General features: G+C 42.3%; 1 protein-coding gene, 1 non-coding gene and 1 pseudogene across 2 annotated transcripts; 2 read left to right on the top strand and 1 right to left on the bottom strand.

Annotated features, from left to right (window-relative positions):
* Positions 1–73418: 73418 nt before the first annotated feature.
* Trnas-gga (transfer RNA serine (anticodon GGA)) lies at positions 73419–73502 on the top strand. Its single transcript is given in 2 exon segments — positions 73419–73458; positions 73468–73502. It is a non-coding gene; the product is annotated as a tRNA-Ser (tRNA).
* A 96527-nt stretch (positions 73503–170029) lies between these two features.
* On the top strand, positions 170030–476550 carry LOC126088579 (trehalase-like). Its single transcript, XM_049906775.1, has 11 exons — positions 170030–170161; positions 257223–257472; positions 266900–267103; positions 289105–289433; positions 311266–311402; positions 331712–331995; positions 371125–371388; positions 371492–371636; positions 402187–402304; positions 453191–453276; positions 476416–476550. Exons 2-10 carry the CDS (start codon positions 257263–257265, stop codon positions 453225–453227), a joined length of 1728 nt encoding a protein of 575 aa, XP_049762732.1. The 5' UTR covers positions 170030–170161; positions 257223–257262; the 3' UTR covers positions 453228–453276; positions 476416–476550.
* LOC126089610 (5S ribosomal RNA) lies at positions 272111–272228 on the bottom strand (annotated as a pseudogene).
* Positions 476551–576716: the final 100166 nt, after the last annotated feature.

The raw sequence follows: 576716 nt of genomic DNA, 5'->3' as shown, positions 1-576716 counted from the left end.
CTTCTTCTCCTTAAAATAAGAGGGCAAGTTGGTGATGTTTCCTTGTAAGTGAAAACAATGCTTTTATGTATATAGACTGAAGCGGCGAGTGAAAATTCGTACCAAGCCCTGGAATCGAACCCAGGTCTTCTGCTTATCAGACAGGCGCGTTAGCCACTTTTTTTTTTTATTCACCAAAAACAGTATCAAAAATGCCACGTTGGCACAGCGCTTCACACAATTGCACGGATTATCCTGGCACACCTCCTTCCTCGATACAAATTTTCAATGCTGCTTCAGTCTAATTTAAATTCCTCCTTACACAAGAACATAATTACCGAAACTCTCCATGTGCTGGCGACCCGGGTTCGATTCAAATTGGTACAAATTTCCACCAGCCGCTTCAGTCTACCAACATAAAATCATATCCGTATGAGAGCAGTAAAGTCTCTCAAATAGTGGTCTCTAAAATAGTGTTATTTCATTTGGACAAGTACATGTACCTTATTCCTTATTCTGAAATTATAAAAAAAGTTTTTTTTCGATTTTTAAACTTTTTACTCGGGGATCCGTTGAACTAAAAACTTAAGTATTACGTAATAAAAATTATACTTCCTCTTTAGTGAAACTAAATTCAATCTTCCATATAAGTAATCAAATTTTTTCTTCATAAGTGTGGATTGTGGTTGCACCACAAGAACTTATAAAGATGAAAACAAATTTTTTGATACTTCTTGTCCCAATTACAAGGCACTTAACGTACTAAAGTATTTAATGCCTTACGTGCCTATATTCGTATTTATAAGTAGTATACGTGAGATAAGCCTTTTAAGTCCGCGTTTTATTTGGCGATGGTTTCTTTGTCATCATATCTCTGTCTATCGTTGCCCCGTTTAACTCTGTTATTTTTACGTAAGATGGATAATGATGTGTTGTTTACATTCATTGATTGACTCTCCTCCCTCTTTAAACACGTAGTGGATAAAAAAATGGTTCAAATGGCTCTGAGGACTATGGGACTTAACTTCTGAGGTCATCAGTCGACTAGAACTTAGAACTAATTAAACCCAACTAACCCAAGGACACCACACACATCCATGCCCGAGGCAGGATTCGAACCTGCGACCGTAGCGGTCGCTCGGCTACAGACTGTAGCGCCTAGAACCGCACGGCCACTCCGGCCGGCAGTGGATGAAATATGAGCGTTCTAGTCTTGGGCGCTGGAAACGCTTTAAAGTCCATGTGCGTTATTTTCTTGCTGTTTCTTTCATTAACACTCGTTGGTAACAATCCGCCGGTTTAAACTTCATCCGCTTCCATAGGCCTGCAATTTTGGTGCAGCTTACAGTACGGTGCATGGCAGTGCGAATAAGTCCACAGTACGATCAGCTCGGTTGACCGGTCAGTTTCATGCTGTGGCGTCGCGCAGTCGTTGGGATTATATCATTTATAAACGTGTAAGCTGCTGAGCGCAACTGTCAACTTAACGACTTTCCTGCAAAATTTGACGAGACGCTCTTCCAGTCTTTGTTTTGTCTGGTTTGCCGGTGGAGGAGATGGAGCATTGTTCCCAATGGTTCCTAATATTTTCTTTCTGTTATTAGATTTTTCACTACAAGAGCTGAACATTTTCTTCATAACCTGTGAAGGCAAGACCGCCTTCATTAAGTGGTTTTCTCAGTGAATCCCTGGCCACCCCAAACAAATTATGTTTCTAAATCAACCAGTCTACGTACTTTTTCCTATCGATTGGTATACTTTGTACAACATACCACATTTTCGATAGGGCCAGTATCTTTACTCGCTCGATCCTTTGAATGATTTTCAGTGCGATAGGGTCTGCAGCTGCGATGAATTTTTTGAAAGATTTCGTAATGCTTTCAGCTGCCAATCTCTTTATTTCATGTACCATTGTACGATTTCGGCCTTGGGTCATTTTCAAGTATTTCATGGATGATTTTTGGTGTTAAATTATGCCGTGTTTGTTGTTGCTCGTATGGGTCCATGTTATGCTCATAAAATAAATCCGAGATGTTTTCCGCTATTTTAGGAGTACGTTACCTTTAAATGATCTTTGTCTCGTAATTTCCGCTGTAATGGCACCTCTCGCTCTGTCTACTACTCCTTTACAACCGACGTCCATTAACTCGTTCATGTTTCTCCTGAATTTCACTCCGAGCACTCCCACTTCAATACATTCGGTGAAGGGATGAGGCATGGGATGAGCACCTTCATTTAGCCACAGGAGCTCTGTCTTTTCGTTGTTCGTCTTTTCCCCTGCTGCCTCGTTATAATCGTCCATCTTTGCTGACATTTCTGCGATTTCTTGCGGTTCGGTAATTACACTCCTGGAAATTGAAATAAGAACACCGTGAATTCATTGTCCCAGGAAGGGGAAACTTTATTGACACATTCCTGGGGTCAGATACATCACATGATCACACTGACAGAACCATAGGCACATAGACACAGGCAACAGAGCATGCACAATGTCGGTACTAGTACAGTGTATATCCACCTTTCGCAGCAATGCACGCTGCTATTCTCCCATGGAGACGATCGTAGAGATGCTGGATGTAGTCCTGTGGAACGGCTTGCCATGCCATTTCCACCTGGCACCTCAGTTGGACCAGCGTTCGTGCTGGACGTGCAGACCGCGTGAGACGACGCTTCATCCAGTCCCAAACATGCTCAATGGCCAGAGTAGTTGACTTACACCTTCTAGAGCACGTTGGGTGGCACGGGATACATGCGGACGTGCATTGTCCTGTTGGAACAGCAAGTTCCCTTGCCGGTCTAGGAATGGTAGAACGATGGGTTCGATGACGGTTTGGATGTAGCATGCACTATTCAGTGTCCCCTCGACGATCACCAGTGGTGTACGGCCAGTGTAGGAGATCGCTCCCCACACCATGATGCCGGGTGTTGGCCCTGTGTGCCTCGGTCGTATGCAGTCCTGATTGTGGCGCTCACCTGCACGGCGCCAAACACGCATACGACCATCATTGGCACCAAGACAGAAGCGACTCTCATCGCTGAAGACGACACGTCTCCATTCGTCCCTCCATTCACGCCTGTCGCGACACCACTGGAGGTGGGGTGCACGATGTTGGGGCGTGAGCGGAAGACGGCTTAACGGTGTGCGGGACCGTAGCCCAGCTTCATGGGCACGGTTGCGAATGGTCCTCGCCGATACCCCAGGAGCAACAGTGTGCCTAATTTGCTGGGAAGTGGCGGTGCGGTTCCCTACGGCACTGCGTAGGATCCTACGGTCTTGGCGTGCATCCGTGCGTCGCTGCGGTCTGGTCCCAGGTCGACGGGCACGTGCACCTTCCGCCGACCACTGGCGACAACATCGATGTACTGTGGAGACCTCACGCCCCACGTGTTGAGCAATTCGGCGGTACGTCCACCCGGCCTCCCGCATGCCCACTATACGCCCTCGCTCAAAGTCCATCAACTGCACATACGGTTCACGTCCACGCTGTCGCGGCATGCTGCCAGTGTTAAAGACTGCGATGGAGCTCCGTATGCCACGGCAAACTGGCTGACACTGACGGCGGCGGTGCACAAATGCTGCGCAGCTAGCGCCATTCGACGGCCAACACCGCGGTTCCTGGTGTGTCCGCTGTGCCGTGCGTGTGATCATTGCTTGTACAGCCCTCTCGCAGTGTCCGGAGCAAGTATGGTGGGTCTGACACACCGGTGTCAATGTGTTCTTTTTTCCATTTCCAGGAGTGTATAATGGTAACATCATCAGCGTAAGCGTTCACAGTGAATCGTTGTGCACCCACCTGTAATCCTGGTGCTGAGGCGCTTATCGTACGAAATAAAGATTCTAAAGAGACGACGAACAGAATCATTGGCAAGGGACTACCCTGGTGGACAGAACGTTGGATTTGAAATGCGTCCGTGAAGTGTCCGTTGATTTGCACCTTGGAAACCAGATGGTATTGATTCAGTAGCAGCAAATCTGCTGTTTCTAATGGATACCCTAAATGCCCTACCACACTTCTTAGATACTGATGGTTGACGTTACGAAAACTCTCTCTAAATCGATGTTCCAAAGCCCTAGTTCAGGATGCTTCCATGAGAAGAAAGTTGTATCCCTTAAGAAGCAAATTCCAACTACAATACTTCTGTTAGGTATGCCACGCGTCTTTTCCAGTCCGAGGATGTCTGGAGCGGTTTGCTATGATCTTGAAGCGAGAAATTATTTTCGAGTCAGCGCATAGCAACGTCATCGGCCTAAAATCCATTATTCTTCGTGGGCTCGGTTTAATGGAAACGAGCACTATAATTCCTTGCTCCTTTTCGGAGTGTAGGCGTCCGTATAGCTGTTTCTCTTTCGCTATTTCCATGAAGTCTTTATTTATAATCGATGGGAATGTTTTGTATATGACGACGTCTTCAGTTTCTTCCTCAGATTCTGGTTCGGAAAACAGAGTGATGCTTTCGTTTGTTAGACGTGGCGTAAAAATTTGTAGCAGCTGTGCTGTTTTTAGAGCGTGAGATGGTTGTGCACTCTACACTACAGTCTTTGGAAATGTTCACCGATCCCTTCGTTTCCATCTGGAGACAGCATGTTACTTTGATATCTCTGTTTGCATCTTTTCCTCTATCTTATGAGCTGATAAATGCCCTACTTCTCATCTGGTATACGCCCGTAGCCCTTGCAGGTGAGAGTTTTCTATTCTAGGTCCTTTTTCTGCAGTTCTAATATTTCCTTTATGAATTTTTTTTAATCCCTTCCTCGATCTACGACGTTGTCTACTTTTGTATTCAATTCGCGAGTGATAAGGTAGCAGTACTGTATGTTATTTGTCCTGATTTGATTAATCCTGTATGCATTTATAAATAGTTTCCGGATACCAGGTGTTAGAAATCTTACCTACTACTCGGTAGAGTTACGAAAGAAACGTTTCTGGCTAATCCACGATCTGTAACGGGCACTGAACTTTGTTTTTACCCATGGTATGTGGAGCAGGGTACAATTTCATCTCCAGTATCCTCTAACAATTGTTTTGGAACGAGGGAGATCTTTTAGTTTAACTATTAGTGCGTAATTGTCGGAGGAGCTGACAGGGATTACGTCGTGATCTAGAACAATTATTCCCGTTGTGATGTAGATTTCGTCAAGGGCTGACAGTGCTACTGCGGAGACACACGTGTTGTGAGTACGCGTGAAGCCAAGGCGCCCAACTAGATCTTTTAAGTTCAGGCCTGTGATCATGTTATCCAAGGGACCTCAGAAGGGTGTTGCGCCTTTCGATTCTATAGCCCTTAGAACGGAATTAAAATCGCCTGCAACGATGATCTCGCCTTTTGCCTGTCTCAGATCATACGGGTCATCTTCGGTAGAAAACTTCTCCCTTGCATTTCTGTTATTTGAATTGGAGGGAGCATAGAGATTTAAAAGGGGTATCCCATTCAGAAAGCCTTTGCATATGCATCCTCCCAACTCTTTTTCTATTTCCAGTAACTGTAACCTATCCCTGGTTAAAATGCAGCAATGACTGAAGCAAACCTATCTTTTCGCCAATGACTTAATACAAAAAGGCAGTATCGATATCATTAGTTTTCAGAAATTTGCCCAAAATATTTATCTTTCCTTCATTCTCTATCTCACAAATTTTTAACGTTATGAACGTAAGCACTCTTCCATTTTGTGTATAACCAACAGTGAACGTGTCACCACTTATTCACGTCTTTAGTGTTTTGATCCACGATCATTTTCTGTTTGTGCTGTTGACGTATCTACCTTCCGCTTGTCTTTTCGGGCGTCTTTCACTTCTTCACTATTCGTTTCGTTACGTGGCACGTGGGTTTCACCCGTGACGATTTTGCGGTATGCTGGGCTATGAGCGACGCTAGAGATGGGGGATCCACTCTTGAACTAATTCATAGAGTTGAATCTTTCAAAGGAGTGAACAATCAGTGATTCAGAAAAAAAGAACGGTAGCTCCAAACGTTTCCCACGGCGGAGAGAGAGAGAGAGAGAGAGAGAGAGAGACGGAGCATATCAGCAGCGCCTCTGCTGGTCAGAGCACAGTGCACGCCACACAACACAGCCAGCGCCGGCCTCTGCCCTGCTTCTACCTTGGCTGCCTGCATTGTGCAGTGCCCCATTGGATTTTGTGTTTCACATATGCCGTGCCGTCTCTGTGCGTCGTCTGCCGCAGGCAGTGTCTGGCGCAGCTTAACTTCGCATCGCACTCTGTCGGCGATCGTTTCAGTCACACGTCCTGCCCTCTGGGCAGTTGATGTGAGCAACAGGACAGAGAGCCACCTAGCGGATAACATAGGAACTACTTGCAACAACTTGCTCACAAGGGAACGGACGATTTGTCTCGGAGCGGGTGAGTTCACCGCTCCCCCCACCCTCAGAACTCGCCCGCTCAACGCTCACCCCACCATCTCGACTCTAGCCAGAGTGTTGAACAAAGTGACTCAGGTGTCACTCTGGTCTCTGCGGTCTAAGCTCACGCAGTAATACAGCTCACTGCTCGACCTGCTCGACTCAGCGCCTCTGCATCGGAGTTCGTCCCTACTGGATATTGTTCTTCGTAGTAATACCGCTATGTATATTACATTATTATGTTATGTATACATCAATTGTTTTTATTTTATTTTTATTTGTTTAAACTGATTAGATTAGGTTCCTGATGACTCCTCTTACTATAGGATTTTTATTATGGACACTCGAATTTACGCTTTAATTACGAGCGAACTGATAAACGTATTGCAAAATGTGATACACCAATATTTTCCTTGTTTTATTCTGCGTAAGGCTATATGCAGCACTTTCGTTTTACAGTCAAATTTATATTTTTTTCTTATTCTGGTACGGATTTTGCGATTTTAGGCGTCTTCGGAAGGAAACGTTCACTTTAAAAATATATGGCTTGCGATGTATTTGTATGAGGTTAATGAAATTTTAATACATTATAGCCAAATATATTGTTAATGTAAATCTCAAGTTACAACATTTTCCGATCACCCAAAAAACCACAATAGTGCAAAATGAATCAATAATCAAAAACTTTGTCATATCGTGGAAATTTCAATAAACAATACAAAATTCTTACTCATTATCTGTGTTACTTCAAAATAGGATCAAATAAGATCAAAATACAGGTATAGTACTGGAATAAACCAAGTTTAAAGGGCAATGTGCCTTCCATTTATTTTCTATTGTAAATGAGTGGTGAGTCATGAAAAAGAGCTAATTCATTTCAGGGAGTGAACAGTTCTGATCCAATCTCTGAAAAGAACAGTTTTGCCGATCTCTAAGCGACGCCTGACTGCAAGTGGTTCGGCCAGAGTCTCCAGCGGTGTTGCCAGCTGAACCGTCAACGACAGTGGAAAGTTGTTTTGGACGCGTGTCCTGCTTTGGTTCCATTTTTACCAGGTACCTTGTTAGCTTTTGATGCCTCACTCAACTGTTGTTGCGTTGTAGCCTGTTGTGTTCTTCTGTCCGTTGGATGTTGTTTACTTTCCTATTCTGGAGCAGCACGGCTCTGGAGGTCTGTTACATCTGGTACAGATGACTGATTTACCACAGGTACTGCCACATGTGCGTCCATCTCAATTCCGACGGAAAAAATATTTTAACGGATTTCTCCTTCCTCGGTGTTTGGGAAGAACTGCCACCATCGTCTTCTGCTTGAGTTCAAGTTTTCTTTTTCCAAAGGCCGTTTTAAAATCTTGTCCAGCAAAACAGAACCGTACAAACTGACAAACACACAATGCTTTTCACTATCTATCTGGGTGAATTCCGTATTAGCTCCTGAAATACCGGGGTTATCGTATAACGAATTACGGATTTCCAAAGCAGTGGGCTGAACATGACGAGCATTCTTGTCGAAAGAAAATCTTAACGTGCTTTTCCTGAGAGAGTGCAACATGTTAAACGAGCTATTTCACCAAACAAAAACGGGGGCCGGCCGTTGTGGCGGAGCGGTTCTAGGCGCTTCAGTCTGGAACCGCGCGACCGCTACGGTCGCAGGTTCGAATCCTGCCTCGGGCCTGGATGTGTGTGATGCCCTTAGGTTATTTAGGTTTAAGTATTTCTAAGTTCCTAGGGGACTGATGAGCTCAGATGTCAAGTCGCATAGAGCTCAGAGCCATTTGAACCATTTGAAAAACGGGGCATATATGGTAATGTTCAGTATTTACGAGTCTGGAAAAGGTACAGCCAAACCCCAACCACACTTGATAGCAGTCCTACCAAGTGCTGGACGCCACACAGCGATGCACCGCTAAGCTGCGTTCGCACACGACGAGTGACCAGCCGCGACTTCACCTGGAGCCGAGGTGCTATTCCAGAACATGGAGGGCCTCGGCATTTGTGTTCGCGCGTACGGTTAAAGTAGCCTGGGACGACAGTGAGAATCCGGATCGAGAAGAGAGAGGCGTGCCGTACCGGGGCAGTCATCGCAGTTGTGCGAACCGCTATGTCGAGGTGGATTAATGGCTGACGCACGAGCATAGTAAACAGGACTGCCGGTTTCGATTCCCGGTCGCGGTACAAATTCTCACTCACCGCTTCAGTCTACATACATAAAATCATATTTGTATTGGGCCACTAAAGTCTCTGAAATTGTGTCATTTCATAGGAAAAGAATGTTTGGATGATTTCGAGAATGTCATAAACAACATTCTATGTAAATGGATTGGATTCCGTCCTTGTGAGCTACTTCACAAGCAAGTACCAAACGGTATTCTCTCATAAATCCGGAACGACATTTTGAACAATTTCTCCAAACACATTGTTTATGAAATGTTATGGCGTCTAGTATTTTTGTACGTTAACTGGCTTCTCCTTCTTATGCTGCATGCAGCATTTCTCCGTGTAATGTACCATACAGCGTGCGACCTATTTGATCTCTAATTGTGGGTAAGTACATCACTTTTACTTGCATGTAACACTTTTTTCCCCATTCTCTTACGTATGTAATGTTGGTTTGTAAATGGATGTGGAGCTTGGGCAGCCAGAGTTAGTGATTACGCCCAAGGACTATGCAACCGCAACCTGTTACCAAGGGAACACTTTTTCCTCATTCCATACTTGTCACGGACGAGTTTCATCGAGGCGGAGGAGCCAGCCGAGACGATGCGGGTAACCGGTGTATTGGTGCTTACAAGGTGGCGTTGCCATTACAATTCCAAATCCGCTCCGTTCCTGTCTGGCTGTGCTCGTGTGTTCAGCGAGCCAACTGCTGGCTTATTTGTGTTGTGTAGATTGTTTCAGCCGCCGTGACCGAGAGGTTCTAGGCGCTTCAGTCCGAACCGCACTGCTGCTACTGTTGCAGGTTCGAAACCTGCCTCTGGCATCGATGTGTGTGATGCCCTTAGGTTAGTTAGGTTTACGTACTTCTAAGTCTAGGGTACTGATGACCTCAGATGTGGTCCCATAGTGCTTAGAGCCATTTGAACCATTTTTAGTTTGTTTCAGCAAACGTTCGCTAAATCAGTAGCATTGATCAGTACGTCTTATACACTCCTGGAAATGGAAAAAAGAACACATTGACACCGGTGTGTCAGACCCACCATACTTGCTCCGGACACTGCGAGAGGGCTGTACAAGCAATGATCACACGCACGGCACAGCGGACACACCAGGAACCGCGGTGTTGGCCGTCGAATGGCGCTAGCTGCGCAGCATTTGTGCACCGCCGCCGTCAGTGTCAGCCAGTTTGCCGTGGCATACGGAGCTCCATCGCAGTCTTTAACACTGGTAGCATGCCGCGACAGCGTGGACGTGAACCGTATGTGCAGTTGACGGACTTTGAGCGAGGGCGTATAGTGGGCATGCGGGAGGCCGGGTGGACGTACCGCCGAATTGCTCAACACGTTGGGCGTGAGGTCTCCACAGTACATCGATGTTGTCGCCAGTGGTCGGCGGAAGGTGCACGTGCCCGTCGACCTGGGACCGGACCGCAGCGACGCACGGATGCACGCCAAGACCGTAGGATCCTACGCAGTGCCGTAGGGGACCGCACCGCCACTTCCCAGCAAATTAGGGACACTGTTGCTCCTGGGGTATCGGCGAGGACCATTCGCAACCGTCTCCATGAAGCTGGGCTACGGTCCCGCACACCGTTAGGCCGTCTTCCGCTCACGCCCCAACATCGTGCAGCCCGCCTCCAGTGGTGTCGCGACAGGCGTGAATGGAGGGACGAATGGAGACGTGTCGTCTTCAGCGATGAGAGTCGCTTCTGCCTTGGTGCCAATGATGGTCGTATGCGTGTTTGGCGCCGTGCAGGTGAGCGCCACAATCAGGACTGCATACGACCGAGGCACACAGGGCCAACACCCGGCATCATGGTGTGGGGAGCGATCTCCTACACTGGCCGTACACCACTGGTGATCGTCGAGGGGACACTGAATAGTGCACGGTACATCCAAACCGTCATCGAACCCATCGTTCTACCATTCCTAGACCGGCAAGGGAACTTGCTGTTCCAACAGGACAATGCACGTCCGCATGTATCCCGTGCCACCCAACGTGCTCTAGAAGGTGTAAGTCAACTACCCTGGCCAGCGAGATCTCCGGATCTGTCCCCCATTGAGCATGTTTGGGACTGGATGAAGCGTCGTCTCACGCGGTCTGCACGTCCAGCACGAACGCTGGTCCAACTGAGGCGCCAGGTGGAAATGGCATGGCAAGCCGTTCCACAGGACTACATCCAGCATCTCTACGATCGTCTCCATGGGAGAATAGCAGCCTGCATTGCTGCGAAAGGTGGATATACACTGTACTAGTGCCGACATTGTGCATGCTCTGTTGCCTGTGTCTATGTGCCTGTGGTTCTGTCAGTGTGATCAAGTGATGTATCTGACCCCAGGAATGTGTCAATAAAGTTTCCCCTTCCTGGGACAATGAATTCACGGTGTTCTTATTTCAATTTCCAGGAGTGTAGATAAATATAAGTGATCTGCAAAATTTGCCTGCGCCAACATGACAAATGTGCGATACTGCGTGCTGCTGTATTAAAACGTCCTGTCACAAGGGAGCCTCGTTTAGTACTCTGTTCCGCGCAACGTGCATCAGCTAATCCGTCCCTTCACGACCTCACTGCTGTTTGACATACATCGCCTGAAAGAGTTACCTAAACATTCCGAAAATCAATCGAAATTCTCTTAAGTTTACACTGAAATGAGTGCAATGTATGTGCAGCATACACCACAATGTTTATTAAGCTAAACGAAGTACAATACTTCTTGACCTTCGCGATAGTTGACTACAGCCATCATCTTGGTATTGTCACTATTTTCAGGATAATGGAACGCGTGTTTTTTAGTGCACCTCATAAATTATTAATTTCTTCCTTTATTGTCATATACATTGATTTATTTGCTGTTAACTACAAATATTTTGTCTTCAGAGCTCAACCATGTAAGGGAACGCAGCTTGTTAGTCTTGCAGACTCCCGACTTTATTGTCTAAAGATGTATCCAACGTCCAAAAATACTTCAGGGCGCGGACACGGTGTCATTGACATCAAACAGTTTTTGTGTCTCTGTTACAATAACCTGACTTTAAAGACATAGATTTTATAAAACGAAATAATTTTTAGAGCTTTGAGATTCCAAAACACGATAAATATTCTGTAAAAATTTATTATGTTGTTCGTTTGGATGGGGCGGAAACTCACCCACAAGCACTTTTTACGCAATTATGACACTGAGAAGGAATTTATAAAATTCTAACGGATGCCATAGCCCACTAATACGGCAGTTGAACGGAATGAATAGTGTCTTGAAAGGAGGATATAAGATGAACATCAACAAAAGCAAACCGAGGATAATGGAATATAGACGAATTAAATCAGGTGATGCTGAGGGAATTAGATTAGGAAATGAGACACTTAAAGTAGTAGATGAGTTTTGCAATTTGGGGGGCAAAATAACTGATGATGGCCGAAGAGAGAGGATATAAAATGTAGGCTGGCATTGGCAAGGAAAGCGTTTCTCAAGAAGAGAAATTTTTTAACATCAAGTATAGATTTATGTGTCAGGAAGACTTTGCTGAAGGTATTTGTCCGTAGTGTAGCCATGTATGGAAGTGAAACATGGACGATAAATAGTTTAGACAAGAAGAGAATAGTAGCTTTCGAAATGTGCTGCTACAGAAGAATGCTGAAGATTAGATGTGTAGACCACGAAACTAATGAGTAGGAACTGAATAGAGTTGGGGAGAAGAGCAATTTGTGGCACAACTTGAGCAGAAGGAGGGATCGGTTAGTAGGACATGTTCTGAGGCATCAAGGCATCACCAATGTAGTATTGGAGGGCAGCGTGGAAGGTAAAAATCGTAGAGGTATACCAATAGGTGACTACATTAAGCAGATTCTGAAGGACGTAAGTTGCAGTAGGTACCTGGGGATGAACAAGCTTGCACAGGATAGAGTAGCACGGAGAGCTGCATGAAACCAGTCTCTGGACTGAAGACCACTTCAACAACAATATCGCAGTAATAAAGAAAGAGATCGATAACCGACGGAAAAAAGTCTTGCACTCCTGAAAATATTAGGCTACACCATACAGTACGGAAAAATAACATCACCCAGTGTCTGCTGCCATTTGCCGAAAACGGCATTTCGATATCTTTAATTGTCCGCGAAATGAGAGGCTCACAGGGATTACGTGATCCGGCCTGCATAACACTTATTTAGACACAGTTCCAGAAAATGTAACAATGTTATAATAAAGAAAAGCTTTACGTTTCAATTTGAAACCGAAGTGTTATTGTTGGTGTTCTTGTGCTCTTCAGTCTGGAGACAAATTGATGCTTCTCTCCAATCTATCTTATGCAACCGTCTTCGTCTCCGATTAACTACTGCAACCTACATCCTTCTGAACCTGCTTATTGTATTTGTCTCTTGGTCTCTCTCTTTAATTTTTACTCCCCTACATTTCTCTCCAATACTAAATTGGTGATCCTCTGATGTCTCAGAATGTGTCATATCAATCGATTCCTTCTTTTAGTCATGTTGTGGCACGAAGTCCGGTACTCTCTAGTTCTAATCGGTATCTCCTCATTAGTTACACGATCTACCCATCTTATCTTCAGCAGTATTCAATAGCAACAAATTTCAAGAGCTTGTATTCTCTTCTCATCTAAACTTTTTATTGTCCATAAGCTCCACACAAATACCTGTAGAAAAGTGTTCATCACACGTAGATCTATATTCAATATGTACAAATTTCTTTCTTTTAGAAGTGCTTTTTTGCCGTTGCCAATCTACATTTTATATCCTCTCTACTTCGGCCATCATCTGTATTTTACTGCCAAATAGCAAAACTACGCTGCTCTTCAGCCATATAATATACAAGCAGCAAAAACAGGAGAAGACACAGAGGTTACAGAACGGTGGGCAATAAAACAGGAGACACATAGAGACAGACACGGAGCGGTTCACACTCGTCGATAATCCACACTGCTAACTGATGAGACGACGCACAAACACTGAAGATGACGATGGCACTGGTGAACGATGGAGTGTGACGGTGAACACTGAGCACTAAACGCGACGGCACACACGAAACACTGAGGGCGGTGATCTCCGGCGCGCGAATCCGAATCAGTATGGCCAAACAGGAATTTCAACTTCTCCTAAATGCTAGTTTGGTATGGTAATCGCTACGCGATCTCGCTTGGTGAAAGCTCCTTGGATTTTAAAATGTAGCAAAAGAACTACAGGGTGGTCCATTGATCATGACCGGACCAAATATCTCACAAAATAAGCGTCAAACGAAAAAACTACAAAGAACGAAACTTGTCTAGCTTGAAGGGGGGAACCAGATGGCGCTATGGTTGGCCCTCTAGGTGACCCTGCCATAGGTCAAACGGATAACAACTGCGTTTTTTAAAAATAGGAACCTCCATTTTTTATTACATATTCGTGTAGTACGTAAAGAAATATCAATGTTTTAGTTGGACGACATTTTTCGCTTTGTCATAGATGCGCAGTAATAGTCACGAACATATGGCTCACAATTTTAGATGAACAGTTGGTAACAGCTAGGTTTTTTAAATTAAAATGCAGAACGTAGGTACGTTTGAACATTTTATTTCGGTTGTCCCAATGTGATACATGTACCTTTGTGAAGTTATCATTTCTGAGAACGTGTGCTGTCACAGCGTTATTACCTGTGAATATCACATTAATGCAATAGATACTCAAAATGACGTCCGTCAACCTCATTGCATTTGGCAATACGTGTAACGACATTCCTCTCAACAGCGAGTAGTTCGCCTTCCGTAATGTTCGCACATGCATTGACAATGCGCTGTCGCATGTTGTCAGGCGTTGTCGGTGGATCACGATAGCAAATATCCTTCAACTTTCCCCACAGAAAGAAATCCGGGGACGTCAGATCCGGTGAACGTGCGGGCCATGGTATGGTGCTTCGACGACCCATCCACTTGTCGTTAAATACGCTATTAAATACCGCTACAACCGCACACGAGCTATGTGCTGGGCATCCATCATGTTGGAAGTACATCGCCATTCTGTCATGCAGTGAAACATCTTGTAGTAACATCGGTAGAACATTACGTAGGAAATCAGCATACATTGCACCATTTAGATTGCCATAGATAAAATGGGGGCCAATTATCCTTCCTCTCATAATGCTGCACCATACATTAACCCGCCAAGGTCGCTCATGTTCTACTTGTCACAGCCATCGTGGAATTTCCGTTGCCCAGTAGTGCATATTATGCCGGTTTACGTTAGCGCTGTTGGTGAATGACGCTTCGTCGCTAAATAGAACGTGTGCAAAATATCTGTCATCGTCATTTCTCTTGAGCCCAGTGGCAGAACTGTACACAAAGCTCAAAGTCATCGCGATGCAATTCCTGGTGTATAGAAATATGGTACAGAAGTAGTAGGGCAAGGTTCGTGTCACCCCACTCTCCACTGTTGCCAAATTTATTCAAGATGGCGGCGATGACGTCATCCAAGATGGCGGCGTGTATACTTGGCAACAACGCATGACGTCATCCAAGATGGCGGCTTTTGTCGGGAAAATAGGCCAATTGTGCTCCATTGACCTAACCTCAAGAAAAAATGGCGGGAATTTTGAATTTTGGCGGGAAAATAGACCAATTGGGCTACGTCCACTAACCTATTCCTCCAGCAGAAAAATATGGCGGGAAGTTTGAATTCCAACACGATAATGCATGCAAAAACCGTGCTTGTCTTTATTATTATTGATTATCATTTATTAACATTCAGTATCATTTATTATTATTTATTATTATTTATATCATGCACATGTGTATGCAATCCAACTGTGTTAGTTCATACTCTTGCCACCAGAGAGTGCCACCATGACGTCATTAAAGATGGTTGATTTTGGCGGGAAGAAAGCCAATTGTGCTACCTCCACTGAACTACCATTACCGTTCTCATGCACATTCAGTCTTTGCTGAGCTGTCGTTGCCATGCGTTCGATCATAGAGATGGGTGTAGGTGATAGAGCAGACTTCAATAACTGCATTTCATGTAGACATTCGAGGGAGAACTGTAGCCACAGTTAAGTACATGAGGTGTGGAAGCGTATGATAATGGAGGAGTGTCGGAGCAATAAGTACAAGAATTCTGTTCAGCAGATTTCGGCAATGCAGAGAGATGGACCCAGGATGCACCCCGTAACCAGCATATGCTCAAGTGGATGCGCAAACTGAATGGTTCAAATGGCTCTGATCACTATGGGACTTAACATCTGAGGTCGTCAGTCCTCTAGAACTTAGAACTACTTAAACCTAACTAACCTAAGGACATCACACACATCCATGCCCGAGGCAGGATTTGAACCTGCGACTGTAGCGGTCGTGCGGTTCCAGACTGGAGCGCCTAAAACCGCTAGGCCACACCGGCCGGCTGAATGCGCAAACTGCAGGCTTATTTGCCATCAGACATTCACTCTTCCAAAACGCAAGAGACATTCAGTTGACACCAATTCGCTTCGGCGTAAGCATATTTGTATACAACGTGTATACCATTGAAGCCCGTCCTGCAGAATGTGTTCAATCGATGAGTTATTGGCGTTTGACCGCGATGAGTTTCACAGCATACAGCCGAGGACTGCCTCCATAACCTCCTACATGCTGAATGGAAACGTGCATGAATCCTGGGAACATAGGAATAAGAACAAGAACACAGTCCTCCAAATAAATTCCCTCCAATGAAATGCTTTAAAAATGCATTACCCGTCGAACTCCAGAGTGCAGAGGACTTACGCGCGCATGGCTGAGCCCGCTCCGTGGCCCGTCTGTCGGCGGGCCCGTAGAGTCCCCGGCCAGCGCGTCAGGTGGGCAGGCGCCGACCAGCGTCCCAGAGCCCCGCCACAAACGGTCAGCTGCGCTCGCTTCAGAGTCGGGCTACGTATACATCCTCACCCGCCCGCGAACACTTAACGCTGGACAGGATGGAACCTGTCGACCACGTGCTGCACAAAGGACACGTTCCACCCCAATTATTTTTTTTTCTGAACAGGTTCCAACCTGCCGATACCTACCTCACACAACCGCCCGAGATGTTTGGAAAGTACTATCATGTGACACACTAAAAGCTATATCGGTCCTATAGTTCGCAAATTCCCAGCACCAACGGACGGGAACCAACCCACTTGCTTTGTCCAAACCACCCTCACGCCACATGCCCTAGACTCCATGGCGCCACCAGCACGTGTGATGATGGAGCACAAACTATGCTCTCGCCCCATAAACTCTGGAATTCCCCCACCGATAGACAGGAACCGACACGCTCGAACTGGAATGTTTGCTACCGAGTTGGAAACTTTCTTGACGTCACAACGCGCGAGCGACCACGTGGCTCTGTGGGACAAAGAACGCTCTCACTAAGTTAACTGATCACCCGATTCTCATTATTCACCCCACATATCCAGATTACCTAATCCAATATCTTCGAGAAAACACACACATATGCGTGAACCGTCGCTCCCGTCAAGATACGTACCTCCCCAAGTCAATATAATACGATGCTCTCAACTCAAATAAAAAAAAATAACAAGACAATATCACACACACATGCAGTAGCCATCCCGTGCTCCTAGCAAACTTCTCAACTCACATACCTATCAGCTCACTCAAATTCTGTATGGTCCCAAAATACTTAACTTCCTCTTTATTCATTCAAAATATATTCGCCCCCCTACAATAAACTCCTCGCCAATAAAAAAAATAGCTAACAATATTCATCTCCAACAACATTTCCTTCGACGCCATTCTTAATACCAACAACCTCGAACTACGCCTATATAACATACTTTTAAATAATAATAATAATAATAAATCATTCATCCTAACACACACATAATGATCTCACTATCATCCTCTCTCTAATCTAAATAAGATCTTCACTGATACTTTGAATGATTTGTCTATAATTTTATAAATTATAAAATGTTCAGCCCTCCACCATGTCCTGAAACCATCTGACTAGTTCAGCTTTCAGCTACTAGGGGTGCTAGTGAACTCATTCACCACCCCCACACAATCGTCAACACCCATTGGTTCATCCTAAGATCACGTGATACTACGTCATCACACTTATATAAGGAGCCACCCCCTGCTCATCTTTCTCACTCGTCCGTTGTCCGCCGCATCGTTCGTTTGTTTTTTCGCTGCTGAACAAGAGGAAAAGAGCTAACTCAGCCAGCATGCCCTCATCAGCCAACAGCTCCAAGGTCCACGATACGCCATTACTGGCCATTCCCGCCGGGAATCGAACCCGGGAACCCGACCACGAGATGCGGGCGTGTAAGTGTATTGAGTGCTTCTATGTCTGTGTTACTCCATTTCACTACTCCAAATGAGTAGGTCAATAATGGTATAGCATAGGTATTTATAGCTTTTGTCTTGTTTCTTGCTGTCAATTCTGTTTTCAGTATTTTTGTTAGTCTTTGTCTATATTTTTCTTTTAGTTCTTCTTTAATATTTGTATTATCTATTCCTATTTTTTGTCTGTATCCTAGATATTTATAGGCATCTGTTTTTTTCCATCGCTTCTATGCAGTCGCTGTGGTTATCCAAACTGTAATCTTCTTGTTTAGTGTGTTTTCCCTTGACTATGCTATTTTTCTTACATTTGTCTGTTCCAAAAGCCATATTTATATAATTGCTAAATACTTCTGTTATCTTTAGTAATTGGTTGAGTTGTTGTTTTGTTGCTGCCAGTAGTTTTAGATCATCCATGTATAGCAAATGTGTGGTATGTTCCAGTAATATTATACCCATAATTTGTATTATTTAGCATGTTGGATAGTGGGTTCAGAGCAAGGCAGAACCAGAAATGACTTAATGAGTCTCCTTGGCATATCCCACTCTTAATCTGTATTGGCTGTGATGTGATATTATTTGAGTTTGTTTGGATATTAAGTGTGGTTTTCCAATTTTTCATTACTACGTTTAGGAACTGTATCAATTTAGGATCTACTTTGTGTATTTCCAAAATTTGTAGTAACCATGAGTGGGGTACACTATCACAAGCTTTTCGGTAATCAATGTATGTGTAGTGTAGCGACCTTTGTTTAGTTTTAGCTTGATATGTCACCTCTGCATCTATTGTCAGTTGCTCTTTACATCCTCGTGCTCCTTTGCAACAGCCTTTTTGTTCTTCATTTATAATTTTGTTCTGTGTTGTATGTGTCATTAATTTCTGTGTAATGACTGAAGTTAATATTTAGTATATTGTTGGTAGGCATGTTATGGGGCGATATTTTGCTGGGTTTGCTGTGTCTGCTTGATCTTTAGGTTTCAGATAAGTTATTCCATGTGTAAGTGTATCAGGGAATGTGTATGGGTCTGCAATGTAACTGCTAAATAATTTAGTTAGATGTGAATGTGTTGAGGTGAACTTCTTTAGCCAGAAATTTGCTATTTTATCTTTTCCAGGGGCTTTCCAATTGTGCGTAGAATTAATTGCTCGGGTGACTTCATGTTGCAAAATTATCACTTTAGGCACTTGTGGTATCATCTTGTATGTGTCAGTTTCTGCTTGTATCCACTGTGCATGCCTGTTATGTTTTACCGTGTTTGACCATATGTTGCTCCAGAAGTGTTCCATGTCTGTTATGTTTGGTAGGTTGTCTATTTTAATGTGTGTGTTATCCATTGTCTGATAAAATTTCTTTTGGTTTGTGTTGAATGTTTGGTTTTGTTTCCTTCTATTTTCACTTTTTTTGTATCTTCTAAGTCGTTTGGCCATAGCTTGTAATTTCTCCTTCTTTTCATCTAACTGCTCTATCGCTTCTAGTTGTGAGATTTTACCTAAACTTTTTCGTTTTTCATCTGATATTTCATTTCTTATAAATTGTGTTCGCTGTCCGATGTCTTTCCTCAGTTTTTCTATTGTGATCTGTAGCCTGTGATGCTGGTTTTGTGGCTTTCTTCTGTGTGTTGGTTTGTTCTGATCTCTGCCTAGTGTGTATATTTACTGTAGTGAGTGCTCCTATATAAACCAGTAGTTGTAACTCTTCCATAGTTGTATTTTCATTTATTTTGTTGTGTATGATTGTGTTGATAGTTGTTATTGTTGTTTCGACTTGTGGGTTATTTGGTGGTCTATGCAAGAATGGTGTAATGTCTGTGTTTGTGTCTTTGTATTCTATATATGTTGGCTGAAATTTTTCTTCTATATCTAACATTTGTGTCACTTCATGTTCTATTTGTGCTTGTTCTGGTCGCTGTCTTAAGATTTCATTTTCCTCTGATTCTTTAATTGGTGTGTGGTGTTCTTTGTTTGTTTGCTCTGGGATGTTTGAGTCCATTACTGTATTTTCTTCTTCTTCTTCTGATTGCACATTATTTTGTTCCAGTATTTGTTGTACTTGTTTGATGTTTTCTAATTCTGACTGGGGTATCCTGTTATTTATGATTATTACACGGATCTGATCAGCTAGTCGTTGTTCTGTTAAAAATTTTAATTCTGGGTATCTGGTAATAAATTTTGTGTATACTTGTGATCTGTACCCAGTTGTGTTGGTTCCTAAATTTGTTGCTTGGTAATAACAGAACATGAGGTGTCGGTTAACTTCATCTGACCATCTCATCCTCTGTCTTTGTTTTCCTCCTAGTGTGGTTGCAGGAAGCATATCCTGCAAAACACCTCTATTTGGATTTAAATCATTTTCCGTGTGGCTAGCTGAGTCGTTACCATTGTGGACGGGCATAGGGCTCAAGCGTCGTCCCCGACCACGACAGCGCTTATCCGAGGCTTCATTAGTTCTGTCCTGAACCAACTAATCACACTAAAAGGGCGGTTAGCCCTATTAGTGGTTTGTTCTTTTCGTCGCCTTTTACGACTGGCAGAACATACCGAAGGCCTATTCTTCTTATTATTATTATTGTTACTATTATTATTTCGTTCTTTCTAGATCACTTAAGGCAAATGCAGCTAGAGTTGGAAGCAGAGCTGGGGGCTGCCCCACGTAGTCCAATACATAATCGGATTCAGCCCCCAGCTCCAGAACAACATCACTCACGTGAGTATACCGAAAAATTAATCCTCTTTCACTAGCTATCGTATTCAAAATAACTAAAAATTATCTTTCCTTCTGTTACAGGAAACGCCATCGGCGACCTTCATTCTATTGATGAACAGATCCAGGCCGTCCAGCAACAGTTGCCTACTTCTAAGTAAAAAATTACCTATCGCTAATAATATGAATATACTTATGTCTTTTTCTCTAGCAATTCCATTTATAAAATATCTTGTTTGTTCTAGGCCATTATAAACACTTATTGGATGGTGGCCTTGATTATTTTTTCGACGGTGCGATAGACTGCCCGGATGAATTGTTCATGCCCTGGAGTCAGAGCCAAAAAGGTAATTACTCACTCACTCTCATTACAACTATCTTTGCCATCGTTAGAATCCACCACCGTAGACAGTGTACTTGTATTACTTTACTTCATCTCTGCAGCGGTCGACCCCCAGCTGGCGGTCGCGCGTGTGCCTGTCGCGGCTAAACCCGGCCATCAACACCGCCCGCAGAGAGACGCCTCGCCCGCTGAAGCGCCCTCGGTCGCTGCGCGCGAAGCTGTATCTACCGCCGCCTCTACCAAGGTCACGCAGTCTGGCTCCTCCCAACGTTTACGCATCATTGTAAGAAGCAGTGCCTCAGTGGCTATTCCCTCAAACCGAGTGAATGCGCTAGACAGAACAGTGTGCTATTTATAGCATCAGTCCTGGCGCACGCAGCGGATGTGAATTTTCCAGCAACACGCTCCTAGTAATACTAGGTAGCGTGTTGCGCAGACCAATTTGAATCGCGCGCCAAAAACACGTCAGCCAATCAGAGACTGTGCTCGACATCTATTGAGCATCCCAGAGAGCATCCCAGAGTGCCCCTGAGAGCTACAACACCAAGAAGAATCGCTTCTCGGCTTTTGGCAAGATCAATGTGTAGTATTTGTGGCCCTTAAAAGGGCCGTTTGTTGAGAACTACTACTTTCAATGATTATATAAAGTACAATCACCCACAATGCGACAATCTTCGAAAGAAGAAGGACCACTTGCCTTCACCCACAAGTGAACGCTACAATCAGAATTTATCTTACAACGTCTACGACAAGACAGAGACAAACTCCCGTGCGGAAAAAGGTAGGAACTCTCACTAGCAATAATAATCTCAGAAACAGGTATAGTACGGTAAGCTAAAATTTCCCTAGTAACAATGCAGGTAGACCAAGTTTGGACTCCTTTGAAACTAGGGAAATCTTAGCTTACCGTACTATACCTGTTTCTGAGATTATTATTGCTAGTGAGGGTTCCTACCTTTTTCCGCACGAGAGTTTGTCTTGTCGTAGACGTTGTAAGATACATTCTGATTGTAGCGTTCACTTGTGGGTGAAGGCAAGTGGTCCTTCTTCTTTGGAAGATTGTCGCATTGTGGGTGATTGTACTTTATATAATCATTGAAAGTAGTAGTTCTCAACAAACGGCCCTTTTAAGGGCCACAAATACTACACATTGATCTTGCCAAAAGCCGAGAAGCGATTCTTCTTGGTGTTGTAGCTCCCTGGGGCACTCTGGGATGCTCTCTGGGATGCTCAATAGATGTCGAGCGCAGTCTCTGATTGGCTGACGTGTTTTTGGCGCGCGATTCAAATTGGTCTGAGCAACACGTGCGGGAAGCTGCAGCTGTCAAGATCGCCGAACCTCTGCGCGGCTGCTCGCACTGGCCGCCTACAGCCGCCGCAAGACGAGCGGTCGCCACCGCAGTTACCCAGGTCACACAGCCTGGCTGCCCCACTGACCTCTCGTCGCCGCCTCCTCCACCTCCCGAAGCTGACTGCCCACGACGCCGCCAGCGCAAGGTTCGTGTACCGAGACGAATACCAGTCTCATTAAACGATGATCACACGCCATCGCCTGCACCATCGTCCACCGGCTGGACCCCAGTATTAGTAGTAGTAATTGTATTAGTGATCACCCTGTGGCTAGCAGCATTTCTCTCCTCCAGGCTTTTAGTGAAGTAGATCAGGTCGGTGGCACCATACCTCAGTTGCAGTACTCGGCGATTGGCGACGCCTTTGAGGAGCGGATCTCAGTCATTCGCATCGAAAACCCGGCAGGGGGTGGGGGGTGGGGGGGTACGGCGATCCTGTTGGATTTTTAAACGCGTGCCTCCCTGTCCTGGAAACAGAGCTCCTCAGGGTAGTCGAAAATCCACGTTATTGCGCCATTAAATGTGGTACAGCCCTGTGTATCGAGTTATCGCACCCCCCCCCCCCCCCTCACCCAAAGTTCAGTCTGGTCAGGAAGAGACCAGCATTCATTATCTTTGGGGGTATAATGGCGTGATAACGCGGAGCACATCAATCGCCGGGTGGTTCCGTAAATCCACCTTGAGTGTCATATTGGGCCGCTTTTCCGAAATGGAGGTCAACAGCTCGGCTAAGGCACTCAGCAGAATTCTACACCTGGACATCCATATATGGGTCCACGATCCGTTAAATGGAGGGTCTAGCTATATAAAACTGTATATAGCTAACAAGAGGGCATGCAGTAATGTCGAAAATACAAAAGATCACTATATTTTGAGTAAACTTCAGTCTTGATCACTCATGTATGTTTTAATGATACAGGAAACCGGTTTCGGTTCTTTTTACAGAACCATCATCAGACCTGTGGATAAATTTTAAGAAATACTAGATACCAATCTTTAAATAAAATGAAAGTGTCTAATGATGTCAAAATTTAACAAGATAAGATAAAATTAATTATACCCATGGCTCCCTTAGGATGGTAGGCGGAGCTCTCCTCGCTGCTACGCAGTCAACTGATGGTTTGAGTGCTGAGCACGAGCTTAAATATGCAGAGGCTCCGCCTACTTCCTGTCACACTACTTCACAACTGCCAATCAGCGTTCATAATATGACGCCATCGTCAAAGTATAAAAGTAGGAAATACGCTAATAACATAAAATTGATTCATTTAAATGTCTGATTAAAAGATAGTTACTATATCTACAGCTTATTCATATTTTGGATAAAAACAGTGAACTATGATGTGTAATAGTTGTGCCCTCTATGGGCAACCTTAGTACTACTACAGTGCCGGTTACATCAAAGATGTGAAAGTCTTTGGCGTTGTGGTATATATCGATTATACCGAGTCGCCTGCATCATAATTGCATCTTTGTTGGATGTTGCATAATCGTCTTACTTTAACTGCAGTTTTTATAGCAATATTCTTTATAGTTGTAGGGTAGCAGCCAAGAGTACATTCCACATTATGTATATCTGAATAACTGATGAGACTGCTGATTAAATTTTTTAATCATCGGTCTAAAAGTTCTTATAATAATCAATGTCAATTTAATGTATTTTTTTTGTTGTTGTTCTGTATATTTTACATATATTGCTTTTGCCATGGGTATAACTAGTCTTATATTTTATAAAAAACAAAAGAGTAGATGCTTTTACTATAAAATTTCGTCAAAAAGATCGTAATAATATTTTTCGCGAAAATCTAATTGTTCATTGAGCAGCACTGATGTTTTTGTTTTCAAATAAGCATATATCTCGATTTCTTCTAGGATATTCATAAGTAAGCCTTTATTTGCATAATGCAGAACTTGTAAATTCTGTTCTACTGTCCCCTCAGCATGATTATTGAATGCTATATGATGGCCAAATACAGACTTTGTTCGTGAGGTACCCGACGTATGTTCTTTGTACCTTACTGCAAAATTTCGACCTGTTTGGCCGATATATATTTTCTCACAGTCTCTACATTGGATCTTGTACACTCCTGATCTGGTAGATTTTCCATTGTCTTTACTTACTGTATGTCTTAATTTTTGTTGTAAAGTATTGTCAGTTGTAAATGCTATTATTATTCCAGAATTTTTGAATAAATTAGTAATTCTATATGTCATCTTCATATATTTTGGATTACCTATTAGTGGAGTGCTTTGTGATTGTTGTACTTTATTAAAAATGATATCTACCTGTCGTGTGTCGAAAGAGTTGGTTTTTGCAATTTGTTTTAAGATGGTCATTTCCTTTTTGATTTCATTAGCTTCTAGCAGTAATTTTAGTATTCGGTGTATCACAGACTTAAAAAATGCTTTTTTATACTTGTCAGGATGACATGATGTGGCATTAATAATAACATCAGTGGTTGTAGGTTTCCTGTATATGGCAAATAAATGTTTCCCATTGTTATTAGTTATAGTGAGATCTAGGTAGTTGATAGATTTTCGATTTTCATGCTCAACTGTAAATTGTAACTTCGGATGCATAGAGTTTAATTTTATAGTAAGTTTCTCAATTTCATCTTTTGAGCCATTATAAAGCAATAATGTATCATCTACATATCGCTTGTAATATATGATTTTATTTGCGATATCAGGGTTATTTTTCAGGAATCGCGTCCTAATGTGGTTCACGAAAATGTCTGCAACTGTCCCAGCCAAAGAATTTCCCATTGCTAAGCCAGCCTTCTGACAATAGATTTTAGTATTAAAAGAGAAATAATTGTAATCTAAAGTGCATTCAAGCAGTTCTATAAATTCGATTATTTCGTCTTTAGTCATATTTTTGTATTGTATTAAGTTATCCCTAATTATATTAATTGTCTCATTAATGGGTATATTTGTATATAAATTTTTAATATCTAATGAGGCGAAACTTGCACTAGTTGGAATGTCTATATTGTGGATTTGTTGTGGTAGTTCATAACTGTTTTTGATACTAAAATTGCTGTCATATGTATAGAATGCTTTCAAAATTTTATTAAGTTTCATATTTAGTTTATATGAAGGACTGCTTTTGTAGTTGACAATAGGTCGTATAGATTTCTCTTTTTTATGCAGTTTAATCTGTGATCTTAATTTAGGTATTTGGGGATTCATATTTTTCATCATATTCTTTTCTTCAGGGGTCAAGAGGTGATTATTGTCATCGACTAATTTCTTGATCTTTAACTGGAACTTTGGAGTGGAGTCTTTAGTTACTTCAACAATCCCATTTTCATTAAAAAATGAGAGTGTTTTAAATATATAATCGTCTTCTTTCATAATAACAAGGGTATTTCCTTTATCGGCCTTTACCACAATTGCTTTCTCTGCTAGTAGTTTATTATTGATATTTTTAAGTTTATTATCTTCAGTTTTTCTATGCAGTTTATTTTTCTCTTTTAAAATTAAATCCTTCATTTTTAGGGCTATCTTACATGCTTCGGGTTTATTTATTTTCGATATTTTGCTTGTTGCTATAACATCAGCAATTATGTGTTTAACATTCATATTATTTAGTGGGGGAGTTAAGTTATATTTTAAACCTTTGTCAAGTAGCGACATTTCGGACTTTGTGAACTGAATATCTGTAAGATTCAATGTCCTTGGATAAAATTGATGTATATTGTTGACCTTTTTCTAAAAGCTTATTTTGTTGTTTAGCTACAAGTAAATCAATTTTTCTCTGATGTCTTTGGGTAATCGCTTTACGTAAAAAGTCTATTTTCTCATCAATGCTGCTTAGTAAAATAGAAAAAATCAAAGGTGAGAGTTCATTACTTAGCAATAAATGCAGACTATACATTTCGACATTTAAAAGATCTTTTATCTTAAAAGCTTCTCTAATTTCAGATTTAATCCATAAAATACTACTCCTTTGTTGTACATATGTTAGATTACTAGATTTGGATTGGATATTGATTCTAGCATATTTTGGTATGATATGTTTCATGAGGCAAGTTTTATTAAATTTAATTTTCATACCAAGTTTCATAATTTTGGTTCTAATATTTCTAAACCTTTTGTAATTTCCAATTGCCTGACTAGACAAACTTTGCACAATTTTGGTAAACATTTTTGGAAAGCAGTGATCAATTAATTGTTATATTTTGACTAAACTTCAGTCTTGATCACTCATGTATGTTTTAATGATACAGGTAACCGGTTTCGGTTCTTTTTACAGAACCATCATCAGACCTGTGGATAAATTTTAAGAAATACTAGATACCAATCTTTAAATAAAATGAAAGTGTCTAATGATGTCAAAATTTAACAAGATAAGATAAAATTAATACCTAAGGGAGCCATGGGTATAATTAATTTTGCAGGCGACTCGGTATAATCGATATATACCACAACGCCAAAGACTTTCACATTTTTGATGTAACCGGCACTGTAGTAGTACTAAGGTTGCCCATAGAGGGCACAGCTATTACACAGTGATCAATTAATTGTTAATAATAATAAGCTGTAGATATAGTAACTATCTTTTAATCAGATATTTAAATGAATCAATTTTATGTTATTAGTGTATTTCCTACTTTTATACTTTGACGATGGCGTCATATTATGAACGCTGATTGGCAGTTGTGAAGTAGTGTGACAGGAAGTAGGCGGAGCCTCTGCATATTTAAGCTCGTGCTCAGCACTCAAACCATCAGTTGACTGCGTAGCAGCGAGGAGAGCTCCGCCTACCATCCTAAGGGAGCCATGGGTATAATTAATTTTATCTTATCTTGTTAAATTTTGACATCATTAGACACTTTCATTTTATTTAAAGATTGGTATCTAGTATTTCTTAAAATTTATCCACAGGTCTGATGATGGTTCTGTAAAAAGAACCGAAACCGGTTTCCTGTATCATTAAAACATACATGAGTGATCAAGACTGAACTTTAGTCAAAATATAACAATTAATTGATCACTGCTTTCCAAAAATGTTTACCGAAATTGTACAAAAGATCACGTTTGTTTTGCATGGTCAATCCTGACTTGCGAGAGAAATTACAATTATAGAGCTCATCCTGAACGTCCCAGTACATACAATGTAGGTGATAATATTTATTCATCTTATAACTTTGATGGTAATGACGTCCCCATCAAAATCCAGGACGTACCTAAATTTGAGGCGCAGAATACCGGAATATCGGTACACGTTTATGGCCTGGAGAAGAAAAGCAAGTCAGTCGAGCAAGGCAAATATTGTCGTCGGCCCCCTCCATTTCTCAAAATTTGCCGGTGAGCGTGAGCTGCATGTAAATATGCTGCTCTTTTCTGAAGGTGACAATTATCGCTATGTCTGGATCAAGGACATGTCCCGGCTCCTTTCCTCCCAACTATCAGCCAAACATAATGTAAAACATATGTGTCTAAGGTGTCTCAATTACTTCTCCTCTGAACAGTTATTAGCTACGCATCTAGTAGACTGTATGTCCAAGGATGCGGTACGTGTTATTATGCCCACAGAGGAAAACAAATTCATAAAGTTTAGGAATGCTCACCACCAGGAGCGCTGCCCGTTTGTAGTGTACACCGACTTTGATTGCCTGCCCGCTGTGAAGGCGATTCTACGACCTCACACACTACCTTTACAGAGAAACACGTATCCTATGCGGCAGCGTACCAAATTGTATCGTCATATGACACCAACCTTAACCGATACAAATCTTACGTCGGCGATAATCCATCGATTTGGTTGCTCTCTGAGCTTGACAAATTTTCACTAGAAGTTGATAAGCTGTACAGCGGCAACGTTCCAATGACCAAATCGAAGGAGAATGAAGATTTGTATAATAAAGCCACCGAGTGTCATATTTGTGGGCTGCCGTTGGACAGAAAAACGGAAACTCCTCGTAGGGACCACTGTCATCTTACAGGGAAATTCCATGGCCCAGCTCACAGTGCGTGCACTTTGAAGTACCAATTACCTAGGCACATACCAGTTTTCTTTCATAATTTAAGTGGGTATGACGCTCATTTTCTAGTTGAGCACTTGGCCGATTTCGGTTGAGAGAAAAAACAGGTGAGTGTCCTACCTGAGAGCATCGAGAAGTATATACAGGGTGTTTCAAAAATGACTGGTATATTTGAAACGGCAATAAAAACTAAACGAGCAGCGATAGAAATACACCGTTTGTTGCAATATGCTTGGGACAACAGTACATTTTCAGGCGGACAAACTTTCGAAATTACAGTAGTTACAATTTTCAACAACAGATGGCGCTGCGGTCTGGGAAACTCTATACTACGATATTTTCCACATATCCACCATGCGTAGCAATAATATGGCGTAGTCTCTGAATGAAATTACACGAAACCTTTGACAACGTGTCTGGCGGAATGGCTTCACATGCAGATGAGATGTACTGCTTCAGCTGTTCAGTTGTTTCTGGATTCTGGCGGTACACCTGGTCTTTCAAGTGTCCCCACAGAAAGAAGTCACAGCGGTTCATGTCTGGCGAATAGGGAGGCCAATCCACGCCGCCTCGTATATGTTTCGGATAGCCCAAAGCAATCACACGATCATCGAAATATTCATTCAGGAAATTAAAGACGTCGGCCGTGCGATGTGGCCGGGCACCATCTTGCATAAACCACGAGGTGTTCGCAGTGTCGTCTAAGACAGTTTGTACCGCCACAAATTCACGAAGAATGTCCAGATAGCGTGGTGCAGTAATCGTTTCGGATCTGAAAAATGGGCCAATGATTCCTTTGGAAGAAATGGCGGCCCAGACCAGTACTTTTTGAGGATGCAGGGACGATGGGACTGCAACATGGGGCTTTTCGGTTTCCCATATGCGCCAGTTCTGTTTATTGACGAAGCCGTCCAGGTAAAAATAAGCTTCGTCAGTAAACCAAATGCTGCCCACATGCATATCGCCGTCATCAATCCTGTGCACTATATCGTTAGCGAATGTCTCTCGTGCAGCAATGGTAGCGGCGCTGAGGGGTTACCGCGTTTGAATTTTGTATGGATAGAGGTGTAAACTCTGGCGCATGAGACGATACGTGGACGTTGGCGTCATTTGGACCGCAGCTGCAACACGGCGAACGGAAACCCGAGGCCGCTGTCGGATCACCTGCTGCAGTAGCTGCGCGTTGCCCTCTGTGGTTGCCGTACGCGATCGCCCTACCTTTCCGGCACGTTCATCCGTCACGTTCCCAGTCCGTTGAAATTTTTCAAACAGATCCTTTATTGTATCGCTTTTCGGTCCTTTGGTTACATTAAACCTCCGTTGAAAACTTCGTCTTGTTGCAACAACACTGTGTTCTAGGCGATGGAATTCCAACACCAGAAAAATCCTCTGTTCTAAGGAATAAACCATGTTGTCTACAGCACACTTGCACGTTGTGAACAGCACACACTTACAGCAGAAAGACGACGTACAGAATGGCGCACCCACAGACTGCGTTTTCTTCTATATCGTTCACATCACTTGCAGCGCCATCTGTTGTTGAAAATTGTAACTACTGTAATTTCGAAAGTTTGTCCGCCTGAAAATGTACTGTTGTCCCAAGCATATTGCAACAAACGGTGTATTTCTATCGCTGCTCGTTTAGTTTTTATTGCCGTTTCAAATATACCGGTCATTTTTGAAACACCCTGTATCATTCTCCAAACGAATGACGCCAAGAATTACGCTGCGCTTCCTCGATACACTACGTATTATACAGTCACCACTACAGAAACTTGTTGAAACTCTACCTACGGTGGATATGCATATCACTCGAGCTGCATTTCCCGACGAGGAAAAGTTTCAACTTGTGACTAGGAAAGGGGTTTTTCCATACGAGTATGTGAATAGTATGGCCAAACTCGACGAAACCAAGCTACCCGACATAACTGCATTCTCCAGCAACCTCACAGGCGACACGATAGCGAATACAGAGTATGAGCATGCCGTGAATGTCTGGCGGGAATTCAGTATATCTAATTTAGTAGAGTACGCACGTCTTTACATGGACACAGACGTGCGCTTGCTTGCGGACGTTTTAGAGTAATTCCGGAATCTATGTATGACCACATATTCTCTGGACCCTGCATTTTATTACACGGCACCTGGGTTGTCTTGGGACGCGATGGTCAAGAAAACGAAGTGCAGTATCGAATTATTGACCGATCCTGACTTCTTTTCTTCGAGCGAGGGATCCGTGGGGGGCTCTGCCAATGCAATCATAGACACGCGAAAGCAAATAAGCCATGGATGGGTGACAGGTTTAACGCATCGCTTGATTCAAGTTATGTATTCTATCTCGATGTGAATAACTTATACGGACACGCTATGAAGGAATGTCTGCCCATTCGCGAGTTTAAGTCGCTGTCCGAAGATGAATGCAAAGGATTAGGTGGAAAAATCAGGGGGAGTATGGCCGCCGATTCTGATGTAGGGTATGTTGTGGAGGCAGAACTCAAATACCCTATTAGTTTGCATGACGCGCATACCGATTTGCTGCTGTGTCCAGAGCAACTAGTTCCGCGAGGAGGTTCCACACCGAAACTGATGACAACGCTGGGGGACAAGCAGAGGTACATCATTCACTGTCTTAACCTCCAACAATGCCTCAGCTGGTTAAAATCATCCGGGCCATCTCCTTCAAGCAGTCCCCCTGGTTGAAGGAGTATATTGATCTGAATACAAGACAGAGAACTTCCGCGTCGTGTGTCTTTGACAAAGATTTTTATAAATTAATGAATAATTCAATTTTCGGAAAAACTATGGAGAATTTGAGGGAACGACGTGAAATTTTTATTGGAACGCAATGGGATGGGCGTTATGGCGTACGAAAATGCATTGCCAGACCAAATTTTAAACGGGTCACTATTTTCAATAACAATTGTTGCTGTGGAGATGGCTAAAACTGCAGTAGAGTTTACTAAACCTATCTATGTGGGGATGTGCATACCAGACCTACCCAAACTCCACATGTACCGCTATCATTATGAGTTCGCGAAAACTCATTTCGCAGATCCTAAATTACTTTATATGGATACAGATAGTTTCATCTATTGGGTGAAGAACTGCGATCCATATGAAGTAATTAGGTACCACGCCAATTAATTCGACACGTCTTCTTATGAGGTCGATAATCCTTATGGTATTGTTTCGCGAAACAAGAAGGTTATCGGTCTCATGAAAGACGAGTCGAATGGATTGCCGATTATGGAATTTGTAGGTCTTCGGTCCAAGATGTATGCATATCGCACATTGGAAGGTCCACTCAGAGACAGGCTAAGGGGGTATGACGGATGGCATCACGAGCTCTGTCTGCCGAAGACTATTTGCAGTGCCTACGTGGTGGTGTTCTCGGTGCTGAGCTGCAGCCGCCGCATATGGTCCGGCAAACTAGTTTTCGATCGATAGCGCACGAGGTGTAGACTGTGCTGCAGTTTAAGATCGGTCTGTCGCCTCATGACGATAAAAGGGTCATCTGTGATGACGGCATCGGAACTCGCCCGTACTCACACTACTCACTTGTAGCGAGAGAAGGGGTGGGGGACTATGATTGAGAGAGAGAGAGAGAGAGATAGAGAGATGGCGAGAGTGTCTGCAGAGTAGTAGTATGACCCTTTTATCATAGTGTAAATACTGAATGAGAGTCTTTTGTAGTGTGTATCAGCTTGCGTACTTCCGTGTATGTCTGAGTGTGTGTGAATGTGTGCGAGCCTGTGTTAAGTGTGCATGTGTGTAAATATTATTTATTCTATCAAAGAAAAAGCAAAAAAAAATCATAACAAAACAGAAAAACTACAATAAAACCATTTATAAAAAAAGTCTTTATATATATTTGTATATTTTTTCGCCGCTATTACTAGTCAACGGCTATATGACTGAAAACAGATAAAAATTTTACACCTCTTATAATCAAATAGAGGAAGACGAAAATACAATTTTCGCAGTTCGTATCTGATTTGATCTTAGTAGTTGTTGTAAGTTTCACCTGCCATTAGCCATCCAGTCAGAACTAGTTTTTTTAAGAATGTGAGTGCCACCAATTAAATTCTTTATACATACTTGACTGTGGAAAAAAATCTTTATACCGAGAAATATGTGTTCACCTGCTTGTTGTAGTGGAAGATGTCTAGAGCCACTTACTTCAATGAAATATAATTTAAATTGCTAGTGGAAAATGTTTTAGAGCCACCATCTTGAACTAAAAATACGTTTGCCATCAGTTAAAAAAGTGTTTCCGGTGGAACTTCAATAGAGATTGTAAGATAATATAATTACGTTCTAGTACCTCTGCTTTAGTTTATATATATATATATATATATATATATATATATATATATATATAGAGAGAGAGAGAGAGAGAGAGAGAGAGAGAGAGAGAGAGAGTTATCTCTGTACAATGCTTATATATTTATGAATAATGTAAAGACAAGTACCTGCAAAGATCAGAACTTTCATATTTTTACTTGAAGACAAATAATGTATCTGTAAACTCATACAATGTGAAAAAAAGTGAATCATTTTACTGTAAACTGATATGTCGCAAACAACACTTTAAAAAACTGAATTGAATAATAAATTCAATTATTTTATTCTAAAAGAAATTGCCCGAGTTTGTTATTATTTCACCCTCAATCATGATTCATATACGTTGCACTGGCGCAGAGAAAGACCTATAAGGTTTTTACTGATTTAAAGACAGAGATGAAATCTGAATGACGCGTGCTGGACTTGGTCCGCCGGTCACAAACAGACCCCGCCACTCTCTTTGTGGTCCTGTCACTTTAAACGGCTGACTCATTGCCGCACCGGCGAGGTGGAAGCAGGTAAGCTGGCTCAGGCAGCTCCAGTGGAATGTGCTTCACACACAGTATCACCAATAAACTTACTTCTATGGAAGTAGGTGTCACAGAAAGAAAACAACAAGAATTCTTATGGAGAAAAAAAATTGTTTATTTATTTGTGAGCCATCTTAAAAGTAATTTTACATTTTCAGATGCTGACACACAACTATTTTTTTCTTCTTCACACGTTCGCTGTCTAAGTTGATGGATAGGTGGACAATCGTAGTATTCCAGGTTATGGATAGCCGCATATTTGAAGATTCGACGCAGCCAGCTACTCTTCTCATCGCTTTTAAGGTAGATTATTGTCTCCTTGTGACCAAATACTCTCAGCAATTGCAGCAAATGTTTATAAGAGATGCCAGGGGCATCCCACATAATACCATGATATAACTTTGTTAGCCACATCGCGCTCCTGACTGTCTTATTGCACTTGACGTCTTTAAATGGTTTCGGCGATTCAACTCTTGATACAAATGTTCCTATTACTCCATCACTTTGCGTTAATGCTATTAATGCACAGTCTTTAATTATGAAACGCCTGCACTCATCATAGTAAAATCCTTGAACGTCAGCTACGATCCTCACACCTTCAGGTAACATCGTGATCTACGCTAGAGCTAGCAGAGTGCGTATTAATTTATACAACTCGTTGCACTACACCAGTGAGCGGACAGTAGTTAACGAGATGATTATGCAGAACGAGAGCGTATGCCGAAGTCTGATCAGGGAAGTTTGCTGAAGATTCAAATTCAATCCGTACATCTACAGGCCCTGATTTAATTATCTCATTCTGTTTTGACCAGTCAATCACGATTATTGGCGCTAGCTTCTTGAAACTCTGTGGGCTGAGTAGGCATCCTTCATTTTCAACACCTTTCCAGTAAGATGCTGAGAATCTCGCATACATGTCAAATGCCAGACTGTATACATTGCTGTCCCACTGTAGATGTAGATTCTCATATGGGTAGTATTCTGAATTCACGAAGACTCTGGCGTTAGTTAACTTGCAGTGTTCAAATTCAGTTGAGTCCTTTGATACATTAGCACACCTTTGAGTTTGAAATGCGAGTATGATGAATCAAGGTGCTTCAAACTGCACTGATGTGTTAATAGCCCAAGTATGTGTGGACGCTGTAGGTAGGACTGGGTATTCAAATAGCTCCCATGATCGGAAAGTTAGTGGTAGGTAGGTGCCGGCATTCAGAACTTTTAAGAGCTTCAAGCGCTCCTCGTCGGCAACGGCGATGTGAGGCATTTTCCATGATATGCTATTAATCTTGATTTGAACATTCTCTGCAGCTGTTTGAGAGAATGAATTCACGTCACTTGCACTTCTCACCAAAATAAGTTCCTGTTTAGCGTTGATAATAATTCGCTGCATATTCTCAAAATAACCCATAAGCATTTTTAGTGGCACGCACGCGGTAAATCGGCTTTGTCCATCCTCCCCATCCGCTGCATCTATGAACCACCCAGCATTTGTTTGAATCAGAGGGTGAGGCTGAAACGTACGTCTTAAGGGCTGATGTAATACCAACATTACGTGTTCGGTCTATTTCAATTCCGTTGAGTTCATAGCGTATCTCTTGAAACAGGAATGCTACGGCATTTCGAGTGAGCTTCGAGAGCGCTACGGCAGCCCCGTCAGCTTTCTTAAACGTGTAGTCCAGATAGAGGAAGCTCTTGCTAGGCAGTGTTACTGTGTCCTGATGCTGGATAACAATCCTAATTTCATCATTTTTGTTAAATGTGCTTGAAGCATAGGGTTTGTGTGAGTGGTATTCATGACGAATAATTCGGTCATCATACTCTACTGACTGAGTTACATTGAGCGACGTCATTCTGCGGTTTTAAACCTGCTGAAATGAGGAATTCGTAATTAAGGCGTGTTATCACCTTGCCCTTCAGCGTTGCACTGACGGGTTGTGAGCCTGGTATGCTAGCTTTATACCTTATTCCCATCTCGCCTTAGATGCAGGCGTACAATGATCTCTTCTCCTCTAAAGTTAACAAGCTGATTATTCTGGTCCACAATACGCACGTCAAGGTAGTCCAGTGTCTGAACAGTCACCGGGAGATATATAGCGATTGTGGGGGCTTGAACTATTTTATACCCTGTGCCTACTGTAGGAAAGAATCCGTAAATTGAGTGGATCAATTTATCGTTCAGGTATGAGTTTGTGGCAATATGACACTCAACGTGGATTGCACTCACTGGGAGTATATCTACAGCATGATCTGATGCGTAAAATTTACTTCCGTCCTTCACCAAAGCACGATCCTTCGCAAAACCTAGCAGTGGACCAATTGAATGTCTCTGTGTAAAGTCGATCGTAGCACTCTCTGTCCGTATTTCAGATTTAAGGTTATTAATGTTTGCCCGTAGTTCAATACCTTTTTCTGACTGTTTTAAAAGTTCGTTTAAATCATCAATACTGTAGGCACCAGGTTGTATTTGTAGAATCTCCTTCCGGCCGTCAATTTCAAGATGTAGTTTAATGTTGTTCAGTGTAATATTTGGAATGCTGTTATACGTCTCTAGACCAATCAGTGCAATACTCCAGTCCCCTGCACTTAAATCAATCGTCGGAAAGTAATTTGCGCGTAATACTGATCCTCGCTCTTTTAAAGTTAGAGTGTACGACATTGCATCTAAACATCAAATGATGGTCATGTGTTCAATGACAGCTCTTTTATATATCGCGCACATGATCTGACGATGACGCATTCTAGAGGGGGTTCGCCGTTGCTCTGATGAGGAACATAGCAAAGAGATGACCACAGAGATATGTGTTAAAGTCCTGATATCGTCGGACATTGTAGAAGACGCGTCTTTTGCTGGTGAAGTAGTGTTGTAATTCTTCAGGCGGCTGTATATCGCCGAATGAATCGAAATACTGAACTACACTCCTGGAAATTGAAATAAGAACACCGTGAATTCATTGTCCCAGGAAGGGGAAACTTTATTGACACATTCCTGGGGTCAGATACATGATCACACTGACAGAACCACAGGCACATAGACACAGGCAACAGAGCATGCACAATGTCGGCACTAGTACAGTGTATATCCGCCTTTCGCAGCAATGCAGGCTGCTATTCTCCCATGGAGACGATCGTAGAGATGCTGGATGTAGTCCTGTGGAACGGCTTGCCATTCCATTTCCACCTGGCGCCTCAGTTGGACCAGCGTTCGTGCTGGACGTGCAGACCGCGTGAGACGACGCTTCATCCAGTCCCAAACATGCTCAATGGGGGACAGATCCGGAGATCTTGCTGGCCAAGGTAGTTGACTTACACCTTCTAGAGCACGTTGGGTGGCACGGGATACATGCGGACGTGCATTGTCCTGTTGGAACAGCAAGTTCCCTTGCCAGTCTAGGAATGGTAGAACGATGCCGGGTGTTGGCCCTGTGTGCCTCGGTCGTATGCAGTCCTGATTGTGGCGCTCACCTGCACGGCGCCAAACACGCATACGACCATCATTGGCACCAAGGCAGAAGCGACTCTCATCGCTGAAGACGACACGTCTCCATTCGTCCCTCCATTCACGCCTGTCGCGACACCACTGGAGGCGGGCTGCACGATGTTGGGGCGTGAGCGGAAGACGGCCTAACGGTGTGCGGGACCGTAGCCCAGCTTCATGGAGAGGGATCCTACGGTCTTGGCGTGCATCCGTGCGTCGCTGCGGTCCGGTCCCAGGTCGATGGGCACGTGCACCTTCCGCCGACCACTGGCGACAACATCGATGTACTGTGGAGACCTCACGCCCCACGTGTTGAGCAATTCGGCGGTACGTCCACCCGGCCTCCTGCATGCCCACTATACGCCCTCGCTCAAAGTCCGTCAACTGCACATACTGGTCACGTCCACGCTGTCGCGGCATGCTAACAGTGTTAAAGACTGCGATGGAGCTCCGTATGCCACGGCAAACTGGCTGACACTGACGGCGGCGGTGCACAAATGCTGCGCAGCTAGCGCCATTCGACGGCCAACACCGCGGTTCCTGGTGTGTCCGCTGTGCCGTGCGTGTGATCATTGCTTGTACAGCCCTCTCGCAGTGTCCGGAGCAAGTATGGTGGGTCTGACACACCGGTGTCAATGTGTTCTTTTTTCCATTTCCAGGAGTGTATGTCTTGGACTTACGCAACCCAATGAGTCCCTGGACCCCCAGCAACATCTAAATTTACAATTCCGCACTCATTAGTCCGCCACATGGTCTTCGGTAATGTATGCCGCATAAAGACGCCGCGCAATCCACGAATGTGAAGGTTTTGTTTAAGAGTTTTAACTAGATCTTTATTCGTAAGCGCTCGGTTGGGTAAGATAACTAACGGGCTTTTTTTTTATTATTTATGAAGAGACCTAGTCCTTTTCTGTATGGATTCAAGTAGAGGCCTTTTCCGATAGCTGCCTCCATAGCGCGATTATGTCTTCTGGCTTCCTCTAGTTGGGCTTGTGCATTCTGTGCGTTTTTGGCCGTTTTGGCGACAGCTGCGGCACCGCCTGTGAGTGAACCTACAGCGGACAGGGCTACAAGGGCTGGAACGAGGAACGGGCTAATTCCGCCCGAAGTCTTTGGTAGGGGTAGGAGCCTAGGTGGTTTAATTGAAGTCGAGTTTTTCTTCTTTTTCCCATCATTCAACACACGTTTAGCTGCAGACATCGAGGTGAGAATACAGTTTTTCAAGCAACCGGGTTTGTTGTTCTTCTTCCTGTTCTTCTTCGCCCGCAAAGCTGTTCGCGCTGCTTTCATAATTCGTTTGAAATTCACCACACCCAAGCCCAACTTAATTTTTCCACTCATGGTTTTATCAGCCACGAATTCAGCAACGCGTTGGCCTATTCCGAGATCTTTTCTTCGCCTTATTTGCTTGGCTTTATCTGCTAATATCCGGTCGCCTACGTGGCGTGCTGGGAGATCCTTATTTGGTGCGTATGCGTGGTCGTGCTCAAGGCAGGCTTCGTCTAGTAGGTTAATACCTTTATCGCCTCGTGCCAGGCGCTTCTGAAGCTTTTTCCAGGCCCACAGAAGTTATATCCGGGAATATGCAATTCAACAGGCAACTTGTCGAGAACACCATCTCCACCTCTTATTATGATGTGTGCATGTGTGCATGGTACGCTACTGAGGAGATAGAGGTCTACTCTCCCTATTATATACTAACTTGTCAGTTTCGATCCAACTGTTTTCTGATGATGGAAATCCTAGCCATTTAACCAGTGCTCTATTCCCACGACGTCTTATCACGCGCTCGATGAGAAATACATCTGGTTCAGAACTCTTCTGCAATTCCTCCGTGTAAAAGCATCCTGCAATTTCTTCGCCCTTGCCGTCCTTTAACATATATGTCCTAGGATTGGTTCGCTGCACTTTGGATACTGTGAATATCTCAGCCGACCAATTTGGTAAGTACGATTTCTCGAACGCTGTCTTGTGTTTTGAAATACGTACTAAGTCGCCTATATTGAACCTCAGTTTGCGAGGGTCGAGCATTTTAATCCGGAAATATACTGTGTCCATGAGTGAATTATCACGAACATCGATCGGTCTCATTTTGTTTGTACTATGTTTGGTTCGATAATACTTTGCAATTATCTGTGGGAGGATATCTACCCACGTGTACGAACCGCGAAGATTAAACTGCATCCACATATGAGCTTTGACTGTTCTGTTCAACCGCTCGACGATACTAGCTTTAAGGTGGGTAAACGTGGAGTAGTGGTGTATGCCATACCGCTTCATCACAGTGTTGAAATGTTCATTGTAAAACTCTCCACCGTGATCGGTTTGAAGATTGGCCGGGCATCGATTCGTTCCTGTCTGCAGCAAACGCTCAAACACCACAGCAATATCTCTACCGGTTTTCGTTTTCACAGGTAACGCCCATGCGAATTTAGAGTATGTATCCAATAACCATTAAAATGTATTTGAATCCATTATTATGAGGTGAATTTCGATTCATATCTACAAGATCAGCTTGCCACAGATCATCCAACCCTTTAATCATGACATGTCTACGAGGGTATGTTTTGCGTGCTGGCTTGTGCAGTTCTCGAACCACGGTCTCCATACTTATTCGATGATACCTCTCTCTTGAAGCTCTGGGATTATGGATACAACCTCATTCGAATGAGCTGTATTGCCCGCAGCAGCCGAAGCCATCAACAGTCGAAGTCTGTCTATTAGTTCACCTTGGTCATCGTAATATATATACTGCGGGACTTGATTGCTCACTCCTTTATGCTGAAAGTCTACACCCTCACCGACACTTTTAGTTTGCTCATTGAGTAAAGGTTGTATAATGGTAGTGTATTTAGAGTTTTCCGGCTTTTTCAGTGTTCCGTCGGAATTTTTGTACAGATCAGTCAAGTTAAATATTTCCCTATAGACTTTGTGATCATCGGCAGAGTATTTTAAGTTTTTTGATGGCCTTAGGAAGATTAAGTTCATTAAGCCAGGTGTTCTTTTAAAGTCTGTATCCCCGATGCGTATTGTGCTATCGGATAAAGTTATCGTTTGAGAGCCTAGCATGTACGGTCTCGACCTGCTGACACCAAATGTTCTATCTTAACGGTCGGATACTGGTTGGTGAATTCTGCGATTGGGTCATTATTATGCAAAGCTATCTCGGTGATAGATTCGGTAACAGGTTTAAAAGTTTCATTTAGTGTTTGCTCGCGATCTATATGTCCCAACTTCAGCAAATATAATTTCTCTCGAACTGCTTTGCGCGTCTGAATGACTTTATGCTTTGTCGACATCTCGAAGGATACTAATCAGAGCTCTGAATATCACGTGGTTTTATATATGCTTTGTTGTACTTCTTCTTCTCCTTTTTTCCTACGCCACCTTCTTCAACAACAACGGCCTCGGCTTCTATCATGCCCTCAATTGCGCTAATTCTGTTCTCTATCCGGTTTTGGTTAATGGCAAGAAGTTTCTGGGTGTCCTTTAATTCCCTTGCAACTTTAACTAGTCTGGACTCAAGATTTGATATCGGTGTACATTCGGGCACTCTGTCTTTGCACACCTAATCTCTCACACTGAGCGTCCGCCATGCGTGCGAATTTGTCCATGGTGAAGTGTTAACTGATGGGATAAGGTATTGTCGTACGTTTATACACTCCTGGAAATTGAAATAAGAACACCGTGAATTCATTGTCCCAGGAAGGGGAAACTTTATTGACACATTCCTGGGGTCAGATACATCACATGATCACACTGACAGAACCACAGGCACATAGACACAGGCAACAGAGCATGCACAATGTCGGCACTAGTACAGTGTATATCCACCTTTCGCAGCAATGCAGGCTGCTATTCTCCCATCGAGACGATCGTAGAAATGCTGGATGTAGTCCTGTGGAACGGCTTGCCATGCCATTTCCACCTGGCGCCTCAGTTGGACCAGCGTTCGTGCCGGCCGCGGTGGTCTAGCGGTTCAGGCGCTGCAGTCCGGAACCGCGGGACTGCTACGGTCGCAGGTTCGAATCCTGCCTCGGGCATGGGTGTGTGTGATGTCCTTAGGTTAGTTATGTTTAAGTAGTTCTAAGTTCTAGGGGACTTATGACCTAAGATGTTGAGTCCCATAGTGCTCAGAGCCATTGGAACCATTGGAACCAGCGTTCGTGCTGGACGTGCAGACCGCGTGAGACGACGCTTCATCCAGTCCCAAACATGCTCAATGGGGGACAGATCCGGAGATCTTGCTGGCCAGGGTAGTTGACTTACACCTTCTAGAGCACGTTGGGTGGCACGGGATACATGCGGACGTGCATTGTCCTGTTGGAACAGCAAGTTCCCTTGCCGGTCTAGGAATGGTAGAACGATGGGTTCGATGACGGTTTGGATGTACCGTGCACTATTCAGTGTCCCCTCGACGATCACCAGTGGTGTACGGCCAGTGTAGGAGATCGCTCCCCACACCATGATGCCGGGTGTTGGCCCTGTGTGCCTCGGTCGTATGCAGTCCTGATTGTGGCGCTCACCTGCACGGCGCCAAACATGCATACGACCATCATTGGCACCAAGGCAGAAGCGACTCTCATCGCTGAAGACGACACGTCTCCATTCGTCCCTCCATTCACGCCCGTCGCGACACCACTGGAGGCGGGCTGCACGATGTTGGGGCGTGAGCGGAAGACGGCCTAACGGTGTGCGGGACCGTAGCCCAGCTTCATGGAGACGGTTGCGAATGGTCCTCGCCGATACCCCAGGAGCAACAGTGTCCCTAATTTGCCGGGAAGTGGCGGTGCGGTCCCCTACGGCACTGCGTAGGATCCTACGGTCTTGGTTGGCGTGCATCCGTGCGTCGCTGCGGTCCGGTCCCAGGTCGACGGGCACGTGCACCTTCCGCCGACCACTGGCGACAACATCGATGTACTGTGGAGACCTCACGCCCCACGTGTTGAGCAATTCGGCGGTACGTCCACCTGGCCTCCCGCATGCCCACTATACGCCCTCGCTCAAAGTCCGTCAACTGCACATACGGTTCACGTCCACGCTGTCGCGGCATGCTACCAGTGTTAAAGATTGCGATGGAGCTCCGTATGCCACGGCAAACTGGCTGACACTGACGGCGGCGGTGCACAAATGCTGCGCAGCTAGCGCCATTCGACGGCCAACACCGCGGTTCCTGGTGTGTCCGCTGTGCCGTGCGTGTGATCATTGCTTGTACAGCCCTCTCGCAGTGTCCGGAGCAAGTATGGTGGGTCTGACACACCGGTGTCAATGTGTTCTTTTTTCCATTTCCAGGAGTGTATATGGAGAAAGACTTGGAAGTTCCGGCTATAACTACCGTCATTCAGTTTACGGGTTTTATCAATAACGAGAAAGCCGTATTGTGAGTGGTTCCAGCAATCAGCACATATCTTTACAAATTCATTGTATGACATGTCGGTCCCTATGTGAGCATGGTAAATGTGCTTTAAATTGAGGTTGTCTTGTTTGAATGCTATAATGAGATTTGCGTTGCCCTCACCAGCTGTTTTGGGATCCTGGATTACGTTTGACTCAGATAAAATACTCAACACCCATATGACGGCCAAAGCAGAAATATTTACGGATTTGATCTTGCTTTTCAACAGCGACTTCGTCAAATATGAAGACAGTGTTAGGCTGTACCTCTTCAGGTGGGGGGGACGTCGTCGCTTTCACTGAACGCTCTGTACGTTACACCCTCTACTCCATCTAATAGTTTCTTCAGTAACTGGTACTTGGGCTGAAAGAGTGTTTTGGAGAAGACGAAAAGGTGCTCGAAGCGGACTCCGTCTATGTGCGTTAACAGAGCCATGAGGACATTTGTCTTACCACAGCTGGATGGACCAACAATTATAGCTCGTATGCTGTCGGGAAGGAGTGGTCCATTCTTGTTGGTCTTCTGGCCTTGGTCATCATCACAGGACCAGTCACCTACAATAAAGCCCTTGAGCCGAGGGTGTTTCACCCAGCCCGCCATGATACCTACTGTGGTAGGTCAAGGTGTGGAATACGCTTTTATATGATTAAAAATTTGTGTTTGTGTGTAGTCACTATAGCGCTGTCACCTTACCAACTGAGCTATAACGGCTACACAACAGAATGAACTCGAGGTGGTATATTTAAAGGGAAGGCTGCCGTATAGATTAAAGTAGGTGACATTTTGTCTTGACAAATAAAAAACACGCTATGACAAATTTAATATTATAAAATAATATATTTATTTATTAAAATATTTACAAATATGATCAGCATGAGAAAAAATCAGTACATTCTTTTTTATGCTGTGCAGCAGACGTACAGTATTTGGAAAATAGCTGCTTCTTGTATGCTTGAAATTCAGCACGTATATCTCGTAATGTTATGGCTGAATTACAATAGTCCGGTATTCCATCAGTAAATTTGAGTTCGACATTTTCAACACTTATTCGAGGAATAGCACAAGACTTGGGCACTGGTGTTATACACATACTAAAACAATGTTCTATATCATCAATGTGGATGCTACATGTGTGAAGCCAGTTAATGATGTCGGTGTATACTGCCTGAATATATGGGCACCATCTATTTAGTCTCTCTATCGTACTAGTTAGAGCCATGTCTAAATTGAACAAGTTGTCAACAGTGGGGTGATGCATGAAAGTACTATAACCATCAGCACTTTTAATTTTTAGTGTATCATCATCATACATTGATAGAATACTCACAGTTAAACTGCCGCAGTACATGTCCTGGTAGGATAATATTCGGTAGTCATATGATTCTTGATTTGTGTTTTTAAACGACACAGTTCATCCCACTCGTAGTCAGAAAATTTCACTTTAATATTTTTGAGCACATTTTCCAGCACTAACACAGTTGAGAAACTTCAAGGCCTACATGGATACGTTTTGAACCACTAAATGTTAACACATAGCTTGAGGCGAATAGTAAAGGATGAGGTGAAGCGGCGGTCGGTATCTTCTCATCCACACCAGCGCTGTTAGCCTGCTGTTCTTGCACTGATGACGGGATCTCCCTTGTGAGATTATGATCAGTGGATGGTGCGTATAAAGGAGCCCAGTACTGTGAAGCCCCATCAATCGCAGCCTCTAGCACTGACATTGACACCTGGCTATCCTGCTCGAGCATGCTGAGAAGCTGAGCTACAGAATCCTGCGTGGACGAGTCCGAGACCCTCACGTGCGTGGACTGGGACATGCTGGGACCTGCTGATGCTGGCTTCATGTGTGGAGCTGCTGGAGGACCAAGACGAATATCCATAAGAAATGATGTGATGTTGGTAGATAAATATAATAGCAATAATAATAATAATTTGAGGACTTACTTTTCTGGTACTGCTTGCTCGTCCTCCTATTCTGCTATGGTGATGACTGACGCTTCATTTTGATCGACTGGAACAGAGATGGAGGAGCTGCTGAGTCCTCCTTATATAGAAGCCAACTACGTCATCATGATGCTGTGCTGCTATTGGTTGAATGAGGTGAACACGTGACCTATCGAAGTGCCCTCTAGTGGAGAACTCGTGAACTACATCAGTTCTTCGCCCTGCTGGATCGGAGGCAGTCGTCTCTCGTGGGCTGGGAGCTTATGTGTGCTTTAGAAAAGCTAGACAGTTCCAACAGTAGCAGATGTTTCCACGAGATGGGTAATTTTTAAAGCATTTCGTTGGAATTTATTTGGAGGACTGTGTTCTTGTTCTTATTCATATGTTCCAGTATTAATGCACGTTTCCATTCAGCATGTAGGAGGTTATGGGGGCAGTCCTCGGCTGTATGCTTGCAAACTACACTGCTGTTAAACTCATCGCAGTCAAACACCAATAACTCATCGATTGAACACATTCCGCAGGATGGGCTTCAATGGTATATATGTTGTATACGAATATGCTTACGCCGAAGCGAATTGGCGTCAATGAACGTGTCTTGCGTTTTGGAAGAGTGAATGTTTGATGGTAAATAAGCCTGCAGTTTGCGCATCCACTTGAGCATATGCTGGTTACGGGGTGCATCCTGGCTCCATCCCTCTGCATTGCCGAAATCTGCTGAACAGAATTCTTGTACTTATTGCTCTGACACTCCTCCATTATCATATGCTTCCATACGTCATGTACTGAACTGTGGCTACAGTCCTCCCTCGAATGTCTACATGAAATGCAGTTATTGAAGGCTGCTCTATCACCCACATCCATCTCTATGATCGAACACATAGCAACGATAGCTCAGCAAAGACTGAATGTACAGGAGAACGGTATGGCTTTCTTCCCGACAAAATCAACCATCTTTAATGACATCACAGTGGCGCTCTCTGGTGGCAAGGGTATGAACTAACACAGTTGTACTGCATACACACATGCATGATATAAATAATAATAAATGATAATGAATGTTAATAAATGATAATCAATAATAATAAAGACAAGCACGGTTTTTGCATGCATTATCGTGTTGGAATTCAAACTTCCCGCCATTTTTTTCTTCAGGAGTCATAGGTTAGTGGACATAGCCCAATTGGTCTATTTTCCCGACAAAAGCCGCCATCTTGGATGACGTCCTGTGCTGTTGCCAAGTCTACATGCCGCCATCTTGGATGACGTCATCACCGCCATCTTGAATAAATGTGGCAACAATAGAGAGTGGGGTGACACGAACCTTGCCCTACTACTTACGGATGCAATCGATGTTGATGTAGCATTCTCAGTATAGACGTTTTTGAGATTCCCGATTCTCGAGAAATTTTTCTGCTACTGATGTGCGGATTAGCAGCGACAGCAGCTAAAACACCTACTTGGGCACCATCATTTGTTGCAGGTCGTGGTTGACGTTTCACATGCAGCTGACCACTTTCTGTTTCCTTAAATAACGTAACTATCCGGCGAACGGTCCGGACCCTTGGATGATGTCGTAGAGGATACCGAGCAGCATACATAGCACACGCCCGTTAGGCATTTTGATCACAATAGCCATACATCAACACGATATCGAACTTTTCCGCAGTTGGTAAACGGTCCATATTAACATGGGTAATGTATCAAGAAGCAAATATCGCCCGCACTGGCGGAATGTTACGTGATACCATGTACTTACACGTTTGTGACTATTACTGCGCATGTATCACAAAGCGAAAAATGTGGTCCAACTAAAACATTCATATTTCTTTGCGTACTACACGAATATGTAATAAAAATGGGGATTCCTATTTAAAAAAACGCAGTTGATATCCGTTTGACCTATGGCAGCGCCATCTAGCGGGCCAACCATAGCGCCATCTGGTTTCCCCCTTCAAGCTAGACAAGTTTCGTTCTTTGTAGTTTTTTCGTTTGACGCTTATTTTGTGAGATATTTGGCCCGGTCACTATCAATGGACCACCCTGTATATGATCTGTTCTTGTTCGGCATTCAGTGGCAAGAGAGTCGTAGCTTTGTAGACGACAGAGAACCCCTGGACCATTGTTGACGACCTTGTTGTCAAGTATGTGCTTGGGCACATTTACCTCATGCCTAGGGTGATGCGAGGAGCGTTACAGTCATTATTTTAGAATTACTACACCGGTAGTACAGAAATGTATGGCTTTAAAGGTATTTCAAAGAGTTATAATTAAAATTGCTTGAATTTACAACTTGCATAATTAATATGAAGTTTGGCAGCTCATCTTCACTGTATAAGTTGAGCAAAATCTGGCATACAGCCTGTACAAGCTGTTCCTAATACGTCATGTAGACGCGAGTGTGTCAGGCTGAATCGGAATTTACTACTGATGATGCCCATAAATGAAAATGTCACCGCACAACGATGTGTCGAGCAAATCAAGAATAAATTTTCAATGTGGGATATTTATTCTCGTCCATCAGACCAGAAATTGCATCATAATTTTAAAAATATATCTTCTTGAACAATTAAAATTTCCGTTTCTGATTGTTCGAGATTACAATTTCCGAATATGTTTTGTTTCCAGCGTACAGAATCAGCAATTTTCAACTGGGACAACCGGATTATTGATAAACATAGTCAGTGGTTCAAATATTAAAATCTGTGTGAACCAGTTAGTATATTCCGTGACTAGGATTTCAAGGAGCTTGCCCAGTAGCCGGACGACCTCAGAAGATGTCTACCGCAGATGGAGACGAAACGTTGAGTGGAAATTTTATACATCGACCACGGCCTCTCAGCCCGGAAGTTTCAACTGAAGACAAATGGAAACGCTTACGCAAGCACCAGTAGCGTAATAGAGGTTATGTACAGCGAGGCAGGTTTATAATACTGGTCGTGGGGAAGCCATAAAATACAAGTAATGACAGGTCACCTGGATGATACGAGCCGCTGTGAGTACCAAGGATGATCAGTGTAACTGGAGGGGGGAGTTTGCGTTCGCTGTACCGTCTCACAAGGAAACCGGCCTTAATCGCTAGTAACCGTGGAAAAATTTATGAGGATGACAAAGGAAGTGCTGCCAAGAACTTTTAATGTAACAAGGAACTTATTTATATTCGTCAGATTTGTTAATCAATAAAATTGGAGTCGACTGTGATACGTGCAGTCAGTGTGACATACGAGGGCAGTTCAATAAGTAATGCAACACATTTTTTTTCTCGGCCAATTTTTGGTTGAAAAAACCGGAAATCTCTTGTGGAATATTTTCAAACATTCCCGCTTCGTCTCGTATAGCTTCATTGACTTCCGACAGGTGGCAGCGCTCTACAGAGCTGTTAAAATGGCGTCTGTAACGGATGTGCGTTGCAAACAATGGGCAGTGATCGAGTTTCTTTTGGCGGAAAACCAGGGCATCTCAGTTATTCATAGGCGCTTGCAGAATGTCTACGGTGATCTGGCAGTGGACAAAAGCACGGTGAGTCGTTGGGCAAAGCGTGTGTCATCATCGCCGCAAGGTCAAGCAAGACTGTCTGATCTCCCGCGTGCGGGCCGGCCGTGCACAGCTGTGACTCCTGCAATGGCGGAGCGTGCGAACACACTCGTTCGAGATGATCGACGGATCACCATCAAACAACTCAGTGCTCAACTTGACATCTCTGTTGGTAGTGCTGTCACAATTGTTCACCAGTTGGGATATTCAAAGGTTTGTTCCCGCTGGGTCCCTCGTTGTCTAACCGAACACCATAAAGAGCAAAGGAGAACCATCTGTGCGGAATTGCTTGCTCGTCATGTGGCTGAGGGTGACAATTTCTTGTCAAAGATTGTTACAGGCGATGAAACATGGGTTCATCACTTCGAATCTGAAACAAAACGGCAATCAATGGAGTGGCGCCACACCTACTCCCCCACCAAGAAAAAGTTTAAAGCCATACCCTCAGCCGGTAAAGTCATGGTTACAGTCTTCTGGGACGCTGAAGGGGTTATTCTGTTCGATGTCCTTCCCCATGGTCAAACGATCAACTCTGAAGTGTATTGTGCTACTCTTCAGAAATTGAAGAAACGACTTCAGCGTGTTCGTAGGCACAAAAATCTGAACGAACTTCTCCTTCTTCATGACAACACAAGGCCTCACAGAAGTCTTCGCACCCGAGAGGAGCTCACAAAACTTCAGTGGACTGTTCTTCCTCATGCACCCCACAGCCCCGATCTCGCACCGTCGGATTTCCATATGTTTGGCCCAATGAAGGACGCAATTCGTGGGAGGCACTACGCGGATGATGAAGTTATTGATGCAGTACGACCACTGGAATGGTACCGTGCAGGCATACAGGCCCTCATTTCAAGGTGGCGTAAGCCCGTAGCATTGAATGGAGATTACGTTGAAAAATAGTGTTGTGTAGCTAAAAGATTGGGGAATAACCTGGTGTATTTCAATGCTGAATAAAACAACCCCTGTTTCAGAAAAAAAATGTGTTGCATTACTTATTGAACTGCCGTCGTAAAAGGAATACATGTACCAGAAATGCAGTTAATACATCATACTCGGTATTAGTACACTAAACGGATCTGCTTTGGACCAGTCGACAATTGATTGTGGCCAAATTATTCTGAAACAGTTGAGATATTTCCATTGCACACTGAAATTAAAAGTAGACGATACTGTGGCCATTCCGTTAAGTATTCTCTCTCAGAGGCGGTTTTGTTCGGTAGGCTCGGCCCAAAGAGCTGTGTGGCGTGCCTCTGTGCTAGCGACAACAGCCACCACTGTTCAAACCCCCGTGTGGGGGGCCAGCTCCAGTTTTTGCGCGCATTCGGTAAACGACGTGAAAGCGTGCGCCAGCACCGTAGTTCTACTGACTCGCCATAGATGCGACATTAAACCCCGATCTTGTCATTTTTGCCTTTACTGCGAAAAAACTGCGTCCGTGTTTAACACGTTTGACAATGCTGCGCTACACAGGTGAGGAATTTGTCCGACGAAGAGCAAACGCGCTTGCGAAATCTCTGCAGTGTTTCGAGGAAGACAAATCCAGCGCCGCGCCGCGCCGCGCCGCGCCGCGTAATCCCCGCGCTGGTGTTTGTGAGCGCGCCGGCGCTGCCTGCCGCGGATTAACAGAGCTCGCCGGCGCTTATCTCCACACTGATCTCTGACAACACTGCACACTGCGCGGCGCGCGGGCGCTGCGCGGGGCAACTCGGCGACGCAGCAGCCGCGTAAACTAATGGGGCGGCCAGTGGGAAGCGCGTGGAGAGTCTGCCTGCTGCTGCTCCTTTTATGACTTCCTCACTGTGAGGAGGCTCGGATGGAAGTTTGTGGCCTGTTGGCCTTTACTCCCCTGGGAATCTTGTAGGTTCTTCTGTCTGTACTGTTGGTTGGATCTATACTGGCAAGGAGTGCCGATGTCCTATTTCCTGTACTTGTCGGTGTGACGATTTTTTCTTCCTCTTCTTGGCTGTTGCTGAGGGCTCTTCCTCGGTTGGGATATTGTGCGAAATGCATCCCGCTTTGTCGTATTCTCCGTTGACCAGAGCGATGATGATACAGCGCATTTGCCACTCTGTGAAGATAGGGTAGGAGTCAATCAGATTGAACTCCTCCCTAGAAAGGCCAAGAAGGCCTTCTGGATACCCAAGTGGGCGATGTGGGAGTTGAGGTTTAGGATGGTTAGGTGGGACGAAAGGATATGGGTTGTCGTGGTGGGGGTACGTACCATCGCGAAGCGATGCAGCGATCTTCTGCGTTACAGCGCTTGCGCTGTACATATCTGGAAGTGGGAGGAATGGGACTTCTTCCCACTCTTCTTCTTGCGCTGCTGCTTCGGTGTCCTTCGTGTGCTGTGTTGCCTCCCCTTCGGCAGGCGCGTCGGTCTGCGTGGCCACCGTCGCGAACTCCACGCGTGGAGGAGTCGCCTGGGTGGCGGTGTCGACAGTTGTGGCGGAAGCTGCTTTGGCTGAGCGTGGAGAGTCTGACGCCGCGGTGACGTACGCATAGCCGATTGTCGCTGTTGCTACTGGAGATGCCTGCATGCGGAAGGGGACGCAAAGCTGCTGCCTCGGCGGAGTTGCTGCTCACGATAGCAGGGACTTCCGGCAAGAAGAAGAGGAAGACTGCAGCGCAGTGCTTTCGCTGCCAAAAGCTTGGCCACGTCGCCAAGCACTGCAGCGGCGGAGCTGCGTGCTTGAAGTGTGCGCAAGCACACGACACACGCGACTGCAAGAAGCAGAAGGACGCCCCCTGTACCTGCGCCAACTGCGGCGGCGCACACGCGGCCAACGCCCGTTCCTGCGCCTACAGAAGAAACTGGCGCGGGCCGGAGAAGAAGACGCAGAAGCAAGTGACCACCACACACGAAGAGGTGGTCACTTGTACGGAAGACGTCGTCACCAGGTGCCTCAACGAAGCCGTACAAGAAGCCGTGTCCGCCTTCAAATCCGCCACGGCGGAAGAGAGGGCGGCCATGCTGGCGGAACTGGGCGAGGCTCGGCGTCAGATTGCTGTGCTGACGCAGGAGCTTCGCTCAGCCAAAGAAGTTTCCGCCACAACAGAGGACACGGCCACCCAGACGACTCCTCCATGTGAGAAGGAGTTCGCGACGGTGGCCACGCAGACCGACAAGCCTGCCGAAGGGGAGGCGACACAGCACAAGGAGGACACCGAAGCAGCAGCGCAAGAAGAGGAGTGGGAAGAAGTCCCGTTCCTCCCGCTTCCAGACATGATACCATCGCTTCGCGATGGTACCTACCCCCACCACAACAACCCTTATCCTTTCGTTCCACCTAACCGTCCTAAACCTAAACTCCCACGTCACCCATTTGGGTATCAAGAAGGCCTTATTGGTCTTTCTAGGGAGGATTTCAATTTGATTGATTCCCGCCCTATCTTCACAGAGTGGCAAATGCGCTGTCTCATCATCTCTCTGGTCAACGGAGAATATGATAAAGCAGGATACGTCACGCACTGTATCTCAACCGAGGGAGAGCCCTCAGCAACAAGCAAGAAGAAGAAGAAGAAAAACAGTCATATCGACAAGCCCAAGAAATAGGTCATCGGCAGTCCTTGCCAGTCCAGAAATACCTATCAGTACAGAAAGAAGATTCGACAACATTCCCAGGGGAGTAAAGGCCAACAGGCCACAAACTTCCACCCGAATCTCCTCACAGTGAGGAAGTCATAAAAGGAGCAGCAAGCACGTTCCCTTGGGGCAATGTCACTAGAGTCTGGAAAAACTTCCACCAGGGGACTGCATCGAGTTGCACTTTCCATGCACTGTACCTTATAAAAATAATTGTATTTCAGTTTTTCAGTACTGTCGGTATTGTGAGGTGTAACGTGTTCCATTATTTATTTATTTTTGAGACCTACGTTTACGTTTATTAACCATTTGTCTAGCATTGTTGACAAAGAGGTTGTCATGCGCTATGATACGAACATGTTGCGGTCTTCAGTCCAGAGACTGGTTTGATGCAGCTCTCCATGCTACTCTATCCTGTGCAAGTTTATTCATCTCACAGTACCTACTGCAACCTACACCTTCTGAATCTGCTTAGTGTATTCATCTCTTGGTCTCCCTCTACGATTTTTACCCTCCACGCTGCCCTCCAATGCTAAATTGGTGATCCCTTGATGCCTCAACACATGTCCTACCAAGTAATCCCTTCTTCTAGTCAAGTTGTGCCACAGACTTCTCCCCAATTCTGTTCAATACCTTCTCATTAGTTATGTGATCTACCCACCTTATCTTCAACATTCTTCTGTAGCACCACATTTCGAAAGCTTCTATTCTCTTCTTGTCCAAACTATTTACCGTCCATGTTTCACTTCCATACATGGCTACACTCCATACAAATACTTTCAGAAACGACTGCCTAACACTTAAATCAATACTCGACGTTAACAAATTTCTCTTCTTCAGAAACGCTTTCCTTGCCATTGCCAGTCTACATTTTATATCCTCTCTACTTCAACCATCATCAGTTATTTTGCTCCCCAAATAGCAAACCTTCTTTACTACTTTAAGCGTCTCATTTCCTAATCTAATTCCCGCAGCATCACCCCATTTAATTCGACTACATTCCATTATCCTCGTTTTGCTTTTGTTGATGTTCATCTTATCCACCTTTCAAGACGCTGTCCATTCCGTTCAACTGCTCTTCCAAGACCTTTGCTGTCTCTGACAGAATTACAATGTCATCGGCGAACCTCAAAGTTTTTATTTCTTCTCCATGTATTTTAGTACCTACTCCGAATTTTTCTTTTGTCTCCTACAGTGCTTGCTCAATATACAGATTGAATGAAATCGGGGACAGGCTACAACCCTGTCTTACTCCCTTCCGAACCACTGCTTCCCTTTCATGCCCCTCGACTCTTATAACTGCCAACTGGTTTCTGTACAAATTGTAAATAGCCTTTCGCTCCCTGTAGTTTACCCCTGCCATCTTCAGAGCTTGAAAGAGAGTATTCCAGTCAACGTTGTCAAAAGCTTTCTCTAAGTCTACAGATGCTAGAAACGTCGCTTTGCCTTACCTTAATCTATTGTCTAAGACAATTCTTGCTCACCAGATGGTAGTGTTTTATCAGGACTGGCTCTCTCACGGCTGTCAGTAGTACTAATGGAATGTTGTCTATCGTTTCGACTCAGGTCTTTCAGTGCTCTGTCAAACTCTTCACGCACTATCATATCTCATATTTCATCTTCATCTACATTCCCTTCCATTTCTATAATATTGTTCTCAAGAACATCGCCCTTGTGTAGACCCTCTATATACTCCTTCCACCTTCTTTGCTTAGAACTGGGTTTCCATCTCAGCTGTTGATACAAACATAAACAGCAAAAAATTCATAATCATCAAAACAATTAAATGGTAATATTACAGATACAAAATGAAACAATGTAAAGATTGTATTAACGACTGGCATATCGATTTAAAATACCGCAAAGCATGAAATGGGAAATCATTCAGGTCCGTCAGTAGGAGCCTACCAAGAAAATGGAGTCGGTTTGCTCGTTTTGTTTTCTTCATTGATAGGTCGCATCGTATTTAATTCAACCTTAACTTCTATCTTAACTTCTCGTATCTGGTTCTTTATGTTAGATTTTAATACTCTTTTATCACACGCGAGTTTTTTCTAATCTGGTCACATTAGGTTCTAATTTAGTTGTTAATTTCTGATCCCCTGAATTCAGGTCCTTAATGCTACATTCCAACTTCCAGTCTAGAAGACTAATACTAGCTTCAAACGTGGACATCATTTCATCCCTAAATACTTTAAAGTCAGATTTAATTTCTTCCCTATGTGCCTGAAGCTCTTTGATTATTGCGTGCAACAGACTAGACGGCTCCACCGTCCATGATCCTCACTACTCCCCTTTTTTGATTCCTCTGCAATTGAACCATGGACCTTGCCGTTCGTGAGGAGGCTTGCGTGCCTCAGCAGTACAGATAGCTGTACCGTAGTGGCAACAACAACGGACTGTATATGCTAAGAGGCCAGATGAATACAGGGCTATAAATACAAACTCAAATAGGTATACTGTAGAAGTAGATTTACTAATGAGTAAAAATATAGGAAGCCTGGTAAGTACTACGAGCAGCACAGTGAACCCATTATTGAGTCCAAGATAGATACGAAGCTCACACCCAACAAATTATAACAAGTTTATAAGCCACATACCTCTGCAGATGATAAAGATATTGAAGAAATTTGTGAAGAGATAAATGAAATTATCCAGATAGTTAAGGAAGACGAAAATGTAATAGCGATGGGGAACTGGACTTCTATAGTAACAAAAGGAATAGAAGGAAAAGTACTTCGTGAATATGGTCTGGGGCAAAGGAATGAACGAGGAAGTCCCTGGTAGAATTCTGCACAGAGCGTAATTTAATTATCGCTAACACTTGCTTTAAGAGTCATAAAAGACTTTGTATACGTGGAAGAGACGTGGAGGCACCGCAAGAATTTAAATTCATTACATAATGGTTAGAAAGAGGTTTAGGAACCAGATTTTAAATTTGTAAGGCATTTCCATGGGCAGATGTGGTCTCTGGCAACAATTCATTCGTTATGAACTATAGATTAAAATGAAGAACACGAAGGTATGAAGTTAAGGTCATGGCAACTGGAAATCTGAAAGAACCACAGGTTGTAAAGAGTTTCATAGGGAGGTTTGGGGAACGATTAAGGAACAAGAACACGGGAAAGGAATATAATGAAAGAAGAATGAGTAACTTTGAGAGATGAAAAAGTGAAGGCAGCAGAAGAGCAACTAGGTCAAAATACGAGGGCCAGTAGCAATCGTTGGGTGACACAAGAGATATTGAATTTAATTTACGAAAGGAGAAAATATGAAATTGCAGTACATGAAGCAGGCAAAATAGAGTACAAATAAAATGTCTAAGAAGCGAGATTAACAGGAAGTGCAAAATGGCTACCCAGGAATGGCTAGAGAACAAATGTAAGGTTTTAGAATCATATGTCACTACGGGAAAGATAGATGCTGCCTTCAGGGAAATTAAAATGACCTTTGGAGGAAAGAGAACCACCTTTATGAATATCAAGAGCTCAGATGGAAAAATAGTCCTAAGAAAAGAAGGAAAAGCAGGAAGGTTGAAGGAGTATATAGAGTGTCTATACAAGGTATAACGTTTACTGCTGCAAGTTAGCGCTAAGTATAACACCCTCACAACTAACGTTACCCTCTGGCAGGAATTTTGTACTTGGCCGTGTTTTTACCTAATGGATAGAGGGTATCGAACATGAATTTCGTGACTATAGCAATTAATAGGAAGCTGAAAGACTTTAATGAAAGTAATGAAGTTCACGTAAATGAAATACTAAACGGTCGCCAGCCTAATTAGGCATAATAGTTTGAAATATTGAGTTATAGAAAAATGAACATGGATTGCTGAAGAGACTTCTGTGGCGTCGCCGCCAGACACCACACTTGCTAGGTGGTAGCTTTAAATCGGCTGCGGTCCATTAGTACATGTCGGACCCGCGTGTCGCCACTGTCAGTAATTGCAGACCGAGCGCCACCACACGGCAGGTCTAGAGAGACGTACTAGCACTCGCTCCAGTTGTACGACGACTTTGCTAGCGACTACACTGACGAAGCCTTTCTCTCATTTGCCGAGAGATAGTTAGAATAGCCTTCAGCTAAGTCCATGGCTACGACCTAGCAAGGCGCCATTAACCATTTCTATAGAGAGTCTCACTTGTATCATCAAGAATGCTGTACACAAATGATGGATTAAAAGTTAAGTATAACCGCAGCTACGTACTTTTCTTTATAGCATTCATTACGTATCCTGTTTCAGACATAAGCAAGCCTGCGTGAGTTGACGCGTGCCCTTTCGGCTTCCTCGCCTTGTCTAGAGTGTCTTGTCTAGCCACAACAACTTCCATTAATGCTCGTTTTAAACAGTGCAATGGATACACAAAAAAATGGCTCTGAGCACTATGGGACTTAACTGCTGCGGTCATCAGTCCCCTAGAACTTAGAACTACTTAAACCTAACTAACCTAAGGACATCACACATATCCATGCCCGAGGCAGGATTCGAGCCTGCGGCTGGTCCCGGCGGAGGTTCGAGTCCTCCCTTGGGCATGGGCGTGTGTGTTTGTACTTATGATAATTCAGTTTAGGTTGTGTGTAAGCTTAGGGACTGATGACCTAAGCAGTTAAGTCCCATAAGATTTCACACCCCATTTTTTTCGAACCTGCGACCGTAGCGGTCGCGCAGTTCCAGACTTTAGCGCCTAGAACCACTCGGCCACACAGGCCGGCACAATGGATACACATAACTAACGAACGAACTACGTAGTGGTTAGCAGGAGAAAGCTTTTTACACAAACCAGCAGACATAGAGAACTAGATAATACTTCACTCATAGTAATGAAAGTTACTATTGCAACCATTAATTAACTCTGTACTAATTTAACATCAAGATGATACTAAAGACACACTGGACTGAAATTGGGCGTGGAAAGAGTTCTGATTTCAGCTAACGCATACATACCACAAATAAAATTAAATAATCCCGCGTCTATACTTATTGTGCCTTCATTATTAGCAATGTCACAAATTTCTTTTAATAGGAACAAAAGAAAACAATCTTTAGTCTTTCTCATAGTGGAAAAGAATATAGCGGGAGCTCATAAACTGTCATTTACTCTATAAGTAAATTCTGTAATTATTTCAGAGACAATTGCATTACACTAATGTGGATTTCTAACCCCACTTGAATTTGTTTATGTATCAACACTATATAGCAATTTACTCAATTAATGTTTTCAAATAAAACTTAAGAAATTAGTTTCTAGTAATAGTCACAACAAAGTTAAGTTTCATGAAAGTTCAAATTATGTGCCTCTTTCATCACCTGTGAAGCAGGTGGTTTAACTAGCATCATTTATACACTTTAGCACTGAAACTTTGGCACATTCAAAGTAGAAACAAATCACTCATTATTCAGAAACAGTATACTCGATCTTTAGCACGTTTAGGATAGGACCCTGCTTAGGTTTAATGACCAGGGCAATTTCAAAGTTCAAACACATATTTTTATCACTGAAATTATTATTGAAAAAACACACGCAAATGAGCTGGTCCATATTAAAATACATATCTGACTTCCTGAAGTTATCGGAGCAGTCGCGCAGTAGTTGTGGTTAAGCACGTGGCGGCTACCTGGTCTCACCTCTTGCAGTGTAAAGTTCTTTTCAGATTTCTTTTTGGCGACGTATAAATCATTTCAGAGCCATTCCATAATACAAGAGCACCATATTACAGCCGAAACCACATCCAAGGCAATGTCAACATAAATCGGCTTCCAAATGCCTCACTTGGCTCCTACGGTGCTGGTTGTACAGCTGGTGGCTACTGACTGCTTAATGTGCTGTCTCTCTTGCCACCCAGATCGACCGCCAAATCCACCTTTTCCCACTCCTAGCCCCCCCCCCCCCCCTTAGCGGAGGGGATTCCTTAAGCCTTTTCCTTTATATAATACAACTTACCTAAGTATGAACCAATATTCAAAGTACAATTTATCTTTTACAAGTGTACATATCTCTTAAAGTTTCATTATTTTTAAACATTATTAAATCTTTACGATATATACATCATAAACTTCTAATGTCCCTCTGACAATTCAAAGATCTTAACTAGTACAGAACAACCACCTCATAGTTACATACACATAATAATACTGTATAAACTACTTACAATCAATAATGGTGTTACAAAGGAAGATGTACTTGACGGCAATTATGTGGAAATGAAGAAGGAAGAAGATGAAGATGAGGTGGGGAACATGATACTGCGTGAAGAATTTGGCAGAGGACTGAAGGACCTAAGTCAAACAAGGCCCTGGGAGTACGTAACATTCCGTTGTAAGTACTGATAGTCTTGGAGGGCCAGCCACGTCAAAGCAATTCCATCTGGTGAGCAAGATGTATGACACAGGCCGAATACCTTCAGACTTCAAGAACAATATAACAGTTCCGATTAAGAAAGAAGCAGGTGCTAACCGATGTGAAAGATACCGAATTATCAGTTTAATGAGTCGAAACACGAACTCTTTACAGAAGAATTGAAAAACTGGTAGAAGCCGACCTCAGAGAAGATCTGTTTGGCTTTCGGAGAAATGTAGGAAGACGTGAGGCAATCCTGACCCTACGACTTATCTTAGAAAATAGACTAAGGAAAGGCAAAGCTACGTTTCTAGCATTTGTAGACTTAGAGAACGCTGTTGACAATATTGACTGGAATACTCTCTTTCAAATTGTTAAGGTGGCAGGGGTAAAATACAGGGAGCGAAAGGCTAGTTACAATTTGTACAGAAACCAGATGGCAGAGTTGAGGACCATGAAAGGGAAGCAGTGGTTGGGAAGGGAGTGAGGCAGAGTTGCAGCCCATCCCCGATGTTATTCAATCTGTATATTGAGCAAGCAGTAAAGGAAACAAAAAATGGAGTAGGAATTAAAATTTGTGGAGAAGAACTAAAAACTTTGAGTATTGCCGACGACGTTGTAATTCTTTTAGACAGAGCAAAGGATCTGGAAGAGCAGCTGAACGGAATGGACAGTGTCTTGAAAGGAGGATATAAGATGAACATCAACAAAAGCAAAACGAGGATGATGGAATGCATTCGTATTATATCAGGTAATGCTGAGGGAATTACATTAGGGAATGAGACACTTAAAATAATAGATGAGTTTTGCTATTTGGGAAGCAAAATAACTGATGATGATCGAAGTACACAGGATATACAATGTAGACTTGCAGTGACAAAAAAGGTGTTTCTGAAGGAAAGAAATTTGTTAACGTGGAATATAGAAGTAAGTGTCAGGAAGTCGTTTCTGAAAGTATTTGTATGGAGCGTAGCCATTTATGGAGGTGCAACATTGAAACGTCCCCTTAGAAAACTTAATGAATTACTGTGCTGATAAACCTCTTACATTATTTGATTTTCTAACAGCTGAGCAGAACTGAACGTACTCAGACATTTCGCTCTTTAGCTATTCTGATCAACACTAAACTGACACACAATATTTTTAGCGCAACGGAATCTGCCTTTCAATAATCCCTACAAAAGAATGGCCCTGACTAACATTTACGTATACCTTTCACAAATCACTTACCTCACAAAAATCTTTGTTACTCGAACTACTGCAATACAGCGAGCGCCACTACTGCCAGCTAAATAAAAGATTCAAACTACTGAAGGCACTAACTGCTGATAGGCATAGTTAGCGAATGAAAGATTTTGATAGAGAACAAACAATGTATTTACCTTAATAGTGTTCAAAAGTCATAATATATGTAGCAGTTCATGACATCCATTCTTACAAATGTACTGTTTCTGTTGGACACGTCCAGATCATCCGCTCTCAAAACTCCGCCATTTCTGTCCTCACATCCACCACTGCTGGTGGCTCACCTCCAACTGCGCAACGCTACGCGCTGTTAACAGCCAACTGCCCAACACTACAATAGCGAATATTCCAACAATGCCAACCAGCCAAAGACTGCACACAGCACATCCAGTGACTTTCATACAGAGTGGTACGTGGCGGTGGCGTTACCAATATAAGAACCTAAACAGCCTACTTACAACATGGACGATAAACCGTTTACACGAGAGGAGAATAGAAGCTTTCGAACTGTGGTGCTATAGGGGAATACTACAGATTATATGGGTAGATCACCTAACTAATGAGGATGTTGTCAATGAAATTGGGAAGAAAAGAAATTTGTGTCACAACTTGACTAGAAGAAGGGGTCGGTTGGTAGGACACGTTCTGAGGCATCAAGGGATCAGCAATTTAGTATTGGAGGGAAGTGTGGGGGGTAAAAATTGTAGAGAGAGACCAGGAAATAATACAGTAAGCGGATGCAGAAGGACATAGGCTGCAGAGGAGATGAAGGGGCTCACATAGGGTAGGGTAGCATGGAGAGCTGCATGAAACGATGTAACCTCCCCACAAAATAAAAATAAATGTTATGAGTATGATGATTCTAATTTTAGTGTAACCTCAAAACAAAATTCTTTCTCATTTGCAACCTCCCTAGAAAATTCTTTTCACATTAACCTCACAACAAAATTCTTTCTGATTTAATCTAAGCTCAAAATTCATTCACATTTAGCATAACCTCAAAACAGAAAAATTCCTAAACCTCTCAACAGTAAAAATTATAATTATGTCGTTCACATTCAGTGTAACGTCCCAATAAAAAAAAATTCAGTAACCTGGTAATAAAACAGTGTAACTAACCTCTCAATTAAATTGTCGCTCACTTATGACTTTTCAATAATTCACTGTAAATTTAACCTGGTAAATTTTGGACGACAGCAGTGCTGCGTCATGGCCCTGATAGATCATTCTGAATAAAAAAAGGAAAAATTCTTACCTCAATGAAGTCGCCGGATATATCTGCTATTACAATACATTTTTCTGACACAGCTCTGTGCAATGCTGACCGACCTATCTGTCATTTATGAAAGAAAGCAACTGATTTTTCTATTGCAATAATTGGGATGATCATGGATGGGAGAAATTAGTAAATTCTTTAAATTGAAATGAATGGTTGTTAAAAGTTACTTTTTATGAGGAATATTATTATTACGAGAGTTTTAAAACATTTACATCCGACTTGAGATAATTTTACTACATATGCGCGAGGCTGCTTTTTACCTTGTACAATAATACTCAGGCTCCGGCATCGCTGCACCGTGACTGGGCCAGGCAACACGATACACCAGACCAGACCAGAGCAGACTCCAGACTAGCGACAACTTACTGCTACAGCTACACAGTTCGTACTGCAGTCAACACTGCTCTCTGGTCAGAGACCTTGCATATCGCAGGCAGCACATGAGCAATACATCGAAATTACATCTGCTCGGACCTCTTACATAACCCTCCACTGGGGGGGGGGGCAAAAATTTGGCAGCGATGGTGAGTCATGGACTTGCCATGAGCAACAATTTTTTTTTTAAATCTACTTAATTAACTAAGTTTACAGACACAGAGTATATACATATATATATATAAGTGCAGAACATGAAACGAAATAGAGTGCAGGTTCACTGAGTACAGAACACATCAAGAAATAACAAAATGTATACGCAATGAGTACAAAACATATTAACAAATGACATAAAGTGCACACGCACTGTATATATTTTTACCATTTTACAAAAAATAGGAAAGGAAAGGGAAGGATTGCATCATGGTTGTAGCACAGTAAATTTCACGTAGCTGCACTGAAAGTCCGTATCTTTCTACAGAAGCACAACACCAAGTGAGACAATCTGAAGTTCTTTTCCCTGAATTATTAATCAGTGTAGCCAAAACACTGAAATGTTTTATTAATATTCAATGTTATCATTTTGGTAGTACATTAGGTACACCAAACAGTGGGACCATAATAACATCTCCATCGTTCAAGGTGGTGGACAGCATGATTTGTCAACACCACACTCTTGTAGAATCCATACGCTTTCACCAACGTAGAATTAGTGCAAAATCCAAATATAGTGCTCCATGATCATGAGGATAGACAGGACAAACGGATATTGCAGTAATTTCTGGTAATTACGTCAGAAGATGACGGACATTAAGTCTTATGCTAGTCACCATTGAGAATTAAACTAGTCTATTAACCGATTTGAGTAATTGTTGGCACTCATTGCCTAGTTACTAAACATTTCTGTACTATGTATGAAGTATTACAGAATATCATTCATAAGTCATCTGATTACACTAAATATTGGCACTCACTGGCCAGTTACAAACCATTTTTATGCATTATTCAGAAGTGATCATTCAAAACAAGAGTTAATTAATGGCATAGTATTTACATAATTCATCTAATTATAGTAATCATTGGCACTCATTGGCCAGTTACAAACCATTTTTATGCATTATTCAGAAGTCCTCATTCAAAACAGGCTACTGGTATTTATATAAAATAGCATGTAAGTGACATAAGACAAATTTAAAATATAAGAAACAGTGGCATTCATTGGCCAATTACAAAGTATTCATATAGTTTTATAAAACATTATTCAGTATTATTCAGAAGTCATCATTCAAAATGAGAGTTAATTATTGGCATAGCATTTATAGAGTATAACAAAAATGTTATTTACAGAAATTATTGGCATAGCATTTATGCATTATTACAAAACATCATTCAGTATTACTCAGAACTCATCATTCAAGTGACATAAGACATATTTAAAATGTAACACACTATAACTATTACTCAAGGTATGTGTTTCAATAATACATAGATATAATGGATTCAATACATCTGACAAATCTGCATTATATTTAGTACTATAAATATCTCTTAAAGTAGAAGCATTATTTGGGACTGGTAATACATTTTTTTTGTGCCAGCAATGCATTGCGCTGAGATCGATAATTAATTGCTGGGGCATGAAAATATTTGCTTTTGACTTATTGCTGCAAATAAGGATTAGTAGCGTCATTCGTCATGAGTCAGCTGTAGCAAGGTTATGAAACAAGTAGAGTATATGTGATCACATTCATGAATGACACACACAAATGGGTAAAAAAATGCAAGTACTAGAACAGGTTTAATAATTAACTGCTTATAGCACATTAATTTCATGAATAGCTTCTCCTGGCAAAAATACAAAATGGATTATTCAGCTGAAAGAAGAAACGCATGTTATGCTGAAAAGTAGTGAACTTAGAATTAACAGGTAATGAAACGTGTACTCAATATGTATGTACTCTAGCTGTCCTTTCCAAAACATTCAGTCATTATACCATGCGATATAAGACATCCTGTCAAAACGAACTACTACAAATACTTAAATAACTACTAACAGTAAATATATAAACTTCATCATTATCCTTATCTGCAAAGAAAAACTTAAAAGTGGTGCGTTAAGTGGCCATATAAAATTCGTCACTATCATCACCTGCAAAGAAAAACTTCATTATTCATATTACCATATTCTTCATATAACTATTCATTATCATTCATTATCATCTGCAAAAAAGACACTTCATTATTCAATATTCATATTACCATTTACTTCATACAACTGTTCATAGTATAGAGTTTCTTATTTCTAGCATATTTCATCACTAAAACTAAGATGTGTAGTTCTGTCTGACAGCCTGCATCAATCGCCTCGTATTCTGAAAGAAAAATAATTACTTAAGACTGCTTGTTAATTCTGATCCATTTACTCTTCATGACTTGGTATTACATTTTATTTCGTTCATTCCGAAGGTGAAATTCCCATTTCATAGTAATTCACTGTGGTTTGTTTAAGTTATTTCCTTTACACGTTATTGCTTTCTGAAAATGATGAATAAGAATTAATATCTTGCATTTAAATCATATACCCATTAAATAAAAACTTGTTTCTAGTGATATAATTAAGCATACAGCATAGCATGACAGAAAACGTATTATGTCAAAAACATAGTGTTCAGGTGCAAAAATGTACACACAGTATCATAATGTAGTAGCAAAAAAATGTAAAATAGTCACGATGTTGAGATATCATAAGGCAAAGTGTCAAAGTCAACTGGTGTTTGTTATATCTTATTTCGTAGTGCATACAAACAAAACAGGAAAACAATCATACATACACGAAAAATGGAAAATGTGCACGGTCTGATGTGTAACGACAAGAAAAGCGACCTGCTAACCTTACCTTGCCGGGCACTTGCCAAGAAAAAATACGATAATCATCAGTAATTGCTCATATAAATATAATTGCATTAGAGGTCGTATAAAAATCAGGAAATGGCATTACAGTGTGATATAAAGTATGTTTATTCAATGAAGGGTTTAATATTGGAGACATGGTGATTGCCTTTGCTTTTTCTGGTTCTCTAAGTTTCGACGTGTACTACATTGGGGTGAGGAATGCTGCGAATTCGATATGGACCTGCGTATAGAAGCTAAAATTTACTACATCTGCTCTTTCCTCTGTTGGATAAATAATGTGTGCATACTAATACCTTCTGTCCAATGTGAAAATCACGGCGTGTACAAACCTGTTTTTGCTGTCTTCTCCGGCGCTCTGCGGCACGTTTGATGTTGTTCAGCGCAATGTCAATTATTTCATGGTGTCGTAGTCGACGAGATGTAGGAAAGGATACTAATTCTTTAATTTTGTTAGGTGGTTCAACATTTTTCAGTATAACAGTCGGAGATAGCATAGTAGATTCATTTGGTATCGAGTTAATTACATCCTGGAATGACAGTATGTGTGTGTCCCAATCAATATGCTTTTTATAGCAGTATATTCTACATAGTTTACAAATTTCTTTCATTAGTCGTTCACAAGGGTTCGAAGAAGCGTGATACTTGGATATATAAATCGGAGAAATGTTTCTTGTTCGTAACATACGTGTCCACATAGCAGATCGAAATTGTGGTCCACTGTCGGAAATTACTTTCAATACATGCCCTACACGAAATAGAAAATGTTTTACAAATGCATTCGAAACAGATTTAGCAGTAGCTTTGCGTAACGGTGTGAACGTTACAAATTTCGAAGTGAGTTCAACAGCGACAAAGATGTAACAAAAACCTCTATTAGTTCTGGGAATCGGACCAAAACTGTCTACAGCGGCCATGTGTCTCAATTTAACAGGTACAATGGGATGTAACGGAGGAATATGTGAAGTCGTGTCTGACTTAGCTTTCTGGCAGATTTTACATGACGCTAAAACTTGGCCAATACCTACTGTCTGGTTCATTCATGATAATCTGTTGTTGCGGATGATTCTGCTGTTGGTAAGACCGACTGTTATTAAACGTACGCTGAAAATTGTGCTCATTACTTTTACGTCTGTCATGATAGTCATTACTATACGGTGCATTGCGATATGAGTTGAAATGGTGTGTTTTCTGTACGAAGTGATTTCCTTGCTGCTGTGCGTTGCTATTTGGTGTGGCCGACGCTATACGTGTAGGCGGCGAAACATTAAAGCTTGGCTGACCTTGCAGACTACATTGTTGGTTAGCTATGCTAACCGGCTGGTTTTGTTGCTGTTGTGGGGAAAAAGACTCTATTGTTGCCAAAATGCGTCTGCGATAGCTGAAAATTTTGTACATACTGATGATTAAAATTTTTGTCTGGTATTAAAGTTCTCGTGGTTGTCATTTCTGGAGCGTCTAATGAAAACTGTCACTTTCGGTAAAACTCGTCATATCAGATTTCTTTACTCATTCTTAATCCTAGATAGATCGATAGTTGAAGAGCTTTTTTGATAGATATAAAGTATAGTAGAAGAGAAGGCAGCAGTGCAGAAAACTAAAGATGAAATAGCACTACTACGGCTCGGGGCCCTGTGCACGCTTCAGCACATATTCATCGAAGTGTAATGAATCCCCCAAGGTCAATTACGTGCTGCAAATAAATTTTAGTTTCTGCGTTACAGGCAATGCCGGTGAAAATTCAAAAGCAAATTGTTGTATCCAGTCCAATGCTAGTTTCTGCATTACAGGCCAAGCTGGTGAAAGTACAAAAATAAATTGTCGTATCCCGTCAAAAGGGTGAATCTGTGTTCTGTCATTCTTAAATAACTTTTATTTTCTTACTGAATGTCTGAACAGGTTCAGGATTATATGATAATCCGTTTGTCTGTGACTGTTCAGAATCTAACTCACGTACTCTCTGTAAATTACCTAAATTATACAGGCTGTGTGAGTGTGAGAAATGTTCGGAATATGGCGTATGCTGTGCCGTGTTAGAGGCTGAAACATTTTTCATCTCTGTCACTTCTTGCTGTAAAGTTGGCAGTTTTCTACGTAATGTATTATTGGACGAACCTATCTCACTGATTATCTGCTGTAAATTTTGGAATTCGGGTGTTTGATTAAACGAAATTGGTGATGTATCGTCTGTTTTGGTTTCATTATTATTTTCGATAACATCAATACGACTGGCCAATTCATCATATTTTTCAGTCAGTACTTTTACCTGATCATCGTTTTTAGTATCACAAGCATTAATTTGTTTTTGTATTTTATGTGTGTTTTTGTTCAATTTTTTAACATTTGCTTTGATGGCATCCGGATTCTGAGTAAGTTCCAACTTTTCAAGTCTGTTAGTCATTGTCTGAAACTCTAATGTGTGTGTGTCTGTTTTTGTTTTAAGATCGGAGATTTCATCATGCAATTCGGTGTTCAACTGTTTGATTTCGTCCGATACTGTAGCAGTATTGTTGTCCACGTATGTTTTTGCTTTCGTAAATAATTTACGCTTATCTTCCTGTCTCTGTGCAGTAATTGTTTCCATGACTTGTTGCTTTACTTTATTCTGTTCCTGTATAAATTTACGGTAACGCATTTCACTGCTTTGTGAGTGGTGATTCAAACGTTCGTCAATTTGGCTGTTCTGTTGGTCAAATTTCGCGTCTACTTTCGCATCCAGTGTGCGTGAAAGTTCTGCTGACATTAATTTAAACTCGTCGCGTAGCTGTGTTGCGTTTTCAGAACATTGTTTAGCGACTGCACTAATTTCATCTCTAAGTAATTTAGTTGTGGCTGCATGTGTACTACTTAATTCTTGAGCAACGGATCTAATTTCTTCACTACTATTCCTAGAACAAGCCTTAATTTCCTCACGTAATTGTTCTTTAGTATCGTGACATTGCACGGCAATGGCTGTAATCTGTTCACTAAGCTGTTTGAAATTGTTGTCTTGCTTTTCCTTAAGTTGTTTGTTCGACTCATTAAGTTGTTGTTTGATATTTTCTTTAAGTTGTTTGTTCTGGTTGTCGTATTTTTCATTGAGTTGTAGTAATAATGCCATAACTTGATCCATACTAAAATTAGCTGCTGTATTTTCTGTGCTGTATGATGGTGTATGTGCACTTGTCACGTTTTGTGCAACCATTAGGTCATCTTCTGATTCTTGAAAAGGTTTGCTAATCGGAATCTAATAAATTTGACGTACTTTGAGTACATTGTTCATCTTCGTTAGAAACATTTATCTGTTCACTACGTAAATTTTGGAAGTCAGACGTGTCAAACTGGACAGCGTTCATTGTAACGGAACGTGCCGCGTCATCAATTGTTACATTTACTGTGGACATAATTGAATTTGTTTGTTCATCATTAGGATCAAAATCATTACTAGTGATCGGCACACACTGATTATCTGTAATTAGGGGATTATCATTATTACACTGAGTGTCGCAAGTATTATCGGTCAAATTATTCGAGTCGGCTATTTCACTCATTGCACATCGCGATGTACTGTTAACAGTTTTTCGCGGCATTTTTCACAAATCAAAATTAAGCACAAAATGAAACAAAGTCAAAGCAAAAATGGAACAAATACAATTACAACAAAGAGCAATAAATTGCCGATGATCTGTGAAAGAAAGAGTGACAAATTAGTAAATGCGTTGCGCCAGATGCAAACTACATTTAAGTAAATAAGAGCAGATATATGACTACTTCTCAGAAATTCACAAAGAAATACGATCCTGGCCGGTTGTCCCCAAGTGTAGCCTCCCCACAAAAAATAATAATTAAATATTGTGGATAAAGATTCTAATTTTAGTGTAACCTCAAAACAAAATTCTTTCTCATTTGCAACCTCCCTACAAAATTCTTTTCACATTAACCTCACAACAAAATTAATTCTGATTTAATCTAAGCTCAAAATTCATTCACATTTAGCGTAACCTCAAAACAGAAAAATTCCTAAACCTCTCAACAGTAAAAATTATAACTATGTCGTTCACATTCAGTGTAACGTCCCAATAAAAAAAAATTCGGTAACCTGGTAATAAAACAATGTAACTAACCTCTCAATTAAATTGTCGCTCACTTATGACTTTTCAATAATTCACTGTAAATTTAACCTGGTAAATTTTGGACGACAGCAGTGCTACGTCATGGCCCTGAAAGATCATTCTGAATAAAAAAAGGAAAAATTCTTACCTCAATGAAGTCGCCGGATATATCTGCTTTTACAATAAATTTTTCCGGCACAGCTCTGTGCAATGCTGGCCGACCTATCTGTCATTTATGAAAGAAAGCAACTGATTTTTCTATTTCAATAATCGGGATGATCATGGATGGGAGAAATTAGCAGATTCTTTAAATTGAAATGAATGGTTGTTAAAAGTTACTTTTTATGAGGAAGATTATTATTACGAGAGTTTTAAAACATTTACATCCGACTTGAGATAGCATTACTACATATGCGCGAAGCTGCTTCTTACCTTGTACAATAATACTCAGACTCCGGCATCGCTGCACCGCGACCGGGCCAGCCAACACGATACACCAGACCAGAGCAGACTCCAGACTAGCGACAACTTACTGCTACAGCTACACAGTTCGCACTGCAGTCAACACTGCTCTCTGGTCAGAGACCTTGCATATCGCAGGCAGCGCATGAGCAATACATCGAAATTACATCTGTTCGGACTAGAGATGGGCAAAACTGTTCTTTTCAGAGATTGGATCTGAACTGTTCACTCCCTGAAATGAATTAGCTCTTTTTCGTGACTCACCACTCATTTACAATAGAAAATAAATGGAAGGCACATTGCCCTTTAAACTTGGTTTATTCCAGTACTATACCTGTATTTTGATCTTATTTGATCCTATTTTGAAGTAACACAGATAATGAGTAAGAATTTTGTATTGTTTATTGAAATTTCCACGATATGACAAAGTTTTTGATTATTGATTTATTTTGCACTAGCGTGGTTTTTTGGGTGATCGGAAAATGTTGTAACTTGAGATTTACATTAACAATATATTTGGCTATAATGTATTAAAATTTCATTAACCTCATACAAATACATCGCAAGCCATATATTTTTAAAGTGAACGTTTCCTTCCGAAGACGTCTAAAATCGCAAAATCCGTACCAGAATAAGAAAAAAATATATAAATTTGACTGTAAAACGAAAGTGCTGCATATAGCCTTACGCAGAATAAAACAAGGAAAATATTGGTGTATCACATTTTGCGATACGTTTAATGGTTCGCTCGTAATTAAAGCGTAAGTTCGAGTGTCCATAATAAAAATCCTATAGTAAGAGGAGTCATCAGGAACCTAATCTAATCAGTTTAAACAAATAAAAATAAAATAAAAACCATTGATGTATACATAACATAATAATGTAATATACATAGCGGTATTACTACGAAGAACAATATCCAGTAGGGACGAACTCCGATGCAGAGGCGCTGAGTCGAGCAGGTCGAGCCGCGAGCTGTATTACTGCGTGAGCTGAGACCGCAGAGACCACAGTGACACCTGAGTCGCTTTGCTCAACGCTCTGGCTAGAGTCGAGACAGTGGGGTGAGCGTTGAGCGGGCGAGTTCCGAGGGTGGGGGGAGCGGTGAACTCACCCACTCCGAGACAAATCGTCCATTCCCTTGCGAGCAGGTTGTTGCAAGTAGTTCCAATGTTATCCGCTAGGTGGCTCTCTGTCCTGTTGCTCGCATCAACTGCCCAGAGGGCAGGACATGCGACTGAAACGATCGCCGACAGACTGCGATGCGAAGTTACGCTGCGCCAGACACTGCGCGGCAGACGACGCACAGAGACGGCACGGCATATGTGAAACACAAAATCCAATGGGGCACTGCACAATGCAGGCAGCCAAGGTAGAAGCAGGGCAGAGGCCGGCGCTGGCTGTGTTGTGTGGCGTGCACTGTGCTCTGACCAGCAGAGGCGCTGCTGATATGCTCCGTCTCTCTCTCTCTCTCTCTCTCTCTCTCTCTCTCTCTCTCTCTCTGCCGTGGGAAACGTTTGGAGCTACCGTTCTTTTTTTCTGAATCACTGATTGTTCACTCATTTGAAAGATTGAACTCTATGAATTAGTTCAAGAGCGGATCCCCCATCTCTGGTTTGGACCTCTTACAACGAGTCTTCGGACTGAAGAACACAACAACAGCAAGTTGACTAATCGTGTCTCACATAGTTTCTTATCGACGGGATTTCATGTCGTCACCTCATCTCCCTTGTCAGTTTCTGGTGTAAATTTTTATCTTGCCTCTCTTTTCCCTGTATAGCGCAATATACATTACTGAACATTTCAGTTTACTTGGATCAAATGAACTGGGACGCTAGTGTGTGTCACGTGGTGGTGGTGCTGCTGCCCCTAGTGCTCACCCGCAGCTGCCACGGTCAGTAGCGGTGGTCGCACCTCCGCCTCCAGCTGCTCTGCTCTCGGCCGCGGGACTGTGAGCGCCCGGACGTGAGAGCATTCGAGGCAGCCCGGGAACCCTGTGTCCGGCCCGAGCTGCCGCCCCCCGCCGCCGCCGCTCGGCGCCCAACCAGCCTCCGGCCAGCTGCCGTCGGGCCCTGCGGACTAGGACTGCTGATATTTTTAAAAATCTCTGGAAACCCATCTCTCGATTTTTAAAGGACCGTGATTTATGGCCCTCGATCTATCGAAAAAATATTAGCGATGTGGCGATATATCGACAGATAGGTGAGCCATGGAAGGGGAACAAGTGTGGAACAAATGGTAGCACCAAAACTTTTCTTTTAACAGGGTGGCTTTATTGGAGTGAACAGTTACACTAATTCTCAATGTTTCAAAATCAGCTTTACTTCTTTAAGGCAAGCAGCTGCGATTAATCAAAACAACAAACACTTTTAATACAGTAGCAAAGGGCGAGCTGGGAATACAATGAAATTTAAATAACAAGTCTCCACAAATATGGCTTCACAGGCAAGATTAAAATTGTGATTGTCAAAATTTTTTTCTGACGTCGCAGCAGTAGGGAAGATAAAATTAGCTCAGTTAACAAAATACAATTACACCAAAAGTCAAATATAAGTTAAAATTTAACACACACGGCGACAACCGCCAGCTTACAATAGTTTAAAACATTATTCGATCCCATAGGTGCGCAGATGTCATTACCAAGGGGAGTGTGCGAACCAACTTGAAGCAACTATAACATGGCATGCACAAAATAACAGATTCGGCAGTCTATGCAGAGAAGTCGGCAAGAAACGGTAAACACGTCAGTAAACGATCACCGTCGCTCACACACACACTCGCGCACGGGCACAGAGGAGTCAACCTTAAGCCAGGGAGATAGGACAGGCAGGGTGCACAAAAAACAATTCGTCACGTGGCCCACCGAACCACTGGACGGGAACTTCCCAAATTCACTCACCTTAAACTTTACGTACGACGCCCGGGCGAGGAAACGGGAAATCGTACGGACACAGGCCACCAAAAAAACCAGACAAACACACAGAATCCGATAAATTGCAAAAGATAATTTAATTAATTATCCCCCAAAACCCCGGAACTTGGCACAAGCGAAATTACAGGCGACAGGATCCAAAGGCACTCTGCAGAAGAGTAAGGAGGGAAAAGGTTAAACAAAGTTCTGCAACGTACAATAGAACGCCAAGAAAAACACACTAAGTAAGGTACATCACCCCATAATGTGCCGAGAAGCACCAACACTGGGCATTTCCCACGTATCCGACACAGTCATAACAACGAAGATAGTGTTCTTAGCCATAGCACGCTGAAACACAGAAACGGCACCAAACTTCCGAGGACGGAAAAGTACTTCCCTGTAACCTACACTCCTGGAAATTGAAATAAGAACACCGTGAATTCATTGTCCCAGGAAGGGGAAACTTTATTGACACATTCCTGGGGCCAGATACATCACATGATCACACTGACAGAACCACAGGCACATAGACACAGGCAACAGAGCATGCACAATGTCGGCACTAGTACAGTGTATATCCACCTTTCGCAGCAATGCAGGCTGCTATTCTCCCATGGAGACGATCGTAGAGATGCTGGATGTAGTCCTGTGGAACGGCTTGCCATGCCATTTCCACCTGGCGCCTCAGTTGGACCAGCGTTCGTGCTGGACGTGCAGACCGCGTGAGACGACGCTTCATCCAGTCCCAAACATGCTCAATGGGGGACAGATCCGGAGATCTTGCTGGCCAGGGTAGTTGACTTACACCTTCTAGAGCACGTTGGGTGGCACGGGATACATGCGGACGTGCATTGTCCTGTTGGAACAGCAAGTTCCCTTGCCGGTCTAGGAATGGTAGAACGATGGGTTCGATGACGGTTTGGATGTACCGTGCACTATTCAGTGTCCCCTCGACGATCAACAGTGGTGTACGGCCAGTGTAGGAGATCGCTCCCCACACCATGATGCCGGGTGTTGGCCCTGTGTGCCTCGGTCGTATGCAGTCCTGATTGTGGCGCTCACCTGCACGGCGCCAAACACGCATACGACCATCATTGGCACCAAGGCAGAAGCGACTCTCATCGCTGAAGACGACACGTCTCCATTCGTCCCTCCATTCACGCCTGTCGCGACACCACTGGAGGCGGGCTGCACGATGTTGGGGCGTGAGCGGAAGACGGCCTAACGGTGTGCGGGACCATAGCCCAGCTTCATGGAGACGGTTGCGAATGGTCCTCGCCGATACCCCAGGAGCAACAGTGTCCCTAATTTGCTGGGAAGTGGCGGTGCGGTCCCCTACGGCACTGCGTAGGATCCTACAGTCTTGGCGTGCATCCGTGCGTCGCTGCGGTCGGTCCCAGGTCGACGGGCACGTGCACCTTCCCCCGACCACTGGCGACAACATCGATGTACTGTGGAGACCTCACGCCCCACGTGTTGAGCAATTCGGCGGTACGTCCACCCGGCCTCCCGCATGCCCACTATACGCCCTCGCTCAAAGTCCGTCAACTGCACATACGGTTCACGTCCACGCTGTCGCGGCATGCTACCAGTGTTAAAGACTGCGATGGAGCTCCGTATGCCACGGCAAACTGGCTGACACTGACGGCGGCGGCGCACAAATGCTGCGCAGCTAGCGCCATTCGACGGCCAACACCGCGGTTCCTGGTGTGTCCGCTGTGCCGTGCGTGTGATCATTGATTGTACAGCCCTCTCGCAGTGTCCGGAGCAAGTATGGTGGGTCTGACACACCGGTGTCAATGTGTTCTTTTTTCCATTTCCAGGAGTGTATATCCGGGAGCAGCACAGCCACAAGCTCCTGCCAAGGCGCGGTCCAGGGAAATCGCCGCGGTAAAGGTGAGCCAGCAAGAGTATCGTCACCCAGACATCAGCAAGGCGCAGTCAGACAGGGCAGGAAAGCTGGTAATCAGGCGACGACTCCAACCACCGATCCGGGGAGTAGCGAGTAACCCGGGGAGAAGCGAGTAAGGCCCGGTCAGCGACAGCGCGGAGGGAACCACCGTCCGACACAGAAGGCAATGCTCGCGCCCAGACTTGACTGTCCGTGCACTCGCCACCGGGCAGAGACGGCGCCACCCGCCGCCAGGAGGCGGACAAAGAAACACCACTCGGAGGCCCAACGATCGAGAATCGATCGGGAATACCGCCGCCACGGCACAATACGTATCGACGTGTCGGAAAAAACAAAACAAAAATTACAAAAAGAAACAGACATTATCGTCTGCACATTGTAAATATAGCACCAGTTCTAGTGCTGTATATTTAAGTATTGATTTATTTTTATATATTCTGTACGTCTACAAGCTAGCAACCTACTTGTCCCCCTCAGAGCGAGAACTGAAACAAAAACGATGCACGTTCACGTTTGGCGCTAACAACTTTGCTAACAATGATAACTGCAGGTAAGTGGCGCAATGAAAGGAAACCGATGGTTCCGTTATTCGGCTTAGTCACATATCGCTTCTGTGTGGAACACTTCATGTCAAGCTCCCTGTCTTTTTTTCATTTCTGCAAATCTCAGAGTCCTGGCAGATGCAGTGTCAAAATTGCGTGGTGCAGTTAAACGTTGCAGTTTTCTTTGCTAGCGCCCAGCTCCGATTAGGTCAGCATTTCCTCTCACACGTCTCCTCCCACTGCAAAGACCAATTTTTTCATTTATATTTTTGTTCATTATTTTTTAAAAAGAAATGGTTGAAATGGCTCTAAGCACTATGGGACTAAACATCTGAGGTCATCAGTCCCGTAGACTTAGAAGCCGGCCCAAGTGGCCGAGCGGTTCTAGGCGCTTCAGTCTGGAACCGCGCGACCGCTGCGGTCGCAGGTTCGAATCCTGCCTTGGGCATGGATGTGTGTGATGTCCTTAGGTTAGTTAGGTTTAAGTAGTTCTAAGTTCTAGAGGACTGATGACCTCAGCTGTTAAGTCCCATAGTGCTCAGAGCCATTTGAGCCATAGACTTAGAAACTGCCTAAACCTAAGGACATCACACACATCCACGCCCAAGGCAGGATTAGAATCTGCGACCGTAGCAACAGTGCGGTTCCGGACTGAAGCGCCTAGAACGGGTCGGCGACAACGGCCGGCTCATTATTTTTAGTAACTGCTTTTGAAGAATGACGATGTAAAGAAACAGTACACTACCTGCGTTAGAAATTCTTTTTTAACGCAACTGGTGTACTGTTTCTTCACATCGGATATCTTGCTGTTACCCCCCCACGCGCCTGCTGTTCCACGAGTCCACAGGCAGAATGTGACAAGGGTGGGGCGGCCGCGTCCACTGCGGCGTGGAGAATCCCTAAACTATCAGCCTTCTGTGTCCCTCGAAAGTAGTTGTTCTGTCCATCCTCCAGTCTCTTTCAAACCCGAGGGAAGCTGGTTGTAACTACAGCGTCATGGGGTATTCACATAAATCAGGGCAAAAATTTTAAAAAAAATTAATCACCTAAACATAAACGATTTTTGTTGATCGTTCGTAGGCCCTGAGTATCTCTGACTGAATGTACGGCCTTCCTATTTTAACACTACTTGATGGTGGAAAAATTCACAAAAGTCGAGCAATAATTTAGTTTCTAAGAATAACTCAAATATCGCCAATTCAGTTATCACAATTAAATTCATCGGAGCCTCAGTGAAAAATCCTCGCGTTACATATCGTGCGACTTATCCTGTGCGATAAGCACTGTCTGAACTACTAAATCACATCCACAGGCGTTTTCGCCGTCAGTGGCCACAAGGGGAGGATGCGTCGTTGGGATCACCGATTTACTTCCAACTTTGTACACCTTCAGCAGGTCATTAAAACAACATAATGTGCAAGTAGTAAGCTGCACTACTCTGGCAGTTCCGAGAAAATCGTAAGACAGGTTTTACGCACTTATTGTCTAACTGATGTACCTGGGCATGGGTGCCGGGCATGATAGAGTATGGTGGTCAAGTGGCACTGTAAGACTGATGTGTGTGTGTGTGTGTGTGTGTGTGTGTGTGTGTGAGGCGATGGTTCGACTTCCGCTCAATCCTTCATTTGGTAGTACAAGAGTGCGTTCAAAAACTTTCCACCTACACTATTCCTTCTTGCTGCGTCAGCAACGTCTACCCGCTACGCATGTTAACTGTCAAATGAGGCTTGCCTCTTATGTCTGCAGCTCGAAGGGTCGAGGTGCGAAGTAGTTCCGGTTACCTTACCGGACTGCGTGTATAAAGGATTTCCCAAATTGCGTCGTGCATACAGTTTCAGGAAAACTCCACTCGTTTCTTCAGTTACCTGTCGATGGTTATCTAATTTTATGTTAAACGGGGACCTAGAAACGACGGAGACGTTTCGTCCCCGCCGCAACCGCAGTGGTCCGCAACCCCACGACGACAACCGCAGTCCACTTCACCCCTCCGCCGCCCCACACCGAACCCAGGGTTCTTGTGCGGTTAGGCCCCTGGTGGACCCCCAGGGAACGTCTCATACCAGGACGAGTGTAACCCCTATGTTTGCGTGGTAGAGTAATAGTGGTGCACACGTACGTGGAGAAAAATTGTTTGCGCAGCAATCGCCGACATAGTGTAGCTGAGGCGGAATAAGGGGAACCAGCCCGCATTTGCCGAGTCAGATGGAAAACCGCCTAAAAACCATCCACAGAGTGGCCGGTTCACCGGACCTCGCCACAAATCCGCCGGGCAGATTCGTGCCGGGGACCAGGCGCTCCTTCCCGCCCGGAAAGCCGTGCGTTAGACCGCACGCCAGCCGGGAGGGCTGTCGATAGTTACCAGTATCTTTGTTCTGATAATGAAATTTAAACGAAAATAGTAAGTAGTCATACATTTAGTTTTTTAAATTACATTATCTCTCAATTGTCGTATAAATTAAATAATATGAGCAGTGATGAAAGAAAATATAGATTAAAAATTAAGTGTCAAACCATCGCTTCACACACGTTCGTTTTACACTAGTCGAATGCTAACCGTTTGACGACGATGAACTCTGTCGTCCGGTACCTATGCACAGATACATCAGCTACACAACAGTCGCTTAAATCTTCTCTTGCGATTTTCTCGGAATTGCGAGAGTAGTGATCCTTACTAACTTGCATACTACGTTGTTTTGACGACCTGCTAAAGGTGCACAAAGTTTGAAGTGAACCTTCGATCTCAACGTCGCCGCCTCCCCTTGCCAGTGCGATCGTCGCGGAAGACAGCGTTGCCCAGAACATCGCACCGCTCTGCACCATATTTCTTAGCGTTAAAGCAAAGAAATTACCCCTCTTCGAGAACATCTGTATTCTTGGCTGGCCAGTTGCCACCAAGCGATCTCTTCAGTGGAAAGTTACGTGAAATGTAATAATACAGGGTCATTCAAAAAGAATACCACAACTTTAAAAATGTGTATTTAATGAAAGAAACATAATATAACCTTCTGTTATACATCATTACAAAGAGTATTTAAAAAGGTTTTTTTTTTCACTCAAAAACAAGTTCAGAGATGTTCAATATGGCCCCCTCCAGACACTCGAGCAATATCAACCCGATACTCCAACTCGTTCCACACTCTCTGTAGCATATCAGGCGTAACAGTTTGGATAGCTGCTGTTATTTCTCGTTTCAAATCATCAATGGTGGCTAGGAGAGGTGGCCGAAACACCATATCCTTAACATAACCCCATAAGAATTTTAAATTAATCGCAGGGGGTAAGATCAGGGCTTCTTGGAGGCCAGTGATGAAGTGCTCTGTCACGGGCTGCCTGGCGGCCGATCCATCGCCTCGGGTAGTTGACTGTTTATACCAACGTTTAATACGCCACGTATCAGGAGGTTTAACACCATACGTCGTTCGAAATGCACGCTGAACAACTGTCGTCGATTCACTTCTGCCGTACTCAATAACACAAAAAGCTTTCTGTTGAGCGGTCACCATCTTAGCATCAACTGACGCTGACGCCTAGTCAACAGCGCCTCAAGCGAACAAATGTACAACTAAATGAAACTTTATAGCTCCCTTAATTCACCGACAGATAGTGCTTAGCTGTGCCTTTTGTCGTTGCAGAGTTTTAAATTCCTAAAGTTGTGGTATACTTTTTGAATCACCCTGTATTTCAGCAGCACGTGTACCCTTACAGCATTAACGACAGTACTGCTTACGGAACAACTGCATGGAAGCTGGCTTGGCGAAAACAAAGCGTTTCGTGCCCGTCCTGGTCGGGTGGGAGACTCCGCAGAGGAGTAAGCTCTAAAGAAGCCTTAGCCCCGCATCTGCGTTCAAAAATGCGGACAACTGGAGCAAACAAATTGGCGAAAGCTGGCGGAGGCGGCAGATTTTGCTGGTGGTGTGGGTCCGTCCCCGGCGTGAAACCTCACAGCCACGTCGCTCGGGCGAGATGGTTCTGAAACGCCCACCGGCAGAACAACCGGTGCAGTCACACGCACTAATTCATTACGAGATCCAGTACCAAAAAGGGCCAGGGTGGGGGCCAAAATGGTACAAGTAGCCGATGACATCTTGGGAGAATTGCAGAAACAGCTCCAAAGAACGAAGTTTCGACTACAATAGGAGCATCTTTTAGAACCAAGATCTGGTCCTTGGCAGTGGGCAGGCGAAGTTGTTTGGCCAGAACGAACAGCTTCGAATTGAAAAGGACAGACTGCGCAGGGACCTAGGAGTAGCGAACGCCCCTGACGCTCTCGACAAAATAAGACGTCTGCAAAGCGAAATTGCCGAACTGAAGTCACAAAACGAAAGACTACAATGAGTGCAAAACTAGTACCATACTATTCGCCGCAGGTCAAGGCTAAACACAAGAAATAAGATAGAAGAATGTACATTTAACCCTAGTTAGTTTTGTCTTTATGGAAATCCGTGCACAGAGACACGCTATTCGCAACAGTAATTTCAATTCACCCTTTGCATAACAGGACACTACATTCAGTTTAGAGTAAAAAGTAGCGAACATTTTGATGCTTGTGAACGAATGATCCAGTCATAGCAAATAACTTTCAGTTGTCTACCGCTGCTTCGGATCGTCTGCTGGCACTTTTAAAAGCAGTCAGATTTCTTTTTCTTTTGCTACAGCACACAGCACAGTACATCTTTTTTGTACTAATAATTTCATGTTTCTTTCCTTATAGCTATTTTTAGTGTAACTATTACGTGTGAAATTGTCTATGCTTTCATGTACTTGGCGTATTACGAGTATTCATTAGGTGTGACACATATTCAATACATGTGACGAAATAAAAAAGAAATTGACTTTTAGATTTTGCCGTTAGGCAACGGTAACGTCATATCTTCAGTTGCTGAATTTTTTAGAAATTTATTCTGAGCGATAAATCATATTACAATTTTAGAATTTTTGGTAACGATTGTCAATGTGTTAGGAAAGGCAAACCTACGTTTATAGCACGTGTAGACTTAGAGAAAGCTTTTGACAATGTTGACTGGAATACTCTCTTTCAAATTCTGAAGATGGCAGGGGTTAAATACAAGAAGCGAAAGGCTATTTACAATTTGTACAGAAACCAGATGGCAGTTATAAGAGTCGAGGGACATGAAAGGGAAGCAGTGGTTGGGAAGGGAGTGAGACAGGGTTGTACTCTGTCCCCGATGTTATTCAATCTGTATATTGAGCAACCAGCAAAGGAAACAAAAGAAAAATTCGGAGTAGGAATTAAATAAAATCCATGGAGAAGAAATAAAAACTTTGAGGTTCGCCGATTACATTGTAATTCTGTCAGAGACAGCAAAGGACTTGGAAGAGCAGTTGAACGGAATGGACAGTGTCGTGAAAGGAGGATATAAGACGAACATCAACAAAAGCAAAACGATGATAATGGAATGTAGTCGAATTAAGTCGGGTGATGCTGAGGGAATTAGATCAGGAAATGAGACACTTAAAGTAGTAAAGGAGTTTTGTTATTTGGGGAGCAAAATAACTGACGATGGTCGGAGTAGAGAGGATATAAAAAGTAGATGGGCAATGGCAAGGAAAGCGTTTCTGAGGAAGAAAAATTTGTTAACATCGAGTATAGATTTAAGTGTCACGAAGTCGTTTCTGAAAGTATTTGTATGGAGTGTAGCCATGTATGGAAGTGAAACATGGACGATAAATGTTTGGACAAGAAGAGAATAGAAGCTTTCGAAATGTGGTGCTACAGAAGAATGCTGAAGATTAGATGCGTAGATCACATAACTGACGAGGAGGTATTGAACAGAATTGAGGAGAAGAGAAATTTGTGGCACAACTTGACTAGAAGGAGGGATCGGTTGGATTGACATGTCGTGAGGCATCAAGGGATCACGAATATAGGATTGGAGGGAAGCGTGGAGGGTAAAAATCGCAAAGGTAGACCAAGAGATGAATACACTAAGCAAATTGCAGTAATTACTCGGAGATGAAGATGCTAGCACAGGATAGAGCAGTGTGGAGGGCTGCATCAAACCAGTCTCTGGACTGAAGACCACAACAACAACATGTCAATCTCAGTTTGTTACAACAGTGAACGCTCTTCGTGTTCAGCGTAGTGACGCAAGTACAGCGAAACGCGTCTACACCTGAAACAGAACGAAACGACAGGAAAAAGATTCAAAGCTTATCACTCGAACACAGGGAAGCAATAAAGGAAGATTTACAACCAATGTTTGACGGTACTACTAACCGATTACATGTTTTAGATTGCGACACTGAGAAAACTAAAAACTCACAAAAAATCGACAGCGCAGAAATAATGCCGAAAATTAGCGAAGTCGTCCTCAGCGAAATAGTTACCGAGGTAAAAGAACAGCAGTTACCGAGAAGTTTGAAACCTTACACTTAATATGTGGAATACAGTAACAACAAATTAGTAACAACACCGAACAAACAGAAGAATCATGCACAAAAATGACAAATTCGTCTGATAACAATGCTCGAGATTCCGATTACACAGTGCCTGTGCACTTCGCGGACACAACCGAATACCACTGTTTGAACCATTTCAAGGGAAATCAGATAAAAATCAACAAACCACAAAAGAATGGCATTGCAACCGTACAGTCACAACTTTCGCGTATTGAAGAAAAATTTAACAATAATAACCGTAGACGAGAGTTTATTCCTGGTAACACAAGTCCACACTGTGAAAACCTGGACGACAACAGCAACTTATGGCGCTTGGGAGGATTACCAGCGGGAAGCGCTTCACGCGTCAAGACACGACGGCGAACAGAGCGCTAGGCGCAGCCGTGAAGACGCTGCGCCGAGGCGCAAACACGGATTTGATTATAAACACTTCCTCACTGTCCGAAAGTTCAAAGTTTTACGAAATTTCACTAACGAAATTCATCCGAGGACGCGGCTTGATCAATTTATCTATGCTTTACCACCAAACTGGCCCCTCGAAAACAAGCTATAATTCACGTGCGGATACCTAGAAGACGAACCAGAAGCCAGAATGCGATCGAGTATAAGAGATTGTTAATCAGAAGAGGAATTTTATCACACATTTTTAACTGCTTACTGGTATACATTAAAAGAGAATAAAATAAAACACAACATATTCATGTTGAACAGCTTTGAACAATCGGGATTCTCAAGCCCAGTGCAGTAGAGATGGGCAAACTGAAACACGTAATTGTTTCGAAACAAATGAAACAGTACAATGTAATGTTCCGATACGTTGTTTCGAAACAGTGAAACAGTTTGTGTTTTGTATTCTAATAAACCTACACATTTTATCATCTTAAATGTCTACTGTATAAGCATGTCCATATAAACACAAATGAGGTGCGAGAGCGCTAATCATGTCGCAGAAAGTATGAAACTATCACTTAGGCGTCTTGGCAGTTCGTATTTCCTGCAGCCAATGCGCTGCTTTCGTGTCGCGTGACTTGCATACTTTTCTATTGGTTGAGGACAGCCATAGCTGAAGACAGAAGAACCACCACGAACAGAACTGGAGGTGGGAGCAAACTGCAGAAACACACATTCCGTTAGTATGGGTAATATACCCATCCTGCTAATTTCCATCTACACAAAGGGAATCATTGTGGATAATAGGCACAGTGACTATAGACTCACAAATAACGCCAAATAATTCGAATGAATAACAAAATATAACTGAAATTTTTTTTTGTCTTTCAAGGTGTTTCGAACCGTTACTATAAATTCACCATGCTTCTCAGTCCTTCCCGTACACCATTACACCATCAGTGATTTGTCAAACAGATTGCTTGCAATTATACCTACATCAAATTTATGTATATGTCTGATAACTGTTACTCTACGCCTTTTTTATTCAAAATGTTGTAGGCTTACTTGCGTTTCTTAATATGATTGCTGTACATGAACAGAGAAGCGTATGTTATAAAAAAAAGTGTAATTTAACTGAATGATTTTCACATATGTATTATTTTGTATGTGAATAGTATGCGTTGTTTTGTTGTTTGGTTAGTGTTTATAAAGCAGATGTTACGCCATTTCGAAACAGCTAGAAACGAAGCTTTATTTTCGGATATCTTAAGCTTCATGCTATTGCTTGTCAAAAAGATTTCGACACTCTTGAAAGAGTTTCATGAAGTGGTATGTTGTGTTTCAGTACCTGTGCCGAGCTCGAATCTCGTCCGACACAGAGTGGAATGAAACATCACTGTTTCGATACAATTAGTCCGTTCCAGGCACAGGTGGACTGAAACAGCCTTATTTTGAAACAACGATACAGTTTCTGTGTCTGGCTCGAGATCGAATCTGGTCCGAGACAGGGGCGGAATGAAACACCACTGTTTCGAAACAGTGAACCACAACCGTTCCGAAACACTGAAACAGTTCCACGTATCGATACACTGTATCGAAACATAGAAACAGTGGCCAAGTCTACAGTGCAGTATTGCGGCGGAAGCAATACCTGAAACATCCGTTCAGCCCACCTGAATTAATCAGAACTTGTCTCACGAAATTACCTACCCCTGTACGTCTAATAATCTTGGCAAGCATGTGTAAGGACGATTTAGAACAATTTTTTGAGTCTGTAAGTAGGCTGTTTAGGTTTTTATGTTGGTAACGCCACGTAGCGCTCTGTATGAAAATCACTGACCGTGCTGTGTGCAGTCTGTGGCTGGTTGGCATTGTTGAAATATTCTCTATTGTAGTGTTGGGCAGTTGGATGTGAACAGCGTGTAGCGTTGTGTAGTTGGAGGTGAGCCGCCAGCAGTGGGAAGAGAGATGGCAGAGTTTTGAGAGCGGACGATCAGGACGTGTGTCCGTCAGAGAAACGAAATTTGTAAGACTGTATGTCATGAACTGATATATGTACACTCCTGGAAATTGAAATAAGAACACCGTGAATTCATTGTCCCAGGAAGGGGAAACTTTATTGACACATTCCTGGGGTCAGATACATCACATGATCACACTGACAGAACCACAGGCACATAGACACAGGCAACAGAGCATGCACAATGTCGGCACCAGTACAGTGTATATCCACCTTTCGCAGCAATGCAGGCTGCTATTCTCCCATGGAGACGATCGTAGAGATGCTGGATGTAGTCCTGTGGAACGGCTTGCCATGCCATTTCCACCTGGCGCCTCAGTTGGACCAGCGTTCGTGCTGGACGTGCAGACCGCGTGAGACGACGCTTCATCCAGTCCCAAACATGCTCAATGGGGGACAGATCCGGAGATCTTGCTGGCCAGGGTAGTTGACTTACACCTTCTAGAGCACGTTGGGTGGCACGGGATACGTGCGGACGTGCATTGTCCTGTTGGAACAGCAAGTTCCCTTGCCGGTCTAGGAATGGTAGAACGATGGGTTCGATGACGGTTTGGATGTACCGTGCACTATTCAGTGTTGCCTCGACGATCACCAGTGGTGTACGGCCAGTGTAGGAGATCGCTCCCCACACCATGATGCCGGGTGTTGGCCCTGTGTGCCTCGGTCGTATGCAGTCCTGATTGTGGCGCTCACCTGCACGGCGCCAAACACGCATACGACCATCATTGGCACCAAGGCAGAAGCGACTCTCATCGCTGAAGACGACACGTCTCCATTCGTCCCTCCATTCACGCCTGTCGCGACACCACTGGAGGCGGGCTGCACGATGTTGGGGCGTGAGCGGAAGAGGGCCTAACGGTGTGCGGGACCGTAGCCCAGCTTCGTGGAGACGGTTGCGAATGGTCCTCGCCGATACCCCAGGAGCAACAGTGTCCCTAATTTGCTGGGAAGTGGCGGTGCGGTCCCCTACGGCACTGCGTAGGATCCTACGGTCTTGGCGTGCATCCGTGCGTCGCTGCGGTCCGGTCCCAGGTCGACGGGCACGTGCACCTTCCGCCGACCACTGGCGACAACATCGATGTACTGTGGAGACCTCACGCCCCACGTGTTGAGCAATTCGGCGGTACGTCCACCCGGCCTCCCGCATGCCCACTATACGCCCTCGCTCAAAGTCCGTCAACTGCACATACGGTTCACGTCCACGCTGTCGCGGCATGCTACCAGTGTTAAAGACTGCGATGGAGCTCCGTATGCCACGGCAAACTGGCTGACACTGACGGCGGCGGTGCACAAATGCTGCGCAGCTAGCGCCATTCGACGGCCAACACCGCGGTTCCTGGTGTGTCCGCTGTGCCGTGCGTGTGATCATTGCTTGTACAGCCCTCTCGCAGTGTCCGGAGCAAGTATGGTGGGTCTGACACACTGGTGTCAATGTGTTCTTTTTTCCATTTCCAGGAGTGTATTATGACTTTTGAACACTATTAAGGTAAATACATTGTTTGTCCTCTACCAAAATCTTTCATTTGCTAACTATGCCCATCAGTAGTTAGTGCCTTCAGTAGTTAGAATCTTTTATTTAGCTGCCAGTATTGCGCTCGCTGTATTGCAGTAGTTCGAGTAACGAAGGTTTTTGTGAGGTAAATGATTCATGAAAGGTATCGGTTATTGTTAGTCACGGCCACTCTTTTGTAGGGATTATTGAAGGTCAGACTGCGTTGCCCTAAAAATATTGTGTGTCAGTTTTATTGATGATCAGAATAAGTAAAGAGAGAATGGCTGAGTGCGTTAGGTTTTGCTCAGCTCTTTGAAATTCAAATATTGTAAGAGGTTTTCCAGAACTGTCATTTTTAATTTTTTCTAAGGGGTCGTTACAAGTCTTTGCAAGAGTTCGAATTAGACGGTGATCATGCTCTAACAGGAAAATCAGCTGATCACAAGTTTGATATTTAGGATTTCTCATAGTCACAAATGACAATAGGAACAACGGTAGCTCACACAATAAATTTCATTGTAATCATAGAGACCATCCTTACGACAAGCAAGTCTGGCACAGAAACGACTACAAAGACAGGCGCAGTTTCAGAATCCATGGTTCGAATTCTTATTCCAGAAATAAATATCGTTTTGGAAACAAATAAATATAGTATCAACCACAATAATAATCACGGACATTCATGGAATCGGCAGTGTAATCAGTCAGATTGTTTTAACAGCTGGAATAACATCGAAATTCAGACAACAACAAATATCAGAATGTCAGCAAAACAAGTTCACGTGATAGATCGCAAGAGGATGGCAGGTGCAGATAGTAGAAGTTAGATCACCGACATCTAATGACAATCAGCAATAGGATAAAAATAATAAACAATGACTTCAGGTCCCAGCAACTGAAGGGAAAAGACAGCTAACAGATGACTCTGCTGCTGTAGATATTAACTTTATGCAACTCGAAGATATTAGGGACATTCTGCTTCAGAAAAACGAAATTGGACCAAGACAGATTATATACCCCATAGTTAACATTTGCATTGCAAATAATAATTTTACCTTAGTTTTGGACTCATTTGGCTCAATATCAGTTATCAGCGAGTCAGCATACAATAAATCTTCAGAAACAACACTTTGACTGATACTGCCTCTTAGGAAAATTAAAATACAAGGTGCCATTTGGGAGAAACTGTTGAAGTTAAACATGAGACCTTTGTGGAATTTACTTGTCAGGGACGCTGTTTTACTATGACCTTTCTCATTCCTTTCAATGCTCACCCGATTCTGTCGACAGCAATGCAGCTTATCATTGTACAAACAACGTCAGTTACGATCAGGTAATTAATTTAAGTACAATAGTCCAGCAGAAGATGGAGGAAGCAGAGGATGGTGATGAACATGACAGGAAAGAACTTACCGATATTTTAGACGAACATGCGGAAGTGTTTACACATAGACATTTTCAAGGAATTTCAGCACCAGTTTCAGGTTAGAGAGAACAACAAATTCTATGTAAGACCTTATGTAATACCGGCTCAAGACGAGAAAGGGTGAAAGCTGAGATACAGTTGATGTTAGAAAATGGTGTTATTGAGTCAGCTATCAGCTCCTACAACAGCCCATTGCATGTCGTTGAAAGAAACAGGTGGTTCAGTTATGTTGGACTCTTGTCAGATCAGTACTATCATTCTTCCGAAAACAGACCCCAGACATTTGACGAACTGTTTAAAAATTTCTATGTTACCTGTAGATTTATGCTACAGTTTTTGGCAATTAGAATTACAACCTCACTGCAGGAGGTACACAGCCTTTTTATGCTTTGGGACGTGTTAACAGTTCTGTATATTGTCTTTTGGTTTAAACATTTCATCACCAGTATTTACTCGTGGACTAGACATTATTCTTCCAGAACATTAAAAGAGACACATCATCACCTAGTATGATGATATTTTGGTAGCAAAACCAACTTGGTCTACAATTAACAAAATCTGGAAAATTTGTTGGACATTTTGAAGACCCAGGTTTTACAGTAAACTTAGAAAAATTACATTTTCGTAACATGAGTGTAAGATTTTTAGGCCATATCATTTCATTGGAAGGTATTGCACCTGACCCTAAAACTCTAGAAGCAATCAGAGCAATCCCTTCACCTACTGCTAAATGGCAAGTCAGAAGCTTTTCAGGAGTAGTAAATTTTTGCCACAATTTTTTGAAATTGAAAATTTTGTCTATGACAACATTATGTTCTTTGACAGGCAAAAACACCATTTGGCACTGGAATGATCAAGCACATATAGAGATCGATATGCTGCAAGAGCCACGTATAAGGGTGCGTAGCCTCCTGATCTAACACTGACACACCATTGCCGGCCGCAGTGGCAGAGCGGTTCTAGGCGCTTCAGTCTGGAACCGCGCGACCGCTTCAGTCGCAGGTTCGAATCCTACCTCGGGCATGGATGTGTGTGATGTCCTTAGGTTAATTAGATTTAAGTAGTTCTGCGTTCTAGGGGACTGATGACCTCAGATGTTAAGTCCCATAGTACTCAGAGCCATTTGAACCATTTTGAACACACCATTTACAGTCAGGTGAACAAACAGTGGTAGGTAATGCATATCCTGCGGATTAGACATTATTCACAGAAGAGGATACTACTTGTGGTACATGTCTCTCGGCATTTCTCCCAACACACCCATTAGAAGCTGCTCACATCGCTCGACAGCAGTCGGAGTGACGTCCAGCTTCTTATAAACATCGACTAACTCATTTCGTGCTCACGAATAGTTTTCACAGTGGAGCTGAATTCTTACTGGTGCAAAGACTTCTGACAACTGAATAACTGAAGCCTTGTTAATTTTGTTTCAGTTTCAGAATTTGTTACGCTCCAAGTAATACAAGTTCCCTTCAAGATCTGTAGCTACAACGTACAAGGAAGTGATAACTGAAAGCAACGAAAGAAAAATCTGCCATAAAAGTTACAGATTTCTCGAAAATGATTATATATCTAGAATTTATTTCGAGATTATGCTCATTAAGAATCTCACGTAACAATGCCGAAAACAGTGTAATGCGCAAAATCAGCCCATGGAAAATACAGGTTGGAGTGTCAACAATGCAATGAAAAGATAGATAACTACCCACCGTAAAGATGACATGAGTTGCAGACAGGCACAATGAAAAAGCACCTACGAATTACCTTTCGGCCTCTCTCACACACATGACCGCGATCTCCGTCAGCTCAGACCCAAATGCAGCTGTCAGTAGAATGGAAGCAGCAGTCTGGAGGGGGGGGGGGGGGGGGGGGAAGAAGGGGAAGGAATAGCAGGGTATGAAAGAAGAGCACTGGCTGGCGGAACATGCAGGTACTAGACCGCCGAAGGGCGCAGCATGCGGGAACTGTGGGGCAGGTAGCTGATGAGGAGGGAAGGGAACAGCCAGCAAGTAAGGAGAGGAGTGGGAAATGGAAAGGCGGGTATGCGTCGGCAGAGAGAATGGGAGACGAGAAGAGGGAGCAGGTCATAGGACAGAGATGGTGGAAACTTGTGGAGGGAAGGTGTAGAGACAGAAGGTTACTGTAGGCTGAGGCCAGGATAATTTTGGGACTGGAGCAATGTGTAAAAGAATAACTCCGTTCTGCACAGTTACGAAAAACTGATGGTGGAGAAAAGGATCCCGCTGGCTCAGGTAGCAAAGCAGCCACTAAAATCAGGCATGTTATGTTCGACTGCATATTGTGCCACTCGTCTACTTTGCTCTTGGCATCAGTTTGGCAGTGGCCATTTGTCCTGGTGGACAGCAGGTTGGTAGTCATACCAATATAAAAGACTGTGTAATGATTGCAGCAGAGCTGGTATATGACACTCCTGCTTTCACAGGTGGCCCAGCCTCCCATTCTATACCAGTCTTGTCACGCGCTTCTGGGGTACTGAGTGATGAAGGGAGCAGTCCTTTGTAGCTGGTTCTTGGGGTGACGAGAGGATTGGGGGTACAAGGGCAAGTGGCACTGAAAATCTGTGAAGGCCTCGGTGATACCCTCAGCATATTGGCAAGGGAGATCTTGTCGCTGCAGATATGCTGTCCCTGGGCTGCCAGGCCATGTAGTAGTGTTCATTTGGTTTGGAAGGGATCACAGCTGTCGAAATGCAGGTACTGTTGGTGGCTGGTGGCTTTAATGTGAACGGATATGTGGTTAGAGCCATCAGAGAGGAGGAGGTCCACGTCCAGGAAGGTGGCACACTGGTTTGAGGAGAACCAGGTTAAGCAGATGGGAGAGAAGGTGTTTAGATTGTGAAAGAATGAAGATAAGGTTTCTTGGCCCTGAGTCCAGATCATGAAGACATCATCAATGAACCTGAACCAGACTAGGGATTTGACGTTTTGGGAGGTTAGGCAGGTTTCCTCTAGATGACACATAAACAGGATTGCATAGAAAGGTACCATGCAGGTGCCCATGGCTGTTTAATGCGCGACACATACTGACAGTATACACTCCCGTTCAAGTGTGAAACTAAATGGAATACAATATGACAATTGTTATGTGAGCAAAACAAAATATTGCAACACACATTTTGAATTAGTAAGTGTTACATTTACGCCACTATCGACTCAGAAATAGCAGGTCAGTCGGCGGAAAATTTGGAAATATTGCACTAATCACTTCAGTGCCTGCACTGCTCTAAGGGAGAAAGGAGTCTGTAGAAGCTATTGCTATAAAGTTTACAGAATGCACAACTGTAGCTTACAATTTACTACTGAATATGTTACGCACAACACTCTTTAGCGACAGCAAATTCTCAAAATTGTACATTTTTCACCCAAGTACACAATGAAATAAGGTGACGATTGTTTTTGAATGAGGATATTATCGCTAAAAGTTTCTAGAAAGTACGAAATTAGTTTACAATTCAGGATATAGCACGAAAATACCCACTATATCACGTTGGACACAAGCCTTGAGGCAATCGACAATAGATTTTGTTAAAAATGGCACGAACAGCAAAATATTACACTCTAGATTTTGGAATTGTACCTAATTCACTCATGCTGTCTCACGCAAAGCATAATATGGAATGGCGAACAGAAAACTGAGATTTTCCGGAGGGGTTCTGCGGAAGTTCAACGCATCTGTCAAGTGCCTAAGCGACCAGTTCTGTAATACTGTTTCAGCGGTTGAAGTCCATATCAGGTAGGCACGAAAGCATAAAGTGAAAGAATTCATTGGTACCTTTCGATGAAAGGCGACGTTGTCTTGGTGACACCGTGTTGGCTAAAATAGTGAACCCATCTCCAGGAACATTCTTCTAAAATCCCACGGCCATCGTCGTACATGTACAGGGGGTGGACAGAGACATGCAAACACGAAAAACACATTACCACACCTAATATGGTGTAGGAAAACCTTCGTCTCAGAATGGAGAAATACAGGTCCTATAAAAATAAATATGGCTCCCAAGGAAGTCTTGTACCATTCTTCGTGCAAAATAGTGGCAGATTCACACAATGACACTGGAGGTGCATAGCGACAGCGTACCCTTCTCACAAGAGTACACTCAATAATAGTGAGACGCAGTGACTGTGGTGGCAGCGATGAGGCGATAATCCATCCTCGCGTTCACAAAAACCAGTCCCGAACGATGCGAACCGTGTGAGCGGGGACCCTGTCGTCACCACTGAACAACAAACACCGTACCATGAGATGCGTCTGATAGCCAAAATGGTCACATAGTGCTTGGCGTTAATGCGACGTTGCATATAACGGGGAGGACGATACGGCTGCCCAAATCATCACCGAAACCCCGCCATGTTCCATTCTTGAGACGTAAACTCGGACAGACGTTGGGAACAATATGAAACAAGACTCATCCGACCAGACATTCTTCCATTGCTCCGTAAACCAGGTTTTACGGTTGCGGCACCACGTTTTCTCGTTACACTGCTCTGCCTGCAGCTCGCTGCTTCTGGAGCTCCGTTCGTGTCGTTTTGGTGCGCGGTATTCTGTTCTGCAATTTTCTGCAGCTTTCGTCACAATCCTCTTAATGACGTCCGTCACGATCACACAAAACACATTTTCGTCCGCGTTGTGAGTTAGCACGTGATGTTTCTCCGCTTTCCCTGTATGCGACACACATCTTCGATACACCGAATACTTCGGGTACCTCGGTCACTGATCACCCTCCACACAAGCACAAACAGTTTTCCCACGTTCGAATTCACTGAGCTCCGGCGCACTCACAACCACAAAGAACACTGTTCCGGACTCGACTGACACCACAGCGCACTGAGGACACTGCACAGGTGCCGCTCGTGGTCAGATACAACAGTCCAACCTGCAGCAAGGCCTACCATCTGCATTTATGTTCAAGCACGCATTTATAGCGGTGTTTCCATAATTTCGCCCAACCCCTGTAACTGAAGAGACCATGAGAATAACACAAGAGAAATTTGAGCGCCAGCAGAGACATGCAGTCAACAGTATACACTTACTCAGCTCGCTAATGGATTAGGACAGAAACTTGATAATATTCGTACGATGTGCCCTCCGGCAAGCACTGTGCTTCTATATACACTCCTGGAAATTGAAATAAGAACACCGTGAATTCATTGTCCCAGGAAGGGGAAACTTTATTGACACATTTCTGGGGTCAGATACATCACATGATCACACTGACAGAACCACAGGCACATAGACACAGGCAACAGAGCATGCACAATGTCGGCACTAGTACAGTGTATATCCACCTTTCGCAGCGATGCAGGCTGCTATTCTCCCATGGAGACGATCGTAGAGATGCTGGATGTAGTCCTGTGGAACGGCTTGCCATGCCATTTCCACCTGGCGCCTCAGTTGGACCGGCGTTCGTGCTGGACGTGCAGACCGCGTGAGACGACGCTTCATCCAGTCCCAAACATGCTCAATGGGGGACAGATCCGGAGATCTTCCTGGCCAGGGTAGTTGACTTACACCTTCTAGAGCACGTTGGGTGGCACGGGATACATGCGGACGTGCATTGTCCTGTTGGAACAGCAAGTTCCCTTGCCGGTCTTGGAATGGTAGAACGATGGGTTCGATGACGGTTTGGATGTAGCGTGCACTATTCAGTGTCCCCTCGACGATCACCAGTGGTGTACGGCCAGTGTAGGAGATCGCTCCCACACCATGATGCCGGGTGTTGGCCCTGTGTGACTCGGTCGTATGCACTCCTGATTGTGGCGCTCACCTGCACGGCGCCAAACACGCATACGACCATCATTGGCACCAAGGCAGAAGCGACTCTCATCGCTGAAGACGACACGTCTCCATTCGTCCCTCCATTCACGCCTGTCGCGACACCACTGGAGGCAGGCTGCACGATGTTGGGGCGTGAGCGGAAGACGGCCTAACGGTGTGCGGGACCGTAGCCCAGCTTCATGGAGACGGTTGCGAATGGTCCTCGCCGATACCCCACGAGCAATAGTGTCCCTAATTTGCTGGGAAGTGGCGGTGCGGTCCCCTACGGCACTGCGTAGGATCCTACGGTCTTGGCGTGCATCCGTGCGTCGCTGCGGTCCGGTCCCAGGTCGACGGGCACGTGCACCTTCCGCCGACCACTGGCGACAACATCGATGTACTGTGGAGACCTCACGCCCCACGTGTTGAGCAATTCGGCGGTACGTCCACCCGGCCTCCCGCATGCCCACTATACGCCCTCGCTCAAAGTCCGTCAACTGCACATACGGTTCACGTCCACGCTGTCGCGGCATGCTACCAGTGTTAAAGGCTGCGATGGAGCTCCGTATGCCACGGCAAACTGGCTGACACTGACGGCGGCGGTGCACAAATGCTGCGCAGCTAGCGCCATTCGACGGCCAACACCGCGGTTCCTGGTGTGTCCGCTGTGCCGTGCGTGTGATCATTGCTTGTACAGCCCTCTCGCAGTGTCCGGAGCAAGTATGGTGGGTCTGACACACCGGTGTCAATGTGTTCTTTTTTCCATTTCCAGGAGTGTAGCTGTGCAGTGATTTGCATGCAAGTACGTCAGATCTTTTAAAGAAAATCATCCTTTATGACAGTTAATACTTTGATACCATTGTTTCCTTAGATGCTTATCCTGTCAGACGAAATGTCTTTTGCCGAAGTCGACTTGTTAAGAAATATATTAAGAGCTTTAATAACTCGAGGTATTATAAGTGATTTTGAACCGCGAGCTTCAAAGAGAGAACTGACTGAAAACATGGAATCATAGAATGCAGCGCCGGCCGGGGTGGCCGAGTGGTTCTAGGCGCTACAGTCTGGAACCGCGTGACCACTACGGTCGCAGGTTAGAATAATGCCTCGGGCATGGATGTGTGTGATGTTCTTAGGTTAGTTAGGTTTAGGTAGTTCTAAGTTCTAGGGGACTGATGACCTCAGAAAAGTCCCATAGTGCTCAGAGCCATTTTCTTAGAATGCAGCAGACGAGCAGTCAAAACAGAAAGTGAGAGGGATACAGGACAGATAGGATGGGCAGAAAGACATAGTAGAAATGTGGAAACAGTATTCTCAAAAACTGTATGCAGGAAATCGATCCTGAAGAAGAGGAAGACTCCATCTTGCATGACGTGTTCGACCTTGCAGTAATGCAAGTAAGGAGTTGATGACATACCAGCAGAACTCATCACGGCTGATGGAGAACAGCTATATGAAGAACTGTTCCATCTCATACAAGTTATATACGAGACCGAGTAGTTCCCAACAGACCTTAAAAAATAGATCACAGTGCCAAGACCAAAGAAAGCATCTGTAAACAGATTTGAACAATACAGACCCTTAGTTTGGTAACACACGCCTCGAAGATATTGACGTCTATAATTCTAAGGCAGACAGGATAGATGCAATGATCACAACGACCGGTTTGGCTTTAGAAGAGGCGGAGACACGCGAGGAGCAATACTTGGCTTACGTCTAATTCTCGAGAAAACATAAAGAAGTGTCAAGAGACATAATTGTCTTCATCGACGTAGGAAAAGCATTTGTCAGGGTAAACTGGCTACAGCTTTTTAAAATGCTGAGAGAGATTGGCAAAAAGCATGAGGACAGAAAAGTAATGCAGAGACTGAACAGAGAGGAGGTGGCTGTGATGCCGGGGGAAAAACATCAAGAAGAGGATACTATTAAACATGGTGTACGACAGGGCTGTCCACTCTCTCCTCTTTTGTTCAATGGATATATTCAGAGTGCATTAGATGAAGCTATGGGGAAACTAGGAGCTATAGGAGGAATTGAAATTCATGGTAAGTAAATAGACATTCTGCGATTTGCTCATGATATCGGAATGTTAAGTATAGAAACTTGATAATTAAAAGCTATGCTGGCCCAGATGGAAACCACTCCCAGCACTTCCTATAGTGCGAAAGTTAATAATGGTAAAATAAAAATCTTAGTTGTGAGCAGACAAAACACCGTTGCCCAATGCCCAGTTAACTATGAGCGACTGGAGACCCTAAAGTCTTTTATCTACCTATGGAGTAAAATTACATCCCACGGAACGTCAAGAAAGGATACTGCTCTTAACAAGAGAAGACACCTTTTCAAATCTAGCAGCATAGACAAACATCTCGCGAAAAACCTCATAAAGACGTTTGTTTGGAGTGTACTACTGTGCGGAAGTGAAACATGAACACTGGAAAAAGCAGAAGAGCATAAAATAACGCCCTTTGACGTGTTACGTTACCGCAGAATGCTCAGTATATCCTGTGTGGACTAGGTATCAAACGAAGAGATGCTGCACCGAGTGGAAGAAGAGAAGAAATCAACATTCTTTTCGGGGAAGCTAAATATTCCCTAGATATTCTTTTTCAGAGCCCCTGTGCGTTCTCTGCTTCATCTAGCTATTTTAAGTTGTGTCAAATTAAGTTAGTATTTAACAATTATATACATACGCGACAATTAATAGTTACCAACACTTAAAGAAGTTGCCATATGGACGACTCAAGCACAACCGACATTCATTTAACAGCAGATCATCGTTGCCACTTATAATAACGGCAACAATCTTTCCTCTTTCGTCGCTGGCTGAACGCCAAAGATATGCTCCTCCGCTCTCGGCAGCATTTACAGAATAGAATATCTGTGGAATGATCGTATCGTACTGCTCACGTCGCCAACATCAAATGGGAATTGTAACGTAACTTTGGTATAACGCTGTCCGTATACATTTTGTGCTAAGACCGAAACTTTAATATCACACGTATTTGCCCAGTTATTTACTCATTAGTGTAACATCAATGAAGAATAATTGTTGCTACTGCGGATGAAAATTGAAATACGTCAATTGAGCAATGAAGAACAGTTACATCTGCTTAGGTAAGTAGCACAAAGGTCTAATGATAGTTATCATGTTAATAACAGGCACTTTATTTGTTGAAGGACATCGAGGCACAATGTAATGAAAAGTTAATATCGTGGTACTAGCCTGCGTCTCTGTATAGCCATATATTTGTAAGACGTTGGTAGTGTGGCAGTTTGCAGCTAGTCAGTCCGTTGAACATATACGCGTTCAGAGCAGTTCCCAGTTACAGATATGTTTTATGAGTCATTACTTCTGTATTATGCAGATCTTCAAAACATTGTGGTTACCTTAAAGAAGTCACAATAGGAAATGCTATTACTAGTACCAATTACATGGAGAATGACTTTGCGCGACTAGCAGTATGTAATTTCACTAGGGATAAAATTTTTCAAAAATATGGTACCAAGAATTTCGTATCTAAAAAATTCAGAACATACATTTAGATCCATACTTAGTCAAGTGCATGGCGGAAGACACTTTTCTACGGTGCAAGGGTTTCATCCTGTTCCATTCGCAAATGCCAGCTTAAGTACTTGTGTGCCGGCGGTAATTAGTTCAGTGTTCTCTTAGCGGGCCGTGAGATTGCGACACTTAGGAGACTGTATCATGCTCCATAGACATCACTTCGCGAAACATTGGAAGTAGGGTCTCGCAGGGCAGTAGATGTTTATCTTCAGACATCCGACAGCTCTGGATTTCCGGTATTTTCATGACACTATCCCATGGCTCAGACAAATCTCTGGGCTGTGGCCATTCGTGTTGCCCTTCTTGGTACACGTTCAATATCGCCTGCTAGTCCTATTTGGAGCAACATTCTTAGATCCATCGCACGAGTGTTTTGTACGTAATGCACTTCTTAGACTGAGTACATTTTTCCAGTATCCTACCAATAAACTGAAATCTACCATCTGATTTACCTACGATTATGCGACGATTCCACTTTATTTTTCCACACTCGGTTATACGCAGATATTTGATAGAGTTGAGTGTTTCCAATAATGATTTATTGATATTGTAGTCACAGGACGCTGCGATTTTTCGTTGTGTGAAGTGCTCAGTTTTAGTCGTTAATTTCTTAGCATTTAGAGGAAGCTGTCAATCTTTGCATCGCCTTGCAATCTTATCAATATCTGTTTGTGTATCTGTGCACTTTTTTCGAATAGTCACTACATCAACTGCGAAAGAGCCTGATATTATTAATATTGTCTGCAAGTCTATCGATACACAAGAGTCGCAGGACACCTCCCTTGGGGCACGGCTGAAGCTACTTTTACAACTGTAGACGCCTCCCGATCCAAGATAACACGCTGCATCCTCACTACCATGGAATACTCAAACCAGTCACAAATTTCGTTTTATACAGCATATGATGGTGTTTTTGTTGATGTGCGTTGGTGTGGGACTCCATCAGATGATATGTGGAAATCAAGAAATAGATTGATACATACACTTGATTGTTTTAATCCCTGGTTTTCAGGGTGGCATGTGAGTAAAGCGCGAATTGGGTTTCCTATGGCCGATGTTTTCGAAATCCATGCTGAATGACATGGAGGTATTTATTCTGTTCGATATACATGTCATTTTTTTTCAATTCGTTGTGCCCAGCAAAGGAGTACATCTGAACTCATTTAGTAATTTCTTATTTCTCCCCGGTATATCTTGTTTGGTTCACTGTGTTTCTTTTTGCGTTTTCCGGTCCAACCACGAATTTTGTCACACAGACTTCTCAGCTAATTCGTGATCGTGAATCATATTTTAAATTTTGTTCTATCTTGAAATATTTCTTCGTGAACGCCAATTTTTTTAGGTAACTTCTGTTAGACAGTTGTTGTTTTTCTTCGATAAACCTAAATTTAGAAGTTTACTGTGAACCTGTTGTTGCCCATTCTATACAAGACACCGCAAAACTGTGACCGCCGTTATCTGGTTGTGTCATTAATGTTTTCTGTAACTTTATATGTCTCCTGTGATTTATTTTTCGTTCACGTTCCATTTTCGCGTTTTGGCCCTAAGGTTTTCTGAGAATTCCAATTACTTGTTTTTAAATTATTTTTATATGGACCCTGTCACCTGTCAGTATGGTTGCAGATACGTTAAGAGCGCTTTTGTTATACTTCCGTAATTTTCCCTTTGTAATACAGATACTATTGTATCTCTCCCAGGTGAGTTCCTTTGCTCTTTATAGTCGCGCAGTTCTTTCTTTGTTAGCTTCCCGATTTAGACCCATCGTTTAATCGTTTCTCCCAGATGCTTTAGTTTGTGTACTTGGGAGATTTTGCCAAATGTGCTGATGAAAGGTTGACTGTTAAGTGTTGAACTGGTGCTTTCCATGGGTTAAAGTGCACTTTCCGTCATTCATCATGCAACGGAAAAATCGTCGAAATCTTCCATGCACTGCGTTCCCTCGCATGAAATTTTGAGCGTAGTTCCGTAGGGTTTCTTTACAAGTTGGATTATTCTTCTGGCCTCTTATTCTAGAGGATTTCAATAACATCAGCAAATGCTTGATAATGAGAGCGAATTTTATTTCAGAGACTCCTGCAAATACTGAAACCTTTACTTTCATTTTTCATCATCTAATCACTTTCCAGATCTGAACTGAATAGTAATGACATAACTCAGCCGTTTGTCTGGTCCTTGTTTTGTCTCCAGTCACTTCAGAACATTTAAAAGAAAATTTTAACTTTTGGTTTTTTGGTAGTCAGAATTTATTTTATCAGGCCCTTTGCTTTTTGTCAACTTCAATACTTCTAGTTCGAAATGGGAATCTGTACCAAGGTTACAGATGGATATGATTGGACGACAATTTTGTCGGTGATTTCTGGTATCTTTCTTGTAGACAAGTGTGACCTGAGCTAACCTCCATCTACTGGGCATAGTTTATTATTTGAGGTACCTTGATATATTATGACTGAACTGGAGCTAACTCAAAACTCAAATACTGTACAGAATCTGATGGGGATTCCATGGGCTATGGGCCGTTGTTCAGTTTCACCTGTAATAGCTGTTTCTGCACGTCATTAACACTAATATCTTTATACAACGCTCATATTTGCCGGCCGGAGTGGCCGTGCGGTTCTAGGCGCTACAGTCTGGAGCCGAGCGACCGCTACGGTCGCAGGTTCGAATCCTGCCTCGGGCATGGATGTGTGTGATGTCCTTAGGTTAGTTAGGTTTAATTAGTTCTAAGTTCTAGGCGACTGATGACCTCAGAAGTTAAGTCGCATAGTGCTCAGAGCCATTTGAACCATTTGGTTCCTTGTAAGTATCCGTTGCACCATGACGATGGTATTATATTTTTATATACCGATGGAAATACCCTCGCAAATGACACTCTTACAATCCTAGGTGTCAATTGGCGAAGCATGCACGACAAAGGATCAGAATTTTAAGCACCCCAAGAAGTAGTAGAGCTCATTTTATGTCAGGTACAGAAAGTTGACTAATTGACGGCAATCACAATATTGGCTGCTAATGTGCTAATGGCAAAAATGGCGGGAGTGGGGCACAGCATAAGGCTGCGGAGCGTAGTTGACCTTCTTAGTCGACGACTAACTCAGGACAGTGCTACGGTGCTAGTGGTATTGATACAAAGCAGAGCAATGGCAACGATAAAGAGAGCAATCATTGCATTATATCTACAACAATAGTTGCTGAAGTTGAAGTTTCGTCAGAACGGAACCTAAGAAATTTCTCAGACTGAAAGAACTGGCAGATGAAATATTAGTGATTCTGCAAGATGAGTCAGTGGAATGTGTGGTTGCTTATACGCTCGAATTTGTAGACAATGTACATGAGAAGTACAATGACGACGATACGTGCTTAACAAGTGAAAGTGATATTGAAACAGGTGTCAAGCCATGCAGTTCACCATCCTTGCCGGACAGGAAGCCACAAATTCCGTCTCCAGTGAAACATGGTAAAGGGCCACCGTTGTTCAAGAAGCGGGTACTAAATATAATTACGTACATGGAAGATCATCTGCAGTATAGTAAAAACACAGTTATGAATACATTTCGAATAAGTCCGCAACACTGTGGCCGTGTAGTGAAAAAAAAACAAAAAACTCGATACCATTTAGAGGATGTGATTATAGTGACCTGCTACGTAACGTACAGTCGTGCTCAAAAGTATCCGAACGACCGGAATTGCATTACGCCTGATAACGCATGCAACCCGCATAATTCAGCTGTCTGGCAGGTCCTCTAATCGCTCCTTGGTACAGTCGTTTGACTATTGAAAATGGTTCCAACAAGTCACCACTAGAAATCTCTGCTCTGTATCGCAATAATTCAAGATGTAAAGTAATATCACGATACTACAAATATCAGGGAACACCTTATCACAGATAAGACTGTCCTTAAGGCTTGTAAACTCACATTTATTGCGATAAATGACATACCTGAAATGTTACTACTTTCATTATTACGTCAGATAGGTAATGCACGTAGTAAGTTCGTCGTATTCATGGTTTCCCCTTCAAAGTAACATACCGTACTTGTTATTTAACACAAAATGGTATTAAAAACTTAAGTTATTCACGAGAAGCTAGTTGAGATTATGTATGAACTTCAAATGACACGACGAACCGTCTTGTTCTGCATTTGGATTCAAACCCAGGTCATGCAGACTAAGCTGTCGTGACTGACGGAAACTAACAGTCATTCCTGACTATGCATACAGAGAGTGATAAACCTCGATTTTAGACAGTATCAGTTAGCAAATATCAACTTTAAATTAAATAACGTAAACATTTTTAACGGACGCGAATTCCTACCCCGCATCTATTGTCCCTGATAACGAACTACGAGAGATGTTAAATATTGCTTCTTCACAAGTAACTTACTTGAAATGCCGTGAGGTAAAGATTTGTGTTGGACAGGGATTCGAACCCAGAACCTAATCGGATTGTTATCGAAGCACAATCAACTGTGACATATCGGATTTTCTCGGCAGTAGCTAGATGTTTTAACTGAAATGAGGAGCCGAAACATTAACTTTTTCCTTCCTCGGACTCCAACTTGGCATCTATCGCTGTTATATTCTAGAGAATACGAACGTTAAATATGGGTTTGTTACACCAGCAGCGACATGTGAGCATGTGTGAACTAGAAATAGTATGTCGGAGAGTTCAGTGCTGACTGGGAATCGAATCCCACACATATCGTTGTTGACTACACAAAAAGAGACATCAGCTACCGAATGTTTCTCCACCAACAGCTCGGAATAACATCTCTTAACTTACAGTGATCTCTCAAATAGTTCTGTGTCTCACTGGGAGTCTAAAACGTCAGATATCGTTAGTGTTGACAACGAATGAAAATGCATTAAAAATCAAAATTATTATCCACCAGCAGATAGGTGTTCTCATGCTAGAGCTTGATGATACATAATGAAAACTTAAGTGCCGGGCAAGGATTTGAACCCATTCACGCACAGTACGTGGAGATGTTGAGGAATGTGCAGTTTTGAACAAACAACAAATAGTAGTCGAGCTGCATTGTCATGAAGGGATCAAATTCCGCGTTAAGGGCGGTCTGAGTAGCATTCCCAGTTCAGAACCAATTTTATCGACATACAGATGCTCAAATAAAAGATGAAATATGTGTCCTGAGACCCTACATAGTGTTTGTTTCATTACTAGAAATAAATAACTAGTATAAGAAAGGTTACTGGTGATAGAGTTCCCACATTTTGCCACTCCTGACTTCATTGTGGTTCAACCTAACGTCTACTTGGCAGAGAAGGAATATCCTGTTTAATGTGAATTTCAGACCACAACGCCATTATACCTTCTTCACTTGGCGTAGCCAGAAGAGAATAGAATCTGCCTCTCCTTATTAAATATCATAGGCAGAAGTTGGAATCGAACCCAGACCATTACCATAGGAACCTAGCATCAATTCAACAGACCACCAAATCATCTTCTCTAATGCTCATTTTTCTATCATAGCGCCGTTGCGACACACTCGATGAGAATTCTGACACACAGGCTCCCTGTAGTGGTTTGCAGTATGTTCAGTACATTCATGTACTTGGTTGACCGAATCGCCATGAACTAGCTACCTCGGCTACCCAGTGCATACATTCGACTCTATATTGTAATCACCGAAATAAAATCACATAACTACCACCAACACAGGACTGTCAACAGTGGAGGATGCAGAAATTTTAAATAGGAAGTGTTCCTTGAGCTACTCTACTGCGCATTCTGTTTGTTGAAAACGTCGTGCAGTGCAAAAGAAAAGCTGTACTGTCGGTCTCTCAGAAGTCTAGATCTGGCCATGTGCATTATCTCACAGCATTGTGGAATTCGGAAGTTCTGGAGGGACTGTTGTTGACTTCTGGAGGTGCTGCAGCTACATGGAAGCTAGTAGTATAACGGTAAGCGTCAAGCGCTCTAGATAGAACGTTGGGCGTTCTATTATATTGGTTGCTACATATTTTTAAAAAGTAATTATGCTGTTTTCTGAAGTTATCAGTATAATGAAACTTCGAACTTAATTCCCATCACTTCTCACCCCAAAAAGCCACATGTGGAAAAAGGGCTAACTTCTGCGACATTTTGTTCTTTTCAGGTTTAATAGACTTCCAAGCCGCAGATGCAACTCGAAGCTTTTGTATTATGCATGGGAGAGCGCAACGTGCCAAAACAGCCAGAAAAGTATTTTCTACATTAGCTGTCGTCTGGTAGTGGCATTTTATTCTTCTTAAAACCTTGTTTGACAGCTTTAACTCAGAACAAGTTTTGTACATGCACGTAATCAATAAACTGCATGTGCATTGTCAGACTGTTATAGACAAAAGCAGAAAATTCGCATATATCGTTGATGATTAATTTCTCTCTCATGTTCAGTATTGTTTTAACAACACTAAAAGAAACCTTACGAAAACTGTGCACTGTATTATAAGAAATGAAATAAAACTACCAACAATAATCTTACGACGAATGTCTGGTTTAGTAAAACTGAGAATCTGTACACAAGCGTGCATCTATTGGCACGAATTAGTAAAATACTACTCACTTAGAGTTTGATTGGGACTGTGTTTAATTGGTATGCTGTGTCATACTCAACAGGTATGCAAATGTGGCATTTCATAAAGAAAGTTATGCATTCCTAGAAACCCAAGAAACCCAACGCTTGCTTGTCAACAGCGGAAAGAGGCGGTACCTGTTGTGCAGCATTGTAAGTTTTCACTATTGCACTATGAGCTGAAAGTATTTCCTTGCGATTTCGTTATCGATGTTTGATCTGACTGCTTGTAGCTGTTTCACAGAAGGGATAAAAACTTTCCTCTCTGCGAGACTGGAACAGCCAATCATAATAGACGCTTATTCACATGTCATCACGTCACCACACAGCTAGCGAAGATGTATGCATTCCGTTTTCCTCTTACAACGCCAATAGTGGCTAGAACACGCAAAGCGCTATTTAAAGGACGAGATTAGTTGCGATTTCCACGTGCAACGACTTTCCTGGTCTGAAAACCGTAAATTTACAATCTTTTGTTACACCTCCAGCGATAATAATTCAGATTATGCAATGGAAATTACATGAAAAATCAAGTGAACTCTGAGGCTTAATTCCATTCACACCAGGAAGTAACTCGTCGATCACAGCGTTGCCAAACATATCTTGCCTTGTTGCCCTAGCTCAGTTACAGTAGCAGCAGGAAGAGGACGAACTTCGTGAACCTAGAGCGGGCTGGGAAGTGACCATCTGGCATAACAAATACGCGGCTGCTATGGCCTGGAATACGTGATGCGTCTGATTCGCGCTTCTGTAACTAGCTTTAGGAACTGGAGCGTAGTTACTAACAATACTCAGAACTGACTGCAAACTAAGAATCATATATCAGTAGCTCTCATAGTTGTTTTTATATTTCTTTCGTAACTGTACTCAAAACTAAAAAACTTATTTACAGACGTTGTCGTGCCTCGCCGGTAGTCTAGCACACTAAACAAATAAAATAAAAAATGAATGTGTGTGTGTGTGTGTGTGTGTGTGTGTGTGTGTGTGAGTGAGTGAGAGAGAGAGAGAGAGAGAGAGAGAGAGAGAGAGAGAATGATAAAAATGATAAAAATAAAAAAAAGGATGAGAGAGGGGGTAAAAATTTGTTGTAAAGAAATTGAATACTGGTATGTAAAGAAATCTTTTATTAAAATGACACGTTCCGCATCATTGCGAAATGTCGTATTCATGATCTATGGAACAAATATTAATCAAATCTAATCTAATCATATCATATTGCTGACTAGCCGTGAACAGTCATGAATTACCGAAATTTTCGCCAATATCAGTAACGAAATCTTAAGTTGAAAAAAAAAGACGACAGTTCTGTAATAAATAGGGACTCCTATCAAGACCCTTTCTTCTCTGTTAACTAACCACGAAAGATGTCTGGTACACCTCCATTCAGAAATAACAAAGTGTGTATGCATTTAAAGATGAAGCGCATGATGTGAACTTCTGTGACGGTGATACGAACCCAACACGTAATCGGATTGTTACCTAAGTAAAATCAAATGTTACGTATCGGTTTTTCTTACCCGCTGCTAGGCATTTGAATCTAAAATAAGGATACAAATTTTTGTGGCTGAGCGACAATCGAACCGCACTGCTATCGTTCTTCTTTATTGTCCCTGAGTATAGCTTAAGTATCAATTGCTTGCTCACCAAAAGTAAGATGTGTGCGTGTTTGACCAGAAATTGTTGGCAACACATCAACAGACATTAAAAATGCACGTCATTTTCACTAGCAGGCCAGTGCGCACGTGATAGGGCTTGAAATGGAATTATGAATATTTTTGTACTGGATCAGGAATCGGATCCACATACTTACCTTTGGAGGAGACATAGAGAAGATTGCAGTCTTGGAAAAAGGAACTAAATGATGGAACTATACTGTTCCGAGAAATTCAAATCCTCGAAAGAGGAGATACGAGTTCGAATCACAGTCCGGCACCAAGTTTTTCAACATCTCTAGTTCAATCAAGTACAAATAAAATAAGAGCCCTGTTCCTTTAAATAGCTATCGGTTCATCACATAAAATAAAATTTTCTAATGTAAGTAAGTTTACTGGCCACAGTATTTCTGTTTACCATGACCTCTACCTATGTCATTTCCCAAAGTAAACCGGCTCTGTGCTGTTGGGAATGAAGGAACGTGATGTTTAATGCGGATTCTGGATTATAACGTCTTTCTCTTGAGGTTACTGGAGGTAAAGTAAATCTGTTTGTGCCTCTTAAAAGTAAATTCCTGAACCCGTGCATTGCACTTGTGATAGTTCGTTCCACCACACCATTGTGGCCACATTTCCCAGCCCCAGGAGTGTGCTGTAATGGATGATTTGCTTAGCTTACAAAATTAGTCACGATGGAAAAAATGCGAGTCTATTAAATGGTGAAGTAGAAGCAAGCTTCTGACGCGGAGACTATGCTATTCTCATATCAGCAGGATGTAAAGACTCTTCTAGGCATCACTGTCTCGATGTGAAGCCATTTTGAAATTTTCACTAATTAAGGAAATTTCTTAGTTCGAGAAAATCCACTGCGAAGTGTGAAGTTACCGGATAATTCGGTTATTACTGTCATTATTACTATCGTTTTATTCATACCGCTGCTGGAACACATATGCTTGAATATCATTTAAGGTCTTTTGGTCATTATACAAGTAGTTGCCCAAGAGCAGGTTCTTTCTCAGTCTACGGAATCCTTTTCATGTTAATATCAAACATCAGCAATTACTCGTAGATTACATTAAACCTAAAATAATTGATGAATCCGTTACTTGTTAATTAAAACGCGCTGCCTTTCTTCATTTACTTGCGCCTAGAAATGGCTGTCGCATACTGCCATACCAAAAGCCAAGGCACCTTACTGCCTTACGATGTACGTCGCTGTCAGTTCTTCCATATTATTTGGTCGACGTGACCTGTTTCAAGTTGTGTTTGACAGAGAACATTCTAGAAATCAATTGTTTTCCTTTGCAATAAACAGAAAGATTTTCATTCTAAGCTATCCAAGTTCCAAATTTTCGCAATATTAGTTCAAATTTAATATCCGCTTCTATAATGTAGGAAAGTATTTCACAGTTGCAAAACCCACACCCGACTCATTTTCCTTACACTTAGTCGCTGGCCGTAAATTCTAGCTCAGAGTGACACCAGTTTAAGTAACCTAACGTAGCGAGGACTGTTTGCCAGTGCTCTTTCTCACCGGAAAATATACAATTCACTCATTGGGCTCCACAAGTACACTGTAATAGTAATTTCTGTGTGTATGAAATGTATACGGATTGTAGAATTTAGTGGCGCTCTCTCTTCCACTTCTGTATACAATATGCCTGACCTAAGCGGGCCCTTTATCGTTACAGGCCCTGGGTGATGCAACATCATACTGACAACAGTAATTTGCCTATACTGACAACCTCACTGTTCGTTTTACCTGATTTTGTAATGATTTAAATAAAACAACATCACCTTCCAGTGGGAGACATTTCATCCCCCTTTTCCATCTCTGAAATTTGTCAGTAAGCTTTTTGCCTTCCAACCAGCGAAATGCTACAGAGTACGGCCGGTAAACGATTCACAAACCACGATTTAGTGCCGTTAAGACGATTTCTTTAAACATTGGCGTAGCTGAAGGAATTTAGTTTCTTCTTAAATCGTCTTATGGTGCAATGTTCACAGGTATCTCAAATTGGAAATGCTCTTTATCCAGGTGCGAAGGTTGTAAAACAAACTTCTCACAGTTTGTGTCAGGTTGATCTTTTCGTCTGATAGCTCTACGAAAGTATTTTTGTCAAAGAGGTATCACAAATAGTGTTCCTGTAGCTGTGGGAATCAGTGGTTGAAAACGAGTTTAACACCAGTGGGTACAGCACTGCTAAATTTTCAAAATGATTATCAACCCAAGTTTGAGTTCATACACAAACTGAGGCGCATTTATAATATTCATGCTAGACTGTGTATCCTTGTCTTCCTTGAGTGGGCACACACGTATACAATACAATGAATACTTCGAACGCTATAGTTAATGTTGCTCTCATAAACTAATTTTTTTAATTCTTCTCGTTCTTAAGCGTGCAATATGTGTTGTAGATACGGTCTTAGAGAAAAAAAACTGACTGCCGAGTCGTTCACGTAAGTTGGACAATACAGTCGCACTCCCCTCTGAATTCTATGTTCGGCTATATGCTCGATCTGGCAACATTGTACTGCTACACTTCCCGGAGGAATTCTTGACTGCAGTCTGAGTACATTACTTTCTCTGCCTCGTGATGACTGGGTGTTGTGTACTGTCCTTAGGTTAGTTATGTTTAAGTAGTTCTAAGTTCTAGAGGACTGATGACCATAGATGTTAAGTTCCATAGTGCTCAGAACCATTTGAGTACATTACTCTTTTCTATGACCATAGTCTTGAGATAAAACGCGAGACTAGCTAATGCAATGTCTGGTAACCATAAGCACACGTCGACAAAATTTTTATCGCCCATTTCCTCTTGGTGTGGAAGCTGTGAGTATAATTCATGCGAATCTACAATACATTTCACTTTCTTTCACATTGGTAATAACAGTTTGGTTCAACAATATTTTAGCGAGAGATTTCTGGGCCGACCATCTGCCTGTGATCACCGCATGCGTCTGAGTTCTCCGGGATCCGTTTGCTGCCTACCGGCGGGGGCTGAGGCACTGTGCTGCCTGACCTTCTGCCGACAACGTCTGCTCTACTCCTCACTCTTAACAGTGTAAAAGCTTTAATGTTGTTGAGTGGTGTCCCATAAAATCTGTCTACGATTTGTGTTTTACACTTGATAGCAATTGAGGTGCAAAACCATTTTTAATTGATGAGTATTTTATTACACTAGTATGCAATACATCAATGTGACACAGAATTAATGTCATTGTTTCTGATCCAGTGCATCATAGTTAAAGCGTGACATCTTGTTCTTTTTTGTTTCACTGGAGATTCTTCAAATAATTTATTTTTGTCATGGATTCATGTGTTAGTCAAGGCACAGAGAGTAAATGCAGTGTAATGTGTTTGGTTTCTTTCTTTGATACCCTATGGTAAATGGATGTGAAACATTGTGTATATACCTTTCAGAACCTGCTCTATAGCTACTATGGCAAACTGCTTGTTTTGAGGATCATACATTAAATAATGGAGAAGCGAACGCTGTTCAAAACTGATATTTAAAATATTCAATTGGATTTAAGGTGACAAAATTGCCCATATTTGAAGCTACCCAGTGAAAAAAAGTAAGTTGCTACAGCCACTGTTAGCAAATGTCTGCAGAGAGTTCCTAATTGCTACTGTAGAAATTTAGCATAGAGGCCCTGTAGTGACCAAGAGGTTCCTTTCCTTCATACTTATCACCGTGGCATGTGAGTCTTAAGTGAAGAACAATATTGAATTTCATATCATTGACGGTCGATTCAAGTTTCTTCAGAGATGCTTGTATTGCGAAGCAGGTTGGCAGTCAGAAAGCCGAGATCTATGTCCATTAACGCAACTTACTGTGTCGAGCTACCAAGAGGATTTGATGTGTAAAGGTTTTCTCCAGATCTCGTTACAGAAATTTTTTCTGGAAAATCGCAGCCCTATAAAATAAATCAGAAAAAAAGTTCACACACGCTGGCCCCTACCACAGTAGAACTGACGACTCCTTGAACCGTTGCAACACAAGACATGGGTGGTACCACGGGGCTACGGACACACTGCTGACAGCACCCCACTCTCATCATGGTGTTGGCCGCTCAGCCTCATAATGCATCGTGAAAGATAATAAAAGTTGTCACTTATCTGAAGAATAGCATTTCTTTAGCCAAAAAAATTGAATTTTCTGTCTCAGCGTCTTAGATTACATGAGGATTATATAGCACGAGTCATTCAAATGGAAAGGGAATATCAAGTAAGTTTAGCGAGTCAGTTCAGTACCATACACGGAAGTGATTGCACTGTCACAGTGTCGCCAAATGTTTATGACGATGTTGCCAATTCATAATTCCATTTCAAGCCCTATCACGTGCACACTGGCCTACTAGTGAAAATGACATGCATTTTTAATGTCTGTTCATGTGTTGCCAACAGTTTCTGGTCAAACACGCACACATCTTACTGTTGGTGAGCAAGCAATTGATACTTAAGCTATACTCAGGGACAATAAAGTAGAACGATAGCAGTGCGGTTCGATTGTCGCTCAGCCACAAAAATTTGTATCCTTATTTTAGATTCAGACACCTAGCAGCGAGTAAGAAAACCCGATACGTAACATTTGATTTTACTTAGGTAACAATCCGATTACGTGTTGGGTTCGTATCACCGTCACGGTAGTTCACATCATGCGCTTCATCTTTAAATGCATACACACTTTGTTACTTCTGAATGGAGGTATATCAGACATCTTTCGTGGTTAGTTAACAGGGAAGAAAGGGTCTTGATAGGAGACCCAGTTTATCACAAAACTGTCGTCTTTTATTTTCAAGCTTTCGTGGTTAGTTAACAGGGAAGAAAGGTTCTTTATAGGAGTCCCGGTTTATTACAAAACTGTCGTCTTTTATTTTCAAGTTAAGATTTGGTTACTGATATTGGCGAAAATTTCAGTAATTCATCACTCTTCACGGCTTGTCAGCAATATGATATGATTAGATTAGATTAGATTAATACTTGTTCCATATATCATGAATACACACACACACACACACACACACACACACACACACACACACACACACACACATTCTTTTTTATTTCTATTTGTTTTGTGCGCTAGACTATCGGCGAGGCACGACAACGTCTGTAAATGAGTTTTTTAGTTTTGAGTACAGTTGCGAAAGAAATATAAAAACAGCTATGAGAGTTTAAGAACCTGCAACATCGCAGCGCGTCAGCAATCATTGGTTAATATATAAAAAAACTAAAAAACCTCCTCGATTGTGAAAAAGCACCTTGTGTTAACACTAGGTGCTTTTTTCGCAATCGAGGTGGGTTTTAAATTTTTTAATAAACTATGAGAGTTACAGATTTATGATGCTTAGTTTGCAGTCAGTTCTGAGTATTATTAGTAACTACGCTCCAGTCCCTAAAGCTAGTTACACAAGCGCGAATCAGACGCATCACGTATTCCAGGCCATAGCAGCCGCGTGTTTGTGATGCCAGCTATGGTCACTTCCCAGCCCGCTCTAGGTTCACGTAAGTTCGTCCTCTTCCTGCTGTTACTGTAACCGAGCCTTGGAAACAAGGCAAGATATGTTTGGCAACGCTGTGATCGACGAGTTACTTCCTGGTGTGCATGGAATTAAGCATCAACGTTCACTTGATTTTTTCTGTTATTTCCATTACATAATCTGAGTTATTAACGCTTGAGGTGTAACAAAAGATTGTAATTCACGGTTTTCAGCCCAGGAATTTCGTTGCACGTGGAAATCGCAACTAATCTCGTCCTTTAAATAGCGCTTTGCGTGTTGTAGCCACTATTGGTCTCGTAGGAGGAAAACGGAATGCGTACATCTTCGCTAGCTGTGTGGTGACGTGATGACCTGTGAATAAGCGTCTATTATGGTTGGCGGTTCCAGTCTCGCAAAGAGAAACGTTTTTATCCCTTCTGTGAAAGAGCTACAAGCAGTCAGATCAAACATCGATAACGAAATCGCAAGGAAATACTTTCAGCTCATAGTGCAATAGTGAAAACTTACAATGCTGCACAACAGGTACCGCCTCTTTCCGCTGTTGACAAGCAAGCGTTGGTTTCTTGGGTTTCTAGGAATACATAACTTTCTTTATGAAATGCCACATTTGCGTACCTGTTGAGTATGACACAGCATACCAATTAAACACAGTCCCAATCGAAATCTAAGTGAGTAGTATTTTACTAATTCGTGCCAATAGATGCACGCTTGTGTACAGATACTCAGTTTTATTAAACCAGACATTCGTCGTAAGGTTATCGTTGGTAGTTTTATTTCGTTTCTTATAATACTCAGTTTTATTAAACCAGACATTCGTCGTAAGGTTATCGTTGGTAGTTTTATTTCATTTCTTATAATATTTCATTTCTTCCCATCAGGTACAGCGGCCTTTCCTCTTTTGAGCGATTTTAATTTTTTCTCTATCCCTCTGTCGTCTATTTCGATATCTACCATTTTGTCATCTGTGCGACAATCTAGAGAAGGAACTACAGTGCAATCTTCCTCTGTGAAACAACTTTGGAAAAAGACATTTAGTATTTCGGCCTTTAGTCTGTCATCCTCTGTTTCAGTACCATTTTGGTCACAGAGTGTCTGGACATTTTGTTTTGATCCACCTACCGCTTTGACATAAGACCAAAATTTCTTAGGATTTTCTGCCAAGTCAGTACATAGAACTTTACTTCCGAATTCATTGATCGCCTCTCGCATAGCCCTCCTCACACTACAGGTAGGTATGTAAGCACTTTTACTCTTCCACAATTTTACGTATTTGTCTATATATTCCTTGGTTTCTATTTTCCTCAGCTTTACTTATTTCTCAATAATTTTCGTATTTTTGCTGGGTTTTCTGCTATTATACGTATTTTCCACATTTCTTGTATTTTATCCAGCGATGGAAGATCCACGCCACTATTCCTGTATGTATGTGTCTGTATCATTTCTGACCCACCACTCCATTGTTAATGTGTGTGTGTGTGTGTGTGTGTGTGTGTGTGTGTGTGTGTGTGTGTGTGTGTGTGACACCATAGTGAGATAATGTCACATTATGTTAATGATGAAACATCAAATTGTATAAGCACTCCCGATTTCTGACCAAAGGTACTGTATGTACAAGAAATACCACACTACAATAGATAAACCCCCGCCAAACCATCAGTACTTTACTATATTGTGTAATGCCATAATAAATTCTGATGCTTTCAACCAATGGTACTGTATGTGTACACAGCCGTACAACGTACGCCTAAAGAGAGGTGAGCAGTATTTGAAACAATCACACCTGCAGGGTAGGACACGCCTCGGCCACTCACGTACAGAGTATAGCTGCGAACACCACTCTAGCAGTGGCCGACAGCACACGGAAACTTCTCCGGTCTGGTGGCTGGCAAAAAAGACACACATTCATGGAGGGGATACATCACCTAGGTAAACCAGGCATAACTTGCAGGCAACTACATGCACACCAGGGTAAATCTGTGGATGTCGTTGCTAATAGTTCAAGCGCCAAGCGCTGTCTTCCCCTCCACCCATTCCCTCTGGGCCAAAAAGAAAGAAGCACCCATCTTCCCCCAATTACACGCTTTTAAAACTAACGCTCATGCGTCAGCGACCACATTTTCAGCCAAGCAGCACTCCGAGGTGGAATAAAGGAACATAATTATAATTCCTGTGTCTAACCAAACCAAATCCTGCAATATTAGTAGTTTGTGGCGATACTTAAGAACCGCAAATCAAATTCTGCAAGAACGTTCAGTGTGGAATCGATTCGCCAAGGCGCTCTGGCAGAATACAAAGACATGTAACTCTCGCAGTATAGCGATGGAATATCACTACAAGAATCGTAAATAGAATCGGAAATAATTCGAAATGGAAAAAAGAACACATTGACACCGGTGTGTCAGACCCACCATACTTGCTCCGGACACTGCGAGAGGGCTGTACAAGCAATGATCACACGCACGGCACAGCGGACACACCAGGAACCGCGGTGTTGGCCGTCGAATGGCGCTAGCTGCGCAGCATTTGTGCACCGCCGCCGTCAGTGTCAGCCAGTTTGCCGTGGCATACGGAGCTCCATCGCAGTCTTTAACACTGGTAGCATGCCGCGACAGCGTGGACGTGAACCGTATGTGCAGTTGACGGACTTTGAGCGAGGGAGTGTAGTGGGCATGCGGGAGGCCGGGTGGACGTACCACCGAATTGCTCAACACGTGGGGCGTGAGGTCTCCACAGTACATCGATGTTGTCGCCAGTGGTCGGCGGAAGGTGCACGTGCCCGTCGACCTGGGACCGGACCGCAGCGACGCACGGATGCACGCCAAGACCGTAGGATCCTACGCAGTGCCGTAGGGGACCGCACCGCCACTTCCCAGCAAATTAGGGACACTGTTGCTCCTGGGGTATCGGCGAGGACCATTCGCAACCGTCTCCATGAAGCTGGGCTACGGTCCCGCACACCGTTAGGCCGTCTTCCGCTCACGCCCCAACATCGTGCAGCCCGCCTCCAGTGGTGTCGCGACAGGCGTGAATGGAGGGACGAATGGAGACGTGTCGTCTTCAGCGATGAGAGTCGCTTTTGCCTTGGTGCCAATGATGGTCGTATGCGTGTTTGGCGCCGTGCAGGTGAGCCCCACAATCAGGACTGCATACGACCGAGGCACACAGGGCCAACACCCGGCATCATGGTGTGGGGAGCGATCTCCTACACTGGCCGTACACCACTGGTGATCGTCGAGAGGACACTGAATAGTGCACGGTACATCAAAACCGTCATCGAATCCATCGTCCTACCATTCCTAGACCGGCAAGGGAACTTGCTGTTCCAACAGGACAATGCACGTCCGCATGTATCCCGTGCCACCCAACGTGCTCTAGAAGGTGTAAGTCAACTACCCTGGCCAGCAAGATCTCCGGATCTGTCCCCCATTGAGCATGTTTGGGACTGGATGAAGCGTTGTCTCACGCGGTCTGCACGTCCAGCACGAATGCTGGTCCAACTGAGGCGCCAGGTGGAAATGGCATGGCAAGCCGTTCCACAGGACTACATCCAGCATTTCTATGATCGTCTCCATGGGAGAATAGCAGCCTGCATTGCTGCGAAAGGTGGATATACACTGTACTAGTGCCGACATTGTGCATGCTCTGTTGCCTGTGTCTATGTGCCTGTGGTTCTGTCAGCGTGATCATGTGATGTATCTGACCCCAGGAATGTGTCAATAAAGTTTCCCCTTCCTGGGACAATGAATTCACGGTGTTCTTATTTCAATTTCCAGGAGTGTACAATTAACGTACCACACTCACACACAATGGCTGCTAGGAAAAAAAAAAAAAACAATGGACTGCACACAACTGATAACAGCACGAAAATCATCATACTTTTGGTGAGATGCTGCACATGTCTGTCAGCGCTTAAGCATCAGAGGACCATAGGGGCTGCAGCTCTGACGTCGACACTGTGGGCACGCAGCCAGCTGACCAGGCCACAGCTGTGCATCACCTCTCCGTAGGTGGAGTGGCCAGTCCTAAGGAAGAGCCACGTCAGTGGTTCCAAGTAACCACGAGAAAGACAGCCTACGCAAACTGATAAGTGGACGGGCTCCCCGACCAGTGTGTGTCGTTAGCACTAACGGTCCACAATTTATTCCAGTGGCTCGCAACAGCTTCCTCCAGACAACTCACATCGCCTCTTAGGATGGGCCCTAGATAGAGGAGCTTGGAAAGATATAGACGTTTACTGTATCTCTAAAGGCAGTATGAACACAACCATAAGAAAAGTTCTAAAATTATTATTTTTTTTTATTACACTACTCACGTACGTGGTTGAACACACCTGCAAGTTGCATTTACCCGTACAGACATTGATGACGAAGTGCAAATCTGCTTATTTCAACGTCAAGTTCAGTGCCTGATCCTTCTGAGAGGGATGGTAGCAGAGTTTACCTGAACAATGAGAATTTGTTAAGTCGTTTTTACTAAGAAGAAATAGTTGTGAGACAAATATGCAGTACCTTATGTCACATTTACCATTATGATGGGGACCCTCCAGGGGGCTTACCACTCTTTGGTGAGTTCGCGCTTGGTTCCCATTGGACTCCAGCCTTTGCAGCATCTCTTCCCTTCCGTGCTGCGTATCTATTCTTCTGCTATTCTTTTTCCCCTCCCTTGGGGAACACGTGTGGAATATTTTTGGGAATGTGTTCTAAATTTTCAGTAGCCTGACATCAGAATAGTCCCCACACTGTTTTCTTTCTTTCTTTCTCCCTTCACTATCTCCTATCCTTCCTTCGTTTCGGCGTTTAAGGTTCCTATTTTTATTCTTGCTTTCTGTGTGCTCCTGAAGGCTGGCCGACACGTCTGCCGCATAACAGATGACTGGGTAAAGCGTAATTCCCAGGTGGTCAGAAAGGATTCACATGTACCCCCCTCGTGCAGGCCAGGTCAGGGAGAGATAATTGCCTGAGCTGTTACCTCCCCAAATGGTCAATTGGTCCCTCTGTCAGGAGTTCAGGAGGTGCGACCTGTGGTGTGAACAGTCACCTAAGCCAGGTGAGCCCCCATTTTGGGGGCGGAGTGCGGGCGGGGTGGGCACCAGTTTGAAGGGGCACACCATCAGAGACACTGGAAACCCTGGAGGATTTTCTCGCAATGAGCCAATCACTATCTCAGTTAACGTCTGCTAAACGTAAATGGAATGACGCTAACTATTCCAAGACTCTCCCATCTGCATCTCGGTTCCTTGTGGTATCATGTTCTGTACTGAAGAAGGTCAATCTTCTGCTACAGTTAATCCGTTCATAATTCAGAAAGGTGTTGATGCAATTACCAGCCATGTGAAATCCTGTTCTCGTTTATGTAAAGGCACTTTGCTTCTGGAGACGAATTGTGATTCTCAAGCCTAACAACTGCTTGAAGCTTTGTTCCTCCACCGCTATCCTGTTCGTGTTGAGGTCCATCGAATCCTGAATTCTTCAAGCGGTGTTATTTACACTAGGCTGCTTGATGGTCTGACCAAGCGTCAGTCGTTTGGGTAATGCAATGGGTTGGAAGGCTGACACTTGGCAGCCACCGAGGTGAAAAAACTTCATTTTTTCCTTTTCCCCTTTCACTGACCATGACTCTCCTCCAAGGAAAATTCGTGGCATTAGATTCAGCAAGGAGTAATTATGGCTGTCTTGGATTCGCAGCGTCCACTTGTTTTCTGCTTCCAGGAAACAAAATTGTGCCCTTGTCGTCGCTTTGACCTCTCTCATTTCCTTCTAGTCTGTGACCTTCCCTCCGAGGACGTATTCAGTCTCATGGAGGAGTCATGCTGCTCATCCAGGATAATGTTAAAAGTCAAACTATCTCACTGAGCACCATGCTGCAAGCTGTTGCAGTCCGCATTTTCCTTCCCCACCTCACCTTTTTTCTTTGTAACGTCTACATCCCTCCGTCATTCGGTGTGACCAGGAAAGACTTCCACCAGATAATTTTTTAACTCCCTCGCCCCTTTCTGATACTCAGTGACTTTAATGTGCACCGTCTCCTCTGGGGCTCTTCCAGATCTGTCTTAGAGGTACCCTCTTGGATGACCTTCTTAGGCAACTCAACCTCATTTGCCTTAACACTGGAGTACCCATGTTTGTTTCAGATCCCACACATATCTATTCTCATTTGAACCTCTCGTTCTGCAGTTGCCCATCGTCTCGATTGGTCCGTTCTCTCTGACACATACTCGAGCGACGATTTCCCGTGTTCCCACCTTTACTGTAAGGGAGCTAGATCATCTTCTCACTTCATCCCAATCCTTCACCCCAGGTCCAGACAATGTTCACATTCAAATGCTGCAGCACCTTTCTCTTGCGGGCAAGCAGTTTCTCCTTCATACGTACAATCGCATGTGAGTAGATGGCACGTTTTCAGATGCTGACGTGAAGCCACTGTCATACCCGTACCTAAACCCAGTAAGGACAAACACCTTCCTTCTAGCTAACGACCCATTTCGCTCACCAGCTGCGTTCGCAAGGTGACGGAACGTACGATTCATGCCCGGCTGGTATGGTGGCTCGAGTTTCGCAATTTGCTAATCACTGCACAATGTGGATTCCGAATGCGCCCTTCTGCAGTTTACCATCTCGCCACTTTGTTAACCCGTGTCATGAATGGCTTCCTACGAAAATACCAGACTGTGGCTGTGCTTCTTGATTCGGTGAAAGCCTACCAGCTGGAGGGCTGATATCCTCCATACTCTACAAGTGGAGCTTTCGAGGCAGCTTGCCCCCACCCCTCGCCCAACCCCCCTTTCAGGAGTTTTTAGAATACGGAGTTCTTAAGGTCCATGTGGGTTCTGCCTTATCGGAAACCTTTATGCAGGGAAACAGAATGCCTCAGTGCTCCATCCTCAGCATCCTCCTCTTTGCTACAGCTGTTAACGCTACTGTGGCCTGTCTTCCGACGAGGGTCTCCGGCTGCCTTCTCGTCAACGATTTTGCGATCTGTTGCAGCTCTCCACGGACTTGTCTCATCGAGCCACGTCTTCAGTGATGTCTCGACAGTCTTTAGTCGCGGAGCATCGACACTGACTTTCGCTTTTCCACTGAATGAACGGCTTCTATGAATTTCTGCCGGCGCAATGGGATTCTTCCACCGTCTTTACATCTTGGGAATATTGTTCTTCCGTTCCCTGAAGCTACGAAATTGTTGGGCTCATGCTCGACAGAAAACGTTCATGGCCCTCTCACGTGTCTTAACTTACCCGCCCGTTGCACCCGGTCCCTCAATGTCATAAGTGTCCTAAGTGGTACTTCCTGTGGAGCGGATCACACCACCCTCCTCCGTTCGTACCGATGTTTTGTCTGTTAGAAACTAGACTATCCATCTGCAGGTCCGTCCATCTTAGGGCGTCTAAATACAATGCACCATCATCGAATCTGTTTGGCGCCTTTTACACTAGCCTGGTAGAGAGTTTCTATGCAGAGACTGCTGAACTACAGCTGTGATACCGGCGTGATGTTCTACTCAGCAGATATGCATGCCGTTTGTCTGCCTATGCCTTCTTCTTTGAAGAATCCTTTGACTGCCAATATGGGTTGCGTCCCTCTCCTCCGTTACGTCGTGCAGTTCACTTTCAGCTATTGCTCCAGCAGCTCAATTTCACGATGCCTGCCACTATCGCAATGGGTGTGAACGTTTCACCACCTCGGCTTCGTGTGGTGGCCCCTGATCACCTTGGACTTAATTCGCTTTCCAAGGAAACCTCCCGATTCGATCTAGCTGCAAGCTTCTCAACCTTCGCACAGAACTTAGCGATAGTACCTTTGTGTACACTGATGGCTCTCGGACTGACCATTGTGTCGGGTGTGCATTAGTCATTAGGTCATTAGCACCGACAATTTTCGGTTTCGACTTTCGGAACACTGCTCAGTATTTACAGTAGAGCTCCTCGCCCTCTACTAGGCCACGTGCTTCATCTGACGACACAGGCTTTTCAATTGTGTCACCTGCTCCGACTCTCTCAGCGCCCTTAGAGCCACAGGGTGCTGTACACCATCCGTGCCTCAGCGCAACTGCTCCAAGGAAGCTTCCACTTGCTCACTCTTGAGGAAGCCACTGTGATGTTTACGTTAGTTCCTGGTCACGTTGGTCTGACGGGAAGGAGGCTGCTGACGCTGTTGCCAAGGCTGCAGTCCTCCTACCTCGGCCCGCTAGTTCTTCTATTCCTTCCGATAATCTCCGTGTTGCTGTCTGTCAGCAGGTTTGTCACTTTGCATCCCTTCGTGGGAACAAGCGCTCCCAGCCGCTCGGCCGGCCTCCTCTCGGCCTCTCGCCGCGAGGACATCACATTAGCTGCGTTTAGAGATGGGCAAAACTGTTCTTTTCAGAGATTGGATCAGAACTGTTCACTCCCTGAAATGAATTAGCTCTTTTTCATGACTCACCACTCATTTACAATAGAAAATAAATGGAAGGCACATTGCCCTTTAAACTTGGTTTATTCCAGTACTATACCTGTATTTTGATCTTATTTGATCCTATTTTGAAGTAACACAGATAATGAGTAAGAATTTTGTATTTTTTATTGAAATTTCCACGATATGACAAAGTTTTTGATTATTGATTTATTTTGCACTATCGTGGTTTTTTGGGTGATCGGAAAATGTTGTAACTTGAGATTTACAATAACAATATATTTGGCTATAATGTATTAAAATTTCATTAACCTCATACAAATACATCGCAAGCCATATATTTTTAAAGTGAACGTTTCCTTCCGAAGACGCCTAAAATCGCAAAATCCGTACCAGAAAAAAAAAGATATAAATTTGACTGTAAAACGAAAGTGCTGCATATAGCCTTACGCAGAATAAAACAAGGAAAATATTGGTGTATCACATTTTGCGATACGTTTATCGGTTCGCACATAATTAAAGCGTAAATTTGAGTGCCCATCCTATAGTAAGAGGAGTCATCAGGAACCTAATCTAATCAGTTTAAACAAATAAAAATAAAATAAAAACAATTGATGTATACATAACATAATAATGTAATATACATAGCGGTATTACTACGAAGAACAATATCCAGTAGGGACGAACTCCGATGCAGAGGCGCTGAGTCGAGCAGGTCGAGCCGCAAGCTGTATTACTGCGTGAGCTGAGACCGCAGAGACCAGAGTGACACCTGAGTCGCTTTGCTCAACGCTCTGGCTAGAGTCGAGACAGTGGGGTGAGCGTTGAGCGGGCGAGTTCCGAGGGTGGGGGGAGCGGTGAACTCACACGCTCCGAGACAAATCGTCCGTTCCCTTGCGAGCAGGTTGTTGCAAGTAGTTCCTATGTTATCCACTAGGTGGCTCTCTGTCCTGTTGCTCGCATCAACTGCCCAGAGGGCAGGACATGCGACTGAAACGATCGCCGACAGAGTGCGATGCGAAGTTAAGCTGCACCAGACACTGCATACGGCAGACGACGCACAGAGACGGCACGGCATATGTGAAACACAAAAATCCAATGGGGCATTGCACAATGCAGGCAGCCAAGGTAAAAGCAGGGCAGAGGCCGGCGCTGGCTGTGTTGTGTGGCGTGCACTGTGCTCTGACCAGCAGAGACGCTGCTGATATGCTCCGTCTCTCTGTCTCTCTCTCTCTCTCTCTCTCTCTCTCTCTCTCTGCCGTGGGAAACGTTTGGAGCTACCGTTCTTTTTTTCTGAATCACTGATTGTTCACTCCTTTGAAAGATTCAACTCTATGAATTAGTTCAAGAGCGGATCCCCCATCTCTAGCTGCGTTGTGTACTGGCCACTGTCGTTCTAGCCATCGCTATTGCTAAGAGGTCATCCCCCACCTCTTTGTGCTCATTGTCATCAACCTTTAACAGTTCTTCATTTCCCGACTGAATGCCCTTTTTTAACCGCTTACGTTCTAATGTATGTTTGCCGTCTGAGTTATCGGCCGTTTTAGCGAATGACGCTCTGGCTGTCACACGTGTTTTACTTTTTATCTGTCGTAGCAACATGGCAAATCCTTAGTTCGGAACCTCAGTCGTCTCTACGGCGTATTTTATGGACCTTTCTTCAAGGGGAACTCCTTGTTCTTAGCTCTCTTTTCTCCCATCGATTAGGCTTAACGTGTAGTCGTCTTAAACTACTTTTTCGTATTGGTGTTATGCGGTTCTGACAGGAGAGCGTATCGCCTTAGTTTTTTGCGCCCTAAAACAAAAAAACAACATATCGTGATGGGTACCATTAGGAGATATGTTCTGGCAACGTACACACTGGGAAATTACGACTGATGTATCTCAAGACTGACACACACGCACTGCTTCGTACAAAGAAGAAAAAAAGATTTATGATCAATCCACGTGAGTTATAAGGATGCTGGCCACACTTCGTATTGGTGAATCTTTTGTTGCTTGCAACACAGCCGTTACTAAGTAGATGACTTAATGCTGAACTTGGTACCAGTAGCATCAATCAACAAGGTAGTACACTCCTGGAAATTGAAATAAGAACACCGTGAATTCATTGTCCCAGGAAGGGGAAACTTTATTGACACATTCCTGGGGTCAGATACATCACATGATCACACTGACAGAACCACAGGCACATAGACACAGGCAACAGAGCATGCACAATGTCGGCACTAGTACAGTGTATATCCACCTTTCGCAGCAATGCAGGCTGCTATTCTCCCATGGAGACGATCGTAGAGATGCTGGATGTAGTCCTGTGGAACGGCTTGCCATGCCATTTCCACCTGGCGCCTCAGTTGGACCAGCGTTCGTGCTGGACGTGCAGACCGCGTGAGACGACGCTTCATCCAGTCCCAAACATGCTCAATGGGGGACAGATCCGGAGATCTTGCTGGCCAGGGTAGTTGACTTACGCCTTCTAGAGCACGTTGGGTGGCACGGGATACATGCGGACGTGCATTGTCCTGTTGGAACAGCAAGTTCCCTTGCCGGTCTAGGAATGGTAGAACGATGGGTTCGATGACGGTTTGGATGTACCGTGCACTATTCAGTGTCCCCTCGACGATCACCAGTGGTGTACGGCCAGTGTAGGAGATCGCTCCCCACACCACGATGCCGGGTGTTGGCACTGTGTGCCTCGGTCGTATGCAGTCCTGATTGTGGCGCTCACCTGCACGGCGCCAAACACGCATACGACCATCATTGGCACCAAGGCAGAAGCGACTCTCATCGCTGAAGGCGACACGTCTCCATCCGTCCCTCCATTCACGCCTGTCGCGACACCACTGGAGGCGGGCTGCACGATGTTGGGGCGTGAGCGGAAGACGGCCTAACGGTGTGCGGGACCGTAGCCCAGCTTCATGGAGACGGTTGCGAATGGTCCTCGCCGATACCCCAGGAGCAACAGTGTCCCTAATTTGCTGGGAAGTAGCAGTGCGGTCCCCTACGGCACTGCGTAGGATCCTACGGTCTTGGCGTGCATCCGTGCGTCGCTGCGGTCCGGTCCCAGGTCGACGGGTACGTGCACCTTCGCCGACCACTGGCGACAACATCGATGTACTGTGGAGACCTCACGCCCCACGTGTTGAGCAATTCGGCGGTACGTCCACCCGGCCTCCCGCATGCCCACTATACGCCCTCGCTCAAAGTCCGTCAACTGCACATACGGTTCACGTCCACGCTGTCGCGGCATGCTACCAGTGTTAAAGACTGCGATGGAGCTCCGTATGCCACGGCAAACTGGCTGACACTGACGGCGGCGGTGCACAAATGCTGCGCAGCTAGCGCCATTCGACGGCCAACACCGCGGTTCCTGGTGTGTTCGCTGTGCCGTGCGTGTGATCATTGCTTGTACAGCCCTCTCGCAGTGTCCGGAGCAAGTATGGTGGGTCTGACACACCGGTGTCAATGTGTTCTTTTTTCCATTTCCAGGAGTGTATTACGTGTACCCAAAGCGGACAATGTTGTTTTCGCAAAACGCTATTGAGGAGGGACATTCGTAGTCAGCGTACATTTTGCGTGAGACAAGAAAAATCAGGGGTATATATATATATATATATATATATATATTGGCCATGAAAATTGCTACACCACGAAGATGACGTGCTACAGACGCGAAATTTAACCGACAGGACGAAGATGCTGTGATATGCAAATGATTAGCTTTTCAGAGCATTCACACAAGGTTAGCGTCGGTTGCGACACCTACAACGTGCTGACATGAGGAAAGTTTCCAACCGATTTCTCATACACAAACAGCAGTTGACCGGCGTTACCTGATGAAACGTTGTTGTGATGCCTCGTGTAAGGAGGAGAAATGCGTACCATCACGTTTACGACTTTGATAAAGGTCAGATTGTAGCCTATCGCGATTGCGGTTTATCGTTTCGCGACATTGCTGCTTGCGTGGTCGAGATCCAATGACTGTTAGCAGAATATGGAATCGGTGGGTTCAAAAGGGTAATACGGAACGCCGTGCTGGATCCCAACGGCTTGGTATCACTAGCAGTCGAGATGACAGGCATCTTATCCGCATGGCTGTAACGGATCGTGCAGCCACGTCTCGATCCCTGAGTCAACAGATGGGGACGTTTGCAAGATAAAAATCATCTGCGCGAACAGTTCGACGACGTTTGCAGCAACACGGACTATTAGCTCGGAGACCATGGCTGCGGCCCTTGACGCTGCACCACAGACAGGAGCGCCTGTGATGGTGTACTCAACGACGAACCTGGGTGCACGAATGGCAAAACGTCATTTTTTCGGATGAATCCAGGTTCTGTTTACAGCATCACGATGGTCGCATCCGTGGGTGGCGACATCACGCTGAACGCACATTGGAAGCGTTTATTCGTCATCGCCATACTGGCGTGTCACCCGGCGTGATGGTATGGGGTGCCACTGGTTACACGTCTCTGTCACCTCTTGTTCGCATTGACGGCACTTTGAACAGTGGACGTTACATTTCAGGTGTGTTACGACCCGTGGCTCTACCTTTCATTCGATCCCTGCGAAACCCTGCATTTCAGCAGGATAATGCACGACCGCATGTTGCAGGTCCTGTACGGGCCTTTCTGGATACAGAAAATGTTCGACTGCTGCCCTGGCCAGCACATTCTCCAGATCTCTCAGCAATTGCAAACATCTGGTCAATGGCGGCCGAGCAACTGGCTCGTCACAATACGCCAGTCACTACTCTTGACGAACTGTGTTAGCGTGTTGAAGCTGCATGGGCAGCTGTACCTGTACACACCATCCAAGCTCTGTTTGACTCAATGCCCAGGCGTATCAAGGCCGTTATTACGGCCAGAGATGGTTGTTCTGGGTACTGATTTCTCAGGATCTATGCACCCAAATTGCGTGAAAATGTAATTACATGTCAGTTCCAGTATAATATATTTGTCCAATGAATACCCGTTTATCATCTGCATTTCTTCTTATATATATATATATATATATATATATATATATATATATATATATATAAAAGGCGTTTGAGGAGTGATGGTCAATATTCAACGATATGACAGGAATGATCATTCTAAACAGAAAAGTCAAGTAAACATTGGTTCTAAGGCGCATATCTTAAGAGATATGAGCAATTCTTGATCTCTTGATCTTCGATACTGTGGAACAAATCTCTTCTACTGCAAGCTCTTTGCTTTCCATATTTTGGGAAGTCGTAGTACGGACCAAAACAAGAAAAACGTCCAGTAAACATGTGCTCTAAAATGCATACTTCAATAATTATTAGCAGTTGTTCATTAGAAGAGTGGTGTTTCAAAATAGCGAAGATGAACAAAGGCTTATAGGTCTTAAGATATACATTTTAGAGCACATGTTTACTTGACATTTTTGTTTCAAATGATAATTCCTGCCATATCCACGAATATTGACCATCACTTCTGAAACTCCCAGTATATATGTATATATTTTTTATATATTGTAGATAAAATTCATGTTATCCATTTTGTCCACACAGCGCCTTTAAAAACTCTCCTCAGCCATCTTCTTGTGATTTCATCTATAGTATCATTAATATGCAATCATTGTGTTTCACTTGTTTTAATTCTTTAATCGTATGCCTTACACTGCATCCAAATATTTGTATGATTCCAAGTACGTATGACTTGTAACTCAAGAGTATTGGGCATAGAGAATACCGCAGCCTTCATAATAAAATATCATTACCAGTTCCTCATGCACACACACAACTAGTGGAAGTATGACAACTTCGTCTTGGCACTATATCTCTGGAAACCATATGTGGTGTCACTCCCTTCCTTATGTCAACTCGTTACAGTCCCACTCTGCCGATTAGCCCGCCTGTATAATATTTTTCTTTTATTTAGAAGTATATGTAAGACACGTCTATCCCTCCCCCGTGCAATTAAAAAAAAATCTCTAGGGATGCTACTCCAGGCGGGTGTAAAATGAATGTGCACAACGCAAAATAATAAACGCTAAAATGAAGATTTGGCCCTGTCTGACTACCCCCTGAAGCAGATCTTAGGATCTCTTAATTCTATAAATTACAATCTAAACATAAATGAATAATGAAGGCAACTAATCCTACTAAATGATAAACGTTGTTCCGGCTTATATATTTATTGTAGATAAAAAAATTTAGACTACAAAGTTTACATTTGCTAAGTAAAATTACTAATCAATTGCCCAACTCTGTCCTTTATTATGACTGCACGGTCTAATATCAATAACGCGAAATGACTGACATCGTCTACATACCAAACACTAGAAGACACTACTTTCAAAGCTGATCTACGGTAGTGTGGAACCTCAGTGGAAATAAACTAACGTGATCCCAGCTGTTTAGATTTTACAGCCCTAATAAGCCGAAGCAATTTGCGATATCACCGTATGTGCTGCGTCCGGTGTGTCGAAGTGATGGTTCTCACACTCGTCTGCGACTATGAAAGAACTCCAGCCACAAATAAACTATTTCAAACACTAGGACGGCAGAAGGCGGTCCTCTGACTAATTAACTCTAATACCGTCTTCTCCTCTCTGTGTTCTACAGACGAAAATCGCGAACTCCTAGCCACAAGGACGGATTCCAGAGAACGTCTAAAGGTAAGTATAGGCAGAGGAAGTGCTCTCAGCTACTGAACGTTGCGTACTCAATGACGACTTCCAAACCGGAGGTGAAGTCCAGAATCCTATAGGTTCGCGACAGTGCAGTGCCTAACTGTTCTAACTATAAACTCTCCTGACGGCAAAGACAGCAAGTAAGTCCGTCTGTACCAACAAAGCTGATATCGAGCGACCGTCACACACGGGCGCTCACAACGGAAGACCACGTCTCTACAGCGCTAGCTTCCCAGCAAGGCTTGGCTCCTCACCATCGTAATTCCGAAAACGAATCATATTCCCGAAACCACGGAATATTCTCCCTCTCTACAGATTCTTCCGAACGCCGACCAACCACATTTTAGTCTTTTGTCGTCCAGCGAGGAAAGTTTGCGAGGAAAAACAATGGTATGCTTCTGAGTAAAAATCCTTGGAAATAACCCAGCCTGCGTGGTTTCGGAGGTGCCGCTTCTTCGTTCCTCTCACTTGCGTCCAAGATTTTCAGCGTTCGGAAGTATTATCCGGTTTTCTTTCCGGCAGGCGGCCGTCACCCTATTGTGCTCCAGAGCTCAGGTGCCACGACGTCCATCTAGCTACTTCCTGTACTTAAGCAGGACTAACACCTGTGCAGAGCTTGAGTTCTGTCTGCCGTTTCATCTCCACTGGCTTTCCAACCTGTCAACCTCTACTAGTATAGGCAATCATTCATTACGCCGTTTTTATAATAAAGACACTCCGTCACCTTTCATGCAATAAGCGTTAACAATTATTTACAAGACATACGTGACACTGTCAGTCTCCTTTAGATATTCATATGTGCGATGTACAACCTATCACATGATACATAATTGTGTTTGTAGATCACGGCAACGTATCTGGATGAGTTCTTGTAAGCTGCGATATTATAGCCACATTACAAATCCATTTTTTATTTTTTATTTTTCAAAACTGAATTTTTGATATTTTCGACCATTTCTCCTTTTGTTTAGATATTTATGCATTTTTCCATACGTAACTGCACAAATATACGTAACAGGTGTGGATTGCAATTCTTTCTATACAAGCCAACTATGATGCACAGTCCCAGCCCAACCAGTGAACTTACTTACCCCTCCAAATGTCAACACTAAGTGCCAAAACCATTTTTAAATGACATACTTGCATGTACATCGGTTGGTGTTGGGAAAGACTGAAAACACATTGCATCATTATGCTATTTCATGTGTGTGTTTCCAGCAGAGGCAGCAGCATCGTCAGGGACAATGGTGGCAGTGGTTGGGGTGGTGGCAGCAGCAGAATCAGATTTAATGTACAAGGATACACCTTTTACACACTACCTCAGTTTATACATTGATAGATCCAACTAAACATTATCCAGAAATTACTGTATAGATGAATCCACCCAACCATTACCCCAGACTTTGTGCAGATGGATCAGTGCCAAACAATATTTCCGGATGTCGCACTTGTGGATCCACATTTTGGACATTACCTAGGATTATACATGGGTGGATTCGTACTTAACATTATCCAAGAATTCTTTCTGCATAGGTGAATCCATTCCTGCCATTTCCATATTGACCCAAACTTTGCCACTTCTTGCGTTCAACACTGAACTCACCCTTGGGTTCTGGTATAGACCCCCAACCCACTGCCCCAGGCCCCTATGTCGGCGTCATTCCCGACGACAATGACGCACCTGATGACAACGTCTTTCAGCTGGAAGGCAACACACAAAATAGCATAACGGTGCTCTGTGTGTTTACAACAAGCTGATGTGAACACTCTGACCCCACAACAACCCAAGTACATGCATGTGTGTTTCTTAGCATTGGTTTTGGCACTTAGTGTTGACATTTGGTGGGATAAGTAAATACTCCAGTTGGGTTGGGAGTCCAAATCACAGTTAGATGGTATAACAAATTGTTTCTGTCATGATGCGACATTTGAACATATGCATTGCATCCCATGTATGTAACTTTGAACATCTGTTGTGACGTGGGTGCAGTGCAGTTCTGTATGGCGTTCGGGACGATTTGTTGTCACTGCACACACTGCACTGCACTGCACTGGACACAAGTTCGTAAGACCTTTTCTCCTCTGTCGCCAGTCAGGATTCCGGCCCTACAGTTTGTCGATTTTGTTAATGTTCATTCTACATATACAGATACATGTGAAACAATGTACACACATCAAAAACAGTTTTGCATCACCTCGGTTCCGAGAGTTCCGGAACCTATACAAAAAATTGAAATAGAGATCAACAGAAACATCATTCCACCCTTTTTATTGCTCATGAAAACCACATATTGCATTTCGTACCACCATATAGCGAGACCTTCAGCGGTAGTGGTCCACACCGCTGTACGCATCGGTGCCTTTAACACCCAGTAGCAAATCCTCTTGCACTGATGCATGCCTATATTTTTTCGTGGCATGCTATCCACATGTTCATCAAGACACTGCTGGTCCAGATTGTCCCAGTCCTCAACGGCAATTCGGCGTAGATACCTCAGAATGGTTGGTGGGTCACGTCATCCATAAACAGCCCATTTCAATCTATCCCAGGCATGTTCGATAGGGTTCATGTCTGGAGAACATGCTGGCAACTCTAGTCGAGCAATGTCGTTATCCTGAAGGAAGTCATTCACAAGATGTGCGCGATGGGGGCACGAATTGTCCTCCATGAAGACGAATGCCTCGCCAATATGCTGTAGATATGGTTGCACTATCGGTCAAAGGATGGCATTCACGTATCGTACAGCCGCTACGGCGCCTTCCATGACCACCAGCGGCATACGTAGGCCCCACATAATGCCACCCCAAAACAGCAGGGAACCTACACGTTGCTGCACTCGCTGGACAGTGTGTCTAAGGCGTTCAGCCTGACCGGGTTGCCTCCAAACACTTCTCCGACGATTGTGTGGTTGAAGGCATATACGTCACTCATCGATGAAGAGAACGTGATGCCAGTCCTGTGCGATCCATTCGGCTTGTTATTGGGTCCATCTGTACCGCGCTGCATGGTGTCGTGGTTGCAAAGGTGTACCTCGCCATGGATGTCGGGAGTGAAGTTGCGCATCATGCAGTCTATCATGCACAGTTTGAGTCGTAACAAGACGTCATTTGGCTGCTCGAAAAGCATTATTCAACATTTTGGCGGTGGGGGAGGAGATTAGTGTTTAACGTCCCGTCGACAACGAGGTCATTAGAGACGGAGCGCAAGCTCGGGTGAGGGAAGGATGGGGAAGGAAATCGGCCGTGCCCTTTCAAAGGAACCATCCCGGCATTTGCCTGAAGCGATTTAGGGAAATCACGGAAAACCTAAATCAGGATGGCCGGAGACGGGATTGAACCGTCGTCCTCCCGAAAGCACTTTGGCGCTGTTGCCAGGGTTTCTCCGAGCCATAATCCGTAGATAGCGGTCGTCCAATGCAGTAGCAGCCCTTGAGCGGCCTGAGCGAAGCATCTCATCGACAGTTCCTGTCTGTCTGTATCTCTTCCATGTTCGAACATGTACATTAAATCTGATTCTGCTGCTGCCACCACCCCAACCACTGCCACCATTGTCCCTGACGATGCTGCTGCCTCTGCTGGAAACACACACATGAAATAGCATAATGATGCAATGTGTTTTCAGTCTTTCCCAACACCAACCGATGTACATGCAAGTATGTCATTTAAAAATGGTTTTGGCACTTAGTGTTGACATTTGGAGGGGTAAGTAAGTTCACTGGTTGGGCTGGGACTGTGCATCATAGTTGGCTTGTATAGAAAGAATTGCAATCCACACCTGTTACGTATATTTGTGCAGTTACGTATGGAAAAATGCATAAATATCTAAACAAAAGGAGAAATGGTCGAAAATATCAAAAATTCGGTAAAATTCAGATAGAACACAGTTAAACAGGTTGTCTTTGCTTATACTGTGACTGTAGCTGATTTTTTTTTTGTGACATAAGCATTAGATCATAGAGTCTGGAAGTCTCTCTTCGATACTTTCCTAGAAATCTACAAGAACAGGGAAATTATTAGAACCATCTGACTCCAAACTGACAGATATTTGCACTAATGGTTGAGAAAGAGTGCTCACTGACCTCTTGGAAAACGAAGAAATATACGTTTTTTTTTTATTTGTGCAAGGAAGGGGTACACATGGCGTCACAAATATACTTATAAATAAAATAAAATCATTATACAGATATGGTAATCGGTAGAGAGAGACCATAACGAGTAGGTATAAGAAAGGTAGTGGTACCACATATGTTAAGCCTGTGGTATTCTTCTTCCTCAATACAAGTCAGTAGTAAGTGACATGTGCTTGGAATTGTAACAATATTTGTACGCAGTGTAAAGTGGTTTGATTCTGCAATCAAAAGAAGTGAAATACACTGATAGCATACGGTGTAGAGCTACGAATCGTCGTTGTCAGACCCCACACTCCCACTCTAGGGATCCACATCACAGCATACACAATATAGTGCAAATTCAATCACATTTAGATGTTCATGTGAATGGAAGTGTTGTTGTCACGGGCGTTATCCAAAAAGTATTTTTTACTGTACTCGTGTGTGTACTCGTTTATCTTGTGGCGATCTTAAGGAGCGGTGTGAGTTACCAGACGAAAGCTGTTGCGAACCATTGGCATGAATTCAAAGCTAATAATGCTAGCAACGTCCGCCTCATAAACTGATTGCTTAGGGCGTCTAACTGCGATGCAGAGGGTCTGGGTTCGATTCAGAGGTGGGTCAGGGGTTTTCCCGCCTAGAGGCTAGATGTTGTGCTGTCCTCATCACCATCGCCTAATATGGCGTTACCTGAAAGTACTTGCAACTTGGCGACCGAACTGTTCATCAGTGACATACAAACATTTCATTTCACCGCTTGCAACACACGAAGACCAGGGTTCCCTCCATTTATCAATTTGTGTAGGCCATTTTTCCTGCATTTACATGGAGCCAGTGTGATGGCTCTGCCTGGGGACTGGTGGCTGCATATGTGGGTGGGTGATGAGCGGCCGCTGCTCCCAGAACTGGCTTCAGGCTTGCAGTGTCGACGTGGCGTCGCAGCCCACGTGTGCCACTGCTGCGGAAGCACCGAGGGACTCGTGCAGCACGCTGTTTGTGCTGTCGTCAGGGATGTGCAGCCTGTTTTTCCCCAGCAGTCACTGTGTGTGTGGTAGGTTACTGTAAATGAGTTCTTGGAGAATCGGTATATTGGCAGACCATGTGCTAGCTCTACACTTCTCTAAGCTCGCATTTTTTTAATTACGTACTGGAAGAGGCACAGTGGTCTCTACGAGTCGTTGACTATGTATGTAGAAAGAGTTTATTTTTGCTGCACTGTGGCCACTGCTTGGTCTCTGTTTGTGGGGAGGATTTATATACTTTGGATTACTTTCACATCTATTTACTAGTCTGATGGTGATGCTGTATCACTAGCACTGAGAAAGTTACATACCCTTTTATTCTGCTTGGGAGCCCAGGTGGATCTCCTCCACAGTCGGCCGGCCGGTGTGGCCGAGCGGTTCTAGGCGCTTCAGTCTGGGACCGCGCGACCGCTACAGTCGCAGGTTCGAATCCTGCCTCGGACGTGGATGTGAGTGATTTCCTTATGTTAGTTAGGTTGAAGTAGTTCTAAGTTCTAGGGGACTGATGACCACAGATGTAAAGTCCCATAGTGCTCGGAGCCATTTGAACCTTCACAGTCAATATTCTTGCAGGACTGTGTTTACAAGTCTTACAGCATCGCCACAAACTAATATTATTGCACGGTTTCTTTTGTTTAGATGCGTTAATTATAATTACATATCTTCATTCTGCTTGGCAGTGCTACCTGGCTGAAATGGAGGCACCCACACCTAAGCGTTAGTTTTAAAAGCATGGTTGGGCGAAGAGGGACAGTTTATTCTGATTGGTCCACAGGCAAAGTTTCGAGGGGAGGGGAGTGCTAAGTGCTTAAACTGTTAGTAGCATTTATCGGCAAAGCATCCACATATTACCTCTGGCGGGCATGTAGGCGTGACTGGTTTCCTTAGGTGGTTCAAAAATGGCTCTGAGCACTATGGGACTCAACTGCTGTGGTCATAAGTCCCCTAGAACTTAGAACTACTTAAACCTAACTAACCTAAGGACAGCACTCAACACCCAGCCATCACGAGGCAGAGAAAATCCCTGACCCCACCGGGAATCGAACCCGGGAACCCGGGCGTGGGAAGCGAGAACGCTACCGCACGAACACGAGATGCGGGCCTTAGGTGGTGTGGACAGCGTTGTGCAGGCAGATGGAGTTCTCTCGTTCTTGGTTGCGGATTCGATGACGACCTGGCCACTCGAGAAGTTCCATACGTTACCAGCATCTCACTTGGCTTGTTCAACTTCCATTATGTAACGAATTCAGGGGGGATTGTGGGACTGTGATTTATATTTGTAACAGTCTTTGATATTTCCACAATGTGTTTGTATCTGTTAAGATCCCTCTTGCAAAACTGATACAGCAACTGTGTCTTTCGAGTAAACTACCAGGCTGGAGAAGATTGTGTGTCTTCCTGGCCACTGCTAGTGCGGTGTTCTTGGCTAGACTCTACACGTCTAAGTCAAAGTTGTGGGTTATCCTGCAGCTGTCACGCTTTTCACTGTGGTTGTTGAAGATGCAGCTCACCAAAAAATGGCTCTAAGCACTATGGGACTTAACATCTGAGGTCACCAGTCCCGTAGACTTAGAACTACTTAAACCTAACTAACCTTAGGACATCACACACATCCACGTCCGAGGCAGGATTCGAACCTGCGACCGTAGCAGCAACGCGGTTCCGGACTGAAGCGCCTAGAACAGCTCGCACACAACGTCCGGCTGTAGCTCATCTCTCTATAGGTATATGTTGTAGGGCTGTGTTACACGTACAGTATCTTTGAATGAAACCATTGGAATTTCGTTGTGACATCACACAGTCTAGTAAAGTACTGGTGGTTTGCCAGGGACTTATCTATTGCGATGTGGTATTTATATTCATATATTATTTTGAACTAAAAATCAGGAGTGCTTATTGAATTTGATATGATGTCATTAATATGACATGATATCATCATTTCTACCGACATGTTTGTTTCTAACATACACACTATGATGTCACACACACTAGTAATAGAGTGATGGCTTAGCAATGATATATAATCAGGACTATGTTGCATTATGATTCACTGACAGCATCGTGACGACGACACAGCACAATGTGACATTAGCACAATGTCACGATATGACATGATGCTGTGTTGGGATATAGCGATTTGTTGCAGCATAATGACGTGACGTCGTGAGATGATGACGTGACTTGGAGACAGAACTCAAGTAATTGGTAAAATGCTTAAAATTGTGGAAAATGTGAGAGAGTGAGAGCACTCACAGAGTATGGTGTCTGCTGGTGCCTCAAATTATGTAATATTAAATTGTTATTAACAGACAGCTGTAGTCTAGAAGTCAAGTGAAGTGACTTAATGTAATATGTTATTAACAAATACGTACGCCTTATCCTGTCCCTATGATGCCCAGCTCTTGAATCAACTCCTGCCAGCCAAGTCTTCCAATTATAAAAGACGCAAATAGGGAATTGGAGGAGGGGGAGGGCCATAGAAGTGCTTTATTCACATTGGTGGGTCGGTATTGTGTCCATTTGCATAAAGTGTCTGTGTGACACCACGTTGGACCATGTGGCTAGTACTGAGTTACATCATGACCTCGAATATAGCTCATACAATTTTCTAATGCTTGTTGTGATTCCCCTGGGTGCCCTTGATTAACTCCCACTGGTTCCCATAGGAGAGAAGTAGTGGGGGCACCAAGGATCACAAGTGTGTGACCTGACCTCCTTATCTTATGTAAGGTATGTGCCTGTTGTCCTATTACTGTCCTGCTACTGTGCAGTTGGGCACTGAAGGAGTGCTGGCAAAGTTTTCTGAAGCATAGGGGACTGCCGGTATTACTGTGCACAAGGCCGGGGCAAGGGTGAGTTCTTGCCACTCAGCCATTGGCAGCACTTTGATCACTGCCATGCATTCACCTGGCGCGGCCTCTGTGCCAGTCATCCGCCAAATGTGTGGGCAAGCAGCCCCGACCCCATAGAGCAGCATCCTCGACTACGTGGAGTCATTGGCTGCTAGCCGGTGCTGACGGGTCTGGCACCACCGACGTGAGGCCACCCTTCAAGTGCCATCCTCTGACACTTTGACCAGCCTGCAAGAGTGCTGGGTTCGTCGCTCCTGGCAGCCACCTCAGGCTGTCAAGACTGACAGGAAGGCCACGTCACAGCCAGCTGCTGCTACACTCTCAGAGCCTTCTGCTGCGCCAGCAGACTAGCTCCCTGCCATCAGCCACGGTCAGCAGGTGAGTGCAGCTGTCGACGTACTGTATGAAAGCATCGTTTAGTGAAGAATGTTTTATTCAGCAAACGTTCTTGACTTTGCGCTCTCCACAGTGCTGAAAAATCGCGGCCCACAGACTGTTTCAGACGCCATTCTGGGGCAGATTTTCGGAAATTTGTGGTAAGTCCCTATGGGACCAAACTGCTCAGGTCATCGGTCCCTAAGCTTACACACTACTTAATCTAATTTAAACTAATTTTCGCTAAGGAGAACACACACACCCATGCCCTGGAGAGGACTCGAAACTCCGACAGGGAGAGCCGCGTGAACCGTGGCAAGGTGCCCCAGACCGCGCGGCTACCACGCGTTGCTGGAGCTGGTGGGACTGTCCTGCAACAATCCCCCACACCAGGCTGTTCCAACCGAGCTCCAGGGAGCCGGAGCGCTCCGGAGCGCTCACTGCGGCAGCTCGGAGCCCGCGTGGAGGGGGAAAGCGAACTCACTGCCCCCTGGCCGCATGCATCCGCAACTGACGCAATAATCCGTGTTCAATGACAGCGATGATTAGCCGCGGGAGCCCTGTATCTCTATTGGAGGAAACCTTTCTATTCATTGAGAGGGATGGTCGTCCGCAGTGTCTTGTATGTCATAAAGTATTTAATTCTGCGAAGAGGTACAATATACAACGACATTATACACGTCTTTACGCAGCGCACTACGATCAGGTAGAAGGCGTTGCACGCAGAGAACTGATAGCCAGGCTTAGAAACTACATATCAGGGGATGTAAGTTTAAAAACGGTTTCGTAATACGGAGGGTATCAAAACTTGTAACATAGTTCGTGTTCTATAATGCGTTTATAATTTTCAGGTGAATGAGAGCGGAGAAAACACTACCGAATCTGCAATTCGAGCAAGCTGCAGGGTCGTTCACATCATTGCGGCGAGTGGCAAGCCGTTTTCGGTGGGACCACTCGTAAAATCGTGCAAGGGAGGTGCAGGCAATTCAAGGGGTTTGCCTGTCGAAGCAAACAATATCTCGTCGAATCCTGGACATGGCAGCGGATTTAGAGACACAACTCAGGAAAAAGGCGGAGAGCTTTGTTGCATTTTCGCTAGCGCTTGACTAAAGCACCGACATATCTGACTGTTCTCACCTTGTAGTCTTCGTGTGTGGTGTCGACATGGAGCTGCAAGTAACTGAGGAACTCTTGGATGTGGTACCACTCGATTACACCGCACCAATACGTGACATTTTTGACGTTGTTTGTGAATCAGTGGACAATTTGAATTTGCCGTGGGATAAGCTCCATTCTGTAGCGACAGACGGTGCACCACAAATGATCGGGTGTCTCCAAGGTTATGCTTCTCGTTTGAAAAATAAACTCAGGGACGAATTCGGGAAAGACATTTTGACTCTTCATTGTTTTATTCACCAAGAGGCACTGTGCGCTGAAACAGTAGAGCTAGGTGGCGTAATGAAAGATGTCGTGAAGTGTGTGAATTTTGTGCCGGTGTGAATCATCGCCAATTCAAAGGATTCCTGAAAGATATGGAAGCGGAGTATGGGGATATACCTTACCACAGTACAGATCGTTGGCTGAGTCGGGGAAAAGTTCTTGATGTTTTCTTTGCCATTCGCGAGGAAATAACCCTTTTTCTCGAAATGAAAGGGGAAGAAATGCGTTGTCTGAAAGATATAAAATGGATATCAGAGCTGGCGTTCCTAGCTGACATAACTATGCATCTGAATAATTTAAATCTGTCATTGCGGGGCAAAGGGCAGCTAATCGTTGACATGCACGACCAGATCAAAGCGTTCATGCAAAAGTTACGTTTATTTGAGAGGCATATGACTAATGGACATTTAACGTTCTTCAATCATCTTGCTTCTTTATAACTACCTGAAGGTACTACTTTCGGCGATTACCAAGCGAAGTTAAAGCAGCTCATCACGTCGTTTGAAACACGATTCCGAGACCTCACTAATTTGGAAATGGAACCTAAGGTGTTCAGCACTCCTTTTTCAGTTTCCCCCGATGACTTGTCATCGCCACTTCAATTGGAGATTATTGATTAGCAAAATTCAACTTTGTTGACAGACAGGTGCTTCAACACGTTTGATTTGTCATGATGGTATCATTCATTACAGCAAAAAACATTTCCCAAGCTTCACAACAATGCCGCTCAGATCATGTGCTTGTTTGGATCTACGTATTGTTGTGAGCAGCTTTTCTCAGCAATGAAAAGAGTAAAAAGTATGGAACGATCGTTTCTTTAGGATGCAACAACGAAGGCCATCCTCCGCATTAACGCTGCGAACACTTTGACGCCTGATATTTTCGATCTTGTAATGAAAAGAAAAGTCAAGCTACAGAGGCCCAATAAATTTAGTATGCAATTTCTTGTAAAACAGTTGTTTCTTATTTATTTCCTGAACATCGTATTTCCTGGTGTAGCATGTCACCACGTCTTAGCAGCTAAGAGTATGAGGTTGTCGATCTTGGAAGACGCAGCTGGCATATCAAAACGCTTGCCTTGCCGCCTGCCTCAGCCAGCCGTGCCTGCGTGCCGGCCCACTTGAATGGCCACAGCGCGCGACACGGCTCCCTGGAGCAGGGAGCGCTCCGCGGCTCACAACGGAGCCGACGAGCTGGAACAGCCTGCCCCACACAGTGAGATGATCTATGGCCGATCTCCCACTACTATATAACGATCTTGATTGTTCCAGGAATGTAGCGTCTGCAGCAACTGGGATACATCGCCATCGCTCGCCACGGTAATGATGCATGATACACACACTAACAAATCCAATCTTGCATGAACTATCGCAGCTAGTAAACCACTGCTGCTCTTACTACCCAACCCACTGTCGCAGAGGTTTTTTCCCACGGCACGAGCCTTGGCATTTTTTTCCCCCTGCTCTTCAAATCGCTACCCCATTCGCGTTTCGTCCACTATCTATCACCTGATGGACCGTGTTAATGCGTAGTCTTACCCAGAAGCACGGATAACATCACAGCCCAGCACCCTGTGATCCACTTACTAGATAACTAACATGTTGACGGAGGTGACAGTTGAACTTTTGGTTTGGTTACTACGCTGGTGCGGGCGTGGAGGGGCCCCATCTCTATTTAAAAAAAATAATAAAAAAAACTGGTGTCAGCCCAGTGGTCTGCACGTACACGCCATTACGTGTTGTGTCACCACTACAGCTCAGAAATAATCGGTCATTTCCACAGACGTATGAATGCTGTCTGGTCAGTGGACATTTTGAAAAAGAGGTCGTGCAGAATGCTGGAAATTATTAAAATAACTGCCACTAAGCGTAAGCAGTTAGCACAATAGCATTGAATACCAGATACCTGATTCTTTACTTCAGCTAAATGTTTTTTACTTCTTCTGAGTGATCTGATACTTCGACAAATTCTGGAATCGCCCACACATGAACCAGTGAAAATCAGCGCTGCCTATATATGTGAACTGTATGCTGAGCTCTCTGACAGGGCAATGTCTGTATTCTTGGTACAACGGTAGAAACGTTTGCTGTAGCGAAGAATCAGAGCACTATGTTTACGATCACTCTTCACAGTTATGTGCAGCACAGTGTCAGTTTATGGAAGATCAACACAGCTCTGTGTTGGACGAATACGGTATAATTAGTACAATGTGTATGTCCAGAGAAATTATGCCAATGAGTAGAAATTAATTTGATATGGTAGAACGTGGACTCTACCGAACTTACTAGTCATTTAGCAGCGCATTCTGGAGTTTAATGTGGACTGGGACCCAGGTGGAATTGAGGCATTCCTTACATTCACGAATCATTGGTCTCTACGCCATGCAGATGCAATGACACTGCGGGCCTAAGTCGGAAGAGAGGTAGAGCAGTGTTGCTCGTTGTCAAAATTAAAATGCCATTTGTTTGTAGAAGCAGCTAGGGAAGTAAGAGTCTCTCGATGTGGGAGTTGTTGGTTGTGGACAGAACATCATAGTGGAACAACTCAGTGGGGACAGCACTAGTGGTCGCCCAGAGGGCACATGGACCAGCTCAGTGAGCCGCCTAAAGGAGTGTGACCCGTGCAATGTGGTCGCTATACAATACACACACGAAGAAAACAGTCCTTAGCTTATGGCGTGCACAGAAGGTGGACATGGCGAATGCCTAACTTTGAAACTGGAATTTGAGACTTTTGAAGAAGTGAAAGAATTTTCGTATCTTGGGAGCAGAACAGATACAGCGGGGAGATACAGGAGAGAGGCAGTAGCAAGAATTGCACAAAGGAAAACAGTTTGCTGTAAATAGAAACAAAAAGCCACTGTACGACTAGAAAAACGTTCATTAAAATCTGTGCCTGCAGACACCTCTGTGTGGGTGAAAAATGGGGATAATGTGTGACTGAAGGGTGGGGGGAGGGGGGGGGGAGAAGGTAGGGGCGACACGAAACGATTAAAGGCGTATGAGATGTTATATTGTAGGAGACTGTTGAGGATCAGCTTCAATTATTATTCAGTATTCATACACTCTTAGGTTCAAGTTTTCGGTAAACGCAGAACTGTAACTGGTTTCACAACCTAATTTTTTTAAAGCTAATATTTCAGTTTCAGATCTGAACTTATACCTTATTGCGTCACCGTGAACAAAATTATGATATATTTTTTAACTGTCTCTAAGTAAATATTCTACAAGGCCAGTGACCTGAAACTTACAGCCCTTTTATTTTGACCGAGCGAGGTGGCGCAGTGGTTAGCACACTGGACTCGCATTCGGGAGGACGACGGTTCAATCCCGTCTCCGGCCATCCTGATTTAGGTTTCCCGTGATTTCCCTAAATCGCTTCAAGCAAATGCCGGGATGGTTCCTCTGAAAGGGCACGGCCGATTTCCTTCCCCATCCTTCCCTCACCCGAGCTTGCGCTCAGTCTCTAATGACCTCGTTGTCGGCGGGACGTTAAACACTAATCTCCTCTTCCTCATTTTATTTTGTGAAAAGTTCAGGATATCGGACGAGGTTACCAGCAAATGAGAGTCGCCAGCGGGGCACGTAACTTTGTTGTACAGATGGTTCTTTCATCTGTTGTATCGAGGTCTTTTTAAACGGAACGACACACTTTTTAAAGCCAGTCGAAAGCCATTGAAAAGACGAGTAAAGTGTTAATAACGCTCGTTAATGTTGCCGTTGTAACTTATTTTAAAAGTATAGGACCGGTGGCCTTTGGTAAAAGCTAAGGTGGCCTGGCTGCTGTTGTTTCAGTTTTTGCCAAATGGGATTCTGTTAGGAAGTGCATTCATATTCTGCTCCACGACGGCAGCTTTCCTGTAGTAACAGCTGACTGATGTCTGCGATTACTCGAGAGTTCAGCGATTCGAGCTGTATGTGACGTTACGTGTGTGTAGGCGAGCCGTGAGGGGAGGGGCCGCCTGGAGAGGCGAGCCCGGGGCTCAGTGCGTGGGCGGTCGACCTCAGCAGGGGCAGGCAGCTGGCTGGCGGTCTGGGTGGGAGCTGTGCAGAGTATGCTCCAGGGAACGCCGCAAGGGTCTACAGTAATTCACATCGAACACTGGAGCAAATCTGAATACGTCGACAATCTCAGATAAACGAGGCCATCCAGTGGCACAACAGCAGTTTCTATAACTTTAAAAAAAAAGTTAATAATTTACAGTACAAAGCAGTTTCACAATGACCTTCTGAATTCACAGTTTTAAACACTTCATGCGATATCGCAGAAGATATTGCGCTGCAGCTATTATCGGTGAAAGCTATTTTATTTCTCGATTTATTACGTCTTTTATATCTTTTTCACTACGCAACTGTTTGTCAGAACATCGTATTCTCCACAATGAATGCAGCACGAATACCTCATGCTTTTTCATACTTGTGTTTTTCTTTAATGCATGGTTTACTATTATCCTAGTAACTTTATTTAAATGTTGAACACAAGCGTTATTATAAAAACTGCTAATTTAAAAGTGGTCAGTCGCATGTGTTGTGGACAGCACAATTGAAAACAGAACGAAAAGACGGTTTAGTCACAAATGCATAAATAATTGTGTAAATAATATTTAACGACAATTCTAGTCATTCACCGTGAGCGCACTTGTCAAAGAATACTGGCTTATTTACTTACGAACAAACTATCACTTGTATTTATCGCAAACGATCTGAATGCAGTCGATACCGTATAGTATTTCTTTCAGTTAAATAGTGCTCTAATGTGTTAGTTTAGTGTGGGAAAGTGGTCATGTTGAGGCAAATCGTGTCTGTAGGGCTGAAGAACGACGTATTTTGGTAGGGGTGGCCTTCAGCCAATGGAGAAGACAGTAGCAGAACACTACGAAAGTCAAGTGGAGAGTTGCCCCTGCAACTACTGAAAAGGCTGCTGCCCCTCTTCAGGAACCACACGTTTGTCTGGCCTCTCAACAGATACCCCTCCGTTGTGGTTGTAACTACGGTACGGCCTTCTGCATCGTTGAGGCACGCAAGCCTCCTCACCAACGGCAGGGTCCATGGTTCATGGGAGGTAGGGATGTTTAGGATTGCGGAAATCTCGCGTACAGACGTATGACGAAAGTGATACCCAATCAGCTGACCATATTCGAAGTCTGTGAGTTCCACGGAGTGCTCCATCCTACTCTCTCACAATGTGTAATGAATACTGAGGTCGCTGATATGCAGTACGTTGCAGAAGATGGTAGCACAGTTCACGTAATATGAAAAACGCATGTTTTTCGGGGTGTGCTGATAGTTTTGATGACATAGTGTATATGATTGAATCGCGCACATTGTTCCAGAAGGGTCTGCCTTCTCCCAGGACTCGGCAAAAGTGGCCAGAATGGCTCCCTTGAGCTACTCACTCGAAAAGTCTCCTGCTTCTGTAAAGTTTGGAAGGTAGGAGACGAGGTACTGGCAGAAGTAAAGCTGTGAGTACCGGGCGCGAGTCGTGCTTCGGTAGCTCAGATGGTCCGGAGTTCGAGTCTCGGTCGGGCACATAGTTTTAATCTGCCAGGAAGTTTCATATCAGCGCGCACTCCGCTGCAGAGTGAAAATCTCATTCTATTTCTATCTAGTTTATTCAGTCGCAATTCTAGCCTGTGCACAGATTATTTGTGTACAGGATCACAGCTACAGGTTATTATTTGCAGTGAATTAGCTGCGGAGCATGAAAGCAGACATGCGTCCCTCGACCCTATGACTACATCGAGCCATTCTTTTCCGGACAGAGTCGAGCTTAGTCCGAGAGCGTAAAGCACGAGTAAGCACACGTGAAGACGTAACTGGTTTGCTCGTATGGACTGCTGTTTGGAAGAACAACTACACTCGACACTAACATTACGTACTGTCGTAGTCCCAACGGCTGTGTCGTACTCAGTGGATGCGTTACACTATATCGTGAATCTGACAATTACCTAGAGCAGGTGTTCAACAGAGTAACGGATTTAGCGTTGATCAGAATAACGGATTTAGCGAATATTATCAGAGAGTGAATAAGCTGTGTTGCATCTGTGGAAACTGTAGTATTTGTTCGTGGCGTGACGTTCCGATCTTTAAGTATATTTGAACTGTTACTGTAGCACTTTCGCCGACTGAAACTGGAGAGGATTTTCCAGCGAGGCCACCCGGAGACTGCCGTGGGAGAGCTTAGGAAACGGACTGCTGCAGCTGCAGGGCGGTTCAGCCCCGTCTCGTGGCTCTCTCCCGGCAGAAACGCCGGTGCACGGGGCTGGTCTGCGTCCGCCGGCAGCGTTGCAGTTACACATCACGTCATGGTATCGCGTGCCGCCGGAAACGCGTTCGCTGCTTGGTGTTTGGATCTATCGGAGCCATTTCTCCCGTTATTTCAGAGTTCACAAACCTTTGTGTCTACCATTCTCCTGAATGGAAGTATTTGTTGCTTTGGTGAAAGCCTGTTCTGAAACTTGTTTGAAGAGTCCAAGCTGTGTCTGTTCAAAAAAATGGTTCAAATGGCTCTGAGCACTATGGGACTCAACTGCTGTGGTCATTAGTCCCCTAGAACTTAGAACTACTTAAACCTAACTAACCGAAGGACAGCACACAACACCCAGCCATCACGAGGCAGAGAAAATCCCTGACCCCGCCGGGAATCGAACCCGGGAACCCGGGCGTGGGAAGCGAGAACGCTACCGCACGATCACGAGATGCGGGCAGCTGTGTCTGTCTGGGAAAATGATTATGTTCAAAGAACTTTGCCACTCTGCTACACAGTTACTCTCCCGGCACAGTTATTATTTTACGGATATACATTTCACAAAACATATATCATAAGACGCACAGGTATGGCCATCTCGCCTACTGATCCAAATCCTATTTTACCAGGTAGCAACGCTTCCCCAAGGACACTGAGGCTGGCTAGTATCCTATTGACACAATCTACATCGAGCTCTAAATGTCGATCCGATTTGCAAACCAGTTTCCCTTATCTCTAGAATATATAAAGAAGATAAGATTGTATGATAATAAAAGACGTTATGTTCCTTACAGGTGCTTTTACGTGCTGCGGCGAGTCCGGTAGTGCGTCACTCTCGCAAGGACAATCTTACATTCCGTTACCAGGTATGTCAGGAAAAGTCGTACATTAGTGCTAACATGTATGGCAGGACTTCCCTACACATTCTGCTTTAGCCACATATTGACGAATATACATACACATATTCGACAACGTGCGGCTAAATATCTGAAATATTGATTTCGTCGGCCCATCTTCATTTTCTGCGTTTGCTGCTTGCACCCAAACCTCCAGATGTGAGACAGTCAGATCGGTAGGAAACGTTGTACATCGGTATAGTATCAACCAAAGCACCGATACAGTTTGTGCTACGCGCTGTCGTCGAGGAGAACGTGCGTAAACTGTAAGTAACAAGTACCACGTGACCTAAGGAGCAGACGAAAAGCATAATCGCGAGCGGCTGTTGTGTTTGTGTCGAGATCCCGTTCGGAAGTGGTAGAAGCTAGGTTCGTCGTACTGAGGCTCTCGGGTTAGAGCCCTGGTCCAGCTAGTTTTTGATACGTAGTACGTGTGAGGCGGTTACGTTGAACAACATGTTTCTGAGATGTAAAAGGGTTGTTCGGAGTTTATACATTTACGGCGCAGCTACTATCTAGCAGTCAATTATTTTCTTATCCTTATTCTTCTTCTTACTATTATTGTCACTATTAATACTTGCGATTGTTTGCGTCTTTCTGTGAAACAACAAATGTACTCTATAGATTTGTTACTTTCAAATAAAAGAAGCGAAAGTAGACTGACAACAGAATAGTGCTAGAAACTTCGAACAGTCCTTTTGCGTGTCAGAAAAAAGTTGTCCCATGCAAGAATTTCAAGTGTACTACAATACAAAAAGTGGAAAAAACCAGGGCTCGAACCCGGGACCATTGGTACGATAAACTAACGATCTGCCAGCCACCTTGCTCCCTTTTTTTGTCGTAGAGAAGGTGGTCTTCTAAAAACCAATGACTTCTCTGCGATAAATTCATAAATCTTCAAATTATTAAAGCTCTTTTTGACAAAATACCATAGCCCCACTCCAAAAGCACTGAAAAAGTTTTTCAGAAAAAAACTAAAACTCCTCTTCGGAATAAACGAAAAAATTCTGCTTTGGAAATAACTAAAACCTCTACTTGGAAAAAACTATTATATGTTCTCAGTAGAAGATTTAAAACTTTTGTTAGTGAAAAAAACGGATCAAGGCACTATGGGACTTAACATCTGAGGTCATCAGTCCCCTAGAACTTAGAACTACTTAAACCTAACTAACCTAATGACATCACACATATCCATGTCCGAGGCAGGATTCGAACCTGCGACCGTAGCGGTCGCGCGGTTCCAGAGTGTAGCGCCTAGAACCACTCGGCCACATCAGCGAAAAAAATATAAAGACTCTTCATCAGGAAGAACCGAAAGCTCTTCTTTGAATAATGTTAATTGTTTCTTGAAAAGGTACAACTGGGACAAAAATGGGTAGAGCAAGAATGAATTTCAGGAGAGCGTGGTTGGGACACACGGACCTTCGTGTTGTGGGCCTAGCATACTCCCATTCTTTTCCCCCACTACCCGTCTGCCAGTACTGTAAGTCTAGTAGTCTCGCTTTTATGCAGTTGTGCAACTGACCGTGCCCTGCCACGCCTCCGCCACCCACATCCGACCTCAGCCAATGTCCTTCTGGGAAAACGTAAGCGTGAGCATATTGGCGGGGAACCTGAAGCCTGCGCTGATGTGAAGAAAATGCCAACACCAGCTACCACAAAGTATGCAAAATGACGAAGCAGAAGTTGCAGGCTGCAGGAAAATGTCAGTGATGCAGGCGGTATCCAGAGATCTGGTTAGGAAAGCCAACTGTTTCCGGAGCCAAACATCCGCATCAGCTAAATCGGTGCTGGATGGCTCAGTAAGAGTACGCTTCCTACAAGTGTCAGTGTCACTGACCCCAATTCAGTGCAAACGTTCATTAGTGGGGATGAAATTATTTACGACTCTGTACCGAGGAGAGTCCGCTACCACGGAATGAACTGCGGAACTGACGTTGTTGCAGGCTCTCTTCCAGGAGACCCGCGACGACAGCGGACCTGTGGGGCTGGTACAGCGGGAGAGCAGAGATCAGGTTGTGGGTGCCGGCCACTGCAGTACATCAGTATCCACATACACTCCTGGAAATTGAAATAAGAACACCGTGAATTCATTGTCCCAGGAAGGGGAAACTTTATTGACGCATTCCTGGGGTCAGATACATCACATGATCACACTGACAGAACCACAGGCACATAGACACAGGCAACAGAGCATGCACAATGTCGGCACTAGTACAGTGTATATCCACCTTTCGCAGCAATGCAGGCTGCTATTCTCCCATGGAGACGATCGTAGAGATGCTGGATGTAGTCCTGTGGAACGGCTTGCCATGCCATTTCCACCTGGCGCCTCAGTTGGACCAGCGTTCGTGCTGGACGTGCAGACCGCGTGAGACGACGTTTCATCCAGTCCCAAACATGCTCAATGGGGGACAGATCCGGAGATCTTGCTGGCCAGGGTAGTTGACTTACACCTTCTAGAGCACGTTGGGTGGCACGGGATACATGCGGACGTGCATTGTCCTGTTGGAACAGCAAGTTCCCTTGCCGGTCTAGGAATGGTAGAACGATGGGTTCGATGACGGTTTGGATGTACCGTGCACTATTCAGTGTCCCCTCGACGATCACTAGTGGTGTACGGCCAGTGTAGGAGATCGCTCCCCACACCATGATGCCGGGTGTTGGCCCTGTGTGCCTCGGTCGTATGCAGTCCTGATTGTGGCGCTCACCTGCACGGTGCCAAACACGCATACGGCCATCATTGGCACCAAGGCAGAAGCGACTCTCATCGCTGAAGACGACACGTCTCCATTCGTCCCTCCATTCACGCCTGTCGCGACACCACTGGAGGCGGGCTGCACGATGTTGGGGCGTGAGCGGAAGACGGCCTAACGGTGTGCGGGACCGTAGCCCAGCTTCATGGGCACGGTTGCGAATGGTCCTCGCCGATACCCCAGGAGCAACAGTGTCCCTAATTTGCTGGGAAGTGGCGGTGCGGTCCCCTACGGCACTGCGTAGGATCCTACGGTCTTGGCGTGCATCCGTGCGTCGCTGCGGTCCGGTCCCAGGTCGACGGGCACGTGCACCTTCCGCCGACCACTGGCGACAACATCGATGTACTGTGGAGACCTCACGCCCCACGTGTTGTGCAATTCGGCGGTACGTCCACCCGGCCTCCCGCATGCCCACTATACGCCCTCGCTCAAAGCCCGTCAACTGCACATACGGTTCACGTCCACGCTGTCGCGGCATGCTACCAGTGTTAAAGACTGCGATGGAGCTCCGTATGCCACGGCAAACTGGCTGACACTGACGGCGGCGGTGCACAAATGCTGCGCAACTAGTGCCATTCGACGGCCAACACCGCGGTTCCTGGTGTGTCCGCTGTGCCGTGCGTGTGATCATTGCTTGTACAGCCCTCTCGCAGTGTCCGGAGCAAGTATGGTGGGTCTGACACACCGGTGTCAATGTGTTCTTTTTTCCATTTCCAGGAGTGTAGCTCACGGCAAGGCAAATTAAATTTCTTAATGTGCCGTAGGTAGAAACTGACACGACCGACAGCAGCAGGCGGAGGAAGACTCAGCGGACGCACAAGTGTGAACAGCTGAGCACTAAAAGAAAGTGCCTCCTGGGTAACATTCAAAACCGTGCGCCGAATGTATAAAGCAGAAGCTTTGGTATTGGTATCAGAAAGGCCCAAACCCCCTAAGATACGTCGTTTGGTCGTGATCCCATAGCGCAACCTATATGTAACGTTTGTATAAAGACCGCCCAGGCAACTGCCTCAATTGTTTTGCTATCGTCACAGGGAGCGAGAGCCATTGGACTACGTACAATGCCTTACACAACACATATTTATCCAAAATGTGAACTTTTTGGTGAATTGTAACTTCGCGCTGCTCGTGATCCAGTATGGCTCATTGGAATTTGTCAGTTACTGTTTTCCAGACACGTGTCGCCATTTTAAGAGGGCAACAATCGACGATGACGACCAGTGACGTACACTAGTCTACGGCAACAGCCCACGGAACAGCAACATCGTCGAAGCCCCGAAGTGTGAGAATTTTACTTTCGCCATCATTCATCTGTGCAGCAGTGACTCGACAGTGTGGTGTCACCGCCAGACACCACACTTGCTAGGTGGTAGCTTTAAATCGGCCGCGGTCCATTAATACATGTCGGACCGGCGTGTCGCCACTGTCAGTAATTGCAGACCGAGCGCCGCCACACGGCAGGTCTAGAGAGACGTACTAGGACTCGTTCCCAGTTGTACGACGACGTTGCTAGCGACTACACTGACGAAGCCTTTCTCTCATTTGCCGAGAGATAGTTAGAATAGCCTTCAGCTAAGTCCATGGCTACGACCTAGCAAGGCGCCATTAACCATTTCTCGAGAGAGTCTCACTTGTATCATCAAGAATACTGTATACAAATGTGGATTAAAGTTAAGTATTCCAGCAGCTACGTACTTTTCTTTATAGCATTCATTACGTATCCTGTTTCAGACCTACCGGCCACCTGCGTGAGTTAAGAGCGTGCATTTCGGCTTCCTCGCCTTGTGTCTAGACTGTCTTGTCTAGACACAACAGACAGTAACCATCTAACGCCGCCGTTAACAAGGCGAACTCCTCACTACGGCGGAGGAGAGCCACCACATCGTCGGCATAAGCCTGAACCGTGAGGGGTGGACCGAAAAGTAAGTGATGTGAGATAAGCTAAGCAGGGGTTCCGAAGTGAGGGCATGAAAAGCGGGCTGCCCTGCGATACACACCGACCGATCGCGATCAGCGGCGTCTGCTGCCCATTGAGAAGTAAGAACTACAGAGGCCTCAGGGGTAAAGTCGATTATCTTCAACACTCTCATCGAATAACTATGAGAAACACGGTCAATGCCTTGTTAAGATCCGGAAAGCAAGGGCACAGTGAACAGAAGAAACTGCAACAACTGAAATCATATTCCAGTACTCCGCAGTTGGAGTGAAAATCGAGAGACCAGCAACGTCTCCCCAATGGTGCTCGCCAGCAGAGAAGGTAAGCTGCTATTGATTGCCCTCGCAACAGTTTTGTAATCAAAAGTAAGCAAAGTGAGAGGACGAAAAGAATCCCGTGTGACGCAGCCAGATTGCTTCAATATAAATACTACTTTGCCCATCTTACAATCGGCCGGCACATTTCACAACTTGGTTTAACATCGGTGTGAACCTGGCACCTGGGAGGGGCCAAAAACGGGCATAAAACTCTTGAAGGTGATCATCCGAGACAGGTGATATGCGGAAGGGAGAAGCAGCAATAAGAGCAGACATCAACGTTCTGAGCAGGCGTGATGCTCTCACTTAGGGCAGCATACGCATGATCTTGCCATCTGGCTCCATCGACCTTTACTCTGCTTAGCGTCATTATGTTGGCAGAAACAGCTGTAAAATCTGTAATATTTGCTGAAGGTCGAGTCTACGTAAACACACTCAAAATCAGATGAAAGAATGAAATCATTTCTATCACTGAGATCACATATACCAGATTTCCAAGGTACGTAAAATAATGCTTAATGATAGCACAGATTATGTTTCCATGTCTGTGTAACTGAACGATTAATTATTAATCAATATTTTCGGTTTGTTGTTATATGGCAACAAAACTAAAATATGAATAAATCAAAATTTCTGTGTATTTTGTGACCATAAACCCAAAAATTTCTTTTAACTGAAACTGTCCCCCCCCCCAAAAAAAAAGTCGTGCAATAGAGGGTTAAGGACCGACGGAGCGTCCTCTTCGCCAGATCGGTCCACCAGTCCGGCAGCAGAGCGGAGCGGAGACAACGCCCCCACACTGCGCCAGCCGCACCATCCAGCGCGCTGTCCGTGAGCTGGGACAGGTTCAGCATCCATTGTGGCCAAAACACTTTTGCAGGTTGCCGTTACAAGTTTACAGTAGCCGCCACAGCACAGTGATCACAAAAGGAAACGGGGAACCTGTTACATAAACAATCAGACAAATAAAACCTGTCGATACGGCTACAAGAACGTTTGTCTAATTAGGGTAAGATATTTCCGCTCACACATGTCACGCAGACGCATCGCATGAACCAGTTCACTTAATTCACAATAAAAATTATAATGTGGGGACGTACAGCTAGGACGAAAAACACAATTAAGATCGCTACCGAAAATGACACAACGACGACTCTTGTGCAAAAAATAGACAACCTCCTCTTCGTAAAAATGAGAACGCTCAACTGTATGACCCGAACCAGATGGTACATAAAACAATCATGTAGAGGTCAAAAATACGGCACCCTATCCGCTTCCAGAATCAGGACCGCCGCTCGTGGTCTCGCGGTAGCGTTCTCGCTTCCCGAGCACGGGGTCCCGGGTTCGATTCCCGGCGGGGTCAGGGATTTTCACCTGCCTCGAGATGACTGGGTGTTTGTGTTGTCCTCATCATTTCATCATCATCCAGGAAAGTGGCGAAATTGGACTGAGCAAAGGTTGGGAAATTGTACGGGCGCTGATAACCACGCAGTTGAGCGCCCCACAAACTAAACATCCTCATCATCATCATCCAGAATCAGGTATTTTAATATCGGCAATGGGAATGCCCCCGTGAAAGAAAAGGGCGGTACCCGTCTCACATTCAGGAGCCATTTTAAAAACAGTGAAATCGAGACGCAGCTAAACTGCTGAATTAAACTTCTTGTAAAATAAGTGAAATGATGCAACGGAGCCAAACGTAAATATGATACAACTCTATCAACATTTAATGTAATAAACGTGTAAGCTTGAGTCATCAATCAGAATATGAATGAGTGGAAACGGCAAAGAAAAAAAAAAAAAAAAAAACCCCGACTTACTGCACCCGCCGACTCTCACAGTCCATCATCGCAGCTATCGAGGAATTTGAGTGAGAGGGCTAGTACCGCGTCCTGTAGAAACTTTACGTTTCTGTTATTGTTTGCAACGTGTGTCACGTTATCATCCGACGCCGGTGAGGTGGCAGTTTAGATCACGTCAGTCATTATCGGGCCGGAATCGGAGGCTGTCTGCACCGGAGGAAACCCCAGCGAAAGCGACCGACCCACCACAACAGGACAACCAAGCGGCAGATCAGGCATCGCTGGAGACCAGCCGTGCCAAACTACCCCCGAGCCCGGCTTTTCTAAGAGCGTGGAAATAGAGCCACCGCGGCCGGCCGGAGTGGCCGAGCGGTTCTAGGCGCTACAGTCTGGAGCCGCGCGACCGCTACGATCGCAGGTTCGAATCCTGCATCGGGCATGGATGTGTGTGATGTCCTTAGGTTAGTTAGGTTTAAGTAGTTCTAAGTTCTAGGGGACTGATAACCTCGGCAGTTAAGTCCCATAGTGCTCAGAGCCATTTCAACCAAAAGCCGCCGCAGGCAGTACTAGACAAGAAAACAGGCGCCTCCTGTGACTCACCAAATGGAACGAACGGAACAGGCGACGAGTGAATCTTCTGACCGCTGGTGAGGTTCAGAGGAAACATCTGCGGAAGTCGAAGGAGCACCAGAACCCTCCATCTCAACTCTTGGCTGAACAGTCCCGACAGCAACACTACCACCCAGAGATTCAGCAGATGTTCAACGTTCAGCAAAGAGAGGGGGGGGGGGGAGTGGGCAGGACAGGGGAGCGGCTTCAACAGTATCCTCATCCTGTGTACGGCGCCTCTTGTTTTGGATCACTTGAGCATCCGTGCGATCGGCAATGACATCGGAAACCGTCTTCGGTCGTCACGGTGGAAAATCACCAGTAGCGAAATTCAAATCCATCCCGTCGGCGTCATTAGCAGCCCCTGACTCAGTTCAACTGGGGCCGAGGTCCGCCAACGTTAACTTACGCCGCTGTTCAAGAGAAGCTCACAAAACAAAAACCTTTGCCGAACAATTTGTTCGAAGATGAGCACTCTGTTTAGACAAAAACCTCGTCGTCACCTGGCCACTGTATACGGTTACCACATACTTGTAAATGAGTCTGGATAGTCTGTTTCATCCACATCTCTACTGAACGAATCCCACTGTAACATTCAAGTCTGTGTTGGCTGGAACACCGTTCAAGGCGAATGCTTTTAAGCTCTCAACATTTAAGCAAAAAGTGTTTCAGGTAAACATTATCTACCGCAGGAGGCAGGTTGAACACACCAGCATTCGTGTAGTCAACGACAGTGTTGGCGAAGAGTAGTGTTCCATAACTGAGTCACCTCTGTGACGGTAAGGAAGCTGGGAACCATGTTTCAGCAGTAATTTTTCTACCTTTAACGAATTCACAAATTCAAGAAAGAAAACATAAAGTTCGATGCCAAAATACGCTGTGTGTACCTGTTTCGAAGTCAGTCCAAAAGTATCTACCAACCAGTCGTGGATTTCCAGAGAGTTGAGCTGTACATAACAGGTCGACGTATCATACGAAAAAGTCACTGAAGTTTCACGTGGGACAGACCTGGACACGGTAGAAACAAAATACACGCCCAACGGCGCTACCAACAGCGCACTTCTTCTTCTTCAATTTATTGGCTTTCGGGCCGTGCTCATTCATCCATCTCAATAGTAATGTCAATTACGACGATACGAAAGTAAGGGCAATACAACATCCAGTCCCCAAGCAGAGAAAATTTGAAACCTGGGAGGGAATCGAACTCGTGCCCTTTCGCTTAGCAACCCGTGACACTGTCCGCGCAGCTACCGAGGGAGACTAAGAGCACAGTTAAACGAATATGAAGGCGAAGTGGACTTAGGGAATATACTCACAAAGCACAAAATAAAAAAAAAAAGAAAATGGGCTATTGCAAATGCGAAGATACAAGGCCGCATAGAGGCACTTGAAAAATAAAACGATAGGCTACGAAAGCAACCAGTGAAAGCGTGCGCTGGCGTGGCCACGTAGGCGGTACCAAAGGCCCAAACGACAAAAGAGGCTGTAGCTAAAGTTTTCGAACGACCGGACACGGCGGTCTTTCTGAGGCCCATGCCGGCCCAAGACATTAAAAAGTTGCAATAAATATTTACCACCACAGTAAATCCGGCGCGAGAAAAGATCAAGATAAATAGAGTAAAAGCAAGCAAGAACGTGGTGATAGTTGATGTTACCACTGAAGATGGTAACAAGTTACTGAGTAATCAAAAACTATGTAAGGCAGTGAAATGCGAATCCAATATGACGTTCAAACGTCTTTAAGGGAGGAAGACCTATATTAGACTTTGTACCAACAGAATCTTGAAAATATGGACATTGACACTTTTAAGGAGGACTCATGCGATAAAAGTGAAAGACTACCTAGTGGTACCCCGCTGCCACAATTGCTGGCACGTTGATCACGTCCACAAGGACTTTAGCAGGAGGTCGGCGTGCTCCAGGCGCGGTGCTGAGGACCACATCATCATCATCGTCATGTCCTCCTCGCCGTGTCCGGCGACAGCGACTCCTTCAGTCGTTTAGTCTGTATTGTGGCGGGCTCGGATGTGGCTAGCAAAGCCGAGCTTTGCTTTGAAGATTCGGTAGCACGAGGTGCAATACAGTTGCCCAGTGGAGTTATACGTTTAGATGTAATTAGGCTTGGGCTTACATTTGCGGAGCTTTCGTTTATCGTCCAGGTTCTTCAGAAAGATATCCTCGAATTGTTCCACACTCTTGTGTACAGTCGAGCGCCACTCTGGTCGGTGCAATGCAAGCTCCTCCCAACGTTTGCTCGGAATGCCACAGGCTGTGAGGTGGCGTTTGATAATATCCTTATTCGTAGGTGTTGGTCACCTTGCCGCCGCTTTCCACACGAGAGCTCTGAGTAGAACGCCGCTTTGGGAAGTCTATTGTTGTCTATGCGTATAATATGGCCACTCCATCTCATTGGTGTTTCATTAAGAGAGCTTCAATGCTAGGCAGTTTCACGCGACGCAAAATCTCCGTGTTTGGAACACGGTCTTCCCATTTCATGCGGAGAATTGATCTCAGGCAGCGAAGATGAAAGGTGTCTAGCCTCCTAATGTCAGCTTTATAACAGCACTAGGTATCCGAGGCGTTGAGTAAAGTTGGTAAAATTATTGATTTGTAGACCTCAATTTTAGTTTGTAGTCTGAGATCATGTGATTTCCATACTCGGTGATTCAGTTTGCCAAAACTGAGGCTGCATTGGCTATACGAGCTGCAATTTCTGTTGTCAGGCTGTTGTCGCTTGTAATTTGGCTACCTAGATATTTAAAGTGTGACACGTTTCTCAAATGTTTGTTGTCCAACTTAATACTGCAGTCGTCTGTATTGGAACCCCTAAGTGGTTGTTGAAGGACTTGCGTCTTGGTGATACTTATGACTAAACCAAATCTCCTGCAGGAGTTATTTACCAAGTTCATGTATGCTTGGAGCGATTCCGGAGAATTAGCCATCATGCATGCGTCATCTGCGTAAAGAATCTGCAAGAAATCCGATGTGTACATTCAGTGTACTCGAAGGGGCAAGTAGACCTGCGGGACCTCCCCACTTACAAAATGATAGAACAACGTCTGATATCCCGAAGGCCATTATCGTGACTAGGATGGCAAAAAAGAGGAAGTCCCAACGTAAAAGGAGGAGGGATGCTGAGAGGGCGTACAAGTTTAAAGATTTTTTGAAGTCACTTTCGTAAGCGAGAACTCGAAGGGTAATAATAGTTGATGCTTGCATTCAGACTCAACCCTTGGCTCAGGCTGCCGTCACCCCCCCCTCCCCCCCCCCCCTCTCACACGGGTGCGCGGTCAGACGGATGAAGCAGAGAGACGTGTGCGACGACCAGTGGTGGTAGGCTGGACAGTGGTGATCCAGGGCACCGGGGTGTTGGACATCCGCTCCAGAGCAGGGACAGTCAGCAGTACCTCACCTGCGGACATGGGACAGACACAGCGCCAATATATGACAGCACCGTAACCAGCACGGCGTCAACGGAGGAGTGCCACAAGTAAGAGGTCTGGGCGCTTACCCAAGAAGGGTATACCACAACCCAGAGCATGCCGTGCAGCTCTCGAGAGTGGAGCAGCTGGCTGTCCTGACAACTACCCTAATACATGTCGTTCGCGTTGGCCACAATGGAGGCTGTGGACAGAATACAGTTAAAGTCGATGAATCTCCCCACCGACTTCGGAGCCCTGCCTGGAAAGTCTTTGAAAGAAGAGATGAAAGATTCGATCTAGACGAAATTTACATACAGTCAGTGTTAGCTAATGGGCGCATTGCGCTAGATTGGAAAAAGAACTAGCTCGAGTGCAATGTACACACATACTTTCCATAATGCCTTTCGAAATAAATATCGGACAAATCAACTCACACGAGAGTTGACTGGTCATGCAGGAACTGCGGAGGGTGGTATAGGAGCAGAGGCTGGATGTAGTCTGCCTACAGGAGACATACTCCCAAGCTGAGCGGATTTCTTTTCTTGGTACGTAATAAATATTGGGAAAGAACCAAAAGCAGCACTAACTGTAGTCAATAACGTGTCACAGTTCTCTCCACAATTGTCAGATAGCCACTGCAACGTCATGGAACTCCAATCACCTGCCAGAATAGTGTATATCGTGAATATTTATTTATTTATTTAGCGTATGGCTCATAGCATCACAGTAAAAATTACAGAAACAACACGATTTAAAAAAAATCACATATGTATAAACAGAGCAATAAATAACAGTTTGTATATAAGGACACCGCCAATTGTAAAGTTACACTCACAGAAGACCAGTCACAAGCAGACGTCCAGCTTAGATAGTAAATAGTCGATTGCCTCTTGGGTCTCCATTAGGAAATCTTGTGGGTCACCCTCGTATGCCCTTAGTGGGCATTCCTGCACGATGTGTTTGACCGTCTGTCTCTCAGCGCCACAGTCGCAAGCGGCCGAAGGAAGTTTACCCCATCTGTGTAAGGAGTCGGCACATCTCCCACAGTTGGTTCTGATGCGATTAAGAGTTGACCAAACTTTGCGAGGGCAATCAAATCCTTTTGGTTTACTAAAGATGCATGGCATACTGTGGCAGTTTACTACTGTTCTGCTCTCCCATTCCTCTTTCCATCGGTCATTTATTTTGAAGTTGGTTTGGTGCAGAGCCTGTGCGGTCTTTAGTGGAGGATGCCTAGACCGGAGTCGGTTTCCTTGGATGTCGTGAGTATCTTCATGGATTTGTAATTGAGGGTTGGTCATGATATGTACTTCGAATATGGAAGTAATTTTGAAGACTACCTGGATGACCTCACACGAGCCACCATGGCTCTGCAGGGGCACAAGGTAACATCAGACAAGAATGCTAAATCCCCCCTATGGTTCAGTGGCATTCGAGACGCAAATGGAGAAAGAGTCAAAGAGCTCATAATGGCCCCACAACTTGTTGTTGTAAATAGACCTGGGAATCCCCCCACCTATAGGGGTAGAGGTGTAGCCGGAACTAATATACAGGGTGTCCAGAAAAGGACTTCCTGATTTCAAAATTAAATATCTCGAAAACAAAGGTCGATAGTGGAATGCAATAAACGGTATGTTTATTGTGAAAGCTGTAAGAAGTTTATACAGCAGTTTGAAATAATAGTTACAAAAGCTGCTAACAGATGGCGCTGTACGCTGTACAGTTCATATCAGCATACATAAGTGAAATTATCGTATGAAAACAATCTTTGCAAGTATCCATTCAGGTGGAAGTGTGCTTCATCTGTAATCCAGATGCAGCCAACATCAAATCCTTCACTATCCATCATTGTGAGCATCTGATTAGCAAAGGCAACCCTTTGTTGCACAGCTCGTACGGGTATGGCCTGGTGCATTTGAATTTTGAATGGAACATGTGTAGGCTCTTTCTCAGCATTTTCTGCGTGCTGGAAAGCTTCAAGCCAGTCTCAGATGCAATTCTACGGACGGATGACATTGGATTTCGCTGAATAATTCCAGAAACTGTGGCGATATTTTCAGGCGTAACTGCGGTTTGCTTGCGGCCAACATGCCCCACTAGATCATCAGTTACGCTGCCTGTTCGTTGAAATTTTGCGAAGAGCGTACGAATGGTTTTCGCATCGGGTCCTTTTGGAACATTAAATCGTGCTTGAAAACTTCGCCTTGTTGCCGTGGGACTCTCTTCTAACCTGTGGTACTCTAGCACCAGAAAAACGCGTTGTTCAATGGAGTACATGGTATTAGTCTCTTCCTTCGGTACGCTAACCTCCTTTCACGTCTCAATAGTGGAACTGATCGCTCTGGGCTTCGGATCACTATTTATACTAAGCATTACGTATGGCGATTACAGCGCCATTTGTTAGCAGCTTTTGTAACTATTATTTCAAATTTCTGTATAAAATTCTTACAGCTTTCACAATAAACATACCGTTTACTGCATTCCGCTATCGATCTTTGTTTTCGAGATATTTCATTTTGAAATCAGGGAGTCCTTTTCTGGACACCCTGTATATGTAACGCTACCGACGCCCAGCGTCATTGGCAACATTAGGGATTGGAGAATTGTTGATCAGGCCACAAAAAGTGACCACAACCTGATGTTCTCTTTGAGCGGCAGGGAAAGCCGCTGGGACATGGGGCGGGAGTCTCAATTTAACTTCAATAAAACTGATTTGGAATGCCTGGCTCGGGAGTGTGAAATTACTCCACTGCCAGAGGGTGACGACAACGTGGACGGGTACGCGGAGGAGCTGATGGGACCAATAGCTGGGGCGGTGAACGCTGCTGTACCAACCAGGCGGAAAGCCGTTGCTGCCTCTCAATCCCCACGGTCTGTCGAACTTGGACGTATGCGTCAGTCTGTAAGAACGTCGAGAAGATATTACCAGCGAAGTGTCGTCTGACATGAAAAACAGTACTGGTACAAAGTTATCGATATGGCAAGGAATTGTTCCGGAAGGAACTAAAGGCAGTGAGAATTAAGAGTTGGAAAAAGTATGAACTGACTCGGAAGTCCCTTACAACCTGGCAAGGGAAAAGATAAGATCTCCCACGGTACTGTCGACCATCAGAGACGGCGGTGACAGAGTCCTGGCAGGAGACTGCTGGGGTTCTCCTCCGGTCCCAGCTGCCAGATGACGATGAGCTTGAGGACACAGAAGTGCAGTGCCAGAGCCGCAGTGACGATCTTGTTGAGTACACAAACAGCACCGTGGTGCAACCCTTCTCTGAGGATGAGGTAGCAATTCATATAAAATCCATGAAAAGGGGAAGGCTCTGGAGCCAGACGGCATCGTAGCGGAGGTGGTGGGTGCATTTCCTCGCCTCTCAGCTAATCGCACCTCGTACTAGGCTCTATAATGAATGCCTGAGACATTGCAAGAAGGCAAGAAGGCAAATGTTGTTATCATAAAGAAAGGCAAACATAAAGCCCCAGTGGAAGTCAAATCCTATAGGCCAACACGTCTTTTAGACTTTTTGGGGAAAATATTCGAGAGGCTATTGGCTGACAGACTGGCGGCACACAGGGTGCTTTGTGGGATGAGCGACAGGCAGTTTGGCTTTCGGCCAGGTCGATCGACATCTGACGCAATCACCCTGGTGACCGAGGTCTGCAGCTCAGCCCGGCATAAGCATGTCGTGGGCATCGTGGTGGACATCAGTGGCCACCTGTGGTGGCCTTCGCTCTCCCTGTGGGAGAACGGGTGTCCTGGGCCGCTATATGGCTGTCTGAGGAGCTATTGTGAAGAAAGGGAGGTCTGGTTATAATCCCCTAGGGGAATAATAAGTGAAACAATCACCAAGGGGTGTCCTCTGTCCTGGGGTGACTCTTTTGGGGCGTGAATATGGAGTTCTTGTAGGAAAATCTACAACATAGTGATGATGTGCTAGAGGTGATAGCCTAGCGGACGACCTCCTCCTGCTCGTTGCTGACTGTAGCCGTGAAGACTTAGAACCATAGGTGGAACAGGCCTTGACCTCACTTGCTGAATGGTGCCATAAGTCCAAAATGAGGATTGCACCAAACAGTTCGACATACTTGCTGCTCAAAGGTAGTTTAATTAGTAACCCCACTGTGAGGATAGAGCACCAGTTCTTCGGTGCCAAGAGGCCCGATGTCTTGGGGTAATTATTGACAAAAATGGAATTATACAGGTGACATAGACGGTGTACCCACCGATTACTAGAGGTCGTAGATAACCCAACCAACGTCAGATATAAAAGATTACATTTTCTTCCCGTCCAAATCAAACTTTACCACAGTAGCAGATTGACTTCTATAGTACGATACGGAGAGGGAGTGTGGGCGCACAGGCTCACGGGGGTGATGCCCACCATGGCTGTGAGCAGCGGGATACGGTGTTACGCTCTGGTGGGGCTTACAGAACAACTCCTGGAGGGGCTCTGTTGATGTGGATGGGGCTGTGTCCTTTAGACACTAAAATCCACGAACAAACATCGTGGATATCAAAGAGAAAAACTGAAAAGACCTTGGATATTATGGGGGTACGGGTGGGAGGCGAGTTCGCAATCTGGAGAAGAGGGAAGCAGTTATGGCAGGAATCATCGTAAAGTGAGTAAACAGGGTGGAGTGTTTTCCAATTGCTGGCGGACATTAGAGAGAGAGATTACAGATGCGGTACTTCAAGCCGAATAGAGGTCTGCTGAACTCCTTTACAGGGCAGAGACCGTACCCGACATATCTATGTCGTTTTGGGAAGCGGGCGACGCACGCGTGTTGAAGGCACTCCTTATCACGTGATCTATGAGCGCCCAATACACAATAATGTGGCAGCTGGACTAAGACGACAACGACCCAGTAATGACACCTTTTCTGTAATGAGACACAACGGTATCTTTCAGATAATTAACTCATTGGCAAACGAGGTATCACAAAAGAATTTGAGGGAATTTCTAAGGGGGTGCAATGGTCGGTGAATGAGGAGAACCGACTGGAGACTGAGATGCACCTGCCCGGTACCGCCGGGGGCCGAATGGCCGATCACCGTTACGGTCGAGATCCTCCGCGCTCCTGGATTGCGGGGGCAGGTGTTTCACTAACTCCTGACTGACAATAGCACTTAGTTAGTAGTTATTAGGATCTAGCAGTTTTAGAATAGAATGTAGAGATTAATTACCAACAATTAACATGTTAGGGACTGCAGCGAGGAAAAGTAATTGGGCCAGCCCAGGTGGCAGTAGCACCCCCACTGGGATTAGTTCGGTGGGCAGGCCAACACCGTAGGTTTATAAGATCTGCTGGCACACATGGTTTAGATGTCAAACCAACCAACACCTCGTAAATCGCAACAGATTCTGAAAAAAAGTTGCGCTATACTCCACATAATAACGCCGTACTGCTCATAGCATTTTTTGACAAATGTTTTTCTCTCTCGCTCTCTCTCTCTCTCTATTCGTTTAGTCGATTTCGACTCTCTGTGACCCCACGAACTAAAGCAAGACAACTTTTCTAGTCTTGCAATTTGTCCCGCAGACTTTCCAGGTTGAAATCCATTACTTCTTTGACGCCAGCGATCTATTTCATCTTTTGCTGCCCTCTTCTCGTTGCACCTCCGACTGTCCCCAGCATTAACGTCTTTATATACGAATCATGTCTTCTCATAATGTAGAGTAAATGGGTTTCGTGTGAATGTAATCTCATGGCATATAGGACAAGAAGGTCAGTTTTTGTTTCAGTATCAGACCTTCCAAGAATCAATCCGATTTCATTTCCTGTGATACTGGCCTACTCGTTCGCTTTGCACCACAATTCAAAGGCGTGTATTCTACGCCATTCAGCCGTTCTTATGGTCTACGCCTCACATCTGTACCTCACAAGTAGAAAGACTTTCGCCCTTACTATACAGATCTTTGTCTTTAAAGTTATGTCTCTATTTGTTAAAACATTGTCAGAGTTGAACATTGCCTTGCTACTAGGTAAGACGTGTCTGTTGATTTCGCTGCTGCAGACACCATGAGCAGAAATCTAGGAGATGAGACAATTCAACATAGACAGTACCTCTATAATATGCCATGAGATTATATTCACACAAAACCCGTTTATTCCACATATTTTCTGCAAGTGGCGCTGAATCTTCGTCTATTCGAAACTAGTTCAGGGATTTCCTGGAATAGACGATAGCACAGCCTTTGATTATGGTTGACAGCTTTCGTTCTGTCTGGATTAACACTGAAGTTCGGCCTGTTAAACATGCAAACATGAAAACTCTGGGTGCACCAACCCGCGAGTACAGTCGCCGTCCAGTAGAGACGACCAATGGGCGGCGCGTGTGTCTTCCCTAAGACACACGTAAGTCTGTCCGTGTGTCCAGGCGCTGGTCAACAGCTCACAGAAGACATACACTGGTCTGTGTGTTTGTGCAGCTGCTGGCCTAGCTGTGAGGGAAGACATGTATATCACTCTGTCTGTCTGTACAGGTGCTAGCTGTCTGCTGAAGGAAGACACGTACCAGTTTACAGTTTGTGCATATGCTGACCCAGCAGTGAGGGAAGAGTCTTTCCGGGCACTAGCTAACTGGTAAGGAACACACATACCAGTGTGTCTGTTTGTCCAGATGCTGGTCCAGCAGTGAGGGAAGTCAAGTGTCATTCCGTCCATCTGCCCAGGTCCTAGCCCAGCAATGAACGAAGGCACACGTCCGTCTGTGTGTCTGCCTGGGCACTAGTAGTCACCACAGTGGCAAGCAGCTGACGCTACGCGCGCCCACTGCCGCCTCTGCTGCACAGGCGTATCCAGGAAACACCGCTCGCGTTAACCTTGCTCCTCTGCAGGTGAGTGTCATTCCCTGTCTTCTTTAATTACGTTGCTCCTTGGGCTTCTCGCGCCCAACCACAAGCTACGTTACTTAAGAAGTAGCAATGTATTCCAGTATTCTAGTGCCAGTATTAATTTATTTCTTGCTTATTCTTTTAGTCATCTAGAATCGACCTGCCAACACATCAGCTATAGTTTATAAAGTAGTCGTCAAGTCCGGCTGTAGAACACTGCTGCAAGTACAAGTGTGGTGCAGAGCTCGTGTTATTGCCAGGGCCTTCTGTGTGCAGACATTTGCTGCCGACCTACCGTTCCAGGAAGGCGCTTCCACTGTGTGCGCCGCCGCCCTTCTGACCGAGTCCACTCCATTGACACAGGGCTGGGTGGTGTGTGCACTCTCGGCCTTCCCTCTGCGTTAATTATACCCTAGCGATCTAGCCTAGCCTTCAGGCCCAACTACTAGAACAGTGCGTTGCAGAGCCGCTCCTTCCAACTGGGCCTTTTATTGTCGACACTGCCGTCCCTCTTACCGCGATTGCGCAAAAGCACATTACTGGGAGAGGTCTACCGTGTCGGTGCTACCTGTTCAACAGCTTTAAGCTAGCGGCCAACGGGTGAAACAGAGCCCCAAGTCGAGAACTGTGCAGAATTCTTGACCTGCCCGGGGATGAGCCACCGACTAATTACGCATGCAGTCGTAACACAATAAGAGGAGTTCTAAGTCAGTGCTGCAAATTATTATACACCACATCTCGCTGTTGTTTCAGAGAAGAATGAAACTGCTGAAGGAACGTTGGTGTTAGTGGGAGAAAATATAAGCTACGGCCAGTGAAGCCAACTATTTTGTTGTGGCGTATTCTATATCGGTCACTACTCCAAAGTGAATTCACTCTGTCCCGCCGTCATATGGGTGACAGACCAATAAAGCACGGATTCGTACTTCATTAGGTGTACTTCCTATCCTGTGATACCTGCGGAGTAAGAACAACTGAACGTCACGTTTCGCTTGTGAGTCAGGCATCCATGCTGCAGTCAGACGAAGAGGAGATGGTAGTGGTGGCTCTGGTGTACTTTATACTGGTCACTGCAACAGGATTGAGTCACCCTTATTCGGTTCCAAATTGAGCAGAGTCAACAACGCATGGACTGGTACTCCAGTAGAAGGTGTTTTTCCCAACCTGTGATGCCTGTGGAGTAGATATCAGACTATACGTGAGTGCCTTTTATATTTTGATCACAGGGCAAAACCAAATTCAAGTGGGGAATTGCCTTCTATTTTACCTGTTATATCGTTTCTAGCCTAACATTTTAAGCTGTTGGTTTTAGTTTGCTGTGTCTCAGAATACCTCAATTACCTGCTTTTAGTCCAGTATTCATCAAACTACAGAGGCTACAGCATTTTTGCACGTTTTTTTTTTAGTTTCAAAACTCACTGTAAATAAGTTCTGAGTATGTGTGTGTGTGTGGGGGGGGGGGGGGGGGAGGTATGTGTGTGTGTGTGTGTGTGTGTGTGTAAGAGAGTGAGTTCGTGGTTTTAGGATATTTAATTCTAGTTCGATTTTTATGTTTTACCACTTGTGCATTAGACTATTGTAGTACCTGACTGTTGTGCACCCAAACAGATACGCTATCGTCATTACTATTTAAATCCTCAGAATTAGATAGCATTCACCGTTCTGTAATCATAACAATATGTGTATTGTGATGTACTTATCTGCAGTTTGTAGCTCACATAAGGGCACACACCATTGTAGGGTGAAAAGTTCATTCTCGAAATATACCCCTGGCAGTGGTTGCGGCGTTTCTCTGCAATATCCTTTCTTCCAAGAGTGCTACTCGCGCACCTTTCGCAGGACAACTTCTGTAATGTTTTGAAAGTAGGGGATGGGCCACTGGCGGAAGTAAAACTATAAGGATGGTTATAAATCGTCCTTCGGTAGCTCCATCGGTAGAGCAGTTGTCCGCGAATGGCAAAGGTCTCGAGTTCCAGTCTCGGTCCGGCACACAGTTTTAATCTGCCACCAAGTTTTCATAATACCTCATCTTCCATTATGTATTATTTCATAACTCACTGACCTAAGATTAGACTAATCTGCCCACGTGATAAGTGGCATCTTGCTGTGATTATATATTATTTATTATTACTGGGTGCGATTGGATCGTATCGGATAATGCAAAGCTATTATGTTTCAATCTTCGGTGTTTCCAAGCGGCTGTCACATTTCTCTCTGTAGTTTCTTTTTCTTTCTTCCGTCCAGTTTGTACCTGCTCTGGTAGTAACTTATTTCTGTGGCAATACTACCCGTTTGCTAATTTTTTGTCTGTATAGATTTCTGTTGCGAATGTCTGATGAACTTATATGAGACTTTTCTAAATCCTTTTTCATCTGTTGGACCCCGGCCGCGGTTTTGAGTTGTTCTACGTAGGTCGCAATTTTGAGAATGAGTACTGTTGGGAGCCAGTGGATGTGCCCATAAAATTTCAGTCTCCTTTTTCTGATGCTTTCTGCGTGATTCGATAGCTTTTCGATTATTTCTGTACACACCATCTGTTCTTTTGAAACCGAATATCTTTCTTAGACTTTTGAAGTCTTCTTTTAAGAAAATTTCCATCGTTTGTGTGCATTGTAAGCGTTTCGCTAGCGTACAAGGCTTTAGGCTCGCTAACTGTGTTGCAGTGTCTGATTTTCGTGTGTATGGACATACATTTTCTGTTGTAGATGTCGTAGACTGTACCGTAAACTCTCCTACGTTTTTGCAACGGAATTTTCTGTGCAATTTTCTCTGCTGCTCTAGGTTAGAGGATTTCGTCTAACTACTTTAAGCATGGAATTCTTTCGATTTGTCCACATTTTGTGATTAGTTTTTGAGGATATTGTTTTAAGTAGATTTACTTGGTTCTTTGGGATGAAGTTTGGAGGTCAATTTCTCGCCATATTCTGGAGTCTCTGTTTAATTGTTGTCGTCTCATCGTCTGCTGGCATTGCCAGATCTCTTTTGGGAGCTAAGAAAGACATTTGCATGTCAGTTTTAGGTTTTCGAAGTCGTATGAGTTTCCAACAGTTCTGATTTTTCAGTCATTTTTCCCACTCTCGGATGAATTTGTCCAAAACCAGACTGAAGAGGCTAAGAGACAGACCATCGCCTTGCCGAACACCGGTTTGACACCTAACCTATGAATTTTGCTTTAGACGTTGTGTTGGTGCGTGTTTGTTTGGTGTAGGGTTTGCAAGTCTTGTCGTTGTTGTTCGATGGCGATGAAAAGAGGGGACTGCAGATCAGCAGGATCGCACTAATTCTTCAAGTCCACAAAGGATCGTGTGATCCGGATGTTCCCGAGCAAACTGTGTTTCGATGTTATTTTTAAATGGAATATTTGTTCTATGATCAATGCTGAAGCCGGCTTGGTATTCGCCAGTTCTGTGTTCGATTTGCTCCTGAACTCATGTCAGGAGGCATGTTCACAGAATTTTGTATGTAACTTGCGAAAGAGATATTTCTCGGTAGTTATTTAAATCCGTTTTATCACCTTTTTGTGCAGTGCTCGAATTACGGTGCATTTTCAGTTTTGGGGAATTCTTCTGTCCGTCAAATTGCTATTACGATTTGTGTGAGTTCTTTGAGGGATGATCCAAGATTTTTGAGTAGTTCTGCGACTATACCATGTTCTCCGAAAGCTCTGTTCTTTTTTAGACTAAGTGCATGGCTGTGACTCTCTTGTTGTTGAGGTGGTAGGGGGATCCGGTAAGGGTGAAAGTGGGGATTGCCTCACGGAATCTTGAAAGGGGTCCAGGCACTTGAGGATCCTGTTTGCTCATGGTGAGTCTTCTGTCTGATTTTCTGAAACATATATTTTGACGGTTATGTCCCCGGGTTACTTCTGCAAAAGTCCTATAGAAATCTGCAGTACTGGACTTGGGAAAGTTTTTTTCGATGGAGTCCAAATGTTCATTCATGTATTTCCTCTTAGTATATCTAATGGATATGGTCACTTTTTTCCTAACTTCCTAACTACTTAACGAAACATCTTTTGAATCCTTCAAGCGCTTTTTGACATTTCAAATTCCGCCAAGACTGTCTGGACTATTTTTTCACTGTGATTAATTCTTTGACCTTTTGTGTGATTTTGGTGTGGATTTTGTTACAGGTTTCCGCACGTTCTTTTTCCCATTCTTCCTTAAGGTTGGTTTCGCCGATTTTGCTTACGTAGAATTTTTTATAGGTATGTTTTTTACTGGCGTCTTTTACTCAGGGTTAATTTAACTTTTATTCTTATTAAATAGTTCCCGAGTCGATGTTCGCCACTTTGCTGACTTGAGCTCATCGATTTCTTTTAATATGAGGTAGGAAATGACTGCATCATCGATCGATATCCACCAACTTGTTGTACATACATAGTTTATAAAATGATACATTTACGGGGGGATAGTGTGCGTGGACAATACTCACTAACAGGAGGCAAGATTCCGAGAATCGCCAATTCAAATGTTAAAGGAAGCGGGATATCCACTGTTACCTTTCAGAAGTGTTAGTTTCTTCGACAGGGAAGAAAGAAGGATAGGTTTCCGGAGCTGAGAAGGATGGGGAGAGAGAACGGAACGACATGAAGCCGAGGGGAGACAAACGTGGAGACAGGAGGAGGAGAGGAGGGGGAGGGTGTACAGCCCCTCCCCTCCCGCGAGCTGAGCGTCACGCCTGGGGCCTGCGCGAGCGCACGCGCTCTGTCCGTGTGGCGTCCCACGCCGGCAGTCAGAGTGCTCTCCATTTATTCCGACACGTAATTCAAACATCGCGCAAGGGATTAAAAGGAAAAAGACCCTCATAAATGAAAAGCGTCTGCTGCCTCACTAAATCGTTAATTGGGGCAGGGATTGTCTTCCTACACAATTAAGAAGAAGAAGCAAGTCATTGTCTGATTTATTAACTCTAATAATTACACACGAAGACAACTGCATGTAAAGAAAGTTTACATACGAATGTGATGAATATACACGGGATAGTACACTTAAGAGCGGACCTCAGGATACTGGGGAAACGAAACGAAAACTATTGTCTCCAGGGGTCACGCTCGAATGTGCATTCACTGATGCTGCAGGAAAGATTGCTGTGAGAAGCAGGTATTAATCAGGCATTCAAAGGAGTTAACGTTATGCGCTTGGCACTGTAAACAGCAGTCACGTGGAATGGTGCGCACGATGTTGTTGTTGCGGTCTTCATTTCTGAGACTGGTCTGATGCAGCTCTCAATGCTACTCTATCCTGTGTAAGCTTCTTCATCTCCCAGTACCTACTGCAGCCTACATCCTTCTGAATCTGCTTCGTGTATTCATCTCTTGGTCTCCCTCTACGATTTTTACCCTCCAAGTGTGGTGTCACCGCCAGACACCACACTTGCTAGGTGGTAGCTTTAAATCGGCCGCGGTCCATTAGTACATGTCGGACCCGCGTGTCGCCACTGTCAGTAATTGCAGACCGAGCGCCACCACACGGCAGGTCTAGAGAGGCGTACTAGGACTCGTCCCAGTTGTACGGACGACTTTGCTAGCGACTACACTGACGAAGCCTTTCTCTCATTTGCCGAGAGACCGTTAGAATAGCCTTCAGCTAAGTCCATGGCTACGACCTAGCAAGGCGCCATTAACCATTTCTAGAGAGAGTATCACTTGTATCGTCAAGAGCGATGTACCACAATGATGGATTAAAGTAAAGTATTACAGCAGCTACGTACTTTTCTTTATAGCATTCATTACGTACCCTGTTTCAGACCTCACGCCAGCCGGCGTGTGTAACGCGTGCATTTCGGTTACTTCCGAGTGGCGTGGCTGTCTTGATACGCCACAACACCAAGCTGCCCTCCAGTACTAAATTGGTGATCCCGTGATGCCTCTGAACATGTCCTACCAACCGATCCCTTCTTCTAGTCAAGTTGTGCCACAAATTTCTCTTCTCCCCAATTCTATTCAATACCTCCTCATTAGTTATGTGATCTACCCATCTAATTTTCAGCATTCTTCTGTAGCACCACATTTCGAAAGCTTCTATTCTCTTCTTGTCCAAACTATTTATCGTCCACGTTTCACTTCCATACATGGCTACACTCCATAAAAAAACTTACAGAAACGACTTCCTGACACTTAAACCTATACTCGATGTTAACAAATTTTTCTTCCTCAGAAACGCTTTCCTTGCCATTGCCAGTCTACATTTTATATCCTCTCTACTCCGACCATCGTCAGTTATTTTGCTCCCCAAATAACAAAACTCCTTTACCGCTTTAAGTGTCTCATTTCCTAATCTAATTCCCTCAGCATCACCCGACTTAATTCGACTACATTCCATTATCTTCGTTTTGCTTTTGTTGATGTTCATCTTATATCCTCCTTTCAAGACACTGTCCATTCCGTTCAACTGCTCTTCCAAGTCCTTTGCTGTCTCTGACAGAATTACAACGTCATCGGCAAATCTCAAAGTTTTTATTTCTTCTCCATGGATTTTAGTACCTACTCCTAACTTGTCTTTTGTTTCCTTTACTGCTTGCTCAATATACAGATTGAATAACATCGGGGAGAGGCTACAACCCTGTCTCACTCCCTTCCCAACCGCTGCTTCCCGTTCATGTCCCTCGACTCTTATAACTGCCATCTGCTTTCTGTACAAATTGTAAATAGCCTTTCGCTCCCTGTATTTTACCCCTGCCACCTTCAGAATTTCAAAGAGAGTGTTCCAGTCAACATTGTCAAAAGCTTTCTCTAAGTCAACAAATGCTAGAAACGTAGGTTTGCCTTTCCTTAATCTTTCTTCTAAGATAAGTCGTAGGGTCAGTATTGCCTCACGTCTTCCAACATTTCTACGGAATCCAAACTGATCTTCCTCGAGGTCGCCTTCTATCAGTTTTTCCATAAGTCTGTAAAGAATTCGCGTTAGTATTTTGCAGCTGTAACTTATTAAACTGATAGTTCGGTGATTTTCACATCTGTCAACGCCTGCTTTCTTTGGGATTTGGATTATTATAATCTTCTTGAAGTCTGAGGGTATTTCGCCTGTCTCAAACATCTTGCTCACCAGATGGTAGAGTTTTGTCAGGACTGGCTCTCCCAAGGCTGTCAGTAGTTCTAATGGAATTGTGTCTACTCCGGGGGCCTTGTTTCGGCTCAGGTTTTTCAGTGCTCTGTCAAACTCATCACGCAGTATCATATCTCCCATTTCATCTTCATCTACATCCTCTTCCATTTCCATAATACTGCCCTCAAGTACATCGCCCTTGTATAGACCCTCTATATACTCCTTCCACCTTTCTGCTTTCCCTTCTTTGCTTAGAAATGAGTTTCCACCAAAGCTCTTGATATTCATGCAAGTGGTTCTCCTTTCTCCAAAGGTCTCTTTAATTTTCCTGTAGGCAGTATCTATCTTACCCCAAGTGAGATAAGCCTCTACATCCTTACATTTGTCCTCTAGCCATCCCTGCTTAGCCATTTTGCACTTCCTGTCGATATCATTTTTGAGACGTTTGTATTCCTTTTTGCCTGCTTCATTTACTGCATTTTTATACTTTCTCCTTTCATCAATTAAATTCAATATTTCTTCTGCTACCCAAGGGCTTCTACTAGCCCTCGTCTTTTTACCTATTTGATCCTCTGCTGCCTTCACTATTTCATCCCTCAAAGCTACCCATTCTTCTTCTGCTGTATTTCTTTCACCCATTCCTGTCAATTGTTCCCTTATGCTCTCCCTGAAACAACGTCTGGTTCTTTCAGTTTATGCAGGTCCCATCTCCTTAAATTCCCACCTTTTTTCAGTTTCTTCAGTTTTAATCTCCAGTTCATAATCAATAGATTGTGGTCAGAGTCCACATCTGCCCCTGGAAATGTCTTACAATTTAAAACCTGGTTCCTAAATCTCTGTCTTACAATGATATAATCTATCTGATATCTTCTAGTATCTCCAGGATTCTTCCATGTATACAACCTTCTTTCATGATTCTTAAACCAAGTGTTAGCTATGATTAAGTTATGCTCTACACAAAATTCTACCAGGCGACTTCCTCTTTCATTTCTTAGCCCCAATCCATATTCACCTACTATGTTTCCTTCTCTCCATTTTCCTACTCTCGAATTCCAGTCACCTGTCACCCATTACTATTAAATTTTCGTCTCCCTTGACTACCTGAATAATTTCTTTTATCTCATCATACATTTCACCAATTTCTTCATCATCTGCAGACCTAGTTGGCACATAAACTTGTACTACTGTAGTAGGCGTGGGCTTCGTGTCTATCTTGGCCGCAATAATGCGTTCACTATGCTGTTCGTAGTAGTTTACCTGCACTCCTATTTTTTTATTCATTATTAAACCTACTCCTGCATTACCCATATTTGATTTTGTATTTATAACCCTGTATTCACCTGACCACAAGTCTTGTTCCTCCTGTCACCGAACTTCATTAATTCCGACTATATCTAACTTTAACCTATCCATTTCCCTTTTTAAATTTTCTAACCTACCTGCCCGATTAAGGGATCTGACATTCCACGCTCCGATCCGTAGAATGCCAGTTTTCTTTCTCCTGATAACGACGTCCTCTTGAGTAGTCCCCGCCCGAAGATCCGAATGGGGGACTATTATATCTCCGGAATATTTTACCCAAGAGGACGCCATCATCATTTAATCATACAGTAAAGCTGCATGCACTCGGGAAAAATTACGGCTGTAGTTTCCCCTTGCTTTCAGCCGTTCGCAGTACCACAACAGCAAAGCCGTTTTGATTAGTGTTACAAGGCCAGATGAGTCAATCATCCAGACTGTTGCCCCTGCAACTACTGAAAAGGCTGCTGCCCCTCTTCAGGAACCACGCGTTTGTCTGGCCTCTCAACAGATACCCCTCCGTTGTGGTTGCACATACGGTACGGCTATCTGTATCGTTGAGGTACGCAAGCCTCCCCACCAACGGCAATGTCCGTGGTTCATGGGGGAGGGGAGGGGGGGTGGCGGGGGGATAGTGGCACAAAGATTCACTATTATAAACGTCACTCGTCAGTCGACAAAACTAAGGAAATCATTTATTTGGAAGTAACCAAACTGCCCGTCGCTCTGGGCGCTCTGAACTCATAAACTGTAACAACACTTAATACAGACTCAACAGAGAGCTAACGGCAGAGTGACGGAATACTCTCTCCTCGTGTTCCCGTGGGAAAAAAAAGAGTGCCAATGAAGGTCCCTGACCAGTTGTCACCCTATGACACGCGAGGAAATCCTCCTCAAATCCCAATCTCTACAGAAATTTCTAGGGAAAAAGACGACCCGGCGTGTAACGATCCAGAAAGTGTTTAATATTCTCAGACGCCGATCTCTGACCCGGCAAGGTGGTGCAGTGTGCTGAGCGTCACTGCAGTCGTATTCAGAAGGACGGCTATCGAAATAACCGTCTGGCCACTATGAGTTAGGCGTGTGATCCGTTACTAATGATGTTGTCATTGATGTGGCATTAAATTCTAAGCTTATTTTCTTTTCTCCTATGTTTGCAGCTTGATTTCTGACACAAGTTGTAGATAATGTTTCGCTCTCCGCGCATCACCCCAGACAACTTCACAATTCCACTACACTATCGACGTAGTTCTGGGTGCAAAAGTCTGGATAACAGAGGTGTCTGGCCTTTTAACACCAGAAAACATGCTCTTGCTATGTTGGTACTCCAGCCGGCTGGTAACAACGGGGAAAACTGCAGTCCGTGTATTTTCCGAGAACATGAACCTCGACTGTCGGCATAGTGACTGTAGTGAAGTATTGCAGAGGCGTTGTAGTCTCCCACGCAGCGACTACTCACCAGGGTGTCGTCGTCAGGAAAAAAGAAACTGGCATTCTAGACGCTGAAGCGTGCAAGTTCAGGACCCTGAATCGAGTAGAGAATTTAAATGAGAAAAGGATATATCGAAGTTAGATATAGTGGGAATTAGAGAAGTACAGTGGTGGGGAGAAAAGGACTTCTCGTCCGGTGAACGCTGAGTTTATAACGCAAAATCAGGTAGTGCTAATGTAGGGTAGATCACATAATCAATAAGAAAGTAGGCATGCGGGTAATCTACAATGAATAGTACACTGAAGACATTATCGTTCCCAAGACAGACAGATAGTCAGCACCCACGTTTACGTGCCAAATGACGAGATTAAATAAATTTTGAAGAGATAAAGGAAAATATTCAGATTGTTACGGGAGAGAAAATTAAATTGTGAAGCGGGTGTGATATTTGATACCAGGAAAAGGAAGAGAAGGAAGAAGAGAGTAGAGGGACTGGTGGAAATAAACAAAAGAGAAAGCTGCCTGGTGGAATTTTGCAAAAAGCATATTGTAATCATTGGAGTCACTTGTTTCGACCATCATGAAAGAAGGTTGTATGCAAGGAAGAGACCTGGAGACACCGGAAGATTTTACATTGGTTATAAAATTGTAAGATGCAGTTCGGAGCCAGATTTTAACTGTAAGACAATTCAAGCGGCAGATGTATAAAGTTAAGAAGATGGGACGTGGATACACTAAAATAAATAGAGGTTTCTTGAGAGATTCAAAGAGAGAATTAGGCAACGGTTGAGTGAAAGAAGGGAAAAGAGTAGAGTGGAAGATGAATGTGTAGTTTTCAGAGGTGAAATAGTGAAGGCAGCAAAGGATAAAATAGGTAAAACCAAAAGAGTCCAGTAGAATATGAAACGGAGAAAGCAGGAACAGGTTCACGAAAAATGTGAAAGCTGTAAAGGCATACATGGCTATGGTAAGGATAGATGCTGTCTGTAAGAAAAATTGAAGAGAATGTAGAAGAAGGAAGCAGCGGCGTGAATTGAAAGAGATCATATGGGAATCCAGTGCTAAGGAAATAAAGGGAAGGTGGACGATGGAAGGCATATATAGAGGGCCTGTACAATTAAGTGAAACGCACTATCGTAGACAGACAAGACGAAGTAAATCGAAATGACATGCGAAGTATGATACTGCAAAAAGAATTGGAATCTACACTGACTGATGTAAATTGAAGCACGGCAGGTTGGACCAGAATTATTGAGATCCTTGGAATAACGAGCCGTGGGGAAAGTGTTCCACCTGGTATGCAAAATATAAGTGTAAGGTGAAATACTCACAGACTTCACGTACTACATAATAATCGCAATTTCAAAAGAGGCAGAACCTGACAGATGCGAATAATACCGAAACATCGCTTAATAACTCATCGTTGGGTAATGCTGATACGAATTATTTACAAAAGAATGGGAAGACTAGTAGAAGACATTGGGTAAGATGAGTTGTGGCTTTGGTGAAAAGTGGGAACACGTGTGGCAATACAGGCCCTATGATTTGTGCTAGAAGATAGGTTCAAAACGTATCCTTGATTTACAGCATTTGTAAATAAAGAGAAAATTTTTAGAATGTTATACACTTTTCAAATTCTGAGGGTAGCAAGGATAAAATATACGAAGTGACAGGAGCTGCATGTCGAAGGATACGAAAGATGGGCAGTAGCTGGGAAAGTGTGAAGGAAACGGAGGTCAAATTTGGAAAGGAAATTTATATTCAGGGAGAAAAAATAGAACTCGAAAGTTTACTAGTGACATCGTAATTCTGATGCAGGCAGCAGAGGACATTCAAGAGAAGCCGAAAGGAATGTTAGTAGCGTGAGGTTAGTAGCGTGTACAGCAACAAAAACAAACAATGGTAATGGAAAGTAGTAGGAGTCAGTGAGACAATGGAATGGAAGTTAGACTAGGAAATGAGACAGTAGAAGTAGTTTTTAGTGTTTCGGTAGTAAAGTGACTGATGATGGCGGAAGTAGAGGATGTATAAAATTGAGATTGGCAACGTAAAGGAAATCGTTTCTGAAAAAGACTAATTTGTTAGCAACGAAAGTGTTGGGAATTATATTCTCGAGCTATTTCTTTGGACTATAGCATAAAATGATACTGAAACATGGACGATAAGCAGTTCTTACAAGAAGAAGAATGGTAAAGATTAGATGGGTAAATCGTGTAACTGACGAAAATGGAACTGGTTAAAAAGAAATATGTGACGTAACTTGGCTAAAAGAAAAACTCAGTTGATAGGAGACAGCTTGAGGCATCGAGAGACGGTCGAGTTGGCAATAGAGGCGAGTGCTTGTGAGAGCTGGCCAGGAATACGGTAAACAGATCGAAACTGATGCGCGGTGCAGTACACGAGAAGAGATGAGGAGGACCGTACAGGACAGACTAACGTGCAGAGTTGCACCGTATTAAAGACGCAGAGGAAAAATTGAAAGGTGCATCGGGTGTGACGTCGTCGAAAGCTGTTTGTGCATTTGCGACTGGCAGGCTGGCGTCAGCAGGTTTTCCTTTGGAGATAACCGCAGGCAGAGAGGTGGCGGCGCGGCTCGGAGGCGGCGGCAGCGGGCCCGGCTCCGGCGCCGACGTCACCGGCTGCGGCTATATGAGAGCCGGCCGCGGCGGCGCCGCCCCACTGCCGCCATGGCGCCCGCGCTGCTCGTTCTGCTCGCCGCAGCCGCCTTCGCCGCCGCCGCCCCCGCCGCCCCCGCCGCCCACGCGCCGCGCGGGCAAAAGACCGCCAGCTGGGAGCAGCGGCTGCTCGATCCCGAGGACGACCCGGACGCGCTGCCGCCCGCCTGCGACAGGTGAGTTACCGGCCTCGGCCTGCGTAACGACTGTCTGTGTACTCCTCTCCCAGCTCCGCGTGAGATGTACGACTGTGACGCCACAGTGCTCTTCTCGGAAGGCACATTCTCATACCCTAAACGACACAGTCTCGCGACAACTCGAGACACCTTCTTCCTCGCGCTTTTGCGCTACACTTTCGTGTGGGCTATACCGACCTGGTAGGATGTTCTAGCAGTGCACGTACGTATTCGTTAAATGCATTTTGTCGTGCCTGCTCCACGACTACTACAAACAGTGGAACATTAAGCGTAGGCTTCCGCGGCCGTTGTCATCTTCAATAAAATTCTTCAGGGTATCAGACCGCATCGTCATAATTTAAAATGCGCCAACGTTTCGGCCAGCGCAGTTGTTTGCCTACTCTTCAAGGCAACGTACGAGTCCTTCCTTATTGATTGTGCCCCAGAGAGTCGGAAGGGGGTAATTAATCTGAGGCGTGCTTGTGCCTTGTGTGTCGCCTGTAATCCAGTTAACTGCCCCACATGAAAGAGTGTAAAAGAAACGAGACCCTCGATCAGGCCTTGAAGCTCCAACGGTTATCGACGGGGTAATTCGGATGCGGTATGGCGGCACACACGGTTAGCACATGGTTTTCGCGGACGTTTAGCCGGCTTTCCAGTCCGTGCACCCGTTACTTCTCATTCAAGTAGCTCCTCACCTGGATCGCGAGGCTGAGCGCAGAACACCCTTAAACCATGAAACTTCCTGGCAGATTAAAACTGTGTGCCCGACCGAGACTCGAACTCGGGACCTCTGCCTTTCGCGGGCAAGTGCTCTACCAACTGAGCTACCGAAGCACGACTCACGCCCGGTACTCACAGCTTTACTTCTGCCAGTACCTCGTCTCCTCATGAAGGCCCTGATGAAGGCTAGCTGCAACAGTTTAACGTAAGGCCCTGATGAAGGCTAGCTGCAACAGTTTAACGTAAGGCCCTGATGAAGGCTAGCTGCAACGCTGGCCGAAACGTTGGCGCATTTTAAAATATGACGATGCGGTCTGATACCCTGAAGAATTTTATTGAAGAAAAAGTGGAACATTTCTAGAAGTCATCGTAGAATCGCCTTTCGCGTGATTTCCTGCAGGGGTGCACACTTCCGAGAAATCCGAAACTTAGATTCGGCCTCGCTGACACTGACTTTACGCGATCCTCCCATTGCCTATCGTTTCTGAGTGTTAGCCCTCAATACTTGCAGGATGTTTACGGACTCGCGGCCTCGCTAGCCGGACGCTGCCCGGCGCGGACCGCTATGCTCGCCACGGGCACGGCTGGGGCGGCGTCGCCCCGGGCCCGATCCCTCCGCTGCACTCTGACACTGTCGCGACGTCGCTTCTGAGTTATTTCTCCCATTAATAGAAATAACATTATGCTTCTCACCTTTGGTCCTTTCTGAAACTGTCAATATTGTGAACGGTCAACCTGAAAGCGCTTCACGGTGACCTAAATCGCACGGAAATAAACAAAAAAAAAAAAAAAGCAGCCTGGTGGAATTTTGCCAAAAGCATAATGTAATCTATAATTGTTTTGACCATCATGAAAGAGTTGCACAGCTGATATTCCCGTTCACCTAAATTTACATTCAGGCAGGTGTAAATGATACACGTTTCGTTATGTGTCTCTCGTGGTCGTGCGGTAGCGTTCTCGCTTCCCGCGCCCGGATTCCCGGGTTCGATTCCCGGCGGGGTCAGGGATTTTCTCTGCCTCGTGATGGCTGGATGTTGTGTGCTGTCCTTAGGATAGTTAGGTATAAGTACTTCTAAGTTCTATGGGACTTATGACCACAGCAGTTGAGTCCCATAGTGCTCAGAGCCATTTGAACCTTATGTGTCGTCGGTAATACGATCTTAATGTGCAGCACGGAAACTTTGTGCTTAAGAAAGAAATTTTACTTCGAAAAGCGCTCTTTAATGCCTCTTTAACGTGATTCAGAAATTAATTCTCACCAACTGCCCCAGTTCTTTCGCTCGGGAATATCATTCTGAATTTACGTGACCGTCTCCCGTTTAGTAGCTCCCTCAGAAACAGATCTGATAGCTCAGTTTTCATTTTCACCGACAAATCATCAGCGAGAACACGGTCTGCACGTATCTTCGGATTACGAGCGTTTATTCCGTCATCCCACTGTCACCGACATATCTGCGTCGGTCCAACAGTGACGCGGTTCTGGAACCGACAGATAGTAAAGCCGGTTATAACGCGTGACCGCGCTGTCTCCCTGATCCAACAGGGAACTATGTGGATAATCTTCCGTGTGACGTCCTACACTGAATTTTCAGTCACGTTAGTTTCTTGCGAGCTCGTATGACAGGACGTTATTCGTTACCTGCCTCTTACTGGAAAGCGGGCTCGCGGAATTTTAAGAATACGTATTACGGACGGTAACTGTATCTTTCGTGGTACTGGTTTTTTGGCCGTGGTCCGAGGTATGTTTCGTCTCCAACGATTCTCCAGGTTGTGTGAGAGACATCATCAGAGACTACAAAGGCGCAGCTTGTTAATTTTAGAAAGTCCGCCAGCATCGACTAGTTAAACGACTTCACTCAGACTAAGGAAAATGCAGGAACTATTGCGTAAAGAAATATAATTACAGAATTTGTGTGAACAAGTTTACGTGTGCACATTAACTAAATACACCGTTACGACCTGTGAGTACGTCTGCCGCGCAAGCAGACAGAACGCTACGCACGGAGACGCTTATGAAACAATCTCACTCAACAGAAAACTACTCTGTGGAACACGACGCCTTCGATGTAGCGTCTGCCCTTCCCGTCGATACAGTCTAGCGACGCCCCACAGTTACGTTCTCCGAACGGCCGCCTCAGCACCTCATTACTGTACTGGATTCGCAGTTTCGTAATATAAAAATCGGTTGAGTTCACCAGTGAATGCTAATAATGCTAACTGATACCCACCTTGTGACAGCCGAGGGAAATAAGGGGGAAAAACTTAAAACTAACTTTCTCTGATCATAGCACAATTATCGCCACCAACTAGTTGCGGGTAACGAAGTCTTTGCATCAAGGTGGACCCACAAAAAGCATGCATTTCATTCCTCACGGGAGAAATCGGTTTTATGTCAGTATACCTAAAACTGTCACAATGAAGCTTTTCCAAACTACATGTGCAATTAATGTGGTACTCTCACGTAATCAAATAATACACACTGACACGCGAATTTATCTCAGCCATTGAATTCAATATGGACGGAGAAGACATTGAATAGGATATCCTGCTCAGTCCGCCATTAGCACGTCACAACTGCTAGTGTATGTGATGTGAATAACAACGCAGTTTTGTGCTACGTTAAGCCGTAGTCGTCTGCCCGGCCATTAAAACTACTAATTACCTTTTATTAAGGACCGCTAACCACATTTTATTCGAGAAGTTGTACATCAGTATCAGTGGAGTGTAAAGAGTTGAAACGTCCCCTTAGAACTATTTTACACGACTGTGCCTAAACTGACACACAATATTTTTAGCGCAACGCAATCTGACTTTCAGAAATCCCTACAAAGGAATGGCCCTGACTAACATTAACCTGTAGCTTTCACAAATCACTTACCTCACCAAAAATCTCCGTTACTCGAACTACTGCAATACAGTGAGCGCCACTACTGCCAGCTAAATAAAAGATTCAAACTACGGAAGGCACTAACTACTGATAGTCATAGTTAGCAAATGAAAGATTTTAATAGAGAACAAGCAATGTATTTACCTTAATAGTCATAATATATATAGCAGTTCATGACAAATTTCAAAACTCCGCCATCTCTCTCCCCACATCCACCACTGCTGGCGGCTCACCTCCAACTGCGCAACGCTACGCGCTGTTCACATCCAGCTGCCCAACACACAATGGCAGACAACAATGCAAACTAGCCACAGCCAGTCATTTTCATACAGAGAGCGCTACGTCGCGGCGGCGTTACCAATAAGAAAACCTAAACAGCCTACTTACAACTGTAGCGAAGCCGCGGTCTTCCGCTACATTTTCACCGTTCATACTCGCCTTCATTACCAAATTAGCCATTCCTTCATGCCTCGCGATCAAACCAACACTTCTTTAGTCGATTTGGGCCATAAATCCCTTTTATTCTCCTCTACGCCCACGTTTCACTTTCATGCAATTACTTCCAGAAAAGACCTGTGACAGATGTTGAAAAATTACTCTTTTTCGGCAAAGCTTTTCTTGATACTGCAGCTCTCCTTTTTGTATGCTCCCTACTTGGATCTTCGTCAGTTATTTGCCTGCCAAAATAGAAAGATTCATCTACGACATTTACTCCGTCATTTTCCTAAACTAATTCCCTCGGGACTGTCTGATTTATTTCGATTATACCCTTCTTTTACTTTTGTTGATGTTCGTTTTATGATCTGCTTTCAAGATACCATCCGTTCCACTCAACTTACCTATTCTTTTCCATCTAAGGCAAATGTCTAAGTTTTATTTCTTCCTTCTATATGTTAATTCGGTTTTCAAGTCTGTTCTTGGTTTCTCTCCCTGATAATTCACTGGTGAAATTCAACAATATCAGCAATTCGCTGCTACCCTATTCCAACCTCTTCTCAGGTATTACTTCCCTTTCCTGTCGTTCGGCTCTTATAGCTCCAGCCTCGTGTGTGTTCAAGTTATAGGTAACCTTCCGGTCTCTACATTCGATCCCCACTAGCTTCAGATTACCAAACAGTGTATTCCAGCCACCAGCGCTGGCCAGTACCTCCAGACCTCTTCCACGTTTGCAGTGTTCTTTCACGATTCTCAACCTAAGTATTATCAATTATTGAATTGTGTCCTCTGAAAGCATCATCTCTTGCTTTGACTATTACTGACAGCCAGTTTTCCGTCTCAATGAAACTCTTCTGTTCCATGGCCTACCGAATAATTTCTTTATCTCTTCATATACTTTTTTCTTAATTTGTTAATCAGCCTTGGAGTTACTACAAATTTTCACTGAAGCCAAAATTTAGAGTAGTTGGTATTTTCTCACTTTTGAGAGATAACTCGTTTGCATTTATTATTTTTTGTTCTTCTACACTGTACTTAATATTTTGTATTCCTGTTACTTAAATATCTGATTCAGAGAAAAAGTCTTGAAACCGGACAATGCTTTTAAGCGGCTAATATCAGGAGTGTAGTACTATTGTGAGAGTTGTTGGCAACTAGATGTCTGTTAAAGTTACAGTTATTTTCATGTTCCATGAATGATTTGCGTGACAAGTAGTAATGATCGATACGCTGTTTGCCTTTTAGAACATTTAACTGTACCCGCTTTGAAGTTCTGGGATGAATCTTAGGACTTTGTTGCTCACGTCCTCTTCCTAAGCTGGCTGGAGGGCGTAAGAATTTAAGAAACGTTCTTCTAGTGGACAGAGATTACTCTCGCGTTATCTTTCGCCTAGCGCTGCGCCTAAGACCACGGAGTGGCAGCGGAACGTGCGTCCAGGGCAGCGAGCGTGGCCAGGGGCAGCCGCACCTGCCCGCGAACGCGGCTGGCTTCCTCGCATTGCGATGGGTGGGATTCTGCGACAGCTCATAAATATAAAAAAGAGGACAAAATAGTGAGTGAAAATTCACAAAAAAAGACACCACGGGCAGACGATAGCATAATTGCAGAATACAATTCTTACGAAAAGTAGAAACAACATACGTACGTTGATGAGATATGAATTCACGAGTCGCACGGTGAAATAGTCCTACTAAAGCATTCTTCCGTGGTTTTATTGCCAGACATCAGTGCCAGTCGAAGTGTGTCTGTTCCTGGATTAACTCACTGCCAACAAAAGCAGGTAATATTTTGTCTTACCACGTAAATATTTTTCCATGTGTCAATTAATGGCTCAGATGGCTCTGAACACTATAGGACTTAACTTATGAGGTCATCAGTCTCCTAGAACTGAGAACTACTTAAACCTAACTAACCTAAGAACATCATACACATCCATGCCCGAGGCAGGATTCGAACCTGCGACCATAGCGGTCGCGGGGTTCCAGACTGTAGCGCCTAGAACCGCTCGGACATCCCGGCCGGCGTGTCCATTAAAATCATTCATTTAATCAAAGTTATTATCTGCTTGGGGCGGACTCTTGTCCCGCAACAGATTTCATTAATATTACGGATTTGCAGTGCTGTAAAAAAGGGGAAGTAATTTTTACATTGTCAACAAAATATTTTCGGATTCGGGGGAGAAAGTTGACGATGCAAATTTGGTGAAAAAATATTGCGGCTACGAAATATATTTTTATTTCAATGACTGTCGCCCCACTCGGATACTAAGTCCTGACACTCACGCCCCTGTTTCGCGATAATATAAAACCAGTTCTCCTTCTTGGAACTTCGATGTCCTCCGTTAACCGTATCTGATGCAATACTCCAGAAGAGAGCGGAGAAGCCTAGTGGGAGTAATCTATGTGGTGGACCTGTTCCATTTTCTAAGAGTTCCACCAATAAATTGCCGTGTTTGGTTTGCTTTATCAACAACTTCATCCGTGTAATTGTTCCAGTTTAAGATGTTCGAAATTATGATCCCAAAGCATTTAGTTGAAGGTCTGTGTGATTTAACGTGTGATAGAAATTTACCATATTCCTTTTAGTATTCCCGTTCATGATCTCACAGGTTTTATTCCTTAGGGTCAATTTCCACTTTTCGCACCATACAGATGTCTTGCTTGAATCATTTTTCAATTAGTTTTCGTGTAGGATTGATGACTTTACCAGCCGGTAAACGTCTGCATCATCTCCAGTTGACGTAAGCGGGCTGCTCAGAATGTCTCCTAAATCGTTTGTATGGAATAGGTACAGCAGAGGGTCTAGAGCACTGCCTTGCGCAACGCGAGATATGACTTATGTTTCACTCGACATCTTTCAGTCTACCAGCTGTGTCCTTCCTGAGAGGAAATCACAGCATTTGTGCCACAACTGAAAAAATTATACTGCAAATCGACTTCAGTGATAAGGGTCTGTAATTCAGCGGATTACCCCTATCTTCTTTCTTTAGTATTAGTGTGACCTGTGCAAAATTCCAGTCTGCAGGTACGGATCTTTCGTCGAGCGAGTGGTTGTAGATGACCGCTAAGTGTAGGGTTATTGCAAGGAATCTAGCTGGTATACAATGTGCACTGGACGAGTTTCATCATCATAAAGTAATTTAAGCTGCTTTGTTGCACTGAGGAAATCTGCACGTAAGTTACTCATGTGGGCAGCTGTTCTTGATTCCAGTTCTGGAATATTTATTTCATCTGCTTTGGTGAAGGTATTTCCAGTGGCGTTGTCAAGCGCAGTCAACCTATTGACTGTGTCTTTCCACTAGTGTAGTTCGCATGCGAAGAGAATGTCTGTCGATTTTCTGTCAGATTTCCAGACTGAATATCGTTGTGGAAGCTACTAAAAGCACCTAGCATTGAAGTCCGTGCTCAGTTTCGAGCTTCAGTAAAACATCGCCAGTCTTGAAGATTTTGTGTTGTTTTAAATTTAACATGCTGTTTTGTTAGTTCTCCTTTAATATTCTGACCTATTTTGTGTACCATGGGGGATTAGTACTAAATTTTTTTATAATTTATTCGGTATCAATCTTTCAACTGCCGTTATACTATTTCTTTGGATGTAAAGTATATCTGGTCCACACATACATAGGAAGGCGACAAGGGAATTTTTTTCTGGTTTTTTTACATATATTTTGCGTTTGCTTTCGGCAGCTGTGGATGTTGTGGAGGTCAGTCTCATTACAACCATCTTGCAGTCGCTAGTTCCTGTATCCGTCATAAAGTTAGAGCCTGCTCCTTTACCCATTTCAAATGAGATGCAAGTTTTGTTTGAATTGTTGAACAACTGTGTCATCTGATTTGGAGGCCGGTAAAAGCAACCAATTATTAGTTTAATGCGGTGTCAGGTACAACATCTACCAATACTAACTCACAGGATCTATCTACTTCCATTTAGCTACAAAATAAACTACTTTTTACTAGAAGCAAACACATCACTAGCCTTTGTGAGCGCAATTAGATCCTTTGTGGTAATTTCGGCTCAGTTTATAGTGGGCTTTAGCCAGCTTTTAGTATTTACACTGAAGAGCCAAATAAAATTGTACACCTGCCTAATATCGTGTAGGACCCCCGAAAGCACGCAAAAGTGCCGCAAGACGACGTGGCATGGACTCGACTAACGTCTGAAGCAGGGCTGGAGAGAACTGTCACCATGAATCCTGCAGGGTTGTCCATAAATACGCAAGAGCACAAGGGGCTGGAGATCTCTTCTGAACAGCCATTGTATGGCATCCCAGACATGCTCAATAATGTTCGTGGCTGGAGAATTTGGTGACAAGTGAAAGTGTTTAAACTCTGGAGAGTGTTCCTGGAGCAACTCTGTAGCAATTCTAAATGTGCGGTGTCGCGTTGTCCTGCTGGAATTTCCCAAGTCCGTCGAAATGCACAATGGATATGAATGAATGCAGGTTATCAGACAGAATGCTTATGTACGTGTCAGAGTCGTATCTAGAGGTATCAGGGTCCCATATCACTCCAACTGCACACGCCCCACACCATTACAGAGCCTCCATCAGCTTGGTCAGTCCACTGCTGACATGCAGCGTCCAGGGATTCATAAGGTTGTCTCCATACCCACACACGTCCATCCGCTCTATACAATTTGAAACGAGACTCGTCCGACCACGCAACATGTTTCCAGTCATCGGCAGTCCAGTGTTGACCGGCCTAGGCAGGGCTAAAGCTTTGTGTTGGGCAGTCATCAAGGGTACACGAGTGGCCCTTCGGCTCCAGAAGCCCATATCGATAATGTTTCGTTGAATGGTTCGCACCCTGACACTCGTTGACGGCCCAACAATGAAATCTGCAGCACTACGCGAAAGGGTTGCACTTCTATCACGTTGAACGATTCTCCTCAGTCGTCGTTGGTCCCTTTCTTGCAGGACCCTTTTCCAGCCGCAGCGATGCCGGAGATTTGATGTTTTTTCGGATTCCTGATATTCAAGGAACACTCGTGATATGGTCGTACGGGAAAATCCCCACTTCATCGCTACCTCGGAGATGCTGTGTCCCATTGCTCGTGCGACGACTGTAACACCACATTCAAACTCACTTAAGTCCTGATAACCTGCCATTGTAGCAACAGTAACAGATCTAACAACTGCGCCAGACGCGTGTTGTCTTATATGGGGGTTGCCGACACCAGAGCCTGTTTATATATCTCTGTATTTGAATAGGCATACCTATACCATTTTGTTTGGCACCTCTGTGTTTAACGATTTGAGCTTCAGTGCTTTGTGTTACCACTGGAGGTCTGGTTCTTTCCCAGGACAGCTATGGCAATATATAAATGTAATAACACTGTGTCCTACGTGTTCCCTCGTCCTGCTTTCCCCTTGTAGCCTTTGTTCCAGCTGACATATGATACAAATTTCTGTCCTCCTGGTTTATGATTTGCCTGTTGTGGCGTTACCGACCAATGTCGCTCAGTGTTTAAGACTCTGCAGTCGTATTCTGGAGGACGGTAGACGGCAAGAATCCCTGCCTGTTTATCTGGATCTCTGTCTTCAATAGTTGCCGTAGATTCTTTAAGGCGAATGCAGCAAAGCGTCTGCGATATGGACACACCGATTTTCTGCCCAGTGCGCTCAGTCGCAACTTGCGCTCTGTCGTTTCCCTTGTAGAGGCGGCAAAAAATAGCTTAACTGACAGAAATAACCGGCTTGAGAAACATCTGTTACCGTAATAACCGCTTACATGATACTAGCAGTTATTTTAATAACGGCCAATAGTGCGTGGCGTCATCTGTTTAGCGACGTACGTACTAAGCTTTCGCATCATCTGAGATCTGACCACGAATAAATGACATAGCAGATAGAGGGACCACCAGTAATGTATTCTATACAATCTGGAAATAGCTGTCAGACTTCACGCCCATAGAGTATGTATACCTATGGGGTGAATGTATGTACAGCGTATGTTCGCAACATGAAACAGGGCTAGTGACGTGATTTTGGGACGACGCTGTTTGCCTACCATTTACTTTAATAGCGAAACTTGAATATTACGCATATTCGTCTTGTTTTATATACGTTTCGACACGTTTGAGTTTTAGTAACAGCTATTATGCAATTTTTGTCGTTGGCACGGATGTAAAGAGAAGTATGTGGAAGGAGGACCAGTTAGTATTCGTAGTACGACAAATGAATAATTGTAAATTTCATATTTACATGAGTCAATTAATATGTTGAAAAAGTCGAGACACAGTATTATACTCTTGTACTGTACGGATAATGTCTGCTATTTTAGCCGGCCAGTGTAGCCGAGCGGTTCTAGGCGCTACAGTCTGGAACCGCGCGACCGTTTCGGTCGCAGGTTCGAATCCTGCCTCGGGCATGGATGTGTGTGATGTCCTTAGGTTAGTTACGTTTAAGTAATTCTAAGTTCTAGGGGACTGATGACCTCAGATGTTAAGTCCCATAGTGCTCAGAGCCATTTGAAACATCTGAAATTTTATGGAGACGTGTTTACGAGACACGTGCTAGATAAATTGCATGAGGAAACAGCCAGTCAGTGTGTACGTATTGTTGCTATCTTAAAATGCATATGAAATTTGTAAATGGCAGTCGGATTAATTTTCTCGAATTTATACAGGTTCTCAAACCCTTGCCCTGTGTACCCAAGTATTTCCGCATGAGACAGTTTCCTGTACAGTGTCGCTGTAAAGTAATTAATTAGAACAAATTCGACACCAATATAAAATCTAAAAAAAAATGTTGGCTGTAACTTCTTTTATAACTCCAAACTTCGAGCACTGACCTTATATGTTTTGTGCGTAGTGTATGGTTGTATTTGTTTGTCAAAAGCAGAAGGGTGTATAAACAAAAACCTGAAAATCATAATAGATAAGCTGGTGTCGCAAATCTTTCACCGTATCCACAGTAACACTCTCACAGTTCCAGACGAGTTGTTTCTTCGTGAGACTTCGGCGCCGTCTACATTGTGATTGTAATCAATTAGAACAGAGATTCGACAATACGAATAAGTGCAACAGAAAACGTAAAAAAATATTGTTTGCTGTCAGTTCGTATCCCGTTACCGAAAAAACGTACATAAATTTAAATTTGAGCCACGGTAGTGTGGCAGAAAAGCCCAGTATCATTGCTGTTCACGTCTGTAAGCTGACTTGAATTCCTGGTAACACCGTGATGAGATGTCTGTAAAGCGCGTATATAAAGTTTCACGATACTTGCCGGCCGCGGTGGTCTAGCGGTTCTGGCACTACAGTCCGGAACCGCGGGACTGCTACGGTCGCAGGTTCGAATCCTGCCTCGGGCATGGGTGTGTGTGATGTCCTTAGGTTAGTTAGGTTTAAGTAGTTCTAAGTTCTAGGGGACTTATGACCTAAGATGTTGAGTCCCATAGTGCTCAGAGCCATTTGAACCATTTTTTTCACGATACTTCTAAAGAAGATTTCTCTAAAGCAGTAAAGTAATAACACTCAAAATACGCTAAGCGCTATACGGGCCTAGATACGCCGTCCTCAAATTACGAACTGCAGGAAATGTTGCGGACAGAATTCTCGTTCTGCCCGTCCGAATGCACACTCCATAAATATTTATACTCTATTTACGCGCAATGTGTTCGTCGAGGTGTGTACTTTGAATTAGTGCTACCTACCTACCTAGAGTGATCTCGTGCGACTACAGAAATAACCCGTCAACAGAGGAGTATACCTGTAAGTTATTTTTCTGTGGCATTTACTTTTCACTCAGAGTTAAAACTTTTTCTCTGGGAGTTGCGGCCTTCCAGTACAGCTAACCTGGAAGCTGATAACTTCGTTCCGGACTCCAGCAGGTCGCAGCACACGCTGATATTTCCAGAGTGGACAGATATTGGAGTATAAATAATGGTTTGTGACGAGGGCCTCCCGTCGGGTAGACCGCCCGCCTGGTGCAAGTCTTTCGATTTGACGACACTTCGGCGACTTGCGCGTCGATGGGGATGAAACGGTGATGATTAGGACAACACAACACCCAGTCCCTGAGAGGAGAAAATCTCCGACCCAGCCGGGAATCGAACCTGAGCCCTTAGGATTAACAGTCCGTCGCGCTGACCACTTTTTTATATTTTCATTTTTTGTTTTTTTATTTTTTTTATTTTTATTTTTTTTATAATTGTCTGAAAATAAAAAATTAAACTCTTCACTCGAGGGAAGACTTGAACCAAGGACCTCTTTTTTTATCTCTCTTTTTTTATGGAGGTGGGGGAGGGCGGGGGCCACTCAGCTACCGGGGGCGGACAGATATTGGAGTGAAACAAATGTTTTTGTATTTCGAGTGAAATAGTCGCCGACCGTCAGGGGGTCCACAGAATTTACAAATAACTGCGTTGTTATTGCTGTTAACGTCATCCACATGCCGCTGCATATGCAGTTGCAGTTAATCTGTGTCAAGTAGCTTTTAGCCAGGTACTGCGCGCACTTTCACGAATACCAAACCAAATTAAAAAAACTTAAGTACCTCGTACGTTTCGCAGATTTAACTATAGGAGCACAATAAAACAATAAATGTGAAAATAATAAGTAAGAAAAACTTTGAGAATGGGCTGGCGCGAGGAGGCAGTGCCAGTTGGCTACGTTAAGAGACTAAACCGTGCAGAGATAAAGCGACGAAAGTTTCAGCTATAAGAAACACATTGGAGAGAAATTATTCTGAGTCAGCGTATATTCAAGCTGAAGGATATCTAGCAGCTCGCGTATCGTAGACGCTCAAAGTTAATTGCAAGTTCGTCAGAGAAATTCGATAGTAAAAATATGAGTTAAAAGTAAGTGCTAAAAGTAACTGGTGTAAAAAATAGCCCTAACCGCGATAATTGGTACCGCGAAATAACCGTTCGGCTCATCGTCGCCTGTCCTTTCTACCTTTCTGCGGCCGTTTTCCTGAACGGTGCGCCGTTGTTCTGTGTGAACGTTCGCCGGCCCGTCCAGTGGCCCGCCTGCTGGCTCCTCTGCTGCCCGGCCCGTGTTTATTGCCGCCTCGCCACGGCACGCCTGCTCGTTACGGGGGGAATTTCCCTCCGCGCTGGTCACGACCCCCACAACAACACATTCCTTCGGCTGTATGTTGCTCTACTGCGGTCTTTGGTCCCGACACAAGTCTGACACGGAGGATGCTAAGTTCACCGGACTTGGATACGATGTGACGTCATTATGACGTATACACGCTACATCGAAAAAGATAGAAACCGTATATCGACTATTCGACTTTTGTGAACTTTCGAGAGGTTGTGACAGGGTAGCGCTGTGCTCTGCGCCATTCGTTTAAATGTGTTTTGCGTCCCTTGCGTTTAAATCGTGTATTGCACTGTGTTTGTGTCCTGTGCGTTGTTTTTCGTTTGATCGTTTCTAATTATTGTGGCTATCCGCTCATGTTGTAATGCAATTCGTATTTTGCATAATCTTGTCTTAGCAAATTATACTGCTGACGTAAACCACATTGACATGGCCAGGCACATGCTAAAACTATTGTGGTTGTATACATGACATAATATACAGTACGTCTGGTTTATCATACCACCATGGAATGCTTTGACACTGCATTCAATCATTTCATACGTCAATCAGTACTAGACACTAACCTTTGGTTAAGATTACATTGAGAAATCCACTTCCCCTCGTATTTCATCTCCGGTCGACGATTTTTCTTCAACAATGCCTCATATTTTTCTGTTTAAGTTCGGAATTCAATCATTCTACACACCAGTCATTACTGGACACTAAGGTACCTGTCTGTGCGGTCCGAGTGTAAAATTACTTGGAATTATGGTTGATAAAAGACTATCTTTGGATGGACATGTAAACTACTTAGCTAACAAACTTGCACTTTCAGCTATATTATTTAAGAATAAGAAGTCAGCAAGAGTATGCTGCTACAATCTAATATGTACTGACAAGACCAATTGTATGAAACCATACTAAAATGTTGATAATAAATAAATATTATTTTCGGCGTAAGCATTCATTACAACAATCACACAATCTAATCTGGTCGGGACATAAGAAGACTTCACTTTTTTACGAAACGTGTTGTCCGTGGTGTTTTCAAGGCCACGGTCGGGAATATTTCTATTAATATCCATCTCTTTTATTTTGGCGAAATACATATACGCTGCCACACAGCTGTTTTCAGAATCGCACGTGTCAAAACAAACCACTAGCTGACGACAGTTTAGAATCTCGAACGTTCGTAAAATTCGATAGGTGTGTTAATCGACTAAAGCGTATATACGTCATAAGGACGTCACATCATATCCAGGTTGGGTGAACTTAGCATCCTCCGTCTGACACAAACTCTCCACACCTTCCCTTACCCACCACAACCTAGATACATTTGAACCGTACATTTGAACCGCCCTCGGATGTGTCGTGTCAACCGATCTCTTCTATTAGTCAGCTAGTGCCAAAAATTTCTTTTCTCGTCATTTCTAGTCAATACCTCCTCTTACTTATGTGATGTACCCATTTTAGCTTCAACATTCTTCTGTAGCATCACATTTCAAAAGTTTCTTTCCTCTTCCTCTCTGAACTTCGCATCGTCTAGTTTCACGTTCTTTCAAGCCTACATTCAAATCATTTTCGATGTAACGAATTTCTCTTCTTTCAGAAGTGTTTCTGAGCTTCTCTGCTGTAGCAACTCTTAGTTTCGTGTCCCCTCTACTACGTTCATCATCAGTTATTTTGTAGGCAAAATAGCTAAACCGGTCTACGGCTTTTACTGCCTCTTTCCATAATCTAATTCCCTCAGCATCGCCTCATTTCATTCAACTTCATTCCATTTCAAATGGTTCAAATGGCTCTGAGCACTATGGGACTTAACTTCTGAGGTCATCAGTCCCCTAGAACTCAGAACTACTTAAACCTAACTAGCCTAAGGACATCACACACATCCATGCCCTAAGCAGGATTCGAACCTGCGACCGTAGCGGTCGCGCGGTTCCAGATTATAGCGCCTAGAACCGCTCGGCCATTCCGGCCGGCTACGTTCCATTTCTGTCATTTTAGTTTGACTGATGTTTCTCTTATAATCTCTTTTCAATACACTATCCACTCCATTCAATTGGTCTTCAAAGGCCTTTGCTATCTCTGACAGAATTACAATGTCATCGGCAAACCTCAAAGTTTTTCCTCCTTCTCCCCCAACTTTCATTTCATCTACAAATCTTTCTTTGGCTTCCTTTACTAGTTGTTCAATGTACAAATTAAACAAAAGTGCCCCACTCCAGTATTAACCTCTCTTTAAGGTTGTATGATTGATTTTATTTAATATTTGACTTGCAAAGTAATTAATAGAGAGAGATAGTCTTTTTAATAGAAACTTATAAAATTACTCCAATTTGGCATTATCATTTAAATTCCTTACTAAAGTGAAGCTTAATATTTCTAAAGTTAGGAGCATTGCGATAAGAAAGTGGAATCATTAGTCCTGATAGCGATCTTGTTTACATGAACTTTCTGATAGCGAGAAAAAATATGAACATTGGCTGTGCAAGTCGCACTACAGTATCCATCAGTATGAAAGGCGGACAACGTTACGAAAAGATGCACACTCGATTTTAATAGTAAAGTGGCTGGCGAGAGAGTGACTACCGCTCGATCGCAGCGTCATCAGATAAATCAACAAACAAGTAGTTATTAAGACCTCAACGAATCGCAAATTACTTTTTAGAGCGAAGCAGATGGTGAAAGGAATCACTTGCCACAAATAAGGAAACAAAATTTATGATCATTGAATTATTATTCAAATTACGAATGATAGCATAAAAAACTGCACTATGGCATCAACATGCGCAAATGGAACTTACATGGTCACAATCAGGTTTTCCATATGAAAAGACAGTGCAAAGTCGACACTAAGAGCATTTAAAATGGTATGATTACAAAGAGTAAGATACAGTGCAGCTTCATAGGTTATTTTGTCTCAGAGTAGATAAGTCTCAATATTATCGCTATAGTTATTTTTTATGCTATACTTATAAGACACTGTTTCTCCTTCAGGTCTTTCGACTCTTATAACTGTTATTTGCCTACTTTACAAATTGTAATTAACCTTCCACTCCTTGTATTTTACACTTGACATATGCAGAATTTCAAAGAGTCTATTCCATTTAACAATCTACATCTACATCTACATGATTACTCTACAATTCAGATTTAAGTGCTTGACAGAGGGTTCATCGAACCACAATCCTACTATCTCTCTACCATTCCACTCCCGAACAGCGCGCGGGAAAAACGAACACCTAAACCTTTCTGTTCGAGCTCTGATTTCTTTTATTTTATTTTGATGGTCATTCCTACCTATGTAGGTTGGGCTCAACAAAATATTTTCGCATTCGGAAGAGAAAGTTGGTGACTGAAATAGATCTCGCCGCCACGAAAAACGTCTTTGCTTAAATGACTTCCATCCCAACTCGCGTATCATATCTGCCACACTCTCTCCCCTATTACGTGGTAATACAAAACGAGCTGCCCTTTTTTGCACCCTTTCGATGTCCTCCGTCAATCCCACCTGGTAAGGATCCCACACCGTGCAGCAATATTCTAACAGAGGACGAACGAGTGTAGTGTAAGCTGTCTCTTTAGTGGACTTGTTGCATCTTCTAAGTGTTCTGCCAATGAAACGCAACCTTTGGCTCGCCTTCCCCACAATATTATCTATGTGGTCTCTCCAACTGAAGTTGCTCGTAATTTTAACACCCAGGTACTTAGTTGAATTGACAGCCTTGAGAATTGTACAATTTATCGAGTAATCGAATTCCAACGGATTTCTTTTGGAACTCATGTGGATCACCTCACACTTTTCGTTATTTAGCGTCAACTGCCACCTGCTACACCGTACAGCAATCTCTTCTAAATCGCTTTTCAACTGATACTGGTCTTGGGGATGACCTTACTAGACGGTAAATTATAGCATCATCTGCGAACAACCTAAGAGAACTGCTCAGATTGTCACCCAGATCATTTATATAGATCAGGATCAGCAGAGGCCCCAGGACGCTTCCCTGGGGAACACCCGATATCACTTCAGTTTTACTCGATGATTTGCCGTCTATTACTACGAACTGCGACCTTCCTGACAGGAATCGCGGATCCAGTCGCACAACTGACACGATACCCCATAGGCCCGCAGCTTGATTAGAAGTCGCTTGTGAGGAACGGTGTCAAAAGCTTTCAGGAAATCTATTAATACGGAATCAACTTGAGATCCCCTGTCGATAGCGGCCATTACTTCGTGCGAATAAAGAGCTAGCTGCGTTGCACAAGAACGATGTTTTCTGAAACCATGCTGATACGTATCAATAGATCCTTCCCTTCGAGGTGATTCATAATGTTTGAATACAGTATATGCTCCAAAACCTTACTGCAAACCGACGTCAATGATATAGGACTTTAGTTCGATGGATTAGTCCTACTACCCTTCTTAAACACTGGTGCGACCTGCGCAATTTTCCAATCCGTAGATACAGATCTATCGGTAAGCTAGCGGTTGTATATGATTGCTAAGTAGGGAGCTATTGTATCAGCGTAATCTGAAAGGAACCTAATCGGTATACAATCTGGACCTGAAGACTTGCCCGTATCAAGCGATCTGAGTTGCTTCGCAACCCCTAAGGTATCTACTTCTAAGAAACTCATGCTAGCAGCTGTTCGTGTTTCAAATTCTGGAATATTCCATTCGTCTTCCCTGGTGAAGGAATTTCGGAAAACTGCGTTCAATAACTCCGCTTTAGCGGCACAGTCGTTGGTAATAGTACCATCGGCACTGCGCAGCGAAGGTATTGATTGCGTCTTGCCGCTTGTGTACTTTACATACGACCAGAATTTCTTCGGATTTTCTACCAAATTTCGAGACAATGTTTCGTTGTGGAACCTATTAAAGGCATCTCGCATTGAAGTCCGTGCCAAATTTCGCGCGTCTGTAAATTTTAGCCAATCTTCGGGATTTCGCGTTCTTCTGAACTTTGCATGCTTTTTCCGTTGTCTCTGCAACAGCGTTCGGACCTGTTTTGTGTACCATGGGGGATCAGTTCCATCTCTTACCAATTTACGAGGTATGAATCTCTCAATTGCTGTTGCTACTATATCTCTGAATTTAAGCCACATCTCGTCTACATTTGCATAGTCAGTTCGGAAGGAATGGAGATTGTCTCTTAGGAAGACTTCCAGTGACACTTTACCCGCTTTTTTAAATAAAATTATTTTGCGTTTGTTTCTAGTGGATTTGGAAGAAACGGTATTGAGCCTAACTACAGCGACCTTGTGATCACAAATCCCTGTATCAGTCATGATGCTCTCTATTAGCTCTGGATTGTTTGTGGCTAAGAGGTCAAGTGTGTTTTCGCAACCATTTACAATTCGCGTGGGTTCGTGGACTAACTGCTCGAAATAATTTTCGAAGAAAGCATTTAGGAAAATCTCGGAAGATGTTTTCTGCCTACCACCGGTTTTGAACAAGTATTTTTGCCAACATATCGAGGGAAGGTTGAAGTCCCCACCAACTAAAACCGTATGAGTGAGGTATTTATTTGTTACGAAACTCAAATTTTCTCTGAACTGTTCAGCAACTATATCATCGGAGTCTGGGGGTCGGTAGAAGGAGCCAATTATTAACTTAGTTCGGCTGTTAAGTATAACCTCCACCCATATCAATTCGCACGGAGTATCTACTTCGACTTCACTACAAGATAAACCACTACTGACAGACCAAACACTCCACCACCAATTCTGCCTAATCTATCTTTCCTGAACACCGTCTGAGACTTCGTAAAAATTTCTGCAGAACTTACTTCAGGCTTTAGCCAGCTTTCTGTACCTATAACGATTTCAGCTTCTGTGCTTCCTATTTGCGCTTGAAGCTCAGGGACTTTCCCAGTACAACTACAACAATTTACAACTACAATTCCGACTGTTCCTTGATCCAAGCATGTCCTGTGTTTCTGCAAATCTACAAATACTTTTCCCGACACAACTGTAAGAAGAAAAATATTTTTCGGTTTACACACGTATGAGATTGTGTGTAACGTTGCCACCTGCCTACATGCGAACGTGTGTGGCTCAGTTCCGAGGGCAGCGTGAAATAAAGAGTATGTGATACGAAGGTAAGAAGACAGCTTTACTGTGAAAAAATTACCAGGACAACAGCATTCCGGTTCAAAGTGCACACCCTGACACGTCTGTGAAATCCAGTTCTACTGCTGGATAACACTCGAGATCGTGCGTTGAAACACACTTGTGTCTCCCTTGCGGTGCTGTCCATTGAGGGGTGCAGACGTTGCCGGTGACGGCCGCCTGTTCTGCAGCGACTGCCCTCCTGAGGAAGAGCAGTGTGTCAGAGGGGTGCGGCTTCCTGGCTGAAAGCACGCTCAGTCGGCGTCGCGTCGGACCCGCTGCCCGCAATTTCCCTCGAAAGCTAACGACACCAGTGGAGACGGACCTGTGGGCCTGTCGCCGGAGAAGCCCGAAGCTGTCGCTCCCACTCTGTCTCAAACATCTTGCTCACCAGATGGTAGAGTTTTGTCAGGACTGGCTCTCCCAAGGCCGTCAGTAGTTCTAATGGAATGTTGTCTACTCCCGGGACCTTGTTTCGACTCAGGTCTTTCAGCGATCTGTCAGACTGTTCACGCAGTATCGTATCTCCCATTTCATCTTCATCTACATCCTCTTCCATTTCCATAATATTCTCCTCAAGTACATCGCCCTTGTACAGACCCTCTGTATACTCCTTCCACCTTTCTGCTTTCCCTTCTTTGCTTAGAACTGGGTTTCCATCTGAGCTCTTGATATTCATACAAGTGGCTCTCTTTTCTCCAAAGGTCTTTTTAATTTTCCTGTAGGAAGTATCTATCTTACCCCTCGTGAGATAATCCTCTACATCCTTACATTTGTCCTCTAGCCATCCGTGCTTAGCCATTTTACACTTCCTGTCGATCTCATTATTGAGACGTTCGTATTCCTTTTTGCCTGCTTCATTTACAGCGTTTTTATATTTTCTCCTTTCATCAATTAAATTCAATATTTCTTCTGTTACCCAAGGATTTCTACTATCCCTCGTCTTTTTACCTACTTGATCCTCTGCTGCCTTCACTACTTCATCCCTCAGAGCTACCCATTCTTCTTCTACTGTATTTCTTTCCCCCATTCTTGTCAATTGTTCCCTTATGCTCTCCCTGAAACTCTGTACAACTTCTGGTTTAGTCAGTTTATCCAAGTCCCATCTTCTTAAATTTCCACCTTTTTGCAGTTTCTTCAGTTTTAATCAACAGTTCATAACCAATAGATTGTGGTCAGAGTGCACGTCTGCCCCTGGAAATGTCTTACAATTTAAAACCTGGTTCCTAAATCTCTGTCCTACCATTATATAATCTATCTGATATCTTCTAGTATCTCCAGGATTCTTCCATGTATACAACCTTCATTTATGATTTTTGAACCAAGTTTTAGCTATGATTAAGTTATGCTCTGTGCAAAATTCTACCAGGCGGCTTCCTCTTTCATTTCTCTCCCCCAGTCCTCATCCACCCACTATGTTTCCTTCTCTCCCCTTTGCTACTCTCGAATTCCAGTCACCCATGACTATTAAATTTTCGTCTCCCTTCACTACCTGAATAATTTCTTTTATCTCATCATACATTTCATCAATTATTTCATCATCTGTAGAGCTAGTTGGCATATAAACTTGTACTACTGTAGTAGGCATGGGCTTCGTGTCTATCTTGGCCGCAATAATGCGTTCACTATGCTGTTGGTAGTAGCTTACCCGCACTCCTATTTTTTTTATTCATTATTAAACCTACACCTACATTACCCCTATTTGATTTTGTATTTATAGCCCTGTATTCACCTGACCAAAAGTCTTGTTCCTCCTGCCACCGAACTTCACTAATTACCACTATATCTTACTTTAACCTATCCGTTTCTCTTTTTAAATTTTCTAACCTACCGGCCCGATTAAGGGATCTGACATTCCACGCTCCGATCCGTAGAACGCCAGTTTTCTTTCTCCTGATAACGACGTCCTCTTGAGTAGTCCCCGCCCGGAGATCCGAGTGGGGGACTATTTTACCTCCGGAATATTTTACCCAAGAATTCGCCATCATCATTTAATCATACAGTAAAGCTGCATGCCCTCGGAAAAATTACGGCTGTAGTTTCCCCTTGCTTTCAGCCGTTCGCAGTACCAGAACAGCGAGGCCTTTTTGGTTGTTGTTACAAGGCCAGATCAGTCAATCATCGAGACTTTTGCCCATGCAATACTGAAAAGACTGCTGCCCCTCTTCAGGAACCACGCGTTTATCTGGCCTCTCAACAGATACCCCTCCGTTGTGGTTGTACCGGCCATCTGTATCGCTGAGGCACGCAATCCTCCCCACCAACGGCAAGGTCCATGGTTCATGATCAGAATAAAAAGTGCCATAACTGTTTTGATATTCCATACTGCCTTGTCGCTTTCAAAGTGCTTAAATAAACAATATTCCATATACTACAGTCTATTTCCCCATAAATTCCTTAAGTAAATTAATAAACCATATATCCAAACACTACCTTGTGTGCTATAAATTGTTTAAATGAGAGGTATTCTAGACATTACCTTGTCTACCAGAAATTGTTTAAATAATATTACATACCTGCAATGGATTTGATGTCAAATTCTTTAAATAATTAAACTATAATCCATACACTCCCCTTTTATCCCATAAGTTGTTTAAATAAACAATGTTCCACACATTCCCTTGTATACCAGAAGTTGTTTAAACAATATTCCATACACTGCAATCTGTTTGCCACCAAATGGGCAATCAACAGTCTTGTTCCCACCTGTTTCTTGGTGGTGAAGGGGAGGGGAGATGAGGGCGGAGAGGAGGTGTTAATTATCTGATAAATTTAATTAATTAATCAATCAATTTGATAGAGTGTGAGGAGGTATTCGAATAACTCAGGCCTGAGTGAGGGGGAGGGAGGAGTGTTGGAGGTTTGCAGAGGGTTTGTGGATGAGGAGAGGGAGGGGAGGGAGGGTTTCTCAGAAGGACAGACTGTTCCCAGGGGTCACAAACCACTTAGTAGAACGGTAGGTTAAGGAGAATAGGGGGGGGGGGCTCTGAATGTATGCAACCCACATTAACAAAAAGCACTAATGGCAGCTTTCCCCACTACTGTGGGTTACACTATCGCAGTCTGACACGTAGCTTTGCCTCTGATGGTATGTACATGGGAGGAACTTTAAATTCTTAAAAACTCTCAATTTCTACTATTCGAGAACTACGAGTTTGTCTTCTGGCTGAAATGACCTAGTCTTCAAGGGGACCTGAAACCCAAAGGTCTCATTCTCTGCTCTTTCTGCGTCCTTGTAAGTTGAGTGTCAGCTGAAAACTCGCTAACTCTAGCTTCCAGTGTGCGACCATTTGCTTTTTCCCCAACCTGAACAGCTTACGATAAGGTCAATGTTTTCTGCTGACAGCGATAAGAAGATAAATTCAAACACTGAGAATAATGTCACAATGTAGCTTGGTATTCACAGGAAAAGTGGCGTGAGAGGCACACCGAGAACTGCATGTTCGGCTTATCTTAAGAGGCTCTAAGAGCATTAGCTCGCAAGTTGACGCAACGCCTCGAATGACCGATAAATTAGCCGAGAGATATTGCGTTATAAATTTCCGTGAAGCCTAATTGATCGCCAACATTAAGCACTTCTCCACAGTCTTGTATGCACTTTCGCTCGGCATGTTAATCGACGGAATGAACTGGACTCAGATCCGAATTTAGAAGAGGAGATGCTGTCGGAAAATGTCTCTAGACCTGTCAAAATATTTTAAGGGGAGAGCCAATTGTCCTATACTACGGTTGTTCATTTTCCGAAGTTCTAGACTCTCTATCTCAGAAACTGTTGAAGTAAGTGATTCGAAATACCTACACTGTATTAACTACAATGGAGGGTTTCAGTTCACAGGGAAAGTTGTGACTTTGGCTGAACGGATTGCGACGTACACAACAAAAATACAATGTAACTGTGACAATAGCGTTAAAGAATTTTAAGGAATGGATAGACAGCATCATTCACCCAAGACCACAGAGTGAATGCTCGCCATGGTGGATACGGTGTAATGAGGTTGTTTTGAACGCGGAGGTTGTGCAAGTGATTAGTGACGCAGTTCCCAACATCTCAACTGCTTTCCGATTTGAGTGATTGGCCACTGTCTCTGCTAGTCGTTTGTCAGTATTCTACCTGAATAAGTTGTAATAAAGGGAAACAGTTGATGACTCTTTGCATTTCACAACTATTTGTATTGCCTTAGGTCGTCGTCGGCGGAGACCTTCACTCTTCCGCTAGTATATATGCCTACCGTGTCACTAAATTCAGTTCACCTTGAGCAAATGCCTTAGGTGACAGCACGGAAAATTCTTGCGTGAGATTCACATGCACACGCAGCGTACTCGATGACGTGTCTCAAACAGAATGTGTGGTGTCACCGCCAGACACCACACTTGCTAGGTGGTAGCTTTTAAATCGGCCGCGGTCCGCTAGTATACGACGGACCCGCGTGTCGCCACTGTCAGTAATTGCAGACCGAGCGCCACCACACGGCAGGTTTAGAGAGACGTACTAGCACTCGCCCCAGTTGTACAGCCGACGTTGCTAGCCATGGTTCACTGAGAATTACGCTCTCATTTGCCGAGACGATAGTTAACATAGCCTTCAGCTACAGTTGCTACGACCTAGCAAGGCGCCGTATTCATTTGCTATAATACTTCTGTATCATCAAGAGCAATGTTCTACAAATGTGGATTAAAGTTAAGTATTCCAGAAGCTACGTACTTTTCTTTATAGCATTCATTACGTATCCTGTTTCAGACTGCTTGAGTTTAACGCGTGCATTTCGGCCTTCTCTAGCTATACAACAGAATGACCTCGTCCATGGCATCCGACACGGATTTCGAGAACTGGCGCTTTTCTCACATGCCTGATAGAAATGGATCACGGCGAACGGGGAATTCTGTGTCTACTGAGTTGCAAAGAGCATTTGACGCTGTACAACAGCAACGCCTGTTGACGGACGGACCACTGTACGGCCGATGAAACGAGGCTGGGTCTGACGGCGCCCCGCGCGCTCCAGCCACGGCACTGTCTCCAGCCACGCCGCCAAATGCTGATGCTTTCGTATCTTCGTGAATGTGAGATTAAAGCGCATTTCGTCAGTTTCAAAACTATCGTTTCCACTATTTTCAAACCTAAATTTACTGAATGAAAGAGCTAGTTTCTATTAAATTTACGGAAACGTAATTCAGTGCCAACCTTACCTGTCATTTTCGCTGGACACAAACGAAAAATTTGTACTTTTGTAGCATTGCAGGCTTGTAAATCTTCATCTCGACGAGCCATCCCACCCTCTGGTATTGCTTTCCTCGCCTTCATAAAGCTTCCCGTCCTTCTTGCTGTTTCACAGAATGGATGCCAATAATCGACAGCCTTGCAAGTCGTAGACCATAGTTTAGTCGGTCCTAGTCAGCTTAGGTTTTCTTAGTATGTGTACGAGGGTTGGAACTTTAATAGTGGCAAATATTTGTTTACAGCTCGTACAAAATAAATACGTGTTTCAGAGTTTTACTGATCTTCAAAGCAGTCACCAGCATTGTCTATAACCCGTTTCCAGCGATGTGGAAGTCGTAGGATACTCTTAGCAGTGCCAGTTGTGTTGACAGTTCGAGCGGCGCGGTCTATTGCCGGACGAATTTGTAGCAGTTCTGAAGCAAATGCCAGAAGTGTTTCCTTCAGTTTACAAATCGAGCTAAACTCTCAAAGGGCTTAAGTGAGAGGAGTGCAGTAGGTACTATAACACTTTGCAGCCCCATCAGTCAAACAAATCAGTAACAAAATGGCTCTGAGCACTATGGGACTTAACATCTGGGGTCATCAGTCCCCTAGACCTTAGAACTAGTTAAACGTAACTAACCTAAGGACATCACACGCATCCATGGCCGAGGCAGGATTCGAACCTGCGACGGTAGCGGTCGCGCGGTTCCAGACTGACGCGCTTACAACCGCTCGGCCAACCCGGCCGGCCAAATCAGTAACAGCTCACACTGTACGTGCTTGAGCACTGTCCTACAAAATGATGGTCAGATCCTGCAGAAAGTGTCATCACTTCTGTCTCTAAGGTGGTCGTAGGTTGTGTTCCAAAAATGAACAGCATAGAGACAGAAGTGATGACACTTTCTGCAGGACCTGACCATCATTTGGAGGACAATACTCAAGCATGTAAAGTGCAAGCTGTTACCGATTTGTTTGACTGATGGGGCTGCTAAGTGCTATAACACCTACTGCACTCCCCTCACTTAAGCCCTCGTGAGTTCAGCTCGATTTCTAAACTGAAGAAAACACTTCACGGCCTTAGCTTCAGAACTACTGCAGATTCGTCGGGCAATAGACTGCGCCTCTAGAACTGTCAACACAACTGGCACTGTTAAGAGTATCCTACGACTTTCACATGGCTGGCAACGGGTTATACACAATGCTGGTGACTACTTTGAAGGTCAGTAAAATTTTGAAACACGTATCTGTTTTGTACGAGCTGTAAATAAATAGTTGCCACTGTTAAAGTTCCAACCCGTTGTGTGTGTGTGTGTGTGTGTGTGTGTGTGTGTGTGTGTGTGTGTGTGTGTGTTATTTATCATTAGAAGGACCGTCTGCCCCGACAGCTGAGTGGTCATCACTACGGAATGCCGTGTAAAGGGTCCCGGGTTCGATTCCCGGCTGGGTTGGAGATTTTCTCCGCTGAGGGACTGAATGTTGTCCTCATCATCGTCATCTCATCCCCATCGACGTGCAAGTCACCAAAGTGGCGTCAACTCAGTCGGCTTTCGGCCGTAGTCGCGTGCGGACCGGCTCCGGCGCGGGAGAGTGCACCGCACTTGTTCACTTCTGCGTCGCGGTATTTCGTGTTGTGTAGCGTCTGTTACTACTGCGCCTCGTGGCGCACTGTTAACGCCGAACGACAGTTAGAGTAACATTCCAAGCTGAACATGCACGGCCACGCGCTTATGAAATTGAACAATTCATTCGCGAAGAGCTACGTCTGGACTCGCAGAAAGTGATAGGTATTCACTTCTCTATCACTGACAGAATCGTTTATATTAAGATGACGACGGAGGAAGCATGTGCTGAGGTAGTTCGACGACACGCACACGGATTCAAGTTCAAGCACTCTGACGGGCATATTGGAGAGTTAACGGTAGATCCGCTAGTTTCGGTATTCGAACACTTCGGGTCTTCGAGCTCCCTTTCATAGTGCCACAAGACGTGGTCGTCGAATCTTTCCGAACCTACGGCAATGTTGTGGAGCACATCGCGGAAAAATTGAAGACGTTCACGACATACCACGTGTTGAATGGTGTCCGCCAAATAAAAATCGATCTCTCCAAACATGTACCGTCCTATGTGCTGACAGGTGGTGTGCGAGCCATCAGCCATCGCTATGTATGACAGCCAGCTGCAGACGTGTGCCGGCTGCGGACAAGAGGTTCATGTTCGGCCAGACTGTCTCCACCGACGTTTGCTCCAGGTCCCGACCAGTGACGCGGCTACCAAAGTGATGTCACTTCTTTACCAGACTGCTGTGCTACAGCCGTACACAGCCCCGATGCGCCACTTCAGGAACCGCGTGTTCTCTGCCCGGCACTCCCCACTGGAAATGACGGTGCTGCAGCGACCTCACCGGCACCATCTCCTCTGATAGCTACGACATCACCAACTCTCCAGAGCTCGATGGACATCAATGAGAGTGCGGTGCCTGCCTCTGCTTTTCTTCAGATGGGTGCGACCTCGGACACTGAACATCCACATTCTGATACAGAACAACACCTCTGAAAGCAGTGGTCGCCCAGAAAACGGAAGAAGAGAAGTCAAATGCCGTCGGACGACACACTTCTTCATGTGGCATCACAGGCAGTGGAGCGGATACAAGACAGTGATCTCCATTCGAGCGCCCTGACGACAGGAGTCGCCACTCCTGATGTCCCATCTGAGGAACGATCTCACACGACTACGATGGATTCCATGGAGGGAACATTCCTGGACCCCACTATAGCAGCGTCACCACAACTCGCCCTCGAGGAGTGCGACAGTCGCTTGCCGTCTGTTCCAGTCTCCTGGGCTGATGATGTCGACGATGGAGCAGATCGAGGTGGTCGCCCTCCCATCAGGCAGTGACCCACCTTCCACCCAGTGACTGCGGCTGCAGTGACTGCGTCGGATGTTACACGCCAGTTGGACATCTCTGCCGTAACATCTGTGCTAATGGTGGGAGCACACTCACAACACTACTGTATCGTGACAGTGAATCTGGCCACCATTAGGGTTCCCCATAAACTGGCAATGTTTCGAGAGACCACGTATCCTGCTGATGTCGACACTGCCCTCCTCCAAGAAGTGATCGTCGCTAATTTCTATGCCCCCACTGGCTACACGTCACACATCCCCCATGGTTCTGACAACTGTAGTGGAGTCACCATCCTCCTCTGTTCTGGACTCCCTGATGAAGTTGTAGTGTACCTTCCTAATGCTAGAGGTATGGCTCCAACGCTGTTCGGCGTCCGCATCCTCAATGTACATGCGCCGTCCGGCTCCAGTCGACGTCGTGATCGACACATCTATTTTGCTGACGAGGTAACGTCGCTTTTTGAGAGTCACCTGGATTAAATGGTCGTCGGTGGCGATTTCTACTCCACTCAAGGGCCTGATGACAAACTTCCACATCATTCCACATGTGTGGCCCTCTCCGTCATCATCGACAGACTTCAGCTAGTTGACACGTGGACAAAGGTTCACGGCACCCATGCAGATTTCACATACTATACGGCGCATTTATCCGGTCTCTCCTCACACGTTCCCTTGCTGCCGACACTCGACATGCCGAAGTATGGCCTCTGGCTTTCTCTGACCTCGACGCCTACATCTGCGATGTCGTCCTCGCCTGCCAACAGGTGTGGCACAGTCGCAGCTTGTGGAAATTAACCGTTTCCTACCTGACTGTCCCTGATTGCCGACGGATCGTTGAGGATGCGTGGGCCCTCTGTCGTAGACGTCGCCCCGTATACACATCCACCTTATTCTGGTGGCTATCCTGTGTGAAACCAGCTCAACGCAGGGCACTGATGAGACATAGTGAAGACTTCAAAGCTTGGTGAGCGAGCACCACGGACTTTTGTGATGAGGTGCTTCGTGACTGCACTTCGATGGGCGTTCTCTCCTGTCTGTCACACGATAGTGCATCGCGCTAAAGTGCAGATCAGTTCTCTATTGCGACGATGCTTGGAAGGGACCCTTGTCAGATCCTATGCCTTACGAAACCCCATCGATGTACCACCTCCTCACAGAAAGCAGACGTCGTCGTCGAGCTCTCATCCACGACCTCACTGATGTGGAAGGATGTGGAAAGATGACGATACACTATGCAATGCGCCATTGGTCACACTTCCTATTCTCATTTCCTCCGATTGTACGCTGCCATCCCACATCCCTCAACCTTAATTAAGGAGGTAGCAGCACTGACTGTCAACACCGTGCCAGACGACGTGGCTCAAGAACTTTAGGAACAAGTGACCTCCGATCAATTCCTAGATGCTATCAATACGGGAGCTGCCAACAAGTTCCCTGGACCTCACGGCCCCCCTCTCGACTTGTACAAGTGTTTTAGCTATCTTTTGGTACCTACTACGGCGTTCATCTGTCGTGAACTGATGTCACCCACAACGACGATCCCAGCCACCTTCCTTGATGGGGTCATCATCCTGGTCCCTAAGCCGCATGAGCTATCACGGATCTGTAATTACCGGCCCATCACTCTACTCAACAATGATATGAAACTTTTTACGCGTTTGTTGGCCCTACTACTAAAGAAGGCAGCTAGATAAGTCACCTCAATTGATCAGACTTCGCTGGGGGTGACAACAACATCCGTATGGCCCTTTGCCATTACAAGGACATGATCGCGCTCACGTGGTCGCAACATTTCCCTGGCGCATTAGCATCACTTGACTTCAGTCCGGCATTCGACCGTGTCGACCATACCTTTCTGAAATCGGTCCTCCAAAACATGGGTTTTCCAGCTCGTATAGTAACAGTCGTAATGTGGCTCTTCGGCGGCGCGACTTCAAGAATACTCTGTAATCATCGCCTCGCTGCGTCTCTAGCGATCGAGCGCTCTGTCCGACAGGGTTGCCCACTTTCCACAATACTGTATGCTTTGGCAGTAGAGCCCCTACTCCAAGGGCTTTTGCCAATGCCTGGTGGGCCTGACATTGCATGGACACCGCTTCTGTTGTGCAGCCTATGCTGACGATATAGTCGTCTACCTCCGCAATGAAGATGATGTTCGCGCAGCTCTGACTTGGGTGGCGCCATATGGGAAGGCATCGGACAGATCTCTTAATATTTCGAAATCGAAGGTTCTGCTCATTGGTGAGGGTCTACCTGAGAGTTATGTCGCTCCTCTAAGTGTGGCCACCAGCGTCCGCTGTTTGGGCGTTGATTTTTGAATGACCTCCGTCGTTCAGTGGCAACCAATAGTCGACATCTCCTCCAAACGATCAGGGCTGGCCTTGTGAACCACCGGCTTAGATCCCTCGACATTGTACAGCATGCAGAATATGTGAATGTTTACCAAGCCTCACGCATCCCCCATGTGGCACAAGTGTTCCCGGTTCCGATTACCCTCGCACGTCGTGCGTTGATGCCGATGGCATCCTTTGTCTGTACCGGGATGTTATTTAAAGTTCAATATTCCTCCCTTTCCCTCCCACGGGAGGCACAGAGTTACAGCACTTTTTCTTAGCTCCCAAATGAAAGTCTGGCGTCGCTGCCCGACGAGGCTGACCGGACTGCTTTTGCAAGAAAATGCGGTCTGCCCCGGTCATGTTATCCGACATTCCACCCCCCTTTTATCACTTTCGGTATTTCTTTCTTGAATTAAGTTACATGCTGAGCTCCTTACCCCTTGCACGTATACTCCAGGCAAAGACTGTACATGACTCATTACAAATGTGTCGAAACCCCAACCCCACTGAACACAAGTTTCCCCAGATCATATGGCGTCGTGCGTGGAATGCAGTGCATGCTGGTTACTTCGACACCGGCGTTCAGTCCACCTGATGTATCACCGTCAATGGCAAAAAAGTCAACCAGTCTCGTTTGCAACGCATCCGCCTCGCTGACACACCACTCTTTGTGCACTGTGGTGTAGAGGAAACTGACACTCATCGATTCTCCGTCGTGTGACGTCTAGAGGCTCGCGCAGCATATCTTGGCCTTCCTTACCCGAAAGACACCTGCTCATATCACTTTCCTCACGCTTTTATTCCCTGATGTGATTCATTACCCGGCAACAAAAAGTAACGCTGTGAATTCGATACGCTGTCATAAAGCCCGCTACCTTTATGGCCCCAATGGGAAATCAGAACTAGGTTATTGGACGTACCTTAACGATCGACACTATGCACTTGTTCGCAACCCCAGATACAAGCAGCTCTTTTCCAGTTTTCTACAGAGCGCCTTTCATGACGCGCCTTCCAGCTGGAACGTCCGAGCCATGATGTTGTGAGCGCACTACAAACAGAATCCCCACAAAAATTTGGATGTTCCGCCAATCGGAAGGCGCTAGTGACTGCTGGAATTCTGGTGCATAGACTACTATAATACAAAAAATTTTAAAAATGAAACAAAACAAAAAGTTGATAAATACAAGAAAATGGAAATATACATACAAAAAACGCAGAAAACAAACAAAAATGCAATAAAATAAACTAAAAAAACAAAATCCCGTACACAACTACTTTCATTTTCATCGCTACTCTCTACGTTCTTCCCCCCTACTTTCTTCCTTTCCTACACCCTTGTAGTAATAGGTTAGTTGTTTTGGGATGGGCGTAGATTTTTTTTTTTTTTTTTTTTACAAGTGGCAAGTGAGGGTGGCAAGAAGTTTTTTGTTTGTTTGTATTTTCCCTTTCTTGTCCAGGGGTGGAAACAAAAGTGGTAGAGCAAAAAAAAAAGTAAGGCGATCCGTCGGGAAAAAAGAAGCTGAGCGGTCAGCACGACAGAATGCCATGCAAAGGGGCTATTAGCTGCTATTGTTTCGTACTGAGCTTCCGTAGAACATCAGTGTATTAATAATGTACCAAATGAGGAATAACGTGGCGCCGCAGTCCGGGTAGGCTTCAAACACTGTGAACACTGTGTGCCGGTCCCACAGGCATCGCAGAGGCAGAGGGCGCGGGACGCAACTGTGACGTCACAGGGCGACAGCGCGGCCGCCGACATGGGAGCGCGGGGAGGCCAGGAGCGGGCGGGCCGCCCCAGCACAGTCGGCCACTCCTGTTCAACAACGAGGGCGAATTTACCTTCTGCTGTGACATGCACAACAACGGAACCAGAAGTAAAACTACACTGTGCATTCCTCTCTAGCATTCAGAACTGAATTTGCTTTCAAAAGCCTTTTACAGGTCCCTAACAGACATGGGCCACTAAATTACAAACAATCACATATTTATCAGAATATTTGGTCTCGAAGGTACAAATTCTGGTTTAGACTAACTTCGTATTATACAGGATTTTTACGTCTCCAGTATATAGGTGCCTGATGGTGCTCCTGGAAATCACTCAAGTTACATATTGCAGAGTGTGAATTCTGTACTACCACCGCCGGGAAAATGCCCCTATCGGAGCAGAAAAAAGGCTAATATGCTCCTGTTTTAAAAGACTCTTGACTGAAAAGTGACGTACCAGCTGCCTTATTCTACCATCCTCAGCACGTTTAAAAACTTTCCCAAAATTTTGGCACGCGAACATAATAGCGTTTTTTATGTTGAGAGAGAAAGAGACAGTGACAGTGGGAAAGTGACGGAAAACTAACAAATACTGCAAGATAGTAGAGAGTTGTTGTGGTGCAGAAAGAGTGATGGAGACAATGGCAGTGTGAGGGTAAGAGAGAGACACTATGGGAGTGGAACATAGCTGACAGTGACAGAACAGTCCAAGGGTCGCCGAGAGCCGACTGTAATGACAGAGAGAATCTATGGTCACTACACCGAGGAAGAGAGAGATAGTGACAGCAAGAAGAGATAGCAGTAGTGGGAACGAATGAAGCACAGAGACACAAAATGATAATGAATTATACAATTTTTCGGCCAAACCTCGGTATTAGTCTGAATGGAAGGGAAGTTGACAACGATCGCCAGGGGCTGTCCTCACCCTCTTGGGGATAATGTACGAATTAGTCTTTTCCAGAAAACGTATCAACGACGTGTGATTTGTGATTCTTCAGTTTCTCCCAGCGTATTTCTTGTTCGAATAGTCCACGGGTGAACTGCCGGTCCATAGTGTCCAACGGGCGCAATATTTCGGCGATCAGACATGTCGCCATCGTCAACTGCGCTGACGAACTGAACTCCTGAGGGTGGGCGGCCATCTTAAATCCCCTCCTCCCCTCGCGAGGCGTTCTCTCCGCAGTCTGCACCCGCGCGTCAGCGAGCGGTGAGACGTTGGCGTCTAATAAAAAAGACGCTCAGCAAAGGAAACGAACAGGCGACCAGGGCGGACGAGGCAGTTACACCGACGCCACCACAGACGTCGACGCCAACGTCTCACCGTCCGCTGACGCGCAGGCGCGGATCCCGGAGAGAACGCCTCGCGAGGGGAGGGGATTTAAGACGGCCGCCCGCCCTCAGGAGCTCTCCCCCATCTGCTCCTATTACTCGAACATATCCGCATCCTCTACACCTCCCGCCGTCTCGAACCCCCTCACCCCCTGGTTGCTCCTCTCCTCTCCCATCCCTGCCCCCTGCCACGTCTTCACCGTTGTGCCCCCCTACCCTCCATCTCTACACCCTACATCTCCTTTCCCAAGGTGGCTTCCATCAACTCCCCCTCCCGGATGATGCCCTCTCTCCCTCCATTTATCGCTCCTATCAACTCTGATCCTCACTCCCCCTCCTTTCCTCTGTCCTTTCCCTGGGCTCCCTCTTCTCCCCTTCCGTCCTGTTTTCTCCCCACTAAACCTCTCCCTACCTCCCTTCTCCCCCCCCCCCCCGAGTCCTTTTGTATTCCCCTCCTCTGCCTACCCCGCTCCCTGTCGCGTCTGCCCAGCGCCCCCCACCCCTCTTATGGGTCCTCATCCTCCATCAGCTCCTTTCCCGGCTCCCCCCTTCGCTTTTACTCTCCTTTCCCCCCGTTTTTATTTTCCCATCATCTGTCCAGTTTCCCCCCACCTGCTCTCGGCTGTGGTATGTCACATTTGCCAACTTTTTAGTGCAGTGTTCCAGTGACTATTCAGTGTTGTTCGTCTTTCTCGTGTTGCAAACAGAAACCATGCTGTCGCTAGGTGTGAATTTTATGTCTTTTGCGAACAGAAACCAGACTGTCGCCGTGTTGTTTAATTGTCTGTCTATTGTTTTACCTGTCTGCTTCGTATGTATTTTATTAGCATCATCATCCCTCTGTTCTTTGTTTTAAGTTCCACGACTTCTTTTCGCCATGTTACTCTTTAAGTTTCCGATTTTATCGCCTGTTTTTATTATTTATTCTCTTCATCATTCTAACAAAGTCTGTAGGCTGAAGAGCGGCATACTAAGCTGCTGCCAGCCCGCCCCCTTCGGGGGGAATTGAAATTCAATAAAGAAAAAAAAAAAAAACAAAAATCAGGAGCTCAGTTCGTCAGCGCACCTGACGATGGCGACATGTCTGATCGCCGAAATATTGTGCCCGTTGGAAACTATGGACCGGCAGTACACCCGTGGACTGTTTGTACATGGGATTTGTTAGGATATACACTGAGGCGCCAAAGAAACTGGTATAGGCATGGGTATTCAGATACAGAGATACGTTAACAAGCAGAATACTGCGCTGCGGTCGGCAACGCCTATACTGGACAAGTGTCTGGCGCAGTTGTTAGACCGGTTACTACTGCCACAATGGCAGGTTATCTAGATATAAGTGAGTTCGAACATGGTGCTATAGTCAGCGCACGAGCGACGGGATACAGCATCTCCAAAGTAGCGATGAAGTGCAGATTTTCCCTGATGACCATATAACTAGTGTACTGTGAATATCAGGAATTCGGTAAAACATCAAATGTCCGACATCATTGCGGCCGGAAAAAGATCCTGCAAGAATGGGACCAACGACGACTGAAGAGAAATGTGCAACGATCCAGAAGTGCAACCCTTCCGCAAATTGCTGTAGATTTGAGTTCCGGGCCATGAACAGGTGTCAGCGTATGACCCATTCATCGAAACATCATCGATATGGGCTTTTGGAGCCGAAGGCCTACACGTCTACCGTCGATAACTGCATGACACAAAGCTTTACCCCTCGCCTGGGCCTGTCAAGACGGGCATTGGACTGTTGATGACTGGAAACACGTTGCCTGGTCGGACGAGTCTCGTTTCAAATTGTATCGAGCAAATGGAAGTGTACGGGTATGGAGACAACCTCGTGAATCCATTGACCCTGCTTATCAGCACGTGACTATTCAAGCTGGTGGAGGCTCTGTAATGGTGTGGGGCGTGTGCAGTTGGAATGGTATAAGACCTCTGATACTTCTAGATACGACGCTGATAAGTGACACGTATGTACGCATCCTGTCTGATCACCTGCATCCATTCATGTCCATTGTGCATTCCGACGGACTTGGGCAATTCCAGCAGGACAATGCGACACCTCACACGTTCAGAATTGATACAGAGTGACTCCAGGAACACTCTTCCGAGTTTAAACACTTCCGCTGGCCACCAGACTCACCAGACATGAACATTATTGAGCGTATCTGGGGTGCCTTGCAACGTGGTGTTAAGAAGAGATCTCCACTGTTACGGATTTATGGACAGTCCTGCAGGATTCATGGAGTCAGTTTGCTGCAGCACTGCTTTAGACGTTAGTCGAGTCCGTGCCTCGTCGTTTTGCGGCACTTCTCCGTGTTCGCGGGAGCCCTACACGATATTAGGCAGGTGCACCAGTTTCTTTGGCTCTTTAGTTTAATTACGTATATAAATGAAATGACTTTGATTTGCACCGACTTGGCATCAGGTGGTGTACGCCGATATTTCCGAGGCAAGCTCAGCACTTGAAATGTTCCGACTGAAATGAGGGGTAATCACATTTCCAATCATGATTGCCGACCACGACTGGCAATAATTTCATAATACGTAACAATTTCGGAGTTGGAGGCTTGGTTCGGTTCTCACAGCACAGCTAAAGCTAGGGTGTTGTATCGCTTTCATATAATTTCCTATAGAGTAATATATCATTATCTTACATATATGTATTTCACGAGTGTGCTTTATTTTCGTATTATCACACAGATATCGTCATGATGACAGTTATCGAACGCAATTGGCTAATTACAGTAGTTTCACCATCTAATGCAACTAGTCAGCATTGTGTCGCGTCGCTGCACACGTTCTGTCCCCCCGCCTGGCTGAATGAGGATGCTAACGACATTGTGGGTTTAGTTTGCATTGTTATCAACCTTTATAAGGGAGATGAGAGGCTGGAGGCAGTTAGGTTACAGAAGATTGGTGACTCTGGTGTGGTTGGCAGGAATGGTTTTCAGAAGCAGCAATTTTTACTCTTTCTTTGTTCACTTTATTGTTCTAACAAAACATTTATTTAGTAAGGTGTGGGGCTAGAGCTGTTTGTCAGAATGTCAGATGCTTTCAGTAATTACCAGGAAGGATCTCTAACAGAGGCGAGTGCTTGACTCTCACTCGGTTGCTAACTACCGGCCACTTGGCCTAACTAACCAATCATTGACACTGTGAACTACTTCACAAATACTCACAAGCCACTTCGCGCACAACACAAGAAACAGGTACCAAGTAGTAACTTCTTCCTGTTATTCGCTAAAATTCCTCTAAAAATGTTCAAATTTGTGTGAAATCTTATGGGACTTAACTGCTAAGGTCATCAGTCCCTAAGCTTGCACACTATTTAACCTAAAATATCCTAAGTACAGACACACACACCCATGCCCGAGGGAGGACTCGAACCTCCGCCGGGACCAGCCGCACAGTCCATGACTGCAGCGCCCTAGACCGCTCGGCTAATCCCGCGCGGCAAAATTCCTCTATTGTAGCTCTTGAGACAGGGACAGACAGTCTATTTCAGCACTATTCCAATGAATATTGCAAACCACTACTTAGCTTGCAATTACTGTGCGTCCACGAAAGCCTTCCGCCGTCGTCTCGTACCTGGAGTGTTTACTGCCGCACGAGGTACCGCCCCCTGGATGCTCCGCCCTGGAACCGAACACCCCCTGCTCACTGCTACGGTCTTAACCAACTCTGGTTGCACGTGCTCCTTTCCAGTCTCTTCCTGGAACATTCCCTTTGACCTTTCCTTCGACATGTGATCGCCTTGATGTTTCATTATCTCTCTAAATCGTACTCGGGATTCTTTGATTCCTATTATTCCGTCGACGTCGACTCTGGCGCCGTTGAAGAGGCGTCGAGTTGAAACGTTTCATACTTTTTAGCTTGCGTTGTGTACTGTCACGCTCACTCGTTTACAGTTTAGTTTTGTACTTCACGTTTGTCCGCATTCAGTAGTACACAATTACATTAAAGTATCAATTTTCCAGTAAGCATCTAATCCTACATACATTACCTACATTTCGTGCTCCCAAATTTCCTCTCTCTTTTTATCATCTGTGTGAATGAGAGAGTGAGTGTGGATGTTGAATTTGTCTTTCACATCGTAGCAGTGCAGCATCCGGCTGTCTGCTGTCCTTGCAACAGTGTAGCCAACGCATCTTTCTCAGTCGAGGCAAAGAGATTCGTACCCTTTCGGTAGTCGTTCGACAGTAGTTAAGTTGGTGGTGGAAAGGATCCCACTGGTCTCTTCCGGCTACCTGGGGGAAGTTCGTTGCGGGGAGAGCGTGCTCTCGACACTCGCGGCTGTTCCTCTGGTGAGTGAAGACGACACTCTCGAGGACGACTCGGCGCTGGTGAGTGTGTTAATGTGTGGTCGTGTGTAGCTTTTCTAACTGATGTACACGTTTCATCTGCCAGTTCATTTTCAAATTCGGTAGTGGACTTCTTATATTTTTCAGAGTGCGTACTGTAATGGTCGCCTGGTCGGTAGATATAGCTAATTGCTATAATCGCACTATTTCACTCCCATTTACGGAGCTTGTTAGCACTTGATGTTAGGTTGGCGCCATTAAAATGCATTGTGTTGTGGTAATCGCTGCTACTTGCTGGATCGCTGCTGTGTCTCGATGCTGATGCTGGCTCTAAATCTGGTTGTCTAGGGTTAAAAACATGAGGTCCCGTGTTTTTTATGTGCTTTTGATGATAAAGAACGAGCGAAACCAACAAATATGTAAACTTCAAATATTTATTACTCTGGTGGCCATCTGAATTCCACGGTCCACCAAAGACCATGACTCAACACAAAGTAGTACTTCCGTTACATGTTCTTTGCATTGTTTATCCACCTCAAACAATAACACACAAACACACTTTACCAAAGTGACATTCCGACTGCCTCCCGACCGTTCTTGCTGCTTGTATTTATAACATTGTCAAAGAACTACTAAAAAGAGATATAGTTTACAAGTCACATGTACATCTGTTATCATAATTTGTGCAGAAAAGTTATTAATTTGCATCGAGTGACATAATTTAACATGTTATTAAAATGACAGACAGATTTGTTGACTTGACAGAAAAATTCTTTGTTACAAAAAGGCCGTTTTTTAGAAGTTTGTCAATTGACTTCTCTAATTTGCATAAATAAGTAAATAACATGAATTATTAAGAATTACGTTGGTTTTCGTCTAAAATAGGATTGATTTCGTGAATACTGAGTGAAACCGCTCCTAATGAACAAATAGGTTTCATTGGGTGAATTTTATTTAAGGAGATCCAAAATACCTAAGTTGGCCACTATTTTTCGTACTTCATATTAATTATTTAAGATGAACTTAGTGTTTTTACATGATGACATTTGCTGTATCAGTAATCAAGTGATATAAACTTTTGTGTGGGTCAGTTACTCAGTATAATTTAATGGGTTGACTGTTTATGGAGACATGTTATGCAATCATTGTTAACATACACAATAACTTTTCTATAATCATAAATACTCGTAAACTGGTTGAATTTGGAGGGTATCGCATACTTCGGTACAGTAAAGCCTTTAATATGTTCCGTTACAGTACCTAGTAAGCGTTTCCGGTCAGTGCTTAGTGTAACCAGAACACGTGATGCAGGAAGTTCGTTACTCCAGCAAATGTTAAAAATTCAATTCTCTGACTTCTCTTTGAACTGGAATGTGTGTATGAACTTTTATGGTGTGTATGTGTTTTATTTCTTCTACTTTTCATTTCGTTTCAATTTTAAAATTGGGCAGATATTTTCATAACACTTGGTGGGGATTTCACCGTGTGTACCTTCAGTGCCACCTTGAATAAGTTTTATTCTTAATTCCGCGTGATATTTGATTGCTACTTGTGTCTACACGTTAATATTTGCGTTCTTCAAGTTTTCACGAGTCTTAGTAACGTTGATTTGTTCGTGAATATTCTCGCATCTGTGGGTATTTCAGGTCACGTCATGTACAAGGTGATCCAGATAAATTTCTTTGTCGGAAACTGTTCCGTAGTATTCGTATTCGCAATAACTTAATCATAGTGTTAGGCATGAACCTCTGAGCTTTTGACATATTGTCATGGGCAAAATTCTTTTTATCCTTATTCTTGTGTGTGTCTGAATCGTGTTTCTGTGAACTTCTCCCACGCGCGCCAAGTTTTTCTTTACATTTATCATCGCAAATCAATTAAATAAAGGGTGACGGTACATCATAGTTCAGAACTACTTTGATAATTTTTAATATCATGTCTTATTTTAATAAGCTATGTCAACTGTGATGACTGTTTGTCAGGCACACACCTCCCTGTTTGTAAGATTATTTGTAATACATCCCACCTGGCTTTCTGAAGCGCAAAAGGTAGGCCTTAGATTTGTAGACATTTTTCTGCCTATCTTATTCTTTATATTGAGGCTTAAGCTCCTGCTAGCTCTGAATTATTTGATTGACGTCTACACTCCAACCGTTCCCACATGTTCATTCCATATACTCACTTGCTTAGCAGTGATTAATTCAGTTCCTATATTAAATTTTCTCAATTTAATTAAATTGGGTGGCTACCCAGCAAAATTTTCAGGCACACGAAACTTACAGTAGACTACAGAGTTCCACATTGACTAACTTCCCTCAATCTCTGTTTGTAAGTCACTTTCCAGATAACCATTCACCCATTAGTAACCATTTAAAGTGTACTACTTGCTTGCGTGTTTGCCCAGAAAATGATGTCCAGCTGCTTTGGAAAACATTATGTGCCCCAGATAACCCGTCTGGCTTCACGCACGCATACGAAACAGCGCTCACTCCTCGTTATGATCTGACGTCTAGTAAGATTTTTCTGGCAGAAAACCCGAAGAGATTCTGCTCATACATAAAGCACACCACTGCGCGATAACAACGGTGAAGCCACTAATGACAGTGCCACTAAAGCAGAGCTATTAAACACGGTTTTCCGAAACTCTTTCGCCAAAGAACATGAAGTAAATATTCCGGAATTCCAATCAAGAACAATTCTCAAGATGAGAAACATAGAAGTAGATATCCTCGGTGTAGCAAAGCAGCTCAAATCACTTAATAAAGGCAAGGCCTCCGGTCCATATTGTATACCAGTCAGGCTCCTCTCAGAGTATGCTGATACAATAGCTCCATATTTAGCAATTACACTCCTGGAAATTGAAATAAGAACACCGTGAATTCATTGTCCCAGGAAGGGGAAACTTTATTGACACATTCCTGGGGTCAGATACATCACATGATCACACTGACAGAACCACAGGCACATAGACACAGGCAACAGAGCATGCGGAATTTCGGCACTAGTACAGTGTATATCCACCTTTCGCAGCAATGCAGGCTGCTATTCTCCCATGGAGACGATCGTAGAGATGCTGGATGTAGTCCTGTGGAACGGCTTGCCATGCCATTTCCACCTGGCGCCTCAGTTGGACCAGCGTTCGTGCTGGACGTGCAGACCGCGTGAGACGGCGCTTCATCCAGTCCCAATCATGCTCAATGGGGGACAGATCCGGAGATCTTGCTGGCCAGGGTAGTTGACTTACACCTTCTAGAGCACGTTGGGTGGCACGGGATACATGCGGACGTGCATTGTCCTGTTGGAACAGCAAGTTCCCTTGCCGGTCTAGGAATGGTAGAACGATGGGTTCGATGACGGTTTGGATGTACCGTGCACTATTCAGTGTCCCCTCGACGATCACCAGTGGTGTACGGCCAGTGTAGGAGATCGCTCCCCACACCATGATGCCGGGTGTTGGCCCTGTGTGCCTCGGTCGTATGCAGTCCTGATTGTGGCGCTCACCTGCACGGCGCCAAACACGCATACGACCATCATTGGCACCAAGGCAGAAGCGACTCTCATCGCTGAAGACGACACGTCCCTCCATTCACGCCTGTCGCGACACCACTGGAGGCGGGCTGCACGATGTTGGGGCGTGAGCGGAAGACGGCCTAACGGTATGCGGGACCGTAGCCCAGCTTCATGGAGACGGTTGCGAATGGTCCTCGCCGATACCCCAGGAGCAACAGTGTCCCTAATTTGCTGGGAAGTGGCGGTGCGGTCCCCTACGGCACTGCGTAGGATCCTACGGTCTTGGCGTGCATCCGTGCGTCGCTGCGGTCCGGTCCCAGGTCGACGGGCACGCGCACCTTCCGCCGACCACTGGCGACAACATCGATGTACTGTGGAGACCTCACGCCCCACGTGTTGAGCAATTCGGCGGTACGTCCACCCGGCCTCCCGCATGCCCACTATACGCCCTCGCTCAAAGTCCGTCAACTGCACATACGGTTCACGTCCACGCTGTCGCGGCATGCTACCAGTGTTAAAGACTGCGATGGAGCTCCGTATGCCACGGCAAACTGGCTGACACTGACGGCGGCGGTGCACAAATGCTGCGCAGCTAGCGCCATTCGACGGCCAACACCGCGGTTCCTGGTGTGTCCGCTGTGCCGTGCGTGTGATCATTGCTTGTACAGCCCTCTCGCAGTGTCCGGAGCAAGTATGGTGGGTCTGACACACCGGTGTCAATGTGTTCTTTTTTCCATTTCCAGGAGTGTATATACAACCACTCTCTCACAGAAAGATCCGCACCTGAAGACTGAAAAATTGTTCAAGTCACACCAATACCCAAAAAGAGAAATAGTAGTAATCCTCTGAATTACAGGCCCATATCACTAACGTCGATTTGCAGTAGGGTTTTGGAACATATATTGTGTTCGAACATTACGAAGTACCTCGGAGAAAACGATTTATTGACACATAGTCAGCACAGATTCAGAAAATATCGTTCTTGTGAAACACAACTAGCTCTTACACTCAAGAAGCAATGAGTGCTATCGATAGGGAATGTCAAATTGATTCCATATTTTTACATTTCCAGAAGGCTTTCGACACCGTTCCTCACCAGCGTCTTCTAACCAAACTGCGTGCCTATGGAATATGACCTCAGTTGGGGGACTCGATTCGTGATTTCCTGTCAGAAAGGTCACAGTTCGTAGCAATATACGTAAAGTCATCGAGTGAAACAAAAGTAATATACGGAGTTCCCCAAGGAAGTGTTATAGGCCCTCTATTGTTCTTGATCTATATTAACGACATAGGAGAGAAGCCCTCTTAGATTGTTTGCAGATGATGCTGTCATTTACCGTCTTATAAAGTCATCAGATGACCAAAACTAATTGAAAAATGATTTAGATAAGATGTCTCTACGGTGCGAAAAGTGGCAATTGACCCTGAATAAGGAAGAGTGTGAAGTTATTCACATGAGCAATAAAAGATATCCGCTAAATTTTGATTACACGATAGGTCACACAAACCTGATAGCTGTAAAATCAACTAAATACTTAGGGGTTACAGTTACAAATAACTTGAATTGGAGCGATCACATAGATAATGTTGTGGCTGGAGCAAACCAAAGACTGCGATTTATTGGTAAAACACTTAAAAGGTGCAACAGGTCTAGTAAAGAGACTGTTTACACCACACTTGTCCGTCCTATTCTGCAGCATTGCTGTGCGGTGCGGGATCCACATCAGGTGGGACTGACGGATGACATCGAAAAAGTTTAAAGAAGGGCAACTCGTTTTGTATTATCGAGAAATAGGGGAGATATTGCCACAGACATGATGGGTGGCAATCATTAAAACAAAGGCGTTTGTCGTTGCGACCGGATCTGCTCATGATATTTCATTGATTGGCGACTCCATGGAGTCCCGTGTGCACAACGACCATATATGTTAAATTAAAAGGAAGGTCAACGTTGGCCGTAATATTGATGTTTTATTGATAGCAAAATCGATTTTCAATCACATAGTGATCATCTTCAGTGCTGTGGTGTATAAATTAAACTCAGACACTGGTATCAAGTCATCAGTAACCAAAACTGAGAAGCGATCACAATAACACTGATACCAGTGTCGAGTTTGATTTGTACACCACAGCACTGAAGATGATCACTATGTGATTGAAAATCGATTTTGCTATCAATAACACATCAATATTACGGCCAATGCTGACCTTCCTTTAATTCATGATATTTCAGTTATTCTGTTGGCACCCACCTACACAGGGAGAAATAATTATGACAATAAAATAAGAGAAATCAGGGCTCGCACAGAAAAATGTAAGTGCTCGTTTTTCCCGGGTGCCGTTCGAGAGTGGAACGGTAGAGAGAAAGCTTGATGGTGGTTTATTGAACCGTCTGCCATGCACTTTATTGTGAGTAGCAGAGTAATCACGTGGATGTAGATGTACTGAATATTGATAAGGTCACGACGATTGTCCGCTGCGAACTGTACCACATATTTCGCAAATTTTCTTTAAAAATCATTCCTAGCAACCGGTGTGTCGTTTCTTTTATTGTTTCAAGTAACAGATACATCTGCTGTGGTCGTTTTAGTCTCAAGTACAGTGTGAATTGTATGCGACTCCTTGGATACTAACAACAAAGAAAAGGTCTATTACAAAAATTTCATCGTAAGCGTATTTTTCGATAGACACTGAACGTAGAAGAAAGGCTCTTTAGCAACGTTATCATCACATCCACAACTATTTTCAATCGGAAACTTTTTCGCTTTGTTGCTCATTTGGTGTAGTGGGTATAGTATTGCGTTGGAATACTGCAGTACGCGATGTCGATGCTCTTTCTAGGCGCAGTTTTTTTTAATTTCCTAGTTTTAGGCGGAGTGATGTGCTTGTTAATTGTTTTACAGTAATTATAGCAAAAGTTATACAAAAATCCGATTATTTAGTACCAGCACAGATATGAGAGTACCAGCGTTTTCGCTATTTCACTTTCAAAGAAATTTGCCTTCAAATGTTTCTCTGTTGTGTTCCACGTACCAGATCTCTGCCTACTTTCCGGTACTTTGCGAACATAATTTACCGTTTGTTCACTTATACCCTTAAAATAAAATAAAAATTGAGTCGGCTCCGTCACTTTTCTTTTGCGCTATCCCTGATTCTTTCATCCTACATAGTTCCCTTGCAACGATTCAAATCACATTGTCTAACGACAAGAAGACCGTCAGACGTGTTAATCGCAGGTTTAGACGTGTTGTAGAGGGAACTCTCCTGAGTACGTGGTTAGCGACTTGTCAGGCGACGGCCTCTACTTTACGAGAAAAATAGCTATTCAAGTTTCATGCGTGTGTCTGTAACTGAAACGTCAGTCGTGTGTCGCCCAATCGAGTGCAGCGCAGAGGCTGAGGTGACAACTGCTATGGTGGCAGGAAAGGTGCAGTTTCAGTCCGCGTACTATTTTTTTTATCGTTGGTATGCCTCACAATCGATAGTTCTCTCCACCAATAGAGACTGCACTGTTATGAACGTACAACATGTCTAATGGTCTATTAATGACGTACAATCATGCAGCGAAGTGAGCGAGGAAATGCTGATTGTTCGTCTAGCTGGATGCACGGAGACCAGTTGCGGCAGTATCTTTGGTTGGTGAAACCTCTTTACAAACAGGGCCTAAGTAATAAGTAAAATTCAAGAACTAAGGCATTGCAGAATCTATGGAACCATATTCCTAAGCTGTGTATGGAGAATTTGTTGTCCTAAGCGAAGTTCCTGTTTCTCCGTGTTGAACCGACTGTTTGAAATAAATGATTCTATTTTGCATTTCAGTTCTGTATTTAGTCTGTATTAGTCAAAACGATGAAAGTGAAAAATTAAAGAACCCTTATTCTGGACCGTGTAATAGGTGCACTGCCCAAGGCAGTTGTGGGACAAAATAGGTTCTGGTGCAATTCTGATATAAAACTGATATCGAATTAATCATGCAAATTAATTAGCACCCATCCGCTGATGACCTCACGGGTTTTCCCCAGCCAGCACATACATAGCCCACAGGGAACTCCCAGTAGTCTGCCCTCTCATGATGTAATCCAAGATGGCGGCTCAAGACAAATAGCGGGAAATTCAGATTCACTTGCGAGAATATCAAATTTTACCTGTGTTCACCTTGAGGTTCGGAAACCAACTGACCACCACCATCTTCACCTTGCCTCTCCTATCTCCCCACTTGTAAATTGGTGGGAAAAGGGCTCAGTCTGTGCTGGCCTGACAGATAGGATGGACGTACGTCTTTATTCTGTATGCAGTGCAGTATATTGTTTGTTTGAACATTAGAACTGTGTCCTACTGTCCCACTGCGCCCATAGCAGCCTGGCCCTACATACAGGACTGCTGTAGCAACATCATCTGAGAATAAAACACACTTACACCGATTTACAAGATGCAAGTCGCATCACTTCCAACATAAATATGGGAAATACACTCCTGGAAATTGAAATAAGAACACCGTGAATTCATTGTTCCAGGAAGGGGAAACTTTATTGACACATTCCTGGGGTCAGATACATCACATGATCACACTGACAGAACCACAGGCACATAGACACAGGCAACAGAGCATGCACAATGTCGGCACTAGTACAGTGTATATCCACCTTTCGCAGCAATGCAGGCTGCTATTCTCCCATGGAGACGATCGTAGAGATGCTGGATGTAGTCCTGTGGAACGGCTTGCCATGCCATTTCCACCTGGCGCCTCAGTTGGACCAGCGTTCGTGCTGGACGTGCAGACCGCGTGAGACGACGCTTCATCCAGTCCCAATCATGCTCAATGGGGGACAGATCCGGAGATCTTGCTGGCCAGGGTAGTTGACTTACACCTTCTAGAGCACGTTGGGTGGCACGGGATACATGCGGACGTGCATTGTCCTGTTGGAACAGCAAGTTCCCTTGCCGGTCTAGGAATGGTACAACGATGGGTTCGATGACGGTTTGGATGTACCGTGCACTATTCAGTGTCCCCTCGACGATCACCAGTGGTGTACGGCCAGTGTAGGAGATCGCTCCCCACACCATGATGCCGGGTGTTGGCCCTGTGTGCCTCGGTCGTATGCAGTCCTGATTGTGGCGCTCACCTGCACGGCGCCAAACACGCATACGACCATCATTGGCACCAAGGCAGAAGCGACTCTCATCGCTGAAGACGACACGTCTCCATTCGTCCCTCCATTCACGCCTGTCGCGACACCACTGGAGGCGGGCTGCACGATGTTGGGGCGTGAGCGGAAGACGGCCTAACGGTGTGCGGGACCGTAGCCCAGCTTCATGGAGACGGTTGCGAATGGTCCTCGCCGATACCCCAGGAGCAACAGTGTCCCTAATTTGCTGGGAAGTGGCGGTGCGGTACCCTACGGCACTGCGTAGGATCCTACGGTCTTGGCGTGCATCCGTGCGTCGCTGCGGTCCGGTCCCAGGTCGACGGGCACGTGCACCTTCCGCCGACCACTGGCGACAACATCGATGTACTGTGGAGACCTCACGCCCCACGTGTTGAGCAATTCGGCGGTACGTCCACCCGGCCTCCCGCATGCCCACTATACGCCCTCGCTCAAAGTCCGTCAACTGCACATACGGTTCACGTCCACGCTGTCGCGGCATGCTACCAGTGTTAAAGACTGCGATGGAGCTCCGTATGCCACGGCAAACTGGCTGACACTGACGGCGGCGGTGCACAAATGCTGCGCAGCTAGCGCCATTCGACGGCCAACACCGCGGTTCCTGGTGTGTCCGCTGTGCCGTGCGTGTGATCATTGCTTGTACAGCCCTCTCGCAGTGTCCGGAGCAAGTATGGTGGGTCTGACACACCGGTGTCAATGTGTTCTTTTTTCCATTTCCAGGAGTGTATATTGCATGATATTTCATTTGAATGTAGTGCCCATGATCTTACCTGATCATGGTGTCTCAGTATGAAAAAGAAACTTGACCAGTCACCTCCAGGTTAGTCCAGATCCAGCTACGGGTGTACTGTGTACCTGAAGAGCCAATCAGCTGGGAAACTGCAGCGTGCCAGAGGCCAGGCTAATCCTATACTTCCGGCTACTATGACCACTCCCGCCACCAGCCATCTTACAGTGCAGCCCATCTTTGGCTAACTGCAGCCCCATGCTTGCCACAGACTCCTCAGTTTAAAAATCTGAAGCGGGGATGTTTTCTTGTCAATACACCTATAATTTCTCATGTGAATTGTTAATTCCATTTACACTAGTTATTTTCGAAGACAGAAGAAATCAGAGCAAGCTTGTGTATTCACATCACTAAAGTATCATTACATATATTGAAAATCCTGTACAACACTATGGCATATCCTATGTGTCCTCTAAGCATTCTCTCATCAGGAAGAAAAATATCTTTTCTTATCTGTTACGTCCTGCATCACAGGATTAGAACATTAAACTCTTTTTTGGCTCGTCACGGAGTGCTAAGAACATGCTACACCTCTGTCATAGGATGCCTCCTCACATTTGAATTCTCTCTTAAAGTAAGTTCGCCACATTCGAAGTCTCTCAAAGTAAAAGCACAGAGAAGTTGTCAATATGAGATTAATAATGCATGTCACTATATATATATATATATATATATATATATATATATATATATATAAAGCTCACCAGCCATTTGACCATCTTCTTCTGTGCGGATGCATAAACACTGCCTGAACTCTTACGGGAACCAGCAGTAAAGCCGCGAGTAATAGGTATAATGGGCAGGGGCACTATGAATATAGTGCGGGACAATAAGTTGCGAATGTGAGTCTCACGGGAGACGTGGCAGAGATAAGTCCCTGCAGTCGCACTATCCTCTGTGTCCTCGGTGGCTCAGAAAGATAGAGCGTCTGCCATGTAAGCAGCAGATTACGGGTTGGAGTCCCGGTCGGGGCACACATTTTCAACTGTCCCCGTTGATTTATATCACGTCCTGTATGTAGCTAGGGGTATTCATTTAATTGTAATTTCATTCTAACAAGCTGAATGGTCACCGATGGTATCTGTTCTTTCGGAAATGACCGGAAGAACAGATATCATCTTTATATATATATATATATATATATATAGTTGTGATAGCACTCTTATATATATATATATATATATATATATATATATATATATATATATATATATAGTTGTGATAGCTCTCTACCTGTCAACCTTCTACCTAATGGAACAGTTCTGTCGGAACATGATGGGATTTCAACAGAATTAGCAGGAGTCTGTAACTTAGCTGGGGACATGTCTTACTATATATATATATATATATATATATATATATATATATATATATATTAAGAAACGTCCCCAGCTAAGTTACAGACTCCTGCTAATTCTGTCGAAATCCCATCATGTTCCGACGGAACTGTTCCATTAGGTAGAAGGTTGACAGATAGAGAGCTATCACAACGAGATAAATAGCGGCAGACTATACGCGAACTGCACAAAGAAATTCAAAAGCATAACACCTGCAATTCATCGATATCGAACGCCTGACTATAAATATCCCTCCCACATATGACCTAATCTCCTTTATTGTATTCCTATGATTACCATGTTAGAAATACGACAGTGTAATGGCACAGTCTCTCTCTCTCTCTCTCTCTTGGCATCAACCATATGTGGTGATCCCATGGAAATGAAGACTCGATTTATGTACAAGATGCAACAGGGGAATGGAGTACATTGCATACATCTTAGTTCATCTAGAGGACGCTACCAAAACAGGTTCTCCATTGATGATGGTCATATTTCATCAAACATGAATTGGTAGTTCTCTGCTGACTGAGATATGGAGACGTTTGCTGTTAACAATCGAAGTTAAATACTGCTGTAAATCACACACAGAACATGCAGTTGTACGTCAGTTGAATGCATTTTATACCACACAACCCATACATCCTGAGAGGAAAACGGAAAAAAATGGTTAAATGCACGATAAATGAGCTACAGAAACATCTCCCTACCACCAGAACGCATCATCAGTTCATCATCAAATCACATCTCATTACAGTCCCATACCAAGCGATCATTCCATTCATTTTATATTGTCCTTGAATACAGTTCCATGCCAGTTTAATGGCAGATGGTTCTCTTTTCCAGGAAAGCATCAAAGACAGCAGTTAACTTGCATGTATCACTATTACCTCACTAGACGCCTGGCACTAACTTATAATCACTGCAGTTATTCAACTGAAGACTAGAGGTGGAGTACTTTGCATACATCTTCGTTTGTCCAGAGGAGGGTGCTGAAATAGGTTTTCATATGGCGAGGTTTGCTGTTAACGATTGCAGTAGACAGCCTTCTAACTCACACACATAACATGCAGCTGCATACGAGTCGACCGGAAATAATACCACATAACTGATGCACCCCGAGAGAACAACAGGAAAAATAAATGATTTGCAGCAACTTCTCCTTTCTAGAATGTGATATCAGTCCACCATTACGTTATACCTCGTTATAACCCTTCTCAACCTATCACTCCATCTACCTTCTATCATTCTTTAACCCAGATCCCCGTCAGTTTCGAGGCAGACTCTTTTTCAGTAAAGCATCGAAGACAACATTCAGCTTGCGTGTATCGCTATTACCTCAATAGACAAAGAGTAGGATATTTTTAAACAACCGTGCAGCAACTGTTTGGTAAGGTATTTGTTAGCTGACACTGCGTGGTTGAGACTGGTGAAGAATACAAAGGAGCACATTATAAATACTGTTTGTGAGGACTTGAAAGACCTAAATGATGTTGCACGGGATCAAACACATGGTCCATTCTGTAGCTTGAAACGTCCCCTTAGAACAATTTATACACGACTGTGCTTAACCTGACACACAATATTATTTAGCGCAACGCAATCTGACTTTCAAAAATCTCTACAAAAGAATGGCCCTGACTAACATTAACCTATACCTTTCACAAATCACTTACCTCACAAAAATCTTCGTTACTCGAACTACTGCAATACAGCGAGCGCCACTACTGGCAGCTAAATAAAAGATTCAAACTACTGAAGGCACTAACTACTGATAGGGATAGTTAGCAAATGAAAGATTTTAATAGAGAACAAACACTGTATTTACCTTAATATCATCAAAAGTCATAATATATGTAATTTCAAAACTCCGCCATTTCCTTCCACACATCCACCACTGCTGGCGGCTCACCTCTAACTGCGCAACGCTACGCGCTGTTCACATCCAGCTGCCGCTGCCCAACACTACAATGGCAGACAACAATGCAAACTAGCCACAGACTGCACACAGCACAGCCAGTGATTTTCATATAGAGCGCTACGTAACGTTGCCAATAAAAAAACATAAACAGCCTACTTACAAGCTGCATATAGCAGTTCCCCAGCTGGTTATACAACGCTCTTTAACTAAGAACACTTCATAAAAATCTATAAAGTGGTTACCCATATCTCTGTGGTCACACCTGGGCTTGTGATCTGACATATGTAAATTTATTACTCTACATTCGATCGTCATCCTCGTTAAACATTCTAATCCAGCCATCTTATCGCTGCTAACGAAAAACAACTGTTTCTCTGGATCCCGAAGCTTCCATGTCTGCTTTTACTCGTATTCCTCTTGCTGCCACATACTCATCCCCAGAGACAAGAATTTGCCTGCGCCAAGGAAAAAACATGCTAGTACACCATAATTTCCCCTCAATTTCCTCGCATTTCGGCGTATTTTCCCGCAATTTACAGGCATTTTCCGTCAATTTAATCACTATTACACATACTGCAGTCGATTTCCTGCCAATCAAAACATATTTCCAGTTTCCACCAAGGAAAACTGCAAAATATCGATTTAATAAGTCAGTCAATCAATTTGCAGAGTGGGGGGTGGGCTATTCGAACAAACTCAAGCAGCTCGTGAATACAGAAAATGGCATGGTAGGATATTTCCCGTGACACATAAACGTAGACAGACGTGCAGAAAACAGAGCATACGCACTGCTGCTGTAGAGTATGTGGTTGGAAGTGACTAGATGCATTCAAGTACAGTGCTATACCATCATCTGACAAGAAAAGTAGTGCAGTTGTGCTAGCTGTTTGCAACTGTATTACATTTACAAGCGTTTTTAGAATACGTGGTGAGAGGTAATGTCATGATTGCATGGGCAGAAATGACATAAAATCGATAAAATTGACGGAAAGTAATTGTAAACTGAGGGAAAATACGCCGAAATTCGGGAAAACTGAGGTGGAATGAAAGAGTACTTGCATTTTTTCTGCTTGGTGCAGGAAAATCCTTGTACTTGGGAATGAATATATGATAACAAGAGGAATACGAGAAAACGTTGACATGGAAGCACTGGGAACCAGGCAAACAGTCATTTGTCGTCGATTGCGATAAGACGGATGGAAAAGAATGTTTAACGTGCTTGACCATCAAATACAGAGTAATAAATTTATATATGTTGCATCACAAGCCAAAGTGTGACCCCATAGTTATTGGCAACCAGCTTATAGATTTTTATAAAGTGTCCTTAGCTAATTAAGTTGTATTAACAGGTGGAAGGCTGTAACATACAACTACAGAATGGAAACCTTTTTAGGTGTTTTAAACCCTAACAAATAGTATTTACATTGTGCTTCTCTGTACTCTCCACCAATCACAACCGTGAGGTATCAGCTTACAGATATCTTACAGAATAGTTGCTGCATGCCTTTTTAACAACGTTCTACTGAATGTCTATTGAGGTAATAGTGATACATGCAAGTTAACTGCTGTCTTTGATGCTTTCCTGAAAAAGAGAACCATCAGCCATTAAACTGACATGGGTCTGTATTCAAGGACAATAGAAAATAGATGGACTGATCGCTTTTTATGGGATTGTAACGAAGTTGATTTGATGATAGACTGATGATACATTCTGGAGAGAGGGACATGTTTCTGTAGCTCATTTATAGCGCATTTAACCATTTTTCCGTTTTTCTCTCGGGGAGTATAAGTTGTGCGGTATAACCTGTGCTCGACTCATATACAATTGCGCGTTCTGTGTTGACTTACAGCACTACCTACTTTCAATCGTTAACAGCAAACCTCTCCATACCACAGTCAGCAGAGGACCTCCAATGCATATCTGACGAGACGTGTCCATCAATGGAAAACGTGTTTCGGTAGCATCCTCTAGGCGAACGAAGATTTACGTGAAGAATCCATTCACCTGCTGCAGCTTGGACATAAATCGAGTCTTCAGTTTCATAGCTATGGTGATTCTAAGTTAGTGGTAGGTATTTCTGAGGTACCACAATCTCTTTGTATACATTTGCCTGACACATGTTGTGTGTGGAAGAGACTGTGTTCTGTTCCAAAAGTTAGAGCAGCACGGCGTGTAATTTCACATTTCAAACACTGCTGCTACGTATTTGTCTGTTTCCTGTAGGAGACATTCTCCAATGCTGACGATCATTTTATAGGACTGATGCGAGCATAGCAAAATTTCTTAACCATGATCGGATGTGAATAGTGGGCGCTATACTCCTCTGGAAAGCTGCATTGTCTATGAATCACAAAGACTCTACGTTTTTCTTTGGTAGAGGCGGTAGTGAGTGGTATAGAAAACTTGGAAGGTGGATGCACGTCAGATGTTCGACATATACGTCCTGCATTAGAATATTAAGCGCGTTGCACTCTGCATGACTAATGTTTGGGAAGCCACATAACTTTAGCATTATAGTGTGTTTTAAGTGCAAAACAATGTAGCCTTAGGGGTGCCTGCATTGATATTCTGCAATCATTTGTCTCTCGCTAATACCTTCTTGGGACTAATCCCAGACACCAGAACAATACTTTTGTTAAAGTAAGAGATGAACCAGTTGTGAGTTACTTCCCGTATTCCATGATGGTGCAACTCCTGGAGCAGTATTTTGTGATCAACACAATCAAGCCCTTTAGTTAAATCAAAAAAGATACGTAGCGTTCGTAACCTTTTGTCTAATCCATCCAGTACCTCACAGAGAACAGAGAAATAGCATTTTCAGCTGTTAAACGACTTCTAAAACCTAACTGCACATTTGACAGCAAATTATGTAAAATAAAATGATCAATTATTCTTACAAACACAGCCTTTTCAGTAACTTTGCTAATCGCTGATGTCATATAAATAGGTCTAAAATTGTCTGCATTATCCCTTTCTCACTTTTTATTAAGCAGCTTGTAAGTGGTCCGTAGACCCTTACTATAACTTTGCACTCGGCACAGGTCGATAGGGCGAACAATCGATTGTGACGTGTTGAGAGAACGAGTGTCGAGATGCGCCAGTGTGGTTGGCGGGAATATGTGTGAGTGTGAAGGCCATTGTTGAAATACAGGGTTTTTTTAACCGTGAAGGGTGTCACCATCGCCGTGGTCAGACCCCTAAATAATAAATTAACATCGGGAAAGTGATGAAGTATCATTATGAAAGTGATCAGTGACGTTACTAGTGCCGATATTTGGTTTCGCGTCTACCGCGCCGGCCTAACCTTGGATTGCAGCGTTGGATGCAGTGATGGACTAGCGTGTGACGATAATGGCAAATGAAGAAAGCCTGTGCTGAGATTAGCCGTAATTAGATATGTATGACGAAGGCAGTGACTGTCTCCTTTTTGTGTTTTGAGAAGAATATAAGTTCGTAATTAGTAAAACTGTGTTGGTGTTCCTTATTACCATACATGCAGTATTATTGTATTGCACAGGACGAACTGGAAAGTAACAACTTCCGCAGCAGTCAATTCCGATTACCAGCCCCATTAGGTTCACGGTCATGTTAATAATAAATATTGGGCTGCTATTCGATCTGACCAGGGCAGGATAATAAACGGAGGTGTTACAAGCTTTACTACTGAAAACTTTAATCGTTCAGGAAGCTGACCATTCTTAGAGGAAAATTCCAAATATGGCTAACTACAGGGCTGACAAGTGCAGCACGGTACTTCAGTAGTCTGCTAGGTACTCCATCATGTCTCTCCCTTGTCAGTATCACAGAAGAGTAGTTCACACATCAGTCTCGGAAAGGCATTTTCCAAGAGAGTTATATCACTCCCTGTAGAAATTAAGTTTTTATTTAATTCACTAGCAATGCGCAGAAAGTGATTGTTAAATACTGCACATGTATCAGTTACAGAAATATTTTTACTATGAACTGACTATATTGACGACCCTCTGCTGCTGACCAGACACTTACTTCACGACCGACCGTACGATTATAATTTTATCCTGTGAATAAATATTCTAGTTGCGCACCACATACTTTTTTCCCTCCTAATAACAGTTTAAGCACCTTACAATACTGTTTATAATGGGCTACTCTAGCTCGATTATGACTACTACTGACATTTTGATAAATTCCCACTTTGTTCTACTTGATATCTTTATGCCACTAGTCAGCCACCCAGGCTCCAGGCTGCCTTTTACTGCTAGTACCCTGTTTAGAACGTTATAATCGGAAGCAGCTTTCAAAGAGCATGAGAACTGTGTTAAAGAAAGCACTATATTTGTCATCTATTTTATTGGCACTATAAACATCCTGCCACTCTTGTTCCTTAACGAGGTTTAAAAAAACTCTATTGCCGTTGGATTAGCTTTTCTACATAGTTTGTTTGAGTACAAAAAGCTTTTAGTGTCAAAATTTGTGCATCATTGTCTGGAAGGCCATTCACCCGTTTACTAACAGAATGCCCATCTAGTTATGAAGAACGAATAAAAATATTGTCTATGGCTGTGTTACTGTTCCCCTGCACCCTGTCTAGAAAAAGTGTAGTCTACATCGGATCATATCAATTTAGAAGATCTTACAACATCCTTTTTCTTGCACAATCACATACAAAATCAATATTGAACTCCCCACATATAACTAATTTCTGGTATTTCCTACAAAGTGAATCAAGAACCCTCTCCAGCTTGAGCAGAAAGGCTCTGAAGTCAGTGTTAGGAGACCTATATATAACAATAATTAGAAGTTTAGTTTCACGGAATTCAACTGCCCCTGCATACCTTTCATATACCTGTTCAGTGCAGTGCTGTGATACGCCTACGGACTCAAATGGAATACTGATTTTTACATACATGGCCACTCCCCCACTCCGCAAAGAACTCCTTGAGAAACTGCCAGCTAATCTGTATCCTGGTAAAGGAAGCCTCTGAATTGTCAAATTACTTCAGTCGTGCTCCGATGTACCAATAATGTCAGAGTTAACATCTATAAGCAGTTCACAAACTTTGTCTCTAATACCTCTTATATTTTGAAGAAATATGCTAATTCCTTCACTGTAGGATATCTGGTTTCCTTTGAAGGCGATTACTTTGTTAGAGAGACTTCCTTTACGCAGGTATACCTCTCAGCTGACTTTAGTCTAAAAAAGGTGCAGCTCTAACACCAACTACTACGGGAATTTTTCCATGAATGATCCCGATTCCATCATCACCCACTATACTGTCACCTATAAGCTTTGCCAGCCTCCCCTTCCCATCCCTATTGGGGTGCAGGCCAGGCCTAGTGAAACATGATATACTGACAGACTCAAATGGCACCACTGCAATGTGAGGTGTGCCCTCCGCCATCAGTGCCTTCTACAGCCCCATGGTAACACACCTAACAGCAGCATTAAGATGAGGCCGATCACGACGCTGAAACAGTTGCGCGAAATGCGCATTAGTGGCACTAGTTTGAATGGATACCTTTACCAGATCACCATCCACATCATATTCCCTGTCCTATCAAGACTATTTTGAGCTCCACTCACGATGACCACCTGATCCTCTTTCGAAAAATTCCTACATAACTCGCCTATGTTAACAGTCACCTGAGCCAACCCTGCACTTGGCTTCACAATGCTGGTAGCCTGGTACTCCCCAACACTTACTTGCGATCGCTGGCCCACACCTCTACCGTGCAGACTACCTAGCAACAGAACCTTCTTCTTTCTGTTAGAATTTGCAATTGACGTAGTTCTTAACACCGTATGCGTAACGGAGAATTCTGAGGACTCACACTGGCCTTTACTTCAGACACTCCCTGTTAGAGCCAACCACTAGTTTCTATTTCTTAAGGGGCTCCGGAACGCCCTATACTTGTACTTGCAATGTTAAAATAACGCTTATAAATTACATCTTTCCTCACAAAGTATTTGAGGTAGGAAGTTGAACTTTTTACAAATTATTTATTGGAATATGGGCTACAACTTAACACAGGGATTTTACAAAATTTTAGTTCCGTTATTAAAGATGATTTTTTTTCAATTGTAATGAAAATTCACAACATTTTTTTGCAATTTTTTATTTATATATTCAAAAATATACAGTTTTTTGGAAAAAGGCTGTGTTAAATTATGCAGAAGGTACTGTGTAACATTTACTGAAAGTTTGAAACAAATATGTTTGGAAGATCCTTAGAAAACATGTAATTAGTATGAGAAAATAAAAGTTTTGGGAATCGAGCGACAAAGATTGGATTAACTTTTTAGTGCATTCCAGGTCCATAGGATGGATTATCTTCATCCTCTGCAAACTCCTACTCCAGCTTCCTCTTGTTCCTCTTCCTGTTTACTCTTGCTTGTATTTCTAGACTCTTTACAGCCCTGTCTGCAGCCCGAAGGCGTTCCTTGTCTAAAGCAAGCATCGCTCGTACCATGTTAGAACCTATCTTCATTCCCATATTTCTAAATACCTTGCACCTTACAATGTTGCCATCATTGAAAGTCGCAACAGCATCAGAGGATTTCTAATAACTTTACTTTTACTCATTATTATACTTCAACAAAACAGAGACTCAAGAAACAGAATTAATTACGAATATTTTCGAGATAACGACAGAGTAAATAAACATGAAACAATCGACAATCACACCAGCAATATATATTGAACCATCACAGGTTAGCCACAACACATACTTTATCGCACATCACTAAAATGTACCTGATGAACACGGACGTTAATAATAACACCATTTGACAGCAGTTTAACAGCGCCACAGTGGGTCACGCCCACGTAGAACACATTTCAAAAAAAATTTAAAAATAGTTGTGGTCTTCGGAATTGAATAAATTATATATCTATTAAAAGGTAATAGTCTGCTGATTCAGAAAACGCAAAAAAGTAAAAATTGAACTTTTCATGATTTTGAGCCTTTCCGGAGCCCCTTAAGTTAATGCACTGTGGTTCAAATCTGCGTCTGGCCAGGAAGATTTCTTACATGAGAGTTTTTTAATTTATGACCCAGTCGTCATGTAAGGCCACAGGGCACTTATTTCTTATTGTATTTGAAAGTTAGAGGTTGAAAATTTCAGTGCTGGACAAGGATTCGAACTCACGTATCCCATTTCGCTGGATTTGATTTCTTTAAGATGATACATGTCTATCGCTTTATTGTTTTCCCAAGATTGAAAACGATTCAGGATTTCCACGGAAGGTGTGTGTCTTGGTTCAAATTCTGGACTGGAACAAAAATTTCTGTCCTGTTACTTCAAGTTGTAGCATGCGCACACCGAAATATGTGACAAATTAATATGTTTTTCAGGGCCTTTGTCAACAGTAACCATGGGTACCGGTTTTGACTCTCAGTTAGGTACAGAATTATTCGTCATATCTTTCCAGGTTCAAGCATGCCACTCCTAGTTACTGGTGAAAAAGAATTCGATAGTGAACGTCTCAACACGTATAGGGTTCGACTTCCAGTCAGCATAGAATTTCTTGTCATGTTATTTCCTGTTCGGACATGTGCACAGCTCGCTGATGGTAAAATAAACCTATTTTTAACGTCTATTCATAACTAGAAGTAACCGACGATAGGTACTCGGTTCAGATTCTATTAAAGTGAAAGTCTTTCGTCTCCTCGTTTCAGTTTCAATCATCCAGCTACTGGTGAAAAATTACAATTCTTAACATTTGATTGTGCTTTGTTAGCAATCCGATTAGATGGTGGGTTTGAACCTCCGTGCAACAAAAACTTTCTGCCATGTCATTTCAAGTTAAAACGGGTGTAGATTTTGTTACTTGTGACTGAAACCATATTTAACGTATTTTGAGGTTAGTTAACAGGGACAGCAGGCGGTGGATTAGAGTCGTGGATCGAAGCCCATTACAAAAATTTTGATGGTATAATTTGAAGGTGAAAGCTGGTTTCTGAAGTTTCATTTTAGAAGCAATTTGATTTTACAAGCATAACGGCTGTGTCATCTCGAATACCTGTTTTCTGATGTTTGCATTATCGTGGTACTAATTTACAGCTGGATTGATAGCCGTACAGATACACACCTCTTGTGCCCTCTTGTAGTAAACATTTTGTACAGCCAAACGACAGTACCAGACAGATGTGAAGACCTGCAATACAGTTACATTATGCGGATTGCATGCAAATCAGGCAAAAGGCAATTCAGATCGTTCCGATAATTTTGTGCATGATAGAATGTGCCTTCTGGTCAACAGAATCCACTCCGGATCGAATAAAACTATCTCTGGCTTCTTTTTACATGCTTCTTTACTGGACACTGTGGTGTAGAGAACTGATCATCATGACACTTTTGTTCTTTTTTGGCATATAAACTACAGTTGTCAAATTGTTTTCAAAACCAAATGATGAGGATAAAACTTCTCTCAACTTGGAAGCCTTCGCTTCTAGGGAAATTTTCTTATGGTTTTGTTTCTAAGTTCCTATTGTAAAATTTTTCCTGCGAAAGTTTGTGAAAACAAAGCTTGTGAGAAAGTATCCTTGTAATACTGCTTTAGATCCTCCGAAAGTCTTTTTTTAAAGTTTTTACTCTAGTAGAAGCAACACTGGTTTGTTTTGTCTAATCAGGGTCCGAACAATCCATCCGCTTCCTCAGACGTAACACTCTGCCATTTTTCCTTGATATTAGCAATGCGCCTAACTTTTACGTTAATTCGAAGCGCGGTGAAACAGTCTGATGTATTTTTAGAGTGTCAGTTATAGTATAGGCTACTGGTTCTCTACCGTTTTCTGCTGCAATATGATGGTGTTTTACTCCATGACCAATAAAGAGATCAGTAGCTGTATAGCTTGTCTTCACTTGGAATGCTTGTGGACCATCAGTGTCTGAATCACCGTCGTGTTCCTGATCGGAAAGAGCTTCATCTTCAAGCCATGCAATAACCGTTGATTCAAATTTATGATCAGTTGTACCGACTTCATATGATGTTCTTTTGCGTCTGTGGGGTAGTATGGAATCATTGCTGTAAGTAGAGGATAAAAGTATCTTGGATAATCAGTCTCTTCATGAAACTAAACTTATGCTCATCAGAAACAACTTTGGGGAAAATAAATACACACACCTTATAAAACAATACTGTATTGTAGCTTTTGCAGTAATTTTGGATTTTCAAAAATGAGTGTAGGTGTGCCGAACAGTTAATTATTATCACTAGCCTTTCCAGAACAGTGTGCCATTCAACCAAAGATAAATAAAGTACTGGAAAGATGAGATGTTTGCTAAAGGGTCCAAAAGACCCCTGCCATGCATTAGGTGTGTAGGATTACAAAGTCAACAAAGAAAAATAATTAAATTGACTTGCACCAAAATATGTTTTACCTGAAGAAAGTCAATTGTATTTCCAAGGATCACAAAGAATGTAAATTAAAATAATAAATTTATAATACAGTTTGTTGATAAAATGGAGGTTGCCGAGTCCAAACGACTGTTTTGACTGTAGCATCAACGTTCATTTCGTTATTGGACGTTACACCAATCGTTTGTCAACTATTTCTAAAACTATCGTTACATGTGAATGTATAAGCGATTCCTACTGACAATCCGAAAATTTAAGTTTTAACGACGATTTTCACTTTTGTCTAATTATTTTAAGACACAGTAAAGTCATCTGTTCCTTTTATGTATTTATTAGCTGAGATTTGTGGTAAAGTATAAGGGGTAAAAAAGTTTTATTGAAAATATATTCTAACTATGTTCAATACTTGTTTATGAGCAACATTTTTCATTTTGTTATCCGGGGTATATTCGTACAAATTTTTCGAATTTCCTACCCGAGAACAAGCTACATACACAGGGCGCGGCGCTTAAATCCGGACAAATTTAGATTTGAATTTCCCGCCATATCGTAGTTGCACTGGAGGTCGCGCTTGGCGTTCTTGAAAGACATAGGCATCTAGTACACAGTGAGAACCTCAAAATGGCCGAGGTGTTGTGGACAAGTGCGGAGTACAATCTAAAGTCTTCGCACTGGGCGTTCGCCCACTGAGATAGTTCGGTTCTTCAGGTACCCGAGATCAACTGTTTACGATATTGTTTCCAAGAATAATGCTCCGGGGAAGTCTGGGAAAGGTTCTGCTAACTCGACAAGGAAACATCATTCAACAAAACGCGTGTCACGAATTACCACAGTCGTCGGAAAGACTCAGGCACTGATTTCGGAGGATCCGGGGCAATCGCTGAACCAACTGGCATCAGTATTGGATGTCGGCGAGCGAACAATGTGTCGGATGGCAGACGAGGATATTCAGTCCAAAACTGGCTCTCGGATAACTTTGACGTGTTCTGGTCAAAGGCATTCTGGCTCCCGAATAGCCTGTATTTGAACACTATCAACTGCTATGTTTGGAGCGTAGTCGAGTGTTATCAATAAGACGAGACACCCTAATGTTGCATATCTACGCACCGCTATCGAAGCAACATTCGCGTATATGGACAGCGCTGTTTTAAGGTGACTGGTCCGTGAATACCAGGGGAAACCTTGAAAAAATTGTCAGTTTTCTAGACGGTGTAACTCAGAGAATAAGATTCGTATGCCGATATAATGCTTACCATCTTTTAAGACATCTTTTGGAAACATTTTTATGTATGAACCTCAGCCTGAGCTCTCACACTTTTTTAACTATTTTTTTGTTGCAAGTGAAAAAAACACGCTAATATTTATGTACATAATAGGTATCCATTACTGAAAATACAAACAAAGTGAAAGGTTTATTTTTTCCTGTAAGTTCTTTACGCTCTTATCTTTAAAGAAAGACTATTGAAAAGATGGTGCTGTCATAAATTGTGGTATAAAAAAATTTTGAGTATGATCACCAAAAATTTTGGAAATGAATTCAGGGTTTTTCTTCAAAAAATCATTTTATTTTCAGAGTTTTAGTTAAACATGTTTTAAGACAGTATACAAAATTACAGCTCTCTATCTTTAATAGTTTTTACCCAAAGTGTATCATTACATTAAATAATGTAACTCTCGGGAAATTCCAGTTACAGTTAAAACTTGCTTTTTCTATTAAACTTGCACGGCGCTAATGCAGCCCAGGTCCATATTCATCTTGCTTCCTGTGTTTTTCTTCCTCCCTTCTCTTTACCACACTACTTCTTCTTATTCTTGCTTTTTTGGTGGCTTCCAACGCTGATTTTTCTGCTTCGAAGAGTATCTTTCAGTGAATGGCTATTAGAGCTCTAAGCGTACTTAGTCCAGCAGGCACTCCCGTCAGTTCCATAACATTAAGCCTCGACACTGCACAGTCACTGAAACACAGGACAGCACCTAGCACATCTATTTTCAAAGTATTTAGTGCTACTAGAACAGTTTCTGGTATCCGTTCCCATATACAATTGTTGAAACTTTCATTTGGATTTTGAGTCCTACCACGTAAACATTTCTCTAATAATCTTGTGTCACTATGTTTATGGTTGTAGGTCTCACCTTGAATAACAGCCCTCTGGTAGCCACACTATGATATACTGCCACGTGGGCAGAATGGTTCAAAATGGTTCAAATGGCTCTGAGCACTATGGGACTTAACATCTGAGGCCATCAGTCCCCTAGAACTTAGAAATACTTAAACCTAACTAACTTAAGGATATCACACACATCAATGCCCGAGGCAGGATTCGAACCTGCAACCGTAGCGGTCGCGCGGTTCCGGACTGAAGCGCCTAGAACCGCTCGGCCACACCGGCCGGCTACCACGTGGGCAGAGTGCAAGAGATAGGTTGTCATGTATGGAGGATTAATGAAAGAAGGTAGCCCATACTGCCTTTTTCATTCCCTCAAGGTCATTTTTATTTTGTCTTATGGCTTGTCCATAATAATACTGCAATCTTATTGCTTCCTCTGTAAGCCGAACACGTCCACTAATGCACTTACTATCAGCTAATTTCTTTCCCTTCAAATTCCTCAATCTTGTGCCTCACCTTTTCTGGATATCTCCAACACATTCCATTTCTTGAATTTTTGTGTCAGCGTAAGGTTTGGATTTATAAACTTTTTCGTACCCTTTTGAGTCTCCATTTCCTAGGTAAGATGTATACATCACACCATATTTATCCACTGACCTGCGAAATATCTTCACAGCACCTTTAGATTCGATCACTCCACTATAACCACTTAAAATTAATCAAACATTCATGATTTTCAGTCCCACTAGTACAGCTATAACATCAACGACTTTACCATTGTCCACAGATGTAGCTGTCACTACACCATTTAGGGAACTACGGTTTCTACACCATTTAGGGAACTACGGCTTCTTCGTTGCCAGGGTGTATCCAAGGCTGCAGACATACATGTATTGCTGTCATTCTTGTCTACACTTTCCTGAACAGCATTTTTCATACTATCATTTGCTGCTTCTTCTGAAGTCTGTAAAATAATTTTATTGTACCTGTCAACACTTGTAGGTGGAGATAAGTGCATAAGAGCACAGAAAATTTGTGCACTTCTGTACCCTTTGTCTATACACCTCATAGCATTAGCAAGTTTAATATTTGTGTAATAAACACTCTGTTTACTTACGCCACAAGTATAATCACATTTGCTTAAATCACAAAAATTACAAACAATTCTTAATTTTGATGCACAACCTCTTCTAGCACGTACTTTATCTCCTTAACTACACTCACTCCACTATTGCCACAATCCTTACACTGGAAAGCCTTATTTATTAGTTCAGATAGAGCACATAGTTCAACTAAAACACAACGTGAATCAATAGTTGGTGTCTCTATATTATCAGCATTAATACTGTCAGGCCAACTGCCCAATTATTTCAGTTTTAGCTCCGAAGCACTTGGAGTAGTTGAAGCTGATTCAAGTGTTGTATCACGTAATATTTCAGTGTTAGTAGAGTTAATTCGTTTGGTGAACCGATTTCCATACAATTTACGTTGTTTAACACCGAACTTCTTAATTCTTTCCATTGTTTTCAAGTGGAATGAAAAAACTCACAAACACAATAAGAAATTCGCACACATAATTACTTCGCTGCAAACAAAATATTCGCACCAAAACAACGGCAAACAATGACTAAATGGACTCGCATTCGGGAGGACGACGGTTCAATTCCGCGTCCGGCCATCCTGATTTAGGTTTCCCGTGATTTCCCTAAATCGCTCCAGGCAAATGCCGGGATGGTTCCTTTGAAAGGGCACGGCCGACTTCCTTCCTCTTCCTTCCCTAATCCGATGAGACGGATGACCTCGCTCTCTGGTCTCCTACCCCAAAAACAACCCAGCCCAACCCAACCCAATGACTAAACGCTCTGTATAAACAAAAGATAAGCAACTGTAAAGCTTTCACAGGCTAAGCAACTTAAGGGACTAAAAAGTCACGAAAACGACACAAATGGTAGAAAAACTTTAACATGCTTCGTGGCATGGGGACGTCGTGGTACGTGCAGCCACTTTTAAATTCCTCTACTTTTGGTACTTTTCCTGGAAACAGACTTTTTCTCGTTCAGAAAACTACAGAGAATTGTTTAAGACAAAAATTAAATAATCGATTTTTTGTCGGTTATTCACCCCTTAAAGAGGGCGTGCGATCAGGTCAAGATTGGAGGCAGTCATTGGGGCTGAAGAGGGTTACACCGAGTGATGTTACTCTTGAAAGATACCGCTTTTTGTTTGTAAAAGGATTTTCATTTTCATTTGTATTTTGTTTTAATAAATTTACTTTTAAAAAAAGTTTCATGTCTCCGGATTTAAGCTCCGTACCCTGTAGTTGACCGAGAGAAGAGCAGGAGTCTATAAGGTTGGTGCCGCAATGTTTTAAAGTTTGTTCTTGCGCTTTGTTAATGGTAAAACCGTAGGATAATTTCATTAGAAATTGCAGTCCTTTAAATGGAAATGGCAGTTCAATAGAATTCAATGGTATTCTGAGGATAAATAGTGTGTCCTTTGTTCTTTCCAATCACAAGTTAAACTTCGATTATGTTATTAGACGTCTGTTTGAAGAGCATCCTTGTTCCATTACATAGTTTTGGTGAGTTCAAATTTCTGACTTTAAGTCGAAGGCATTCGTGCTACCTGCAAAGAGTTTAGAAATTCTGTAAGGAAGTTCACACTTCCTCAACGCTTACCACCGTGTCGATCAGTTTGTATATTCTCTCTTCGCTGGGAATTTTCTATTGAATATTAAAGCTGATATCGTCGACAACATGACTTTTAGTTGGTAAAATTTCCCGTTCAAATAGCCATTCCGGATTAGTATAATTATGACTTTATTTTCGATTTATATCCAGTCACTATCACTTTGACTACCCACGCTTCACTGTTTGCTTTTATTCACTCACTGCACTCCTTTTAGGGCTCTTCCCCTCGTCACTGACAGGAAACTAACGTTGGAATCCACGACAGGTCGTGCCTTATATACCGCTCCCAATGGGTGGTAGCGCCAGAGGCGAATTCCAGAATATACTAAAAAAGCTTCGAATGGTCCACAATGTTCCAGAACATTCCACAACATTCAAGAGTGTTTTGGAATATTCCACAATGATCTGGGATGTATATACTATATTGGATATTCTGGAAATCTGTGGAATGGTCTTGCATACTCTCGAATGTTCTGTAATGTTGTCGAATATTCTCGAATGTTCTGGAATAATCTAGAAATTTCTAGAGAGCGAAATTTCCCAGCGCTCGTATCTTCAAAAGGACGCCCTTCAAGTGAAAACGGGAAACTTCTTCATGGATGGGGTAAAGGGGCCTACCACACCATATAACTCCCTTGGCCGTACCGGGCCCTGTTTCTGAGTTTTAGTGGCACCCACATTGTACACTTACTTTTATAATATGTGTTGAGTAACTAGCAAGTTGCGGACTCGATTTCAATTTTTCATTTCACCTGCCATCCCTTGAGATTACCTTTCCAGGTAACAAAGAAAGATTACACATAATATAAAGGTCTTATTGATTAACTAAATTAATAATGTGTTGCTAACTTCATTCCTTTTAATACAATGTTTCCGTCAAAGGGAAGACATACATGCTAAGTGTGGTGTCACCGCCAGACACCACACTTGCTAGGTGGTAGCTTTAAATCGGCCGCGGTCCATTAGTACATGTTGGACCCGCGTGTCGCCACTGTCAGTGATCGCAGACCGAGCGCCACCACACGGCAGGTCTAGAGAGACTGACTAGCACTCGCCCCAGTTGTACGGACGACTTTGCTAGCGACTACACTGACGAAGCCTTTCTCTCATTTGCCGAGAGATAGTTAGAATAGCCTTCTGCTAAGTCCTTGGCTACGACCTAGCAAGGCGCCATTAACCATTTCTAGAGAGAGTCTCACTTGTATCACCAAGAACGCTGTATACAAATGATGGATTAAAGTTAAGTATTCCAGCAGCTACGTACTTTTCTTTATAGCATTCATTACGTATCCTGTTTCAGACCTAACGCCAGCCGGCGTGTGTAAACGCCTGCCTTTCGGTTACCCGTCATGTGGACTGGCTGTCTTGTCAGTCCACTGCACTAAGAGAATGAAACGGCAGAACCAAATATCATGAAGAAGTATTAAGTTTCTACGAGTGTTAACTAATGAAAAGTGAGTGGAGTTGCAGGAAAGAATGCAAAAGTAACAGAGTGGTACGAGGAGAGATGCGACTGTGACCGCACTGCGGATAAGAAAGGCAGGAGAGGACAGCCATGCCGTTGGCGACGCGTTTGCTTTCGTGGGCAGCATGTCCGGCTTTACCACAGGCGCCGCGCAACGGGTAGCTCGTTCCACGTGTGTGTCAGACTAGTGAGAAGTAGTGACGAGTCCGGTGACTAAGAAACAACTGAGGAACGTGGGGTGTGTGAAAACGACGGCTAACTCGATCAAACAAGCGAATGATTCGTATCTGTCTTCCGGAAGCATTTGTCGCCTTATCTAGTCATGACAGTTCTCACTGTTCTTGACGCGTCGGGATAAACTACAGTAGTAGTCATGGACGTGCGGTAGGACTCGGTTTTGTTTGATTTTGTGTGGAAAAATATTTTGCGTGTAGGCAAGAGAAGGGTTTTCCTGCACGACGCGGGAGCCTCTTCCGTCGAATTTAGAAGCACATATACAATGCAGAGGTGGACATATATGCAGATTTACCAAAGTCTTTATTTGCAAGTTCAGCCATATGATAGGTACGGTAGGCAATAATGTCTCTGTCAACAAAACTTTCAAGTCCACCAACACTAGGTACACCACTACCACCACGTACAATGGCTACTGTGAGCCAACCATTGCCATGTGAAAATGTATCATTAAGATCAATACTAAAATTAAGTCTGCAACCACAGAAAACACAAGGTCCGACGACAAGTACCTGGGCAGCAACACTCTTCACTGGTATGCGGTTCTTCTTGTCTCCAGCTGTTGTGGCGAACTCGATGTTCTCAATTGTTTGTTTAGAACGACGACGATAGCGTCTGTAGGGCATCGTGGCGGCGTTCAATGCAGTTGCCTGTGCAGCAGCAGCAGCGCGAGTGATCCGCTGCGCGGATATCTGTAAATGAGTCTGTATTTATTTGGTTTAAAGGTAAAGGAGTATGTGAATATGTAAAGTTTGTTGGTGATTGTGCTTTGTATTTTCATAAATAAAGTGATCTGTAGCGTAGCGTGATCCTTTTAATAGGATAACTGGAATATGACAGGAAATGCTTCACCCAAATGTTCACCTATAAACTTCCAGATTAACACGAGGATGAGCAATGCCTTCTTAGTGATCTGTTTGAGATACAGGTCTTGTGGCCATCCTGATATCAAACAACGTTCGCCATCCGTGTCTGAGATGATGGAAGCTATTTTTTGGGATACGCAGTCAGGTGAAAATAGTTGTCATCAGCATGCAAGTGATAGTCAATAATGTAATGCAGATGCCATTTCGTAAATGTAAAGGGAGAAAGGCTGCGGAGTAAGGACTGAGCTGTACGGCACTGTTAAACGCAAAACTTTTGCATAATTACGTCTACCGCCTTCAGGTAGCCTCTGAAGAAAAAGAAAGATTCAACTGTTCCGTTTTGAAAAGTAAAACATGGAATACTGACGAGTAACGGCGATAGTAAGCATGCTCTAGAGAGCCGTAATGCCCTCGGCGTCACCATCATTACGTAGTGCAGAAAGCGTCCTGGGGTAAACTGAGGAACGCTCGTCTTTGCGCGTGTTTGTAATTCCGCCTTACACTTATCATCGTTTCTCTCTTCTCTCCGTTTTCCTGTTTCAGACCTCCAAAAGATCTCATCTCTCATTCTCTTCCATTGTCTCAGTGTGACGCTGTGAGCTTTTCTTGCGGCATTATACATCGCTTTGCTATTACTGTTTATTTGTTTTGCCCGTATACCAGTCGTTTTCCAGTCTCCTTCTTTCTCTTCCTCTCTCTCTGACACACTTTCATTCTCTCTCTCTCTCTCTCTCTCTCTCTCTCTCTCTCTCTCTCTCTCTCTCTCATGATTTTTTAAAATACTGAGCAACAAGTCTGGCATTCTCTCGTTGTTTACGAAGCTCTTGCACTGTTCCGCTGATTCCCAGCAGTTTATTATCATCAGTGTGGATTCGATCGTTGTTAATTATTGTTGTTAACGCTCTTTCCAGTTTGTGCTACGTGTCCTTCCACTGTTTCCAGTGGTTTGTGGGAGACGGCGCAAGGAAAGAGCTGCGGACGCCTCTCCTGTTTACACGCAGTACGTTACGTTTGTTGTTCGGGACGAGGAGCTGGTTCGTGCGCTAGCCGTCCCTCTCCTGCAGGTCTTCCGCGAGTAGCGTCATCCAGTCGTTATCCACTGCATCACTGTTACACACTGCTAACGGTAACGGCCCCAGAGCGTCCGCTTGCGGTACTCCGGAAATTACTTTTCCTACAGTCTCTCGGTTGCGTCCAGTTACGAATCATTTGCACAGTTGTGTCTGTGAGTAAGTCCTGAATGGAGTTACGGATCTGGCCCGATAATCGGTAAGCAGGTATTTTGTTCTCGAAACGGGAGTAGGGAACTGTACGGACTGTCCTGTGATGGTCACGGACTACGGCATCGGCCAGAGTGGCAGAGTGGCGTTGTGTCAGGCACTCTGGATGTCATTCGTGCACAGAGAGGGCAGAGTATGATCACGAGTCTGTCCGCGGAATGCGTGTTAATTTTTACACAGAAGGTTCTCGTTCTCGGGAAATATTTTTATTGCCGACTATAAAATGTGTTCCATAATTCTACAAAAGATTCAGGGCAGTGATATTGACCCACAGCTACGAGCACCTATACGACAACTCTTCTTGGAAACGGTTTCTCATAATAGCACATGAGCCACCAGGAGAGCAATTGGTCAGTGACTGTCAGCCACTTACAATGTTGAACGCCAACTACAAGATCTTCATCACGCCTTTGGCAGGCCGCATTAAGAAAACTTTGCCAATGATTCTTGCCACAGATCAAACGTGACAGGTGGAGACACCAGCATTCAAATGAGCACCAGCGTCTGCAGGGACTTTATAGTAATCGCCTCAGCATGCCGCCTGCGAATGGCGATCGTCTCCATTAGTTTCAATCGCTGCTTTGACGTAGTGTAGCATAACTTCCTCCTAAGCGGGTGACTGGCTGTGTGGAATTTCGCCCAGGCTCATTGACACCCTGCATCATCTTCCGGCAGCAGGCAGCTTTCAGATCCAGGTCAACAGGTGCACAGTGGGCGGAATACCTATCGAGAAGTCTCTAAGCCATGCTTGCTCCCTTTGTATCTCTTGTGTCCCAGGTACAAACTACCAAATGAAAAGCCGGATTTAATTATAAATTAGAAGTTTTCTTCTGAAAACAAGGTGAAATATAACTCAGCGTAATCACTCGTGTCCAGATCCATAGGCAAAGTTCATGTCCCATCAAAACTATCAAGTCAGCATCGCGACTGAGAGCAGACCTGCTCCATACTCCAGGAGGCCCACCAGACGACTCGCCTCCCAGGCCACGACCACGCGAGTTAATCACGTGGGGCTGCATCCCGATTGGCTCTCCAGTGGTATGACCGTTGCATCTCTTTTGGCGCCCCCACTGTGAGCACTTTGGAGTATGCCGCACTGCTGCCAGTGGAGGGTTGGCAGACGGTACTCGAGAAGGCAGTGGCCGTGTCTAACGTGCAGCGACCGCACTGTACGGACGTACGGCACAACAGAGCCCACCTTTATGCAATGACTCTCGAGCCACTCATCGGGGAAGCTCAACTGCAGGCTATTTGGCGTTAATTCTGCAGGACATCACCTTCCGCTACATGGCGTACACCGACGACATACTACTGCTGGTATGTCCTGCCAATTAAGTCAACAGCGAACTAAACCGGATCGAGCAATACGGACAGGCTGCGTGAAATCTTCTGGGGATCAAAAAGTCGGCGGCGCTGGATATCGGGTGCGGTCCCCGACTGGAAACTGTCGCTCCCTTCCGCCAGTTACTGAACTGAGATGTTTCAGAATCACGTTTAGGAAGGACCACGGCAAATTATCGGCTGTTACTACAGATTGTGGCGATACGTCGCAGACCTCAGGCGACCTTCAGCTATTTCCTATCCACAGGAGATATATTCAGCATATGTTACGACGCTCTCACTCTCCCCCTACGCAGTCGAGGTCTGGGACTGGTTTAGGTAGGGCATGGGCAGCTGCCCTTTATGTGAGCAATAAACCAGTCAAGACGCCTCCCTCACAGGCAGTGTGTCGGAGGTCCCGACGTCCGCGCCTCGCGGCCTGCTGGTGCCGGTGGTGCACGTCGCCACACGGCTCTCCCACGTATCGACGTTCATCCCGGAATACAGCTTTGCGACCTCGGATTCCCCCACAACACGCCTGCCGAAGGCAGAAGATTTTTACACCACTCTTCTGCAGACAGTTCTGCGTAACGTGGTAGAAACTACATACCCAACTGTCTACTGGCCACGAGTGTGGAAAATGATACACCACCACTTTCTGCCAACCACAGCGCGCGCGACTTGGTATCGAGTCACGAACGAAAAATATTCGAGGAACACTAGCTCCACGCTGTCGGATTAACAGATTGCTCACTTTGCCCTGACTGTCGTCGCCTGCTGGACACCGATGAACCCTCCCTGTGTCTGTCGTCGTCCCGCGTTTGGGGTCCAATACAGAAGATCTTATCTTGTTACCTCCGTGTTATACCTGACGTAGTTCAACCTCAGTCCCTTCGGAGTGCTGATGACTATTACTTCCCTGGGGCAAATATCTTGTGCTTACATTGTTTAAGGGCATGACGGTCGACTACATCTTCGGCGAAGGGGAGAAAGTGAATCTTAATTACTGGTGGTACCTGCAAAACGCTCTCAACGCTCTTGAACGCACACCGAGGCACAGTGCCTTCATTGCAAATTATTTACGCAGTGTTTTCATAACCCTCCTCTCCCCCGCCCCCCTTCCCTGCTCGTTGTAACATCACATCGAAGACAGCATGACCTGAAATGCAAGCAGTGGGAAAGAAAATCACATTGGCTGACTCAAGGAACCCTACAGTCATTAAGGCATTAGAGATTTAGCATGACTCTGTTGTCGATGTTTCAGATGGCATTGTTGGAAATTGAAAATGCCAGTGGCAGTGGACAGGAGAACTCCAGTTACACCAGTTTCTTGAAGAAATATTCTTTCAGCTGTAGCAGCGCAAGTAGTATACAAACCTACTCTAGTTTATGTTTTGAATCACATCTTTAGTGTCACATTCTGTTTTATATCATTTTCATTTGTACACACTTACTAATTATAATCATGTAACTAAAAATGAATAAATAAATAAATTACAGAACCATGGAGCCTATCGCCTTGGGAGAATTTTTGAGAAGAGTTAGGGGCAACTCCTGAAGACGGATAGTTCATTTTTATGGTAGAGTTAAAAGTGGTGGTGCCAAGTAGGCGTAGATGTTTTTTTTTTTCTTTGGAGACTAAACTTAGTTAGATAAGGAGATGAGTCCACTCTAACAAACAAATTTTTTATTTTTGTAAAGATAACCATAAGTCTTTACCCCTCATTTTTATTGAATTAATTGGTTGAAATGCAATTTTTTTTAATTTCTGGTACGAGTACTTTGTCGCACCACTTTCATCACCGTATGATTTTATTTGCTTTTTAAATTTTCTTCTTGTCATTCTTTTTTCGTTTGGAATATGCTTGTGACGCCTTTAAAATGCATACAACTGCTAACTAGGACTGCTGATCGGTTGGTAACACAGCAGCTCGTGTAGCTAGTGTGAGGACAATTTCAGGCAAGCAACGACAGCGAGAAAATACAGTTTGCTTTTACCGCTAAAACTGAAATTTTGCTGCGAAAGATAGCTACGCAAAGAAACATAGTATGAAATTTTTCTGTCCTGAGTTTTCTTGTAGAGGTTAGCCTTAAACGGCGTCCACATAACGATCGTGATTTCTGTTCTGCCGCAGATTGTTCATCGGTGTTTTCTCGGATACATTGCATATCACGAAGTTGTGGTTAGGCTAGGACACGAGTTTAAATTCAGGGCTACAAAGCGCGTTGTCTGACGCAGTTCAGTTATTGGGCATCGACCGGGCATCTCACATCTTCTCAAAGCTCGCGGTGGCCGCTTCCAACAATGGTCCTCATTACACATTAACAAGCAGGGTTTGCGAAGTGACCCGCCGTGTTTTGTGTGTCGCCTATGACCGAGCGCTAGCCGGCACGGGTGTTGGAACATTATAGCGGCAAGCGACAGACGTCACCTATCAAGTAATGTTGATCCGACCGTAGGAACATTGTTGGGTGGCGAGGACAGAGCTGCCGCGAGTCTACGGTGCTCCTACCGCACCCATTACTCGATAAGAATAACTTTATGTGCGACACAAGTTGCATCAGATGACCGATAAGATAGGGAAGAAGACTGCGTCAACGACAGCGCTTCTGAACCTGTCTCGAACCGCTAACCGCAGCTTTTAACATGAAGTTTATCTGCCGCACTCCACTTCTGCACAAGCCGTCAGTATAAATTTGTTCGTGTGGTGATGTTTCTGAAACAGATCAGCACCTCTGTAAGATTCCGACCGCGTAGAATCCAGCACTCTGTCTTGGTACACATGCTCCACGAGGCTTTGAACAGAAGCTACCAAGCAGAAACTGCGCCCCTAGATTCCGAAAACCCTACGGCACAGTTCCGCACTCTCCCCTGGTGACTAGCGAGTGTGGCAACAGATATCGGAGTCGTTTACGTAGCTCAGTCAACGAAGACCAAAAAATGGCGATTAGGGGAAAAATTCGTGTAGTCGCAGATTTTTGTACAATGGTAGGGAGGAGTGTCATGAACAACATGCTTAAAATCCTGACATGTAGGGTGTGAGCGTTGTGGTGGTGGTGGGGCGAAGGGGTGGGGGGGGGCCTTGTTTGAAGGTCACTGTTCTACGTTTTTCTTGAATAACTCGAAAACCGTAGCTTCTAGCGAAAATGTTTTCCAGTACGAAGCTAAAGTACGCTGAATTCCCTACAAAAAAGGTCCTATTCATTTCTTCTCTAGGACCAATAGCTTTCTCGTTGCAAGGGGTTGAAAAATAGCAAATGTATGGAAACAATGTTTTAATGGTATAAAATTAATGTTTATTGTTAAATGAAGTTGATTAAGACCAAATATTAAATGGCTATAACTGATTTACGTACAGCAGAACGGTACTGAGGGATAAATTTTGTTCTGAGGATGTGACAGGTGGCAGCGGATGAGGGGGGAGGGGGGTGTTACGGGGGTTTTATCGGTGGAGGGTAGAAGATGATGGAAGGCACTTCTCTTATTTGTGCGTCTGCGAAACGAAGAGCGAGTTAGTGAATCCGCACTCCAGCCACCCCATTACGTCGCAAGAAGCAACGACAGGACCATCACAGCGACCCATCCACAGCGCACCTCGTAAATCACTGGTGACGCAGTGTGCAGACACGCCCGGAGATTTTTGATGTTTCACAAAATGCGTTGCTCGAGGACTCGTGTTACAAGTCTTTATTTTCCACAAATTCATTAACAATAAATGAAATACAGATATTAGTTATTAATAGAACTTCACATACGAACAAAATCTACGTACATCTCTGCACACCACCTTGGACCGGTAGGTGGGAAACTGATTGTTGGGCACAGTGAACGTTTGTTGCGGATTTTTCTGGAAAAGGCTCCTTCCCCCACCATGAAAAGTGCTCGTTCTTGAATTTACACACAGCATTTTATGTCCAGTTCTGTTACGTGAGTAGACAAAATAACTTTACTGTTGAGCGAGTTGAGTGGTTCCTTCCACCTTAATGACGTATGTTTGTACCTCGCGCTTTTTGTTTATTCTGCGAATAGATAGGTTCACGAATCAAAAGTTTCATGTAATAATTACTTCATCACTTTGTGCAGTTTATATGATGGTGCGCTAAGAGCAAGTAACGCGTTATTGATTATTAAATGTTGCAGCAGAGACTGCCTTATATCTGGAATTCATTTTATTAAGCTATTAGTTATTTGCAGTGATTACGAGAGTCAGTATATGAAATATGCTCCTGCAAAGCTTATGCAATATGAATTATCCCCATTTCCGTTGTCTCTCTTTAATGAACGGGGAATGACGAAAGGAAAGAAATCTTCTCCCTATGATGCTTTTGCAGACGACAATCCTGCAACTCGTGATCTAGAAACCAGTGCCAACGTTAGTAGGTGGAGGCTTCCTTCTCCACCATGTGAAATGGAACGTGGACAGCAATATTTCCGCACTTTGCAGTCAGTACATAGTCTATGTGCTCAAACATTATGGTAGAAATTGTACTGTGGTATTTGATGGTCATAATGATGTCAACAGTAGAAAGAGAAGGGTCTTCACAAAAACTTCAGTTGACATCAGTTTTAATGAAAGCACGACTGTCACTCTCCAACAGGAGCACTCTCTCGCAAACGAAAATAACACAGCCAGGCTTATAGGAATCCTTAGTAACAAAATGACAGCACAGGATATAGAAACAGTAGTTACTACAAGCGATGCTGACGGTACGATAGTGAGATGTGCATTAGGCAAAGCTGCCCTGCACCAAACTGTCACGATAATTGGGGCAGATATCGAATTCATTGTTTTACTGATTCCTTTTTCACAGTCAGGCACTAACATGTACATCATTAAGTCTGGTAAAGGCAAGGCTGAATCCAAATTGTTTACAACAAATAAACTCCAGCAACTTCCTTCTGCTGAAACCAGCCTCCTACTCCATGCCTTTGGCGGGTGTGACACAACCTCCGCCATTTACAACAAAAAGCAAAAGAGGAATGGTTCAGCTGTTCAGTAAGATCACGAGGCAAATGAAGACTACATCCGACACGAGCAGACGAGGTCGAACAGGCTGGTGAGAAGATGTTCCTGGAAACGTATCAAGCGAATGAATATCAGCGAGATTTAAATAAGCTCCGATATGAAGCATTGTTAAAGCCACAACCGGACCTTGCCTCACTACCGCCAACCATAGGAGCTGCACACCAGCACTCTTTTAGAGTTATTTACAGGTAAATTAAGTGTATTAACTGTCTTTTTATATAATTATTTTTACACTCCTATTTCTTGACATTACTGCTGTTTGGTTACTTACTTACACATGCAACAGTCGCTCAACAACCCCCTACTGCTGACTGAATGGAGGTGGAAGCGAAGGGAGGAAGGATCGCTCCATCCACTGACTACCAAAGACCCAGTAGCTCCTGAAGCTGCACTGAACAACATTTCTTTCCGATGTTCTACTGGGTGTGGGGGACGATGTGGATCCCGAAAAGCAGAAATCATACGTTCAATACACTACTGGCCATTAAAATTGCTACACCAACAAGAAATGCAGGGTACCCTCCGCCACACACCGTCTGGTGGCTTGCGGAGTATGGATGTAGATGTAGATGTAGATGATAAACGGGTATTCATTGGACAAATATATTATACTAAAACTGACATGTGATTACATTTTCACGCAATTTGGGTGCATAGATCCTGAGAAATCAGTACCCAGAACAATCACCTCAGGCCGTAATAACGGCCTTGATATATCTGGGCATTGAGTCAAACAGAGCTTGGATGACGTGTACAGGTACAGCTGCCCATGCAGCTTCAACACGATACCACAGTTCATCAAGAGTACTGACTGGCGTATTGTGACGAGCCAGTTGCTCGGCCACCATTGACCGGACGTTTTCAGTTGGTGAGAGATCTGGAGAATATGTTGGCCAGGGCAGGATCAAACATTTTCTGTATCCAGAAAGGCCCGTACACAACCTGCAACATGCGGTGGTGCATTATCCTGCTGAAATATAGGGTTTCGCAGGGACGAAATGAAGGGTAGAGCCACGGGTCGTAACACATCTGAAATGTAACGTCCACTGTTCAAAGTGCCGTCAATGCGAACAAGAGCTGACCGAGACGTGTAACCAATGGCACCCCATACCATCTCGTCGGGTGATACGCCAGTATGGCGATGACGAATACACGCTTCCAATCTGCGTTCACCGCGATGTCACCGAACACGGATGCGACCATCACGATGCTGTAAACAGAACCTGGATTCATCCGAAAAAATGACGTTTTGCCATTCGCGCACCCAGGTTCTTCGTTGAGTACACCATCGCAGGCGCTCCTGTCTGTGATGCAGCGTCAAGGGTAACCGCAGCCATGGTCTCCGAGCTGACAGTCCATGCTGCTGCAAACGTCGTCTAACTGTTCGTGCAGATGGTTCTTGTCTTGCAAACGTCCCCATCTGTTGACTCAGGGTTCGAGAAGTGGCTGCACGATCCGTTACAGCCATGCGGATAAGATGCCTGTCATCTCGACTGCTAGTGATACGAGGCCGTTGGGATCCAGCACGGCGTTCCATATTACCCTCCTGTACCCACCGATTCCGTATTCTGCCAACAGTCATTGGATCTAGATCAATGCGAGCAGCAAAGTCGCGATACGATAAACCGAAATCGCAATAGCCTACAATCCGACCTTTATCAAAGTCGGGAACGTGATGGTACGCACTTCTCCTCGTTACACGAGGCATCACAACAACGTTTCACCAGGCAACGCCGGTCAACTGCTGTTTGTGTATGATAAATCGGTTGGAAACTTTCCTCATGTCAGCACGTTGTAGGTGTCGCTACTGGCGCCAACCTTGTGTGAATGCTCTGGAAAGCTAATCATTTGCATATCGCAGCATCTTCTTCCTGCCGGTTAAATCTCGCGTCTGTAGCACGTCATCTTCGTGGTGTAGCAATTTTTATGGCCAATAGTGTAGTTTGCGGCACGTGCCACGGTACGGGTATAAATGGTGCACCGTTGCTCGATCTGGAAGATGATGACGATTATGAAGATACGTTTGTTGATTGTTTAACTGTACAAATTGAAGATAAGATGTTGTTTTATAATAACCAATGTACATTTTCTGTTCTTTCCAAGTTCATTGGACATTAAACATTTATTTTAAACCATTAAAACACTGTTTCTTTTTAAATTATGGCTTTTACACCCCTTGTAACGTGGAAACTATTAGTCACAGAGAAAAAATTAATACGAGCTTTCTTGTAAGAAATTTAACGTACTTTAATTTTTTACTGGGAAACGGTTTCGGTAGTATCCATGGTTTTCGAGTTATTCAAGGAAAACGTGGGGAAGTGCCCTTTAAACGACCAGCATCCCAACGCTCACCCCTATAGGTCAGGATTTTTAGTATGTCGTTCGTGACACTTCGCCCTACCATTCTCCAAAATTTGCGACTGCGCAAATTTTTTCCCCTAATTTTCCTTCTTTGACTGGGCTAACAGGGAGCAAAGAGGTGTTCAAATCTAGATACGACATGTCTCAGAAATTTTTAGTCTGTGTGAAGTCCTCTGCTTTTATTTCATTCAGTTGTATATATGTAGTGTCTACTCTTTCGGACATGTCCATAAGAACATACACCATTTTGATCTGGCACTCATTGTGAATTAAGAGAGACGGGAATGATTGTAAGCGGGAATCGATTGAAATCAGTGGGGAAAGTTGAAAGTTTGTGGTGGACCACTTACAGACAACAAGCTTCGGGCCTTGGAACCTCTTCCCGTGGCTTGGACGTCCTCCTCCCGCCCTTCTCGGCGGGAGGAGGTCGTTTTGGCCCGGTTACGAATTGGACACTGACGGTTCAGCCATCGCCATCTGCTGACGGCTGCGCCGGCGCCGTTCTGCCCATGTGGGCAATTGCTGACGGTCAGCCACATTTTAACGTCCTGCCCGGATTTTAACACACTGCGTCTTGATCTTGGCCTGCCATGTAGTCTAGATGCCATTTTAACGGATGACCCACGAGCAGCTGCTCGCGTTCTTGACCAACCTCTCTAAGGGCCTTTGATTATGCTGTTTTTTTTTTTTTTAATCCTATGCCTGTCAGTCTGTCTTTTATCGTGTTTTCCCTTTTAGTTGCTGTTTTAAACTTGTGCCTGGCGGTGCATTCCTAACGTAGTCTGGGCGCTAATGACCATTGAAGTTGTGCGCCCTAAAACCACAAAAAAATACAGATAGAGGGCCATACAATTAAATACAAACATCAAGATATGTATAATGTCTTTTGCGGCGTCTGTTGCCATCAGGAAATCACTGAACTTGCCACGGTATGCTCTTCTGTTGCACTCTTGGACGATGTGGCGGATGGTCTGTCTGTTGGCTCCGCAGACACAGTTGGGAGTTGGTGTTTTTTCCCATTTGTAAAGAGTATCTGCCTATCTTCCGTGATTTGTGTGTATTCTCTTAAGGGATGGATGTGAAGTACCGTGTAAAATACGCGGTACTTCACATCCAGGCGGTCTCTCAGTGATGCAGGGGAGGGCTTGACAATGCTCAGGGCACACTTCTCGCCATTGTTCCCTCCAGGTCTTTATTTCATGAAAGCTTATACTTTGCAAATGCTATGAGAAAATCGAGTTCCAAACTCGTACTTACCAGATACCTCTTCGCACATCTGAAATTTCTAGGAAATAGCCTCCTAGAATCCCAGTTGTAGATTTTTCTTTAGATCAGGCAGTGGGCTACGTTCCCGCCTTGCAGACAGGGAAACTGTCTCTCCACGTGAAGCGGCACCCGGCTGTCGCACTCCCACTCCCACAAGGGGAGCCACCGAAGCCAGACACGAACACCACTCGACCAGCCTGGCAACCTCCATCCAGTTCTCTAGTAAAAGTGTTACTGGCGAAAGCAACAGCCCATTAAGGCGTTCTTAGAGCAGAGAGTCGGACTTGTAAAAACAATTTATTCCCCAGTGGCCCGACACACGGCACTCGTTGTTGGCCAGAGCCCCAGAGTGCGAGGCGCGTGGGCTGAGGCATGCGGCGTCTCGACGACACGGGCGCCGCGTTACGGGCCGCGTGACGGCCAGCGCCGCCTATCCGAGCGGCCTCAACTTCACACTCCGACCGGTCTCAGGGGGCTGGTCGCCAGTGGCTCTTTCCCCCTCCTACAAGAATCCCTCAGATTCGTAACACGAGAAATTTGGGACACGGAACTAAACACACAGATAGGGGGACATTAAAAAAAATGGTTCAAATGGCTCTGAGCACTATGGGACTCAACTTCTGTGGTCATAAGTCCCCTAGAACTTAGAACTACTTAAACCTAACTAACCTAAGGACAGCACACAACACCCAGCCATCACGAGGCAGAGAAAATCCCTGACCCCGCCGGGAATCGAACCCGGGAACCCGGGCGTGGGAAGCGAGAACGCTACCGCACGACCACGAGATGCGGGCTAGGGAGACATTAAAACATTTGTTAGCAACTCGATCTACGTAGTCGCCGATATAACCCACATTATCAGGATCAAATACTCTTCACACGGTAGAAACATCTTAAATTTCATCAGCAGCCATGGTACTTAAGATGTGCCTGTCCACCACCTGACTCACGCGTTTCGAACCATTACTTGGCAAAATTTTGGCTTTGTTTCTTGCCTTCATTATGTGTGTTGTGCCATAAAACGTTTGAAAGTCATTTATTAGTGACTTGATAGGCAATGTCACAGCGCAACAGCAGAAAATGTGACACATGTTCTGCTGATTGTTCATCTAACACTATTCTGGAGCGTACTGGATATTTGAGAATCGTTAGTTTAGTTTTTTTACTGAATTTTTAACACACACACACGCGCGTGTATGTTTTCTGGTAATAATATGACACCTCGTTAAACTTCGCGTTTCCACTGTCTAGCATTCTCGTCCACGTATGCAGGGTGAACATTAATAAAACGGAAAAACTGCAGGTACGGATTCCTGACCCTATTAACGTTTGTCTGCAAATGCGTCGTTGCCACAGTAGATGACGCTGAAGAATGAGAGTTCCTGTGACCACCTGACATATCGTGCTTTCCAGCAGAACCAGGTCTTCCAAATCTGGAGTACACACAGCATCCCGCCTCCCTGCACATTCGTCTGTCTGAAAGCACCCATAATCGTACAAACGCCCAACAGGGCTCGAAATGTTGTGTGATGTGGTTTGTGTCTGTGAGGGTACTTGTTACGGTATTGCCATGCTGCCTCTCGACCGTTCCCACCTGCCTGGCATACACAGACACCACCTCGGCTTGTTCCCTATATGAATACCGGGCCATGCCGCTGCTTACAGTACGCTGCTTCAGTCACACAGCCTGCAACACACCAGGCACACCCGGCACGTGGTCAGAGGAACTGCCAGATTCGTCAGCGCCATCTACTGTGGCAACGACGCATTTCCAGACACACGTTCACAGGGTGTTTTTCCCTCCATTTCCAGTCAGGAATTCGTCATTGCAGCTTGCCGGTTTTATGATATTCACCCTACATGTTGAACGCAGTAAGTGAAAGGTTGCGCCCCGCCCCCACCCCCTCCTGTCGCACTCCTCTGAGCCGGCCGGAGTGGCCGAGCGGTTCTAGGCGCTTCCAGCATTCATTTAAAATCTGTGAGAGCCTTCGTTGTAACTTTACTTTTCCGTATTCAAGGGGTACTACGGGTATTGCCTCAGGGCGTTCAGGTTTCCTGTTGTTTATCTGATACACTGCCTCCTGTTCGCATCTACTGTGACGTCATGTCTTAATAAAACACCCTCTGAAGTAGCTTTTTCTGCCTCTTTGTCGTCTTCTTCAATCCACAGTTCCCGGTAGTGTTTCGTCCAACAAGTCTCTTTACCCGAGCATCTTTCTCCGGCTGGCCGGCCGGAGTGGCCGAGCGGTTCTAAGCGCTACAGTCTGAAACCGCGAAGCCGCTACGGTCGCAGGTTCGAATCCTGCCTCGGGCATGGATGTGTGTGATGTCCTTAGGTTAGTTAGGTTTAAGTAGTTCTAAGTTCTAGGGGACTGATGACATCAGAAGTTAAGTCCCACAGTGCTCAGAGCCATTTTTCTCCGGCTTCTTCAGCTGTTCATGAGTTTATAGGTACCCTCTCGTCAACCGTGCGTCTCGTTTTCTACAGCTGATAGAAAAATGTGCGCAAGCGTCATGACGAACATTGTTCCATTATTGCTGATTTTGCCAAGATGCGTTTTTCTATATATGAAGACCTCCCTCAAAGAAAGTTGTATATCACAATTTTGGTAAAGTTGAGTTTTCACTTGAATGAAGTGGTACATCACGTGAGACACGCTACCATAGCAACAGATGTCTTTTCTTCTGTTTTCAAGTTCTGCAATATGTAGTTGTGAAGTTGGACATCCTGGAAGAGAATTGTATATCAGTGAAAATGGCGGGCGTGGCTGATGTTTCTCTCTGGGGGATATTTGTGTCATTAAATAAAAGCGCAGAAAGGAAACTAAATCCATCACGTTGGAAGCAGAGTGTCAAGAAAATAGGAGGAACAGTGGATAAGTTTATATTTTACAGTTGCTGAGGCGTACCTTTAAAAACCAAAATAAAAGCTAGACGTAAAGAAACGCTGTACATCCTTATAACGTAAAAACTGTACACTAGCACAAGTCGCTTGGTCTGCTCCTTGATTTGGGCAAAACAACAACTGGACAAAGATACTTTTGTACAGCTACCTTCTTTTTACAGGATATTTTAAAGCAGTAGAGCATTATTTTATTGTTTCGGAAGAATGTAATATGGGAAGCTTGTTTAACTACACCTTTCATTAAAAGATAATGAGCCAGTACGACTTTGTTGCTGTCGTTGTTCTTGAAGGAATTATGCAGCCTGATTCAGACCTGACAATTACTGGTTACAAGGTCGAATATAAATGCAGATGATCTAACTGCAGTGTACCTGCTTCTTAGTCATAATGTCATTCAATCTTGGGTACGTCATTCTCTGCTAAAAACAAAAGAGAAAATCAACTTCAAGTTAACATTTGTACATCTGTTACGAGGTTTCCTATGTTGTATAAACAGCTTCTTCCTCTATCAGCAGAGAAAGTAGTGGATTTGTTGGATACGTGTAAACAACTTGATGTACAATGCAGGAAATTTTAGGCGAACTTACCTTCTCAGTGAACAGTTTATTTATCCTCTGTTTAATTTTTTCTTTGTTAGTTTCTCTTATCCCATACAGAACTAGTTTTTCTTAGCTTGGACATTAATTAAAAAATATATGTGTTATTTCAGAATATCAGATAATATATTCCGTCAATACTTCCACAATTTTTGACACTCTAACAGGAAATTTAATATCTTTTCACACACAACGTTATTTCACTGCGTACTTTTACACAATATGCAACGTTCTTACATGGGAAGCCCCACAAAAATTGTGATAATTTTGTAAATATTGTAAAATATGCTAAATACATATTAAGAGAAGTTTTCAAATATTGTAAAATATACTGAACATATGTTGATGCTATTTTGCACTGAAGCACCAAAAAAACTGGAATAGGCATGCGTATTCAAATAAGAGATATGTGAGCAGGCAGAATACGACGTTGCGGTCGGTAACGACTGTATAAGAGCACAAGTGTCTGGCGCAGTTGTTAGATCGGTTACTGCTGCTATAATGGCAGGTTATCAAGAGTTAAGGGAGTTTGAACGAGGTGTTGTAGCCGACGCACGAGCGATGGGACGCAACATCTCCGAGGTAGCGATGAAGTGGGTATTCTCCCGTACGACCATTTCACGATCGTACCGTGATTATCACGAATCCTGTAAAACATCAAATCTCCGACATCGCTGCAGCCTGAAAAATATTCTGCAAGGACGGGACCAACGACGACTGAAGAGAATCGTTCAACGTGACAGAAGTGCAACCCTTCCGTAAATTGTTGCAAGTTTCCATGATGGGCCACCAGCAAGAGTCAGCGTGTGAACCATTCAACAAAACATCACTGATATGGGCTTTCGGAGCCGAATGTCCACTCGTGTATCCTTGGTGACTGCATGACACAAAGCTTCATGCCTCGCCTGGGCCAGTCAATACCGACATTGGACTCTTGATGACTAAATTATGCCTGGTCGGATGAGTCTAGTTTCAAATTGTATCGAGCAAATGGACGTGTACGGGTATGGAGACAGCGTCATGAATCCATGGCCCCTGCACGTCAGCAGGGGACTGATCAAGCTGGTAGAGTCTCTGTAATGGTGTGGGACGTGTGCAGCTGGAGTGATGTGGGAACCCTGACACGTCTAGATGCTACTCTGATACGTATACAAGCATCAGATCATTGCATCCATTCATGTCCATTGTGCATTGCGACAGACTTGGGCAATTCCAGCTGTACAATGAGAGACCCCACACATCCAGAATTGCTCAAAGCGGCTTCTGGGATTAAACACCTCCGCTGGCCACCAAACTCCCCAAACCAGAACATTATTGAGCATGTATGGGATGCCTTGCAGAAGAGGTCCCCATCACCTCGTACTCGTACGGATTTATGGACAGCCACTGCAGGATTTATGGTGTTAATTCCCTCCAGCACTACTTCAGACATTCGTCGAGTCGTTGCCTCGTCGTGTTGCGGCACGTGTGCGTGCTCGCGGGGCACCATTGTGTGTTAGAACCCGTAGGTCTTGTAAACTGTCTCATGATGATAATATCTGTGTCTTCATCCGTGGTAGAGGTGTTGATATGAAATGTAAAATAGTTGGCGATATGACTGTATATAATAGTATGTAATAAAGTGGTGGTACATCCTCTGAACTGTAGACATAGAGCAGTATCCTTTATTTTAATAAATAAAGGCTCTTCAGTGTATAATGCACACTGTATCATTTTATCATACATAATAAAACATCTCAATAAATAGTATCAAAGAATAACAACAATTATTTTTACTTTCTGAAATATTATGAAATTGTGATGTACAATCTTCAAATATCTATCGAGTCTCTTTTGTATTATCACGTTGATTTATAAGGGAAGCATTTTGTTTTTCATTAAGTGCATTCTCTACTTTAAATTCTATATTCTGAGACCAGTATTTTCCTGAGTTTCTTCTTTTCCCCAACAGGGAAAAAATGCATGCCTTGACGTTTTCTCGTTCTGTGTTTACATTGTTGTTTGTGATATCATTCCGCAAATTTTGTGCGCGTCGTTTTTCGCACAGATGATTAATACTGTACCTCGTAACATATGTACCGTAGATACTTTCTGTTTGGTATTCAATATCCAGCTTAAGCCACTTACTGTCTGATGATGATTAAATCCATATAGCTACCATATGCAGGATGCTCTCTGCTGCGTGTCCCTTGCTTTTCCAAATAGTGCCATCAGACATTCACTGCAGGATTAACATCGGCCGATTTAGTGAATCATTCGAGGTTAGATAGAGCGGCTGAATGACCTCATGCCAGGGGGGTAGCCTACGCTTGTACGGCTGCGCTGGCGGCTTTTGTCACCGTGGAAGATGGGAGCATCTGCAGTATACTCATCGTGAAGACACAGAGGAAAGGGCAACATATGGTTGCCGAGAATGTTGGAATAAACGTCGTTGTTTACGTTCGCGGTAATCTGGGTGCGGCCCCAGAACACCAGGGAACCACACTGTGGGTTAAGCGACTCGTCGAGCTGTCGATAAGCCATACGTCTTGCACCATTTGAAGAGAGCGAAATGACGGCTTTTTGGACCAGACCACAGTCAGCTACTGTCCAATTTGTTTGTTGTCTGGCACATTGAAAACGTGCAGTTTCATGTGCTGCTCTGATCAATGGCCTACTGAGAGACGGACGATTCCAAATGTCTCTTATAAGCAGTTCCCTTCGCAATGTGTTCTCTGAAACTGGTTGAGATGGGTCTGCATTCACTGACAGCAGTAGTCGTTAAGAAGGTGCGACAGAGGCGTTTCTACGTACACTGTTCTTACACCGTGTTACGTGAATGTGAGTGTGACATTACTTGTTGTAGATACTTTTGGACAGCTGACATTAATAGGTCAACGAATGTAACAGTTTGGTTCGCGGTGTGATCACACGTGCGACGAAAGATGATAGCTGCATTCTGCCACACTGTCAGACATCCACGTCGGTCCGATGGACTAATTCCATACAGCTAATGGGCACACAGACATCGCTTCACTGCCGTCAGCACTGCTAGCAGATCTACTGTGTTCCAAATCGACCTGTGCGCATTATTAATGGGATGATTAACACCGCGCTTCTAACTGCCGCCAGCGCACAACCTTGTTTCCTGAACTTACTGCTTCTTCCTAGAAGCTATCGTCGCCTTAATGGCATCATCAGGAGCAGTTCGTGCCTTTTGGATCACGCAGTCTACTGAGTCTTGTCAACCTGTGTATAATATTTGTCTCTGGTATGGAGTATTCCAGATCGATAGTTCATGTTTCGTAAAACAGAAATGTGTAATACACTGTGGCTGTAACTAAACTTTGGCTATTTGGACCAATGTAGACAGAAAACTATTTACCGAATGGGTACCCAACACTATAGGAATGACGTTCAGGCTGTGCGCTGCAGGATTTGTATTGTTGGTAGTGTCATGACGTGCCGTTTGGCGCCGGTACTCGAACGGCGACTTAGGACTGAAGCGCAAGCACGAGTGCGCATCACAGTTACAGTCAGTCGACATGGGTCTGAGAGAGGTGAGCAGGGCTTTACTCGTAAAGCTGTTTTATCAAAACAACAGCAATAGCGCATCTGTTCTTCGAGAGCATCGATGTGTTGTTGCTGACAGCAGGTGAGCCAGACTGCAGAAGGGCATCTCCAGCTGCCGAGCCACAAGCCACCCACCAGGGCAGGACCTGACGAGAGCAGCCACAGAGTCCCCCACGTTAAGCGCAGCCTCCAACTTCTGGAAATGCTCGCCATTTATTTTTCATCTTACTTTATTGTACGAAAATTAATAGTAAAATTTGGAAACTGATACCCGTAGTAACACACTCCTCAAAAGAATTACGTGAACGCATGTATCAACGTCCAGTATGCTATATATATTTTTTGATGCGGGCAGTTCCTGTGGTCTCCTTGCGTAGCTTGAGATTTTCGCTTTCGATTTATGCAACAGCTAAAATCATTTGCCTTCTGCCGTCTCTGTTATGCACTACACTAACAGGAGACGCATCATCAGGTAGTGAGTAACAGCGTCACAGTGTTCCAGTAAGCTACATAGATGGCAGTTGTCATTTGTGGACATTTTGCTCAACCGAGCACATGCAATGTGACATCTTAATGCAGTGCGAGTTCAAGGACGATTTGTTTGATCCAAAAACTATGCGCTTTCGGTTGTGGTGCTGCAGATGCCAGTGGCTTTCGCGCTACAGGTTGGCAGGTCACTACACATGGTGAGTCGGATAAGGTCACCAATTCATTACAATCCAATGCGGAGACCGATATCTGGTCACCTCTACATCGTGGCGTTCCACAGTACTACGAGAGGATTGCAAGACGAACTCAGAAGTGCCAACGGAAGCAGTGCGTTCAGTCAAACTTAAGCAAATGACTGTGTGAAAGGATCTTACAACCTAGACAACCCCGCTCGACATGACAACATCTCGGAGCTCGTATTCAGTTCTCCCGTTCCCGTGGCAGTTGGCAGCCTCATCAGTGGTGAAACATGTTATTCACAGACGAGTACAGATATCCTCTGACATGGGATGATGTCCGTGTTCACGTGTGAAGATGCTGTGGTGAGAAGTACCTGTCGAATGTTGTAAAGGAAATCGACAAATTAAGGCAAGGTTCCGTGCTATTGTGGGGAGGAATCACTATTGATAGCAGTACGGATCTTGTTGTTATCCACAGTCGCCTTACGAGAAAGCAGTATATCACACGGATCCTTTCGGACCGCTTAGTGAATGGCGCATAATGTGGTGGCCCTCAACTCCTTCGCGAGCACAATAATTCCAGGGCCAATGTGGTGGGCGTCGCCAGAGAGGTCGTACGAAGCCTGGACGTTGAGGTAGTGGAATGGCTAGCAGCGAGCCCTTCGAGTGTGTGACGGACACGGCTGACAGTCGTGTTCGAGCTCGTACTGTTCAGTCGCAGACTCACGAGCATTCTGAAGTACTGGCATTGAAGAATGGGAACAGGTAACGCTGTAGACTAGTACTGAGTATTGCACGTATGTGTCAGGCAGATTAAGGATCACAGAGGGCATAAACGTTATTGAACTCTCAAGTCCAATGTACATCAACCGGGATGATGGGATGAACTATTGTTTCCACTTTGTTTTCGACTCCGGTGAGACCAGTTCTTGTTATGTAAATGAACGAGGATGCAACGATATTTTGTTGTGTACTTAATTTGTAAAAGATGACTATAATTTGGTAACATACCCAATCCTCAATGGGTTATGGCAGACACGTAAATTCGTGTTCCCATAATTTTACTAAACAGTGTATAAATGTTTCCGATTGCGATTAAACTTCAGCTACTCACAGAGGTCTGTTGAGGTCTTTAATTATCGTACGGCAGCAAAGCTCGGCAGATATGCTAATGCATTAATGTGGAACAATTTTACACTGGAAAAAAAAATTGTTCCAGCCTTGGCCACCTGCTGCAAATTGGCGCCGTACAACGACTCGTTGACATCTCCAGTGTTTGTACCGAACAAACTGTGTAAGCAGTAGTTAATAATAAAATCGACATTATGCGTTTCTCACTTATTTGATCCCTTCTGCCCCTAATCCACTAAATACAGAAAGATTTCTCTTCACTTTTCAATCGCTCACAGTGCCAGATTTGCACATGGTGGCCAAAATTTGAAGTAATTTTTTTCGAGGGTAAACCGGTTCCGCATTAATGTACTAGAAAATCTAGAAAGTTTCACTGTCGTACAATAACTACAGCCCTAATTATAATCACCCCATGTCTGCGCTTGTAAGCTGGCCTGTAGTACGAGAACAGACACGCCTCGTGTGGAATACCGGCCACGCGTAGCTGTACTGGTGCGCTGTGTTTGCAGCCAGGTGTACTGCCAGGGGGAGCTGCTGCACACCGTGCAGATGGCGCAGCTCTTCGACGACTCCAAGACGTTCGTCGACATGAAGCAGCGGCAGGCGACCGCGCAGACGCTGGCCAACTTCGAGGCGTTCATGGCGGCGCAGGACGGACAGCCGAGTCGCGCGGCGCTCGCGCGATTCGTCGCCGACAACTTCGAGGAGGGCGGCCAGCTGCTCAACTGGACGCTGCCCGACTGGCACGCCGAGCCCGCGGTGAGTCCACTGGCGGCGGCGGGCGGACTCAGGCTCCCCGTTTCCTCGCCATGCAAATCTCTGGTTTTCACAGTCGGTAAGATACAGGGTGTTTCAAAAATGACCGGTATATTTGAAACGGCAATAAAAACTACACGAGCAGCGATAGAAATACACCATTTGTTGCAATATGCTTGGGACAACAGTACATTTTCAGGCGGACAAACTTTCGAAATTACAGTAGTTACAATTGTCAACAACAGATGGCGCTGCGGTCTGGGAAACTCTATAGTACGATATTTTCCACATATCCACCATGCGTAGCAATAATATGGCGTAGTCTCTGAATGAAATTACCCGAAACCTTTGACAACGTGTCTGGCGGAATGGCTTCACATGCAGATGAGATGTACTGCTTCAGCTGTTCAATTGTTTCTGGATTCTGGCGGTACACCTGGTCTTTCAAGTGTCCCCACAGAAAGAAGTCACAGGGGATCACGTCTGGCGAATAGGGAGGCCAATCCACGCCGCCTCCTGTATGTTTCGGATAGCCCAAAGCAATCACACGATCATCGAAATATTCATTCAGGAAATTAAAGACGTCGGCCGTGCGATGTGGCCGGGCACCATCTTGCATAAACCACGAGGTGTTCGCAGTGTCGTCTAAGGCAGTTTGTACCGCCACAAATTCACGAAGAATGTCCAGATAGCGTGATGCAATAATCGTTTCGGATCTGAAAAATGGGCCAATGATTCCTTTGGAAGAAATGGCGGCCCAGACCAGTACTTTTAGAGGATGCAGGGACGATGGGACTGCAACATGGGACTTTTCGGTTCCCCATATGCGCCAGTTCTGTTTATTGACGAAACCGTCCAGGTAAAAAGAAGCTTCGTCAGTAAACCAAATGCTGCCCACATGCACATCGCCATCATCAATCCTGTGCACTATATCGTTAGCGAATGTCTCTCGTGCAGCAATGGTAGCGGCGCTGAGGGGTTGCCGCGTTTGAATTTTGTATGGATAGAGGTGTAAACTCTGGTGCATGAAACGATATGTGGACGTTGGCGTCATTTGGGCCACAGCTGCAACACGGCGAACGGAAACCTGAGGCCACTGTTGGATCACCTGCTGCACTAGCTGCGCGTTGCCCTCTGTGGTTGCCATACGCGGTCGCCCTACCTTTCCAGCACGTTCATCCATCACGTTCCCAGTCTGTTGAAATTTTTCAAACAGATCCTTTATTGTATCGCTTTCCGGTTCTTTGGTTACATTAAACCTCCGTTGAAAACTTCGTCTTGTTGCAACAACACTGTGTTCTAGGCGGTGGAATTCCAACACCAGAAAAATCCTCTGTTCTAAGGAATAAACCATGTTGTCTACAGCACACTTGCACGTTGTGAACAGCACACGCTTACAGCAGAAAGACGACGTACAGAATGGCGCACCCACAGACTGCGTTGTCTTCTATATCTTTCACATCACTTGCAGCGCCATCTGTTGTTGAAAATTGTAACTACTGTAATTTCGAAAGTTTGTCCGCCTGAAAATGTACTGTTGTCCCAAGCATATTGCAACAAACGGTGTATTTCTATCGCTGTTCGTTTAGTTTTTATTGCCGTTTCAAATATACCGGTCATTTTTGAAACACCCTGTATATACGCTGAAGCGCCTAAGAAACTGGTATAGGCATGCATATTCAAATACAGAGATATGTAAATACGCAGAATACGGCACTGCGGTCGGCAATCCCTACATAAGACAACAGGTGTCTGGCGCAGTTGTTAGATCAGTTTACTGCTGCTACACAGGCAGGTTATCAAGATTTAGGTCAGTTTGAACGTGGCGTTATCATCGCGTACGAGCGAAGGGACACAGCATCTCCGAGATAGTGATCAAGTGGGAATTTTCCCGTACGACCATTTCACGAGTGTACCATGAATATCAGGAATCCGATAAAACATCACATCTCCGACATCGCTGCGTCCTGAGAAAGTTCCTGCAACAACGGGACCGACGACGACTGAAGAAAATCTTTCAACGTGACGGAAGTGCAACCTGTTGTGGACTGACAAGACAGCCAGTCCACAGTGACGGGTAACCGAAAGGCACGCGTACACACACGCCGGCTGGCGTGAGGTCTGAAACAGGATACTTAATGAATGCTATAAAGAAAAGTACGTAGCTGCAGTAATACTTAACTTTATTCCATCATTGTGGTACATCGCTCTTGACGATACAAATGAGACTCTTTAAATACAAGCACTGTTAGGCTAATGGCGCCTTGCTAGGTCGTAGCCATGGACTTAGCTGAAGGCTATTCTAACTGTCTCTCGGCAAATGAGAGAAAGGCTTCGTCAGTGTAGTCGCTAGCAAAATCGTCGTACAACTGGGGCTGAGTGCTAGTACGTCTCTCTAGACCTACCGTGTGGTGGCGCTCGGTCTGCAATTACTGACAGTGGCGACACGCGGGTCCGACATCTACTAATGGACCGCGGCCGATTTAAAGCTACCACCTAGCAAGTGTGGTGTCTGGCGGTGACACCACACAACCATTCTGCAAATTGCAGCAGATTTCAATCCAGGGCCGTCAGCAAGTGTCAACTTGCGAACCATTGAACAAAACATCATCGATATGGGCTTTCGGAGCTGAAGGCCACTCGTGTACCCTTGATGACTGCACGACACAAAGCTTTACGCCTCGCCTGGGCCCACTTGCGAACCATTGAACAAAACATCATCGATATGGGCTTTCGGAGCTGAAGGCCACTCGTGTACCCTTGATGACTGCACGACACAAAGCTTTACGCCTCGCCTGGGCCCGTCATCACCGAGATTGGACTTTTGATGACATGTTGCCTGATCGGACGAGTCTCGTTTCAAATTGTATCGAGCGCATGGACGTCTACGGGTATGGAGACATCATGAACCCTTTGATTGTGGCACCATACACAATCATTAACCTGGCTCCAGGGAGGTAGGGTGCCCTTCTCTATTCCTCCACTGGGGTAATTCCTGTCTGGCGCGTCCACGTCGCGGGGGTGGGCATCCTACACTTCAGTAGGCCGGAGTGCTAGGATGACTGAGTTCAGGCAGGGACCCAATCCCGTGGGGTATAACACGGAACCCATGCCCAGGGTTACGGGTGAAGACCTTAATGGCAGCGACGGCGGAGAAGGAAGACTTCGGAACGGCGTAGCTGGCAGATGAAGCAACCCTCCTTTCTGGGGATTAAATGAGAAGGGAACCACTGCCTTGTGGTGGAGGAGAAACTCCAAAGACTAAGGGCGACAACCCCAACAGAAAATCCTTCCTTGCGTTAGGCCTAGCAAGCCAGTAGGAAAGTGTTCATATATTGCTTTCAAAACACAGACGAGCCTCGGAACGAACCACTCAGGATTTGACCCCACTGCTTCTTCAAGTACTGGTGCAAATGACGGGAGACCTGATGTTACTCATCAGTACAAGAAGAAGAAACCAACTGGACTAAAAAATAACCTAAATATTGGCACCATTAATATATTAACCCTCAATGGAAAAATGGAAGAAATGACAGATGTACTGACAGAGAGGAAGTTAGATATATTGGGATTAAGCGAAACAAAGTGGAAGGGAAAAGGTGAGAAGAATTTGAGAGGAGGAGGAAAACTGTACTGGAGTGGGAATAACAGGTCTGGAAGAAATGGTGTGGCAGTGATGGTGAATAAGAATCTACAAAGCTGTATTGAAAATGTGAGATATATATCAGACAGGATCATAATCTTAAACCTGAGATTCCAAAAAGAAACACTAAAAGTAATCCAGATTTATGCACCTCAAGTGGGATGTAGCGAAGAAGAGAAGATGGACTTTGAAAATGTGTTAGAAAACCATATAGAGAGTGCTAATATAGTGATGGGAGATTTTAATGCACAGGTAGGCAAAGACAGAAAGGGATTTGAGCAAGTATTGGGATGTTTTGGATATGGAGGTAGAAATGAAGAAGGGGAAAGACTCCTGGATTTGTGCCAGAGAAATGGAATGAAAATAGCAAAAAGCTGGTTTATGAAGAGAGAAAGTCATGTTATCACCTGATACAGTTGGGATGGAAGAACGAAGAGTGTAATTGATTATATTCTAGTAGATAGGGAATGGGGAGAGAAAGTAACAAATGTGAAGGTAATTCCAAGTGTGAGTGCTGATGGAGACTATAGATTACTGGTGGGACAATGGAAAATGAATCAGTGTGTGAAAAATAGAAAACAGAAGAAAGTGACGAGGATACGGGATTGGAAATTGAAGGAGAGTGAATGTGCTGAGAAGTACAGAGAATTAATAACACAAAAATTTCCAAAAGAAGTTTTCTGCGATGTAGAAAAAGAATGGAGTTTATTCAAAGACACTTTAGTCGAAGCAGCACAAAAAGTATGTGGCAGAACATCTGGAAAGGAAAAAATAAGACAGACAAGTTGGTGGGATGATACCACAATCCAAGCAGTTAGAAGAAAAAATGGAGCATGGAGAAAATGGTGGAAAACTAAAAATGACGAAGACCATAAAAGATATATAGAGGAAAAGAAGAAGTGCAAAGAAATAGTGGAAACAGCAAAGAAAAAGGCATGGGAAGAGTTTACAAAAAAACTTGAAGAAGATGTGAAGAGCAATAAGAAAATGTTCTATAAAATGATGAAAAATAAAAGGAAGGCTTCTGAAGTACCAGTAAAGATGGAAATAGAGGACGGTACCATTATTGAAGATCCAGGGAATATAAAAGATCTCTGGAAAGAACATTTTAAGAAGCTGTTAAACGCTGAGGACCAGGTACATGAGGAAACAACAAATAATGGAGAAATTGAGAGAAGTTGGGAAGCAGAATTAGGACAAATTACACAGGAAGAAATGGAAAAAGCTGTGAAGAAGATGAATGGGGGGAAAGCCCCAGGACCTGATGAAGTATCAGTGGACATGATAAGAGCAGCAGATCAAGTGGGAATGCAGTGGCTGTATAGAGTACTATCAAGCGTGTGGAGAAATAGTAAAATACCTGGCGACTGGAGAACAGGAGACATTGTTCCCATCTTCAAGAAAGGCAATAAAAGACTTTGTAAAAACTACAGAGGAATAACCCTCATGAGTCATACAGCCAAGATTTTTGAAAGAATTTTACTAAATCGAATAAGTGAAAAGATAGAAAAGGAGCTGAGTGAAGAACAGCATGGGTTTAGGAAAGGAAGGGGCACAATCGACCTGATATTTTCTATCCGTCAACTGATGGAAAAAAGTTGGGAGTATAACAAAAGGGTGATAATGGTTTTTATTGACATAGAAAAGGCATATGACTCAGTTGACAGGGAAAGACTCTGGGAAGAACTGAAGAAGATAGATATAGAAGATGGATACATTAATGTTATAAAGACAATGTACAGAGGCCACAATTGTAGAATTAGAACACCATTGGGGAACTCTGAATACTTCGAAATAAGACAAGGACTTAAGCAAGGAAGTATTCTATCTCCTGCGCTTTTCAATGTTGTGATGGAGGGAATGAATAGGGTAGTTAAAGATATAGTAAAAGAAAAAGACAAAAAGATGATTTTTGCAGATGATATGGTAATATGGGGTGATAAAGAGGTAGATGTACAGTTACAGCTTGATGCGTGGAAGGAAATAATGAAAAGGTACGGATTAAGAATAAATAAAGATAAGAGTGAAGTAATGGTATTTGGAAGAGAGAAAGGAATCAATGGAAATATTACCTTGAATGGAGAACCCCTCAAAGTGGTAGAAAGTTTCACTTATTTAGGGAGTGAAATATCTAGGGATGGAAGAATAACTAACGAAATTAATAGGAGGTTACAGAAGGGAGGCAATTTCTACCAAACAATAAAACATCTGATTTGGAATAATGAAGTTCCAGAAAGAGCAAAACTCCTGATGTATAAGAATTATTATTTCCCTATTGTCACCTATGGTGGAGAAACATGGACAATGAAAGAAAGGGACTGGAGCAGACTGCAAGCAGGGGAAATGAAATTTCTCAGAGCAGTAAAGGGAAAAACAAGAATGGACAGAGTAAGGAATGTAGAGATTAGAAAGGACCTCAAACAAGAAAGTATGAGAGAAGAAATTGACAGAAAGAGATTAAGATGGTATGGGCATGTTAAGAGGATGCATGGGCAGAGACTCCCCAAAATTATGGAAGAACTAAAGATGGATGGGAAACGACCTAGAGGGCGCCCAAGAACACGGTGGAAAATGGGAGTGAGAATATCTGTTGAAAGGAGAGGTGTGACCTGGCAACAAGTGGAGGAAGAAAAGTGGTGGGAGGACCGAGCCAAATGGAGAGGACTCGTCAGCACCCAGACCCGGCAGTAGCTGGAGCGGGATTCGGATATAGATAGATATAGATAGATGAATCCATGGGCCCTGCATGTCAGCAGGAGACTGTTCAGGCTGCTGGAGGGTCTGTAATGGACCGGAGCGCGTGAGGTTGCAGTGCTATTAGACCCCTGATTGGTCTAGATACTACTCTGATATGTATACAAGCATCCTGTCTGATCACCTGCATCCATTCATGTCCACTGCACAATCCAACGAACTTGGGAAATTGCAGCAGGACAATGCGACACCCCACACGTCCTGAATTGCCACAGAATGGTTCCAGAAACACTCTCCTGAGTTTAAACACTTCCGCTGGCCACCAAACTTCCCAGACATGATCATTATTGAGCATATCTGGGATGCCTTGCAACGTGCTCTCAGAAGAGATCTCCACCACTCGTACTTCACGGATTTATGGACATCCCTGCAGCATTCATGGTCTCAATTACTTCCAGCACTGCTTCAGACATTAAACGAGTCCATGCCACGTCGCATTGCGGCACTTTCGCATGCTCGTAGGGGCTGTACACGATATTAGGCAGCCCTACACGATGTTAGACAGGTGTACCAGTTTCTTTGTCTCTTCAGTGTATAAATGCGTGCGCATGAGTGATCTCAGTTACTGTTTTCTTGAAAGAGTTTCCGCATGCAGCTTACCTTCCGTATACGCGGGAATTCATCTTTTTATACTGTGCAAGTCAAATTAACAGCCTGCCATTCCTAGTGTGAGAACTAGTTTGTATTCAAATACTGGGCTTTTTTCAGTCGTATGTTTCTGGTGTCACATCGCTATTGTCAATGGTTTCGCCTTCGTTCGCCTAGCGGCGATTATAATAAATCTCTAGGATGTTTCTAATACCGACCCCATTTGCAATTCCTGTTTTCGTCCCAGGGATGAAACTTCGAATTGTTACTAAAAATTCCTTTTTGTTTCTATTTTCATATATTTTACTTTTCCGTGTAGAAAAATCAAAGTGGAGAGAAATGGATTCGTTGCACATAATTCCTGGTTTGTTATCCCAAAACATGCTCTTCATCTACCCAGACATACTTATTCATATGCGACATAGCTTCAAAACATTGTTCATTCGTGCCCTCAAAGTGGTATTGTTTGGCATTGTTATAATGGAAAAATACATTTAAATTAATTATATTTCTGAGAAGCTGTATGACGGACGAATCTGTGAACACTTCTTTTTGGACTTCTGTTTTTGCAGCGCTAACGCTCATGTTAAATACTGGCTTAGTATGTTATAATAATTTAACTGTAAGTTTTCTGCAAGTGCAGAATAAATTCAAGAATTTGTATGCCAATTTGCAATCTTTTCCATAACCTCCGAGGACTTATACATCTCCTGATCTTCTAAGATGATCAAATTTGGCCCCCTACCATATCATAGTATCCTTTCACCTGTCACCACCTGTGGTCCTTCGAATTGGAGTCATGTTCTTCTTCAAATCTGAGGGTATATCGCCTGACTCCTGTATCTTGTACGCCAGGTGCAATGGTTTTGTCGTGGCTGGCTCCTTGGTGTATCTCAATGATTGTAAGGGATTTATGGACTATACCGTCTGTACTTGGAGGAACATAGGTCCTAGACATATTAAAAACTGAAACACACAGTATTAATTTGCACAGTAATATTTATTTTCTATTCCGTTGTTAACTGGCTTTCCGCTTTCTAGACCGTCATCAGACAATTTACGACTGAACAAACAGTCCATACAAAACCAGCGAGAGTTTCATATTGCACGAAGGTATGTTACTTCCAAACGTAGGTCACCATTTTATAGCTACTTATCTATACGAAAAACGCACATTCCAGTGCTTCTATTTCACACGGGTACAAAACCTAAAATGATGTACCCCATGTTTTCAACATCCTTAACAAACTCTGACTGACATAAAACCATCAAATTACCCAAATTATACAGATATCCAACGATACACAAACTGACAGTTAGAAGATTTCTCTGGTGTTGTGCGGACTGTCTGTTCATTCTTAAATTGTCTGATAAACTTTCACTTCACAAACAAGCAAACAATAAAAACTATTATGGAACAGTAATACTGTGTACTTCAGTTTTTAAATAATAAGTCATTGTCAGTCGCTTCCAGGTGCCATATCTCGACTTGGACCTCTAGAGCGAAATTCTTCCACCATTATTATATTCCCACCTCATATTCACCTATTCCTTCTTAACTTTCTGTAACATTCTCTTCAAGTTAGCTTCCTCTCTACAGTCTTTCTACACATTCCTTCTACCATTCTGGCGTCCATTTTTTACTTCTTACTGTCTTGCCATCTGAGTTCTTGTTACTTATAGATATGCTGCTCTCTTGTCCAAAGGCGTCTGTACTTTCTGTGTAGGTGCTATCCATTTTTCCCATAGTCATGCGCGCTCCTAAAGCTTTCCATTTCTCCAGTAGATATTCCTGCTTTCCCATTTTGCACTTTCTGCCGGCCAGCCCATGGTTCCGATCTCTTTTCTCAATCTCTATGTTTTTCTTTAATATACTGCGTTCTTTAATTGTATCTTTTACTCTACTGTTCCACCAGCTGATGTTTCTCCTTCACTCTAGCACATATTTGTATCGTATTATTGACTAATGATGTTCTAAACAGGCTCCATTCTTCGTCCACACTACCAGTCTCTGTTTATGGCAACTTTTGTGCTACTGACATTTAGAAAATTTTCTAATATATGAAACGTTGTGCAGTCCTGCTAGCTATGCGATGACATGGAGTTAGTGTTGGAATAATGCTAATGAGAGGTAGACGTACGCGAGCCACCTCGGCCCCCGCCTGCCCTGACGGCGCTCGTCCGCCGCTCGTGGTCTCGCGGTAGCGTTCTCGCTTCCCGAGCACGGGGTCCCGGGTTCGATTCCCGGCGGGGTCAGGGATTTTCACCTGCGTCGAGATGACTGGGTGTTTGTGTTGTCCTCATCATTTCATCATCATCCAGGAAAGTGGCGAAATTGGACTGAGCAAAGGTTGGGAAATTGTACGGGCGCTGATAACCACGCAGTTGAGCGCCCCACAAACCAAACATCATCATCATCATGACGGCGCTCGCCTGTGCCCGCAGCTGCTGAGCCGCATCAAGGACACGAGGCTGCGCGACTGGGCGGCCTACCTGAACGCGCAGTGGCCGCAGCTGGCGCGCCGCGTCCCCGACGACGTGCGCCGCGACCCGGACCGCTACTCGCTGATCTACGTGCCCAACGGCTTCGTCGTGCCGGGGGGCCGCTTCCAGGAGTACTACTACTGGGACACCTACTGGATAGTGCAGGTCAGTCACACCAGCATCCAGCTCAGTACCTACTTTGTCTGGGAGATTTCTCCATCTTCGAGTCACTTTCTGGACGGTCCACACGAGCAGTCCACCTTCAAAACTCGTAACCTTCATTGACAAAATGTATAATACACTCCTGGAAATTGAAATAAGAACACAGTGAATTCATTGTCCCAGGAAGGGGAAACTTTATTGACACATTCCTGGGGTCAGATACATCACATGATCACACTGACAGAACCACAGGCACATAGACACAGGCAACAGAGCATGCACAATGTCGGCACTAGTACAGTGTATATCCACCTTTCGCAGCAATGCAGGCTGCTATTCTCCCATGGAGACGATCGTAGAGATGCTGCATGTAGTCCTGTGGAACGGCTTGCCATGCCATTTCCACCTGGCGCCTCAGTTGGACCAGCGTTCGTGCTGGACGTGCAGACCGCGTGAGACGACGCTTCATCCAGTCCCAAACATGCTCAATGGGGGACAGATCCGGAGATCTTGCTGGCCAGGGTAGTTGACTTACACCTTCTAGAGCACGTTGGGTGGCACGGGATACATGCGGACGTGCATTGTCCTGTTGGAACAGCAAGTTCCCTTGCCGGTCTAGGAATGGTAGAACGATGGGTTCGATGACGGTTTGGATGTACCGTGCACTATTCAGTGTCCCCTCGACGATCACCAGTGGTGTACGGCCAGTGTAGGAGATCGCTCCCCACACCATGATGCCGGGTGTTGGCCCTGTGTGCCTCGGTCGTATGCAGTCCTGATTGTGGCGCTCACCTGCACGGCGCCAAACACGCATACGACCATCATTGGCACCAAGGCAGAAGCGACTCTCATCGCTGAAGACGACACGTCTCCATTCGTCCCTCCATTCACGCCTGTCGAGACACCACTGGAGGCGGGCTGCACGATGTTGGGGCGTGAGCGGAAGACGGCCTAACGGTGTGCGGGACCGTAGCCCAGCTTCATGGAGACGGTTGCGAATGGTCCTCGCCGATACCCCAGGAGCAACAGTGTCCCTAATTTGCTGGGAAGTGGCGGTGCGGTCCCCTACGGCACTGCGTAGGATCCTACGGTCTTGGCGTGCATCCGTGCGTCGCTGCGGTCCGGTCCCAGGTCGACGGGCACGTGCACCTTCCGCCGACCACTGGCGACAACATCGATGTACTGTGGAGACCTCACGCCCCACGTGTTGAGCAATTCGGCGGTACGTCCACCCGGCCTCCTGCATGCCCACTATACGCCCTCGCTCAAAGTCCGTCAACTGCACATACGGTTCACGTCCACGCTGTCGCGGCATGCTACCAGTGTTAAAGACTGCGATGGAGCCCCGTATGCCACGGCAAACTGGCTGACACTGACGGCGGTGGTGAACAAATGCTGCGCAGCTAGCGCCATTCGACGGCCAACACCGCGGTTCCTGGTGTGTCCGCTGTGCCGTGCGTGTGATCATTGCTTGTACAGCCCTCTCGCAGTGTCCGGAGCAAGTATGGTGGATCTGACACACCGGTGTCTATGTGTTCTTTTTTCCATTTCCAGGAGTGTATTATTTGTAACCCTACTCGTACGTTCTTTTAATTTTTATATTTTTCCAGACAATTACCAGAAAACGCCAGAATGTCCTAATGAGCTCTGACCAGCCATCTTCTGACTAAAGGCACATGCTGCAAGCAGCGGCTAGTGTTAACCGGTTATGTCACTGTGAAACGCTTGTGTGATTGTCCTTAAAACATAAAAAAGTCCACCACTTAATCTGCAAGGCAGTATGTCTCTACAGAGACATTCCCCTCCATAGTGTGTTGTTGCAAATCCGCTCTACGTAGCATGCAGGTAACTGACTAACTTCATCAAAGCCAGTATTAGTACTGGAGCAACCACCATGTTTAGGTGCATACTTCTGCTAGAATACCAACTGCGCAGTCTAAGTGACAGCTGTTCCTAAACACCATGTCTACAGCTGTATACGAGGACGTGCTGAAAAGTAATGCCTCCACATTTTTTAGGTAAAAAGTCTTAAAGCTCTTTATACGAAACAACGTTATTTGGCCCCACGGTGAAGACAACTTGCAAGACTTCTTAAGACATCTGAACTCCCTCCACGATCAAATAAAGTTCACAATGGAAATTGAAAAGGAGGGATGCCTTCCATTCTTGGGTGTTTTGGTTCGGCGCAGAGAGGGTGGCACTTTGGGACATGAAGTGCATAGGAAGCCGACGCACACCGATCTATATTTACGTGCAAATAGCTGCCACCATCCTGCCCAGACAATGAGTGTTCTCCGAACTTTGACCCACAGACCACATATTATTTCTGACCAAAGCAGTCTGCAAGATGAACTTTCCCACTTTCAAAGAGTGTTTCAAGACAATGGGTACTCTCCACAACAAATACAGAGGGCACTGAAAATGAAACCGAAAGAGGACACAAAGAAAGCAGAAGAAGATAAAGAAACCTTTAAATCGATGGCCTTCCTGCCATATGTGGGTAGCCTCTCATCAAAAATAGGACGGATTCTCGGCAGGCACAAAGTAAAAGTGATGTTTCGTTCTCCACCCAAGACAGCTGCATTCGTGGGCTCCGTCGAAGATGATTTGCTGCTCCTAAAATCTGGAGTTTACAAAATTCCATGTGAATGTGGCCTTTCTTACATCGGACAAACAACTCGTACTGTCCAAGAAAGTTGTACAGAACACCGGAGGTACACGCGGCTTTTACAACCTAACAAGGCGGCAGTGGCAGAGCACTGTATTGATAATGCTCACAGTATGTTGTATGACAACGTCGAAATTTTGGCAACTACATCATCGTTTTGGGACTCGACAGTGAAGGAGGCAATTGAAATTCGCTTGACGACGAATTTAATAAATAGAGATAGTGGTTTCGATCTTGATAAATCATGGAATCCGGCACTTGCTGTAATAAACTCACAAAGACGTCGTCACAGTGCAGCTCACAACGATACATCGATATGCCAACACAGATGGACTGTGGAGTCATAGATACAACTCGCGCATTATGCACGTCTCTGCCGCCGACCAATGTCTCTGGCGCATTTGCATCTGTGGCCGCATGCGCAGTCGCGCGGTACACGAGTATAAAGAGAGGAAGCGAGCACTGGAGCGGCCCCCACGCAGATCCTCTATGATCTCATTCCTTTCCCCCATTTGCTCCTATTCCTCGAACATATCCGCATCCTCTACACCTCCCGCCGTCTTGAACCCCCTCACCCCCTGGTTGCTCCTCTCCTCTCCCATCCCCGCCCCCTGCCACGTCTTCACCGTTGCACCATTGTGTCCCCCCTACCCTCCATCTCTACACCCTACATCTCCTTTCCCAAGGTGGCTTCCATCAACTCCCCCTCCCGGATGATGCCCTCTCTCCCTCCATTTATCCCTCCTATCAACTCTGATCCTCACTCCCCCTCCTTTCCTCTGTCCTTTTCCCGGGCTCCCTCTCCCCCCCTTCCATCCTCTTTCTTCCCCACCTCCCCTCTCTTTGCCCCCTTCTCTCCCCCGCGTCCTTTTACATTTCCCTCCTCTACCTCCTCTCATTCCCTCTCGTGTCTGCCCTTCTCCCCCTTTATTAGTGCTCTCCCTCCTTGGTTCCCCCCCCCCTTTTCGTTTTTTCCTCTCCTCCCTCCTTGTTTTTCCCCCTACTCCAGGTCCCCCTCCCCCCATCTGTCTTGGGTCGGGAGTGCAATCTTTGTGCCGCCTTTTTCGTGCAGTGTTTTACAGTGTGTTTTTCCAGTGCGTGCTCCGTGTTGTGTCTTTTGGGAAGTGTAGCGAACAGCCATCATACTGTCGCTGGGTGTGCTTTTTATTACTTGCGAACAGAAACCAGACTGTCGCCATGTTTTTTTTTTTTATTGTGTGTCTACTGTGTTACTTGTCTGATTCCTGTGTCTTTTATCTACATTGCCAACCCCCTTTGCTTTCTGTTTTACGCCATTTTTCACTTTAAATCGCCATTTTATCGCCTGTTTTTCCTTGTTTCTTTCTTCTTCCTTTATTTACAAAAAGTCTGTAGGCTGTAGAGCAGCGTAGTAAGCTGCTGCCGGCCCGCCCCTTTCGGGGGGAATTGAAAATCAATAAAGAAAAAAAAACTGGAGCAGCAGTCTCGCGGCTCACTCTGAAGACGGCTGAACGTTATACGGCCGAAATATGAGAAGAAGAAGGAGATTTCTTGCGGCTGCACACCCGAAACTTAATGGAACGTTATTAACAGTCTACATCTTTATTCATCATGTCCACATAAGATGGGCGTTCAATAAGAAAGCAACAATTTTTTTTCTGACAGCGAGTAGGTTTTATTCAGTATTCCAATACACCATATTATTTCCCACTCGTTTGGCTACAAAACACTATTTTCCAACGTTATCTCCATTCAATGCGGCAGTCTTACGCCACCTTACTGGGAGCGCCTGTACGCCCACATGGTACCACTCTACTGGTCGACTTCGCAGCCAACGTACTGCTGCGTCAGTAACTTCCCCATCACCCAGGTTCTGCTTCCCATGGAGTGCACCCTTCATTGGGCCAGACGGATAGAAGTCTAGAGTGAAAGTGGAAAAAGAGTCCCATAAAGTTTTGTCAGCTTCTCTCTCCTCGGGTGCACAGACTTCTGTGATGCCTTGATGAGAAGTTCATTTGCATTTTTTTGGCGAGGAACACGCTGGAGACATTTCTCCAATCTGCTGAGGGTGGCACAGTTGTGTGCGGATAGCCGGCACGTATGAGATCGATCAGGTTTGCGCGACCTTGTTGCAATGATGACAGAAAAAAAGTCTCTCCGTCCGAACAGGCCATGAAGGTCCAACGGTACCGACCGGCCGCCGTGTCATCCTCAGGCCACAGGCATCAGTGGATGCCGATATGGAGGGGCATGTGGTCACCACACCGCTTTCCCGGCCGCTGTCAGTTTTCGTGACCGGAGCCGCTACTTCTCAATAAAGTAGCTCCTCAGTTTGACTCACGAGGGCTGAGTGCAGCCCGCCTTGCCAACAGTGCTGGACAAACCGGATGGTCACCCATCCAAGTGCGAGCCCAGCCCGACAGCGCTTAACTTCGGTGATCTGACGGGAACCGGTGTTACCACTGCGGCAAGGCCGTTGGCAATGATGACAGGCGCCTTGCCCAATGACTCACCGTGTCTTTCTTCACCGCCAGGCCTCCGCAGACATTCCGTAAGCGCCCAAAAAGATGTGCGGTGCTCTGGTTTTCTGTCAAAATAAAATCAGCGACAGTTCTTTGCTCGGAATGCCCCTCCGTTACAGACGCCATTTCGAATGCTTCGCACAGAGCCGCCACATATCGGAACTTCACGAAACTACAGGTGCTGAAGCGGGAATATTCCACGATGTCCCACAACAAATTCCGCACTTTTTAAGCAGACAATGGCCGAGGAAAAGAAATGTTTCATTACTGAGTGTACGCACCTGCTATTTGTTGCCCTCTACCGTTAACAGGGCTCTGAACTGTGTTGTGTAACATGGCAGTGTGTGACGTAACTACGTCGGTGTTCGAGAAACAGTGTCCTATAATCGACTTTCGAATGTAAAGAGTCCACGCAAGTAGCACCCTCTCCTGCACCTGACATGCCAGACCATACACCAGCACTGGTACATCTGTAACAACCCGACGTCTTGTGTTCACTGTCCTCGATCGTCCTCCATCCTGTCGCGACTGTCATCTGTTTCCAGGACTTAAAGAACACCTTCGAGGACTTCACTTTGATAGTGATGAAGCAGTGCAAGCAGAGGTGAGGCTGCGGCTTCATCAACAAACTGAAACATTCTACAACGACGGTATCAACAAACTGGTCTCCTGTTGGGAGAAATAAATATGTAGACATGAAGAACAAAGATGTAGATTGTTAATAACGTTTGTTTTATTTATAAAGCTTTAAGAGTCTTCAACATAAAAAAATCCGAGGCACTACTTTTCAGCTTCCCCTCGTACATATTGTTCAAATTGCTATGAAGAACACAGCAGAGGGTACGAAACTTTACGGTTCTTCCCATTCCAAGTGCACACAGTATGCAGCAGAATGACGGCTGACATGCGTCTGCACGCGCTGTAACCAGTCAGACCACACCTTCACTGCCCCTGCAGCAGTGGTACGCGGCGGGCTGGTGGGTTTTCTCTAGATTCTTACACTCCTGTTCCTTGGCACTTTGTAAGTAGGCATGCGCGGGGTCATTGTCGCCTATCTTCCAGACTGCGACACTTTCATTTCTCAACATCTCCGTGACAATCTCCAGTGGGACAAACCAATCTCTGAGCGTCGGTGCCACTCTTCTTCTCGTATACACTCAGCATCCCCTACTACCGTTATTTGGCACGTGCCCTGCACACTTGAGCAGTATTCCAACACTGAACGCACAGTGGCGTGAGTCGCTCGTAAACTGTCGGTGTTTTCCCAGCACCCTGGCCGCAGCGGCCCTCCCGCGCCAGGCGCGTCGCCTCGCGGCAGCCCTACAGCCGCGGCTGGTACCGTTGGCCGCTTAGAACGGCTGACGTACGCCGCTGGGACCAGGTCACTTCTTCACATGGCTGCTCCCTCTCCTTTGTGGCCCGATCCCAGCACCCACAATGGAGCTTACGTCATCACTCCATTTCGTACGTGTGCAAACTGTTACACGGACTGCAGTTGTAACTGAATGATGTCGTGGTCATATGTCACAGTTTTACATTTACACTTCTGAACATTGTTAGAACTTCCCCGTATTTGCACCATTCTCATATCTTTTTAAGATGACACTGAACAGTTATACATTTTTTTGGGATAGTACTTCGTTATAGACAACCAAATCATCTGCAAAATGTTGCTGTTATTATTCCCTGACAGGTCATTCGCGTACAAGTTAAACAACAACCGTTCTAAGGCACTTACTTGGGACACACCTGAAATTACTTTTATTTCGATCGATGACTCTGCATCCAAGTTATTTGCTGCATCCTGCCCACAAAAAAAGTCCTCAATCCAGTCACAAACTTCGTTTGATACCAGGGAACGTGAACAGGCAGCGACAAGCGGGCGTAGCCCCAACGCACCTAAACAGCGGACCCACTGGCGCTCAAAATAAAGCGAAAACAGGGAAAAATAAAACAGGCAAGGAGTACATTCCGGTCCTTTCTGGCGTAGCCAATAGCTCGCAGGCCGCCAACGGATACATATCCCGCGCTTTACTTCTGTTAATACTGAACTGAGAAGGAAACAACAATAACCTACCACATAATTTCTGATGAAGTCTGTTAGTACAATAATCTTACAAACTACGTTCAGTTGACAGGCTTCCTCTCTAACCACTACTCTACAGCTGACACAAATTATTTAAAACAATAGCTTTTATATCATGATGCCGTAAAGGTCATCTGCATACAAATTGTAAAAATAGATGTATCTGTCTATGTATGTATAAATGTACGTATGTTCCTTATCTCGTCCTAAACCACTGGACCGATTTTAACCAGACTTTGTGCTCATATCATTCACCGTCTGGAAAGAACCACTGTGGGGATAAGAATCACCCACCTGTCCAAAGGTGGGGGTGGACACAAAGAACCAGTGCAGCCCATAAGGCGAGAGTAGCCACAGGTCAGTCACCCAGCATTTAAGAATGAGAGCACAACAAAGTTTACACATAATTTCAAACCATTAAGAAACTCTCTCTCCTGACGACTCCAGCAAAACTATGAAAGGAAAACATTTTGTCGGTTACTTCGTTTGCACTGTTCAGGAATCTCTCTTTACTACCAACCGTATTGGAGACGCATTTTGCAGGCAGTATTCACTAATATAACTGAATGTAGCAGAATAATTGCACATTTGTTCAGGAGATACGGCGTCATAAACACTGAATGCGAGAACACCTGTTGCATCGTGCAAGACGTTTACATTTATTAATTCGTCGCTACTTAATGTATTCGCAACGCTTTTCACAAAGGGTATCCACATGTGATGCTGAATGTACCAACAAAACTATATCATTGTGCGACACATTGTTCAGGAGAAATGATGTCAAATGCAGAGATACGAGAAAAAACTGCCGCATCATGCATAACGTTACAATCTATTACTTCGTTGGCACTAACTCTATTCGCAACACATTTCACAGACAACACATTTCCACGTACGCAGCTAAATGTACTTAGAAAAATACATTTTACGACACACGGTTCAAGAGATATGACGTCATAACGACTGAGATGAGTGAGAAACTGCCGCCTCATGCACGACGTTTTAATTTATTAGTTCTTTACTACTAACTCTATACACAACACATTTCGCAGACGATATCCGCATATACCACTGGATACACTTGCAAAATTTTATCATTGTACCGTATGTAGTTCCGGAAACACGACGTTGTAAACATTACGCGGCGTGAAAATGAAACTGCAGGGCGATATTCGCTAGGCATAGTGGTGAAATATGTATACAAATTTGTGTGAAGTACGTTAAATATGTGTGAAATTTATTTGACATTTGCGTATGCGAGCAAAGCCATAGGTAAAAAGCTCATCCTAAACCGCTAGAACGATTTCTATCAGATTTGGTACACATATTAACTACAATCTGGAAAGAAATACTGTAGGGGTAAGAACCACCAGCCTCCTTTTGGGATGAGTGTGTAAACGTGGAGAGAGAGTGCAGGAGGAGAAGATGGACACAGAAAAAGAAGAGGAGGAGATTAATCGAGAGAGGGGAGAGGAGGAGAATGTCAGAGAAAGTAAAGAGGTGGAATGGACAGAGACGGGGGGTAGGGGGGAGAGACAGTCCGAGAGATCGGGGAGGAGGATATGAACAGACAAAGAGGGGAGGGGGGGCAGAGTTGGACAGAGAAAAGAAAGAGATGGATAGAGAATGTGAGAGGATGAGTTGGAAGGAGAGGAGGGAGGAGCAGATCTATAATGGAAGACTGGAATAAACAAATACCTAGGCAACATCTGGTTTCTCAGCTAGTTTAACTATAAGAAATCGTACCACGTACGACATGTGTGACAGATATCCTTAATGAGCTGGCGCTATGAAACATCGGATGATCGTGACATGGAAGCTATAAGATGAAAAGCACCAAAAGCCTTTAACTATTTATATGTTGTTTTGCGTCATTTTATTGGAAGAAATGGAAGCAAAGGCAACCGGTTTTTGGCATATCCTTCATGTACCGGTCCTTTAAGACATCTTGCGTCATAACACATAAATTATGAATGAAAAGTACGATACATGCTTCTCCTACAAACCATATAGTTGAATATGACGTCCCGTAAGTTCAGATTGTGACGTCTTATATCTCACTGCCACGTTGCAAAATTCCGGTGCGTTTTATTCTGCCTTTGTCGCCTGTGGCGTTGTGACGTCACATAGGTCGACCACCTCCACGTCCGTACTCTCTCTCACTGAAACAATCCTCTCGTTGGACCTCGTGGCTGCGCTCAGAAGCCACGCATTGTCTGCGATGCATGGCAGGGGAGCACACTACGTGCCAAACCGCTCTACAAGTCTAATCGGAAATTTTTATCAGCGGACATGCTGCGCTACATTACCACTCATTCTGAGTCAGCATCGCCAGCCTCGCTTTAGTCCGCACCTGTCCCAAAATCAGTAACTAATGCCCTTCCATTATTTACTACCATCAAGAATATTCCCAGATACCGACTACTGAAGTGGAATAGCTCCACCGCTAGCAGTTCAGTACCCCACCTCCAACTGCCTACGAGCAACTCCCGCCGACTACAGAACGGAAATACGGCTCAAAGTCACTTGGGAAAGCGTCACATCGCTCTCAAATACCCACAGAAATAATTTATTGGTTTCTGCTAAACCTCTCCATGTTAGTCTCGTTCACCAAAACACGGTCGTCCAGCTAGCTGCTGATGTGAGGGCCGTACTTACCAGGAACCCTCGCCCGAAACTTATACCCACGCACAACAACGCACTTTCCGACTGTCCCAAATTTCCGTACTGCAAGAAATAAGACGGTTGATCAGGTGGAATCCCCCGCTCCCGAAAAGTGAAATGCACCAATAACGTGGCAGTTCCTCCCCAGAGGACACATCACGCCACACGAGGAATGGCGGCCGATCTCGCGAATTGTTTGTGGACGTCTTTGACGCCCAAACCACCAAAAACGCGGGTTAGTACTACGGTTGACGCTGCAGCTAGAACCTTGTGCGCTGTATCCCCGGGTACTGGTTACACTGCTGCAATTTATTTTGCTTAGGGCATAGCTGTTAATCAAAAGAACTCTCTGTATCCGGTTTAACGTTCTAGTTTTATGTTTATGGAGAGTAGCCCTGTATAGAGTTTATGGTCCCAGTTGGCAACTTCATCCCTCAGATTGGACATTAAAATACTATCTAAGTGGTTCGTCTTTTCTGTCCTTTGTAACCATGTTAATTTTCATAGTCTCAGTTTGGAGTCTGAGAGGTAAAATCCTCGATCTGTGTTCACTGAGCTTGGGGCCAGAAGAAGTCAGCGTGGATTATTTCTTAAGCTCATTCAGTTTCAGATTTCGTGTTAACTATTACACTGATGCAATCAGCATAGGCGTGAAATCTGTAAACCTTGTAGCCTGTGTTGCAGGTTTAACAGTAGTGGTTCTACATCGATTGCGTACATTATCAAACAGAGGGAGTAACCCTGTCGTATACATTGTTTAATCGGGACAGGTGAACTTAGTTGGCCATTAATTTTGATTCTAGAGGGTGTTACGACTATACGTTTGCGTATCTGCTGAGTAAAATGATCGCTGAACCCCTTCAATTCGCATTATGGTTAGTATAAAGGGGTGGTTGATGCGGTCAGATGCCTTACCAAAGTCTAAAAAACATGAGACCGACTTTGCACTTACACAGCCACAACACAGATATTATATCCCTGTATTCACACAATGCATTTATCATAGGTCGCCCAGGGACTGCACTCATTTGATAAGAGCCAATTATCTACGGCAGTGCCGACTTCATTCTACTATTTATGCGTCGGATGGAGATTTTATAGTCGGAGTTGAGCAGAATTAGTTGCTGAAAATCCTTCAGCGTCGAACCACAACTTTTTTTTCTCTCTCTCTTTGAGCGGGTTGGGATCAGGACAGTCCGTCCTTCCGTAAACTAGGATGGCACCTGCACGTCCGCCAATGATTGTTATACATTTTGGTGAACTCTTGATTGATCTGTTTCGATTGTTCAAAACCATTCAAAAGTCAAGATCGCACGAAATACTTTTTATTCAAGAGAACCGGTTTCAACTGTCTTAGCTGTATTTTCAGGTCTTAAACATTTTTTGAAGCGATGACAAACATGCTGAGTTTTATCCACTTGACATCTTGCGCATGAGATCAGCGTAAAATGAACGTGTCTTACTACAAAAAAATGTTTAAGATTTGAAGATAACGCCTAAGACTGTTGAAACTGGTTGTATTGAATAAAAATATTTTGTGCGATCTTGGCTTTCGAATGGTTTTTAACGTTTGGCGAAATCTATTCCTATGACGTTCCAAAAGCAAGCATAAAATTCTATTGGCAGGCATTCTAAACCAGCTGAGATCTTTGTAGATAACTCTTTGACTGTGGTCAACATTTCTTCACCGGTAGTGATGGCTACGAGGTCGGCGTTGTCATTAGGATTGACCGGGGGTGAATGAAGAGTAAAAAGGGCTCACTTACCGTCACATCAGTTGCCGGCTCGACTTAAAAATCTGTATAATACTGCACCACGTAATTTTTTTTATCGCGGCTTTTTGATCGTATTCGTGCCCCCGTTCATCGTTGAGAGTACGGAGTACCTTTTGTTTACCTCTACTGGCTTTGCTGATCGTGTGGTATATTGATGAATTTTCCTGCGTAAGTTCAACTGGAGAAAGCACTCAGATCATTTCCCCTCTAGAGATTGTCGTACAAACGCTGAGATTCTTGTCATAGTACGTTTTATTCTAGAGATGTTTGCTATGAATCCCATGGGGTCACCATAAAGTTCGCAGGGCCATAAAAAGTACACTTAAGGTGTGTTTTCGCCTACATGCTTTCATACAACCACACTGCACGATGCATTTTTTTATCTGCGCTTTTACAATCTGTAGCCACCACATGGTGCGTGTTGGGTATCTGTCTTGCATCCGAAGACATTGTTGCCACGTATCACTGATCTGTTTCAGCACAGCCTCGTCCCAGTAACGATTACTTTTTTTTTTTTTAATGTATGCTGCACGCTTGTATGAAATGTTCAGTGACCTGAGAAATTTATGGACGAAATTACACAGTCAACCACATTATCGATATAGCTTTCGCTGCATAGACCCTGTCTAGTCTGAATTACTGGCTACGTACTTATATCCTCGGCGTGGCACCAAGTATCTATTAAATATAGTCCATTAGTTACAACGACAGCTTCTCGCAAAAGTTGAAATTCGGAACTTGATCTCACTGACGCAATACGCAATTAAAATCACCGTCCAAAATTATATTCAAGCGAGCATCGTATTAATGGGGCAATCTCATCTCAGAACAAGTTGCTCCTCACACGTTTCCCGCTGGATCCAGAGGGAGCATACACATTTAGAAGAAGTAGATCATACATTATCCCAGTTATTCGTCGTTCAGTTTCAAGTATAGCTAGCGCTGTACATGGTATGTCTTTCTTGAACCATATTGTTGTTCTACACTCAGAAGATTGTCTCATATCTGAACACGTCCACTATTTTCGTCGTAACTGGTTCTGGTATCATCGTTATACTAGTATCAGTGTCGGTGGCCTAAAAGTAGTCATTTAGGGATTGTAACTTCACGTCGGAAATAATACTGTTTAAATTGAGCGTGACAATTATATACGGCTGCAGCATTGAGTTTTAATCCTAAGAACAGTCATTTTCATCAGGCGACGCAGTCTCCTTATAAGGTCAATTGGGATCCCCTGTTTAGATCGGTTCTTCGACTGAGGAGGCTAGGTTCATAATTTATGTACATCTTCATTCGGGTTTGGAACGTCTGCTTTTCCGACCTCAGTCACGTCACGTTTTTCGCTTCCACCTGTTCTGAGAATTGTCTTGGTACATGAGACTTTTTGCTCTAGTTCCTAAATCTCTTCGGGTCTCTTGCTTACATGTTTGCCGTTTGGGTTTCACAGGCTGCTGCCTGAGGTTATCTTTCTCGATATTCGTCAGTTCCCCTAATAGTGTGGCGTTCCGAGTCAAGTTGTCGCTCGAGCATTTATTTGAGGCCGGCTTCAAGAGAAAAATCGTTTCGCTTCGAGGATGCTCGTTCAGAGTAGGTTGTTGCGTAACTTCGGTATCAGCAGCGGAAGAATGGATCGGTTTCCCACCTTTCGGGGTCCACTGTGCTGAAACTGTTGCAGCTGTGACGATTTCCTAAGACTAGCGTGGTCTCGATTCTGTCCTGTCAGTGGTCTCCTTCTTGGGTGACAAGTCGCTGGTAGTGCAGGCACTCGCCGCTGCAGACGCTCGTCACGGACGTGGCCGCGAGAATTGCACGCCACGCTGGTCCTCGCCGACCGTCTTACGTAACGACGCCTCAGTAACCACAGACACTGATCTACGACGGTACGTGCTTGCGCAAGTCGACCTTTAATTATCTCGTTCCGTTGAGCACTTGGAATTTGCGTGCATTGGACCACCGTTCGGCAACGTTACTGAGGATTCTCCCCTGCAGTTATCTGTTCCGCTGGTACTTCGAACGGCAGTTCGAAAATCCCGATTGACCGTATTCCAAACCCTGCGTGAATAACGGTGACTTCACCTACGTTTCCGTCACAGTATTTCATAATTCCCCACAAGTCTGAACTACTTTGTCGCGGCGCACGATATCCGCCACACGTCCGCACTCGACAGCATCGCCGACGCGGCGGGCTGGCAGTCCGCGCACGCCCCCTGGGCTGACCCATATCTCCACACGTCACACTGTCTTCATCTTTCTATCATAGGCCACTAAATTCAAAACCTAAGTATCATAAGTCTAGCTGGGCACACGCCGATAAGAACACTGGTGTCGGTTTCTCGACGTCCCATTGTCCCTGTTGCGGGAATCCAAGTAATGTTGCGAGGTGATGAATTTAATGGACTACGAAAAAAGGATGTAGACGGTGCGACACATGGAAGTTTGGGTCGGCCCAGGGAGCGTGCACGGGTATACACTCCTGGAAATTGAAATAAGAACACCGTGAATTCATTGTCCCAGGAAGGGGAAACTTTATTGACACATTCCTGGGGTCAGATACATCACATGATCACACTGACAGAACCACAGGCACATAGACACAGGCAACAGAGCATGCACAATGTCGGCACTAGTACAGTGTATATCCACCTTTCGCAGCAATGCAGGCTGCTATTCTCCCATGGACACGATCGTAGAGATGCTGGATGTAGTCCTGTGGAACGGCTTGCCATGCCATTTCCACCTGGCGCCTCAGTTGGACCAGCGTTCGTGCTGGACGTGCAGACCGCGTGAGACGACGCTTCATCCAGTCCCAAACATGCTCAATGGGGGACAGATCCGGAGATCTTGCTGGCCAGGGTAGTTGACTTACACCTTCTAGAGCACGTTGGGTGGCACGGGATACATGCGGACGTGCATTGTCCTGTTGGAACAGCAAGTTCCCTTGCCGGTCTAGGAATGGTAGAACGATGGGTTCGATGACGGTTTGGATGTACCGTGCACTATTCAGTGTCCCCTCGACGATCACCAGTGGTGTACGGCCAGTGTAGGAGATCGCTCCCCACACCATGATGCCGGGTGTTGGCCCTGTGTGCCTCGGTCGTATGCAGTCCTGATTGTGGCGCTCACCTGCACGGCGCCAAACACGCATACGACCATCATTGGCACCAAGGCAGAAGCGACTCTCATCGCTGAAGACGACACGTCTCCATTCGTCCCTCCATTCACGCCTGTCGCGACACCACTGGAGGCGGGCTGCACGATGTTGGGGCGTCAGCGGAAGACGGCCTAACGGTGTGCGGGACCGTAGCCCAGCTTCATGGAGACGGTTGCGAATGGTCCTCGCCGATACCCCGGGAGCAACAGTGTCCCTAATTTGCTGGGAAGTGGCGGTGCGGTCCCCTACGGCACTGCGTAGGATCCTACGGTCTTGGCGTGCATCCGTGCGTCGCTGCGGTCCGGTCCCAGGTCGACGGGCACGTGCACCTTCCGCCGACCACTGGCGACAACATCGATGTGCTGTGGAGACCTCACGCCCCACGTGTTGAGCAATTCGGCGGTACGTCCACCCGGCCTCCCGCATGCCCACTATACGCCCTCGCTCAAAGTCCGTCAACTGCACATACGGTTCACGTCCACGCTGTCGCGGCATGCTACCAGTGTTAAAGACTGCGATGGAGCTCCGTATGCCACGGCAAACTGGCTGACATTGACGGCGGCGGTGCAGAAATGCTGCGCAGCTAGCGCCATTCGACGGCCAACACTGCGGTTCCTGGTGTGTCCGCTGTGCCGTGCGTGTGATCATTGCTTGTACAGCCCTCTCGCAGTGTCCGGAGCAAGTATGGTGGGTCTGACACACCAGTGACAATGTGTTCTTTTTTCCATTTCCAGGAGTGTAGTTAACGCGACCGCTTGCGATAAGCGAGAAATACGGTCCCGGTTCGGCACAAATTTTCATACATCGCCAATAGGTAGTATATCCATAACTGCCCGCCCGATTGGCCGTGCGGTATAACGCACGGCTTTCCGGGCGGGAAGGAGCGCCTGGTCCCCGGCACGAATCCGCCCGACGGATTTGTGGCGGGGTCCGGTGAACCGGCCAGTCTGTGGATGGCTTTTAGGCGGTTTTCCATCTGCCTCGGCAAATGCGGGCTGGTTCCCCTTATTCCGCCTCAGTTACACTATGTCGGTGATTGCTGCGCAAACAAGTTCTCCACGTACGCGTACACCACCATTACTCTACCACGCAAACATAGGGGTTACACTCGTCTGGTGTGAGACGTTCCCTGGCGGGTCCACCGGGGGCCGAACCGCACCACAATAACCCTGGGTTCGGTGTGGGGCGGCGGAGGGGTGAAGTGGACTGCGATAATCGTCGTGGGGGTTGCGGACCACCGCGGCAGCGGGGGGGACGGAGCCTCTCCGTCGTTTCTAGGTCCCCGGTTAAAATACAATACAATACAATATCTATAACAAATACAGCTGTTGTCAAAGAACTCGCAGTCAGCGAATAAACTTCGAATCATTTCGCAGAGCTGCAGATCCTCAAGCGAGGGTCTGTAAGTTTTACTAGCCTAGAAGGGTATATGAAGATAGCAACTTTGATCTCGACTCCTCTCTCATTGTGCGATTTTTTTCTTTTTTTTTTACGTTCTCCACCTGGATTTATTGCTACCATGAAAATCATGAAAGAGAAAAAATACGATCACATTTAGTTGGGAGATAAATCAATGACTTACAGCATTTGTACTTCAGAATATATTAAAACTAGTCCTGTCATAGAGCAGCAGCTACAATGTTGCAACGTATTTCAAAGCGCAATAAGAGATTGAGTACTTGCTTTTCCTATAGGGTGTTGTGCGGCATTAAATGGTATCATGTCGCAATGAAAATATCTTTGAAACAAATCAGAGTTTCAGGTTCACAGTTTCGCCAAAATGAAATGAACGTTACCTATCTCACTAACTTGCACGCCAGATAGAAAGACAAATACATAACACATTACATATTTCCTGGACACTAAGATTCCTTTCCAACGTAATTGTCAATATACTAGAATTTGATTATTAGGATCATTAATAATAATTTATTGTTGTGAAAGTGGTGCATGTACCTCGCGTAATTGCTCACCCGGTGATCAACAGCACAAGAGTGGTAATATTAAAATGACCATTTACTTCATACAATGTGATTCGTAATGGGGCAAGCAAAGGAGAAGGGCGACAAAGATTTTAAACTTCGCGCGCACAGCGCCTCTGGACTCTTACGCGACCGCGGACAAGGATCACAGACATTGCAGTTTACGAAATCTAGACACGTCATACTACAAGAGGTTTATTAAAAATTTTAATAGTTACCTTAAAGGAGGACTTTTTAAAATTTCTTTTATCGATGTCGGAAATTTTTGTACAACATAGTACCGTGAATTATGGTTTGTTTCTATGGTAGTATCTCGTTTAACCTCTTTATATGGATGTCACCGCATTTTCTTGTATCGTAACAATGAAGACAAGTCAGTTTTGAGACTGTCAGGTACCTTTTCATATTAATTACATGTTTTTGTACTAGACGCATGGCACGAGTTGAATATTCAGCTGTCGAAATAATTGCTTGGAGTGTGTTAGCTCTGAACTGCTGATAATTTTTTCATTATTCTAACAGCTGATTTTTGTATGGTGAAGATGATTTTTGGATTTTACTGCTAGACAATGCAAGTTACTTACAAGGCTTCACGTACCATTATTAAGTGAGGAATCGAGCGATGTGCTTTGGCTCCCTACGCATCATTCACGTAATGATTCCGAAGACTAGAATAATTACAGCGCGCGCAGAGACATTTAAGCAGTGCTATATTTCTAAAATTTTAGGTGACGGAACGCACATCCTCAATCAATACAAACACCGCCCCACCCCCTCCCATTCCCCTTCCCCATCCTCACCTCGAGCCATAAAAGAGACAAGTTTCGATTTTTGAAAACATGTAATATTACTTGCAATGGCAAACTGTTTTTTTACAAAATATTGTTCTGAAATTCAGCTTTTTAAAATATAGTATAAACATCATGTGCTTCCGTCTACCCATTTAGCAGTGCCAGTTTCGTCCTTAGTTCTGTTCGACACACATCGGCACAGTTCGATAGCCTTTATGGTTCTTCTGTTTTCATTGGTGTCAGACGCAACATCCAAACAGTTGCATTATAGCTGTTCGATGATCGTTATTTATTTCTCATTGACACACAAGAGACATCGCCATGCTACTGCGAGGCGTGCTTGCAGTCTACTTTCCTGCTTTGCTGACGCAAGCTGCAACCCTCTTCCGCTACGTGTTAACATAGCGCTGTGTAACGTAGCTACATCTACATCTACATCCATACTCCGCAAGCCACCTGACGGTGTATGGCGGAGGGTACCTTCCGTACCTCTATCGGTTCTCCCTTCTATTCCAGTCTCGTATTGTTCGTGGAAAGAAGGATTGTCGGTATGCCTCTGTGTGGGCTCTAATCTCTCTGATTTTATCCTCATGGTCTCTTCGCGAGATATACGTAGGAGGGAGCAATATACTGCTTGACTCTTCGGTGAATGTATGTTCTCGAAACTTCAATAAAAGCCCGTACCGAGCTACTGAGCGTCTCTCCTGCAGAGTCTTCCACTGGAGTTTATCTACCATCTCCGTAACGCTTTCGCGATTACTAAATGATCCTGTAACGAAGCGCGCTGCTCTCCGTTGGATCTTCTCTATCTCTTCTATCAACCCTATCTGGTACGGATCCCACACTGCTGAGCAATATTCAAGCAGTGGGCGAACAAGCGTACTGTAACCTACTTCCTTTGTTTTCGGATTGCATTTCCTTAGGATTCTTCCAATGAATCTCAGTCTGGCATCTGCTTTACCGACGATCAACATTATATGATCATTCCATTTTAAATCACTCCTAATGCGTACTCCCAGATAATTTATGGTATTAACTGCTTCCAGTTGCTGACCTGCTATTTTGTAGCTAAATGATAAAGGATCTATCTTTCTGTATATTCGCAGCACATTACACTTGTCTACATTGAGATTCAATTGCCATTCCTTGCACCATGCGTCAATTCGCTGCAGATCCTCCTGCATTTCAGTACAATTTTCCATTGTTACAACCTCTCGGTACACCACAGCATCATCTGCAAAAAGCCTCAGTGAACTTCCGATGTCATCCACCAGGTCATTTATGTATATTGTGAATAGCAACGGTCCTATGACACTCCCCTGCGGCACACCTGAAATCACTCTTACTTCGGAAGACTTCTCTCCATTGAGAATAACATGCTGCGTCCTGTTATCTAGGAACTCCTCAATCCAATCACACAATTGGTCTGATAGTCCATATGCTCTTACTTTGTTCATTAAACAACTGTGGGGAACTGTATCGAACGCCTTGCGGAAGTCAAGAAACACGGCATCTACCTGTGAACCTGTGTCTATGGCCCTCTGAGTCTCGTGGACGAATAGCGCGAGCTGGGTTTCACATGACCGTCTTTTTCGAAACCCATGCTGATTCCTACAGAGTAGATTTCTAGTCTCCAGAAAAGTCATTATACTCGAACACAATACGTGTTCCAAAATTCTGCAACTGATCGACGTTAGAGATATAGGTCTATAGTTCTGCACATCTGTTCGACGTCCCTTCTTGAAAACGGGGATGACCTGTGCCCTTTTCCAATCCTTTGGAACGCTACGCTCTTCTAGAGACCTACGGTACACCGCTGCAAGAAGGGGGGCAAGTTCCTTCGCGTACTCTGTGTAAAATTGAACTGGTATCCCATCAGGTCCAGAGGCCTTTCCTCTTTTGAGCGATTTTAATTGTTTCTCTATCCCTCTGTCGTCTATTTCGATATCTACCATTTTGTCATCTGTGCGACAATCTAGAGAAGGAACTACAGTGCAATCTTCCTCTGTGAAACAACTTTGGAAAAAGACATTTAGTATTTCGGCCTTTATTCTGTCATCCTCTGTTTCAGTACCATTTTGGTCACAGAGTGTCTGGACATTTTGTTTTGATCCACCTACCGCTTTGACATAAGACCAAAATTTCTTAGGATTTTCTGCCAAGTCAGTACATAGAACTTTACTTTCGAATTCATTGAACGCCTCTCGCATAGCCCTCCTCATACTACATTTCGCTTCGCGTAATTTTTGTTTGCCTGCAAGGCTTTGGTGTTGTTTATGTTTGCTGTGAAGTTCCCTTTGCTTCCGCAGCAGTTTTCTAACTCGGTTGTTGTACCACTGTGGCTCTTTTCCATCTCTTATGATCTTGCTTGGCACATACTCATCTAACGCATAATGTACGACGGGTTTGAACTTTGTCCACTCATCCTCAACACTATCTGTACTTGAGACAAAACTTTTGTGTTGAGCCAACAGGTACTCTGAAATCTGCTTTTTGTTACTTTTTCTAAACAGAAAAATTTTCCTACCCTTTTTAATATTCCTATTTACGGCTGAAATCATCGATGCCGTAACCGCTTTATGATCGCTGATTCCCTGTTCTGCGTTAACTTTTTCAAATAGTTCGGGTCTGTTTGTCACCAGTAGGTCTAATATGTTATCCCCACGAGTCGGTTCTCTGTTTAACTGCTCAAGGTAGTTTTCAGATAAAGCACTTAAAAAAATTTCACAGGATTCTTTGTCCCTGCCACCCGTTATGAACGTTTGAGTCTCCCAGTCTATATCTGGCAAATTAAAATCTCCACCCAGAACTATAACATGGTGGGGAAATCTACTCGAAATATTTTCCAAATTATCCTTCAGGTGCTCAGCCACAACAGCTGTTGAGCCAGGGGGCCTATAGAGACATCCAATTACCATGTCTGAGCCTGCTTTAACCGTGACTTTCATCCAAATCATTTCACATTTCGGATCTCCGTCAATTTCCTTCGATACTATTGTACTTCTTATCGCTATAAACACGCCTCCCCCTTCACTGTTCAGCCTGTCTCTACGGTATACATTCCAATCTGAGTTTAGGATTTCATTACTGTTTACGTCTGGTTTCAGCCAACTTTCTGTCCCTAGTACTATATGGGCATTGTGACCGTTTATTAATGAGAGCAGTTCTGGGACCTTTCTATAGACGCTCCTGCAGTTTACTATTAGCACATTAATATCGTTATTCCCTGTTGCATTTTGCCTACTCCTACCTTGCCGCGTCTCAGGAGGCGTCTTGTCGGGCCTAGGGAGGGGATTCTCTAACCTAAAAAAACCCCATGTGCACTCCACACGTACTCCGCTATGTCGGTGTACGAGAAACAGCGTGCTCCAATTGAATTTCCAATTTGAAGAGATATTCCAAACACGGAGCACACTGTCCTCAAGCATGACAATGCCAGACAAAAAAGGTTGAAACGGCTCTGAGCACTATGCGACTTAACTTCTGAGGTCATCAGTTCCCAAGAACTTAGAACTACTTAAACCTAACTAACCTAAGGACATCACACACATCCATGCCCGAGGCAGGATTCGAACCTGCGACCGCAGCGGTCGCGCGGTTCCGGACTGAAGCGCCTAGAACCGCTCGGCCACTCCGGCCGGTTAATGCCAGACCACACGAGCACTTGCGACATCTACAACAATCTGACGCCTCGGGTTCACTATCACTGATCATTGTCCGTACAGTCCCGACTTGGCACCAGCCGGTTTTCATCTGTTTCCAAAACTGAAAGAACACCTCTGAGGACTTCACTTTGATAGTGATGAAGCAGTTCAAGCCGAGGTGAAGTTGTGCCTCCGTCAACAAAGTCAAAAATTTTACAGCAAGAGTATGAACAAAGTGGTATCTCATTGGGAGAAGTGTGTTCGTCGCCAGGATGACGATGTTGAGAAACTAATATGTAGACATGGAGAATGATGTTGTAGGATTTTAGTAACGTTTCTTTTTATTTAAAAAGCCTTAAGAGACTTGACATAAAAATTCGGACGCATTACTTTTCAGTACGCCCTCATAAATCCCTGAGGTTACTTGAGGTTACTGGCGTGTGTTAACAGAAGGTGACTCTACACAAGAAATTCGGAATGAAGGTCAACTACCTTGGTTGTACTTAATATTTCTGAGGATGCTGGCAGTTGTGAACGAAAGACAGCTGACACGAAGGATATTGATATATACCGACACACACACACACACACACAGACACACAGAACCTCGTCTCACACCCCTGGTCACGCATTGCGGTGCAGTGGCAATCGCAGTTACGTATACTGTTTTAAATACCCAGTCACGACTTATTGTGCAACGCTGTGGCTAGCAGTGAGTGAGTTGTCTGGTGGTGTGTGGCAGGGCCTGCTGGCGACGGACATGCCGGAGACGGTGCGCGGCGTGGTGGCCAACCTGCTGTACCTGGTGCAGCAGCTGGGCCACGTGCCCAACGGCGGGCGCGTCTACTACAAGGAGCGCGCGCAGCCGCCGCTGCTGGCGCCCATGGTGGAGGCGCTGGTGCGCTACTGCGAGCGCGCCGGCTGCGAGCAGCGCACCTTCCTCGCCGGCGGCATCGCCGCACTCGACGCCGAGTTCCAGTTCTGGATGCACAACCGCACGACGTCGGTGGGTGGGCGGCAACTCGCGCGCTACTTCGCGCCGTCCAGGGGGCCGCGGCCAGAGTCCTACAGGTGACACACTCTTTTCACTGTGGAGAGCGGCACCGGCAGCAGGTGTTACCTACAACTTGTACCGAAGCACAACTGCAGTTACGAGAGTTGAATGGCGTGAAAGTGTGCAGGGTTCTAGTCTGTCACTCATTTTAGTCGATATATACATTGAACAAAAATTAAGGAAATCAGTGAGAAATTTGGAAAGGGAATTACAGATCCGAGAGAAGAAATAAAAAGTTAAATGCAGGACAAGCACCAAAATGACGTGACAAGTGGAGTGGCATGTGGTGTAGCACAAGGCACGCATCTGGCTCGCAACTTCAGACGGAAAACGTACACTGTCTACCGGACAGATCCGACGTCACCGAGTCGTACAGTTTGCCGTGCCGCGCCGTGCCGTGCCAGATGTAGTGATGTGCTCCACATTTGCCACACACTGTGTCTGTGCCACTGGCAGCTTATGAAAGTTTCTACAGTAGTTGTTCAATTGCCTCTGCACCCAGGAAAATGAGAATGATGCTGAGTTCAGCATTCATTTTTATCTCATTTTTATTTGTTGCTTCTTTTCTGTCTGTCTGTCCGTCTGTCCGGTGCAAATTTTCAGTCGATTTTAAAATAACTACCCAGTGAGTTAGAGACTCGAAATGCAGACATACCTCAGAACTGGATGACAATTAAATATGAATGTGCTTTGTTGCCAATCCGTCCAGTGTGGGTTGGGAGTAAGGAAGGTCGATTACATATGACATCTACGCTGCATTGCACGACCGATACATGCGGTTGTATCAGAATGTGTTTCAGGAAGTGTATGTGTGGGCAGACACAACTCGGCAGGGAGAAGTGTATAGAGAGATAGCTGCGGGCAGAAGAGATGGACAGACAGAGAGGGGAGAGGAATAAATGAACAGAGAGAGGGGAATGAGGAGATAGTCAGACAGAGGCTGGAAGAAGAGATGAACAGAGAAAGATTGGAGGAAGGGACGGACAGAGACAGTGGGGGAGAGAGAGGCAGAAAGAGGAGGAGGAGGATATATACAGATGGGGGGAGGAGAGGAGATATACAAATGGAGAAGAGCGGAGGGAGTGGACAAAGAGGATGGAGATAGACAGAGACTGGAGGAGGAGGAGAAGAAGAAGTAGTATACAAGGATGAAGCCACAGACACTATAAAACTAATATTGCAGTAACAATATTGTGATAAATCATACAAAATTAATTTTGCTTACTTCTTTCTAAAAACAATTAAACAGATTTATACATCATTGATAGGTAGGTCTAGTAGTAGTAGTAGTAGTAGTGTCAGCATGCTAGTAGTACTTGTGCATCTGGCCCTAGAGGCGCCAATCTGTTCCAACCAACTGCCAAGTCACCCTCTGTGAATGACATCATTGGATAGGGCAGTATGGAGGAGAGGGGGCAACATGTTGCCAGTACACCAATCTCACAGTCATTATCCGGATTTTTCACCTCGGAACACTTACTAATAAGTCGAATGGCTCAGCTGGCCTCTCGAAGCCGAGTGCACCCCAGACCAGTCCTCCCAAGAGGGCAAGATCCCTGGAATTATCAGGAACGGAAGCCGGCTCCCCCACATTGCAGTCAGCCATGCTGATCACTCAGCTATAGGGGCACACAGTAGATGGGTTCAACACTATTCTGTTTCAGGTGAAAAGACACTGAAATAAAAGAGAAAATTAACGTCTCTTATAATGTTATCAATATGTCTAAGTCCATTCAAAAATATCATACAAACACGACTGAAAAGCAGAAGAAACTTATTTAAGTAACGAATTTCATACACTACCTTTTAAATTGGACTAAAAAGTGTAACATAAGCTTTCCTCAGCCAATACAGATTCCTAACCCCATACAATGGTCCTGAAAATTTGTGATTGTGAATTTTTAATAGCTATGAAAATACTTGTAAGATTTAAAACGAAAAGCGTGGGGGGCATGTAACAGATATGGTGCGTGAATAATTTGTCCTTACTACCGTCTATGCAATACACTCCACGTTTTTCATTTTAAATCTTATAAGACGTATTTACATATCCTTTAAAAATTCACAACCGTATGGAATTAGGAATCTGAATTGGCTTAGCGACACTTGTTTTATACTTTTTAGTCTGGTATATTAAAAATTTATTTTTATTTAAATAATTATCTATTGCGTAATATCATATCTTTTCAGTATGTTGCTACATATACACTTTTCTCTGAAAAGACAATGCTTCACTTGTGCTTAGAAGAAAACTGCAGAGTGGATTACTCAGCTCGATGGCATTGTTTGTAGGTCACTGTTGGTTTTCTGGTTTTTGATGTGAGTTCTCAATATGGTGCTCTAAATTTTGCTGCATACATGTCATGAATACACTGTCATGAATCCTAAAGTTGTGAAACAAAGAAATAGCTTCAACTATCACATCAATTTTATTCATGTCACAATTCTATAGAGGGCCAGTCTGTGTCCTCTAAAGTAATCAGGACTGTGTCAGGTGGGTTTTAGTGGTCAGGATCTGTCAGACACTCAAGTGTGTTAAGTAAAACATGACTGTCAGTTATTTAATGATCACAAGTACACAGTTGTCATCTCCAGTATGCTGGAAGCTGAGGCATGCTGGTGGAGGACAGGCCAGGTCAGTGGGTGTTGATGGTCTCGGAGTGCCAGCAACACTCGTGTAGCAGGCTGCTGTGCAACAAGTGGATGATGACCCTGGTAGCACCACAAACACAGCCATTGTGGGACACTGGCCCACAGCTCTGTTAGCTGATCTCAGGAGTCTTTTAATTGACATGAAAGATCATCACCAACAAGAGGTAATCTAAAGCCCTGCTCAGAGTGTGTGTACCATGCAGAGCAAGGCCGAGGCCTCTCATTACAAGAGAGATGCTGGCAGCATCGGTGCCTGTTGCGGAAGTTATGGTGAGCTGCATCAGAGGTTCACCTTCACAATGCTAATGCTTCACAATGCTAATGGGTCCTGTTGTCAGGTCTCCAGAAGGCCAGCTGGATGTGGACAGTCACAACACCCCATCAGCATGGACTCAGTAGTAGGTGCTGCAACTCACAGCAGCTAAGCCCCTCCAACAGGACTCAGTCCTCTGAGGAAGTTCAACAGTGAGTAGAGGGTCGACCGACATAAGCCTCACCTCTCGACAGAACTGTGCAACAGAAATCAAACAGAACAGGAGAAATATTCCCACTGGATGCACTATTGTGCTCTGGTACAGTGAGGCAACAAAGACACCATGCATCCTGGTTTTCCAATTTAGTCAGCCCTCTTGGTTGCTTCAGTATTTCTCAACTTAATCTTTCATATGCTCTTTTCTGCTACATTGGTACCTGCACAGTTGCACTTACAATTGATCTACGCTTTCTTGTGAACCTCTGTGCAGTCACTATTATGATGGTATCCTTCTGTTGCCATGATGTTATTGTGCTATATTTGCTCGCTTGAGCACTTGGCCAGTTCCGAGTGTTGCAGTAGCTCTGGTATTCACTGTCACTCGATCAGCATTTCTCTCTTGTTGGCATTCTGCTGATTATTGACCCACTCTGTGCTCCTTCTGCCGTTTCCAGGGAAGAACTTTGACAATTTTTGAACGTCTACCTGGAATACTATTCTGGGAAGTAACAATTTACTGAAGATCCAACACCAGAATCTTTGACACTAGCATAACAGAAGAACATTCTACAGACCTTATACTCTGTAATGAAATATATTCCTTTCATTCACTCATTGTCTATTTAGATATGGCCTGATCATGGATTTTGTGAGAGGAAAGGCATCATCTGCAGTAAAACTATAAGGAAATTTTCAATCTTCTTCCAACAAAGGTCTAGATGTTCGAAGAGAGACTGTGCCTTTAAACTATGCTTCACTGAAAACATTTACTTTCAATAGACTCCAATCACTGTTGCATTCTCAATGTCAACTGGTAAAGATAATCTAAAAACCTTCAGACAGCTATCAAGATTATGGACTAGAATTGTAAAATTTTGTTCCAAATTTAGCGAGAGGTTTTTGCCTTCTGTCCATGCTACCTATACAGTTATACTCAGTCCATAGTTTCCATTAATGATCAGCTGTTTTTTTCCAGAATTATTGTGCTTGTATTGGTAAATATTCAGGCTGCAGATGTTCTCATATCATCTTTGACATTTTGGTGAAAATTCTTTAAATAGCACAGTGAGCTCAGAAAAAAAGTAAAATGAAAACACCTTAAAGATAGGAAGACACAAGTAGAATGTTTGCTTAATGTCAGCTTTGAGGTAAAGTTTTGAGAAACTGCTACATTTCTCTTATTGTTGTCATGTTCCGTCATGCTTCTTTTGACACAATCTAGAAAGCAGAAAAATGCAATGGCAGTTATGAGTGAATCTGATATTGAGCTCCTTTAACATACAACTAAGAACAAGACAGATCAAATAACTACAAAAATGTGAAGTTTTGTGATTTCTGACATGACTGATCAATACTTGTAATATAAGCACTGTCGGTATAAAGTTAAATACATAACTAGTTCATCATCATCATCATCATCATCATCATCATCATCATCATCATCATCAAGGATTAGACCTTTTGGTCGATTCTGTCTCCTTCAAAATTGGTCAGGCCATCTCTTCACTGATCTTCCTTAGGATCTTTTGCCTCTTGGTTTATATTGTTTTGTGGCCTTAGTGATCAGACAAACATAACATTCTCATACCCTCACAACATGGCTTCAGAAAGGGTAAATCTACAGAATCAGCAATTGCCAGTCTAACAGAATACATTTTACAGTCTTTAGATGATAAAAAGGTTGTCTCTACAATATTTCTGGATCTTCCAAAGGCATTTGACACCATTGACCATGAAATGCTGATACAAAAATTAAGCAACTATGGCATTCAAGGGCAACCAGATGAATCGATAAAATCATACTTGCGCAACCGCAAGCAGTATGTATCATTAGGAAACTCATACCAATCAGAAACCAAATCCATCAAATATGGAGCGCCGCAGGGTTCGGTTTTGGGGCCATTGTTATTTAATGTGTTTGTTAGTGATATAGGTGTTGAGGAGGAAGAAAAGAAAATATTGTATGCTGATGACATGACAATACTAAATAGTGACCAAAATATAGAACAGCTTGAGAGAAGAGCATACATATCTGCAAATGTCACAGCTCAATGGCTGTTGGAAAATGAACTGGTTATAAATCTAAAAAAGACTATGTATTCAGTGTTTAAAAGGAAGGAAAAGGCTATAGACATGGATTTAGAGGTTGATGGAACAAGGCTGGAAGAAGTAGAATCGGCTAGATTCTTAGGTATTCTTGTGGATAATGAACTGAAATGGAAAAAACATATTAATAATGTCTGTAAGAAACTGAGCTCTGTCATATTCTTAATGATGCAGCTATCACAGTATTCAGATAAGAACCTTGTGTGTACAGTGTATCATGGACTTTTCGAACCATACTTACAGTATGGAGTGACTGTGTGGGGAAACTCAAACAAACAAGAGACAAAACGAGTGTTCACATTACAAAAAAAAGCAATTATGACCATTTTAAGAAGAAACACCTCTGAAACGTGCAGAAACTGTTTCAAGAATTTAGGTATCTTAACTTTTTCATTGTTGTATATATACAAAACAATAATGTACATCACAAAAGGTAGTGAGGACTGGATTACAAATGCTAGTGTACACACCCACAATACAAGAAGGAAGAATGAAGTACAGAGCATACCCCACCGACTGGCAATGCTAGAAAAAGGACCCCAGTACTCTGGTATCAGACTACTAAGAAGTCTGCCTCAAAACCTGCAAGATAGTGTATTTTACAATGACTTCCCAAAGAAACTTAAAGACTATCTCATTGAAAAAGAGTTTTACAGTGTTGCAGAATACTTATGTCATTAAATTTGTATATATTGTTATTCATTAGCAATGATGTAAAAATGTAAGCTAAAGGTGTGATAAGTGATAATTAATGTTAATACTTTGCCATGTCCTATATTACACGTACATTAACTGTACACAATGTAATCTTACATGATCAAATAAAATTCAATTCAATTCTTGGGTCTGGCATAGAGTCTATAAGTTCTTTCTGCATAGACTGATATCATTTTATTATGTCAGTTTTGCATATTCAGTTCAGCTGGATGCCATCACCTCTCTTTTTATCCATCAAAATATATCCAGCCACATATCTAAGGAAATTCATTAACATGCCTTTGTTCTCTTTTCATTTCGCATCTTAAGAGTCCAGTTTTCGCACCCACAGAACATTACTGGTATAGCCATAACCCTACTGAACTTCAGAGAGTATTTCTGTGGGCTTCTTATCTCAGTATTCTGCACAAAGTTTCACAGAAATAGTTAAATAGGTCTAACTTACTTGTAGTTCATTGTTTGCCCTGTATGTTGTATTTCACTATTTGCCCTGTATACCATACTGCATCCTAAATATTTAAATGTATTAACTTGTGATGGGGGAAAGAAATACAGTAGAAGAAGAGTGAGTAGCTTCGAGAGCTGAAATAGTGAAGGCAGCAGAGGTTCAAATAGGTAAAAAGACAAGGGCTAGTACAAATCCTTGGATAACAGAAGAGATATTGAATTTAATTGATGAAAGGAGAAAATATAAGAATGCAGTAAATGAAGCATGCGAAAAGGAAAACAAATGGTTCAAGAATGAGATCGACAGGAAGTGCAAAATGGCTATGCAGGGATGGTTAGAGGACAAATGTAAGGTTGTAGAGGCATATATCACTAGGGGTAAGATAAATACTGCCCACAGGAAAATTAAAGAGACCTTTGGAGGAAAGAGAACCATTGTATGAATATCAAGAGCTCAGATGGAAAAAGAGTTCTAAGCAAAGAAGGGAAAGCAGAAAGGTGGATCGAATATACAGAGGGTCTACACAAGGGCAATGTACTTGAGGGCAATATTATGGAAATGGAAGAGAATGTAGATGAAGATGGAATGTGAGATGTGATAGTACATGAAGAGTTTGACAGAGCACTAAGAGACACAAGTCAAAACAAGACCCTGGGAGTAGGCAACATTCCATTAGAATTACCTATAGCCCTGAGAAAACTCTACCATCTGGTGAGGAAGATGTATGACACAGACAAAATACCTTCAGACTTCAAGAAGAATGTAATAATTCCAATCCCAGAGAAAGCAAGTGTTCACGGGTATTAAAATTACCAGACTACCAGTTTAATAAGTCACGGCTGCAAAATACTAACACGAGTTCTTTGCAGACGAAAGGAAAAACTGGTAGAAGCCGATTTGGGGGAAGATCAGTTTGGATTCCATAGAATGGTTGGAACATGCGAGGCAATACTGACCCTATGACTTATCTTACAAGACGGAGTAAGGAAAGGCCAACCCACATTTCTGGAATTTGTAGACTTAGAAAAAGCTTTTGACAATGTTGACTGGAATACTCTCTTTCAAATTCTGAAGGTGGCAGGAGTCAAATACAGGGAGCAAAAGGCTATTTACAGTTTGTACAGAAACCAGATGGCACTTAATAAGAGTTGAGGGGCATGAAAGGGAAGCAGTGGTTGGGAAGGGAGTGAAACAGGGTTGTAGCCTATCCCCAATGTTATTCAGTCTGCATGCTGAGCAAGTAGTAAAGGAAACAAAAGAAAAATTTGGAGTAGGCATTAAAATCCATGGAGAAGAAATAAAAATTTTGAGGTTCGCCGATGACATTGTAATTCTGTCAGAGACAGCAAAGGACCTGGAAGAGCAGTTCAGTGGAATGGACAGTGTCTTGAAAGGAGGATATTAGATAACATCAACAAAAGAAAAGTGAGGATAATGGAATGTAGCTGAATTAAATCAGGTGATGAGAGGGAATTAGATTAGGAAATGAGACACTTAAAGTAGTAAATGAGTTTTGTTATTTGGGGAGCAGAATAAACGATGATGGTCGAAGTAGAGAGGATATAAAATGCAGACTGGCAATGTCAAGCAAAGCATTTCTGAAGAAGACACATTTGTTAACAATGAGTATAGAGTTAAATGTCAGGAAGTCTTTTCTGAAAGTATTTGTATGGAGTGTAGCCATCTATGGAAGTGGAACAATGACAATAAATAGTTTAGACAAGAAGACAATAGAAGCTTTAAAAATTGATGCTACAGAAGAATGCTGGAGATATGATGGGTAGATCACGTAACTAAAGAGGAGGTTGTGAATAGAATTGGGGAGAAAAGGAATTTGTGGCACAACTGGACTAGAAGAAAGGATCAGTTGGTAGGACATGTTATGAGGCATCAAGGAGTCACCATTTTAATACTGGAGGGCAGCATGGAGGGTAAAAATTGTTGAGGAAGACCAAGAGATGAATACACTAAGGAGATTCAGAAGGATGTAGGTTGCAGCAGGTACTTAGAGATGAAGAAGCTTGCACAGGATAGAGTAGCAAGGAGACCTGCATCAAACCAGTCTCTGGACGGAAGACCACAACAACAACAACAACAACTTGCTCTATGATCTGTTCGTCAATTTCAATCTTAACTCGTATGGGCTTGTATCCTGAAAATGCCACTGATTTTGTCTTTGTGATGGAGACATTCAGATTTCATTCCTGGCTATTTTACTTAAATTAATGAAAGATTCTTGTAAGTTATTTTCATACTGTATAAAAATTACTTGGTCCTCAGCAAAAAGTAATGTACCAGTATCCACATCGTTAATTTTAAAATGTTTTATTGTCTGTAGCCAAGTTTTGATTACATTGTCAATATAAATACTGAAAGTGCTAGGTGAGAGGGGACACACTTGTCTAACTTCTTGGTTTATTTCAGTACCATTATGTCTGCTTCCTGCAATTCTTTTTTGTTTTGCTGTTAATATATGAACCCCGTGGAGCTGTTATGGGACAAGATGGGATCCCTCTCTTTCTTAAAAATTTCTACAGCTTCATTTACTTTATCAAATGCCTTTTTGTAGTCAAGGAAGGCAAGAAAATTTGGTAAACTAAATTCACAATATTTTTCTGTTAATTGTGCCATCAGCATACAATTTATAACATGAATTCTGAAGGCTGATTCTACTGTAGTTCTGACATTCAGACTGTTTCTTTTTTTTTTATAAACTGTGCTAACTGGGCAGCATTCTTCTTCAGATACACTACTGGCCATTAAAATTGCTACACCACGAAGATGACGTGCTACAGACGTGAAATTTAACCGACTGGAAGAAGATGCTGTGATATGCAAATGATTAGCTTTTCAGAGCATTCAAAAAAGGTTGCCGCCAGTGGTGACACCTACAACGTGCTGACATGAGGAAAGTTTTCAACCGATTTCTCATACACATACAGCAGTTGACCAGTGTTGCCTGGTGAAACGTTGTTGTGATGCCTCATGTAAGGAGGAGAAATACGTACCATCACATTTCCGACTTTGATAAAGGTAGGATTGTAGCCTATCACGATTGCGGTTTATCGTATCCTGACGCTGCTGGTCACGTTGGTCGAGATCCAATGATTGTTAGCAGAATATGGAATCGGTGGGTTCAGGAGGGTAATACGGAACGCCGTGCTGGATCCCAATGGCCTCGTATCACTAGCAGTCGAGATGACAGGCATCTTATCCACATGGCTGTAACAGATCATGCAGCCCTGTCTCGATCCCTGAGTCAACAGATGGGGATGTTTACAAGACAACCACCATCTGCACGAACAGTTCGATGACATCTGCAGTAGCATGGACTATCAGTTCAGAGACCATGGCTGCGGTTACCCTTGACGCTGCATCGCAGACAGGAGTGCCTGCAATGGTGTACTCAATGATGAACCTGGGTGCACGAATGGTAAAACATCATTTTTTCGGATGAATCCAGGTTCTGTTTACAGCATCATGATGGTCGCATCCGTGCTTGGCAACATCACGGTGAACGCACATTGGAAGCGTGTATTTGTCATCACCATACTGGCATATTACTCGGAGTGATGGTATGGGGTGCCATTGGTTACACGTCTCGGGCACCTCTTGTTCACATTGACGGCACTTTGAAGAGTGGACGTTACATTTCAGACGTGTTACGACCCACGGCTCTACCCTTCATTCGATCCCTGCGAAAACCTACATTTCGGCAGGATAATGCACAACCGCATGTTGCAGGTCCAGTACGGGCCTTTCTGAATACAGAAAATGTTCGACTGCTGCCCTGGCCAGCACATTCTCCAGATCTCTCACCAACTGAAAATGTGTGGTCAATGGTAGCCGAGCAACTGGCTCATCACAATACGCGAGTCACTACTCTTGATGAACTGTGGTATCATGTTGACACTGTATGGGCAGATGTACCTGTACACGCCATCCAAGCTCTGTTTGACTCAATGCCCAGGCATATCAAGGCCATTATTATGGCCAGAGGTGGTTGTTCTGGGTAATGATTTCTCAGGATCTATGCACCCAAATTGCATGAAAATGTAATCACATGTCAGTTCTAGTATAATATATTTGTCCAATGAATACCTGTTTATCATATGCATTTCTCCTTGGTGTAGCAATTTTAATGGCTAGTAGTTTATATAACCACACTGCCAGCACTTGTTCATAAAATTGAGTATTCTTATTTTTCCAATAGTTGATGCATAGTTTATCAATTCTATATTGATTTTGTCACACTCTGGAGTCTTCCTGTTCTTGCCAGAGATTATTGCATCCTCTAGTTCCTCCAATGTCATCCAATTCTACATTCCTATCTGCCTCAGACGGAACCACCAGTGTATCTTGCACATCTGCCCAAAGTGTTTTATAGTACTGAAACCAATTACATTCATATACTGTGTTTATTTGCAGATTGTCCTTACCTTCTTTGTTTAAATGTTTCATCATTTTGTATGCTCTATCTTGTCTTCCTCTTATGTCATGTTCAACATCTGTAATATAATTTTCCCAACTAAGGGTTTTAACTTGCCTTACTTTCCTTTTGACTAGAGCTATTCCTTTTATAATCTAGTCTCTGATCTTGATCATCTGGGATATTCAACATTTTTAAGTAGCCACATTTCTTATCTTCAGCTAGGCTACATACTTCATCATCCCAGTATCACAAGCTCCATTGGAAAAAAATAACTTTTCTTTCTTGTGCCAAGTACTGCTCTTGCTGCTTTAATTAGTGCATCCTTTATATTATTCCATTCCTGACTGATGTTATCTGCTTTTATATTTAAACTTACATATTCTTCAAGCCTTTTCTGATATAACAACCAGATACTCTCTTCTTGAAGTAAATGTAATTTAAATGTTGAAACTTCCTGGCAGATTAAAACTGTGTGCCCGACCGAGACTCGAACTCGGGACCTTTGCCTTTCGCGGGCAAGTGCTCTACCAACTGAGCTACCGAAGCATGACTCACGCCCGGTACTCACAGCTTTACTTCTGCCAGTACCTCGTCTCCTACCTTCCAAACTTTACAGAAGCTCTCCTGCGAACCTTGCAGAACTAGCACTCCTGAAAGAAAGGATATTGCGGAGACATGGCTTAGCCACAGCCTGGGGGATGTTTCCAGAATGAGATTTTCACTCTGCAGCAGAGTGTGCGCTGATATGAAACTTCCTGGCAGATTAAAACTGTGTGCCCGACCAAGACTCGAACTCGGGACCTTTGCCTTTCGCGGGCAAGTGCTCTACCAACTGAGCTACCGAAGCACGACTCACGCCCGGTACTCACAGCTTTACTTCTGCCAGTACCTCGTCTCCTACCTTCCAAACTTTACAGAAGCTCTCCTGCGACTCCTTTCTTTCAGGAGTGCTAGTTCTGCAAGGTTCGCAGGAGAGCTTCTGTAAAGTTTGGAAGGTAGGAGACGAGGTACTGGCAGAAGTAAAGCTGTGAGTACCGGGCGTGAGTCGTGCTTCGGTAGCTCAGTTGGTAGAGCACTTGCCCGCGAAAGGCAAAGGTCCCGAGTTTGAGTCTCGGTCGGGCACACAGTTTTAATCTGCCAGGAAGTTTCATATCAGCGCACACTCCGCTGCAGAGTGAAAATCTCATTCTGGAAACATCCCCCAGGCTGTGGCTAAGGCATGTCTCGGCAATATCCTTTCTTTCAGGAGTGCTAGTTCTGCAAGGTTCGCAGGAGAGCTTCTGTAAAGTTTGGAAGGTAGGAGACGAGGTACTGGCAGAAGTAAAGCTGTGAGTACTGGGCGTGAGTCGTGCTTCGGTAGCTCAGTTGGTAGAGCACTTGCCCGCGAAACGCAAAGGTCCTGAGTTCGAGTCTCGGTCGGGCACACAGTTTTAATCTGCCAGGAAGTTTCATATCAGCGCACACTCCGCTGCAGAGTGAAAATCTCATTCTGGAATTTAAATGTTGTTCTGTGTTATTTTGTTTCTGTTTGGAAGATATCTTCCATTTTTTAAAATAGTTTTATTTCTGAGACTAGCAAGAAATGATCCGTAGAGACACCTGGCCCTATGAAGATCCTTGCATCTTGTGCTAATGATCAAGTCTTCTTATTTGCCATTATGTAGTCTAGAATTGTGGCAGTCTCTATAGCTGATCAGGTAAATTTGTGGATTCGTCTATGCCTGAAGAATTTGTTTTTTTATCCTTAACTCATTATTCAATGAGGACACCTTCAATCTATATCCATTATTATTTATTATGTTTTCCCTTTCAGAACCAATAAAATTTGCCACCAGGTATTACCCATCCTGGAATTTAAATCAGCTGCTATTATCAGATAATCATATTTGTTTATCTCATATAGCAAGATATCACAGAAGTCTTCAGAGTCATCACCCCGTCCCTCTTCTGGGGCACATACTCGAGTAACTAATAGTTACTCTTACTCTTGGTATCTTTATTCTCACCAGAATTATCTGTTCATTGATGAAGGTATAAAACCATATTTTGTTTGTTAAAGTCTTCCTCCACAGAACAGCAGTTCTGGAATAGGCTCTTTCCTTTGAGGGACTCTGCTGTAGATCTTGTCATACCTGTTTATTGTTACAGAACATCTTGATTTCTTTTTGGTTTCTGTTATGAAGGTCATGTCCATATTTTGTGAATTTAGTTCATTTTCTAGTTCAGCTTTCTTATATTTTAGACTGCGGACATTCCAATTAGACAATTTGAACATGCTGTCTATTCAAAGTTGTTTTGTTTCTGTTGTTTGCCAAGGCTGTCTTAAATTTATCCATCCATCCTGCTTTTTTCCAGAGATTCTGAGTAATATTATCATTCCCCCATTACAGGATACCAGCTTGCAGCCAGGGTAACTAGGTGGTGAGGCTGCCACTTTCTGGTATCCCAGCACATCTGTTTTTCTTTTGGGATTGTCTCCTTTAGATGGTTGCTTTTACTACAGTTATGAATCGATCTCTCCAAGTTTTTCAAGGTGTTCTTCCCTGTTTTACATTGAGGTTTTCTCCTCTAGGAGAGTTGGGTTTCCTATGCCAAGGAACCCCCCACCCACTAGGCTGTGGAATGCTCTTTGTCTGACTCCTACCTAACAGACCTGCCTGGCTTGGATGGCCCTGCCAATAGCTTTAGCCCTTGCCAGCATCTCTCTCTAGGTCACAGCAGAGTGCACAAACCTCACCACCAGTGGCTTGTTAGTTATATTATTGTAACTGTGCACAACAAATGAAATGAATGACTGGTAAGAATGAGGCAACAGTGGTAGTATTTCTTATCAGATGTGACAATCGATACTGTTGTCAGTCTCATTCCATGAAGAAGCAGCAACAATGGAACCAATTTCTTTGCATCACATGGTTACCTTGGATAATTACAATATTGGAAAGGATGATACTTATTGCTGTAATGGAGCATAAGTACAACACAACCAGCAGACTGAACACTACTTTATTGCACAGAAGCATTAACAACTTGAACACGTATTTAAGTAACATTCAGCTGGCACTAATTACATACACAAGAGCTGATGCATTACACACAGAGAGATGAGGCCAAGGATAGCTCAGCTAGCATTAAATAAATTGGGGTCTGTAGTGAGCTAAATAAATTGGGGTCTGTGGTGAGCTCTGACAGTGACCTCACACACACACACACACACACACACACACACACACACACACACACACCTGATGTGTCCTCTGCAGACAATTCTGTCACAAGCTTGGCCGTTTGAAAGTATGTGCATGTGTCACTGCATTCCTCCATTCCTCCTCTCGTAGGGAGATCACAGACGTCCATGCTGTCCTCCTCAGATGCTGGGCTCTGGCTAAGGTGGCACGCTGCAATGGGAGAGTATGGTCTGAAGTGCTTTTGGCACGGATATATTGTGTGCCCACTTTCCCATCTCAGACCGTGCGGCAACACAGGCAATGCTGGGGCTGTTTCCATGTTGACTTCAAGCATCAGTTCTGGTGACAATGGTGCCCCCAGTGCTGATGACACTAGTATCAATGGTTGCTCTGGGACAGGTGACAGAATCCCTGATAATAGTATCAGAAGCAATAGAGGAACTGCTGGTTCGGCCACCGAGGATGGATGCCTTTATTCACATGTGAGTGGAGAAGCAGCAGCAGCAGCAGGTGATGTGACACCAGATGTGGACGGGCTCAGAGGTGATGGCATGACACCAGAGGATGCCTGGCAGTCCATGTGAAGGCGAAGCTGGTCACGGTGCCTCAAGCAGAGGCTGCCCTCCAAGCAGATGTCGCATAGAAACCACCCCTGGCATCTGATAACAGCTGGAATCCATTTAGGGTGGCATTCAAACCCACACATCCAGACAACCACACCCAGCTACATAGGTTAATATACAAGTGGAGGATGCAGGAGGTGTAGCAGTGCCCTTTTATGGCGCCCGTGGAGTAGCTCCACCAGGCTCTTCTCACCGAATGGCGTGTAACGGTACAAGGAGGCAAACTGATCTAAGGCAATGTTGAATGAAGAGTTGGCCACATAATTTCTCATCTGAGTTTTAAACATTTGCACTAGGTATTCTGCCTCACTGTTAGATGGTGGATGGAACAGCAGGGTAAGAATGTGATGGATACCATGGGAATCTCAAAATGCGGCAAACTCTTGTGATTAAAATTGTGGACCATTATCCGAGACTAACATTGTGTGCAACCCTTCAAGTGAAAACATTTTAGACAAGGCTGTAACAGTGGCATTGGTGGATGCGGAAACACAACAAATGACATACAGAAAACAAGAATATGTGTCAATGACCGACAGCCTATAATAAACATCAACAGGCCAATGTTTTTGTGCGTGAACACCACAATAGTCTTCATGTAATAAATGGAGGACCTCTGAATGAAGCACTGAGGGATCACTACCTGAGGGGCTGTGTGATCTGCGGCTAAAAGCAGAACCCAATCCATAACAGAGAATCAGTGTTGAAAGATGTAATAATTATGGAGTGGGTCAAATGCACGAGAAGGTGGTGAATCTGGCCAACCTTGTTGCACAAATCTTATGACATTCCACAAAACAAGATCTGAAGCCTTCACAATCCTTACAAAAGAACTATCAACTATCTGATATGTGGTGACATCAATGTGGAAACAGAGCAATTCCTCCTGATCAAATCCTAGGCCCAGACTCGTCAGCAGGCAGGACAAAGCATCAGCATTTGTCATTGATTCATAAGGTGCAAATGAATCTCATAGTTGTAACATGAAAGGAAAAGAGCCCAACACTTAATGTGATGTACTACTTTATCTGGTAAGGACACAGAAGGACTGAATAAGGAAACCAATGGTTTGTGATCAGTGGCAAGTGAAATTTGGTACCACAGAGAAAAACAAGGAATTTCTTCACAGCATGTACGATGGCCAATGCTTCCTTTTCTATCTGGGAGTACCTATATTGAGCAGGAGTTAGTGTTTTTGAGGTACGAGCAATAGACCACTCAGAGACATTGGGATATCTATGAGCCAGTACTGCTCCCAACCCATACAGTGGAGTACCTGCTGCAAGGACTAAGTGGAGCCTTGGTTGGTATATCACTAAGTAGAATGCACACTGCAACATGGTCATCTTAAGAGTGGAAAACCTGATGTCACAAGCTGGCAACCAGTGAAACTGAGTCCATTTGTGCAGCAATACAAGTAACAGCTGTGTGATTGATGCTGCACCAAGCGCAAAAATTTATGGTGGTAGGTGACTTTGCCTAGAAAAACCTGATTTTGTGCATGTTCCTCAGTGGAGGCACTGGAAACTACACTGTCATCTACCCAATTTGCACAACCTGGCACAGACACCATAAGCTGTTCCAAAAAAACATTGAAAAACAGTGGGAGTGCTGGCAACTAACATATGTTGTTGCAATATCTAAAAGGAGCTGTAATTAGGCATCCAACAACTCAATTTTTGAGAAATATTGACCATGTTATAACTTTGGAAAGAGTTCGTCCGGGCATAGTATCGGGTATGTATCCACTACAGATTGTGCATCCACAAAAACTTTAGAACCAGTCCGATGGTTTCTGTACTATAACTAAGGGGGAGTAGACCATTCACCTGATGCAACAGGTCAGACAATGCCAGATTCCATGAGGCGATCTAAATCATCTTTGATTTGTTCCCCGAGTGCCACTAAAAATGGACAGGCCTGGAAGACATGAGGCCTAGCAGAAGCTTTCACAATAAGGCATGCCTGAAAATTGTTGGCACACCCCAATCCATGAGAGAACTAAGAGGAAAACTCAGACCATAATGCATCTAACTGTGTATAGAGCACTTGTTCTGACACTAAATTCACTTCACCTGAAATTGTAAAACCAAACAACTTAAAAGCACCTAACCCAAAAAGATTCTTTGTAGATGTGTTATCCACAACAAGAAATGTAACTGACCACACTGTTGACTTGTAGGTCACTCGGGGGCAGAGAACTGGTTGAGAATAGGGATACTCGGTTTTTTGTAATTTACTAACTTTCTTGACACAGAGAGAAGAGGAGGAGAGCCCAGTTTGTGAGTTAAATGATGTTATCACAGCTCCTGTATCCAGTTGCAAGTGCGGAACATTATGAAAAAACCATACCGTCAATAAAAAAGTTGTTCGGCACAACAGGAACAGCCGATACAATGTTTACATCCATATCCACATCAGGATCATTGTGCTGAATTTTTGCATTACAAACAGAACTAATGTGACCTTTTTTGTTGCAGTTATGAGAGGTAGCCTGACAGTCTGGGCACTCATGGTTAATGAAACAATGTAATTTGCTGTTTACAGGCCTGTTTACTTTGTTGGTGTGCCTGCTCCATGGAGTGAAGTCAGCCACCTTGATGCTCTGACCATGAGCAGACTGCTGCAACTGTGTCTTCCTCCTGCAAAACATCTAAAACCTGGTGTGGAGGAGAGGGTTAGACTGCTGATACTTCACACCATGACTCAATTTGTTTACCTGCAGCTCGTGACACATTGAATTCTATATGTCAGGAGCTGCAGGTAACCAAGTTGAGCCATGGTGTGCAGTAGTGGATTTTCACAATGGGGGCACACTTCATTGAGTCAGGATTCAGAGCTAAATGATCATCTGATCAGCATATGGCTCTTCATGCACAACAGACACAAAAGGGCAATGATGACTTAAACCGTGGAGTTCAGCTACCCATGCTTGATAGGATTGATGTGGTTGCTTCCTACAGCAGTGAAACTCAACCTGTGATGCAATAACGTGTGTGTGCTTACAGTAGTATTTTGAAAGAAATTCACACATTTGGTCAAACATTAAAGAAGATGGATCCTATGAAGGGGCAAGTTGACATAGGACTCGATACATTTTTGGCTATATCCATGAAAGGAACAAGGCATGACATAAAATAGCTTCAGTGATTGCAACAGCTTGGAAGTATTGTCCTACATGTTTTTCATATGCATCCCATTCCTCGATGAACTCATAATATGTATAAAAAGGAGGTGGATAAACAACAGGGCTGAAGAGGACAAAACACCAGGTCATAAAGACTGAGGATCATGCCAACTAGACAAAACAGAAGCCAATAATTGAAGTACTGAGTTTGACAGTCCAGCACCTGTTACTGGTTGTGCAACACCATGGCGAATGATTCTCGCTTTTTTGTCCAACCAATCCAAAATGTCCTCTGTAACACCATCAGCCATTGTAAGAATAAATGGAGAACTGACCAGAGTAGAAATGTGTTTGTGGAACAGGACCACACCTGTCGCCTGTTGTGTTGTAATTAGGTATAAGTACGACAAAACCAGTAGACTGAACACTACTTTATTCCATTGAAGCATTATCACCTTGAACACAGTATTTAAGTAACATTCAGCAGGAACCAATTACATATACAAAGAGCTGCAGAAATACACATAGAGCTGAAGCCAACCATAGCTCAGCTAGCCTTAAATTTGCCGCACACGCAGCCTTTTCAAAGTATGCACACCCATCACTACACTTACATGAATGAAAATAGAATATTATGCAAATGATGTTCCGTGAGTACTGCTCTAAAATGGATTGCTGGGTAGTGTGAGGAAGCATCAGTAATAGCAGGTTGGTTTGTTTCATTGTTTCAGAAGAATTTACTGGTACAACTGCTGAAAATAACAAGCACGGTATAAAAATGAAAATAAAAAATTGTCTGCCTATTTACTGTTGTGGGTTGGCAAGAGAGCCAACCTGGTACTACTAGAGGAAGCCGAAAGGCACGCGTTTTAGCTCACGCAGGCTGGCGTGAGGTCTGGAACAGGACAAGGAAATTAGACTTAGAAAAAACTGACGTATCTGGTGGAATACTTAACTTTAATCCATAAATGGTGAATGTCGCTCTTGACGGTACATGTTTTACAGTATCAATAGTAACTGGTAATGGCACCTTGCTAGGTCGTAGCAAATGACGTAGCTAAAGGCTATGCTAACTATCGTCTCGGCAAATGAGAGCGTATTTTGTCAGTGAACCATCGCTAGCAAAGTCTGTTGAACAACTGGGGCGAGTGCTAGTACGTGTCTCTAGACCTGCCGTGTGGCGGCGCTCGGTCTGCAATCACTGATAGTGGCGACACACAGGTCCGACGTATACTAACGGACTGCGGCCGATTTAAAGGCTACCACCTAGCAATTGTGGTGTCTGGCGGTGACACCACATATACAAAGTAAAATGCATATGACAGCACATGTTCTGCCATATGTAATGCATCAGAGTTTGCTGTCCTTTCAAGGTACTTAACCAGTTTCATTTATGAAATAATTAGCTACTGTATGTTCATTTCTTATTGCTTCCTCTTCTTTCATCCAAGTTTGTGGAAAAAAACTAAAATCCTTTGAGAGTAAATGTATCTTCAAGTTGTTGACCATGTCTCTTGCATACATAATTACACAGAGTGAAGTACGTTTTAGATATTTCAATAGCAAAATTGAAACAATGGAAAATCCAGGATGGAATGTAAATATTATGAAAAGGAAAGTTACAACTCACCGTATAGTGGAGATCATGAGCCACAGATAGGTACAATACAACAAAAAGACTGTCACAAATCAGCTTTTGGCCAGTAAGAACTTCATGAAAAATAGACAACAAATACACACATACACTCACACAAATGCAACTCACACAGACATGACTGCAGTCTCTGGCAACTGAAGCTTCAGAAAAGACAAATGGCTCTTCTTCCAACTTTACAAATCTAAAATGTCCCAACACAAATTGGCCAGCGACTTCTTTTTCCACTACAATTTTTTTCAAATATGTGTGGTGGGTTATGTAAATCAAAGTACCATAACAATCAGTAACAAAAAGAAAGCATGGAGTGAAAAAATTGTATAGGGAGACAAAGATATGAATACAGTAAGTAGATTCAGAAGGATGTAGGTTGCAGCAGTTACTCAGAGATAAAGAGGCTTGCACAAGATAGAGTAGCATGGAGAGCTACATAAAACCAGTCCCTGGACTGAAGACCACAACAACAAAAAGAAATCCAGTTCTTCATCAAGCTGCAAAGTGAGATGATAAGGTGTGAAAGAATCAAAATTTGATAAACTGTCTCAAAAGTTGGATGAGAAATGTCACATAGCAAGGAACACATGTAAATCCCAAAACAGTAGTTTTTAATTTTTTACATGAAAAGTAGCTTTCATGAGAGACTAACTGCAGAGACCAGTGTAGCTTTGCTACATTTGCCTAAAACGTTAAGTTGACTAAAGCCAGAACATCTATATTGTGAGAAGAATATACTGTGTTACTCACCAGTGGCATCGAGTCACATGCATGCCACACTACTGCCATGTATCTTCCATGCCACATATCACGTCACTAGTCACACCTTGTCAGTAAGAGACCTGCCTTAGATTTGCCATGGACATCTTCATTCTCTCAGGGCTGGTAGAGAAACTGGAATAGCACTTTAATGCAATGGCTGGTGTTGAGCAAGTTCCCTCCTCACTGGTTTGAAATTTCATGCAAGGCCTACCTCATCAGAAACAGAACACTACTTCAGGAGGCTACATTTACTGTAGAGTCCAACCTGTTAGAGGAGGTGTTCCAGGAGTCATTCTCACATTTAGACACAATACTGCTCTCCCCTCTGCAGTGAATTACAAATTCTTTCAGACACCTCCCAGATAATCTCGTAAAGCTTGACATGACCATTACCAATTTCATTATTCCTTGATGCCTTGGATGAGTCCTATCAAATAATCCTGTCTTTTAGTCCAAGTTGTGCCATAAATTTATTTCAGCTCAGTTTGATTCAGTACCTCATCATTTGTTATCCCTCCTAATCTTCAGCATTCTTCTGCAGTATTGTATTTCTAAAGCTTCCATATATTACCTCCCTGAGCATCATATTATTTAATTTAACTTAACTCCATTAGCCTTTTTTTTCTTTTTTTGATGTTATAATATCTTGCTTTTAGACACTATCCATTTCATTCAAATGATCTTCAAGTCCTCTGCTGTCTCTGACAGAATTGACCAATCTCAAAAGTTTTTATTTTGTCTCTCTGAAGTTTATCCTTTTCAAAATTTCTCCTTTTCTTGCTTGCTTAATGTACATGTTAAATAACAAGGGAAACAGACTACAATGCTGTCTCATTCCCTTATCAGTTACTGTTTTTATACTCTTATTATTACAATCTGATTTCTGTACAGGTTGTAGGCTATTTAATTCATGCTTCTATCAGAATTCCAACTAGTGTATTCCAGTGAAGACTGTAAAATCTCTGTAATTTGTGTCTACAGATTCTGAGGAATCCATACTGGTCTCTGTTGAGGTCAGTTTCCATCAATCTTTCTTCTTAATTGTCAATATCAGAAGATCAGAAAACAGCTACTGTTGAAAAGCAGTCATTTATACTATCTTCAGTGTGGTACAACATAAGATTGCATGTGCTTCTTCATAATGAAGGTATATGTAACTCTATTTGTCTGACATAGTATTGACAGAAACAGACACACACGTTCCATTCCCCAAACATCTGTATGCAGTGTTGATTAGAATTTGGTAGTCAAACCCCTAAAAGTCAGTTGCCTTGATTGAACATTAGACAACTATGTGAGAGAATGAAATAAAGTTGAAAGAAAGAAAAAGGAATGGATAAAATGCCACATAGAGAAAAGAAACTTACACGGCATAGAAAGATGCCAAATAGTAAGCAGACTAAAATTAGCTAGTGCATCTGTACAGCCCTCATGATATAAAAATATTTGCACAGCAAACAACTGGTTCACATTTCAGCTGGAACTGCTGTAGTAAAGAAAAACATCAAACTATGAGACTGACACTGCAAAGTGCAGCAATTGCATAAGGTGACACCGAAACTATCCTTTATTATTGAACCATTTTTGAATGTTTGTAATAAGGCATTCATACTTCAATTAAATTTTTCTCAGAATCTACTATTTAATGCTGATCTCATGTTTAATTTCATTTTTCAGTGAAGATTACACCATTGCCCATGGATTATCTAATGACTCTAAAGTCCAACAACGTCTTTATACTGACCTGAAATCAGCTGCAGAATCAGGGTGGGATTTCTCTTCAAGATGGTTCATAACAAATGGAACAAATGAAGGTACTTTTTAAATGTTTCACAATTTCACTGCAATAGTCCACGTAAATAAACTATATGTGAGTTGTCTATTCTTTCAAACACGTCTTAGACAGCCTTTTTCACTTAGTGGGCACACACTGATAAGCCAAAACATTATAACCACTGACCACTATGACAATGGATGCTGCCTGGTGGCATTGAGGGCAGGTAATGTGGTAACAAAAGTATGTAAGTGGACCACACACAGACAGGGGATCACCCTAGCGAAGATACGGGCTGCAAATAGGGAAATACCTTGAGATAAGCAACTTTGATGAAGGGCAGGTTATTATTATGCACGACCTATGAAAGAGTATCTTGAAAAAGGTGAAGCTGGTCATATGTTCACATGCTACTGTCATGAGCATCTACAGAAAGAGGTAGAATGACAATGAAACTACCACTAGGCACTAAACAGTTAGACATCCATGACTCTTCACAGAACGTGCAGTTCAACAGCTTGTCTGCTCTTTAAAGTAGGATAGATGGTGATCTGTGGGACCTCTGTCATAAGGGCACAATGCTGGTGCACACACAAGTGTTTCAGAGCATACCACTTGTTGTACATTATTGAACAAGGAGCTCTGCTGCAGACCATCCCTACATGTTTACATATTGATCGATTGACACCATCAGTTACAGTTGCAATGGGCACAGGTCGTCTCCACAAATGCCATCATCGAGGTGAATGGTGGGTCGAAACGTGCAGCGTGCCACAGATGCAGGCTGGCAGGAGCCATATTATGCTATGGGAGAAATTCTCCTGCACTTGCATGGAAACAGTGGTAGTAATCAAAGATGCGCTGATAGATGAAAACTGCCTGCATCCCTTCATGGTACATGTCTTCCCTGGTGGCGGTGTCATCTTTCAGCAGTATAATTGTCCATGTCTTTGAGACAGAACCATGCCACAGTGGTTCGAGGAGCATTGTAGTGAACTCAAGTAAATGTCTCAGCAACCAAATTCACCTGATGACCAAAGTCGTCTGATGTACATCCTGTGGAACCCTTCTGGGTTGCTATCAGGTGCCATCACCACATTCGCAAGTCAGTGGTCCATTACTTACGTGAATTACATGACCTTTGTGTAGACATCTAATGTCACACATGTCCATAAAACTAACAACAAACTGTCTGATCCCTGATATGCAGGATTAGTTATGTATTTTGTTCCAAATATGGACAAACAAGCTATTAAGCAGGTGGTCATAATGGTTTAGCTTATCAGTGTATATGTTTATAAATGATGTAAGAAAAACTCAGGCCTTAGTGGCAACTGGGCATTGAAATAAATCCGATGGTGAAGTGAACATTTGTGCTGGATGGCATTTGAACCTAGATTTCCTCCTTTACATGAGCAGCCACCTTAACCACTTCAGCTATCAAAGCATGCTTTCTGCTCAACACTAATTCTCAATTTGATGCCTATTACAAATGTAGTGTCCACTGTCCATTATCCTCACTGCCCACAGCTTCTCCTGATTTCCTGCAAAAGTTTGAATGTAGTGTGCATCCAAACTGAAGGGTTTAAAGTTTCAGTCATAACTAGAGAGTTTTTTGATATTATCATAATATGAGTAAGGACAATGAGTAGCAGTAGTAGTGGTAAATAGTAGCAGTAGCAACACTAGAAGTCTTCATTAAAGAGGTAATATGTGATGCTTTATAGCTCAAAGTCGGTAAGAGAATGTTCAAAGACATGAAAAGTACCCTGGAATAAACTAGTAGAGTTTATGGGCCATGATATTTTGCTTCTGTGTGGTACCCATGTAATTACTATAATTGTGGTAATCAGCATAATAATATTAGCAATAGTATTTCAGAGTTTGAATTTAAAATGGATGTAAATTAACATATATCACACACAAAAGTGAAAAGACCAGCAGATTTTGCAGCAATTTAACTGTTATTCATGAACTATGGCTTACTTGTCAAAGGAAAATAATTATTTGTGCTTAGTGACAATCTTTCAAAACTTCAGATCATGTAATACCAGATAGACAAAAATGACTTAACAGAAGTACAGCAAATTACACTCAGTGTGTGTAATTGCATTGTTACTGCCTAATGTAGAAGATGTAATTTGTTATGCTCCACAATCTTTGAAGTTTTTAATGTTATTTTTGGCATACTAGTGTAATCCATACATCTCACACATATATTTACATACTAGCTGACAAACCTGACATTGTCTGGGTATTCACTTGCCAATTTTCTGTTACAAATGAAAACAAAAAATGAACTGTTGTAATAGTGAAGTATCAAAAAATCATTTTCATCTATTCATGTAAACACCTTTGAAACTATGAAACATTCATACAAAGAAACATAGAACATGTACAAATGTATAAGTACAGTATAACAATCAAAGAACATGATCTGAGACAGTTTCTGTACAATGGCTACAGCTGCTTTGTGTGTCTACAATGCGATTTTGCAAATGTCTATATGATAATGCCTCTTCATAGGTCTAAAGACAGTTACTGTTTTCACCTACGGCATTTGCACTTTGCAGTTGAAAGCTGTGGAAACCACTACCAGGTATCAGGGATTGTAAGAGTATCTTAGTAGTAAAGAATACGCGAGACACTGAGAACCAAATGGGCCTAAGGCACACCCTTGTCAGTTCTGAGATTTTAACATGTATGCAACTTCCTGGCATCTGTCCATCTTAAGATGAACCAGCTCTATCACTGCTGTACCCCTACATTTTATACATGAACATTTCCAAAAAGCTGTCTCTCCAGTTACTTTGATATTTGCTTCCATATGGGCCCAAAGCATGAATTTTCATTTCAGTAGGTATGGTCACAGGCTACACTGATGCCCATTTCTTCATAAAAGTGGGAATCTCTTTACGGAATCCCTCACCATAACCTCATCTACCACGTTTCGGCATTCCAGTGTGTAAAACGGACACAGAGAATTTAAAACTCTTAAACTCTTAAAATGTTAACTAAAAACCTTGCTATCAGACAAAAGTTGATGTTTGTGGTAATAATGAACATTTCAGAAATTTTAAAAAAATGGTTCAAATGGCTCTGAGCACTATGGGACTTAACATCTATGGTCATCAGTCCCCTAGAACTTAGAACTACTTAAACCTAACTAACCTAAGGACAGCACACAACACCCAGCCATCACGAGGCAGAGAAAATCCCTGACCCCGCCGGGAATCGAACCCGGGAACCCGGGCGTGGGAAGCGAGAACGCTACCGCACTCAGAAATTTTAAACATTTCAGAAATTTTACAATGACAAAGTGGTAATCAAGTTCCATGAACTGTTGTTGAAAGTTACATATTCTTTGTTAGAATCATGAGAGGCCTCCATTGTCTTCAAGACACTTAGTAGGGAGATCACAATTTGTTATTTCTCAACACTTTGTAGATGCCTTTCAAAATCAATTGCCCAAATACATAAATGAAAGGCAAATATCAGCCTTGAAACAAACAAGCTTAACAAAACTACTAGATCAAAATTGAAACACATAGCCTTAATGAAACTGATTTGATTTGATTTGCTTTTTTATTGGTCTGCCGGCCAGGGTGGCCGAGTGATTCTAGGGGCTGTAGTCTGGAACCGCGTGACCACTACGGTCACAGGTTCGAATCCTGCCTCAGGCATGGATGTGTGTGCTGTCCTTAGTTTAGTTAGGTTTAAGTAGTTCTAAGTTCGAGGAGACTGGTGACCTCAGAAGTTAAGTCCCATAGTGCTCAGAGCCATTTGAACCATTTATTGGTCCAGTTTTATCATACAGTACAAATTGTACAATCGATATTGGACAGGTCAAAGATAACTTACAATAATACATAGTAAAATAGGTACCTATTACAATTAATTTTGTTACATATTCAGAAATTCTCTGACAGAAAAGAAACAGTGCTTTATTAGAAATGCCTTTAGTTTAGCTTTAAATATTGGATGAGTAGCATTTTTTATTTCCTCTGGTATCTTATTGTATAATATTACACCAATGTTATTTATGCTCCTCTGGTAGGTGGTTGTTCTGTGATATTTTTGATGTATATTTGATTTCCCTCTGGTACTACAGTTGTGCACATTTTTGTTCTGTAGCAGTTTGCCTGTTTTCAGGAGGCAGTACCTAGTGAACACGATAGTTTCAAAAATGAATGAACTTGGAACATTTAGAGCACCAAGCTCAGTAAAATGGGATTTACACGACTCCATCTTTTTAAAGCCACAAATTATTCTTATAGCTCTTTTTTGCATTCTAAAGACCTTTACACTGTGAGTTGAGTATCCCCAGAAAACGATCCCACATCAGACTAGTGAGTGGAACTGTGCATAGTGTGCCTGCAGTACTGTTGTTTTGCTTGTTGTAGCCTTTAAAATTCTTAGGCCATAGCACACAGATGATAATTTTCTAGAGAAGTTATTTATATGTGTGTCCCACTTTAAGTCTTGCTGAACCCATGGACCAAAAAATTTTGTGTCACATATCTAGGGAAGCATTTTTTAATTATGCTTGAATAGACATTTGATTAGTTGGAGGAATTAAATGAAAACCAACACACACAGTTTTTTCAGTATTTATAATGAGTTTGTTTTTTGTGAACCACTCAGAAAGTCTTTTCATAGAACTTTTTACTGTGGACTGCAAAGTTTCTGGACTGGATCCAGTGAGTAATATGTTGGTGTCATCGGCAAACACGATAGTTTTAGTGAGACTTATATATTCAACAAAGTTGTCCACATAAATCAAGAAGAGTGGTGGACCTAAGATTGAGCCCTGTGGTACACCATATTTTATTGGTAATTCGCTAGAAAGAGAGGAGTTGTTTCTTGTTTTATTCATTTTGTTGAATTCATACTGAAGTGATACTTTCTGCCTGCAATTTTTTTGGTATGAACACAACCTACTATGTGCTACACCTCTTACTCCTCATCTTTCTAATTTTTTGAGCAGAATGTTATGTCCAGGACGTCAAAGGCTTTTGATAGATCTAGAAAAATACCTGCAGCTAATTTATGTTGATCAAGGGATTTTAAAATGCAGTCTAAGAATTCAAAAATTGCTGTCTGCATACATTTCGACTTTCTAAAACCATGTTGTTATACTGTAAGAGGTGCATATTTATTTATGAAACTTAAAAGCCTGTCACAGATGAGTTTTTCTAGAATTTTTTGAGAAGGAACTTAACTGTGACATGGGTCAGTAATTTGATATTTTTTCAGAAGAACCTTTTTTTTTTTTAGCAGTGGTGAAATTTTTGCTATTTTAAAGATGTCTGGAAATACGCCAGTTTTTAAAAAGAGGTTGAAAAATTTTGCCAAAGGGTTTATTATGTGGTGAGCATATGTTTTAATATGAAATCAGGTACTTCATCAAGACCACTTGACATTTTATTGCTTAATGGTTTAATTTTACTTATAATTTCATTGGGGTTTGTTTCATAAACATACATAGAAGCAGTCGAGATCACTGACTTACTGGAGAAACTTGGGACTGGTCCTTGACTGTGTACTTGAATGAGGTCTTCAGCTATTGAAGTGAAGTATTCATTGACTTTTTCCACAACTGACTTTGGTTCTGTGACTTTTGAGCCTTCTAGTGTTAATGATACATTTTTTTTCTATGGCACTGAACTACGAGTTTCTTTCTTTATAACTCTCCACATGGATCTCATTTTGTTAGATGAGTTTCTTATCAAATTGTCATTCCACATAATTTTTGCCTCTTTGATTACTCTACCATGGATTCTTTTGTAGGTTTTTGAATAATATGCGAATTCTTGGGTTACTCCATATTTCTTACAACAGTACTGCAGAAATCTGTTTCTCTCACTGGAAATTTTTATGCCTTTAGTTACCCATTGTTTATTATTGTTAGGTTTTACTGTTTTTACTACTTTTGGATATGCTACATTAAAATAGTGAAGAAAGATGCTCTGAAAACTCATGTACATGCTATCAACATTGTTCTGAGTGGTGATGCTTTCCCATTCTTCCTTCACCAGTAAGAGATTAAAAATTCTAATTTTATCTTCAGAAAAGGATCTTTTTTTTCAACTACTTTTTTGGAACTGCTACTACTTGTTGCCATTTCTATACACAGCAGCTGTGCCTCATGAACACTATAACCCATTCTCAGTACTCTACTTGTGAATCTGTGATTTGTTTCTGAGATGAATATTTGGTCAATAATGGAATTTGTGCATTCTGTTAATCTTGTTGGGCAGTGTATTGTGGGGATCATATTGAATGTAATAATTTTTTCATAATGTGGGGCCACAGTCATAATATATTTCTTTTAAGTCAGTACTGCCATTAGACTGTTCTTTATTTGCAGTGTTACATTTACACGATCATGATTTCGACTTCAAAGTGCCATTATCAAGTGTATAAATATGCAGTATGCCATCTTAGGCACTGTATAACACTTAAAACACTTGATAATGGCACTTTGAAGTCAAAATCATGATCGTGTAAATGTAACACTGCAAATAAAAACAGTCTAATGGCAACAATGACCTTAAAGATATATTGAATGTGTCTGTCATATTTATCAAAGCATCTCTGGTGCTGCTGCCTTTTGAAAAATCAATATTGAAATCCCCACAAAGCACTATCTTCATATTTAGTGTACTGATCCTGTTCAGCAGAACCTCTAGTTTATTCATGAAGACTGGCAGGCAGGTTTCCTCTTGGTGCTCTATATATGTTAATAACTATGAAATTAAGTTGTGGCAGTTTAGTAATGGAAAGTTCAAAGTCTTTTTCAATTGAGTCAATATAACTTTTACTGACATCACAGAACTTTATTTGTTCTTTCACAAAGATAGCAGAGTTTGGAAAACTCTCAGCTAAAATGACATGCTAATCTATATCCTGAGATTGAGGTTAATTTTACTTCGTCATTTCATAGCTAATGTTCAGTAATGCAAATTAGGTCTACATTTAGTGCATACTGGAATAGTGTTTCCAACATGGAAATTTTATTTGTGAGTGACTGAACGTTATGGTGTAGTATAGCAAAATCTGGGTATTTAGTAACTTCAGTTGAAAACGTTTCTGATTCTTTATCTAATGGCATTTCTAATACAGTACTTACCCTAAAAAATGTTGTTGTCTTTCTTGTCTGCCCTTGTCTCACCCACAACCTCTGGTGTGATGTCAACTGGCTGAAGCATGATAGCACGTAATCGGACTGCTAAGTCGGAACAGTACCCTCAATAGCCTGGCATCTTATCGCCAGCTCATAAATAAAGTGGTCCTATCCTCAACAGGCCAATCCCAGGTCACTGCCTGACCACCATTAGAATTGGTCACCAAAAGCAGAACACAGTACCAAAGACAAATATCATATAACACTGGCAGAGTTACAGTTCAAACCAACAGCAACTGAAATGGTAATATTACAATCATGGCTACGCTCTGCTACCAGTTGAGACTTGGTACCAAGGAAGGCAGGATTGGGTTATGATTGTGGACAAGGCCGTAATCAACTGCTGTTGGTTAGTTTATTTTTCAGTCACATACAATTTATTTATTTTTTTTAAATGATTTTAAACATAGCTGCATAACAGCAACGGTTCCACGTAATTAGATTAAAAACAGCCGACCAGTTGCAAAGGATAAAGTAATCTTTACCTAGGTTTCTATAGGTTTAAACCTATCTTCTTCAGAGGGCGGCCTGAGGAAAATGAACATCATGTTTTATATGAAAGGTATACACATAAGTCAAGATTAGAGTTTAACATATATTAAGAGAATCTTGTGTTACAAAATATGAGAAGAATTTCTTGTACTTACAGTATTACATTAACATGGAGTGATACGTCATTGCCATTTTTACAAACATCTCCATAGCTCCATTAGTCCAAATAAAATATAGCCCTAAGAGTAGGGTTTGTCAGATAAATAAAATTAAGTACATGGAAGTCGGAGAGCATATAAGCAACTGAGTAAAATCGGCCTGTGTGGTAGCACTGCGGCCAGAGCAGGTGGCGCTAAGGTCGCGTACTATGTGCCGATTGGCATACTGAAGCAACATGTAAAATATAAATATTAATTGTGTCCTTAGATAGAGTGACAGTAAATAAAAGGAAAGCATTTAACATTCCCATTATGACAATGTGGGAGCCTTAGAAACAATAACGTAGAAACATACATCAAAAAGGCAGGTGGCACATACGCCATGAGTTACATGCAGTGGCATATACAGCCAAAATAAAATTATATTACCATATTAGTTAAGAACATAGAATGTATGTAAGTCAAAACTTTAAGAATAAACAGTAATGGCATCTTAAGACATAAATAACGAAACCTGGTCCACAATCTAGTTATTATACATTCACTGGGATCCGAGGTTTTAGGATAAGCGAGAATTACATGAGGGCCGGTGTAGTGGCAGCCATACATCATGAGTAAATCACATTGCATAAAAGGTAGTGAGCTTAGAGATATAAAAGTGCATTATAGCTTCCTGAAGAAATAGACTACTGAGGTTATCAACATTAATGTTATGAATTAAATAGTATGGGTTTAAAGCCTTCAAAAAATTGTCTACAGGCAAGGTTCAACTGACCGTTGAGTATATTACCATCTTTGAGCTCTAGATGTTTAAAAATAAATAGCTCTTCCCACAGATCTAGTCTCCGTCCTTTAACTTGTCTGTGTAGGATAACCGTGTCCTCTAACTGTTTAGGTGTATGGCGGGCTATCAAGAGGTGTTCAGCAAAAGTAGAGTTGTGAACATTAGCTCCTTTTTTACCTAATAGATGTTCTTTATATCGTGTTTTAACAGCTCTGCCTGTTTGACCAATATAATATGAGGGGCAGTTATTACAGGTTAGTTTGTATACACCTGAATTAGAAAACCAATCGTTAGCAATTTCTACTGAATGTATAAGATTTCTTTTTAAACTGTTGTCTGTAGAAAAGGAGACGTTACAGTTATATTTTTTATTTAGAAGACGTTTAATCCTATATGATATGTTACCCAAGAAAGGGATGGAAATAAATTTTTTAGTTTCTGTGGTATCTGTGGGGAGGTTATTACTCAAAGTCGAACAATTTTGGGAAATTTTCTTATTAAGCAGGTGATCGATCATATTCTGGTTGTATCCATTATTAACAGCAATTGTTTTGATGACATTCAATTCCTTTTGTTGATCCGCAGGTGATAAAGGCGTGGTTACCATTCGGTGAATGGCGGAATGAAAAAACGCCAGTTTGTGCGCTTTAGGATGAGTTGAGTCAGCAGGAATGACATTATCTGAGTATGTTTCCTTGCGGAAGATATTGAAATGGAAGGTATTATCTTGTATAGAAATTGTTAAATCTAGAAAATTAAGTTCACGTTTATCATTTTGAAGTTCTTTTGTGAAGGAAATTTTTTCATGTAAACCATTGAAAGTGTTGAAGAGCTGCTCTAACTCATGGTCAGTGCCATCAAAAGCAATGAAAATGTCGTCCACATAACGTGCATAATAGCGGATTTTTTGGTGTAATTCTGAACTAGAATTGAAAAATGCTGTTTCCAGGGCGTTAATGAAAATCTCTGCTAGAATACCGGCGAGGGGGCTGCCCATTGCTAGACCATCTGGCTGTATATACATTTTCCCATTAAATGTGAAATAATTGTATTTTAATATGACCTTAAGCAAACCAATAAGTTCAGCAATCTGAGTTTCACTTAGTTTTTTATGCTTAAAAAGATTTTCTTTTACAAGGTCTATGGTTTCATCAACCGGGACATTTGTACAGAGGCTGACAATGTCGAAGGACACCAGTCTAGTGTCAGGTGTACATCTTACAGACTGAATATTGTTAATTAATTCCTTACTATTTTTTATAGAAAAGTTATTTTCAAATGTGAAAGCATCTTTAATTTTAAAATGGAGGCGCCTAGCAAGAGTGTGATGTGGACTGCCTATACCATTCACTACAGGGCGGATCGGATGATTTTGTTTGTGCAGTTTAAACTGGCTTCTGAGCACGGGTGGTTTCGGGTTCATATTTATAAGCCCTTTCTGTTTAATAAGTTTCAAAAGAAACATTATTTTTAAACATCTAGAGCTCAAAGACGGTAATATACTCAACGATCAGTTGAACCTTGCCTGTAGACAATTTTTTGAAGGCTTTAAACCCGTACTATTTAATTCATAACATTAATGTTGATAACCTCAGTAGTCTATTTCTTCAGGAAGCTATAATGCACTTTTATATCTCTAAGCTCACTACCTTTTATGCAATGTGATTTACTCATGATGTATGGCTGCCACTACACCGGCCCTCATGTAATTCTCGCTTATCCTAAAACCTCGGATCCCAGTGAATGTATAATAACTAGATTGTGGACCAGGTTTCGTTATTTATGTCTTAAGATGCCATTACTGTTTATTCTTAAACTTTTGACTTATATACGTTCTATGTTCTTAACTAATATGGTAATATAATTTTATTTTGGCTGTATATGCCACTGCATGTAACTCATGGCGTATGTGCCACCTGCCTTTTTGATGTATGTTTCTACGTTATTGTTTCTAAGGCTCCCACATTGTCATAATGGGAATGTTAAATGCTTTCCTTTTATTTACTGTCACTCTATCTAAGGACACAATTAATATTTATATTTTACATGTTGCTTCAGTATGCCAATCGGCACATAGTACGCGACCTGAGCGCCACCTGCCCTGGCCGCAGTGCTACCACGCAGGCCGATTTTACTCAGTTGCTTATACGCTCTCCGACTTCCATGTACTTAATTTTATTTATCTGACAAACCCTACTCTTAGGGCTATATTTTATTTGGACTAATGGAGCTATGGAGATGTTTGTAAAAATGGCAATGACGTATCACTCCATGTTAATGTAATACTGTAAGTACAAGAAATTCTTCTCATATTTTGTAACACAAGATTCGCTTAATATATGTTAAACTCTAATCTTGACTTATGTGTATACCTTTCATATAAAACACGATGTTCATTTTCCTCAGGCCGCCTTCTGAAGAAGACAGGTTTAAACCTATCGAAACCTAGGTAAAGATTACTTTATCCTTTGCAACTGGTCGGCTGTTTTTAATCTAATCACATACAATTTATTTGGAAACAACAAAAAATAAAAGGTGACAATAAATTACGAAGTGTTCCACGGCTGAAGGCCTTAATGACACCAAATTCAAACTATTTCTCAGCTGAAGGCCCCAATAGTAATAATTTAAAAACTCTTTCATGGCTGAAAGCCTGAATAGTAATCTTTTAAGAACCAGTTAAACAACTTTGAACTTGAAATTACAGTCCTTATAATATTTTTTTTTTTTTTTTTTGAAAAAACAATCATAAAATCTCACTAAAACAAGGGGGAGGGGGGCCGCAGACATTGCTCCAAGGATCGACCTGAGAAAGTCCCTCAAAACTTTGCAAACTATGAGACAGGTAGCCAAGAGTTGCATTCACTTCACGAGATGGTAACTCAGACTAGTGGCAGTTTAAACACGACCAATAATCATTTGCTAAATCTACATAATGCGCGGTGACCAATGCAACGATGGAATAGCACACCCAAGCTGGAACCAGTGGTCAGCACTACGTCTTCAGACTCTGGTGTTTAGAGAAGAGGGGGAGGGGGGGAATCACCACCTGTCCCACAAATCAAGGAAGCTGTCGAACTACACGCCTCACCGGACAGCAGTGGCGAAGTGAGGAAAAGTACGCTGCCGTAAAATACACTAAGTTCCAGGGCATTAGCAGCCACTAGGCAGGAAAAATACTGCTGGTTGAACTTCACAAATAATAACATACAGAATGCAACAATTAACAATAAGAAGTGGAGGATGGCTAATTAGGTTTGCCTTCCCCCAATGCTCCACCCACTGCTTTTCACCTCGGCAACACTGCAAGCAGCAACATGCATGCAAATGGTGAGATCTCACAATGGTGGAGGCTTCACTACTTGAATTAAGGTCCACTCAACTTAAACTTCCTGGGTCCGGTTGACAACAAGGTTACCCCTCGCGACTACAGCCCTTCCATCCAACAGTGCATGCGTGCCACCAGTGGTCCCTGTGTGTTCTCGCGGTGCACCAACCTGGCTGCTCATCTGCTCCAACAAAACTGCCGACTCACACCACACAGAAACACCCCAACATTGCCCCAAAGATAGTACCACTGTTACTAGATATCAATAACCGTCGCTGCTACCACTAGCGGACAGACAACGCTTGCAAACAGAGTGGTGCCAATGAACATATGAAGAAGACGACACCCATAACTATACCAACTAAATGATGCCAACCTAGCAATGGCACCAACACGAGCTGCAGCACAGCTCAAGGTCATTTGCTTCAAATGTTCATAAACGTAAAACTGAGTACGTAATGAATTTTTTTTTTAATGTTGTATCCTATGGCTACAATATCGGTGACTCACAGCTGTAATCAGTCATCTCATGAACATAGCTAGTTGTAACATATTGTAGGGGTATGAAACACAATGATAAAACAGTGGAAACTCCGGAATATCAACACTATAGGAAAAGGTAGTTTGCTACTTATCGTGAAGAAGACATGTTAAGTTGCATACAGGCACAATTAAAAAGCCGCTTACACAAAGCTTTCAGCCACAGACTTCATCAGCAAAAGAGAAACGCAAACTATTCACCCACACACAAGCAAGTACACCTCACGCACACACGACTGCCAACACCTGCAGCTTGGGCAGGGATACAACTATCACATGGGATACAAGCAGCAATCTGGAGGAGGTGATGAGTGGAATGGATAGTAATGCACAGGTGGGGGCACAGAGGAATGTTGTCTGGCAGAGTGTGCAGGGACTAGTATGCTAACACGTGCACTGTCAGGAGGTTGTGGGGCAGGGAGATGGGTAAAAAGGAGCAAAAAGGAAAGGAGTGGGGAAAGATGGACAGGTGTGTTGTCAGATGGCAGCAAGCAAAGAGAGTGGGAGATGAGAATGGGAGGAGATGGCAAGACAGAGGGGATGGAAACTGTTGGGTAGAGGGGGGTGGAAACTGTTGGGTGGAGAGGGTGGGGAAAGTATGTTACCATTGGTTCAGGCCAGAATAGTTATGGGAGCAGAGAAGGTGTTGTAATGATAACTTCCATTTGCGCAGTTCAGAAATGCTCGTGATGGAGGGAAGGATCCAGACAGCTCGGGCAATGAAGCAACCGCTGAAATCAACTGTATTGTGTTCAGCTGCATGTTGTGCCACAGGGTGGTCTACTGTGCTCTTGGACACAATTTGGCAGTTGCCATTCATCCTAGTGGACAGGTGGTTGATAGTCATACAAATATAAAAGGCTGTGCAGTGATTGCAATGAAGCAGTGCAGGTATATGACATGGCTGCTTTTACAAATGACCAGGCCTCTGGGGGGAAGGATAAGCCTTTGATAGGACTGGAATAGGAATTGATGAGTGGGTGGATTCAGCAGGTCTTGCACCTGTGTCTTCCACAGTGATATGATCCTTGTGATAAGGGTTTGGGACTGGAAGTGACATAGGGATGGACTAGGATATTTTGGGGGTCAGGTGGGTGATGAAACACCACTTTAGCAGGGTTGGGAAGGATCTCGCATAGTGTGTCCCTCGTTTAAGGGCATGATGGTAGATAATCAAACTTCTGGTGAAGGGTGTGGTTCAGTTTTTCCATTCCGGGATGGTACTGGGTGACAAAGGGGGCACTCCTGTGTGGCTGGTTCTTGGGGGTGATGAGAGGATTGGGAGTGTGAGTGGAAGTGGCACAGGAGATCTGTTTGTAGACTAGGTCTATGGATAGTGCCTCTCTGTGAAGGCCTTCATGAGACCCTCAGCATACTGGGCAAGGGATATCATCACTACACATACGCCATCCCCAGGCAGACAGGCTGCACAGGAGGGATTTTTTGGTGTGAAATGGATGACAGCTGTCAAAATGCAAGTACTGTTGGTTATTGGTGTGTTTGATGTGGAGAGGGGTGAGGATGGAGCCATAAGAGAAGAGTTGGTAACGTCCAGGAAGGTAGCACACTAGGTTGTGGAGGATCAGGTGAAGCAGATGGGAGAGAAAGTGTTGAGATTGTGAAGGAATGAAGATAGGGTGTCTGGCCCTGAGTCCAGATCATGAAGATCTGACAGCCTCCCATGCCAATCTGTTTATGGGCCATCTAGAGGAGACCTTCCAAGTCTCCCAAACTACATCCTTCACCTAGGCTTTGATTGCATACCATCATGCCCCAAAATGAGGGATATCCTACCCGAGACCCTTTCCACTCCTGCTAATGTGGTGTTCCATTGCCCACCCAACCTCCAAAACATCCTAGTCCATCCCTATCCCATTTCCAGTCCCAACCTCTTGCCACAAGGATCATGTCCCTGTGGAAGACCCAGGTGGAAGACCTGCCCAATCCACCCTCCCACCACTTCCTTTTCCAGTCCTGTCACAAGTTTATCCTTCCCCATCAGGGGCCTGGCCGACTGTGAAAGCAGCCACATCATCTATCAGCTCTGCTGCAACCACTGCACAACTTTTTATATTGGTATGACTAACAACCAGCTGTCCACTTGAATGAACAGCCACCACCAAATTGTGGCAAAGAGCAAGTAGACCAACCTGTGGCACAACCGGCTGCCAAAATAACATGCTTGATTTCAATGGTTGCTTCATTATTTGGGTCAACTGGATCATCTTCCACCGCCAGCTTTCCTGAACTTTGCACATGGGAGTTATCCTTACAATACATTCTCCACTCCCATAATTATCCCAGACACTACCTACAGCAACATATTGTCCCCACACCTTCCAGCCAACAGTTTTCACCCCCTCTGTCCTGTCATCTCCTCCACATTCTCATCTCCCACCCTCTTTGTTTGCTGCCCACTGACAATACACCAGTCCATCTTTCCATGCTCCTTTCGTTTTTTTGCTCCTTTTATTCTCATCTCCCTGCCCCACAACCTCCTGATGCTGCACCATTCTAGTCCCAGCACACCCTACCAGACAGTGCTCCTCTCTGCCTCCAATCATACACTACTATCCTTTTCCCTTCTTTGCCCCTTCCACATTGCTGCATCCCGTGTGATAGTTCCATTCTGGTCTGAGCTCCCAGGGTGGATGGTCATGTATGTGCGAGGTGTGCTTGCTTGTGTCTATGAATGGAGAGTGTTTCTCTTTTGCTGATGAAGACTGTGGCCAAAAGTTTCTATATATGTGTCTTTTACTGTGCCTGTCTGCAACCTAGCATGTTTTCTTTATGGCAAGTAGCAATCTATCTTTTCCTACATTTTTTAAATGAAATGATAAGATCAATCAGGATGGAAGCAGTTAACAGCTTTCATTTCACTTTTCATTTCATTGGTGGGATACTAGGGAAATACTGTAGTATACAAAAGACATTGCTATCAAAACACTTGTACGAATTGTCCTAGAATACTGCTGAAGTATGTGGAACATGTGCCACAGAGTACTACCTGGGGCTATTTATGAATACATTGGAGGACAGTAGGAACAGTCACACATTTGTATAATAACAGGGAGAATGCCATGCAAATGTGGAAAAACAAGAACTAGCAGACATTTTCAGATAAACATCAACTGCCCCAAAAGGCAACTGATGAAGTACCATATTAGGCTGATTACAGTATCCACAAAGATATTTAAGCAGTCTTCCTTCCCACACTTCGTATGCTAATGGAATGGGAAGTACCCTCTGGCATGCAATTCACACTGGTTTGCAGAGTATACATGTGGACGTGGCTGCATGTCTGAAGTTCCTGTGCATATGTATGCATAAAAAAATAAATTGGCAGTAGCATCTGGATCAGTTAGGTAGCCAAAAAGTAGAGTTCTGCATGTCTTGCACTTAGAAACCTCTTTCATTGTGTTGACAGGCATATGCGATTGCTAGCAAACTTTGCAGGATTTCTCTCAATACTGACCTATACCACAATCTTTTCAGGCAATGTATCAAAGGTCAAAAAACATTACAAAAGACTGAAATAAGAATGTTACATTAGGCTATTAACCAAATATCTTGAAGTAGCCATTTCAGGTATTTTGGGATTATTGCACTTATGTGTCAATATATTTACGCCTAATGATGCTGGTGGTTAATAATAAAAGTGATTATCAAGTGAGGACCAATTTCACAAAACTGGCTTTATGCATTTTCGTTTAGATAAAAAAAGATAGTTTTTTCCTAATACATACTGTTCAACACCCTCTACAAAACTATGCAGCCAGCTTTAGCAAAACTTGCTTTATTCCACACTTATAGAACAAATAATACAGCCTGTTTTGGGAAATCGCACCTCATGTATATGTAGGGGTCTTCTCAGAACTTGCTTTATGGTACTTAGTTTGTGCAAGATATTAGAGGTATCGCTGAATTTTCTCATAATTTGCTTAATGTGTAATAGATGTCAGAAAAAGTACTTTTTCGACTGTGTTAATGCACTCCTGGAATAGTTGCTTTGCTTGGCGATAGATGGCAGGGAATATCACTGTGCATTCTTACTAAGCTGACAACTGGTGTGGTGGCTGATGGGAGCTCCGTTAGGCAACACACTGGGTGTCTATTTAGTTTACATTGGCAGCATTAAACTACATTTGTTGATGATAGCTGTTATGTGAGTTGGTTGTCATTTACCACCATCTTGTGGAAGGTGAATGTGTTAGACTAGAGTTGTGTTAAATAGTGAATACAGAAGATGATGGTGAATATAATACTGCTGTGAGTGAAAAAAAGAAGAGAAAGAAAGCAATCGAATATCTCCAAAGCAAAATCAGCTCAATATTCAAAGCAAAATGCTGGGCCCAATATTGACTCAGCATGCCAAAAGAAGTGAGGCAAGCAACAAGGTGGGAAAGACTGTCATGCAAGCAAACTCTCTTGCATTGACTTGCCATGTTTCAGTAATCTACTACATTCTTCACGAGATAAATGCAAGCAAGATGCATTCTTTCTGTAATACATGTATATTTCAGCACCAGCTAGGTATGTTGTAAATCTGCCTATCAAAGATAAGGTAGAACTTCGAGATGTATCCCAAACATCAGTTTGTGCTGCTCCATTTAAAAAATAACAGGTGTATCACATGATTGCTTAAGCCAGATTACTTGTCACTATCAGGAACGTGGGACTACACTATAGCAATGAAGAGGTGGCTTGAGAGCAACTCAGGCTGACATAGTTATGACCCAACAAGACAAAAGATCATATTTTGAAGTAAAAGTGTAGAGAATGTTACTGTAGCAGAGGTAAAATGAGTATACAATATCCAACCTCAAAATTAAATGTAAATATAATGTGGGAAAATTTTTGCAAAGGAGAGGGCTGAGCAAGCGATAAAAGCTGTCCTGTGCCAAAATTTAAGACAATATTCTATAAGAATTTTAATCTCAGCTTTGGTGATCCTCACAGTAACACCTGTTCAACATGCAATGAGTTTGAACTGAAAATGAAGGTTACAGAAATTGAAGAACGCCTGGAAGTGTGTAAAACTAACTTGTGCCAGCATTAAGCCCATGCAAAGACATTCCACAGCATCACGAACAAATACAAGGGTTGTTCAATAAGTAATGCCCCACATCTTTTTAAAAAGCCATTAATATACATAGACAAACATCCTTGTTGGTCCTTCACATTTGATGTTTGTTCTGTGCACCGGTGAAGTTTTGAATGGTTCTGGCAGATACCAGAGCCATAATACAGTGTCAAAATGGCGTCCACATACGACTCATGTTATAAGCAGTGTGCTGTTATTGAATTCTTGTGTGCAGAAAAAGAAACCATGGTGAACACCCATAAACTTTTGTGTGCAGTGTATGATGATACTGCAGTTGATAGGAGTATAGTTGGGAAATGGGCAAAGAAAGTTACAGCCTCAGGAAACGCAGAAACAGAGCTCCATAATCAGACACACTCAAGACATCCTGTCATAGTCACTGCTCCAGACATGCTGAATCGTGCAGATGCCATTATTCGTGCCAACTGGCACATCACAACTCAACAATTGGCTCTACAGTTGTCGGTCGGTATTGGAAGTGTATCTGCAGTGATCAAGTCTCTTGGATATGCAAAGAGGTGCTCACAATTGTTTCCACAAATGCTCGCAGTGGACCACAAGATTCAAAGAAAGGCCATTTCACCTGAATTTTGAGCATTCTCAGACCGACGGAGAGGCCTTTCTGCTATGGATTGTTATGGGGGGAAAAAGCTAGGTGCACCACTTTGTGCTGGAAACAAAAAGGCAGTCCATGCAGTGTTATCATCCTCATTCACCATAAAAGAAGAAATTCAAGACAACCCCCTCTTCCTGGAAACTCTTGGTGACAGTCTTCTGGGATTGTAATTGCATCATTGTCGTGGATGTGATGCCAAGAGCGTCAACCATCAATTCAGAGGCATACAAGAACACTCTGAATAAACTCGAGAACTGCGTCCGATGTGTTTGATCAAACAAGAATACAGCATAAATCTTGCTCCAACAGCATAATGTACACCCACACACAAGCCTGAGAACCTGGGATAAACATCGCTAAATTGGGTTGGACATCATTCCCTCATTCACCCTACAGTCCAGACCAGGCACCCTCAGACTTCCATCTTTTTGGGTCACTTAACGATTCTCTACAGGGAACACACTTTGAAGATGACGAGAGTGTCAGTAATGCAGTAAAAACATGGCTATGCCTACAGGACAACAGCTTTCACCAGCAGGGAATACATGTTCTTCCACAAAGTTGGCGTACGGCCATAGAATGTGATGCAGACTACATAGAAAAATAGGACATGGACAAGACGTAGTGATGAATATTGTCACCAAATTCTGACTCTTAACAATAAATATGTTCTGAGAAAAAAAAATGTGGGGCATTACTTATTGAACGATTCTCGTACCCTGAAGAAACTGTAAAAGTTGTCTTCAACATATAACAAAATCAACTGCTGCCAAAGTTGTCTACTGGACAAATCTTGTCACTTGACAGGTACCATTCTATAATCAAACTGTGGTGTACATGAACCAAAACAAAATACTGATAACATTAACAATGTAGGAAAAGATAGATTGCTACTTACTGTAAAGATGACATGTTAAGTTGCACACAGGCACAACTAAATATCTCTTTCACAAAGTTTTAGGCCATAAACACACACCATTCTTATACACAAGCAAGGGCACCTCATTCACAAATGCCAACTCCAGCATCTCGTGCTAGAGCTGTTGGAGTTGGCTGTCAAGTATGGATGAGGTGTGCTTGCTTATATGTATGAATGTTGTGCATTTCTCTTTTTCTGATGAAGGTTGTGGCCAAAAGTTTTGTGAGAGTGCCTTTTAATTGTCTCTGTCTGCAATTTAATGTGCAATCTTTATGATAAGTAGCAATCTATCTTTTCCTACATTGTTGATATTCCTAACTGGAGTTTCCATTGTTTGATTTTGCACTGATAACATTTTTCAACATATTTGGTGTGAAACAGAAACAGGAAGAGGTGCAAATAAAATCACATCTGCAATATAAAATTTTCTCCTGCATTATTTGGGAGAGAGACAAGACAGATTGACAAGAGAGGGTTGAGACTTGAGCTTTCTTCAGTCTTGTGCACCAGCCAGAACAAGAATTCTATAATGCTCTGTATAATGGCACATTTTATGAAACACACTACAGTGGATATCACTGATCTAGTTTAGGCATAAAACAAGTTTTGGAAAAGAAAAATGTTTTCCTATTCCCAGCAATTGATAAAGTACCACAAACTTTATGTATATGCAAAGACTGTCTTAAAATACATTCAGAACTGTACAAAATTTTCTAATTGTAAGAAATTTTTTTCTCTCAGCTTGCTTGTTAATTAAATAAATGTCCCCTGAAAAAAAAAAAACAAGTTTTGCTTAAATGATCCTAATGAACTGTTAAATTCAACACTATAACAACTAAAAATAATTTTGGCACAGTCTCTGCCTAGGGCTCACAAGGCAGTTTCATATTTTCATTCTAAAGTCATGCAAGGAAGTTGACGCTCCCAAAATTCCAAAATTAAATTAAAGTAGCATCTTATCATTCACTCCTTCCATAATTTATCAGAAAATTTGGGCTTGAGGATGTAAATTTTGGTTAGCACTAATGTTCATGTTAAACATGTCTTAAGTTTCTCAATATGCAGACAGCTTATATATAAAAAATAAAATGGTGAGATATTATCCAAAATACTTAAAACATCTGTCTTCTCATTAGTAATACTCGCAGATACTTAAATTTTTATGATAGTTTATAGGATATATGATAACAAGATTGTGATCATTTCTTTTTGCACACTACAGGAAATCTATCTAACACACATACAAGATATATTATACCAGTTGATTTGAATGCATTTTTATGCATGAATGCCAGAATTTTATCTGAATTTCATACCTCACTGGGAAATACTGAGAAAGCTGGTTATTACACAGCAAAAATGAATGAAATATTAGAAGCAATTGATGCAGTATTGTGGAATGATGAAGAAGGCATCTGGCTTGACTATGACATGCTAAACAAAGTAAGCAGGAATCAATTCTATCCCAGCAATCTGGCACCTCTCTGGACAGGCTGCCACAAAAAGGTATGTAAATTTCTCTGTGTTTAAATATTGACATTAATTATTGCATTTCATCTCATGTACACACACACACACACACACACACACACACACACACACACACACACTGGAGATATACTTACATTGATACTCAGACTAACCCTTCCATTTCCTGCTCTACTGCTCTCCAACACAAACACAGACAGGTCCCCAAGCCCCACCCCACTCCCACATGCCATTGAAGTGATATCAGCTGGACCAACTTCTCAGATGGGTACAGGTTCTGTAGAAATTGTAAGGCACAGGCACTAAGGGAATCAGAGCAAATGAAAAACTGTTTGCCCTGAATATGGCACATCCAGCCCAGTGCCTTCAGGATCGCGTGGAGCTCTGCCGAGAAAATAGTATAGTTGCCAGGAAGGTGAATCCTGGTGACATGGTCAGAGAACATGACAGAGCAGTCAAGAGAATTCCCTTGTTTGGCGCTATCAGTGTATTACACTGATATAAACAAAGATGCTGTAACTTACCAAACGAGAAAGAGCTGGTATGTTGATAGACACTTTTATTGTGTCTATCAACATACCAGCACTTTTTCATTTGGTAAGTTACAGCATCTTTGTTTTTATATATATTTTTCCCACATGGACTCTAACTCCCCAAGACACTATCCAAATTGAACCCTGTCTGGAACAGCTCCGTCCTCCGTCACAGCGGGACCCACCTCCTCTTCCTCAAAATCACCCTCTCCAAACCTTCCAGGAATTTCTCACTTCCAGCCTTGCCTCTCAATCCTTCTTGAAAAACCTTAATCCTACTCCCAACATCACCACAGCTGAAGCCCAGGCAATCTGTGATCTGAAGGCTGACCAATCCATCATCATTCTTCCGACGGACAGGGTTCCATGACTATGGTAGTTGATCGTCGGGAGTACGTGGTTAAGGGACTGTGCCAGCTTTCAGACAACACTACATACAAAGTTTTCCAAAGTAATCCCATTCCTGATGTCCAGGTTGAGATTCAAGGAATCCTCAGAACCTTAGGCCCCCTACAAAACCTTTCACCTGACTCCATCAACATTCTGACCCCACCGACACCCCGCACCCTTACCTTCTACCTACTTCTTAAAATTCACAAACCCAAACATCCCATCTGCCCCATTGTAGCTGGGTACCAAGCCCCCTTCCTTTCACACCGATCACCTTCCACACTACCTAAAACCTCTTTCCTCAATACCTTAGCCAGTTTCATCCTAACTCACAACTTCTTCACTTTTGAAGGTCAGACATACCAACAATTAAAGGGAACAGCCATGGGTACCAGGATGGCCACCTCATATGCCAACCTATTTATGGGCCGCTTAGAGGAAGCCTTCTTGGTTACCCAGGCCTGCCAACCCAAAGTTTGGTACAGATTTATTGATGACATCTTCATGATCTGGACTCACCTCTCCAACCTCAACTCCTTTGGTTCCATCAGATTCACCTGGTCCTACTCCAAATCCCATGCCACTTTCCTCAACGTTGACCTGCATCTGTCCAATGGCCAGCTTCACACATCCGTCCACATGTCATAATGGAGGTACTGTTGCTTGTTGGTGGGTTTGATGTGGATGGATGTGTGAAGCTGGCCATTGGACAGATGGAGGTGAATGTCAAGGAAAGTGGCATGGGATTTGGAGTAGGACCAGGTGAATCTGATGGAACCAAAAGAGTTGAGGTTGGAGAGGAAATTCTGGAGTTCTTCTTCACTGTGAGTCCAGATCATGAAGATGTCACCAATAAATCTGTACCAAACTTTTTCTTTGGCAGGCTTGGGTAACCAAGAAGGCTTCCTCTAAGCGACCCATAAATAGGTTGGCATACGAGGGGCCCATCCTGGTACCCATGGCTGTTCCCTTTAATTGTTGGTATGTCTGGCCTTCAAAAGTGAAGAAGTTGTGAGTCAGGATGAAGCTGGCTAAGGTGATGAGGAAAGAGGTTTTAGGTAGGGTGGCAGGTGATCGGCGTGAAAGGAAGTGCTCCATTGCAGCGGGGCCCTGGACGTGCAGGATATTTGTGTATAGGGAAGTGGCATCAATGGTTACAAGGATGGTTTCCGGGGGTAACAGACTGGGTAAGGATTCCAGGCGTTTGAGAAAGTGGTTGGTGTCTTTGATGAAGGATGGGAGACTGCATGTAATGGATTGAAGGTGTTGATCTACGTAGGCAGAGATACGTTCTGTGGGGGCTTGGTAACCAGCTACAATTGGGCGGCCGGGATGTTTGGGTTTGTGAATTTTAGGAAGGAGGAATAAGGTAGGAGTGCGAGGTGTCTGTGGGGTCAGGAGGTTGATGGAGTCAGGTGAAAGGTTTTGTAGGGGGCCTAAGGTTCTGAGGATTCCTTGAAGCTCCGCCTGGACATCAGGAATGGGATTACCTTGGCAAACTTTGTATGTAGTGTTGTCTGAAACCTGACGCAGTCCCTCAGCCACATACTCCCGATGATCAAGTACCATGGTCGTGGAACCCTTGTCAGCCGGAAGAATGATGATGGATCGGTCAGCTTTCAGATCACGGATAGCCTGGGCTTCGGCTGTGGTGATGTTGGGAGTAGGATTAAGGTTTTTCAAGAAAGATTGAGAGGCAAGGCTGGAAGTGAGGAATTCCTGGAAGGTTTGGAGAGGGTGATTTTGAGGAAGAGGAGGTGGGTCCCGCTGTGATGGAGGACAGAACTGTTCCAGGCAGGGTTCAATTTGGATAGTGTCTTGGGGAGTTGGATCATTAGGAGTGGGATCACGATTTTTTTCCTTTGTGGAAAAGTGATATTTCCAGCAGAGACTATGAGTGTAGGACAGTAAATCTTTGACAAGGGCAGTTTGGTTGAATCTGGGAATGGGGCTGAAGGTGAGGCCTTTGGATAGGAAAGAGGTTTCGGATTGGGAGAGAGGTTTGGAGGAAAGGTTAACTACTGAATTGAGGTGTTGTGGTTCCACATTGTGTTGGCTAGAATTTTGAGGTGTTGGGGGGAGTGGAGCTGGAAGTGGGAGATTGAGTAGATGGGAGAGACTGGGTCTGTGTGCAATGGTTCAAATGGCTCTGAGCACTATGGGACTTAACTGCTGTGGTCATCAGTCCCCTAGAACTTAGAACTACTTAAACCTAACTAACCTAAGGACATCACACACACCCATGCCCGAGGCAGGATTCGAACCTGCGACCGTAGCAGTCGCGCGGTTCCGGACTGAGCGCCTTAACCGCGAGACCACCGCGGCCGGCCTGTGTGCAATGAGAGGAGGTTGAGGTTTGTTGGAAAGGTTGTGGAGGGTGAGTGAGTTGTCTTTCCAGAGGTGGGAAACCAGGAGATTGGATAGTTTTTTGAGGTGGAGGGTGGCATGATGTTCTAATTTGCGGTTGGCCTGTAGGAGGATGCTATGAACAGCCGGTGTGGATGTGGGAGAGGAAAGACTAAGGACTTTGATTAGGGATAGGAGTTGACGGGTGTGTTCATTGGCTGAGTCGATGTATAGGTGAAGGATTAGGCGGGTGAGGGCTATGGATTGTGCAGTTTGGAACTGGTATAGGGACTGATGGAAAGAAGGATTACAGCCAGAGATGGGAACTTTGAGTGTGAGGCCTTTGGGGGTAATGCCAAATGTCAGACAAGCCTGAGTAAATAAAATATGGGAGCATAATCTGGCTAGGGTGAAGGCATGTTTGCAGAGGGAATGTAAATAAAATTTAATGGGGTCGTTGTAGGGATAGTGTGAGGTTGACGTGGTATTAGAAGGTGGAAAGGGTAACATGAGACTAAAGTGAAAATAAAAAAATAAAAGTATATAGGGAGAGATAAAGGTGTGAAAAAAGTCGAAAAAGTGTTGGTTTGAGATGAGCTATGTTGATCCTGTGCTGAACTTAGGTTGGGGAACAAAGGTTAGGTAGTTGTGTTGCCTCCAAAACACGTTAAAGGTTGGGGAAATTCAGGAAAATTTCGAAAAAACTGCGTGTAAATGTATTCAAAGGACTGGTTATGTGCTGGCAGATTATGAAAATGAGGCTAAAAATTGTCTGACGAAGAAATAATGAAGTTTAAACCTGTGGGAAGCTGCTAAAAAGTGATCGGTTATGTGGGAAATAGAACGAAAGTTGTTGGAAATAGATCCCAGGTCTTTCCCATACAGCTAGTGAGGGCAACACTACAGTAACTACTTGGGCATGTACGGTCTTTCCCAGGTTTTGAAAGAAGAACTGAAACTACCTCATGCCATGAGTCAGGAAAGTCACCTGACACCTAAATGGCATTAAAAAGTGCAAGGAGGATATCTTTCTCTCACCTTGTGAGGTACAGCATACTGTAATGGATCCTGTCGTGATCAGGGGATGTGTCACGAGCTGCACACAATACAGAATCCAGCTCTCACATGGAAAATGGGCAGTTGTAATCTTCATCAGAAGTGGACTGGAAATCCAAGCTATACTTCTCAGCAACCACTCTATGGCACTGGAAACTTGGATCCTGACTATCTGTTGCAGTAACTGTGGCAAAATATGCCACCATAGTCTGGGCAATGTCTCATCGGTTGGTTTGGAGAGTGCCATTCCTCATTACAGCAGCCATGGGGCGCCTCCCTCATCTCCCAGAAATTCTCCTGATGGTCTCCTTCACAACAAAATTCTCCTGGTGGTCTCCCACACAACAGAACTTTTGGTGGAACAATTAACAGTGTTCAGGAACTGTTGCCACAACCTCCTCTTGCCCTCTCAAATAATTCAGCGACACTTTTCCCTCACCACCCAAAAGGCTGCAAGATTCTCTGTTGTTGACCAGTGCTTGAAGCTACACAGAGTCACATGTTGTCTTGATTGCAGAGCGGCAATCGGCTCTCCACCAAGGAACAGGTTGCCTCTTCTGTTGTCCTGTGGACAATGGAACAGATGCTGCAGCAGCATGATGAATCATTTTGGTAATACGATCCACCCATGCCTCAACAGTTGCAGAGTGTTCCAGTTGGCTCTAACAAGCACCCGTCATGGTGATTTCCTTTCAGGTTCCACCCTATCTGGCAGGTTAATCCAGACTGGGAAGTGATCACTTCTGCACATGTCATTGACCACTTCCCATTAAGCAGTGTGAGCAAGAGTTGGAGAGCAAAGTGAGAGAGCAATGGCAGAGAATGACCCAGTTGCTCTGCAGAAGTGAGTGCTCTGTCCTGCATTTAACAAGTATGCGCAAAATGACACAAGAAGCCTCTCAATTGCTCGACCCCTGGTGCATTAAAATTACCACAAAGGATGAAAGGATGGGGGAGCTGTGTAATAAGGTTGGTTAGGGCCACATCATCAAGTGCATCATGTGGCATGTGGGGGCACACAAAGGGAACATGTTGTCAATGGATGACACATGTGCACTGACACAGCAACTGCTTGTAAATTCATCATAAGTGAGAGAGGCGAGCAGTGGTAGTAAGCACTGATGAAAATACCTACGCCTCCTCTAGCTCTCTCTCTACTCAGGTCATCCTTTTTGTGGAGTACATAGCCTCATATCCCAGGGGTGTACGATTGATGGAAATAAGTCTACTGGAGACACAGACACAGTGGGTCCACCCTGAGATAAGAGATGGAGTTCCTCCTCATGCATCCTGAATCCCTACAAGTTCCACTGTAGGATGGGAGACATTTCATCGATGTGGTTTTAATTTATCCCTATCTTTGCACCGCGGAGGTGAAGCACTTTTAGAGGGAGGGAGAGTGAAGAAGCTACCTGGATCCAAGGCATCTAACTCTATGATGTCCTCCTCATCAGTCAGATGTGAAAGAATTATGTCTGATGGCTCGCAGGACAGCTTTTGACCTGAAAGTCGTGAACCTTTCCCTGCACCCTGAGGGGGAGAGGGGACATTGAGAGGGACTCTGCTTGTCGTGTGCCTTCTCGACACTATGGACCTGCTGCTGGTCTTTTCTGTGGTGGCTGCTCGGATTGCTTTATCCTTACTCATTCTGCCTTGGCAAGTTCACATGCAAGTGCAGGTGCTTGTGGAGGATGGTTGTACACTGGATGATGCCTGCATCAAGGCATCGACCTTAGGAATAAGTTTCTGTTCCATGGAAGTGTAAGAAATGATAAAGATGGGAGGTTTCATCACCTTATATTGCTTTTTGGCTTCAGCATAGAGGGTCTGCTTGGTGACCTTCAGTTCCTGAATTTTTCATTCCTCTGAAAAAAACAGGGTAGTCTTGGCTCCAGACTGGGTGGCTTCCAGAGCAGTTAACACAGACTGTTAGAGATCGACAGTCAATCCCAGGTTCATGGGCTGCCTTTCCACATTTCCCACAGGTTGCTTCATCCCCACAACTTAGCATTGTGTGCCCAAAACACTGGCATTTGTAACACCACATAAGGTTAGGTACATAAGGCCTAACCCTAAGTTGGAGGAAGTCTCCCATGATGGGGTCAGGCAAAATTGGAGAATTAAAGGTCTCAGTTTCTCCATTATTCCTACGCTTCCTTTGCTCTATGTCCACTATCCCCTGCAATGCCCATTTCTGTTTAGGTTTGGCTATGTCGATATCCGTAATGTTATGGCATGTGACCAGCCCTTGCTAGAGTTAAGGGAGTTATGCAATTCAACAGTTACATCATATTCACCCAATTTTTCGGTCTTTGTAAGTAGCTCCACCTGCTTTGTCCTGCAGTCTCAACCAGTAGGGAACCATTCTGCAGCCAATTAATAAGCTTCAGGCTTCTAGCAAGTCCCTCCAAGCCTTTATGGACATAGAAGGGGGCCACTTTTTTCCTCTTAATGACCAAAAACACATCTTGATTTATGACTGCTTGAGCCCTGTTACTATAGTTCAACTGGTGCAGATTACAAGGAGCACTGGGTATGAATACTCCCAAGGCAGTACGCCCTTCCCACTGGGAGGAGAAGAAGATGATTTCGAGGATTCCATCTCCATCCCGTGAGCAGCTAGGAAAACAAGGGTCCAGTCAGACAGAGCCCTGCATGCCTGAGTAAGCCTTATACAACTGAGGTGCGGCAGGTTCCCCAGAGATTGCCCACTAATGACTGTTCCACATCAACAGCCAGGCATCGCATCAGTGCACAGCACACCTTGAGACTGAGGGTTTTTTTTATTTTACTTTTTTTATTTAGAGGCTTTCACCATCCTCGCAATCCAGGTGGTTAAGCCAAGATCCCCATTCCCTGCAAGACACACAACATTCCACTGCCGCACCATACAATGGTCATTGAAGAATGCCCGGAGCTTACAGTAACAGGAGACTAGCAGCGCTTACCAGTCCCCAGCTCAGGAATCCTGGGGTCACCAAGCCCTTACTCAGCAAACGAATGCTAAGCCTCTGAGGGCAGGAGAATAGAGTTGCATAAAGGTGAGAAGGGAACCAGGTATTTATGATAAAGGGAGTCACTGGGAAAACGTAGGAGATGAGACGCCTACATCTACAGACCTATTTCAACCCAACAATACATACAGTAAGAAAGAAGATCATGTACTGGGGGAGGGAGAAGAAACCAGAAAATAATATGACAACATTGACGGATGAAGATACAGTACAGGGACTAACACAGAAACAAGGAAAATTATATGAATAAAGGATATGCCAGAGTAACAGTTTCTGTGGTCATATCGCAGATATGCTGATGCTTGTAGGAGTGGAGAAGAGAGCTGCAGATGGCACAGTTTGTAAAATGACCACAAAAGCCAGCTACATTGTTATGATCAGCATGTTCTGCCATTGCATGGGCAAAGTTTCTTTCTGCTACACTTTAGCAGTGACCATTTGTGAGAGTGGAGGAAACTGATTGGTGAACATTTCCACATGGAAAGCTGAGTAGTAACTGCAAGTCACTTGCTGCTCTCACATATTGCCCTGCCCTTGACAAGAAATGAAAAGATAGGACTCTACACTGGATGGTAGGACAAGTGGGTGGTGGAGGCAGCTGTCTACACCTAGAACATGTATGTAGGTCTGAAAGAGTGGGTGCTTTTCCCCTCTCTATTCTTCATCTCTTCTTTCCCCTCATCTCCTCAACAGTCATCTCACTGTCTTTACTTACTGAAAATCACTCACCCCAGCAGATGAGCTGTGAAGCCAAGAGAATGGAGATTTAGGCAGACAGAGACAGAGAGAGAGAGAGAGAGAGAGAGAGAGAGAGAGAGAGAGAGAGAGCAGGGGGCGGGGGGGGGGGGGGAGGGGGGGTTAGAAAGCAATTAACTTTGTGAAATCACTACCTACAGTGATTGTTTGTCTTTTAATATTTCAGTTGTTTCTTATTGTTTTATTTACAGCAGTGGTACTCAACCTGGTCCCTATCACCCACTAGTGGGCATTCCAGCTTTCATGGTGGGCTGTAGGTGATTAAAAACACTTTCATTAGGTTTTCATAAAATTTTGATATAAAGTATTGGTATGTAATTATGATTATAAGCTGTAACTTGCTGTAATTCTTTAAGTGTTTAAGTTACTTCCCTACTTTATAAATCATTATTACTGTGGAACTGGTGTGTCATTAGGAAATTCTTTTACTAACAGAGATACAAAAGTGGGCAGTAGGGAAAAATGTAGACTACCACTGATTTATAGTACCATATTTTTTTCTTTTCTAATTTGTTCTAACTCCATTTCTTGCTCCCATCAATTTTTGTCTTTATTTATATTGTTGTTGTGTGTAATGTTAAACTCATACAGCTGGCCTCTCAGTTATCAGCAAATCACCTTGTTAGTTTCCTAATCACATTTCAGTTTCTCTACCTTTTTTGGGTTTTTACTTCTTAAGCTATCATGCATTTCCTTTTGCACTGAGGAAGAAATTATTTTAAATTTTTTGTGTCTAATAGACAGTCCTCCTCCTTCACAAATATAAACCAAATTTAGAACAGGGAGCAGTGAATAGTCATTTGTTTGTTCCATAATATACATTTATCAATCATCTGATTACTGTACAGGAGACACACAAAAAGGAATAATGTAATTCACTTACATAAAATTATAGCTAATGAAATGCCACACTATAATAACTATAAATAATGGTGTTGTTCTGGGTGTTCTGCTGAGTTATTGTTTCCATTTTATCTATGATATTTCCATGATCGATCCAGCCATCTTTTTGAAGTGTTGTGATGGCTGGGTCAGTAGTTGAAATATTGTGCATAAAAAGGGAAACAACAGCTCAACAGAGCAGCCAGAAGCAAACCATTAATGAATTGTGCTGAGAAAATCTGAGAGATCATAGTCTAATTTTTCTCCTGTCAGTGTCTAATTACCAATGAAAGCTTACTTAAATTATCAGTTCATCCTTCATAAGGACTTCCACTGAATAATAACACTTCTGCATTACAGCATCATGTAGTTTCTTTTTTAATACACGTAACTTCATGTTCTGATTGTACTTGTCTCTTAGCCTCCTGAAGATCTATATTCCCATACACTGGGGAGCCCAAGCATGTTAGTTTAATCAAAGAACAGGAAGCATGAAATATTTTTTTTCTCATATTACATGAATAATTTTCCACTATTAATAATGGTTGTCTGAATAATAAACTTATTATCTGCTAGCCATATAGGGAGTTACATTAAAAGTTTCAATTGTTTAAATAATGAATGACATGAGCCACTAGCCCACATATTTGATGACTTTTTCTGGAGATGCTATTCACACATAATGCACTGTATGATAGAAAAAAAGTGAAGCACACAGAAGGGGACAACAAAATAAAATGAAACTTCACAGGTTGAATGAGTATGTCAGGTTATAGCAGTGATCACTAAATTGAGTCAAATTTACATATAACTTGGCAGCATAACCCCACTTACTGATATGACACTGTACCCCCTCTGGCCTGGAAACATGATCTGATTCGGTAGAGAAGGTGCCATAAAGGCTGAGCCAAGTTGGCCCACAACTATAGTAACTGGTCCTTGATGTGCTGGATGTTCGCACTTCGACAGAGTTGACATGTGATCTGGTCCCACACATGAGATGGAACATGTGAGGATGCAGGATGTCCATGGCATACCACTGAACTGTCAGTTCCCTCAATCACTTCTAGCTGTAACCTGAAGTTATACCTGATGGCTCCCAGGACCTCTCCTCAGGTTGCCACCATTTTCAATGACGACAGTCATCCGACATAATGGTTGGTTGGTTGGTTTAAAAGAGGGGTGAAGGGACCAAACTGCTAGGTCATCGGTCCCTTGTTCTGCATAAAACAATGAGAATAAAACAAGGAAGACTTGACAACACAAAATGGAGAGAAAGGAAAAACCACAAGAATGATGGAATGGCAACAAACACTTAAATGGAAAAAAGGGGAGAAGAAAACCACAGAAACGCAAGAAACAGGTAGAAGAGATTAAAATGACAAAACAGATTACCATGGCTGGCTGACCATGAGTATAAAAAGGAGAAGCCAGTCACTCAGCAACAGATTAAAACCTCCACCCTAAAAGCACTAGGGTGGAGGGCACAGAGGGCCAAAGGACATGTGCTAGAATTTAGATCAAATGATGAAACCCACCCTCACGAATAAAACGTAAAACTAAATCAGCTGATGATGTATTGTCAGATATAATTAGCGGCAATGAGTCTGGTAACCGAAGATTTCATTGCAGGGCAGTCAAAGTGGGACAGTGCACCAGAATATGGGCCACTGTCAACCGGGTGCTGCATCGACACTGAGGCAGGTCTTCATGGTGCAGGAGGTAGCCGTGCATTGCCCAAGCGTGGCCAGTGCAGAGCCAGCAGAGAACCACAGAGCCCTGCAAGAGGCCTACATGGAGGACTGCCACATATTCATAGTCTCCTTAATGACACGCAGTTTGTTGTGTGCACTGAGACTATGCCATTCCATCTCCCAAAGCCAAAAAACCTGGCGAAGTAAAAACGAATGCAGGTCAGTTATTGGAATGCTGATCTCCATAAGCAGTTTCCATGTAGCCTGTTTGGCCAGCCTGTCAGCAAGTTCATTGCCTGGGATTTCGACATGTCCTGGGTCTACACGAACACCACTGAATGACCGGACCAATCCAAGGCATAGATGGATTCCTGGACGGTCACTGCCAAAGGATGATGAGAGTAGAACTGGTCGATACCTTGTAGACTGCTCAACAGAAGAAACAACTACCCAGGGCATGAACGAATGTGCTCAAGAGCATGAGATATAGCCACCAGCTCGGCAGTGAAAATACTGCAGCCAACGGGCAAGTAATGCTGTTCAATATGTCCTCCATGGACATACGCAAAGCCGAAATGACCATCAGCCATTGATCCATCGGTGTAAACCACTTCATGGCCTCAGTACATGTCAAAAATCGAGATGAAGTGACAGCAGGGAATCGCGGGGTAAACTGAGTCGTTTGGGTCACGTGAAACTTTCAGCCAAAGCCACGGTCTAGGTGTACACCATGGAGGTGTAAATGATTGGACCTCGAGTGTAGGTGGTAAAGGCAAGGACTCCAGTTCAGATAGAAGGGATCGGACATGAATGGCAATTGTAAGCCCTGACCTGGGCCGCCAATGTTGGAGATGAACCGCTGTGGATGGGAAAAGGAGACGGTAATTCGGATGCACAGGAGAACTACAAATGTGTGCAACATAGCTGGTGAGCAGTTGTGCAAGCCTGACCTGCAATGGAGGGACTCCAGCCTCCACAAGGATGCTGGTCACTGGACTCTTCCTAAAAGCCGCTGCCGCTACTCAAATGCCACAGTGGTGCACTGGGTCGAGTAAACACAATGCTGAGAGCACCGTCGAACCATAAACCAGACTCCCATAGTCAAGGTGGGATTGACCAAGGGCTCTGTATAGCTGCAGCAGCATAGAGCAATCTGCACCCCAGTTGGTGTTGCACAGGCAGCGGAGGGCATTGAAGTGCTGCCAGCACTGCTGCCTAAGCTGACGAACGTGACGAAGCCAAGTCAATCGGATATCAAAAACCAGTCCTAAAAATTGATATGTCTCCATTACAGTGAGGAGATTGTTAGTTAGTATGGTAAAGTTCTGGTTCCAGATGCACGGTACAACACTGACAGAAGTGCATAACACACAACATTGTAGCCAAAAACTGAAAGCCATGGGCCTTGTGGATGGCTCCCTGTAGGCAATGCTCAGCAACACCAGTACTGGTGGAGCAGTACGAAACGCAGAAGTCGTCTGTATACAGAGAGGGTGAGACAAACTGCCCAACAGTTGTTGCTAGACCGTGAACAGCCACTAAAAATATACACTCAATACAGAGCCCTGCAGGACCCCATTCTCCAGGATATGGGAGAAGCTATGGGAGGCACCCTAAAGCACGAGGGATCGCATTTTCCACCGCAGAAATGATTGTCCCAGTCTGCCTTGTTTAAAGCCCATCTGGGCAGGCATCTGTGGGCTGGACGCTGTGGCAGTGACAGGAAGAGGGGGAATTGGTCACTACCACACAAGTCATCATGTGCTCTCCAGTGGAAAAATGGGAGAAGGCAAACCAAGAGATCAATGGCCAAATATGTGCCATGTGCCACACTGAAATGTGTGGTGGCCCCAGTATGTAAGAGGCAGAGGTCGAGTTGTGACAGTAAATTTTCAACATCTTTGCCTCAGCCAGTAAGGACTGTGTCACCCCACAAGGAGTTATGAGCGTTAAAATCTCCCAAAAGTAGGAAAGGTTTAGGGAGTCCATTAGTCAGTCAAGCCAATGCGTTCAGGGGTACTGCACCATCTGGAGGAAGATATACATTGTAGACAGTTACTTACTGTGTTTTCCTTATCCTGACAGCCACAGCTTCAAGAGGGGTTTGAAGGGGCACAGATTCACTGCATACTGAGTTGAGGACATAGACGCAAACTCCACCTGACACTTGATTAAAGTTGCTACGGTTCCTGTAATATCCCTTATAGTCATGGAGGGCAGGGGTCCACATTGTTGGGAACCAGGTTTCCTGGAGGGCAATGCAGGAAGCAGGTTTAAAGCTTAACAGTTGCTGTAGCTCAGCCAGGTGGTGGAAAAAAAAGCCGCAATTCCATTTGAGAATGATGTTATCGTGAGGCTGGGAAGACATGAAACTTGCAAGGAGGCAGGTTATGCCTCAGGGTCACCTGCTGTTGCCGACCTAGTATTTGTAGCCATTTCTATGATGGATGAGGCATCAGTGAGATTCAGGTCCGCAGGGGATGCTAAGATCTCCACTGCATCCTCAGATAAAGAATTGATAGGGAGTGGTGGTGTTGGGGCCACCAGAGGGTTCTGTTTCTTAGCAGACTTCTTCTTAGTTTGCTTGCTCTCTCACTTCTCCATAGGGGCTTGCTGGGAAGATTTCTCTAAAGCAGCTTCAAGCATGGAGGAAGACTTTGAAGCTATACGTCCAGCAGCTTTTAGCTCCTTGAGTCACTGGCGAGTGTCCACCATGGCATTAGTGGAGACCTTGGAAGAGAGGGCCCCAAGGGTCCCCTTCCACACGAGAGAAGCCAGAGGAGGCTGTTGCTTCTCCAGAAGGGGGGAGGGGACTGATGTCCCCTGCATTTGGGGAGGGGGGGGGGGTGCGGCTTGCTCCCGAAGTAAGTGCTTTGAGAGCAAAGGAGGAAGATTTTCCCCCTACCACCAATGGGGCAGATGTATTCCAGCACTTAAAGCACCACAGGGGGAGGGACGTATGGTTTAATGTCACAGCGGTAAACCATCACCTTGACCTTATCAGGCAATGAATCACACTCAAAGGCACCAGTAGCAAACCCTGTTGTCTTTGGGTCCCCTGTAAACATGCCAGATGAAATGAACACCCTGTCATTCTGAATTGGCACAGAGCTCACTGTCAGATTGCAAGAGGAAGTCATGATGGAAAATAATCCCCTGGACCATGTTGTGGCTTTTATGGGGAGTGACAGAAACAGGAATATCACCCATCTTATCACAGATGAGCAACACTCGGGATTGGGCTGGGGATGCTGTCTGAATCAAGACTGTGCTGTTTCACATCTTGGACAACGCTGTCACTTCTCCAAACTTATCCTCCAGGTGTTCAACAAAAAACTGAGGCTTCTTAGGTAGAAAATAGTCCCCAGTGGTTCTGCTACAGTTTAAAAACTGAGGCGAATATGGTTCTCTGTGTTCTGTAGCTCTACGTTCCTCTCATGGTGTAACGGGGGGTGGGGGAATGATTTAAAGTCATACCTGTCGGCATTGTATTCAATCTTGCCCTTCTTAGAGACTGCTGGTGCCGTACGGTTACCAGCAAGAGATGACTTAGTCTGCTTCATTGCAGGTCATCTGCCCTGATGTCACACACTCCTATCAGGAGCTCTCCCCACGTGTGCCACCCAGCCACAACAACTGGCATGATGGCCGTTGCTGGGAGTCCTGATGACCCTGGAAGACAGGCATCTACTCCTTGGCATACTTGGGGAGTTTACACCTCAGGCATCAGCAGCGCCATCCCTGTGTTGTCAGGGGGCTACCACCAAATGGGTACATGACGGCCCCACTACAAGAGACTAACTACCATGCTGGATACTGGGTGCAGAGGATCAATATTGTCATAGGGCTGAAAGAGGACAGGAGCCAATGAAAGAAGATTATATATCCCAGTAAGTGTCCTCGCCCAAATAGTTGAATTGCAGGTGGAGATGCAAAGCTGTTACAAGAGATTCAGGAGATTAAATCTAAGGGCACTCATGCACCATGTAAGGCATCCTTCCCCATATGCCCCGCACTTCTCCTCTTACGACAGGCAGGAATACAGGGGGTCAACATAATGCAGAGCCATAATTCATCACTGAACATGATGTGGCACCATTTATCACTAGTCCATCCTTCTCAGTTGAGGCACCACTAGAAACATTTCCGTTTGTGTTCTGGTGTTACCAGCAGTCTACACATGGAAGGGTAATTCCCTAGTCCAGCTGTTAATAGTCTCTGACCAATGGTGTGGGATAGCACAAAATGTTGAGAGTTTTTTACTTCTTCTCAGATTACAGATGCAGATGTGAAGGGGTTATAATGAGCTCAGTGCACAATATGGCAATCCTGCCTTGTGGTTATCGGACGTGGCCGACTGCAACTATGACGACGAGTATGCCCGCCCTCCCATTTCCACACAGTCCAAGGGTAGGCCACTGTCACATCCAAATGCCAAACAAATCATTACACAATTAGACTAGCCAACCAAATGGACCCCCATGATGAGACCCCTTTCAAATGTGTAAGGTGCTGAATTGTCTCACACAAGTACATGGCACCTCCATATCCTTCACATTGAACACTCATTATCTGATGCTGCTCACAGCTCTTATATACCCTACCAGGACTGGTAACGGCACTAAATATGAGGAACACTAATGCAGTCTGGTGGCTATTCTACCTATCACAGAATATTGCAACTCCAAATCATTTACATACCTACCAAATATGTGTAAGTGTACGAAGTTACACTGACGTCTGACCATGTCTTCTGCCTCCTCCACTTTTTTGTCAGGCAGTGTACTCCTAAAACTTATCCACAAAGCAAGAACTCATTGCTTACTCAAAATAGTTGAAGAACACAATATTCTGTGTGTCCATGTCAGTAGCTCAGGATATCATCTGCATTGCTAATGCAAAGCTATACAATTTAGTTGATAGGTGCTCAATAAATATATTCGAGTTTAAATTCTTATCTAGATTTAGTCCCAGAAACTTGACAGTTTCTAAATCTGCTTTTTCCTTCTTCTTATGGTATATTTTAATTTCCTGGCATTTTTACTGTTGGTTCTTGAATTGCACTACATGAGATTTTTAAAAGTTCAGAGTCAACCCTATAGCTGAAACCATGTTTCTAAGCTGCACTCAGGTATATGAAGTAGAACAGATGTATCATCTGCAAACATATATGATGGGAAATTGAAACTGATAAACAAATCAGTAACACAGAACAGAAAAGGAATGGAGCTTTGATGGATACCTAGTGTCATCAATCATTCTGAAGGATTTTTTTTTTTTTTTCATAATACACTTCAGTGCACTGCCTCTAATCTCATGCTTTCCTGGTTTGTGTATTAGTAGGGTGTGGTTTACTGAGTTGAATGCCTAAGAAGGGTCACAGAGGATTCCTTCCATTTTATTATTCTTGCCTAGTGGGGTGTTAATCTTGTCAACAATCTTATTATTATAGTGCCTATAGATATTTGTTTTCCTTGCTGGAAACTACATTGATTGTTCAAAATAATGTAACAGTTGCATTAAAATTTTGTACACAAATAGGAGATGTCCTCAGGGCTGATTGATATTTTGAAACCTTTTATATGGTGATGTAGGTTAGGACCCTCTGTGTCATACCTTACAGCCATTCGTACCAGTGGGCCCACATTTACGAGTAATCTATGGGAGGTGAGGGGGATTAAAGTTTTTCATAACAGTCTAGGTCCTTAAAAATAGTACCAGTACACCGACTGGTGGGATTCTGTAATGGGTAAAGTGCAGTCCCCATGTGCAAAAGGTTGACAGTTGAATCACCTCAGGTGCTTTGAAATGTTTTATTTTTAAATCTTTGTAATACTTAATTTGATCATTATTTTTATTCAGTTAATTTCTTTAAATGTATTTTTTATTTCTAATTCTTTGTCACGGCATAATAATCATCATTTCAAAGTTCTTATTCACCTTCATTTTGTCTTCTGTTCATTCTTTTCATATTAGAAATCTCTGTGCAGGTGTGTTTAATTATTTTTACCTATCTGTCATAACATTTAAACATCTGAAGATGCCAATATATTGGTTAATAACTAAAGGCAAAATAATCCATTTATACTGACTACGCAATGTTGCAAAAAATGTATTTTTCATAACAAGTTTTACATTTTTCAATGGTAATCATCACACAAACATTTAGAACACAGATTAAACTTACCCATTGCAGATGTTTTAGAGCCTACAGTTTATTCATCGTAAATACATAAAACTGCTACCAATAATTTTTTTGAAATAGTTATTTATTATTCCATGAACTGACTTTTTTATGTTTTCAGGCTCTACTTCAGATGGCTTTCCAGAAGTTACATATTTATTTCAAGCATAATGCTGGGTGCTGGCTCTGTGACAAGAATATGGAACATGCTTTATGCGTTGTCATGAGTATATCTGTTGTTTGATCCAAAATTTAGTTTTGTACTTATTGTAACAGAATGGATGGTCTTTTTTTGTTAGTGTCCATCTATCTGCTTCCATTGTATGGCCAGCTGTTTGCACATCACACACTTTTACATAATACGAGGGTCATCCACAAGTAAGCTCTGTTTCTATTTCTATCCGCGGCAGCACTACGATCGCAGTTCCGAGCATGCGTGGCAGTTACTCTGACTCAAGGAGAAGACATGTACACCATTTTCAGATCACTGCTGCCGACAAGTGCTTTGTAGTGCTTCTTTATAATGTCAGCCATAATTGAAAATGCCACCATGTTTGAAATCCGATCTGTGATTCGTTTTCTAAATGCAAAGAAAGTTAACCAAAGGAAATTCATCGGCAAATCTGCAAGGTTTATGGACAAAATGCTCTGAGTGATTAAATGGTTAGACGATGGGTCAGACAGTTCAATGAAGAGCGAAGTGGATGCCCGGCTGTGGCTACTGAGGAACTGGTTCACACAATTGAAGAGAAGATTAAGCACAACCATAAGTTGCTCCTAGCGACTTTCATCTCTTCTTACACCTAAAATATGTCCCTCGTGATCAACACTCCAACAATGACGACGAGCTGAAAGAACATGTTACCACATGGTTGAATACACAGGCAGCAACCTTCCATTAAGAAGGCATACAAAAACTTGTGCCACGCTATGACAAGTGCCTACAAAATTTCGGAAGCTATGTAGAAAAGTAGTTTAACAGTTGTAGATTTTTGTACAATAGATATTTTTTCTCTATCTGTACACGTTTGTTTTATATAACCGAATGGAACTTACTTTGTGGATGACCATCGTATATATACATATACACTGTGATGCATATACACTATCACAGTGTATATGCATACATATTGTGTGACACAGTGTAAAAGTGTTTGAAGTGATAACAAGTGCCCAACACAATGGAAGCAGACAGATGGATAATAACAAAAAAAAAGCCACCCATACTGTTGCAGTATGTACAAAACTAAATTCTGGATCGAAATCGACAGATAAACAATACTCAAGACAATGCGTTAAGGCATGTTCCATCTTCTTATCACAGCACAGCACAGCATTATGCATGAAGTAGATATGTAACTTCCGAAAAACCATCTGAAGATGAGCCTCAAACTGTTTTCAAACTATTTCATGGAATAATAAATAACTATTTCAAAAAAGTGACTGGTTGTAGTTTTATGTATTTATATTTAAAAAACATTCTTGTTGCACCATGGACAAAAATAGCACAGATGAAGATCTAAATTAAAGAAATGGTTATTAAACAAAAGAAGGGATTATAAGTAAAACAAAATTCAAGCAAAATGTTGAATAGAAATAATGAATCCTACAACTTAGACAAAAATATAAGATGATAAAATGGAAGAAATTAAATCAAAGTCAATACACAATAATAAGTAACAAAATAAGAATGAAACTAAGAAAAATGAGAGCAAATAAAGAACTTAATATAATGATTAAAATGAGTGAATAAGCATTAGGGGAAAACATTTAAACTAATTAATGGAATAAAAATGATGGTTATTCATTTGGATACAGATTCAAAAATAAAAAATTTCAAAGCACCTGAGGAGGTTCAAACCCTCACTCTTTTGTATGTGAAGAACGCATCTTAATAATTATACTATGCTACCACTCACGAGGTTAGTATTATTTTCAAGGCTCAAGACCAGGGGTTCACAACAAAATTTTCTCGAGCATGATTGGTACCTTGTCATATCACAGTATCAAGTATCTAAAAAACCCAAATTAAGAGTCTTTTTATACGTTTTCTATTTTTGGTACTTAGAAAATAACATTGACATATTCATTACTGAAAAAATATTGAGCTTAAAACTTTTTCAATTTAGCCATCATTGTTATTGTTAAATTTTTGATTATTGCTCAAAATCTTTGTCTTTAAATCTGGGTGTTTAGTATAACAAACTCCTTAAAAAATTAAAAATTGATTATGAACTGAAAATGACAGGAAAGAATTAAAACTGATTGTATTGATCTTTCAAGTGTACTACACTTGAGATCGCCTTGAATAGACGTGTGAAAAATAAGAAAACACTAATTTCATACAAGGTATTATTTATCTGAAAAAATATAGTTACAACAGAGTACTCCATCAGTATAAAGTTAGTTTTAATTTTTAGTTCTTAATGAGATGAGTTCAATCTGACCATTGAGTGCATTATTTCTGAAATATTAGGTTCCAAACTTGAAACTTTCACTCTGAAATCCGACTGCATGTTGAGCCGATTCCTATATTTGTTTTTCATGAAACACATGGAAGAAAATACTTGCTCACATTGATATGTGCTTGCAAATGGAAGGATCTTTTTCATTGACTTGTTTTCTATCCTTGACACCCAGATATGACCATAGCACTAATATTATCCTCAACTTTGAACATGTCTACATTTTTTCCTTGTAAGCTCAAGTTTCATACATTCAAGTGTTCAAACACATCAGCTATGTACGCAACTGACAAAGCCAAGAGCAGTTAGTGAGAAAATCCATGTACTTTGTGTCAAGAAGGAAGACACGAACCTCATCTCTCAAGTTCAAAAAATCTTGACAAGATCCTACCTCGACAAAGCCATCTTACTTACGTATGAATAAGAAGTTGCTCATGCTCACTGCTGATCTCTTTACACAACAAAGAAAATAATCTCGATTGCAGATGTCCAGTTTTAATGTAGTTGATGATTTAAACTACTTCGTTAAGTACCTTTTGTAAAGGTTCACCCCTGGGGATCCTCAGACCACCTGTTGGTAACCACTGCTCTAGAACATTACGTGAAATTCTGAAACTCTCTTTTCATTAATTACTCACAAATGAGGCCCACCAAGCTGAATGGTTGCAGGGTGTGATACTCAGACCCCTAACCTATACAACCATCTATAGATGGTTTTAAAATGTCCATCCCTCCTCTGGGGACCTTTCCTTGTGAGTAGCAGCTACTTCCTCAAAACAACATATATCGGAAAAAAGCTCATTTGAAAGACTGACTTTTTTAATATAAGTGGATAATTTTTTTAATTTTGTACACTAGTTTAAATATGTATGTATCCATCCCTATCGCCAGAGTTGTTGCTTTTCAGTAGCAATATTTTCACTCTTCCTTGTCAAAACTGTTGTGGATTTAGTGTGACATTCACATTTTTGAAGGCTTTCCTTTTTTGGTAAGTTGCTACACTTATATCTGATTTCATACTTGTGAAAAATTAATTGAAGCTCACAGATATTTGCTCAGGATTTACAGTGTTCTCAAGTTAATGCTTAATTTTAGAAATTTCATAGTTATGTATTTTTACACCACTTTCAGATTTGATTATGGATCACAATGCCATTAATGTATTTTAGAATTTTAAAATGGACTTCCTATTTGGCATTTCTTCTGCTGTATTTACAATATTATTAAATACAATTGTATAACACTCATTATATTCAATATTCTGTTACTCTTTAATTATTTATGCAGCTGACTTTTTCTAGAAATTTGCCTTTAGTAATCCAGTCTAATGTACTAGTTGTTGCAACCCAAGAACAGTGTAAATTATTGCTCAAACAGTACACACAAATGGAAGACAACAAGTTACAATACAAATAGCAATACACAAGTGGCCCATGCAGCTTTGGGCTCTGGTCTATATAGTCATTAGTTCAAACAGGGGGTACAGCCAGGAGGCGTTGCATGTAACTGCTCTCATATTAGCAGGCCAGGTGGCCTCTAGTGGCTGAATCTAGCACAGACTTCACACACAAACTGTGAAGCAGTGCACACAAAAAATTGGTAATTACAGTACTCCTCTTTCTTTGTGAAGAAGTGAGCACTGTCCCCATGTCCATTTCTTTTATGGTCAGTGTAGGTTGTTGAGTCATGCGAGTCGTGATGCCACCGGTGCATATGATCAGAAAGGGTGTGAGCACAGACAGGTGTGGTGCCTGTCCCCCTGTGAGAGGCCATATAGTAGGACACGAAACATTGGCACAGATTCAATTTCCATGTCAGAGACCAATTGCAGGGAAGGAGACTGCATTGAAGGTTGTGGAACACACAGTGCCAGATGTGACTGAGGTGGCAGCAGCAGAGGTGTCGCTCTGACAGTGTGAGAGGCTGGGTCCCTTTGTGGCCCCCGACAGACGAAAGCAGAGGAAACAATTGTGAAGACATTGGCTGTGGCAGCAGAGAAGGTGAGGGTACCAGCCACTATATAGGAGATGGCCAGACAGATGGAGGACACAGGGGCAGCGGAGGCACACCCAGTGCACAGCCGCCCACCTGAGGTCGTAGCTGGTCAATGTGCCACAACACCCTCCCCTCAGCCGTGCAGATGACACAAAGGCATTGGCCACAGGTACTCTCGATTACCGCCTCCACCCAGTGGCCAAATTTATGAGCCCAAACAGCTGTGCCAGGCCAAAAGCACTGTGGCACCAGTGCCAGCATATGACCTGGAGTCAGCTGAAGCAGGTGTAGCAGAGTCTGGGGCTGAAGACCTTGCAAAAATTATGCCAGACTCTTTATCACTTACAAGAGTTAACCTATAAAAACTGAGGAACTGGCCAAGAGCCACTTCCAGCCCAAAATGTATTCTTCATCTGAATCTCAAATGTTTGTTCTAGTAATTCTACTTCTGGTTCAGTTGAGGGTGGAGAGGAGGAGCTGTAACATGGTGAACACCATTTTTGTTTACAAAAATCTTCAAATTCCTGAGATACAATTTGGGGATACTGTCCATAACTAACGTACATGGAAGATCTTCCGTTGCAAAAATTTTTGACAAAGCTGAAATTGTTGCTGCCACAGAAGTAAACAGGCAACATACCCCATACATAAATTCAAAAAAGAAATTAAAAAAAGAAATTCAAAAAAGGTCCTGCTGCAAAATCTAAGTGAATTTGTTCCTAAGGGTGCTGTGGATCAGGCCATTGGGAGGGAGGGGGGGGGGGGGGGGGGGGACACACTGTAGGCAGACTGCGTTGCACAAGACTAATAACTTTCCTTAAACAGGATCTGTGGCTACCGCAGCTACAGTTTTAGTGTTAGTAACAGGAATTCCATTAATAATGTTTTAAGTTTCCATATCTAAAAGAAAACAACATAATTCCTCGTTATCAAACTCTGGATCTGGACCAATCGGCAAACACGATAAGGTGTCATCATTTGCATGTAGAGCGGTAGGTCAAAAATGTATCTCATAATTCTATCATGACAGGAAAAAAGTCCACCATTGTAAGTGATGTTCGGCTTTGCTCAGCAGGGATGCTGAAGGGTTAGAAAGATATACCATTGGTTTGAGGTCAGTGATCAGGTGAAGTCCAGACCTGTATAGAAAAACATGAAAGTTTTCAGAGAATACATGATCACAAAAGCCTCTGTCTATCTGAGAAGGACACTGCTGCACTGCATTTAAGGAATTACTGACATATGCGATAGGGTGTTCAGATCTATCTGCATACTTATGAGCAAGGACAGTGCCACAGTCAAACTGATATGCATCCATTGCTAACACAAGGTGCTGGCCCAGCTGAAAAATGACCAAATGAGGGGCCGACTGCAGCTTTGATTTCAGCAACTTGAATGCCCAGTCACAAGCCAGGAACCACTGTAAAAGACATCTTTACATAATATTGCATGGAGTGGTTGTGCCACAGAAGCAGCATCTGGTTTGAATTTGAAGTATACAGATTTATCTAAAAAGGCCTGTACATCCTTGATGGACATTGGTGTGGCAGTGTATCAATAGTACCAGTACGCTAGTGCAATGGTTTAGTGCCAGCAGTCGACACTTCAAAACCCAAATAAATAATGCATGGTTGAAAAAAACTGTGTCTCATCCAAACAGAACTGCAACTGTGCACATTGTAAAACAGAAAATAAGGCACAAAAACAGCACAAAGTTTCTACAAATTATCCTCTGTACAGGCACCAGACACTACTATCTCACCTAAATAGTTTATGCAGCCTGGAACTGAGGCAATAAGTTCTTTAAAAAGCATTGAAAAATAGCGGGTGTGCTTGCCACACCAAATGGTACTGATATAACTCAAATTGGGTGTTGATAACTAGAAGACATTTAGCTTCATTATGGAGCAGCAGTTGTAAATATGCCTTTGCCAAGTCACTCTTTGAAAAATAATGCCCCCCCCCCCCCCCAATAATTTTGTTACCAACTCATCAGTGCACAGCATAGTGTAGATATCAGTGATTCACTGTGCACTGACAGATATTTTTTTCCAGTATGTTTTTTTACTATCACCAGTGGTGCACACCATTCACTGGAATCAAGAGGTTGAATAACATCAAGGAAATGAAGATGATCTAATTCTGCTTTCAATTGATCCTGTAAAGTGGGGGTGGGCAGAGGGAGCAATGTGAGCCTGAAATTCAGTTGTGCAACCCAGTCCTGGAGAAAACAGCATCTAAGTGTAGACATGAAACTTGATCAGAAACTAAATGCACTTCATCACTGATGGAGAATACAAGCAGTTTAAAAGCATCCAAACCAAATAGACTTTCAGTGTAAGCATTGTCCACAACTAGGGATGTTAATGAATGAACCACTGCCTTGTAAGCCACAGGTGCAGAAAACTATCCAAGAATGGGAATCTGTTGTTTGTTATAACTCACCAGCCTCCATGACACTAGAATCAGAGGGAGGAACCCAACTCTACATAGGTCTGAGAATTCACCAACATTGCTGCTGCACCCATGTTCACCTGCATTCTCAGTGGTTTGTTAAACACACTGCCTCTCTTGGTATCCATGTTCATTTCATCCTCACTCAGGTTTGAAAATTCTAATAGCACCTATTACATATTTCCCAGCACTTGGGACATGAGGTTGGTTTTTGCTGAATGAAGCAGTATGGGCACGAAGACAGCGGAGCATGAGGTTGTTGTTGACGTGACACGGACTTTTGTTATCGTAAACAACAATTACCTACACTGAAGTGCCAAAGGAACTGGTACAGACATGCACATTCAAATAAAGAGACATGTAAACAGGCGGAATACAGTGCTGTGGTTGGCAATGACTATTTAAGATAAAAAGTGTCTGGCACAGTTGTTAGATTTGTTACTGCTGCTACAATGGCATGTTATTGAGATTTATGTGAGTTTGAACATGGTGTTATAGTCAGCGCATGAGAGATGGAACACAGCATCTTCAAGGAAGCGATGAAATGAGGATTTACCTCTTCAGCCAATTCACGAGTGTACCATGAATATTGGCAATCCGGTAAAACATCAAATCTCTGACATTGCTGCAGCCGGAAAAAGATCCTGCAAGAACAGGACCAGTGACGACAAGAGAATCGTTCAATGTGACAGAAGTGCAACCCTTCCACAAATTGCAGCAAATTTCAGTGCTGGACCATCACCAACTGTCTGCATGTGAACCATTCAACAAAACATCACTAACATGGGCTTTCAGAGCTGAAGACCCACTCGTGTAGCCTTGATGACTGCACGACACAAAGCTTTACGCCTCGCCTGGACCTGTCAGGACGGACATCAGACTCTTGATGACTGGAAACATGTTCCCTGGTCGGACAAGCCTCATTTAAAATTATATCAAGCAGATGGACATGTATGGGTTTGGAGACAGCCTCATGAATCCATGGACCCTGCATGTCGGAAGGGGTCTGTTCAAGCTGGTGAGGCTCTGTACTGGTGTGGGTTTGTTTGGTTTGGTTTAGTTTGTGGAGCACTCAACTGTGCGATCATCAGCACTCGTACAAAGTCCCAATTGTTACTGTCACGGATGATGATGATGATGATGATGAAATTATGAGGACAACACAAACACCCAGTCCCTGGGCAGAGAAAACCCCAACCTACCCGGAAATCAAAACCAGAACCCCATGATCCAAAGGCAGCAAGGTAATGGTGTAGACGGTGAGCAATTGGATTGGTATGGGATCCCTGATACATCTAGATATGACTCTGACAGGTGACACATACATTAGCATCCTATCTGATCACCCACATCGATTCATGTCCATTGTGCATTCCAATGGATTTTGGCAATTTCAGCAGGACATTGGGACACCCCCACATCCAGAACTGCTACAGAGTGGCTCCAGGAACACTCTTCTGAGTTTAAACACTTCCCCTGGCCACAAAATTCCCCAGACATGAACATTATTGAACATATCTGGGATGTCTTGCAATGTGCTGTTCAGAAGAGATCTCCTCCCCCTCGTACTCTTACGAATTTATGACAGCCCTGTATGATCCATGGTGTCAATTCCACCCAGCACTACTTCAGACATCAATCGAGTCCATGCCACATTGTGTTGCAGCTCTTCTGTGTGCTGTGGGCCCTACACTATATTACACAGGTGTACCAATTTCTTTGGCTCTTCAGTGTATATGATGCTGAGATGTCTGCTGAACGGCTTCAGTAGCGTCTACATTTGCTTGCGAACTGACTGAAGGCTGTGTGGGATGAGAAGAACTGATTTCTGAAACTTAGGATCAGGGTTTTATGTGATTACCTGCAGCCTGTGAAACTTCAAATGACCGAGCTATGCTCAATACTTCCATAAGCATAGGAGTTTCACACTATAGAACTTGCTCTCAAACTTCCCTATCAGGAGCAAAATGTATGAATACACCATGAACTATTTGATCTGGGTATGATTCCTTATGAACACTGTCACAAAATTACAATGAATGCTAAGTCCATGTAGTTTTGCTGACAATTTATGACTGTTTTGCCACTTTTGGCAACAGTAAAACCCCACTTATGAGTACATTTATGGTGATAGGTAGAAAGAAACTCACATGTCTGATCAAAAGAAAAACTTAAAAGTTCTTATAAGGGAGCAAGTTGACACAACAACTGTTACAAGAGAGGTGAAATCCATAACAAAGACGGATGTTGCACAAGTTTATGTCTGTTGCCCCAAATGCCTGTAAATGTTGTCACAAGCATTTTTTACAAGTATCCCAGCCTACTGCTGCGTCATTGTACACAGGGAACAGCAGTGGATATGTTGCTGGTGGAGCTGCAGGTTGTGCCAATGTAGTTGTTAAACTGAAAATTGCACCTGCTGTTGCTTGGGAAGAGATATGAGCACTACCTCCATGCAAATTAAAAGACGAATAACTGAAGTGGAATACATGGTGTTGAATACTGTACTCATTGCCAAAACGTGTTCCAATACAAGAAGACTGAATTTATTGCTTGAACAGTACACACATGTAGAAGTAAGGTACAATACTATTAGCAATACGCAAGCGGCTGACGGAGCCTTGGGCTCCAGCCTATATAGTCATTAGTTCTAACAGGTGGCATATCCAGCAGTCTACACATGCTACTGCTGTCATATTTGCAGGCTAGATGGCCTCTAAGAACTGAATCAAGCACAGACTTCAAGTGTGAACTATGCAGTGATTAGCGCACACAAAATTGGTAGTTACAGCACTAGTCACTTTCATATAGCAGGTTTTACGTCCACAGATTTTGTTTAGTATATCTAGAAAATAGCTTAGGAACATATCAAAGTTTATTCTATTTGAAATATTATTGACAATTTTTGACAGCAAACCAGACTGTCAGCCACTGTACTTGATATAAGTAACAAGCATCAGACCCATATAAGTAATTGGTTAACTAATCTACTCACCAAGAGTTGGCAGGATACATACATATAAAATGTATTACAGTTTGAAAGCCAATGGCTCCTTCTTCTACTTCTAGCAGAAGGGTTGAAGGGGAAGGAGTGGGGGGGGGGGGGGGGGGAGATGATGGAAAAGGGCTGGTGAGGTATAGGAAAAGGGGGGAGTCTGACAAAGTCACACAGGTCAGTGAAGATTTACCTTCATCCCCCCTCCTTCCCCTTCAGCCCTTCTGCCAGAAGATGGAGCCAATGGCTCTGAAAGCTTGCAAACAATAATACCTTTTGTATGTGTAGTAGTGCACTAAGTAGATTTTTTATCTATACAGTTACTTATATTTTCAAAAATTGATTATTTTTGTGGAAGTATCAGACCAAATCATTTTAGTTTTACTGGTGGTTACTAGTTTTCGTTATTTATAATAATCACAGGACCAATTTCTGAATTTCTGGTACATAGCACAAAATAATTTATAACACCACCACCAGTCGTATTACATTGATTTGGACTGATACTTGTCATTTATATGAAATGTGGCCATGTCTCCTCTAAACTGCCATGAAACACAAATTTTCTTGATTCTAGTTCCCTTTCATTGTACTTTGTTAAAGTGGAGTTTCTCTGCTTGTTTCTGGTAGTTCAACAAACAATGAAAAATGGCAAGAAATTCCTAAATCCTTCAGCAAAGGCATCATAGTTGTGGACAATGCTCCATACCATAACAGAGAAGTGGACAGAATATTTATACATTACGATACCAAAGTGTAGTTGCTGCAATGACTGAAAATGAAAGATGCCCCTACATTGATAGTATGATGAAACATGTTCTGTTCTCTTTATTTCGAGAACATAGAACTGCTGAAAAGTCATATATTGTCAACAAACTGACTAACAAGAAAAGCCACACAGTTATCCACTTGTGTCCCTGAAACTGTGATTTAACTGTGACAGAACTCGCACAGGCAAAAATGAAAAGGTCATTTTGGGAATACAACATTACAGAAGACATTTACAAAAAATTGCCAGTGAATCCCTGTCTGTTATACTAATGAGTGAGAAGTGTACTGGTTGAACAACTGAAAGACAATAACTTAGGACACAAACTGTCATTGAACTTGCAGTAGAAGAAATTGTAATTATTCTCCTGAATCGGATGGCAGTGATGATAACATCTAATTATATGCAGTTGAGGAAAATTATGAGTCAGATTTTGAGTGAGTTATGTGTACTTAGAAGCAGGGTTATGTGGTCAAAATTTCTTTTCACTGACAATTTTTACTACTGACTCTTTTTATTTCAATATTTCTATGAGAAATTATACATTTTAGTAGTAACAAGCATACTCAATCAACATGAACCTGTCAATTTTGATTTCATAAATCCTGTAAGCTTTTGTCACACCTGTGTCAATTTTTACTTTTGTAGATGTGCAATATGAAGCAACACACTCAGTTGTTAGTGCCAGTACTGTATGAAAGAAGCATGGCTCGTTCCCCTCCCCTCACACTGTGTCTGTCCTCTCACAGCTGCCCACAGGCTGAGAGTCGGTGGACAGAGCTCGCTTCCCCTGCTCATTGCACCCTCAGAATTCATTCAGGTTATTGTGAACAAACTATAGTGGTCTCCTCAAACATCCTTACTTAATCAGTGTCGCTACCAACTGATTGGTTGGGTTGGTTGGTGGTGAACACATTTCATCATTTTGTGAGTTTGAGATCTTGCACTGGCTAACATGAAAGAGCAGCATGCCTGGTATATACAGGGTTATTACAAATGATTGAAGCGATTTCACAGCTCTACAATAACTTTATTATTTGAGATATTTTCACAATGCTTTGGACACACATACAAAAACTAAAAAAGTTTTTTTAGGCATTCACAAATGTTTGATATGTGCCCCTTTAGTGATTCGGCAGACATCAAGCCGATAATCAAGTTCCTCCCACACTCGGCGCAGCATGTCCCCATCAATGAGTTCGAAAGCATCGTTGATGTGAGCTCGCAGTTCTGGCACGTATCTTGGTAGAGGAGGTTTAAACACTGAATCTTTCACATGACCCCACAGAAAGAAAGTTTCGCACTGAATGCATCCTCTTCCATGAGCTGTTGCAACCGCGCCGAAAATTCAAAGCATTTGACTTTGTCATCGGGTGTCAGGGCTTGTAGCAATTGTAAATGGTAAGGCTTCTGCTTTAGCCTTTTCCGTAAGATTTTCCAAACCGTCGGCTGTGGTACATTTAGCTCCCTGCTTGCTTTATTCATTGACTTCCGTGGGCTACGCATGAAACTTGCCCGCACGCGTTCAACCGTTTCTTCACTCACTGCAGGCTGACCCATTGATTTCCCCTTACAGAGGCATCCAGAAGCTTTAAACTGCGCATACCATCGCCGAATGGAGTTAGCAGTTGGTGGATCTTTGTTGAACTTCGTCCTGAAGTGTCGTTGCACTGTCATGACTGACTGATGTGAGTGCATTTCAAGCACGACATACGCTTTCTCGGCTCCTGTCGCCATTTTGTCTCACTGCACTCTCAAGCGCTCTGGCGGTGGAAACCTGAAGTGCAGCTTCAGCCGAACAAAACTTTATGAGTTTTTCTACGTATCTGTAGTGTGTCGTGACCATATGTCAATGAATGGAGCTACAGTGAATTTATGAAATCGCTTCAATCATTTGTAATAGCCCTGTAGTTCTGTTTTAAACATGAGAAAATACCTGTATAAATGCATCAGCCAGATGTTGAAGCAAGCATCTGGGGACAATGTTTGAGGCCAGTCAGACTTGCAACTGATATAAACATTTAAAAAGGGGGCAAACATGGTGAACATCCTCGTCAGCAGTCGACTGGTATCACACCATGAAAATGTTCAGATTCTGCAAAATCATACACAGACCATACACAACCTCTGTAAAACTTTGGGAATCAGCTATGATACCTCTGAATGTATTTGATCAAAGGAATTGAACATGAGAAGCTTGTGCCATGAGTGATTCAAAACAAACAGAAGCAACCAAAACTCAGTTCTCTATCACGACACTGCAAGATCATTTACTGCCTTCATTATCCAGAAATGTATTACTAAATATAAGATGATACTTGTTCACTGCCCACTGTACTCTCCAGTCTTGCATCTCTGTGATCTCTTCCCCTTCCTCAAGTCGAAAATCCAGTTGAAGCAGTGACAATTTGATACAGTGGATGAGATTCAAGCTGAGCGGTTCTAACAATGAAAGACTTGTGCACTTCAAATATGGTAGGAACAGTGGGACTGGTGTATTGGCTCCAAGAGGATTACTTTAAAGGTCATGGTGCAGAGTAATATGTAATGATTGTAATTAATATAATATGGGAACTTCTGGAACCACAAGAAGGGGCAAGTGCCTCTCAATTGGGCATATGAGAGAGAGAGAGAGAGAGAGAGAGAGAGAGTGAGAGATTCAGTGTTGTATCTAATGTTCAGCTCTAATAAATTGTTAAATTATTCAAGACAATATTTTGTTTTACAGACTATGATTTTCTAAATGTAATATTTCAGAAAAGTCACTGTGCTGAGAAAAATGTGATCACTCACTGTTTTAGCAAAGTATTTATTACAGGGGATGTTCAGAATGATTTTCTGCAACACATAAAGCTGTTTATCATTGCTTGTTACCCATCAGGATAAACAAACAGCCGAAATTTAAATCAACAGCATTTTTCAAAGTAGTTCTGTCACTTAAATTCACACACAAATAATATTAAGCAATGTAGTATACACTTTTGTTAATGTTCTCCTTCTCAAGATTATCTACAGAACACAATGACTGAATGAATTAGGTATACAATTGTTGCTGCATAAGAGGTGAAAATGGTTAATTAAATAAACCAAAACAAGTATCACCAAATTCCATACTAATGCTTCTTGTGGATAACAATTTATTTTATTTTAAAAAACTGAATTAGAGCAGTTTAATCTTATAAAACTTTAAGAAAATTGGTGGGAGCCTTTCTAATACATCTCATTAGGAATCTTGTTAATATTAGGTTGTTAATATTAGTTTGAATTATTGACAGTAGTGTTCTGAGATCATGGATATTTGTGAGCATTTTCTGTATTTATTTCTCACATTCAGAAATAAATTTCTTGTGCAAGTAGTTAAAAATCAAATCTGCAAGTTTTTCTACACTAGAGCAAAAAAATAGTCAAGGACGAAAGCTCTACAAACTCCCATAATTTGGCTCCTTGTACATGAGTTTTGCAACTCGATTTGAAGATAATTCTATCAAACTTTCCTGCTCTATGGAAGTCAACTATTACTCTTCATTCATACTGAAGGAAAATGAATCCCTAATACTGCTCTTATGTCAAATCAGGTACTGTAAAATATTCATGAAAAACTTGTTTTAGCTTAGGTAAGTGTCGTGCAATTTCTAGTATTATTCATTGCTGTTAATTGTTGTTGTTGTTGTTGTTGTTGTTGTTGTTGTTGTGGTCTTCAGTCCTGAGACTGGTTTGATGCAGCTCTCCATGCTACTCTATCCTGTGCAAGCTCCTTCATCTCCCAGTACTTACTGCAACCTACGTCCTTCTGAATCTGCTTAGTGTATTCATCTCTTGGTCTCCCTCTATGATTTTTACTCTCCACACTGCCCTCCAATGCTAAATTTGTGATCCCTTGATGCCTCAGAACATGACCTACCAACTGGTCCCTTCTTCTTGTCAAGTTGTGCCACAAATTCCTCTTCTCCCCAATTCTATTCAATACCTCCTCATTAGTTATGTGATATACCCATCTAATCTCCAGCATTCTTCTGTAGCACCACATTTCAAAAGCTTCTATTCTATTCTTGTCCAAACTATTTATCGTCCACGTTTCACTTCCATACATAGCTACACTCCATACAACTTCCTGACACTTAAATCTATACTCGATGTTAACAAATTCCTCTTCTTCAGATACGCTTTCCTTGCCATTGCCAGTCTACATTTTATATCCTCTCTACTTCGACCATCATCAGTTATTTTGCTCCCCAAATAGCAAAACTCCTTTACTACTTTAAGTGTCTCATTTCCTAATCGAATTTCCTCAGCATCACATGATTTAATCTGACTACATTCCATTATCCTCGTTTTGCTTTTGTTGATGTTCATCTTATATCCTCCTTTCATGACACTGTCCATTTCATTCAACTGCTCATCCAAGTCCTTTGCTGCCTCTGACAGAATTACAATGTCATCGGCAAACCTCAAAAGTTTTTATTTCTTCTCCATGGATTTTAATACCTACTCCGGATTTTTCTTTTGTTTCCTTTACTGCTTGCTCAATATACAGATTGAATAACATCGGGGAGAGGCTACAACCCTGTCTCACTCCCTTCCCAACCGCTGCTTCCCTCTCATGCCCCTCGACTCTTATAACTGCCATCTGGTTTCTGTGCAAATTGTAAATAGCCTTTCGCTCCCTGTATTTTACCCCTGCCACCTTTAGAATTTGAAAGAGAGAATTTCAGTCAACATTGTCAAAAGCTTTCTCTATGTCTACAAACGCTAAAAACGTAGGTTTGCCTTTCCTTAATCTTTATTTTAAAGATAAGTCGTAAGGTCAGTATTGCCTCACGTGTTCCAATATTTCTATGGAATCCAAACTGATCTTCCCCAAGGTTGGCTTCTACTAGTTTTTTCATTTGTCTGTAAATAATTCGCGTTAGTATTTTGCAGCTGTTACTTATTAAACTGATAGTTCGGTAATTTTCACATCTGTCAACACCTGCTTTCTTTGGGATTGGAATTATTATATTCTCCTTGAAGTCTTAGGGAATTTCGCCTGTCTCATACATCTTGCTCACCAGATGGTAGAGTTTTGTCAGGACTGGCTCTCCCGAGGCCATCAGTAGTTCTACTGGAATGTTGTCTACTCCCGTGGCCTTGTTTCGACTCAGGTCTTTCAGTGCTCTGTCAAACTCTTCACGCAGTATCGTATCTCCCATTTCGCCTTCATCTACATTCTCTTCCATTTCCAGAATATTGACCTGAAGTACATCGCCCTTGTATAGACCCTCTATATACTCCTTCCAACTTTCTGCTTTCCCTTCTTTGCTTAGAACTGGGTTTACATCTGACCTCTTGATATTCATACAAGTGGTTCTATTTTCTCTAAAGGTCTCTTTAATTTTCCTGTACGCAGTATCTATCTTACCCCTAGTGAGATAAGCCTCTACATCCTTACATTTGTCCTCTAGCCATCCCTGCTTAGCCATTTTGCACTTCCTGTCGATCTCATTTTTGAGACGTTTGTATTCCTTTTTGCCTGCTTCATTTACTGCATTTTTATATTTTCTCCTTTCATCAATTAAATTCAATATTTCTTCTGTTACCCAAGGATTTCTACTAGCCCTCGTCTTACCTACTTGATCCTCTGCTGCCTTCTTCCCTCAGAGCTACCCATTCTTCTTCTACTGTATTTCTTTCCCCCATTTGTGACAATTGTTTCCTTATGCTCTCCCTGAAACTCTTACAGTCTCTGGTTTAATCAGTTTGCGCAGATCCCATCTCCTTGAATTCCCACCTTTTTGCAGTTTCTTCAGTTTTAATCTACAGTTCATAACCAAGAGATTGTGGTCAGAGTCCACATCTGCCCCTGGAAATGTCTTACAATTTAATACCTGGTTCCTAAATCTCTGTCTTACCATTCTATAATCTATCTGATACCTTCTAGTATTTCCAGGATTCTTCCATGTGTACATGATTCTTGAACCAAGTGTTAGCTATGATTAAGTTACGCTCTGTGCAAAATTCTACCAGGCGGTTTCCTCTTTCATTTCTTTCCCCCAATCCATATTCACCTACTATGTTTCCTTCTCTCCCTTTTCCTACTCTCGAATTCCAGTCACCCATGACTATTAAATTTTTGTCTCCCTTCACTAACTGAATAATTTCTTTTATCTCATCATACATTTCATCAATTTCTTCATCATCTGCAGAGCTAGTTGGCATATAAACTTGTACTACTGTAGTAGGTGTGGGCTTCATGTCTATCTTGGCCACAACAATGCATTCACTATGCTGTTTGTAGTAGCTTATCCTCACTCCCATTTTTTTATTCATTATTAAACCTACTCCTGCATTACCCCTATTTGATTTTGTATTTATAACCCTGTATTCACCTGACCAAAAGTCGTGTTCCTCCTGCCACCGAACTTCACTAATTCCCACTATATCTAACTTTAACCTATCCATTTCCCTTTTTAAGTTTTCTAACCTACCTGCCCGATTAAGGGATCTGACATTCCACGCTCCAATCCGCAGAACGCCAGTTTTCTTTCTCCTGATAATGACGTCCTCTTGAGTAGTCCCCGCCGGAGATCCGAATGGGGGATTATTATATTTCCGGAATATTTTACCCAATAGGATGCCATCTTCATTTAACCATACAGTAAAGCTGCATGCCCTCGGGAAAAATTACGGCTGTAGTTTCCCCTTGCTTTCAGCTGTTTGCAGTACCAGCACAGCAAGGCCGTTTTGGTTAGGGATACAAGGCCAGATCAGTCAATCATCCAGACTGTTGCCCCTGCGACTACTGAAAAGGCTGCTGCCCCTCTTCAGGAACCACATGTTTGTCTGGCCTCTCAACAGATACCCCTCCGTAGTGGTTGCACCTACGGTATGGCCAACTGTATCGCTGAGGCACGCAAGCCTCCCCACCAATGGCAAGGTCCATGGTTCATGGGGAAGGGGGGGGGGGGGGGGGGGTGCTGTTGATATCATGCTGTTAATATCATTACTAATATAGATACAGGTACACTCTTAAGCCTGGAAAATGAATCGTAAGTGCTGTTTGAGGAGCATCATTCTGACAAATTCTGCTTCGTTTATTACAGATTCTATTTTGTCTTCTACTTCAGATATTGTAGTAGTTGAGGTCCAGGACTCAGAAGAACATTAAGCTAAACAACATTTTGGTCTTGGCAAGCCTAACATCACTTTTTGATCTTAGTCAGGTGGGCCCTCCTAGCAACCTGGTCCTAGAAATAAAACCTTCAAAGAAGGAAATACTGCAAGCTACACCCGAAGATTTGTTACCATGGCAAGAAGCCAAACATTCAAAAATATTTTCTCAAAAAGTCAGCAGCTTAAATCCATCTTAAAAGCAATACACAGGACGTTTCAAAGATATTCATGTGACTTCACAAGACTATATCCTCCACATGAACACAGGAAATAAATTTTTATGTGGTCACTGGCAGAGTTATTCCCGAAACAGGTAGCTCACTCCCTTGTTCACTAGTCAGTGTACACTGAGCCAAGATAGCAATAACACAGCAGCAAACTATGTTTCACATTCTCTCTCTCATTCGGTGCCTTCCAGATACAACTGTGCAGCATGATTTTTGTCAAAAGTGTGGAACTGCGCTTCCTATAGCTCAATGCACTGGACAATGACACCAGCAGTTTTGAGAGAGATTGTTTTCGGAAGAGGAAATTCACAGATCTTTCTGTGTGCTCATCACAGGTGTAAACCACATTTGACAGAGTTTTGCACATAGTGTGCAGAAGTCAACTCAAGGTGTAAGTTGAGAGTAAGCCATTTCTCATATACCTGTGTGGCAAGATCTGTAGTAACATTTATGTTTCAAATCATACAAGATTCAACTGCTACAAGCCCTTGACAAATGTAAAAATAAACAAAAGTGATCAAAGCTTTGTGAACTGATTACGGTCACGGGAATAGAAGATAATTTTGTTTACATATAATGTTCAGTAATTATGCTACATTCCATCTATGTGGAAAAGTGAGCTGTAATAATGTGGGAAACACAGCTGCCATATAACACAGCAGAGCACAAGAGAGACTCTCCCTCTCCAAAGCTTCATGTTTTATGTCATTTTCAGATAAAATATTTACTGTACATTCACTTTTGCTGAAAATATGATTAAGGCATCACACACCCACATAAGCTGGACTGGAGTCATTACAGCCTTTAAATTTCTTAAGTGAAAATTGTTAAAGCACTTTAAATAAAATAAACTTTATTACGATTCTACATCTTTATTATTCATGCCTACATATTTCTTTCTCAACATAATCATCCTGCCAATGAACACATTTCTGCCAATGAGAGGCTAGCTTGATGATACTGTCACTGTAGAACATTTGACTTCATTGACAGAGACACAACAACCTTCCACCCCCCCCCCCCCAAAAAAAAAAAAAAAAAAAAAAAAAAAAACACCCTCACCCCCCCCCCCCCTTTTTGCATCGCTTCATCACTGTCAAGTGAAGTCCTTGAAGGTGTTCTTTAAGTTTTGGAAACAGATGAAAATCAGATGGGGCCATGTGAGGACTGTATGGAGGATGACCGATGACAGTGAACCCAAGATGTTCTATTGTTGCTGATGTCACAGTACTTATGAGTGGTCTGGCATACTCATGCTAAAGGAGGCTAACTATTTCATGACTAAGATGGTCTAAAACTGTTAAGTGGGTGTGCTGGAAAGAATGCCTTTAAATTTCTTAAGTGAAAATTGTTAAAGCACTTTAAATAAAATAAACTTTATTACGATTCTACATCTTTATTATTCATGCCTACATATTTCTTTCTCAACATAATCATCCTGCCAATGAACACATTTCTGCCAATGAGAGGCTAGCTTGTTGATACTGTCACTGTAGAACATTTGACTTCATTGACAGAGACACAACCACCTTCCCCCCCCCCCCCCCCAAAAAAAAAAAAACACCCTCACCCCCCCCCTCCCCTTTTTGCACCGCTTCATCACTGTCAAGTGAAGTCCTTGAAGGTGTTCTTTAAGTTTTGGAAACAGATGAAAATCAGATGGGGCCATGTGAGGACTGTATGGAGGATGACCGATGACAGTGAACCCAAGATGTTCTATTGTTGCCGATGTCACAGTACTTATGAGTGATCTGGCATACTCATGCTAAAGGAGAGGGTTTTCCATGTGTGGACAAACTCTTTGAATTCATGCTTTCAGTTTTTTGATGGTATCTCAAGTGCTGATATAGTTATGTTACACACCACCACATTACATGCTACAATTTGGAGCCCTGTAATAACAGTGGGCTGCATCAGAGAAGTGGGAAAGTTGACCAATTAAAATACATGACATGTAATACCTCAACCAATATGAGAACAGAATAAAATGTTCTGAGTTTTTACTTTACAGCACATCTTTATATTCTGAAAGGTAGATTATACTTTGACAAATGTACATGTTGGAATTTACTGTTTTTGACAAACTATAAGAATTAATATGATTTTGATTTATAAAATTGTGCAAGTCAGAAATTTGGAAATATATATGGAACTATTATCCTTACACCAACATTAATCAATTTGTTTATATAAATGAGTGCCACAGCAAATTACATGACATTATTAATTAGTGAGTTAATTATTGTTCTATGTCAGATGGTACAGAAAAACTAAAGTAACAAAACTCTGGAATATGACAGTGGTTAATACAAAACCACTTGTGTAAATTGTTTAATTAGTTCAGAAGATAATTAGTTTTTGATAATTTACAAAACTTTCCTCTAATGTCGAAATGAGTCACTTTCAACTGGTGTAGGTAACTTTTCACAAATTTAACAATTACCTCACACTGTTTCACGTCTCTCTAACTATAGTTCTAACTTCAGTCAACTGTAACTTTTAATTAACAGGATCCTAAAGAAAATTAATTACACAAATGTAATCAGAATATTTGAAATGAGAATCTGAATAATATAGTTGATTAAAATTAGGTCTAGAAAAGATTTTGAAATTTTTAAGTAAGTGCTACATGTTACTAGTTAAACATATTGGAAATAAGATAAAAATTAGTGTCCATCTGACCACTGCACACAAGTGCCACGTCACTTCACTTCATTTACAAAGATATCCCATACTTTCATTTGTTACACTCTAAAACTGCGGAAATCCTCTGGATTCAACCCGCTATGGTCTAATACATTTCTAGCCACTTTTTCTTCATGCCTATTCTGCACTTAATAATCATAATGCCTATCTTTATACTATACTTGCTGTAATATTTCCTTTCAGTTTAGCTCATCCCTTAGATTGCAGAGGAATTGGTTTGTTAAGAATTGCTTCCTAGACAAACTTGGCCACTTAAATGTATTGTTATCTACCAACTGCAAAGCTCCCTAAAAGAAAGAGTTCCTTTTAATACTGCTGCAAATCTAATCCTGATACTCCTCTTCAAAAATTTTATGAACGCAAAATTCATATTATCTGTAGCAGATGCTGCTAAGCCTCTGAATCAAGATTTGAAACTATGTCTATGGAATAAGAAGAATCCCCAAATACCAAAGCCACTCCAACTATTTTTAAATCATAAAACATGTAAAAAGCCTCCATTCCAACACTGTAGCTTACGGTGAGTTAATATCATGTTAAGTGACAATAGATGACTGTTCTAATTTTTAAAAACTGCTTATTTTTGTAACTTGCAACAATAGATTACACAGAACATTGGTTTCACATTTTTCAGCAGTGATGGTGCAATGCTTGTACAAGTCAGTCACAAATGCTTTCCCATGCATACAAGATATACCATCTCACTGAAACACATTTATGTGACCGGAACCTGAAATATGTTATTCTTTTAAAAAAATGTATTCCCATTAACTACTTCAGTCAGAATCCCAATGGACTGTTTATAACACTAGTTGCAGATTTTTCAAACAGTAATACAATTTCTGTGGAGATGCATATTTATTGAACACTGGACAATGTTCTTCTGTTGCAAAATAAAATGTGATTTCTGTTTTGAAAACTAATGTGACTGTCTTGGAATCAATTAATGGTTACATTCAGTATTAAAATTTACATGTTGCAGTAGTAAATTTACTGCATTAATATTTGATATATTTAATTACAGTTCTGTCATTCACCATTGTAAGTGCAGCTAACAAAACATCAAAATGTCATTACACCAATAAAATAGAAAAATCTTGACTTGATATTGTTGTTGTTGTGGTCTTCAGTCCAAAGACTGGTTTGATGCAGCTCTCCATGCTACTCTATCCTGTGCAAGCCTCTTCATCTCCGAGTAACTACTGCAACCTTCATCCTTCTGAATCTGCTTAATGTTTTCATCTCTTGGTCTCCCTCTACAATTTTTACCCTCCACACTTCCCTCAACTACTAAATCGGTGATCCCTTGATGCCTCAGAATGTGTCCTACCATCCAATCCCTTCTTTTAGTCAAGTTGTGCCACAAATTCCTCTTCTCCTCAATTCTACTCAGTACCTCCTAATTGGTTGTGTGACCTACTCATCTAATCTTCAGCATTCTTCTGTAGCACCACATATCAAAAGCTTCCATTCTCTTCCTATCTAAACTGTTTATTGTAAATGCTCCATTCAATATGTACTTTTCATTTCAGTCTAAAAAGGAAATACGTGGTATTGTATCTTACCTAAAAGACAACGACATTGAAAATTATCTTGGAGGGGCTCCAGCATCCTTAATTCTCACTGGTGAGCAGTGGGACTTCCCAAATGTTTGGCCCCCACTTGAAAACATTTTAATCATGGGTCTGCAGAAGACTGGTGTAAGAGAGGCCACTGAGTTTGCATTTGAGCTGGCACAAATATGGATACATGCAACATATACTGGCTATATACGCTACAATAATATGTTTGAAAAGGTTGGTTTTCCTTGTTTCGTTCCTTCTTCCAGTCACAAAATAATAAGAGTATTGCATCTCAGAGTACTTATTTAGCTGATTGTAACATAATATTTCATTCCAGTATGATGCTGAAAAACCTGGAGAATTTGGAAATGGAGGAGAATATGTAGTTCAACCTGGGTTTGGATGGACAAATGGAGGTATCCTTGAGCTGTTAAATGAATATGGACAGAATCTCACTATACCTGACCTGCCACAATACCAAAGTAAGCAAAAGTAATGTTAAGTTTTCAATGAAGTCATATAAGGTCATATGTAAAAGATATATCTTTAAGTCTAAGGTGTACATGTGCATCTACAGTTATATCTATAGCACTCAAGTCAGCTCACAGACATGGGTGAGGATGTTCCATGTACCCCTTTTTCCTGTTTGATTCACAAATGATGTGTTAGATGAAAAACGGCTGGTAAGCCTCTGCATGAACATTAATTTCTGTAATTGTGTTCATTTCACAAGGTAACTTTGTTCCTGGGATCCTCTGACAACATGCCATCTGACAGTTTTAGCACTTCTTCTTGTTGCATGATGTCTCCTATATAACATCTGTGAGTAGAGTTAGATGAGCATCTGCACGATGTTCCCGCATGTACTATATAAACCAGCAGTAAAATGTGCTGCTCGTCTTGTGATTTTTTCTAAGTCTTCTAAAAACCTTTCCGAGAGGTAATGCTGACTGGTGAGCAGTACTCAAGAACTGGTTAAAAGAGGTTTTTTTTATTACCTATTAAAGAGGTGAATTAAATTTCTTTGTGGTTCTTCCAAAGAATCTCTCAGGCATCTGCATTTTACAAAGTTTTGTATAGTCATTCCATGTAAGATCACTTTTGACACATACTCAAATATGCCGGTATTTTACCATTGTTACTGGATCCATTGCTTGACAGTCAATCATGTAACCAAACAACAATAGAGCTTTGCCTCTTTTTATGGACAATACATTATATTTATTGATGTTGAGGGTCAAATATCAACTCCTATAATGACTGGTACCAACTTTCTGAGTGTCTTCCTGCATTTCATTACAATTTTCTGGCTATGATACTTCATGGCGGGCACCACTTGCAAAGTGCACCCTGGAGCTTCTATTGTTATCTGCAGGATAGCTTGCACAGGCTGAAGCAGCTAAGGTTGGGAACCCTAGATATGTCCAGAATGTGTAAACATATAGAGCTGCAGTTTCCACTAAGCTAAAGTCGAATTTTCTGGTGTGTACATAATTTGTAACATCTATAGCTGCTGAATTATAGCACCATGTTTTCATATTGTTCTTTGTTTTTGTTTTTAATGGGCCTACACACTCTTCTTCTGTTGCATTAGAAAGAGCCTTCAGTGTGGACTTCAACAACATAATGTGTAGAACTAGGGTACCTTAAACCACCATCCAGCCATTGGAAGAAGAGATCCCAGAATTGTCTATCTGCTGTACCAAATGTAAGCAGATGTGTAAATCAGGTGCAGTCCCTGTGTTTACACATGGACTTTGCTGCAGCTATAGTGCACAGACTGATGTGCTCAATCAGACGACTTGTTCATGAAATTGTTCAGCTGAAAAAGTGGATTGGGTTTTTGTTTACGGTGAACACTGCCAAACTGTTAGAGCAGTGGCACAGTCGTATTCAGAGAGATGATCTGACTGTGTCGAGGCCTCATGGCCTGTCATTGCAAATGTAATAAAATTGAAAGTGTGAAGCTTAAAATACACAAACGAAACATAACATAGCTGAATAGAGAAATGAAACCTACATTTTAGCAGCAATAGTATAGATTCTGTGTGTAATTATGGGGCAACTCGAACATGCTAGTAGGAATATTCTACAAATTTATCCATTCCATATTTTGCTACTCAATCAACAACTGCGTGGCAATGACTTTCAACACTGGGTACAGTTATCTGAATAGTGTCTACAAAAATTACTAAGTGATCCATGTTTCTATGTGTGACTTTGTTTACACACAAATCATCATTTACAAACTGTGCTCAAAGCATAGTTCACTGTATGACTACTTGGGAGTGGACAATCCACAATGGCTGAAAAAAAGTGGGTGTCAAATGACTTGGTAAGTCAATCCATGGTACCAGAATTTCAGGAATAGCAACCATCACTGGTCCCTATTTTACTGATGGGATTCTAAATACTGAAACACATCTACAGCTCCTAAAAGATATGTTGATGCAGTTGTCAGAAAACATCCCATTGAATGTAGGGCAATCCATTTCAAATCAATGTGACAGATATCACACCTATCCCACACAAATAGTTAAACTTTCTTTGCAAACCAGTTTGAGACTGTCAGTTCAGTTGTTTCGAAAACATGATTTTGCTTGCACTCTTGCCAGGTTTAATACGTTTGGGCTTTTATCTGTGAGGGAAAATTAAAACAAAAATTCTACAAGGAAAGGCAGATGACTCTCAGACACATGAAATGACATATACTATGGATGTAAGCTTCAGTAAGTCCAGATGAAATTCAATACACAGTATTGTCTGCCCATAATTTGTCTACAGCCTGCATCAGTGTTAAAGGCCACCATTCACACATAACAGTAAACTTGTAGCTGTACTGCTTACATTTGGTACAGAAAGGCAGAGGTTTGAGGGATCTCTTGTCCAGATGGCGAGACAGTGGTTTGGGGCATTGTTATCTTGGTACTGTTTGAGGGAGATTGATTCATGTTAGTATTCTTCAGGGGCTCTTTTCAGTGTCAGAGCAAAACAGATACGGTTCAATAAAGAAAGGAAAAAGTCACTGTCACAGTTTGAAAGCTATCAATATTAAATACTACTAGCGTAGATCAGAAAATTCACCACATCTCTGCATAATCTCAGCTTGGTATATACAGGGTGTTACAAAAAGGTACAGCCAAACTTTCAGGAAACATTTCTCACACACAAATAAAGAAAAGATGTTATGTGGACATATGTCCGTAAATGCTTAATTTTCATGCTCATTTTAGTTTCATCAGTATGTACTGTACTTCCTCGATTCACCGCCACATGTGTGGGCTGACGAGAATCCGCACGCAATTGTGCAATCATGTCATCAACACAGATTTTCTGTGAACGTTTGGGCAGGAATTGTTTGTGATGTCTTGATTGGGCCCCATGTTCTTCCACCTACTTTCAATGGAGCCCGTTATCATGATTTCATACGGGATACTCTACCTGTGCTGCTAGAACATGTGCCTTTACAAGTACAACACAACATGTGGTTCATGCACGATGGAGCTCCTGCACATTTCAGTAGAAGTGTTCGTACGTTTCTCAACAACAGATTCGGTGACGGATGGATTGGTTGAGGCGGACCAATTCCATGGCCTCCACAGTCTCCTGACACTCTTGAGTTTCATTTATGAGGGCATTTGAAAGCTCTTGTCTATGCAACCCTGGTACCAAATGTAGAGACTCTTCATGCTCATATTGTGGACGGCTGTGATACAATATGCCATTCTCCAGGGCTGCATCAGTGCATCAGGGATTCCATGCGACGGAGGGTAGATGCATGTATCCTCACTGAAGGAGGACACTTTGAACATTTCCTGTAACAAAGTGTTTGAAGTCACACTGGTACGTTCTGTTGCTGTGTGTTTCCATTCCATGATTAATGTGATTTGAAGAGAAGTAATAAAATGAGCTCTAACATGGAAAGTAAGCATTTCCGGACACATGTCCACATAACATTTTCTTTCTTTGTGTGTGAGGAACATTTCTTGAAAGTTTGGCCGTACCTTTTTGTAACACCCTGTATACACTTCTTCATATATCTGAGATAGCCTGCCCCAGCTGCCTCTGTCTGTGTAAACAGTGACATTCTCATAGTATGTCAAAAGTTGCTTTCACATCTGATGGTTTGTCACCATTAAGAACATGTGCCAAGTTTTATGTATGAGGAAGTGCTCAAGCCAGTCACAAAGCTGCTTCAGCACTTTGATGTTGTTCATCAGGCATTCATTTGGAACTGTATGAAACACCAACTGGAAGTCAAGGGACACAGCATCGACATATGAGCAGGGGCTGTTACCCTGCTATATGCAGCCATGTGGATTTCACAGAAAAACAAAGCAAACTGAGTTTCACAAAGTAACTGTTGATTCCTGTGAAAGAGACTTGAGTTTGTAATGTGTGACCATGTAAGATGTGCCATAATTCTAAGACAGACGTATGTAATTGTTAAAGATGTATAATCATCTGCATCTGTCCAAAAATCTTTTCTGAATGATTGATATCAATATCAGTTATTTTGGAAATCACAGAACAATTGACAGGATGAACTAGCATTACCTTTTGCAGTGAAACTATTTTGGAAGACGCAGGTCAGTATTTTGCTCTTCACAGTGTCATCTTGTGTTTCAGTATCACCACTGTGTGATTTACCAGCTTAACTGAAGACCAAGACTTCTTACAATCCTCATCATATCAGCAGGCAAAAAATTACTTTCAAATTTGTTGAACACCTCTTGTGTTGCTCTCCTTATGATCATCTTGTTTTTGTTTGCCAGTAACACACACACACACACACACACATTATATATATATATTTCTAAAAAGAAAGATGATGAGACTTACCAAACAAAAGCGCTGGCAGATCGATAGACACACAAACAAACACAAACATATGTATGTTTGTGTTTGTTCGTGTGTCTATCGACCTGCCAGCGCTTTTGTTTGGTAAGTCTCATCATCTTTCTTTTAAGAAATATTTTTCCCACGTGGAATGTTTCCCTCTATTATATATATATATATATATATATATATATATATATATATATATATATATATATATACAAGACACCTGTATGTGTGGATGGATATGTGTGTGTGTGCGAGTGTATACCTGTCCTTTTTTCCCCCTAAGGTAAGTCTTTCCGCTCCCGGGATTGGAATGACTCCTTACCCTCTCCCTTAAAACCCATATCCTTTTGTCTTTCCTTCTCCTTCCCTCTTTCCTGACGAGGCAACCGTTGGTTGCGAAAGCTAGATTTTGTGTGTATGTTTGTGTTTGTTTGTGTGTCTATCGACCTGCCAGCGCTTTTGTTTGGTAAGTCTCATCATCTTTCTTTTTAAATATATTTTTCCCACGTGGAATGTTTCCCTCTATTATATATATATATATATATATATATATATATATATATATATATATATATATATATATATATATATATATATATATATATATATATATATATATACCTAAAAACAAAGATGATGTGACTTACCAAATGAAAGTGCTGGCAGGTCGACAGACAGACAAACGAACACAAACATACACACAAAATTCAAGCTTTCGCAACAAACTGTTGCCTCATCAGGAAAGAGGGAAGGAGAGGGAAAGACGAAAGGATGTGGGTTTTAAGGAAGAGGGAAAGGAGTCATTCCAGTCCCGGGAGTGGAAAGACTTACCTTAGGGGGAAAAAGGGACGGGTATACACTCGCACACACACACATATCCATCCACACATATACAGACTCAAGCAGACATATTTAAAGACAAAGAGTTTGGGCAGAGATGTCAGTCGAGGCAGAAGTGCAGAGGCAAAGATGTTGTTGAATGACAGGTGAGGTATGAGTGGCGGCAACTTGAAATTAGCGGAGATTGAGGCCTGGTGGATAACGGGAAGAGAGGATATATTGAAGAGCAAGTTCCCATCTCCGGAGTTCGGATAGGTTGGTGTTGGTAGGAAGTATCCAGATAACCCGGACGGTGTAACACTGCGCCAAGATGTGCTGGTCGTGCACCAAGGCATGTTTAGCCACAGGGTGATCCTCATTACCAACAAACACTGTCTGCCTGTGTCCATTCATGCGAATGGACAGTTTGTTGCTGGTCATTCCCACACAGAATGCATCACAGTGTAGGCAGGTCAGTTGGTAGATCACGTGGGTGCTTTCACACGTGGCTCTGCCTTTGATTGTGTACACCTTCCGGGTTACAGGACTGGAGTAGGTGGTGGTGGGAGGGTGCATGGGACAGGTTTTACACCGGGGGCGGTTACAAGGGTAGGAGCCAGAGGGTAGGGAAGGTGGTTTGGGGATTTCATAGGGATGAACTAAGAGGTTACGAAGGTTAGGTGGACGGCGGAAAGACACTCTTGGTGGAGTGGGGAGGATTTCATGAAGGATGGATCTCATTTCAGGGCAGGATTTGAGGAAGTCATATCCCTGCTGGAGAGCCACATTCAGAATCTGATCCAGTCCCGGAAAGTATCCTGTCACAAGTGGGGCACTTTTGTGGTTCTTCTGTGGGAGGTTCTGGGTTTGAGAGGATGAGGAAGTGGCTCTGGTTATTTGCTTCTGTACCAGGTCGGGAGGGTAGTTGCGGGATGCGAAAGCTGTTGTCAGGTTGTTGGTGTAATGCTTCAGGGATTCCGGACTGGAGCAGATTCGTTTGCCACGAAGACCTAGGCTGTAGGGAAGGGACCGTTTGATGTGGAATGGGTGGCAGCTGTCGTAATGGAGGTACTGTTGCTTGTTGGTGGGTTTGATGTGGACGGACGTGTGAAGCTGGCCATTGGACAGGTGAAGGTCAACATCAAGGAAAGTGGCATGGGATTTGGAGTAGGACCAGGTGAATCTGATGGAACCAAAGGAGTTGAGGTTGGAGAGGAAATTCTGGAGTTCTTCTTCACTGTGAGTCCAGATCATGAAGATGTCATCAATAAATCTGTACCAAACTTTGGGTTGGCAGGCCTGGGTAACCAAGAAGGCTTCCTCTAAGCGACCCATGAATAGGTTGGCGTACGAGGGGGCCATCCTGGTACCCATGGCTGTTCCCTTTAATTGTTGGTATGTCTGGTTTTCAAAAGTGAAGAAGTTGTGGGTCAGGATGAAGCTGGCTGAGGTAATGAGGAAAGAGGTTTTAGGTAGGGTGGCAGGTGATCGGCGTGAAAGGAAGTGCTCCATCGCAGCGAGGCCCTGGACGTGCGGGATATTTGTGTATAAGGAAGTGGCATCAATGGTTACTAGGATGGTTTCTGGGGGTAACGGATTGGGTAAAATCCTTGTAACCATTGATGCCACTTCCTTCTACACAAATATCCCACATGTCCAGGGCCTCGCTGCGATGGAGCACTTCCTTTCACGCCGATCACCTGCCACCCTACCTAAAACCTCTTTCCTCATTACCTCAGCCAGCTTCATCCTGACCCACAACTTCTTCACTTTTGAAAACCAGACATACCAACAATTAAAGGGAACAGCCATGGGTACCAGGATGGCCCCCTCGTACACCAACCTATTCATGGGTCGCTTAGAGGAAGCCTTCTTGGTTACCCAGGCCTGTCAACCCAAAGTTTGGTACAGATTTATTGATGACATCTTCATGATCTGGACTCACAGTGAAGAAGAACTCCAGAATTTCCTCTCCAACCTCAACTCCTTTGGTTCCATCAGATTCACCTGGTCCTACTCCAAATCCCATGCCACTTTCCTTGATGTTGACCTTCACCTGTCCAATGGCCAGCTTCACACGTCCGTCCACATCAAACCCACCAACAAGCAACAGTACCTCCATTACGACAGCTGCCACCCATTCCACATCAAACGGTCCCTTCCCTACAGCCTAGGTCTTCGTGGCAAACGAATCTGCTCCAGCCCAGAATCCCTGAAGCATTACACCAACAACCTGACAACAGCTTTCGCATCCCGCAACTACCCTCCCGACCTGGTACAGAAGCAAATAACCAGAGCCACTTCCTCATCCTCTCAAACCCAGAACCTCCCACAGAAGAACCACAAAAGTGCCCCACTTGTGACAGGATACTTTCCAGGACTGGATCAGATTCTGAATGTGGCTCTCCAGCAGGGATACGACTTCCTCAAATCCTGCCCTGAAATGAGATCCATCCTTCATGAAATCCTCCCCACTCCACCAAGAGTGTCTTTCCGCCATCCACCTAACCTTCGTAACCTCTTAGTTCATCCCTATGAAATCCCCAAACCACCTTCCCTACCCTCTGGCTCCTACCCTTGTAACCACCCCCGGTGTAAAACCTGTCCCATGCACCCTCCCACCACCACCTACTCCAGTCCTGTAACCCGGAAGGTGTACACAATCAAAGGCAGAGCCACGTGTGAAAGCACCCACGTGATCTACCAACTGACCTGCCTACACTGTGATGCATTCTATGTGGGAATGACCAGCAACAAACTGTCCATTCGCATGAATGGACACAGGCAGACAGTGTTTGTTGGTAATGAGGATCACCCTGTGGCTAAACATGCCTTGGTGCACGACCAGCACATCTTGGCGCAGTGTTACACCGTCCGGGTTTTCTGGATACTTCCTACCAGCACCAACCTATCCGAACTCCGGGGATGGGAACTTGCTCTTCAATATATCCTCTCTTCCCGTTATCCACCAGGCCTCAATCTCCGCTAATTTCAAGTTGCCGCCACTCATACCTCACCTGTCATTCAACAACATCTTTGCCTCTGCACTTCTGCCTCGACTGACATCTCTGCCCAAACTCTTTGTCTTTAAATATGTCTGCTTGGGTCTGTATATGTGTGGATGTATATGTGTGTGTGTGCGAGTGTATACCCGTCCCTTTTTCCCCCTAAGGTAAGTCTTTCCACTCCCGGGACTGGAATGACTCCTTTCCCTCTCCCTTAAAACCCACATCCTTTCGTCTTTCCCTCTCCTTCCCTCTTTCCTGATGAGGCAACAGTTTGTTGCGAAAGCTTGAATTTTGTGTGTATGTATGTGTTCGTTTGTCTGTCTGTCGACCTGCCAGCACTTTCATTTGGTAAGTCACATCATCTTTGTTTTTAGGTATATTTTTCCTTCGTGGAAAGTTTCCTTCTATTATATATATATATAGACACACACATTTCACATGGCACTAATGTAGCAATAAAAGCCATAATAAAATTAGCACACACTACTTGCTCTTACTCGCTACAAACTAATTCACTATAATAATAGTCATATTCAATCCCACACAGCTTTACTCACAAACTGATAACTCGGTGTACCTGCCATGTGAAGCAATCCTGGAAAAAAAAAAAAGTTATATATGCACTGCATTATATTGTAGGTTTCTTTTTTAAAAATTGGTTGGTTGTTTAAGAACTGAGTATTTCATTACAGCAGTATTGGTTCAGAATATAAGCTGCAATGTTTGCTACCACAAACTACTTGAATTTCACACTTAGCTTATTCAGCTCTTGAATATGCCAGATATAGCCAACCATGTTTGCCAGAGCCCTTCCCGCCTCTCCAACTCAGCCAATCTACAACAGGTGGAAGACTCGTCCTGTGTATCCACACAGCACCCTCTATTGCAGTGCCCAGTGCCATGACAGCCATACCTCACCCCAAGGAGAACCAAGACCACTTGTGAAAATAACAATTCAGCTGTAACATCTACACAGTCTTTTAGGTGAGAATGAGCACCAACCAGTTGTCCATCAGAATGCATTGCTACCACCGAGGAGAGATCGACCATTCGGTGGCAGAGCAGACCACTGAGTACCAACTTGCGTAACTTCAATGCCTGCTTCAAAATTCGTGCCATCTGGACACTCTCTCACCAACACCAGCTGCTCTTAATTGATCCAGTGAATGATTCATAGTGCAATTCATCTGGTTTGTGCAGCTACCCAAGCATGATTCACAACCCATCCTCACAGCTTCCATTCTGCCAGTGCCTCATCTCCTACCTTCCAAGCTTCACATCTCTTCTGCAAACCTTGCAGAACTAGCACTCCTGGAAGAAAGGATATTGCAGAGACATGGCTTAGCCACAGCCTGGGGGATGTTTCCAGAATTTACACAGGAGTTGTCCTTACAACATATCTTTGAACCCACAATCATGGAATCAGTCTTCTGTATCCCCTGTCCCACACCAACCTTTACTTCTTTCCCATTGCTTCTATTAACCTACACTCACATTGTCATCTCTACGGTCATCCCCTTCCTTTCTTGTACTCTTTTATTCCCCCCTCCCCTACCCATTCCACAACTTTGTCATGTGCCACACACTACAGTAGAGTCCTTTTAATCCGAACTAATAGGGACCGGACCTTGTTCGGAGTACTGATTTGTTCGGATTAGCTGGAATTACGGTGATGAGTTTCTAGACTGAAGTATACCAAGCAGATAAGTAGGTACGCCATGATAACAAATGGGAACAAGTTTGGGAACAATAGCTCACTCTCACTCCCTGCCCTTGTTGTTGTACATTGTTGAGACCTTTGTAGTGTGTTAGGTCATTGCACTGCCAGTTGGCTCTCAAAGCACTTGGTTATGTTAGTTATCGATTTCTGGCAATCATAAGAGTTGTATTGTATTTGTTCAGGTGTAGTGGTGTATGTATTTTCGTCATGAGTAAACCGAAACATACAACGTTAACTCTCAATGAAAAACTGAATGCTTTGAAGTGGATAGACAATGGTGAAAATGTATCTAAACTGGCAACGGAACTGGGTGTTGGTAAAGCAACCATTTGTGATTGGAAGAAGAACTGAGTGAAGCTTGAATAGTCCTGTGCAACGTCTTTGGAAAATCATTGTGTCCCAGTGCAATCCTTTTGATTGGTGACACGCCATCTCACCCCAGCACTGAGGAATTATGTGATGGAGAAATTGTGGTGAAGTTTTTGCCGCCGAATGTAACACCACTTCTACAGCCGATGGACCAGGGCATACTGCAAACATTAAAACTGATTTACAGAAAACAATTTTTAACAATGCTGATCCAAGATGTTAGCATTCCTTTAGTGGACAAAATAAAAAAGACCAACATGAAGGATGTTGTTTATTGGGCCGCTGAGGCATGGCAGAATATTTCAGAAAATACTCTGAGAGAATCGTGGAGAAAATTGTGGACATCTCTTGAATTTTAGGACGACCTAGTTGAAAATGAAGGGGAAAATCTACTACAAATGATACAGATTATCCCTGGTTGTGAAGAAGCTAGTGAAGGAGATGTAGATGAGTGGACAGCAGTGGATGGGACATGTGTGGAGAACCTTACTGATGCTGATTTAGTTGCTGCTGTGAGTCAAAACCAGGAAGAAGTGGACTGTTGTGATGGAAGTGACAATGAGCCTGAAAGAGACAAAGGAGAGCTGGTGCTACACAGTGATGCAGCAGAAGCCCTTGACCTCGTGCTACGTTATTTGGAGCAACAGTTCAGTGGAACACATGCTGATTTGATGTTTATGAGACAATGGCGCTACTATGCATCATAAAACAGACTGTCCTCATTAAGCCAAGAAAGAATGACAGTTTTTGTCATCTAAAATGTAGGGATAAAATGTCCGCTGTATTTTAGTAAGTTTGACAGCTTTTCTTTCAATGTTATGCATTGTTAAAACCTAATGTTTTCTTGCCAATTTTTCTAATACATGTTTACTGTACTGTGTAAATTGAAATAGTGTGTATGTACAGCAGTTTAACGCACAATTTTCCATACTTAGACTAACATTTTTCATGGTTGGATTAACCGAACATTCGGATTACCGGGATTTGGATAAGCAGGACTCTGCTGTACTTTTCTAGCATGTACCAGGTTGCACTCATCAGTGCTTCATTCCTATCCTGTTCTCTTGCTGCTTCTTCCTGCTTGGAGCCATTCTCCCTTTTCTCAATCCCTCCCTCCTCCCTCTTCTTAAAGACCACTCCACATAACATAATCTCTCACCCAAGTCTGAATGATTTTTATTTTTTAACTCTAAGAAAGAACATGGACCCAAATCTTAGTAGTTATGTCCATCGCATTTGTGTGCTTGTCAACTGCTAAGTGCCTCAGCTGCGCAGTGACTTCACTATTCCCATTATACATTTCCTAAGATCCTACATAAAATAACAGAACTTGGTAATGGAGATAGTAAAATATTACAACAGGTAGCTGTCTTGTTGATCACCAAGGCAGAATGGATGAAACAGATACTCTAAATCTCAGTAAAATATTCTAAATAACTGTGTAAGGCATTTCACAAAATTTTCAATAGTGTATCACATGTCCACATATCACATTGCCAAATAATATAGAACATGCCCACTTAAAATTTACACACACACACACACACACACACACACACACACACACACGAGAATCGGAGAAAAATGCCCTATTCGAAGACAGGTCATCGCCATTTCATTCTATCTCTACAGCTAGCAGAAATAATGCCATAGTTGAAGAGGTGCTTTCAATGAATATAGTTTCTTGTCCATCGCTGCCAGAAAATCATTCTCCCATTGATTGTTGGTCAGTTGAATAATTGAAGGGACCAAACTACTAGGTCATTAGTCCCTCTTTCCTTGAACACACAGGTCTACATGACTGTAGAAGAGAGATAGCCTACCACACAAAACCCTGGGGAAGAAAACTCCAAGGTCTACAAAAGGTCAACAAAGGTGAGATCAGTGACAAAAAGAAGAAAGGGAGACAGATGATGAAAGGCATGCAAGGTGCCCCATCTAGGGAGTGATTGAAAGCCCATGAAAGCATATTGCAATGAGAGGATATACAACTTCCAGCCCTTACCACTTACCAGAGATACTCCACTCCAAGGACAAGAGAAGCACACAGCGACAAAAGATGAACAAGTGTAACAGACTATCCAAGAGGGAGGAAGAAGAGTAAAATAGGAAGTAGGATGAGGACCAGGCTGGACCACTAAACCCAGACAGCCACAGCCCGGCCTAGGCAGTGGGGGCTACAGAATGTTCTGCCAACCCCTCAATGGGCTGATAAGATTAAGTGGCCCTCCCCTAAAGAGAGTGCTGGAAGTCCCCTTCATGAATAAAACTGAGTCAGCCACTGAGGCATCATCCCCTAACACCAGGGGTTTCAAGTCAGTGAGATGAGTTCACCATCGCGTGGGTAGGTTGGGACAGTCCATCAAAATGTGTACCACCATCAAACAGGAGAAACAGTGACAGTGGGATAAGTCCTTGCTGTAGAGGAGAGACCATGAGTCAACCAAGTACGGCCAATGTGGAGCCATAAAAGGGCAGTAGAGAGGCCTGCATGGAGGGGACCTCCACAGAGTTGTAATCTCCTTTATCAACCATTGTTAGTTTGGCAAAATCAGTTAGCCATGCCATATTCCGGATACCTAAAACTTGACAGCGTAATACCAACCAGAAGTCTGTTTCTGGAATACCAATCTCAAGAGTCCTGAATGGTAATGACCAAGGTATGGCAAGGGTAGCACCGATCGAGAGTTTGCAGATGAGAAAGGACCATTGTTGCAGCAACAGATATGTTCAGCAGCATGAGAGATTGCTACCAACTCTGCAGTGAAAACACTACAGCCATCTAGAAAGGAGTGCAGTTCAGCATGTCCTGTGTGAGTATAAGCAAAGCCTGCATAATCAGCAACCAATGAGCCATCAGTGTAGACTACCTCTGAATCCTGGGAAGCACTGAATGGAGAAAAATTGGCGGCAGAGGGCCTCGGAACGAACCGAGTCTGTTGGACCTTGTGATAGGTCAAGATGAAGCTGTGGTTGAGGGACGCACCACCAAGGTGTACTTGAGTGGGTACAGAGAAAAGATGGAAGAGGAAACAACTGAAGTTCAGAGAGAATAGACCGAATGCAGATTGCAATTATAATCCCTGATCAGGACCGCCGTTGAGGGAGATGCATTACCGTATTTGGAAAGAGGAGATGGTAGTTTGGATGCTTAGAGTAAACTATGAATGTGGGTAGTATATTGACAAGTTGTTGGCATCTGACCTGCAATGGAGAGACCCCAGCCTACATGAGTAAGCAGTTCACACCACTAGTTAGAAAGGCTCCTGTCACAAAACAAACCCAGCAGTGGTGTATCGGATCCAATTATGCAGTGCTAGGGGTGATGATGAAATGCTGAACTGCATGTCAGACTCCCATAATAAAGGAAAGATTGTATCAGACTAGACCTAAATAGTGGTAGTCTCCACCACAATGAGTGGCTGGTTGTCGAGGTAAAGTTCTGGTTGTGAGTGAAAGGTAGGACATAGACAGAAGAGCATGACGTGAGTCTCGGTTTCTGAAAATGAAAAGCCGCAGGTGAGGGACCATGACTGCACCTTTCGTATGGCACCTTGCTTGTCAACATTCAGCAACACCCACACTAGAGTAGCAATAGTAGAGGCAAAAGTCTTCAGCATGCAAGGAGGGTGATACTGAGGACCCCACTGCTGCTGCTAGACCATCGATGGATACTAGAAAGAGGAGGACACTCAGTAGAGAGCCTTGTGGGGGCCATATATGGGGAGGGGGTGGGGGGTACTGTGGGATGCACCAACTCGAACCCGGAATGTACAATGCAACAGGAAGATCTGGACGAAAATCTGGAGCAGACCCAGAGAACCCACTCATGTAAGCTAGCAAGGATGTGATGCCGCCAATATGGTTAAAGATGATAACAGTATGACACCAACGATCCACCAACAGGTGCTTGATCATTGGGTTGTAGATGTGGTACGGCCCTGGGGCAGTTGACAAGGGCACTGACAAATTCCCACTCACTGGATGGAGCATTATATGGCTCCAGATGGCATGTAGTAAGACATAATTGATTTTGCTCCATCCACTGTTTTAGAACACGAAAGACATGTTGTAATTCTCAGACGCTGGGGCTCGAGCATAATACTCAGCAAAATGTTCGGCGATGGCATCCGAGTCAGTGTAGAAAGTGCCATTAGAGGTAATATCAGGTACACCTGCAACCATCTGGTATCTGTAGAGATATCTGATCTTAAACTAAACCATTGAAGGAGTGGTATGTGGTCATACCTTTCCCACAATTCTAGCTTCCATCATTTTTCAGACTAGAGCATGGGTCTGCTTAAAGGCAATGTGGTGCTCCTCTGATGGGTGCTGCATATGGCATTGGAGAGCCCAACTATGATCTCTAATGGCCTCTGCAATTTCTGATGATTACTAGGGTACCACATTCTATCAGGATGGGCCTGAGGGACCCCCAAACCAACAGCCAAAAGAATAGCTGCATATATTCTGGAATGACTCCTCGTTATCTCCATGCAGTGTGGAACCGAGGTCAACCGCAGTGACAAAGCACCCCAGTCAGCACTTCTGAGACCCCACCCGGGCAGGCATCGAGGGGAGTGACACAGATAGAGGGACAGGAAGATCTGGTAGTGGTCACAACCAGACTCTCCAGTGGATGGATGAGAGAACACACGGGCTGCAAATGGAAAGATCAATGGTTGAGAAAATTCTGTGGGCCACACTGAAGTGTAGTGTCTAGAACATACATGAAAATTCCCCTGACCCTGTCATAGGCAGCACTATTCTTATAATGTCCCCAGTATCCCCAAAGGGCCGGGGTCAACATTACAGAAACCAAGTCTCCTGAAGAGCAATGCAGAAGGCAGGGGAAGTGTTTAAAAGATGTAGCTTAGCCAAATGGTTGGGGAAAAAAAGGTTCCATTGTGTGGTGTTAACTGGGGCCTGTCGGGCTGCCAGAATCTGCGCCTCAGCCACATGTGGGATCTGGTGGCACGGGGATCACCGGAATGTCCTTTTTCTTGTCTTTCCTCTCCTTAGAGGATTTCAATGATTGCAAGGGCTTCCCTGACTCAGTTTCAAGTAAAGATGATGATCACAAAGCCCTCCCTTCACAGCACGAGAAGCCAGAGAGAGGTGATTTGTCTCCAGCTGGGAGGTGGGCACCAATGTCCATGGTGGGTGGAAGGCCAACAATCCTAAAGTAGGTGTGGGTGAAGCAGCAAGAAGGGATCCCCCAACCATCAAGGGGGCAGGCACAGCTGAGCGGCACCTCAGGATCTACTCTAGGAGGCATAATGGGCAAGAGTACCATCAACAAAGTGTGCGACATTATCTTAGCTGTAACATATGACATTGTTTTACATGCAGGGTGCTATTCCTTGTACTACTTCTTGGCCTCTTGGCAAGTGAGTTTGCCCAAAGTCTTGTATTCTTGTATTTTCTTCTCTCTCTCTAGAAAACAGTGCAACCCAGTAAGCAGTGAGAATGGTGTGGAGGGGAACAAGAAACATTCACATGTAGTGCTCGTCCACAATCTCTACTGATGGGGCTAGTGTTGCAATGCAAAGACATGTGCCCAAATTTCAGACACTTTAAGCACAGGAGGGGAGTGGGCAGAACATACAGTTTTTGACATTGCACCAGTATACCATCACCTTGACCTTTTCAGGCAATAAATTGCCCTCAAAGGCCAAGGTGAAGGCACTTGTACTGACCCTATTGTCCTTTGACCCCCATGTACATGATGGACAAAGTGTACACCCCAGTTCCCTCATAGTAAAGGTGGCATTGTAGCACTCACTGTTCTCAGAAGAGAAGGGTATTGCCCAAGACTCCTCCACTCGTTTCTGATAGAGGAAGGCAGAGTGATAGTGGGAGGAGCTCAAAATCTCAGCAAAATGGCGCCCCAAGTTGTTGGAGATAGCAATAGGGCCCATGATGATATTGTCTGTTACAGTCAGGCCGAAAATTGGGGAATGGATCTTGGTCCCAGAGAGCCATCAGAGGTTGTCCCACATGGCAAAAGAGGGAGTGGAACTGTTAAAAGAACTAGTGAATGAAATCTACCTAGCTTTTTTCTAACCCAAATAATGCAATGACATTGTACAAACATCTGTTTGCAATTAATGTAGTTTGCCATCATAGGATGATAGTTAAAAACACGGAGAGTACATCTCTGCACACAAATTGTGTCATGACAGGCCTCAGTCAACCAAGGGAGCGGGACATGGAGTGGTAAAGAGGAAATGCAAGGGATGGAACATTCTGCAGAGGTAACGACAACATTTGTAAGATATTCCACCTGGTCATCACAACTGGGAACCTTTTGGTCGTCCAAGGTCACCAGTGAGGAGTAAAGCCTGCAGTGGGCCTTAGTAAGCTGCCACTTGGGTGTGCATATATGTGAAGGAGGAGTCAGCAAACGGATAGCACACAGGAAATGGTTGCTCAAGTATGTCAGAGAAAACATACTACTCGAGATGAGGGCAAGCTGGGCAGTGCAGAAGGATGGGTCCAAATGGGGATAGGTGTGTGTGGAGTCTAAAGGAAACGTGGGTGCTCCTGTGTTAAGGCCCAAGAAGTTAAGCCGATTAGGTTCTGGGAGAACCCCAAAAGGGAGTGGTGCTCACTGAACAGCAGAAAGAGGTGAGGTAGCTGCCCAATAAGCTGGGGGAGTCTGTTCTGGTGACATCGGATGATGGAGGGATGTAAGGGAAAGGTCATGTGAGGAGGAAGAAGAAGACGAACTTCAACAGTGTGAAGATGGGTAGTCAGGGAGATGGGTTGACTATGAACGTATTCCCGGGCAAGCAGCATGACCCCCTCATGAGATGGAATGCCAAGCTCAGGGGGAAGGTAAAAACGGACCGGGAAGAAATGTGAGAGCTCAAAGCAGTCATTAGGATGTAATTTTGTTTCCTGAAGGCAGAGAACAAGTGATATTGCAATGCTAAGAGTAGCCATAAATCATCTTTGTTGCTTCGAAGAACATGAACATTCCATTGGTGGAGAGTCATGAGGAGGAAAAAATGAAGGGCTGTCACCTCAGCAGTTGCCGAGTGCCAGCCTTCAAAGACTCACTGCTCCAGTGCACAGAGGCAGGAGGATTCTGCTCCATGAGGTCTACAGCAGTGTCAGCATTATCCTGCTGTCAGCCTGCAGAGTCCAGTGCAGCAAAGCAGTTGGTGTGCACCAGCGACACGGAGGTCGGCCGGGTAAGGGTATCACGTGGCGACACCATCGAAGAGGATTTTCGAGTCAGCAAAGGAGAAGACTTTCTGTCTGACTTTTTAATCAGCTTAACTTCTTGGACCTTAACACAGGAGCACCCACATTTCTTTTAGACTCCACGCACACCTATCCCCATTTGGACCCATCCTTCTGCACTGCCCAGCTTGCTCATCATCTCGAGTAGTATGTTTTCTCTGACATACTTGAGCAACCATTTTCTGTGTGCTATCCGTTTGCTGACTCCTTTCCACATACATGCACACCCAACTTCTTTGAGCCTTTTTAGGTAGCAGAGGAAGCTGGTGTTGGCTGGCTGGAGGGACACAGGAAGTCCTCACGGGAATATTCCTTGTGTCCTTTCTGGCCTGCCAGTTAGGTAGCTGGTGACTTCGCCCCATGAGGCAAAAGTTTGGTGGCTTGTTGCACAGGTGAAGGAGGGAACATGGACATTACCATGATGCTGGGCAATTTCACATCTGCAGTGCTAAATTTGAGGTCGCTCGGCTACATGGCTGTGTGGAGCAAGAGGTATCAAGAACAGTACTGTAGGTGCCGGATGGTAAAACACAGGGTTACTGATAAGCCAATAAGTTGCGAGCGACTGGGTAAGGCACTTTTTCCTTCACCAAATCTCCTGGACAGCCTGCTCATCAAGATATACAGGACAATCACGGAAGGAGGCAGCATGGGCGATGTAACGATGACACTGTTAGCTGCGCATCAGGTTCAGAGTATACGGTCTGACTGTGATAACATCATAACCTGCCTTGCTGCGACCCTGGGCATGTATGATTGTGTGGTTTGTGTGGCTGGTGGTTGATGGGAGTGAAAGGGACTAAACTGCAATTTCATCAGTCACTTCATCCGTTAAGTGGCAAACCAGAAGTAGTCGTCACGGGAAGGAGACGAAAGGTAAATCCTGTAAAGCCTAAATGTAACTAACACAATAAAAAAAGGAGAGATAAAAGACAAGAAAAAAGACCGCACAGACAAGTTATTACAGGATCAGTCAAGACAAGGTGTTAAAGCCAAGAAACTCTCAGGTAGTCTATGTGGCCAAAAAGACCTACCTTACAGGGATGAATAGAAACCACATTCGCGAACAAAATGTACCACCAGGTTAGCCAAGTTGGCACCATCTACTAGCACCGAGGCAGTGTGTCAGGAAGATTAAGATGGCACCTCACTGTAGCCAAATTAGGGCAGTCTATGATTAAGTGGGCCACCGTCAGGAGGGGTCCGCATCGGCAGTGAGGGAGATCCTCAAGTCTGAAAATGTAGCCATGGGTCAGCCAAATGTGGCCAATGCAGAGTCTACAGAGGACAGTGGATTCTGTGCGAGAAGCATGCAGGGAAGACTGCCATGTGGTCATGGTCTCCTTAATTGTCCTTAGGTTATTGGGGAAGATCAGGGCAGACCAATCTGAATTTCAGACTTCCAGCAATCAATGGCATAATAACAGCCAAAGTCCAGTTCTGGGACCTCCACTTCCAGAATTGGCATCCTGGTGACCAGTATGGCCAATGGATCATCCCGTTCATTTCCCAAAATCTCAACACGGGTAGGGGTTCCAACAAAAATGACTGGCCGCCCAGCTTGATGGACGTCAAAGACACAATCTTCAATATCCATAACCAGTGGGTGAGGAGAGTAGCACTGGTTTATAGCCTGAAGGCTGCTAAGGGAGTCACTACCAATTAGGATACTCTGCCAGTGCAAGAACGAACATAGCTAAGGGCTAATTTAATGGCCGTCAATTCAGCAATGAAGACACTGCAGTCATTTGACAGAGTGTTGTGTTCACTGCACTGTGCATGTGTGTATGTAAAGCCTGTTTGTCCATTGACTGTTGAGCTGCCTCTGAATGCCACTTCCGAGTGTGGATATTTCTCCAGGACAGCCCAGAACAGATGGTGGAAAATCGTGGAGTCAACAGAATCTTTTGGACCAAAGGAGACTTTGAGGCAAATTCAAGTGTGGGATGCAAGCCACGGTTGCCGATGCGATGTCTCCCTGACCAGAGGTGACAGTGAAGGAAGTTGCAGTGCCGAACAGAAACACTGGAGGCATGCAGCAATCGTAAACCCAGCTCTGTGTTGCTGCTGTGGGAAGTGAAGCTCACTTCCAGGGAAAAGGACACAGTAGTCAGGATGTTCAGGGAAGCTATGAACATGTATATCATAATTCAGCAGCTGTTGTTAGGGCCTGATAGGTAATGGACGGACTACTGCCTCAACTAGTGGGCTGTTCACAGGGCTGGACGAGAAGGCTCCTGTTGCATGTCAGACCCCACAATGATGAATGGGGTCCAGTATCCACAATGCTGAAGGCAATGTAGAACCATATGCAAGACTTCCATAATCAAGATGGGACTGAATCAAGGCTTTGTAGAGCTGCAAAAGGATACAGCAATCTGCACCCCAGCTAGTGTTATTGGGGCAGCAACATGCATTGAGGTGTCGCCAGCACTTTTGGCGTAAGTAGGTGAAGGTGAGGAAGCCACTTCAGAAAATCGAAGATTGGTTGCAAAAAGCACTGTGTTTCAGCTACAAGAAGTAACTGATCATCTAGGTAAAGCTCTTGGTGTGGTTGGACAGTAAAATGCTGACAGATGTCCATTACAACAGTCTTGGCAGCCGAAAAATGAAAGCTGTGGGTGAGAGCCCATGACTGTATCTTTCATATGGCACCCTGTAGACGAAGCTCAGTGACAACCATACAAGAGGAGCAATAATAAAAGCAAAAATTTTTGGCATATAAGGAGAGCAATACCAAAGACCCCACAGCTGCCACTAGACCGTTGATGGCCACCAGGAAGAGGAAATGCTCAGTACATAGTAGCCCTGCGGGACCACATTTTCTTGGATATAGGGGTACTGAGTGTAGTGCCCACTTGAAAGCAGAATGTACAGCGCTACAGGAACCTATTGACAAAAATCAGGAGTGGACCCTGTGACATAAGCCTTCTGTAGGATGAAAAAGACAGTGATGAGTGCCGACTACATGCAAAGGCCATCCAGATGGTGGACCTCAGGTGAACCAAATTATCAGCAGTGGAGCGGCCTTTGCCAAAACTGCCCTGAATTGCAGCCAAAAGGCCCCATGGCTCAAGGAGCCAACACAGCCGCTTGTTCACCTTGCATTTGAGCAACTTACAGATAACATCAGCAAGGCTGATAGCGCAATAACTGTCCATCTCAAAGGGGTTCTTACCCTGCTTTCAGTACCAGAACTACCGTGCTTTCTCGCCACTGATGTGGGAACTCTCCCTCACTCAAGAGTCAATTAAAGATGGCAAGGATGTGACACTGAAAAATCACTAAGAGAGGTGTCAGCATTTGGTTGTGGCTGTGGTCTGGCCTTGGGGCCTTATCAGGGAAAAGGGCCAGGGCACTGGAGAGTTTCCATTCACTGAATGGAGCATTATATGGCTCCAGGTGGTGGGCAGTGAAAGATAAGTGCATTCGCAGGCCCTGCTGTTTTATCAGCCGAAAGGAGGAGTGGTAATTCTGAGATGCAGGTGCACAAGTGGAATCCTTATCAAAACATTCGATGACAGTATCTGGATCAATATAAATGCCACCGTTTAAGGAAATACTTGGTACATCTGCAGGGACTGGAAGCTTTGCCCATACCTGTGATGGAGAGGTACATGATCTAATGGTGGATGTGTACCACTCCCAGGATTCTAGCTTTAGTTATTTTATGAGGTAGCAGACATGGGCACAGAGCATTTTAAAGGCAAAGAGGTGCTCCAGTGAAGGGTGCTGCTTCTACCATTGCTGAGCCCACCTATGATCTCCAATGGCTGCAGTGATCCATGGGGTCCATCAGAGTCCGTCTTCTGAAGGGGGGAGCCCAAGGAAGAGATAATGATTTGGCTGGCTGCTAAAAGAATGGCTGCCACTGTACACTGAACAGCTACATTAACACTGTATTGTGATGGGGAGCTAAGGGCGACAGCAGAGGTGAACCAATCACAGTCAGCATTACAGAGAACCCACCTGGGCAAGTGACCAGGGGAGCAATGCTGAGAGAGGGACAGGAAGATTGGGAAGTGGTCAGCACCATACAGGTCGTCACGGACCCTCCAGTAGATACATGGTAGAAGACCAGGACTGCACAAGGAGAGATCAATGGCTGCATAAGTTCTGTGTGCCACACTGAAGTACTTGAGGCACCAGAGTTCAAGATGCAAAGGTCGAGCTTTGACAGTGAAGTATCGATGTCTTTACCATGGCCAGTGACCATTGTTCACGCCACCAAGGGTCATAGGTGTTGAAGTCGCCCACAACTAGGAAAGGTGGAGAGAGCTGAGAGAGTAATGCAGACAGTACATCCTGAGACACAACATCATTGCGAGGGATATAAGCATTACAGATGGTAAAATCCTGATGTGCCCATACCAGAAGAGCCATAACCTTCAATGGTGTCTCAAGAGGCACAAGGTCACTGTACATAGAGTCCAGCACGTATGTACGAAATCCACTCAACATCCTCTCACAGTCAGTACAATTCTTAAAATAACCTAGGTAGCCACGAAGGGTAAGGGTCCGAGTTGCTGGAAACCATGTTTCCTGGATGGCAGTACAAAAGCAAGGTATGTGTTTAAAACCTGCTGTAGCTCAGTTAGGTGGTGGGAAAATCTGTTATATTTCTACTGGAGGATGAGATTATTTGAATACTGTGGATGCATGAAGCAACCAGTGAGGGTAGGTTATGAACATGGGTCACTGTGGTGTCACCACCAGACACCACACTTGCTAAGTGGTAGCTTTTAAATCGGCCGCGGTCCATTAGTATATGTCGGACCTGCGTGTCGCCACTATCAGTGATTGCAGACCAAGTGCCGCCACACGGCAGGTCTAGAGAGACTTCCTAGCACTCGCCCCAGTGGTACAACCGACTTTGCTAGCGATGGTTCACCGACAAATTACACTCTCATTTGCCGAGACAATAGTTAGCATAGCCTTCAGCTACGTCATTTGCTATGACCTAGCAAGGCGCCATTACCAGTTACTATTGATGCTGTAAAACATGTACCGTCACGAGCGATGTTCACCATTTATGGATTAAAGTTAAGTATTCCACAGCTACGTCCTTTTTTGCTAGTCTAATTTCCTTGACCTGTTCCAGACCTCACGCCAGCCTGCATGAGCTAAAACGCGTGCCTTTCAGCTTCCTCTCATACCGGGTTGGCTCTCTTGCCAATCCACAACAGGTCACGGTACTATACTGCCACCAGTAGAGACATCAGGGAATCCACTGACATACGTTCTACAGCACTGCCTGGGGAGATCTGGTGCCTCAGGGGCTACTGGGATCTCCACCTTGGGCACAGAAGGAGTAAATGCAGAGTCTAGTGGCATTGGGGCCACTGGAGTTTCCTCCATCTTAAAGGTCTTCTTTTGGTCCTGCTCCTCTTCCTCGTTAGAAGATGAGGACTGAGAAGGTTTCCCTGAATTTGTTTCAGGGACAGAGGAAGAAAGTGAAGTCTGATGGCCAGCAGCCTGTGGCTCCTTCAGTCACTGGCTGGTTTGGTTTTGTTTCACTTTAGGGCGCAAAAAACAATTGGGGTCATACGTGCCCAAGTCAAAACTATAGAACATGAGGGCAGAGAGGAATTAAAAAATGACTATATGTCAGTCCCAACTGACATAAGAGAAGACAGCTAAAAACAGTCATCTGGAGAAATGGCTAAAAAAGACAACACACAGAAACGGAGGTCCAAAACTTTGCCATATTCCTTTTACAGACACAAAGTAAAATGTGGTCAACAGCCCACACATCATTTGCTAAAACAGCTGACAATTCAGACAGCAAACCGAAGTGGGAACATAAATAGTTAAAAATGGGCATTCTCTCAGGAAGTGGCAGAAAGTTAGAACTAGGGCACAATGTACAAAGTGGTGGGGTAGTGCCAATTAACAAATGCCAATGGCTAAAAAGACAGTGCCCAATACACAGCCTAGTTAAAATTACCTCTTCCCAGCAGAAGGGCTGAGAGGAAGTCGTCCAAGCCACTGGGAGAGGCTTAATAAGGCGGAGATTATTCCCATGAAAGGAGGGCCATTGGCGTTGCCAAAGGGACACCACCTCCTGACAGACGGCAACACAGAGGTCATCGGAGGAAATATAGGAACTAGCGGTCTGCGGTACGAGGACTGCAGCCTTGGCAGCAGCGTCAGCAGCCTTGTTTCCTGGCAGACCAACATGACCAGGAACCCAGAGTAACATCACACTGGCTCCACCAGGAGTGACCAAGTGACAGTTTTCCTGTGCCCTCTGCAGTAAGGGATGGGCAGTGTACAGCACACACAGACTTTGAAGGGCACTGAGTGAGTCTGAGCAGAGGACACAAATGAAAAGTCTGTGTTACCAGATGTACTCCATGGCCTGATACAGGGCAAAGAGCTCAGCTATAAATACTGAGCAGTGTTCCAGAAGCCGATATTGAAAGACACGGGTGCCAATGACGAAGGCACACCCCACCCCATGGTCAGTCCAAGAACTATTAGTGTATACAAAAGGTACCATCATGAAGTTCTAGGTGTAGGTCGTGAAACTGAAGGCAATAGAGCAAGGCTGGAGTAGTGTCCTCAGGAAGCGAATGAAGGCCATGGTGTTGAAGGGCTCACACCCACTGGGAAAATTGCAGGTAGAGTGAAGTTGAGCTGCCATAACAAGTGCCGAAAGTGGACTCCAGCAGGTAAAAGGGAAGAGGAATGCCCCCCATACTGGTGACCAAAAGAATCATCAAAGAAGGAGGCATAGGATGGATGGCCATACATGGCAGACAAATGGCATGCATACCTGCTGAGGAGAAAGTCACTGCGGTAGGACAGTGGTAGTTCAGCAGCTTCAGCATACAGACTCTCAGCCAGGCTAGTGTAAAAGGTGCCAGTGGTCAAACGGATGCCATGATGGTGGATAGTGTTGAGACGGCATAAGAGGGATGAATGTGCAGACACATAAACAAAACACCCATCGTCAAGTTTCCAACGCACTAGTGACCGGTGCAAATGGAGGAGGCTGGGTCGATCGGCACCCCAATTGAAGTACCATTGAGGAAACATAGGACACTGAGGAACTGCGTACAGCGGGCTGCCAGGCAAGACACATGGGAGGACGAAGAGAGTTTCCTATTGATCATGAGCCCCAGAAATTTCATAGTTTCTACAAATGGAAGGGCAACAGGCCCAAGATGTACAGAGGGTGGGAGAAACCAATTGCATTTCCAGAAATTCATACAGATCATTTTATCAGTGGGAAAAGCAAAAGCCATTGTCGATGATCCAGGAGTAAAGGTGAGTAAGACACTGCTGAAGACGCTGCTTAGTGAGGCAGGTCTGTGGAGAACTGCAATAGATGGCAAAATCGTCAACAAAAAGGGAGCCGGAGACGCCCGGCAGGAGACAGGCCATTATAGGATTAATGGTGATAGCAAAGAAGACGATACTCAGGATGGAACACAGAGGCACACCATTTCCCTGAATAAAGGTGTCCAACAAGGCAGAACCCACACGCACCATGAAAACTCGGTCTTTTAAAAATTCCTGAAGGAAACAGGGCAGGCGCCCACGGAAGCCCCATGTGTAAAGACTACAGAGGATACCAGTTTGTAGGCCTCCTCCAAATCAGAAAACACTGCCAGTCTGGGATTACCACAGAGAACCATTCATGACATGGGTGGACAAAGTAAGGAGATGGTCAATTGCAGAACACCGCACTTGAAATCCAGACTGTGAATTCGTCAGTAAATTACGAGACTCGAGTCACCATACCAGCCGGGCATGAATCATGTGTTTCATCACCTTGCAATCACAGCTAGAGCTGGGGAGGTAGCTAGAAGGAAGGTTTTTGTCCTTACCAGTGTTAGGTATGTGTATGAGTGACTTCACGCCAATGTCTGTGAAATGTGCCCTCTGCCCAGATGCAGTTGTACGTGTTAAGCAGGAGGTGCTTGCCCACAAGAGAAAGGTGCTGCAACAACTGAATGTGGATGGCATCTGGCCCTAGAGCAGAATATCAGGATGAATTGAGAGCATGATCTAGCTCCCTCATAGTAAAGGCAGCATTTTAGCACTCACGATTCGGAGCACAGGAGGGTGTCGCCTGAGCCTCCTCAGCTTGTTCCAATGGAGGAAGGCAGGGTGATAGTGGGAAGAGCTCAAAATCTCTGGAAAATGGCGCCCCAAGGAGTTGCAGATAGCAATAGGTCCACAACGATATTGTCTGCTACTGTCAGGCCAGAAATTGGGGAATAGATCTTGGTCCCAGAGAGCCATTGGAGGTTGGCCCACACAACAGAGTAGGGGTGGAGCTGTTAAAAGAACTAATGAATGAAATTCAGTTATAGCTTTTGCTATCCCGAAGAATGCGACAACACTTTGCATGCCTCTGTTTATACTGAATGCAGTTTACCATCATAGGATGATGGTTAAAAATGTGGAAAGCACATCTCCATACGCAAATTGCATCACAGCATGCCTCAATCCACCAAGGGACTGGGAAACAACATGGTAAAGAGGAAGTGCAAGGAATGGAACATTCTGCAACAGTAAGGATAACGTTTGTGAGGTATTCCACCTGGTCATCACAACTGGGGAAATCTTGTTCTTTGAAGGTCGCCAGGGAGGAGAAAAGCTGCCAGTCAGCCTTAGTAAGCTGCCATTTGGGTGTGTACACAGATGGGATAGCACACAGGAAATGGTCGCTCAACTAGGTATCAGATAGAACGGACTACTCACGATGATGGGCAAGCTGGGCAGTGCAGAAGGATAAGTCCAAATGGGAACAGTTGTGCAAGGAGTTGAAAAGTAAAGTGGGTGCCCCAGTGTTACGGCAGAAGAGGGTAAGTTGTTTAAGAAGGTCAGCCAAGAGGGCACCTCTCTGACAGGTCCTGCGAGACGATGATGCGCTTTAAAGCCACCGAGTAGCAAAAATGGGATAGGTAGCTGCCCAATAAGCTGAAGTAAGTCTGCCCTGCTGACATTAAATGGTACAGAGGGAAAAAGTCAGGTGGGGAAGGAAAAGGCGAACTGCAACAGCACGAAGATGGGTAGTCAGGTAGATGGGCTGACTATGAATGTCATCCGGTATGAGCAGCATGTTGCCCCTATGAGATGGAATGCCGACCTCAGGGGGAAAGTCAAAATGAACTGGTAAGAAATGTGAAAGCTCAAAGTAGTGGTGGGGGTGCAATTTTGTTTCCTGAAGGCAGAATACAAGGGGACACTGTGATGCGAAAAACAGTCGTAAATCCTTTTTGTGGTACCAAAGGCCGTAAACAGAGAGTCATGATGAGGAAGAGATGTCACCTCGGCGGCTGCCGAGTGACAGCCTGTGAAGAGTGAAGAGAAGCAAGAGGATTCTGCTCCATGGGGTCCACAGATGCATCGTACTGCTTGTGCAGTCAGTTTGCAGAGTCCAATCCTGAAAAACAGTTGGTGGTGCATGCTGGCAACACAGAGGCCAGCCGGTCTAAGGTATCATGTGGCAACACCGTCAAAGAGGATCTTCGAGTTGACAAAGGAGATGACTGTTTGCCTTTGATGGACTTCTTCAAACATTTCCAGTTAGAGGAAGACTCAGGTATTGGTTGGCTGGAGGGACGTAGGAAGTCTTCAAGAGAATACAATACTCCTTCTGTCCTTTCTGGCCTACCTATTGTGTAACTGGTGGGTTCACCTCTTGAGGCGGGAGTTTGATGGCTTGCTGCACAGCTGGAAGGGGGGGGGGGGGGGGGGGATACTACCTTGACAATGGGTAATGTCACGACATCAGAGCTGAACTGGAAGTCACATGACTGCGTGGCCATGTCCTTCATGCAAGGGGTAACAAGAACAGAACTATTGGTGCCAGATGGGAGAACACAGGGTTTGTGACTAGCCAATAACTTGCGAGTGATTGGGTTCGGCACTTCTTTCTTTACCCGGATCTCTTGAACAGCCTGTTCATCAAGATACATGTGACACTACCGAGAGGAGGCGGCATGGCCAGCATTGCAGTTGATAAAGCAGGGAGAAGGAGGCAGACAATCGCCCTCATGCGCACCCCTACTACAGGTTACATATTCGGGTGGGTGTCGACAAGATATTCTAGTGTGGTTTAAACAATGACACTGGTAGCAGTGCATTGGGTTGGGAATGTACAGCCAGACTTTAATAATTTCATAACCTGCTTTGATCTTGGACAGAAGCACCACTCCATCAAAGGCGAGAGAAAGAGAGTGGTTGAGCACTAAGGAGGCATCTACCTTTTTCATTACATAATGGATGGCAGTGACACCCTGATCAGAGAGGTAAGACTGGATTTCAGTCTCAGTTGGACTGTTGAGCAGCCTAGTGTAAATAACACCACAGGAAAAATTCAAATTTCTATGGGCCTCAACACCAACGAGTAGTCATCAAGAAGCAAGGCGGCAAGCAGTAGTTGTGTTTGAGAATCTGAAGTAGTCTCCAAAAGCAAAGTGCCATTCCGTAAACAGGAGCAAGATTTCACAGGGCCAGCAATTGCGTTAACACCTTTCTGAATAATAAACAGACTTACCATGGCGAAGGACTGACTGTCTTCAGTATGTTACACAATGAGGAACTGTGGTGCAGCTGGAAGGCTCTTTGAATCATTGGCCTCATTATGTTTACATTTCATAGATGCTGATTGTGAATACGAACTGACTCATTGCGAGAAAATACGCCATGACTGCCAGCACCTCAGATGGCATGGTCCTTTCAACTGGGGGCCACCTTCACAAGGGGGTGCACCCACCTAAGGTGACTGTTTATACCTCAGGTCACACCTCCCGAACACCTGACAGAGAGACCAATCGGCAATTTGCGAAGGTTGCAGCTCAGGAAATCACCCCTCTTGGGGCCTCGCCTGTACCAGAGGATACGTGCGAACCCCAGCTGTTGACCTGGGGCTGGGAATTATGCCTTACCCAGTCACCTGTTACGTGTCAAATGCATGGGCCGGCCTTCAAGAGCACACAGGAAGGAAGAAGAAAAAGAGATTCCTCAAACATCGAAGTGGAGGAATGGGAGAATAAAGAAAACAAATAAAGGACAATGGAGCGAAGAAACAATGGTGAGACTGTTCTTACGTCAGCAACAGATAATGCAGAACATTCCCAATAACATCCCAGACATGTTCCCCAAGGGAGGGGAAAAAGAATAGCAAGAGGATAGACATGCAGCACGGACGGGAAAAAATGCTGCAAAGGCTTGGGCCCCGTGGTAGCCAAAGAGTGGCGAGCCCCCTGGGGGTCACTGGCTGGTGTCTGGCTATGAACCAGCAAGAGCCGCAGAAGAAAAACAGTGGAAAGAAGAGTCCTGAGGGACCTCTTCCTAGCTGAAGAAGCCGGAGGAGGATGAGGTGCCTCTGGCCGAGGGATGGGGACCAGTGTCATATGTCCGAACTCCATACACCTGAAGCCTCTCAAAGGAGGAGGAACATAGTATTTCATATCTCCTTGATCTTCTCGGGCAATGTATCACTCTTGAAAGATGAGATAAAAGCCCCGGTAGCAACTCTTTTCTGTTGGTCTCCTATGGACATAATGGACATCGCTCTAAACTGGCCCACAGCTCATCATCAGATTGCAGATGAAGATCACAGTGAAAGAGATGCCTTGGACTATATTGAGACTCCTGTGGGGAGTGAAAATCATAGGGATGTCACAAGAGCATGTGGCTGGACAGGAGATGACATTATAATGAGGAGGTTCAAATGGCTCTGAGCACTATGGGACTTAACATCTGAGGTCATCAGTCTATAATGAGGAAGGAACCGCTCTCCATCTTAGAGATGGCTGCAACTTCCCTGTATTTGTTTTCAATGTTTTCCACAAAAAATAAAGGCATCATGGCCAAAAAGGTGTCCCCATTGGTCCTCGAACAGACCATGTATTGGGATGAGGATTTCGCTCCTTGACGTCTAGTCCTGTGTTCCTCCTACAGCATTGCAAGGGAAGGGAACACATGGGATCATACTTTGTTACATTGCACAAGGCCTTCCCATTTGAAGAGACTCCTGGGACTGGTGTGACACCAGTCAGAGAAAGTTTAAGTTGTGTTATGTGTGAACTATCTGTCATGGTGCCACCTACTTCAACTGGGTGCTACCCAGCTACAGCAGCGGCTACCTGGCCAGTGATCTGTTGCTGGGAGCCCCCGTGCTCCAGTCATGATGGGCACACACTCTATGGCATACATGAGGAGTGGGTAGCACAAGCACCAACAATGCAATCGTTGCATTGTCAGTGGGCTAGAGGGCTAGCACTGTGCAGATACTCAATGTCCATCCCCTCTCCCCTCCACACACAATGGGATGGCTACCACGAGTAGATGACCTTCCCTGCATGACATTGCACTTCTGCAAAATTTGGAAAAGATGGCAGGTCAAACCCTATAATGGGGACCATCTCATTGTTAATGGAATGTGAGGACAGGGCTGGGAGTGAAACTAGAAATGAAGACCAAAATCGTGAACCAAGTTCAAGCAGGGTCTGTACCAAAAGGACCACCTGACAAAGTCAGATGAGGTAAGAGATAGTCGAATTGTAGGAGGAAGCAATGCTACAAAGGCTGGGGTCGCATGGTAGCCAAGAATGTACTCACCACAGAGTGGTCAGCCTTCCCCCCCAGGGTGGGGGGCTGGAGGGGGGTATAGGGTGTTTGTGTGGTTGTGTGCACGAATCTGTGTACTTCTACTACAGAAGGACCAAGAGCTCAAAATCTAGTGTAAATACTGTTTTCTATTGGGAGTTTCTTCGCACCATACATTAGCTGGCTATATTTTACTTTACATATTGTAACATTCTATAGTAATCTAAGCAAACTATTTGCCTTTAGTAATGATTTTCACACTCATATTCATATAGATATATTTTATGAAGAAAAAATAAACCATGAGAATTACACATTGTTATTCTAAATGTATTCTTCTATTCCAGGATTAATTATACAACTTTTGTAACATTTTTGCCTAATAAATTTTCCACTTGTTGATAACTTCTGAAAACTGTTTAATGGCATGGCTGCTCCCTCCAGGCAACGGAACTACAAGTAATGGAGCCAGCACTTCCACTGTTCATACTGCAGCTGCCGCCTCCACGGCTGCTGCTGGTGCCGCTGCCGCCACATCGTCTGGCTCCCGTTCTCTGACCATGTATGGTATTCAACTCTGATTCGATCATTTATGTAATTTCAATTGCTAAATTCAGTGGCTCAAAATGTGTTCACAAAATAATAACCAACTTGACTTTCCCAGACGACAGAGATATATCTCCAAGTTCTCCCAATATCCTTCTTTCCTATACAGTTTGCAGCACAAAAACTGCTGTTTGGTTAAGCTGAAGAGCAAACATATGACAGTCAAGTTGGCATAAGAAGATCTCTGATGGCTTTCAGCACTGTTGCTAGCTTTCAACTGCAAAGCGCTAATGGCTGCAGACGAAAATGACAGCCATCTATAGAGGTGTGACAACAATGAGCCATTGCCATAAAGACATTTACAAAAGTGTGTTATGTGATTGACGGAGGTAGGCACACAAAGCTGCCATGCCCAGCCCACCGCAACTGTCAGGGATCAACTTATGCCAACTCAACTAAAGTATCAGTTAAGAGTGGAATGATGACTGGTACATGGGAATCCCTGTTTAACTACTTTTTGAAAATACCACTGAAAATGAAATTTGCTAACAACTGAATCCAAGACAAGCACATAACATCTAACTCACTCATACCAATAATATGTGATAAGCTAAATAACTTTTCATCTTCTTCGTGTTTGCATGTTATTTCAGTAAGTACACTAATCTTATTTTGCATTTAGCACTGTCTTTACATTTACTTCAACAATAATTTTCTGATTGTTTGTAACAATATACTGTTGAAAAGTTCAAAATCAATAAGAGGTAATAGGAAAATAACACAATGACAGGCTTAAGGATAACAAAAACGCCAGCGGCATTAAATTGACCTTTTCATTACTTTAATCCAATTTCAGTTCTCAATATAAGTTCTTTTTACCTCAATATGTAGCCTACACTTTATGCAGTGTTTTAAAATAATTGAAGCCATAATCTTTTTTTAAAAAAAATCTTTAGACTCTTCCTCAGTTTCCTTCAGCCACTCTTCCTTAATTTGAAATGAATTTCTCCCTCCAAGCCTTTTCTTTAAGTTTTTGAAGAGAAATTGTGTTCATGGATATACATTTTTCTTACCAACTTTTCTATCAAATCTATATCAAATATAATCAATAAAGAAACTTAAAAGTGTTCAAAGAGAACTTTTCCCCTACACACATTCCGTATTTACCCGAATCTAACCCCACTCGAATCTAAGCCGCACCTGAAAAATGAGACTCGAAACAAAGGAAAAAAAAGATTTCCCAAATCTAAGCCGCACCTGAAATTTGAGACTCGAAATTCAAGGGGAGAGAAAAGTTTTAGGCCGCACCTCCAAATCGAAACAAAGTTGGTCCATTGTAATATGAGACACAATTTAGGTCGAACGAATGACGATACAGCTACAGTAGTTTGGTTCGAGTCGTAAGCTTTACCAGGTAGCCATTGCTATGCGTCAGGCGCTCCGTCCGTATTTATACGGGTACCCTTCCTTTTTCACGTGCTTCGTCTGGTTTGAATCGATTGCTTATTTTGTTTGATCTGATAAGTGCCGTCTTCTCTGTTATAGGTGTTTACGTCACTCTAACCTGAAAATGCATCACTGTACTGTGTCATGCATTGTTTGTCGCATTCTGATAGTGCGTGTTTACGGCCTGTCGCCGTTCACGGCATGGCTTGCTTTTGTGCACACTACCGCCGCTTACAACTAAAAAGAGGCGAATCGTCTCATTAGTGAAGCAATGTCAAGAGACTGCTATTTGTTGTTACTTACACTGCTGCTTTCTTTGAGAATGATCAACAAGAACCAAATAATAGGCTGTGTATGATAGAACATGTTCTGAACGAGAGTTAGGCGAAAATTTTTCTCCGTTTGAAAATCTTTGCGGCCGCTTCTTTAGTACATCAAATTCTGCACAGAAATTAGAGTCATCTTAGATTTAAAAATCTAGTCAGTTGCCGTGGTTCATTTCTGACTGTATCACTATTAGGCTAAGAATAATACGAATATAAACATGACACGATAAGTGTGTTCTTCCGCGTTTGCTGTTGTCTCACTCTAGTTTCGTAGTTTATTAGGCAGACAGGATTTAAATGAGATAGCAACAAACACGGAAGAACACATGGCAAAATGTTTATATTCGTATTATTCTTATTGTGAATGGTGAAGAGAATACTGCTTGTGATTCACATTTCATCAGGTTACTATTAGCAACCATCTCTTCTCACAGGTAGGAAAAAATTCAGAACGTAGAGTTGGCCATAATGAAAAACATCCCAAACAGTCTTGCCAGTCGGATTTTCGTAGTACATTGAAATTCTAATACATGCGAAGATGAACAATACGGAATTTGTATTTACTTCGTTGGATAATGTATGAAAATGCAGTGGTCGAAACTCGGGGCGGAGAAAAAAAAGCTCGTCTTCCACCTTTTTTTAAATTTATTTACTGGCGCAGAGGTTTTAGCGCCAGTATTTATCTTTGTGCCTACAAAGCATGTCTGTGTAGCGCTACATATATTAGACGGCAGAAGTTAGTTGTGGCGGCACCTACCAACATTTTTCAGAACTTCCGCTTGCTTTGCACTCGATTCTAAGCCGCAGGCGGTTTTTTGGATTACAAAACCCGGAAAAAAAGTGCGGCTTAGATTCGAGTAAATACGGTAGTCAGTGTGTACACTACAAACAACTACCATGATTTTCCAGTTCATGGAACAGTTTCTGATTACACCAGATAGCATATTCTTGAGAGCAAATGCAGAACAGTGCTTGATGCTTTCTCTTTGATTGGCAGTAATGCAGCAACTTCACATTTCATTCAGTTAGCTGGATTTTACACGAAAATAACAAAATATGGAAAATAATGAAGAAACAGACTGTTGCACACTGGGTTGAACAAAAAAGCAGAAATGTCAACAGGCAAATGTAAATAAAAATTTGTGCAAAGCATACAACAATTGCAATTAGCAAAGGGCCTTGCCAAGTACCAAAGAAAATTCTGGTCCTTTGTAAAATCATTACGTGGGTTGCATGCTTCTATTTGGTCACATGTTGACCAGTCTGCTGCACCAATAGAAGCAGCACAAAAGATAAGCTGAAGTTTTAAATCTTCTAGTTTTAAAAAATCATTCATCCATGAGAATTGTACAGACATACCATTGTTTGACCACTGCACAGATGCCGATATGGAGGACATAGAAACTGGCATCCTGATGCTGTGATGCAATTCAGAGTTGAAAACAAATAATTTACCAGGTCGAGATGGAATATAAATATGGTTTTACAAAGAGTACTTTTCAGCACTGGCCTCTTACTTAGCCTGTCACGAGACTAGTATCACTAGCTCAATTAGCACGGGTGCACAGGGCAGTTTTAAAATTACTATGAAAACTTATGGCATACTGTACATACTACGTATATATGCACACCTGTACGGCTGCACTGTTCTGGCCGTGTGCACAATCTCGGGATTGTTTGACAGGTAGGCTGGGTCGAGGTGCTGTGGGAGAGGGAGAAAAGAGGCAAGGAGAGGGAGGAAAGGGAGGAGAAAGGTCGGCAGTGGCTCAGAGGGAGACAGTAGGTGTACAAAATTGGAATGTGGGAAGAAGATGCAGCATGTGCACATGATAGGAATGAGACACAAGCACCCAAACTGCCAAGTTCTTGCACTATACTTTATTGTCACCAGCCTACATAGGGAGAAATGATCATCATAATAAAATAAGAGAAATTAGAGTTCACATGGAGACAGTTAAGAGTGGAATACTAGAGAAATAGACTGAAAGGTGCTCGACGAACCCTCGCCGGGCACACAAGTGAGTATTATGGTCACATAGATGACGCCAGGAGGATGTGCTACAGTGACAACTTCCATGTACTTCCTTCAGAAAAACTTGTGCTGGGAGGCTGGCTCCAGATGTCACAGGTTGTGAAGCAGTCACTGAAATTGAACATGTTATGCTCATGAGCGTGTCTCACTACTGGATACTCAACTTCACTCCTGGCCACAGTTTGACAATGGCCTTTCATTTGGGTGAACAGCCGGTTGGTGGTCATGCCCATGTTAAATGCTGAGCAGAAATTTCAAGTCATCTGCCTGCTTTCCCAGGTGGCCCTGCCCCTTATGAAGAAGGATAAAAAATGGTTCAAATGGCTCTCAGCACTATGGGACTTAACATCTGAGGTCATCAGTCCCCTAGAACTTAGAACTACGTAAACCTAACTAACTTAAGGACATCACACACATCCATGCCCAAGGCAGGACTTGAACCTTCGACCGTAGCAGCAGCGTGGTTCCGGGCTGAAACGCCTAGAACCGCTCGGCCGCGAGACAGGACAAGCCCAAGATTAGACTAGAGTAGTACTTGCTGGGAGGGTGAATCGGGCAGTTTTTGTGTCTGTATCTTCCACAGTGATATCACCCACGAGGCAAGCGGTTTGGTCATAAGCATGGACCAGGATATTGTGTTGGTTGGGTGCACAGCAGAATACCACTTTAGGAGGGTTTTAGAATTGTGGGTAGGATGTCCCTCTTTGCCAAGTTCTACGAAAGATAGCTGAAGTTCTGGCAAAGAACAATTATTCCATACCTCCAGCCTGGGATGATAATGGGTAATGAGGGAGATGCTCCTTTGCAGTTGGCTCTTTACCATGGTGTGAGGATTATCAACGTATGAGGATACTACATGGGAAATCTGTTTGTGGACTGCATTTCAGAGGTAGTGCCCTTCACCCATTCCACCCAACACCCTGTCTACTGGTGATGTGCAGCACTTTTAGTCCAGTAGGCACAGTACAGCTGTAATGGTGTGTGTGTGTGTGTGTGTGTGTGTGTGCGTGCACGCACATGCGCATGCGGGGATGCATGCCCATGTGCGTGCATCCATGCAATCTAGCAAAAAAAAAAAAAAAAAAAAAAAAAAAAGGATTCATCCAAAACCTTGGAAATTTTTCATTGTTGTTTGTGCATTTGTTGATGACTCAGTGTCTCTACTACCTGGTGAGTTATCTCTGATACTAAATTATTTAGTTTTAAAAATACATGTACTTTCATGTATCATCACACTACACTTATGTTATGACCACACAATGGTTAACGTGAGCACAGGACTATGGAAATGTTACAAAGATCTTATGATAAAATATACAACAGACTTACAGAGAAGGTGCATAAACTGTCCACTGTGGTGCAGAAGTAGTGTCTTTGCCTACTAATCAAAACATCCTTGATCTAAGATTCAAACCTATCCATTGCTTAAATTCTGACCAAAAATTATCAACAAATATGACAGAAAATATCTGTTATAAGGAGTCATCCTCATTCTACTGACAACCTTATCAAAGATGGTGGATGAGCAGACAGAGATTCAGGGCACTCTCTTGCACTCAGTGTGGGAAAATGCCCCAAATGCTGGAACACTCAGCAATGACGATTGGCATGAGGGTGCAAAAGACAATGAAAACCTCTGCATTGAAGACAAACAATATAGATCCACAGGATATGTGGCCTGTGAGTGCAAAGATGTCATGATCTGTTGATTGGGAAAAGGTTCTGGATTAGTTCCCCGTTTTGATATCTGAGAGGGGACTCCTGCGAAGGAGATGACCACAAGAAAAAAAACTAAAAAGTAACATTCTAAAAGTCAGACATGGGATGTCAGAAGTCTGAATGTCACACACAAGTTCAAAAATCTGAAAAGGGAAATGCAATTGCTCAGTCTAGATATAGTGGTGGTCAATAAAGTGAAATAGAAAGAAGATAAGGATATATATTCAGATGATTTATGTTAATATCAACAGCAGCATAAAGTGCTGTAATGGCTGTAGGGTTCATCATGAGTAGGAATATAGGGTAGTATATTTGTTTTGATTGTTTATGTGGCAAGTACCATCCACCTGGTTTTTCAAAGAGAAGTGAGGACACATAACAGTGACTGGAAGAGCCGTTGTAAAGTGACCAGGAGTAACATTTTAGTTGTTTACTATCCCAAAAGTTTTGATAAATTTATTTGCCTGCCTCTTTATCATTCCTTATTGATTTAATTACCTTATTAACCTTCCTATCCATATCAATTGAGTTATGAGAAAATGCAAATGAGAAGAATTACATCCAGTAGATTTCCTCGAGATTCGAATCTGGGTTCTCTGCGTCCCAGCCAGCTACCTTGGTCATTGCACGATATTTTTTTTAATCTCATTTTGTTCGTAATTTCGTTGTATTTGCTCAGGGTGGACGTCCAATTATGCTTGTTAAAGTTCATCGTTCATCCATTAACACAGTTTTTTGTTACAGAGGGCAGCTAACCCTCTGACCAAACATGCTGAGCTGCCATGCCGGGACCACTATCGGCGCTCTCGGTGAAAAGCGTTTACCATGTGGGTACATAAGGGGCAGTTGTAAAAGTTTCTTTCCTCGATTTCTGGAAAAGTATGCATTTTTGGACCCTATACCTCATCATGAAAAATGCTCTATTTACTATCATCTATCGATCCCGCCAATTTTGAATCGATTGCTTGTCATGACCTTTAGGGGTGATTTTCTCAAAAACAGGAGGGTGTTGACCTAAAAATCTCAGAGTTCTTCGTTTTAGGTTGTACACAAGTGACCTGCTAAATTTGAGCTGAATCGGTTGGCTGTGTCGGAGGCCTTCCCCTTGTGAGTAGGTATCTTATTTTAAGAGATGAGTGTTATTGTTTTACATGGGCGATCAATGACTCTACACTTATGCTTCTTGGTCACTAGTCTTCTTTAATCCAAAAGTATTTACATTCTACAACAAGTTTCCTACAATGTTTATGCATGACTCAATATATTTCATATAAATGAAGAAAAGGATTTTAGTAAGCATCTCAGGGTTGAAGCTCTTCTATTTGTGTTTTCTACGAAATAGATTTCTTTTTGGAGGGAGTCCACCTTGAGCGACACAATTTTATCTTTTCTTCTATTTCCCAGACAAATTTCACTGAAGTTTCAGCATCATTGATCAGCCTTTGCATCTTCAGTGGGCTTTTCTTTCTTGTTACCACATGCTGTGGTTTTCCTAGTTTTTTTATTGCACTTATTTTCTTTGGCAGTTTGTTGTTTTATCTGGTTCCTGGTTGTAAACAGACACAGCAAAAGTCACACAGTGCAGGTTTTCACAGTGAAGATAATGGGGACATCAGAAAAAAATGACAAACTGTGAAAGAAAACAGGTTCAATTAAAAAAAAAAAAAAAAAAAAAAAAAAAAAAAAAAAAAAAAAAAAACACAGGAAAAGCACGGCACTTGGTAACAAGAAAGAAACGAAAAGCCTGCTGATAATACTGAAACTTTAGTGATAGATGTGGGAAATAGAAGGAAATATAAAATTGTGTTTTGCTCAAGGCGGATACCCTCCAAAAACAAACTAGGACTTTCGTACTTTACCTGAGATAGTGTCAACTATATGAGAGGTTTTGTTTTTGAGGGAGTTAATTATATTTTTAATTTCTTTGACAGAGCTTGGAATAATTGTAATTTGCCTGGGTCTATGAGACATTGCTTCTTGCATATATCTACTGTCACCTCCGTATTTGTTAGTTACTAATTGAGGACTTCACGGGATGTGGGGCCGTGATGTTATCCTTGCACCTGGGTATGATTACCCACTAACCCAGTCACATTGAGGAGGTAGATAATGGATGAAATGTGAATGAAGGGTAGCAGTTTCAAGGGCAGAGGAAAAAAGTGCAATGGCAAGTGCCAAGAGAAAAAAATCTCTGTGATAGTCTGGTTAGGTAGTAAGAGCAGTAGCAGTTTCTTGCTATCTGCAACAGATCATGCAAGGGTAGGTTGGTTGTTAAGTTTTGGGTATCGCACAAAGCTCAGTACTGTTGTCACAGCTTAGGTCATCATAAAGAGTGTCACTCCTTTTGAGGAGAGGTACTGCTGGGCCAAGTCTCCTTGGCCAGCTGCAGCATCTGCATCTGTAACATACCAAGATAATTGTATAACTGGTCGATTGGTCATAAACTAATCACTATGTAATGGTTTTGAATGGGTTTGTTTGTGTTTAGTGTGCAATATGGCTTCCCTGGATTGCCAGCTGGTCGACTAGTTTACACCTGGTCATGCCAGTTAATTTTACAGTGCTGGAGGCGTTCACCAGTATTTGTCATTTTTGTGTGTTGGTGTTACCCATAGGAGGTTAATTGTCCCTAAGTAGTGGTGTTTTTGGGTAGTTGTGTTTCCACCTATGGTTGTGATAGTAATAACCCATGTTAAGGATGAAAGGATTGTTAGAGTGGCTTGTTTTCTTGTACAGTCATGTGGCAAGTTTTCTGAATACCTCTGTGCGAGACTCAAGGCAGTATTCTCTCTGAGGTACTTCAAGAAAGTGGTTATTAAATAACTTGACTACTTGATTGTTATTATTTATTGGTTTGCCATTTCCTTTAACAACAAATTCCTCACATTCCTTAACTGATTTTCCAGTTTCCCTTTGAACTACTGCCAAAATGGATTTAATTTTCTTATATACATTGCTGATTTCAGACATTATATAGAGATTTTTTAAGTTTCCTTAAGAGCGCACAGCATTTCTTGTTTCTTAGTTCTCTGTCTGTCCTAACCATTTCAAAGATTTTTGTTTTCTCTGCATATTGCATTTAGATTCCTTTTGTAATCCAGAGCATGTTTGATGTTTCCCTTTGTACTGTACTTCATTGATTTATGGGAAACAAGCTTTTAAAAATCATTAATTACTCAACCTGTTTGCCATAGCACCACTTCACTGTAACCAAATAATTTTAATACAGCTAGTTGTGCACTAGTATATCGTGAACAGAAAATAAGTTATAAGGTGGAAGAACTACAGTGATAGTACAGACTAGGCTTACTACCTTAGAGTAGTAGCCTTAAAATGGTATTATAACCAACTTCAACTTATTGTAATCATCTGATGATGAGCTATTAAGATGTTACATAGTAACTTATCAAAAGGCCTGGAGAAACACTTATCAGAACCAAAATACATTAACCATCCATCAGTGGACAAATACAAAATCATGGAGCATTTGATAATTAGAATAACTGTACAAATAGAATTTCAGAAATATAACCAGAAAACCAAAAACTTACTTTAGACTGATTCTTAATTGACACTTAATATAAATAATGTGTGAAATGTGAAAATTCTGCTCAACATTATAACAGCAGAATAAACTTACTGATAAATTTTTTGATTTTTGTATATCTAAAAGCTCAGTAATGGGGATACAAATTAGCTGCCATGAGAAGGTGTATGTGTAAGCATGTGAATGTTTCAGATCAGAAAATAGTGACCTCTGATGGTCCATGGTAACATAAAGAGATCTGATGAGAAAAGAGCAGCCAACGATGTTCTAGATCAACAGAAGAGTAGCTGCAGGAAAATTGTGACTTCCAACATGTAAACAGAGCAGAAATTTTGACTCCCCACAAAAGAACTGAATGCTCACGGCTGCATCACCTGCAGGTGGAGGGTTAATGAAGGACTTCCTCAGGGTAGAATATTACAACCCATACTGTTCCTTATATACACCAATAGCTTTTCAAACCGTGTAAACAATGGGTAGAAATTTGTCTTTCCTAATGATGGCACTATGTAGTCATTGAGAAAACAAGATAATTCTGTGCAGGAAAGAAAATGAACTCCTTGAGGAAGTTTACAATTGGTCAATATGTAATAAAGTTACACAGACATCCAAATGCACACCCCCATGGCCACAGGAAGACAGCGTGGCATATCCCGTAATATGTAATCAGCCTTACTTCTCCATCTGTCCTCACTATTTAAAACAATTTTGTTTTCCTTGCATATCACATTTGATTCCTTTTGTGATCTATTTATTTATTTATTTATTTATATAATAGAGGGAAACATTCCACGTGGGAAAAATATATTTAATATATTTAATAATTTTTAAATATATTTATTTATTTATTTATTTATTTAGTCCTTCAAATCCTATATGTATAGAATATATACAAGGATATTGGACATGGTTAGGTATTTACAAGATAAAATACAGTTTGTATTGCAATCCTAAGGACTAGAAGTAATTTAGCACAGATTCATAAATACAACAAACATTACAGGCAACATACAAAGTAGAATATTAATAATGCATCTTTATTTTTGTTGTTTGGCTTTTATATATTCTGTCAGACTGTAAAAGCAATGATCAATTAAATATGCCTTTACTTCAGCCTTAAAACTACAGAGTTTACCTATTGATTTAATATATTTAGGTAGATTATTGAAAATCTTTATCCCAGTATGCAGTGTGCCTTTTTGCCATAATGATGTTCTCACCTGTTTTATATGGTCAGATTTTTGCCTTGTGTTGTGTGCATGTATATCTTTATTTTTTAATAAGATATCTGGGTGTCTATTGATATATTGTTTGATGAAAACTGATGTTTCGTAGATAAAAATGCAAGGAAGAGGAAGAACTGACAGTTTTTTGAATATGGGTCTGCATGATTTCATATTGTTTACCCCTTCAATAATTCTTAGTATTCTCTTTTGCATCCTGAAAAGTTTAATATTTGTTGTTTTATTGCCCCAGAAGATTATGCCATATTTAATTACAGAATGCACATAGGAGTAGTATACATTTAACAGGCTGGCTTTGCTGCAACAAGTTTTTAAGATCCGTATCATGTAACAGGTTTTGCTTAGTTTTCTTTGCAAATATTCAATGTGTACCTCCCATTTTGTGTTGTTCTGGAGCCAGAGTCCCAGAAATTTAGTGCTGTCAACACTTTCAAGAACTCTGTCCCTAAGTTCTATTTCTATGTTTGGGTGGTGTCTTCCTTTTACATTATAGAAGTTCAGTGCTACTGTCCTTTCTTTGTTTATAATTAGCTTGTTGTAGCTGAACCACTGTTCTACACTGTTCATTGTTTGGATAGCGGAGTCTTTTAGTTTTTCTTCTGTTTTACCACTAATAAGGAAGCTTGTATCGTCTGCAAATTGGAGGGTAGTTTGGCAATACTTGTTGTACATAAGATCATTGACATAGAGGAGAAACAGAATGGGTCCTAATACTGATCCTTGAGGGACACCATATTTCACATTTTCATATCCTAAATAGTAGTAGCTGATTTTGTTATGGTCAGTATATTGCATTTCAACCACCTGTTTGCGACCACATAGATATGTCTTGAGCCACTCATTGGATATACCTCTAATTCCTAATTGGTCAAGCTTCTGCAGTAGGGCATTATGGTCAATGACATCAAAAGCTTTAGATAAATCAAGACATATGCCTGTCACAAACTCACTTGCATCCAGTTTAGTATAGATTTCATTAAAAAATTCAAATATTGCACTTTCAGTTGAATAGCCTTTCCTGAAGCCATGCTGTGAAGGAGAGAGAGAATTTTATTTTTATTTAAGAAATCAGACAATCTCTTATAAAAAAAAACTTTTCTAAAATTTTTGAAAATACAGACAGTAGGGCTATTGGTCTATAATTTGAAACACATTTTGGATTTCCTTTTTTGAACAGTGGTTTCAGCTTTGCTGTTTTCAAGCATGAAGGGAAGGTTCCTGATACCAGTGAGCTGTTGCACAAATGTGTCAAGGGTTCAGCTAAGGCAATACAGCATTTTTTAATTATTGGATCTGGTATTCCATCAATTCCACATGAGTACCCAGTTTTCAAGGTTTTTATAACTGATAAAATTTCTTCAGAATTTGTGGGTGAAAGGACCAAAGATGTAGACACATTTCTCATACTATTGCATGATGGAGGTGATATTTTGTTGTGATCTTCCAGTCCACTCACTAACTGTTCACTTATGTTTGCAAAATATTTGTTGAACGTCCCTGCAATTTCTGTTGGGCAAGAAATCATTTGTCCTTCATAACATAAGTTCATATTTTTATATTGTTTAGTTTCACTTGTTGTTTGATTTTTTATAACTTCCCATATAGCTTTAGATTTGCTTTTTGAATTTTCAATGTATTTGTCATTTGCCATTGTTTTAGCTTTCCTTACAACATTTTTGAGGATCCTCTTGTAATTCTTCAGGTACAAATGAAATTCATGAGGCATGTTGTGTGTCTTTGCTATATCATGTAATCTTCTTTTCTCTGCACAAGATATTCTAATACCTGTTGTAATCCATTTTTTTCTTTTTGAAGTTAGGTTGACATTTTTGCTTTTTAATGGAAATGCAGCTTCAAAGTATGACATGAAGATTTCCATGAATTTTTCAAACTTTTTGTTAGTATTTTCACAAGTATACACTTCATACCAAGTTTCTTCACTTAGTCTCTGTACAAAAAGGTTTATTTGTTTGTTAGTGAATTTCCTTGCATCTTTTACAAGTTCCTCTTTGTCAGTTGTTTCACTTGGGGTGCGCAAAGCAATAAACTGTGCACAGTGATCACTGAAGCCAGTATTAAGATTTCCAGCACAGAAATTGTGATTTACATTTGTGTTTATTAATATCTGATCAATTGTTGAGCTATTTGTTGGTGTAACTCTTGTAGGAGAGTCTATGGTAGCTTTTATGTTATATGTTTCCAGTAGGGTCATCAAGCTTCGCTGGTCTTTTGAGATTTCTTGAAAATCAGTATTAAAATCTCCACATATGATCACTGTTTTGTTGAAGTTTTTTATAGTATTTAAAGCTGCTTCTAGTTGATGACAGAAATCATTTAAGTTCCCATCAGGGCTCCTATATACACAGATGATTATTAATTTTAATGCAGAGAGTTCAACTGTGGATACTTCAAAAACTTACTCTTCAGCTAAGAGTTCAATGGGTTTTATGTTACAATAATCAATGCCACTTTTAACAGATATACATAACCCTCCATGACTGGATGTAATTCTAGAAAATGATGATGAAAGATTGAAGTCTACAAGTTTTGTGACTGACATTGCATCTTTAGGCAGCCAGTGTTCAGTTATACACATCACAGAAACGTGCATAAAATTTCAACTTCACTTAATTTGTTTAGCAATGATTGGACATTTTGATGAATCAGCATGAAATTAAAGGATTTGTTAGGCTTTGGCATATTGTTACACTTTGGTATATTTAATTGATCACTTACCTTTACCTTGTCAATAAAAAATCATTCAGGTGTGCTGAAAGTACTGCTTTTCTTTTCCTTACTGCACCTATACTTCTATTATCATCTGCAGCAGAATTTTCTTCTGTGTCTGGCTCCCCTGGTAGTTGTTAAGCTGCTGCTCCTACTGTTGATAATATTGCTGCTGGTGTTAAAGCTGGTCTGCAATTGGTAGAGCTGTTACTGCATTCATTGTTGTTGCTGTGCCTGAATATTGGAGGCACCTAGTTCCTTCTTTTCTTGTTGATGTTGGTGAGTGAGGTCTTGCTGGTGTTGTTTCCTTCAAATATTTGGGGGGCCAATCCAGGATGATTTTGCTTTTGAGTGTTTGATGCCTCTTGATGATAATTTCTTCAATTTTTCCAACGAGCAGTTTTTTCCCATGTTGTTAACGTGCAATCCATGTAATGTGTGGAATCTGCGCCCAATATTGTTAACATTTACGAGTTCTACATTTCTGAAATGTTTGCAAAGTATTGAAATTTGCTGGTTAGCATTGATTATTTCTTTATTTACGCATGACCAAGACGGTAAGGTATGCCGATGTGGAATGTTCAGCACTAAAACATTTGTGTGTGCCAACTGTCCTAAGCACCTTTCTAGTTCTTGTTTTGCTTTGTGGGTTTCGTTTTTGTATACGTCATTTGACCCACCAATTAGCACAACAAAGTCTTCAGAGGATAAGTCAGCAACGTCTGTGGATCGTACTTGATTGCAAACTTCTGACATAGAAGCACCGGGCTTTATGTAAGCGATTGTTTGTAAACTGGACTGACCGTTCAGAAGGCGAGCAAATCCACGACCATGACTGTCTGCCATCAAAACTACTTTCCTTCATTTAGGTTTCTCTGCATGTTTAGAAGGCTCTCCGTCATTATGGCCAAACAATTTAGTATCAGCGCTGGACAAATACTTGATATTTGGGTCACGCAAGGGTACAGGTCTTTCAGTTTCATTTCCTTCCATAACAGTAGTTGAGTTGTTAGGCATTCTTTTGGATGTATCACTCTGCATATTTGTAGTTTCATATTCAGCTCGGAAGTTAGTTTTATCACATGCACAATGTTTCTTATCTTGCACGGTTGATTGCACATTTAAGCTGCTTGTAAATGCGATATTAGGCTCATACAATAATCTTCGTTGAGAATGAGGCACTTTGTTTTTCACTTTGCCTGGAATTTCGTGGTTACTGTGAGGCAACTTTGATGTAGGTTCACACTTTCCGGACATAAGTTTTTTTTAGTTGCTCATCAGAGTATTAATGGTTAGTTGCAGACTACTTACACAATCATTTAACTTTCTGATTTCATCACTACACATGCTGTTTTTATCGGTGTAATTTTCACTTTTTTTTGCCTGAACACTATGCATATCAACACTAGCCGCAATCTCACTGCAGCTATGGGAGTGTGCATTTGGGTGTCTGTCTGGTTGTGTCTGTGAATGTGCATGCTCTGGCTATACAAAAAAATAAATAAATAAATAAATAAATAAAAAATAAAAAAAACGTGCTCAAAAGCTAGTATAAATGTGGTTTTCTGTCACCTATTTCTATGCTCCACACACCAATCCACTATAAGTGAGTGGTTGCCTTTCCTATGTCTTGTGTACAGCTCTATCCAGAAATTTCTGTTATCGTTATGTCATAAAGTTACAATGAGCATGAGAAAACAAATGTCATGAATTTAAGTTGGAACAGGGAAAATTACACCATTAAATTATCTGTAGTGATACCAGTACAGACTGTGTAACACACACTCATTTTCTAAAAATGAGCATCGATTTTCAGCTGAAGCAAACAACAAAATATACTGGCAAACAGACTGTTATCAGCATGCCTTTAGAGTTCAATGAGCCGCGTGTAACAGCCAGTGTCTTTTAGTTAGTACTGTTCATGAGTACAGTCAATTCTTAGCTATTGCAGTCTCTTCTGGGGACCAAATGCACAAAATATGAGCACTGTTTTTAAACTACACCAAACAGCCATAAGAATAATGACAAAAAAACAGCATTTGTGCTCATTGTAAATATCTTATTTATTTATTATTTAAAACAAATTTAATTCAGGCATCTTCCTATTAGATGTAGAACCTAAAAGCAAGCAGTTTCCATAAGCAGATAATGAATGTCATAGAAAGATCAGCAGCATTTTCTATCAGGGCATGTGTGCAAAAGATCCAAGAAACTAGCCAGCTATACAACTCACTAGCAACAGTTCTGAAATTTGAACAGTTTCCAACAAAACATAAACATAGATAATTTTAGATAACATGTTTTGGAGATCTGATGGCAATTTACTATAAATTATCTATTAATAAAACAGTCAAGATGGCAAAAGTCATTTACTTAAAATAAATTAAATAAATGTTTACAGTGATCTTGACTCTTTTATTAACTGACTTACATAGATAGTGGAACAAAATGTGTGATAAAGCAATAGGGAATTGAATCAAAGCATGGAATCAATGGACTGGACATAGAACTGCGGAAAGATGGGAGTCTTTTCCTAGATGATACCAGCTAACTACTTTCAAGTTCTACCCAACTGTGATTAACCAAAAGGAACTCAAAAAACTCTCACCAAATTCAAATTCAGAGCTCCTGACAACATAAGAGATGCCATCATATCACTTAAAAATAACAAAGTGTGTGCTGCTGAGATGGGGAAATCAAGAGGTGATGAACTCTGAAAGAGAAAATGAACACCATCAAAAGTATAAACATCGGAAACTGTAAATGCAGAACCACTGTTAAATATTTAGCCTTTGCTGATGACTTTGCAGTAATGAGTAAGATTAAAGAAGAAACTAAATCCCATGTAGAAGAATTATGCAAGACAGTGGTAATGGCATGCCTCCAGGTAGCTTATGAAGAAAGCCATTTCATGGAAAACTGCCATCACAGCTGGACAGCAGCACCAACTTAGAGTCACAACACTTCAAAATACATCCAGAGCTGCACTGAACCACTATAATGAAAAAGTAATGTCGCATTATGTAAAACTGCAAGATCACAAGGCAGTTATTTTACTGGAAGCCTTATTCACATCAGAGACCATGGCTGTTGTTAGAAGACACTATAAAGTTTCAGGAATATAGAAACAAGAGTGTAAAATTCTTAAGAAATTATATTGCACTACACAAGACACTGGAATTTGGAAGAGGAGAACATTGGACCTCTACATGCAAACTAACATCATGCGCAAAAGATGCTTTAAACGCTATGGCAATATTTATACAAGGGGTAACAATAAACTCCCAAAAAACTACTCACCATTAATTCACAGAAGGTCAAAATTAGCTGATTAGAAGAAACTAGGAAAGAATTTACAAAAGATGAACATCACACAAGAAAACATAATAAATCATCTAACATTTCTAACACTAGCAACAAATCACCTGTTCATGTGTAATCTCCAAAATAAGACTGGATGGTCAGCAGAATCGAAGAAAAAACATAATTGATCAATAAAAAAAGATTAGGAGGGTAAGAATGCTGAAATCATAAACCATACTATCAAGTTTAAACACTCTCATTCAGTGAGCAGACTTAATTGTTCAAAAGACTTATTTATTAATGAAGTGGTGGATGACATTTTCATGCACAGATTTAGTTACCTTTGTAGAAATCCTATTTTTCAAAAATATTTTCTATGTTTGTGGTTAAAATATTTCTGAACGTTGTGAGACATCAACTTCTGACAAACTTCAACGAGATTCGCCCTCTTGAATTTTACATATTTCGTAGTTCAGACTTCACAATGGTCCCAATGACAGGATTTACTTTTATATCTTCAAATTAAACTACTGGTTTGCATTTGTTTTGCTGTTACCTTGATATTCTTAAATATAATTTTATGATTGTTAACATATTCAATAAAACATATTTCAGTGTACTCTTATATCTTTATCTACATCTGCACTCTGCAAACCACCGTTAAATGCATGGCACAGAGCACATCCCATTGTACATTATGAGGGTTTCTTCCCATTCCATTCATACATGGAGTGTGGGAGGAATATTGTGTAAATGCCTCTGTGCATGCTGTAATTAATCTAATCTTGTTCTCGTGATCCCTATGTGAGCAGTAAGCAGGAGGTTGTAGCATATTAACGTGAATCAACATGTATTGTTATTAGTTATGCATAATGTGCATAACATTTTGTTGTAAATTGACATTTGTGATTTACAGTTATTGTAGTGCGACTTGTTATTGTGTTATCTTTAGTTTTCCCTTCCAACAGGTGTTTGTATTAATTGCATTTATCATACTTTAACACAATTTTTAAGCTTATCAATGGGCATAACCTCAAGAACAATTTAGGACACAGTACCTTCCATCCTAGATTTTTGTGTTGGCTTAATCTAAACATCTTCTGTGAATGTTAATCAGTTCAATTATTAAGGGGCACTAGCAATACTTGTGGCTTAAAGTATCTAAAAACTAAAAGAAAATTAGTAAACTTAGTCCAAAGTTACTTGTTTACTGTTCTCTAAAACATTGCACTAGCCAAACTGCAGCCACGCTGCACATAATGTTCTCAGATAGGGGACGAGTTAGTTGATGTTTGTAAGTGGCTGGAAACTGCCCTGACTAGTGTTAAGTGATCGGCAGCTGCCATGAATGGATGTGTTAGGAGGGCTACTGAGAGTCACGTACCAGAGATATCATAGGTACCTAAAGTACTATACTCTCCTGTGGATCCTGTCTTTTCTACAGGAAATATGATATCTATCATTATCATAGTGGCATGTCAGTAGCAGTACTAGGCACCCTGTCCCTGTATAGAGGAAAGAGGGACCAAGTAGAGCTCAGGGTGTTAAACTCCCCTCCCCCCAACTTACAAGTTTGAAGTGCTATCTTCCACTTAAATGTGAGCTAAGCCAGTGTGACTCACAAAATGCTGTGCCACATGCTTGCCCAGCTGCTGTGCGATGCAAGAATGGATCTCAGTGGGGGCCATACTAAACAGCCTATGGTGGAAGTAGAAGATGGTCCCCTAGAAAAAGATGTGAAGCCATCTCTCACCTCGGTGATGACAGAGATGGTGGACAAGGAAAAGGAAACGCAGCAGGCAAAAGCTTCTCAGCAGTCTGGAACGGTTACTGTGAAGTTTCCGAAGCAGCGCGTTCGCACACTGAAGCTGTCGGAAATTACAAAGCCTCTCACGACCGAGACCCATGGAAACATGATGCGGGCTGCCATGAAGCGCATTCTGAAGGCGGAACGTGCTGCAGCTGTGGGCGGAGTTATGCCTGTCCGAAGCAAAATAATCTCTACACTTGCTGTGACTTTCAATACTGATGTTAGAGATGTTGTACTGGAATTCCTCCTCGAAGACATCAGAGGTAGGAAAGACCTTGCATTTGCGTGGCTTTATGAAGAGTACAGCTTCATGCAGGGCTTTAGCTACCTGCCACCATTTATGAAACGTGAGGAGACACCCGAGTATCGGTACGACAAGCTTTTGTGTTCTCTGGTGAAGTCACTTGGTGATCACCCAGGCCAGGAAAGCAAAGATGGCTCATTGTTATTCTGGCTGTTCCTCGAGGCTCCACTGGTGACGGATGAGGCAGTGGACATTCTGCGGAGGATCTGCGGCGACCGGAGCCACGCCGCAACCAGCATCTCCCTGCTCCAGGAGCTGGTCGTGCGACAGCCTCCGAGGAAAATTGTCTTCCTGAATGCTCTCCTGATGCACACAACCCACGAGGTGCCAGAGGTTCGAACGAGGGCTCTGTATGCCGTTACACAGCTCTACGAGCCTGGGGAACTGCGATCAATCATCGAGGAGTACACACTGCTGTACTTGAGCTTCCTCCGCCTGCCGTGCTCACCTGATGTGCTGTTCGGACCGGACCGCAGCCGCCAGAAGTCGACAATACCTGTAATAGAGTGCCGAAGTACGATCAGTGAAGTTCAGTGACTCCCTGGAGCGAGGAGGCCGTGCGTGCCTGCCTGTACCTGTACCTCGCACTGCTGCTGCTGAGGAGATGATTCACGAACTGGCCAGCGTGTACGTGCAGACGGCAGCGGACATAAAGCGAACCATCCTGCGCCTGCTGGAACAGCCGGTCAGAGGGATGGGCATGGACTCCCCGCAGCTGCTCCGGCTGGTGGAGGACTGCCCCAAGGGCGCCGAGATGCTTGTCACCCGCGTCATCCACATCCTCACCGAAAAGACACCGCCAAGTGCAGAGCTGGTGGCTCATGTTCGAGAACTGTACCACACCCGCATGTCAGATGTGATATTCCTGATTCCTGTTCTGAATGGTCTCAGCAAGAAGGAAATGATTGCTGCTCTGCCCAAGCTCATCAAGCTCAACCCTGTTGTTGTCAAGGAGGTTTTCAACAGGTTGCTCGGCACACATATGGACATACGGAATCGCCTAGTTACATGTCACCACTTACACCAGCTGAATTGCTCATAGCTCTGCACAGAATAGATCCTTCAAAGCGTGAACTAAAGACTGTGATAAAGGCTAGGCTACGAGTTTGGTAATGGGAGGAAGAATGGAGGATAAAGAGGAAAAGGAAGACTGGAGGATAAGGAGGGTGACTGAGGCCTGAGTACAGTAGAAGCTTCAGATGGATGTAGCTTGCAGTACTTGTGCAGTGCTATACTGCCTTGAACAGAATCGACTATTTTCGAGAGCTGCATCAAAGCAGTCTTCAGGCCACCTCCCAGCGCTTTTGTTTGGTAAGTCTCATCTTCTTTGTTTTTAGATATATTTTTCCCACGTGGAATGTTTCCCTCTATTATAAACATTAATGGGAGTTATCCTTGCAAGACAACCTCCACTGCATAACACTCCTGGTCTCAATCTCTGTTATCACTCAGTCCCCACACCCTCCAACAAACAGTTTCACCTTCTTATGTCATATTAAGTCCTCCCAATTCACACACAACACCTCCACCATGCACCAATCTCCACTGGCTACTACACCCATGCATCACATGCCTAGCCTGGAATAGGAAGGAACACCAGGTGAACTCTGTATGTATACCTGGAGTCTTATTCAGCATGATGAAGAGGCTGTTACAGCAGGCTGAGAGAAGAGGGTGCAACCAACTGCAGATTGTGGAAAGGAAAAACCCTTTATGGAACAGGCAGCAAGGAATAGGAAGGAACACCAGGTGAACTCTGTATGTATACCTGGAGTCTTATTCAGCATGATGAAGAGGCTGTTACAGCAGGCTGAGAGAAGAGGGTGCAACCAACTGCAGATTGTGGACAATGTTGTAACAAACAATGTCAGTCGACTGTGATCTGAGGTCATACTTAGGCCATTTCAGTGACTCGCAGAGAATGTTAATGAGACCTGCCTTGCTCACTGTTTCAACAAAGTGTACAGTTTGGAGCATTATCCCTGGAACAGATCATGGCCCCCTTTTGGCCTGTGCACTTGCCATCCCTTCCTTCCTTGCCATCAAACCAGATAACTCCCTCCAAGCCACTAGCTACCCACCCCCAACCTCTCTTCCTGCCTCCCACCTCCCTCTCCTCAACACATGTGTTGACACTGTTGTAGTTCTTGTTGCCACTGTTGTCCAATATTAATTGCATAGTTGTATGAAGGAATTTTTGTGTCAACAATGCTGGTCATGTTTCAGTGTTAAATCAGTTACACTGATAAAATTCGATGTAAATATTTAATGTAAATAACAGCTGTTGCGAAACCTGCTGTGTCCTACATGAAGGAGAGCAAAACATGAAATGGTAGGGGTCTATTAACTGTTGCCAGTTGAACATAAAGAAAGTAATGATACCCTTTATGGAATTGGCAGCAAGGCCCCTTTTTCTAAGTCGATAGACACACAAACAAACACAAACATACACACAAAATTCAAGCTTTCGCAACAAACAGTTGCTTCATCAGGAAAGAGGGAAGGAGAGGGAAAGACGAAAGGACGTGGGTTTTAAGGGAGAGGGTAAGGAGTCATTCCAATCCCGGGAGCGGAAAGACTTACCTTAGGGGGAAAAAGGACAGGTATACATTACGGGACCCGGTGACATAGACCAAGGGTAACACGGCACTGTAATTGGAAACAATAAATCACTTGGAAAGCTCAACGAGTCTTAATACAGTGCCTTCTACCTCTTCCCACTACATTTGGTGGTAGAAATTCCCACTACAATACTGGTACATTAATGACCTTGCTGATTACATTACGGGTAACCTCAGATTTTTCACAGATGATGCTCTTTCCATAATGAAATGCTGTCTGAAAAAATATGTACAAATATTCAGTTATTTCTTGGTAAGACTGCCACGAGACACAAGGGGGATTGGTCAACTCATACCTGCATGCAACAATCTGTAGGGCTATACAGTGGAAAGCAGAGTACAAATGTAGATGTGAAAGTAATGTTGTTGTTGTGGCTGAACAGAAACTTTCACGGTTCTGTGACAAGCTAAGCTGTGACTTCCTAGGGCTGTGCCATAGGAATGAGAACTGAATGACCCCATAAATTGGTCATGTGTGCACCACATATCAAAAGCTGCTATCCAGGTAGCTGTTTGCATGTGGAGTGCACAAGAGGGATTCTTAGATTAGACAACTCACCACCCGGTCCGGATAACGGTCATTGTAAGAGAACAGGAAGTATCCGGTGTAAGATCCAAAAAAAGTCCTCCTCTGCCAAAGGCAGAAGTATTGAAATCCTAGTGGTTAACTGTTGAAGCATTCACAACAAAGTGCCAAGGTTTGAAGTGCTCCTAAAAAGCAGAGAAGTCCACATAGGTACAGAAAGCTGGTTAAGTGTGCATCAAAGGACAAACTACTGCAAAATGGAAGTGGTGTGTTTATAGCAGTAGATAAGCAACTCAAATTCACCAGGATAGAAACTGAAGCAGCAAACAAGACTGTCTGGGCAAGACTAACCATCAAAGGTATGAATAAATGTATAATTGGGTTTTTCAACTGGTAACCACATTCACCTTCAGATGTGACCGAATGCTTTAGAGCAAACATCCGTAGTAATGATGTTATCACTTGAAGCTACATTAATCATTTAACAAGTGGCTGAAATAAATACAGTTTTGTAAGTCATGGTCATGACAAGACATTTTGTGAAACATTATTAAATGCTTTTTCTGAAAACAGGATGGCAAAATAGTGAAAGAACTGGAAGTGAAGTGCAGCAAAGCTAATGCAGTGAGTGCTCAGCTACGATCTACTCTCTTCTGCAAGAAGGAAGTCAGTACCGAGACTAAGTTATCTGTGCACCGTTCACTCTTTCGACCAACTTTGTTGTATGGGAGCGAAAGCTGGGTGGATTCAGGTTACCTTACCAACAAGGTTGAGGTTACGGATATGAAAGTAGCTAGGATGATTGCAGGTACTAGTAGATGGGAACAATGGCAGGAGGAGGGTGTCCACAATGAGGAAATCAAAGAAAAGCTGGGAATGAACTCTATAGATGTAGCAGGCAGGGCGAACAGGCTTAGATGGTGGGGTCATGTTACATGCATGGGAAAAGCAAGGTTACCCAAGAGACTCATGGGTTCAGCAGTAGAGGGCAGGAGGAGTTGGGGCAGACCAAGGAGAAGGTACCTGGATTCGGTTAAGAATGATTTTGAAGTAATAGGTTTAACTGACAAGAACTGAAATTGAGGATAACAAAGCAAATGTTGAACTCTGTTTTCAAATGTTCCTCTACAAGGAAAAATCCAGAGACTTTGTTCCAATTTAGTTCTTGCACCATTGCACAGATGAGAGATATACATATTAGTGTCAGTAGTAGCTAATTAATACTTGAAATCACAAAAACTGAGCAAAGCTCCAAGGCCTAATGGAATCCCTATAAGATTCTATACTGAATTTGTAGCTGAGTTACCCCCCTCTCTTAATAATAACATATCATAGACCCCTCAATAAAAAAACTGTGTGCAGCAGATGGAATAAATCACAGGTCACACTCATCTACAAGAAAGGGATCAACAGTGATACATATACTACCACCCAAAATCTGTGACAGTGTTGAATCTTAGGATATATTTTGAGTTCAAATGAGATGAGACATCTCAAACAGAATGACCTCCTCCTCCGTGCCAACCACCATAGATTCCAAAAATATGGATCACATGAAACTCAAATTACACTTTTCTTATGTAACACACAGGAAGCCACGGATCAAGGAAGTCAGATAAATACAATATTGCCTTTACAAATGTCTGCTTGTGTCTGTGTATGTGCGGATGGATATGTGTGTGTGTGCGCGCGAGTGCAGTAATGCTGAGGACACCACTTCGCTGTCTGCGAACAGCTTGGCGGGGAATAGCTGCCTCAGTGACCCATGCACGCACTGTGTGTCAGCCTTATACACCAGCAGAGTTGTGGCATCATTAGGATGCCAGCAGTCGACTCAGCAGTCTGCGTCCCTGTGACTCAGCACCGCTTGGTGTGAGCTGCAGGTGGCCAGCTGCGTGCTTCTCACCGGCGTGGCTGAGATGGCGGTGACAACAAGCACCCGCGATCTGGCATCCGAATCTGTGGCCCTCACCTCGGGATGCCTCTGGCACGCGTTGGAAGCCAGGATGTGTGCCTGTGGTAGTGAGCCATGGAGTGGCCCGCTGCTGGCTGGCTACGGACCCCGCGTCAGCCACAGAGGGTCGAACCAGCGACCCGCATTGGACTGGAAAGCTGGCACCCTATCTGCTGCTGCATGTAGCTGGTGGTGTGACACCCTCCGCCTTCCAGGAGAGCTGCCACACTTGAATGAATCTCGTTAGAAACCTGCACCTATTTATATGTGGCTGTGCGCCTCTGTTTTGCCATATGCGCCGCTTTGCGTCACGTACTCATAACATGGTAGGTTGGCCAGTGGGCCCCTTCTGCCTGTGATCTGCGACATGCAAAACTGCTACGTATACTCTTTCAGCAATTTGATGGCCCTGTGGTTTAACATCAGAAGAGGCACCAATGTTAGCACTGAATAGGGGATCATGGAGGAATTTTATAAGGGGGGCTATGCTCCAGACTGAACGCTGAAAGGCATAATCAGTCTTAAATGATGATGATGATGATGATGATGCTTAGGACAAATAGTTCAGGAACTCACTCATGATTGAAATATATTAGACCTAATGGCAACAAGTAGACCCCATTTCTTTGAGATGTTCATACCGAAATTGGTATCAGCGACAATGAGGCACTTTTAACGATGATTTCTAAAGTAAAAAAATAAAAAAAAACAACAAAATCAAGTTCATTTGTTCAACAAAGTAGATAAATAGGCAGTAGTATCACGTTTCAATGAGGAACTTGAAACATTTAGCTCTTGAAAGGATCATCCAGAAGATCTATGGCTCACATTGAAAAGAACAACTGATTATGCACTTGGCAGATACGTACTAAGTAAGACATATCATGACTTAGTTGGGGGAGTTGGGGGGGGGGGGGCACTACCTTCCAAGGTATACAGTCACAGTAAAACAATACTTGTAAAGAAACAGCAGCTTCCCCATACTTGTAAAAAAACAGCAGCTTCCCGATAATACCTGTAAAACAAAGCATAGAGCTACAGGAGGGGGGGGGGGGGGGGGGGGGAAGATGCTGACACAAAACTTAAAGAAATTCTGGTTACACGTAAAGAATGTTAGTCATGCCAATGTTACGGCCCATACACTGGTTGTTGAAGTGGCCTCTATTCTACTTCGCAACTGTTGGTATGCGTAACTCACTGCACTCCAGCCCCCACCTGGCTGTAACTTGTGCTCAGAATATTGCACAAAACTAATTTTCCCTATCATAAACAGTGGTGCCACTACAGTATGACCAGCAAGAGTCCCAACACATTTTGCTGGGGCACAAATGAAGTCACTTCTACATCTGTCAATGACTCTCCATCAGAGATATCGTGCTGCGTCCTCCCTACAAAGAAATCCTCAGTTCACTCACAAATTTCACTCCATACCCCACACAATTGTACTTTTGATAATAAGTGTAGATGTGGTACTGAGTCAAATAGTTTTTGGAAGTCAAGCTGATACATAAGGCAACTATGAAATATAAAAAGAAGTTACTGATAATGTTATATGATAAAGTCTGTGCTTGGCTGTAGTAACTAAAAATACATGGCATTCTAATTTCTTTCACACTAGTTGTCAATATTTGTGGTCCACCAAATCTGAGTTTTACATCGATTTCCACCAGAATACACAAAAAAATCTGTTTATTCTGGTGGAAATCAATGTAAAAACTAGTAAGTAGCATCAACACACATCATATTGTGCACAAAGGGTATCAGCCCATCAGGTTTATTCCCCCTCCAGAACAGGATTATGTTGATTACAGGTATATGATTTGAAACAATATTGGATAGTTTCTTTGAATGTCTACACCTACATCTATACTCTGCAAACCACCATGAGGTGCATGGCAGAGGGTTTGTCCCATTGTACCAGTTATTAGGGTTCCTTCATGTTTCATTCACATATGGAGCACAGGAAGAAAGATTGTTTGAATACCTCTGCACGTACAGTAATTATTCTGATCTTATCCTCACAATCCCTATGTGAGCAATATGTACGGAGTTGTTGTATATCCCTCGAGTAAGCATTTAAAGCTGGTTATTGAAACTGTGTTAACAGATTTTATCAAGATAGTTTGTGTCTGTCTTCAAAAGTCTGCCAGTTCAGTTCCTTCAGTATCTCTGTGACATTCTCCACGGATTAAACAAACATATGACCATTCATGCTGTCCTTCTCTGTAGACAGTAAATATCCCCTGCTAGTCCTATCTGGTACAGGTCCCACACACTTGATCAATATTCTAGGATGGGTCACAAGTGTGATTTGTAAGCAATCTCTTTAACATACTGATGGCACTTCCCCATTATTCTACCAATAATCCGAAGTCTACCACCTGCTTTACCTATGACTGAACCTATATGATCATTCCATTTCAGATCCCTACAAAGTGATACACCCAGGTATCTGCAAGAGTTGGCTGATTCCAACAGTGACTCACTGATGTTATAGTCAAGACATACTACGTATTTTTGTTTTGTGAAGTGCACACTTTCACATTTCTGAACGTTTAGAGCAAGTTACCAATCTCTGCACAACACTGAAATCTTATCAAGATCTGACTGAATATTTATGCAGCTTCTCACTGATAGTATTTGATTACAAATAACTGCATTATCTGCAGGAAACCTGATTTGACTATTAATATTGTCTGCAAGGTTGTTAATGTGGTGGACATTCTGAGAGAACTAAGACGCTTTTTTCCTTAATTTTGGCCAAGCTACTCAGCTGTGTTTAGGCCCTTTCAGTAAGGGCCAATTTAAATAAGAAGAATGGTGAGAATGGTGCACTATCTGCAACTTTAGAATTCTTGCAATACACATTCTAACAACAACAAACTACTTTGGTGTTAATGATGCTTTTATAAGTAGTATGGGTACATTATCCAGTAACTCTCAGTAAATGTGTAAAATTATACAAAAAGGTAATGGACAGAGTAACTTACAAGAGGCATCTATATCAGTGCTCTTACAACATAGTCACAACCAAGCTTCTAAAAGAGGATACAAGCAAGCTAGGTTGTTTCCTCCTTTACCAGCACTACAGGCAGTCACATATAACATACCTTTTTATAACTTCAGAAACAGAACAAAAAATATGAACAGTACGTGTAGTAGGTTTTATGTCTATGATGTTTATACAAACGTATCCCTCTGTTAGATAACAGGCTGTGACAGTTCTGTGCAAAAGTTTAGGGGATTTGTGTTCCTTTACACTACAGTATAAAAGTACACTTATTTGTCAACTGGCTAGAACTGCTGTTAAGGCAAAGCCTCTAACCGGTACGTTTGATGTGGTCTATCAATAATATTATGGTGTCAGCCATAAATAACTGGTGTTCTGTTAATTTACTTCGTACATCTAGCTAAGGGCATCTGTTTTACGTTTGATTAATTTGTAATTCCTACAGTCAATGATTTTAAAATACATCGTAATCAGTGGTAATAATTATTGCTTCGTTAATGAAAAACTCGTAACTTAACAGCAGCATTACGGTAGTTTTCGAGGGGAAAGGTTGGAAGTGAAACTGAGTGTAAGGTTAATACACTAAATTGGATACCGGTAGAGAGTTCTACACAGCAGCAGCTAACACGACGATTATCTTGTCTGTCATAGATGCTCGCAGCAGCATTAACTTCACATCATCGCAGCAATCCCTGTCAGATCCAATATTAACATCGGGAATAGCGAGCTATTGCATTTCAACCTAATGACCCTCATCTATTACTTACAAAAAGCGCGGTGCCTTAGTACATTAAACCAGATTCTTTGTTTAAAAATAAGAAATAATAAACAGTGACCTGACATGTTTACCTGTGCGAGACACGTAAATTGCTCAGTACAACTCCCACGGACTAATTTTTATGGCGTTACGGCAAAAAACAGGTTATTTCATTGGGTAAACATGTTTGGCTACTGAATTACTGCACACTGATTGTCTGTACTTGTAACAGTGTAACAGCGTACTGCACCAGAAGAAAAAAAACTGTAAAAGTAAGTTTAGTTTGATATAACAAGTAATATAAATTATAGAGTGCAGCAATCAGTCGTCCTTTTTTTTTAGACTTTATTATGCAAATCCAGATTTCGACTAGTAGCTAGCCATTCTCAATGCACTATTTTCCATTCTCAATGAATGGTAAGTCCCTGTTGTTCGGGCGTCATGCATTGAGAATAGAAAACTGTGCATTGAGAATGGCTAGGTACTAGCCGAAATATGTATTTGCGTAATAAAATCTAAAAAAAGGACGACTGATTGCTGCACTCTATAATTTATAAGTCACATAACGATCGAGGAGTGCACCCACTTTCCGAGTGGAAGGTAATCCGATTTATAACAAGTACGTTTATCCTTAATGCCAAGCAAGTGATTACAGACAATGTACCTATATGCAGCAGTAACAAAGTTGTCAGCTGAATAGAATTCCTATTTGTAACAATTCAACAGGAGGTCGAATACTCTAAGTAAGTTTCCGCGAAGCTTCGACTTACTTAGTATGAAAACATGCCGCCGTGCGATTCTTTCCTATTTTGCGGATAATCCACCACCATGTTGTTATTCCAACATTTCGCGGCAGCAGCATATGAGACATTTTCGTAGTTTTGTTTTTCTCACTGTATCTTTTTAAGTACAACAAAAACGACCAGTGTCTTACGACTTTTGGAACGACGGGATCTGTTAACTGCATGTAATCTAATGTACACAAAAGAACAACTAAAGGCGGCGAAACAGAGAGGATTAGAGGAAGGTGCCCTCTGTCATAAATAGATAGCAGAGACGATATAATCCGTTCGTCATAACAATAAACCTCATGTAAACAAACACAAACACGATGATTGGTCAGAACATCACGTACACTGGTGTTGTTAAGCTCTTGGGAGTAGGTCGTATTTATGTATTAAATATCCTATTACTAAGTTACGTTAAATGAAACTTTAAAATATTAAAATGTATTAACAGCCATCAACGTTTCTCTTAATCACGTTTTAGATACGTAGTTTTCATTTCGAAAATCGTGTACAGTCAAAGCCTCTGCAGCGTTGTTAACTGTGGTTGTACTCTGAATGTCGAGCTGTTGTTGCGCAATGCGCATTATGAAAATGGCTGAGGCTGCTTTCTGTTCCGTAGTGAAACACGCGCGTGGAACACGGTTAAAAGGTGCCGACAAATAGTTTATTAATGTTTTTCGTAAATTTACGGAGATAATCGACTCTGAAGTTTTCCCAAGCGATGTATATAATGCAGTTGATCAAGGAGTGCAGACTGAACGTGTAGCGCAGTCGGTAGCGTAATGAAGTGTGAATCAAATGCGTTGGTTCAAATCTTCCCGGGCTCTGTTTGAAATACCTACATCTCGTAATCATGAAACTCATAATCATTTTTATGAATAATGCACGTCTTCTTGTTTCTGATAGAATAGAATAGAATACTTTTATTGTCGTTAGGCCATTAAGGCAATAGACAAAGTCATACCTATAATACAATATCTCATGTTGCAATAGAGCAATAGGTTTGTTACTACAGAGTAATATTACAATTGATGAAATAAGTCATACTTATAATAAGTCATACTTATAATAAGTCATACTTATAATACTATATAATTCCTGTTGCAAAAGAGTAATCTGTTTGTTATTGCTGTATAATATTGCAATTGATGAAATCCTTTATGTCATAGAGTGGGTGGGCAACTAACCAGTCATACAGTACTTGTTTGAATGGTTGCTCTGGTAAATCTTGCATAGTGGAAGTTTATTAAATAATTTGTGCCCCATTAGATCATAACTATTCAGTGATTTTGAGTGTCTGTGGAATGGAGTATAAATACATCTATTCGTTCTAGTGTTACAGCAATGTATATTTTCTCTGTGTTTAGCTTTGGGTAGCTTTTAATTACATATTGGACGCGAAATTCCTGTTTCCATTTCAAATACAAATTCTTAATTATTGATGTTTTATGAAAGACTGTTGTTTAAATTAAGAAAACAAAACAACTTAATTTTTAGGCAAAAATGAAAAACCAAATCCTCTTTATTTGGACTACATCCATCGTTTTATACCACAGCGGTAGGTAAGTATCTTAGAAACATAAAAAACAACCATTTTCACAGTATCGAGCACATCATACAAATGCTGCATTTTTACATTTGCTTCTGTACCATTACAATATGACTCCAACACAACTGATCTGGAGCCAAGCTGCAGTATTTGACCCGAGGAGTAAAAGAGACTGTTAAGCTGCTAGATGTACTGGAACTAACGCACACAGCTTCTTCACACGTCACTGCAAAACGCTGGCGGGATGTAGAAAGGCTCGTCATAAAATAAGAAGAGAAAATGCTGTGCCTGGTTGGCTTCGTGGATTCTGTTGTTGATAGGCTCGTTCTCAACACAGCAGGTGACAATTCCAGAACTGAAATGTATTTCTCGGATTCGGATGAGGAAGGAGCTAAGAGATTACCAGACGACTGACTGTAAGTAATACCTTCAGTAGCTTCGATATTTAAGTATACGGTGAAATCCTTCAATACTCTCTTACTTTACACACAGCTTATGCAGAAGAATTACCCTGTGTTTAAGTCAGGAGTTTTCATCATTCTTGTTTTTAGTTACAATAGTACATTAGCTAAAAATGATAACGTGTTACAGTTTCCATCTAGTCGTCAAAGGAGCGTATTTTGGTAGATTTGCAGTGTATTATTTCATTCTGCTTAAAAATTAAATGACATTCGAAGTTGTATTGCTCCTCTGCTCTCCTCTTTTACGCTACGTCGTAAATGCAGCTGCTCACATCACAGCTGGCTAGCTGTACCAGCTGATCGCCCAGTGTGTCCAAGTTAAATGTGTCAGTACAGCTGTTGTCCCGTACTATCGCTAAGTCCATGTGCGGGTAACGCACAGCACAAAATGTACCCTTATTATCGTACTTGACAGTACTCGAGATAGCCTGGCTGCAGTCCCACGTGAAACGGAAATCCAATGAGGTTCCAGCAAACGCGGAAGAATACATATTTGCAATGTCTACATCAGGTTTGTTCTTAAGATGAACGGATTATAGTTTAGAAAAGGCGGTCAACATGACATGTCTTTATTTGTATACAATATATACTTCACTAAAAGTACTGTGGCAGAGTTCCTTTCAAAGATACATTTTGGTGTTCACAAAGGCATTGATAGATATCCGTGTTGTCAAGGTATCACCATGGCTGCGGCAGCCCTATGGCTGACGAATTAAAGCAGAAGCTGTTTATATGTTCAGCTCGTTCTTTCATTGGAATTTTGGAAACTATTGCTACCTTTTTCCTTCTTTGAAAGTGACAATATGCCCAATTGTCACTCGTTATTTATGCTGTGGTATATAGTACGAAAAGAACTTAATTCCCCAAAGTAAGTCTGCTGCTTGTGTGAAGAGTATTATAATTTGTGTGATAAATTACAACAGTTGCTGTAGTTTCTTTCTTTCGAAGTGAGAACCTGTCATCTACTGTACATACTAGGTCTTCACAAAGTGGTATGTATTGTTGAAAGTACTTAAGGAGAAGCTCCCTCACTGTTAAATAAACGTGATGGGTTGTGTGAAGTACCGATATGTTCTAATTTACGCGAAAAATTATAATTCACTGCCAGAAAGTAAATGTCTTCCTTCACTCTTGTAAGCAATTGAAACACCAGCAGATATACACCTGTGCCAGTACCAGAATATAATTCGTCTGCATAAATGCTTAATTTGAAGACGTTCTTGCTCAGAAAAGAAGTAACCTAAAATAACTGGCCTGTAAATTTTCTTGTATACTTTATAGGCGGCTGACAGTGAGACTAAGTCATCTTTTAATTCCGTCTCGCATGTGTTCATGTTCTGATGGTGAGTGCTAGTTTGTTTTACCAGATAATCAACCTTTTTCGAATATTCTATTGCATTTTTATGTTTAATTTGTAAGTTATTGACAAGAAGCCCTGAGAAACCTGAAAGTGAATAACAAAATTTTTGCAGGACTTGAACGGAAACAACTAGTATAACAGTTTTCCCACCTTGTCCATTGCTGATGTTATTTTCCATAGCACCATAGTAGCCATCTGCCGATCATCTCTTTGTTTTGCTATATGTTATGCGTCCCTGAAACATTGAAACGTTAATAATCATTATCAGATATTTAACATCAATAACTTGTAACTTTTTTAGAAATTCTCAGTGTATTAGTGTTTTGGAACAGCATTTATTTATAGGTCATTAGTTAGAATACGACTATAATATAAAATACACCAAATACGAGCTTACCGAAATCCAATATGGCCTCACGGAGGTGCTTCAGCCAAAGTTTATCTTTGAAAGGACCCAGCCTCAGTAGTCACTAGTCAGTACTGTTTGGCCACAATTTCGTTACTGCTGCCAGAAGCGGCAAAAATTGTCACTACTTGGAAGATATTCATTTGTCTCTGAGTGCTGCCAAGATCAAACTGCCCTAAACACGAAGTATTACGAATGGTGTTCACTAGCAAGTAACTTCTGTAAGCACTTGCTGAGGCCTTTTCGTTAGAACAAAAACTTACTCAAGTTTACTTCCTCAAATCACTGGGTCAAGTTTATTAGGAACTTGCTACAAGTACAGTAATTGTTGCAGAAGTGCAGTTATTCTTAAGAACCAGAGCATTCGCTACACTTGTTGCATTATTATTAATCAATAAAAACCATGACGAAGCTTAAAAATAAAAATAGAAAACATGTTAGAGGAGTAAAAATTGAGAAACACTATTCAGTTAACCATATTTAAAAATTTTGCGGTGTTGTATGCAAATTTCGAACATCTCTTATCTGTTGTATAAGCAAATATTCATAACATGAAACAAAAATGCAGTGCGGTATTTCACAGAGAGACTTTTAATTACTCTTCGATTTTTGCAAGCATTTGCTGCTTTTATTGCAAATGTGATGCATTTATGTTAACATTTAAAAGTCAGCTAACGTTTAAAGACGTCTATACTGTCATGTTACTTTCGTTTCTGGTGAAACAGATTGGTTGGTAAACTCTTCCTTGACTGGTGATGCCAATTATTTATATATATATATATATATACACGCACCGGTGCTAAACACGCACAGCACCTGTAAGCTTGAGAAATACTTCCGTGAAATAACAAATTCGGACTTGCAACAAGATTGAAGAAATTACAAACGAATTTTCACCTTGCAGCAGAATGCGCACTGATTTGAAACTTCAAGAGAAATTAAAAGTGTGTGCCGGACTGGGACACGAACATGGGAATACGGTCTGACACACAGTTTTATTTTGGCAGAAAGTTTCATGCAAGAAAGTGTTTCCACTAACTTGTGAACTTCTTGAGGTTGACAAAACCAGTGGACGTCGATGGGGAGGTGGGAAGGGGGTGGAGATACGGTGGTTCCTAATGTCCCACCCAATTCTGTGATTTATGGATAATGCGACATACCACAGTAGGAAGCTCGACAGAATGCCTAATAAATAGGATTTCAGGATTAGGATGTTAGAGTTGTTGCGGAACAGGCAAAAAAAATTGCAATGAATGAATGAGGAAGGCTGAACTGTTGTCTAAAATGAAGGAAAACAATAAGCTGTGAAAATATACATCATGGATAAAGTCGCTGAAAGCAGAGGCCACAAAGTAGTCTGTTTCCTGCCCTATGACTGCGATCTGAATCTGAGAGAATTGGCATGGGGCAAAATAAAACACATTTTTATGGAGAACAATATCACTGGTGACATGTAGAAGGAAAGAATGCAGAAGTTTGTTAATGCTGCCTTACATTAAGTTACAGTACAGGACTGACAATGTTACAACAGGAAGGTGCAGCAGTGGGAGCAAGGGGATTGGATACTAGTTGGAATAATGGATATCACTGTCAATGAAGTTATCATCAATACCACGACTTCAAAAGATTATGATGATGATGATGATGATGATGATTTTAAATCAAACTCAAATGACAGTTATCTTTAGTGACCTTCATTTTGACAGTTCTTTCAGGCACAGTTAATAACACTGCTGTGCTGTGTTCAATAAATGTAATGCACAAACAGATTTCAAAAATCAGCTTTTGAGTTTCGATTGATAGTGTCGTAAGTTGTACATTCATCTGCTTTCATTTTTCATTATTTTCAATAGATAAATAATTTGTAATTTGTAGATAAAACTCTGGAGCAAGAATATGTCGACAGATTAGGTGGTTTCCGATCCCCCGCCTATTTTGCATTAGGCGGAAAACGCGCGTGGTGGTGCCAGCACTGCTGCAAGCAGCCAAGCTGCCTCCCCCCATCAGCGCTCCTCACTCCTCGGCAGTCATAAAGTGGGGCCACGACAGTTCCCAACAGCCAATGCCCCAATAGCCAACTTATTGTGGACGAACAGTAACTCTCGATATGTATATTCAAATAAAGGTACGTACACGACATGCCTAGAGTAGAAATATCTCTGGTGTGAGCATTGAGTTCTGCACATATTGTCAACACTTGAGTCTAGGGAAAGCAGATCTCGGTGCCGATCGGGTGAATCGATCGACTGGTCTCGGTTTTACAGCTCTTCGCGCTTTCTGGTGGCAGACAGCGAAAGCTTACAGTAGATTCCTGTGTATTTATATGTTTGCGTGTTTTGGAATTTGTTAGTAAAATTTTCATTTGGAAAATAGAAAAATATAGTTACAATTTGTGCATTGTAACATGTTGTTGTTGTGGTCTTCAGTCCTGAGACTGGTTTGATGCATCTCTCCATGCTACTCTATCCTGTGCAAGCTTCTTCATCTCCCAGTACCTACTGCAACCTACATCCTTCTGAATCTGCTTAGTGTATTCATCTCTTGGTCTCCCCCTACGATTTTTAACCTCCACGCTGCCCTCCAATACTAAATTGGTGATCCCTTGATGTCTCAGAACATGTCCTACCAACCGATCCCTTCTTCAGGTCAAGTTGTGCCACAAACTTCTCTTCTCCCCAATCCTATTCAATACTTCCTCATTAGTCATGTGATCTACCCATCTAATCTTCAGCATTCTTCTGTAGCACCACATTTCGAAAGCTTCTATTCTCTTCTTGTCCAAACTATATACTGTCCATGTTTCACTTCCATACATGGCTACACTCCATACAAATACTTTCAGAAATGATATCCTGACACTTAAATCTATACTCGATGTTAACAAATTTCTCTTCTTCAGAAACGCTTTCCTTGCCATTGCCATTCTACATTTTATATCCTCTCTACTTCGACCATCATCAGTTATTTTGCTCCCCAAATAGCAAAACTCCTTTACTACTTTAAGTGTCTCATTTCGAGAACTAATACCCTCAACATCACCCGACTTAATTCGACTACATTCCATTATCTTTGTTTTGCTTTTGTTGATGTTCATCTTATATCCTCCTTCCAAGACAATGTCCATTCCATTCAATTGCTCTTCCAAATCCTTTGCTGTCTCTGACAGAATTACAATGTCATCGGCGAACCTCAAAGTTTTTATTTCTTCTCCATGGATTTTAATACTTACTCCGAATTTTTCTTTTGTTTCCTTTACTGCTTGCTCAATATACAGATTGAATAACATCGGGTAGAGGCTAGAACCCTGTCTCACTCCCTTCCCAACCACTGCTTCCCTTTCATGTCCCTCGACTCTTATAACTGCCATCTGCTTTTTGTACAAATTGTAAATAGCCTTTCACTCCCTGTATTTTACCCCTGCCACCTTTAGAATTTGGAAGAGAGTATTCCAGTCAACATTGTCAAAAGCTTTCTCTAAGTCTACAAATGCTAGAAACGTAGATTTGCCTTTCCTTAATCTTTCTTCTAAGATAAGTCGTAAGGTCAGTATTGCCTCATGTGTTCCAGTATTTCTACGGAATCCAAACTGATCTTCCCCGAGGTCGGCTTCCACTAGTTTTTCCATTCGTCTGTAAAGAATTCGTGTTAGTATTTTGCAGCTGTGGCTTATTAAACTGATTGTTCGGTAATTTTCACATCTGTCAACACCTGCTTTCTTTGGGATTGGAATTATTATATTGTTCTTGAAGTCTGAGGGTATTTCGCCTGTTTCATACATCTTGCTCACCAGATGGTAGAGTTTTGTCAGGACTGGCTCTCCCAAGGCCATCAGTAGTTCCAGTGGAATGTTGTCTACTCTGGGGGCCTTGTTTCGACTCAGGTCTTTCAGTGCTCTGACAAACTCTTCACGCAGTATCTTTATCTCCCATTTCATCTTCATCTACATCCTCTTCCATTTCCATAATATTGTCCTCAAGTACATCGCCCTTGTATAGACACTCTATATACTCCTTCCAACTTTCTGTTTTCCCTTCTTTGCTTAGAACTGGGTTTTGCTTTCAGCCGTTCGCAGTACCAGGACAGCAAGGCCGTTTTGGTTATTGTTACAAGGCCAGATCAGTCAATCATCCAAACTGTTGCCCTTGCAACTACCGAAAAGGCTGCTGCCCCTCTTCAGGAACCACACGTTTGTCTGGCCTCTCATCAGATACCCCTCCATTGTGGTTGTACCTACGGTACGGCTATCTGTATCGCTGAGGCACGCAAGCCTCCCCACCAACAGCAAGGTCCATACATCATGGGGGGGGGGGGGGGGGGCACTGTAACATAGGGCAGCAATAAAAGCTTATTATCGCCAAATTCTCCACGATGCAGGCACGATAACCAACATTTTTGTAAAAATTAACAATACTTCCAAATTTTTTTTCTTTACTTCAGGAGCAAGTGAATCATTTGAGAAGCTGAAAAACACATTTCTCTTTAACCTCTTACCCTGACTGTCTCAAACCTTGTTATTCCAGAAAATTATGGAAAAAATTATGTTGCCACAATGTTCTTTTTCCACATAATAACTATTATGCTTTACATATGTGTAATTAGCATAAAATTTCAACAAAATCGAAACTGATAAAATACAAAAATTTTTATTTGAAGAATCTAATACAGAATGTCTCATTTGCCATATGTGCAATTTAAATATTTCATTTCCGAGATGTTTATAAGTTTACAAATTGTATCAGAGAAACATATCGACATCTATTTTATCATATTTCTCACCATAAAAAATGTGCTTTGACAATATGCTTTACTTTTTTCACTCACTTTCCTTAGCAGGACAATTTTCTGTTGCACATTATTTATTGGCAAAACCCTAATGGAAGTCAGACAGCAGTAGGCAGTTTTTGTTGACAACTCATACCGTTGTACTAAAGCAGTCTTAATATCAATAATCCTGAATTTCTGCAACACAGTGTATCTTACAGGCTGTTCCATCATTCAAAACATCTTCAATATTTCAAACACTCATAAAAGTATATAAATATTGGTGATGTGTAGATCTTCCTCTAATAATAGACTCAATAAGCTGACTAGCTTATTTCATAAAACCTGATTCTCCACTGTAGTCGAGTACATTGATAGATACTTATTCATATCCAGGGGTATGAAATATAATTACAGTAGTCTTTGTGCTATTGGCGAGTTCAGTCCCTTGGAGGGGATGTTACATAAAAACATATAGTTACTCGTAAACTGCTGTATTTGGATATGAACATCTCGAGAGAACTACATAAAACTCCACTACTCAAAGATCACATTCAGTTCCAGGTTAATGAAGGAAACCAGTATCTTTGATGTTTGTACATTCATCGGTGATAAGAAAGGGGCACAGACGAAGGAATCTGCACAGACCTCTACACTCAGAAAAATATAATATGAGTTAGTTTAGATAACAAGAACTTGAATACTTTTCTGATGACATACACTAGTACTTTGCGAACAATAGAAAGTCAAATACATTTTAAGCTGTGGGGTATATTTTCAAGGGCTTTTTCTCATAGAAAAACTATAGGTCCTAAAAATTGCGTTAGCAGCTTAGGCACTTCAACACATTGTGACAACTTCAGTGAGATTAAAAATTTCAGAAATTAACAAAAAAAATCAATAGCAAATTAAAAAAAATTAAAAATATTGGGACATTTATGGCTTATCAAATTTTCTGATTAATAATATAGTGGATCCCCCCCATGAACCATGGACCTTGCCGTTGGTGGGGAGGCTTGCGTGCCTCAGCGATACAGATGGCCGTACCGTACCGTACCGTAGGTGCAACCACAACGGTGGGGTATCTGTTGAGAGGCCAGACAAACATGTGGTTCCTGAAGAGGGGCAGCAGCCTTTTCAGTAGTTGCAGGGGCAACAGTCTGGATGATTGACTGATCTGGCCTTGTAACATTAACCAAAACGGCCTTGCTGTGCTGGTACTGCGAACGGCTGAAAGCAAGGGGTAACTACAGCCGTAATTTTTCCCGAGGACATGCAGCTCTACTGTATCATTAAATGATGATGGCGTCCTCTTGGGTAAATTATTCCGGAGGTAAAATAGTCCCCCATTCGGATCTCCGGGCGGGGCTACTCAGGAGCACGTCATTATCAGGAGAAAGAAAACTGGCGTTCTACGGATCGGAGTGTGGAATGTCAGATCCCTTAATCGGGCAGGTAGGTTAGAAAATTTAAAAAGGGAAATGGATAGGTTAAAGTTAGATATAGTGGGAATTAGTGAAGTTTGGTGGCAGGAGGGACAAGACTTTTGGTCAGGTGATTACAGGGTTATAAATACAAAATCAAATAGGGGTAATGCAGGAGTAGGTTTAATAATGAATAAAAAATAGGAGTGCAGGTTAGCTACTACAAACAGCATAGTGAACGCATTATTGTGGCCAAGATAGACACGAAGCCCATGCCTACTACAGTAGTACAAGTTTATATGCCAACTACCTCTGCAGATGATGAAGAAATAGATGAAATGTATGACGAGATAAAAGAAATTATTCAGGTAGTGAAGGGAGACGAAAATTTAATAGTCATGGGTGACTGGAATTCGTCAGTAGGAAAAGGGAGAGAAGGAAACATAGTAGGTGAATATGGATTGGGGGGAAGGAATGAAAGAGGAAGCCGCCTTGTAGAATTTTGCACAGAGCATAACTTAATCATAGCCAACACTTGGTTCAAGAATCATAAAAGAAGGTTGTATACCTGGAAGAATCCTGGAGATACTAAAAGGTATCAGATAGATTATATAATGGTAAGACAGAGATTTAGGAACCAGGTTTTAAATTGTAAGACATTTCCTGGGGCAGATGTGGATTCTGACCACAATCTATTGGTTATGAACTGCAGATTGAAACTGAAGAAACTGCAAAAAGGTGGGAATTTAAGGAGATGGGACCTGGATAAACTGAAAGAACCAGAGGTTGTAGAGAGTTTCAGGGAGAGCATAAGGGAACAATTGACAGGAATGGGGGAAAGAAATACAGTAGAAGAAGAATGGGTAGCTCTGAGGGATGAAGTAGTGAAGGCAGCAGAGGATCAAGTAGGTAAAAATACGAGGGCTAATAGAAATCCTTGGGTAACAGAAGAAATATTGAATTTAATTGATGAAAGGAGAAAATATAAAAATGCAGTAAATGAAGCAGGCAAAAAGGAATACAAACGTCTCAAAAATGATATCGACAGGAAGTGCAAAATGGCTAAGCAGGGATGGCTAGAGGACAATTGTAAGGATGTAGAGGCTTGTCTCACTAGGGGTAAGATAGATACTGCCTACAGGAAAATTAAAGAGACCTTTGGAGAGAAGAGAACCACTTGTATGAATATCAAGAGCTCAGATGGCAACCCAGTTCTAAGCAAAGAAGGCAAGGCAGAAAGGTGGAAGGAGTATATAGAGGGTTTATACAAGGGCGATGTACTTGAGGACAATATTATGGAAATGGAAGAGGATGTAGATGAAGACGAAATGGGAGATAAGATACTGCGTGAAGAGTTTGACAGAGCACTGAAAGACCTGAGTCGAAACAAGGCCCCGGGAGTAGACAACATTCCATTTGAACTACTGATGGCCTCGGGAGAGCCAGTCATGACAAAACTCTACCATCTGGTGAGCACGATGTATGAGACAGGAGAAATACCCTTAGACTTCAAGAAGAATATAATAATTCCAATCCCAAAGAAAGCAGGTGTTGCAGATGTGAAAATTACCGAACTATCAGTTTAATAAGTCACAGCTGCAAAATACTAACGCGAATTCTTTACAGACGAATGGAAAAACTGGTAGAAGCCGACCTCGGGGAAGATCAGTTTGGATTCCGTAGAAATGTTGGAACACGTGAGGCAATACTGACCTTACGACTTATCTTAGGAGAAAGATTAAGAAAAAGCAAACCTACGTTTATAGCATTTGTAGACTTAGAGAAAGCTTTTGACAATGTTAACTGGAATACTCACTTTCAAATTCTGAAGGTGGCAGGGGTAAAATACAGGGAGCGAAAGGCTATTTACAATTTGTACAGAAACCAAATGGCAGTTATAAGAGTCGAGGGGCATGAAAGGGAAGTAGTGGTTGGGAAAGGAGTAAGACAGGGTTGTAGCCCCTCCCCGATGTTATTCAATCTGTATATTGAGCAAGCAGTAAAGGAAACAAAAGAAAAATTCGGAGTAGGTATTAAAATTCATGGAGAAGAAGTAAAAACTTTGAGGTTCGCCGATGACATTGTAATTCTGTCAGAGACAGCAAAGGACTTGGAAGAGCAGTTGAACGGAATGGACAGTGTCTTGAAAGGAGGATATAGGATGAACATCAACAAAAGCAAAACGAGGATAATGGAATGTAGTCAAATTAAGTCAGGTGATGCTGAGGGAATTAGATTAGGAAATGAGACACTTAAAGTAGTAAAGGAGTTTTGCTATTTAGGGAGTAAAATAACCGATGATGGTCGAAGTAGAGAGGATATAAAATGTAGACTGGCAATGGCAAGGAAAGCGTTTCTCAAGAAGAGGAATTTGTTAACATCGAGTATAGATTTAAGTGTCAGGAAGTCATTTCTGAAAGTATTTGTATGGAGTGTAGCTATGTATGGAAGTGAAACATGGACGATAACTAGTTTGGACAAGAAGAGAATAGAAGCTTTCGAAATGTGGTGCTACAGAAGAATGCTGAAGATAAGGTGGGTAGATCACGTAACTAATGAGGAGGTATTGAATAGGATTGGGGAGAAGAGAAGTTTGTGGCACAACTTGACTAGAAGAAGGGATCGGTTGGTAGGACATGTTTTGAGGCATCGAGGGATCACAAATTTAGCATTGGAGGGCAGTGTGGAGGGTAAAAATCGTAGAGGGAGACCAAGAGATGAATACACTAAGCAGATTCAGAAGGATGTAGGTTGCAGTAGATACTGGGAGATGAAGAAGCTTGCACAGGATAGAGTAGCATGGAGAGCTGCATCAAACCAGTCTCAGGACTGAAGACCACAACAACAACAATATAGTGGATATCATATCAAATCCTCTTTGTACACTAATAAACTGGATGTATGCTAGTGGACTTTCCAGAGTGTCTAAAAAGAACAGTTGTCATCCCTATTCATAAAAATGGTAACAAATAATTATCGTCCAATTTCACTAGAATTCTGCATACAACAGGATATTTGCAGACATTTATCTGAAAACAATATTCTGACTCAATATGGTTTTAGGTACAAATTATTAACAGTAAAAGCAGCTGAGGACATAATTTGTTTTGTACTAACCTCATCTGAATCAAAGTTATCTTCTGAAGCCATTCTAGTCGACCTAAGTAAGAATATATTTCGGTGAACCATACAATACTAGTGCAGAAACTTCGGTATTATGTGGTCAGAGTCGTAGATCTTTCCCTCATAAGATCATATCTTCGTGAAAGGAAACAAACAATAGATTACAATAACCAAAAGTCCCAATTTAATATAATCCATTACAGAGTCCAAAGTCCCAATACTTAGATGTAACTTGAGGCATTCCTCAGCGTTCTGTGCATGGCCCTTTACTTTTTATAATATTTATAAATGACATTTTCAGTAACATTCCCTGAAAATCTGTGCTTTATGCTGATGACACAACAACACATTCATTAACCCTGGGGAAGACATAAACAAAGTGAAACAGCCCCATCTAATACATGGTTCAAAGACAATGAGCTATCCATCAACTACAACAAGACAATGAACATCACTTTTAGTTTATCAAGCAGTGAAACTTAGTGCTCAACTGTTGAGCCACTTGATACATATGTTGATTCCAAATTAACTTGGGGAAAACACACAGACTGTGTACACAGAAAGCTCTTGCATCTTTTTATTGACTAGACTATAGATATGTGTGACAACATATCTGTTACCTAGCTCCTACTGTGCCATCTTACACTGCTGCCTGCAATATGGTATCTTTTTATAGTGTAATTCTGGAGAGGGCAAAAAAAAAATTTCATCTGACACAGAAAAGGCCATCAGATCTATTGCTGCAGCTATAAACTTAAAACCTACTGCAGATTGATTTTTAAGATCTTAAACGTATTGACAGTCCCATCTCTTTATATTTACTGCCTACAACTACATCTTAAGGGAAGCTGTATACCAACATAAAACTAGGCCAATAAAACAGATATACATGTCCACTGCTAGAGTAAAGAAAACACAGTGTAGTTATGAATACCGGGATTAAAATCGTTTAATACTTTAACTTTACAGGCGCATCATACCTCACTTAATGACTGAAAAATGGCTGAAGGAATATTTCAGAATTTAAAAACCGTTCTAAGGACGAACCAAATTATTTCTAATTGTAAACTGTTTTGTATTTACCTTAGAATTCCAATAGCTTAGCTGATACTTCTGTATATTATTTTCTATACACTGTGAAATTAAGAAATTTTTCCTTAGTGTATATTTTATGTGTCTTGCATTATTATTATTAGTACATGTACTGTAACTATGTCAACAAAATGTTTTTGTACGATATATGTATATTCCCTTGACGACATCGATTGCATAAAAATGCTCAAAGATATATCAAAATAAATGAATCTAAAGAAAAAGCGCTATGATCTTCGGGTCCAAGGCCGGTCCAACACGCACAGTCGGCACCAAGATTTGCTGTCCCTAGACGCAAATATTGTCAACATTAAACCATAGTCTGAGATTAAACTGAATGTGTCATGTTAACTCTGGAGAACATTCCTTGTTTGTGCTTGCGACACGGGGTGGGCCAAACGGTTTTTCTGGAGTAACCGTTAACACGGTCCCAGTTATACTTTGGTAACTGTTATTTTTAATGGTTATCAATAACTGTCAAGTTATTTGTCACTACCAAATACAGAATACTCTGAAGGGGCTACAGTTAAATAGCGACAGTGTTGGAATCCATCAGTTTAGTTATCAATATAACTGCGATTAGCGCGAAATGGCAGGAATGTCATATGAATCATGTCATAACCTTAGCTAATTAATTCCGGGTACACTTCAGTTGATGTTAGAACGATTATTAGTGTTTCATATTATATGTATGTAGGTCGCTATTAGAAATATTATCCTCGTAGCTGAAACAGAAAGTATGTGGAACTTCGCCACAGCACTGTTTAAGTAAAATGTTAACAACATGCGTTTTTAAGTATCAAGTAATATGTAAACTGAATACTGTAGGTTAAATTCGAAGCTTAATTTCTTGTGCTGCTCTCTTAATGGAATAAGCCTTGTAATATAACAACAAAAATATACGTAATGTGACAGATTCGTTTACGCCTGTCTTGTACAAGATAGTCGTATTGGGGAACGTGTGAGTGCACTAATCCAAGTTTTATGTGAGATTTGGAAAACTGCCCAATTTCTCCAGCTACAACATGTGTGTGACATATGAGGATATGCAGATCGAAAAGGTTGACTGTGCTACATTTCTGGGACTACAACTCGATAATAAATTCTGTTGGGAAGGGCATACCACAAATGGAGCAAAACTTTTTAACATGTAAAAGTGTGTAATGAAAATCGTTTGTGGTATATATTCAAGAACATCATGTAGGAACCTGTTCGACAAGCTTCGTATTCTAACCACTGCTTCCTAGTATATTTACTCCTTAATGAAATTTGTTGCAAGTATTTCCAACCAATAGCTCAATACATAATATCAGTACGAGAAATAGGAACAGCAATCTGCATAAAGACCTAAAATCAATTACCTTGGTCCAAAAAGGGATCCACTATTCAGGAACACGCATTTTCAATAATCTACCAGCAAGTCAGCAACCATTAAAAACTTGGTTTCAGATAAAGCACCGTTTACAGAATGTTTGAAAGACTTTTTGGTACAGAAGTATGCGATTCCATCCATCTGCTTTGACCTATGACGTCTTCAGTATGGCGGAAATGGCTATTCTAAGTGTCTCCTATGATAACATCTCCCTCCAAAAGTACCATCAAATTAACAGGACAGCCACAGGAAGTTGGGTTTTTAGGGTGAGGACGAGATGAATGTAATAGTAAAAATAAAAAACACACCACGATCCCAAAACACAAAATGATGAACAAAAAGAAAAAAAAATTACAACAGTCACCTACACCAACAAAATCTGCAGGAATCGGACACTTCCCTTGAACTATATAGGTCAACCATAGGTGACGATACCAAAACACCAATACCTACAACTAAAACTACAAAAATTGGAGTCTGACACTTCCCTTGACCTATATAGATCAACCAAAGATGACGATACCAAAACACCAACACCTACAACTACAAAATGGGAATCGGTCATTCCTGGTGACCTATGTAGGTCCACCACAGCTATTGATGCCAAAAAACCAACACCTACAACTACGAAAAATAAAACCACAAATCAAACGTCCCTACATAAATAAAAAAAATTCAACACTCCATAAATACACAAAACATCAAAACTAGAAAAAAAGGTAAAAAACTTGATAATTCACTGAAAAACACTTCAAAATTTTGCGTTTGAAATTACAAACACTGCCGCCAACGACTTCACACATCCATCACCAAGGCTCAAATAAACCCAATACAACACACACACACACGTGGAATCTGACACTTCCATTGATCCCTCCTCCTACTTAAGTAAAAATTCTGCTATATTTCAGTTTTGACACCACTTCGTCACAACAGCCAAGATCAGGTATTCTGTGTATGATAAATTTATTAAAAGTGCATAACTATGTTTTATTCTGACACTGTATCAATTCTGTAAATATTAGCAGTTACTGTAATATTTGACAATCTCCTAAGAAATGATGAGGATAATAATTATTATATTCAAATGGTTTAAGTTATACTTTTTTGCCTTTTGCCATGTTATTTGTCATTCGCAATGGCCAGCGGCTTTTTCCGAAGCAGTACGAAAATATCTGTTATTTTGTTCGCTCCAGTAACTATCCTCTAAGGAAATATCACCGAGTCAGGAACACAGACACACAGTTATTCCGTTACCAGCTTCCATGTTACCTGTAGTGGTAGCGCGATAACTGCCAGCGAACGAGAACTGTGAGCCAATAACGATAACTGCCAGAGTAAAATAACGATCTCTGACAGTTATTTCCATAATCACTCGAATTCCTTATGGTAACTCTCCTTGTACTACCTGTCCAAGCTAAACTGACATATAAGGCGGTGGCTCAAGGGAACGACTGTACTTGTTAATGATTGTACCGCGGCTCCTATCAGCCGCCGCTGTGACATTAACTTCATTTAATTGTTTGTGCTTAACGAAGGCGCAAGTTCTTATCAGCAGATGGCGCGCAGTCTCACAGTTATTCCCATGACCTATAGAACGCCTTCCAAATAGTCAATCCCTCTCTTTCGTAGCCAGATCTCCGATGAGTTGACGCAAAAGTGTAGTACGATATTCAGTCAACAGATAGCGCGAGGCAATGTTGGAAGTTATTGAAATAACTGCTAGTATTAGATGAGCAATTATCACAGTAACCGTTACTTCTCAGTAAGGTTATTTCTACCAGTTCCGTTATTTTCTGACACCTCCAAACAGCGACAGACATCAAATATTAGGCGTATTTATTGCGTTTTCACAATTTGTTTATTAGTAATAGCAATGGAGAATTACTGTAGTTGCTGCATGTACAAAGCGAAATACGAAAAAAGAGAAAATGTTGGTGTTGTGTGAATACTTTGATGTTCTGAAGCGTACTGTACTGTTTTGTTTGCATTTTGAATAAGTGTACATCTATTATTATTTATGCAAAATGCATAGGATTGTTGAGCTAAGTCATTGGTCATCTCCAGCAATCATTTAATCGTAATCATACACATAAAAGGCAAGAAACCCACAGCTCCTAAAATAGCCATTTCCTTTGACAGTGGTGAATCGTCAAAAAAGACTAGTAGAGCCATTTCATTTGACAGTGGTCAATCTTCAAAAAAGACAGGTAGAAGTTAGACTTTTTCTTTTCATACACTTCTGATAGCCTACACCTTCGTAATTTCTGGTCAGTTTGTTTGTTTCAAGCTCAAATATACTTTGCATAAGGTACAATGTAACATGAACAAACAGTTTTCGTGTTTTATTCAAAATCAAATGCACCCTTGATTGGACAGCATGTTTCATAGCATGGAGAAAAGACAACTGAATATGTGTGTGTGTGTGTGTGTGTAATAGAGAATTCAAAGTAAATAGGAAGTTAAATATATACTAATAGCAATGTGAAATTATGATCTGCGAATTATATAAAGGATGGAATATATGACACATTGTATTGAGAGGAATTTCAGCATTTATCTTAAACACATAATCTGCACAAGTCTGGTACATAACACTTCTTTATTTATTTTATCACAACTCTGACATCTTCACATCTCGATTGTATATTCTGCTTTGCAAGTAAGTCAATAAAAACACTACAGACTGAATGTAAACCATAACGATGTGGAACAAAAATCACACACACACACACACATCTCTGTCTCTCTCTCTCTCTCTCTCTCTCTCTCTCTCTCTCTGCAATCAAAGTAAAAATTTAGCTGCCTTTTGAATTACCTTCAATTACCTTCAAGTCTGATTAACAGGCGTAAAACATTAGTATGTAATATGCATCAAACTCGTTCAATTGTTTCATTGTCCACCTCCCTTCACGCTATTACATGGCCTATGCCTCAACAGAGGACAATTAGGAGTTAAAATAAATGTTATGAAGGCACTGTAGTCTAAATTCATGTTATCATCAATGTGTTAAGAGGGCACCAAGGGGAGAGTGAATTTGTCATATATATTTTTCATATTTGGGATACATTTGGCTCTGTAGTACATTTAACCAGCAATCGGATATTATTCAGTTTCAGTTAGTCTGTAATGTAGTGAAAGCATGTGCAGTAAATGCTGAAATAAATGTGCCAGAGTGTTATCAATATGCAAAATTGTGATCTAGCCTACAGGAAAGATGGCACACTCGCTAATGTTTGGAAAGTTCAGTATTTTCTGGGTCATTTTCAGAGGCACTGGAATACTATTAAGCTGTTTTGCAATGCTATCACAGCAAAAATTTATCTCAACAGACTTAGCAATATGATAAAGTTAGTATAAAACACAAAGATGATGGTGGCTGTCCCAGAGATTGAAAAATGTGTGCAGCTAGGCTTTGATATTTGTTGCAAAGAAGCAAAAATGCCTCTTCATTTTTAGCCCTGTTTATTCTAGGTATCAAATGAAAATTGTTATGATGTCTATACTAAATCCATGGCACCCATGAAGAGGATCTGTTTGTACTGGCGACGTAATGCCATTCTGCATATACAAGACACTTTATGGACAAACCTGTGGCATCCCAAGATAATGTAAGCAGGCTGGCTGTGTATGTTGATATACAAAATCTATTTCGCACATCCGAGTGCTTACTCCAGAGATACTTCTAATCTATGTCAACATGCACAAATCTTGTTTAGGCGCGTCATATATGCCAGACGGCACGTGGACAGGAGATCACCGCAGACTTATGGGTACACCTTAGGGCTGTGTGGTATACATGTGACATCACACACTGCACTGAAGACTGCAGTAATTGCTGTTGACTTTCGTTATCGTTTGCTGTTGGGTGGTTATGATATTCCAAATTGAATTCAGTAGCTGACAATTTTCATATCACAACTTGTGTGTTATGAAAGTACACCATTTGAAGGCAATGGCACTTTGAAGATTTATTAAAGCACATTGTTCTTTGTACAATTTGTTATAACAGAGCACCACATAATGACCTACCGGTAGCAATAGTGAAAAACTTCAAGAGATATAGAGACCAATTCACACTGGCTGCCGTGTCAAAACATTTTGCAATGTATTTCAAATGGTGGCAGTCACACCAGCCATCCTGTCATATCGCGGGACCATCAAGGTTTCTTGGGAAGGAAGTTGTGATAGCTGACATCATTTGTGCGTTGTTGATCATGCAACCCCCAACCTCATTTCCTCCAGATACATGATGCACAGATCGCCATATTTTGATTTATTGTGTGTCTTGTAGTTGATGTCAGTTGTTTGTTATGAATTGTTCCATTTCATAATTTCCTATGTTAAAATTTATAATGTTATAATAAATGACAAGGGATTAATTGTAGCAGTGAGACAGGAATCTGAATTGTATGACAGGAGGGTACTTAAATTATTTGCCCTCTATTACATTTATAAATTGAACTTTTATATACACTGTAACCGCCCCACTATATTTGTTTCAGTCTGAAATTAGCCCAACTTTACCTCCCATTCTATAAAAATCTACGTATTACAAAAACTGTGTGTTCACAAATTGTTATCCAACTTACGCTCGCGTGCAAACCTTCGATTAAACAGAACCTAATATCAATTGAACTGGAACTGATCTATATGCAGCTTGTCGACGTATTAAATATGGAATGGAAGTAAAACAGTTAGCTGGCCCTAATCAGAATTTCCAATTACCTCACATCTTGATAACACTGTTGCAGATTTCTCAAAACCACAACAGCAAGCAGGCAGTGCCGAAACTAGATTTTTGTTTTTAAGTGCATATTCAAACTGCTGCTGGTAATGAGTTATGACAAAAAGTGTGGTGGGGAGAGTAACTATTCTTGTGAAATGTGCCAAGACAACGATTTTAGAATGAAAGATATATTCAAAAAGACAGAGTAATACTTTGCTTGATCTTCACATGTAACAAGGATCTGAACAATACTATGCTTAACGAAATGAACAATGATTTAAAAAGGGTACAAAGTTAACAGAGAATTTCTAAAAAACCAAACAGCTTAATCAGGGAAGTGGGGTGGTGTTTCTCTCAGCTCTGAGCAAGTTAACTAGCTGACAACAATAATTCCGACAAAGTAGGTGTGCAGTGCTGCAGTCAAGACATCAAACTTCTCATCAAAAACAATAACATTACTAAAAATCTACATTCCCTTCACACTATATTCATCCTTGCTGTCCTTTCTTCATATAATATATACAATCAGAACTCCACAGCATTACTAAACGTGTCCACCAGCTACCACACTTCAACTAAGAATGTATCAGACTGCACATTGGCTACAAAGTTTGTTTAATAGAAATGTAACTTCCTCCCTGCACATTGATGACATACAAAAATCAAAAAGACTTGACCACCTTACCGCATTTAATATTTTACAACGAACTGGTTTGCAATATGCCTGCAACATGAAGTGAAAAAAATACTGTGGGTAGAATCAGATTGATTAGTAAGTGGAATTTTTGTGTTGTTAGGCATTTGCAATGTTTCATAAAGAAAGGAACTGAAACGTTCAGATATTGCAACAGGGGCAAAATGCTTTGTTGTGAAGGATACCTCAAGTAATGTATGGAGTTGTTTATTTAAATACTTGTTCATGGCCGGCTTATGTACTGTTAAGTAGCTTTCTGGATTGTGTGTGAAGCAGTTTTTCATCAGTGGTCAATATTTATGTGGTTTCACTAGCTAACCCCATACAAATAAGGCAGTGGAACTATTAAAAGCCAAATAGAAGATGTAAAGAAAAACTACAAATCTTGAAGGGGAATGTACTGAGGGAGATATGACACTGCACAGAAATCTGCACTGGACTGGCAACTAAACGTAACCTCAAACAAACCAATTTATCACGGGATTTGATGGCAGCTCGTAACACTGTGTGTGTGTGTGTGTGTTTTTTTTTTAGTAGTTCTCGATGTAATTTGATATCACAAATGAAAGAAAACTGGTGCTTCTACTTCCTAAAATTCTTAAAAATGCAGATTCATCTTCCTCATCCTTCTTGTATAATTGAGAAATTCTCCTTCTGTACAATATAAGTAATTACATTTTTCTGACCCACCCTTTTTTTGTGTTTTTGCACTTGTGTCTTTTTTCCTGTAATATAAAAGCTGTCCCTGCAAAATACAGACCATTTCAGTCGAATAAATATCATTTTCATACAAATGTGGACTCCAGCATTTGCATGTATAAGCTACTGTGTAGTGTGTGTGTACTTCATATTCAGTGATGAAGCAGAATTCGACTTAAATGGTTTTGTGAATAAGCAGAACTGCCACATCTGAGCATCAGAAAATCCTTGCATGATCCAAGAAAAGGGAAATGCATCCACAACGAGTGACATTTTCGTGTGGCCGTTGGTCAGGTGTCGTCATTGGCTGTTATTTTTTTTATTTTTAAGATGAGGCAGGACAAGCTTTTACACAGTGGAGACCCATACCAAACGATGGTTAGGGAGTTATGGGGCTTCATTTGGATAGAATGGACATTGAAGAGTTATGGTTTCAGTAGGATGGTGCCACCTGCCGTACTTTTTGCAAACCAGTTCACTTGCTCCATGAACAATTCCCAGATCGCCTCATTTCGTACAAAGCTAATCATCAGTAGTCACCAAGATCACGTGACTTAAGTGTTTGTCACTTTTTTCTTTGGGGTCATCTTACCATAAGTCACTGATGTATGCCATTAAATTCCAAAACATCCATGACTTGAAGGAGGAAATTCGACAAGTTGTCAGCGAAATGAATGTAGAGACTTGTCGTACAGTCATAGTGAATTCATGGACAGACTTCTTGCATGGCAGCATAGTAGAGTAGGTCATATGCCTCACATTTTAATACTTGAAATGGGTAGACTAAATGAACATCTATACGTATTTTGTTTGTGTTTTTTTTATAAAAATTAACTTTTTATTTTGATATATCAAAATCAGTGAGCTTTTGAACCCCACTGTATAAAAACACATGCATATTTGAATGCAATGTTGTGTGAAAATTTCAAATCAACTGACTGTCTACTTTCCGAGTTTAGTGACTGCAAACATCTGCAGGTCGAATTTCCATATAACAATTTATCTAATAATGAATTCAGTATAGAAGTTGATGTCCCTGACAGTGATTTATCAGATATTTGGGTCGAAGATTGAAATGAAATTGTTGAAATAGTTGAAAGTCCTTAAACTCTTTCAGACGCAGCAGTCAGGATGGAGCAGGAGGAGGAGGCTGAAATTTCGGCAGTTAGGGAGGAATTAGTGACAGAATATGTTAATCCAAAGGTACATATCACTAAAAGAAGTAATAATATTCATCAGGTACCTATGTATAAGTGTAATTACATAATATTTGATGTTGATTTCTTTAAATTACTGGTTAAGTTATAGTATCTAAGCCAAAATCGGATTTAAGCTACAGCTGCAGATAGTGGTCATCAGTCTCTTGTTCACCACCAGGACGCAATCAGTGTGCACAGTCTGTCTTGGGTAAACTCTTTGTGGAAATGTGGGAAAGTTTTCAGATGTAAGAAACCATAACAGAAATGAAGAGGCATCATCTACACAAGAGCAGCAGCACAGAAAGTGAATCACAGATTTAAGTGCACTGACTATAAATTTAGAAAAGCTAATTTTGTTGGCCAAGACACAGAACAGAAAGGATCACTTCCACTTCTAGTAGTAGAGAAAATGACACCTTTGCAGTATGATAAAGCATTTCTAAATGAACATGTATTTCGAAATGATTAATGGAAAATACCGTATAAAGATGTGAAACAAATGCTAACAATGATATAGAGGGGCTGGTCAGAACTTACCTCAGCTCAGCACAGCCAATAGATACACAAAACAGAACAGAAAATTTACGTATCCTAGCTTTCAGAACTTGTTCCTTCGTCAGGGAGGAGAGAGGGGAAAAAAGGGGAAGAAGGGAAAGTGGATTAAGTTACTCACAACCCAGATTATGAAGCAACAGGGGAAAGGCCTGGAAACTCAATCCACTTTCCCTTCTTCCCCTTTTTTCCCTTCTCTCCGCCCTGGCGAAGGAACTAAGTTTGGAAAGCTAGGATACGTAAATTTTCTGTTCTGTTTTGTGTATCTATCGGATGTACTGAGCTGAGGTAAGTACTGGCCAGCCCCGTATAAAGGCTCCTATGAAAAAAATTAAATTTTGTTTACTACTACTACTACTACTACGCTCATTACAGTTCAGCTCTACAGGACCTTTATACTGAAATGTTTCCCACAGATAACAGTATACTGTGACCACAAAGCGTTAAGTTTTTTGCATACATGTAAATATTTACATGCAAGACTAGCAAGATGGACGCTCTCACTCCAAGAGTTTAAGTTTGAAATTAAATACATAAGTGGACAGGAAATGAAGTAGGCAAAAAGGAATACAAACGTCTCAAAAACGAGATCGACAGGAAATGCAAAATGTCTAAGTAGAGATGGCTAGAGGACAAATGTAAGGATGTAGAGGCTTATCTCACTAGGGGTAAGATAGATACTGCCTACAGGAAAATTAAAGAGACCTTTGGAGAAAAGAGAACCACTTGTATGAAAATACTAGGAGCTCAGATGGAAATCCAGTTCTAACCAAAGAAGGGAAAGCAGAAAGATCGAAGGAGTATATAGATGATCTATACAAGGGCGATGTACTTGAGGACAATATTATAGAAATGGAACAGAATGTAGATGAAGATGAAATGGGAGATACGATACTGCGTGAAGAGTTTGACAGAGCACTGAAAGACCTGAGCCGAAACAAGGCCCCAGGAGTAGACAACATTCCAGTAGAATTACTGATGGCCTTGGGGGAGCCAGTCCTGACAAAACTCTACCATCTGGTGAGCAAGATGTATGAGACAGGCGAAATTCCCTCAGACTTCAAGAAGAATATAATAATTCCAATCCCAAAGAAAGCAGGTGTTGACAGATGTGAAAATTACCGAACTATCAGTTTAATAAATAACAGCTGCAAAATACTAACGCGAATTATTTACAGACAAATGAAAAAACTAGTAGAAGCCAACCTTGGGGAAGATCAGTTTGGATACCGTAGAAATACTGGAACACGTGAGGCAATATTGACCTTACGACTTATCTTAGAAGAAAGATTAAGGAAAGGCAAACCTACGTTTCTAGCATTTGTAGACTTAGAGAAACCTTTTGACAATGTTGACTGGAATATTCTCTTCCAAATTCTAAAGGTGGCAGGGGTAAAATACAGGGAGCGAAAGGCTATTTACAATTTGTACAGAAAGCAGATGGCAGTTATAAGAGTCGAGGGCATGAAAGGGAAGCAGTGGTTGGGAAGGGAGTGAGACAGGGTTCTAGCCTCTCCCCAATGTTATTCAATCTGTATATTGAGCAAGCAGTAAAGGAAACAAAAGAAAAATTCGGAGTAAGTATTAAAATCCAGGGAGAAGAAATAAAAAATTTGAGGTTCGCCAATGACATTGTAATTCTGTCAGAGACACCAAAGGACTTGGAAGAGCAGTTGAATGGAATGGACATTGTCTTGGAAGGAGGATATAAGATGAACATCAACAAAAGCAAAACGAAGACAATGGAATGTAGTCGACTTAAGTCGGGTGATGCTGAGGGAATTAGATTAGGAAATGAGACACTTAAAGTAGTAAAGGAGTTTTGCTATTTGGGGAGCGAAATAACTGATGATGGTCGAAGTAGAGAAGATATAAAATGTAGACTGGCAATGCCAAGGAAAGCGTTTCTGAAGAAGAGAAATTTGTTAACATCGGGTATAGATTTAAGTGTCAAGAAATCGTTTCTGAAAGTATTTCTATGGAGTGTAGCCATGTATGGAAGTGAAACATGGATGATAAATAGTTTGGACAGGAAGAGAATAGAAGCTTTCGAAATGTGGTGCTACAGAAGAATGCTGAAGATTAGATGGGTAGATCACATAACTAACGAGGAGGTATTGAATAGAATTGGGGAGAAGAGGAGTTTGTGGCAAAACTTGACTAGAAGAAGGGACCGGTTGGTAGGACATGTTCTGAGGCATCAAGGGATCACAAATTTATCATTGGAGGGCAGCGTGGAGGGTAAAAATCGCAGGGGGAGACCAAGACATGAATACACTAAGCAGATTCAGAAGGATGTAGGTTGCAGTACATACTGGGAGATGAAGAAACTTGCACAGGATAGGATAACATGGAGAGCTGCATTAAACCAGTCTCAGGACTGAAGACCACAACAATAACAACAACAAGTGGACAGGATAATTGCATCGCCGATGCACTGTCTAGAATGCCAGATGGAGATTTGTCAACTATCAACATCACGGACAATCTGTCCGAATTTAAAGTTCCTATAATGATAGAATATATAGGAAACATTTTCTTGACATGTGTAAGAACACAGGAAAACTATAGAATGAAGATCCTCGTTGGCATTCAATAAAGGAAACTTTAGCAAAGCCTGGAAACAATGATCTGAAGAGACTGTACAAAGTTGAGGACGACGTCTTATTTTTCAAAGGGCATCTTGATTCAGATAATTGGAAGGTGTGTATTCCTGAGAAGAATGAGAAGGACTTAATTTTGTACACGCACATCACTTGGGGACATTTTGGAGTATTAAAGTGTGCTCGGGAAGATTCAAGCATATTGCTACTTCCCAAATATTCGCAGGAAAGTACACAAACAGTTAAGGAAATGTAAAATTTATCAGCTAGCCAAACCAGGAAATTTCTGTGTGAAAGATTTCCTACATCCTATTATACCCACTAAACCGCTGTCAATCATTTCGGTCACCGTCTGTGCTCCTCTACCACCATCAAGGGGAGGATGAAAAAATATTGTAGCTTTTCTTGATATATTCACTAAGTATGTCAAACTTTATCCGTTAAAATCAGCTACTGGTGCATCCATAGCCAAGAATCTGGTCAAGGATTATATAGTCAAGGTAGGAAAACCAGAGGCTATTATTTCTGACAATGGGTCAATGTTCCTGGATTTCATTGGAGGCAAACATTAACCAGTTGTGGTATAAAACAAATTCTAACATCAGCGTACCACCCTCGGCAAATCCCGTGGAACGAATTTTTCGTGAATTAAACTGGTTCATGAGAACATATTGCCACAACCAGCAACCCAAGTGGATCGATTATCTTGACGATTTTCAGGAAATTGTAGACAATATGCCACATACTACGACAGAATACACCCCATATGAATTGATGTTTGGAAAACAGGAACAGAATGACTGGATTCGACCAATTCCTAAAGTCTTTATTAACAAAATAGGCCAACAAAATAAAGTACAACAATCCTTACTCAATATAATGGACAAGGCAAGGAAAAGGAAAATATGTTTTGACAATCGACTTGGAAAAATAAAAACATGTAAAGTGAAAGACCAAGTTTTAGTAAAAACTCATCCTAAGGCTTCACTTATAAAGAGGAAGAACACAAAATGGCAATTATTGTATCAAGGACCATTTGTGATTACCAAACTACCCCATCCAGGAACTTATGTTTTGAAGGATGTGAAGAATGAAAAGGTGAAAGGAATGTATCCTCATCACTTGTTAAAGGAATTTCATGATAACTGAAGATTCTGAAGATTGAAGATACTGTTCTTATCAAACAATATTGATTAGACAACTTTCATTGAACCTATAAATCATACTTAGGATAGTTTCTTTCTTTTTGCAATTTAGTAGTTAGTTTTTCTTTTCAGGCATATTGTACGAGAGATATGCAGACATTATGTATTTGTTTTCCACTGTAAAGATAAGTTTTCTTTTCAGTATGCAGAGAATTTAGCTGTAGTATGAATGATTTCTTTTAATTTTTTTTAAAATTTAGTTGATAGTAACTTCAATCAGGTTTCACAATGCACAATGACCATGGGTTAGTGCTCAAATGAATCTGGTCTATGGCAAGATATTTTTTTCTCTGTCAATTTGACAATGACAGTGTATGTTTGTATTTTTTTTATTTTTACAAGCTGAGCTGAAGTCATGCTGTTCGGAAGGGGTAACCCATTCTCAGATTTAAAAAAAAAACTGCCTATTACTTTATTTCAATCTTTTGTGATGGACATTGTCTTTATAATTGTACTATTGTTGTAACATACCTGTGTATGTAAATTATGTAATGTCAATTGTTGCTTGCAAAGTTACCAACTGAGTGAATGCCGATCAGTTACAAGCACATCAACAAGTGTTAAAGTCCATCTGAAAGATGATGAGCATAAGTTGAGAAGGCATCACCAGTTGGATTAGTGTATAGTGCATTTTATGGTTGTTGATAGAAATGAAGAACACCTTATGACTTCCGAATATTTCGAATTCAGGACAGAGAATTAGAAAGAAAATTAGATTAGATTCTATTTCAGCTCAGCATATATCAAACGCCTTTTCCACGCAACTTACACTGACTCTAATTTTCATGTTAACCATATGCGGAAAACCATTATACCCACGAGGATACGGTGAAATGGAAATAGAATTCAATCAGTTACCCCAGAGATGACAGAGAGAGAGACAAAGATATTGTTTATTACTCTGTGGCGGTCAGTGCTTACATAATTATTCTTAGGATATAGAACTTTTGATCTTGTTAAAGAGTAATTTTACAAGAGGAGAGCCATTCTTCTTAAATGACCAGACTACAGCCAATGCTTCCTTTTCGGTAGTCGTATATGTTCTTTCACAAGCAGTTAAGAGTCAGCTAGCAAAAGCTATTGGACAGAAAGTTGATTTTCTATCTATCATCTTTACTTGGAAGAGGGATGAACCTTATTCCAATTTCCGAAGCATCTGCCGTTAAACCGAATTCTTGGCTCATATCTGGATGATATAATATTTGTGAGTTGACTAAGGCATGTTTTATTGCTTCAAATGCATTCTGATATTGTTGCGCCCACACCCACGGAGTATTTTTGCACAACAAGCTGTACAACAGTTCTGCATTAATAGAGTGGTCGTGAATGAAACGCCTGAAAAAAGAGACAACTCCGAGGAAGCCCTTTAATTGCCTTTTTGTTGTTGGAACTGCAAAGTTTTTGATTGCCTTTAGGTTCTCGGAGTCCGGTAAGATGCCTTTTCCATTTAAAAGATGACCCAGGAATTTGATTTTATCTCGAGCAAAATGGAACTTTTGCAGATTTGCGATTATGCCTGCTTCCTTGAAATGTTCTCAATAAATCAACGTGCTCCTTCCATGTGGTCGTAGCTATGAGCATGTCGTCCACAATCAAAGTTAAATTGCTTCAAAGTGCAGGTCCCAATGCGTAATCTAGAGCCTTTATAAAAACTCCTGAGCTCAAGTTTAGCCTGAAAGGTAAAACCTTAAATTGATAGCTTCTATCTGCATGTACAAACACGGTGTACTTTTTTGATGGTTTGTCTAGTGCCACCTGCCAAAATGAACTTTTCAGATCAATATTTGTTAAGTGTTTTACCCCCTCAAACTTCTGAATTAACTCATCGATATTTTCCAGATGAGTTCGCACGAACATGATAATCTTATTTATCTGCCGTGCATCTAGCACGAGACGAACTTTTCCTCCTTTTTTGTGACAACATGAAGTGGACTACAGTATGGACTCGTTGAAGGTTCGATCAGATTCCATTCAAGCATCTGTTGGATTTCCGCATCAACTGCCTTTCGTTGGTGCCACGGTACTGGATAAAAAGTACAGCAGAAAACTTGGTGTGGAATCACATCTAAATGGCATGTGCATCCCTTGATTACATCAGGTTTTTCTTGAAAGACTTCATGATATCCCTGTAGAGGATCATATAATTGCTTTCTTTGATGTTATTGCCAATATTCAGGTTCTTGCACCTTTTCGTATACTATATCTTCAGGTTTTAAGACTGGTTGCAAGTAATTAATTTGGTAATACCGTGCAGGTTTGCTATGTATCCACTTTATTTGCAGCTTTTATCCCTGATAATACTTTCAATGGGTACTATATTCCATGAGAAGATCCACTTGGTATTTCTGATTCATTATTGTAAAACTGGAACTGCCTAGAGAAAAATCGATATGCCAATTACTCTCTCTAAATTCATCTATACTCAGGATACAGTCCTCAACCAATTTTTCTATTACAAGGAATGTGCAATTTATAGCTACATTTTCTATATCTAACTGGAGTTGAGTCTGCACTTTAACCTGAGAAGACTTATGACCAGTAGGTCCTACAATTCTACAACACTGAACAGGAAAAATCGGTGGATTTGATTTTTGAAGTATTCTTTGAAATAACTTCTCAAAAACGACATTTACTGCTGCTCCTGTATCCAAAGTAACTTGCACAGTAATGCCTTCAATTTCCGCCTGAATTTTCGTAACAGGTTCAGTGATATGTTCCTCTTGACAAGGCATCACATCCTGCTGAAGTTCTTCTATTAATAATCTGCCATCATTGTACAAAAAAAAATTAACGCTTGAATTATCGCCCCTCAAAACTTCTTCGACTGCACCGTTGGGGCTTCTGACAGTCGAGTTTAGTTTGACGATTGTCCAGTATTAGTAGCTGTCTGCTCCGTTACGTCAGTTGTTATTGGTGGTTGATTTCTCCATTCATTTGCATTAGCATTTGGTACCCAACCTGAAGTTTGTGGTTGCTTGTGATATTCTTGGGTTGGTTGCTGATATCGGCGTTTTTGCTGATAATTCCCTTCTTGATAGTATCCTTTCCTCTTCTTATTATTCTTCCTCCATTTCCGTTTATATGTTTGTTCACATTGTTGGTCATGATTACACTGGTCGGGATTTTCGTTACCAAATTTCACGTTTTTCTGGAAATAATTCACCTGTGGGTTTGGTGAATTGTGTGAAAAGGTTTGTTTCCATACTGTTTGTTGGTTGGTTTGTTGGTTTGGGGAAGGAGACCAGACAGTGTGGTCATCGGTCTCATCGGATTAGGGAAGGATGGGGAAGGAAGTCGGCCGTGCCCTTTCATAGGAACCATCCCGGCATTTGCCTGGAGGGATTTAGGGAAATCACGGAAAACCTAAATCAGGACGCGGGATTGAACCGTCGTCCTTCCGAATGCGAATCCAGTGTCTTACCACTGCGCCACCTCGCTCGGTTACTGTTTGTTGTTACTATTGTATTTGTTAGGTTGGTAACTTGGTTGGTTATAGCGCACATGTGATTCTTCGAACAGAATGTCCATTGAATCCAATGTAGCTAGAAAATCTTCCACATGTTGTTCAGGCACATTAGAAGTTTTTTTCTTAACTTCAAGTGGAAGTTTGCCCTTTAATATTCGAATGATACCCTGTGTTGGGATTGGTTCATTCCAGTATTTGATTTTATTTATATACTTCTCGAAATACTTTCTTAAAGATCCATTTTTGAAAGAAACAGGTTATGGGTCAAAAACTTCCTTACGTAGTCTTTCTTGTAGTCCCTTATTCCAATATTTGTGCAAGAAAGCGCGTTCAAATTGGTCATAATCTTGACACCAATCGGATGCTTCTGACACCCACATCGATCCATCTCCATGTATGAATCCTGCAACGTACATAATTTTTTGTTGTTCAGTCCACATTCGTGGCAATATCACTTTAAATTGCTTGATAAATACCACGGGATTGATCGACTTCCTTTCGGGAATAAATATCTGGAATTGACGATATTTAAGCATATTTTCTTCATTCATAGTCACAGGGTGTATTCTGGTGGCTACTTCGTGGTGAATGATAATCTTGACAATTTGTTTCTGGTCGTTTACGTGAATATGGACCAATACATGGATATTGTTGCATGGATTCGGTTTCACTGGTTTCATCAGGACTTATGTCTGCTTTTGATAAAGTGCAAGTAGTATTTGCCCCTCTAGTATTAACTAGACCCTGCTGGCATGCTTTTAATGTATTTTCTATCTTTGCTTTCCAAGCAGGAAATTCATCTCCTATATTCTCCTTAATCTCTTTAACTTCTGCTTTATGTTGTTCTTGTGCAGTTTCGTTGTTAACTTGCACGTTAGAAACCGTTTCTTTCAAGGTTTGGTCAACATAATTTCGCACTGTCTCGGTTTGCTCTTTCGCCCAAACTTCAATGTCCTTAGAGAATGCGAGCTTAAGTTCATTGAAAAGTTTCTTTATGTTTTTCTCGCCTTCGAGACTGAGAGTATCTATCCTCCGAGTAAGCTCAATGACAGCACAATAGTGTTCTGTACATGAATAACTTCTTGATGGTTTAGTGTATCTTGACGACATAAGATGTCTTTGTAGTTGGTTGTTAATTCCTCATAGTGTTGTTCTTGTGTAATTATGAGTTGCTCCTGATTGGCAATCAAGTGACTCTGCTTTGTTTCCAAACTTTGCAATTTTTTAGTAATCTTATCATTTATTTCTTTTAGTTTATTAGATTGCTCCTGAGCCAAATTAAATTGTGCACTCTCCAATACTTGGAATCAACGATTCGTGTCATTTGCAAACGTGGATTGCGTGGTTTCCAATGCTTTAATCCCTTGTGTTATGACAGTCAAAGTTGACATCAGCTGGGATAACAAATCTGTATTCTCAGCAATGCGCTGCGCTTAATGAGGATTGTATCGACACATTTTTCGGTACAGTCATTTCGTTTTCGCGCGCGTCTGTGTCAGAGATGAAATTCATGTTGTTTGTTGGTTGCTGCATATTTCTCTGGACTTCACTCGACATGTCGGAACTAGCAACGGTTTGTGTTGGCGGCGTGAGCGCATTAATTACTGCTGGTTGCCCAGCCGTAATCGACGTATCGCTAACTGCGGCGTTATTAATTTTTGTGGCACTAGTTGACGATGCATTCACACTATTTAATTCATTTTGTGCCATTGCGATGCGTGCTTGCTTATTGGCTTTGAACATAGATCTAGTTATCACCATGTAAATAAGCAATTGACAGTTTCTCCACTAAATAAGTTCTACAAAAGTGACTATTAAATTTTACACACGCAAAAAAAAAAAAAACGTTAATGTCCTAATGCTGTTAATGTACACTTTACAATGTGACACAAAAACAGTACATAGATAACACACAAAATATTGCCTTACCATATCTACTGGAATTCTAGTAAAAGTAATGTAGCAACACTATTTACACTTAGAAAATCAATACGTGAAAGGTCACTACAATGCATAACTGCTCAAGAAAGCTAGTAATTCAAATGTTCTGGCCTTTTTGAAGTTTCTGCTCAGCTGCTGGGATCGCGTTACTCGTTCTCTTCACACGATACTCCCACACGTTCCGTTAGCATGAAACATACAAAGGACCATAATGTAGTTACTTTATAAAACTATACATATATACACACAATGAAACATTAATTACTAACATAGTTATATTGCAGGTTCACTATGAGTGTTGTATCAGGGTCGTGTCCTATCACGGTCGCCATATATAAAGGGTCCTTTGAAAAAAATTAAATTTTGTTTACTACTACTACTACTACTACTACTACTACTAGGCTAATTACAGTTGAGCTCTACAGGACCTTATACTGAAATGTTTCCCACACCACCTTCTATTATCTTTCTATGTGTGTGAGTAACTGTATGTTCACTGTTGTGGGTAAATACATACAGCATACACAGGACGATGTGTGAATCTGATAGCGACTACACGCTTCCGCTGTTGTAGAAATCTGCTCCAGTGCTGCAGGTACCGTGTTGAGCTGAAAGTGGTAACCAAAGTACGGAGAAATATTCTTTGGGGCTCTGGGTGCATAGCAATCAGATTGCTTTCAGTTCTGAGAAATGTCCAGGTACAATTGTGGATCTGAATGATCCATGAAGTGACTCCTTTTCTGAAGAAAGCATCGAACTATTTCACTAGAACTGAACGCTCCCGTCGGAACTGTTCTCAAGCTGGTATTTATTATTAAATCACAATAGAAGTATACGCTGGTTGTGGAATAACACGTACCTTTTTTAAATGAACAATATTTTATTGTTCTATTAACCGATTTCCTTCCATATACACTTATATTTTACCATGTGAATCAAAATCTCGCAATGTTGTCGATTTTTACCTCACAAAAAGAATGGCTCTCCTCTTGTAAAATTTAAAATTACGCTTAACAAGAACAAAAGCTCTATATCCTAAGAATAATTATGTGAGCGCTGACCGCCACAGAGTAATAAACAATATCTCTCTCTCTCTCTCCCTCTCTCTCTCTCTCTCTCTCTCTCTCTCTCGCACTGTCATGCTGCATGATACATCATACCCTCTATCTCTTTGTTAGTATTTGACAATGTATTCCAAATCATTGCTGAATAGACCAACATCTATGCCTTGCAAAAAGACTCAATTTCTTTGGAGACAAGCAAACATGAACTGGGGCAGTTTATCAGTATTTTACTGTAGATGGGCATAATGGAAATGCCCTCAATTCATTTGTACTTGTTGAATGAGTGTAGATATCCATCAATAGCTCATATGGTGAGCAGAAATCGATTCTTCCAACTACTGTGGCATTCTCATGTGATCAGTAATCAAGAACTGCCTGAAGTTAATAGTAATAGATACAAATTCTTCAAGATTCATCCACTTTAGCCTTTACTGCAGTCATCTTTGCAACCAGTCCCCACAGAAGAATACCAAGCTGTTGATGAACAGATAATAATACCTTTCAGTGGTAGAAGCACTTTGAAACAATATGCAAGAAATAAGCCTCACAAATGCAACTACAAATCTTTTACAAGGACTGGTGATTCAGGCAAGATGTTGGCTAAAAGAACACCTGCAGTGATAGAGGGTTAAGTTTGTCAGGGGATATTTTTTGGCATTGATAGAAACATGACAGAGAAACAGCATTTCAAAGGGTTTGCTGGTGGCTTTGATTTATGCCATTAGCAATTGCCCTCAAAGAAAGAGGCATTAAATTCTGTGACACAATCAGGATTCGAAAATGTCCTTTTAAAATGGATGTTGAGCTGAAGAAAACTGGATGTGGCTCTTGTGACTGGAGAGTGGTGACAACAAACAAATTGGATCTAGTACAATGGTTTGAAAGAAAAAGATCTAAATTCTGTGTCAATATGTGCATGTGTTGACCATCTATATGCTATTCTCAATCTGAAAAGAAATTCAGTTATGTACCAAGAACTTATGTTGTGGAAAAGAACAACAAACACGTGGTGTGGATCTTGCTGGCACGTTGAGAGAACTCCACCGATGTAATATGGTCCATCATGAGAAAACTACAAATATATCACTCTCACAGTTTCACGCTGTAATTGAGCTGGCGTAAGTTGACCCCTGACAGTTGCATTGAGCTGGACATGGCACCTTCATGGGCCTACCTCAACCAATAGTATAACATGATTTTGTAAACGCCTCAATGGCAACTCCTCAGTGTTGTCAGAGACCCGTAAACACTGTTGTTTTCATCTGCATCTGTTGTCACTTCACAGTTGAAAGCTGGCAACAGTGCTACAAGTTTTCAGGTACCTTCTTACACTGTCTCGACTATAGTATTATTACAGGTCTGTTGCTTGTGGGAAAAACAGTTTCCCAAAGAAAAGAGAAAGACCAAGCTCTGAAATGTTAACAAGGTCTTCAAGTGATTATATCTGTGTTAACAAATAAGATATCAATGTGATGAGCTTGGGTTTTATTTGTTACACATACAACACTCAGAGAAATTGGATACACAAACAGGAAGAAAGCAAAGATATTTAGCAGCAAAGAAATTGCGCACTGCATAGGTTAATGAGAATGACAGAAGATAAATCAGTGAGTTTCTAACACATATACAAAAAACAAATTTGTCCTTATTTTACACATTTTTAACACTCCCACTTAAATAGGACTCAAATTTATTCTTAAGTAAATCAGTCACATTTGGCAACAATTTTTTCTCTCATGGTCCTGAATGCTCCAGATGTTCAACATCTTCCTCTGCATCTGAAGTGTCACCTTTTGTAATGACTTGGCTAATCTGTTGGTCCTTGGATAGAACCAGTTTCGGTACAATATCGTTTCTCCTTGTACTTAATCGTGGCCAAACAGCTTTCGCGGATGAAGAAGAATGGCAGTTTGTGTCTCATATGGAAGCCTTGTCAACTTTTGGCTTCCCATTTTAGTTGAGAGGCACTGGCAAAGCCAACCTCAACTGCACTGGTAAAACTATTCCTAGGTGTAAAGACAATTTTACTGGCCCACCAAATGCAGCTCAAGTATTTCAGTCTCTTAGTGCTGCATGTTTCTGTCCAATGAAAGGCCAGTGGAAGAAAATTGTGGAGGAGTATAAGCAAACTGCATTGGAAAGTCGCTGCACTTCAGTTCCCAGGTATGAAATTCCAAGGCTAATAAAGGAACTGATAGATTCACAACCCAGAGGAAAAACAACCTTATTTCTGACTTCCAAAAAACAGGAATATTCCTCCTTAATAGGTATAAGGCTCTGGAAAGATTGCCAAATACCATAATTGCTCTGGACCTTAATTCTGGTCTACAAAAAATTGCAGGAAAGACATTACTAGCCACAGGCAGATAGATGTTAGAGATTGGAGGTACCTGCAGGTAAGAGTGTATGTTCCAATGATGTCATGGGCTGTCAGCCATCTACCTCAGGTTGTGGAGGAAAAAATCTATTGCAGCACAAAGAGAGCAAGAGAAGTGACAGTGAACAGGAACAGATTCAATATGCAGAGTCAGAAGAAAGTATGGGATGACTATGGAGTGCAGGCAGTTCCCCAAATCCTAAAGAAAATCAAGAGGCACTGAGAAAAGATGTAGAAAAGGAGTTAAGAGACAATAGCAGTTTGCTAGTTGTTTGTATAGTAGTCGTTTATCCTGGGAAAGTCAAGATAGCTACAGAGAAAGGTGCTGTTATTGGTGCAGTGCAGAAATCCGGACTGAACTGGAAGTGACCAAAAGACATGGATGAAATGGAATAGGAAAGAGAAGAAAATAGATTGTCCAAATTAATTTCTAATAGTGTGCAGTGTCAGAATACTCTGCATACAGCTGCTTTTTGTACAAAAACATCAATGTATTTTTTAAATGTCATGTTAAAAAATGTTACTCTGAACAGCTAGCTAACAAAAAAATTGGAATACGCAGTACTACACTTATTCAACTCCACAGAAAACATACCTATAGAGTTATCTAGTGTTGGTGGTGATTTCATATTTTTGTTATGAGAAACATATCTTGTCAAAAGTTCTTCCTGATTGCTGGGGTGTCATTGCGACCAAAAAAACAGATATTATGCTAAGTTCATGAAGCTAACCCTTCCAGGTGATGTAGTTCCATTTGAAGCCATCTATGATTTTCTCATTTCATGGCATAGGCACCATAACTCTTTCTGTAGTCACCTTTTACGTCTCCTGTAGATTCTGCTCTGTAGTGGCTGCAGCTTGAACATATTCATCAGTTTTGAATCTTAGCAGTTAATGAGAAAATGTAGGAACCATTTTTGTATGCAGCGCACGATAGTCTTTGTTTTCAAATTGTGATTGAATAAGTCATATTTTCTCAGTGGATTAGGTACAGAAAACTGCCCTGTTCAAATTTATACATTGTGTATGCAACAGAAGCAAAGCATCTACCAATACATGGCACCTCAAGGCACTGCAAACACTGTAGGGCAAAGAAGGAACATCACAGAAGCAGATGTTTGTTAGCCCAGTGACTAATTGCAGAAAGGAGCTGCATGTATTCAATTAATGTGTGTAACACTTGTTTTTCATAACAGTCTGTCTCAGTGTATGTCAAATAATCCAATAAAAACAAGAAAATTAAAAAAAATTAATTTTTAATATTTCAAGTCTGAAAGGGTTCAATGAACAGTACTTCGTCATTTTATATATGAAACCCTCATCTTCAAGAAATTCTACTGAGTTTAATTAATACAAAAACATTTCTTACTAATAATAGAAAAAACTAGAAAAATTTTACAGTTTCACCCATTTACAGTTGGGCTTAAGCATTTAGGTACAGTTACTTGTACTGTAATAATAACTGATAACATAGAAATCAGTAAGCTATTGTATTATGCATATTTTCATTCACTTATGTCCAACAAAATAATGTTTTAGAGTAAATCCTCACTAAGACAAAAAGCATATGTTACTTAAAAGAAAGTTAATGAAACTGTGTGTAATGTTTCCACGTGTACCTCTTACAGGTATCTGATTGTTTAACTGAGAATACTAAAGGCAGGCTTATAGTACATTTATACATTGGTGAAGTTTGTTGTTAACAATCCTTTTCAGTTTGACAGTAAAAGTGTAATCTAAACTAATCATATCAAATTTGAGAAAGCTTTAAAATATGAGACAGTACTTATTTTGTGTGTGAAATATTTTATATTGCTGATAGAAATATATAAAGATAAAAGTCCAAAACACTATCCTGTCCGCTGTATTGGTTTCTTCATCACTAAGGAAACGGATGGGTTGAAAAGTAAGGACAGCGTACAGGATGAGATGGCACCACCTATAGTGATGACAAGGATTAGTCTACCCTCATTCTCACCTGTAGTGATAATGAGGGTAAGGCCACTCTAATTTCACTCTTGTAGTGACAATGAGGGTAAGCCTACCCTTATTCCCACTTGTAATGAGGGTAAGTGTACCCTTGTTCTCAGTACACTCATCCTGTGCCCTGTCCATTTCAACTTTCCTCAACCTCTCTCTCTCTCTCTCTCTCTCTCTCTCTCTCTCTCTCTCTCTCTCTCCACACCAAGAAAGGAACCAATAGTTTTGAAAGCTGCAAGAGTGTCCTCAGTTTTTCTTTTTTCTATATCTTCTTCTTCTTCGCGGATGGATCACTTAGGACCACGCGTAATCAACATTTGTTGGCCTTCCTTTTCGCCCAGTATTCCTTCATAAACAACAAATGGGCTAGCTTTCGTTGTGTAGACCATGTATGTCAGTTAGTTTTTCTCTCTTCTTCCTCAAAACCCCGTGTGTTTGTGATTTTTCTGATTTCATTTCTATCATGTAGATTTGGAGACCCTAATTCTCTCAGGTCTTTTTCCGTCTGTTTGTACCAGTTCGGTCTTGTAGTTTTGTTCTTTAAAAATGTATGGATTTTGTGCGTTAACCTGTTTGAGTCCGTTCTTTCTAAGTGCCCCATGAATTGGATTCTTCTCATGCGCATTGTGTCTGATATTTTGGAGATATTTTTATATATTTCTGCATTGGGTTTTGGATAATGTACCCCATCTTTAGTTCTTGGTCCTAGGGTTTTCCTCATTATCTTACGTTCTTTCACTTCTAATTCCTCTTTTAGTGTTCTGTGTTGAAGGTTTAGTGTCTCAGATACGTAGAGAGCTTCGGGTCTAATTACTGTTGTATAGTGTCGTATTTTGCAGTTCCACGAGAGACTCTTTTTGTTGTAAATGTTTTTTGTTAACTGAAACGCCGTCTCCATTTTCTGGACTCTTGATCTGACAGATTTCGTTTCATTACAATTTTCTGCAATCCATTCACCTAAATATTTAAATTCTTTTACTCGAGAGATGTAGTTATTACCAATTTTGAGATCAGAAGGTGCATCTTTGACGTCAGTCATAAATTTTGTTTCTTCAAATGAAATTTGTAATCCTATTATAGCTGCCTGTTCTTGTAATAATTCTAGCTGTTTCTGTGCATCGGTAATGTCTTGTGTGATCAGTGCCATGTCATCAGCAAATGCTAAACAGTGTAATTCTATGCCCTTATGTCTTGGTCCCAGCCTGTGTGCTGGTGCACCTTCTTTTTTCCATTCTCTAACTTTTTCAAGAGCACAATTGAAGAGCACTGGGGACAGTACATCCCCTTGTCGTACTCCTGTGTCTATTTCAAATTCTGTGCTCAATTCTCCCATAAATTTTACTTTGGATTTGGTCTCCGTGAGTGTTTCTTTTATGATGTTTATTGTCTTTTGATCTAGTCCAAATTCTGCTAATACTTCAAATACTTTTTCTATATAATATTCATTTTTCAGAATGTCAAACTACGTGCTCAACTAAACCTCTTTATTCTTAAAATATAGTCTCATGATACACATTTCTAACTGATTTTGGATCATCACACCTTTAAAGCATCTTTATTGTTTGGTAAAATATAACCAAACCCATTTTATTCTGGAAAGATGCATGGAAGACAATCGTGTAGTTTATCTTAGTAAGATCTACTTACCAAACAATGGAATCTTCAGGTAGGAAGATCCACAATGTAGGAAAAGATTACTCACAATAAAGAAGACACATTACATTGCAGACAGGCACAATTATGACACATAAAGCATTCAGCCACACACACACACACACACACACACACACACACACACACACACACACACCTGTGTATTTTAACTGTGCCTATCTGAAACTTAAGTGTCTGCTTTACGTTAAGAAGCAATCATTTCCATCATTTCTGCTATTATGCCAAGAAACCCCATTGGAGACTGATTATTTCATATTATACTCCCCAACTGCCGTGGTGGGAATTCCTGTCAGTTATAAATTTATGTAACTTTTTGTAGACTTATTCTTTCTCCCCTCCCCCCATGAACCATGGACCTTGCCGTTGGTGGGGAGGCTTGCGTGCCTCAGCGATACAGATGGCCATACCGTAGGTGCAACCACAACGGAGGGGTATCTGTTGAGAGGCCAGACAAACATGTGGTTCCTGAAGAGGGGCAGCAGCCTTTTCAGTAGTTGCAGGGGCAACAGTCTGGATGATTGACTGATCTGGCCTTGTAACATTAACCAAAACGGCCTTGCTGTGCTGGTACTGCGAACGGCTGAAAGCAAGGGGAAACTACGGCCGTAATTTTTCCCGAGGACATGCAGCTCTACTGTATGATTAAATGATGATGGCGTCCTCTTGGATAAAATATTCCGGAGGTAAAATAGTCCCCCATTCGGATCTCCGGGCGGGGACTACTCAGGAGCACGTCGTTATCAGGAGAAAGAAAACTAGCGTTCTACGGATCGGAGCGTGGAATGTCAGATCCCTTAATTGGCCAGGTAGGTTAGAAAATTTAAAAAGGGAAATGGATAGGTTAAAGTTAGATATAGTGGGAATTAGTGAAGTTTGGTGGCAGGAGGAACAAGACTTTTGGTCAGGTGATTACAGGGTTATAAATACAAAATCAAATAGGGGTAATGCAGGAGTAGGTTTAATAATGAATAAAAAAAATAGGAGTGCGGGTTAGCTACTACAAACAGCATAGTGAACGCATTATTGTGGCCAAGATAGACACAAAGCCCATGCCTACTACAGTAGTACAAGTTTATATGCCAACTACCTCTGCAGATGATGAAGAAATAGATGAAATGTATGACGAGATAAAAGAAATTATTCAGGTAGTGAAGGGAGACGAAAATTTAATAGTCATGGGTGACTGGAATTCGTCAGTAGGAAAAGGGAGAGAAGGAAACATAGTAGGTGAATATGGATTGGGGGGAAGGAATGAAAGAGGAAGCCGCCTTGTAGAATTTTGCACAGAGCATAACTTAATCATAGCCAACACTTGGTTCAAGAATCATAAAAGAAGGTTGTATACCTGGAAGAATCCTGGAGATACTAAAAGGTATCAGATAGATTATATAATGGTAAGACAGAGATTTAGGAACCAGGTTTTAAATTGTAAGACATTTCCTGGGGCAGATGTGGATTCTGACCACAATCTATTGGTTATGAACTGCAGATTGAAACTGAAGAAACTGCAAAAAGGTGGGAATTTAAGGAGATGGGACCTGGATAAACTGAAAGAACCAGAGGTTGTAGAGAGTTTCAGGGAGAGCATAAGGGAACAATTGACAGGAATGGGGGAAAGAAATACAGTAGAAGAAGAATGGGTAGCTCTGAGGGATGAAGTAGTGAAGGCAGCAGAGGATCAAGTAGGTAAAAATACGAGGGCTAATAGAAATCCTTGGGTAACAGAAGAAATATTGAATTTAATTGATGAAAGGAGAAAATATAAAAATGCAGTAAATGAAGCAGGCAAAAAGGAATACAAACGTCTCAAAAATGATATCGACAGGAAGTGCAAAATGGCTAAGCAGGGATGGCTAGAGGACAATTGTAAGGATGTAGAGGCTTGTCTCACTAGGGGTAAGATAGATACTGCCTACAGGAAAATTAAAGAGACCTTTGGAGAGAAGAGAACCACTTGTATGAATATCAAGAGCTCAGATGGCAACCCAGTTCTAAGCAAAGAAGGCAAGGCAGAAAGGTGGAAGGAGTATATAGAGGGTTTATACAAGGGCGATGTACTTGAGGACAATATTATGGAAATGGAAGAGGATGTAGATGAAGACGAAATGGGAGATAAGATACTGCGTGAAGAGTTTGACAGAGCACTGAAAGACCTGAGTCGAAACAAGGCCCCGGGAGTAGACAACATTCCATTTGAACTACTGATGGCCTCGGGAGAGCCAGTCATGACAAAACTCTACCATCTGGTGAGCACGATGTATGAGACAGGAGAAATACCCTTAGACTTCAAGAAGAATATAATAATTCCAATCCCAAAGAAAGCAGGTGTTGCAGATGTGAAAATTACCGAACTATCAGTTTAATAAGTCACAGCTGCAAAATACTAACGCGAATTCTTTACAGACGAATGGAAAAACTGGTAGAAGCCGACCTCGGGGAAGATCAGTTTGGATTCCGTAGAAATGTTGGAACACGTGAGGCAATACTGACCTTACGACTTATCTTAGGAGAAAGATTAAGAAAAAGCAAACCTACGTTTATAGCATTTGTAGACTTAGAGAAAGCTTTTGACAATGTTAACTGGAATACTCTCTTTCAAATTCTGAAGGTGGCAGGGGTAAAATACAGGGAGCGAAAGGCTATTTACAATTTGTACAGAAACCAAATGGCAGTTATAAGAGTCGAGGGGCATGAAAGGGAAGTAGTGGTTGGGAAAGGAGTAAGACAGGGTTGTAGCCCCTCCCCGATGTTATTCAATCTGTATATTGAGCAAGCAGTAAAGGAAACAAAAGAAAAATTCGGAGTAAGTATTAAAATCCATGGAGAAGAAATAAAAAATTTGAGGTTCGCCAATGACATTGTAATTCTGTCAGAGACAGCAAAGGACTTGGAAGAGCAGTTGAACGGAATGGACAGTGTCTTGAAAGGAGGATATAAGATGAACATCAACAAAAGCAAAACGAGGATAATGGAATGTAGTCAAATTAAGTCGGGTGATGCTGAGGGAATTAGATTAGGAAATGAGTCACTTAAAATAGTAAAGGAGTTTTGCTATTTAGGGAGTAAAATAACCGATGATGGTCGAAGTAGAGAGGATATAAAATGTAGACTGGCAATGGCAAGGAAAGCATTTCTCAAGAAGAGGAATTTGTTAACATCGAGTATAAATTTAAGTGTCAGGAAGTCGTTTCTGAAAGTATTTGTATGGAGTGTAGCCATGTATGGAAGTGAAACATGGACGATAACTAGTTTGGACAAGAAGAGAATAGAAGCTTTCGAAATGTGGTGCTACAGAAGAATGCTGAAGATAAGGTGGGTAGATCACGTAACTAATGAGGAGGTATTGAATAGGATTGGGGAGAAGAGAAGTTTGTGGCACAACTTGACTAGAAGAAGGGATCGGTTGGTAGGACATGTTTTGAGGCATCGAGGGATCACAAATTTAGCATTGGAGGGCAGTGTGGAGGGTAAAAATCGTAGAGGGAGACCAAGAGATGAATACACTAAGCAGATTCAGAAGGATGTAGGTTGCAGTAGATACTGGGAGATGAAGAAGCTTGCACAGGATAGAGTAGCATGGAGAGCTGCATCAAACCAGTCTCAGGACTGAAGACCACAACAACAACAACAACAACATTCTTTCTCCTCAAAAGAATGTAAATGTAATGACGCATGGACTTCAATCATTTTCATACTTTTCATTCAGTTTTAAAGAAACTTCTACTGTAGAATCTGAGATCCCTTCTGCTAAGATTCAAATTGTTATTTCATGTGGATTGTTCAATACTGACAAACATTCCTGTGCTCTCTTGTGTTTTTGTTTACAGTATGAGCTTCAATGCTGATTTGTTTAGCTTTGTGAGCAGTAAACTACATGGTAACTGTTTTATAACTTTAAATGTCATATTTGTAATTCCCCAACCTTCCCAACTAGTCACAGGCTCAGATTGTGTGATCAGAAAAGTGACTTTTTTCAAACAGATGAAAAGTTTAGAAATAACACATTTGTCAAATCAGTAAATGATTGCCATGCAGGGAGCTTGACTGGAAGTGTTGTCATATAATTATGAACCAAGAAGAATATGAGTCGAAGTACTACTCTCAAAAAGTACATGTATCAGGAGGTATACTAGTACAAGTGATATCCTCTTTGGTATAGATGCTGCACAGAAAAGTTAATATCAGCAGACAGTAAAGCAAAAGCAGACTTGATTTTCCCAATCAATCCAACCTCTATACACCTTCAATATCTGTAATATACAGTAAACCTCAGTTTTACACTTTTCAGAGGGCTGATCCATAAAAGTGTAAAATGCAGAAAAATGTAAAATATGAATAAATTACTGTCATTCTCATTATAGTGTTCAAACTATGAAATTAAAACAATTTAAATTTTGTCTGTTTAAAAAATTTGAAATAATATATTGTTTTGTTTCTTTCTAACAGCAATTAGGTCTGCTTGTCTCTTCACAGTATACAAAACATAAATCACAAATGCAGTCACTGAGTGAGTGCTGATGCACATAAATGCATACGTGGATTTCCCTCTTTATTGCTGTCATGTCCAATGTTATAAATAAAACATGGAAGCAAAAGTATTTTCTGAAACAACATTAAAAAGATATTCATGTTCTAATGTGAGACTTATTGGTAATCATTATAACACTACAGTAAATAAAACTTGTAACACCATATTGGTTAAAATGCTTAATTTGGCAGTGTTCGGAGACTGATGAGCTCAGATGTTAAGTTCCATAGTGCTTAGAGCCATTGTGGCAGTGTTCATAAACAGAGAACAATAGGCACAAAATCTACAGATTCTTGTCAACAAGGTGGTCACTCAGTTTAGGGACAATATTGGGTGAGAAAGTGGGCAGAAAATGTCATGTTCCGTAGAACATCTTGAGGAGGAATGTTTACGTCTGACATCAGGTTGTACCAACCTAAGACTGCATGCCTAATATGGATTAGCATATTTCACCAGGGAGTAACAACAGTTTGTGAAAGCACATTATAGACATGGCCATCTTCAAAAGCGGTGTTCATTTGTATAAATGACAATGAAATTAAATTAAAGCTGTTATACAACACACGAAGAAAGGTTGTTCCTAGAGTCACTATCATCAGAACGTGATTATCATTAAGGCAGTGACACAGCATCCTGTCCACCCTCCAAACACTGAGCCTGTAATACAAGCAGCCGTGAACCATGAACCAAAATGCCTAAGATGATGGGGCGAGAAGAGATGAAATCACGAAGGGGGAGGGGGGGGGGGGGGGCAGCATGATGCCGACAATGAAAATCTTGCTTACCATGCTAACACTACATTACATGATCAATAATTTTGCATATAGTATACATTTTCTGCTTTGTTTCAAGTTTGACTTCGAGCAGGAGTACAATGCATTTTTTTCCCGCCCTCCAGGAATCTGTATGAAAATCAGTGTTAAACGTCGTGATAATATCGAAGAACACTTAGCATGTGGGAAATGTTGTAATATGGAATCATTAATGATGTGAAAGCTTCATATTGAGAGTATATGACTTCTGTTGTAATCATAAAAAATTAACATAAAAAGTGGAAAAATGTAAAAATAGGGTTTTACTGCTGTTTTTAATTTCCTTGTTTATAGTGATGCCTTACACCTGAACCGTCCTCCTCTTATGCCTCTGTGTCTGTTCTGTTCTGTTAAAAAACATACAGCATTCCATTTGATATTATGCAACTCTTCTATATCCTGTCTTTGTACTTAAAGACCTGCAGTTAATTATCTCCAAATATAAAATCACAGAAACAGTTAGGTTTATTAGTTGCATAAATTCTTTATGAACATTTCATGTATTAGCACCTTCATTTGGATTACTGTATGTATGTCTTAGAATCAAAACTGTAGTTGAGCTATTATTGGGTGTGTTATAAAGATAAACAATTTCTTCCACTAAGATAATGTAGTAGTATTGTTAACTAATGTACTTAAGAATGAATACTTCATTTTTAGACATACATGCCTGTCTTGACAAGGATATGAGATGTCTCAATTCATTCCATTTATTGACGCCTGTGTTTCCTTTTTATCCACTGCCTGATGACAGAACACACAGTTCTAGCATTTGACAGTACACTTCCACACTACACTTTGTCTCCTAGCCATTCCACAATAGTCATTCCTTCAGCATAAGGCATCTTCTTTTATGTGCTGTTATGTACTAATTTCTCTTTTGCATAGCATAGCATAGTACAGTACAGAAATTAATCTCTTTTTCTCTCTCTCTCTTTCAGTTTATCATATTCCAGAACTGTATTAGCATCGTGGAATATAAGATTTGAAGCAGCACAACATATACATTTTATTTTAATTTTTGTTATTTTTATATTTGCCAATGACTTAATAAAGTAATATTGTGTTCATTTTAATCCTGTCTCTCTGATGTTTATTTGATGGTGTGTGTGTGTGTGTGTGTGTGTGTGTGTGTGTGTGTGTGTGTGTGTGTGTACATGTAACACAGAATACTTAAAGAATGGAAAACATTTACTATCACAACTATTTACAGGGGAACTATTTTGATTAGACTTTCCGACACTAGTAATGGCATAGAACATTATTTACAGATTTAATTTACTAGGTAATCTTTAGCACAGTAGTATTCCTCTTCTGCTGGATAGTCTTTGAACTTTTTGGATAGTTACAGTCACATACACTACTTGTTGGTTTTTATTTACCAATTTGCTAGCTGAGTAGTGAGGTCTTTTTCCTAGGATTCATCAGTCCACTGAAATAATTTTAATGGCTCACAACTGCAGGCACATCCCTGGTACTGTACTGTGTGCTGTGCTGTCCTCACATTGCTCATTGATGACTTGCTATGAAGCTTTAACTGAGAGATATACCATTTTTGTGACATCAGGCTGAAAGAGAGTACATAATGTCAGTCAGTTGAAAAATATTAGAAGAGCTTGATTTTATTGGAAATTGACACATGAATTTTAACCATAGAGGTTTTCATTTAGTCATGAAAAGAAAAGAAATATGGTCTTGATGCCTGACGATTGTCAACAATTCCAGCTATGTCCCTCAGCACATAAAAAGTGGTTCATGAACTCTCAAAAATATTGCTTGACAATTGAAATTTGTACAAGTACACAAGCTTTACTTTTTCTCCAGAGTTACACTTATGATATTTGGACACAATACCTGTGCATAACATGAAGAAATCTAAATGAAGACAGACTGTTCCCCCGCAGTGCTACCAGTTGTAAATTGTCACAGATTGCCATGGGAAGAATATATTCTTCACAGTTTCTCTTCTTCTCCTCTTTCACCCCCCCCCCCTCCCCCCCCAAGAAAAATCACCTTCCCCTTTTTTTTTCTTTTCAATTACTATATTTTTCAGCTAGTCTATAAGAAGCTGAAGGCTATGGTCATGGAACTCTCACGAACACCCCATTCTGAAATCAAGAAATTTTAAGCATAAAAAAATATAAATTGATGATATACCCAAGAAGTTTGTCATGGCCCATATATCATACTAAACGTTCTAGCACACTTTTCATGATAATTCCCTGAAAAAAGAAAAAAAATAGCATTTGATAATATCCACAGTTGTCTTTGCCATGAAACCGACTGACTGTCAAAGAAGTAACAGAATCAGAGAAGCAAACAATGGCATAATAATTGTCATAATGTACATTCCCTCTTCATGTGACCAGTTTTGTTGCAATACTAGAACCTCAGTTTTGGGACTTCCTTTTCTGTTGACCTCACTTCTCACTACTCACTAGTTGTGGCCCTCCATGGAACCTTCTCCCTTCCATCTTATTTTTCCCAGCCAAATTTCTCATAGTGCAGTTCTTCCCACGGTAATCAGGAAGCTCCCTTGACTGAACTTGTCTTCTTACTTCATGCAACTATGTTAATATCCTTGGTGCCTGACAAGCTAAAGCTCTTTGCCTACTTTCAGGATTTAATCCTTGCAGTAAGTGGGTTACAACTTGTTCTTCCATATAATTCAATATTGACACTGCTACACTCCTTTCAGTTCATACTATAAGGTGTACAACTTTGCTTACGTTTTTGCCAACGCTTGAGGCTTTAATTAAACAAATTGGATACACATGTATCATTCAAACTATTTTCCATCGCTGGCCACTACTTTTTCCCATCTTTTGGGCAGAGTACGAATCCTGCGTCGAAAAAATTGTTCATCTTTTGAAGCGATCCACGAATCGATCCAATTTGTGACTTCTTCATGAGATCGGAAGTGTTGGTCAGCCAGGCCATACGCCATTGATCTAAAGAGGTGATGGTCAGAGGGAGCAATGTATGGAGAATACAGCAGGTGGGGTAGGACTTCCCATTTTAATGTTTCCAAGTACATTTTGACCTCTTTTGCAACAGGGGGTCGAGCATTGTCACGCTGCAAAATCACTTTATCGTGCCTCTATCTGTGTTGCAGCCATTTGTTTTTTAATACTCTGCTCAAATGCATTAACTGTGTTTGATAACGAGCACCTGTGATTGTTTCACTTGATTTTAACACCTCATAGTACATGACGCCGAGCTGGTCCCACCAAATGGAGAGCATGATCTTGGAGCTGTGAATATTCAGTTTGGCTGTCAACGTGGAAGCGTGGCCGGGATAACCCATGATTTTTTGCATTTAGGACTATCTTAATGAACCCATTTTTCGTCCCCAGTCAGAATCCGATGTAGAAATCCCTTCTGTTTTTGCCTCTGAAGCAACTGTTCACAAACACAAAAACACCATTCAACATTTCTTGGTTTCAGCTCACATGGGGCCCAGGTTCCTTCTTTCTGAATCATGCCCATAGCCTTGAGACATTTTGAAATGGCTTGCCATGTCACTCCCACTAATTGTGCCAATTCCTCTTGAGTTTGATGTGAGTCTTCCCTCAGCAATGTCTCCAATTCTGCATCTTCAAAACATTCTCTCTTCCACTACTATGCCGGTCCATGACGTTAAAATCACAATTCTTGAAGTGTTGAAACCACTCATGACACGTTCTTTCACTAATAGCATCCTTACTATATGTACTTGAGAGCATTCAATGAGACAGAGCCGCTGTTTTCTTACACCTCCCGCAAATGACGAGAATTAGGCTTGAAAACTGACATTTTCAATCAAAAACAACTTCGTGATGCAGACACAAATTGACTAATGTTTGAATGAGGTTATGTTGACTGAGGTCCAAATTAACTGCCTCATGTCTGTGATCTGTTTCTTTCAACCGCTACTTACCGTTGTCGCCACCTATCAGCAAACGACGGAAGCAAAGTTGTACACCTTGTACATACTTCACTAATGGTTCTGCGAGGCCTTGCTTTCCCACAATGCTCAAGCTGGAATGAACCTAGATATCATAACCCAACATAATTTTCACATATTTTTCTGCAGAATAACCTGCAGAATTTCTTACTGGATCTTTTCCTTCACCATTACCACAATTAACTTCACTGCATCTAAATCAAGAATTTCTATAGAGTGAGCTCTATCTTGAAACCATAAAGAAAAATACCAAAATTCCACTATATGATTCACTGACTCTAATGACATGTTAGCACATTGATTGAAAATTTTTTGCAACAGATTCTGTAACTTAATAAACATTGTCTACAGAACTGTTTACCTCCCATCACTAGTATGGGCCATCAAATTACTTTCAGCCATGCCTCTAACCTATTATCACTGTTATGAAACCACTCCCAAATTGTCATACTGTAAGCCTTTAAATCCTCAGCCTCTTGCTTATCCACAATGACCGAGTCACTCATTCTATCAAGGTAATGACCACAGTGCAGTTATAATCCACGAATTTGACTAGACATACAGCTGCCTATGTCCTGGGTAATTTCTAGGATCTCTACGAATGCATCACAACTAGCAGCTGCTGCCAAGCTTACCTCACGGTGCTCAGGTGCTTTACATAACACCAGTAGATGACTACACCAGATTACTTGTTCAGTCAGTTCCTGTACTGTGCCCTTGGTTTCTAATGCTCTTCTCGGCAACTGATAATCTTCCTTACCGCGTCTCTGACAAGCCAGATCCTTTACACCTTAAGATATTCTGAAAAATAGTAATAATAACGTAAAATCAAACAATGGAAAATCCAGAATGGAATATAAAAATATAATGAAAAGTATAGTTGCTACTCATCATATAGCAGAGATGCTGAGTCACACAAAGGCACAACAAAAAACTGTCAGAATGTTAGCTTTCAGACCGCCCCCCCCCTCCACACACACACACACACACACACACACACACACACACACACACACAAATGCGATTCACACACACATGACCACTGTTTCTGGCATCTGGAGCCAGACTGCAAGCAGCAGTGCATTGTGGGAGAGGCAACCAAGTGGGGTGAGGAGGAGGCTGGGGCAGGAAAGGGGAGGGATAGCAGGTTAGGGGTGGGTGGTGGTAAAAGTGCTGCAGGAAGTGTGCAGGGACAAGGTGGAGAGTAGGGCAGCTAGGTGCAGTCGGGACATTAGACTGAAGATGAGGGAGAGAGGGAGGGGGGTCAGCAGGAAAGGAGAGAAGTAAAACGACTGGGTGCATTGGAGGAATGATGGCTGTGTAGTGTGAAATGGGGAAAGGAAAGGGCTAGATGGGTAAGTACAATGTCTAGCTAAGGTTGAGGCCAAGAGGTTTACGGAAACATAGGATTATTGCAGGGAAAGTTCCCACCTGTGCAATTCAGAAAGCTGGTGTTAGTGGGAAGGATCCAGATGGCACATGCTGTCAAGCAGTCATTGAAATGAAGAACGTCATGTTGAGTAGCATGCTCAGCAGCTGGATTGTCCAGCTCTTTCTTGGCCACAGTTTGTCAGTGGCCATTCATGTGGACAGACAGCTTGCTGGTTGTCATGCACTGTGGTTGCAGCTTAGCTTGTAGATCACATGACTAGTTTCACAAGTAGCCTTGTCTTCAATGGACAGGAGATGTTTGGTGGAGTAGTTGCTGGTAGGACAATGTATGGGAGAGGTCGTGCATCTAGGTCTACACTCCTGGAAATGGAAAAAAGAACACATTGACACCGGTGTGTCAGACCCACCATACTTGCTCCGGACACTGCGAGAGGGCTGTACAAGCAATGATCACACGCACGGCACAGCGGACACACCAGGAACCGCGGTGTTGGCCGTCGAATGGCGCTAGCTGCGCAGCATTTGTGCACCGCCGTCGTCAGTGTCAGCCTGTTTGCCGTGGCATACGGAGCTCCATCGCAGTCTTTAACACTGGTAGCATGCCGCGACAGCGTGGACGTGAACCGTATGTGCAGTTGACGGACTTTGAGCGAGGGCGTATAGTGGGCATGCGGGAGGCCGGGTGGACGTACTGCCGAATTGCTCAACACGTGGGGCGTGAGGTCTCCACAGTACATCGATGTTGTCGACAGTGGTCGGCGGAAGGTGCACGTGCCCGTCGACCTGGGACCGGACCGCAGCGACGCACGGATGCACGCCAAGACCGTAGGATCCTACGCAGTGCCGTAGGGGACCGCACCGCCACTTCCCAGCAAATTAGGGACACTGTTGCTCCTGGGGTATCGGCGAGGACCATTCGCAACCGTCTCCATGAAGCTGGGCTACGGTCCCGCACACCGTTAGGCCGTCTTCCGCTCACGCCCCAACATCGTGCAGCCCGCCTCCAGGGGTGTCGCGACAGGCGTGAATGGAGGGACGAATGGAGACGTGTCGTCTTCAGCGATGAGAGTCGCTTCTGCCTTGGTGCCAATGATGGTCGTAAGCGTGTTTGGCACTGTGCAGGTGAGCGCCACAATCAGGACTGCATACGACTGAGGCACACAGGGCCAACACCCGGCATCATGGTGTGGGGAGCGATCTCCTACACTGGCCGTACACCACTGGTGATTGTCGAGGGGACACTGAATAGTGCACGGTACATCCAAACCGTCATCGAACCCATCGTTCTACCATTCCTAGACCGGCAAGGGAACTTGCTGTTCCAACAGGACAATGCACGTCCGCATGTATCCCGTGCCACCCAACGTGCTCTAGAAGGTGTAAGTCAACTACCCTGGCCAGCAAGATCTCCGGATCTGTCCCCCATTGAGCATGTTTGGGACTGGATGAAGCGTCGTCTCACGCGGTCTGCACGTCCAGCACGAACGCTGGTCCAACTGAGGCGCCAGGTGGAAATGGCATGGCAAGCCGTTCCACAGGACTACATCCAGCATCTCTACGATCGTCTCCATGGGGGAATAGCAGCCTGCATTGCTGCGAAAGGTGGATATACACTGTACTAGTGCCGACATTGTGCATGCTCTGTTGCCTGTGTCTATGTGCTGTGGTTCGGTCAGTGTGATCATGTGATGTATCTGACCCCAGGAATGTGTCAATAAAGCTTCCCCTTCCTGGGACAATGAATTCACGGTGTTCTTATTTCAATTTCCAGGAGTGTATTACAGCCATGAGGCAAGGGTCTCATATCCCTGTAACAGACCTAAATGCAGGACCTGTCCCATACATACTCCCACCACCACCTACTCCAGTCTGGTCACAAACATTGAATTCCTTGTTATAGACAATTCCCTGCACAAAAATTTCATTGTGGCAAATTCCTTTACAGATATGATTCAGCTGAGGAATCTCAGAATAATTACAAATGAGTCTTCATCCACATAGGTACCAATTTTTAGAAGGAACACTAAAGATGAAATTGTTACTAAAACAAAAATTTTGATTTGATCTACCAGTAATCTCTACAAAACATGTAGAATTACAGTGAGTGGTATTGTGAACAGAAGGTCCGTCAGTACCAACAAAGATATGTGAGGACATCCACTATGATATACATCACTGAGGTGCTGTTAGTGGACTATCTGTGGCTTTACCATAGACTTTGATTTGTTCTTAGCATCCCTGATGAACAGTCATGTGTATTTTACCTGTGTGTCTACCATACTCTCTTGTATCTGGTTTATATCACACCTGCGCTACACTTGACTTCCACATTGGTGACCCCGATAGTTCTCGGTGAACACATATGAGGTAACTTTGGTGCTGATACAGTTGCTACACAAGACAACGTGACACCACTGTGTGCCAAAATTCATGCAGTACACTATATTGACGTTTCTGTTCTGGACAATACACTGCTTCTCAACCAACTCATCTACCATTTCGACATTCGCTTGCCTTATTTATTTGTTGATAGGCCTCGGTGTTGATGTACTGCATTGTTATACAGGCTGAGAAATGGGGTGTGGAAGTTCAACGCTGACTACTGTAAATGATGTAGCCAACAGTTGCACAGCTGTGTTTCACAGTTCTGTACTTTCAGTTCACAATCCCCAGTATTACACAGTTATCTGGCCAGTTCATGATTGGTTAACTTTTGATAAGCCTCATTAACAGCCTCATTAGGTACAACTTTTAGTAACACGAGAAGTGCACAAACGTGTGTCTTGAATTTATAAATGACAATATTCAGTGGACATGCCTTGACTGTATAAGTGATGAAAATGTGCGATTAACATCTGCGTTAAGTTCTAAAGATGAAATTATTCATTTTCTTGAAAATGACATTGATGCTCTGAAATCAGAACTGACGTTACTAAAGCAGGAAAATATTGCACTGAACATGAAAAACGTTGTGTATGTGAAAAAATTCCAGTATTAGATGGACCTAATTCGGCAAATACATGAAGTGATACAACTGACAAACCACGAAAAAATTCAACCGCCATTATGAAAGAAAAGGATACTGAAGATACAGAAGAACCAAACCAATATAAGTGGACCAGTTAAAATACAAAAAAGACAGAAAGAAGTATTATAATAAGACAGAAAGTGAATTCTTTATTATAGGTGACTCATTGTCGAAAAACATAGTTGTTCTAAACCCCGCAATTGAAATTCAACCAGGGATCAGGACGCATCAATTGCATACACATTTAAACAACGTCTTAAATTCAAGAGAGAATGCAGCATATAAGTGTAACAAAAATCCAAAAGGTGTTTCTATCCATGTGGGAACAAATTCGCTTCGAAAAAACAATGAGGAAGAAATTGTAAACCACACAAGGAACCTCATCCGAATGGCCAGAAGACTCTACTCGAATTCCAGAATAATAATAAATGGCATTGTGTTCAGGAGATCAGTGAGTGACAGCTATGTGCAGAGAATAAATTGCAATATTAAAGAACAGTGCTATAAACTTGAAGTTGTTTTCATTGATCCCAACAAATTTCTAAGTGCAAAGTGTCTTGCCAAAGACGGTCTACATTTGAATAAGTTGGACTCAAAAATATTTAGTAAGATGTTCATAGACATTTGGCAGGCCATAAAAAATAAGGGAAAGTGATAAGTGGTGATGGGGGTGAAAACACTTGTGTAGCATTAAGAAAGACAAAGTCAAACCATTATCAGACAAGCAATATGCTAAAGCCCATAACTAATAGGCAGAGTAAATTGTTATCCACCGGAATATAAATGGTTTAAACACTGATGCTTCAAACAATAAAAGCTCCAAAATAGACGAATTGAAAATCATTCTGTCAGAATGTGCAAATATTAGAGTTGTTTGTTTAAATGAGCACCGGTTTACTGAGGACACAATTAAAATTCCAAACAAAAAATGGAATTTCAGATTAGCAAGTACCTTTTGCAGAAGAAACAAGTCACGTGGAGGCTCATGTATACTTCTACATAGTGATATAAATTATGAGACCAGAAACTGTTTTAATTATTTAAATGAAGAATGTGTGTTCGAGAGCTGTTGTGTAGAAATCGTGGACTCACTAGCAAATGTTATAATAATCTCAATATACAGAATTCCAGGGACATCAACAACAGAACTATTCTTATCTAAGCTTCCAATTACCCTAGAAGACCTTTGTAGAGAAAAAAAAATTGTAATAGCTCCTGATTTTAATATTGATATTACATGCGATATTAGCTACTCTTCAAGATTCAGTGACTTGGTAAAGAAATATGGTTTCAATTTGAATTTCTTTGAATCTACCAGAGACAATGGGCAATCCGCAACATTTATTGACAATTTTCTAATTAATTATGTATATGAAGATGTGTATAAATTTTGCCTAGATCTAGGTATTTCAGGTCATTGTGCATCATTTATTGAGCTGCCACAGAGAGACAGGAACATTTCACATATGAGAACCGATATGAGAAGGAACTTTTAGCAAAGAAAACTTGCTAACATTTAGTGAGAAGATAAAAGAGAAAAGATGGACTTTTGATCATTGTAATTCAGGTGATGAAATCTTTGAGAAATTCCTAAATAGTTTTCTTGCTGTCTTTAATGAAACATTTACACCTAGACTCTGCAGTAATAAAATAACAAATAAATTAAAGTTGATTACCCAGGGCATAAAAATTTCCAGTGTAAGGAAAGGGCAAATGCACAGAGAACTTAAATATAATAAAGATATTGATTTCATTAAATATGTTAGACTCTATAAAATCATATTTAAAAGAGTTGTCAGGGCAGCAAAACAACTGGCAAATAACAGGCTAATTTATAATCATAAAAATAAGACAAAGGCTGTGTGGTCAATCATAAAATCTAAGTTAGGTGTTAAAGCCTGTAAACAAGAAATTCCAAAAATTGACATTGAAGGAAATACTATTGTAAGTCCAATTCAAATACCAGAGTTCTTTAATGAATTCTTTATAAATGTAGCAAAGCCTGATGTATATGTAACAGATTATCACATGGCTTTGACCTAGGTTAAAACTCTGAAAACTTTACAAAATTCTTAAAAGTTTCTGTGGAGGATGCAGAAAATGATATTCTAACATTAAGAAACTAAATATCTGCAGGTTGGGATGGAATATGCACCAAAGTTATTAAAGTGGTACACAACATAATTGCAAACACACTAGCTCAAATAATAAATCAATGTTTTTTGAAGAAGGCTGTTTCCCTGAAGTACTGAAATATGCTGAAGTCAAACCACTTTTTAAGAAGACATCAAGAGATATCATGGGAAATTATCATCCTATCTCGATTCTCCCAGTCAAATCTAAAATATATAAAAAAACTTGTTGTTGCACAAATCCAAAACTTCATTGCAAAATATTCTCTTATTGTAAGCAAGCAGTTTGGTTTTCAGCAGGGGAAAAACACCATACATGCAGTAAACAGTTTCATTGAGAAAATAAGTACATCATTCGACAAGAGAAATAAGGTGGCAGAAATTTTCTGCCACCTCACAAAGGCATCTGATTCTGTAAACGATGCATTGCTTGTTTACAAACTTGAAAAGTATGGCATTATCAGCAGTGCCCTACAATGGCTTAAATCCTACTTATCAAACAGAAAGCAAAGAGTTAGCATCTCTTCAAATGGCGCATATTATTTTTCTTCCTGGGGAGCGTGGGGAATTATCTCAGGGTGTTTCACAAAGCTCCATATTAGGTCCAGTCCTATTTCTCTTCTATGTTAATTACTTACCATTAAATATCAGCTCCTCATCAGTTCTGTTTGCAGATGGTACATCTGTCTTAGTTGAAGATCAGGATTCGGAAAAAATTCCCAAATCTGTAATCAGTACCCCCAGGACCTTAGAAATTTGGTTTCAGCTAAATGATTTGAATCTAAACTTATTTAAGAGTCACATGATGTCTTTCAAAACCAAACAGTCAAAATGTGAGCAGATTAAGATTGTACACAACCACCAAGATACAGAAAAAGTTGACTCAGTTAAATTCTTAGGTTTAAATGTAGATAAAAATTTGGACTGGCAGGCACACATTGAATACCTAGTAAACAAACTGAGCAGCTTTCCATTTGAATGCAAATATTATCAACTGCAATTGACATGGACACATGAAAAGTAGCATATACAAGCTACTTCGAGTCCATTATTAGGTATGGTATTGTTTTTTGGGGTAACTCAACAAACATAAAGCAGATACTAAAAATACAGAAAAAAATCATTTGAAATATGTGCACTGCAAATCTCAAAGAATCATGTCGCCCATTACTTAGAAAACTTAAAATATTAAATCTGCCATCCTTATACATACATGAGATTATTATATTTTTGTATACAAAACATGAATTATTTTAGGGAAACCATTTTGTCCATTCACATGATACTAGAAACAAAGAAAATTTTATGCTCTGCACCCACCTCCTCAGACTGTATGCCCAGGGACCTCAATACATGGGAATGAAAATTTGTAATAAATTAAAAGGGAACAAGTTGATGCAGATGCATTTAGGTTCACTTAAAAGAAAGCTATATGAGGTACTGACACTGAAGTGTTATTACTCAGTGGATGAAGGCTTGCAGGACAAACTGGAAATTTCAGCTGGATATAATGTGCTACATATTCCAAAAAGTATCCATATAGTGTTATTATTTATTGTAGTGCTATCATTTATTAATGTAAAAATCATTGTAACTGTATTATAAATTTTTGACATGTCTCCTGTATGCAAACCAAATGGATTGAAAATGTACGTCATGAGGTGAATAAAACAAACTTCACAATAGTTTGCAGGCAAACATCAGCATACTGCTACAATACTTTGTAGTTGAACAGCTATGAGCAGTAAATACCTAACCACACAGTTCACTACTTCTCAAATAAACTGAATAAACACTGTCATTGTTTTAACACCTGGCCTATTTACATTACACTAATTCCACATTTCAGTTGACGCATTACTATAACTGATACAGACTTTCCAACTGAAAATCGGCTATGGACTGACTGTATCAGGACCAAAAATCACGCCTTTATATATTCTCACAATAATAGGTACTGAAATTATACATTGTTTGATGTTTAATTTATAGAAATTACAATTAAAACATAATTCATTCAATTAACTGAGTACATCAAAAAATTGGTTCTTGTTAACAGTTTCTTCGACCACAAAGGCTAGGCCGAATTATTTGTTTACATAATGAAATTAACAGATATAGTTATAGAAACAATACTTTTGACAAACCTGGTAATTACTTGGAATTAAATAAGGGCTGGCTTTGCTAATATGTTTTCAAATAGAGCCAAATAAATACTTTCTTCTCCCAAATATTTATAATTAGTACAGAATTTATATTTGTTTATGAGTCAATAATAGCATTTAAGTCACAAAACAGGTACTGATTTCACCCTGTAACAAAAGATAATGACTAGGAATAGTCCAAATAAATTAGGAAATTAATTACATGCACAAAACTAAGCACAAAACTAGATCTGGTGCTATATTTCTTAAGACTGAGGGCCAACCTTTCTCTTCCATGAAAATACAGATTATACTTATGTATGTTAATGGTACTTAGTTTAAAAAAAATGAATTTAAGGAGGCAGATGGCAAGACAAGAGAGGAAGTAAAGAGATCCCAGCTTTCTTTGTCACACATCTACAGTGATTAATTGTGCAAGTGACATGCATCAGTACTGTGGTTCAACTTTCAACATTAGTGCCAAACAGCTGAAAGCAATAAAATGATATACTGTTGGACCTCATTGCCATTCCAGCCCTGCACAAATACTATGCAACTGCAGTACAGCAATTTTCCAACAGCTCATTTTTGCATTTGTTCACCATGATCACTGTGTCTCCCAGGTCATGCACAATTTCATCCAACCCACTTTTGCTACCCAGATTACAAACACTTACACCAAACCACAGAAGGGTCTGGAACATATTCAGTTTTGTCTGGACCGTGCTTGCCTGGTCCATTTCACTCAGACCAACCTCAAGCCTGGTCCACAGGTGTCGAGAACTCATTTGTAACGACTGTCGTCACAAATGAAGAATTACATCAAGAATATCCCAGTGAAGACCAACAATGCATTAATACTACTGACAGCAATGCTGATGGGCTTACACTATAGCATCAGTTTTGGCGTGCTAGCTTCCAAGCAGTCGTCAATCCTTTGTGACTCTGATGTCACTGCACCTGGCTGGAGAGATGAACATGACTGTGCCTGGGCTTGCACAAAACACTACTGAGCACACTGCACACAAGCTAGTGCAGAACACCATCCACATTGAGACTGACTACACCACTCTCAGGTAGAAGGACTTCTATAAACATCAGGCAACATTTGTCACTTCAGCTGCACAGCACAGTGATCTCCACCCAGTAAACAACCGTGTACCGAGCGACCATGCCCCATGTGCTGCCACATTGGCATGGGAGCAGTTTGATGATACTGCACACAACTGTTGCCTGTCCTGTAACTATTGAATAGTGCCTGCAACCAGTTCACCTACCTGAGAATATTGTTCTAGTACGTTCAAGGCTCTGCATGGCAGTGAATCGTCTGTCACTCCAGCTACATCGACTGCTACTGGACTACATATCTCAACATGAATGTGATCTTCTCATTGACTTGGACTCTGTCGAGTGTTTCATTGGGCTTCCACCTCAGGACATGCCACTTCAAGCACCACATTTTCAACCATGCTGCCTGCTTGATCAGCTCTGTTGAATCATATTACAGCAGACATCAGCCCTGAAATCAACTTACTACCATCAGACAACTTATCGACGATGGACAAACCCACAGTATTGTAACTGCATGAAACAACCAGTTCATCAATTGCTGTGCAGAGGTCCATGATCTGGACCCTGAAACTGTCATCGTCCCACCACTTCACATGCACATTCTCTGTTAACATCATACAACTGGACCTGGGGATGGAATCTTTACACCACTTCCACCACTACCTGGTTGAACAACATGCCATGCTCATGTACTTATACATGGGCTGCTGCACCCAACAACCCTTCACACTGGTGCCTCCAATCCTCTCTCATACATCTCCTGATCAAGACAAACAACATGAACACAACTGTACATCTGTTGACACACTCAGTGAGCTTTCCCCCTCTGCTTCTGAGCTCTTGGTGGTCCACTAATGCTACAACAACTGCATTCCCTACAGAGAACATGTTGCTCCCATAATAATAATAACAATGACACATCCACTGCCCTCATCACACCCCACAAGCAGAGAGTGACAGCACACGTGTGTCCCTATTCCCACCGATCGGTCACCCCCACCTGATGTCCAACCACCCACACTCCCTGCTGCATGGAGCACCCACTCTGTCACTGATTCTGGGGGTACAGCGAAGCACACAACAGTACACCATGCCTCGCCTCACCACCCAGCTCTTCCACCACTGGCATCACTGGACATGCCACTTTGGATGTACAGCACACCATTGCCAAATCTCTTCCACACCACACACCATTCAATTGCCATCCACCAGTGACCTTCACATGACAACTCTGACCTCAGTGGCTATATTCATTGGGTTCCACATGCAACTACCACGTGCCCACCACAGGTTGATGATGTTCTACAATGCCACATCCATATCCCATTGCAGGAACTGATCACAATATGATGTCATTTAGATCACCATCAGCTCACCAGTTACCTCAAAACATCACTGACAACTTTGGTGTTCCTTCCCAACATGAGCTAACACAATAACATCTGACTCAGTTATAGCATCTCCACCTAGACTGGTTTTGACCACAGCTTGAAACGGGTTGGTTTTCAGCATTCCTGCCTCTCACAGCCCTACGTCTGCCATGGATGTCCACCACACATGCTGTGACCATCGAAGTTTGTACTGGCTAATAAATCAGCAGCTCATGTCAGTCGCACCGTCCTCTCAACAAATGCCATCACTCTGATCAGATCCAATCTCCACAGCACATGTGGCCTCCACATACTGGTGTCCTCACCATTGACACCCCACCCCCTCATCATCAATTGTACAATTGGCATTCCGTGTGGATACACCAGATGTTTCCCACAACAGCTCCAGTGATACAACCTGTTCAATGTTCTCACCATGCTCATTCATCGCGACTTCAAGAAATTGTCCAATTGGCTCCCACGAAAATGCCAGCCGTGGCATGGCTGGTCAAATGCATCTGGCAGCATCATTTCAAGAAATGGCATAGTCCTCTAGTGAAAATATGAGCTACAGTGCAACCGGTCACGTACATCTGTACATACCACTTACACAATCACCATCCCCACTGTTGTCTTCCCTTCAGTGCAAGGCACTACCGGGAGGGGTTGGGAGAATCTGTGGGATCTTCATCCACTACGATATAGCATAAAGCTGTGTTAGTCGTACCACAACCTAAGTTGTACCCCAGTAACATCTGATCCCATGTTTATAAAATGAGACATCAAGTGGTATAAAAATGAACTAAACACTCATGCAAGTAAGCAAAAATGAGTGATCGGACTGCTTGCTGATGCCACCGAAAAATAACTGACCAGGTAAGTTTGTCTGACTATTTTTATTACATTCTATCACCTATTTGCAAACAGTTTCAGAGAAGACTATATGGTAAACTAATTGTTTCATGTCATGTCTATTGTTTGCCATTAATTTGAGTGTAATCAAATGGTAGAAAGCTTTGAGGCTATGCCTTTGGTTCTGGTTTGGAATGGTAGAGGTATCACTGCGTAAGTCATACATATGGAGAATTTGTTAATCATATTGGTACGACTTAGGCATTGATGGAAATTATGCACCAACAAAAAATTGATTGTTTCAGCTGATCAATATGATGAAGATAGCTAAAATTGGATTTATTGAAACATGTAGAAGATATAATATACCAAGCCTACACTGGGTTGTCATTTTAAGGGTTTAAATACAACTTAAAAATCTGGAAGACACAACAGCAGAGCTGTAAGATGAATTTGCACAGCATATAACTGATTTAGAATACAGTTTCTTTGAAGTAACTATTACTGAATTAAGGAAATTTGCCTACCAACTTGCTGATGTATATAATCTATTGCATAGCTTCAATAAAGAAAACAAAGACAGCTGATTAAACCAGTATTACAGGTTTATGAAAAATTATCACACTTTGTCCTTGCGAGTTTCTGGACCAAATATCGATGGCACGAAGAAAGGAGTTTAATAAAGAGTGTCTTAATGAAGAAATACTAGATGAATGGAAGTTTACTGCAGATAACCAAGTGGGTGCAATCACAAGCAGAGAAAATGGTCTTACTAGTACATGTGTATCTGCAATGAATGCAGCATGCAAATTCATACCCTGATGTTAATATTTAAGTGCAGCAGATTGAATGATACTGTAAAAATGGGAGCTTCAGTAAACAGTGTATAGATGCTCTGCAGATGGATGGATAATGTCAGAACTGTTTCTCCCATGGCTGGAACATTTCATAAAACATATAAAAGTAGAAAAAAGGGATTGGAAACAAAATTTGCTTCTACTGGGTGACCACAGCACACACACACACAAAATTTAAAGGCAGTTCAGCTGGCACATGATTATGGTACAATTGTGCTATCTTTTTCTCCTCACTTTACTCATTGACTACAGCCACTGGGCAGGTTGTTCTTTAAAACACTAAAGAACAGCTTTGTGGCTACATTCAGATCCTGGCAGTGTTATAAAACAAGCTAATATTGCGGAACTCCTGGGTAGCACATATTCCAGGTCAGTTTCTTATGGACATAGCACTAAATGGTTTTGGGCCAACAGGCTTGTGGCCCTGAGATGGAAATGCCACGAAAGAAGAGGCCTCTGTAGCTACTACTCTACATATAATTGATCAGTCAGACTAAGAGTTGGCTAATGGAACTGAAGCTTCAATCGGAAAAACTGTCTGGTGGCCTAACATTGCAACACCACTCAATGATTGGTCTGAACATTCTACAGTGTCTTAAGAGCGTGGGCCCAAAAACAGTACTGCAAAAGTTGCCAAAATTAAGTCAACAAATAAAGTCTCACCTGAACTCCTATCCCATGTCTAAAAACAGTTATCAAGAAAAATAGGATATGACCAAAACCAACAATGGAATTAACATCAATTCCTTACAGAAAGGAAATAGAAGCCAAAAAAAGGGAAATAGAAAGAAGAAACCAGTACATAAACTCAAAATTTAACAAGAATTTAAAAAATGAAAGAGAAAATGGATTGGTTTTGTCAGCTGTGTAAGGAAGCTCTAGAAGAAGACGACTCAGTGTATGAAATGTCACAGATATATCAAACATTTAGATATGGTAAATGCATGGTATTGAGATGCTACAATTCATGGTGGTTTATCTGTGTATGCAAACAAAAATGTTACAGGAAAGGAAATTGATTTTAAAAACTTTTGTACAGACCTGTGTCTCGAACTGGCTTCACGAGTGTTAACAAATATTGATCTCGTTGCTAGCTCTGTTTACAATTGACCAGATGGTAACTTTGAAAACATTACTGCACAGATGGAGTACTGTTTATCTTACATTACACACCTTAAATCTGAAATTGCATTGTGTGATGACTTCAGCATTCATATAGAAAATGTAAGTACAAAGAGTGAATCTTCATGAACTTAATAAACAGTTATGGACTGTTTGTAGCAAATAAATTTCCAACAAGGGGTGATGCCTGTCTAGGCACAGTTATCACCAACTTCAACATTTGGGATTAGTTCAATCATTCATTGCTGATCACAGTGCTTAAGTGATGCAAGTCAGTATGAAGATTAAGAGTAAATTGCAACCAAGCACACCACAGTGTGTTAATGTTGGAACTCAGCTTGAAGAGTAAGAGTAAACTGCAACCAAGCACATGGCACTCAAGCTACACATTCAGTACAAGGGCCATTATAGAAGAGTTATTACATGATTTTGAAACAGCTCTGTCTGGTATGAATTAGTGCAGGCCAGTCCATTACAGGGATGTTATTGCCATCTAGCCACTCTGCAATAGGCCATGCATTATGAACAGGTGTTCAGTTGTGTTGACAGATGCAATTGCCATCCTCGAATTGCTCTTCAACAGTGGGAAGCTAGAAGATGCTCAAGACATCAATGTGGGCCTGCACTGTGATAGTGCCACGCAAAACAACAAAGGGTGCAAGCCACCTCCATGAAAAACACAACCACACAATAACACCACCGCCTCTGAATTCTACTGTTGGCAGATGATGTTCACCGGGTATTTGCCATACCCACACCCTGCCATCAGATTGCCACATTGTGTACCATGATTTGTCACTCCACACATTTTTCCAAGCTCCTTACACTGAGTGAGGCATCATTTGGCATTTACCGGCGTGATGTGTGGCTTATGAGCAACCGCTTGACCACAAAATCTAAGTTTTCTTACCTCCCACCTAACTGTCATAGTACTTGCAGTGGGTCCCGATGCAGTTTGGAATTCCTGTGTGACAGTCTGGATAGATGGCTGCCTATTACAGATTACGACCTCTTCAACGGTTGGTGGTCTCTGTCAATTGACAGACAAGGTCGGCCTGTATGCTTTTGTACTACACATGTCCCTTCAGATTTCCACTTCACTATCACATTGGAAACAGTGGACCTAGGGATGTTCAGGAGTGTGGAAATCTCGCGTACAGACATATGACACAAGTGACATCCAATCAACTGACCATGTTCAAAGTCCACGAGTTCCGCAGAGCATCCCATTCTGCTCTCTCACAATGTGTAATGACTACTGACATCGCTGATATGGAGTGCCTGGCAGTAGGTGGCAGTACAATGCACCTAATATGAAAAATGTATGTTTTTTGGGGGTGCGATTTACTTTTGATCACATAGTGTACCTATGGCATGTTCTGCACAGTCTTGAAGAAGATTATTGCATAGCTCACACAACCACTAGCCACAATAATCAACAAATCTTTATCCTTTGTTGTCTTCCCAGAATTCCTGAAACTGGCATGTATAGTACCAGTGTACAAAAAAGGTGACTCATGTGAAGTGTTCTGTTTCAGACCAATTTCCATAATCCCCATCCTAGCTAAAGTTATGGTGTCTGTAATGAAACACCAGTTACAAAATTACTTTGAAGACACACAGCATTTCTTTCGCAAGGGAAAGTCATCTGTTATAGCAGCAATTGACTTGATTAGGAAAATAAGGCAAGGGTTTGATGACAGGGAAAGGGTGGCACTGACACACTGTGACCTCAGCAACACATTTGACTGCATATCACAAGCAATATTGCTTAGAAAATTGAAGTGTTACGGTACTGCAGGTAGTGTACTGGCTACTCTTCAATCGTCTCTTGAAAAACGAAAGCAGTTAGTATCAGTTTGTGGTGCAATCTTCCAAGGAAAAAAACTGGTGCATGGTGTTCCTGAGAGGTCCATCATAGGACCTCTTCTGTTCCTCATTTACAACAATCTGGGTTGTACCAACCACCAGTTACAGTGTGCCACTGACAACACTCTTTTTCTGAAAGGAAAAGCTGCTGCATGTGCTCTGCCAGCAACAAATGTGCCCTTTGAAAACATCAAAGAATTAACTAAACAAACATTGTTTTTGCCTAGTTTCACAAATTTTATTATGGTCACTGAACAACCTAAGTTTTGGGTTATAAGCCCCTTTTCATCGACAATAACATTAAAATCAATGAAGAAAAAATACAATATCTGATATGCTGCCTCAGCGACATTGGATAGCTGTTACTATTAAAGCTGTCAAACTGCTGAGGTTCATGATTGATAGCAAACTATCAATGAATCACCACACAGTGTATGTCTGCTCCAGGCTGTCCCATGTAATATACCTTATGAAGAGACTAAAATGTATGTATTAACTGACCCTTATCTTATAACAATGTATTATGCAATATTTCATAGCCACATAAATTATGGCCTACTGTTACAGGGACACATTGCAGGTTGCAAGGCTGTGTTAATGCTACAAAAGAAAGCAGTCAAATCATTGCACCAAGCAAAAGACTGGAGCTCTGCAAGTCCATTTTCACCTAGTTAGGAATAATGACTTGTCTTCAGTCTTCAGTCACAGAGTGTTTTTGTGCCTCTGCAGCATGAAACAAAACCAAGACATTTTCAGCATGAGGCAAGAAAAACACAATCATGACACCTCCAACAAGAGGAACATTGATATACCAAGCTAACGACAGTCTGGAACACAAGATAGTTTTCCAATGGTTGCTTTAAAAATGTCAACTCATTGCCCTGAGAAGTGCAGTCCCTTCTGCCAGGACCATTCGAAAGGAAAATTTCATTTCACATTGTGAATAAATTATATGTATGTAGTATGTAATCTTGACGCAGTCTGTCCAGTTGTGTTTGGAGGAGGAGGAGATTAGTGTTTAACGTCCCGTCGACAACGAGGTCATTAGAGATGGAGTTGTGTTTGGTAAACAACATAGATGTAGTAATAAAGTACAGAAGTTAGGGCACTTGACCCCATACACTGGTGTGGAAAGTAACATTAAGAAATATTTCTATGTTACCTGTGTACAAACCAACTGATTTTTGATATGCCAAATCAAGCAATTTAATTTGTTAAGAATTTATGCTTTCTTTATTATATCTAATTTCATTACATGTAACTATGGAAATAATATTATGTTTATAGTTTGTAATCAGTTATTGCACCATTCTGTTACATTATTCCATGGATTTATTATTTTGTCACTGTCTTCTTATCGTCAGTATGACTTAGGCTGTACCAGTTATGGATTAGGAAACCAGGTGCCCTAATTGTACCAAAGGTACAGATTTGATAAAGGTTGACAACTCATTTTGAAAAAAATGAAGATTTTCATATTTGTGTAAAGCTTGTTGATGATTGAAAAAATAAAGATTCAGTGTTTGAAAAACAGATTGTGTCATTTAACTTACAGTAATTCTCCCGCAAGGGGTACAACTTGAGCAACCTCACCTTACATCACTGACATGTTACTTAACCAAAGGCTTGAGTTCATTCCTAGCATCCATGGTGAACAGTCTTAGTTGTGTCTCCCACCGGTGTACATATTTGTCTGATACAGTGTAGATCTATTGCACTGTGTCGTACCTCATCTATTTCCTACCCACACCATACTCGACTACCACAGGTATGCAGAGGGAATAAACTGTGATATAAATGAAAATGTAATGATCTATAAGTTGTGTTTATAAATCCAAATAAGGTCCTTAAGAAATATATGCTTGGGTAAAGTCAGTCTACATTAACATAAGTTAGCATCCAAAATACTTAGTAAAATTTTTATTGATAAAATAATGGAAGTTTCCTTCTTGCCTTATAACATGTTCATGGAATTGAAGTCTTTATTTATGTATGCTACAGACAGAACAATATGACTAGCATATGGACAATGGAGGAACTGTGCATTTTAATAGGACTTATTGAGTGACCAGGAGATAGAGAAACTACAGTCTACAAAATTTTTGTGCATGTGCATTGATCCCAAATTGAGCTGAAAATGCCCTGTCGTTATACATACCTCAAAATTTACAGGCAAAATAACAAAATAGGTTATTTAATGTGCGCCCATTTTCATGAAATAAAATGTTATTTATAAGCCAGATACTGCCCACAACTGCCACTGGAGCATGATGGCGTCACATATAGCATGTTAAGACATGCTTAGTTTAGTTTACTGTTATCTGCTGCATCACTTAAATGGAATTGTCATAATACCATACGCTATTTGCACAGCACAATTCTACAAATTTGTATAATAAGTATAAAATTTGGGACTAGATTGAAGGCTATTTGGTACAGATGGCGCAGCATGTTATCTTGGGTGGAGAGTCATCATCAGATACAGAAGTAACTTCAAGTGTGCCCCAGGAAAGTGTGTTGGGACACTTGCTGTTCATGTTGTATATTAATTGCAAACAATATTAACATCAGACTTTTTGCAGGTGATGCAGTTACCTACAATGAATCACTGTCTGGAGGAAGCTGCATAAATATACAGTCAAATCTTGATAAGATTTCAAAGTGGTGCAGAGATTGGCAACTTGCTTTGATTTTTAGAAATGTAAAATTTTGCATTTCACAAAAAAGAACACTGTATCCTATGACTGTAATATCAATGGGTACCAGTGGGACTCGGCCACTCATACAATCCTTTGTAAGGATATGAAATGGAGTGATCACACAAGCTCAGTCGTGGGCAAAGTAGATGGTAGACTTCAATTTACTGGTAGAATACTGGGAAAGTGCAATCAGTCCACATAGGAGACTACTTACAAATTACTCGTGTAAACAGTTCTAGGATACTGCTCAAGTGTGTGGATCCCATACCAAATAGGACTAACAGGGGATATTGGAAGTGTACTGAGAAGAGCAGCATGAAAGATCACTGGCTTGATTGGCGACTCCATGGAGTGTTCTGTGCACCACGACCAGATAATGGATATAATTGGAAGGACAGACAGCATTGGTCGTATTTTTTTTGTTGTTGTTTTATTATCCACAAAATCGATTTTCGGTCACTTAGTGACCATCCTCAGTGCTGTAATATACAATTAAATTTTGTAGGCACTGGTATCAACAAGCTTAGAGTGATCACAGAGTTTATGTGATCGCTCTAAGCTTGTTGATACCAGTACCTACCAATTTTAATTGTACACTCCTGGAAATGGAAAAAAGTGCACATTGACACCGGTGTGTCAAACCCACCATACTTGCTCCAGACACTGCGAGAGGGCTGTACAAGCAATGATCACATGCACGGCACAGCGGACACACCAGGAACCGTGGTGTTGGCCGTCGAATGGCGCTAGCTGCGCAGCATTTGTGCACCGCCGCCGTCAGTGTCAGCCAGTTTGCCATGGCATACGGAGCTCTATCGCAGTCTTTAACACTGGTAGCATGCCGCGACAGCGTGGACGTGAACCGTATGTGCAGTTGACGGACTTTGAGCGAGGGCGTATAGTGGGCATGCGGGAGGCCGGGTGGACGTACTGCCGAATTGCTCAACACGTGGGGCGTGAGGTCTCCACAGTACATCGATGTTGTCGCCAGTGGTCGGCGGAAGGTGCACGTGTCCGTCGACCTGGGACCGGACCGCACGGATGCACGCCAAGACCATAGGGTCCTACGCAGTGCCGTAGGGGACCGCACCGCCACTTCCCAGCAAATTAGGGACGCTGTTGCTCCTGGGGTATCGGCGAGGACCATTCGCAACCGTCTCCATGAAGCTGGGCTACGGTCCCGCACACCGTTAGGCCGTCTTCCGCTCATGCCCCAACATCGTGCAGCCCGCCTCCAGTGGTGTCGCGACAGGCGTGAATGGAGGGACGAATGGAGACGTGTCGTCTTCAGCGATGAGAGTCGCTTCTGCCTTGGTGCCAATGATGGTTGTATGCGTGTTTGGCGCCGTGCAGGTGAGCGCCACAATCAGGACTGCATATGACCGAGGCACACAGGGCCAACACCCGGCATCATGGTGTGGGGAGCGATCTCCTATACTGGCCGTACACCACTGGTGATCGTCGAGGGGACACTGAATAGTGCACGGTACATCCAAACCGTCATCGAACCCATCGTTCTACCATTCCTAGACCGGCAAGGGAACTTGCTGTTCCAACAGGACAATGCACGTCCGCATGTATCCCGTGCCACCCAACGTGCTCTAGAAGGTGTAAGTCAACTACCCTGGCCAGCAAGATCTCCGGATCTGTCCCCCATTGAGCATGTTTGGGACTGGATGAAGCGTCGTCTCACGCGGTCTGCACGTCCAGCACGAACGCTGGTCCAACTGAGGCGCCAGGTGGAAATGGCTTGGCAAGCCGTTCCACAGGACTACATCCAGCATCTCTACGATCGTCTCCATGGGAGAATAGCAGCCTGCATTGCTGCGAAAGGTGGATATACACTGTACTAGTGCCGACATTGTGCATGCTCTGTTGCCTGTGTCTATGTGCCTGTGGTTCTGTCAGTGTGATCATGTGATGTACCTGACCCCAGGAATGTGTCAATAAAGTTTCCCCTTCCTGGGACAATGAATTCACGGTGTTCTTATTTCAATTTCCAGGAGTGTATATTACAGCACTGAGGATGGTCACTAAGTGACCGAAAATAGATTTTGCGGATAATAAAACAACAACAAAAAATACGACCAATGCTGTCTGTCCTTCCAATTAGATCGCTGGCTTGTTTGATCTGTGGGAGTGTCACAGAGATACTGAAGGGAATGAACTGGAAGGCTCTTGAAGATAGATGTAAATTATCCTGAGACAGTCTATTAACAAACTTTCAAGAACTGGCTTTATGTGATTAAGCTAGGAATATGCTGCAACTCCCTACACATCACTTACATAGGTATGGTGAAGACAATATTAGAATAATTACTGCACTCACAGAGGCATTCAAACTATCATTCTTCCTGAACTCCATATGTGAATGGAATGGGAAGAAACCCTTATAACTGGTGCAATGGGACGTACCCTCTGCCAAGCACTTCACAATGGTTTGCAGAGTACAGATGTACATGTAATTATACAGAATCACTGGTGTTGGAAGCTGTTGATAAAGTGACATCAAATAAGTGTCATGTGGAAAAGCACAAGAGTTTAGTGTATTTTGATTAGTTTTGCGTTACGTGAATCATTTTGCACTATAAATCATAATGGTTTGAAGTGAGTCATTTTACATTCCATGTATATGTAGATGTTCAAACTGCAAATTAATCTGTAAATATGGCTATGGCTTTTACACATTACAGTACTAGAAATTCTTCTATTGAATAATTTAGTTTAGGCAGTTTATCATCATCATTACATGATATAGCAATCATCACACTACTATTCAGCATATACAAAGCAGTTTTACAAATTATTATAATAAATATAAAATTAACGTTTAACAACATATTAAAATGTCATACAATGAACTAATGCCTGATCTTATATGTGCCCACTGAACAAGTAAATAATGATTTGACATATGTGCACTCCACTTTGAAAAACACATTTATCACATCTTTTAGACTTAAAAGAATACACAAACAAAATATACAATTTACATTGAGAATAGCATGATCAGACGACAATGAAAAAATACAAGTATTTGTTAGTGATTCAGAATACTCCTCTAAGTTATGAAACATTTATTTAACAAATAATTTTTTTAATTCTGACTAAATTTTTCCTGTTTGATTGTGTTGACGCAAACTGGCACAGCATTTTACAGCTTTATTCCATAATGGCTCACATGTTTTTGAGTTTTGTTTTTCTTACTCTTTCTACATGCAGAATCTTACTGATACATGTATTGTAGTTATGGAAATATGATTTCACCCATAAACCTCCAAATGTGTTCTCGTATACAATACACTTTTAAATATGTACAAAGTTGGTACTGTGAGCGGTTTTAACTGCATGAAAAAGGATCTGCAGTGTGTTTGTGGAGATCTGTGTGTAATAACTGTAATGGTTCTTTTCATAATTTAAAAATATCTCCCAAGTGAAATTTTGTTGGCCGGCCGCAGTTGCCAAGTGGTTCTAGGCACTTCAGTCTGGAACCGCATGACTGCTACGGTCACAGGTTCGAATCCTGCCTCGGGCATGAATGCATGTGACGTCCTTAGGTTAGTTAGGTTTAAGTAGTTCTAAGTCTAGGGGACTGATGACCTCAGATGTTAAGTCCCATAGTGCTCAGAGCCATTTGAACCATTCATTTGAAATTTTGTTACACCCCCTCTTCCTCCCTCCCCCCATAGATACAACAGAATGGTAATAAGGAAAACATATTAATCTTGCACACTCTGTGCTATGAACTCTGGAAATTATTGTCAGTGAAAAAATGCAGAATTGAGTTTTTAGGATATGTATATGACATTGTCTTTCAAGTTCAATTCATGATCTATGCACATGCCCAAAAATTTTGTAGACCATACTCTCTCTCTCTCCTGGCACCAAGTAATAAATGGAGGTCATTTTACTTTGCTTTACAGTATGTAATTTGGTTTATTTAAATGAAATATTATCTTATTAGCATGAAACAACAGCTGGACACACTTCAGAATTTTTTCAACTTAAGTAAATAAGGATATGCTTCCACTTCGTCATCAGAGACCCACTTTTCTTTGCTGCTTTGAGATGAGGTGAGTTCCACAACCTGTTCTTGGACATAGAATTCAAACTATTTCCTCCCAATTCCTCCGATACCTATTACCTCCAGTTTCTCTGGGAGAATTTGGTGGTTTACTACTATCAGAGGCCTTGGAATTAGTGCAGACAGAATGACGACGGCGACAGCATCAATGGATAAATGCATAATAATAATAATAATAATAATAATTTAATTGTCATTCAGCCATTACAGCAATAGTCAACATCATATACATACTAAAATACAATTAATAGTTTGAAAGAAACAACAGGTTTGTTGTTAACATTATAGTATTATATTACAGTTGATAAATTCTCTTATATCATAGAATGGATGGAGGACTGGCCAGTCATGAATTGTTCGTTTGAATAATTGTCCAGGTTATTCTTGAACAGATTGAGGAAGATTATTAAATAATTTGTACCCCATGATTTCATAGCTGTTGAGTGACCCTGACAATCTGCGGTAAGGAATATAAAGGCACCTATTCCTTCTTGTATTGTGGTTATGTACATTTTCTCTGGTTTTTATTTCTGGTAATTTCTTCTTCGTATAAATTAGAACATAGTATAGGTACAAGTTTATAACAGTCATGATTTTCTGTTCACAGAACAATGGTTTACAGTGTGCCTTATATGCAGGACCAGTAATTATCATAATAGCTTTTTTTTTGCAGTATTAATATGTCATGTACACAGCTAGAGTTCCACCACAAAATAATTCCATATGTTATTATACTTTGAAAGAATGAAAAATAGGATTTTTTAACATTTTTTCAGGAACACAAGCCATAAGTCACCTTAACAGGTAAATAACTCTTGACAACTTACCACTAATATATTGTACATGTTGACCCCAAGATAATTTATCATCTATGTATACCCCCAAAATTTTGCCATAACTTGGATCATCTGACAGAAGCTTGTCTCTATGACTACAAACCATCTGCTGTGTTTTGTTTTCATTCAGTAGGAATCCATTTGCCTTGAACAAATAAGATGCTTGGTCAATTGTCTTTGCTGCACAAGTTTTAAGGCTACTGAAATCATCACTAGCATGAAGAAATGTTGTATCATCTTCATACAACACAGTGGTGGACTTGATAAATGATGGCAGATCATTCATCATTATCAGGAACAAAAAGGGGCCCAGCACAGATCCCTGTGGAACACCTACCTTGACTTGTTCTATACTCGACATTTCTTTCCCTACACGAACAACTTGCTTACGATTCTGAAGATATGATTTTATTAATTTAAGGCTGTTATGTCTAATGCCATAGAATTCCAGTTTTTCTAGGAGTGGGTTATGCTTTGCACATTCGAAAGCTTTGCTTAGATCACAAAATGTGAGTTGAGCATAGCACTTATCCTCAAACACTTGAAGTAAGTATTTGACTACAAAGTCTATAGCATCCACAGTAGACAACTTTTTCCTAAAACCATATTGGGATTCACTAATTATTCCTAATTTTGGGCAATTCCATGTCAAATCAACAAGTGCTACAACCTGCCCCTCTCAGATGTTTTTGAAATTAAGTATGCATATATTGCTCACAAATCATGACACAAATTAATTTTTTCACATTTTTCTGGCGAAAAGTTACTGAGTAATGGACCTCCAAAAACTGAAAAGATGACAAATTTTTGACTCGCAGAACAATGTTGTTTTCTTTACAACTCGTGTTCTAATTAAGCTAGAACAATAAAATTTGCTTCATGGGAAAGCTCTTTTAAAGAGCTTTTATATGATACCAAACATCATTAGTTTAATATATATACACAAATTGTTAAAAAAAACAATGTTGTTGAATTGACCGAATTTTGAGAAACTGTATTTTTAAAATTCTCAAAAAAATATATGTGAAAGATACACTTTACATCTACATATTCTGAAAGTTTCAACTTGGGATGAGCATGGGATCACTATCAAAAGCAATTTTATGTTAAGGGTGGTGCTTTAAAAATTCGTGTGTTGTTGTAAAATGTGGAAATTAAAAATAACTTATAATTGACAAAACAACATATATTTTATGCTTCTGTAATTAATAAATACAAAATGAAACCCTTAAAAAACCATAGAAAGATGAATATCGGAGATCAGACCTAAATTCATTTAGTAACTACTATTATTTACAAATAGGTGTCCTATTAGTGCACTTATTCATACTTCGAACTAATCAGTCTGTTGCACATCAACATTTCTGCACTGGATAACTTATATGTTCGCCCTGTAGCAGTTTGAGGGTTCACGATTGCCACCCCTACTGCTTATGGAAAGAACGACTGGATGACTCGAAAATGTAAAAGATGGTGATGGTCCATGAGGATGTAAGAAACTAACTGTGATTTTATCCTTCTCCTGATTTTTTTCAAGTACACAGGTTAACCACTAGTGTCCATTATAATCACTAGCAACATATCCTTTTATGTCTTTGAACGGTATTGTATCACTGTCAGAAACTGTCACCAGTTCAATTTTACTATCATCAGAGTTTGAATATACTTTTGTTATTATTTTGTCATTGCTAAAAGGAATAAAAGTGTGAAGTTTTTGTGTCCCTGCAATTCTGCAGAATTTCTCAAATCTCTCCATAAGTTTCATTTCTTCATTTTTGTGATCTTCTTTAGTAGCATACTTGAAGTTCATTCCTTCTATGTTATCCTTGGCAAACATATAAAGGTATTTTGGTGTCCTTATTTGATCACTGTATGGCTGTTGCAAACTTACTTGAGCTGCAAGTCGTTTAACTGTTCCACCAACACCATCACAAGCTCCCTTCCCATGCCAGGTGGCTGAAAAATGCCATTCAGCTTCAGTTTGGAAATCTTCTTCATGATGGTACAGGTTGATAAAATTCTTCCTATTTTTATAATGAGCTGCTGCTCCACCAGAGAAATAATATATTTTTCTTGGGTTTCTACCGAATTTAACAGTCAGGAAGTCCATCAAGTACGATAGGAACAAATGCACAGCAACAGTGTCATGTGTTAGGCATTCTGATATGATTACAAGACTTGTGTGCTTGAGTTTGTTCCCATTCTTGTAATAAGCAACAATGGGATGAATCGTTGCTTGCATGTTTGCTCAGTGACAGCCTTGAACTTCGTCCTGGACGACAAAGGAGTAATTCTCAGAAAAGTCATAGATCGCTAAGAAATTGCCTTCTTTAAGTTCATTTCTCAGTCTCTTTTGGAAGGTTGATTGTTGACTAGCAACAAATGCATGTCGTGTAAGCGATTTTAATTTATCAAAAAAACAATCAATAAAGTTGTCAGATGATTTTATGATTGTTTCTAGAGATGTATGATCAACGGAAACCCACTGCTGATAAGTTATATTATCAATATCATTAGTATTCAACAAATCTTGTAAATATGTCTTAAGTGTTTCTGGGCCAGGGCAGAATTTACATTCACCAAAATGACAAGCAGGTAATGACGGATTACATACAACTCTTGCAATGCAGTCTTTGTAAGTTTTTATTGGATTATCTTCATCCTTTGTCAGCTGAGGAATGTTACATCCAGTCAGCATGAGTTTGAAGTTTTTTGGGTAGTAGTAACACACAGACACTATGTGTACCACTACTTCCAGCTAATTTTTGGGACGTAGGTCTGCAAACTTCGAAAATCCAATGTGGATGAGCTGTTACGTTGCTAGCTGGTGATCACATTATATTTCCTGGTAACTGGTGAAAGTTTTAAGTCTTGCTTTTGGCGATAGAATATCCCAGACCATCATTTCGAAAGTTGTTATTGATGCCTGCATTAAAATTTGCAAAACCTCAGGGGCCCAAAACTTCTTGGCATGCTAAAGTAAAGCAAAACAAAAGATTCAATCAAATCAAACGTGAACATTCGTCAATTAAGAAGCTACGCACACAAATTGAAAATCAGACATGAACAAGATGGCGGCAAGTGTATACGTAACTTTCAACTGCTCTGCTGTTTTTGAGGAGTTAATTTCAATCAAGTGTATTGTATGTGACGAAATAGTGCTAAATGGAATTAGAATATGCGTGTTTAAACATAAATGGTGCCATTCACACTGCTTTGCACAGGAAGATTTACAAATACAGTGTGAATGTGACATTGAGTGTAACGGCCGCGAGATCGCGAGTGAAAAGTGCTACGCAGGATTAAAAGACAGCATGCATGACGAACTTCAAAAAGAACTTGACATTATAAAAAATATATATAAAAACAATGGAAAATGTGGCACCAACCATACGGGAACTGTCTGAATCGTCAAGGCAACAAGACCTCATTAATGCTAGCCATAAAATTTGTAGGTCTGCACAACCAAATGTACAAAGTGTGAACAGTACGACTGTAGCTAGAAATATGAACGAACTGATCACTCAAAAAGACACAAGTGAACAAAACGCAAGAGAAGAGAGTGTTAATAGTGCGTCTATGGATAAAAATATGAACAAACTATCCACACAAAAAGATGCAAGTGGATTAAACGGAGAAAAACACAAGGTAAATATTCGTAAAGAAAGAAAAGTAAACAACCACGTTATGCATAAGCAAGAATACAAGCAAAGACACATATTTTTGCAGATCGTCATGAGAGAGGAGTTTCAGAAATTATGAGAAGAAATCACCCCGACCTTAATGTAATAGCCATCAGCAAACCATGCGCGCCACTAGGCGAAATTTTGAAAAAGAGTGACGACATACTGACGACCGGTAACAGCTGCATCATAATAGGAGGCGTAAATGACGTTTACTGTAATGAAGCTTGGCGCGCAACGAGAATCCTAAAGGAAACAATCGAAAGGATGCCTCTAGTGCATTTCTACATTGTTAGTATCCCCAGGAGACACGATGTGATGGAAAACTCGTGTATTTAACATCGAGATTGTAACAGCAAACAGACTATTTGAGAAAATATGTAGAGGTTTCCAGAATACGACTCTTGTAGAGATAAACAGTGTTCACAGAGAGCACTTCACAAGACATGGTCTCCACATGAACGTAAAAGGGAAAAAGATTATTAGTGCCGAAATACTTAAATTTATTAATAAGTCATCTGTAATGGAAGGATCTCCAATCCCAATTCCGCCAAAACAAGAGTAGTCTGCAGGAGAGCTACAGCAAACAACAGCAGCAAAGGCTCTGATATTCTCAGCAACAGTGTCAGATAAACCACTAGCAGCAGAATCACCACAATCATCAGCACAGCTGTCGTCATCAGCAACAGCATCTAGAACAGCAGACCCCATAATACTATCTCAAGGCAGTGTAAATGCTGGTGAGGAAAACATACAGGGGTCATTAGCTGCAGCAGTTAACAAAGGAGGGCAGTCACCAAGTCGGAGAGCACAGGAGCCACCAGCAACAGCAACCACACAGAAGAGGTACCTGAGGCCTGGGAGAGCAACAGCAGAAGCAGCTTCCAATCAAGACAGTTGCCTGAGAACTAGGAGACCTGCTACACTAAGTGAGGATTTTTTAAGGTAAAACTGTTCATCTTAAATACCAGTGTGACAATAGTGAGAGGAATATAAACATAGGACAAAGATATGACCCAGGTTTAATGACACAAACTGAAAAAAATCACTGCATAGTACCAGAAGCAAAGGGAACAAGTGAAATGCTTAGTATACTACAGGAAGGGGAACTATTAAATTTGCAACCAACTGTTAGAATACTTAATCAAAATGTTCAATACATAAACAATAAAACAGAGGAACTAGAAGTAATATTACAGGAATATACGCCAAACATTCTAGCAGTTACAGAACATGGGCTAAAAGAAAATCATGTAGGAATGTATAACTTGAAGAATTATGTGAAAGTAGCCAGTTTTTGCAGAACTTCCTATAAAGGTAGTGGGGTTGCCATTTTTTCTAATTATAAATCAACTAAAGCCATAAATGTAACAAAATATACTACAGAATTGAGCTTTGGAGCTACAGCACTGGAAACTAAAATAGCTGGGAATTTATGTTGTGTATTAGGCTTTTATCGATCACCAAATGGTGTAATTAAAACCTTCTTTGAACAGCTGGAAGATATAATCCAACACCTCTCAAAACATATGCTTATTTGATCATTATAGGAGATCTCAACATAGACACAAGTAAAAATACAGCCAGTACTAAGACCCTACTGGACTTATTGTGCATATACAATCTAAAAATAAAAATAGATAAACCAACCAGAGTAACAAAGCATAGTGAAACTATAATTGATCATGTGATAACAAATATTTCTACATGCTATTGTGACACACAGGTAATGAACTCCACATTAGCAGACCATTTTGCAGGCATGATAGACATAAATATAAAGACTAGTGATTCAGTGCAGAAGATATGGGAAATGAGAAGACCGAACTACCTACATAACACAAATCTGCTAAAAAAGATGTTAGAGGCAGAAAACTGGGAAACAATATATGCAGCTAAAGATGCAAACACCAAATGGAACCAGTTTTTTTCTTTATTCAATTATTATTATGATGTTACATGTCCTGTTAGTAAAAGGCTTGTCAAAAAGCAACAAAAAAAGAAAAGCTGGGTGATTGGAGAAGTAATCCATGCCAGAAATAATCTGAGAGTGTATTATGACCTCTCCAAACAAAAAAATACTGAGGCCTACAACACACTGTATAAAATAAAAAAGAAAGAGTACTGTACTTTTATCAGAGGAACTAAAGCATCAGGATGTCTACAGATATGGAAAAGAACTACTCAAAAGGTTTATGGTCTTTCATTAATGAAGAGAGAGGAAAAGTAACAAATCGGGCAGAGGACATCTGCCCACTGATGAGTGGGAAAAGCAACTCAAACCCTCTAGAAATAGCCAATACTTTTAACAGATATTATATTACTGTAGCAGACGAATTAATAAGACAAAATAAAACAAATGCAGTAAGTAAATTGTCAAACCCCCCATATACAAATAATACTATGGTCTTCGTACCTACAACAGATACAGAAGTGTCAAACCTAATAAAACAACTTAAAATCAAACATTCATCTGGCTTGGATGGTGTTACATCACATTTCACCTAGGAATGCAGAGAATGTATATCAAAACCATTGTCACACATGCTGAATCCTGCGATAGAAGAAGGTATATTTCCAGATTCACTGAAAGTAAGTAAAGTGAAGCCAATATTTAAGAAAGGGAACAGGGATGAATTAGCAAATTACAGGCCAATATCATTGATCTCAACATTTGCTAATCTATGAAATGATAATAAAGAATAGAAATGAAAGTTTTATAACAATGTGCAGTATACTACATTCATCACAACATAGTTTCAGAGCAGGGAAGTCAACAAAAACAGCATCAACAGATATAATCGAGCACATTCTTAATTTACTTGACAGGCAACAAAAGACTTGTGGGATTTTTATGGACTTACCTAAGGCATTTGATTGTGTGAACCACTCAAAATTAATGATGAAATTATATCAGTATGGAATTAGAGGAAAATGCTATGGCATACTTAAATCATACATTACAAATATGAAACAATACATGGAAATCAGACATACTAGTGGGGGAAATATAACAAACTACAGATCAGAATTGCAAACAGTTAAACACGGTATGCTGCAAGGATCGGTGCTTGGGCCAATACTATTTATACTCTACGTAAATGACTTCCCTAGCTATATAAATCAGAAACTTATAATGTATGCTGATGACACAACAATCATTTGCACAGCTGACACAAAGGAGGAGCTTGAGAAGGAAACACTCCTGAATATCGAAAATGCAAATAAATATTTAACACAAAACAACCCATTTATGAATCAGTCTAAAACAATGAATGTAGTATTTCAGACCAAGCATAGTGAAAATTATAATATAAATGTTAATATAAATGGAAAGACTATTAAATAAGTAACCAGCACAAAATTTCCAGGAACTATAATAGACAAACATTTGTCATGGGGGGAGCACATAGATGCACTGTGTAGAAAGACAAACAAACAGATCTTCATCATGCATAAAACAGCTAAGACTGTGGATGATAAATTCCTCAGATCAAAGTATTATGGACTTGTCTTCCCACATTTGTCTTATTCAGTTCATATATGGGGAAGTGCACAAGCTGGCTACTTAAAAAGAATATTCACAATTCAGAAAAGGGCAGTGAGATGCAGTGCAAAAATACCACCAAGACGTACCTGTGGGCAAGCTTTTGTACACTATAATATTATGACAGTATATTCACTGTACATATACCAGAGCATAATGGCGGTAAGGTCAAGCGATAAACACCTCCTAAATAAAGATGTACACAAACACAGTACAAGAGGAAATGAAAATTATTACATGATAAACAGAAATATAAAACTGTCTATGACTGCCCCTGAAGAAGCAGGCAAAAGGTTTTTTTGATAAACTCCCCAAAACCATTAAACAAGAAACAGACCTAAAATATTTTAAAAATCATTTGAAACTACATCTCACAGGAAATGTATATGCAGTTTGAGTGAATATTAAGTATGTTATATAATTACTGAAATGTACCTTTGAAAATTATCATTTCTCTATGTTGTTTGGATTTGTGTGTATATATAATGTGAAACGTGTAATACCTTTGTATGCTTATAGACAATTTTTGTTTAATTATTTGTTTCATTTATACATATGAATCCAAGTTTTATGTTAATAGCCTATTATATGACACACCCAATACTCACAGCTGGATTTTCAGCTGGAGTCCATGGGCAAAGAATAAATAAATAAAAATAAACTTATAGAGATGTATATTGAGAAGTAAACGATTGCCAACGTACCTTATAGTGATACAGCTGGTCGTCGGAATATACAGACATGCCTCGATTTGGATCCTCAGTCCTTGTTTGTTCTCACTTCTAAAATAGAATCAATCAGTACAAAGGATACTTTTCTCAGACAGCTTGAACAAAGGAAAGTTTGCAGGCAAAAAAATATTGCTTGGATTTAATTACTACATTTACGAAAATTTCCTCACTGGTAAATGCGCAAATGCTCCAACATGAAACCATTAAGTTAGCAGCTGGCCACAAATGTCAACAATGATAATAGACCGTAAACAAAAACAAGCGCTAGCACACTCAGGCATTCCGTTTCCACACATGCACCCGTTACTGTAGTCCTATGCGCATGCACGGCTTCAGGGAACTTCCATCTGCTTCCGCGCACGGGTAATAATTATGTCTCCTATGGCTGTGTTCATAGGGGAAGAGGAAGCTAACGTTGGCGTGGGCCCAGACGGGACATCCGATCTCATTAGAAACATCACCGTCGTCACTCGATAAAAGCTGGTTAAAGTGATTTGCACTCTACAGCGGCCATGGTCGACTTTATTTCCTGCGGGTTTGAGTGATTACTAGGCACAACCTTTTATTTTAATAACTGTGTAGTGTGTAGTGTACAGTAGCGCCGTTGTTATCGAGCCTTGTATCGATCCTAGTATCATACAGGCTTTTGTTTATTTTGGTTAGAACAGCTCAGTGTCGGTTAGACCATCACTAACAGAACACTGCGAGTTCCTGTTGCTAATAAGCCAAGCACACCATTTGTTTGTTACATAATTTTACGAGCTTCAAACAGGAGCGACTTCAGTTATCGATAGGAACTGTGGTTGTTGTGTGCAGATGTGAGTTGAGCTGATGACCCTTCGCTCGCAGCTCCAGGCGATGTCGGCTTGAGGCTGCTGCCGAAGAGCATCACTGTGCAGGGTCGGACGAAGCGATGCGAGGGACGTCGAGCACGTCCCACGTGTCCCCTGATCGGTCCACTGCTGTGGCCACCCTGGGTACTGCCTGCACTGAGGTTGACGTTGACCCATCACAATTGGTCAAGAGGGGTGTCATTACAAAGTCTGGCAGACAGCGAAAGACTTTCCGAGGGGCCGATCATAGAGGCTCCTCAGTTTGTTTGACAAACAGGTTTCAGATGTTATCTGTGGCTGATGAAGTCTCTGAGGTATTTGCAATCATCCACCCTGTTCCAGAGGAACAGGGTGGATGGGTTTGCTGGTAGTTGGGAGTTCCGACATTAGACGTGCGATGGGGTCCCTTAGGAACATGGCTGCCAAGGAGGGGAAGGAAGTCAGTGTGCGCACTCCGTGTGCATACCTGGGGGGGGGGTAATTCCAGATGTGGAATGGGTGCTTCCATATGCCATGAAAAGTGCAGGGTGCAGCCAACTGCAGGGTGTGGCTCATGTCAGTACCAATGACAGGTGTCACTTTGAATCAAAGGAGATTCTCTCTGGCTTTGGATGGCTAGCGGAAATGCTAAAGACTGCCAGTCTTGATGCGAGATTAAGGTGGAGATCACGATCTGCAGCATCATCAATAGAACCCACTGTGATCCTTTGGTGCAGAGTCGAGTGGAAGGTCCGAATCAGAGGTTCTGGGGGTTCTGTTACCTTGTAGGGTGCAGATTCCTTGACTTGCGCCATCAGGTGGCAGGTTTCCAGGTTCCACTTAACAGGTCAGGAGTCCACTACACACAGAAAGCAGCTACACAGTTAGCAGGGGCTGTGTGGAAGGGACTGCGCGGTTTTTTGGGTTAGAGGGTTTCAGGGCATCTGTCTAAAAAGAGGGCAGGTAAAACACGGTAAGGTAGTTGTAGAAATGATCAGTATTGTAGTTGTAAATTGCCATAGCTGTGTTGGGAAAGGACCAGAGCTCCTAGCCCTAATAGAAAGCACTGAATCTCAAATAGTTTTAGGTGCAGAAAGCTGGCTAAAGCTGGAAATGAGTCAGCCAAAATTTTTCAAACGATCTAACAGTGTTCAGAAAGGATAGATTAAATACAGTTGGTGAAGGAGTATTTATTGCTATCAGAAGTAGTTTACCTTGTAGTGAATTTGAAGTAGATAGTTTCTGCAAAATAGTATGGGTAGAGGTTATACTTGACAATCGGATTAAACTATTAATTAGATACTCCCCGACTCTGAAGATATAGTTGCTGAACAGTTAAAAGAAACTTGAGTCTGATTTCAAATAGGTACCCCAATCATACAATTATAGACGGTGGTGACTTCAATCTGCCCTCGATATTCTGGAAGAATATACGTTTAAAGCCGGCGGCAGGCAAAGAACGTTATCCGAAATTGTACTGAATGCTTTCTCAGAAAATTATTTTGAATAATTAGTACATGAGCCCACTCGAAGTGTAAATGGTTGCGAAAGCATACTTATGCTCTTGGCAACATATAATCCTGGACAAATAGGAAGTATTATGACGGTTACAGGGATTAGCGACCACAAGACTGTTTCTGCGAGGCTGAATACCATTACACTCTCAACCATCAAAAAGAAACGCAAAGTACATCTATTTAAAAAAAAAGCTGATAAAAAAGCTCTTAACGCCTTTTTAAGAGACAGTCTCCACTCCTTCAGTTCTGATCATATAAGCGTAGAAAGGATGTGGAATGATTTCAAAAAGATAGTATCGACAGCAGTTGAGAGATATATACCACATAAATTAATAAGTGATGGTACTGATCTCTCATGGTACACAAAATGGGTCAGATCAGTGTTGCAGAAGCAACGAAAAAGCATGCCAAATTTAAAGGAGCCCAAAATCCCCAAGATTGGAAATGTTTTGCAGAAGTTCGAAAGACAGCGCGTCTTTCAATGTGAGATGCTTGTAATAATTTCCACAACGAAACTCTGTCTCAGAATCTGGTAGAAAACCCAAAGACATTCTGGTCATGCATAAAGCAAACCAGTGACATGACGCTATCAATACCTTCACTGCGCTATAACAACGATGAAGCCACTAATGACAGTGCCACAAAAGCAAAGATATTAAACACGGTTTTCCGAAACTCCTTCACCAAAGAAGACGAAGTAAATATATCTGCATTAACTCAAGAACAAATTTCGAATTCGCAATAAGTCACACGAACCTGAAGGCTGTAAATTCAACTAAATACTTAGGGATTACAATTACAAATAACCTAAATTGGAACGAACAGATGGATAGTGTTGTGGGAAGAGCAAACCAAAGAGTGCGATTCACAGTCAGAACACTTAAAAGGTGCAACAGTCTACTAAAGAGACTGCTTGCACCACGCTTGTCCCACTATTCTGGAGTATTGCTGTGCAGTGTGGGATCCGTATCAGGTGGGACTGACGGATGACATCGAAAAAGTTCAAAGAAGGGCAGCACGTTTTGTATTATCACGAAATAGGGGAATAGTGACACAGGCATGATACGTGAAATGGAGTGGCAATAATTAAAACAAAGGCGTTTTTCGTTGCGACGGGATCTTCTCATTAAATTTCAATCACCAGATTCCTCCTCTGATTGCGAAATTCATTCTGTTGGCACCCACCTACATAGGAAGAAATGATCATCACGATAAAATAAGAGAAATCAGGGCTCGCACAGAAAAATGTAGGTACTCGTTTTTCCCGCATGCTGTTCGAGAGTGGAACGATAGACAGACAGCTTGAAGGTGGTTCATGGAACCCTCTCCCATTCACTTTATTGTGAATAGTAGAGTAATCACGTAGATGTAGATGTTGACGTCATTTGCCTCGAAAACTCCACAGGTGTTTTTTTTTTTTTTTTTTTTTTTTACGTAACTGGGTGTGTGTAAAATAGTTACGCTAATTCTGTTAGCAGTTGTCAAAGAAGAATGGAGAAAATCGCGAAGAATATTCTGGACTCATCGATTGCTTGAACAGCGAATTGCTAGTAGAGGGACATCACATAATGCTATACAACGATTGGAGATACATACTTATTCGTTAACTCAATTGCATTTGCATCCTATTGTCGGTTTTAAATTGAATATAGTTAAGGTATAGTGTCTAACATCAGTTAACGAATGCATAATATCTATATTCTCTATGTTGCACTGACTACCAATATTCTGATGTAATGTACTTCATCCTAGAGATTCGAAGATCGAGATTCGTATCGTAATTTCATTCGAATGGGACAGAAGATTTTCTTCACAGCTGCTCAAAATCTTTGAAAAAGATTTTTCCCAGCATTGTACAAACTTGAGTCAGTCTATAAATCCAGAGAATGAATTTACAGAAATTTCTTAATAGCAAAAACTCCCAGTGTGTAATTGCGTTTGCTTTCTGACAGATAGGCAGTCACATTAAGATTTCTGGCCACTGGGGAAACATTCCAGTCGTCGGTCTTTGCAACAAAAATTGCGGCAAATACATTATTAATAATAAATAACATAGACTTTTGAGATAACATTTCTATTAAATGAATAAAAAAGACCCAGGATCTTTTTGAAGACTATGGGTGAAAAACAAATTTTGCAAGAAATTGAACATGAACTTCCTTCCTTTGTCTTCTCAACTCACAAGTCATGGTGCTATCAACTTTGCAACAGTGACTTAATATAGCGTACACAGTCTAAAGACTGTATTTACAAATGTTATTATTTGACATTTAATATGCAAATTGTACCAAAAAGACGCGCTTTTTATAGATCATCGTTGTGCTATAGCACAGAAATGGTATATTTTCGTAGCACACAAGCTATAGCACAAAAAACGTCAACTACAGAACGCCGTTACTTACCGATATCTAATTTCCTGTTTTTTATTATCACAATTCGTATCTAAAACGACGCGTTTTCTAGAGACTGTTGATTTTCAGATGTTTTGAAATGGCTTATATTCGTATCACGTACTCTATCATAATGAAAACCCATCAATATGGTGGCTCCTGTGTTCTGCATGTGATGTGAAATGACGTCGCACTTCATTAGTCACGTTCCTCACTATGAGACAAAAATCTAATATGCCACATTCTTTATTTCACACTATGCAGTATAGTGTAACATCACCAGTTCCTCCCTGGTTCATGTGTTTTTTCAAATCCCATGAGAGGACAGCTTTAAAGCGTTAGTGCACAGGGGTGACAGTGACAATGAAGTTTCCGTCTTTATGACATCACGTCATCAGAGAGGAGCGCGTTCACGAAGGGTGCCAGTCACTAAATTTGTTTTTAAATCCAGGCATCATTTGTCGATAGGGAGTTTGAAGAGAAGGCCATTATTTGCAAGTGCACGAAAGGTAAAAGAAAATATTATAAAAAAGAATAGTGAGTACACCCCCTTACGAGCGACAAGCTAATAAGTGAAAAGTTTTACACAATTTTTCATAAGCTTAGACAACATCCACAGAATTTTTTCAATATTTTCGAATGAATGTTGAAAGTGTTGATGAATTACTTTGCATTTTACGTGCATTAACACATAAAAATGTGAACACGAGATTGTTTGTCCCAGAAGAACCCAAGCTGTCCCAGGCACTTGACGACATTATTCATCTGATTTCTTCCCATCCTTAATTTTCATATTTATGTCCAAGTAAAATTTCAAACTTTCGTCGAAATGTGCTGGTTTTTCTTTCCACTTCTTCTACATGAATATCATTATCGACATTGTCTTCAAGCTTAACAACATGGTGCGAAGACGTTGATGCCGTTTTTGCACCTCACTATGGATAATCGGAAATCATATGAGGAGTGCGGAATGCATGGCGAGTGGCAATTTTATCACCAGTACGTGCTTGGCTATCAGAACCCAGCAGTGCAGTGGCAGTTTTTGCCGAGGCCTTGTTCATGGGTAACCAGATAAAACGTGTCAGTAAACAAAAGTATAATACAAAAAATATACTTACATGCAATCAAATCAAGCAGTTCGTGCACAGATTTGTAAACAGTAGCAAATAAACATGGAACCATGGACACAGTGCGACAAAACCAGATTGTTTTATATGAAACAAAAGCAAATGTGGAATTATGTACTTCACTCAATATTACAGATGCTGTAACTCCTGACAGCGATAGCTGAGATGGCCATCGAAAGCTTGAGGATTGTATTCGAATTGACATGACTGGAAAACTGAGAACGTTTTATTCATTACAGATGCAAGCAAAAATCTGTCAGAATATGAACAATATACGTACAATGCAATTCAATGAGTGCAACAAAACAAGACATACTATCAGGAACACAATGGGATGAAACCAGCTTCTGGATAATGTCATTACAAAATTACACATCACTGTGAACCCTAGCTATGAAAGCGTAATCTTACTGTTGGTTTTTGATAAAGATTTCTCAAACATGTATTACAAAAAAAATTCATTTTTCAGACACGCTCTTTGCTAACAGACTACAAGGCCTACCCTGATGAATAAATAAAAAGTACTGTCATCTAAATCTCGTATTTCAAATTAAAAATACGCATTTCTGAGTATTACAGAATGTGCCCTGAGCATGCATGTTCAAAACTGCAGAATAGTTCATGTCGATCAGTTACACAATCCACATGGGTAGATCTACTAGACACTCTGTTTTTAATGGACTCTTTCGTTTTTCGCCCAAATTTTGTTCCTCTCACTATTTTTTCGCCAAAGTGAGTAATTCTCCGTTTTAATACTACTATGAATACTACTAAGAATCCTAATCTTAAAATTGTGTTCCTGAAAAATTCATCGTTTCTTTGGTTACGTTGAATTCTGTGAATTTTGAAATGCTTGAGCTTTAAAACCAAAGCAACAACCAACAATGCAAATTTATGTTGCTTTCACCAGTGCCTCCAGTCTGATTCAAGCATAGTTTGGCATGTAATCATAATCCATTTGTCTCTACTGAAAAATTAGTTTCAAATTAAAAATGTTTGAGGGGAAGAAGATTCATCAAAGACTCCTCTGGGAAAAAGTTTAAACATAGTAATGATGACACTCACTGTTGTGAAAGCTGTAACCATCTGAGAGTTGAATAACACTACCACTTTTAGCGGCAATAAAGCTGGCTGAAAGATTATCGACTTTATTAGTTATTTTTCTGGTTAATAAATGAAATAGTTATTATATTTTTGCACTTCAAGAAGTAGTAATTTATGAAGTGATATGAATTATCTGAAAAGACACGAAAAACATCTGAATATCTCTGATTCATTGACATAAAGTACAACTTATTCATGAAGAAAGACTTTCAAATATGTATATAATTACAGGATACTCCACTAAAAAGCAAGAGAATATGAACACGTATATACCTGTCATAACTCTCGTTATGACAGGTACTTACATTGACGCTTAACAATTTTGTATTAAGTCTAATGATCTGCACATTCTTAAACTTCACTCGACTTTAAAATGAGTGAATATTTTCCTAAATGTAGTTACTTTTGCTTCAAAGATAAATGTGTTGACGATTCTTGGCTTTTGCAGCTCAGGTGTAGCAGTCACTGTGGAAGTGGTTTTTTCTGTGTTGTGAAACAGTTTTATAGGTTTTGACATTTTACTATCATGTCTTTGTGGTTTTTTCTTCAGTTACAGTCAAGGTGGCTTATTTGGTACGTTAAATAAAGTAGGTATTATGTTCCATACAAGTTTTCTACATTCCACATTCACTGATTTGACTGGAAGTGTAGTGAAGAAAAAATTTGGAAATTTGTGGTGAGGTCTTATGGGATCAAATTGTAGAGGTCATCGGTCCCTAAGCCTACACACTACTTAATCAAACTAACTTACGCTATGGACAACACATACACCCATGCCCGAAGGAGGAATCGAACCTCCAATACGTGGAGCTGCATGAACCGCAACAAGGTGCCTCTGACCGTGTGGCTACCTCGTGTGGCTGTAGTGAAGAAAACGTCATGCTACTGAGTAGATATATGACATCTTTCTTCTTAAGTTCAGGTCTTCTGCTGTCTAATAAACATTTTTTTGTTCTGAAAAATATTACTTTTTCCCTTTTATTATTTCATTCCCCTCCCCATATGGGCAGCGGATGGGCAGTCAGTGGACACACTCCATGGCTCTCCAACCAAACGATTCTAAAACTTTTAAAACTTATTAAAAATAGTACAGCGATAGAAAGAAATGTGCATTGTATACAATAGAAAGACAAGTGGTTCACTTGCATAAGTTAAAAGATGAAAGGCTGATTTGTTGATTGATTAAAATATTTACAAACATGAATGGAAAATGAATGTTTCACACAGTATAAAAGACTGATGACAAATTGCGTAAGCTAAAAGATAATTATTTAAATAAATTTTTAATATAATACATTTTTGAAATGGACTAATAAGCATAAAATAAACTAAATCTGCTAGTCACTTTTTAATAGGTACAGCAATACTTGTAAAATTTAAAACGAAAACCGTGGGTTGCATGCAATAGAATATTATGCATTAATATTTCGTCTAAATCACTGTCAACTTTATTGCACTGCAAATAATATTAACTGCTGTGAGATTTTTCTCACTTACTACTGTTATCTACGGCATGTGCCTCAGTTTTCCTTTTAAATTAAATTATAAGTTTCAGGACTATCTGCCTGGGTTATGAATCTGTATGGGGCTAGGAGAAGTTATTTTATGCTTTTTATTCTATTTTAAAAACGCGTCCTGAATATTTCAATAACTATTTTCTACGTCTTTTTAGTCTTGTGTGTAAGTTTGAATTTTTTGATCAATTTCAAAGCGCAGGTGACCCAGTATATGAGAAAGGCAAAAGAATGGACCCACAAGACTTCAGAAAATATTCCTAACTTCTGTTTGCTGCAGAATTCTTAAACACTTTCTTGTTTAAATACAATAAACTTTCTTAAGACTGAGAAACTTACGTCCACGAATCACAATGGTTTTAGAAAACATTGCTTGTGCGAAACTCAGCTTGTCCTTTTCTCACATGATATACTGAGAACTATGGATGAAGGGCAACCGCCAGAGTCCATATTTCTAGATTTCCAGAAAGCATAGGGCGCTCCGCAGAACTCATGGACTTCGAATGTGGTCAGGTGATTGGGGGTCACTTGTGTCATACGTCTGTATGCGAGATTTCCACACTCTTAAACATCCCTAGGTCCACTGTTTCCGATGTGATAGTGAAGTGGAAACGTGAAGGGACACGTACAGCACAAAGGCATACAGGCCAACCTCGTCTGTTGACTGACAGAGACTGCAGACAGCTGAAGAGGGTTGTCATTAATAGACAGGCATTTATCCAGACCATCACACAGGAATTCCAAATTGCATCAGGATCCACTGAAAGTACTATGACAGTTAGGCGGGAGTGAGAAATCTTGGATTTCATGGTCGAGAGGCTGCTCATAAGCTACACATCACGCCAGTAAATGCCAAAAGACACCTCACTTTTCAGTCCGGAACCGCGCGACCGCTACGGTCGCAGGTTCGAATCGTGACTCGGGCATGGATGCCGGTGACGTCCTTAGGTTAGTTAGGTTTAAGTAGTTCTAAGTTTTAGGGGACTGATGACCTCAGATGTTGTCCCATTGTGCTCAGAGCCATTTGAACCATTTCGAACGCCTCACTTTGTGTAAGGAGCGTAAACATTGGACGACTGAACAGTGGAAAAACTTGGTGTGGAGTGACGAATCACGGTACTCAATGTGGCGATCCCGTGGCAAGGTGTGGGTATGGCGAATGCCCTGTGAATGTTATCTGCTAGCGAGTGTAGTGCCAACAGTAAAATTCGGAGGCGGTCGTGTTATGATGTGATCTTGTTTTTCATGGAGGAGGCTTGCATCCCTTGTTGTTTTGCGTGTCACTATCACAGCACAGGCCTACATTGATGTTTTAAGCATCTTCTTGCTTCCCACTGTTGAAGAGCAATTCGGGGATCGAGCTCCTGTCCATAATGCAGGCCTGTAGCGGAGTGGTTAGACGAGTGTAACATCCCTATAATGGACTGGTCTGCACAGAGTCCTGATCTAAATCCTATAGAACACTTTGGAATGTTTTGGAAAGCCGACTTCGTGCCAGGCCTCACCGATCGACATCGATACCTCTCCTCAGGGCCGTACTCCATGAGGAATGGGCTCCCATTCCCCAAGAAACCTTCCAGCACCTGATTGAACGTATGCCTGCGACAGTGGAAGCTGTCATCAAGGCAAAGGGTAGGCCTACACCATACTGAATTCCAGCATTACCGATGGAGGGCGCCACGAACTTGTAAGTCATTTTCAGCCAGGTGTCCGGGTACTTTTTATCACATAATGTAGCTTAATGCAGGTGGGTAAGAAGATAAGACCTGTAATGTTCGGATACAGTATTGCTAGTGTCCTGCTTGACACAGTCAAGTCGTTTAAATATCTGGGCGTAACGTTGCAAAACGATATGAATGGAAGGAGAATATGAGAACTGTGGTAAGGAAGGGGAATGGCCGACTCTACGTTATTGGTAAAATTTTAGGAAAGGGTGGTTCACCTGTAAAGGAAACCGCAAATAGGACGCTGGTGTGACCTTTTCTTGAGTACTGCTCTAGGGTTTAGGATCCGTATCGGGTCAGATTGAAGAAAGACTTTGAAGCAATTCAGAGGTGGGTTGCTAGCTCTGTTACCAGTAGGTTTGAACAACACTAAGTGTTGCGGAGATGCTTCAGGAACTCAAATGGGAAACCCTGGAGGGAATGCGACGTTCTTATCGAGAAACACTTTTGAGAACATTTAGAGAACCGGCATTTGAAGCTGACTGTCGAACGATTCTACTTTCGCCATCATACATTGCGCGTAAGGATCTTGAAGATGAGATACGAGAAATTAGGACTCATATGGAGGCATACAGACAGTCGTTTTTCCCTCACTCTGTCTGCGAGTGGAACAGAAGGAAAGGAGACGGTAGGTAGTGGTACAGGGGACCCACCGCCACGCACCCTACGGTGGCTGGTGGGGTATCCGTGTAGATGTAGATATAGATGAAACATTTTGATGTGATTACAACACAGAAATTCCGTGAATTTAATGTTTATTTCAGTTCCTCTTCGACTGAGTCCACCAATATAATGGTTGAAAGATTAGAGAGAATCGAGATCATCCAAAGGCTTACCAGCAAACTTTCGGGACTGGAACAGGAAACGGAGTAAATAGCAGTGGCACATAAAGTAACATGAGCCAAGAAAACGAGTTAATATTACATTGCCATCCATTTCTGAGATATGTTGAAATTTAGTCTCTAGATCATCGTGAAGTTAGTTTGAAATCAATTGCAATATTTGTACCAAAAGGACATACAAATGCCCGCATCTCGTGGTCGTGCGGTAGCGTTCTCGCTTCCCACGCCCGGGTTCCCGGGTTCGATTCCCGGCGGGGTCAGGGATTTTCTCTGCCTCGTGATGGCTGGGTGTTGTGTGCTGTCCTTAGGTTAGTTAGGTTTAAGTAGTTCTAAGTTCTAGGGGACTGATGACCATCGATGTTAAGTCCCATAGTGCTCAGAGCCATTTGAACCATTTTTTGACATACAAACAAAAAACAAAGTATCCTCCGTCACACAACAGACAAGAAAGCAAGTTAATACTGGGTTGTGATCCAGTTTTGACCTATGTTGAAAGTTTCAAGTCTTTAGTTAATTGAGAAGTTCGTTTAAAATCAACTGCAAAATTTGTACTGAACAGACAAGAACGCGACCTTATATAAACGTGTTAAAAAAACCCATGTGTCAACTGATTGAAGTAGATACAAAGATGAGTGAAGTTATGAGTGGATGTAGACCCCCAGGAATGGGGTGTCATGGAATTGTGGCATTTGGGGTAATGCGTAGGAGGGGATTTGTGTGGGTGGATGTTTGGAGGAGTGGTCTGGAAGAGTAAAGAGGGATGCAGTTCCAAGAAGAAGAAGTGAGGGTTCTCGTAGGATGGCTATCACTCAGGATGGATTTCATGATCGGGTAAGGTGAGGAAATTAAAGTTTCATTGGGAGAGAATGTGGAGAGTGTGGAGGTGTAGTGTTGGGGAAATGTGGTGGTAGAGGCATGACAGAGTACCAGGATCTGGGAGAAGGCGGGAGACTACAGGGTGGTTAATGTCAAGTCCACAAGTCATGTAGGATACTCAGAGGTGATCAAGATGGAACAGTACGGTGAGGAATTTGTGAGAGATGAACAGTACTCAAGAATCGGTTGAACAATCGCCTTATAACCCACTTCTTTCGTGGACAAGTTACATTTCCTTAAGATTCTACCGATGAAGTTCAGTCTGCTGTCTGCTTTTCCCACTATCTGTTTTATGTGGTCATTCCTCTTAAGGTCACTGTGGATAGTTATGCCTAGATATTTTACGGCAGACGCTGTCTCCAGCTGTTTGTGACCAATAGTGTAGCTGTTCTTTTCCTATGTATGCAAAATATGTTACGTTTATCTACGTTCATTGTCAACTACCAGAGCCTGCACAATTCATCAGATCTCTGCAGGTCGTTCTGCAAATTCTTACTGTCTTCTGGCGTTGCTACTTTGGTATATACAATTGCATCATCTGCTAATAGCCTTCAAGAGCATCCGATGCTTTCTACTAGATCATTTATATATACTGTAAACAGCAACGGTGCTATCACATTTCCCTGTGGTAATCCGGATATTAGCTTTACATCTATCGATTTTGTTCCGTTAAGAGCGACGTATTGAGCTTTATCTGCAAGAAAGTCTTGAATCGAATTGCTAATTTGCTCCGATACTCCCTAAGTTCGTATTTTTTTTTCATTAAACGACAATGCGGGCCGGTGTGAAATGTCTTACTGAAATCAAGGAACATGGCATCAAGCTGAGCTTCGTTGTACACTGCTCTGTGGATCTCATGGAGGAACAGAGCAACCGGAGTTTCGCAGGATCTCTGTTAGCGGAATTCATGTAGATTTTTATAGAGGAGGTGTTCATTTTCCAAAAAAGTCGTAATTCTTGTGTATAAAACATGTTCCATAATTCTACCACAGACTGACGTCAACGATATAGGTCTATAACTGCGTGGCCCCGTCTTACGGCCTTTCTTAAAAACGGAAATGACCTGCGTTTTTTTTCCACTCGTTAGGTACCTTTCGTTGCTCAAGCGATCTACGATAAATTACTGCAAGATGGGGAGCAAGTTCTTTAGCATAATCTTTATAGAATCTTATGGGTATCTCATCTTGTCCTGACGCCTTTCCACTACTAAGCGATTGTTGTTGCTTTTCAATTCCACGATAGCTGCCATTTCGACGTTCGTACGACGATTGAAAGGAGGGACAGGATCTTCCGCGGTGAAACGACTTCGGAAGACCGAATTCAGTATTTCGGCCTTCTCTCTGTTATCTTTCGTTTCGGTGCCGGTGTGGTCACTGAGAGAATGAATAGATGATTTTGAACCACTTACTGATTTTACATACGACCAAAATCTCTTAGGGTTTTTACTCAGATTGCTTGACAACGTCTTTTTTTCAAAATCATTGAACACTTCTCTCATTGCTCTCCTTACGCTCATTTTCGCTTCGTTAAGCTTTTATTTGTTATTTAGGGTTTTACTTCTCTTGAAACTGAGATGAACTGCTTTTTGTTTACGAGGCGCTTTTCTAACATGGAGGTAACATGGCGCCGAGTGTAGATTGGCAGAATACTAGGTCCAAACAAAAGTACAAAAAGAACGAGGAAAAATGTACAATGTGTAATAATATCGATGTAAATCGCGAGTATTTGTGTTTTTCGTGCTATATCACCAGAAAAGAACAATAAAGCCAAAAGAAGGTATGAAGAAAACTTCACACATGGAGCGTCCAAATCGTCATACGACGAATCAAGTGAAATAATACGTTTAGACTGTTGCATCTGCGAGAAACGTGCAGCAAAAGGTGTTGTGTGCGCGGTATGTAAAACTGCGTTCCATTATAAGTGTGTAAGATATGGTTATGCTTAAAATGTCTCACAGATTTAGTTCGCAAACTGAACGGAAAAGACTGTGCAAACAAAATTATCTCAGTGTTATTGGAGGAGATAAAGGTTTTAAAACATTACTGTAACAAAGGCACGCAACAGAATGCAAGTAAATCGAATGGTAAATTTCACTCAGACACAAGAACTTGTATCAACACTAAAACAAGTTATAGCGTATGTAAAAACTACGAGAGAGGTGGCAAAAATGGCATCATGGGCATTGTATGGGAAAGAGAGCTCAATTTACGGTACGAAAAACTCAGTCGGTCGCAAAAAAAAAAAAAAAAAAAACTGCCGAAAACACAATATCGGAGTGGAAATGTGATACCGGTAACAACAGAGAGTTACCAGATTCACCAATTCCTTAAAAAAATGATATAACGTTCAAAGTACAATAAGTGACGATTCTGCATCAGAAAATGCTTCTGCAAACATTCAGATACCTAAACCAGCCGTTTCTGCACCCCTGAAGACTCGCAAACTACGACAACTTGTACCTATATAGCAGCAAAAAATTCGTGATTGCTTGATTAAACTAGTTGATAGCCGCGGAATCGCCTCACGTGTTATGTGACAGCAGTTGTGAAAGCCACGAGCTTTGTCAAGCCAGGAGCGCCCCTCTAAGAAATAGTGAATGCTATCCATTATAAAGAAATTATGGAGTTATCTTCAGGCGACTTTATAGCTCTGTTTGGCGGCTCAAACGATATATACAGAAACGAAACATACACAGCTTGCTCAGATTTAAGGAAACAACTGGTTCATATGTCGCACACAAACGTTCTCTTTGTGACTATTCCCCACTGCTACGATTTGCCACATTGGTCTTGTGTAAACAAGGAGATCAGAGCTGCCAACGACCTTCTTTCTGATATATGCAAGCAATTCAAAAAGAAGTTGATGTTGTTGATATTAGCGACATTGGGCGCAGGTTTCACACATCTCATGGCCTTCACTTGAACAGTTCCAGGAATTACTGTAAAAGAACAAGAGGCGCCTGCAAATATCTGCAACACAAACAGCAGTATCAGTAAAATCACCAAAGCCAGTTGCAGCAAGTACAACACGAATGACAGAAGCAGGAGTATCACGCCTCCCCCCTCCCCACACCACCGCCACCACCACCAACGACAACATCAACAAAAACAATGACTAATGACTACAACAACAACAGAAAAAGCAGCAATAACAATAATAAACCTACATCAACAGCAGAAGAAGCATCAGTAGCTGAGGGAAAACCAACTTTAGTTACAGCAGCAGCCCCACCTCCAGCAGAAACAGTGTCAGTAAAAAAAGCTAACAGAGTCGCTGTACGAGAAAGCACGTCACTAATAGCACCAACAGCAGCAGCCACTGAACTTCCAACAGCAGTAGCAACTGATCAACACTGCCTGAGGAGGAGCCAAACGATAGGTACAGCTGCTTCACTTAGTGATGATTTTTTGTGGCTCCAAACGAAGAAAAGGAAGATATTGTGAGAAATCAGCCTGAAAAATTGCAGATAAGTGTCAAAAATTAGCAACAAAGCAGTACTTCACAAGGTATTGATAAAATAACAAATACTTGCAAAACTTTCAGGATAATGAGTGTCTGAACAATAAAATGTTAGAATTAGTAGTCGCCATAAACAACTTTGTAGATATCTCTTGTATTTGTCTATCAGAACATTGTTGCAGGGTCAGTTAATTAAGTGTTATAAATATAAGCAATTTTGAATTAGCATCTTATTATTGCCACACTGTTTGTAAAAATGCTGGAGTATGCATATACACTAGGGCTGGGCTACAGTATAAAGTTAGATCTGAAATATATCATATAAATATCGAGAAACATTTTGAATCATGTGCCATGGAGCTAAAATCTGAGGAGAAGTGTAAAAATCTAATTGTCATATCAATATACAGGTCACCACTAGGTGACAAAAACATATTTTTTAAAAATTTGGAAGCAGTGATAAGCATTTTGTATAACAATGAAATGAACTTATTACTATGTGGGGCTTTTAACATCAATCTGTTAATTGAAAGTGAAGAAAAAAGACAGCTTTTGAATATCCTAAACAGCTTCCACATGAAACCACTCTTCACAGACATCTCTAGAATAACCTAGTCATTTTCGTCCCTATTAGATAATATCTTTACAAATATCGAAAATGATGTTACTGAGGCACAAAACGTAAACCTAGGTCTTTCAGACCACAACACACTGGTAACATGTATAAATTCTTCTGTACCTGTGGTGGTTAAATAAAAGTGGGAATATAAAAGACACTTCTACCCAGAAAAGGTTAATATTTTTATTGAATCGTTCGCAAAAGAAACCTGGGAAGATATGTACCCAAATTCATCAACTGATGAATCATGCAATGCATTTTATAGTACTTTCATGTACATATTTGAGATGTGTTTTTTAAAAAAACTGACAAGAATTAATGTCATGCAAAGCAACAGTAGCCAGTGGGTAACACCTGCTATCAGAGTATCCAATCAAAAGCTAAAACTTCTCAATCAACTTAGAAAAGACAACCAAGATGAACACTTTGCAGAATATGTTAAGACATAAGAAAATTTATAACAAAGTAATTAAAGCAGCCAAGACAATGCACAGTGACAAAGTAATCATATGGACAATAAACAAGTCGAAAGCAATATGTAATATTGTAAAAAAAGGAAACAAACAAATGAGTTAAAAAGTAAGATGACATTGTATTAAAAGATGATTGCAGTGCGATACTCAGAAATGGTAGTCTAACAAATTACATAAATGACTATTTCATAAATACTCCAATCAATCCGAGTAAAAATTTCGCTAGTAAGAGTAGTACCACAATTCAAAGAGAGCAAAGTGGTTATTCAACACTGCTGTGTCCCACAAATAAATTAGAAGAACTTAAGATAATAAAAACAATGAAAAATAAAATGTCCTCTGGAATTAATGAGGTACTAGTTTCAGTCATAATTAAATGTGCTAGTGTCATACCAGAACCACTGTCAACATATCATAAACATATCATTAACAGAAGGGGCGTTCCCACAAAGATTAAAAATTTCAAAAATAAAACCATTGTATAAAAAGGGTAATATATATGAAGTGGGAACCTATAGACCAGTAGCTTTCTTATCTGTATTTTCAAAAATAATAGAGACTATCATGAAAAATATAATTACAAATTACCTTGAAAAATTCAATCTCTTGTCTGTAAACCAACACTGTTTTCACGAAGGCATGAATACAGAAACAGCAATCACCTAATTCATCGAAAACATTGTAATAGGACTTGACAGAAATAACAGTACAGTAGGAATAAGCTTGGACTTATCGAAGGCATTCGATACTGTTGATCATGATATCTTGCTAGACAAACTAGAAGCTATAGGTATACGAGGAGTTGCACTAAAATTGTTTCAATTGTATCTCCACACTAGAAAATAGATAGTAGAAATTAGCTCAGCAAACAATAAAAGCCAAAGCATTGTGAACAGATTGGACATGCAGACTGTACCAATTGGAGTACCTCAGGACAGCGTTCTATATATATATTAATGATATCAAGATCTGAATCAGTGGTACGCACATAACTTTGTTTGCTGGTCACACAAATATTGTTGTAACAGATATAAATAGGGGGTTGCCAATATCTGCAACTAGAGTTTTGGATTACATAAAAAACTGGTTTGAACAGAACAAGCTAACCTTAAATACTTCAAAAACTAATTATATACATTACAGGAAAACAAAGTCTCATGATGTGAACCTCAAAATTCAAAATAAACAAACTGATAGGGTAGCTGCCACCATATTCTTAGGTGTGCAAATGGATGAAAATTTAGCCTGGAAAGCCCACATTCTCTTCCTCACTAACAAGTTAGCTCTGCTTGCTTTGCATTATGCATAATTAGTACTGTGTGTAGTAGAGAGTGTAGCAGAACTGTCTACTTTGCTTACATCCATTCTGCTATCACCTATGCCCTAATCCTCTGGGGTCATAATAAGGCAAATATGAAAACCATTTTCACCTTACAAAAACGAGCGGTTAGAATAATTTCAAACAGTACAAGGCTAACACCTTCCAAACAGTCATTTTAACACCTAAATATTCTACTGTTACCATGCATCTATATAAAATAAGTGTTGTTAATATAAAAATGCACATTGATAATTATAAAACCAACTCAGATTTTCACTCGTACAATACAAGAATGTGCAATGACATCCACATAAAAAGAGTAAACAAGGCTTTAACGTACAAACAAATCAACATTCAGGGAATCATTTTGTACAACAAACTTCCAACTCAGCTAAAAGAAATAAAAACACTGTCTACATTCAAGGAGTTAGTATTTAAATTCTTAATGTCCAACTGCTTTTATAGTATAAATGAGTATCTGCAGTAGCCTTGTAGCAAGTAACTACATTCATTGACTATATGTTAATAGTACCATAAATCAAATGCTTGCCACAGCCTCAATATTAATTTTTCTGAACAAAAGTGTTAAATCAATTATTTACTTGTAATGTATTTCATGTAAAAGATCCTTCTCATACTTTTATATTATTACAGTAATCAAAGTCGTATTGCCCAAAAACATTGTGATAGGTACAATGAACCATTGTATTATGTAGGAAACTGTACATCTTATTGTTACAGGAGTAGCCATGGCATGGAGCAGGCCTTGCACCTGACTCCCTACATCTTAGCAACAGGTACGAGATGCTGGCAAGTGTTGATGATAACTGTGAGGCAGCACAGAATGCCTCTCCTGTTGGGCCAGCGGTCAGTTTTCCAGCCCTGTCCGGACAAATGCAGAGGGTTGGTATGCTTGTCATTGGGAGCTCCAATATTAGGCAGGTGATGGAGTCCCACAGGGAGATAGCAGTCAATGCAGTAAAGAGTTCCAGTGTGCATTCGGTATGTTAGCCAGGAGCGGCGAATGTCGGCTAGAATGACACCTGCCGCTTGGGTTCTGAGGCCATCCTCGGCTCCTTTCGGTGGCTGCTTGATTTGGTGAAGCCAAATAGCAACACACGTGGGGTGCAGGAGACTCAGACGACTATGCGATGGTATTGAGTGCAGAACTGTAGAGTTCCACTTAATAGGTCAGGCATGCACTACACGCAGGAAGCGGCTACTAGGGTAGCGGAATATGTGTGGCGTGCACATGGGGCTTTTTTAGTTTAGAGAACTCCTCTCTTGGGATCAAAGACGATTTACATGTTAAATCAGCCACAGTGACCTCAGAGAATCTTGCTCCTCGCAGATTAGAGATAGAAAAGATCAATGTGATTTTAGTAAACTGCGGGAGCATCCAAGGAAGGGTCCCAGAATCAGTATCGCTTACTGAAGGTTATAATTCACAGATAGAATAAGGAACAGAAAGCTGGTTGAACCCGTCAATGAGAATGAAACCCTAAGTTCAGAATGGAATGTTTATCGTAAGGATAGATTAGTCGGCAGTGGTGGCGGGTGGTTTTTGCAGTTAAAAATTCGATAAAACCTAACAGGTTATCACTGATTCCGAATGTGAATTAATCTGGGTAAAACTAAGCCTCAAAGAACGGTCAAAAATGGTGATCGGATGCTTTTATAGACCACCTGGCTCAGAATCTGTAGTTCTAGAGCGCTTCAGACAGAACTTGTAGAATATCATTAGTAACTTTTCTGATCATGCTGTTGTAATAGGAGCTGACTTCAACTTGCCAGGTATAGATTGGCAGTGTTATGCCATAAAAACTGGTGCCAGAGACAGGGATCTATATGACATTGTTCTGGATGTTTTGTCCGAAAATTATCTTGAATAGATGGAGAACCAACTGGTAAGGGTAACGTCATAGACCTCCTGGCAACATGGCCCAGTGACACGCGAACTCACCACTCTCTGCCACCCACTCTGGAGTGAGGACAGACCGGTCAGATGTTCCATATCCGAAGCCGCAGCGACGTCCGGGCCACCAGGGGATTCCAGTGGCACCAGAGGTGTCGCAGGTCTCGACACTGGCGAGCAGACCTCACCGCAACTTTGAGCATTAGCTAGAAGCTTGTTGAGGGCAGCCAACACAGCTTCCAACTGTTTACAGACAGCAGCCAACGCTCCTTCTCTCTGCTCACAACAAGCACAGTCCCTAGCCATATCGTACTGTGTATAAGATAGATATAAGTCCTCAAATGGCGCTATGAGTTTTAAATGTGTGCAAATAAAGTAACACTAAAAGTTGCTGTGCAGATTTCTCACTGTACTCTGAGACCGCAAGCTATCAAACAGAAATAAATTACTTAAGTTGATGTATTTACAGATACCTGTTATTAGAAATCCTGTTACTGCACGAGATAAATAGTCAAACTAGAATGCATTGATCTAAACTGTATGCTGCCTATTAGCAGAAAATTAAAACTTAGTGGAGTGATGGAGTTTCTGGCGACCGGAAAATCCCACTAGGAAGCCGCCCTAGACAAGGTTTTTCACAAGACTTACGCAAAAACAAAAACTACGATTAATTTTCTAACCACTAGTCTGCACAGTAAAATACACACGTATAGTTTCTTCATCGCAGAACCACGTGAAAAAAAAACCAAAGATTAAATTAATTTACTGTTTATAAGAAAAGTGCTGCTGCTGCTGCTGTTGCTCGTCCTCTCTGCTTGGCGGCTGCCGCTGTCAGAGGAGATAGAGAAGAGCCAACGATGAGCGTCGCGTTTCGTCACGGGATCTTTTAGCTGGTGAGAGAGAGTTACGGAGGTGCTAAACAAACTCCACCGGCAGACATTACAAGAGAGGCGCTGTGCATCATAGAGGGGATTTACTAATGAAATTTGGAGACCACTTTTTAGGAGGAGTTGGACAACATATTACTACCCCCTACATACATCTTGCGTATTGACCATGAGGAGAAAATTCGAGAAATTAGAGCCAATGCAGAGGCTCACCGACAATCATTCTTCCCACGCATTATTCGCGAGTGGAACATGGTTGGAGGGATCAGTGTCGTAAGTACCCTCTGCCACACACCATTAGGTGGCCTGCGGAGAATGATATAGACGTAGATAGATGTAAGTTGGTAGAGGATTCATGCATGGGAAGGTAAGCAAATCTCAAAGGCTAAGTGGGACACACAGCCTTCAAAAACCTGTAGGACATGATAAAAAGAGGAAGGAATAGAAACGGATGCTACATTTGCACAGTAGGGGATTAGTTCGGTCGGAGTATGTAGGTGTGAAGGGTCGTGGAACGGTACTATCCCCATGTCTGGCCAGTTACTAGGTTTGTAATTTTAATTTATTGTGGGCTTTCTGTTGAATGGTTAGCAAAGAGGGCTTCCCTGTTAGTGAGCAAGTGTTAGTCAGAGGTATATTTGTGTGTTAGTTCACTGGATAGGAAACTCATAAATGATAAGGTAAAATTTGGGGATGCGAAGGCTGCTGGTGGTTCCGCCTATAATTCTCGCCTGGGTTTTGGTGGGGTCGATTTTGAAAAATGGCTCTGAGCACTATGGAACTTAACATCTTAGGTCATCAGTCCCCTAGAACTTAGAACTACTCAAACTTAACTAACCTAAGGACATCACACACATCCATGCCCGAAGCAGGATTCGAACCTGCGACCGTAGCGGTCGCGCGGTTGCAGACTGTAGCGCCTAGAACTGCTCGGCCACGGCGGCCGGCTCGATTTTGAGAAGATACTGGTTGCACCAGGTGGTGAACTAATTGAGCTGGAGATGGAGGGCTCGTTGGGATTTCTGGAGGGTAGAATAGAGGGCGAGGAACGTGGCGGCATCGATATACTGGAGGAGATGAACATGAGGAGCTAGCTTTGGCATATCAGCGATGTGGAGGACATACAGGAGAGAAAAGAGGAAAGATGCTTCTTCCGTACCTTTCGTGGGATGGAAGATACAGGAGTTGGTGTTGTTAATGGTGACAGAAGATGGGTAGTTGGAGAGAAAGGATGTGTTCAGGCAGACATAATTTAAGGGAAGTACGTAGGTCTGGATCTTAAAGAAGAGGAAGAAATGCCATTAATGGTCATATGTATTTGCAAGATCAAGGAAGACAAACTCGGTAGATTTTCGATTGCTGATTTGATGGGACAATCTATGAGTAATGTACAGGAGTTGGTCATTGGAGGAGAAGTTGAGACAGAAGTGATACTGGTGTACAAGACCAGGCAGCTGTTGGTGTAGGTGTTCATGGATATGTCGAGATGGGATGAACTCAAAAACTTTTCTAAAAAGAGAGGTGGGGCTGACTGGATGGTAGGAAGAGGTGTCACTGGAAGGTTTCTTAAGTTTTAGGAAAAGAAGGATTCCAGAGGTTTTCAGGAAAGAGAGGAGACATTCTCTCAGGTGCCTGTAGGTTATGCAGTTGTGACTGAGAGTAGTGCTGCGTTTGTAATGGAATATCTGTTGAATGTCTTGTATTTTGATTGGATTATTCGTTTCTGTCGGTGTGATGGTGTTAAGGTTCTGGAAGTTTGGAGTGAGGAGTTGGAGGAAGATATTGGTGTGCTCATGGACTGTCGGGAATCATGAGTAACTTGTGTACAGGTGTTGACAAATTAAGTATGGGAGTCCTTTATTTTCAATAAAAGAAAAGAGAATTTTTTTTTAAAATGCGTGAGCTATGGATCGCAATGGATCTTCACAAAGCCGTGCACGGGCCCTGGGTTGGCGACACATCAGATTTTTCCAGTATGTGCCGCTATCCCACGGCTTGTTCACGTGCTCGGCGAACAAGCAACCTTTCTGCTGATGGGGTGACGCTTAGGGAAGCGTCGCTTGTCTAGTCAGAGCTCTTACAGCAGCCAATCAGAAAGGTCCAGGAGATCACGTGTGAGCGCCCACCGCTCAGAGCTGCGCGGACGAGGCGTGTGGATCGCCCTCTTTTACTGACAGGCCCCCGACGAGATCAGACGCATTGGCCGGTTGCCTCCGTGCACTTTTCGAGCCCCGACTCAATCTGTTTGCACCTTAGGGCCGCTAAACTCACATAATGTACCCCGGCTAGGTCAATCAGTAAATGTTTTCTCAATAAATGGGAGGCAGTTTGCCGACCGGATTTGAAAAATTAACACTTGTTCTTTTTTAGACCCCACTTCCACCTCAGCCACATCCTGACATGCAACACTTGAGTGGGGATCATCAGGAATGGTAACAGTGTCAGTTAGGTAACGTTTGAAGTGATTGGCTTGGCTTAGATTGTCAGGTAGGGATTTATTATAGTGCAGGTGGGGTAGGAGGGAGCAGGCTTGTTGCCAATAAGACACTGAAGTGCCTTTCAATACCTGGAAGAGTTTATGGGCAGTGTGGCGTTAAGGTGGGTATACGTTTGGCGCCAAACTAGCCATTACCTTGCGTTTCGCATAATTATGGTGTTTTATTGTAGCTGCCAGTGGCGTCGAAATGTGTGTCGGTCATAGGTCTGCATAGATCAGTATAGGTGACAGGAATCACAGAGGAGGAGGAGGGCATACAAAGGAAGTGTGGAATGATGCGAGTAGATGGCCTTTGGTGCAATGTGGTTAGTTATGGGGTTTGACACAGTCTGTTGGAGGAAGGTGGCAGCATGATGGATGTCACTGGTATGTTGGAAGGACAAGACATGGTTTCCAATTTGAGTAGCAATGGTTTTCCTGTAGGTTTTCCAGCTGATACATGAGTGGTCCTGGATGTGTTTGGGAAAGGCAGGAGGAGATGGTGCATGGGTATGGTGTGTTTTGTAGGGGATGGCGAGTAGGGCAAAAAATGTTCAAATGTGTGTGAAATCTTATGGGACTTAACTGCTAAGGTCATCAGTCCCTAAGTTTACACACTACTTAACCTAAATTATCCTAAGGACAAACATACACACACCCATGCCTGAGGGAGGACTCGAACCTCTGCTGGGACCAGCCGCACAATCCATGACTGCAGCGCCTCAGACCGCTCGGCTAATCCCACGCGGCGAGTAGGGCAAGGAGCTTGTCACTTTCAGTGGGGTCAAAGACTGCTCTGCAGTAATGCCCCCAAAGATGTTGTAACACCACAATTGATTGTGGGCAATCGGTACAGTGGAACTTTATTTAAGAAGTGTTTATTCGTTATTAGTTAAGTTCTTTGGATCATTGGAGGAAGGTGGTACTTTATGATGTACAAATTGTTTAACGTAATAATGCGCTTAAATAAAGGAATTTTATTAAATATGTTTGTTTATGAATGAGAAACTGCAATGTAAACACTGGTTCATACTTAGAGATTTTGTATTGTATAATATAAAAGACATAGTGATTCCCCTCTGCTACGGAAGTGGTTTGGTGTGCAAAGAAAAGGCGGAAGTGGCGGTCAGGTTGAGCGGGAAGCGAGAGAGCACAATAGGCGGTCAGTATGCAGCAGTTGTGGAGTCAACACCACAGATGCCAAGTGATGCGTTCGGCATCATAATCTATAATGTAACGGAATCGGATGTGGTAACTGTTGTTAAAGGGTGCTCTCGCATTGGGAGTGGCTCTAAAATTAATATTTACGTCACCAAGAAGAAATGAAATAGAACAATAATCCGCTAGAGGAGAGACCCGGTAGCCACCACGTGGTCGCCACCGCTACTGCGCCACTGCTCCAATGACTTCAGGAGATTAGAACTGTATATTAGTATGAATTAATGAAAAGCTCCAATTTATTCTGAATAGCTTTGAATTTACCAGTGTCATTCCTTAATGTGAAAGAAGATTAAGATTGTCCGTGAAAACTACTTACTTCACAAGTAATATAAGGGACACACAATATTTTTCTGATGAACAGTTTTTTAATTTGCTATGAAATACTTCAATAGGAAAGTGCCAAATGGTTAGTACTAATGAATTTAAATGTGATTGGTTAAGATCTCTTGCTTCACAAGTTATGAAAGAGACAGAAAATTTTGAAACCTTTTGAATATTTGCTTTAATTTGAACTTTCTTACCAGCCTAGATAAAAATATTGCTAGTGTATATTGTTTTCAAGCTTTGTGTGTTAAATGACCTTCAGTGGGGTTGTAGTTCAGCATTTATTATAATGTAAGGATTTTCTGTAAAGTGTGCTTATTTGTGGATAAAGGAGTGTTCAGATTGTAGGTTTCCACTATAATATTTAATAACAGAAAATGCCACACTGAAAGCAGGTTTCTATTAATGAACCTAAAACATTGACAAAGTGGGATGCGTATGAAATGAGAGTATTGTGAATTTTATTGCATTTGTGATATGTATAAGTATGTTAACCTAAACTGAACTCTGGTCAGATGCTATTTACTCTAGCATTAGTCTTTGAGAACATTTTTTTGTGCTGAATTATTTAAAGTCTGAAGTAGTGATTGTAGTCAGCAGCGATAAAGTCTATATTTTGTTTCTGGGAATGCTAGTCTATGCAATTGAGTGCTACTGTTATCCACTGTGTAGCTTCGTCTGGTTATTGTAGGTGTTCATTGCACTTTTCTGAGAAAGAATCTATGAAAGTTATTTTTGCAAGAGTATATGCAAATCCATTGAAAATAATGTTTCCACATTATTATGCCTAACTAGGCTGGCGACCGTTTATTATTCCATTCATGTTAAATCTGTTACTGCAATTTCTCACAAAAATTCAAGTCCTTTTAATTTCTACCAACAGCCATAGTTACGAAATTCAAGTTCCACTCCCTCTATCCGTTAGGTTAATGCATGGTCAATGCAAAAATCCTCCCAGAGGATAACACTTACTGCAGGTTTAAGCCATATTTGGGAATTATCAGCCAGTTAAAGTTTTATACATGGCTCCTGGGGACAGGATTGAGAATGTTGTCACTGGGCAAACTGCATGCCGGTGTAATATTTGAGGCTTAACTGTGAAGCATTAGTGTTATAAGGTTTTGGAGATGCAAGGAAAACATGAGGGGTGTAATTTCTTTCAGGGTGGGTATGCTCTGGAATATGGACTTTATCAAAATGGATGGAGTCAGTAAACCAAGCCACTGCTGCAGCTCAGCATAGCAGAGACTATAGGTGATAAGATGAGTGGCAAGTATATAGGTCGAGAAGGTGTGGTCTATGTGGGTGAGGAAATCACATAAGTTGAAATGATGTGGCACTACTATATGTTATGGCGTTGAGGACGAGGTGTTGTTATAGTACTATAGAGGAGTTATGACAAAACAGGGATGTTCTTGTGGTGACCAAAAGTAACTCTGTCTCTAGCCATGGGTAGCGGGTTATCTGTGTGTGACGAAATTCAGGTGGTATGATGAGGTTGGAGAAGGGCTTCATTCAGGAGGGAAGTATCGATATGCTTTTGTGATGGAGTGTACATGAAGAGGGGTTAACTGGCTGATAAGGAGCAGATGTTGTGTCATACAATATCATACTGCTGTTGCATCACGATATCGAAAAAGAAGGGTTGGTGTGACTGAGTGACTTGAGTGGGTTTAAACTAGGGTATTGAGGTGGGTGGAAAGAAAGTGGATCTGGTTGTGTGAGAAAGTGGGTTGTGTGTAGAAGCGATGTCTTCAGCTGTGGGAGGTGGGTGGAGTGAGCTTTTCCAGTGGAGAGGTTGTCAATAGGTTTGATCGGAACTATCAACTCGGGTCTGGAAGGCGAGCACCCTGGCACTTCACACTTTGAAGACTCGGTTGGGTGGGGCAACTTTCAGATATTACATGTGGGAGGGGAAGTTACTTGAGAAAATGGTGGGATTTACAATGGTAATCAGTGGGAGGACTTCTACAATCAGTGGTAAGATGGTCGTTATACATGAAACACGTTTGGCAGCAATATGATTAAGGGCAGAGTTTCGATTGTTCGAAGTTGTGTCTTCGTATTAGATCAGGGCTCCATTGTTAAGAAGATGATAAAATGTGGATGGCGATTCATTGAAGATACTGACTTTGAAGTTTGGGCCAGAGTCTTCAAAAATGTGAGGTTTTTTCCATACTTCTATGTCAAGGTGGGAGTTGAATTCGAACTTCACCTCCTCCACAGTGGTGTCTGGGTCGACGCCTTTATCACAGCAGTAAAGGGGGGGGGGGTTAGCGAGGATGTTGTAGCCACTTGATATGGGTGGTTGCAGGAAAGGGTGTAAGGTTTGCACGAGAAGCAAGAGTGACACAGAAGATCTTCTGGAGGACTTGAGTGTGGCAATCTTGATCAGGGGATTTGATCAGAATGGAATCTTTTCTTGGGATGATGTGAGTGATGGGTAAGAAAGAGATAAATTTTCGGATTTTGAGGAGGAGGGTTTTGGATTTGAGGAAGTTGGAATCTGCGTGTGAGAGGAATAAGGTAATGTATGTAGAGCTTGTTTCAGATGGGATGTCCTGGTAATCCATAAACTATGGGTTTTCTGTTTTTTTTAGGTTATTTGTGATTGGGATGTGAGCAGTGTCAGTGATGAGGCATTTTGATATCTTCCCAAGGGGTGTAGGCAATGAGGTAATGGTGGGAACAACTGGGGGTAGCTGGCGAAGAGATTGTTTGAAGTAGGATTTGGAATAAGAAGGTAAAACAGTCCAGAATCCAGTTGCAAAGCCACCTGTCTGAGTCAGTGGAGATGGCACAGATGGTTGACATACGGTGGCAATTTAGGTGTTGGTGCCTTCTCAGTGTTGTTGGTCCTTATGCTGGAGGTGCTGGATCTGAAGGAGGTGCTACTGAATATGGTATGCCTGGAGGGGAGAGGACTGGGAGAGGCCTGGTGGAAGTGTGATGACTGTAGAGGAGGACCACTACAACTGTGATAGTGGGAGAAGGCATGGTTGAAGTGTCAGTGGATGCCCCATCATAAGGAAATAACTAAACAAGCATGGGGAAGATGCAGGCCATTTATCACAAGTCAATTGTTACTTCACAAAACAACAATCTTTTATTGCATAGATACCAAAAAACAGTATTAAAATACAGGTAATTATTTCAGAATGCCTTGAATTGGACCAACTGATGATTAAGTAGTTAATTTAAACCAATAAATTGTATCAATTGAGGAAGGATTATAAAGCAAATAGCACAATCAAGTATATCTGAAACATGCTCTTAGCACTGGAAAAACAATGACTGCAATGGTACTAAAGATTACAATTCCTACATTTGGCTGGCCAAAGGGGTGCTTAACATTAATGAACATACTTTACAAAAGTGTTGTAGAATAAATTTACACAAGTCTGGTATCAACACAAACATTCAATATTTGAGAAGCCCCTTGGCAGGTTCAAGATACTAACATGGAAAAATAATAAAATACCATTTAATAAATTGAGCATCACACTAATATTAAAACTATTACGTTAAAACCCAAATTTCAAACAGGGAACACGTGTAAGTGGAAGGTACGACAGGCTAGATCTGAATAAGATGTTTACAATAACAGGTACTAATTGTTAAATTAATACCTGATTGCTACAAGATAGAAACCCAACTTACGGGGGATGCTGTAAGAAACGAGGAGGCTGTAAAGTCTCAGAGGCCATGGTGAGACAGAAAGCAGCTCGCCACCTGCACGCATCTCTGCATCTGACGTGGACAGACTACACCTGACGAACTGGTGGGTAACAGGTAACATCCCAGGGCATTGCCCCAAAACACTACAAACAGCCCAGGAGCCCGAAATCAATCAAGAAAACATATAATTCATGCATAATAATCATAGGACATATGAAAATGCTGACCAAGACAAGAAGCTGAATGGGAGTGTGGCCCCCAGCCCCAACCAAGCCTTGCGTATAACAACAAGAATTTTATAATAAGAATTACTAAAACGATTAACTGGTTAATCTTACAATAAAATATAACAAGTTAATGTAATAACCAGAAAATCACATGGTACTCAGACACATTAACTTAAGTGTCTTAAAAGGTAACAGGCAAATCTTCAGGGCTAATGTTCAAACAACTACAATAGTAATTGTATTTAAAGCAATATATATTAACTTTCTTGAAAGGTGCAAAATCTCACCAGAGTTATGGATTTAATTACTCAAATGAACCAAGATTCACTGGGCTGCTAGCGTTTGCTTACCACAGCTGCAGGCTATTTCATAGTTGCTACATCAATCAGGGAAGCAACAACTTCCAACACAAACAAGACTCAATTTCGACCTCAATGGTCACTACCACATGTGATGGCTGAGAACATATGACAATTAATTTCAGGCACGAGTGACCAAAGAAACAGACACTAAACAAGTTGTAATTAAAAGAAATTTTAAAACACGATAATTTCAGACAGAGGTACCAAAGGGTGAATTTAACACTTGAGGCAGAATGATGGAAAACGACTGGCAATCCAGCTTAACAGGTGGAACTTCAACATGGGATCACATGTGTCAATCAAGTAAGAAGTGTCTGAACCATAAAGGACAGAACAGAGGCCACCAGAAAATGAACAGCACATCAGCAACTATGCCTGGTTCATTCAGGGTAAATTGGCTGCATCGACATTAGGCCCAAGCATTGCCAACCAACATCACTCTATCGTTCACTGGTCGCTCAGACAATTGCATGTGTATAAGCTCCATGAACAGCTCACCATGTGTCACATGTGCGCTTGTCTCTCTCTCGCTGACTGTGACTGACTGACTGCCGATGTGGTCAATAAGCTGCTCCAGGGAACTACAGCCAAAGACTACCAACAGGCGACCGAAGCACCACCTGGTGACTAGACGGAGACAGATCGTGCCTGTAGGGAAAGATGTAAAAATATAAAATGAGCCAACATGGCTCATTGGTGATGTGGAGATATAGGGATATAGTCTCCAGACGACATGCAGGGACATTTCCGTTTAATAGGTGATGGTTGGTTGTCATCGTTGACGGTGGCTGTGACGGCAGTAGCAGCACGATGATGGCGGCAATGGCGACAGTGACACGGCACTGGATAAACTGTGGAAAGGGGGGGGGGGGCGATATCCGTGATGGTCTGCAACGTAAAGTGATGATGAACAAGTCCGAACACATATACAGAGGAAACCTCAAAGGCACAAATAAACTACAGTCATGAACAAGTAGTGATGCTGAGTACAGAGGGAGTACCGCTACCATTCTATGCTGGGCGGTAGTGCTAGGGGTACCCTAGCCAGTCTATTACAATGGAAGGATGTTAAAAAAACGACCTTTTTCGGTAAATATCTGTCTGTCAGTGTCGGTAAAACTCTTTTAAAAGATAACAGGAGAGATGACAATAACTACGGACCTGGCAGAATGAGATTTTCACCCTGCAGCGGAGCGTGCGCTGATATGAAACTTCCTGGCAAATTAAAACTGTGTACCGGACCGAGACTCGAACTCAGGACCTTTGCCTTTCGCGGGCAAGTACTCTACCAACTGAGCTACCCAAGAACTTGGGTAGCTCAGTTAGTAGAGCACTTGCCCATGAAAGGCAAAGGTCCTGAGTTCTAGTCTCAGTCAGGCACACAGTTTTAATCTGGCAGGAAGTTTCAACTACAGACCTGTTTCACTGCTGATATCAGTTCCCAAACTTTTGAGAGGGTTAGGTATTTCAGAATAATACCTCACCTGAGCAACAATAATATCCTCAGCAAATCACAGTTTCGATTTCAGAAAAGTTGCCTTTACGTGTTAATTCACCAAATTTTACGAGCATTAAATAACAAAATATCGCCAGTTGATATTTGATACAACCTGTGTGAATCACAATATTCTCCTACATAAACTGAAGTTTTATGGGATTGATGGTATAGCCATTCAACGGATAATGTCTTAACTAACCAAAAGAATGCAGAAAGTTGTGCTTAACAATCCAGCCAATTTAGTCTGGGGACATTACTCTGACTGGAGATAAATCATGTATTGGGTTTCCAAAGGCAAAATCTTAGGTCCACTAGTGTCCCTCATATATGTGAATGATCTGCTATCTAATATACAACAAGCAGAATTAGTTCTTTTTGCAGATGACACTACTATTGTAATCAGTCCAAGCATACACACAGCAACAGAAGAGATTGCAAACCATTTTCTTAAAAGCGTCATTGGCTGGTTTTCTGCTAATGGTATCATCCTCAATTTAAAAAAAAAAAAAAGACAACACATTCAGTCCTGCACGTCTAGGTGCACTGGACCAATGATACATGTAAAGGCATGTGTCCACTAGCAAGTAAACCTCCGTAAATCACGAGTTCTTTGATGTGGAAACCCACTGCAAGTCGACTTTCGCAAGTTCTGTTAGCTTGCAGAAGTAGCTTCCACAAGACAGTGGATAGAGTGTAGTGCGCCTTGCACTACTTGCCAAACTTGTCAGTTGTTAGGGGTTTTTCTTCAACTTGTGTTTGTGTTGTGATGAGATACGAAAATGTCAGTGTCGGCGATAAATTTCGTATGGAATTACGAGAAAACGCAGTTGTTAATCCATAAGAGTGGACTGCTTCTCTGTATTGTGGGACATAAAGCACGTGATCTTCAAAAACAGAATGGAAAAGCAGATCGCTCTCGAAAATATTGCGGCAGAGTTCGGCACAATAGACGCTGAAATACGGAAAAAATTGATAATTTGTGCACAGAATATGCACAAGAAAAGTGGAAAAAATGCAGATAATGTGTACCTAAGTAAATGGAAGTAAGTTACTTCTATTCACTGAAATTTATGTTACACTCCTGCATATCCAAGTAAACACAGGACAATTTTGTAAGTGAAACAAATTTTACATTTTACACATTGTATTTATTACCCTTGTTACAGATGCATGTATGTGTTTACATGGAAGAATTCAGCGAAATTTGAAGACGTTGGTGTTGCCGATTTACTTCCCCTTGTGGTGAAACAAAGTAACATGGAAATTCGTTTTGCGCTGCCTTGCTGTCTGCAGCCAGTTATATACATTTAGGGGTCCCAGTGATACATGTGTTTATACCCATATGTCTTTACATCATACTCCTTGAATTTGTGAATCTTGAGTGGAAAATGTGCCAATAACAGGAATTGCTGCTTTTCTCTGTCACTAAAAATTTTGGAAAGCACAAATTTCCTTGACAGTTCTCCTTGATTTTTCTGGGTTCAGAAGAACTGAACTTTGTAATATTTGAAAGCTTGTGTAGATAAGTCCAAAAAGTTTTCAGACACATTTCTTGCTCTAGAGAGCCGATAATGAAAATTTCGATTTTGTGTTGGCTGACCTCTGAAAGGGCAAGGCTTCAAGATACTTTTTTTTAAAGCATATGCAACATTATTAACAATGACACATGCTGTCTGAACAGTTCTGCCTGGTAAAATTTGAGGATCTGTTACAGTATGATACTCAAGACAGTCTGACGATTTATAATTATTAAAAGCTCCATCATCAGATATTCTACCAGTACTTCCCACATCAAAGTATGGAACCCCATAGGCAGGTCCAATAAGTGCTAATACCAAAATAGTATGTTTCCCTTTATAATTAAAGTACATACTGCTTTCTTTCTTGTGAGCTTGTACAACTATGTATTTTCCATCCTGCGGAGTGAACACTGGGGGATAAGCTACAAACTAGCCGCAAGCTACAACTTTGCTTAAAAATTCACAGATTTGTAAAACAAGAAAATTAAAATATAGGTAGTAACAAATGTTTTCTTCATCAACTGAAGCTGTGCTCTTAGTTTCCTGCCGATGCACAGCCTCCTAAATTGTGACGTATTTGGGAAAATAGCAGAATATTTGTGACAATCAAAGTTATATTTTTCACTACTGCGCTCCAAGCTACAGATAAGTCTGTCACCGCAATTAGGATTTTGCTGTCACGTTCACTTACTTTATCAATTCACAAACTGTTACCTTCCAACCTAACCTAGACCTTTGACTATGGTACAAATCATGCTGTCACCACAACAAGGTTGTTTGCTTTCACTCTCGTTGGATTCGGCAAGTTGCAACTAAACTGTTAGCTTCCAACCTAACCCAGACTTCAGGCTACGCTAGAGATCAGTTTCTCACGACACTCAGGTTTTTTGCTTTCACATTCTTTGCGGCTTCGCCAATTGACAACTGAACTGTTACCTTCCAATGTAACCTATATGTCGGGCTAAGCAATTCAAGCTGTGCTCTTGTATGGTAGCCTAACCACACCCTCGAAAATCGCGAAAGTTTCATAATAAAACAGCAGAAAACAGCATAGTGAAACTCATGGAAATCGTGACCTATGTATGGACACTCCTTCACTTATTTCTCAAGGCCACAGTTCCTTACAAGTGTTTCATATCTGGCATTGATAAGTGGTTTTGTGAAGACATCGGCTAACATTTCTTTAGAAGGAAGATGTTCAACATTAACAACACCTGAGTCAGCAAACCTTCTTATAAAATGATACTTTATATGCTTTGAACTAGAGTTTGAGACTATATTCTGGCTAACTGAATGGCTCCTTGACACTGCTTGGACCTACCTCAAACATAAGATGTCTTAACCATAGTAAATCTTCAACAGTTGATGCAAAGGCCATATATTCAGCTTCACAAGTAGAAAGTGCAATAGTTTTTTTCTTTTCTACTGGACCACGAAATTAAAGAGTTTTGCAATTTTATGCATAAACCAGTTACAGAGTCTCTGTCATTTCCATTACTAAAGGCCATTATTTCTCTGTTACCATGTAATCCATGGTTCCCTTTAAATAATTAAACAATCTTTTTACTGACAATCAGTGAATCTTTTTAAAACAGTTATTATATCTGCTAAGGAGATTTACAGCAAAACACATATCATGTCTGGTGATTTGGGATAGATATAGATTTCCTATTGCTTCTTCATATGGTACCTTGATATCACCTGATTCGACTGCTTCAAAGTCCAAAGTACATTCAACTGACATTGGTTGATATTCCAAATTTCTCTAGAACTTTTTTGCATAGGGTTTCTGGGACATACAAATTTTTCCTTTATCACAATCCCATGTAATTTCCATGCTGAGACATTGGCATATCTGTTCTAAATCTTTTAGGCCAAACTATCTCTTCAAACGACTTTTGAATTGATCCAAAACCCCTCTGTCATTTGAGAATAATAACATAAATCGACATGTAAAGCTATGATGACTGGTTTGGTGCCATCTCTCTGAAAATAGATAAATGTATCAGTGTTTGATCTGTTCATTTTCAGTTTTCTTAACACCTCATCCAATTCCCACCAGTCTGTTTGAGTCCATAAACAGCTGTCTTCAGCATCCATACTTTTTCCAGTAGATGCAAAATTTTCCGGTGTAATGACGTAAATTTCTTCATTTAAGTCTCCATAAAGATAAGTAGTAGTGATGTCAACATGGTCGATCTCCAGGTTCTCTCATGCTGCCACAGGCAAGAGATATCTAACAGATGCATGCTTACCACTGGTGTGAAGGTTTCCTGATAATCAACACCTTGAACTTGAGCACATCCTTTATCCACTAGGTGTGCCTTAAATTTTTCTGGTGTACTGCTACTCCCATGCTTTACTTTTAATAACCGCTTAGTCTTGAGTTCTTTGTGTCCCCTGGGCAGATCTACTTCTTCAAATGTGTATTCAACTAAATACATATGTATTACAATTACGAACAACTTAAATTGGAAAGAACACACAGCAAATGTTGTGGGGAAGGCTAACCAAAGACTGCGTTTTATTGGCAGGACACTTAGAAAATGTAACAGACCTACTAAGGAGACTGCCTACACTACGCTTGTCTGTACTCTTTTAGAATACTGCTGCATGGTGTGGGATCCTTACCAGATAGGAGTGACAGAGTACATTGAAAAAGTTCAAAGAAAGGCAGCACGTTTTGTATTATGGCGAAATATGGGAGAGAGTGTCACAGAAATAATACAGGATTTAGGCTGGAAATCATTAAAAGAAAGGCGTTTTTCGTTGCGACAGAATGTTCTCATTAAATTCCAATCACCAACTTTCTCCTCCGAATACGAATATATTTTGTTGATGCCGACCTACATAGGGCGGAACGATTACTGCGATAAAATAACTGAAATCAGAGCTCATACGGAAAGATATAGGTGTTCATTCTTTCCGCGCACTATACGAGATTGGAATAATAGAGAATTGTGAAGGTCGTTCGATGAACCCTCTGCCAGGCACTGAAATGTGATTTGCAGAGTATCCATGTAGATGTAGATGTAAATGTAGATTATGAACTAGAAATGAGAATTCTTTCTTCGTTGCTTTTTTTCAATTCTTTATTATTTTCCCCTTCCAAAGCTTTGTTGACATAGTGTTTTCACTTGGGAGTCCTTTTTTCAAATGGTAAGTAACATGATCAGGCCATGTCTTATGTTTTGGTTCAATGTTTGACCTTTGAGGTGTAAGCTCTTGAACTATGTTTTGATTCTCATGACCTTCGTCTTGAGCTTCTGTTTCTATTGAAACACTGTCAAAGCCATAAAAGGGTTCATTATCACTGTCTTCTGATTTAACTTCTTCAGTTTGTGAAGTACTGATGTCCTGAAGAACTGCTTCTTGTTCCAATCCTAAGGCATTTGTGGTCTTAGGTTCCTTTGTTTTTGAACTTGAAAAGCTCCCATCCTCCAGAAATTTTACATCCCTGCTGACAATTATCTGGCCAGTCTCCCTATTGAAGAATCAATAGCCTTTGGTTGCCTGACAGTAGTCTACAAATAACAACTTTTGTGACTTCTTATCCCACTTAATGCGATGCAGTTTTGGAATGCGAACCGTTGCACTGCAGCCAAAAATTCTCAGATGTGATAAACAAGGCTTTCCCCTACGTCATAGATTATATGGCGTCTTATCTCCAAGTATGGTAGATGGTGAACGATTTGATTGGTATGCAGTTGTAGACACAGCTTCAGCCCAACATTTCTTTGGTAGGTTAGCATCGAACATTATGGTGCGAGCCTTTTCAACCAATGGTCTGTTAGCTCTCTTGGCAACACCATTTCGCTGTGGACTGTAACGTACTGTAAGCTTGTGGATACTATCTGCAGAAGACAGAAATCCTTTTAGTTCATCGTTCACATATTCCTTTCCATTGTTGGATCGCAGCTTCTTGATATTTCTGCCTGTCTGCTTTTCCACCACGGCTTTGAATTTTACCTCAGATTTATTCTTCAAGAAATAAACAAACTTCAGTCTTGAAAAATCATCAATAAATGTGAGAAAATAATTATGTACACCAATAGATACTGTCTCCATTTGCCCACACAAATCAGAATGTAGTAAGTCTAAGATGTGTTTATAACACCTTTTGCTAGGTTTGAATGGAGGACATGACTGTTTTCTCATGATGCACAACTCACAGGGATCCTTAACCACAATATCTTCATTTAGTCCCGTTGAAACCTTTGACAACTTTGGCATACTTTTGCAGTTCATATGTCCTAGCCTGCGATGCCATAAGAATCCACTATCTTTTGTATAGTAGCGCTGTTTCATTTCACTTGTATTTAAACAATAGATGGCAATCTTAGGCAATGCTTTGTTAATTAGTTCACCTAATGCATCGTAGATGAATTCATCTTCTTTGTGCCCTTTATGCCCTTTGCTTACAATTTTACTAATTGAGAGGAAATTAACATCTGAGTTGGGGATATGAATGACGTCGGATGCTTCTACTTCTACTGTTTTATCACCAGTATAGAAGGTCAGATCAACACTTCCAGTAGTCCCTGCTGCTAAACTATCACCTCCCTCGCTGCTCACTGAACTATTACATGACTTGACATTATGAAGCTTCTTTCCATCATTATTAACGTTGGTCGAGGCACAGGAATCTAAATACCACATATCCTTTTCGTTAGACTGTTTAACAGAAACAATAAGAGAAGCTTTCTTTTGTTGTGCCTGTTTCCTAACTACATATCCGTCATCGTTCTCTTTCGATGAGTTTCCTCCTTTTTTGTCCATGCTAGAACAATATTTAGCAATACGATTCGGTTTATTGCATTTGTAGCATTTAATAATACGTTTTGTAGGCCTCTTCTTGTTTGTATAGAGAGCAGATTCTTCATTTCCATTTGCGTCTTTGGGTTTGACGTCTTGTAGCAGTTTCACTTTAATAGAATCTCCCATGATACGTGTGCCACACTATTCTCAAGTGCCACGATTATAGGCTGATAATGATCAGGTAATCCAGCCAGGAGCAAAGTTCCTATACACTGTTCATTCATTGCAGACTTCATTTGGGTGTAACTCTTCGTGTCGTACTTGCACGATATTTCGGTAATGTAGCTCATAACCTTCATGAGGTGCAACCTGAGATTGTTCCTCAGGTTTTTTTTTTTTTTTTTTTTATCACGTTTCATTCTTTCTTCTGAGGGGAGAAGCCAAACTGTTCTACAGCTTATCTGGTTGCCCTTCATCAGCCAGAAACTACGATTTTCATTTTATTTATTTCCAGTTTTTCATATGTTTGACTACATGCTATTACATTATATTGATTACTCTTAGTTTTTACATTTCTTTTTTACATTTCTTTTTAGTGAAATTAACATAACAACGTAATGGGAGATGATTACAATTCTTATAATACATAATTTTTATACAGTCTACTACTCTAAAACAATCCAAAAGAAAAGGCAGAAAAACATTTAAAGCTAATATGACTGGACAAGGGAAATTACTTAAACTTTAAACTTGCCGGTGAATTGTGTTGTGGTTAATATCTTACAACTTATAACTAGTCTTACAAGTTGTTCTTTCCTGTTGTGCCAGAATTTGGAGCTGGTTTCTACAATGATTGCTTGATACGTTATATCTAATTGTGCAAGTTCTCCTTTCCTGTTACATCAGTACTTGGAGCTGGTTGCTACAATGGTTCCTTAAATTATCTATGAGGGTATTGTGTTCAGTGTTTTCTTTTTGTGAAGTGTGTTGCGGTTTTTTCTGTGAGGTAGAAGTGGGTGACTGTTGTGCCACATTGGGTCCTTTGTTTACATGTTACCGTCTTTTGTTTAGGTGGGGAGAGGTAGCTTCTCCTTATGTTAGTTGTGTCACAGTAGGTGCAACGTGTGGGAATTCGTTCGATGTATTTTGCGCTACTGTGTATGGGTCTATGTGACTTGCGTCTAGGGGACGCCAAAGAATTGGCTTTGCTGATTGGCCACGTCGTGCCATGACGTCGTCTCCCACACCAGCCAATCCAGATCGTTGCTACTTTCTGAAACGCGCTGTTCTTTAAACGAGGCCATTCGTCTGTCGATACATTGTGTGGCTAACTCGTTATAGTACTTCACTGCTGTGTGTTCTAGGCCTATGTTTATAATGGCAGATTCCAACACGTGTTTTGTGTGCGGTAAAGCATTTCAGCTTCGAGTAACTTTGTACCCGCACATCAGGAAAATGTATGATGTAGAGCCAAATATAGAAGGTAAGAATAAGTGCCCACAAGACGACTGCAGCTATTCCTTCAATACATTGGCTAGTTTGAGAGCACATGTGGAGGAAAAAGCACATGGTTCGAACTGCGGATGAAAAGATTGTATTCCAGTCAATGGACCGTAAGAAACACTGCATAATAATAAGTTTTTACTATTCAATAGTAGGATCGTTTCTGGTAAAACTATAGAATTTCGTTCTTCGTGCATTCAGTAATCTGGTGCAATGTTGTACTGCAAAGTTTGTTTCAGCTCACATGAAAGGATTTTGTATTAATGGACTGGTCTTAGAAGACATTTAAGTCACAATCATTGTAATCCACAATGGGTAATTAACAAACCTTATTTTTGCTGTCCATAAATATTGAAGAAACTGTTTCTTTTTTTCGTATCGCTCGACGCATGGAACCCAGATTGGAATGCAGTTTCATGTGTAACAGATTTCTCTTAGCAAAAGGAACAATTTAGACATACCGGGAGATAGTGAGCAAATTCTGAAGCTGTGGGAAGAAATTGCTGTCACTTGTTAACTCTAGCTCCAAGAAAGAAGGTCAACACTGTGCCAGCAATGAGAACATCTAACAAACAGAACTTCAGTCCAAAAAGTGTCTTTGGTAAACCAACCCTGGCTGAAACGTCAAATGTTGCTAGTGCTTTGGTGCAACCTGACAGTGAAGTGTTGAGTGTACATGTTGGCTTTGACCACACTTACTCTAAGAATTAAATTTATCTGTCCTACAGTTGTGTGTGCATGTTTGGGTATCATGGTTTATAGGCCTACTGGGGAAACTCGCCATGTAAAAAAATGAGTAACGCATCATACTCGGTACCTCAGGGTGATGTGGAAATCCGAGTGTACTTAATAAAGAAAATGTCACTGTTTGTGTGTTTCTTTTGACTCATTTATCGTATTGCATGTAGTTAACAAAATGTAACTGAAATATCTACTAAACTGTAACATTAATTGGACTATGTACATAGTCATTTCAAATGGTTTTGCTATTTTTCACAGGTAAAGTATGAGTATTCACCAGAATCCTACAGTATGAATGTTGACAACTAAATGAAGTCAAAAAGCAAAATATGCTTGGACAAGTTGAAAATTGTTTATCCAATTCCAGTTATTATATTTTATATTAAAACGGTTCCCGAGAATCTGTTTTGCTGACTTTCTTGGTCTAATTTTCTATATTTAACATGTCGGTTATGACATGCTTGGTGATGGATGTTTTGTCACCAGGCATATGGCATCAGGTGTGTGGCTTTTAGTGACAATACTGCAGTCGATGTGTTAACAGCTTTTCGGGACCTTGAGCATGAAGTATATGCATCTAGAAGTCTTGCTTAAAAAGTGCAGCCAAAATTCTAATGTCTGTCTAAGGAATTTTCCTTTAATGGAATGTTTTTGCCCAATAATTCAGTTAATGTCTAATAATTACTTAACGTGGTAAGTGCTATGAGGCCAACACCAGCCACAGCAGAGCTGTCTGCCATGGTTGCTGGCAACTTTGTGACATTTAAGGGATAATATACAAAAGTGGGCTGTGCAAGAAGTTCAAACTAGTTTTCTTTTGTTAAAGTAATTAAAATCAAACTTGTGAAGCATGTTGAAAATCACATACTCCATACCATAATTTAAATGTTTACATTGAAATGGTTCTGACATGTGCATAATATATGGAAATGTTATATTTTCTTGAAACCTTAAGAATCAAACCTGTTGGTTGAATCAACATATGAGTAAACACATCACAATAGCACTATATTATGCATCAATTAGCTGTAGTTACAGGATAAGTAAACATGTACAGTAAACTTTTCATACAAATTTTATTATAAAGCTTGCAAAGGTTATAGAAAAGATGGACAACAAGATAAACTTGTATAGGCATCATTGTAAATCCTTTTTTACTTCAAGAAAGCTGAATCGGATAATAATAATCTCAAGATGCCTAAAATTGCATGGCACATATCACCAATCAGGTATTTTCTGTTGGAGAAATAGTCTGGTTTTTCAGAATTTTTTCATTTGTTCTTGTGAAAAACCAATGGCAGCCATCTTAATGCTGTATGCAAACCACCAGATAAACATGTCTACATAGTTGGTCTGCGTTGTGCAGCTCCCAGCAGTTTTTTATTAAATTCTGTGAATGTCTCCTTCAGTTTCATGTGGATGCCTCTGACATAAAAGTATTTTCATAATTTTATTAAATGCTTTCTTGCTGTGTTGACCTATATCAATGGTGACACAAGAATATTTTTGCTGGATCGGGATTTGAACCCGTCACTCCTGCTGTCAAGGCAGTTGCACTGACTACTTCACTACCCAGACACAGTGCCCATCACGACTATGTGGATTACCTCAGCAAGTCTCCCATCTGACCCAAAATTCCATATGTCACTACTACTGCAGTAGTACCCTCACTACAGCAGTCCATCTCACTCACCGTCTCCATGAGATATTCCTGCAAATGGCTCTGAGTGTATGAGTGCATCTGAACTGAAGAAAGTTCCCCAATGCCAAGCTAGGCTATGTATAGATAAAATTGTATGCATGGTGACTGTTCTTTCAGCTGTCTGAAAGAATGGATACCATGCATATAATTGCAGAAATATAACTAGTTGTCTTATGACTGAGGTGTCCACGTCAGTCTGAAGAAGTCTGTGGAATCTAGTAAAAAACCTGGTGGCACCTGCATAATGCAGACCAACTATGTGATATATTTATCTGGTGGTTTATGTATAGCCTTAATATTAATGGGATGCCGAAACTAGTTGCATATAGTAAAGAATTTATAAAAAAAACAGCTGTTTGGTACAAGGTTTTTCACAAGAATTTGAAGCCAGCTGCAGTCCTGTATCCTACCTCTGATGGATTCACAAAAAGAAGAAAAAATCATTCATTGCCCTAAGAATTTCTCCAAAAATATTACCCATTACATGGAATGACCAGATGCTGCATTCAGAACAAGAATTTTGGAGGCCTATGCAGGACCAATGCCTGGTAAGTGCTAGATCAAAATATGACCTCTCCCAACACCTCTTTATTTTCTACCTCGTTTCCATTTTCTTCTTCTTCACCTAACTCTGAATTACTGTCATGGCTGCTATATAATCCGGATAAAGGCCCAACTCAGCGTTGTAGCTTGTTACTTTCTGTAGAAGAGGGCAAAAAGAAGACAGAAGTCCTAAATTTTGCATTTAAGAAATTGTTCACACAGGGTGATCATACACACACACTTGGTTTTGCCCATCACACAGACTGGCATGTGATTGAACTTGAATGTGGCATCAGAGCTCACTCCCCAGAATTTACAAGAATTAGGGGACTTGGGTGCACAGATGTGGTGCCAACTCCCTCCAGCGACCTATCAAGGCTTCACTGATTCTGTGCAAAAACGCATTGTCACTGTTATCCGTGCCGAAGATAGACATACCGGCTATTAGATAGGTACCACTAATTGACTTGGTTGTAGAAGTGCTGAGTTCATTTGTCATATTTTGACAGATAATTAACAAAAATCAACTGAAAAACCATAAAACAGTACATCATGCTAAATGATTTTTTATTCCTTTAGGAAAACTAATAATCACAATTGAGAGTTCAAAGATCACATTGGAACAAAAAATTAATGCAGGTGGTATGGGCAAGAGACGGAGGGAAGGGAGGCTTCCAAATTAATCTCAGCTTATGTAAATGTGAACCAGCAATCTCTGGTATTAATAAACTTAAAATAGGGAATAGAGGCTTACTGTAAGTCTATTAGGCATTGCGCATACACATAATAAGTTGAAGGTAAAATTTCTTTATAGTGCATAAACAGGTTATTAAATTATTCCAGCACTTAGATAAGAACACACAATATATTCAATATAATGTTATTCGAGTGGGGAGAAGCCATCTGCCTCTGTCAAACAGTAGTAAGTCACATATTTAGCTTTTTTTTGTTTGTTTTCATAGTTTAAATCTTAAGTTAGAAATGGTAGGATGGATAGGGTGTGTGTTGGACACAATAGGAGCTGGTTGCAGTTCATGATTGGCTGAAGGTGCTTTTAACTATGGTCAGCTGTCTTCAGGCTGCTGCATTCACCTGTAATGGTGGCGGAGAAACTGGTGCATTGCTTGGAACAGCTCAGGTATCATTTGTTTCACCATAGGCTCTGCTGTTGAGGCACCTTCTAGTGTATCTGATGTGGTGGGTCTGCCCTGACCATAGGGTGAGTGGCAGTCAGTAATACATTTGCATCACTTGAGGCAAAGAGTCAACATTGAGACAGGTCATTGGGATGGGTGGAGTGGACTGCACATGGTAAAGTGAGCATTCATGATCAAGGAAAGATGTAAGCAGAACACGGATTAAAGGGTCAGTGGAAGGAGGGTTTGGGCATGGAGATGTACAAAATAAGAGCAGAAGAGAGGAATATCGTTTGATTGTGGAACTTCACTCCAGAAAATACCCTCTATGTTTTGATGGCTATCAATGTCAACACTAACAGGTAAATTTGGATATCATTTTATAATGATTGATATTGGCAGTCATTAGGTGTAGTATGATGGTCTTTGTGATACTAGTCTGCTCTGTGATTTTGGAATCAGCTGAAGACATTTTTCCTTCTACACTTGTTTTGATATATATATATACAAACAATGTTTTTTATCCTCATGAATATTATTGAATTGTTGTGTGTGTTTGCATATTCAGCAAAGCATGATATTGTTTATAATGTTTGAATTCTTTGCAGTATTAGGCATGTAATATATGTATTGGCTATCTATGCAGATTCCCAGTTGGAAGTAAGTTTGCTATTAATTCAGATAGAACACTACTGTATAAATTGGGATCGTGCCTATGACATGTAGTCCGTAGTCTTGTCATAATGCTGTGACATAATCTCTCCTGGATTTGTATTTATTACGACTCAAAACCACCTCCCTGCCACCACCATTTAGTCACTATTTATTTTACTTATACCCTTGACCAAACCTTCTCATCTTCCCACTGCTCTTTCACAATCTCCCCCCCCCCCCTTCCTCCAAACAAACATTCTGTGTATAAAATTAGGTCAATTCTGTTGAAGAAATCATCAGCCAAGTCATGAGGACAAAGACACAGCATGGCTTCCAATCTGTGGTGCAATGGGTAGGTTAGAGTGTAAACAGGCAAGGAATCAGATGAGTCTTTCTGTCACCAAGGAAATTAAAGAAAGGTTGTGACCTGACAAACATACCCTCAGGCTCAGTGTACCAGGGATTTATAATATTCCTTGTGAGTATGGTATCAGTTATGTGGGACAGCCTATACAAACTACTGCTAATTGCTGTGTTGATCATCATCTCAAGCATGAAAAAATGAAAATCAGTAGTTTCCGAAAACTGCTTAGTGAGTAAATGCAAGAAAGCCTTTAAGCAGATGAGGATCTGGCCCATATTTCTAGCTGTTGGGTCTCTGTAATTATGGAAGTAGCTGAAATTAGACTGTATGATCACAACAATATACACACTGGCTATGTAATTATCAGTTTATTTATTTGGTATTTTCTAATACAAGAACAGACCACATGAGGTGGTATATATGAATATAACTCAATAGTTTCACACAATTTCAAATTAATTGGTATAATAAAGCAATGCATGGAAGCATGCACGCCAGAAAGAAAAATTACAGAGAAAAACTTCACATAGTTCACCACCTATTACAAGTGATGGCACTGCAAGCTATGCTGGACAGCTTGCAAAAATGTGACCTATGAATGCAGATGGTGTTGCTTTAGCATATGCTTTCTCCATGATGTAATTTAGCCAACTGCATTGTGTCCACTGGGCATAAGTGTGAACCTCATTAATTTTATGACAGTCAGACTTGGTCCCTGACAGTAGTGATGGAGGCAGTAATCAAAAGCATGGGATTCTATTCAGATTTAATGTGGAATCTTATGAGATAACTTTTTATCCACATAAGATTATTGTGTAAAAGTGATAGTTTGACATCTTACAGAAGCCTCCTCATTGTCCTTGAGTTTTACACTCTCATGTCAATATATTAACCCCCTAATTTTATTTGGTGTTTATAAGAAGTGTGAATTTAGGATTATTCGTGAAATTAAATGCCATAATACTTGCATAGTCTGTTTCTCTGCCTGGGATTCAGAATAGAAATTTACATTCTGGCGCAAAATCAGAATTTTATCCGTGATGTATGGTGCTGATCTCCATGACTGTTCCTTTATTTAACACCCTGTAGTCTAACAGGTTGCTGGCAGGCATCAGACAGAAAACTGGAAACCCTAGATATTAAATAAATGTAATTACTTCTGAAACAGTGATTTACTGCCATATGGAGTTCTGCTCCACAAACAGCCACTGCCAATGGGTCTGAAGATGTCCACATAAGTGGCCGAAACCAATGACAAAAAAAAAAAAAAAAATCAAATTGTGATCGAGAATGATTTAAAGTAAATTATACAAAATAAATATAAAGGAAAAGAGTATCTCATTAGCCTCCCCACCTATAATTAATCATAATGTTTGGACTCAAGGATGCATGTACTGGATAACAGTAATGTTCATATTAAACAGATATTTAACTTTTCAGTTATATGAACAGCTGATGGTGCTCTCTAAAAATTATAAAATGGTTTGTATGAACTATTAGAGGAAACAACAGTTGAGTAAAAAAACTATTTCTAGCTTTCTGCACTCATAGTTCCTTCCTCTGGGAAGATGAATACATTTGGGAAGACTGGGAATGAGGGGAGTGTCGCTCAGACCACAAGTTGAGAGGAACCCACCTGTATTGAACACTGATGCAATTCATTCTGGAGTACCACTTGAATTTTTGGGATCCCCACCAGGTCAGTTTAAGGAAGAAACCAAGCAATTCAGAAGTGGGCTTCTAGATTTCTTACTGGTAGGCTCAATCAACATGCAAGTATTATGGATATTCTTCATGAACTCAAATGAAAAAACCTTGGACAAACATGTTCTTTACATGGAACACTATTGAGAAAATTTAGAGAAATGTCATACTGTCATACAAGGTACCCATCACCACATACCGTATTGTAGCTAGCAGACTATGCCCTATGTTTGTAATAGAGATTACGGAAAAGAACTATGAGTGAATGTCTAATACATTAAAACATACGGTATCACTCTGAAACTTTGTGATTTATTTCAAATGTTTTGTTACACATTTCACTGTAAATGATAAACTGTGATTACCAGTGACCTACATCTATAACAGTCTCACGATTTGGAGATGTGAGTATTGTCTAGACCTATTAATCTATTAACTATACAAACTACTGCTAATTGCTGTGTTGATCATCATCTCAAGCATGAAAAAATGAAAATCAGCAGTTTTTGAGAACTGTTTAGTGAGTAAATGCAAGAAAACCTTTAAGCAGATGAGGGTCTGGCCCATATTTCTAGCTGTTGGGTCTATGTAATTACGGAAGCAGCTGAAATTAGACTGTATGATCACAACAATATACACACTGGCTATGTAATTGTCAGTTTATTTATTTGCTATTTTTTAATACAAGAACAGACCACATGTTGCACATGAGGCAGCCTTTATGAATATAACACAATATTTTCACACAATTTCAAATTAATTAGTATAATTTAGCAATGCATGGAAGCATGCACGTCAGAAAGAAAATTAATCTAATTCCTCATTCAGCATTGTTTATCACAATGCCATACGAACATAAGCCGGATTCTGAAAAACTAGACACAGTGTAGGAAGACACAGTTTGAGCATAACAATGACATATAGTTCCTTGTTTACATAACAACGACAAAAATTGAAGCGTAACACATACTTTGCCAGGAGCACAATATTGGGACACCCCCCTGGAAATCTATTCTATGGATTTCTCTAATGTTGTCCGAGGCCTAGGTTAGTTGAAGGGTGATAATTTCGTTAGTTGTGGAACTCGTAAAGATTGGGTGCGGGATAATTGTTATGGTGACAAACGGACATATGGCATTACCTAATATTTACGTTTGCGTTATATTTGAAGGTACCATATTTATAGCACTTCTCGCAATAAAACCTAAAAGAACAAGGTAAAATCGGAAAATATAGTTAATGAATAAGCATTCAAAGAATATTTTGATACATATCATGAACAATATCATACATAAACTGCAGAAAATGCAAGGAATATGTATGTAACTTTTGCATATATTTGGTCCGCTTTTCCGCATTGCCACAGCTGCAACCGGGTTAGTCTGTCACCGCATTATTGATTATTCGCATTCGAACCAGGTTTTTACATTTAATTCCCATAAGTTAAGCTCCATTAAATAATCTGGACTTCTTTGACGTTCCAAAATGACAGCTGTGGGCAATCTACATGTAATTTTTAAACAACAGGTGAGCGACGTCGCTAATGTCAATAGAGCTCATTACACTTCTTGTCACCAGGTGGCACTGCTACATACGTTCTGTCTCCCTGATGACGTCATGAGCTTCAACCAATCAGCAGACCCAATTCCCTGGCGTCCCCTAGACGCAAGTGGCGCAGAAAGCTATGCGCAGAAAGCAACGTGTTTTCTCAGTTGTGCGCATGACGTCACGGTGGAAGCAGCTGTGCCAAACAGTACACAGTTCGAATTGTGTGTGATTGTTTTTCTTGTGTTGTTTTGTGTTTGAAGGAGTATTTTGATTGAGTTCTTTCTTCTGAGGTACTCAGTCAACAACGGAAACATTCGGAATTCGGGAGTGTTAACGGTTTTTGCTGTAATTGATATTTGATTCGGAACTGAAATAGTTAGCGATAGTGGACAGCGGAATCAACATTGTGTTCGCCAGCTCTATAGTTTATGGTTCATCCTGTGAAATTCTTATTGGAGAATCTACAAGTGAGTGAGAAAATTAATTTTTACAATGCCAGGCTGTGCTGTAACGGGCTGTTTTTCCTACAACTGGAGCACAAAGGGAACTGACGTAATGTATCACAGTTTCCCGCGTAATGAAACATTACAAAAACTATGGTTGTCGAAATGTTTTAGGAAAGACAGTGTAAATGTTGCGCATGCAAGAATATGTTCTCGCCATTTCGCAGAAACAGATTACTTAAGAGATTTACAATCTGAACTGCTTAATTTGTCCCGAAAAAGAATGCTCAAGCCAGATGCAGTTCCTTCGCGCAATTTGCCGTGCAGTAGTGCGACTGTCAATGTGTCACCCGCAACAGAAGACAGAACCAAACGGTATAAGAAACGAGAACTATATAAGAAATCTCTGGAAACTCTGGAAAAGCTGTCATCAAATAAGAAACATCATAATTAGAGCACATGTACAGATGACAGTTTTTTTATCAGACACAGATAAAGTTACTTTGATGAATACTATAGCGGCTTTAGAAAGAAGGAATGCTGTTCTTACAAACAAGTGTGTGCAACTTCGAGCTCTTAAGTAAATTCATTTCAATGCGATTAAACGAATAGTTTCTGATTTATTTCAGCTGAGGTTTCGAATTTAAAGTGTGTGTCAGTGTGGTTGTGATCTGACATTTTACCGATGTATGAGGCATAAGCTGCGACAGAATATAACTTATCAGTTTTAACTGTAATATTGTAGCAGCAGAAAAGCAGTTTAGACATCTCATTTCTGGTATAAACAAAATCTTCCGCCAAAAACTTGACGTAAACGCGCATGCCGTGTCGTCTGCTTGTGAGCGCTTGCTTCCACGCTGACGTCACTAGGCCAGCCAATGGCAGAGCAGAGCGCTTAATGCCCTACCTTATTATTTAGTAACCTTGGTTACCGCGTGGTATCTTTGGAACAAATGCTGTAGTGAACAAAAGTGACAATTTTCGAGTAATGTTGATACAGAACTCTCCGTTTGGAAAAGACATTGAATTCATGTGCAAAAACATTACTAAACTTCAGGAAAAAGATTCTAAATGGAAAATTATCAGACAATCACTAATAGGAGACAACAGTAGCTGTCATAACACGAAATATTGCCTGCGAGACAATATTTTGTTCTACAAAAACAGTGACTTTTTCCAACAGTGGAAGTTTTGCATTCCCTTAGATAATTTGTGCAAATTTCTGTGGCATACACATATCTCTTGGGGACATGCAAGTGGGTATACATGTGCTAAACTCATAACAGCATACGCACATTATCCAAATTTAAAACATATTGCACAAAGGATTTTAAAAACTTGTGTAATTTGTCAAAACGGTAAACCGATCAATTACCCGACACAAACAGAATTGCGACCAATTGTAGTCGACAATATTCTTGATCTAGTTTCGTGTGACATAATGGGTCCTTTACCAGCATCAAAGAGCAATTTTAAATATGTGCTTGCATTTTACGATCTATTTAGCAAATACGTGAAAGTACATCCATTAAAATCAGTGAGGGTAAAGCCGATATTGAGGATTCCTACAGAGAAATACATAGTTCAAGTGGGAAAACCGAGAGCCTTGTTGACAGACAATGCTTCGTGCTTTTCGTGTAGCTCCTGGGAAAAGTGTCTGCGCGAAAGAGGCATTAGTCACAGCCAGATTTCTCGTATCAGCCCGAAAGTAGTCCAATTGAGCGAGTTTTCAGAGAATTACATCGATTCATGAGAACGTACGTGTCCAGTCAGCACTATCGCTGGATAGAGTATCTGCAAAAATTCGAGGAAATTTATAATCAACTACCTCATTCATCTATCGGTTTTACCCCTTACAATATCTTGTTTGGTATTAGTCAAATGGATAAATGGAATGAAAACCTACTAAAATTCAGTAACCCACTACCTGTAGATAAATCTATCCTATTTAACAAAGTGTGTGCTGCACTTCAGCATCACACAAACTTCAGAAAAACTTATTACGATAAACATTTATTTACACCTATTACTCACAGAGTTGGAGAACATATCCTATTAAGACCTGATCCTAAATCCTCTGCCATAAAGAAGTTAAGTAAGAAATGGCAATTAAAATATGAAGGTCCATTCCTAATAGTTAGAATACCGCATCCTGGAAGTTACGTTTTATCGCATTGTAAAGGAAAAAACAAAAAAATCCACAGTCACCAGGATTTAAAACTATTTTGGCAGTAGATTTAAGCTTTATTTAAAAGAAGAAGAAATATTTGTATTTTTAATATATTATTTTGCCCTGTGAACTGAACTGACGATGTATAAGTAAGTAATTTTACCTGGGATTTGTCTGTCGGAGAGAAACTATGAGGAAGAAGATCTTCAGTAATATTGATTGATAAAATAGCCTATTCTGAAAATCTTTGAATATATCATTGAGAATCTAACGATAGACTAAGAACCCACAACGTGAGAATATTATAAACTGTTGTTGTGCACCTATAGCAGAGAATTCGTGTGCTTAACAACATTGTGAAAAGAAGAGAAGCAAGAAACTTGAGCTTGATTCTAAAGAGATTTGAAAATTTGTGGAATAAGACATTCTGTAATGAATAATACTTAAACTGTTTTCATTTTCTGTACTTTAATTACAGATTTGATTATTTAGCATAAGGGAAAGAATTGAAGTCATAGTTGCATTCTGCAAGAAGAATGAGAGCTAGAATATTTTTCAGCAGTTAAAATTGATTTCAATTTGAATATTTGCTATTAGGATAATGTTATATTTTGTACTTAGAATAAGTAGAGTGAAGAACTTTCCTTTTTCAGAGGCAGAATGGCATTAACTTTGCATTTTGAATTAAGTGTTAAACAAAAATTTCGTATGTGCACGATGTGCTGGTTTAGAACTTTCAGTCTATTACACAAGTATAAGTATCTCACAGAATACTATGAAACTGTTTAAGCAATAATAGACTCAAGAAACTAAAGATGAAAGAACTTCATAAGAAAGAGACTTATGTGAATAATAATTACATGTAATTGACTATTCGTTCATGGTGTGGGTTCCTGTAGTCATGTCCTAGTTCATGAACCACGGGCAACGTATGAGTGGCCAAGTAAGTGGTTCTGACAGTCGGGATACCAGTTACTTTGGAATAAGGCTGGGCATCTCGGACATATTCTGAGTCGTGGTCACCTTTGTGCTCATACGGCAAAGACTACCAAATCCACCGGTTAGTCCCTCAGCCGTTAGGGGTAAAACCCAATGGGACTCGGGGCAAGTAAGGCTAGCAACCTGCTTCCCTGGTACTTTAAATATGATGCTGTCAATAATCAGAGCAAAATGCCTCGGACCTTTGGAGGTGACAGAGTCCCACCTCTAACTGACAAACCAGGGACTCCTAAGATATGACTTGGCAAACAAATGGTAATGAGATGGGGAGCTATTAATATCAATGGGAGCCACTCTGGGAAGAAGGCTGCAAGTAAGATGGGGCTGGACGTTTTAGCTGTTAGTGACATTCGGGTAAGGGGTGAGAAAGAAGAGGAAGTGGGAGAATACAAGGTCTACCTGTCAGGAGTCAAAGCAGGAATAGCACAATGGGGTGTAGGGCTTTACATCAGGAAAGAAATGGAACCCAGCGTAGTTGCAATAAGGTATGTAAACGAACGACTGATGTGGATAGATTTGACAGTGTCTAGCAAGAAAATTAGGATTGTGTCAGTATATTCGCATTGTGAAGGGACAGATCAAGATAAGATGGATAGTTTTTATGAGGCACTCAGTGATGTAGTTGTTAGAGTAAAGGACAAGGACAGTGTTCTGCTCATGGGTGATTTTAACACTGGGATTGGAAATCGAACAGAAGGGTATGAAAAGGTTATGGATAAATTTGGAGAGGATATGGAGGCCAACAGGAACGGGAAACAACTCTTGGATTTCTGTGCCAGTATGGGCTTAGTAATCACAAACTCCTTTTTTAAACATAAGAACATTCACCGGTATACTTGGGAAGGCAGGGGAACCAGATCTGTCATTGACTATATAATAACAGATCAGGAATTCAGGAAGGCTGTGAGGGACACACGTGTATTCAGGGGATTCTTTGATGACACTGATCATTATTTAATCTGCAGTGAAATTGGGATTGTGAGGCCGAAAGTGCAGGAGGTCAGGTCCATATGTAGGAGGATAAGAGTGGAGAAACTTCAGGATAAGGAAATCAGGCACAAGAACATAACAGCGATCTCAGAAAGGTACCAGTTAGTTGAATGTAGTCAATTACAGTCATCGGAAAAGGAATGGACAAGGTACAGGGACACAGTACTAGAAGTGGCTAAAGAATGTCTTGGAACAGTAGTGTGTAAAAGTAGAATGAAGCAAACAGCTTGGTGGAATGATACAGTCAAGGCAGCCTGTAAAAGGAAAAAGAAGGCGTATCAAAAATGGCTACATACCAGAACCCAGGTAGACAGAGAAAGTTATGTTGAAGAAAGAAACAAAGCCAAACAGATAATTGCAGCATCCAAGAAGAAATCGTGGGAAGACTTTGGAAACAGGTTGGAGACTATGGGTCAAGCTGCTGGAAAACCATTCTGGAGTGTAATTAGCAGTCTTCGAAAGGGAGGTAAGAAGGAAATGACAAGTATTTTGGACAGGTCAGGAAAACTGCTGGTGAATCCTGTGGATGCCTTGGGCAGATGGAGGGAATATTTTGAAGAGTTGCTCAATGTAGGTGAAAATGCGATCAGTAATGTTTCAGATTTCAAGGTAGAATGGGATAGGAATGATGATGGAAATAGGATCACATTTGAGGAAGTGGAAAAAATGGTCAATAGATTGCAGTGCAATAAAGCGGCTGGGGTGGATGAAATTAAGTCGGAACTCATCAAATACAGTGGAATGTCAGGTCTTAAATGGCTACACAGGATAATTGAAATGGCTTGGGAGTCGGGACAGGTTCCATCAGACTGGACAAAAGCAGTAATCACACCAATCTTTAAACATGGAAACAGAAAAGATTGTAACAACTACAGAGGTATCTCTTTAATCAGCGTTGTGGGTAAAATCTTCGCAGGTATTGTTGAAAGGAAAGTGCGAGTATTAGTTGAGGACCAATTGGATGAAAATCAGTGTGGGGTTAGGCCTCTTAGAGGTTGTCAGGACCAGATTTTTAGCTTACGGCAAATAATGGAGAAGTGTTATGAGTGGAACAGGGAATTGTATCTATGCTTTATAGATCTAGAAAAGGCATATGACCGGGTTCCTAGGAGGAAGTTATTGTCTGTTCTACAAGATTATGGAATAGGAGGCAAAATTTTGCAAGCAATTAAAGGTCTTTACATGGATAGTCAGGCAGCAGTTAGAGTTGACGGTAAATTGAGTTCATGGTTCAGAGTAGTTTCAGGGGTAAGAAAAGGCTGCAACCTGTCTCCACTGTTGTTCATATTATTTATGGATCATATGTTGAAAACAATAGAATGTCTGGGTGAGATTAAGATATGTGAACACAAAATAAGCAGTCTTGCATATGCGGATGACTTAGTTGTGATGGCAGATTCGATTGAAAGTTTGCAAAGTAATATTTCAGAGCTAGATCAGAAATGTAAGGACTATGGTATGAAGATTAGCATCTCCAAAACGAAAGTAATGTCAGTGGGAAAGAAATATAAACGGATTGAGTGCCAAATAGGAGGAACAAAGTTAGAACAGGTGGACGGTATCAAGTACTTAGGATGCATATTCTCACAGGATGGCAACATAGTGAAAGAACTGGAAGCGAGGTGTAGCAAAGCTAATGCAGTGAGCGCTCAGCTACGATCTACTCTCTTCTGCAAGAAGGAAGTCAGTACCAAGACTAAGTTATCTGTGCACCGTTCAATCTTTCGACCAACTTTGTTGTATTGGAGCGAAAGCTGGGTGGATTCAGGTTACCTTATCAACAAGGTTGAGGTTACGGATATGAAAGTAGCTAGGATGATTGCAGGTACTAGTAGATGGGAACAATGGCAGGAGGGTGTCCACAATCAGGAAATCAAAGAAAAACTGGGAATGAACTCTATAGATGTAACAGTCAGGGCGAACAGGCTTAGATGGTGGAGTCATGTTACACGCATGGGAGAAGCAAGGTTACCCAAGAGACTCATGGATTCAGCAATAGAGGGTAGGAGGAGTCGGGGCAGACCGAGGAGAAGGTACCTGGATTCGGTTAAGAATGATTTTGAAGTAATAGGTTTAACATCAGAAGAGGTACCAATGTTAGCACTGAATAGGGGATCATGGAGGAACTGTATAAGGGGGGCTATGCTCCAGACTGAACGCTGAAAGGCATAATCAGTCTTAAATGATGATGATGATGATGATGATGACTATTTGTAACAGGAAATTACTTGCAGTCATGTTCGTAGAGATAGGAAATGGTACAATGATTTCCGTGTTCCTATTTTTCCACAAAGGAACTTTAGGGATAGGTAAATTTTGAACACGATGGCTGACTAAGCTGAGTTGTTCCACGTAAAGGTAACTGAACTTTAACAGTGTTAAACCTGAGTGAAAAGTGTTTCGTGTAATTTCGTGTGACGAAATAGTATAAGGTGAACGTCTAAATACATGTCGCTGGGAATAATTACTTTCTCTTAAATTTGGTCAAAGACAAATCAAGATGTTGTACTGCTACAAGAATTCTAGTACAAACTTACAAACTTGAAAAATTGGACCAAAGTATCCTTTGATGACTTACATGAGCAAACCACATAAATGGTGCCAACAGTGGAATAATGAGTGCTAATGTCGTCACGGCTCGCCAACCACAAGCTATGAAGAAGGCAAAATCTATGGGGAGCGCCTACGTTAGCGGCCGTTCACAGAAGAAGAATATCGCTTTTACCTGACTGGGGTAGTACCAGCTAATGAGCGCATCCGAGACTTCGAGCAGCCTGTCTACCTACAACTGCAGTCACTGTTCGTCAAGAAGATGACATCACTATGCAAGACCTTGAGCCGTCTGTCATCACCCGCAGATACTATTCTTCAAGAGTATCCCATTACCATCAAGGAAGATGTTTAGTAGCCTAACTTCGTACTCAACTAACGTTCTCAAAAAAGATGTCGTCATCAGAGCAGAAGCTAAATGAATACCAATAAATACGATGACAGCTCCTCAAGAACAGGATCCACCTTGAAGAAACAGATGAATAATTAGCAAAATAATGCAAAAATCTGAGGAAGCCAACTACTAATTTCATGAGCTTCGTCAAGATTAAGAACGATGCAGCCAGGACGCGACTGCTCCACATCGAAGAAACTGTTGATGTAACCACCAACAGAAGATGAAGTAGACACAGCTGGTCAACTAAGAAAACAAGCAGATGACATAAGAAAATCAACATAGGCCAGACTTCTGAAGCAGCCACAGATAGAAGAACTTAGGGCAACAGTTAACAATAATGCTCAATCCTTCTGCGTCTGGTCAGCAATTATTCAAGACAGGCGAGTTGAAAACTTACCGATGTCTGCTGCTCTACCTGCTAGCTAGCAGCAGCAAACAAGATTCTTCAGCTTCTGCCGCTCGCCAACAAGTAGGCGGCAGATGAACCAAGAATAGCCTGATCCGCTACTAGCCTGCTCAAGAGGTAGCAGATGAGAAAATAGCATCCTGCTACTAACGTATCCAAGAGGTAGCACAGGAAAAGACTGCACGTCACCTGTTGCCTAGTCACCTGAGAGGCAGCCGAGATAGCGGATGATTAGACTGTCATCCCACCCTGCACAGTCCGGTCCATCTCTCATGCGAGTAAAATGACCCGATGGGGAGCTGAGTGCTGATTGCAGACAGTAATATAGGACTTACTGTCTGCCTGCTTTTCGAGCGTCGCACAAGAGAGAAGACTACGAAACTGATTGTTGCAGACACTTTGTAACATCATAATTATGTGTAGTCTAATTAATTTAATAACTAAATTTTTAGACTTGGCATATAACTTAGGACATTCTTAAATTACTTAATCATACACTCCTGGAAATTGAAATAAGAACACCGTGAATTCATTGTCCCAGGAAGGGGAAACTTTATTGACACGTTCCTGGGGTCAGATACATCACATGATCACACTGTCAGAACCACAGGCACATAGACACAGGCAACAGAGCATGCACAATGTCGGCACTAGTACAGTGTATATCCACCTTTCGCAGCAATGCAGGCTGCTATTCTCCCTTGGAGACGATCGTAGAGATGCTGGATGTAGTCCTGTGGAACGGCTTGCCATGCCATTTCCACCTGACGCCTCAGTTGGACCAGCGTTCGTGCTGGACGTGCAGACCGCGTGAGACGACGCTTCATCCAGTCCCAAACATGCTCAATGGGGGACAGATCCGGAGATCTTGCTGGCCAGGGTAGTTGACTAACACCTTCTAGAGCACGTTGGGTGGCACGGGATACATGCGGACGTGCATTGTCCTGTTGGAACAGCAAGTTCCCTTGCCGGTCTAGGAATGGTAGAACGATGGGTTCGATGACGGTTTGGATGTACCGTGCACTATTCAGTGTCCCCTTGACGATCACCAGTGGTGTACGGCCAGTGTAGGAGATCGCTCCCCACACCATGATGCCGGGTGTTGGCCCTGTGTGCCTCGGTCATATGCTGTCCTGATTGTGGCGCTCACCTGCACGGCGCCAAACACGCATACGACCATCATTGGCACCAAGGCAGAAGCGACTGTCATCGCTGAAGACGACACGTCTCCATTCGTCCCTCCATTCACGCCTGTCGCGACACCACTGGAGGCGGGCTGCACGATGTTGGGGCGTGAGCGGAAGACGGCCTAAAGGTGTGCGGGACCGTAGCCCAGCTTCATGGAGACGGTTGCGAATGGTCCTCACCGATACCCCAGGAGCAACAGTGTCCCTAATTTGCTGGGAAGTGGCGGTGCGGTCCCCTACGGCACTGCGTAGGATCCTACGGTCTTGGCGTGCATCCGTGCGTCGCTGCGGTCCGGTCCCAGGTCGACGGGCACGTGCACCTTCCGCCGACAACTGGCGACAACATCGATGTACTGTGGAGACCTCACGCCCCACGTGTTGAGCAATTCGGCGGTACGTCCACCCTGCCTCCCGCATGCCCACTATACGCCCTCGCTCAAAGTCCGTCAACTGCACATACGGTTCACGTCCACGCTGTCGCGGCATGCTACCAGTGTTAAAGACTGCGATGGAGCTCCGTATCCCACGGCAAACTGGCTGACACTGACGGCGGCGGTGCACAAATGCTGCGCAGCTAGCGCCATTCGACGGCCAACACCGCGGTTCCTGGTGTGTCCGCTGTGCCGTGCGTGTGATCATTGCTTGTACAGCCCTCTCGCAGTGTCCGGAGCAAGTATGGTGGGTCTGACACACCGGTGTCAATGTGTTCTTTTTTCCATTTCCAGGAGTGTGGTTGGAACTGTTTAAGACCTGAATTACTTAGTGGGCACTTTACTTAAGCCCGAAGTACTTTAGCACTGAGATAATTAAGGAATGAGAATTTAAACAGGCAAAATTCTTAGGCCTTTCTAACATTAATTCTGAAATACCTAAGTAACTAATCCTAGAAAATTTGAAATTTTTAAATGGAAAATCCTGTTAGACCCATAGGCTCAAATTCTTGACAAATTCTTGTTAGCAATGTATCTATATCGTACTAGGGAGGTAACTCACAAAGTCGAATCATCAACGCACCCCACAGTAAAAAGAGGTTGGCGCTGATAATCCTCTGGGGGCGCGTGTAACGCCGGTTCTTTCGAAAGCAAATATAAAAATAGTACCCAAAACAAGCCCCAAAACCAAGAACCAGATTTCATAAAAAAGAAAACAAAGTCACACTGTGATAGCATCACTTGAATAGTAGCAAGTATACTGAAGAGAAACAATGTAAAAAGAAATAGAAAAGAAATCCAGTACAAAGCAACTCAGTATTTTTGCAAAAGAAAGTAAAATAGAATCCCTTATGTATCAAATTACAGTAAAAGTAGATCACAAAGTAGTGTACTTATAGAACACGGAGAAGAATAAGTGACCTCAAAAAACACTCCTTGTGAGTACTCTTTGAGGACACTGCGGAATACAGTTATAACTCTGTTTATGTGCTTCTAGGGCTTGCTTGATCGTGTCGTAACTTAACGTGTGCTCTTGTACATAGGCGATACGAAATTGTTTTTACATTTTGGAGGTTTGCGATCTGCTACAAATTATTAAGCTTGAAATAGGTAGATCAGCTATCTCGAGCATACGATTACGCCAAGTCAGGATAGGAAAAGAACCGATATTTGACTTAAATTGATTATTCTCAATGAAAGACTAAACTTTGCCCCAAAGTGACAGACTGTTAGTAATTTAACGGAAAAAGGAAGTGGATATTAGTATCGAATTGTGGGAAAATACTTAGATTTCGTTAAAGCAACTGGTGAAATCTGGATCCTATTGCAGACACTTTGACTGAAATTTACGTAACTAATTCCACCCAGCTTAGGGAAAGGCTACTTCTTTAAGACAATGGTAGGATGTGCTTAGACTATAATAAAACAGCATAACGTGAATGTACCGTGTCTGACATTTATTTCAAACCAAATAATATTATGTGCTTACGAAACATTTTATCAGTGCAACTATACAGATTCATAACAGAGCGCTGCTTACATATATATATATATATATATATTATTTGTCGCTCTAAAACAGTTACCATACTGATTCAGACTATTTAGCTTATGTAAACTGAAAACTTTAGTGGAGAAATTATTGCTGTATACAGGGTGTTACAAAAAGGTACGGCCAAACTTTCAGGAAACATTCCTCACACACAAATAAAGAAAAGATGTTATGTGGACATGTGTCCTGAAACGCTTAATTTCCATGTTAGAGCTCATTTTAGTTTCGACAGTATGTACTGTACTTCCTCGATTCACCGCCAGTTGGCCCAATTGAAGGAAGGTAATGTTGACTTCGGTGCTTGTGTTGACATGCGACTCATTGCTCTACAGTACTAGCATCAAGCACATCAGTACGTAGCATCAACAGGTTAGTGTTCATCACGAACGTGGTTTTGCAGTCAGTGCAATGTTTACAAATGCGGAGTTGGCAGATGCCCATTTGATGTATGGATTAGCACGGTGCAATAGCCGAGGCGCTGTACGAGACAGATTTCCAGAACGAAGGTGTCCCGACAGGGAGAAGTTCAAAGCAATTGATCGGCGTCTTAGGGAGCACGAACATTCCAGCCTATGACTCGCGACTGGGGAAGACCTAGAACAACGAGGACACCTGCAATGGACGAGGCAATTCTATGTGCAGTTGACGATAATCATAATGTCAGCGTCAGAGAAGTTGCTGCTGTACAAGGTAACGTTGACCCACGTCACTGTATGGAGAGTGCTACGGGAGAACCAGTTGTTTCCGTACCATGCACAGCGTGCGCAGGCACTATCAGCAGCTGATTGGCCTCCACGGGTACACTTCTGCGAATGGTTCATCCAACAACGTGTCAGTCCTCATTTCAGTGCAAATGTTCTCTTTACGGATGAGGCTTCATTCCAACGTGATCAAATTGTAAATTTTCACAATCAACATGTGTGGGCTGACGAGAAACCGCACGCAATTGTGCAGTCACGTCATCAACACAGATTTTCTGTGAACGTTTCGGCAGGCATTGTTGGTGATGTCTTGATTGGGCCCCATGTTCTTCCACCTACGCTCAATGGAGCACGTTATCATGATTTCATACGGGATACTCTACCTGTGCTGCTAGAACATGTGCCTTTACAAGTACGACACAACATGTGGTTCATGCACGATGGAGCTCCAGCACATTCCCGTCGAAGTGTTCGTACGCTTCTCAACAACAGGTTCGGTGACCGATGGATTGGTAGAGGCGGACCAATTCCATGGCCTCCACGCTCTCCTGACCTCAACCCTCTTGACTTTCATTTATGGGGGCATTTGAAAGCTCTCGTCTACGCATCCCCGGTAGCAAATGTAGAGACTCTTCGTGCTCGTATTGTGGACATTTTGAACGTTTCCTGTAACAAAGTGTTTGAAGTCACGCTGGTACGTTCTCTTGCTGTGTGTTTCCAATCCATGATTAATGTGATTTGAAGGGAAGTAATAAAAATGAGCTCTAACATGGAAAGTAAGCGTTTCCGGACACATGTCCACATAACATATTTTCTTTCTTTGTGTGTGAGGAATGTTTCCTGAAAGTTTGGCCGTTCCTTTTTGTAACACCCTGTATAGACTGTAACCATTATCAGTGCAATAATAGCAGTTTGTATGCATCTGTGTGTTGCTGTGTCCGTACACGTCGGGGAGCATATGATTATTTGAGCTGGCCAGTATAATTAATACGCACTCGGCATGAATATAGTGCAGCAGGACAGACGGCTTTTGCAACGTTCCTTATCAGACATTCTACCCCTAGCTGGTCAGGGCACGAACTTCATCAACGAAAATTTTCAATAGAAGGAATGGTTACACAGGGAGCGTTCCTTACGGGAGACTGTAGCTGTATTAGTCGCTTGGAGAGAAGTCGGCGTGGAACCTGTAGTATTCAATCGCGACGCAGTTTCTGTGTTGCATGGTCAATGTGAGGGTGTGATTGCTGCAATAAACTGGCAGCAATGCATCGGAGTGATGCTACTTGACTCCCAGGGGACGTTCGATATGGACACTGTGGTGTCACCGCCAGACACCACACTTGCTAGGTGGTAGCTTTAAATCGGCCGCGGTCCATTAGTACATGTCGGACCCGCGTGTCGCCACTGTCAGTACTTGCAGACCTAGCGCCACCACATGGCAGGTCTAGAAAGGCGGACTAGCACTCGCCCCAGTTGTACGACGACTTTGCTAGCGACTACACTGACGAAGCCTTTCTCTCATTTGCCGAGAGACAGTTAGAATAGCCTTCAGCTCAGTCCATGACTACGACCTAGCAAGGCGCCATTAACCGTATCTGAAGATAGTCTAAATTGTAAAGTCAAGAGCGATGTACCACAAGGATGCAATAAAGTTAAGTATCCGAGGAACTGCATATTTTTCTCTATAGCATTCACCAAGTATCCTGTTCCAGAACTCACGCCAGCCGGCGTGTGTGTACGCGTGCCTTTCGGCTATTTCCTAGTGGCGTGGCTGTCTTGCTACGCCACAACAAACACTATAGAGGAGTCAGTCACTTGGAGATAAGTCGGCATGGTAACTGGTGAGGGTGCGGGGGTACAATAAACTTGCGTGGTTGCATCACAAAGACCCTATTTGACTCCCTGGGGACGTCCCACACGGAGACCATAGCCGTGTTAGTCGCTTGGAGAGAAGTTCGCATGGAGCCTGTAGTATTCAATTGCGACATTATTTCTGTGTTGCATGGTCAATGTGAGGGTGCGAGTGCTGCAATAAACTGGAAGTGTTGCATCGGAATGAACCTACTTGACTCCCACGGGACGTTACTTACGGGACTGTAGCCGTGTTAGTCGCTTGGAGAGACGTCAGCGTAGAGCCTGTAATATTCACTTGCGACGCAATTTGTGTGTTGCATCGTCATTGTGAAGGCGCGAGGGTTACCATAAACAGGCAGTGTTGCATTGGGAAAAACGCTGCTTGACTCCCACAGGTCGTTCCATACGTAGGCTGAGAGAAGTCTGAATGGAGCTTGTAGTATCCAATCGCGACACAATTTCTGTGTTGCATGGTCAGTGTCAGTGTGCGAGGGTTACACTAAGCTTTCAGTGGTACATCGGAAACAAGCTACTTGACTACCAGGGGACGTTCCATACTGAGACTGTAGCTGCGTTACTCACTTGGAGAGAAGTCAGTATGGAGCCGATAGTATTCAATCGCAACACAGTTTGTGTGTTGCATCATCAATGAGAGGGTTTGAGGGTTACAATAAACTGACTGCGTTGCATGGGGAAGACGCTACTTGGCTCCCAGAGGACGTTGTTTAGGGAAACTGTAGTCGCGTTAATCGCTATTAGAGAAGTTGGCATGCAGCCTTGAAACGTCCCCTTTGAACAATTTATACACGACTGTGCTTAAACTGACACACAATATTTTTAGCGCAACGCAATCTGACTATCAAAGATCCCTGCAAAACAATGGCCCTGAGTAGCATTAAACTACACCTTTCAGAAATCACTTAACTCACAAAAATCTTCATTACTCGAACTACTGCAATACAGCGAGCGCCACTACAGTGTGGGACAATCGTTCGATTTGTTGCATTTGCTAAAAGCTGTTTCACTAATTACTGAAATGGGACTGCCAGAGTCAAGTACTGCCGTAAATTTTACGTCATTTACTGTAATGTGAATCACAGGATGTGCAATGTTGTTAAGTTTTACGTCGTGTTCCTGGAGTAAGATGTCCCTAATGTCTTCCATTTTTACGTAATTACTAGCTACAGCAGCTGTGTCGTCAGTTTCATAAGTACGTCTTGTGGCTGCCAGCGGTGTGAGTCATTGCCTATTGTCTCTTTGTTGGCGCGCGTCGTTATTGGGATTTGGAGACCTAACTTCTACAAATTCACGTTGCCCAGAGGGCCCACCTCTGTTAGAAACCCGCCAGTTCTAATGAAATTCACGTCTGTCGTTTTGTCGGTAGTTTACATAGTTTCTTTCTTGTCTGTCACGTGGTGGAGAATTTCTCCCTGAGTCGTAACTGCGTGCTGGACCGTTGCGTCTAAAGTTATTCTGTCTCCCTTGATAATAATTGTTTTGGTTCCCATATTGTCTGTTTTCTTCCTGTCTCTGTGTAGTTTCATAGAATTTTTTCTTCTTCTAATACTAAGCTATATTCACTATGATGAGGAATACTGTTATCCTCAAATATAATTTGCATTAATAATATGTTATTTACCCTGTAAAGATGCTTAGACATTATTTATTCTGTTTTGTTTTAATGCTAATATGTGAAGGTGATGTTTCAAACGTTCTTCTGATCTTTTATGTATTTACTTATGTCATAATTCCTGTAACACTGATGTATATGTCTATTTCTATTCTTTTGTAAAGCCCGTATTACTACAAACGTTATCTGTATTGTTATGTTCTTTAATGATGTATTTTGTACCTTTGTTATTGTATTTTTATGTTATAAAATTGTAATTGACAGCAGTTCATCAAATTAAGTAACTTGTAAGTTACATTTCACTACACGCTTTTCTGTTGGTCATAGTAATGCACAATATGTGAGAAGTAGGGACTGATAGTGTTTGCTTGTGTGTTAATAATTCAGCAAGGGACTGGATAACAGCATTGCTGGTTCTAAGGACAATTCCAAAAACTTAGTGAGTGCACAAGTGGTGGTTATTGACTTGCTATATTATCTGCAATACTCTTCAATGGTGATTGTGCACCTGCACAGTCACAACAGATGGCTGCTGGCCATCTCTACAAGGACTACAGTGGGTCTGCATCTTTAATGACCCACCAATACCATTATTTCTACAAGGACTACAGTGGGTCTACACCTTTGCTAACTCACCAATACCATACTCTCTACCAGGACTACAGTGGGTCTGCTCTGTGATGACCTACCTACCAATATTCATCAACTTTGAATGACTCTGCTGTGGGTTTGCTCTGTTGTGGCCCATTACCTGTCAGCATGTCAAGAGTCAGCACTGTCTTTCCGTTGGAAGGACAACACTACTTCTTCAAGACTGCATGGAAATCCACTACTTCTGTGTGCAATTTCTTATACTAATGAGACTTTGTGAAAAAAACTGTAATTACTATTATGATGAATGATCAGGACTATCTTTATGGACTGTGAGAAAATTTTAGCTTTTGACCAACATTGTATCAATAAGTGTGTGCATTTGATATCTTTGTTATTGTAATTATAAAAAAATTTTTCAAGTCATTATTGGCCACTGGCCAAAAAAAAATTTGTAAAATTTTTTGTGGGGAGCATGGGGGCTATGTAAGTAGGCTGTTTATGTTTTCTTATTGGCAACGTTACGTAGCGCTCTGAATGAAGGTCACTGGCTGTGCTGTGTGCAGTCTGTGGCTAGTTTGCATTGTTGTCTGCCATTGTAGTGTTAGGCAGCGGCAGCTGGATGTGAACAGCGCGTAGCGTTGCACAGTTGGAGGTGAGCCGCCAGCAGTGGTCGATGTGGGGAGAGAGATGGCGGAGTTTTGTAATTTGCCATGAACTGATATATATATTATGACTATTAAGGTAAATACAGTGTTTGTTCTCTATTAAAATCTTTCATTTGCTAACTATCCCTATCAGTAGTTAGTGCCTTCAGTAGTTTGAATCTTTTATTTAGCTGGCAGTAGTGGCGCTTGCTGTATTGCAGTAGTTCGAGTAACGAAGATTTTTGTGAGGTAAGTGATTTCTGAAAGGTATAGTTTAATGTTACTCAGGGCCATTCTTTTGCAGGGATTTTTGATAGTCAGATTGCGTTCCGCTAAAATTATTGTGTGTCAGGTTAAGCACAGTCCTGTACAATTGTTCTAAGGGGACGTTTCATTACAATATCTCCATTAGAATAACATCTGCTATCTCTCCCATCAAATAACTGCATAAAACATGGAACAAACACTCCCTACTACCACATATCCACTCCAACTTCACGACAAGCAGTGTCCACCACAACTTCTCGGCAAGAACTGCCTGCCACAACCTCTCAATAATCACTGCCAGTGGAGGCGGTGGAACAAAACTCTCTGGCGCGATCTCTGGCGCTGTGGCTCAGTGTAGCCACCTTTCATATGCCCTTCCTCCACGGCTAGAATTTGATGGTATTTTTGCCAGCATTGGTGGTGAAAATACCACCAAATTCGTCAAAAAAATACAGACAAAAATAAAAGATGATATTAATACGTAAATATCATATAACTAGATAAAATTTTGGCTTTGCACTGACCTTTCAATAGCCTAATATATAAAATACAGTAAGGAATACAAATTCTTTCATACATATGACTTTACATAATAGTTTACACAAATATCATGTGGTTAAACAATTCAATCGATAGTGTCAGCAATGACGAATATGTGCAGGTAAGAGTCTCATAACTTTTCACAAACAGTAATACACAAAAAATCAGTTTATACAAATATTTACATAAAATGCTTTCACAACAAGTAGTTGACAGTTCCAGCAGTAGCACACAGCAATGTTGAATAGGTGCAGACAGCAACAAGTGACATCATCTCAGTAGAAGCAGTCCATCAGTGGCACCCAGCATTGTGGAATAGTTGCAGACACCATCAGGTGACATCATTTCAGTAGAAGCAGTCCATCAGTGGCACTCAGCAATGTTGAGCAGGTGCAGACAGCAACAGGTGACATCATCTCAGTAGAATCAGTTCCATCAGTTGCACCCAGCATTGTGGAACAGGTGCAGACAGCATCAGGTGACATCATTTCAGTAGAAGCAGTCCATCAGTGGCACCCAGCATTGTGGAACAGGTGCAGACAGCATCAGGTGACATCATTTCAGTAGAAGCAGTCCATCAGTGGCACCCAGCAATGTTGAGTAGGTGCAGACACCATCAGGTGACATCATTTCAGTAGAAGCAGTCCATCAGTGGCACCCAGCAATGTTGAGTAGGTGCAGACAGCAGTCCATAATATTCACTATCACTAATCACACTGTTCATCAGAGTTTATAAGTAGAAAGTAAACATGTCCTATTGGCACCAATCATGTAGAAAAAGTACAAGTAACAGTCCATAATATTCACTATCACTGATCACACTGTTCATCAGCAGAAATTAAACATGTCCTAGTGGCACCAATCATGTAGAAAAATTACAAGTAACAGTCCATAATATTTACTATCACTGATCACACAGTTCATCAGCAGAAATTAAACATTTCTAAGTGTCACACATCATGTTGAAAAGTGCAGGTAACAGTTCATAATATTCACCATCACTACTCAGACAGTTCAAGCATGAACAATAGTTGAATACACATACAAATGCTTTTAAAATGCTCTTACACTAAACATACAAATTCTAATAAACACACAAATGATATCAGATAATTGTCATATTACTATTACAAATACTCAAATATCAGTAAACCTATAATATTTATGAGTGTCAGTGCAAGCCACTACAAACAAATAAAATAATATTTAGGAGATAGGTGGGTAGGATTAGGGAAGGAAAACACACAAAACACACTCACTCATCTTTCAAGCACATTAAGTACTACTGTGTAATTGAATAGTGTTACTGTGTAAATGCAATTCTGTCAAAATTTGAAGTTCATCATGGGTATCAAGTGGTAGTGGCAGCAATGTATAACAGTCAATAATAGTTAAGTCAACGTCATAGTCATCATGTCAAGACCAATGTTTGCCAAGCCAGATCAAAATGTACAGTTGCTGAACAACTGTCAGTGAGCCAAGGTATGTAAATGCTTCCTCTCTCCAAAAAAAAGGTACATACTACTTAGTGATTTAACAAAGTGTGTGTAGACAATCTTCCTTCCACTTTAGTGTTCTAGTCTGCTATCTTCATCCTCCTTGTTCCATATAGACCAACAAAAAAAATATGCACCTCACTTACTTTACCTCTTATCCACCAAAACTCCAATAATCATTAGCATCACATAATCTCAATACTTCAATAATACCTCTTACGTCGATACATATAAAACTTGTCATCAATATCATTTACCTTACCTCTTGTCTACCAAAACTTCAATAATCATGAACTTCACACAATCTCAATACCTCAATAATACCTCTTCAATCATCAATACATATAAACCTTATTACCAATATCATTTCACTTCCATAACAACTCTTTCCTCTAGTCAGTCTCCTTGAACAAGTACAGATAAAATCCTAATGCAAACCTCATCATCCCATACAATCTGAAGACACAATGTCAACACACAACCTCTGTG

The sequence above is a fragment of the Schistocerca cancellata genome, chromosome 6 (assembly GCF_023864275.1).
Source record: "Schistocerca cancellata isolate TAMUIC-IGC-003103 chromosome 6, iqSchCanc2.1, whole genome shotgun sequence".
In the NCBI taxonomy this organism is placed as follows: domain Eukaryota; kingdom Metazoa; phylum Arthropoda; class Insecta; order Orthoptera; family Acrididae; genus Schistocerca; species Schistocerca cancellata.
The sequence above is the reverse complement of the archived record's forward strand: the minus strand, read 5'-3'. Positions and strand labels throughout refer to the sequence as shown.

Coding starts and splice junctions, on each gene's coding strand:
- LOC126088579 (XM_049906775.1), top strand. CDS start 257,263: ATGGCGCAGCTCTTCGACGACTCCAAGACGTTCGTCGACATGAAGCAG. Junction 311,403..331,711: donor AACAAATGGAACAAATGAAG/GTACTTTTTAAA, acceptor TGCACACTACAG/GAAATCTATCTAACACACAT. Junction 402,305..453,190: donor GGCTCCCGTTCTCTGACCAT/GTATGGTATTCA, acceptor AAACTCTTTCAG/ACGCAGCAGTCAGGATGGAG.